At 41.0% G+C, this 487587-nt stretch overlaps 1 protein-coding gene across 2 annotated transcripts; it reads left to right on the plus strand.

Annotated features, from left to right (window-relative positions):
• Positions 1 to 107913: 107913 nt before the first annotated feature.
• NR3C2 (nuclear receptor subfamily 3 group C member 2) lies at positions 107914 to 483911 on the plus strand. Of its 2 annotated transcripts, none has more exons than XM_062199517.1 (8): positions 107914 to 109672; positions 293815 to 293966; positions 366832 to 366948; positions 410955 to 411299; positions 413138 to 413282; positions 436571 to 436701; positions 442863 to 443020; positions 483673 to 483911. In XM_062199517.1, exons 1-8 carry the CDS (start codon positions 107916 to 107918, stop codon positions 483826 to 483828), a joined length of 2961 nt encoding a protein of 986 aa, XP_062055501.1. In that variant the 5' UTR covers positions 107914 to 107915; the 3' UTR covers positions 483829 to 483911. The 2 variants fall into 2 exon arrangements, with proteins under 2 accessions (XP_062055501.1, XP_062055502.1); XM_062199518.1 differs by having other exon boundaries at positions 293815 to 293954.
• The last annotated feature ends 3676 nt before the right edge of the window (positions 483912 to 487587 follow it).

A 487587-nucleotide genomic window follows, 5' to 3' on the forward strand; every position in this document is an offset into this window, starting at 1 on the left:
CTGTGTGTCAGGGGGGTAGTGAGGGTCTGTCTCTCTCTCCCTCCTTCTCTCTATTTCTCTCTCTCTGCCTTTCAAATAAATATTTTTAATAAAAAATTTATTGCCTATATGACTGTTTAAAGTGTTTCCTCTATGTTTTTTTCTGGAGGTTTCATAGTTTCAATCCTTACATTCAGATCTTTGATCCGTTTTGAGTTGATTTTTGTACAGGATGAGAGTTAGAGGTGATGAATATTTGGCATTATGAGCACCACTTACTGAAGCAACTGTACTTTCTCCAGTGCATGTTTTTGGCACCTTTGCTGAGAATCAGTTGGCTCCAGATGCATGAATTAGCGTCTGGGTTCCAAATTTTGTTCCATTGGTCTATGAGTCTACTTTTATGCCAGTACCACACTGTTTGATTAAAATGGCCATGTGGTACATCGAAAGCAGACGTTGTGCTACCTCTAGCTTTGTTCTTTTGTGCACAATTGCTTTAGCTATTGAGGCTCTTTTGGGCTTCTGTATAAACTTTAGAATTTTTTTTCTAGTTCTGTAAATGTTTTTGGTATTTTGTTTGCGATTACATTGAATCTATAAACCACTTTGGGTTGTATGAACATTTTTATGTTTTTAACTTTTTTTGATCCATGAACATAGGAGATCTCTCCATTTATTATTGTGTGTCTTCTTCAATTTCTTTCATTAGTTTTTGTCATTTTCTTTATAGAGAACTTTCATATCTTTAGTTAAATTTATTCCACAGTATTTTCCTTATAGCTATGTGAATTGGATTGTTTTAATTTCTCAGTGAGCGCATTATTGTAATATAAAAATGCTACCGATTTTTATGTTGATTTTTGTATACTCCTACTTTATTAAATTGTTTATCAGTTCTTATAGTCACTTGAAGTCCTTAGATTTCTCTATTTAGAATCATCTCTTCTGCAAACAATGATAATTTTAGTTCAGTCTCTCAAATTTGTATACATTTTATTTCTTTCTTTTTCCTAATTACCCTGAATAAAACTTCTGTTACTATGTTAAGAACCATGAGAGTAGACATCCTTTTCTGCTTCCCAATCTTAAGGGAGACAATTTCAGCTTTTGCCTTTTCAGCAGGATATTGGCTATAAGTCTGTCATTATAGCCCTTATTATGTTGAAATATATTCCTTATTCACCTATTTTTTCAGATTTTTTTATAATGAATAGATTTTAAATTTTATCAAATGCCTTTTCTATTAAGTTAATCACATGAATGAATTTTATCCTTCATTCTATTGATGTGATGTTACATTTATGTATATTTGTGTAAGTAAACCATCCCTATATCCCTGGGATAAATTCCACTATCATGTTGAGTGATTCTTTTTATGTTCTGTTGGATTCCATTTGCTAATACTTTATTGAGGATTTTTCCATATATTTTCATCAAGGATATTGTGTCCTAATCTGATTTTGGAGTAAAGGTAAGACTGGTCTCCTAGAATAATTTTGGAAGGGTTCCATAACTTTCAATTTTTTGGTTGGTTGGATTCAGCAGTGAATCCAGGTGGTCCGGAGCTTTTCTTTTTTGGAGATCTTTTATTATTGATTCACTCTCATTACTTTTTATTAGAATGTACAAGTTTTCTATATTTTCATGTTTCAATTTTGGTAAGTTACATGTCTCCAGAAATGTATTCATTTCTTCTAGGTATCCATAGTGCTGTTCATAGTAGTCTCCAAAAATTATTTGTATTTCTCTGTTAGTGGCTGTAATATCCTCTTTTAATATCTATGCTGTTATTTATTTGAGCCTCCTCTCTTTACCTCTTCAATAGTCTGGCTAAAGTTTTATTAATTTTATTTGTCTTTCAAGAAAGTGAATTTTTCATTTCATTGATTTTGGATTTTTTTAGTTTCTATTTAATTTATTTGTACTGTTTTCCATCTATTTTCTTCTACTGTCTTTGAGTTTCATTTGTTACTCCTTGTTGTGGTCCTTAAAGTGCATATCTAAGTTTTTTCTTAATGTATTATATTTTCTTAGTGTGTGTATTTCTGTTTTTCATGTTGATGCTTATTGCTATGAACTTTCCTATTAGTACTGCTTGTACTATACCTCAAAATTTTTGTGTTTCCACAAAATGCTTGTGTTTCCATTTTTGTTTGTTTCAAGCAATGTTTTAATTTCTCTTTTGATTTCCTCAGGGATTACTGTTCATTCAGAAGCGTGCTATTTAGTTGCAATGTGTTTGTATGATTTCTAACATTTATTTTGTTGTTGATTTCTAGTTTTATTCCATTGTGCTCAGAGAAGATATATGATATGACTTTGATATTTTTAGTTTTCTGGGACTTGTTTTGTCACTTAATATATGGTCTATTGATAATGATGTTCCCTGAGCTAAGGAAAAAAATGAGTTTCTAATGCTGCTAGAAGAAAAATTCTGGATATATCTATTAAGTCAATTTGGTCTATAGCAAAGTGTAGTTCTGACTTCTCTTTGTTGACTTTATGTCTGGATGATTGGTGCATTAATGAAAGTGGAATGTGAACTCCTGCATTATCATTCTATTGAAGTTTCTCACTACCTTGAGATCTAACAATGTTTGTTTTATAAAATTATGTTCTCTGGCATCATTTGCATAATTGGGAGAGTAAGCCCTTTTATATTTAATGGTATTATTGACACACATGGTCTTAGTCATGTTATTTTAAAATAATACATATTCACTTATTTTTTTAATAGCCTTCATTCTTGTCTTCCTTTTTTGGTGTTAGTCTTTTGTGCTTTGGTGGTTCACTGTGTTGGTAAGGTTTAATACTTTTATATTTCTCTTTTATGTACTGCTTTTCCAGTGAGTTTGATACTTTCATGTGTTTTCATGACAGTTACCCTTCTTAGGAAGGACTCCTTTAAGTACCTTTCAGAAAGCTGGCCTAAAAGTGATGAATTCACTAACTTTTTGTTTGTTTTAGAAACTTGTTACTTTTCTTTGATTGATGGTAGGTAGTTTTGCTGGTTATATTTTTTTCATTAGAAGACTTTTTTCTTTCAGAACTTGAAATGTATTTTTCCATTATCTCCTGGCCTGTAACACTTCTGCTAAAATAATAATAATAATAATAATGGCTGTTATTCTAATTGGGGCTCCAATTAGAATAACAATGTGACTTCACATTTTTCTCCAGTAGATTTTGGAATTCCCCATGTTGTAATTTTGAATTTCACTATAACGTATCTTGGCAGGAATGTTTTCTAGTCATGTTTGGATGGGTCCTAAGGACCTTTGTACCCGGATGCCCATATTTACCTCAAGATCAGTGAAGTTTTGATATTATTTCAATGAATACATTCTCTGTGCCTTTATTGGCTTATTCTTCAGAAACTTCATAATTTTGAATATTTGTTTATTCAGTGGCGTCCCAAAGTTCTCAGAGGCTATCTTCTTTGTTTTCTCCTTTTTTTTTCTTTTGTCTAAGATATTTCAAAAAACTTCAAGTTCACATATCCTCTCTTCTACGTCTACACAATCTAACCTGTTAGAGGCTTTCAACCTGCACTTTAAAATGTGTTTATTGAGGTCTTCACTTCAAAGATTTCTGTTTGGTTCTTTTTGAAGATCTCTGTATCTTTGCTGAATTTCTTATTCATATTAGACATAGTTCTACTCTTGTTAAACTATGTATCTGTATTCTCTTACTTCTCTTTGAACCTCCTTATCACCATACTTTTGAATTCTTTATCAGGCATTTTGTCAGTCTCCTTTCCTTTAAGTCTGTTGCCAAAGTGCTATTGTCTTTCTTTGCAGACATCATGTGCCTTTCTTTTCCTTAATTCCCTTCTGTACATTGATATTTGCACATCGGGAAATTCAATTGTCTCTCTCTTTTAAAGAGTGGCTTTAATGATAAAGGCTTTCTCCTGAATATGCCTTTTTGGTGTCACTTTGGTAAGTTATTTGGGCTTTGGTTGCAGTTGCATGTATACCTGCATCTTCCTTCACTGAAGTCAGAAGCACTGGGCACTCCAGCAGAAATGTATGGCAGCCCATGTTAAAGGGCTGAGGTGTGAAGGCATCATCCCTCAGTCCACAGTGACTGGGACCATGGACGCTCCAGCCTGGAGTCCTGGAAGGGTACTTCCTATACCTGTGGTGGTAGGAGCAGGGCCAGAGTCACAGTAGCACTGGTTTGCAACCCAGTGGACATGCACATGCCCCATAGAGTGCCAGCTCCAAGTTTCTAGGCAATAGGTTGACACCCACATACCTTTTATTAATGTCTGCCCGTGATTGGAGGAGAGGTGGAATAGGCAGCTCCTTCACCAACAATGCTGACACTATGTTGGGTTGCATGTGAGTCTTCTAGCCACAGGGCCCTTTTCTACCTTACAGATGCAGGCCACATCTGTACAAGACTGGTGGTGATGCAAGCCAAAACACAGGTCTATCCTGCCAGGGCACAGGTCTCTATCTGATGCCAGTGCAGGAACAGAGGCTCCACTTGCAAGGAGTGGTCTAGAAATAGAGGCCTTGGGCTGTGTGTATTTCTGGGTCTCATTGTAGTAGAACCGGCACTGAGCTTCAAGCCAAAACCTGAGCTCACTTTCCTGCCCTATTCTCCAGTGGTTAAAGCCTTACTCCTTGCTGTATGGCATAGTTGAGGGAGGGGTGGAAGAAGCAGTCCTCTGGTTGCCCAGGTTGACACTATGCCGTGCACAATTGAGTCCCACACACAACCAGATCTTGCTCAATTTCAAGGATGCACAGTAGGCCCAAATGAGGCTAGTGATAATGCAGGCTAAAATGATTCCCCAGGATGCAGTCTCCACCTGATCCTGCAAAAGATCCAGAGGCTCTGACTGTGAGCACTCAGTGTTAATTTTCAGATACTCACCTTTTCTACAAGATTGATTTTTTGATTGGAAAATTATACTTCAGAGTCTGTGAAGACTTGATTATTGCCTTGCTATGTTTTGGTTTTATATTTTTGGTTTGCCTCCCTGGGTTCAATCATCTCCAGACCAAATTAGAATATATGACACAAAAACACTGTATAACATAAGAACTCCAACCACCCACCATCAACATAACTGTGCTAGTCAAAAAGCATAATCAATTCCAGATGCTCAAATCTACAATATTTCCACTGGTTATGGAAAATACACTAGCTCTATGTGCCACAGATTTTCAGATTTAAAGTTTCTGAGACATCCCAGAATGATACAGCTTCACAAAATCTATAGGTGCTTATCAGCATTCAATATAACTCTTGAATTGATATTGTCACGGTGAAAGAAAAGTTTTGGATAAAAATAGGGATAAATCAAGGGATCCGTAGACATTTTAAAAGTAAATTGAAGTCTTACCACTATTAAAATAAGAGTATTTTCTCTCATTTTTCCCTAGAGCAACAAACACAAAATTGACCATAGTCAACAAACACAAAATTGACAAGAATCAGTTTTAGGATGTCATTATCACAAAAAGCAGTGGGAGCAAACTGAATGTCCATAAATTAAGGAATTATCCATCATTCTGTTCCATGTAGTGCAATATTATTCTGTCACAAAGAGGAATTAGGTACTTTATAAGCTACAACATGGGTGAACCTGTAAACCTTGAAAACATCTTGCTAAAGGAAAGAAGCAAGTCAAAAAAGACCACATATCTATGATCCCATTTACATGAAATGCCCAGAATGGGAAAGTCCATTAAGACACAGGCATATTAGTGATTGCCTAGGGCTGGTGCCAGGGAAGGATGGAGTGGCTGCTAATACATACAGGGTTTCTCTTGGGGTGATGAAAATGTATGAGGACTAAATAGGAAGTGGATCAGAGAAAATGAATTGAGACAATGAATCTGTGTACACAACCCTTTGGAGAAATTTGGTACTGAAACAAAGGAGAGAGTTAATGTAAAGACTGGACTAGAATGTGAGCTTAGAAAGAATTTGTCCTTTCTTTTCCTTAATGTTTTCAGTTCCTATCACTTATAGTTCTTACTTTCCAGCTTTTATCGGGGGAATAATTGAAATATAAAAATTATGAAATATAAAAGATTAATGTATAAAAATGATGCTTTGATATACATTCACTCATACATTGTGAAATGATTAGCAAATTTCAAGTACACAAAACTATCATCATTATGCTGAATATTAGATCTCCAGAAAGTATTCATCCTGTGTAACAGAAACATTTTACTCCTTGTACTTCTGCCTCCAGCCCTTGGTAACCACCATTCCACTTTCTGCTTCTGCAAACTCAGCTTTTTCAGATTTAACATGAGATCATGCCTTTTTTTTTTCTTTCAGTACCTGGTTTATTTTGCTTAAAAGAATGTTCTCCAGTTTCATACATACTGTCACAAATGACAAGATTTCCTTCTTTTTTAAGGCTCAATAATATTCCAATGTGTGTGTGTTTCACACATATGGAATTTTCTGTTTCTATTCATTGTTCTACAGACACTCAGTTTGATTCCATATCTTGGCCATTGCTAATTGTACTGGGTGCAGATATCAATTTCATTTCCCTTGGACATATACTCAGAAGTAGGATTTCTAGATCATATGGCAGTTCTATTTTTAATTTTTTGAGCGACATCTCTACTGTTTTACATAATGCTGCATTAATTTACATTCCCACCAACAGTGAATTCCCTTTTCTCTACAAGAATTCCCTTTTCTCTAGATCCTTTACAAGATGTACCTTTTGATAATAGTCATTCTAACAGGTGTGAGGTTTTGATTTGCATTTCCCTAGTGATTAGTAATATTGAGTGTTTTTCAGAAACCTGTTGAAGATTTGCATGTCTTCTTTTTGAAAAATGTCTACTCAGATTCTTCAAGTCCTTTCCCCATTTCTTTTTTTTTAACTTTTCCCAGAAAAATTTTATTTAAGGTATACAAACCTCACACATTTAATAAATACAATTTTAGAAACATAGTGATCCTTCCCACCCTACCCCATTTTGTAATTAAGTTGATGGGGGTGATTTTTTTGCTACTGAGTTGTTTGACTTGTTAAATGGGTTTTCTTTTAATGTTTATTCATTTATTGTATTTATTTGAAAGGGAGAGAGACAGAGACAAAGACACACACACACACACAGAGAGAGAGAGAGAGAGAGAGAGAGAGAGAATCTTCCATCTGCTGCTTCACTCCACAAATGCCCACTGTAGCTGAGGCTGGTGTAGGCTGAAACCAGGAGCCTGGAATTCACTGTAGGTCCCCCAGTCAGTGGCATGGACCGAACTACTTATGCCATCACCTGCTTACTCCCAGAGTACACATTAGCAGGAAGCTGGAATGTAGAACATAGCTGGGAGTCTAACAAATCACCCTGATATGAGATACAGATGTCCCAAGTAGTTGCTTAACTACTATGCCAAATGCCCACACTTAAAACAGTTTTTAATAGGACAGCCTTTAGTGTGTTTAAATGCTGGTGGTGAAGTACTGAAGTCCGTAGAAAGTGAGAAAAGGTGGTGTACAGAAAGGCTTCAGGACAAACCCTTGGGGAGGATAGATTTCTCCTGCTTTTAAGAGGAATGAGGAAGACCATAGGGGTGTAGTTGCTAAAATGTCATGGCAGGAGTTGAAAGGGTTAGGTCTAATGGCCTCACTTTCTTAAAAAATAGGAGGAAAAATAATTACCTGAACATAAAAAGGGAAATGGAGCAGTCAGAAGTTCAAGGGAAATGGTGAAGAAATCAGCTGCTGGAAAGGATAGAAAGTTGTCATGAAATCTAGTATGACTGGGAAAGAGAGAAAATAGGACAAAGTGCTAATGATATGCTCTTATTTTCACTGAGTAGGGACCTTAATGTTACATGGGGTCACATTTGTAATCACATATACCAATATGTGATTATAGAAATATCTTCTTAACATCATTTTTGCTGTGTTATAATGATATGAATAAAAAAATTTAATCTACAAAAGAACAATCCCTTTGCAGAGCAGGCTGCTACACAATGACACTTTAGGAAAATCAATTGCTACTACCCAACAGCTTACACAGGCAAAGAATCAGGTACGCAGTCCTAGTCCTGTGCCATAGTCAAGACCAGAAGCACTGATGTGAAAAATCCAAAACAAAAGAAATTCCAAAATGATGTCAATAGTGTTTTTCCCCCAAAGAAACTGTTTATTTAATGAGTACAAAATTCATAAGTACAACTTTAGGAATATGGTGATTTTCCCATCATACCTACTGTCCTACCACCCCCACTCCCACCACACTTCATCCTCCCTCTCCCATTCCCAGTCCCATTCACCATTAAGAAAAAAACTGGTCCTCAAAAGTCAAGATAAGGACTGTTCAAGTCATTGCTTCTCAAAGTGTCAATTTCACTTCTACAGATCTCCTTTTAGGCTCTCTATTATCCAAATCAGGGAGAACATATGGTATTTGTCCCTTTGGGATTGCCATTTTTCACTAAGTATGATGTTGCCCATATACATCCATTTTGCTGCAAATGACCAGATTTCCTTTTTTACCACTGTGTAGTATTCCATAAAGTATATATCCCATAATTTCTTTATCCAATATTCAGCTGACAGGCATTTAGGTTGATTCTATGTCTTAGCTATTGTGAATTGAGCTGCAATAAACATGGGGGTGCAGATAACTCTTTTGTTTGCTGATTCCATTTTCTTGGATAAATTCCCAGGAGTGGGATGCCAGGGTCATATGGTAGGTCTATATTCTGAGGTATCTCCAAACTGATTTCCATGGTGGTTTCAACAATTTACATTTCTATCAACAGTTGATGAGGGTACTTTTTTCTCCACATCCTAACCAGCATTTGTTTATTTCTGTATGAAAGCCGTTCTAATTGGAGCTAAGTGAAGCATCATTGTGGTATTGATTTGCATTTCCCTGATGCCTAGTGATCCTGAGCATTTTTTCATATGTCTGTTGGCCATTTGGATTTCTTCTTTTGAAAAATGTCTGCCTAAATCCTTGGCCCATTTCTTAACTGAGTTTTGTTGTTGTTATTGTGAAGTTTCTTGATCCCTTTATAAATTCCTCTATCAGTTGCATTATTTGCAAATAATTTCTCCCGTTCTGTCAGTTGCCATTTCACATTCCTAAGTGTTTCTTTTGCAGTATAGAAACTTCTCAATTTGATTGCCTGTGCCTCTGAAGTCTTTTCCAAGAACTCTTTACCTGTGACAATGACTTGCAGGGTATCCCCAATGATCACTAGTAATTTGATGATATCAGGAGGCAGATTTAGGCCTTTAATCCATTTTGAATGGATTTTAGTGTAAGGTGTAAGGTAGGGGTCCTGCTTCATATTTCTGCATGTGGAAATCCAGTTTTCTCAGCACCATTTGTTGAAGAGACTGCCCTTGTTCCAAAGATTGGTTTTAGCTCCTTGTTCAAATGTAAGTTGGTTGTAGATGCCTGGGTTGATTTCTGGAATTTCTATTCTGTTCCATTGGTCTATCCATCTGTTTTTGTACCAGTACCAGACTGTTTTGATTATAACTGCCTTGTAGTATGTCTTGAAATCTAGTATTGTGATGCCTCCATCTTTGTTTTTGTCATATAAGATTGCTTTATCTATTTGAGGTCTCCTGTGTTTCCATATAAATTTCAGCATCATTTTTCTAGATATGAGAAGAATGTTTTCAGTATTTTGACTGTTATCACATTGAATCTGCTTCTGGAAGAATGAACGTTTTGATGATATTGATTCTTCTAATCCATTAACCACTTTTTCCTTTTTTTAATCTTTTCTAATTTTTAATTAATTATTTTTTAAATTTTTCCTTTTTTTAATCTTCTTCAATCTTTAATGTTTTGTAGTTCTCAATGTAGAGATATTTGACATCCTTAATTAAATTTATTACAAGATCTTTGATTTTTTTTAGCTGTTGTGAATGCGATCAATCTTAGAAGTTCTTTTTCAGCCATGACATTGTCTGTGTATATAAAGGCTGTTTATTTTTGTGTAATGATTTTATATCCTGCTACTTTTTCCAAATTCTTCTGAGTTCCAATAGTTTCTTGGTGGAGTATTTTGGATCCTCCATATATAAGATCATTTCATCTGCAAATAGGGATAATTTGAATTCCTCATTCCCAATTCAAACCCCTTTGATTTCTTTATCTTGTCTAATGGCTCTGGCAAAACTTCCAGGACTATATTGAATAGCAATGGCAAGAATGGGCATCACTGTCTGGTTGCAGGTCTCAGTGGGAATGCTTCCAAGTTTCCCCCTATTCAATAGGACGTTGGCCATGGGTTTGTCATAAATTGCCTTGATTATGTTGAGGAATGTTCCTTGTATACCCAATTTGCTTAGAGTTTTCATCATGAAAGGGTAATATATTTTATCAAATGTTTTCTCTGCATCTATTGAGATAATCATATGGTTTTTGTTCTTCAGTTTATTAATGTGATACATCATATTGATTGATTTGAGAATGTAGAATCCTTGAATTCCGGGGATAAATCCCACTTATTCTGGGCGAATGATATTTCTCATGTGTTGTTGGATTTAATTGGCCAGAATTTTGTTGAGGATTTTTGTGTCTATGTTCATCAGGGATATTGGTCTCTTTCTCTGTTGTTATCTTTTTCAGGTTTAGGAACTAGAGTGATGCTGGCTTCATAGAAAGAATTTGGGAGGATTCCTTCCCTTTTAATTATTTTGAATAACTTGAAAAAAAGTGGAGTTAATTCTTTAAATGTCTGGTAGAATTCAGAAGTGAAGCCATCCAGTCATGGGCTTTTCTTTGTTGTGAGGGACTTTATTACTGATTCAATTTCCATCTAGGTAATGGGTCTGTTTATGCTTTCTGTGTCTTCAGAGCTCAATTTAGGTAGGTTTTATGTGTCCAGGAATCTATCCATTTCTACTAGGTTTCCCAGTTTGTTGGCATACAGTTCTTTGTAGTAATTTCTGATGATTCTATTTCTGTGGTGTCTGCTGTTACATTTCCCTTTTTAACTCTCATTTTATTTATTTGGGTTTTCTCTTTCCTTTTTTTGTTTAGTTTGGCCAGTGGTGTGTCAATTTTGTTTATTATTGGAAAAAAGCAGCTCTTCATTTTGCTAATCTTTATAGTTTTTTGTTTCAATTCTTAAATTTTTTTCTCTAATTTTAATTATCTATTTCCCCCTGCTAGTTTTGGGTTTGGCTTGCTGTTCCTTTTCTAGGTCCTTGAGATAGATGCATTCATAGCTCATTTATTTGGTGCCTTTCCAATTTCTTGATGTAGGCACCAATTGCTATAAACTTTCCTCTTAACACTGCTTTTGCTTTATCCCATAAATTGTGATAAGTTGTATTGTCGCCTTCATTTGTTTCCAGAAAATTTTTGATTTCTCTTTTGATTTCTTCTATGACCCACTGTTCATTCAGGAGCATGCTGTTTAGTCTCCATGTGTTTGCATATGTTCTGGAGATTCCTGAGTTGCTGATTTCCAGCTTCATTGCATTGTGGTCTAAGATACACGGTATGATTTTAATTTTTTTTAATTTGCTGAGACTTGTTTTATGGCCTAGCATGTGGTCAATCCTAGAGAACATTCTATGCACAGGTGAGAAGAATGTGTATTCTCTATCTGTGGGATGAAAAGTTCTGTAGATATCTGTTAGGTCTATTTGGTCTATAGTGTCAATTAAATCTGCTGTTTCCTTGCTGATTTTGTGTCTGGTTTATCTGTTCATTGCTGAAAGTGGGCCATTGAAATCCCCTGTTACTGTTGCATTTGAATCTATGTTTCCCTTAATATCCCTTATCATTTCTTTTAAATAGCCAGGTGCCCTGTTGCTAGGTGCATATGCATTTATACTAATCACATCTTCCTGTTGAATTGATCCTTTAATCATTACATAGTACCCTTCTTTGTCTCTTTTAACAGTTTTTGTAATAAAGTCTATTTTTTCTGATATCAGGATAGCTACACCAACTCTTTTTTGGTTTCTATTAACATGGAATACCTTTTTCCATCCTTTCACTTTCATTATGCATGCATCTTTGTTGGTGAGATGTGTTTCTTGCAGGCAGCAAATAGATGGGTTTGGTTTTTTTCATCCATTCAGCAGTCTGTGTCTTTTAACTGGAGAGTTAAGGCCATTTACATTCAAGGTGACTACTGATAAGTTACTATTTTTCCCTGCCATTTTTCCACAAATATTCTTCATTTTTACTTTGATTTCCTTTGTAGCTCTACTGGGAGTTTTCCTTCCTTTACCTTCTTCCATAGTGACGACCATGTCTGTATTTCTGTGTGTAGCACATCCTTAAGTATCTTCTGCAGGGCTGGACAGATGGTGACAAATTCTTTCAATTTTGATTTGTCATGGAAGGTCTTTATTTCAGCTACATCCATAGATGAGAGCTTTGCAGGGTATAGTATTCTGGGTTGATAGTTTTTTTTTTTGTTTTTTTTGTTTTTTTTTAATCTTAAGACTTGGAATATATCTCACCATTCTCACCTAGTTTATAGGGTTTCTGATAAGAAAGTCAGCTATGAGTCTGGCATTGCTCTCATGCACATTTTAGAATCTTTTGTTTATGTTTTACTGTGGAAAGTTTGATTACAATGTGTCATGGTGAAGATCTTTTCTGGTCATGTTTATTAGGAGTTCTATGTGCTTCCTATACTTGGGTGATCCTTTCTTTCTCCAAATTGGGGAAATTTTCTATTATTATTTCACTAAAAAGGCCTTCTAATCCTTTCTTTCCATGCCTTTAAGAACTCCTAGAACCTGTATGTTGGGTCATTTGATAGTATCCTGTAGATTCCAAATACTGTTTTTTAGTTTTCTAATTTATTCTTCTTATGGTTGGTCTGACTGTATAATTTCCTGTGCTTTGTCTTCTAAGTCAGATATTCTTTTCTTCTGCTTCATTAATTCTATTGTTAAGGCTCTCCATTGTATTTTTATTTGTTCTATTGAATTCTTCACTTCTAAGATTTCATTTTAATTTCTCTTTTAGATCTCAATTTCGTGGAAGAAATTTTCTTTCATGTCATGTATCAATTTCATTAGTTCATGCATTTGCTTCTGATTACTTCTAAGTAATCCTATGATCAATTTTTTTTTTAATTCCATTTCCAGCATTTTTTCAATCTCTTCACAATCTAGGATTGAGGTGTTTTGTTCTTTTGGGGGTGTCATATTGTCTTCCTTGTTCTTGTTTCTTGGATTGATGCAATTGTTATTCGACATTTTTGGGAATACTCATTGGTTTCTTCTTTGATTTTTGCTGTGGTGGCTTTTATTTTGTGCTGTGATTGTATTAGTGGAGTGCCTGCTTTCCGGGAATACCTTGAGGCATGTGGTGGGAGTGGCCAGGGAGCTCTGTCAGTGCTCCAGGGTGAAGGGCATGTCTGAGGTGACAAACCCAGGTTTGGTGTGGTGAATCTCCTTTCCTTTTCTATTTTTTTTAAATCAGAGGGGAGATTTCTTCTTGTCTGTTGGCATAGACTCAGCTGAGCTCCTCTCCTTGAAGGAGACCAGAACCTGGGTGCTAACCCTGAGTATATTATTCGTCCACTCTGCCACAAGTATCACACAAAGGATCTGTGCAGTCCTCAGTATAAGTTCAGATTACCCAGAAAAGTCTCTCACCAGGTAACAACGGAGCCCTGATGGTGTGGAGCCTCCCACAGTGACTGCCCACAGTCCTCTTACAGAGCCTCAATGTTTTCACAGTCCCTGTTCACAATCCTCCCAGAGTCATAAGCACCCAGCCCCCTGTCTATTTTCCCCACCAGACTCAGGAGTCTCTGCTTGGCTCGTTGCTGGGCACAGACACAAGCTGGTAGAGCTGTTACATATGTGCGCATCTTTGCCCTCCTCTTAGGTCCACTGTGTTCCTCCAATTTACATAGAGTTTTCTCTGCTGTTTTCTCCTTAACTCTTCCCTGAGACTGCACTCTTTCCACTTTTTTAAAATTTCAATTGTGTTTTGAAAAACATGATTACTTACCTTCCTAATTTGTTTCACTTATGCAAATATTAAAGTTATTCTTAATTCTCTGAGAACATAGACAATGATATAAAATAATAGGAAATGATCAGAGTTGAGAGAGAACCCAGAGATTAAGCATAACACATGAAAAAGAAAATGAATCTCCTAAAATGTTTTTAAACAGGCTTCTAACAGTGCTTTTTCCAATAATAGAATAATTGATAAATAAATTATCCCTAAATTTTTAAAGTCAGAGTTATTACCATTATCAGCATGATCTCACTCTTACCCTGAGCTGAATCTTGTCTTAAATGCAAATTAAATCTTTCCAAGACCAATGCTTACCTAAATTACTTCTCAGTAATAAATACTTCTGCCATGTGTGTGCATCGAATGGCAGTGCTGCCAGGACACGTGGCAAGCTCCAATATAGTTTAACTCTTCTCACATCCTTTATCCATTCATTTATTCATTTAATCAATTCATTCAATCTTAGTAATCATTCAAGTGCTGAGAGCTTTACTATGTGGCAGAGACTGAGCTAACTGCTGATATCACACAGGTCAATGACAGTGTAAGTGTATTAGGATAGTCACCATAACAAATGCCTGAGAGAAAAACTACTTATGAAGAAAGGTTTATTTCAGGTCACAATTTTGGAGGATCATAATCCAAGATCAGGTGGCCTCATTGGTCTAGAGTCTGATGAGGGCAGTGGGTGGCAGAAGAAGTAGACAGGAAGGATCCCACACTAAAGAAGCATAGACATCGCTATGCTGGATTCAGTTTATATAACCACACTCACATACTCATCAATTACATTCCAAGGGCACAACCCCAAGGACCCAGAGACCTTCTACTGGGTCCACCTCCCAGACTCTAATTGGATCAAGTCTCCACTGTTAATCCATTAAACATTAACATTCATCCATTAACCATTAACTTAAGACTTTGAGGACCAAGCCATCAACCTATGGGCATTTCAGAGATGCTCAAATTCATATCCCAACTGTAGCATAAGTAGAACACCAATTAAAAACTATGGAGGGTCATTTATGATGGTTATATACTATAAGGGAAAGTATTGGACTGCCCACCCAAGTCTACTGTTAACTTATGAATGCTTTCTAAGAAGAGGCCATTTGAGTTCATTCTTAAAGAATGAGGAAGGGGGCCAGCGCTGTGGCACAGTGAGTTAACGCCCTAGCCTGAAGCGCCAGCATCCCATATGGGCGCCAGTTCAAGACCCAGCTGCTCCACTTCCAATCCAGCTCTCTGCTGTGGCCTGGGAAAGCCGTAGAAGAAGGCCCAAGTTCTTGGGCTCCTGCACCCACATGGGAGACCAGGAAGAGGTTCCTGGCTCCTGGCTTCATATCGGCACAGTCCTGGCTGTTGCAGCCAATTGGGGAATCAGTTTGGATAAATAGATCAGAGATGTCATGATGCATACAAAAAAGTAACTTCCTCCAGCTGGAGCAAGAGGGTCAAATTGTGAAGATAATTATAAGCCAAGATAAGGATATGGGTCATTCCAGAAGGTTATGAGCATTTACTGATAGAAGGTTTGCAATGACGTTATGAGTCATGTCTTACAACGCTTACTCTAGATGGATAGAAGAGATGTGGACTAAACTTGAAATACAAAAGTCAATGAAGGTGTCCAATCTAGACAGATGGAGTGGAAACAGAAGAACTGAAATCCAAAAATATTAAAGTGGCTGATGCAAAGGGAGCAAAGGTGGTAGAGAAGGAAGAGCCTATGGTAAAGTTCCTAGTTTTAACATAGAATGGATGTTGGCATTATGTCTCACTAAGTTAGACTTAGCAGGAAAAGTAGCTTTGAGCAGAAGGCAGTAAATTGAGATTTGGTATTCCACATTTAGAATGTCTGTGAGGATACCATTGCAGAGATAACAAAGAAAGGGATTAATAAAATAGACCTGATGCTCAGGAAAGGCATCAAAGCTGCAGATATACATTTGGAAGAACCACCATGTAAGCGGGTTTGGGGTATGGCTCTAGGGCAAACAAAAAAGCAATCAGCTGAGAAAAGAGGGAGATGGTAATCCCACAACGACCTATACACAGTGCTAGGGCTGAGATAGAATTTTGTCTGTCTTTATCCCAATCAACACAAATCTACTCAAAATAATTTTTAAAATTTTATGATCTTTCTGAGGAACTATTTCTTAATCTCTAATTGTAAGTAAATATTACATTTCTAAAAAGTTTCTAGATTCAGAAAACTAGATTGGAGATACTTTCTCTTTTTAAAAACTTCAAAAACCTGACGCAACCTACTGATCATTTACTATTTATATAGTATGCTCACTGACACTCATTGACAAAAAATAAAGCATAGTTTTAAAGCGTATTGCAAATAAATGACTATCAATTTCTCAATTTCTTTAAGCACAAGCATATCCCCATGCAATATGACCTTTTCTTCCTCCCAAAAAGAGGGAAAATCTATACCCAGCTTTTTAAATCCTGGGAGGTTTGTTTGTTTGTTTTGAACTTGGTTTGGTCAAAGAGCCATTAGCAAGCATGATACAGGCAGAGACTTAAAAGGGCTTATGTGCTTCTGGGAAATTTTCAACCACAGTGTGAACAAGCCCAGGCTAGCCCACTAGAGAATGATAGATCATGAGGGACAGAAATGAGCCACCCCAAATTAAGGGCTCTACACACAGCCAATCTTCCATCCAACAAGCATACAATGAAAACATTCTCAACAACCCAGCTTCAGCTGAGCTGCCAAAGAGACAGTCAACATGAACAAAACAGACTCAGAATGCAAGAGCCATTCCACTGCTCCAGAAAATTGTGATCCAATTAAGCAATTCTTATTTTAGGTTGGAAAGTTATGGAGTGATTTGGTAAGCAGCAATGAATAACTAACATTCTCAGCTTCTGGAGAATAAGAAATCATTTATTTGTTTAAATAGTTTCAACCTAGTAACCCCTTATTCTCAAATATGAAGAGAAGAGCAGGCAAGTTTTACCTCTTCTGTGACTTTAACCAGAAAAATCTACTATATTTAAGCATGTTTTAGTGTGCACAGACATATCTTAAACCATGACAATTAAGCACCTTAAATTTTAATCATAGTTAATAGCCTGGATTAAGTCTGAGCTGAGAGACAAGCAGCTCTAACAAGTTTTTACCCTGTAGGTACACATTTTTAAACTTTATAATTATAGTGAAGGCATATAACAGGTTTGTTAAATCCAAATAGCACACTGATACTTAGGGCTGACCCTTTATTTTATTTTTGTTTAAAAATTCAGATATTCTAAAACATACTTTTAGAGGATACCACAAAAATTCTTTAAAAAACCTAATGGGAAAATATTTTATAATAGCTAATATTACTGCCACAAAAATTCAATAGGATGTTTTAAGAATACCAGTCTCATAAGATAAATCTAGTTTTCTCAGGATAATTATAGACAAAGATTATGAATTATTCATATTCACGTTACCCATAATCCATCCAGCTTAGGAGGCACTTGATATGTATTTGTTGAATGAGCAAATGAATGAATTATTGAATGAGTGAATGATTAATGGGGCAATTGCATTGTTTCAGGCTTTGTTACATGTGGGTTTTGTACTTCAGGAGCTGTGATTTGACCCATGACATAACTGACTTAATATAATTAATGAGTCATTTCATACCAAGGTTCTCCCAGTATTGAGCACATAAATGAAACCATGCTAATGACTCAGAAGGCATCATTCCAACTAAGAGATCCATCTATTTAAGTAAGATTTGTCAGTTACCACCTGGGATATACAATGGGTCATATTCTTCTTTCAAACTAACAAAATCAGTTGGTCTCACTCCCTAATTTACAAATTGTGTGTATAGTTATAAACACTGATAACACAGACATACAAAATATATATTTATCTTTACACTCAGAGGTACTGCTGCTGGTGATTGTTATCTGGGTGAACAGGTGTGGCTGAAAAAAACCTGTGGCTGGCCAACTGTTCTTGCCACACTGTACACACAGAAGAACTATGCTATGGTTGGCAGCTGTAACCCTATTTGCAGAGCCCACAGCTATTTGTGACTGTGCCATTTAAAATCATTCTCTGCTCATTACCATTATTCATAAATAGCTATACTTATAACCAAAACAAGTAAAATGGATCTGTCTATTATCACATGGAATTCCCAGGTTACTCTGAGTCATGAAAAGTTTTACTTTGTGAAATCTTTATAGCATTTCTTCTGCTCACCGTGTTCCCCCTTGCCTTTCTTCAGCTTAGCAAACAGAATCTATGTGAGCCTCCAACTGTCATCCATTCTTCACACCTGCCCAATCTCAAAGCCTCATGCTGCAGTGAGACTATACATCCACAAGCTAATCCAGGTCCTCACGGTTTGACTTGCCTATTTCAAGTTAAATATTGCAGACAAAAGGAACTGACAAAACCACTTACGAGATAATTTATTCATTTACTCACTGCATATTTATTGAAGTGCTGGGCAGTGTTCTAGGTGCTGACAATACAGCAATAAACAGTCACTGCCACCATGGAGCTTTTATTGTAGTGCCACACATTACTCTCTTAGAGCACAGAGAGCATCTCTGTTTTGATGCCACCGAGACCTCCATTTACACCTAATGAGTGCTTAATAAATACTAATATACAAGATAGTATTCTGGGAAACCGCAATTTATACTGAGTTTCTGATTGATTTTTTTTTTTTTTTTTTTGACAGGCAGAGTTAGACAGAGAGAGAGAGACACAGAGAAAGGTCTTCCTTCCGTTGATTCACCCCCAAATGGCCACTACAGTCAGCACGCTGCGCCCATCCAAAGCCAGGAGCCAGGTGCTTCCTCCTGGTCTCCCAAGCAGGTGCAGGGCCCAAGCACTTGGGCCATCCTCCACTGCACTCCCGGGCCACAGCAGAGAGCTGGACTGGAAGAGGAGCAACCAGGACAGAATCCAGCACCCCGACCAGGACTAGAACCCGGGATGCCAGTGCCGCAGGCAGAGGATGAGCCTAGTGAGCTGCGGCACCGGCTCTGATTGATTTCATTTCCAATCCTGCTCGCTGCAACTCCTGGATATCCATGCTGCCTGCATAACACAAACCACCAGCATTTCCGCTCTCAATCACCAATGAAATTAATTACCTTGCTATACCTCTTCCTCTATACAAGCTGGGATATGGTTTTTTTCTTCCTAGACTTATTAAAGGCTTATGGTCCTATATTTATTCTGCTAAGCTGTCATAGGTTTTGTTGGTACTTTTCCTGAGAACCCCAAATGTATCCTATTGCAGGAACTGGGCCATGGCATGGATGTAAAGAGACTTCTCTGTGGCTTAATCTGCTGCCTCACCCTCTCTCCATGGATGTTTTTCAAACACCAGTATTCATCACCATACCCACCTCAGCAAGGCATAGAAAATGGTGAGTAGTCAATACAGACATAAGACTGTCATTCATTTACCCACTTCCTGTGCCGCACGGGCTCAAGCATTGTTGGTCAGCTGGTCATTCCCAAGACCATATTTTAGGAATCTCCAAGGGAGCTACAGATATATTCCAACTGCAAAAGTTCCCTGAGAGGTCTTACCTACCCAATTTTATGTATCTGGCTCGGTGTAAATTCTCCCTAAAGAAGACTTTTTAGCTATATTCTTTGTTTCAAAAAGATTAAATATTGCATTACCTAAGTTTCTTCTCCCCTTGGTTTTTTGTGAATATCGTGTAGCTCCCAGAATTTATCCTCTATACAATCTAAGACAAACCTGGACGGGAGGAAGAAGGGAACTGTAAGACATATTAGTAAGTAATAAATGTCCTCCTAGAGCACTAGGTATTGGGTCTGCGTAAACTGTTTTGTATCATGGCCTGTACAGCAGATTGCATGTGTATTTATTTTTAAAACTACACTTGAGTATAATCATTATCCCTCAAATTTGAAACCATGGAATTACCAAACAGTAAAGTTTTACACTTCCTATGTTCATAGCAACATGCTAGTTCCTATGAAAATGAGTATTACTTGCTCCTCTAAGGATCCCTAAAATTTTAATAAAGAGACAAGACAAAATAATGGAGTGAAAATGTGAGATGGCCAACAACAAAATTTTGTTTCATATTATTTTAGCAAAATCCCAGGCATCAAAGGCAAAACCAATGGCTAATTCAATGGTAGCATTGATTAGCATCAAAGAAACTTGGGTCAAAGGGGATTCTGGGTAGTCCAGGGGCTTCACTCAAAGGCAAGCACTCTCAGTGAAGGGCTTCCGGGCTGAATTTCCAAGATTGGACTCAGGCTTGGGGCCCTGTGTTTGAACCAACACTATAATATGTTAAGATGGGGATTCGAGTGAAAGAGGCAGCTAGTAGGGGATGGACAGTTCTGGTTTGTACATGTTTGTCCCCCAAAGGTACCCATGCTGAAAACTGGTCTCCAATGTGGCGGTTGTACGGTAGTAGAACCTCTGGGATTAAAAGAGGGTAATTAGATCATGGGGACATGCCCTCATGAATAGACTAATGTTGTCTTATGGGAGTGGATCAGGTCTTTGGGGATGGATTAGTTCCTACAACTGCAGGTTGTTATACCAGCTTTAAAAAGGGGGGTTGGTGGGAGGGATGCCTGGCTCTTCCTCTTGCTTCTCATGTGAACATGTGCCCCTCCTGCATGCAGCTGTTTCTCTTTCTGCCTCTCTACCATGTTGTCCCACAGCCAGGTGCCAGAAGCCATATTGTTTGGACTTTCCAGCCAACAGAATTGTAAGCCAAACAAGCCGTCTTCCTTGTGAAGTACTCAGTCATAAGAATTTTGTCATAGCAACACAAAATGGACTCAGAGAGATATAGAGCATTGTCACGCATCCTTGGCTGTCTTTGAGGTGTTTTTAACCCTTCCTCTGTTATAGAATTTGTACCCCTCCAAAATAGACACTTAGAAATTTGCTTCCCAAGCATCTCTAGGAAATACAGTGTAGCCTCATGACCTGGGTTTATGCAATATAATCATGTTAAAATACAGTTTGAAACCAGCTGAAGAGAATGCAGGGATGTAGCAAAGGCAGTTACCATCAGATGCTGTGATAATCATCCTAGCTCTGGTATACCCAAAAAAGCCAGAGCCTAGACTCAGCAGCAAGCTGTCCAGTAGAGCAGTACAATGTTGAAATTTGGAGATCATTCCTGGCTACAAGACTGAACAGAGCAAAATGTGCTTCTTGACTTAAATTTATCTAAGGTAGAAAGGAAAAATATATGTTAGGAAAAATACCAAGTTTGGAAAAAGTTCTGGAAAAGTATGGGGGAAAACAAGTGGCAAAAGTATAGAGAGAGATCATGATAAATTTTATATAACAGTAGAACACACAGAGTAGCATGAATGTGGGCTGTTTGACAGGGGAGCACACCTGCCTTGTACCTAGCTGTACTACACATGGAACTCTGTCCACTGCAGCACTGGATTCTCTGACTTTTGCACTCAACTGAGTTCTGCAAATGAGGAGCCTGAGGCAGCAATGTGATATCAGCGATGCCATTCCCTTGACTCCTTTCTGCAAGGCTTCATAGGCTGAAACCTCCCATGGCCAAAAGTCTAGCTCCATCAGGTAGCCTATTCCCAGTATGTTCTTCTCTGAGTGCCTTTTTGACTCTTTAGGCAAGAGGGGAATGGAACTCCAAACTAGTTCTAGAGCCCTGCTCATTTCAGTGTCTCTATTCCACATTCTACCACTCCTCTGCAAATAGCTCCTTTGGCAGCTCTCCTTCACAGAGCTGCTGAGTGTGCCCCCACATTCCTGTGGGGACCCTGAGTAAGAAGCTCTTATTTTGAATTACATCACCTATAAAATATAAAGACCTGCAGGGAGAGAGAGTGGTTAGTCCTGGGGAACAGAAAGGCATGAGATAAAAATTAGATTGGAGAATGGGAACAGGAGACTCAGCAGGCAACAGCTATACCTGTAATACACACCACATAAAGATTCATTTATTCTTAAGTTGGGTCATAGAAAAAGAAATGTTTTCTCTATCATTCTTTATGATTTTTTATGTTAAAGCTAATAACAATTATTTGGTACTCTCTTAAATATATCTTTTAGGGAATAAAAGACATCTTTTAGGGAATAAAATAAAAACAAAATTTTAGTTTTTTGGTTTTTGTTATTCTCTTTTAAAATGTGTCTTATTGATTGATGCAAGAGTATCTCCATCTTCTGGTTTACTCCCCAAATACTCACAATAGCCAGGACTGGCCAGAGCTAAAACTGGGAGCTGGAAACACAATCCAGGTCTCCCACAAGGGTAGCCACAACCTAAGTACCTGGCCATCACTTCTATGCTTCAGGGTGTGCTTTGACAGGAAACAAGAGTTAGGAGCTGGAGCCAGGACTCAAACCGGCTACTATCATGTCAGATAGGGGCATCTTCTTTTTTTTTTTCTGACAGGCAGAGTGGATAGTGAGAGAGAGAGACAAAGAGAAAGGTCTTCCTTTTTGCTGTTGGTTCACTCTCCAATGGCCGCTGCGGCCGGCGCACCTTGCTGCTCTGAAGCCAGGAGTCAGGTGCTTGTCCTGGTCTCCCACGTGGGTGCAGGGCCTAAGGACTTGGGCCATCCTCCACTGCCTTCCTGGGCCATAGCAGAGAGCTGGCCTGGAAGAGGGGCAACCGGGATAGAATCCGGCGCCCCAACCGGGACTAGAACCCGGTGTGCCGGCGCCACAAGGCAGAGGATTAGCCTGTTAAGCCACAGCGCCGGCCAGATAGGGGCATCTTAACTGGCAACTTAAGCACTAGACCAAATGTCCACCCCTTTTTTCTTTTAAAATTAACACAATAATGATATATATTTATGGGTACAGCATGATATTTTAATACATGTATATAATTTATACTGATCAAATCAAGGTAATAAGTGTTCTTACCTTCTTGTCATTGAAAATCTTAATTTGTAATGTAGTCTAATTTATCCATCTTTTCTTTTATAATTAGAGTTTCTTATGTCCTCCTTAAGAAATCTTTGCCCAGGGCAGTGTTGTGGTGAGTGGATTAAATTGTCTCCTGCAATGCTAGAATCCTGTATCAAAGCACTGGTTCAAGTTCCAGCTGTTCTGCTACTGATCCAACTTCTACTAATGTGCCTGAGAAAGTAGAAGATGACCCAAGTACCTGGGTTCCTGCTACCCATGTGGGAGACCAGGACAGAATTCCCAGCTCCTGGCTTCAGCTTGGCCCAGACCTAGCTGCTGCAGTCATTTGGAAGAATGAACTAGCAGATAGAAGATATCTCTCTCTCTCTCTCTCTCTCTCTCTCTCTCTCTCTCTCTCTCTCTCTCTTTCAAAGAAAGAAGGAAAGCAATCTCAAAAAATTATTTGCCTGTTCAAGAATATCTTAGTTATTACAATGTTCTTGTTATTATCTAGATTTATTAAGTTACTTTTCTCATTTGGGGCTCTAATCCATTTGGAATTTACATTGTGTGTGGTGTTATGGTGTGCATGTTACTATATTGTGGAATTCTTGTGGCTAATAGTTTAGTTAGGATTTTTGCCTTTCTATTCATGCGTAAGATTAGCTTGCAGATCCTTTTATGTAATAGCCTGGTAACTGGCCATTGGTAGTGTTTCTTCCTTAGATATCTGGAGCACTCAGCAGGCCTGGATACTTCTTTCTAAGAAAGTTTTGAATGAGGAATTCAATTTCTTTAATACAGCAATAAAGACTTTGTTCTCTGGCATCAATGTTTACAAGCTGTGGTTTTCAAATCTTGTTTATTTCATCTGAATTTTCAAATTTATTGTCATAAAACAACCTGTAGTGTCCACATAGATACATGAGAATATTTTATCTTCTTAAACAGAACACTTGACAGCTCTGTCTTAGATAGCTTTACCATCATTCGAACTACCCCAAGATTAATACTAGCCTTATATCTGTACAGCTTAAGAAAGCAAAGATCTGTTCCAAAGGGAATGTCTACTTTCATAGCTAAAAGCTACCAGTAATGTTTCGACAAAATATGCTCACTGCAAACACAACTTTCACCTCACCTGGCACCAAATATACACATTATAAACATATAGAAAGCAATTGGAAGCTCACAAGTTCAACTCACACCTCAAATCAGAGTGAAACAGATTTTTAGTTCCCAGAAACAGTAGATGAAACCATAGGAAAGAGCTCGTAGTCCAGAAAACAAAAATGTGGAGGGTGGAAAATGTCTAGTTTAAAGAGGGAGGAAGGCGGAAAGATTGTTGTAACAAAAATAAAACAGGAAAGGGGAAGAAGCAGTGTTACAGTGCCAGGCACAGCAAAGGAGGAGGGTTTGGAGAAGGAAGAAGGGGCAGTCACACTCAGCTTCAGTAGTTGTCTGGGAGAATGAGGATTGACTGAGATTACTCATTTTGGAGTAACAGTTAAGAGAGTAGTTTCAGTAAAGTAGTAGATGTAGATGAGGAAATAACTAGCTAGAATAGGAGGGTAATGGATTGTTTCTACAGCCGTCAAAGAAATGTACATACTGAATAGCTATGGGCTTTGAAATACCTCTGTGTGAAAAGAGGGAAAGTTCTTTATTGTAGCCTCAATAATCAAGATGTGAAAAGGATAAACAATCTAAGTCCTTACCGGTGAGCCTGCTCTAGCATCCAAAGGTCAAGGACGCTACAATCCAAACAACAACCCCTTCTTCCTAAAACCTGTATTTAAAGTCCCACGCGGCATTACAGTAAAAGAAAGCAGAGCTTTTCTTCTGGTCCCTCGTTATCACTTAAAGTGTTTTACCAATCTCTGTAATAAAAGAAAAAAAAATACAGCCATTCTAGCTATGTTTACATGAAACAAAGAAGTAATGTGCACCCTGGGAAACCCAGCACAGTGAACTCCTGTTACCCTCACCGTCTTTAATGACAGGCTGAACTTGTGATTTCTGGAAATGTCACACATGTAGACCCATCCTAATTCCAGGACACCAATGAGCACTTGCATGAATCTGGAGCTTCTCTCAGTGAAACGATTGCCCAATCCTGCTCCAAAGGGAAAGATTTCTAGAAGAAGAGCCCATTGGGGAAAACATTCTGTGTCTCAGAAACTTACAGTATCTTCAAAGAAAATCTCTTTTTGGTTGGTTTTAGTCTAAGGAGTTTGGCACGAGGTATCTCCTTAACAAAGGTGTTCCTCCAGTTATTGCAGAGGTGACCCGGGGCATCACAGGACTCCTGAAGCTATCCAAATACAGAAAGGTATTTTTCATTATGAAAGTCTTTATTGAGCACTTATCAAATGCAGAAAACACATGAATTTCAACCTGTCTGGTGTTACAGGGTATTTTGTAACTTTCCCTGCATTGCTCCCCCAGAGCAAGTTTGGTTTTATCTTCTAAGTAGATCTCCTAGCCAGGGCTAATGTGATGGGAGCAGAGCAGGCTGCCCAGGGAATAGGAGCGGCAGGATCTCAGGACTTCGTATTTTTCACCTCAGTCAAGCTGAAAACGATTTTTTGTAGTGGAGTATGTGCAGTAAGGTGAAATAATGAATAAGGGACTTTCCTAAAACTATGTTTTATTGTTCTCTGAACATTACAAGCCAGCAGTCCGGAGCCGTGTGAGTCACATCATCGATGTTGTAACACTGTGGAATTGCAGGGGACTTTTAAAAGGTTCTGATGAGAAAATATAGGGCCAGAGATGTGTAATTACTTGCTCAAGGTCACACAGTTACTAGAAGATGCAGGATAAAACTCTAGTTATGTTCTACCACACCAAATTTTTCTTGCAATAATATATCAATGAATCAAACTTTCTCTCTTCCTTCCTTCCTTCCTCCCTTCCTTCCTTCCTTCCTTCCTTCCTTTCTTTCTTTCTCTTCCCTTCTTTCTTTCTTTCTTCCTTTGTTTCTTGCTTGCTTGCTTGCTTTCTCTCTCTCTCTTTCTCTCTCTCTTTCTCTTTTTCTACATTCTTTCCCTCCCTTCCTTTTCTCTCTTTTTCAAAAAAAATATTTATAATAAGGGAAGAAATTTAATGGATTTCATATATACAGTCTTAAAAATATAGTGATGCTTCCTACCCTATCCTCCCTCCCTCACTCTACCCACCCTTCTTCTTCATTTCTTATTTTTGTTTTAATTTTGGCAATGCTATGCATTCAATTTACTTTATAATCACAAGCTTAATCCTCCACTAAATGAAAAATTCAACAAGTATTAAGTAGAAAAAACACTGAGAGATATAAACAATAATCAAATCTCATAATGCCAATTTCACTTACGTATACTTTTTGTGCTCTAAATATTAGTTACCACAAATTCGTGAAAATATATATTCATCATTTTGGAGACTAGCTCATTTCACTAACCATAATGGTCTCCAATTGCATCCATTTTGTTGCAAATGACAGGATTCCATTCTCTTTAGTGGCTGAGTAGTCTTCCATCATGTATGTACACTATAACTGCTTTAACCAGTCATCCACTGATAGACATCTGGATTGATTCCATATCTTAGCTATTGTGAATTGAGCTGCTATAAATATGAGGGTACAGATAACTCTTTCATATGCTGATTTCATTTCTTTTGGATAGATTCCCAGGAATGGAATGGCTGGGTCATATGGCAGATCCATTTTCATATTTCTGAGGAATCTCCATACTCTCTTCCATAATGGTTGTACTAGTTTACATTCCCACCAACAGTGTGTTAGGGTACCTTTCCCAATACATCCTCATGAGCATTTGTTACTTACTGATTTTTGTATGATAGCCATTCTAACTGGGGTGAAGTAAAATTTCAACATGGTTTTTAGTTGTATTTCCCTGATGGTTAGTGATCTTGAACAACCTTTCATGTGTCAATTTTTTTTAAAGATTTTATTTCTTTATTTGAGAGGTAGAGTTACAGACAGTGAGAGGGAGAGACAGAGAGAAAGGTCTTCCATCCGCTAGTTCACTCCCCAAATGGCTGTAACAGCTGGAGCTGTGCCGATCCGAAGCCAGGAGCCAGGAGCTTTTTCCGGTCTATCACATGGGTGTAGGGGCCCAAGGACTTGAGCCATCTTCCACTGCTTTCCCAGGCCACAGGAGAGAGCTGGATTGGAAGTGGAGCAGCTGGGACTAGAACCAGTGCCCATATGGGTTGCCAACGCCTCAGGCAGAGGATTAACCCACTGCACCACCACACTGGCCCCCATGTGTCTATTGATCATTTGTATTTCATCCTTTGAAAAATGCCTTTTCATATCCTTACCCCATTTCTTGACTATTTTGTTTTTGTTGAGTTTCTTGAGCTCCTTATGTATGCTGGGTATTAATCCTTTATCAGATGTATAATTTGTAAATATTTTCTCCCATTCTATCAGTTGCCTCTTAATTTTGTTGAATGTTTCTTTTGTTGTGCAAAGCTTCTTAGCTTGATCTAATGCCTTGGTCTATTTTTTATTTTATTGCCTTGCTTCTAGGGTTTTATCCAAGAAGTCTTTGCCTATGCCAATATCTCGCAATGTTTCCCTTATTTTCCTACATTAATTTAATGGTTTCAGATCTTAGATTTAGATCCTTCATCCATTCTGAGTTGATTTTTGTAAAGCATTGGTCTTCTTTCATATTTCATCACATGTAAATACAATTTTCCCAACTCCATTTGTTGAAGAGACTATCCTTCCCCCAGGGAGTAATTTTAGCTCATTTGTCAAAAATTAGTTGGTTTTAGATGTGTGGATTAATTTCTTGTGTCCCTCATCTGTTCTATTTGTCCACATGTCTATTTTTGTTTCAGTACCACACTGTTCTGATTATATCTGCCCTGTAATATGTCCTGAAATCTGCTATTGATACCCTCAGCTTTGTTTTTGTTTATTTGCTTGTTTGCTTAAGAGCGTTTTGTCTAGTTGAATTCTCTTGTATTGTCAAATGAATTTGAGGGTCTTTTTTTTTTATCTAAGAATAATGTCTTTGGTGTTTTGATTAGGATTACATTGAATCCATAAACTGCTTTGGGTCATAAGAACGTTTTGATAATATTAATTGTTCTAATCCATGAACATGGAAGACTTTTTCCATTTTTCGTGTGTGTCTTCTTCTATTTTCTTCTTTAATGGTTTGTAATTTTCAATGTAGAGATCTTTCATGTCCTTGGACATATTTATCCCAACGTTTTTAAATTTTTTGGACCTACTGTGAAAGAGATTGATCTCACAAGTTCTTTGCCAGCCATGGCATGGTTTGTATATACAAATGCTATTTTTGTGTGTTGATTTTATATTCTGCAACTTTGCCAAACTCTCTTATGAGTTCCAATAATCTCCTAGTGCCATCTTTTCATTCTCCTACATAAAGGATCATGTCATCTGCAAACAGGGATAATTTGATTCCCTCCTTTCCCATTTGTATCACTTTGATTTCTTTCTCTTGTAAAATGACTCTGGCTAAAACTTCTAAAACTATATTGAATAGTAATGATGAGAGTGGACATCATGGTTTGCTTCTGGATTTCAGTGGAAATGCTTTCAGTTTTCCCCTTTCGATACAATGCTGCCTAAGGGTTTGTCTTAAATTGCCTTGATTGTGGCAATGTATGTTCCTCCTATATCCATTTTGCTTAAGGTTTTTATCATGAAGGATGTTGTATTTTATCAAATGCTCTCTGAATTATTGAGGTAATCAAATGGGTTTCATTCTTCAGTTTATTACTGTGATGTGTCACACTTATTGTCTTGCATGTATTGAACCATCCCTGCATCCCAGGTATAAATCCCACTTAATTTGGGTGGATGATCTTTTTGATATGTTGATTAGGATTCAATTAATTAGTATTTTCTTGAGGATTTTTTTATCATGTTCATCAAGAATATTGGTCTATAGTTCTCTTTGTTGAATCTTTTTCTGATTTTGGGATTAAAGGTGATTCTTACCTAGAGAAGAAGTCAGGGAGGATTTCCTCCCTTTCAATTGTTTTGAATAGATTGAGAATTGGGATTAGTTCTTCTTTTAAACTTTTGTAGATTTGGCAGTGAACCAATCTGGTCCCAGGATTTTCTTTGTTGGGAGAGTCCTTATTACTGATTCCATCTGCATCTTGGTAATTGACCTATTTAGGTTTTCTATGTTCTCGTGCCTCAATTTTGGTAGATTGTATGTGTCCAGAGATCTTTCCATTTCTTCTAAATTTTCCAACTTGTTGAAAGATAGCTGTTTGTAGCAAGTCCTGATGATTCTTTTATTTCTGTGTTATCATTGTGGCATCTTCTTTTTCATCTCTGATTGTATTACTTTGGGTCTTCTCCCCCAACCCCCATTTTTAGTTAGTTTGGCCATTGGTGTATCAATTTTGCTTATTTTTCAAAAAAATCAGCTCTTCATTTCACTGATCTTTTGTATTTTTTATTTCAATTTGTTCATTTCTTCTCTAATTTTTATTATTTCTTTCCCCCTACTAATTTGGGGCCTGGTTTCTTCTTTTTCTAGTTCCTTGTGATGGACTGTTAGCTCATTTATTTGATGCCTTTCTAATTTCTTAGTGTAGACAATAATTGCTATAAAATTCCCTTTTAACTTTGCTTTTGTTGTATTTCATAAATTTTAATATATTATGCTGTCAACTTCATTCATTTCTAGGAATTTTTTATTCTTTTGTGACCCAGTATTCATTCAGGAACATTTTCTTCAGTCTCCATATGCTTGTATATTTTCCAGAGTTTCTTAAGATGTTCATTTTCAACCTCATTCCATTGTAGTCAGAAAATAAACATGTTATGATTTCAATTTTTTAAATTTGGGGGTTTTTTTTGTTCATTTCATTTTTTTATTTAGTAAATATAAATTTCCAAAGTATAGTTTATGGATTACAATGGCTCCCCCCCCCATAATTTCCCTCCCACTCACACCCCTCCCATCTCCCGCTCCCTCTCCCATTCCATTCACATCAAGATTCATTTTCAATTATATTTATATACAGAAGATCGATTTAGTATATATTAAGTAAAGATTGCATCAGTTTGCACCCACACAGAAACACAAAGTGTAAAATACTGTTTCAGTACTAGTTATAGCATTACTTCACATTGGACAACACATTAAGGACAGATCCCACATGAGAAGTAAGTACACAGTGACTCCTGTTGTTGACTTAACAATTTGACACTCTTGTTTATGGCGTCAGTAATCTCCCTAGGCTCTAGTCATGAGTTGCCAAGGCTATGGAAGCCTTTTGAGTTTGCTGACTTCAATTTCCTAGCACATGGTCTATCCTAGAGAAAGTACTATGCACCAATGGAAAGATTGTGTATTCTGCTTGTGTGGGATGAAATGTTCTGTTGATATCAGTTAGCTCCATTTGGTCAATAGTATAGGTTATCTCTTACGTTTCTTTGTTGACTTGTTTTTCTAGCTGATCTGTCCATTGATGATAATGGGATATTGAAGTCCTCCGTTATTATTGTATTGGACACCATATCCCTGTTTTAAATAGTTAGATGGTCTAAAGTTGAGTGCATATACATTTACTAAGGTCACCTCTTTCTGTTGAGTAGATCTTTTAATCATTACATAACGCTCTTCTTTGTCTCTTTTAACATCTGTTGTCTTAAAGTATATTTTGTCTGATATTAAGATGTCTACTCTTGCTCATTTTTTATTTCTGTTTGCAGAGAATATCTTCTTCCATTCTTTTACTTTCAGTCTGTGTATCTTTGTTGATGAGGTCTGTTTCTCGTAGGCAGCATATAGATGGGTCTTGCTTTTTCATCCATTCAGTCAGTCTGTATCTTTTAATTGGAGAGGTTATTTATTACATTCAAGGTTATTATTGATAAGTAATGACTTGACTTGGTCCTGCCATTTTTCTGTAAGTATCTATACTGTTTGTTTTGAACCTCCTTTAGGCTTTCACTTGTGGGTTTTTTACCTTTACTTTCTTTAATGGTGCTGATTATCTTTCCCCATTTTTTTGTGTAGCACATCTTTATGTATCATGAAGACTGCCTAGGTTGTGACAAATCTTTTTTCAATTTCTGTTTTCTTTGGAAGATCTTTATTTCACCTTCATTTATAAATGATAGCGTCCCTGCTTGCATTATGCTAGGTTGACAGTGTTTTTCTTTTAGGACCTGCACTATATCTATTCAGTGTCTACTCCTAGACGCTAGAGTTTCTGATGAGAAATCAGCTTTCATTCTCATTGGAGATCCTTTGAAACAATTTCTTATTCTGTTGTGCACAATTTAGAATCTTTACTTCACATTTTACTTCATAAAGTTCAACTATAGTGCATTGTGGTAAAGATTTTTTCTGATCATGTCCGTTAGAAATTCTGTGTGCTTCCTGCAATTGAATGTATATATCTTTCTCTAAATTAGGGAAATTTTATGCTATTATTTCACTGAATAGGTCTTCTAATCCATTCTGTCTTTCCATACCTTCTGGATCTCCTAAGACACATACAGTTTGTTGTTTGATAGTATCACATAAATCTTGAACACTCTTTTTGGTTTTTCTACTTTCTTCTTCTTTTTTGTTTTTTGTTTGTTTTTACTTTCTTCTTCTTTTCCTTCCTTCCTTCTTTCTTTCATTCTTCCTCCTCCTCCTCTTTGTCTTCCTGTTCCCTCTCCTCTTCTTCTCCTTCTTCTTTTTTTGTTTGGTATATTTCCAAAGATCTGTCTTCTAGCTCAAATATTCTTTATTCTTCCTCACTGAGACAGTTGTTAAGTATTTCCACTATAAATTTTTATTAGACATGTTGAATTCTTCATTTCTAATATTTCATTTTGATTTTTTAATAATTATCTCCATCTCCTGGCAGAATTACTCAATCGTCTTATGTGTGGATTTCTTTAACTTATGTATTTGCTTCTGTGTCTTTTGAGTAATTTTATGACTATTCTTTCAAATTCCTTTCCAGGCATTTCATCAACTCTTCTGCTTCATAGTCTAATATTGAAACATTAAACTGTGTTCCTTTTGGGGAGTCATATTGTCTTCCTGGTTCATGTTTCTTGTATTTCTACATTTGTTTTTATGCATTTGTGGAAACATTTGTTGGATTTTTTTCCTCTGATGGCTTTGTTCTTTGAAATATGTCCCTTTGACTAAGTGGTGTGGCTGCTCCTTCAGGAGATATCCAGGGGTGTGTGCTGTGCAGGGTGTGCCAGGGAGCTCTGGCCAGTTTTCAAGGTTGGAGCAAGTGTCCAGAGTGACACCCAGATTGGGCATGATAGATCTCCTCTATCAAAAGTAATGGGGGAGGGTATGATCACTCCAGCTGGAATGTTCACAGCTCCAGCCCTTCTCCACCAAAGTGAACCAGCTGCCCAGGGTGAACCCACAGTATCTGTGCACCCCACCCACTTAGGTACAAGATGCATACAAATGATCTAAGCATTCCTCCATGTGAGTGCAGAGCCATCTTCGATGGCCCTCCCCAGTACTCAGTGAATACTAAGACTCTGGAACTGGGACCAGTGATTGCCCAAAAACCTAGCCACATGCCCTAGAACACAGTCATAGGATTCCCACAGTCACAGGGCACAGGGCTCCCACAGTCAGAGGGAGCAGGGGATCCACTCTCTGTCCTGTGAGCCTCTGCCCCCATCTGCAGAGACAACCACACTCCCTTCTTGGAGCCAGCTGCCCACCCAACAGAGGTTGATCAGTGCTCTGCCTTGGTAAGTTGAGTCTGGAGAGGAGGGGAGTCATGTGCCATTACTTCACACACCTAAGTAGGCATGCTACCCTCTGCCAGCTGTATAAGCCACGCTTATAGTGGAGACTGCAAAGTTATCCATCTGACATAATCCATCAGTGACACATGGGTTGCAATAGCTTCCAGTCACCTTATCAAAATGCCATTCCCTTCCTGCTGGTGGCTAGTGTTTTTGGTGGGTGGAGAGGAGGAAAGCAAAGTGCTCTCCCTTCATAGGGTTAGGTGGATACCCTGCCCCCCACCACCAGCGCTTTGGGTCATACTCAAAGCCAGGAGGCACCATGAGCTTCCCCCTCAGACAATATCACTGGTGGAGCTGGGCTGCTGCAGGTTCCTCTCACTTTGCTCTGAGAGGTTAGCATCCCCACCAGCCACCACCTGTGGGAGTCACTACCCACCAGCTGCTGTGCGGTGCTGCAGTCCCCACTGCTCCACAGAGTCTCTCTTCTTTCCATGGATGCTCCAGTGCAAAATTATTTCCAACTGTCATCTGTTAATGCAATTCCCTACCAGTTCTGGTATCTTCCCATGGTCAAAATCAGCATGTCTTTTCCCTATTCAGCCATCTTGGTTCTCTCCCTCCCTTCCTTTCTTTCCCTTCCCTCTCCTCTTCCTTTCCCTGCTTACCTCCATCCTTCTCTCTCTGCTTCCTTCCTTGTTTCATTCACTTCTTCCTTCCCTCCTTCCTTCCTTCTTTCCTTCCTCCCTCCCTCCCTTCCTCCCTCCCTCCCTCCCTTCTGTCCTTTCTACTGTGTTAGTTTGGGTGTTTCTGGAAGAGATCAGCATCAGAATGTATCATCTGAGTAAAAAAGATTCACTCTACCTAATGTAGTTGGGCCTCATCCAATTATTTGAGTGTCTGCATAGAATAAAAGTGTGAAAAAAAAATCAAAGTTCTTCTTTCTTCTGGAGCTAAGAGGTCTCTCTTTTCCTGCCCATGGACATCAAAACACCAGGTTCTCCAGCCTTTGCATCCAGGACTTACACATTGATTCCCCTGGTTCTCAGATCTCTTTTATTTTTTTAAAGATTTGTTTGTTTGTTTGTTTGTTTGAAAAGCAGAGTGGCAGAGAAAGGAGATACACAAAGAGAGTAAGACTTTCCATCCACTGGTTTACTTCCCAAATGTTCATAACAGTCAGAACAAGGGCCAAATCCAAGAGCCAGGAATTCCATCTGGATCTCACACATGGGTGGCAGGAACCCAAGCAATTAGGCCATCATCTGCTATCTCCCAGGCACATTATCAGGAAATTGGACCCGAAGTACTGAGTAGCTGGGACTTGAATCAGGCAGTCTGATATAAGATGTGGGCCTCCCTGGTGGCAGCTTAACCCACTGTTCCACGGGACTCTTCCCTGGTTCTCAGACCTGTAGACTTATACTAAGTGACATCAGCATTCCTGCTACTCCAGCTTGTAGACAACAGATCATGGGGCTTCTTCCACAATCACATGAGCCAATTTCCATAATAAGTCTCCTCTTGTATATCTATACCCATCCTACTGGTTCTGATTCTCTGGAAAACCCTAATGTTCTCTTCCTTCTCACTGAATAAGAATTGAAAGCAAAGATGAAGTGTTGCACACCTTAACCCACTGCACTGTCTACCTGCCAGCACCATTAAGAAGCCTTTAACAGTTTCTTTTAAATGAAACTTGTCATACAGTTTCTCAACCTAGAACCAACCTCATCATTTGTGATGGGGGCATAGAATTTGAAAATGACTATGTATTTTCTGTTTTTTTAAATTTTGCATAGCTCATTTGTACTATTTTAATATTGTTTTCCTGTATACAGATGACCAGCACAAACATTAAAGTCATTTAAAATGTATTTATTGAAATAGTGAGTGAATTTTTGCGAGGCAGGTCAACAAAATGCATCACAGGATTCATGCATCCAGATCTACTGTAGCATGTCAGATATTATTTTAAGTTGACCTTTATACTAATAAAATGTTAAAGGTGAAAACATAAACATGATCACTAATCTAGTTCTAATATTAACTGTAACCAGTATAGCTAAAGTCGCATGCTCGCTGAGGTTAAATAATTTGTTAACAATAGAAACAGCCACCCAAGTCCCAAGTCTATCAGATGGAATATCAGTTCAATTGTTCATTCCACCACATCATGCTTACCCTGAAAAAGCACAATTTATAGATAAACACAGAACTATTTGCATCTTCCTAGTCTTAATGTTCCTAAAATAGGCTTGTGTCTATGAGTTTCGTTTTAATAATCATTCTTCTTGGCTGGATATGGGAGAGACAGAGGATGTTTTGAGTCTGTCTTCCTTTTTTCGGGTTCCACCTTTCTTTCATCTCTGCCCCTTCACTGGAGTTGCCCTACTGAAATGGTAAACAAATCTCAGGTTCTTGACTGATATCATCAAAGTGGGGGGAAAAAGGCAGTTCCTTGCACTTGTAAAATAGGTTTCCTTCCTGGCTGGCACAAGCCATCAATTCTTATGAAAAGTAGCTGCATCAAGGATTTGGACACAGTAGTAAGGGGACAGAATGAGTTTTCATGCTTCAGCTTTTTACAGACTACACAACTTCACTCTGACAGGAAGAAACTATATTTGCCTCTTAGAACATCTGTATCTAGTCAACTCCAAATCCAACCCAAATACATTTCAACCCCTGTCTCCTCACTTCAACCTTTCCAGAATGTTTAATCTTACTTGACTCTTGACTTAATCTTACCTTGACTCTCAATATCTTTGATTCCCAAACTAACTTGCTCTCCTGGGTCTCCCGACACCCTTTGGCTTATCGCTGGTTTTCTTTCTCAGACTTCGCTCTGCCAATCTTCTCATTATGCAAGCCCCACTAGCTAATTATCTAATAAATCAGCACATAACTAAAACCTCAAAAAACTACATCTCCAACACATGCCTCTCTCATCCCTAGCAGATACATATCTACAGCAGTGCCAGCACTGTAGTGCAACAAATTAAGCCACTGTTTATGACATTGGCTTCTCATAATCAGAGCACTGGTTTGAGTTGAGGCTTCTCTACTTCCAATCCAACTTCCTGCTAATGTGCCTGGGAAGGCAGAAGTTGATGGCTTAAGTTCGTGGATCCCTGCCACCCATGTGTGAGACCAAGATGGAACTCCTGGCTCCTGGCTTTAGCCTGACCCAGCTCTGGATGTTACAGGCATTTGGGGACTTAACCCATGGGTGAAAGATCCCTCCTTGCTCACTCTCTCTCTCTCTCTCTCTCTTCCTCTGTCTGTGTTGCTCTGCCTTTCAAATAAATAAATAAATCCTTAATAAGTAAATAAATACTTGGAGCTGTGATGTCCAATGAAAAAACACTGGATAGATTAATTAAAATTTGACATATTTTAAATTCAGTTTCAAGTTCTCATTAGCCACATGTAGCTAAATACAGAAAATTTTTATCAATGCAGAAAATTCTTCTGGAGAGTACTGCTCTACAACCTTCTACCAATGGCATCAAAATAACTCACCACTACCTCAAAATGTCTAAAATAGCTTTCGTATGCACATCTAAGCTTGCTCTAGAATATGAATTTTTCTCTTGTATGTCCACTCTAAGCTTATTGCTGTTATCTTAATTCCCATCAACTTTGCAACTTAGTAGAGATACTAAGATTTCTGCACACATTTCTGCACCCCCAAATTAATTTTTCACAATACAACCAAGAATCCATTCTAAAAACATAAACTTGGTTGGTTTAATTAACTAATCTTGTGTTGGATATTTAGATTTCTTGAAATTTATAAAACTCCTAACATCATTAAATATGTTAATTAAAGCAAATAATATTCACTATAGACTTTTAAAAGATAAATGCGTGAAGAAGAAAAGAAGTTTATCATATTCTCAAAAGTGGCTTTTAAGATGTTTGCAAGATAAATCTATATGAAAGCATATGTCTAAATTTGTCAGTACATCAATTAAAAAATATTGCACTTCTAGAAATATGTGAATTCAGAAATGCAAGTATTGTATAAAAACAGGCTTTTTTTATGGCTGAGAATGTTTTTCCTTCTAACATTTAATTTTCCCTCTAAACTAAATTCTCCAAATGTATGCATATTTAATATGTTGATAAGAAATACATCTTAAGATATTTAACAGCATTCCATAAATTCTATCAATGATCATTCAAGTGCAATGTAACTCTTCTGGAAAATTTCCTCTGCATTTTAATTGCATATGAAATACAGATTAATTTTTCAAATATTAAGCAAAATTTCTGACCTGCAAATTTTTGAAAATATAAATTATTTATACCAAAGATGTAAGACTTACCCAAGTGTAATTGGACCAGAATTTGGTTTTAGGGAACATAAATATGATTAATATATCACAGATAAAGTCACCTTTTTAACATGTGCCTGTGAATATATAAAAACCAGAAAATACACCAAAACACTGCCGTAATTTTATTACTTACTGTTGTTCTGCTAATTCTGAAATGACGTTACCAATCTCAAACAGTTAATATAGGACATCTTGGCAGGAAAATGTCACAAAGTTATTCCAGTGGTCTGTGCACTTTTATTTGTGGCAGAAATATTTTATACCTCCTTTCAGAAAAGAGCTATGAAACTACTAGACACAGAGAATGCCACAAGCTAGGATACATAGTGACTGAGTAATACAAAGATGCAACTGGATTTTGGAGCAGGAGTTTCAGAACCGTAAAAATACAAGGAATTCTGCTCTGCTCCAGAATGCGACCCAGAAATCACAGTTGAGAAGCACTGTAAGTGAGGGAGGTGGACAGATTTTCAGCAAACTCACACCAATGTGTGACATAGCACGAACTGGCTGCTCCTGGGAAACTAAGAGACACCATGGCTCCCAGCCATTCTGACCTGGGCGCTGAAGAAGAGCCAGTGACCGACATTTGTGGGTGGAGGCTAGGTCACCTGCAAAATATCAGGTGTCAGAGTGTAAGCTGTGGGCAGTGCATGCATGTGCAGGTTGATCAGGGAAATGTGGAGACACCAGCAAACACATCTGAACCTCTTTGGTCAAAGGAAGAAAGCAAGATGAGGAAAGCTGACACACCTAAGGAGCGTTGCTTATTTCAGGAGAGATAGACCTGCATGTTTCTTGCTGAATCCAGTAGGCCATGAAAATAGCTCCTAATCCTGATACCCAAGGGGTGAATACTAACCAGTTCAGATAAATAACTCTGCCTCAATTTTGGGTTTAATCGAGGTCATCTCAGCTTGTCAGTATACTGATAGGAAAAGATCCCAACTCCAGGTTGCTGTAGGTACATGCTGAGATTCTCTATGGTTTTTCCAGAACAACAGAGGAAGGAGTGCTGGTCTGAGATAGCAAAGCTGACACCTGTTGGCTGGCCTGCCATCCTAAATACACAACTGTCTTGGCAGTGAAGAACAGGGATCTCCCCCAACTCATCCTCTTGACCCTGAAATATGCCGTTACTCCTTTGGCTAGAGCATAATGTTAACTTTCATTTACTTCTCCTATAAACATTCTTCCATGCATAATTATCCACCCAATTCATTTTGTTGCTTGGTTAGCTGTAATTGTTATAAAATTTTTATACAAAGATACTTAAAATATTTCATAGAAAATTAATTAAAAGATATGTTTATTGTGCATATTTTTAATCCATGCACAGTTTTTTCTCATACTATACCTTTTCCATGAACTAGTTGAAGTACTCTCACAGATCAAACAGAATTTTCCTTTTGCTTCCAAAATACTTTTATAAAAGAGATCCTTTAGCAGGTAAGCTAAGTTAGTGACTACTGCAGACAAGAGAAGGAAGGTGTCATATTTAGTAACAATAATTTATTGTTACAGAGGCTTCGCAGGTTTTATTATTATGTGGAAATCAGATACTATGATCTCTCACCTGTTTCCTTAGCCCTGGTGAAAGCATTTCCAGGCATGCACAGTTGCTCAAATTGATGTTTCTGTGGGGATATGATCACTGAAGGATTTGATTCTGCCACTTGTCTTCCTGTATCCTTCACAGGTTTTTAGTCACTTAAACATAAATTAATTTCATGATCACAATTAATCTACTTAGTAGGACAGGAGTTACTTTCATCATTATTGTACCATGAGTAAACTACTTTGAGTATAGACATATTGCATGTGTTGTTCAGAAATTTATGACTGATAAGTGGCCATGTTTTTCAGCTTGGAGTCTAGTATTCTTTCCTCTACCATACAAACTGAATTACTGCCATATTTTTTTTTCAAAATTTCAAGATAGATAAATATTTCTAAATAAGTTTATATATATAGAAATCTAAATATTTATATGAAAATCTACATATAGAAATCTACATAAGTTTATGTATATATATGTTTGCTATGAATACAAGGATACTTCAAAATGTTCATGAAAAATGAATTTAAACAAGAAGTTTATTTTGCTACAAAAAAATTTGAAATCCATGCATTGTTTTTTTTCATACTATGCATTTTTCATGAACTTTTTGCTGACAAATTTATACACATGCATTTCAAAATTATTTGCACAATAATAAATTTATTTTTTAATTCTACCTTCCCAAGAACTTTTTGAAGCACCCTTATAAACATTTCTGGAAAGGAGAGACTTGTCTGCCAAAATTCACTAATTCTACCAGATCCAAACATTAGGGAGTCAGGAATATAATGTTTCCTTTGAAGTCACAGAGGAGTCCAAGGATGACCCTTGGTTCTACCTATGTGGGAGGAATCATGGAAGGAAGGAAGTCTCCATCCTGGAAATGCAACACAAGTGGGCCTCTATTTTTATGTATTGGCATGGCCTCTACCATCTAAACTCATTTCTTAATACTTGAACTAAGTTGGTAGAGTAATTTCCAACCTGCAAGTCAGAAACTTGAGCTATTGACAGTTTTCTTCAAGTGAACTGTCCCTTAGCAAAGTCTGAATGTGAGGCTTTGCTCTGCAAACCTCAGGCTATAAGTAAAATAGGATAAAGAGAGGGACAAAAATGTCAGTAAGAGTTTAATAAATAATGAGAAAGTTGATGATACCGCAGTAGAAGATGTCTAAAAGACAAGTATAAAATATGAACATCTCAAGTGAAATGAAAAAATTTGTCTTGGGTAATTTGAATTAATTTGAATGTTCAGCTCTGCTAGATATAATTTTATTGGCTCCCAAATAAAGAAAGCCTGAGACATATTGAATTGTATTTGTCAACGCAACATTAATTGGGGCTTATATCTTATTGTTTTATTTGGCACTACAGTAAGGCACTTTTGCACAATTCTGTCAACACACTGAGTTAGCCTTTTTCAAGAAAGGCGAGCACTTGAAACCTTGTCAGTCACTACATTTTTTTAAAAAAGGATCTAAGAGTCACGAACAATGGGCGACTATTCTTGGCTTCATTTGTGCCTTTATTTTGATCTTTTCCTTTCGACACTCTTTTTCAGGCATATATGGGCAAGTCTAGTTACACTAAACCCAGTTTAAAAGAACTTGAACGTTCCACAGCTAAGTTCTCCACTTGACAGAGAGCTTCTTCACTGTCAGAAGGAGTGGCAATTGAATATGATTATCTTTCACTCAGAGATTCATGTGTAGTAAGAACAGGTGCATCAAAGCCACGTCAGGGTTAGAAATGAATGGGAGAAATGATAGTGACTGTTCCAAAACTGACCAGGATTAGCATGACAGAGAGGCTGCCAGAGAGATGAGTTCAAGCACAGACTAAACACAGAAATCCCAGGACAATAGTTTGCAAAGTTTACTCAACTGTATTTTTAATGAAAAAAAAAAAAAAGCATATTTGGGGGAATGAGTACTAGTGTTTATTATTAATTAGATACTTAACTGTTATTCTTAATCACTCTTACATTACATTTTCCAAAGTAAATGCTCAGAGATGTTTTTAATCCTGTGTTGACTAATAATATTTAAAAATATTAATCACAAAATAGTCAATTTCTAGATATAGAGCATATCTGTGCCTCTCATGCCATCAGGATTTTAAGTGGTTCATTGCAAAGGTGGGCATATTCTCATATTCATTATTCCTAATGTAAATAAGTCTTTTGTGTGGTTGACAATGCTAACTCAGAGAGATCACCTATGCTGGTTCTTCAGTCTTCCATGTATAAGACCATCTGGGAAGGACTGACTTTGTTTCTTTCAAAGGAGTTGAAAGACAATGTCTCCATAAGAAATGCCTTTACAAACCTAGAGACAAAATGCCAGAATGAGAAAGGCCCATTCTGTTCGTATTTCCACATTATTATTTTTCTTTTCTTACAGTGAGCATTTGAGGGCTTACAGGGTATCAAGAACGTGTTTGTGTTTCTCCTTACTTTGATACTACCAAAGTACTACCAAACAAAGTACTGCAAAATAATACAACTGCTTAAGGGGAAGGGCCCTTTTTTGGTTTTATTCATCAATGTAGACTCAGCTCTTCTAACAATACCCAAAGCATAATGAAATTTCAATAAGATTTGTGGAATAAATGAGTTACATGGTTATTTAAATGGACTTGTTGAATGTTAAACATCTCTATATTCCTTCAAAAGATGTATCATGAAAAAAAGAACACAGGGGTTAGAGATGAATAAGACAGGATTATAATCTTGGCCAATCACAATGAACCAAGCCTCAGTCTCCCCCTTAAATATAATGAGACTCACAGCGACCAGCATCTGGTCTGGCGATTAAGACTGCTTGAGGCATCCATGCACTCTATTAGACTACCTGAATTTGTGTCCCAGCTCCACTCCTGATCCAGTTTCCTGTTCATGGTCACCCTGAGAGGTGGCAGGTGACGGTGCAAGTACCTGGGTTCCTGTTACCTATGTGGGAGGCCTGGATTGAGTTCCTGGCTCCCAGCTTTACTCTGGCCTAACTCTGGCTATTGTGATCATTCAAGGAGTGCACCAGTGAATGGGAGCCATGCCTGTCTCCTGCCATTCTGCCTGTCACACAAATACGTAAATAAATTTTAAAAATAAAATAGAACAATAGAGTGAAACTTTATAATATTCACTTTGTTTGGTGGTAGTATAGATTGCAGTTAATGTGCACGTGCACAGACACAACATCCAGCATAGTATTTGATATATACATAGGTTCAATAATGTGAGGGTTTTACTTTTTACTATTTATTACCATTTGTTACATTTAGTAGATATTCTACTAAAGTCACAAAAGTAAATTAAAAAAAAAAAAAGTTAAGCCACAGGCTACTACAACCTCTCATACATGACAAAAATTATCCTTGAACAAATGAGTAATTTATTGATCAAAAAGCAGTGCTCTGGGGCCGGTGCCGTGGCTCACTTGGTTAGTCCTCCACCTGCGGCGCAGGCATCCCATATGGGTGCCGGGTTCTAGTCCCGGTTGCTCTTCTTCTGTTCCATCTCTCTGATGTGGGAGGGCCCAAGTGCTTGGGTCCCTGCACCTGCATGGGAGACCAGGAGGAAGCACCTGGCTCCTGGCTTTGGATCGGCGCAGTGTGCCAACCTTAGTGGCCATTTGGGGGGTGGACCAATGGAGGAAAGACCTTTCTCTCTGTCTCTATCACTGTCTAACTATGCCTGTCAAATAAAAATAAATAAATAAATAAATAAATAGCAGTGCTTTCCAGGACAGGGGGCGTCTTGCCAGTTCCCACTGACGGATTTGGGGACAACTCACTAAGTCAACCCTCTACATTTTTTTTAAAGATTTGTTTTATTTATTTGAAAGGCAGAGTTATAGAAACAGAGAGATTTTCCACCTGCTGGTTTACTCCCCAAATGGCCATAATGGCCAGTGCTGAGCCTCGCCAAAACCAGGAGCCAGGAGCTTCATCTGGGCCTCCTATATGGGTGGCAGGAGCCCAAGGACTTGGGCCATCTCCACTGCTTTCCCAGGCACATTAGCAGGGAGCTGGATCAAAAGTGGAGCAACGGGGACTCAAATGAGCATCCATATGGGATGCTGGCATTGTAAGTGGCAGGTTCCCTGCTAGGCCACAACACCACCCCAAAGGCTCAACTTTTAATTGCACATCGATTTTGATACAATTCAACTTGGTTCATAGACTCCCCAAAATAAGGCAATATGTTTTTAATGTTAACCTTAACTTCATTTTTTCAGTTCCTCTGTTTGTAAGACAAGGTAAATAAATTTGGGAATCTTACAGGGTAAATCAGTTCTCTAAACGATTATAGCATGTATTAGTGTTTTTTTTTTTCATTTTCATTTATTGATTTAAAAGGCAGGGAAAGAAAGAGGGTTAGGGCTAGTAAGAGCTCTTGCATCCTCTGGTTCATTCCCCAGATGCTCAAGAGCCAGGAATTCATTCCAGGTCTCCCACATGGGTAGCAGGAATTGAACTATCTGAGCCATGAACTGCTACCTCCCCGTATATAAATTAGCAGAAGCTGGAATCTAGAGTGGAGCCCAGACTTTAACCCAAACTCTCCAATATGGGACGTGAGCATCTCAACTAGCCTCTTAACCAGTATACCAAATGCTTACTCCTTTATTCTTTTTAAATTTTTATTTCATATATTAATTAAGATTATCTCAAAATCTGGTTAAACTTGATTTTTTTTTTTTTTTTGACAGGCAGAGTGGATAGTGAGAGAGAGAGACAGAGAGAAAGGTCTTCCTTTTTGCCATTGGTTCACCCTCCAATGGCCGCTGCGGAAGGCGTATCTCGCTGATCCGAAGCCAGAAGCCAGATGCTTCTCCTGGTCTCCCTTGCAGGTGCAGGGCCCAAGCACTTGGGCCATCCTCCACTGCCTTCCCGGGCCATAGCAGAGAGCTGGCCTGGAAGAGGGGCAACCAGGATAGAGTCCGGAGCCCCAACCGGGACTAGAACCCAGTGTGCCGGCGCCGCAAGGTGGAGGATTAGCCTGTTAAGCCACGGCGCCGGCCTAAACTTGATCATTTCAACTTTGTGTGTATATTTCACTTCTACTTGTAGTTTAATTAAGAGGTAAGTAAGCCTTGGTAAAATACTCTCTCACCTTCTCTAAACACTAGAAAAATGTGATCTGCCTCTGGCAAAGTATGATACTGTTAGATGGCATCCTGCCACTTCACAGAGGCCTCACATCACATGATTCTTTTAGAAAATTAAAATTATACTTGATGGCTTGAAAACATCTGGAGAAGCCTTCCTAGCTCCCAGCACTACAGTTTTTTGTTATGTCTGCTTCCACCACACCTCTCAGCTAACTTTTCCACCATCAGCTCATGTCTCTGTCTTGCTTCTCTAATCACTGACATCCTGACCCAACATGTGTGGCTAGGAATATGATCCATCAGCACGTTTATCTGTAGTCAGCTGCACGATGCAGCAGTGACACACTTCAAGCACTGAAGCCCAACACTGGGGACCGAAGATCTCTGCTTGCCTCCTGCCACAAACATGCAATGGGACTTTGCCAAACTTAGCTTTGGCTGAAGCTGCCTCATCTACATATTGAAGGTGGACAAAACCTATCTGTAGAAATTCCTCAAGGTTCTTCAGAGATCCCAACTCTGTGAAAGTGCTGTGAAACCATAAATTATCTACACATACTGTGTTTAGGATTATTAGGAAAGAATCTCTCTCCCCCAGATTACCTTGCTGTGATAAAGTAGCAAGGGAACTGAAAACCATTGAAGAGGTGAGCTACGATACAAGTGGACTCAAGTACATGGAAGGAAAGGGTCACCTAGAAGGAAAGGTTCATCACAATACACGAACAATGCACTGGGTGGAGATCTCTAGTTCAGGCTGTACATCTCATTCTTTAAATGAGTCAATCACTTAGCAAATTAGCGATCAATTACATGTGCCATACCACACCAGGGATGCTATTCAGGCACATTAATCTTAAAATATGACCCCACAGTAGTATAATTATCCCCGTTTTCCAAAGGAGGGTGGGGAGACTCCAAGTGGCTTAGTACATGCCTGAGGTCATGGATGTACTCAACAGCAGCCCCAAAATGAACCTACTGCTCTTCCCAAAGTCCCTCCCTTCCCTACTGCTTCCCTCTTAGTTGTCTCATGTGTGAATTGAATGGTCCCTCCAAGGATTTTCTTCTACCATAACATGTGATGGTTGATTACAGGTGATGAGAATCTGGGTCACTTAATGGACTGCTTGGATGAGCTATTAAAATAGCTTAAAATAAAGAACCTATGTGCCTGAGAGTAGATCCTCAGTGTACCAAGATGTTGCTACTCTTAGTCCTCAGGTTTGTGGGAGGAGCTGGGGAAAGCAGAAATCCCTGGTCCCATCAATGTGTGCACCTGCTTTCATTTGCTGCAGGTTGCTATGAAGAAAAGACAAATTTCAGTGTACCCCAACCCTAAGTGTTAGGAAGTGCTGCCATATATGGTTCATGTGGTTTTACATAACTGAGAAGGTGATTTCTAGCTTGTAACTGAGGAATCTATGTCATTCAGGCCATGTTATAAATCTGAAAATAACTTGGATTCCCAAGGCGGAGTGTGGGGGGGGGGGTGGCATAGCATGACTTATATATACTCCAACTTATACTATTGGAGCCGCAAGTAAATTCTAGAATCAGACAGATTGATTGGACCAAGAAAGCTAAGCACCAATCTTTGGGGCATTCATAGGTAACTGTATTTACGTGAAAGTTTATTTAAACTAATACCCTTGACTATATTATGTCAGACTATATTATGTAAACCAGGACATATGTCCTGGATAGACTTCCACTGATGATTAAAATCAGTTTTGAATTTCTGAGGTGCAATGTGAAATTCTGCTTAGATGATACTGATCTTTTCTTTCCATTGATTCAGTAATTTTAAAAGTACATTTAATCGTAGAAACATGCACAGTAGTTAGCACAGAAAACATCATTGACCTAGTTGATATTTATGAGGTTATCAAGCTTGTACATCTTTAAAATATTCAGATTAGAGTTTCCTGGACAAATTACACAGCTGGTACTTCCTTTTGGTTGGGAGGTCAGCTAGAAACTGACCTTTTTCTATGATTTTATAGCTAGAAACGGACCCTGACCCTCTCCCAGAAACAGAGCTGGGGAAGTACAGGCTGCTGTGGTTTCCACAAATCCCTTCTTTGCAGGTAGAGTCTTTGGGAATGAGAAAAATGCCAAGAGACAAAGGAGAGTGGTTCAATAATGCAGAATCCTGTAGGTCAAGCTGCACTCATACAATTCATTGAGGCTACAACTACTTAAAGGGACAGGTGCCTGAAAATCCTGTTAGGCGAAGGAGAAGTCAGATATTGCACAATGACTGCAGTTGTACCATATTCTTCCAGAGAGGACAACTAGTTATACTCATGTCACATGCAAAACAGCCAGAAGTCTCCACTGCCTCTTTCTTGAGCCTTCTTCCAGCTTCACATAAAAATTACAGAGTTATTCAGACTTGTTCACATAAGAAGTTAAGTGGAAGGTGGATTTTTCCCTAATTGATTTAATAAAATTATTGGTTGCAACTGTGAGTCATAGATTCTATTAAATACACTTGATTATTTATGGCATATTGGTGTGGCTAAAGAGTTTAAGGCTAGATGCTACTACCTCTGTTGGATCTGGAGAGGAACATCAATAATTTATAGTTATAATTATTTCTAGATTTTCGTTCTTCTTCAGAAGTCAAATTATCATCTCACTTTCTTGCTATCTTAAAAATAATCAAAGTTTGTTATCCTTTAGAACTTGCACAAATTACAGATGGAAATGAATTATATAAATACAAAAAGTATCACCAATGTATTTTAAGTATAAATAGTGGCTTTAAAAATATAATAGGGGACAGTATCGTGGTGTAGTGGGTAAAGCTGCCACCTGAGACACCGGCATCCCATATGGGCGCTGGTTTTAGTCCCAGCTGCTCCACTTCTGATCCTGCTCCCTGTGAATGGCCTGGTAAAGAGAAAGAAAGATGACCCAAGTGTTTGGGCCTCTGCCACCCACATGGGAGACCCAGATGAAGCTCCTGGCTCCTGGCTTCAGTCTGGACCAGCATTGGCCATTGTGGCCATCTGGGGATTGAACCAGTGGAGAGAAGATCTCTGTCTCTTTCAAATAAATAAATCTTGAGAAAATATAATAGCCTTTTGACCAAGACCGCCAGATCAAGGCCAACATTGTGTCACAGCAGGTTAAGCTGTTACTTGGCCGGCATCTCATATGTGAGTCTCAAGTATTTTCTTCCAATTTAGCTCCATGCTAATGTACCGCAGAAGGCAGCTAAAGACGGCACAAGCACTGGGTTCCTGCCACCTACCTTGGAGACCTGAAACAAGTTCTAGCCTCCTGACTTCAGCCTGGCCCAGGTCTGGCTGTTGTGGCTACCTCAGGAGTGAACCAACAGATTAAAGATCTCTCTTTCTCACTCTTTCTGTATCTCCCTCCCTTGTTGTCACTCTTTCAGATAAAGAAATAAATGCTTTTAAAAAAAGACCACAGGATTACAAAGACCTTAACTGGAATATTCCAAGATAGAACAGAAAAGTTCTATACACCAGCAGTCTTAGAAATTAGAATTCTGTTGGGGTCTCTTAAACAGATCATACTAAGTCAAACAGCCGATAGACAGGGTTCAATAAAGTGCAAGCACAACAGTGGGGTGTGTGTTTGTTTTTGCTTTATCTTTGCAAAGAACAAGAGAGGGTACTGGGGCTCTGGGGAACTGTGAGGTGTGTTTGAATTAGTCCCTAAATGTGTCACACAGCTTCATGCCTCCATTCTTCTCAAAGTCCGTTTGCTGTGCTGTGAATGCACAGAACCTTCTTCTCCCAGTGGCTGAGTTAGAGTCATCATTTAAGGTCTCCACCAATGTGACCATCTCAAGGGAGCAGCCTTAGGTACAGGTGAAATTAATTCAAGACTGATCCATAGACAGGCGTACGCTAACACTTTTCACATCATTTGGAGAAGAAAGCCCCCATGGCTAGATTTTTCCCTATGGGTGCAAACCAAGTTAAATGCTGCTTTGTTTTTGCTCTGTATTTTTGTTAGGATTAAACATAATGAATTAAACCACCTAGGACAGAGATATCTGTTTTGTCTAGCCCTAACAAATGCTTTCTGATTCTGTTGTTGCTATGATTAAGCTTCCAAGCCCACAGAGAGCGCTGCTAACATTCAGCCAACACAGACACATGGGATTTCTGTAGCAGCACCTGCCTTCCAACTGTACCTTAACACACGGTGAATACTTTGTAGGATGTGGCATGATACATAAATGAAGGCAGAGTGTCCACCCATCTAGTTATAGCAATGTAGAACTATGTATTTTTCCTTATTTCTCATTGACTTCTGCTATAACCCTATGTTTATGGGTACATAAATTTAATTGCTTTCTTTTTGTTTTAGCTACTAATATGAGGGTACCACAAATAGTTCATGGAAAATGGAATTAAAAGATTATTTTTTAAAATAACCATATTTAAATAAACAAATATATTTTTGAAAAGTTATTTATGGGGGCAATGCTGTGGTTAAAGCCCTGGCCTGCAGCACTGGCATCCCACATGGGTGCCGATTCAAGTCCTAGCTGCTCTACTTCTGATCTATCTCTCTGCATAGAGATGGGCCCAAGTCCTTGGCCCCTGCACCTTCATGTCTGACTCAGAATAAGCTCCTGACTCCTGGCTTTGGATCAGCTCAGCTCTGGCTGTTGCAGCCATTTGAGGAGTGAACCAGTGCATGGAAGACCTCTCTCTCTCTCTCTCTCTCTCTCCCTTTTTCTCTCTCTAGCTCTACATCTCTCTGTAACTCTGTCTTTCAAATAAATAAAATAAATCTTTAAAAAAATTACCTATGTGAGAGGCAGATATACAGGGCTGGGAGCTCCCTTTCACTGGTTCACTCCCCAAGTGTCCACTATGGCTGGGGTTGGGTCAGGTCCAAGTCGGGTGCTAGAAACTCAACCCAGGTCTCTCACATGGCTAACAGGAGCCCAATAACTTGAGTCATCACTGTGTCTTCCTGGAGTCTGCATTAGTGGGAAGATGGAGTCAAAATTTCAACCCCAGGTGTTCTGACAGGAGACATGGGCATCTTAACCAAAGTCTTAACCAGTCGGCTGAAAACCTACCCCTAAAAGATTTTGGTACAAAAACTAAATTTAAAATCCACATTTTTTTTTAATCATACACATTTCCATGAACCTTTTGAAGGCCTCTCATATATGATAAATTATAAATAAAATGATCACATTGTCAGATTGACATATTTGGGAAACTTAGACATCATCAATTATTACTACAAACAAGGGGGGAAATCAAAAGTGACCAATTGGAACAATTGATTTGTTTGTTCTTCAGAATATTTAATATCATAGATAATCAGAAATATCTAGATATTTGGAAAGTTTTGATTTTTTGTCAGTGTATCAGTGCAAGTATAAACTAAATCTGCTTGCATGTTTCCACTCACGTACAGTATATAATTATAAAGTGATACAATTAATATGTTGATTGCAAAATGTAGTCATTAGTCTACAGTCCTATCAGTATATGCATTTCTTTATCTTTATTGCAATGCATTAAAGCAATCAAAGATACAAACACACACCCATGATTTCTAGTCACTTATAGTTTACTAATGTATAAATGTATTTTTCCTAGCCCTCTTTGTGACAGCTTATGAAATTTTTTTTCTAGCAGTCATATAGGCCTATAAATCTGAAGTAGATTGAGTCTTAGTCTTTAAAGGTTTCAAGCCGAATTATAATAGCGCCATAAAAATATGGGAGTAAGAAAATAATTTTTCTAATTAAATATCATCTCCCTAGTTAACTACCAGGAATTCAGTATTTTCATATTAACAAACGCTAATGTGATGCTTGCATTACCACGGTACCTGGGAAGCGTACTAACTGTTTTAACTTACAGTAGTTGAGCTCCCCACTCTGCATATGCACTTCCTCTGCTATTATTTTTACTCACTGTTTGAGCAGCAATGGTTTTCTCTGTGTTTGGCCAGTGGCATCCTCATATATCCTGCAGCCCCTCGCAATACACTTTTCAGAAAGTGAATCATTTCACCTAGTAAAGTGTAAATAAATTCCGCACAGCTATCACATGTTTAGCAGAGTACAAAATTGTAGACTTTCTGAGCATAAACACCTACACATGAAAGAATTCAATGCTTCTATAATAATTTTCTGGGGCTACCAGAACCAATAACACAGACTGGGGGGGGTGGGGGGGCTTAATCAACAGAAATGCATTTTCTCACGCTTCTACAGGCTGAAGTGCAAGACCAAGGTGTCAGCAGGTTTGGTTTCTCCTGAGGTCTCTCTCCCTACAAATGGCCTGCCCCTTCCCGTGTCCTCACATGGTCTCTTCTCCGTGCATGTGGAGCTCTGATGTCTTTTCTTCTTACGGCAGCAGCATCAGTCAGACTAGATTAGAGCCCTACCCTTAGGACCTCCTTTAACCTCAACTACTTCTTTAAAGGACTGATCTCCACATACAGCCCCACTGGGTTTCAACATAAGGGCTTCAACATAAGTGGAGGGCTGAGGGAGGTTACAAAATACAGTCCATAACATTTGGAAAAAAATCTTCAAAACCAGAAATATAAGTAATCCTACTGAAAGAACCTCCCTTTAGTACTTCTGATGACTCTTCCAAAATCTGAAAAAGTGTAGTAGGAAACGTATAAAATGCTGCTGTCATGAATTTTACTCCGCATCTTAGGTGTAAGAAATAGCACACCTTTCTCTAAATTGCATTTGTTCTGAGCAAGAAGCTGTGGGAACACCAATTTGGATAATTCCTGGGGCTAGATCACTCCTTTCGTGTAGGTCCAGTGTAGCTCCTGAAACCCTTACGTAATTGAGAACACACAAAGAAAGCCCCAGCGTTCAGTCTACACTGCTCATCATTGGTGCTTGGTAGGCTGTTTCCCTGGTCCCCGCTGTCTGAGAGCTCACGTGCTGAAGTGAGCTTTGGGGTTCTACTGAGCCAAGGAGTCTGGCACCTGGGGCGCTCTCCCTAAGAGTGTGAGAGGAGGGGACAGAGCAGAACAGAGATTTCTGCTACTCTTGGGGCTCCCAAACTGACCGCTTGCCCTCCTGTCTCAGAGTTAGAGACAAACCCTGTACCTCCCTCCTTTTCCCCTCAGCATTAGGCTGTCTGTGGAGTGCCCTCACTGGGACTTAGAAATTCAGTCCTCTTCTGACATCCATCATTTCTTTCTATTACAAAAATAAAAACAACAAAAAGCCTGAACTGAGCTACCTGCAAGGTAGCTTGCAGGCTGATTTATTCAGTGGAGATCCCCACTGAAGTCCACACAATTCATGGAAAGTTCCACATCTGTCTCACAATAGCAACCAGGAGGAGAACATGAGGCATCATAAAAGAAAAGATAAAGAAACATGTTGCAGGTCTCCTCATCACAGTCTCCCGAGAGGTCTAAAGTGGTCTGTGTTTTACTGTCCTCATCTGCCCTGCCTTCTAAATTTCCCAGGAGTGTAAAAATGAACTTTGATCTTTTTCAAGGCAGGATGAAGGCTGATATCAAGAGAGTCCATAGGGACAAATATGACTTTTGCCCCCAACATAGTCTTCCACATGTCGTATGAGTCTGCTGTTCTACTTTAATCCTAGACTCAGTTAAACTATACACTAGGTAAAATCTCAATAATCCAGTGACCATTGAAGAATCACACCCATCCTGCTACAATATTGCCTGAGTGAAGCAAATCAAGTTGTTCTGGCTAAGACACCTGGTCAACGTGGGGACTAGCTGGCTATTCCATTTATTCCTCTTAGCTACCTCCCAATATTTCAGCAAGAGGGGAAAGACTAATTTCTGCCTTTTTTGATATTACCAAGGATATTTTTTTTCCAAGAGCAGGACATTTTTGTGTAAAGATTTAATTTTATTTATTTAAAAGGCAGAATTACAGAGAAAGAGAAGGAGAGTTAGAAAGGTCTATCTGCAGGTTCACTCCCCAAGTGGCTACAGTGGCCAGGGTTGGGAAAGGCTGAAAACAGGACCCAGGAGCTTCATCCGGGTCTCTCATGTGAGTGCAGGGTCCCTAGGACTCAAGCCATTTTCCACTGCCTTCCCAGGTGCATTAGCAGGGAGTTGCAACAGAAGAGGAGCAGCCAAACTCAAACAGATGCCCACATGTGTTTGCTGGCACTGCAGGTGGCAGCTTAACCTGTGACACCACGATGCTGGCCCCTACTCAGGGCTTTGATAATAGATGCTTTGCACAGCTATTTTATATCAAATTACATTAAAATATAAATCAAATGTCTTTTTTTATTTGTCACATTAAAAGTATAACCACTACATTTTCCCCACATGAAGCTTCTTGTGTCAAGGACTTTTGTCATAATTTTAAAAGAAGTCAAGGGTGACATAATACGATTTCTGGTATTCAGTTCAAAATCATGCAGAGCTGAAGGGTAATACTAATGCTGGGAGATGGGGTAAAAACAAGACTAGCCATGGGATGTTCATGAAAAGTTTCATGGTTGGCTGGTGCCGTGGCTTACTTGGCCTGCAGCACCAACACCCTGGGTTCTAGTCCCAGTTGGGGCGCTGGGTACTAGTCCCAGTTGTGCCTCTTCCAGTCCAGCTCTCTGCTGTGGCCCGGGAGGGCAGTGGAGGATGGCCCAAGTGCTTGGGTCCCTGCACCCAAATGGAAGACCTGGCGGAAGCACCCAGCTCCTGGCTTTGGATCGGCGCAGCGCCGGCCATAGCGGCCATTAGGGGAGTGAACCAATGGAAGGAAGACCTTTCTCTCTGTCTCTCTCTCACTGTCTATAACTCTACCTGTCAAATAAAAAAAGGAAGTTTCATGGTGAATATATAGGCATTTGTTATATTATTCTGTCTGCTTTTGCATATGTTTTAATTGTTTCACAATAAAATGTTTAAAATAAGAGGCGAAACTTCAAAATTAAATTCAGGACTCCTTACAAAAAATGAGGACCAATGATACATATCACCAAAAGTTAAACATACAACTTTACTGGAGAACACTGGACAAGCATCAGAGTGATTAGGAAGGTTTCAATCCCATCTCCAGTTAAAGTGTTCAGAACCCCAGGGAAGGGGCCAGCACTGTGGCATAGCAGGTAAAAGCAGGAGTCCCAGTTTCTCCACTTCTGAGCCAACTATCTGCTAATGCACCTGGGAAAGCTTTGGAGGATGGCCCAAGTGCTTGGGCCCCTGCACCCACATGGGAGACCTGGAAGAAGCTCCTGGCTCCTGGCTTCAGATCCGCTCAGCTCTGGCTGTTGTAGCCATTTGGAGAGCGATCCAGCAGATAGAGGACCTCTCTCTCCCTCTGCCTTTGCTTCTCTCTTCTCTATAACTCTGAACTTCAAATAAATAAATAAATTGTTTGTTTGTTTTTCTTTTTTTAAAAAATAGAATCCCAGGGAATCAAGCTCTTTTGTGTTTTTCTGTCATGAGAGTGAGGGCTGATGGGTATGTCAGTCACCCCCAAGAGTGGCATGTCGGGGAACAACATGCCCCTGTCAGCTGGTGCCAACTGGTACTTGTGCTGTGCTTAGTATTCTCTCAGGTTTTGTCAATCAGCCTCAGAGAAGAATTTAAAACCAAACAATGACAACTGTCCTTGCCCTAATTATCTAATGGGTAGAAAATTAGCAAGAGGCAAAGACACTGCCTATTTTACCTTCCTTTGACCTTTTTTTTTTAAAGGGGTCCCCCCAGAGCTCCCCCCCAGGGGGTGCCTGAGCCTGAGCCCACTCCTGCCACCACCCCAGGGCAGAGCAGGGAGGTCAGTGCCTGGGCAGCTTCCCCGTCACATTGCTCTGCTTCGTGGCCGCCCCTGTGGCCCCTCTGCCCTGGGAGAGTCCCCCCCCCCCTTTTTTTTTTTTGACAGGCAGAGTGGATTGTGAGAGAGAGAGATACAGAGAGAAAGGTCTTCCTTTTTGCCGTTGGTTCACCCTCCAATGGCCGCTGCGGCCGGCGCATCGCGCTGATCCGATAGCAGGAGCCAGGTGCTTCTCCTGGTCTCCCATGCGGGTCAGGGCCCAAGCACTTGGGCCATCCTCCACTGCCTTCCCGGGCCATAGCAGAGAGCTGGCCTGGAAGAGGGGCAACCGGGTTAGAATCCGGCGCCCCGACCGGGACTAGAACCCGGTGTGCTGGCGCTGCAAGGCAGAGGATTAGCCTGTTAAGCCACGGCGCCGGCCCTTCCTTTGACCTTAATCAACATATAACCAATGCTGGTTATTCCCCCTCTTTTTACTTTAATCTTCTGGGTCCAAGTGCTAAATAAACATACTCATTCTAGAATCATCTACGAAATGACATGGGAATCTTGCCAGGTATTCCAGGGGATGCAGAAAAGCATTGACCATTCTTTCTTGCACTGAAGGGCTCTCCACCAAGTTAGTTAGGAGACATAAAAGTGAAATAAATTAAAAACACAAGGCAGAGTGGGAAATGTCCCAACTGAATAACAAGGATATCAAATAAGTAGGAACTTGTAGTAAGGCAGGGCTCATCGTTGAGGAAGAAATTTGGAAAAGCTTCCCAGAGAGGATGGGACTCAAGGAGTAAGCTAGAGACGCATGGTGCAGTAGAGGGTAAAAAGTGAGTCAAACACATCTGCTCTCCACGTCCAGCTGTTATCTCTGAGCCTCCATTCTCTCCTGTGTAAATTGTACACGGTTGTCATAAGGATTTAGAATATTAACATTTGAGGAAATGCCTGTAACTAAATAGGCCCCTGATAATTGTTTGTTTGCTTTTCTTGGTGCAGGAGGCCACAGGATAAAAATCTATAAACAAAAATTGCAGGCAGATTGTAGAGACCTTGAGTATCAGACTAAGGGATTTAGACTTGATTCTATATATTTCCAGTGGCTTTAAGCAGAGAAGGTCATGGGGAAAGCAGCATTTGGAAAAGATTATTGCAGCAGTTATGCAACCTGCCTGAGAATGGAGACTTGATCCAGAGAAATACATTAGGAGATTAATGGAATGGTCTGAGCACAAGGTATTAAGGCCTAAAACTGGAGTGGCGGCCAAAGATGAATTTAGCATGAGCTAATGAAACTTGCATGGGCCACTTCCAAGATCTCAGTTAAGACCCTACATACACCACCACATAGTCCTATGGTTTTGTCAAATTTACAGAAAGAGGTTATTCATTGGCTGAGACCATTGTCTCTACTCCTACTTTCCCTCCAAATCACTTTCTTCTTTTTGTACTCTGGAGCTACAGTAGGCACTTTGGGAATCAGACTCAGGGGAATTTGAGCTGGAGATTTAGGTTAGGTTCAGTGAGGTATGTTTATATGGTTTTCAGTCACTTCCCTGTGTCATTATTACCACATTTGCCTATACAGAGATGGTTCCAGAATTACTCCCATGTCCCCAGGTCAACTTACAAGAAGACACAGAGCCATAGGTGGTATTGCAACATACATACTCGCAATCCCCAAAGGTGGTGGGTGGTAGAGGAGAAGCATGGTTTGAAATGTATGGGACCAGAGCAAGTTTGCAGAAAATTCTTCCCACCATTCGATGTATAAAATTGGAAGTGGATGATTTGGTTCTCATGGATGGCTAATCAAAACAGCTGTTCTGTCCTGTCAGGAATTTATTCAACAGTGCCTCATATGCATTCAAATTGTATAGGAGTGTTATAATAATGCAAGTAAGCATACTGTATTTTGTTCCTTTTTATGTTGGAATTATAAAAGCTTGAATTTTCAGAATTCCTGACTTTATGGAACACAAACATTTAATTCTATCTCACAGTGAGTCTAAAGCAGCTTATTTATGACAAAAAAAATTGATAGCTTTTTACAAAGATTTGAGAACAATTTCCATGGCATTATCAAAAGTGAACTGTGATGTTGAAAGAAACTTTTCTAAACTGTTAGTAATTTTTTAGAAGATGTCAATCCAGCACATTGGAGAAATGACTGAGGTATCTTTCATTTCACTACAAAGAAATGTTGCACAATCTTTCACTTAAAAGGAGATGAACAACAAGTATACAGACAGAAAATAAAATCAGAAATGAATGGTGTTGAGCACTATCAGCGTGACTTCATAAAAATATTGTGTTATTCCCATGTATTTTGTACATGTGTTTGTGTTTGTCAGCTACGGTTTCTTTTCCCAATCTAAATAAAAATTAGCTTTCAGGCCTAACTGTGTATACAGATAGACTTTTTTTTTTAAAGAGGACACCTTAAGCCTGGATCAACCTCCTTGGTTGTGATGACAAGAGTGAAACAAAAAAGACATATGCAGATATGTTAAGGAAAACTCACAATGTTAGTGAACCCAATTTGTGATGCAGGAATCATGATTAGAGAAAAGGCCTAAACTGGATAACTGTAGGAGTGAAGGCATCATCTGCATTTGGTTTTGAGACCTGCTGGGTTCACTTGATGGAGTGTAATAGGAGCAACTCCTAGGGAACTGGAGCTCAAGACAAAGAGGCAATGGGAAAACTACCGGAAGCAGCCTCTGCCCTGGGGTGGTCTTGAAGCGCTGTTTGGGAGTGTGTCAGCCTCAACAGCCACTTGCTCCCTCTCCTGGCCTTCTGTATGGACCTCCAAACTGCAAAGACATGATTCCATGGGCTGCACAAAGGTATTGTGTGAAAGGAGACCCTCCCTGACAAGTGCATGTGGGAAATTCTGGGTCAGAGAAAAAGGAACTTGTTTCTCCAGCCCACAATTTTTCCAGCCTTTGATATGCTAATTTACATTTCCATGATTAATTTCTTAAAGAAGGTCATTTTGTTGACAAGGCACAAAAACATTTTCCACTCCTCTGTCAGTGCCAGATTTCTTGGAAAAATATTCCAATGACACGAGTTTGGAGCATTCAAGTCCAGTAGAAAATAAACAGAAATGAAAACCACATGTCCTCAATATCCCACTGCCACTACCCACACTGCATTGTGTCTCACCTACAGCAAGATCCCAACTTACTTTCTTCTCTGACCTTGTCACCATCCACACCTTTATGCTATTCTGCAACTCTAGATGAAGCTATCTAATTCTCATCGCAGGTTCTATTATCACCCTACTAAAACTCTATTGATTTAAAAAACAAAAAGCCCAAGTCCTTAACGTTGGATGCTCACTAGATTTTGGAGGATCCCTTCTAAAGTTACTGTTCCCATCCTTGTACATGGCTTCCATGAAAGATGCATTATTACTCTATTCAAAGTCAATAGATCTCTTCTCCTATATTTTCAGACTTGGGACTGAGGGAATCAGTGCTTGTGTTTTCTGTGTCTGCAGAGCAAAAAAACACAGTTGCACAAAGTGAACCAAGAGCAGAGAATGCTGATGGTATCTCAGTTCAGACATCTCTGGAAATTAGCCTCACCTCTACCCTTGTATTCTGTAGATGATGCCTTATATTTTTAACAAAAACCATGTTTTCACTTGAGCTGGTGAAGGTGTTCTTCTGATTCTGTAACCAAGGGTCCTTATGAATGCAAATAGTTTTACAAGGCCTTTCATGATCTGGACCCCATTTAATGGTCCAGACCCTCTTTCTACTTCTCATCTCATCTTCCATGTTCATTCAACAACACAAACACATTGCTTCTGGCCTTTTGGCTAAGATCAAGTGTAGTAAGAACACAAACGTGTTAGACCCCTCTCATCTTCAAACCCTTTGAACATGCTCTTCTCTTTCTCTATTCATCGTTGAGTTCTCTATTAAGAGATGTCCTTGAAGTGACCTTTCTTGACTTCTAAGTCTGGGTTGTGTGCTTCTCACAACTATTGTCCTCCTAGGGGAGGACTTAGTGTATGTCACTTCTTGTTTGTTTGCTGCACTCTGTTCTTTGTCATAAATCTCTGCTGCAAAGGGAGGAACCTTGGTTATCTTATTTATGTTCACTTCTCACTGTCTAACACGTGTTGGGCACATGCTAAGTTCTCAATGTTCTCAATATACATTTCTAGGGTGAGCAAGCATCATTCATTTAACATGAATAGACTAGCAGTAAATGAATAGAGAGTAGGATGAACTTCTCTCCATTTTAAAGGTGAGCGATGTTGGAGCCTCAAAGTCCCCACTGTGTTCTGCTCTGTTGTTTCATCTTGCCACCATGACCCCGGGAGATCCCCAATATTCCAAATTTTGCTTTTTTTTTCTCATTGACTTGCTTTTTCTTTAGAGACATACTACATATGTAGGTGTCCCTAAACAAGAGACGTTCATAAAAATGATAGCAAGCTGTGAGTATTCTGTACTTTGCACTTTTAAGGACACTAAGCTTCATCCATGTTAGAGTGGGCAGCCACACTTCAAGCATTTTCACTGCTCTATTGTACTGCATTGAGTAAACTTACCACAATTAATTGATTCATTTTCCTCCCATCCTTCAAGCTATCCAACTTGCTAAATTCTTTCTATAATCTCCATGACAAATTTTAGTTTCCAAAGACAGCACAATAATATCCTCATACCCATACTCTTTTCTTATGTGATGTTGCTACTATGCCATCAAGAAGTAGAGTTAGATTCCCTTCTCCTTGAATCTGCATGAGCTGTGATTGCTTCAACCAACAGAGTATGGAAGAAATGACACTGTATGTAGCTTTTAAGGCTCAGCCACTAATCTTGTGATAATGTAATTTCTATGTAGTTCACAGGGACATTGGGGCTTGGAGCTCTGAGTCACCAAGTAAAAAGTTAAACTACCCTGAGGCCACCATATTTTAAAGAAGCCTGGCTACCTGGAAAGGCCATATTTGGGCATTCCAATTAACAATCCTACTCTTATCCTTTTTAAAAGATTTCTGGGGCTACCACTGTGGCACAGCAGGTTAAGATGCTGTCTGCCATACCAGCATTCCATGTCAGCACCAGTTGGGAGTCCTGGCTGTTCCACTTCCAATACAGCTCCCAGCTGATGTGCCTGGGAAAGCAGTGGAGGATGGCCCAAGCGCTTGGGCCCTGCACCCATATGGAAAACACAGACAAATCTGCCTCCTGGCTTTTGCCTAGCCCAGCCCAATTCTACTCATTGCAGCCATCTAGGGAGTAAACCAGCAGATGGAAGCTTTATCTCTGTATCTCCCTCTCTCTCACTGTAACTCTGATTTGCAAATAAATAAGTAAATCCTTTTTTTGTTGTTTTTTTTTTAAAAGGGTTACTTTCTTTTTTCTTTTTTTTTTCTTTGAAGGGCAGATCAACACACACACAGATCTCCTGGTTTACCTCCCAAGTGGCCATAATAGCCAAGACCAAGCAGGCTGAAGCCAGGAGCCTGAAATGCCAACATGGTCTCCCACAGAGGTGGCAGCAACTCAAGTGCCTGAGCCATCATCCACTACTTCCCAGGTGCCTTAGCCGGAATGCTGAATTGGAAGTGGAGCAGCTGGGACTCAAATCAGCATTCTGGTATGAGATACTGAAGTTGCAAGTAGCATCATAAACCACTACGCCACAATGCCAGCCCCACAATCCTAGTCTTGAAATCACTGCAGAGCAGGGAACAGGCACATGAGTGAGAGAGCCTGCTGCTTCTGGACCTATCCACTGAGTCTCTCCTGGGCTGTGGGCATTCCCAGCTGAGGACCTGGACACTTTGCAGTGATTCCTCATGTGCCCAACCTAGTTCCTAATTGATGGACACAAGAAAATGGGTATTGTTTTCAACAATTAATTCTGGGGAAATCTGTTGTACAGCTATAGAAAGCAAAACAATCTCCTAGGGAATTATGCCTCCTCTTGAGCTCACATCAGCCTGGGAAAAAACTGCTGGCTGTCAAGGCTATTATGATGCTGATCAATCTTTGTCCTTCTTTCTATGCTCACCTTAGCCCGTCTAACCATACCAACGCATCATTCTTTATTGAAAGGTTATAAAATTCTTTAAAATATAATTTCTCTGCCCTCATCAATTTCACAGGACTCCAGATCTCCTGCTCAAACGAAACACCTGTCAACCATTTGTCATTCAGTACAACATTCAGGTTCTCTAAAGACTTTTTTTTACCTTTCAGGAAATTTGTCTAAACAGTGTTTCTCACAGTGTGGTCTAGTGACCACCTGCATTCCAAGCACCTGGGTTCTTATTTACAATGCATATTCTGGGCATCACCCCAGACATGCTGAATCAGGATCACTACATTTGGAGCAAGTTCTTCAGGTGCGCCTTAAGCTTGTAGTATTTAATACTCGTGAGTCTCCTAAAAATGCTGGGGGTGGTTCAGAGGGGACATTTGGTGTAAACTTGAGAAAAGAGACCTGGAAGAACTCAGACAGAAATCCTTTTCTTTGTGCCAACTAAAACAATTAAAGCCTCGGTGTTCTGTATCTCCAGCCATGCTTTGTTTCCCAGCACTCTAAAATGGTGACCCCAAAGTTATACAGCAGATGCTCAGAAAGCATAGCAGATCTCAAGCTTAAGATGATAAAATAAATGAAAGAATGTAGAACAAATTGTCTAAAATCATTGCAAACGATTCTGATTTTCAGATCATAGTGTGGGTACTGTCAATCCTGGGGAAAACAGCAAGGGTCTTCAAAAGTTGATGCAAAAATACACATTATGTAAAAACCATACATGGATTTCAAATTGCACCAAAATAAACTTTTCTTGTGCTAGTTTTTATTATTATTATTTGGGAGAAAGAGAGAGAGAGAGATGCAGAGTTTCCATCTCTGTTTCACTTTCCAAATGCCCACAATGGCTGGGGCTGGCCCAGAGCTTGAACAGGGAGCCAGGAATTCAGTGAAGGTCTCCCATATGGGTGGCAGGAACCCAATTACCTGAGCCATCACTACTACCTCTCAGGATCCACAAGAGCAGGAAACTACATCAAGAGTCAGAACCGAATGTCAAATGCAAGCACTCTCATATGGGAAATGGGTCTCTTAATCAGCATCCTAATCAGTGGGTCAAATGGTTACCCCAAATGTTTGTTTTAATTCCATTTATCCACAAATTTGTTGAAACATCTTCATCTTTTCTACATATCTTGCTTCATTTCACAAAGAATTCTGAGTATTATTCATGTAAATATAGAAATGAATACAAATAGAGGCCGGTGTTATGCTCTGTTAAGCTCACTTACAACAACAGGATCCTCTATCAGAGTGCCGGTTCAAGTCCCAGCTATTCTGCTTCAAGCCCAGCTTCCTGTTAATGTGCCTGGGAAAGCAGCAGATGATGGCCCAAGTGTTTGGGTCCCTGCCACGCATGTGGGAGACCTAAATAGAGTTCCTGGTTCCTGGCTTCAGCCTAGCCCAGCCTGGCTGTAGCTGTCATTTGAGGAATGAACTAACAGATATATCTTCTCTCTCCTCTCCTTTCCTCTCCTCTCCTCTCCTCTCCTCTTTCTCCTTCTCTTCCCTTCCCTTCCCTTCCCTTTACTCTCTTTCTATCTCTCTCTCCTCCAACCCTTCCAAATAAATCTTTAAAATAAATAGATACATACATACATACAAATAGGTGACAGGAGTGTTTCCAGACTCAAATCAACTGTTCACCAATGTTAGAGAAGCAGACACTCCTTGGCCCACCTCTGTTTATCTGAGAAAATATTTTACTTGTCTGCTATTTAATTTGTTATGGAACTCTACAGGTGTTTGGATTTGATATTAAGAAATGTGTATTATGTTCCTAAATATGCATATATGAAATACATAAAACTTGTATAACTTAAACAGCATTTTTTTAAAAGGGAAAGAAAAAAGAAATGTGCTCTTGGGGTGAGGTTTAGCCTAGTGTTTGAGATGCCTGTGTCCCACATCTGGGTGCTTGGGTTTGATTCCTGGCTCAACTCCTAACTCTATAGCTTTCTGCCAATGTAGGCCCTGGGAGACAGCAATGACAGTGCAAGAAGTTGAGTCCCTGCCACTCATATGGGAGACTTGGATTGAGTTCCCAGATCCAGGCTTTGGCCCCCACTCAGCCTCTTTGCCCATTGCAAACATTTAGGGAGTGAACCAGCAGATGAGACGAGATCTCTCTCTCTCTCTCTCTCTCTCTCTCTCTTTCTCTTCCTCCTTCTCTCCTTCCCCAGCTGTACCATGCAAATAAATAAATTTTTAAAAGGAAGAAAAATATCCTTAGCTATATGCATGTGAATGTTAAAAGCTCTTTCTCAATTACAACTTGTTTGTGTTCATACAAACCATCACAATGTTTGCATTCAAAGGGTAGGAATAAACAATAAAGAAAGGAAAGAGAAGGGGAGAGAGAGAAGGAAGCCTGCTATAAAGAGATGTATTCCTAAATAGAAAAATGTCTCTCCTGTGTCATAAGAGTCATTGAAGTCTCAAATATTGGAGATGATTCACCAGGCTACTACATCAACCCGACACTTACCTGGCGTTATTTTCTCCTACATGCTGCTCTTTTTATACAGACATCTTCCTGTCATTTATCAGTCCTTTGGAGGTGCAGATTGAGCATATTTGTGGTGGTGAACCTGAAGGCTATGGCAGTTGCTACATTTCTGTTAAGTTCTCTTTCAGAGAATTTTGCTCTTTTAATGCAACACAAAATAGTTCACTTTGCAACAATGACCTATAAAAATAGTAACTATAAAAGCAGTGAAAATGAATTCCATATTTAACAATATACAGATCACATACATTATTTTCATTTGCTCCATGCAACCCTTTATTGTAGGTGAAGCAATTATTATTCATTCAGGATTTTTGAATGCACCATCCTTTCTTCCAAAAACATACCTTTATCTGATATCTGAGAAGTTTCATCCCACTCCTTGTCCAAGTATTTTCCCAGATATTCCTCATTCAGAATCCCTCTTTGAATATAATAAAATTTAACCCCACCCCCCAGTTGCACTCATGTCTCTCTTACTCTCCATTATCTTTCTTGATAGCATTTTTGCTGCCTCAAAACGTGGGTTTTGTTTGTTTTCCCTACTCAAATGGAAGTTCCACACAGGTGAGAATTTATTTTGATACTATTTTCCCAGGCCCCAAAGAGTATATAGCGCACAATAGATGCTCAACAAATATGCCTTGTAAACAGATGAATTATTTCCATTTCATAAAAAGTCATGAACAGTAATTTAAAGAGAATTGAACAATGTAGCATATCTAACAAGCAGTAGATTAGGTTATGTATTAAAGATGTTAATTCTAAGTCATCCTATATTTTCCAGAGCATTGCTAAGAAACTGCTAACTTGGTGTATACAATCAACTCAACTAGTATTAATTTCTGGAAAAACATGAGATCTAGAACATTCTTTTACTATTTCATGAGTGTTACCCAGTGCAAAAATTGAAACTGAAGCAATGTGCATTTACTGATACTGAATAGGATAGTAGTAAAACATCTAAACCATGGTATAGGTGGAGCAATTGCACAAGACTGAGAACTGATGTATATTTCTATGGGTGCCATTCTTATTTCCATGGTCCCAAACAAGCCCCTTGAAAATCATTCCAAAATACTCTTTTTCAATAAGCAAACAGTTATTTCAGCTACAATAATAACATCTTGAGAGATGATGCTATTAAGATGGCAAAAGCCATTGGCTACTCTCAGTGGTGGACCATTTAGCAATATGACAGGTACAGGATATCCTGTGAGCACTGGAGAAGGGAACAGCCCTTGCAAATGGGCCAGATAATTGCTGTGCTTCAGTCTGATTTTAAAGACAACAATAGGGAAGACCTCACATAATTTTATATAGTACGTTCACTTGGCTTTTAAGTTTAACAGTTTTCTAATACTAAGCACAATTTAATTGAATCTAACTTACTTAGAAATATTAAACTCCCCAATTGGCCATCATTCTATGAGTTTATTAATCAGGCTACCTTCTATCAACCAACACTTTTAAACACATCCTAGAAGTGAATGTTAAAATTGCAGAAGGCCTAAGAGCTCATCTCTTAAAAGTCCATTGTTTTAGATGTGGAAAACTTGGGTCAAAGTGTCTTATCAGTTACACTCAGCCAGCAAATAGTGCAGTTGGGCATAGCATCCGCGCGTCTTTATGCCCCACACAGTAGGACTGCACTTTGCATGCGGTCTGCCAATCCAACAAACTGTTAACTGGATGGCTTTTGAAATTAATGGCCTCAAAGGCAAGAAACATCATTAAGTAATTCAGGATGATTTGTACATTATACTAAGGAACACACACTAGGTGGTGTTCATTACACTATTAGTGTTCTTTGGACAGCAATGTTTGGAAATGTGTAATGTCTGTAAGGATCATTGCTATGGCTTTATGGTGTTTGTTCCCTCTGAAACTCATGGTGGTATTTGGTTCCCAACATGGTGGTGTTGAGAGGTGATTAGATCACCAGAAAGGATTACTGTTTTTCTCCAGTGAGTGAGTTCTCACATTTGCAAGACAGGAGCAGTTACTATGTGAATGGGTTGTTACAAAGCAAAGCTGTGTTTTGCCCCTTCCAATGTGCCTGCTTTCCTCCCTGCTGCTTTTCATCATGAATTTAAGAGGCATGAGGCCCTCACCAGAAACCAAACAGTAGCTGGCATCATGCTCTCACAATTCATAGCCTCTAGAACCATGAGCCAAAAAAAGCTTCAATCTTTTATAAATTACCCAGTTTCAGACATTCTGTTATGGCAACAGAAAATGGACTGACAGTTATATATAATAAATGTCATTAACAAAAATATTTTGTTAATGAATACAATCAATTTCATGGCCAAACCTAAAACTATAATGTTTATTTTTCTTGAATTACAGTTTTGCAAACCAGTGAAGAATCTGAAAGTTTGGAACACTCGAGTAGAATGATCCCAGCTAATGCTCAGTCTATAATCATTCATTCATTCACTTTGCGAACATACATAGTAACCATTTTCCATGTGCCAGAACGAAGGACATTCTCTGACAGTTCTTCAGACTATTTCCCTTTTTCTCCTGGGCACAGAGAAATTACTATTTTCAGCCCCCATTTCAGTTAGTGGCAGCCATGTCATCAAATTCTGGCATGTGATTGAGTATTTCCCTTGTCTTCCAGCCAGATGCAGGGCTAAGGAGATACTATGTTCCAGAAGAAGGCAGAGCCACAACACAGAAGGAGCCTGGGTCCCCAAGTTCTACTTGGAGGAGAGAGATATACATGCTAGGGGAACAATGCTGAATGCCTAGGAACAGCTTTTCAGAAGTTGTAGGATCAGAGATGGACATTGAATTAACATTCAAAATAGAGAAAGAGCAAAATCTCCTTTGACAGAAGAGGGTACATACCTCAAGCTTTAGATGTGAAGTAAGTTCCAGAAACCAACTTGGAGAAAAGAGTGAAACTTAGGCAAAGGTTTTAGTCTTGAGATAAAAGCTAGGGTACAATCAGATTATGAACCTTACATGCCAGGGTAGAGAATTTCGTTTGTCCTTTAGGCAGAAGTATACAGGGAAGGTTTTTTTTTTAAGATTTATTTATTTATTTGAAAGTCAGAGTTACACAGAGAGGGGAGAGGCAGAGAGAGAGAGAGAGGTCTTCCATCCGCTGGTTCACTCCCCAAATAGCTGCAATGGCCGGAGCTGCACCGATACAAAGCCAGGACCCAGGGCCGTCTTCCAGGTCTCCCACATGGATGCAGGGGCCCAAGGACTTGGACCATCTTCTACTGCTTTCCCAGGCCATAGCAGAGAGCTGGATAGGAAGTGGAGTAGCCGGGACTAGAACCAGTGCCCATGTCGGATGCCGGAGCTTAGGCCAGGGCATTAACCCACTGAGCCACAGCACCAGCCCCCCAGGAAAGGTTTTAAAACTGGAGAGTCATACAAACAAAACTGCCCAATGGAAGACATACACTGGTGCCATGTGGAAAATAGCTTCAAGGAGAAGCAAATGTAAGAAAGACTAGTTATGAGACTCAGAAAAGTCCAGGCAATACAAGGGCTGACCTAGGCCATTTCAGAAAGCATTGATAAAGAAACAAGAAAGTATATAATGTTCAAGTGGCTGTTAGGGGTAAGGAGTTAAAAGTTACATTAACTGAAGTAGAGAACACAAGAGAAGATGAGGGTTAGAAGAAACCCATGATAAATTTGCTTTTAAATATGTTGAATTTGAGGTCCAAATGAGAGAAGTTATCCACTGGGCAGTTTGCATTACATATGTAGAATGTAGAAAAATAATTCAAAATTAGAATCATAAATTTGGGAGTTGGCAACACAGAGATGGTGTTTAAGCCAATGGATTGCATGAGATCTGCCAAGTAGAGAGTAGAGAGTGAGAAGAAAAGAAAGAAGAGTTTCCACAGGACACTTGAAAGTCTGGTTAGAGTTGTATAAAAAGCATCAGGAGAGGACAGTAGCATGAAACCAAAGACGAAGAGATGTGAAGACTCTCACCCACACAGAGGAGGTCAAGCAGACCCAGCAGGGAAACCAGATATGCTAACTAGCTGCAGAGCAGGGTTACACAGCCTGGAACTATGTCAGATACTGAGGGCATGTTCCAAAGATTTGCCAGAGAATGCCATTCTGTCATCAGATTCAAGTGATAAGTTCTGGCTGGAAATCAGAGATGGAGCAAGAGGTCAAGCTGCAAGTCAGGGCAGGACCCAGGAGGTGGAGGATGGAGATTGGAAAGGGGCAGAAAAGGTCCAGGACTTTTGCCAGAGCTGCTACTTATCAAGTGCTGGCCAAATGGTAAACACAAGCAGTGGTCCATTGTTTCCAGGAACAAGAGAAGCAGAGGACCAGTGAGGAGTTGCAAGTGAGTGTTCAAGCAATTTTGTAAGATTTAGAGGGAGATGCCCCATCGCACTGAAGTGCAGGAGGCATTAGTTATTGAAGGAGTGAGTAAAGGTGCCTTGTTAACATAGCTGAATGTTAATGGAACATTGTACTGAACCCTGAGTAGGAAGCAGAGTGAAGAGAAAACCTGTTACTGATGTTTGTAGGCTAAGGGTGGGAATTGACTGAAGAAGGAGAAATGGAAGATTGAAAGTGCACATCATTTAAGGAATCAAAGTAGAAGTCAGAGGAGGTGGGACTAAAGCACGCATAAACAAACTAGTTGTGGAAATGATGTCTTGCTCTGCTTCATGTCTTAGTTGGTTCTTGCTGCTAAAACAAAACACCTGTGTCTGGGTCATTTGTGCATACCTAGAAATTTGTTCCTCCATTCCAGAGGCCAGGAGGTCCAAGATCAAGATACTGGCAGATTCAACGTGTGGTGAGAGTTGCTCTCTGCTTCCAAGATGGTACCTTAATACTGTGTCCTCACATAGTAGAAGGCAGAAGGGCAAACAGGGACCTGGCTAGGTCCCACCAGTCCTGTTGCAAGGTTGATAACCCTTTTCACCTCCTACATGATCCACCTTAATACTAGCACATTAACAATTAAGGTTCAACAAAGGAATTTGGGGAAGCATTCTGATCACAGGGCTTATCTTGCCTTTTTCCTTTTATTTATTTATTTATTTATTTATTTATTTATTTTTGGAAACCGGAGAAAAATATGGATAAAGTATAGAAGCATACTGTGATACTGATACTTAACCGATGGCCTATATTTTTTAGTGAAGCCAGGCTGAGCAATTCAGTGTAAGAGTGAATGGGGATGATATATAGGTTTGAAAGGGTGTAAAGTTTGGGAATGGGGCTGCAGAGGTAAAGGTTGTCCAGGATGTGTGAATACGCAGATTTTCACTGAAGGCCCAATCAGAAAGGGAGTTACCAGGACAGGGAATGTTCTGTAGAGCCAGAATATCTAGAAACAGGGGAACAAGAGAATGAAGCAGATAGCTGGCCTGGTGGGAACCAAGGAAAGAAAAGAGGATGACGAAAGTGGAAGTGTTGATGAGGCTATGTTGAGAAGGACTAACTCACCTCAGGGTCAAGGTCATGACAGACCACAGTTCTTACCACAGTGTGTGCTGCATGAAGGGTGTTCCATAAATGTGAAATGACTGAATGACTGGATGGATGAATGAATACGTGCAGGCTTCACATTCAAGCTGGTTATGCAGGAAATGAAGTGGGAGGACATTCGTAGACTGAGAGACGAAAAAGGATTCCAGAAGCAAGAGTCTGTGAGGAGGCAGGAGAACAGGTTTTGTGGAAGTGAAAGGGTTTGGGAAGAGAAAGAACACAAGGCTGTGGGCAGAGAGAATCTTTTCAAAATTCAAATTTTCAGAGGAACAATTCCAAGTGATTCCAAGTTCCCAAATGTGTTCCTGTGAGTGGCACTGGTAAAGCAGCATGGAGGTAAAGGCCGGTGGGAGGGAAGCTATTAGAAGGCTTAACAGTAGATATCATGAGATCAGATAAGATGCCAAGAGTGGCTGGGTATAGAGAGAAAATAGGAACTGAGTTCCAAAGTCCATTGGAATTAAGAAAAATGATCCCCAGGTAACACTGATAAGAACCTGAATGTGTCATTGAGGTAACTTGGGCCCTCCCTACCAATCAAAGTTCTTATAAAAATCGAAATAATTGTACAGATTTTGCTTGTTTAGAGGAGACACAAGTGTTCTTCAGAGCAGAAGAGATGGTTACAAGAAAATTACATGACTTTGTCAAGAAGTTGCAGGGAACCAGGATAATGCTGAGTCCTCTTTAAGAAGCCAAAATAGAGGATCTATACCCAGAAAGTTGTAGGGGAGGTAGCATCACTTGGAATAAAGCTGGGTTTCAATAAAAGGAAACAGAGAAAACCACTTCAGCTACTAATTAAGTAGCAAATCCTGGGAGCTTTATCTATATCATTTGACTTGCCACAGCAACCATGCCAAGTAGGCATTATTATCTTCAAATTGCAAGAGAAGAAACAGAGACTCTAAGTGTTATAGTCATTAAGCAGAGTAGGCAGGATTCGAATCCAACTCAGGCAGATCAAATCCCTTCTTCCTTTTCCATTACATAATATGCCATTAAATCACTATGTGTTTAGTTCTTCAGAGGGGCAGTGAGGATATAAACATGAGAACAATGCACAACTAGTAGAAGACAGAGGCAAAAAATGGGTGGGGGGGTGTGGAGAAGAGCAGAGATTGGAGCATGTATGGGCAGGGGTAGCTCACAAGAGGGAGCTGCCATTACTCTTGGATGGGATTGGAGATGTAGGGAGTTGGGAGGTCAACACAAAGAGCGGATGATACTAAGTAGCTCTGAATCTCCACTGGATGTCTGTAAAGACCATTACCATGAATATGGAGGTCAATTGACGGTTGTGTTTTCTTTTTATGGTAGTTTCTTTTTTTGAATGGACACTAAAAGTCAAACAGCCACCTTGCCAGTTAACAAGCACCCTTGAGGAACCAATTAAAAATTCCCATCTCAGAGGACTTACATGTGTACAGTAACAGCTTGGCTTAATTTACTAATTCATCTTCTCAGGCTGCCATTTTATTAGACAATTTCCCTAAATCTTGTTATAATTCACACATTAAAGGAAAAATGTCTTCTAATTATCTTTCTGCAAAATTAGAGAAAACATATAGATACAGCCTTTTAGATGCTCAGTCATGGCTTTCGTGTATTTTATGCAAGACATTTGATTAAATCATGCATCTGAAGTATTGGAACTGTTTTGAAACTGCTCTTTCTAGTATTTTGAGTGTCATTTTTATGATCTTGTTTGTGCCACTTATTCTTTTAGACAAATCCTTTATATATATATGTGTACATATATATATATATATATATATATATACCACAGTTATCTATCAGTCGGAGATATATATATATATATATATATATATATATCACAGAGTTATCCATCAGTCAGATTCCAAATGGCTCATAAAAAATCTGAGTTAGAAAATTTAAAATAAAGTTAACTATTATTCAAGATAACTGTCGTGAAGTAGGATTATCTTTCACAGGCAGAGATTTTGAGACATGCAAGAAATCTTATGTAACCTGACTACCACTGGACTTCTGGGAGCAATTTTGGTTTTTACTTCTGGCCCTTGTTTGAGTCCCAAAATGTACTTGATTGTACATCTGTCTCATACCTTTCCCAAGCTGCCCCAATATTCTAACTGAAAATATTGCTAATGTTGATGGGGAAATTCATGCAGCACACAAAATAAAATTTCTCAAATTCCCCGCATTAGACTTCTGTTGCCTATGACATCTCCCTTCTGTCTTGTTCCCCACTTGGCATTTCTAAAACCCTCTCTATTTTTCTCTGTAATTCAATTCTTTTTCTCCATTCTTTAGAAGGCAAAGAGGACTTATTTTTTAATTACCTTCAAACACAAAGAAGTCATTTATGGATCAAAAACTATTGTCTAGGGCAAACATTTGGTCTTGTGGTTAGACACCCATGTCTACTATGAGAGTGCTCGGGTTTGATACCCACTCCTTGCTCCTGTAATGTAAACCATGAGAGGCAGCAGGTTAAGGCTTAAGTGTTAGGTAGCCATGTGGGTGACCTGAATTGAGTTCCTGGATCCTGGACATTTGAGGAATGAACCAGAGGATGGGAGCCCTCACTATCACTCTTTCTCACTCTTGCTCTCAGTGTGTGTTTACATGTGTTTTTTGTGTCTGTCTTTATCTCCTTGTCTTTCAAATAAATAAAAAAGAAAAATAATGAATATCCAGTTCTCCCAGTATCATTTGTTAAAGAGGCTGTCTTTCCCTTAATGTGTGCTCTTGATATCTTTATGTGTCTGCCTATTTTTATGCAGTGCCGTGTTGTTTTGACTGCTATTACTTTGATTGGCATTTTGAAATCAGGTTTGGTGATGACTTAAGTTTTGTTCTTTTTGCTCAAGATTGCTTTGGCTATGCAGAGTTGTTTGTGGTTCTACACAAATGCCAGGATTATCTTTTTTTTTTTATTTCTGTGAAAATTGTCATTGGAATTTTCATAGATTGCATAGAATCTGTATATTGCACAGATAGTATGGGCATTTTTATCGGTCTTAATTCTTTCAACCCATGAACATAGGATATGTGTCTATATATTTGTGTCTTCTTCAATATCTTTAGTTTGCAATATACAGATATCTCACCTTCTTGGTTAAATTTATTGCTAAGTATATTTTGTAGTTATTATGAATAAGATTACTCTCTGGATATCTTTTTTTGGATAGTTTATTGTTAAGTGTATATAAATGCCACTGATTTTATATATGTTAATTTTGTGCACTGTAACTTTACTGAATTCATTGTTCTAACAGATTTTTTGTTGGCTTCTTTAGGGTTTCCTATATATAAGATCATGTCACCTACAAGAGAGACTATTTAACTCATCCTTTTTGCATTTGGATGCCTTTTAGTTCCTTCTCTTGACTAATTTCTGTGGCTTTGTCTTCCAGTATTATGTTGGATAGGAGAGGTGAGAGTGGGCATCCTTGTCTTGTTCATCATCTTAGAAGAAAAGCATTCAACTTTTCTTCTAAGCATTGAGTTTAATATTATCCGCGAGTTTGTCATATATTTGCATGCCTGTTATAATCAGGTACAATCCTTCTATACTTACATTTTGAGAATTTTAATCATGAAAGTGTGTTGAATTCTGTCAAGTTTTTCTGCATCTATTGAGACAATTACACTGTCCTTTATTCTGTGAATGTGGTATATCACATTTGTTTATATTGAATCATCCTTGCATCCCAGGGATAATCTCTCTGGTATTAGGATTTAGTATCAGGTTAATGCTGGCCTTGTAAAATGGGTTTGCAATTATCCCTTCTCTTCAATTTTTTTAAAAAAACTAATTGGTATTTGGTTTTCAAATATTTGGTAGACTTCACTGGTGAAGACGTCAGGTCCTGGAATTTTTTTTGATGGGAGTTGTTTTTATTTATTTATTACTCATTCAATCTCCTTACTAATGATTGGCCCCAAATAGTAAGGTAAAGGGGTGAACTCCACCCTTGATGAACAGAACTTCAAAATCACAATACTAAGAACATGTATGGAAGGAGGATATTAACAATCATTCTGACCACTGTATGTACCTAACACAGTGCTTGGGCTTACTGAAAACGTGTTTAGCTGATTAATTCAATAAATGTGAATGGCCCTACAATCTAGGGGTATCTACCTAACCAGGTGAACCAGTTAAATAAATTATTCACTAGTAATAGGTTCTAGTTTATAAATACAATTCAAAGTTGAAATTTTAGAGAAAATATATTGGATCCTTTCAATTCCCATTCTTTATACTTTGGGCAAATTTGGCATTTCACAATAGACTGTGGAACTGCTAATGCTTTCCTGAATGCAATGCAGAGAAAGTAGCAGCAGCGTCTGATATGATATTAATTAGGCTCTATAAATTTCTAGGTAGACAGTCTCATAGCAACTCACTCAGCCTCCTCATGGAAGGTGGTGCAATCATCTTTGTCAACTAGATGTTGAATAACTAAAGTTCCTTCATAAATAATTCACTGTACCAGGAAAAAAAGGATCTTTGATTCTTCACTGTTTGAAAACAGTATTTCATTAAGTGCTACATGATAAGTAGTTTGTTCAGATTAAGCTCTTGAACTGTTTTCATTCACATCTATATCATGAACAAGATAAAACTTGAACTCAATTTTTAAGACTCCGTTTCTATGCCATATAGCTTTATGAATCCTGTTGATGCCCTAACAGCAGTGTTGAACTGGTAATGCAATACTACAGATGTCTATTTGCCTGCATTTGAAAATGCTGAGTTGCTTTCACTTCTTACACAATGTGTATGCCCTTTTGTAAGTGCCTTGAATTATATGCCTGTCATTTTTGAAACCACTATTGGTTTTTTTTTTCTAGCTTTGCTTTTTTGTTTTCTATGCTTTTTGAAAATATTCAGATTTAGATCTAATGACATGGGATTCAACAAATTTCTCTCTTAAATGTTCAGTTGTGAAGAGATATGGCGGCCTTTATTTGACTTTTTTGATGGACCCTGAATTATAAATTTAGGGTTTTAATTAGCATCTCATTCATTTGTCTAGTTGTCTGAATAATTAAAAGATTAATGTCATTTAATTTAATACAAATTTGCCATACTGGCTTCTATTTTACAAATTTATGAATGTATTAAACTGGTTCACTTTTTTAAATACATATTGCAACCTTTTTTAAAAAAAGATTCATTTTATTTATTTGAGAGGCAGAGTTACAGACAGAGGGTGAGACAGAGAAAGAAAGAACTCTTCATTCCCCAAATGGTCGCAACAGCTGGATCTGGGCCCATATGAAGCCAGGAGCTTCCTCCAGGTCTCCCACACAGGTGCAGGAGCCTAAGCACTTGGGACATCTTCCACTGCTTTCCCAGACCATTAGCAGAGAACTGGATTGTATGTGGAGCAGCTGGCATTCAAACCAGTTCTCATATAGGATACAGGCTCCACAGGCCTCTGTACCACAGCACTGGCCCATAAACTGTTTCACTTTAAATAAACAGAACAATAAACTGTATTTTTTTAATTTTCTTTTTTTAAACTTTTATTTAGTAAATATAAATTTTCAAAGTACAGCTTATGGATTACAATAGCTTCCCCCCCCCCATAAATTCCCTCCCACCTGCAACCCTCCCATCTCCCACTCCCTCTCCCATTCCATTCACATCAAGATTCATTTTCAATTATCTTTATATACAGAAGATCAATTTAGTATATATTAAGTAAAGATTTCATCAGTTTGCACCCACACAGAACATAAAGTGTAAAATACTGTTTGAGTACTAGTTATAGCATTAATTCACATTGAACAACACATTAAGGACAGAGATCCTACATGAGGAGTAAGTGCACAGTGACTCCTGTTGTTGACCCAACAAATTGACACTCTTGTTTATGGCATCAGTAATCTCCCTAGGCTCTTGTTATGAGTTGCCAAGACTATGAAAGCCTTTTGAGTTTGCCGACTTCGATCTTATTTAGACAAGGTCATAGTCAAAGTGGAAGTTCTCTCCTCCCTTCAGAGAAAGGTACTTCCTTCTTTGATGGCCTGTTCTTTCTACTGGGATCTCACTCACAGAGATCTTTCATTTAGGTTTTCTTTTCTTTTCTTTTCTTTTCTTTTTTTTTTGCCAGATGTCTTGGCTTTCCATGCCTGAAATATTCTCATGGGCTCTTCAGCCAGATCCGAATGCCTTAAGGGCTGATTCTGACGCCAGAGTGCTGCTTAGGACATCTGCCATTCTATGAGTCTGCTGTATATCCCACTTCCCATGTTGGATAGTTCTCTCCCTTTTTTATTCTATCGGTTAGTATTAGCAGACACTAGTCTTGTTTATGTGATCCCTTTGACTCTTAGACCTATCAGGATGATCAATTGTGAACTGAAATTGATCACTTGGACTAGTGAGATGGCAGTGGTACATGCCACCTTGATGGGATTGTATTGGAATCCCCTGGCACATTTCTAATTCCACCACTTGGGGCAAGTCAGCTTGAGCATGTCCCAAATTGTACATCTCCTCCCTTTCTTATTCCCACTCATATTTAACACAGATCACTTTTCAGTTAAATTTAAACACCTAAGAATAATTGTGTGTTAATTACAGAGTTCAACCAATAGTATTAAGTAGAACAAAAAAAAAAAAACCACTAAAAGGGATAAAGTATTAAATTGTACATCAACAGTCAGGACAAGGGCTGATCAAGTCACTGTTTCTCATAGTGTCCTTAAATTGGCAAACAAAAAAGCTTTCTGCACCTTAATGTTTATTGCAGCTCAATTCACAATAGCTAAGACCTGGAATCAACCCAAATGCCCATCAACAGTAGACTGGATAAAGAAATTATGGGGCATGTACTCTATAGAGTACTATACAGCAGTAAAAAACAATGAAATCTGGTCATTTGCAACAAAATGGAGGAATCTGGAAAACATCATGCTGAGTGAATTAAGCCAGTCACAAAGGGACAAATATCATATGTTCTCCCTGATCAGTGACAACTAACCAAGCACCAAAAAGGAAACCTGGTTAAGTGAAATGGGAACTATGAGAAATAAGTTGTATTTTTTGCATCACTAGACCTCAACTACCTTTACTTTATTTGGAAATAATTGTACCCCATCAGACACATAATATTCCACAGAAAGGAACAATAAAATATCAAGTAGAAAGCAAAACTCAGACCGAATGTTTGGATTGTTCTCTATATAGGTGTCTACAATTTCAGCTTTTAAAAGACAGTTGAATTTTCTTTATCTGGTTTTATACAGTGTATTTTAAGTAAAAGGCAAGAAATTGAATTCAAAGCAATATTTTTAAAATTAAATATGGCAGTTGAAATTGAGTTTTCATATGGAAAACACTACTTTTATCATTATAAATTCTTTTAGGAAGAAGAGTCTCAGAACCAGAATTAGAACTTTGTAAGAACTGTTACCAGTCAGTCCCAAACTAAAGTGATATAGGAAACATTTGAGCACAGCATAAACACTTTCTCATTTTCAAACAGGAAAACTGGATCAACTTAGGAGACTAAAATCTTTTGGAAGTGAGAATGGGAGAGGCTTTGAAAGCTTTAGAAAGAGGAATCTGGGAGTATTAAAAATGGTGATTTGATGTATGCACAGATAATCTAATGAATAAGTGAATTACTTCAACTTACAAATAACCGATTCACTTTGAACTCTGTGGAAGACTTTTTATTCTGACTTTGAAGCAATAGGAACAACTAAATATAGTGCTTAAAAATAATGCCGTCCTCCAAAAATTCGTAGCCATTTCTCATAATTTAATTAAAACCTCTTATTGACAGGAAATCATCCTTAGAAATATAACATAGAGGCAATTAATATATTTATGATGACATGGTAAATTTTATTCTTCAAAATCAACTTTTTGTTCTCATGACATGATGATCTCTTAAAGAACATATCTGTAAGTCCATATAAAATATGCAGATTTCTATATGCAAGAGATAAGCCAACTGCACAACCACAGTGACTTTCAACTCTTCATCCCAAAGATGCATTGGGTGCATTTTTTATAAATTGAAATAATAAATAATAGATTGGGTCTAAAAGTAATTTGTGTTTTTGCTGAGCCATCAACTCCCAAAATATCTGGATTCTGAGTCTCTAATACATTACACCACGAATTTTGTTCCTATCTGTAACTCTAACGTGCATAAGCAAAGGCAAGATCTTGGTAGTTTTGTGTTTCCCTTAATGTTTTTGTCTCTTCTGTCAACTTAAATAGTTTTCTCTTCAGTCAAACACATAAGAAAGAAAGAGACTAAAGGTCATATAACATTGCGCTCTGTCCATGCCACATTGCCAACCTCTCTAGCTTCTTAAAACATGGAGTTTTCATTGAAAAAAAAAAAAAGTGATCCTTTTACTCTTACCTAAATTCTATCATTAGAGGAAATTTTTATAAAGGCACACACCATTGTCTGCCCGGCCTCCTCATTTTGAGTGGGTCGTTCTCCCAACCAGAAAGCAGTGTCCTATTTTGCTGCCACAACAAGGCAAGAGGCACATATATTTTGGACTTAGATTGGGAAACTCGCAAGCTTCCTTTAGAGACCATGATAGAAATATACAGAGATGTTAATCACCCTAATTATTTGTGCTTAAGATTTAAGTTCTTATACGTTACTCTTCAAGTAAGAGATTCAAGCAGTATCAAAGAATGAGTATTCCATGACTCAGTGAATTCTTAATTATGGAATCTAACATGTAAGTTACCAACTTTGGCCTTCACTCACTGTGTGACCTTGGATAACCTCCATATTCTGTCTATACTCTCTTATCCACAGTGATTTTCTACAAAATATTATAACTTATGTCCTATCTATACATCATCTTTACAAAAATATTACCAACTGTGAGATGATTAAGCACCCACACCCAAAACTATTTGTGTTTCCTATTCTGTATAGCCTTACCTAAGTTGGTTGATGGATTTAGAAGCCAGTTAAATGTATTTTTTTCCTACAAAGCAATTCTATTGAAATTCTATGTTTGTACAAGGCTATTAGTTCTAGAACTACCTGTAAATAAGCCGCAGTTCTATTCTCTTTATTTCCAAGTAGACCCACTGGATATGTTTAATTTGCAGTAGAAAGAAGATTGCTTAGGGCACAGTTTCTAAAAATGTCCTCCGTCAGATGTTAATAGATGTTATTTTTAGGGTTCCATCATCGTATGAGTTTGTGAAATGGAAGATTAGAATTAATTAAAACAGATTTTTTAATGGGAAGACTGCTCAGGAAATTTAATATGCTAATGAGTAATTACAAATCCCTGAGAGAGGTATAAAGTATGTGGTTTCCTACCTCGTTGACCATAAAAACCATGATCGCAGAGAAAAGATCACATGGCTAATTTCACTCTGTAAAATCCTGATCTTGAACAAGATAAGAAAGAATATTAAGTAAATGCATATGGGAAAATGACAAGGGATCAAAGATGGTAAAATTGATATTGGGAGTCAAAGATTATTTCAGGGGGTCAGGGTTTTGGCAAAAGGGGTGCCATATGTGTGCCAGTTCAAATCCTGGCCATTCCACTTCCAATCCAACTCCCTACTAATGTGCCTGAGAAAGCAGTGGAAAGTGGCCCAAGACTTTGAGCCCCTGCACCCACATGGAAGACCCAGAAGAAGCTCCTGATTCCCGACTTTAGGCTGGCTGGGGAGTGAACCAGTAGATGGAAGGTCTCTCTCTATTTCTTGCTCTCTCTCTCTGTAACTCTGCCTTTCAAATAAATAAAATAAATACAAAAAAAAGATTGTATCAGTCAGAATAGCTGAGCTATGCTATAGCAACAATCCAAACATATTAGGGATTTACAACAGAAAACTTTTACTTTTTGCTCATGCCTCAAGCTGATTACAGGACAACTAGGTGCAGTGATCCATGAAGTTTTCATTCAGGGATGTAACTGGAAGAGCCTCCACCATCTAGAACATCACAGGCAACCATGGCAGTGGGAAGGGATTTAGAGAATTCTATTTGGATAATTAAAAGTTTCTACCAGAAGTGACCCAGTCAATTTTTGCTCACATTCCAATGGCCAAAGCAAGTTCCAAGGTCATATGTAAATTAAAAGTCATGGGAAATTATAACAATACTGTATTTGCAGGAGAAAAACAACAGAACATTGGCATGAATGTTCCTAATAAATACTTAGAGGCTGAGGAGAGCTGCCTCCCCAGTGTCGTTCCCATTACCCAGTGATAATTGCAGGGTGTAAAGGCAGGGCCTGCCCCCTAATTCATGGTGATTCTGTGGGGAATCAAAGCTTCATAGGATTTCCCAGGGGATGACTGAATTTCGTAAACTGCATCATGGGAGTGGGCTTATGGCATAGCGGTAAAGATGTTGCATAGGACCATAGCATTCCTTATCAGAGAATCTGTGTTTCAGTCCAGATTCTACTCCTAATTCCAGCTTCTTGCTAATGCAAACCCCTGGAAGCAGTATAGTCAAGTACTTGGGTAGCTGCCACCCACTGAGAGACCTGGATTGTGTTCCTCGCTCCTGGCTTTGGCCTTGCCCAATCCTGGTTGTTGTGGGCATTGGGGAGTGAACCAGTGGATGGGAGATCTCTGTCTCCCTCTCAAAAGAATAATCGTTTTATAAAAGAGTTCATCATGGTCCAGACTCCTTCTGCCCAGTCTTCCTTCTATCATTCTCCTTCCACAAAATGCTCTTCCCAAAAGCACTCAGTAAAGCACTCCTGCTTGGTCATTTCTATCTCAGAAGAAACCTTTGGTAGAACCTGGTCTGCCATATTCTACAATATATATCTTTGAATAATATATTACTTTGTGTGCTTTTAAAGTTTGCATAAATGGTATTGTGCAGTCATGTTTTAGTATTTGTGTTTCTTCTTCAGATTATGCATGAGGCTTATTTCTATTGATTCATGTGCTCTAATTACTTTATTTCCACTGTTTTTTAGAAAATATCATAAGTTTCTTCTGTTAATGAGGATTTGGGTTTGTCCAAGTTTTTTGAAATTGCAATTGCAATTTTTTTTATATTCCTTGCATATATTGCTTATTCACATATGCAAGAGCTGCTCTAAATACACATTTATTTATAATAAGAATTGTAACAGAATATGCTATGCATATACTCACTTTTTTAGATGTTGCAATTCCCTGAATATTAGTAGCATGAACATAAATGATCATTTACTTGTCCTTTTCTGTGAATTACCTATTCATATCCTTACCCATTTGTCCTACTCAACTCTTGATCTTGTATGTTCTTTTCTTTTATTTATATAAAGGGAACAAAATTTCATGTATTTCATAAATACAATTTTAAGAACACAGTGATACTTCCCTCCCTTGCTTCCACCCTCCCTTCTCCTTCCTTATTTTTCTTTTAATTTTTGCAATGTCATACTTTCAATTTACTTTCTGTTAACAAGATTAACCCTCCACTAAATAAAGAATTCAACAAGTAGTAAGTAGAAAGACCATGGTTCCTCAGGAGTAGAAATGAGGGTTATAAGCAATAATCAAATTTCAAACTGTTGATTGTCTGATACATATATCTAAGATATTTGAAATATCTTCTTGCAGTCTGTAACTTGTCTTTTAACTTTCTTTATTATGCCTTCTTTTATAAATAAGGCTTATTTTAGTGCAATAAAATCTCTTTGTTTTATATATTTTCTGTATTGTTTAGAAGATTTTATATATTTTCTGTATTGTTTAGAAGATTTTATATATTTTCTGTATTGTTTTGAATATTTGACAATATTCTATATTTTACTAGATGGTACTAGTTGAGTTATCAAACCACCTGGAATTTATTTTATTTTGTACATGATGTAGTAAATATACTTATGTTTATAAATTCAACCAATTGTTCTGGCACGATTTTTTCCAACTGGATATCTCTTATGAATCTGTAATGTCACTTCTATAGATATATAAATATTTGTTGAGCCCTCTGTTCTGTTTAATTAGTCTATTTGTCTATCCCTGCAATCACATCACTCTGAGTTAATTAATATGGCTCTACAATAAATCTTGATATCTGTAAAACAAAGTCCCTTTCCTTTATTCTTACTCACAATATCCTTGGTTGCTTTCAAACTTTTTTTTGAAGTGAATCTGAAGATAAACCTGTTAACTTCTACCAAATGAAACTCTCTGCTGAGATTTTAATTGGAAATATATCAGATTTTAATATATTAATTTGAGGATAATAGATACCATTATGGTATTAAACATTTCCACTCATGAAAACAGCATGCCACTAGAGAGATTCTTTTTTTACCATATACATGCCCAAGCCCCACATTTTCAGTGCTGTGAAACACCCAAGAGATCAGGGAATTGAAGGAGTAGACTATGCATATGTATTGCTCCTCTGTTTTCTCTTTCAGTATAAATAGATTAAATTTGTCACAAGTGTGACTTGATATAAATGCAGTGCTTAAAAATGATTGATGCTACATTGTGGAACAAGGTAGTAGCGTTTGAAATTATCTAAGAGGTTGAGAAATGTGACAAAAGAAGTTTAGTTATTACATTCAAGAGAGTTATGAAAAGGTCTTAAACAATTGTGGTGAAGACAATGGAAAAAAGACTGCAGTCACTTCCTGGAGTCACCAAGTTTGACAGACCAATATTCATTCATTCATTCATTCATTCAATATTCTATGAGTACCTGCTATTTTCCAGGTAATATTCTGGTACAAAAGGGAGAGTAGGGAACAAAATAAATTTCCTACCCTTAAAGAATTCATTTAGAGAAAGCACTTATTAAACAGTAAGTACTGAGTACCTTCTGTATAAAAACTACAAATCATTATTTCACTGAAATATGAAACTAGCCATAATATAAGAAAATAATAACAAATGTCATGTGGCATAGTGCAAACTATAAATGCAATCAAAATTCTGAGCAAAAAGAAAATTGTAGATTTATGATGGGCAGAAGAGATTTCCTGGAGGAATTTTTTTCTTGTGCTGAATTTGGGGGCAAATAGGATTTGATAGGCAGAGAAGAGAATGTTTAGATGAGAACAGAGGCATCACAAAAGACAGGCAGCATGAGACTGTCCACGCAACAGAAAGAAAGGAACTCAGCATTTCTGAAAAAGAGGATCATGTTTGGTAAAAAGAGATGGGTTTGGATAAATTGAATGAAACCAGAAAATGCCGGAGTTGAACCAACTACTCCAGCAAAGTTCAATATGGCAACAGAAAGAAATGAAAGGACTTTTCTCATCTGCTATCTTCTTCTTTTTAAAAAAAAAGAGAGATTTATTTATTTATTTGAAATGCAGGGATACAGAGAGAGAAGGAGAGAGAGAGAAAGAGAGAGAAATCTCCCACCTGCTGGTTCACTCTCCAAGTAGCAGCAACAGCCAAGGCTGAGCCAGGCTGAAGCCAGGAGCCAGGAGTTTCATCCAGGAATCTCACGTGGGTACAGAAGTTCAAGCACTTGGGCCATCTACTGGTGTTTTCCCAGGTGCATTGGCAAGGAGCTAGGTCAGAATTGGAGCAGGCAGAACAGGAACGAGTGCTCACGTGGGATGTGGGCACTGCAGGCTACTGCTTAACCTTCTATGCCACAGTGCTGGCCCCCAATACTTCTTCTTTTTATATAGGGCTGGAACTGGCCAAATCAGAGCAAAATTGTTATACAGGAGGCAATTGAAATGAAGAGACAAGGGATGGAAACAGTTGCTTGGAGCCTGACCCAGTGTGAGAGCTTGAAGCCAGAGACCACCACATGGTCCCTGCTTCATGGAACACAGAATCAACATGGGAAAGCAGGACTAATGTGTTTAATGCTAAACTAATAATGCCTGTGGCCCAGATGTTCACGGAGACCTCCTGCCCCTTGGCCTGAACCCCCAAATCCAGATCTGGTGAAGTCAAGACCTCCTCTTGCTTTCTGCAAATCTGCGGGGGCTCATATCTTCCACACTCATTCCGCCTACAGCACCTGCAGCCCTGTGCTGCCTGTTTTTCCCCTTGACGATCAATACCCAAAACTCTATCCATTCATCAGTTTCCATAAACTATACATGCTCTCCAAGCATTTTATGAGTTTGTTTTAATTTCCTGAGGAATTGGGAACAGGGAGAATGATTATTTTGGGCTATGCACAACCTTCCCTCGCTCTGCTGCTCTGCTGTCCTCCTTCCTCCCAGCCTCCCGTATCTGCTCCACATGTCTCATTTTCTGGAAAGTTTTCAGGGGCTTGTACCTTGCACTGTTTAGTATATAGACCAATTCCGTGCTCCCTTACTCCTCACCCCAAGCTGTCATATCTAAAAAAAAAAAAAAAAAAAAAAAAAAAATCAAAGTGCTGACAAACAAAGGAAAAGACTGTTTCTCAACAGCAGTTAAGTTTGTAAGTAAATAAACTCTCCAAAATAATTCTCTTACACAGAAAACACGTAAGAGAACAAATAAAGATACAGAAAGATAAACGTATTTCAGACAGTTTGGTAAAATCTGGGGATGTAAGGGCTACAGAAGTTCAGAGAAGGAAAAGATCAATCCAGAAAGATTGCAATGGAGGAGATAGATCTTGAGCTAGACCCTGAAGAAAGCCTGGAATTATTACAGAGCGAGGAAGTAAGAGGTCATTCGAGGTAAGGAAATAACTTTCAGAAAACCACGGAGGAAAAAATGAACCTGGCATCTGGATGAAGGCAACTCTCCACTGGGAATTTAAAAGCAAGATAAGGCTGACTGGGTGCTGGAAATGCCAGGATGTCAGACTTAAGCGTTTGGACTTAATCCAGGAAGAACAAAAAAAAAAAAAAAGAAAAAGAAAGGAAAAGAAAATTTTAGCAAATATCCTCTGAGAAGCAGAGAATAACAGCAGCTTTGGGAAGGACCTCAGAAACAAGAATCAGGGGTCCGAATGCCATCAGAATTCTCTGTGTTTTTGATATCTGCTTCTTTGTGTAGTTTGGCTTCAACTTCCTCTAGCGAAAATCTTCCAGCTCTAGAGTGATCTGGCCGATTCCTGGCTCACAGTCCAAGGGGGAAAAGCTGCTACCTCTTGATTAGCTCCAAAAACCAAGAAAAGGGTTCTATTTGGCTTGGCCTAAACAGCGCCCCTATCCAGAACCACCACTATAGTGAGAAAGGTACAGTCGAGGACCACAAAGTAATTAAGGCCAGTTTGAGAGAAGACAGAAAGTGAGGAGTAACAAAAGGGAGTTAGGCATGCGCATCATTGCGGGAAGAGTTGTAAGTAAGGAAACAGACACAGTTCATGTCTAAAATTGAACCCAGGGACAGTTCTTCTGAAAGGAAAATACTTATTTTCCAGCAATCATTTGCTGATGGCCTCTTATTCTTAAGTTTCTATTATTACCTCCCTAACTTTTTACTTATTTATTTATTTTTTTTTTTGATAGGCAGAGTGGATAGCGAGAGAGAGAGAGAGAGAGAGAGAGAGAGAGAAAGGTCTTCCTTTTCCATTGGTTCACCCCCAATGGCCGCTGTGGCCAGCGCACCGCACTAACCTGAAGCCAGGAGCCAGGTGCTTCTCCTGGTCTCCCATGCAGGTGCAGAGCCTAAGCACCTGGGCCATCCTCCACTGCACTCCCGGGCCATAGCAGAGAGCTGGACAGGAAGAGGAGCAAACGGGACAGAATCTGGAGCCCCGACCAGGACTAGAACCCAGTGTGCCGGCGCCGCAGGCAGAGGATTAGCCTATTGAGCCGCAGCACCGGCCACCTCCCTAACTTTAAAAATCCTTTCTAGGTGTCTTGTATTTTAATTCATTAGCCAATGTACTATGTGTCCTTTGAAACCATCTTAAATTCTTGTTGACAAAAAAATAGAAAAAATAATTACTTAACAGCTATTACAAACCAATTATTATGTTAAATCATAGATCATTTCTCAAGCAGCCCTGAGCCTTAGAGTTAAGATACCACGTGCACAAACAGCTACCAAGGCTGCCTGAAGTTGAACTTGAACCTCCAAAACTGTAAGCTCAATAAGTCATTTCTCCTTGTAAATGAGTTGCCTTGGGTATTTTGTTGTAGTAATGGAAAGCTGATTAATACACTTACTATAAGAAATAGTACCAGTGAGGCCGGCGCCGCAGCTCACTCGGCTAATCCTCCTCCTGTGGCACCGGCACCTGGGTTCTAGTCCCGGTTGGAGCGCCGATTCTGTCCCGGTTGTTCCTCTTCCAGTCCAGCTCTCTGCTGTGGCCCAGGGAGGTAGTGGAGGATAGCCCAGGTGCTTGGGCTCCTGCACCTGCATGGGAGACCAGGAGGAAGCACCTGGCTCCTGGGTTCGGATTGGTGCAGCGCACCGGCTGTAGCAGCCATTTGGAGGGTGAACCAATGGAAGGAAGACCTTTCTCTCTGTCTCTCTCTCTCACTGTCTAACTCTGCCTGTCCAAAAAAAAAAAAAAAAAAGAAAGAAAGAAAAAGGAAAAGGAAAAAGAAAAAGAAAAGAAAGAAATAGTACCAGTGAAGAGAGCTAAAGACCTAAACATATGACAAAAGGTAAAACAGAGGGAGTTGTTTGAGATGAGAACATGGAGGTAAATGTGTTCAGGAAAGAGTTTATTTATGACAGGATGCACCTGGGATTAAAAGGGGAGGGGCTGATATAAATGGAACCTTTCCAAATATGTGTTCAGGTAGTGAGGTAGCTTTGGGAAGGTGCCAAGAGATACTTCCAAAGTTTTGTAGAAAAGTTTATTGGCCATTGTGACAGGGTAACAAGAAGCAACTAAGATGAGAAATGAAAAAGACAAAGATTTTGAGTATGAGGAGCAAGGTAATTAGCAGCAACCTGGGGCAGACTTAGGTTACACAGAAAAGACCATGTTTCCAACAAGAAACGATCCCCTTCCATTTGTGGACGCCCCAAGTTCCAATCCTAATTCCATAAGAGATGTGGGAAGAGAAGAGGAGCACATTCATTTCCTTCCACCCTATCTGGGCTCAGTGGTGACTCCATGTGGTCTGCGCAACCCACAGCCCTAACAAAGTTGAGTACCACTGATGGTGCTGCTCAGAGGCCTCCACCCTGAAAGAGCCAGAGAATAATTGTTCAAAACCATAATGCATTCATGGGAATCCAAAGATTTGCACAGGATGCATGCTGGTTGAGGTTGTTTCCACGATGCTGTTTCCTCTGAGTGATGTGAACTTCCCACACCGTGTCAGCCCAGATCGGGGACCAAGCCCTCACTTGACAGCTACAAGTTAACTGCTCACACTTGGTCTTAGTGGATACAGAAGACTACCTGAAGATTTCAATGAGAAGAGGGTTTCTGGAACAGAAATCAACTTCAAATGCCATCTTAGACACACCAATTCTAAAAAGCCTTCAAACGCCCCATGACTAAGGATTCTTCAGAGACAGGTTCTCCTATCATGGTGCCCAGCCTTGCTCCAACCTCGATTCTACATTTCCTTCTCACTCTCCATTCAGGATTTCCTACGAGTTTCAAACTTCCACACTCTACTAGAAAGAGCAATGTTGCTGAATCAAAAGTGATTTTGCCACCTCTCTGCGGGGATGACTTGGCAATGCCCACTTTTTGGTTCTCGTAACCTGGGGATGTTAGTAGAGACAGTTGAAGCCAGAGATGCTGCTAAATATCCCACAGGACACAGAGCAGCCCTTACACCAGAGAACTAGCCAAACAAGATGTCAATAGAGCCAAGACTGAGAAACCAGGATGTACAGCAAGCCAGGATGTACACCCCCATACTCCATTCCCCCAGACACACACAGTCAGCCCCATCCCTATCATTTTAACCTATTAGGTGTAAACTACATTCATCAAAGGGGGTTCATGTTGGGGCTTGCAAGAACAAACTGAGTACCCCAAACTTCCTTTACCAAGAACTGCCCTTCTAGAAAGAGTTGTATTTTTAAATAGGAATTTGCTCAATACATAGAGAAAGAAGCTGTCGTCCATACTCACTCATCGCCATGCTGCCAGGAAGAGAAAGAGAGAAGGAGAATAATGTAAACAGTGTGGGAGATTGTGGCCCACGTTCCCCTCAAGCATATGCCCCAGAGGCGCAGACGGGAGCTGTGAATCTCATGTTCCTTCACTTGGTCTCGGTTCCTGAATCGCTCTCATAGTATGAGCATCTCACCATGCTGAGTGCGATTCAAGTGTTTAAAGATACATTTTTTTGGTACAACATGGCCCCCTAAATGCAAGCCAACTACTGCATCAGGTGTTGAGCTGAGAAAACAGCAATCTGTTCTAACGCTGGAGGAGAAACTGGCTGAGCTGGATGGGATAGCAGCCTCAAATGTGCTGCATAAAATTGTCCTGTCTGGGCGACTGGAGTGGTGAATAAAGATGTGGGCTTTTTTTTTTTTTTTCCTCACCATACTCAATGGTTTTTGAACAGAACTGTATGTGGAATGCAAGTCCATATTAGGGATGTAGAAGGGCTGGAGGGTAGGAAATGGAGGGAGGCACTGGGATAGAGCCTTAAGGGTATGACAGGTGATGAGAAGATGAGAAAAGATGAAATAGTGAATGAAGATCAGAAAGCCAAAGAGAGCCAAGACAGCCCATCACTACTCCATCACTTTTCATGGGCATCTATTTGATAAGTAAAAGTTTATTAACTTTATGAAAGTGAAGCTGCACCACAGAGAGCTTAGTGGTTGAAATAGTGATCTTTCAGAGCTACCACTTGCAATGTAGCATCAAGGTCTGTGAGTTTACAATGTAATACCTGTTGAATCCTTAATTCTCTTTTCCTGTGTGCCTAAGGTTAAAGAACTGGCTGCTAAGCCTAGTTGTCTGTGAACTTAATAAATAATATGTCAGCTTATTTTTTCACTGAAAAAAGCCACCAAGTATATGTCATAAATTCTAAACAATTTGTTTAAATATTAAACAGCAAGTGACAATGGCAGCTCTTGCAGGTGTGCCTTTGAAGTCGGTGTTTCTACTGTGTGTGCAAGTGGCTTTGTGTATATAAATAAGCTGAAAAATGAGTGGTCACTAGGTGTCTTTCACTTTGCTGGTGCACATTTTGCCAGTGCCCACCCTCACTCATATGAAATGGAGACTATTTTTCCCATTGCTAATATCAGATGGCGAACGGGAAAATTAACTTATAAATATTGCATGGGTCAAAAATTGTATGTGAGGGTTTGAAAGATAAATGCTATAGCAATCATTTCAGAGATCCCTATTTAATTAAATACAATATTTTCTAGATTGTGCTATGGTACATTGCATAGGCTTTCTAACTTGGGAACTTTCTGAATAATGCACTAAATAAAAAGAAAATTGTTCTTTTATTAAGTACTATTTCCAACACATAAAATTTTATAATGATTTTCTTTTATTCGTGCACAAGTTCAGGATATGGATACTTTCTCTGGATCAAATTGCTACCCTTTGTTGTCAAGACCGTGGTCTGGTGCTTCTATAAAGTCAAATTTACGAAAAGCAGTTTAGAATGTAGAATCATAGAAACAACGCTGGAAAAGAAATAATGGGATAGGGGCTGGCAATTGATGCAGCAGTGAAATCGCTGCTTGGGATACCTGGTTCCCATATTGGAGTCCCTGGGTTCAAGTCCTAACTCTGTTCCCAATCCTAACTTCCTGCTAATGTGCACCCTGGGAGGCACCAGATGGTGGCAGTTGAGTCCCTGCCACCCACTTGGGAAACCCAGAATCAGTTCCAGCCTCCCAGCTTCAGCCTGGCCCAGCCCTAGGTATTTGGGAAATAATCCCAAATTACAAGCATATCTCTCCCCACCACCTCTGTATGTGTCTTTCTACCTAACAGATAAGTAATATTTTAAAAAATTAATATAAGGATAGGTCTAAGAAACAAAGGGATCACACAAACAAGACAAGTGTCTGCTAATACTAACTGATAGAATCAAAAAAGGAGAGAAAGATCCAGCATGGGGAGTGGGATACACAGCAGACTCATAGAATTGGCAGATGTCCTAAACAACACTCTGGCCTCAGAATCAGCCCTTAAGGCTTTCGGATCTGGCTGAAGAGCCCATGAGAGTATTATAGGCATGGAAAGCCAAGATACCATGGAAAAGAAAAAAAAGAAGAAGACCTAAATGAAAGATCTCTGTGAGTGAGATCCCAGTGGAAAGAACGGGGCCATCAAAGAAGGAGGTACCTTTCTCTGAAGGGAGGAGAGAACTTCCACTTTGACTGTGACCCTATCGGAATAAGATCAAAGTCAGCGAACCCTAAAGGCTTCCATAGCCCTGGCAACTCATGACTAGAGCCTAGGGAGATTACTGACGCCATGAACAGGAGTGTCAAATTGTTAAGTCAGCAACAGGAGTCACTGTGTACTTACATCCCATGTGGGATCTGTCCTTAATGTGTTGTCTAATGTGCAGTGATGCTATAACTAGTACTGAAACAGTATTTTTACACTTTGTGTTTCTGCGTGGGTACAAACTGATGAGATCTTTACTAATTATATACTGAATCGATCTTCTGTATATAAAGATAATTGGAAATGAAAAAAAAAAAAAAACCTGGTGTTAAATTGGAAATGGCATAGAAAATTAATTAATTTTTAAAAAAATATTATGTAGGATCTCTGCCTTTAATGTGCTGTACACTCTTATTTAATGCTATAACTAGTACTCCAACAGTATTTTTTTTTCACTTTGTGTTGCTATATGGGGGCAAACTGTTGAAATCGTTACCTAATTTGTACTAAACTGATCTTTTGTATATAAAGAGAATTGAAAATGAATCATGATGTGATTGGAAGGGGAGAGGGAGCGGGAAAGGGGAGGGTTGTGGGTGGGAGGGAAGTTTTGGGAGGGGGAAGCCATTGTAACCCATACGCTGTACTTTGGAAATTTATATTCATTAAATAAAAGTTTAATAAAAAAAAAAGAGTATCGGAAAGAGTTTAGTAACAGAAGAATGTAACCTTACAGACTTTAGTTGACTTGGCCAGTAACACTATGATAAATGATTGTTTGAATTCTAGGACATAAGTCAAAGCTCACAAATGTTTGGGATAAAATTTGAACCTGGTTCTGTGGGATTCTATAGTGCATTTGTTTGTTGTGCAATATACCACTCAGCTACTTAAAATTCCATTAGTTAAGAAGTATTATTTTCTAGTATAGAGACATTCATCTAATACAGTTCATGATAGGCTTATATATTATAAGCCTATCTGTCTTATGATATAGCTGTCCAAATATTCCTATCCTGTACCATCTATATTAATCAGTATAACATAGTAACATATCAGCCCCTAATTTTCATGAAATGCACACAATAAAATGCACATCGCAGTCCTGTGCAATTTAGAAAATTCTCTGTAGTAGCTGTCACACAAGAGGTGACTTAGGTATTCAATCTCCTTCCATACTGTGGTGCCACCATCAAGACCTCTCAGACATTCATGACAGGGAGAAGACAGCTCGGACAATTACTCAGGAGATTTTATGACCAATCCTGGAAGAGAAGTACACACTTCCATCAACACATGAGGATACTGACCCAGTCATATGGACCCAATATAAATGTTTGTAGATAGCCATCGTGTATGCCCAGAAAGAGAAAAATGAAATTTGGTGAACACTTGATCTGTTCCACATTGTCCAAGAGAGTTTGCTTTTTCAAATACAAAAGCAAGCTGCAAATATTATCTAAAGATTGACTTCAAGTTCATGGAACACTGGGGTAGAACAAGAGAATAACACATTTGCAATGAGTGCCTTAAGACATCAAAAGAGGATATACCTGGATGTTAGTAGAGGACACTGGGCAAACAGCCCTGAATATCAAATAGTCCCTTTAAGGAAACACACACACACACAAAGAAAGAAATGATTGATTAGGTTAGATACCCATTGTATAGAGAGCAGGAAGGAATATGGGAAGAGGGATGATTTAGGATTAAGGGTATGTAAAATATTCTAGGTAATATTTATTGTTTACTGTAAACCAACCACTATATAGATTGTTAATCTCTATGGCAATTCTATAAAGATAAGTGAATTTTCCCATTTTACAGATGATGAGACTGAGATATGGCATTTAAGTAATTTATCTGTAATCAGACAGATTCTCAGTTGCAGATGTGGGATGCAAACACAGGATAATTCTGACTCCAGCATCTTTTTTTAACCTTCCTACCTTATTGCCACTCTAAAGACAAACATTTTAAAAAATGTTTTTAAATGGAAAACACTTTTGGATTTCCTATTTTATGTAATACCTGGTATATGACAAAGAGTCATATTTTTAAAAAGTAAAAAAAAAAGGGGGGGGCTGGATGTCAAAGTTGGAGTGTACTTTACCACTCAGTGGTTTATCAGGCTATCTTGAGCCTTTCTTACTTCCTGATCTCATTTCCTCTGTGCAAAGTAATTGTTCAAAAGGCTAAAGCAAACTGATAGATACCTTACTCCATCACCCTGATTATAGACCCATGCTTTTGCTATTTCAGATCAGAGGAAATCCTACTTCTAAATTCTTCCAGGGTAGGAAGTTCATTACTTCCTTTGTAATCTATCTCAATGTTTAGCAAGTTGTAAGTAGATATATTACATCTGGTATGTATGGGAAATCTACAATCCTTCATCAAAATTCCAGCAAGAAAAATAACTCCTATATAAGATATGAACCAGAAAATGACACACAATATGCTTTCTGAAGACCCTGCACACTCACCTCAATGAGGGGCTGGCATAAACCTGGGTGTTGTCTCTTACTCATTGTCATCTCTCCCATAGGCAGAGTTTTTACATACTGGAGAAGAAGCTATTCGTTTTTATCTTGGGAATCCTTCTTCCCAGGTACTTTGTGGCCTAAACATGTCTTTAAAACATTCTAAATAGCCTCTGGAAGCAGGAATAACATTGATCATGTTTAATAACCATTACAGTGGCACTGATCAATCAAGCCTAGATGTCAGCCAATCAGAATGGACACTGGCTGTAAGCAGTGCATGGGGTTTCCCAGTCCCAACCAACTGAACCTCTGCCTGCCCTAACCATGTGCTGTGGTGATGGTGTTGTGACAGCCATGCTTATGGAGGCTGTGACCTTCTGCACATTCTCTCCTGTGCCAAAATACGCGTGGAGCGCCACGTACCCGCTCTCTTCCCAGGACAGGCATAGATGAAGATCTGTGCTTTTTTGGCTGTCTACGGAATAGTATTTATTACCTGCCCATGCTTGATCACATTCATGTTCTTCAGCTTTACGTGAGACAGAATTAGACTTCTTTCTTGTTTGAGCCTCTGGTGTGTGTGTGTGTGTGTGTACTAGGGCTTCATCTGTCTCCAATACATCAGTGTATATGAAATACCTGAAGATTATTTCTAGGTTAGTGGTCACCACACTGCCAAATACAGTGAGTAGTTAGAATCACTAAATTCCTAAGCCTTGTCTAATCTGGACTGAATGCTTTTCTTCTAGGGTGAGAATCAAAAGATTTAGCAATAAATACAATCTAAGCTGACCAATCAGAATAGTTGTGGTAATGACTTAAGATTAGCATGCAATTTCTCTCTGTCTCTCTCTCTCACTGTCCACTCTGCCTGTCAAAAAAAAAAAAAAAAAAGATTAGCATGCAGTGATCTGTAGCATCTCTGCATTTGGTTGAATCAAGGATAGTTAGAATGAATTAGGCTAAGAAGAAAGATTGGAGAGTGACTCAAGGAGTACCATTGGAGTGAGATGAATGGATATGGTTCCATTCCAAGGACCTCATAGGCAGTTCTCATTGCCTGAGACTCCATTCCTGAGGCTCTCATAGAGAACTGCTGATTTTCAAATCCCTGCCCTCAGCCGAATCCATGAACTGGATTAACTAACAGCCCCTCTCAGAGTGCTGTTTGGACCTGGATGCCTGGAGGCCATCCCAAGTTTTGGATATAGAGTTGGCCCCATATCCACAGTGTCCATCACAGGTTCCACATCCATGAATTCAGCCAACCACAAATTGGAAATATTCAGAAAAACATTACCTCTGTACTGCACATGTACTGATGTTTTCCTTGTCCATTGTTTCCTAAACAATACCATGTATGTAAATGTTACTTTCATAGCCTTACATTGTACTAGGTATTGTAAGTAATCTAAAGATGACTTAAAGTATATGTGTAGGCTGTATGCAAATACTACACTTTTTTTCATTTATCTTTTAAAGATTTATTTATTTACTTATTTGAAAGGCGGGGTGGGGGGGATCTTCCACCAGCTGGTTCATTCTCCAAATGGCTATAACAGCTAGGGCTTGGCCATAGCAAAGCCAGAAGCCAGGAGCTCCATCCCAGTCTCCCACATGGATGGCAGAGACCCAAGTACCTGGGCCATCTACTGCTGCCTAAACAGGTACATTATTAGGAAGGTGAATCAGAAGAGGAGTAGCTGGTACTTGAACCAGCTCTCAGATGCAGATGCAGGATGTCATCATTGCAAGCGGCAGCTTAACCCACTGTGCCAGCACCACTACCCAGTTTTATATAAGGGGCTTGAGCATCCTCAGGTTTTGGTATTTGCAGGAGGGGGGGGGGGGTCCTGGAGCCAATCTTCCATGAATACTGAGAGATGAAGGTATTAAGAATTGATTCAGGGGCAGGCATCTTATGCAGTGATAAAGATGCTCTTGGGGCGGGGGGCGGCATTGTGGCACAGCAGGTTAATGCCCTGGCCTGAGGTGCCAGCATCCCATATGGACGCTGGTTCAAGACCTGGCTGCTCCACTTCTGATCCAGCTCTCTGCTGTGGCCTAGGAAAGCAGTGGAAGATGGCCCAGATCCTTGGGCCCCTGCACCCACATGGGAGACCCAGAAGAAAATCCTGGCTCCCAGCTTCGGATCGGCATAGCTCCAGCCATTGCAGCCAACTGGGGAGTGAACCATCGGGTGGAAGGCCTCTCTCTCTCTCTCTCTCTCTCTCTCTCTCTCTCTCTCTCTCTCTGTCAAATAAATAAAATAAATAATTTTAAACAAAGAACTGATTCTGTCTTTTCTACACCTGGATCAAAGAAAGACTGTAATACTCAGGGATTGTAACAATGGGTGTAAACTGGCAGATGATAGGTTTGGTCCCATCCCTCTCCAACAGTAACCACTACCAAGAAATGGGAGTAGATCACTTCCATGCAAGTTTTTATCCCACAGCAAACATGACAAAATGTTCACACCTGGTAAGCTTCACTATATTGGAGCCTGTGGTTTTCTTTTTCAATTTTGGAATATTTGAGATACTTCATGAAACTTTTATAGACGTGAAATATTTTATGTTTAATAAGATTTATAATGAATTATTAACATAACAATATTTTAAAAGACACAGAAACTCTAAATGAGTTTCACCATTGCAAAAAATGAAAGTAAACTCAACGTCATCTGATTTGTTATGGTTAGTTTTCTATGTCACTTTCTACCTGGTTAAAGAAATTGAACTGATTTTTCAGACGAATCTTCTTTTCATAAACTGTTCATGACGTTTGTCTTTCTTTCTGAGCTGTCTCCCCGTAAATGGGTAACACAACATTTCAATAGGAGTCTACCTCTAAGTACAACACCAAGTTTCCTCATCATAGGAGATCCTGCACTGCCCCCCTTTTATTTCACTAACTGCAGGTCAAGTTTGATTCTAAGGAAGGCTAAGAATGTAGCTTCATTTCTGTTGCAATTCCTTGATTATTCATAAATACAGTAATTTCACCTATCTGGATGGAATTTCATTAGTCAGTTTCTTCAAGAAGTAAATCCTATGGCCGAAATGCTGTTTCTTAACGAAGAGATAAAACTGCTAGAGAAGTAAACAGGGAGCCTTGGGCCCTGGAGAAAAATATTGGAAATTCTCTCACAGAGCAATTGATCAAACACTAAGAATGTTCACTTTTGCAAGATAAAAGAGTTTGGAGATGGGTAGTGGCGATGGTTGCATAGCAAGTTGAATATACTTGATACCAATGAACTATACATTCAAAAACAGTTAAGATGGCAAATTTTGTTTTGTATGTTTTACCACAATTTTAGAAAAGGGTTATTCAATTAAAAAGTAAATAAAATTTTAAAAAATGATGCCTTCATTGAAAGGTCCTCACACTGGGCGGGTGTTCAGCCTAGTGGTTAAGAAGCCCAAGTCCGACATCAGATTGTGCTCTGGGACCCAACTTCCTGCCAATGAAGAACCTGGGATCCTGCCATTCACATGGGAGACCTGGATTGAATTCCTGCCTCCTGGCTTCACTAGGCACTTGGGAGAGTGAACCAGAGATGGGAACACTCTCCTTCTCTCTCTCCTCTCAAATAAATAATCTTAAAAATACATTTTATAAAACGGCTATCACATCTGATTGATCTAATCTTGCACTCCCACTGGATGAGAACTGAAAAAGAAGCACAAGTTAAGTCTACCCTAACAGGTCTGGCCTTGGGATGCAGAGGAGTAAGCCAGGATCCCATATTGGAGAACTGATTGGAGTGCCAGCTGCTCTGATTCCCAACCAGCTGCCTGCTAATGTGCCTGGGAAGGCTGTGGAAGAAGGCCCACGTGCTTGAGTCCTGGCCACTCATGGGGGAGACCAGGATGGAGTTCTTGGCTCCTGGCTTCAGCCTGGCCCATCCATGGCTGTTGCAACCATTTGGAGGGTGAGTCAGTGAATGAAGAATTCTCCCTCTTTCTCCTTTCAAATAAATAAATAAATCTTTTTAAAAACTTTAAAAACTTACCCCAACAGTGATGAGCCCATCCTTCTGATACACTGAAGGTAGAGGAAGAAAAATGATCTCAACTTGACATTGAAGAGCTTTTCTTGTTTTAAAGTAATCAACTGGTATGTGTGTGTGGGGGGGGTGGCACCATGGCACAGTAGGTTAATCCTCCGCCTGTGGCGCTGGCATCCCATATGGACACCAGTTCTGGTCCCAGCTGCTCCTCTTCCAATCCAGCTCTCTGCTATGGTCCGAGAACGCAGTGGAGGGTGGCCCGGGTGCTTGGGAACTTTCTGCCTCTCCCTCTCACTGTCTGTGACTCTACCTCTCAAATACATAAATAAAATCTTTTTTAAAATTTTTAAAAATAAAGTAACCAACTAGGATAAAAGGAAGCACGTTTATTTCTCTTGATAAAATATTAAGGTCTAGCTATAATTAACACTAAATACTTCAAAATGCATAGTTGCTTAAATATTACTAATTGGCATGGAATATATATTCCATATAGTGTTTATATATACTCCATATAGCAAGTATCTATGCATACTTCATTTTTCATATATTTATAAGTTTAAAAAATTCATTTTTTTACACAAATCTTCTATCTCCTGTTTCACACCTGCTTGTTGAGAGTGAATCAATGGATGGATCACTCTCTAATTCTCCACCTTTTATATAAATAAAAAAAATTTTAATGCACAATTTAGTAAAATGATCTAATTCTCTATGGAAAAGCTACCGACACAAGAAGATTTACCTGACAGGGAGCTTGTGTTAGAAAAAAATGGAAGTTTTAGTAAATCTGCAGGTGTCCATTGAAAAGAGATCTATGAAGTAATTAAAAATGTATTGGAAGAGCTAATAGATCAGTAACCCCAAAAGGATTAGAGAACACAGACGCAGATTAATAAAAATATCGGTTGCTATAAGAATGCATAAATTCCTCATCATGCCAGCCTGACGAAGTGGGGAATACTCAGCTACCTTGGTTGGGACAAACTCAGAACTTGGACTTGGGCCTTGAAATGAGCACATGACCTCTGAAGAGGATGATCCAGTAGGCTGCGTTAATTCCAAGCTCTTACCCCATGTCTCTTAGAACAAAAAAAAACAAAAAAACAAAAAAAAACTCATTTTGGGGAGACTACAGGTGAAAGGGAAATCTGACACTTGCAGACATTTAGTTTTAGTTGGCTTTGTAATGTATTACCCATAGCAAATTTACCTCTATCTTTAGGAATAACGACGACATCTGTCATGGAGCTGCTTACATTTTTCTGTCCACTGTTTCCAGTGTCATGTATCTGACATGTGATAACCTCCCTTTACATACTCTAAAGTTGGGGAAGACTTTATTCACTCTGGCTGCCCACTTGGCTGCTCTTGACCTACTTGCAAATATATGACAAGACACACTGTGCACTCTCTTCTTCTGATGTTTCTGTTTCTGACACTGAACCTACACTTTTTAGAGAAAGATCATCTTTATTATGTGTACTTAGGCATCAGAAAATTAAAATTTAAAAATATACATGACCTCATTTTATGTGGATGTCTCCTTACCTGTCCCCAGTGCATTAAAAACACTTTATATCACAACAAATTATTTCCTTTTTTTGTGTGGGGTCGTGGTTTTCTTAGAGCGAAACGCTTCAGTTCTGAAGCATTCTGGTTTTTTTGCAATTGCCTCTGTTAGAATTTAAAAAAAAGTGTTGATCAAAATGTTGTCTTCGTTGTTACTGACAGCTGTTAAAATGTTGCTAAAAATATAGCACCAGCTACTGAAAAGCTAACTGCTCTTGTGAAGTCCTAATGAGAAATTCTAAATGAGTTTTTCATCAAGTTCAATAGAGACTTAGGTTCCAGCCTGCAAACTGGATTGTTTCACTTTTTGTGGTCGTTCCTGTACCTAATATCAGAGAAGCAGGCTCCATGCATAATCCTACTGAGCCCACAAACCAGGCAGTTATTTATGTAAGATTAGCACAGTTATTTAAAGGTGATGAATTTCCTGTACTAAACCAAGAATGTAGGAGAAAAAGAGAAAGAATTGAAAATGTCTTTATTTTTATTAAAATATACTGCTCTAAGTCTCCTCCCCTCCCCTTGCAACTACTGTACATTATTTCTAAATTTAGAACATCAGTGTAGGCACAGTGAAATCTGATTTGCTTCTAATAATATAGTATCCTAATTGTGATGCATGTGCTGTTTGGTGCTCTGTCATCTCAAAATCTGGCCATAGAAATGTATGACGTTTGTGTATTTTCTATTTAAAATGACTACACATGGAAATAAGGTAGACAAATGAATAGTTAGGTAAACAAATACAGAAAACAATGGATAACCCAAGCTGATAAAAATATTCCAAGTAGTCCAGAAAACAGAGTTTGGGCTATTACAGATATTAACAAAAACCCTGATATGTTTTGTATTTATCTTTTGGTCCGCAATTTCTTATTTGCTTGCAGTGTTTATAAACTGTAACATGTGTGTTTTGCAATCAACAAAGAATTTCTATCTTATATTATTCCCCTATTCATCTTGTCTCTTCAACAACCCCCTCCTTTCTCTTTCTGACTCTCCCTCTCTTTCTCAAGTCTTTCCAACAGCTGGTAAGAGACAGGGGGGAAAAAAATCCCAGCTTTGTAGAAAGAGAAAAAAATGCCAACATGGCTTGGCTTATTAATGAAGTTAACTATGGCCAAATGCTTAGACTTTCATTTCAAAAAATTACTGAGTACAATTAAATTATATGACACCCAATGGGTTTTATTTTCTTGTCAATAAATAAAGTAATAAAGGAGAGGTATATAACACATTTCAAAATATTTTCCATTCTTTTGTCTTTTGGTTTAAAATTTCCCAGCCTAAATAACTCCATGCCTCTTTTTTCCCTTCAGTGGCAGCTGGTGAAGAAATGGGATTAGGAGCAGGGAATGAAGGGGTGGCTCTGCTAAAGCTAAAACAGAGAGCCAGGGAGGAGTCTTTCCAACACAAACTGAGATGATATTAGGCTTTGTATCTGAAGTTACATAATAGAGGATGTGATGTCACACATGTAAATTGCAAACGCTGAGTCGTGCACTTTGCTGTGGCAGACCTCAGGGAGTTTGACACTAATGGGATGGGGGAGGGAGGTGTCCCCAGGTTCAGTGACAGTGAACAGAGGGTGAACAATTGTCACAAGGGAGATGCTGCTTCAAGCTTTAAAGCTATTTGGCAGCACTACAGAAGTTAAGATTCTCTTCCATGCCTCTCCTGCCTTAATTTTTATTTGTCTGAAAAAGAAATTTCCATCCTTTGGCAGAGAAAAATTATACTTATCTAAAAGGATGAAAAAAAATAAACTTTGTTAAGAGCAAGTCTGGGAAGCAAGCAAGGCTAGGCACCTACAGTTGTTTAGGCTCATGGGGCTCTTTGTTGCAATGACCGCTCCTCCTCTTTGATGGGGTCTCTCAGAGGCATCACCTGTGTTACCTTCCTTTCAGACGGGGGAGCCCTGGATCTCATCCTGGGGTTGCCCCTTCCAGGGTGCCAAGCATCATCTCTTGTTTACTTGTGGGAAACTGAATCACCCGAACGTTTGCACAAGTCTCTAAAGACTCAGATTTTTAAAAAATAAAAATAAAAAACACCAGCTCTGCCTGTTAATAATTACCAAATCCCCTAAGGTCTTTCCCAAAGGAGAAGAGAGGCTGGTTTATATGGGCATGTAGTTTCCCCTATCCCCAGTACTATTTTGCTATGAAAAGTTTCAAAAGCCATACCATATCTGTCTGCTGAAAAACCCAGTCTCAGCTGTAGAATACCAAAGTGTTTCAAAGCACAAAATAGAGATGTGTGGGTTTTTTATCCAATATTTTATCATGAAAAGTTTCAAACATATCAAAAGTTGCTAAAATTTCAGTGAACACCTGAACACCCACCACCTAGGTTCTACCATAAACACCGAACTACACACATTATTACATATACCCATGATAACAGAGATCTTTGTCACAAATCTATCCCTCTGTCCCTTTTATCAATCCACCCATGTCAGCCCACGTTATTTTTGATGCATTTCCAAATTCAGTTTGGAGACATCGGCATAGTGCCCATTTGGTTCTTTTAAAATTCACCGAATATTCATTGTTAATGTTTAAAAAAATGAAAATAGATCATTTAAATATTTTTTTGATCTCACCTAAGATACAGGGGAAAAAGTCCCAAATATGAACCTAAGGTGCCATTCCTATAAATAAGACTCGGGCAAAAGGCAGTTTTGCCCTCTGCAAACGGAGTGGTGCCAGCACTGCGTGGGTGCGGGGGCAAGGGGAAGCCGGGTGTTCGGATGGCGGCACGGGGCTGAAGAATGGGAGAGATTGTTCTAACGGGGCAGCTCCGTGTTTAACACGGCTCTGTGTGGGAAGGGATTAGCAACTTTCACAGCTATTTAGGAACAAAGCGGGAAAGACCCCGGAGAAGCAGGGGTGGAGGTAGGGAGGGGGTCAACAGACTCTGTAGGAAACTGTAGGAAGAGAAGTGTTAAGCCAGAAAGGGGGTGTGTGCGGTGAACCCCGAAGGACGGCACGCCAGGGAGGCTGTCAGAGGTCGAGGCGCCCAGGCCCTCCAACCGCCCCCCAATCGTCCTCCTCATCGAGGGTGTCCGCGTGTGGGGCAGGAGCGAACCACGCACACCCGCGAGTGCACATGGATACACGCGCGCGCCCAAACACACACACACACACACACACAGAGGCACGCACATCCCCTGTGATCGCTGTGCCGCGGGGTCAAGAACGCGGGACTCCGGGACGCTCCGGGCGCCCCGGGGCGGCGGGCAGCCCCGCAGAGCGCCCGCAGCCAGAAAAGCCCCGGACCGCGACTGCCCGCTCCATCCTCCTGCGCCCGGCGCGCCGCCGGCCGCCCGCCGGGCTCCGCCGCCCCCTTTCACTTTCGCGTCTGCGTAGGTGTCTGCCCGGGCGGGCGCGAGGGCGCGGGGGCGCGCGGGGCGGCGCGGGGGCGCGCGGCGCGGGAAGGTTGGGGGGGGGTGCTCGGCGTTCGCGGCCGGGCAGCTGCCGCCACGGGCGTCTGAGCCGCTGTCACGGAGCCCGGGGACCGGTCACCGCCGCGCTCTTAGCCACTCTCCCTGCACGCCCCCTTGCGCAGACACCCGGCCCCTCCGCGACGCCCCCCCACGGTGGGGGTGGGGCAGAGGCTCGGCGAGCCCGGGAGAGGCGGGCGGAGCAGCGGACTGGTGGGGTGGGCAGTGGGGGAGCAGGCACTGAAACTTTTCCCTACCGCCCCCCGCCGCCCCCGAGGGTGGCAAGTGCACCTGAGGCCGGGTGCGAAGGCAGGGCCGGACTTAGAAAGGGGAGGGGGGGTGCGTGGAGAGGACTGGAGACGATCCTTGCATGTGGGTCCCCGATTCCTTCAGCCTCTAGGCTGGCTGGCTGTGGCCTCGGTTAGGAGGGCAGCCGCGGGCGCCCCCAGCCCCTATTCCCACCGATCGCCGGCCCGACGCGTACTGCCCCCCTCCCACTGGCGAGGGTGTGACCCGAGGAGGGGGCCGCGGTGCCGCGGGCTCCCCCTGCGGCCGCCCCCTCACACGCGCGAGCGGGCCGCCCGAGCTGTCACCCGCCACCCCAGGGCCAGCGGAGGGGCGCGCCGAGAGCCGCGCTGCGGGGCGGCCGGCGCGCGTCCATCCCGCCGGAGTCGCGGGCTCCCGGGGCCGCTCCACGCCCCGCGGACGCGCAACCCCGGGAGAGGAGCCCGCCTGAGGCCCGGCCGGCCGCCGCCGCCGCCGCCGCTGCTGGGGGCGGGCGGGTGCCCGCGGTCCCTTCTGCGCGCTTTGGCGCCGCCGTTTCGCCGCCTCTCGCGGGGGTAACAACACACGATTGCTCTACTGCTCTACCCACCGTCTCCAGGGCGCCGCCGGGATTCTCATCCTCTCCATCCTCGCCGCCGATCCGCTAATACCGGACTCGCCGGCGGCGGCGGCGGCGGCGGCGGCGGCGGGAGTCTCGCTGCCCCCTCCCCCGCCCCAGCCTCCCCACCATGTCCTAGAAAAGGTGAGTGCAGCGACAGTCACTCTGCGCTGACGGCCCCGGGCAAGGCAGGGTCCGCGCAGAGGGCGCACGGGGAGAGGTGGGCAGCGGGCCCAGAGGCGAGGGACCAGCGGGGCCGCCTCGGGACAGGGGTGCTGGGCGGCGGGCGGGCGGGCGGGCAGGCGGGTGAGCGAGCGAGCGATCGCGGTGGCTGCCCCTGCACCGTTCTAACCTAGATTTGGCTAGAACCTGAGACCCAGGGCGAGACCGGCCCTCCCCAAAGGAGGTAAAAACTTAGTCCAAGAGACACGTCCAGGCCTTTAATAATGCATAATTCGGCAGCGCCTCACGTGCCCGGCGCTGGGTCCGGGACTCCCCCCCTGGCTCCTGCCCGCCGGCCGCCCGCGCACTGCCGTGTGCGATCGATGCGCTACTGCCCGCCTGGCCGGCAGAGCGCGCGTGACGGCGGGCCCCGCGGGAAAGTTGGGACGCTTTGAGGGTGTTCCCGGGCGCGGGGGCTGCGGCGCGCCGGAGTCGGGGGTGGTGGTGGTGGGGGGGGGTCGGGATCCGCTCGCCGGCGCCGCCGCCGTCACCCCTGCAAAAGCCAGGGAGTTGGCGACCCGGGCAGCGGAGAGTTCGCGTCTCCCTGGGGTTGGGGTCGGGGATCCCGAGGATTAGCTGTAAGGAGTAGGAGGGGCCTTGGGGCTAGGGTACCCCTCCCCTGCCCCGGCTCCGGAGGGCTGCGGCGGCGGGCGCCCAGCGAGGGCGAGGCGGGAGCCGCACAGCTGCGGCCGCCGGCCTGCGGGGCGCCGCGGGCCAGAGGGGGACCAGATTTAGGGGTGTACGTCACGGTTGCTGACTCCGGGCCAGCGGGAGCCTGAAACGGAGCCTCGTACGCGGAGCCTCAAAGTCCCCTGACATCAAAGTTACGGAGCCTGTGCTTCTGCTTAGTAACTGCGGCGCTGGGGTGGGCGGGCGGAGAATCGGGGTGGGGGCGTTTGGAGGGAAACCGGAATTTCTGCGTGCAGACACTCGATCCTTAGAAAACTGTTGGGTTCCTCCCCCACTCCCCGCGTCTCTCTCCCAATTATGCGCGCCCCCGCCCCCTTCCACCCATTATGAAGTAGACTATCCTCGGTGATAAGCTTTTTTTTTTTTTTTTGGTTGAATTGAACTAGTGGAAAAATCCAATACTAAAGTAGTAAGTACGACAACAATTTGGGGGGGGGGCAGCCGCGGCTGTTCTGACCCTGGCACTTTTTCTTTGGCTTTTGGGGTGGCGGCGGGGGTGGGGGCAGGAGGAAGGCCGTGTTTAAAGGGCTTTGGCTGCGCGGAAATCACCCGGTTCTCCTGCACGGTTCAAACCAGGAAATTCAAATCGAGTGCGAACGCGATCCTCTCGTTCGCCGGCTGAAGAGGCGATGGCTGTTCCGCCGAGAGGTAACTCCCGGGGCTGGGAGACGGACCTCGGGGGTCGGCCAAGCCCACCCGGAGTTCTCCCCGGGCGCGCGGACGTTGGGCGCGGCGCCGGGGGCCCTGGCTGGCGCTCACCTGGCGCTGCAGGTGGAGAGCCTGAGGGGACACCACCTTGACTGCTCGCGGCCAAAAAAAAAAAAAAAAATCGGACTTGTTCCGCGTCGCCACACTTCCCGCAGCCCTCCGGCTCTCCGGGGTCGGCCGGCAGGAGAGCTGGGGCGGGCGTGGGCAAGTTTGGGGCAGCGGAGAGACAGGGGGCGGAGGTCGGCGTGCGCAGGGTGCCTGGTGTCGTAGCCACCGCCCGGCACCCCAAGCGCCCGCCGCAGCTGCAGCTTTAAGGAAGCTGCCGGGTCCAGGCTGTGTCGCAGCAACTTTGTATCAGTCATGTCGCCCGCCCGGTGACTGACAGCTCGGCTTGTCCAATGAGGAGCCCGCCTGGCCCGAGCAGCGTGGAGCCCTGCTTCCCTCCGGGCCAATGGGAAGGGCGCAGGGGGGCGGGATAGCAACCTGAACTTTATCTGGACATGTGACCCGTTTTTAAAAGGGCCGGCCCTCCAGCTGGCCCACTCCCCCTCCGAGCTCTCGCCCGCCCTCTCTCCCTCCCTCCCTCCCTCCTCTGCCCGCCCTGGCCCTGCCCCTGCCCCCTCCTCTCAGCCCCTCCGCGCCCGGGGTGTCATTGGGCCCGGGAGACGCGAGCCAACTTCAGGCTGCTCCGAGGAAGCCCGTGCAGTCACCTGGGTGCGAGAGCGCAGCTGCCTCGGGCTCTCCCGCTGCAGGGAGAGCGGCGCTCGCTGGCCTGGATGTGGTTGGATCTCGGGGGGCTCCGCAGTAGGGGTGTCGTGGCGGTGGCAAGCGCTGCAACAGGTAGACGGCGAGAGACGGACCCCGGCCGAGGCAGGTGTGTAGGGGTGCGCAGCGGGGCGTGCGGCCGCGGCGCGGGAGCGTGCACTTTGCAGGGAGAAGCGGCTGCGTAATCCGGAGGCACGGTCGGCACCGCGCCGTGCGCTAGTTGTTTTGTTTTGGTTTCCCACTTTTTTCCCCCCCTTTGGCCGCCAGAGGACTATTTTGGGAAAGTTTGGCCACTTTGGAGAAATGCCCTCTAACGAGCAGCCTTCGGCCGCCGCTGGCAGTGGGAGGTCTGTCGCCCTGCCCTTTTCCCAGAGATGAATTTCGGGTACAGTCTTTCCCTGTACAGTCTTTAAAGGACGTTTGCATTGAGTGTTTCTGGCCTCTGTCCGTCGCCGGAGCTCGCACGTCGCGGCGGGAGGTGTAGCGGCGTAGGGGCAGCTGGAGAAGAGGTACCTCTGCTAGGTGCGGTGGGCGGGCGAGCGGTGGGAATGCCTTCCCTTTCCCGTTCCCGAATGTTGCAAACTCTGGAGAGAGGCTACGCTTTCTGTGTCATCAGTTGGAATTCTCAGGGCATGTGAGCAGGGATGCAGCTGCTTTGGGTGGCATCCTTAGCCTACTGGTGAATTTTAGGTGCGTGGCTCCTCTGACTTTGGAAAGACCAGGTGGAAATCATAGTGGTTTATGGCACCATCAGCTGTGATGGTCTATTGTAGCACAGGAGTTAGGAAAACTTCTGATAGCAGACGAGTTTCTGAAACGGCCGAATATTAAGATGCAGCAAATCGCTTCTAGACATTGTGTATTGCCATTTCTCTAGGTGCTGTTATTGATGATATTTACATAGTAATGATAACAGCATTCTCCATCTGTGAAATCTGGCTGTGAAGTTTTAATTTTATGTTTGACATAATGGCTTGCTATCATGGAAACGCTTAAGGAGGGATTTTTTTTTTTTTTAAACAAGCTGAAGTGGAGCTTTTCACTCCAAGGGAGCCAGAGTTTTGTTTGGGGATTTTGGAAAGATCCGGTGGCTCAGTGAATTAGGTGAGTGAATAGAAATCAGGTGTGCTGGGTTCTGACTGGTTCTCCCACCCTTAGGTGACCTTGGGGCAGATTTCTGTCATTTACCTCGTTAGAAAAGAGAAATATCAGAGTTCCGTAGCCGGGAAGGACAAAAAAAAAACTTAAAAGTTACATACAATGAACTTTTGCAGCTCTGAAAGGTAGAGACGATAGTGAAATTCTTTTTTAAGGTGCCATATTACGGTGAAGTAGCTGTTGAAAATGATGCTTTTAATGTGAGACTGTGCTTTGGGGGATATTAAAAGTGAAAATGTTTTCAGATAAAATGCAGATTTGGAAAGGCCTTTGTTAATATTCCTCAAAAAAAGACAACAAACCAGAACTACTTCCTTATGGAAAAGGGTACTTTAACACAAAGTATACAACATAAATTTTTAGTCTAGTTTTCCTTTGTAAAAATAGTGTTTCAGAGCACATATGAGCCTGTGGCTTAAAGTAGAATCTCAATCAGAGCTTTCCCTTCTGTGAATATCCTTTATGTTTGGGGGAGAGGCCATGTGCAAGAAAATTAAGGATTCATAATGGTTTTTGTCTTCATCCCAAGAGAATCTCTGGAATACTTTCCATCATAAGGCAGACAAGACCAATTGTACGTGAGATAGGTTTTTATACTACTGTCTGCTCATCTGAGAAACAAAAACTTCCCCTTTACTCTCTGGATATTAAGTGCTATAACGATCATATTCATCAACTAGTATTTTCAGTATTCACTAGCAAGTCCCAGTTGACTGAAATACTGCTCAAGCCATGGCCATTTTGCCAATTCCAAAAAGACAGTCCTGGTTTCCTGGACAACATAGGAAATACATTTCTAACCTGATCTATTTGTTTACAGAAAAGGCTCATTAACAGAATAGGGAGAATTCAGCATAAAGTATTTCAGTAGTTCTTTTTATTTTTTATTTTTCCAAAATAGTCTGGCTGTGACAGTGTTTGTCGTGGAAGCCACATAGATGGTAGATGTCCTCCGTTCTTTTGTATTTGTCTCCAGCCTTTCCATTCTTCCCTTTGTAGAGCTGTATCAGGTTGGTAAATGAGAATACCTGAAATGAGGCTCATTTGGATTTCAGCAAAGCCTGTTGCAAATTCCTGAACAGTGATGCTGTCAATAATGTCACATGTATGCTGTTAGTGAGAGAGTTCCAGGCTGGCTAACCAGAGCGTGGAAGGTTGTGATCAGCTGTATGATATTAGCTGATAAGGTGCCTTGGCATTCACAGTCTTCCACAGATCTGGGATATGGTTCAGGCTTTGGAGAGCAGAGCAAGGCAAAGTGTGTCCTAGACTATTAGTAAGTGTTTGGTGAAAAGGGTGCCTTGCCCAAGTTATGTAGTGGGCGCTGGGTTACAAAGTAAACTGGTTTGGGCACTAGAGACTCCTCTAGGGGTATAGCATGCAAATGTACACTGTAAAACCTGGGGGGTGGTAGGGTGGGAAACTAGTGTATACTCTTCCCAAAAAGACAAATGAGCGATAGTTTTGGAGAGAGGTCTATGTGCAGCTCTGCCTTTAGAGTTAGAGCAGAGAGCCCTGTTGCTTCACAATTCAGACAGAGGAGCGTACCAATGGAGACCCTTTGGTTGATAAGGTACAGAGGCCAGAGTAACTGTGGGACATTTGGGTTGATGATGAGGCAGTGTGTCTCCAGAGAGAATGTGAGTTTGGATGTGTGTGTGTGTTGGGGGTAGGGGAAGGTGAGATACACAGAAGGTGTTCTGTTTTGAACACAAATAGACATGTTTCTTGTGGTGTTTAATGAATTTGAACCTGAAACATTTCTACCTTAACTATATATTCACTCATCTTTGCCACAGGAAAGATACAGCATTCTTAGGTAGAAGTAGAAGCACATAACATTTACTGTATTTCTCAATATGCACCTGTTGCCAAATGGGTTTCCAGTGAAGTAGAAAAAAGGCCAATTCTATTATTTTTTCCCCAGCTTTCACCTGACTTTCATCCACATCAATTTTTTGGGTGGAATTACTAGATAGCCACCTCAATCTTTGTGATTTCATTTATTTTCCAATATTTTAAAATTTACTTTTGACTAGGAATTCATAGAATAATGTTCTTTAAGTAGAAACATACTACCTAATTGGTAGTTTTTAACGTTCACAAATTGAATATTGATTACAATAGTTTAAAACTTTTTCATTTGTACTATGCTGTACACTTGGGATACAGTGGTGAAACAGATTCTGCCTTCTCAGAACTTAAAATCTAGTGTAGAATACTGAAAAATAAGAGGTAATTATAATATTTGGGCAAGTTGGACATTAAGTTTCATTATAGGACCTTGTGATATCCTATCCCGCTTTATTTAGTAGAGTCATTATATTATTTTTCAGTGTTAATATAAATTCTGTTGCAAAAAGATTTCCCAGCCTCACTTTTTTTTCAGTAGGGAGAAGTTTTGGGGATGGAGGCAGTGAGTTGCAAAGTGGAACAAGGATGCAAGGCCCAGGGCGATGCTTCTGGACAGAACGGCAGAAGCAGCATCAGCTTTACTGGATCACAGAGTGTTTACAGACTTGAATGGGTTTGGGCAGTGCATGCAGGCAGATTTTTTTTTTTGGGGGGGGGGTTGAAAATATTAAAATGTACAAATACAATTTTACTGAGAATGTGTTAATGTTGCCTCCCCCGGGGTGTTTGGTGACATCTGGAGACATTCTTGGTCGCCCCATTTGGGGAGGGAGGGTGCTCCTGGCACCCAGTGGGGCAGGCCATGAATGCTGCTTAATCCTCTCACAGGCAGAGCTCCACAACAAAGTCAGTGGTGCCAGGGTCCACAGGCTCTGGGGTAGAGAGAAACCGGGGATCAAATTCCAGCTCTGCCACTTAGCTGGCTGGGTGGCAGTACCTCAGTTCTTCCCGTTGCGTTAATTAGATAGTACTTGTACCTGACATATACAGTTGTTTGTAAAGACAAATGTGTTAATATATGTAAAAGGCTTATAATGCTGCACTGAACTGTGTAACGTTTAAGGGTTATATAAATAGAGCCTATTATAATTAAACAGTCTATCAAATTTTAGAGTTTATGGATATGGTTGTACAGGAGGTTTTCCAAAAGGTAATGGAAAAGGGATATTATGCAGAAGCTGTGGGTGAATTTCAAAGTTACCTTGCAGCAAAATAAACTTAGCTTGGAATTCCATTTTTCCACTAACTTTTTGAAATGATCTCAAATATCTAAAGCAATAGTATGGGTCCCTTGAGGAATGGGAACTGCGCCTATTTTGTCACTACAGATTAAGTGACTTAGGCCCACAATGAAGCAAGGCAAATATTTTTGAATGAATGCGTAGCTAAATTTCCCTTTTGAACCTGCTCCATTTGCTATCAAAGATAAAAACTGGCTGAAGTTTGGGCGTCTTTTTAGCAGAGGCACCGCTTGGTCAGGGAGCACATGAAAGTCCTGGCCAGTATTGAACTACAGAGAAGAGTCCTGATCTGCCTGACATTGAAGTATCTTCATCACTAATCTATCTGAAGCCTTATTATTTAAAAACTACCTATTCTTATATGATAAATCACTCGGTAAGTTTATCTATGAAGATGGTAACTTTGGTTGCATTTCCATATTTTTTTAAAGATTCATTTAATTGGAAGAGTGACACACACACACACACACACATCTTCCATCTGCTGGTTCACTTCTCAAATAACTGCAACAGCAAAAGCTGGGCTAGGCCAGGAGCCAGGGACTTCGTCCAGGCCTTTCATGGAGGTGGCAGGGGCCCAGGTAGTTGGGCCATCATCTGCTGCTTTCCCAAGCACGTTAGCAGGAAACTAGATAGGAAGTGGAGCAGCTGAAACTTAAAACCGAACTGTAATATGGTATGCTGGCGTCACAAGTGGCAGCTTAACCCGCTGTGCCACAGTGCTGGCTCTCCATGTGGTTTTCTCTCTTTAACAAGGCCGTGTACTAGATATGGACAACTGTGTGATCTAAAGACCCCAAAGACTATGGGCTGGCCTTTTCACCTTGGATAAGTCACCCACCTCACTAAGTCCTCAATTTCCTCTTTTGCCTGGCTCACCCATGGCCAGGATTATTTTGAGTTTTAAATAAGTATTTGTGACTATTCTTAGCAAATTTTAAAGGCTGTGTTATAGCAAACATGTTTTGTGTGATTCTCTTATGATAGTTTTATGTGATTGTTTCTCTTATCCTGGCCTCTCCACAAGTTGTAGACAATAATTTGTTATATCAGCACTCAAGAAGGTAACGGTTTTATTACAACTACAAGTATTGCTTCTAATAAGTAGACTGTATTTGTAGCTTAATAAATGAAATTTGGGAATATCTTTTCAAGTACTATTGCTGTAACTGACTATTTTTTTTTTAATATAAATTTATTTGTTAGCTATGGAGACCAAAGGCTACCACAGTCTCCCTGAAGGTCTAGATATGGAAAGACGGTGGGGTCAAGTTTCTCAGACTGTGGAGCAATCTACCCTGGGATCTACAGAGAGGACCGATGAGAACAGCTACATGGAGATTGTCAATGTGAGCTGTGTTTCCGGTGCTATTCCAAACAACAGTACTCAAGGAAGCAGCAAAGAAAAACACGAACTACTCCACTGCCTTCAGCAAGACAGTAATCGGTCTGGGATTGTAACATCTGATATTAAAACTGAGCTGGAGGCCAAGGAACTTTCAGCAACTGTAGCTGAATCTATGGGTTTATACATGGATTCCATAAGGGATGCTGACTATACATATGATCCACAGAGCCAACAAGGCAGTGTGAGTCCAGCCAAGATTTATCAAAATGTTGAGCAGCTGGTAAAATTTTACAAAGAAAACGGCCATCGCCCTTCCACTCTCAGTAGTGTGAGCAGACCCTTGAGGTCATTTATGCCTGACTCTGGGAGCTCCATGAATGGTGGGGTCATGCGCGCCATTGTTAAAAGCCCCATCATGTGTCATGAGAAGAGCCCCTCGGTTTGCAGCCCTCTGAACATGCCGTCTTCGGTCTGCAGCCCTGCTGGCATCAACTCTGTATCCTCCACCACAGCCAGCTTTGGAAACTTCCCAGTGCACAGCCCTATCACCCAGGGAACTCCTCTGACATGCTCTCCTAACGTGGAAAATCGAGGCTCCAGGTCGCACAGCCCCATACACGCTAGCAATGTGGGCTCTCCTCTCTCAAGTCCATTAAGTAGCATGAAATCCCCGATTTCCAGCCCTCCAAGCCATTGCAGTGTAAAATCTCCGGTCTCCAGCCCTAATAATGTCACTCTGCGATCCTCTGTGTCTAGCCCTGCAAATATCAACAACTCAAGGTGCTCTGTTTCCAGCCCTTCCAACACAAATAACAGATCCACGCTTTCCAGCCCAACAGCCAGCACTGTGGGATCTATCTGTAGCCCTATAAACAATGCCTTCAGCTACACTGCTTCTGGCTCCTCTACTGGATCCAGTGCAAGCCGGGATGTGGTTCCAAGTCCAGACACACACGAGAAAGGTGCTCAAGAGGTCCCTTTTCCCAAGACTGAGGAAGTCGACAGTGCCATGTCCAACGGTGTGTCGGGCCAGCTTAACCTTGTCCAGTACATAAAACCAGAACCAGATGGAGCCTTCAGCAGCTCATGTCTAGGAGGGAATAGCAAAATAAATCCAGATTCTCCATTCTCAGTACCGATCAAGCAAGAATCAACCAAGCATTCGTGTTCTGGCACTTCTTTTAAAGGGAATCCAACAGTAAACCCATTTCCATTTATGGATGGCTCGTATTTTTCCTTTATGGATGATAAAGACTATTACTCTCTATCAGGAATTTTAGGACCACCTGTGCCGGGCTTTGATGGTACCTGTGAAGGCAGTGGATTCCCCATGGGGATTAAACAAGAACCGGATGATGGGAGCTACTACCCAGAGGCCAGCATCCCTTCGTCTGCCATAGTTGGTGTGAATTCAGGTGGACAGTCTTTTCACTACAGGATTGGTGCTCAAGGTACAATATCTTTATCACGATCGGCTAGAGACCAATCTTTCCAACACTTGAGTTCCTTTCCTCCTGTCAATACCTTAGTGGAGTCGTGGAAATCGCACGGTGACCTGTCATCTAGAAGAAGTGATGGGTATCCGGTCCTAGAATACATTCCAGAAAACGTGTCAAGGTAAGTTTGACTTTTTTTTTCCGTTCTCTTATCTATCTATCTATCTATCTATCTATCTGAAAGTCATGACTTTATAAAATGTTGGAAGGTCGTGGAAAGAATTGTGGCTTCCTAAGATTTTGAAGGGTAGCATTATCTGTACAGTTGATAAAGTTAGATACATTTCAGCTGACTGTTTTTTTGCTATAAATAGGATGGTCATTTAGTTCCCCCCCCCCTTGTTGCCATAGTGTTGCTACTTTTTAGAATTAGAAGAACAGAAAATTCTTAATATATCTGAAAATGTTTGTGTTGACTTTGAAGGAACATATATGTATCCACTCCACCCCCTACAACCCAAAGCCCTGATTCCTCCAAATGCCTGTTTTAAGTGTTTGGAAAGTATTTATTTTCTACTGCCAGTTACTATATTTACTTTAGTAGACTAGTGCTAGATTTCTTTTTTTCCTTTCGTTGTTGGCTGGTTTGCTAAAAGTGTTCTAGTTTCTTTGTGGTTCTAGTCTTTTTCCCCTTCATTTTCTTAATGACTTCGTTGGTAGGGAAAAATAAAATTGAACCCCAAATCTTACCACCAGCTTCCCTCCCCCTCACCCATTTTTGGGTGGGTTAATCATATGAAAGTTGTGGTTTTCAATACAAATAAATCACTTCCTTAACTGTTGAGGGCTTTTAAAGACTCAGCACATCTAAAATTACTAAGTGGACAATCTTGCTTTCTTACTCATATTGGAAGTGAAATATGTCACTGCAGTTTGTTGGTTTATTTATAACTTTTCGTATCTGCAAGAAGGCATACTTTATTTACTGTAAAATATCTCTTGGCTCTCTGTGTTGCAGATAACGTGTTGTATATATTTAGAAAAAAACAAGGAAGAGGTTTCAGATGACTATAAAGGGTGGTTCTAAGTTATGCAATGAGTTCTTGCATTGGACTTTGCTTCTGTATTGCTTGTGATAAATGATCCCTTTATGGAATATATAAAGAATACATTTTATAGATATACTCCTTTTATTTGGCATTTAGGAATATGTGGACATTTTTCTTAAAAGAATTTTTTGTGGGAAATATGTCCATTCCATTATATGTATTCCTATATCATCCTCCCATTATGTTCTTTTGGAAACCCAGGCTCAAAGCCATTTAATTGTGCATTCTTTTCTTCCCTGGGCTCAGACCTTACTCTTCTTGCTTTTATGGAAGTAAACATTCCATAAACCATATGTTCTTATAGTTCTCAGTAGCATGAGCTATTTAGTCATATTCCAGTGCTCCCTTAAAATGTAAACTCTGACACAGGTCATGAAATAGCACAGTTGCCCTCAGAACCAAATGTAACATGTTTTACTACTTGTACTTTTACTTTTATAGAAGGAACACTTTTGCACTTATTTTGATAAGTGAGTTAAGATGAGATAGTATAGCCTGATGGTTTCCGCTGGGCTACTTAATTACTTTGGATGTCTGTACACATCTCTCTACCTCTCTGAACTTTAGTTTTCTTATCTGTAAAAGGGCTTAAACAGTTTTCGTCTCAAGGGTGGTTGAGACAATTTAAGTAAGTTAATTTAGGAGAAGTACTTTGACTATCATCTGATATATTAGTATGCCTTGTATACATTCAAGCTATTAGTTTCATGTTTCCATTTCTTTTGGTTTTCCTTCATTTCATGAAATTTCACAAACTATTTTAAATATTTAAAGTATTTGAATACTTGTTAAATATTTAATATTTTCTTATAATTAAACTCAGATTTTTTTAAGTGTGTAGACACTACACATTTAATCCCATAATTCTACTTTTTTAATTTTGAGGACTGTTTGCTTTGGCTAATGTTATTTCTGATAGAAATATCAGAGTATCTAAAATCGCTGATTCTTATATTCTGTAGTCTGTTTCTAGTATCGTAATTGTACTTTTCACACTGAACTCATGAAGTGCCTCCAGATGATATAATGACCCATAGCCTTAGAAATACTAGTATGAATCAGTAACTTTGACCTTATGCTGCTTTCATGGGTCCTGCGGGTACTGTCTGATGCCTACTCTCGAATATTCAGAAATTCTTCATCTCTTTGCTAAAATAGAAGGGATTAATTATGTTTTAAGATTTGTCTAGTTAGAGAGAGAGAGAGAGAGAGAACACACTTTGATCTGTTGGTTCACTCCCCAAATGGTTGCAATGGCCAGGTATGGACCAGACCAAAGCCAGGAGCCAGGAATTCCATCCCAATTCCCTACATGGTTGGAAGGGGCTGAAGTACTTGGGTCATCACCGCTCCTTTTCTAGGTGTGTCATCAGGGAGCTCGGTCAGAAGTGTGGTAGTAAGGACACAAACCTGCACTCTGAGGTGGGATGTTGCTTAACCTGCTGCACCACAACGCCGGCTCTTGGTTTTGTGCAGTTAAGAAAACTTTCCCAAGGATCTTACTGTCAAAGTTTCAGTGCTATTTGAAACTGTACATATTAATACTCTATGACCATCCCCCATTAATATTATCCAAACCTATTTGTTTTGATCATTTTCTGAAAAAAAGGCTCAATGATCAGATGATATCTAGTTTTTCTAGATTTACATTTATATGTTATCATCCTTAACCTCATCCAAGCTTCATCCTTGGATTCTTATTTTGTATTTTTATACCACAATTCAATATTTTTGCCTTAGTTGATGATGATAATATCTCATTCTGTGAGATGTTGAATTCACTAATGAATTAAAGATTGTAAAGGATCAAGGCTAGGTATAACTGTTTCTAGGCTGAAAGTACCCATCATCTTTAGATTGGACAAGGACCTGTTTTCCAATAGATCACAAAGTTGGTTTGGGGGTCCCTGAGACCTTTATAGAAAGGTCTATAAAGTCAGAAATCATACACTGGCAAAAGCCCAACTCAGAATGGAAGCTCGGTCAGTGGATTTTTGAGTGATAGTGCATGAAAAGCTCATAGACGCTGCGTCAGATTCCACATCGCATCTAACCTCTACTCTATCAGTTGTCAATGTATACTCAGAGAATCACAGCTCCAATTATTTGAAAACACCATTAAAATATGTTCCCCTTTTTCTGGCAATATATGTGTATGGGGCCAGATTTTCTTTGTATGCTTGAAAAACATGTCACTACACATTGAACGCAAAAATAGATAGGAAAATCCAGCTGTCTTCTATTAAGCAAGACAGTAGACTCACAAACATGTAAGCAGAGTCTCTCTTCTCACTAAAGTTGTGCATGTGGAGAAATAGGGTTTTTTCCTATAAACATGTTCATGTTAGCACGTAGCAGTGATGTGTTAGTTACTTGGTTTAAAATGTTTTCGTGTCTAGTTTAAATTGAGTCAGTGTTTTAATTTCTAATCTGCTAGGTATCAATGGCTGTAATTCACATAAACAGAATCTCTTTGGGATGCTCAATCCTTTTTATGAGTGAAAAGGTGCTGTGAGGCCCAGAAGTTGAGAACTGCCAGTCTGCTCTAGTCTAGGTGTGTTTGGGAGGTTAATGGAGAAGAGCATTTTGCATTGTTTGTTTTAGTCCTGTTGAATACCATCCTGAGGGAGGTGTGTCTATTCAAATCGTAAAAACGATTCTCACCTGCATCACTCTTTCAGGTGGACAGAAGCGAGTCGTGGTTAGGAGGTGTGTGTTGTCTTTTTCAGTGAAAACTGAATGTCATAACATGCGTTCTGTGAGAGTGGTGACCGAAGTCACCTGTGTGTTAGTCATTTCTAGTGCAGCGATTGTCGGAGTGCCAAATTATAACTTATGACAAAGTGAAATGTAAAGGCCTTTGGGTGGACGCTGGACCCGGCCTTGTCATGTAAATTGGAGTTCCCCTGTCAGCTCGCACACGCAAAAGCCCTGTGACCTCAGGGGACACACAGCTTCTCCTAGCTGCCTCAGTTTCTTCATTTTTTTAGAGAGTAAGTTAAACTACATGCTCCTTATGGTCTGCCTGTAAATTATAAATTACTGACGAGCTCTGTCGTTCCCTTTGAAGAATGAAAACAATCCTTAACAGATCTGCTAATCTGATTTCAAGGTTTTTGTTTTGTTTTTTGTTTTTTTTATCACACATCTAGCTCCATTGTTTCAGAGTCACCTGGAGAGAATAATGTCATTTTGCTGTTTGCTACTTTAAAGTAAAAGTGGGGAGGACTAGCGTTTCGCTCTACTTGAGAAAACTGAATGCTTTTTGTTTTCCTTTTATAAAATCTGACACTTACTATGAGGTCCTTCTTCTGTTGATTTACCCTATTCCTGATGGCAACAGGCTGTTTCTGTGGACAACAGTGGCTGTTTATGGCGATAGTCACTGTCGCTTTGATAGTATCATAACATGCAGCCAACGCTGACCTAGACTTTTGAATATTAAAGTTCACTGTTTCAAAGGGCATATTGTGGCATATCATTTCACGACAAGCACTTAGGTGTTCATCTTAATAGGTGCTGAATCTCTTTCCTGGCAGAATGGAACAATTTATTTAATAACCAACAGTTATTTTTCAGTTTTCGCTGATGTTTTTCAGAGCTCTCCACATATGATAAACTAAAAGCTTCAGAATTTAGGGATTTTGGATAAGGCTTACCCTTTTAGTAAAGTCCCTGACTGTATTTTTGAGATGTAAGTACTATTTTTCTAAGTAATACAAAGTGTGAAAGAATGATGGGGTTTGTGGAGGTGAGAGAGAGAGCGAGCCACAGAGCTATTGTGTATTGGTGCTTTCTCTAACAAATCTGTTACAGCATTGGTTAGGTCATTTAGGAATAAAAAGTTATAGCTTTCTTTTTCTTATTTGTGTTGTGTTTCTTATTTGTGTTGATTTTTAAATGACTACCTAGAATTTCTTCAGGTTAGTACTGCATTTCAAATAATATTACTAGAAATAACTTTAAAATGAGACTTGCTTCTCCTGACTATCAGTTATTTACCATATTTCTGGGAAGAGTGGCAATTTTATTGAAAAATGATAGGCCTCATAATACATAAATCACCTTGTACAAGAGTACATTTATACGTTTTGCTTTTAACATCATAAGTATCTTAGGTTTATATGTCAGTATCTTCCGCTTTTATCATGTAGAAATTAGTTTATTTAGAGCTGTCTATACTTAAAAACTAAAGTTGAGACGAAAGATATGGTTTCAGTTCATTCAGCTCAAATTATTCAACATGAGGCAGTTTCCATACTGATCACATGCTGAAGCCGGGCCCTGGTGATTTATCATTTATAGATTTGACACCTTTTACAGTATTGAAATTCTGGGTGTGTCTGACCTTTTCTGTCCTTGCAGTATCGTAGTCATAGCAGATGTTAAATTGATCTCAAGCAACACCTTGCTTCCCGTAATACTTTGATGTCATTATTTCCCTTTTTTCCCCCCCTCTGAAATAATATTTTTTTCCTGGCTTTCAGCTGTGGCTTTAGTTTCTTACTACTCCTCTGCTGATAGAATTTCAGCTCTCCTGCTAAATAACTTATCATTTTCTTTCATTCATAAAACTCAAATCGAGGGAAGAACGTTGGCTTCTTGATTGCATTTAAGCGTAGCTATTAATTTGGATAGCTGTGTGGATGACATTCCAAAATGTGTGGTTGAAAATCAAGGACAGATAAAAGTGTGTTTCATGGAGAGTGTCTTCATTTTGCATTTTAGGGTTTCTGGTGTTAAACTTGTGAAGTATAGACTTCAGCTTTAGTTTTAAGAGTTTTATTCTTTATATAGTAAGGTAATGATGAAGTTAAAATGCAATTGCATGTAAGGACTTGTTACTTAATTGATGCTTCAGAATCCTCTGGATTTATGATTGTTTGTGGTACAGCCAAGGCCAAAATTTCTATGTAAGAAAGAAGTAGAAATTGCCTGTTTTATGCTGGAAATGGAAATGTGTAGTCTATGGAAAGAAACAGGACAAACAAAAAGTAATTTGAGTCCTGAAAAGTTGTTATCTTAGGGAGAGTATGGCCTTCTGGGTTCATAACTGTGGCTATGACTTAATTTTAATACCGATGAATTCTTCATTACTATGAAATCTTACCACATACATTGTGAACTATTAACACAAATATACAAAAATTTCTATGTAAAACAGAATGAAATAGGATTTGGAAGGGACAAAGTTGACTTTGGTTATTTTCTTTTGTACATTTTATTTGAGAGGCAGAGCAAGACAGACAGACAAATGGAGAGAGTGCTCCCATGTGCTGATTCACTCCAGAAATCCCTGAAATGGTCAGGACTGGTCCTGGCCAAATCCAGGAGCTCAATCCAGCTCTCCCATGTAGGTGGCAGGAATGAGCCATCGCGGCTGCCTTACAAGACCTGCATTAGCAGGAACCTGTAGCAGGAGCCAGAACCACACATGAAACCCAGGCATTCCAGTGTGGGACATGAATGTTTTAATCGTTAGTCTAAGCACTGCCCTGGACTCTGGGTATTCGGACAGGCGGAGATTATATGGGCAGGTCTTAGAAAGCAGGGAGGTGGGAGCGATGAGATGTGGTGTTTGTGCTTGGCCTTGGATGTGCTATAGGAAGCTGGGAATAGGCCCATCCTGTTTAGAGGGAGCTACGTGAGAAAAGCCGACCGTGGAGGTGAGCGGAAAGCAGTGAGTGTGGTGTACAACTGGGCGGCTGCTGTGATATGGAGCTTGGAAGGCAGAAGGCCTGGAAGAAATTAGTTGGAACTAGAAGGGAGTTGAACTTGAAAGTTAAATAAGACATTTGTTCTTACTTTCGTTAATAAGCAGGAGCTTTTGGAGTGTTGGGCTGGGAAGCGTCGTGAGCCAGTGTGCACCTGGGGACACTGTGCTGTGTCCTGTGTGCTGGTTGAGGGGTGGATAGGCACTTACAGAAATGTGTGAGGCAGTTATCTCAGCCATGCAGGAACTAGGCCCTGGAGCAAGGATGCCGAGGGGAGCAGAAAGGAGACAAGGTAGTACAGAAGAAGTCTTTGTAGGAGTTGGTTTTCATATAACTTCTTCATCTAACTTTATTCATTTACTTATGTCTGCATTGGTGGACATGGCTTCAGGTCTTCAGGGCTGTAGCGTTACGGGCCATTTGTTCAGACTGCTCTGGTTAAGCTGGAGAGTGGGGGAGGGGAGAGAGGCCTGTTCAAGCGGGTTTCTGTGTCCCTTTACCATGTCTCTATCATTTTTGAGCACTTGCCTGCTGTCATGCTTTAGACCCATCTTGGGTTGTTCCTGCCCCAGACCTGGGATCAGTCATTTCTTTAAGGTGTCCTCCCCTGGGCCTCACACACATACCTGCTGGATGCCCTCCTTACCTGCTAGGTCTTTCTCTGCTTGGGGTCTGATGCCCTACGCTGGACCACACATGAGCACATGCATGTCTTCCTGTCTGTGCGCCTCCACATGAGGCATCTGAGCCATGCTTGGGCTGCGTGACCCACTACAGGCTACCACAGCTGTCCCCCATGAGTCCCCACTCGGGATACTGCTTTGCTGTGGCTTACATAATGACTTGGGGACTCCACGGTGAAGGGAGAGGAGGGGGAAGGGTTAACTTCTGACTTGAACCAGGGAGTAAAGAATGTGGTTTGCAAGCAAAAGCTGCCCAGTCTGAGCCTCCCTGGCCTGGATAATGATGAGCAGCCAAGAGAAAGGGAGAAGGAAAGAAGTGCAGTCTGGATAAAGTGGTGTCCTCTTGGTCTCATAGGAAGCATTCTCCATGCAGGTGGTCCTGTTGTTCTGAAGGCGTGCGAGGCCTCTTCCTAGACGTTGAAATTGAGGGGGTCAACGTGGACCCCATTTCCCAAGCTGAGAGTGTTTGTAGGGACTCGAGCATGGTCTAAAGAGCATTTCGCTAGGAACCTGGGGGAAGCAGAACCCATTAAGAAGATGACCAGGGGTGGGGATTGTAGCTCAGTGAGTTAACTTGCTACTTGGAAAGCCCGTATCCCATATCAGAGTGTCTGTTCAAGACCTGGCCTACTCTGCTTCTGATCCAGCATTCCCACTAATCTACCGGAGAGGCAGCAAGTGATGATTCAAGAACTTGGGTTCTTGCTAACCATGTGGGAGACCCAGATGAAGCTCCTGGCTTCAGGCTGGCCCAGCCCTGGATGTTGCGGGAGTGAACCAGCAGATGAAAGACCTCTTTCTCCCTGTCTGTCCTTCTGTTTCTGTCACTCTGCCTCTCAACTAACTGGTAAATAAATCTTTAAGAAAATGATGATGAGTAATACATCCTAATAAAATATAATAATTTACAGAAACAAGACAATGATGAGTTATGGATGTCCAAGCGAAAAATAATATAGTCTTAAAATTTCCAAACTGGAAGGGCTCTAAGCCTCTCTATAAATCTAACCAGCTGTAGCCATGGATACTGGAATAGTGCCCAGGGAAGTGTCTTTTCCAGTATCGTGGTCACAGAGTGAGAGTAGAATCCCATACGACTGTCCTTGGTTATGTTATCCCTCCTCCCAGTAAGATGATGGCACAGAGCTGATAGAATTGGGAATCCCAGGAATAACACCTCGCAGCGGGTAACAGATGGGTGCTGGTGCTTTTCAAGAAGGGATTCTGTAGACATGGGAATGAGATTTGGATTGTGAAAGGCTAAGGAGTAAGCAATGGAGAGCAGCCACGTAGGGGGTCTGGGCACAGTCTTTACTCTTGGGAGGTAACTGTTTTGGTGATGTGGAAAAAGGGCTGGAGGGAAGAGATGGTAGCAGAAAAGCAGCCAGAGTAGAGTAAGGGTGTTGTCGAACAGGTAAAACATGAAGACATCGGTGGCCTTGTGCTGAGACTGAAATTGAAAATGCAAGAGGGAGAGTAGGTAATTGACAAGGCAGGGTCCTGGGAAGGAGAGAATGGAAGTGAGAGCACAGTGAGCTGCAGTCTAATGTTTAACCACCACACTGAACCAGTTTGTTTTGGCAGGTGCTGGTACCTGGTGTCACCATTTCATAGATATGGAAACCGAGACTGAGAGAGTGTATGTGATTAGCCTAAGGCCACACAGCTAAGGTAAATGAAGAAATAAATACTTGAGGGAGAGAAAAGAAAGCTGAATGTCCTGCAAAAATCGGCAGCCAGATGGATGTTTTAGAAACATAAATCAGATTATGTGGCTGCTATAAAGGCCTCTGATGGCTTCTCATTGTAAGCAGCATAAAGTAAAGTAATTTAGGTTCTGCAAGGCACTCCTTTACAGGCCATGAACATAATATTCAGCACTGTCTCCTTGCTCATTCCCCACTCTGGCCTCTGTGACTTGGGGAACCAAGTCTCCTTCCTTTGGGGGTCTCTGTATTTAGTAGCCCCTTTGTCACGAAGGCTCTTCCTACAACTGCTGTCTGCCTCTTGTCACTTAGAATTAGCTCAGATGTCCCGCTCTGAGGGAGGCCTTCTCTGACTTGCTCAGGTAAATGGTGACTTCCTGCCTTCTACCAGTGCCTTCTTTGGTTGTCTTCATAGCACATAGTTCTGGGCACGATCCCCTTACTAGAATGTAAACCTCATGAGAGCAAGGACCTTGTGTGATTACTGGGACATTTGGCATACCTAAAACAGGACCAAGTGTACTGTTGATATCCAGTGAATAATGACTGAACGATGAATGGGATTAGGGAATGAGTATGCATCTGGCGTGACTAGATCAATATTGATGATTATGTAATAGACATAAAATTGTTCAATAAGAGTTCTACTGAGGTGAGCAAACAATTGTGACCTACTGGGGCTGATCCTGTGGCATAGCGATGAAGCCACTGCCTGACCCCGGCATCCCATATGGGTGCTAGTTTCAGATCTGACTCCCTGCTGATGTGCCTGGGAAAGCAGCAGGAGATGGTCCAAGAGGTTGGGACCCTGACACCCATGTGGGAAACCCAGAAGAAGCTCCAGGATTCTGGCTTTGACCTGGCCCAGCCCTAGCTATTGCAGTCATTTGGGGAGTGAACCAGTGGGTGGGTGATCTCTTTCTACCTCTGCCTCTTCTCCCTCCCTCTCTCTCTTTCTCTCTAACTCTGCCTTTCAAATGAATAAATCAGTCTTTTAAAAAACGTGACCTATTACAGCATATTTTTTAGGATTTTCATAAAATAATTCATCAGTAAGTGATGCTCTTGCCTTTTCTTATCTCACCTTATTGGAGTAGTTAGTTGGTAATGGTGTATTCCAAGCTAAATGGTGACTTACATTGTTAGTCTTTTTTATGAGCTTGTTTGATTGATAAATAAAGTTCACTCTTTTTGATGTGCAAGTCTTCCTATTTTTTGAAATATGTAAGCATGTAAACACCACCAAATCAAGATAAAGAATAGTTCTATTATCTGTTACCTTGTGTGGCCCTTTGGGTCAACCCTCCTCACTCCTAAACTCTAGTACCTGCATATTCTCCCTGTCTTCTTAATTTTGCTTTTTCTAGATTGTCATATAAAAAGAGTAATACTTTACATAGCCTTTGAGCTACATCTAGCTTTCATTTAGCGTAGTATGTTTGCAGTTCATCCATGTTATACCATGTATCATTATGTTTCTTTTTATTGTTGCATAGTAGTCCACTTAGGGCTGTACAACATCGTGTTCATCTGTTTACCTGTTAGTGCCTGTCTGAGTTGTTTCCCATTTGGACTGCTACTGATGTACCTATTTACACATAAATTTCTTCATGGAAAAAATGCATTATTTTTTCTTTGGTACATACTAGGAATAGAATGGATCATATGATAGTTGCAGATTTAATTTTTATGAAACTATCAAATTGTTTTCTGAAGTGGTTGTAACATTTTACATTTTCATTTACAGTGTATGAGATTACCAGTGCATTACTTTTTTTTTTTTTTTTTTTGGCAACAGAGTCATTCTTTTTAACTTTAGACATAATTCTTGTATAGTAATACTGTGGTTTAAATTGGCATTTCCCTAATGCCTAAACAACACTAACATCTTTTCATGTGCTTATTTGCCATCCTTATGCCTTCTTTTCATGCCTGTTAGCTCTTTTGGCTATTTTAATTGGGTTATTTTCTTCTTTTAGAATTCTGTCTGTCATCAGTGCACTTTAAGCTTTTTGATAGAAGACCTAGAACTAAGAGAAAAATATCTAAATAAAATTCAGTTTTGATAGAGGGAAAAATAGTAGGCAATTTTCAAATTATTTAGTACTCTCTGTGTTTTTAATGTGGGTGAGTAAACCAAATGAATATGTCCCTACTGTATTCCCAACTAGCTGGGGAAGATGACTCACATGAATGCGTGTATTTTTTTTTCTTCCCTAATAAAGTGTTTAGTTGTTTCATGCTACTAAGTGCTGCTTCCAAAGATTAGGAAAGGAAGATTTCGAAGTGGGCTGGAATAGTCAAGGAAGGCTTTGTGCAGGAGGTGAGATTTTAGTTGACACTTGAAGATTGGTGATATGGGGAGTGAAGGGGTACTGGGGGAATAAGCAGTAGCACACAAGCTGAACTGTGTAGACAGGAGGCTGTTGGCATGGGTTTAACGATAATCAGGGAAATCTGGGTTATAGAAATCGTGACTGCTGAAATACAGTGCTGGACACTCTTAGAGTACTGTCCAACAATTTCTTACACCTAGGACTGGTTTAAAAGGTAGAGGGGTTCAGATAGGAAAAAGTGACTGCGGCAGAAAGGCAATTGGGAGCTGTCCCATTGCGAAGGCAGGCACAGTAAAAGCCTGAGTACAGACAATGGTGGGTAATGGAGAGAAACTAGGGATACTTTCAAAGCAGCAATTGAATGCCAATTCATCTGACCCAAAGTCTATTCCTTCTCCACTATGCCACTAAACCATGTGTGTTAACGGCACCAGAAAAAGTAGATTGTTACAGAGTATAGGAAAAAAATTCAGATGTATAGGTACAAACAGAAAGTTTAAGCATAATTATGACTCTAATAGAAAAGGAACTAATAGCCTTGTTATTTGGATGAAGGTAAAACTTGACAATTTTAATACCAAAATAGAATACTTTTTATTAGAGTCCTGAAAAAAAAAAAAAAAACACCCCCAGGAAATGGGAACAGGAAGAACAAACTACTGGTTTGGCAAAGTTGATGAAAGATTATATAAGTGAATTGCAAACGGTGACATATGGAATTATGATACACATTCAAGGATATAAAGGAACAAAATCTCAGCTTGTTTGGGGGTCTGTTAATTGTGTCCTCAAATAACTGGTGTTTTAATTCACAGTGCCCTCTCCAAAAGTGGAAGGGTGCTTACTTTCTTCCATCATCTGGGAGAGTTGATATTTGCTTAAAAAATATTTTTTCTGATAAGCTTGAGAAGAGATTCTGGGTACAGAGTTGGGGAGCATAGAGATGGAATGGGAGCAGATATTCTTTATACTAATTCGTATTCACATTATTTTGAAATAGAAATTATAATCAGAGAGGCTTTTGTTCTTTGGAAACTTTGAGATATGACTGAAGAATTTATGGTCATAGGATACAAACTTTTTTTTTTTACATTTCTCTATCATTTTTATATCCAACAGAGGTCAATGTACAAGTGAGTTGTTATTCCTTTGAGACTTCTGGCACCATTTTGGGTCTTGTATATGTGAAAGAAATATGATAATTTTGTGGACATATACCCTGTATTTTGGATTTGGTTGCTATGATTGAGGTGAAAATATAATTTTTTTTTTACTCCTTCTAAATACCGTTTGTTGGGAACGGAAGAAATTGACATATGCCTAGAGTAGGGGAAGGAGGGCTTAGAAACTCAGCAACCTTTCCTTCACTGTGAGAAACACAAGCGGATAGCTGTTACATGGATATGATTTCCAAAACATTTAATTTCACTCATGGTTCTTAGATGTCTCCTAGTTTTGAGGAACTGCTCATTCAAGAAGTCAACAAGTTTTCCAAATAAGTATAGGTGCATGGATTGTGCATTTTTTGAAGGATTTGTTTGTTGCCAATACCTAAGCATGGAAGAAGCACAGACGTTTAACCGTGGATGTGGCCAACTCCTATGATTTTTTTTTAAATAATACTGATGAAATACTCTTCTAAAAAAACTCAATTCTTTCCACATGTACCCTAAATAGCAGTAAACAAATGTAGTACTCTGGGAGGCTAAAGGAAAGCAGATAAAAATCAAGTTTAAAAAACTTCATAAGGAAAGTGTCCAGACTTTCCAGTCTGCTGAGTTGTCCACAGCCATCTCCTGCAGAACTGCAGTGGTACTGAGCATGCCAGCCCCGAGTTGTTTCAGGGCTTTGAACCAATGAGGGATGACGGGAGTTTTCTCGTCATACTATTCTTAGTGCACTATGATGCTTTTGGTGTTTCAGTCATTTGACTTTAAAAAGGGGTGCCCTTCCCTGGGCCTTCCCCACAAGAAGAAAGGAGACTATTTTAAGATAGAAGACACTGGAGTTTTGAAAGAAGAACGCACAGATACCTACAACTAACTGTACTAACTTCCATCTGCTAAGTTCCCTGGGATCCGTACAAACAGCATATTCTTTAAAAGTGCTTAGTCCAAAAGAGTTATTGATAAAGCAGTGTGCATGTCATTATTGCCATTTAGAAATGGTGAAATGGTAAGTCTTATGTATATTTTGTCAAAATAAAAATGACAGTTTTGAAAGATGGAGTGCCTCGCATGGATGAAGTTTGGCACATGATAGAAGAAGCCAAGGTGTAGGAAACTCCTGTGTGAGCGCCTTTAAGCAGAGGCTAAGATAGGGCTCAGCTCCAACTCTTCTACATTGTATTAGAAGTGCAGTGTCATACATGCGCTCTGTCCAGAAGTGGCTTTCCTTATGCAAGTGTTTATTAAGCATTTAATTCTGTCCAAGCATAGATCGCAGGCTGGCACTGTGGCACAGCAGGTTAAGCCACCACCTGTGACACTGGCATCTTATTTGAATGCCATTTCAAGTCCTGGCTGTCCCACAGCCCATCCAGGTGCCTACTGATGTGCCTGGGAAAGCAGCAGAGGATGGCCCAAGTACTTAGGCCCCTGCCACCTGTGTGGCCATCCTAGAAGAAGCTCCTGGCTTTAGCTTGATCCAAACTTAACCCCAACTGCAGAGGCCATTTGGAGAGTGAACCAGCAGATGTAAGATCTAGCTCTATTTTGCTTTCGCTCTCCGCCTCCCCCTTAGCCTTTCCAATAAAAAATAAATCTTTAAGGAAAAGCATACTCGTGTGTATGTAGTCAGAGCAAGAAGTGAGAAATCCCCATCCCTTGGGGACACCTGATCTCAATATATTCGAGATCCCATTACAAAGTAGATACTGGTAGGTATTGGTCTAGAAGTACCAATAATGTCTTGACAACATGGGGAGGAAACACAAATTACATTTTATTTTAAATCAATTTCATCATGGCCATTAGTGATTTTAAAATGATTAGTCAGTACTTAGTATGCAAGCAGCATAGGAATCCATCTCACACCAACTTAAAATAAATGGAATCTCTCAGCTCACAAAGTAAGAGAAATTCAAGGGGACAAACCACAGGCTTGCTAGATCCCAGGTTTCAAATGATGCTGACATACATTTCTTTGTCACTCTGCTTTTTGATGCTTTTCTCATTTCATTCAGTTTTAGTGCCAGGGACTATAGTTGGCATCCCTATGGGCTTATATTTCATTAGTTCCTGATCCCAGTAGAAGGAGTAGGGTGTCTCTTGATAGATTCTGATTGACTTTGCTTGGGTCACATGCCTAGCCTTGGGTCGTGATGGTACATGTTTGCATTCATGTGTTTGCCTATATCTCATGTATGTGGGTGGTGCATGGTTGACCTCATCTAACCCCATGGGTTAAAGACACAGGAAGATGGTTCTTCAAAAAGTCTAGGGAAACACCAATTATATTCTATGTCCATAGTTTCAAAAACCGATCATAAGTCAGTTACTAATTATTCCTTGTTTAAATGGAAACATTAACCACATTCCTTGATTTTTAAAACAGCTGATCTCATTTTCTGAAACACAGAGATGGTTGGCATTAGTGTAACTCTAAAAGGTTCATTAAATCAGCCCTGTGAGTCCATGTGGCCCTGTACCAGGGGTGGGATGCATCCTGCCTATGGGCTGTACAGGTGTGTAGAATCATTTGGTTCGGTCCTGCCAAGGCAACCACAGGTAGGACTCAAAATTCAATAAATCAGATAAATCAGGCTTTTTTTTTTTTTTTTGGAAGAAAGGTCTTCCATCTGCTGGCTCACTCCACAAATGGCCAGGGCTGGGCCAGGCCAGGGCCAGGCCAAAGCCAGGAGCCAGGAGTATTATCCGTGTTTCCCATGTGAGTGCAAGGGCCTAAGTACTTTGGGTGTCCTCCACTGATTTTCCAGGCACATTAGCAGGGAGCTGGATCAGAAGTGGAGCAGCTGGGACTTGAGCTGGTACACACATGGGATGCTAGTGCTGCAAGTGGTGGCCTAACCCACTGCGCCACAGCTCTGGGCCTGAGCAGGCTAATTTTTAAGTTTATCATTTTGTATGGCCCTTGAACCCAAATGGCTCTTGACAGAAAAAAAGTTTCCCCGCTCCTGCATGATTCAGAACTCATCAACATTGTCCTCATGGGAGTACCTAAGAAGTGTCTTAGGTTCTTTTTGTCTTATGGTTCTCTTTGGTTTATTGAGAGCCTATGCCATTCATGATATACATGATCATTTCTGAGTATGGGAGGATTACCATCAAAATAAATTGATACTTGCTCACCCATTCATCATATTTATTTATGATTATAATTTTGTATATGGTTTCAAAAGATTCATGAACCTCTTCCTCCACCAACCATTTCATGAACCCAGGAACTCCACATTAAGGTCTACTCCTCTTTGTCATTGTTAAACTATAACTATGTAGCAGGAAAAAGACCATAGTGATTGACTACCAATAGAACATTTATAGTTGAGAATGCAATTTGACATGTTTGTTCAACAGCAGTGCTAGATTATACATTTGTTCATCATCTTATAACATGGTAAATATTTATGCAAGATGGGGCAAAAGAATCATATGAAATGGGGAATATAAGTAGACCAGAAATATATTTGGAAAAGGTGAGGTTAGAAAGTTTGCAGATACTGAGAGATTGGGAGAGAGAGTTCTCTGGGAAGGATATAATCAGGAGTCAGGGTAAACTTAGAGAAATATAATTGGAGAAATAAAAGAAATGAAGGGGAACAGTGTTGTGGTGCCACAGGTTAAGCCACATCTTGCAATGCCAGCATCCCATATGGGTGCCAGTTTAGGCCCTGGCTACTCTACTTTATATCCATCTCACTGCTAATGTACCTGGGAAGGCAGCAGAAGATGGCCCAAGTACTTGGGCCTCTGTCATCCATGTGGGAGACCAGGATGGAGTTCCAGGCTCCTGGGTCAGCCTTGGTCATTGTGTTCATTTGTGAGTCAGTAGATGGATGATCATTGACCACTTTCCGTTTCTTTCTCTCAAATAAATAAATTAATCTTTAAAAATAAAAAAGAATGAAGGGCAATAGTTGTGATAGCAAGGTCAGCTTTGGGGTTCCACTTCAGTTGCTTGCTGTATGGCTTTGAGCATATAACCTGACCCTCTAAAAATGAATTTCCACATCTTTAATCAGTGACGATAATAGGTCTTACCTCCTAGTGCTTTGGGAAAATGTATCTGAGCTCATTCATGTAAAGTGCTGGCATATAGAAAGTCTTGATAAAAATCTTACTTCTTATTATAGTTGGTGGTTATCAGTTTCAGAATTAAAATAGAGGAATAAGAACAAATAGGAACTCAGTGGGTAAATAATTACTCACATGAGAGTATGACCTAAGATTCCATTGTGAAAAGAATGAACAATGTAATTTTAATAAATCTAACCACACAACTAATATTAGAGAGAGGAAATCCTTCCAGTTTTTTGTACCCTCGTGAGATCCTTAATTGGGAACTCTATTCTTCTCTAACTTCTCAAAATAGGTATTATAAAGATAACAGATTAGTGATTTCTCGACTCCTTTTTGAGGAAATACAGATGAAGGTTAATATTAATGTATATCACAACCTCCCTGGCAGATTTGACTTAAAAACATTGTGTGGGTATGCATGTGTAGGCAGTGGAGCAAATAACACTGTAAGTTTTTTTGGTTTTAAATTTTCATAAGAATCAATATGAGGCACACAAATATGGCTCAGTAAGACCAGCTTCTCCTGGATGCTGGGGAGGATAGAAGGGGCCATGTAGTGTTGTCCTGCGATGGTTTTAATTCCCACCTCTTCTCTCACCTAGGGAAACCTTCAACATGAGAACGAGAGCTTGTCTTTGTTATAAGAAGGATCATGAACCCATTCTGTCTTCTGTTTGACAAGTCAATCATTCACTGGCCAGTGTTGTGGTATAGCTGGTAAGGACACTGCCTGTGATGCTGGCATCCCATTTGGGCACCAGTTCATGTCCCCACTGCTCCACTTCCAATCCAGTTCCCTGCTGATGGCCTGAGAAAAGCAGTGGAAGATGGCCTCAGTACTTGGGCTACTGCCACCCATGTAGGAGACCAGGATGGCTTTAGCCTGGCTCAGTCCTGACTGTTGTGGCCATCTGTGACAGATGGAAGATCTCTCTCTCTCGCTCTCACTCTCCTTTTCTCTCTGTAATTCTACCTTTTTTTTTTAACTTTTATTTAATAAATATCAATTTCCAAAGTACAACTTTTGGATTATAGTGGCTTTTTCCCCCCATAACCACCCTCCCACCTGCAACCATCCCATCTCCCACTCCCTCTCTCATCCCATTCTTCATCAAGATTCATTTTCAATTATCTTTATATACAGAAGATCAACTTAGTATATACTACATAAAGATTTCAACAGTTTGCACCCACACAGAAACACAAAGTATAAAGTACTGTTTGAATAATAGTTATACTGTTAATTCACATAGTACAACACATTAAGGACAGAGATCCTACATGGGGAGTAAGTGCACAGTGACTCCTGTTGTTGATTTAATAATTGACACTCTTATTGATGATGTCAGTAATCTCCCTAGGCTCTTGTCATGTGTTGCCATAGCTATGAAAGCCTCTTGATTTCACCAACTCCGATCTTATTTAGACAAGGTCATAGTCAAAGTGGAAGTTCTCTCCTCCCTTCAGAGAAAGGTACCTCCTTCTTTAATGGCCCGTTCTTTCCACTGGGATCTCACAGAGATCTTTCATTTAGGTAATTTTTTTTTTTTTTTTTTTTTGCCAGAGTGTCTTGGCTTTCCATGCCTGAAATACTTTCATGGGCATTTTAGCCAGATCTGGAAAATCTTCCATGCTCATGGATTGGAAGAATCAATATCATCAAAATGTCCATTCTCACAAAAGCAATTTATAGATTCAATACGATACCAATCAAAATACCAAAGACATTCTTCTCAGATCTGGAAAAAATGATGCTGAAAATCATATGGAGGCACAGGATACCTCGAATAGCTAAAGAAATCTTGTACAATCAAAACAAAACTGGAGGCATCACAATACCAGATTTCAGGACATACTACAGGGAAGTTATAATTCTACGTTTCAAATAAATTTTTTTTAAAAAGTAAATCACTCACAAACATCGATATTATTGTTGTCAATAAATTAGTTGGCACACAGCTCACAGCTAATTGTGCCTTTTGAGTGGTACTTTGATTAGAAGGACATTTTAGCAGAGAGCCCCAGAAGTCAGTGAAAATGTAAAAAAATCCCACTCTTGGGACTGGTGCTGCAGCTTAGCAGGTGAAGCTTCCGCCTGCAGTGCTGTTATTCCATATGGGCACTAGTTCACTTCCTGGCTGCCCCACTTCAGCTCCAGCTCTCTGCTATGGCCTGGGAAGGTAGAAGAAGATGGTCCAAGGGCTTGGGCCCCTGCACCTGCTTAGGAGACCCAGAGGAAGCTCCTGGCTCTTGGCTTGGGATCAGCTCAACTCCTGCCATTGAAGCCATTTGGGGAGTGAACCATCGAATGGAAGTCTCTCTCTCTCTCTGCCTCTCTATAACTTTGACTTTCAAATAAATAAATAAATAAATAAATGTTTTTTTTTTTTTAAAAATCCCACTCTTCTTTCCCACACAGCTAAAATCACTAAACATATAATCCTGTTCTGAAGGAAGAACTGTAAAGCAGATGAAAGAAAAATGTATTGTTATCTTTTTTGAATAGCAGATCAAAACAAAAAGAGAAATGCCTTTAGAGATTTAGATCATCTATGAGAAATCTGGTGACTTTCTAATATTGCTAAACATGGAGCTAGAAGTACTGTTTAGGGAAGGCCCTGAGAGATTTTACTCTGGGGTTTTTAAAGGTAGGAATAATTTTCATATTTTAGAAGCTTTTAATTTGGCTGTAACTAGAACAGAAGTGTCTTAGAGTATGACTTTTTCTCAGACTAAGTAATTCTGTTGTAATAAGTCAGCATATGTTGTCCCACAGTCTAAGAAGTACCGGGAGATAAGAGTCACTATGTACCTATGTCCCATATGGGATCTGTCCTTAATGGGTTGAAAAATGTGAAGTAATAATATAGCTAGTACTGAAACAGTATTTTTACACTTTGTGTTTCTGTGTGGGTGCAAACTGATGAAATCTTTACTTAGTATATACTGAATCGATCTCCTGTATATAAAGATAATTGAAAATGAAAAAAAAAAAAACCTTGGTGTTAAATTGGAAATTACATAGAAAATTAATCAATTAAAAAAAATATCATGCAGGATCTCTGTCATGAATGTGCTGTACACTGTTATTTAATGCTATAACTAGTACTCCAACAGTATTTTTTCACTTTGTGTTGCTATATGAGGGCAAACTGTTGAAATCTTTATATATACTAAACTGATTTTCTATATATAAAGAGAATTGAAAATGAATCTTGATGTGAATGGAAGGGAAGAGCGAGTGGGAAAGGGGAGGGTTGCGGGTGGGAGGGAAGTTAAGGGGGGGGGGGAGCCATTGTAATCCATAAGCTGTACTTTGGAAATTTATATTCATTAAATAAAAGATTTTAAAAAAAGTACCGGGAGATAAAAATATTATGTAAAGTTGTCTATTATATCAAGTTCCATTGTATCTTTACCGTTCCATTGCAGTTAACAACAACCTACACCAAATACTTTTCAGATGGTTTAAAGAGAACCTCAGTAGAAAACACTTAGGTGGACGAAGTTCTTTAGAATAATAGAGCAGTGGAAGAAAATACACAGAGACTGATCGTTCTGATTGTATAACCAAATGCCCATATGCCAAGCAAAAATGAAGACAGAAGATGGGAAAAGTAGATCGGTTCATGTCTCTATCATAACAGGTAGTAGAACTGTAAGAAGGGCTGGGGGGGAACAAGCAAAGGACATGAATAGAGTCATAGAAACACAGACACTTACGGAGTGTTTGGAGTTCTGGACTGGCTAGCCATGCCAGTAAATAGAGAAATAGAGATGACAACAGAAATAACATACAATCTTTAATGCATCAGATTTTCAGAAAGAACATTGGTGGGTACAGGGCATTGAATATCATTCTTAGATGCCAATGGGGAACATGAAGAGACGCAAGTGGTTCAGCAGCCTGTTTTATCAGGAACCGTGTAATGTGGTACTTCCAGCGCATGGACCCCCTAGCCAAGAAGGCCTTGTTGGAGTTGTAGCTTTGGGGCCCATGTTGTGGCACAGCTAGTTAAGTCCTGGTTTACATCTGTAGATCCCATAGGAGAGTGCTGGTTCGTGTCCCAGCTGCTTCTCTTCAGATCCTGCTTCCTGCAAATGTACCTGCGAAGGCAGCCGACAGTGGCCCAAATACTTGGGTCCCTGTCACTCGTGTGGGCCATCGGGATGGAATTCCCAGCCCTGGCTATTGCAGCCATTCTGGGAGTGAACTAGCAGATGTAAATACTCTCGCTTGCTCTCTGTCACAGTCTTTCAAATAAGTAACTAATCTTTTGTGAAATGCACCACAGCTTTACCACTGACTATTTGTGTGACTTTAAGCAAGTCATTTGACCTTTGTATGACTCAGTTTTCTTATGGTAAGATTGGGATAATGATAGATGATACCAAACAGAATTGTCATAAGGGCTTATTAAGTCAGTATATGTAGAGTGCTTGTCCCATAGTAAACTCTGCATAAGTATGTTTGCTGTATTTTTATCACTGTCTTTACTGCAAATGATCCAGTTTCTAGGAATGTGTCATCAGAAAATAATTATACATGTGGACATAGATTCAGGTCTAATAGTGTTCAGTTTAGCCTAATTTATGAAAATTAGAATTTTCTCCCAATGAGTTGGTAATTGGCCAAATCTAGACAAATTTATTTTTATTATTTTTTAGAATGAGAATGTATTAATTCTACAGAGGAAAATATTAACGGAATACCAGTAATGACTTCACTTTGCGAGTATAATAAATCTGCTGTGTAAGAACAGGATCATCTTTGCCTCCAGATGGCACTACCCTTTTCAGAAAGAAGTGAAGAATTCTGGGCTGATGGGCACTCTGTGCAGTTCTGATCTAATCTTGATAGGTATGCTTGCCTTCCCTTCCAGAACAGCCCTAGAAGACCTAGGTGAGTGCAGGATTGTAGAGAAGCAGGTGGGTGGCCCTGCATGTACCCCTCCCAATGCTGCTGCTTATTTCAGCTGTTTGCCTGCTTCTACCATCTTTAAGGATATAGGACCATTTGTTGTAACATCTAAATTCAAATTATTTGGCAATAAATTAAATCTTTATAATTATCTGAATAAGCAACCATGATGAATAAGTAGGTTTTCATAAAATAGTTTATTTCCTAAGCTATAAAGTAACTTTAAGAGCTCTTAGGGCTGAATAAAAATATCACATAAAAAAGCCATTATCCTCACATTTATTTCTCCTCAACCTTAATGATCTTTCCTCCTGATTCACCATTTTATCAGGCCTGAAATTAGACCCATTGAATTCCTGCAATCTTCTTGGAGAATTACTCTTTTTTGCTACATAGATCAGACAGACAATCATTTGCTTTTTCTTTTCCTTTCCATTTTAGTTGCACTGTTCTCATATAATGAGCCCTTAGCTTAATGATATGAAGAAAAAAGATTAATTAAATGTGAGTAAATAGGAAATTTTATTTACAAATTGGTATTAGGTGATGTATTCAAAAATTTTTGAACCTTATAGATTTTTATAGGCTTATCAATTGCAAAATATTTTAAAGATTTATGTATTTCATAACCTGCTTACTATTGTTAAAGGAATATTGTTAACAACCCTGATATTGTTAATAACCACGGTTTGCAGATGGCCTATTGACTGAGAATTATATTCATGAAGGCTCCGATGACCGTGGGAATGATGACTTATCCAAATTTCCATTTATAATTTTCTCAACTGTTGTTGCTAAGTAGTATTATGGTAAAGCCTGAACTTTCACCAGATAAGTTAAAGGAAAATTAATTTGTTCATATACGTCATTTCAGAAGCTCTCATGTTTGATGTCAGTATGTATGACAACTCATTTCCCAGAAGACCTTATTTTTTAAGATTTTATTTATTTATTTGAGAGGTAGAGTTACAGAGAGAGGGAGTGACAGAGAAAGGTCTTCCATCTGCTGGTTCACTTCCCAGATGTGCAACCACCAAAACTGGGCCGATCGAAGCCAGGAGCCAGGAGCTTCTTCGGGTCTCCCACGTGGGTGCAGGGGCCTAAGCACTTGGGCTGCTGCTTTCCTAGGCCATTAGCCGAGAGCTGGATTGGAAGTGGAACAGCAGGACCCCATATGAGATGCCAGCACTGCAGGTGGAGGCTTAGCTTACTGTGCCACAGCTCCAGCCCCTTCAGAAGACCTTTATAACCATGGGAAACGGGATCAGGTGAGGTACACAGGACCACATCGTCCAGACAGGGTTAGGAGTTGTCGCTCATCTTCTTTCTTTCTCTTCCCTTTCCTCATTTTTAAATTAAATTACCAAAGGCAGTAATTAATATCCATCGTTTGCCACCCAGGATTAAGAAATGTTAGTTTGTCGTTTGATAGGGTTCTTTCTTTAAATGAGACAAAAAATTGCAGCTGCACTTCAAGTCCTGTTTGGATCTCTTCTCTACCCCTTTGACTTACAGAAGCAGACTGAGTTAGAAAGCCTTACGTATTCTTGGCCAATATTTTTATTCTCTATATATAGGCAGGTGTATACATTTAACAGTTTTACAAACATGGTCTCTTACCCTTGCAAAAACATCCAATAATTTTTTTAGTTCTCTGTGTGATGGTACGTTTCCATCTAGTATATTCTTTAATTGCTTGATAGTATTCTATCACTTATTTAGCTCCCTATTAATGTGCATTTAGGCAGTTTCCAGTTTTATTGCTAATAAAAATAGCATTGCAAATACCAGTTTTGTAAATAACTCCTTGGATACACAAACTAAATTTTCCCTAGAATATATAATTAGAAGTAGAGATTTGTTGGTAATAGAGAAATGTGTGTGTATATATATATATATATATATATATATATATATATATCTTAAATTTTACAAGTTTTGCAGAGTGCCTGCCAGTATGTTTGTGCCGGTTTACACTGTCAACAGTATGTGTGAGTATCAATTTCCCACACTCTTGATGACACTTTGTATTGTGGGAAGGGTAGGATATATCATTTGTGGTATAAATGTGACTCTCCTCATTCCTAGTGAAGTTGGGCATGTTTGCAAAGGTTTATCAGACTGGGATTCACTACAATAAATTTCTATTCATAGTCTACTTCTATTTCTCGTGTCTTATTTATTGATTTGTACAAGTTATTACAGTTTCAAGATCCCTTATCTGGCATGCATGGGACCAGAAGTGTTCAGTGTTTCTGATTTCGGGTTTTTTTCAGATTTTGAAATTTTCACATGTGCATGAGATATCATGGGAATGGACCTAATTGAACAGAAATTCATTTCTGTTTCAAATGTACCTTATATCCACTATCTGAAAGTAATCTGGTAAAATATATTTAGTGTGTCTGAATTTGACTGTGACCACGGTATCAGGTATGGAAATCTCCACTTAGAGCATCATGTCACCAGCCCAAAATTGGAGACTGGAGCATTCAGATTTCAGGTTTCCTTTTTAGAGATGTTTCAGTCTACAAATGTATGTAGTAAACCTTTGATTATGTGGCTTGGAAATATGATCTTGCAAAAGTGGCCTGTCCTTTAACTTTGTTATCATGTGTTGTTGTTTTTTTTCCACACAGATGCTTTTACATTTTGCAATCAAATTTTTAATTTTACTTAAGGTTTGTACTTCATATGCCAAACCCAAGAGCGCCTTCCCTACCTTGAGTCCATAAAGATGTTTTTCCAGTGTTTTCTTCCAATAGTATTTCTGTTTTTAAGTTTCAAAGCTTTTCCTATAGCAGTTGATAAAAAAAAATATTTCTAAGAAACGTGGTTGCTTTAGGAAATGATGTACTGCTACCACCAACCTCTAAAGTAATCTTCACAGCAATAGGAATAATTTCCTATGGTTTTGAAAGGGCTAAGAAGAGAAACAAGTTCCACCCTGTGACTTAGCGGGAGTGACTGCTCCCCATCTACTTAGGTGCTCTCAGTACTTGCTAGCTAAAATAGAAGTTGAAATGGTGTTTATTTCTTGCAATTTTGAGGCTCAGATACTTGTAAATCTCAGGCTGGTGAGGCAAAATGAACTAGAGGGAACTTCTAGTGTTTGATTATGGTTATTCAGTGTAGCTTTACATTATTAAACTTCTTTGGGGAGTAAATACGATGCCACTCTGATTGGAAAAGCTGAAGTGACAGATGTTGGTGCTCTCTGCGCCACACGGTTTGTCACCAGAAGTGTGACAGGGACACTCAGCTTTCCCTTTGGGATGATCCCCAGATAAGACATCTACATGGGAGAGGTACTTCAGAAGGTTCAAGGGAAATGGAGTTAATAGGTAAGTTTATTTCGGTGCATGAAATATTTGATTCCTCCATGCATACGAGGGATCTTAAAAAATTCATGGGAAAATGTGTATGATGAGAAAACTATGCATGGATTTCAAAATTTTTTTGCACTAACATAAACACGTTGTAATTCCACTCTTCCACCAACTTTTCAAAGTATCCTCATAGAGCAGTGTGATTTGGGCCAGAGAGAAAGGTTCAGCCACAGATTAAAAAGACAGAAATGACCTGCTTTTAGAAAATAGAAGTGAAAGAATGTTTATTAACCTAGACAGTGCTGGCTGTGGAGTTTTTGAGGATCCGGTTGGTTTTGCCATTGTAGGGGTCTCAGAAGAGACTTCTTTGTTCCTAAGAAAGGAACTTTTTTTTTCCTTCAGTGTCCTTATTTTTGTCAATTCTGCCTCTCTTGGGTTTAAATTACTGATAGACACTGCCTGCGTTTTATCATTGAAAGGCTAAATCTGAATCCCCAAACTGTGAATACTTTGCCAAAAAACCAGATAGAATTCCAGCTTGATCTTTGTTTATTTCCCTTGTTCGTTCGGACACAATTTCAGTGTTCTGAAATTTAACTAATTTGAAGTATACTTTCAGGTCCTAAAAAATAAGGGATGGAATATGGGGAATTGATGGCTCTCTTGATAGGCACTGCTCTATCCACCCCTCCTTGCAAAGAGGAAAGAAAGCAGCCCATGAGTGCCTGCACAGGAAGCTGTGCTCAGCCGTGGGTGCTCACCGTGCGCCAGTGTGGCTGTGACATGCTCTGTGTGACCCTGCCAGGCACATGTGACAGCCAGGCTCTGCTAATGAGGACACTGATGCTGCTGAGAGATGGAGTAGCGTGTCCGTGATGGCTGTGAGTAAACGTCACTCCTGTGATTACAGCCCTGCTCTGACCGACTCTCAAGTCTTTTTACTGTCTTCCTATGTAAAGTGAGCAGCTGTGTTTGATAACGCGATGACTTTGTGCTTTAGGTGTGAGTGGGTTTTCTTATTGCTTACTGGAGAAGGGGTGGCGCAGGAGAGGAAGAGCTAGGGCTTCCTGTGCCTTGGCAGATGCCTGCAGATAGAACGGGGTCAGCAACTGCCACCCTTCGTTCTGGCCACACTGAAGGCAAAACTTTGTGTGTTCAGCAGTTAACCTGCCAGCATGCTCTGGATCTGTCTCCTGATAGGACCTTGTCTGACAATGACATGGCTAGGACCCTGTTGTCCTGAAGGCTTGAGAATAGATCTCAACAGCATTGTAATTTTTTTAAAAATAAATAAATAAATAGAAGAAGAAGAAAGAGAAGCAGCTTGTAGAGCAATATATACCATGCAAATGCCATTTACATAAAATATTGAAACATAAAGTATGCCCACTATATTATTTATATAAATAATATGTATATGATAAAGTATAACAAGACAGAACTGAGCTGTTAACCAACAATAAGTTAGGACATATCCCTGGGAAAGGAGGAACAGGTAGGACACAGGAAACATCACCCGTGTCTGTAATCTTTTCATTTCATATTTGAAGGAGAGCTAAAATGATTTTAACTCCACAAAATGCTCACATCTTTTAAATCCAGCATGCTTTGCTATGTGTTATAGTCTTTCTTCTACTTTTTTACCCCTTACCAAGTAACAGCAACAAAAAGTGGTCACAGCCAGGAGGATTGCTACTAATTGCTGTGCCCCCAAATAAAAATATTTGGAATGCAAAACTAAAGATTTTCTGTGAGTTCTCATTGAGCCATTGAACAAAGCAGCACCCCATGCAACCTGCCCACCACCCCAAAAGGCGTTATGCCGTTCTTGCCACAACTGCGACTGGGTTGTACAAGAAACTGCCAGTTAGGTCTCTCAGGCCGTGGAAGGTGACACTAAGTGGAGGGTTGGGTTACTGCAGATTGCCCGGGGCTTCCTGGTGTGAGTTGGTTTGGTTTATGGCTTTGGTGGCTTATGTGTTCTGGGTATCTGTGAACCCTGGCAATGCTGTGTAAAACACACCTGTGTTGCTAATCCTGGCCTGCTGAAGCTCCAATTTATGTGCTCCTGGGGCACAGGGCAGGATGGCCCTAATTATTTTAGGTAAGAAAGAAAGCTGGATGGCCAGTATACAGGTACTCACCGCTTGGGAGTGACCTCACCCCCCGCCCCCCATCTGAGATGCACCACTTAACTCACAGAGAGGTAGGAAAAATAAATTCTCTTAGGCTCTGCCTCTCTGAGTTATAGTGAAAGGTCCCGAGTCGTGAAGATGGGTCACAAGATGTCAGCTGTATTTTAATTTTATTTCTGTATCTTAAACTTTGATTTAAGCTTCTGCAATTAAACTAGGATGTAGTGTTAACAATTTCCAGAAGTAAGTCTCTATAAATTTGAAGCCCATAAACTACTGTTGATGTGCAGTTCGAGAGGAATCTGCTGTGAACCAAGGATATGAGAGAGTCTGGCTCTGTTATCTTTGGAATCTGATGTAGTTTTCTGGAACCTTCTGCTGCTCATTGCCTCATTTCAAGAATGGACCTGTCTGGAAAACTGTGTTTGATAATTTAAGCACTGTTTCATTTATCGGGAACATGGGTGGCCTGACTTGCAATGGCACAGATGAAAAATGGCCAACTGGTTTGAGATGAGCTCAGTTCAGACCGCCTCTGATTACAATTTATGTTTCCTAACAATGGGAAGTTGACACATCTAAGAGTTGTTTTCTAAGACTTCTGATAGGGATTTTAAAATTGACAGTTCAAAATAGAAACATATTGCTCTTTAAAGTGTTTTCCTTTTTGTTAAAAATCTGTAGTCCTTGAAAGAGAGTTGCTTTTTTATGTGACTTGTTCTTACTAGTTTTTATAGAAAACATCATGTGTAATAATGCATGCTAGAATTTGTGTTTTTTAATAAGATAGTTTAAAAGGCTCTATAGATACTGTGTCACATAGACTCATAACATCTTTCTCATGGGATTATAGGGAAATTCTCAAACTCTTTTATGTATAGGGGAATTTTTAATAAAGAGAAAGTAAAGTTTTAAAGAAAATTACTGGTTAAAAACAATTTAAGGGGTGAGTGTTGTGGTACAGTGAGTTAAGCCACGTCTTGAGACTCCTGCCTCCCATATGGTCATGCCAGTTCAAGTCCCAGTTACTCTGTACTTCCATTCCAGCTTCCTGCTAATGTGCCTGGGAGGCAGTGGATGATGGCCCCAAGTCTTTGCTCCCTGCCAATCATGTGGGAGACTTGGATGGGGCTCCTGGCTTTGGTCTGGCCCAGCCCTGGCTGTGGGAGGCAATTGGGGAAGAAGCAGTACAGGGATGATATCTCGCTTTCGCTCTTGCTCTCACTCTCTGTTTCTCTTTGTGTCTCTGTCTCTCAGTGTCACTGTGCCTTTCAAATAAATAAACCAATAAATAAAACTTATAAACAATGTTTTAACAAAGAGAAAATTGTGGCAAGATAAGGCTGTTGGATGGACTCGGAAATTTGTAGCTCTCCCCAAAGATGGCAGCTCACAGGTTGTTGAGATTTGAATCTGTTCCATCAATTTGATGAGGAAAACCACCAAGAAATTTTTGTAGAGACAAAAAAGAAAAATGACTAACAAACATATGATGTGATGTTTTATCTTACTTAAAATCAAAGAAATGTAAAGGCAATAAAAATATTATTTGCTTTCCATGTTGACAATATTTTAAAGATAATTTTTTTTTGAGAGATGCACATATGTTCCAACGACAGTATGAACTGGGATCTCCTCTCTGACAAGCAGCTTGGTGATTTGTTAAGAGCCTTGTTTTTTCACCCTCTGACCTAGTATCCCACTTCTAGGAAACTATCCTAAGGGAATATGAGAAACATGGACAAACATTTACAAAGATTTGTTACAATAGCAAGACCTAGAAAACAACTGAGAGGGATGTTATTCAGTGAAGTTTGGTACATTGCTATTGCTTAGAACTATGTAGCTATCTTAATTTTCTAGTAAGTTTCAAGACATAGAAAAATGTGGTTTCTTATAATACTGAGTTTAAAAACAAATATAAAACCATGAATATATACAACAAATGAGCTTACCCTTTTCATATATCTTCATATGAAAACATATACATTCATAGACATATTCACAGGTGAGTTAGATTAAATAGATTTATAGATGAAATGCATTAAATGCCAATTTATTTCTCTGGGTTCTGGTGTTAGGATGATTTCATTTTTCTCAACACTTTTTTTCCTATATTTTGTATAGTTTATTTTTGTAAACAAATAGTTACCTGCTGATAAGGAAAACCAAACATTGAATTGTGAAAGTTTTATGGATGACTTGATTACTTCACTGAGTTTGCTGCTGTGCTCTGTAAAGAAATTTAGCTTGATCTCTGTCTCTGCCTCCCAGGATGAATTCAGCAGGGTGGGAGGCAAGGAGAGACTGCTGAAGAATCTTACAAATTGGGTATCTGAGTTTTTCTGAACCTCCCTCTACAGTTACATTAAAATAGAAGATGGCAATCTAGTTTCTTTTCTTATGCACTCAGAAGTCGTATATTTGTTATTTACCTGTGTATTACCTGATAACAGGCATTAACTAATAAAACTATTTTGATCATTTAATTCATTAAGGTCTGGTTTGGTCCACCTTTTACACACCCCTCTTCCCAGTGGCTATGTTTAATTTAAAACATGGGACAGCAGTCATGACACCAGGATGCCTGTATCCCGTGTTAGAGTGCTGGGGCTCCAATCCTGGCTCCTCTGCATATTCCTGCTGCAATGCACCCTGGGAGACGGCAGATGGTGGCTCAGGCCCATGAGTCCCTCCTTCTCAGATGGGGGACTCAGATTGAATTCCCAGCTGCTGGCTTCAGCCTGGCCCAGCCCTGACTCTCTGGGGCTTTTGTGGAGTGAATCAGTGGAAGGGAGAGAACTTCTACCTCATCCCTCTCTGCTTGTCTCCCTCTGCCTTTCTAATGGATAAAGACAGGCTTTTAAAGGATTAGTGTATTTTGGTATAAAAAAGTCAAAATCCATGAAGTTTTTCATAGTATGCATTTTCCATGAACTGTTTGAAGATCCTTTGTACTTAGCTTTGGGTGTGTGTACGTTCAAATGTGACAGCTGATAAAGAACCTTTTGCTTCTGAGCTAAGGATATCAATTTGGCCATGGGTTGGTTGTCTCTTGCTTATGTAAAATAACAGGAATAGGTTGGTGGGAGGGAGGTCTCTCCAAAGGGTAAGTGTGTTTTTCTGCTTTTGTTTGGGTGTGCTCTGCAAATTTAATCTAAAAATCACTGCTTTTTTCATTTCAAATAAAAAGTATACATTTCTATGAGGTAATGTGCTATTTCTATACATGTATAAACTGTAATAAGTATGTCCCATAAAGGCATACTTACTCATCTCCTCAAACAGTTAGCATTTCTTTATGATGAAAATATGCCAGATCTCTTCTTCTGGGTATTTTTTCCCACGTAGAAACATACAGGGCTTTATCATTATCTTATGGGCACGGTACTGTGCAACAGAGCACCAGAACTTCTTTCTCCTATCTAACTCTTCGTGCTCATTAATCAAACTTTCTCTACCTTTTCCTGCCCTGTTCTCTCCCCTGCCTCTGGTACCCACCATTATACCCTCAACTTCCATGACATCAACTTTTTAACGTGCTGTTTATGAGTGAGATCATGCAGCACTTGTCTGTGTGACTGGCCTATTTCATGTAACATGATGGCCTCCAGTTCCATTCATGTTGGGAATGATGAGATTTCGGGGGGCGGAGCCAAGATGGCAGAAAGTGAGGACGTGCGCCGATAGTCTGGGAAAATATAGTTTCATAAAAGTGGAATTACTGTAGCCTCATCCTTTTATTGACTGACTGGTAGTCCATTGTGTATTTTTACCACATTTTCTTTATCCATTCATCAGCTGATGGGCACTTTGGTTATTTTCCTTGCTTGGCGGTTGTGAATAGTGCTACAATAAACATGGGAGTGCAGGAGTCTCTTCAGTGGCCTGATCTCATTTCCCTTGAATCCAGGAAGGTTTTACTGAAGACCTCTTAGCGGATTAATGAATGTCCGTTTCCATTAACTTGCTAATTTTTAATATTAGAAGGAATAGATATCAGAGTTAAAATTGAAGGGTGGATACCCTATGCCATTCTAGTGGTAACTAGTGATGAGACAAGGATATTGATCTTTTATAGAAATACATGTGATATTTAATAGTACTACAATAAGACAAGAATAGTTAAAAGAGCTACCGACTTGTAAAAATGGGATTGTGAGCTAAATTCTTTAGAAGGATGTATTCCTAATGAAGCGGGATCTCTGATAGATTTGAGTGATTTATATCCATTTAGATTCATTATGTGCATATGCTTGCAAATCATATTCTAAAACTATGAAAGAAGCTACTCGGCGTACTTGGAAGTCCAGTGAAATCCTGTCTGTCAGTGGTAATTTATGCAGGCTTTAACGTTGTTTTATTTGAAGAATAAGCTGTTTAATGAATGGATCAATAACATTTCACAAAAGTAAACCATTCAATCAAAACTAATTGTATGTTTGGGTGGCACGATAAAAATCATTTTACTATGAGAAACTACATGAAAAGGGTTGCATTTTTATGCCCTGAGAAGCCATGTATGGTTGTGCACTCAGATTTTAAGGATTTTTTTTTCTTTTAGTTCAGTAAAATATAATCAGGTAACCCCTACACAGAGTAGAGTGTTTATTATGGGACCACACTCCTCTTAGTGTATGGTGGGCATCGTCCAAAAGGACCTATGATTTTGGGTCCTATGCAATGGCTGATGTTGAAATTAGGCCCCTTGGAGTTGGTTCTGGCTCTGGACAGTTGTTAGCATGGAGACCTTAGTGAAGTTACGCATATCTGTAACCTTGGTTTCTCCATGGGTAGTGATCTGCTTAATGTATTGGGTAGCTGTGAAGTTTAATACTAGCCAGAGAGCCACACTTCCTGGCACTTATGTAAGTATTAGCTCTGTGCAAATTGTTGGCATTATTTAATAAAGAGTTATTATAATTATTTGCAATTACATTTTCTTAGATTGAAACATGTGAGTCCAATAATTATGCAACTTAAATTCACATCTCCCTGAAACTGCCCACTGTTACATTTCAAAACTGAGATCTATACCTATTTTATGTTTTCTAAACTGTACATGTTCTGATGGCCCAGAAATCGGAGAAAAGGTTTGTTATTGCTTGTATTGATGTTGATGTTCTTAGAGGTTAGTGTTTGAAAAATCCAAAATGCAAATGTTTAGGATCTGATCAAACATGATCCTTTAGTTAAATCTTTTATGGTTTCCCACTGATTGTCCTTAGGATAAGAAGTCCAAATGCTTTGTTATAGCCCACAAGATCCTTGTCTGGCCACAAAGAGCCCTTGTCTCATCTCTTACCTTCTCTGTCATACCATAGCTCTAGCTGTGCGGAATCTCTCCCAAGTCTCCAACAGTGTGTGCTCTCCTCTGGGGCACTTCTCTTTCCATACCCCCACTGCACGCCCTGACCCCACCCCTGCCCCCATGCTGCACCACCTGTCAGGACCCCAGGGTTCAGCTTAAACATTTCTTTTTTTTTTAATATGTGAAAGATTTATTTTTATCTCCTTACTGAGGTTAGCATTCATAACGTGGGAAGTTCAGAGTTGAAGAACAGTGACAAGGCCATCCAGAGTGGCAGTGGGGGCCTCCGAGGCTGAGTGACACACAGGTGCCCCTACTGCCTCCCCTTTGAGTCAGAAGCAAGGACTTCCTTCAGAAACCTTCTCAGCTGACGCTGTGGCTTAACAGGCTAATCCTCCGCCTTGCGGCGCCAGCACACCAGGTTCTAGTCCTGGTTGGGGCGCCGGATTCTATCCCGGTTGCCCCTCTTCCAGGCCAGCTCTCTGCTATGGCCCGGGAAGGCAGTGGAGGATGGCCCAAGTCCTTGGGCCCTGTACCCGCATGGGAGACCAGGAGAAGCACCTGGCTCCTGGCTTCGGATCAGCGCGATGCGCCGGCCACAGCGGCCATTGGAGGGTGAACCAACAGCAAAAAGGAAGACCTTTCTCTCTGTCTCTCTCTCTCACTATCCACTCTGCCTGTCAAAAAAAAAAAAAAAAAAAAAAAAAAACCTTCTCGAATCTCCACTCGGAGAACTTGCCTTGGTAAAGTGCTTTGAAATTCCAAAGGTATCTCCCCTTTGTATCAGCACAAAGCATTCTTAGTTGGGCTGAAACAGGTCAGTTTCTCTTAGTATGGTAAAACTCATGTACCACTAGTTCATGAACTAGTCAGTATTTTACTGCAGTGGAGTTTTGTTAAACTTGGTAACTTCCAAAAGTGAAATCCCTCCCTGGGAAGGAGTGAGGTCTGTGCCTTTGCTATGAGTATGCATGCAACAAGAGGTCCTGTGGTCTTGGTGAGGGACAGGGGCATGCGCATGTTTGTGTGTGTGTGTGTGTGTGTACACACAATGTGCTGCATATATGTGTAGTTGGTAAAAGATTTGCTGGATATTTTCTCACCTTGATGAAACTGTATCTGGGCTCTTTGTGTGGGTTGATGGTGAGAATAGCATGTTTTTCTATATTTCTGTGTTCTATGCTACATGTCAAATTGTCATTGTGTAATCTGTTATCTTTTTCTACAGTGTTTACTTTAAGGAATATAAATCTATTTTGGGTTTTTTTGAAAGTTGTAAGAAACAAGTCAATTTTAAAAACACTGTCTTACTAGAAATTAAACCTCAGTAATATAAAATATTTTAAATTTAACAGATCAGTGACTTTGTATACTGACATAATTTGCTAAAAATCCAATATATGAATTTGGAAGCATCTAATTCCCTACATGCATTCAAGTTTGTAAGCTTAGAAGATTCTGCTAAATTTATGCTTTTATTTCTGGTTATTTTAACTCTGTTAAATCTGATTATAATTTTTTCCTTCAGGTAACATTCTCAGAAGCACATATTACAAATAAATTGTGAATATAAATGAAAAACATTACACAGACTTTCATCATTTCTGAAAGTATGCCCCTAAGTACATTTCTTCTGTTTCTATTATGTTTTCTTGTGCATTGATAATACGCTTTAAAATCATTTTATCATTTCTCTTCCAAAAAATTCATCATGATCATGTATATTAGCTTGAATTAGAATTTCTAGATGAGATGGTAGATCGTAAGTGTTAGAAAACCATTTTTTGGAATTAACACAGCATTACACTAGCATTAAGCTTAGGCATACATCTGGAGACCTAAGCTATTTTGTTTTTATTTTTGTGTATTTTTACTTATCCCTACCCCATCACATCATTCCCTCCTCGCCACGACAAGCACCAGTAGGCAACAAACACAAGACAAAGACCCTGGGAGTCCTGGAACGGCCTTTGGCCAACAGTGAGATTTCTGCTATTAAATAGTCAATAATGCATGTATTCTTATCCCTTCTTTGTGTAGGTTCCATATACTGTAATTAAAATTTATTCAGAAGAACTTTGCTTGTAGATGAATCCTGTTCTAAAGAAAAAACATTATCTAATGTAAAGAATGAATGTACAACTTCTGTTTTGAAATATTAATTTTTATAAGCTGGAGTTTTCAGTTATTTTGTGCAGGTGTGCTGGGCCTTAAGCCCAGTCTGTGACGTGAAATGAAGACACACTGAACATGCATTTTTACTTTACACAGTAGTTCTAAATAAAAAGCAATAGCAGCACAAAAATGTTTAGTTGATTTTTTTTTATCAACTAGTACATAAAATGTGTACCTATTTATAGGATACCTTGTGATGTTGTATTGCATGAATACATTCCTCTTGGGTGTTTCTAGAGAAATGCATAGTATATTAACCTTATCTATGTCCACCCAACTGTGCAATAGAACTCCAGAACTTCTAACTCTTATCTAGTTATAACCTTGTATCTGGCAATCAACCCTTCCCCAACTCTCCCTCCCCACTACCCTCTTCAGTCTCTGGTAACCACCATTATATTTTTTACGTTCTATGAGACCACCTAATTTTTTAGATTCCACATGTGAACAGCACAGATGTTTTGAAGTCAGATGCATTAAGAGTTTATCCTCTGACTAAGCTTCCTTTGCCTGAGCAAAATGTTTAGCTACTCTCCATCCAAGTAATGGGAGCAGTACCTGTCAAAAGCAGGAGACAGAAGACAGTGTGGGATATGTAGTGGAGTGTGAAGCTTCACATATTTCCTCTCGTACACCTAAAACAGGGCATAAATGAAAACTCGAACATATTTGGCAATATTTCAGAAAATACTCCGTACATAAACTAGTTATCAAAGGAAGTAGAAAAAAGTACCGATAATTTTTAGAATTTTGAACTTTCACCCTGGCGTTTGCTTTCCTTTCTGTGTTAGGAGAATTTAGAACATTTAAATTACTGTGACCAAACCTAGCACAGTAAAACGTTTGTCTTAATCATTTTATGGACTCATTTTTCAATCAATATCTGGCTCTACATTTTCTGAAGCATGAGAGTAATTTGTAAAGGCTATTAGGAAATAAAAGTTGAATAATATATAGAGGGAGTAGGCCTTGAAATCTGCTGGAAATAGACTCCCTTCAACTTCTGTTTTCTTATGGACTTCATCACCTTTCTTTCAACACTTGACTCTTTTTTAATAGGAGATTTCCTCTTGAAACCTGGAAGGATTTAGTCTGTAATAAAGATATTATTGTCCAGTAAATGGAAAGCAGACCAGTGACAAAGCGTAAAATATTAGGGGCTTGTGATATAGAGAAAACTTGTTCTTTTTCCTTGTTTTAGCATCCCATCTGTGATTTGGATCTCAAATAGAAATATACAATTGAAGGTTTATAACAACACGAGAAGGGAAATGCAAGGATTTTATGCTGCAGACCCCTTTTAGTTTTGGGATTTCAGTTTCTTGAATGAGCTATTTGAGCCATACTCTTTCATCAGGTAATTTGAAAAATCATGTTAGGTGCTTTATTATAAAATGTGCGCTAAGCTATATATTTTATGTTTATATACATGCATAAAGATATAAATATGCATACATATGTGCTTATATGTATTCATATATACAAATTCAAATATATAAAATAATACAAAATTCTGTATAGAATTGCTCTCCACTACTAAAAAAAATAAAAACTAAAACCAAGGGAACCACTAATTAGTATATATCCTTTCAGAGATCTTTCTATGCATTGACTTGTTTACAACTTGCCTTTGTAATTTACTGATGAGTTTTGGTCCTATTTCTATGTTAAGCCTGTTGTGTGCATTTATTTTAAACTTACAGCTTTTGAAGAAATAAATCTGAAGCACTTCTTTCATGTAGTAAATATTTGTAGAGTGCCTGTCATTTCACACACAGGTAGTAGGGACACTGAGTGAAGACGTAGATCTCTCTGACCTTAAGGTCTCATAGAGATTTTTGTGTCCATGTAAAAAAAAAAGTGCATATGGTAGGCACTTTTTTTGTTTTTTTGACAGGCAGGGTGGACAATGAGACAGAGAGACAGAGAGAAAGGTCTTCCTTTGCCGTTGGTTCACCCTCCAATGGCCACCGCGGCCAGCGCGCTGCGGCTGGCGCACCGCGCTGATCCGATGGCAGGAGCCAGGTGCTTCTCCTGGTCTCCCATAGGGTGCGGGGCCCAAGGACTTGGGCCATCCTCCACTGCCTTCCCGGGCCACAGCAGAGAGCTGGGCTGGAAGGGGGGCAACCGGGACAGAATCCGGCACCCCGACCGGGACTAGAACCCGGTTGTGCCGGTGCCACAAGGCAGAGGATTAGCCTAGTGAGCCGCGGCGCCGGCCCTTTTTTTTTAAATTTTTTTTTAACTTTTATTTAATGAATATAATTTCCAAAGTACAGCTTATGGATTACAATGGCTTCCCCCCCCCCATAACTTCCCTCCCACCCACCCCCGCTCCCTCTCTCCTTCCATTCACATCAAGATTCATTTTCAATTCTCTTTATATACGGAAGATCAGTTTAGCATATATTAAGTAAAGATTTCAACAGTTTGCACCCACACAGAAACACAAAGTGAAAAATACTGTTTGAGTAGTAGTTACAGCATTAAATCACATTTGACAACAGAGAGCTGTGTGAATTTATGTCTTAACAATACTTGAAACACAGCAAATATCCGATTACTGATTGGAATTTAAGAGGAAATGTCCTGGCCAGATGTTTCACGTTCCTATGGCCTTTGCCATAGTACAGATAGACTTGCTGGTGATGTTTTCCTTATTGAATATGGAATGGCTTTATTACGAAGTGCATCACCTTGACTCATTCCCCCACCCTCCCCCACCTCCGGTTCTTTCTCGTTCAGAATACTGACACACATAATTTCATCTGGCACTTTAGTGTTAAAAATTCAAAGCCTGGAAGGTAACTGGGATGATCGCCTTCTGTCTATGAGGCTTATGACATACAACACTGACCACTCCACTCATCTGAGAGTAACAGTCCACATAAAGGCTGGCTTCGGTTCCTTGTTTGGAAATCTGTAGCCTCAGGAGTTACTTCCATACTTGGGACAATGCACCACAGTTCTACTGCAGCTTGATTTTTGCATTTGTCCCATAACTTTTAGGACCTACCCTAACCTGCAGATAACAAAGACGTGAAGGAGTGGCTTACAAAGGATTTAGGATTTTCTGGGTTTAGCCTAACAAGATGCTCACAGGCTGATAGCTGGCAATGTTTTAGAAACTCAAGGGCGTCAGGACTGAGTCTTTGTAATCTTGGCCTTTCTTTTTGGTGTTAGAAACAAGAAAGGAGTCACGAAGAAAAGGATGTTGACTCTTAGAAGAGAGGGCCCTTAATAGAAGTCCTCCGTGGGCTTCTGCATCCTGTAGGCCACACTGTGTCACATGACCACCTCTAGCAGCAAGGGAAGCTGGGAAATGCAGTTCAAGGTTTTTTTTTTTTTTAACTTTTAGTTAATGAACATAAATTTCCAAAGCACAGCTTATGGATTACTATGGCTTCCCCCCCACAACATCCCTCCCACCCACAACCCTCCCCTTTCCCGCTCCCTCTCCCCTTCCATTCACATCAAGATTCATTTTCAATTCTCTTTATATACAGATCAGTTTAGTATATATTAAGTAAAGATTTCAACAGTTTGCACCCACATAGAAACACAAAGTGAAAAATACTGTTTGAGTACTAGTTATAGCATTAAATCACAATGTACAGACATTAAGGACAGAGATCCTACATAAGGAGTAAGTGCACAGTGACTCCTGTTGTTGACTTAACAAATTGACACTCTTGTTTATGGCATCAGTAATCACCCTAGGCTCTTGTCATGTGTTGCCATAGCTATGAAAGCCTCTTGAGTTCGCTGACTTCGATCATATTTGGACAAGGTCATAGTCAAAGTGGAAGATCTCTCCTCCCTTCAGAGAAAGGTACTTCCTTCTTTGATGACCTGTTCTTTCCATTGGGATCTCACTTGCGGAGATCTTTCATTTAGGTCATTTTTTTTTTCCAGTGTGTCTTGGCTTTCCATGCCTGAAATACTCTCATGGACTTTTCAGCTGGATCCGAATGCCTTAAGGGCTGATTCTGAGGCCAGAGTGCTGTTTAGGACATCCGCCATTCTATGAGTCTGCTGTGTATTCCGCTTCCCATGTTGGATCATTCTCTCCCTTTTTTGTTCTATTGGTTATTATTTTCAGACACTAGTCTTGTTTATGTGATCCCTTTGATTCTTAGTCCTATCATTATGATCAATTTGTGAACAGAAATTTATCAAATGGACTAGTGAGATGGCATTGGTTCATGCAACCTTGATGGAATTGAATTGGAATCCCCTGGTATGTTTCTAACTCTACCGTTTGGGGCAAGTCAGCTTGAGCATGTCCCAGATTGTACCTCTCTTCCCTCTCTTATTCCCACTCATATTTAACAGGAATCACTTTTCAGTTAAGTTTCAACACTTAATAACTGTGTATAAATTACAGAATTCAACTAATAGTATTAAGTAGAACAGACCAAAAAATACTAAGGGGGATAACGTATTAAGCTGTTCACCAACAGTCAGGGCAAGGGCAGTTCAAGTTTTAACACACTGCCACCCTGAACAAAATGGAGCTTCCACTGCTTAGGAAGTCAGAAGCCCCCACCTAACGGTAATTTGCTGTGAAGGAAACAGCCCCATTTTTCTCCTGTGGTGGATATGCCATTGGTCACACCAGAATATCGCCATCATAACGGTTATGATGCCTGCTTGCTCTGTGGGATTTCTGAGAGAATTAAATGAGGCAATGTGTAAAGCATCTGCCAGCAGCCTGCTTAGGTAACTATGAGTATCCACAGTGTTAAATGTTAATAAATGTGTCTCCCAAAGGTTCATGTGCCAGAGTCTGTGTCCTTGGTGTGATGATTTTGAGAGATAGTGGGGCCAAGCACAAGTGAATTTGGTCTTGAAGGTATGGCCCTCAGAAGGAATTAATGCTGGTGTTGAGGATGTGAGCGAGTGTTTACAAGAGCAGGTAATTACTAAAGGAGCAAAGCTGGTCCTGATTCTCTCTGGCTTCCTGTCTTACCATGTGACTTCTTTGGCATGTAGCCAGTTCCCTTTCCATCTCTCCATAGTGCATGCCATAGCCAAGGGGCCCTCACCAGAGCCTCAGCAGATGAGACTGCCCGATGTTGGGCTTTGCACTTCCAAAAACTGAGCTAGGGCTTGACTTGCAGTGCAGTGGATTAAGCTGCTGCTTCTGATGCAATCATTCCATATTGCAGCACTGGTTTACATCCAAACTGCTCTACTTCTGACTCAGCTCCCTGATAATATGCTTGTAGAGTGGCAAATGATGGCTGAAGTGCTTGGATCCCTACCATCAACATGGGGGACCAGATGGAGCTCCATGCTCCTGGCTGTTGGGGCATGAACCAGTGAATGGAAGATCTCTGTCTTACTGTCTGTCTCCTCCTCTCTCTCTGTCATTCTGCCTTTCCAATAATAAATATGTAGGTAGGTAGGTAGGTAGCTAGCTAAATATATAGATGTCTCCTCCCCTCTATTGTTCTGCCTTTCAGAGAGATAGGTAGGTACGTAGGTAGATATAGAGATAGATAGAGAAAGCTATCTTTAAAAAAAAAAAATAAAGCAAAATGTGAGCTAAATAAACATATTTTCTTCATAGGTACCCAGATCCAGGTATCTCGTTGCAGCAACAGAAAATAGGCTAATATATTGGTAAATAATATTTGCTAAATGATAATAAAATATTAGGCATTTATATTATATTAAATATAATTTATAAATATAGATATTTAAGGTATACAGCATGATGCTATGTGATAGGTAGGAATTCCCCAAATTACAGAATAAAGGAACCAAAAGTTATATTCTAAAATTACTGAAGCTAAATTATATTTTTATGCCAAGCTATCTATCTATCTATCTATTTATAATGTAGTCTTGGATCTCTCATTCTTTAATGGATTAAGAATAATCTCAGCAAAAACTCAGACTAATTCGCTGAATTTGTTAGGTTTTCCACAGAGCGAGGGTCTTCCTTCCCAGGCCGCAGATGTTAGCGTAAGTTATGGAAGACTGAAGATGACGTAGAAGATGGTCTCATTGTGCCTGTGACCCGGTAGTGCACATCACAGGTGTGCACTGCCATCCCAGCCCTTGGACAGTATGGTTAGGTTTTTGTAATTTGCCTTTAGAATGTGAAAAAAGTAGACCAGGACTCTTAATAAAATCCCAGATTAGTGACATATGAAAAATTTCTTGAGTCTTTAAAAAGGGTCAATTCTTGACAAATGCCAGTATGGTTTTCCTCTATGCAGAGAAGCATGACTTGAAGTGATTTGGCTTAAAATACAAATAGTTTCTTGAAAAATTAAGATAAATTGAATCCAGCTACATTCTAACTCACTGTTAAATCTATAATGGGTGCATTTGGCAGACATTAAAATAGAAAAGCCTAGAGTTTGTATTCTCATAGTCACACAGTGAACTTTGCTATATTTCTAGATCTCACTAGACGTGTGTTAGCTCTTATACCTGAGTTGACTGTCCCTGGACTTGAGTAGCTTTTTAGGAATATCAGTCAGGAATGAAGGACATGGAAGGGCGGCACTGTGGCAAAGCAGGTAAAGCCGCTGCCTGCAGTGCTGGCATCCCATAATGGGCACCGGTTCAAGTCCCGGCTGCTCCACTTCCAATCCAGCTCTCTGGTATGGCCTGGTAAAGCAGTAGAGGATGGCCCAAGTCCTTGGACCCCTGCTCCCACATAGGAGACCTGGAAGAAGTTCCTGGCTCCTGGCTTTGGTTTGGCACAGCTCCAGCCGTTGCAGCCACTTGGGGAGTGAAGCAGCAGATGTAAGACCTCTCTCTCTCTGCCTCTTCTTCATGATTTCAAACTTCTAGCCTCCAGAGCTGACATTTCTGTTGCATCAAGCCACCAAATTGGTAGTTCTTTGTCAAGTCAGGCCTAGGAAACTAATACAGTATCCTGGATACATGGGGTTCAGTGAAAATCCAAGAGAAGTTAAGGTGCTGGTTTCCAGTTTTGAGCTCCAACTGTCTTGATGACGTCCCACTCCCTCCCAATTAGAGTACAAGGGGCAGGCTCACATTCACAAGGATCCCTTCAGTTAAAAATAAAATAAGGCATTAGGGGTTAGGAAAAAGAAAGGAGTTTTTTGGTTTTCTTTCTGTTTTTGTCTTTTGCGTTGGAACTGACAACAAATGATAGCTATAAAGTAACAAATAACACTTCATAAGGAAGATACCTATTTTGTTTGGGTTTTGTCTGTGCTGAAGGTGTGATAGTATAGGATTTGTAGCTGAGAGATTGGTAACTCTGCCTCCAAACCATTGTACAGAGATGATCTGACTCACTTAAGCTCACATGGTTCTTAGCTGGTAGAGTCAGGGTTAGAACCCAGGACTCTCCATCCCCAAAAGCATTGCTGTTTTCGCTGCACAGGGCTGCTCCTTTGCCCATCCTGGGGCCAGCAGGATGTTAAGAGAAATCACGGCTTCACCACACAGTGTCATCAGTGAGGTATCACTCCATAGTGGCTGTTAAGAATTTAAATTTCAGAGGTTCATGGCAAATTTTGATGATGGAACTTCCAGAAAATACTTGTAAAAGTCAGTTTATAGTTAATACTCAGTCTTGGAATCCATCAAAAAGCAAAGTTCTTAGATTTTTAAGAGGGGAGAAATGAGCAAAATGGCAGTATCCAGAAATCAAATTATCTCTCAGAAGTAGGGATGGGAGAGAACCATGTTCCCTTTTGTAATGCACTTATTTGTAAGGAAAAGCTTAGAAGGTTAATGAAAAGATTCAAAATTGCCTTAGAATTATTCAAAGTTTATTAGTGTATGTTTTCAGCCAATCAATAATAAATTTTACTTTATAAACTACATTAAAATGTACCATTGTATAATTTCTAAATGAATTAACAATATCTTTCAGTGCCTACCGTGTTTTCAAAGAAAGTAGCTTCATAGGAACTCATTTCAAGGGACTAATAGATTTTTGTCCCTATATTATCATTTTGGCTGAAACATATCAAAGTCATGGTATAACTATTGTACTTATTTTTCATAGCTTAATGAAACTGTTTTCCTCAATGTAGATAGTTGACTGGGGAAGGAAAATATGTTTTTGCAATAAAAAAATTAAGTTAGGCTTCAATTACTTTTGGAAAGCCTGTATTAGAGGTGCTGATGATACAATGTTCAGGGTAATTTGGATGTGCACAGAGTGACTGGATGTAAATTTTTCTCAAATTGCCTTGAACTTTTAATGGATAAAATGAAGAAACACTGCCCCAGGGAAAACAGAACATTTCAAGTTTTATTACTCTTAAGTACTAACATGTGAATTTTTAGTCTCATTTGTATATGTAATTTACTTTATGTGCTGCTTTATATTTATGTGATGTCTCGTGAAATATTGCATAGGATATGTTCAGTACAACTTTGGCATTGGAATGGTTCCAGAGAGCTGAGAATTTGCTCAAAAATTCAACAGTGTTTTGTTTTAGACACTTGGAATAGAAATCTGTCTAAAACAAATTGCCCATATTCCTGTCTTCTTAAACAGATCATACTGACCAAAATCTTTCCTTAATGAGTGATCAAACTGAAGTTTAGTTTAAGCTCCCTAGGAGCCGAGTTGCTTTTGTAGGAGTAGTGGAATGCTTGTTCCCAGTGTAACTATTTTTATCTGCTTGTAAGTACACTGAGGGCCTGATTAACAATTTGTGATTCCTGGCACACCTGGTACAATACATAGTCCATCCTTTTATTAAGTGAATGAAACTATTCTGGGGGCTGGAGCTGTAGGTTAATCCTCCGCCTGCAGTGCCAGCATTCCATGTGGGTGCTGATTTGAGTCCCAGTTGCTCCTCTTCCAATACAGCTTCCTGCTATGGCTTGGGAAAGCAGCAGAAGATGACCCAAGTGCTTGGGCCCCTGCACCCGCATGGGAAATCCTGTAGAAGCTCCTGGCTTCCAATAGGCCCAGCTCTGGCCATTGCAGGCTTTTGGGGAGTGAACCAGCAGATGGAAAACCTTTCTTGCTGTCTCTCCCTCTCACTTACTGTAACTCTACCTCTCAAATAAAATATTTAAAAAAAGAAAAACCATTCCGCCACAGCATGATACCCTTATGATCAACTGATATCTTTAGAGAACTTTTCCATCATAATAGACTTCTGACACTATTTCCTGCCTTTTGGCTGAAATCCTTTTGGGTTTGTATAGGTCTACCGAAATACCTTCCTCCTCGCTCTTGAGTACTCAGTGAGTATGGTTCAGTATTACACATAGGAAGAGCAAATAAAGTCTAAGTACCTGACTGTATATATGCATGAGCACTTTCCCCCCACCAACTCAGTGTCATCAACTTTAATGACGGAGGTTTGCTTTCACTCACTGTTTCTGCCTCTTGCTTAGTGCTTTTCTTGTGAGCAGTGGGTCTGGGAGCCTGGGATGTTCCTTGGGGCACAACTGTGGCCCTTGGCTCGTTGTTGCCAAGCTTCTCACCTTATTGTGATCTTAAAGGGTTGCAGAGAGGGGATTCAGCTCCCTGCTGCCCCACCTTTTCTGCCAAGCACTGCTAATATTGGGAGAGAGAAATGCCTGCCTCAGTGGATGTAGCAGCGTAACCTCAAACCACCAACATAGGAGTAAAATTTCTATGAAATATTACATTCTGTCTTCAAATTGAATGGCAATCTGGAATTTGCACTTAGATTCATACTTATTTGAAAGCAAAACAATATTTTAAGCTAACTAGTAGAAAAATATTCTCTCTCCATACACGCACATTGAAGTACATATTAACCTGATTTTTTCCAAGTATTAACCCCACCACCACCAACAACACACATTGGTTACCTGTGATTTTCAAAATTTCAAGCTGTGAGGATGAGAGGCAAGTTTATTTCCAGTCCATCAAATCTCAAGCTATTTTTTCCCCTGTGTGCTGCTTGCCAATTGAACAATTCCTTCCTTCGCTAACCTTCCCACCCCTATGCCTTTAACACCAGCAAAAAATACATTTTCTTTCCAGCACCCTGTGTTGGGAATCTGCTTGGCCATGCCTGTTAGTTCATTTTGTAACCTTTCCATCTTCCTAGCCATTGTGGGCAAAAATGTTGTCAGTTAACTTCACCACACCAAGCTGCCTTTTCTCCAGCCTTTACATAGCTCCTTATAATTTTTCCTTGTTTCTGTCCAGCACCCATTTCCCAAACTGATGCCATGTGTTTTTGCTTTTTTATTATGGTATTGCTGTACTTTGCACTCAGTTTTTGTACTGGCTTTCCATTTCTGCTTAATAAACCTCTCCAACCTTAGTGGCTCAAGCAACAGATATATATCTTCTCATGATTCTACAGTTTGGGTTGAGTTCAGCTGGGCAACTTTTTGGTCTTGGACTAGGCCCACTCAGTCAGCTATGGTAAGCTGATGGCTTCCCTGGTCAAAATAAGCCAGCAGGATGGCCAAGATTCAAGGGCTGGGAAAACAGATTCCACCCTTTTATGGAAAGAGCCACAAAACACTAAGACAGTGGATATTGTTCTCAAAGATTAATATAAATTTTTGAGAAATGACTTTCAACTTGTTAATTTTTTTTCGTGTGCTTTAACATTTGTTTCACTTCTCTCCCTAACTTCTCTGTGAGGAAAGTATGTGATGAACTAAGATAGGGAAATTTATTTGTGAATTTTGGGGAAATCTCATTTTGTCCCCTGAAACTCTACCTTTTCCATATTTGAAAGAAACAAAGCTTCAGCCTGTATTAAATGCTGTGAGAAATCTTCCATGTATGGAAAATTCATGTCAAACCATTTGTATTAGTGATGTTCCTCTTCTGAGTACCAGAGTCGCTACCTATTGAAAGATGTGTTTATAATGATGAGAGAATTACACATGAGCCTCTATTAACTACCTACGGAAGATACTGTGGAGATGGTACCATTTGCCTTGTAATTCAACTGAAACTGTAATTTACTTTTTTCTGAAGAAAAAAAAATCTATTAGTTATTTGAGAGGCAGAGAACTCTAATCAGCTGGCCCATTTCCCTAATGTGCATAGTAGCCTATACTGAACCAGGCTAAAGCCAGGAGCTGATAAGCAAACCAGGTCTCCCACATGGGTGGCAAGGACCTAATTGCTTAAGCCATCACTGCTGCCTCCCCAGATCTGCATTAGCAGGAAGATAGAGTCAGGAATTGAACCCAGGCACTTTGATATGGGACACAGGCATCTTAACTACCATGCCAAACACCCACTACTAAAGTTCCATTAAAGAAGTATCTTTATAGAATGTACATGTTTCAAAAAAGCAGCTTTTGGTCAATATGTTATTTCAGTAAAATAATTTTAGTTTATAGTAATCATTTTTATATGGGGCCAATACTTTGAGATTCTTTCTAAAGAGCCATGGTTTAAGGTGGTCAGCCTTTGTTTTCCTTACCTGCTTTCTTAATATCAGTAGCCCATTCTCCTCAGGTTCACGGAGCAGTAAGCAAGTGCTGGACTGGGTAGTGCAGAGTGCAGAAATGCACGCCTAGCCCCAGTGAGAGTGCAAGGACCTCGGCAGCCAGGGGGTGGGTGGGAGAAGTTCCAGGGCATGGTAAATGCCCTAAGCAAAGGTTCCCAGCAGCTGCTCCCAAAGTTCCTAGGAAAAACACAATTTAAATCGTGCTTGTAACAAGCATTTCAGAAACACGTTGGAGCCTTGTAGTGCATTCTGAACCTTGGGAAGGCTCTTGGCATGCTATAATCGTTCCTTTTTCATATTTTAAAGTGTTAATATAAAATCTGAATTGGCAGTGTGACCCAAAAGGGTCATAACATGGCTTCTGTAAAATGTCTACTCTGGGTCGACCTCTTGTAACTCAAGTTTCCGTGTTACTATTTGGTGAATGCACCTTCTTTGTCTTCTCGTATCTCTTAACCATATTTTGGAAGCTGCGTACTTCCAGTGTGTTTGACTGCCAACGTTCTTTCTAGGCCTTTGAGATGCTACCCCAGATTTTGGGTGCAGTACTCTGTGCTTAAACCAAGCATCTCGTAATAGTTGTTAATTTTGTACATAGGAGATTATTCACCATCTTAAAATACACAAAATGTCTTGTTTCCCCCAAGGTTTTGTTAAGAGTGTTCCATTAATTGTAATGGTTTATTACATTAAAAAAAATTCCCACAGTCTTTTGTGGAGGAGACATTTGGCATTTTATTTAAGTGCTACACATATTATTTATTAGTATGTGGTTTGTCAACATCCTGCTAAATTTGGATCATAGCCATGGAATTCTCTCCCAGCTTTGGGGAGCAGAAGTCTCTGCTTTACTCACACCAACTATTCAAAGGATGGGCAAGGTTAAACAAAAAATATTATCAAGGCCAAAGACAATATTTGCAGGCATTATACAATACACTATTAAAAGATTTTCTAAAATTAAGAAAACCTTGATTTTCTTCCTTGATTATTATAGCTCCATATAAATATGTAACTCCCAATTGTGAATCAAAGCAAGAAATAGAACAGAAAGCCACTTGTGTTAGTTATTTCATGCATTGTGACATGTTGTGGTTTTGTGAAATAGATTCTGCAAGCCTTGGGATCTAATAGGAGGCTGAGACCCGGGTTGGTTTATAAATAGGTGTGGGATATTATTTAGGTCTTCAGAAATAAAAGCAGAGACTCATTTCTTATGTTATCAATTCCTCTATGGGAAAGCATATTAAAATGTAGAAAATATAATAGTATATAATTTAGCAACATAATATACAATGTGGGTTGAGAGACAATTACAGTGTTTTATTTCCCTATATTTTCCATTTTAACCAAATGCATTTTAGCAACAATTGGTTTCTGGCTGCAACATTATTTGAGCTGTTTCATAAAGCTTTATAGCAAATTACTGTGGTGTACCAGATAAAATACATCCCTGACTTCACTCTTAAAAGTCATATTATGAGCAGGCATAATTTTTTACTGTTATAGGTAAGCATATATTTTATAGTAATTTGTGTGTGTGTGTGTGTGCTATCAAAATCTTAGTTCAGGATTCTTGTTCCTAACATTATTTCCATGGTCTGCTCTGTACTTAAGATTAAGGATTTGTTTTAAGCATAAGCAGCATATCAACTGTCTTGTGCCTGTTTGGATTGTCTAAGGAGATGTATACAGAGCTGAAGTTGGGTCACATGTTGCCATTGAATAGTAGCTGGGTGAATGGGACCTTATTGTGTCTCCCATTCACACGGTGCCTGGGCTGTGCCTCTTCCCAGCCATCCTACTTTGTTCTCTCATCACGTGCTTCTGGTACCATTATCTGGCCCTTGGGAATACACTTCCTGCCTGCCACTCTCCCAAAACTCAGTCTGAATTCTCACCTGAGTCAGAACCCCAATTGGGCATGCTGTCACCTGAGAATATTATATCCATCCCCTGAGGTATTTATTTTTCCATAGGGAAAAGATGAGAAAAGATTAGAACAAATGAACAAACATTCCTGCATATATAGCATATTCTCGGGTTTATTTTTTGCGTATTCAGTGAGAATGTTTTTTGGGAACAGAAGGTGTGCCCAAGAGGGTATCCCATCACATCACTTTCCCTCCTTCCCTGGGTATCACCAGTCCCTTTCCAGTCCATGTTTTATCTTGGTACCACATTCCTATACATTCACAAACAATAGAAACTGTTGTATTACACATTCTTGAATTTGTGTCTGTAAAAATTAATGTCTAGTGTTACAGGTAAAGTTTTATTAATCATTTGAGGTTCTTTAGAACTTACATTTCATGATTCATTTTCCATTATTCTTTTAGTATTTTTCATCCTTAATGCTCTATTATAGGAACCAAAAAGAATGCCTTCCATAAATTTCAATGGAATGAGATACTTCTAAGATTTTATGCTCTTGATGTTGTAGTCACCTAAGAAACACAAACTGTATTTCTATCAGTTTAAAAAAGAGCACATTTTAGGTACAAATTAGCTTTCTAATTCTCTTCTTTACAGAGTCAGTTGGTAATAGCTAACCTGGCACCTTCTCTAAATGAGGATTTTTTGGGGGGTGTTAATTATGAAGAGAAGAATCCCATGTCACTTCACAGAATTAATGCTAAGAGGCCGGCGCCGCAGCTCACTAGGCTAATCCTCCGCCTGTGGCGCTGGCACCCCGGGTTCTAGTCCTGGTCAGGGTGCCGGATTCTGTCCTGGATTCTGTCCCGCCGGATTCTGCTCTTCTTCCAGGCCAGCTCTCTGCTGTGGCCCGGGAGTGCAGTGGAGGATGGCCCAAGTCTTGGGCCCCGCACCCCCATGAGAAACCAGGAGAAGCACCTGGCTCCTGCCTTCAGATCAGCGGGGTGTGCCGGCCACAGCGTGCCAGCCTCAGCGGCCATTGGGGGTGAACCAACAGAAAAAGGAAGACCTTTCTCTCTGTCTCTCTCTCTCTCACTGTCCACTCTGCCTGTCAAAAAAAATTAAATAAATAAAAAATAAATAAAAAGTTTAAAAAGAAGTAATGATAAGAGTCGGACAAGGAAAGAAAAGAACAAAGGGAAGAAAGGCTTCCAAAACTACAAAACTCAGGGTGTTTTTTAAAAACATTCTATATACTAAATCGATCTTCTGTATATAAAGATAATTGAAAATGAATCTTGATGTGAATGGAAGGGGAGAGGGAGTGGGAGATGGGAGGGGTGTGAGTGGGAGGGAAGTTATGGGGTGGGGGAAGCCATTGTAATCCATAAACTGTACTTTGGAAATTTATATTTACTAAATAAAAGTTAAAAAAATAAAACATTCTGAATAGGGCAGGAGCAGGTAAATTTACCAAATTGCTACCTGAAAACATTGTGTTTACATTTGAGGCTCTTCTGTGGTAAGTCCAGCAGCTGCACCCTTTTTTATCTGTGTGCTATAGAATCACGGCAAAGCACCTGCCATCCTTCTGTTCAAACACAGGGAGATCAAGTTCTCTCCCATGAGCTCTTTTAGACTCAGGGCTGTGCTCTTGCTGCAAGATCTGCCCAGGTTCCTCACTGCTGTGAACTGCAAGTCAGATTGCTTCAGCAAAATGAGGTGTGGCTTGGAGGGGCCTTCCTTTACTCTTTGGAAGAGCCCTGTGCAATGCTTTGGTAGATGGGAGTTGAATTCTGGGATGCAAGGGAGCCCTGTAAATTGAACATTAACACTGAGTCAGTTGAGGTATAACATGACCCACCAGCCAGGCAAAGCTTTCTCTTGTGAGCCAGCATCCTGTAGGATATCCTGCGAAGGCAATGTATGTGAATGTGTTTGTCCTTTGCCTGCCCACTTGCCATGGCCATTTGCCACCTAAGTCCCATAAGTGAAGTTGGCTGATCAGCTAAGGAGCCAGGGAAACACCACTTGCTCATCTGGGTTTCCTGCAAGCCCTGAGACAAGGAATACTTTTCCTTGTCAGCCATTCCTACTGGTCCTTCTCCAGGATTGCCCCTTTCTCAGCACATAGGCAAGACAAAGTATGGTCAACAATACTTTAAAACTAGGTGGTTTCATTCCCAACAAATGACTATTTAATGTTCTCCATAACTTACAGCTAAACATTTTTTTTTCATTTTCTGTGCGGTTTTATGTGTTGCTGTTGATGGTTATCGTTTTATATGATGTTATGAGAGGCAAATATACATTTTTAGAGAGTAAAATTTATGTAATCTGAAGTCTAGGACAGTAACTAGCTAACACTGATGCATTCTCTCCATAATTTATTATTTTGCCTAACATATTGGACTTCTATTTGCTTACCTAATATTCAGAAAGAAAGTAAACTATTATAGCTTAATAGAAGTTCTCTTCTGAAACTATTTTCTCATTTTGGTTATATTAGAATTTCCAAATGGGACAAGAAGAGAAGAGAATGTGTCTGGCAGAGACTCAGCATTCCCGGGTCATCTCAGGAATGACCCTGGGCATAGAAAATAACTTTACAGAAATGCAGTGGAGTTGGCAGGGTTTTCATTGATGAGCTCATTTTCTATATTTCTGGTCGCAAAATACTTGATGGTAAATGGGTAGCAGTTGCCGCGATGGTCCCTGTACCACCTATAAAATATTCCTGTGCCAAATTTCAGAATTAAGACATTGAAGAATCAGCTGTTTGAAATAAAAAACGCACCCTCCAGAGAAAACAGCATGCCCACGTCACATTTTGTGCCATCTCTCCTCCACTGTTAGAGATTAGCATAGTTACTGATGTGGTCGACTCATTTTTAGTGATATCTGCATCGAAGTGACCATTTTTACAGTAGGACAAACTGTTTTCAACCTTACAGGCCATCTTCCCTGCTGCTCTCCAGAGCGGCATCCTCTTGTGACTCCAAAGAAGTCAGCGTGTTTAGATCACTGCTCCCTGGATGTTACCCTCAAACATGGGGAGTGTGCAGTTGAAGTGCCACCGTTGTGATTTTGTTGATGTTCATGGTGACATCCATTAAGATCCGGTCTATCAATCTGGAGTATTTCCAGCTGTGTGTAACAGAAATCTCAAGTCTCATATGCTTGATCAAATTAGGTGTGTGTTTTCCTCTAGTTCAGAACTAGTTTCCACTAGTTCCTCTAGTGCTTTTTCAAGGCAGATACAAAGAGTCACAGCATCATTGGATCTGGGATTCTTTCTGACTTTCTGGCCAGCCTCTTGTTTGTTGCTCATGATGGCAAGTGGCGGCTGTACCCCCTCAGGGTTTGCAAAAGAAGGCAAGAATGGAGTGGGCATTTGATATTGTTAAATCACTGCTTGGGACTGCTGGAACGTAGCCGGTTCACACCGTGGCTCCTGCACTTCTGATCCAGCTTCCTGCTAATGTACATGTGGGAAGGCAACAAGTGATGGTTCAAGTACTTGGGTCCCTGGAAGCCACATGGGAGACCTAGATTGAGTTCCATGCTCCCAGCTTTGGTTTGGCCCAGCCCTGGCTGTTGCAGGCATTTGGGGAAAGAATCAATGGATGGAAGACCATGTGTGTGCATGTGTGTCCCTGTCTCTCTACTTTCAAATAAGATCAGAAATAAGTAAGAAACATTTTTTAAAAGGCAAAAGTCTCCTTTTGTGAGGGCCGAAAGGCACAAGCCAGTCAAATCTGCTAGAAAGCTTCCTGCTTTCCTGTAAGATTCACCTGGTGGTCTGTGTGTATAACTTGAAAAATTCATGGAAAATGAGTATCATGAAAGTTCTATGCTTGGATTTGTTTTGCACCAAAATGAGCTTATCTTTTAATTATATTTTCCATGAACTTTTTGAAATACCTTCCTATTTCATTGGCAATCACCAGATTTCTTTGCCATCCACAGCTACTGCCAAGGTTGGGATATGTTATTTCTTGCTGGGAATGGCTGCTCTCCCTAAAATGGGTTGTATAGCTAAGAAGGAAAAGTTGAGTTGACCATAGATGAGGCAGACAGGAGGATCCGCCGTGTAAGGATGTACCCGAGACTGCCATGTTGGGGGAGCTGAGACTGAGCCCCAGAGAGGGCACCCGTGAGAGAATTATCATTGATTTAGCATTTATCACCCACTGCTGGGGACATAGGACACAAAGCAGCTAACATCCTAGAACCCTTTCTTGTGGCATGATCACAGGAGTTCTTCAATGACAGCAATTCATAGGGTAATGAAAACCCTACAGACCCCAAGTGAGGAGGCTGTGGGATGTGGCCCCGGTTCTGCCACTTTCTCTCTGGGTTACCCTCAACAAATCAATTCATTCTTGGCAAAAGTTTCCTTCCGTTTCTCCAAAATGAGGGCATTGAGCTACTCGCTGTGAGCACTCCGCAGTGGCAGACTCCGATGATCTCTGTCCGTTGCTGACAAATAACTCCGTTAGACTCCAAGTCTAGCACTGTATGTGCAGCTGCTGAGCATGGAGTCTGCAGTCATTCCTGTGAAAAGTTACCGTCAGCTTACTCATTGGTCTGTTGTTTGTACCAAAAGCTATGGGATGCTCTTTTCAGGAGTGTCACCTGTCGGCATTGGTGTTCAAGTAGCACCTCTCCTGGGCATGGGAGTTGGCTAGGGATTGAGAGTGACTTCTGACTTGCAAAGACCGATAGCATTTCTGTTGGTGTGTTGGCGTCCAGTACAAGGCCAGCCCTGGGTCACCCACCCCTCTGTAAGCTTCCCCAGAAGTGAGTACCTTAGTCCACTTGCGGATATGAAATAGATGATGAAACCGATGACCATAGCTTTCTCTTTAGAGGCAAAATGTGCCAGACGCAACCCACAGTGGCAGCCCTCAGCTGATCCCCGAGGATGATGGGAGGTAGTGTGGGTGTTCTGGAAAATGCCCTGGGCGGGCACACTTCAGTCAGCCTCGAGTCCCAGAGGGTCCTGGGCATGGGGAGCAGCACAGGGTCTCTGGCAGGCGAGTGGTGTGGAAGGGGTACACGCAGAGGTGAAAAGGGAGGGTTGCTGTGCCACGTCTTCCTCGGGGTTTCCTCCTTGTGCGTGGTGAGATACTGCCTCTGTGTGGCTCCTGTCCCCTCTCCCCTTTCCCTGTCTCTGTGATTCTTCCTCTTTCTCTCTCTCCTTCTCTTCCCTTCTCGCCCCTCCCTACCCCACACACCCACTTCTGTCTCTCTGTCTTGCTCTGCATCCCCTTCCCCTCCTCTCAGGTTTAATTTTTAGTATTTTATTCTAAGCAAATACATCTTTGTATTCAGTGGAAAATGGTGGATAGAAAATTCGGTGTTTTTTAAAAAAAAAAGAAGAAGAAGAAAATTTGGTCTCTTGAGGCATTTGCCCTTGAATAAGGGGGGGGGGGAGATTTGAGATAGAAATCTGAGCAACCTGAGGTTTCTGTATGGAAAATAAGAAGAGTGGCAATGAATAATTAAACAAGTTATAGCTAATAAAATATACAGCACATCGCTTCAAACTGAAACATTCTAACTAAAGCATTCTGCCTTAGGGATGAATGCTTTTCATTATTTTTTAATTGTTGCCAGGGTTGACCTTGAAGGTCTTTTCTGGCAGATAATTTGTTATGGTAAGAATGAGATCACTAAGCATTTTAGCACAAGCTACATGATGCATAGAGTTTCTTCCTGTTATATAATGCTGCTGTGATAAGTCTGCTTTCCTGGGCATTTTTTCTGTTATTTGGATGGTAGCTTATTCCTCAGGTCCTTTCTCCAGCAATCTCATGGTTGCTGCCCTACAGGAAAATCTCCGAGGCCGTGATGCAAATTTCTGAGGCTGTTTCCTACTTAACAGCTAACTTCTAAGGGTCTGAGAGCACCCAATGAATGATTGGCCACTTGAGTGAAATCAGTAGACATAGTAGGATCTACTAGGATCCCATTTCTACTGTTAGGAAAATGGCAACCTGGAAGGTCATTCTTTGATAAGTAGAGCTAATTTGGCATAGGGCTGCCTAGTTATATAGCCTTTGCATTTATTATAGACCCTATAATTGCAGAGTGGTTTCCAGGGTGCTTGATAGCTACTAACTACAGTATCCCTACTTAGATATACAGTAGATTTTGAAGTGAAACAATGAAATGCAATTAAGTGTTTTAGACTTAATTCACATTTCTCCATTTATGCTGCATCTTATGAAGGACAGAATAGAACATTTTGGTTGCAAAATAATAAAAGCTTAGGAAAAATCTATAGTTTTTACCAAATAGAGCACACATATGTGTGCACACACACACAACTATTGTATTCAGTGGAGGAATTAAAGTTAGCAAATATAATTTCTTGTTTGGAATATGCACTGAATCTTAGAATTGAGTATTAAGTTCAAAACCAGGTGGTGTTGATATGCATAACATTAGTGGGTTTTATGTATACCATTTGGAGAAAAAATAACTCTTATTCGGTTGATTATACCATATGGTATGGCTTTATTTCTCTCTCAGCAACATCTAGAAAAAAAAGTACTAATAAAATTCTCATAATACTTTATTACTGATACAGAAAATCCAATGTGTTTTTAGATCAATACAAAGATTCATGCTATATATGAGACATATGAGAAGTCTTTAAAAACTTTATGAACAAAACTGTGCCTGGATTTCAAATACTTTATACCATAAAAAACTTGGTTTTTAATTCTTTTTGTGTAACAACTTATTTTTAGCATCATATATAAGAAGAAACAAAATTACTAGCAAATATTCCCATATTGATGTGAAAAGTTTAAGTTCTTATTGTATAGATAACTGCATAGTTTTAGTATTTTGGTAATAGAATATTTTTATCATAAATTATTTGAATTCTGCTTTGAATATGTAGAAAAATAGGTACCAAGTATATTTTACATGAAATGTGTTGTCTTTTCCTTCTCAGAAATTGCCAATGAGTTTTGGTTTTTAGAAACCAACAAGACTCCCACCATGTTGGCAAGTGAAGTTGCTTATTAAAAGGTGTTTGTTTATGACCCTGTGAAGTCAAACTCTGTCTTGGATGATAGTGTTAACAGTTGTAGGTTTAGACCCTGTGTGCTGGTGATGTGAGTTCTTGTTTTGGTGTGGTAAATCCCTAGTCAAACAGCAGCTGCTTAACATTTAGAAACCCTCCTGAAATCGCAGCATTCGTGTCATATCTTATTTTGGAAACATTCAAAATGTAAAAAAAAGAAAAAGTTATTGTTAAGCAATGATGAAACTATGAAATCATTCTAAAAGAAAAAACAACAAACTGGAACATAAGGAAAATATAGTTTCAGTTTTTTTTTAATTTACATAAAGATCAAATGACTCCTGGTAGTTGTGTCTCCCCCTCTATGCCTAAAACTTGGTTTTCTCAGCTCAGAAAGGAAGATGCTAGAAAAATAATTCAAAATTGTGGCTATAATTACTATTACAGCTATTCTGAATAAAGTATAATGAAACATGCAGTGCCATGATGCTTCATGCTTTCCTACATGTTAAAATAGCATGTTGTGTCTATTGTGTATTTTGTCAGATAAATTTTGAAAAACTTAGAGGTCTTATTTTCATTTTGGATAAATTATAGTTATTCATGATTGTAAGTTGAATTTGGAAATATTTTCTTTACTGAAGTTGAGGCTAATTTTTTCCTTAAGGATATTTTGGGGGGCAGGTCTTCTTTTAGAGAGAATAGATAGTAAGTACCCTTTACTACTTTCTGTGTGATGCTACTTTGATTATAAAATCACAACTACTTCTACCTTTTAATATTCTTTAAATTGACTTTTACTTTTCTCCAGAGCAGATTAATTGATTGACAGTAGGAAGTCAGTAACTTACAAATGAGTTGTGCTACAGAATATTGGTGCTGAAGTCATTACTGCTATTCATAGATTCATAGAGCATTTCTCTTCCCTTGTCTTGCCTTCCATTGCTTCCATTCTTTTGAGAGAGACAGACAGATGCTCCCCAAATTCCAGTAATAGCTGGAACTAGCCACATCCATGCTGGGAGCTGGGAACTTAATCCAGGTCTCCCACTTAAGTGACAAAAAAATCCAACTTCTTGAGCCATCACTACTGCCACCTAGGGTCTGTTTTGGTGGGAGGCTGGGACTGGGAGCAGAGCTAAGACCTGAACTCAGGTTCAACACATTTTATACCATTCATATACTCCTCACTGATTGAGCTACTTGAGGCATTGTGTTTGGGAGGCTGTAGGGTTAGGCAGACCTATGTCTTTCTATTTTTAAGATCCATGTATTTGTTTGAAAGGCAGAGAGACAGAGACAAATGCACAGAGAGAGGGGTAAATACAGAAGGAGAGGAAGAGAGAAAAAGAGGGAAAGATACAGATAGGTATTAAATCTATAGATTCACTCTCCAAATGGCTACAACAGCCAGGGCTGCCCATGCTGAGGCAGGAGCCAGGAACTTCATCCTGGTCTTAGACAATCATGTCAGGGGCCTAAGTACTTGGGCCATCTTCTGCTGCCTTCCCAGATGCTTTGGCAGGGAGCTGGATCAGAAGGGAGCACTGGGACAAGAACTGGCTCTCATGTAGTGTGCCAGCATTGCAGGCAACAGCTCAACCCACCGTACTGCCCCAGGCAGATATGTGCTTTAATATAGGCTTACCTACTGATTGGTTTTGTGAGCTTAGGCCACTTAACTTCTTTTTTTTTTTTTTTAAACTTTTATTTAATGAATATAAATTTCCAGTGTACAGCTTATGGATTACAATGGCTTCCCCCCCCATAACTTCCCTCCCACCCGCAACCCTCCCCTCTCCCGCTCTCTCTCCCCTTCCATTTGCATCAAGATTCATTTTCAATTCTCTTTATATACAGAAGATCAATTTAGTATAAAGATTTCAACAGTTTGCACCCACATAGAAACACAAAGTGAAACATACTGTTTGAGTACTAGTTATAGCATTAAATCGCAATGTACAGCACATTAAGGACAGAGATCCCACATGAGGAGCAAGTGCACAGTGGCTCCTGTTGTTGACCCAACAAATTGACACTCTAGTTTATGGCGCCAGTAACCATCCTAGGCTCTCGTCATGAGTTGCCAAGGCTATGGAAGCCTTCTAAGTTTGCCGACTCTGATCATATTTAGACAAGGTCATAAAAGACAGAGTGAGGATAGTAACCAATGATCCTAAGAGTGGCATTTACCAGGTTTGAACAATTATACAGCATTAAGTGGGGAAGAGGACCATCAGTACACACAGGTTGGGAGTAGAGCCATTGGTGGTAGAGTAGAGGTTATGATTACAAAGGAATGAGGCCCAAGTGCACTAGACAGGGCCTAGAACAAAGGACAGAGTCATTATTAGAGGAGCTAAGAAAGGTGCTGTCTAAGCTACAATTAAGTTTTCTGATTGAGAGGCAAATAGAACCTGATAGAAGGGGCTTGATAATAATCTGGTGGGCTTTAGGCCTTGTAAATTCAGAGGCCCAGACCTATCTATCTCTTCACATGGGGTATATCCTAAGGGAGGTGTGAACCTCGTAGGGGAAGGCACTCTGTTGACTTTCATTACTTGGCTGGCCTGGGAGGAGAGCTGGCCAGGTAAAGGCAGGTGGCATCTCTAACAAGAAATTTACAGTTCTGCCTGCAATGTTGCTGACCCTACTTGACCATCCCCTCAGCTGCAGTGGTCCCTTTGGAAGTTGGGCTGAGTGAAGGGCTTTTCAGCTTAGAGCCAATAAGATCTGTGGCTCTGACCTGGGCATCCTTCGACTCCAGGGCAGGTCCATTTCCAGTGATCCAACTCTTCGCAGAGATGCCAGGGCTCTTCACAAGCTGACTTCTGCTGAAGCCCAAGCTTACCACATTGAAAGCCACTGCAGTGGACTGGCCTGTTGGGTCTCCTTGAGGGCAGATCACTGTACAGATCAGCCATTAATAGGCCTGCCACCCATTGCTTCTGATGCCGAGCTTTCTTTTCCTCCTGGTTTGTGTTAAAGCAGACCAGAGGATGCAAGTCAAGGGAGTGCCCGTGTCCCATCTCTAATCTTCGGTGGCCTGAACTACAAGTCTATAGTCACAGGCATGTTCTGTAGTAGTTTTTCTAAGGTAGACAATGCCCATGAGGAAAATTATATTCTCACTTTAAAACTTTCTTTCCCTTTGGTCTGAAAGGGAGGTTTTTTCTACTTACTGTATACTTCGCTGATGGCGAAGTGAATCTAGCTATGAGATTATTATTTGAGTTCTTATTTTGGCTATGCTATTGCAGAAAAATGTTAGCCATCTCTTTTATAAGGTCTAAAGATTAAATTGTGCATCCTACAGATTCCTTCATAATAGAATTAGTTTCCTACCTTGAAGAGAATAGAGAAATGAAAGAACAAGTTGGGCTTAGAATAGAGAAATGAGGGAGCAAGTCCTAGATCGCTTGCTGACAATAGCAATATCACATGAATATTTAGCAAACCGTTTCAACCATTAGATAACAACTTAAGAAAACATTTACCAGAAGGTCCAATGCCTTCTATAAATTTTAAGAATCATGTATTTGAAAACACCTCTGAAATATCTAACATGGTGTAGTTTGTTTAGCCAGTAAACTTAAGCACAACCATCTAAAATGTTTTTAGTTTCTTTCTACCAACAAGTCTAAAACATATGATACACAGATTCAGGTCCCACAATTTAAAATGTATCTTTGATTGACTTTAGCAGCTTAAATTTATGGACAATCTTATCTATAAGCCATTTAAAATAAAACTCTTAATAAAATTTCCCCATGTGGACATAAAATATGTACACACATATAACATAGCGTAATAGACCAATATAGCAATTTTAATAATAGCTTTTAAAATCTTTAACTCTTTTTGTAGATTGCCAATTGATTTGAATTGCTTTTTCTTTTTAGTAACCTCAGTTAACCATACTTTCTCTCAGTTGGTACTGTTAATACATTATTGGCTTCATCTGTTTACAGAGCAATCCCAAAGTACTGAATACAATAAAAGTGGCTGGAAAAAGTCCATAGGAACCTATAGGAGGACAGCTAAACCCAGAACCAACAACGCTTTAGTTTTATGAGCAGCAGATCATATATAACTGTGGATGACAAAAGACTTTAAGTCGCCATGTTTAAAATTATAAACTCATCAACCAACAAGAGGCACTTGCTTACTTCACAGTATTTTTGAAAGCACCTGTAGGATTTTACAAGTATTTAACCCTTTAAGCCTCTGGGGCTTTCTCATTAAGATAACTATCATGTCTAGTAACACAAGATCATTAGACTTTTTAATTCTCAAACATTTGTATTAATAGCATTTTCCATTATAGAAACTTAAAGTCTGGTACCACATCACATCTTGACAGTCCTTCTAATATACTCCAAATAGACTGATTAGTTGGTGTCTCTATAAGATGAGAGACATAGGTCCTTCGATTTTTTCAGTTGGGCCCAAACTGGAAAAACCAAAGTCCAGGATTTACTGGAAATTTTAGAGACCAGATTGTTTGAAACTTTGATTTTTTGAATGCCTGTCAAGAATGCCAAGAAGGCTCAAAATCCAAAATATCTGGTTGAAATAAGATTTCTTAAAATCATGACATAACATAGACCAAATTTGATCATTGTTACAAGGTGATTATTCAAATTTTTGAAAAAAGCACATATTTAAATAACCCATAGCTCTTAATAAAAATTCAGCTGTTTTTGAACAATTAGAATTTAACAGACATCAAGAGAACATAATAGATTACTTTAACACATTGCTTTAACAGAGCATCAGAGTTTAATTCTATGTCAAAGAGAAATTGAGCTTCCTGTGATCTTTTGCTGTGAGGTTTCCTTCCTTTACCTTCTTTCATATTGGTGACCATGTTTCTGTGTTTCTGTGTGTAAGACATCTTTAAGCATCTTTTGCAGGGCAGGATGAGTGGCAACAAATTCTTTCAGTTTCTGTTTGCTATGAAAAGTCTTAATTTCACCTTCATTCACAAATGAGAGCTTTGCAGGATATAGTATTCTGGGCTGGCAGTTTTTCTCTCTTAGTACCTGGGCTATGTCTCGCCATTCCCTTCTAGCTTGTAGGGTTTCTGATGAGAAGTCTGCTGTGAGTCTAATTGGAGATCCTCTAAGAGTGATCTGACGTTTCTCTCTTGCACCTTTTAGGATCTTTTCTTTATGTTTCACTGTGGTGAGTTTGATTACAACATGTCGTGGTGAGGATCTCTTTTGGTCATGTTTATTAGGGGTTCTATAAGCTTCCTGTACTAAGATGCCTCTGTCCTTCTCCAAACCTGGGAAATTTTCTGCTAGTATCTCACTGAAAACGCCTTCTAATCCTTTCTTCCTCTCCATGCCTTCAGGAACTCCTAGAACCCGAATGTTGGGTTTTTTAATAGTATCCTGTAGATTCCCGACAATATTTTTTAGATTTCTAATTTCTTCTTCTTTTCTTTGGTTTGCCTGTTTCCTTTCCTGTTCTCTGTCTTCTAAGTCTGATATTCTCTCTTCTGCTTCGCCCATTCTGTTTTTAAGGCTCTCTAATGTGTTTGTCATTTGATCTATTGAACTCTTCATTTCATTATGATTTCTAGTCACTATCAGAATTTCTTGTTCCACTAGTTGTTTCATTTCATTTTGATTCCTCCTTAATATTTCACTTTCATGAGAGAGATTTTCTATCTTGTCTATGAAGGATTTCTGTAGTTCAAGAATTTGTTTTTGAGAACTTCTTAATGTTCTTATCAATTTTTTGAGATCCGCTTCTTGCATTTCTTCGATCTCATCATCTTCATAATCTTGAATTGGGGTGTCTTTTTCATTTGGGGGCGTCATAGTTTCTTCCTTGTTCTTGTTAGCTTGGTTTTTGCGTTTGTTGTTTGGCATGTTGGAGATATTTGGTTTCTTCACTGTGGTGTTTTTTCTTGTTACACTATGGCTCTATATTAAGTAGGCCACTTAACTTCTGAGTCTATTTTCTTTATGCAGTAGTATAATAGTAAGATCTTGTAAAGTTTGAAAGTTACATGCATGTGGAGCATAGTGAAGTTTGCATCGTAATTACTTGATTAATATTAGATATTTGTTAAGTACATGGGTCATCTCCTTTTTTATTGTTAGCACCTCGTTTAGGGTCTGGCACTTAGGAGGAAGAGAAATAAATGTTGAATGAATGAGTAAATAAATAATTAACTCCTTTAGAGTCGTAGAAATGGCTACAACTTCTTGTGTGCCTTCTAATTTGGAGATTATTCTCTTTGACTTGGTGCACAGCTTTGCTTCATAAAGGCTTATGTGGAAGGAATGCAGTCAGCCAATCCAAGAGCCAGTGTGTGGGGGGGAGTTGTCATCCTTTATTTTTTCATATTTAAGCTGCCTTTACCTGCCTGTGAATGTAATTGTCAGTACTGATATATGCTGTAGCCGTTTAGCGGAGGGAAGCGTCAGAGAACGATTTATATAAATACTTGTATTGGCTCTAGGTGGATGGCAGTGGTGTAGGAAGAGGGCTGGAGAAAAGAAACTTCTAGACTTGGGTATTGTAGCATGAGGAAATGTATACAGGCTGCAAGTCCGTGTATTGTGGGGCTTGTGGTTAGAACAGAACAGCTAAAACACACACACACACACAAAGTTAACAGCTCACAAAGTGGGTATGGTCCTTTTAGTGGCAAAAATGATGGTACCACTAGCTGAAAGTCAAAGTGGGCAGGCGCTGAGTGAGTTAGACAGTGCTCATAGTCTGAATGTGCTCACTGTAGCCATAAACAGTACTTTGAGGTTTTGGTTACTGAGTTCATGTTTTAAAAAATAAGAACACGTTAATTGAATTTTAGAAACTTATTCATATGAGAGACAGAGAGGGCTCCCTGCTTGTTCCACTTCTGAAATGCTTCCGGTGGGCAGGGCTGGACTGGAGCTGAGGCCAGGAGCTGGAACTACAATCTAGCTCTCTCACATGGGTGGCAAGAACCCAATTACATGAGCCATCACTGCAGCCCTCCAGGGTACACATCAGGAAGAAGCTGACATCAGAAGCGAGAGCAGGGCTTGAGCTGAGGAATTCCCATGTGGAATGCGGGTATCCTAACTGGTGACTTAACCCCTAGGTCAAAGTCTATTCCTAAAAAATAGGAGCATTGTAATTGCAAAATTTGCTATCTATTTTTTTTTTATTTTATTTCTTTTTTTATTATTTCTTTTTTAACTTTTATTTAATGAATATAAATTTCCAATGTACAGCTTAGGGATTACAATGGCTTCCCCCACTCCATAACTTCCCTCCCACCCGCAACCCTCCCCTCTCCTGCTCCCTCTCCCTTTCCATTCACATCAAGATTCATTTTCAATTCTCTTTATATACAGAAGATCAATTTAGTATATATTAAATAAATATTACAATAGTTTGCACCCACATAGAAACACAAAGTGAAACATACTGTTTGAGTACTAGTTATAGCATTAAATCAAAATGTATAGCACGTTAAGGACAGAGATCCCACAAGAGGAGCAAGTGCACAGTGGCTCCTGTTGTTGACCCAACAAATTGACACTCTAGTTTATGGTGCCAGTAACCACCCTAGGCACTCGTCTTGAGTTGCCAAGGCTATGGAAGTCTTCCAAGTTCGCTGACTCCGGCGCCGTGGCTCAGTAGGCTAATCCTCTGCCTTGCGGCGCCGGCACACGGGGTTCTAGTCCCGGTCGGGGCACCGATCCTGTCCCGGTTGCCCCTCTTCCAGGCCAGCTCTCTGCTGTGGCCAGGGAGTGCAGTGGAGGATGGCCCAAGTGCTTGGGCCCTGCACCCCATGGGAGACCAGGAGAAGCACCTGGCTCCTGCCATCGGAACAGCGCGGTGCGCCGGCCGCAGCGCGCCTACCGTGGCGGCCATTGGAGGGTGAACCAACGGCGAAAAGGAAGACTCCCTCTACTGTCCACTCTGCCTGTCAAAATTTGCTATCTAAAATTACTAGCCATACCATTATTCTGGAAGGGTCTTATATGTCCGGAATGTGGGCAGTAATGCATTTTGTCAATTGGCAAAGTATACTTTCTAGCACTTAATGATGTTTCTGAATATAATTTAATGTTTTATTTTGGTCCAGAAAATACAGAGGTCATGGAAGTAGGTTTTAAAGCAATTTAGAAACTTTAACAAGTCATGTGAAACTTCAGTGATTCTTTAGAATCAGTACATTTTCAAGAGAAATAATAAATTATACTTGAACAACTGGGCTAGCTCATTTAACACCATTTACTGCTTTGCTGAAGTGCTTTTTCTAAATTTTCTTCATAGCCTAGTGCTCCTTTGATCAACCACTTTGGTAAAGCAGGACATAGGTTGTAATCTAAGTTAAGTGTATACAATTTAATATTACTGTAATTTCTAAAATTTTTTTAAATTTTCTGGTAGTTTTCTTATTCACAAAATAAATGCTTATAAATTGAATATATTTTTAATGAATTCTAAATATAGGAAAACATGCATAGGACATTTAGAAATTAATTCATTGTTATGGCAATTGTTCTATCAGACACAAGTTGGTCTATTATTAGGACAATCTGAACTATATGAAACAATTTTTCTCAAAGGCTGAACTAAAAAGATGCTCAGTGTCAATTATTAAGAAAATGTAAATCGGGCCAGCGCTGTGGCTCACTTGGCTAATCTTCCACCTGTGGTGCCGGCACTCCGGGTTCTGGTCCTGGCTGGGATGCCGGTTCTGTCCCGGTTGCTCCTCTTCCAGTCCAGCTCTCTGCTGTGGCCCAGGAGGGCAGCAGAGGATGGCCCAAGTGCTTGGGTCCCTGCATCCACATGGGAGACCGGAGGAAGTACCCGGCTCCTGGCTTCGGATTGGTGCAGTGCCAGCTGTGGCGGCCATTAGGGGAGTGAACCAACGGAATGAAGACCTTTATTTCTGTCTCCTGTCTCTCTGTCACTGTCTATAACTCTCTCTCTCTGTATAACTCTGCCTGGCAAAAAAAAAAAAAAATGTAAATCAAGACCATAGTGAGGTACCACTTCACGCCCACTAAGGTGGCTATCCAGGAAACACAATAACAAGTGATGACAAGGAGGTGGAAGAACTGGAACTGTCATGCATTGCTGATAGTATGTGAAATGGGCAGATGCTTTGTGTAACAGGCGGGCAGTCCCTCAAAAGGCTAAACATAGAATTTCTGTATGACCCAGTAATTCCACAAGAACTGAAAGTATACATTCACACAGATGTTCATAAGAGCATTATTCATAATGGCCAAAAAGTAGAAATAACCCAACTTTCCACCAGCTGATGAATAGATAGAAAAAATGTTGTATGTCTATACAGTGGAATATTATTGGGCCCATAAAAATGAATGAAGTACTGATGCATGTTGCAACATGGATGAGCTTTGGAAACATGGAAACAAAACAAAAGGCTGTGTATTCTCTGATTCTGTTGATAGGAAGAGTTGTGTAACTTTATGAACATACTAAAAATCACTCAATTTGTATACTTTAAAAACATAAATTTTATGGTATCTGAATTTTATATATCAAAGCAAAAGAAAAATGTGTGGCTTTATGGTACTGCTGCCACTAGATACTAAATGGCTACATTTTGGTCAGATGACAATAATACCCATCAGATGACATTCATACCCATCAGAGGAGCAGAAAATTTAAACTCATTAATAAAAGTGGCCAAGAATGGGAAATTAGGACATGAGTTAGGATACCTATGTGTGGCATCGGAGTACTTGAACTCAATATCCAGCTCCTGCTAATTCTCACCCTGAGAGGAAGCAGGTGATAATTCAAGTAGTCGGGTCCCTGCCACCCACATGGGAAACCCAGATTGAATTCCTCCCTCCCAGTGCGGGCCCAGGCAGTACTAGCCGTTGTGGGCATTCTGGGGAGTGAACCAGCAGATATGAGATCTTTGTCTTCTGTGTCTGCATTTGTCTGTTTCTCTCTGTGTATTTCTGCCCTTCAAATTCAGAACACTTTTTTTTTTTAAGATTTAATTATTTATTTGAAAGGCAGAGAGTTAGAGAGAGGGAGACAGAATGAGATCTTCCACCCTCTGGTTCACTCCCCAAATGGCTGGCAAAAGCTGGAGCTGGACTGATCCAAAGCCAGGAGCTTCTTCTGAGTCTCCCACAGGGGTGCAGGAGCCCAAGCACCTGGGCTCTCTTCCTCTGCTTTCCCATGCACATAAGCAGGTATAATGTCGCTGTGCTGCTGCTTAGCCAAAGCTTTGCAAATATCTTTTCTAGTTATGGTTTGCACCCTTTGCTATGTCTCATCTCTCTCTTTATCATTGGCATCATTAGGAAATGGAAGTCGCTTATTTTGGGGACGAAACGAAACAGTACTATACAATTTTGTTTTTCTTTTTATTTCAAAATTGGCCTGTTGTTTCTCGTTAACTCTTATTTCTGAATGGAAGCTTAACTGCTCCCAAATGATGGTTTCTTAGACCCCGTTGGAAAGTGAGCTTAGAAATCTCCGCATGCCTGACTGATGCCTCCCCATGACGTGGGCTTTCTCGGCTGAGGCGAGCTTGCCGTGCACCTTGCTCTTATGCTCCATGGTTCTGCTCTGCCCGTTTACACGCCAAGGTTCAAACCCTTTCTTCTCTTCTCAGCAGGAAGGTGGGAATTCTTAACCACCTGGATTTGAGAGTTTCTAGTATTGAAAATAAAAGCATAGATTAACATCCCTAAATTGAATCATTAAAGAAAAATATTCTAAAATAACAATTTGTATGCCCTGAAAGAAGTAGCTATTTTTAAGAGACAATTCAGATATGTAGCTAAATAAATTTTAATTCTCAATCTTTTTCAATTAGATTCTTAACCTCCCTCTAGTATTATCTTCTAGCTTTTAATCTTCATATAATTTATCATATTGTATACTCTTTTGTAACTTACTTTGTTGGCTCATTTTTTTTTTTTAGATTTTTACTGGTATGGATTTATTTAGTGAATTCATTTTCATTGCCGTTTAGTATTCTGTGAATATCTTTTGTTTCCTTGTTTTGATGAATTTTTTTTAAATCCTCTCTTTTCCAAATCAGAGGGCAAAGGATACGTTTGTATGTTTGTGTGTACAAAGATATAAGAATTTCTGATGGCATTTTCCTGTCAAGGAAACTGAAAGGGCAGAAGCTGTGCATATGGTGATTGCTCCCTGGTTGTTGCCAGGTTTCACAATTGATGGTCCTCCCAGCAGTGTGTAGAGAATCCTCCTTGTTTCCCATTCTTGACAACACTTTCATTAATGAGTTTAAATTTTCTGCTCCTCTGATGGGTATGAATGTCTCCTTATTGTCATCTTTAAATTACTCTTGTTTCTTCTTTCTTGAGAGCCCCCTAGGCAACCAGATTGTTGGGAAGTACAATCTTCCCAGCTCCTACTCAATTTTTATTCCTCTAACCACCTCTTTGGCCCATGGGAACCTTGTGGGAGATCCCTCTGGCTGTCACTCCACTCCCCCCTTGTCTGTCTGCCACATCTGTGGCCCCAGTCCTGCTAGTTCCCATAGTGGCACTGAGACTTCACACCCCATGTATGGGGTCTTCACTGGTGCCACACATGCATTTCTTCCCCAGTTTCTGCTATAGCTGGGACCTCAGAGAAGCTCCCAACACCCCTTCTGCTGCAGTAAGGCAAGAAACAAAACAGAATGATGGAAATAGAGCAAATAGGTTTCAAGAAACCAGCTTGCTGTACACGCGCCTCACTTTGTTTCACTGGTTCCTCTCCTTTGCTGCTCAAGCTTCCCTGGGTGCCCCTAAGCATTTAGAAACTCGGAGCCTGGGGCTGGTGTTGGCCCACAGTGGGTTAAGCCACCACCTGCAATACCAACATTCCATTCGAACACTGAGACCAGCTGCTCCACTTCTGATCCAGCTCCCTGTTAATGCACCTGGGAAAGCAGTGGAAGATGCCAAGTAACCTGGGCCCCTGCCACCCATATAGGGGATGTAGACAAAGTTCCTGGCTCCTAGCTTTGATCTGGACCAGCCCTGGCTGATGTGACCATCTGGAGAGTGAACCAGATGATGGAAGATCTCTCTGTGTCTCCTCCTCTCTCTCTCTGTAACTCTGCCTTTCAAATACATGAATAAATCTTCTAAAAAAAGATCCCTAGGAACTCAGTCTCCACACATGTGTGCTGCCCAGTGTGTAGCTCTGTGCCTTTTTTCTCATCAGTTCCCAGCTGACTGCTGCTTTGCCTCTTCCCCCTCACCCATCTGTCCTGCCTCACCTTTCTCTTGTTAAGTTCTGGCCCACGGCTCTGTGTCCCTCAGTCTGTGGACAGCATCTGAGTTGAAATAAAACTCTCTTTGAGACGAATATCATTTGTTTTCCCTGATCGGTGACAACCAACTGAGCACCAAAGGGGAAACCTGTGGAAGTGAAATGGACACTATGAGAACAGTGACTTGATCAGCTCTTGTGCTGTTGATGTACAATGTAATACTTTATCCATTTTAGTATTTTTTTTGTTCTAGTACTAGTGGTTGAACTCTGTAATTAACACACAATTATTCTTAGGTGTTTAAATCTTAACTGAAAAGTGATCCCAGTTAAATATAAAAGTGGAAAAAGAGAGGGAGGAGATGTACAATTGGGGACATGCTCAATCAGACTTGCCCCAAATGGTGGAGTTAGAAACATGCCAGGGGATTCCAATACAATCCCATTAAGGTGACATGTACCAATGCCATCTCACTAGTCCAAGTGATCAATTTCAGTTCACAGTTGATCACACTGATAGACCTAAGAGTCAAAGGGATCACACAAACAAGACTAATGTCTGCTAATACTAACTGATAAAACCAAAAAGGGAGAGAAGGATCCAACATGGGCAGTGGGAGACACAGCAGACTCCTAGAATGGCAGATGTCCTAAATAGCACTCTGGCCTCAGAACCAGCCCTTAAGGCATTTGGATCTGGCTGAAGAGCCTATGAGAGTATTTTAGGCATGGAAAGCCAAGACACTCTGGGGGGGGAAAAAAAAGGAGAAGAAGACCTAAATGAAGGATCTCAGCGAGTGTGATCCCAGTGGAAAGAACGGGGCCATCAAGGTAGGAGGTACCTTTCTCTGAAGGGAGGAGAGAACTTCCACTTTGACTACGACCCTGTCGGAATAAGATCGAAGTTGGCGAACCCTAAAGGCTTCCATAGCCCTGGCAACTCATGACTAGAGCCTAGGGAGATTACTGATGCCTAAAACAAGAGTGTTAAATTGTTAAATCAACATCAAGAGTCACTGTGTACTTACATCTCATGTGGGATCTGTCCTTAATGGGTTGTCCAATGTGAAGTAATGATATAGCTAGTACTGAAACAGTATTTTACACTTTGTGGTTATGTGTGGGTGCAAACTGATGAAATCTTAGTATATACTGAATCGATCTCCTGTATATAAAGATAATTGAAAATGAAAAAAAAAAAACTTGGTGTTAAATTGGAAATTATATAGAAAATTAATCAATTTTTAAAAAATATCATGCAGGATCTCTGTCATGAATGTGCTGTACACTGTTATTTAATGCTATAACTAGTACTGCAACAGTATTTTTTCACTTTGTGTTGCTATGTGAGGGCAAACTGTTGAAATCTTTATATATACTAAACTGATTTTCTGTATATAAAGAGAATTGAAAATGAATCTTGATGTGAATGGAAGGGGAGAGGGAGCAGGAAAGGGGAGGGTTGCAGGTGGGAGGGAAGTTATGGGGGGGGGGGAGCCATTGTAATCCATAAACTGTACTTTGGAAATTTATATTCATTAAATAAAAGATAAAAAAAAAAAAAAGAAAGAAAACTCTCTTTGCTGGCCTGCAGCTTTGGGAGGACTTCACAGTAGTTTGGAATACTTACTCGTTCCAGAGGAAATCCATCATTCACCATCAGGAGAGCTGAGGTTCCCCTGTCCCTGTCCTTGTGGGCTGCCCTCATCCCATGCAGGTGCGGGCTCCCAAGTCGCCTGCCAGAGAGACCTGCCCTGAATGAATGGCACTGTCTTCTTCCTGCCCCAACTCGCAGCCCCTCATCCCTCCCTTGTTTTCTTCTCTTGAGCAGTTACCACTAATAGTCTAATAATAGACAAAAAAAGAAAAACCCGTCTTTGTCTGCCTCCTCCTCCAGAGCAAAATGTCAATAAGAAAAATAAAAGCAAAGTCAGAGATGTGTTATCTTTTATGTAGGCAGTTAAGATAAAAAAGTTTGACTTGCGCAAGTGTCAGATATATAACCTCAGATATATATAAAAAGAAATAGAAATAGTATACTTAATTTCCATTTTATTTTAAGTATAGTTTCAAAATTAGCATATGTTTAGGGGGAAAGGGTTTTGGTTCTAATATGTTGATCATAAAACTGTAACTTTAAATTTTTATTTTCTTCTGGAAATAAATTGGGAATATACCATATTAAAATAATAACCAAATCTCTAAGATATTTTTCCTGATGTTATCCAATCTGTTAAGGATTTCTAATAATACAATGTAAGGATATATTTTAAATCTCTTCAGGAAAATTACAGTTCAGGCTCTTGTTTCAGGGTTAGCTGTTCTTGGGAGACAGAATTACCTAGATTGTTAAATTTCTGAAATTCTGAAGTTAAAACCTAAAGAAGAAATAGGTTTCATTTTTGTAAGTAAAATAAATGGGCACTTCAAGTTGAAGCTAAACCTCTTAGAGAGTAAGCTCTCTTTTGCCCTTTTAAAGACCTGTTTGTCCGTGTTTTGAGAGTCATTGAGCAGAGAGCTGTAGAAAAGGCCAGGGTTTGTTGCACGCGGGGCTCCGTTCCTCCTTCCTGCAGTATTTGAAACACACAAAACCAGCAGCACCACACTGCGCCCTTTGTTCTTCCTGTTGGGCAAGACACTAGGGCGCTTACTGTAAATATGGCCGCCCGCCAAGCTGTGGCGCACATTCTTTTTTTTAAATACTGTAAACTGGCACAGGCTCAAGAATTACAGTTCTTCCTTTTATTTACTTTCTCCTTCTGAAACATTGAAGAGGTTCATCTATCGTAAGAGAAAAACAATTGTTGTGGTCGGGAAAACATGCCCAAACAGTCTCAGTCTCTCTCCCTCTCTCCCTCTCTCTGTCTCTCTTTCTGTCATGCTCCAAACCTTGAGTAGATGCCTGATGAAATAAGCCTAACAACTTTGTTGCTTCTACATTTGAAAAGAATACGGCTCTCTCATGCCAGGGAGAAAGGACTTAGGTAGACAAGCCTCAGCTGGGTTGAACTTGGAACTTGGAATGCGTGTTCATACCAGCCCCTTTAAAATCGGATTCTGTGTGCATGTGTTTTGTTGTTTTTTTTTTTTTTTTCCAATTTCGCTTTGTCAGTTTCAGAGATGGCGTCCTGGCTTTACTTCTTGTTGTCTGAGTATTTCTGGGTTTAGATTGCATTTCGAATGTGCCTGCTTTATTTCAGACGTGGCTAGGTTGCCCCCTGCCCTTGCGCTGGAATTCATGTGGCTCAGCTGAGTTGAATGAGGGACAGGGAGGGGTGTGTTGCTCTGCCATTCAGCGACATAGGGTGTGTCTCTCTTCAAAGGTTTTTTTCTTTTAATTTAATAGAAACCTGGGAAATTTTGCGTTTCTAAAAGGAATATTTGCTAGATTATTAACATAGAGATGTCACAAAACATTACTTTCTTGGTATAAATATCATCTTGGTATTAAAATTTGCAGTTTTCTTGATTAATTTTGTGCAAAGAAATTTTTTCTAGACCCAAGTAGAAATTAAATGTATATTAGGGTTATTTTTCCAAAAAACATTCAAGCTAATATTGTATATATTGTCTTTACTTATTTAGTTGACATTAACATTATTTTATGCAATAGATATGCCAACATGTTTACTTTTTCATTTTGCTCATTAATCTATATTTTCTAACAAAAAGGAAATTTCACTAGGATGTCAATAGAGGGTGTTTGTCTTATTTTCAGTTACAATTAATAGTAAGGGGAATGATATTTGCAATCAGATTTGAAATCAGTCTTTTTGGGAGATGTGGAGGAGTCTCAGAAAGTATAGATGACTAACCAAAGGCAATACTAAGTAGATCTTCTGTATATAAAGATAATTGAAAATGAATCTTGATGAAGAATGGGATAAGAGAGGGAGTAGGAGATGGGATGCTTGCGGGTGGGAGGGAGGTTATGGGGGGAAAAAGCTGCTATAATCCAAAAGTTTTACTTTGGAAATTTATGTTTATTAAATAAATGTTAAAAAAAAAAGCAAGGAGTCTGAGGGACTAGCATTGTGGCAGCAGAGCTGGTAAAGCCACCACCTGCAATGCCAGCATCCCAAATGGGGGCCAGTTGGAGCCCTGGCCTCTCCACTTCCAAACCGTCTCCCTGCTAATTCTCCTGGGAAAGCAACAGAGGACAGCCCAAGTGCTTGGGCCCCTTCACCCACGTGGGAGACCCAGGTAAAACTGAGCTTTTGGCTCAGCCTGGCCTAGCCCTGGCCATTGCAGCCATTTGGGGGAGTGAACCAGCAGACGGAAGATCTCTCTGTCTCTCCCTCTCTCTGTGTGTAACTCTGCCTTCAAATGAATAAATAAATCTTGAAAACGAAGAGGAATCTGCTTCTATGGAGATGCTTTGCCAGTTACTATGATGAATTCTCTTGATAGCATAATATAGTTTTCATTTTAGGGTATTTTGCATTGGACTAATTGAAAATAATCTTAAAATTTGGGCAAATATATTGATTACTTGTCTCTCTATGCCTTCATCTGAAAATTCAGGTCATTAGACCAAAGTCTAATGACACAGGAGGGTCTTGTATGCTTTGACACATGTAATTGGTAAATCTTATTTTCAGGGTTCCTCTAGAAATTTTGTTTATAGTTTTGACTGTATAGGGGTAATTGGACTAGGATTAGGAGGCCAGCTTCTCACACTGGCCTTCATTGAATAACAATATGACCCAGAGGATACTGGATTGCTCTGGATCAATGGCTCCAACTAGGGACTTTTAGGGGGTTCCTTCACCATGAAGAGTCTAGACAAAATTGTGTGCTTCTTTGACCTTTTTTTTTAATAGACTGGAATTTGCCAATAATGAGAACATGATGCTCTAATAGAGTGAATATTGAGTTTACATTCAATGAATGTAGGTATAGAATTTTATAATGTTGCATAACTTGAGACATTTGTCTTATGTCTTTAGTTCCCACTCATTATAAAATCATTTTTTTCTTTTATGATAGGCTATCACATATAAAAAAGGTGCTTACGTGTTTTAGGGTATTTGAAGATATTTCAGAGAAGTTAAAATCTTCTAGGTAGAGAATTCCATTTCTTTCCATGAGAGACATCTACAGAGCACTGCGCTGTGAGATCTGGAGCCAGACTCAGTACTTGAGTCCTGGTTCTATTGCCCAGGAATTTTTATCCTAGAATAATTCATCAGCAATGTTCTCCTCCTGAGTTTCCTTGTCTTTAAAATGAGGATAATGAAAATCTGTTTCCCAGATTTTTGAGTATTATCTGAGTTTAAATTAGATTATATAAGTGACTATAGCTAGCTTCCATATTAAAAGAAGATGTGATCTTTTAGCTCAAGTCCACAAACCTTTGTTGAGTGTCTATGTTTCCATGCTCAGGGAGATACACACACACACAGCTAACAGGAATGCAAGGCGTGATATAAAACAGGTGTAAACCCAGTGAATGAGTGTGTTAGGTAAATGGGACAATGGATTTGTTTTAACTGCAGAATTGCATGAGAAAAGTGCATGTGAACTGGGTTGAAAAATGCAGGATTATCTCAGGTGGAGAAGGGAGAGAGTAAAAAACTGTAGGAACAATACCATCAGTGTTGAATAACTCAATCTGTGGATGGGACTTGGGTTCCCCTACAAAGAAACACAAGCAAATGGGAGTTATTTCAAGAGGAAATCAAAGTGTAGCATTGCTTTATGTAGGAAGAAGTAATTTTCAATTTCACTAGAAATTGATTCTCCTTCCACAAAGGGCTGGTTTATTCTAATGTCTTATCAAAGATCTCTACATAAAACCAAGATATATGAGGGGTCTTCAAAATATTCATGGGAAATGTATATTATGAAAGAACTCTAAGTGTGTCTAAATATTTTTTGCACCAAAATGAATTTCTCCTTTAATTCCATTTATCTAAAAACATTTTGAGGCACCCTCATACTGCTCCTCACGGGGCAGCAGGTCTGATAGAGCTCCTCAGGGCCAGCCTGGGGAGCTCAGGGGCCGAGTGGGATGATGAGTGTCAACGGCAAAGGAACCACACCAGAGCCGGCAGATCAGTCAATGCCCAGCGCGCAGCTGCGTTCTCGACTTTATTGGGAGGGGAAGAGCTTTTATAGACACAGCAAGGGGGCTGTCCAGGGCACAAGGGAACTGAGCCAACCAGCTGAAAGGTAAGGCAGGACACGAGCCGGGCACTCCCTCAAGGGCCTATCACAGCTGAGGACACATACTGTTCACGAATACGGAAGTCTCCTGTCAGGCTAGGTACCTCCCCCGGGGGCCATCTTGGATTCTTGGAAACGCTGAGTCACTGAGATGCGGAAGTGCGGCAAACTCAAGCAAAGGCTTAGAGGCCTTGTGGAGCGAAGGCTTAGCAACTTTGTTTCCTTTTCAGTTGGAACCCCCCTGCACCCTCATTTATAAACAGATATTGTTGAAAACATCTTTATATTTCAAATAATATACAAATTCCTCAGGTAGTAAGAGTACCAAGCTGGTTTTTGAACTAATTAGAAAAAATTATTTGAAAGGGGTTAAGGATAGTCAGAAATTAGTGAAGGATTGGCATATTGAGTCTCAACATATTTTCCCTTAAAATCATGCTGTAACTTCTCAACTTTGGTTCGGAATTGATTCTGTGAATACTTAAGTATTAAATGACCTCTTTTTTTTTTTTTTTTTTTTTTTTTTTAAGAATTATTTCAAAGGCAGAGAAAGTGAGAGGGATCTCCTAACTGCTTCTTCACTCCCCAAATGCCAGCAAACGCTAGACTGGGCACTCTATCCTGGTCTCCCATATGAGTGGCTGCTTCCCAGAATCTCCATCAGTAGAAAGCTACAGTCAGGAGGCAAAGGCAAGTACTGAACCCAGGCACTTTGATATGGAATGTGGGCATCTTAACTAGAGTCTTGACTGCTGGGCCAAATGCCCACCCCACTTTAGTGCATGTTAAGAAATTTTTTTCAGTGTTTGACTTCATCTCTTCACTTTGGGAGATGCTGAAATTGATGGTCACCTTACCTTCAAGAATCTAAATTAGAGTCACTAGGAAGTTATGGTCAATGCTAGAGCTTTTGTTTGAAAGAAAGATGAATGAGGCTTATGAATATAACACATTTTTTAAAATATTTATTTGAAAGAGTAACAGAGAGAGAGGGAAAGACAGAAAATCTTCCCTCAGCTCATTCATTCCCCAGATAGCCGCAACAGCAGGGGCCGGGCCAGGCTAAAGCCAGGAGCCCTGAGCTTCTCCCAGGTCCTCCACATGGATACAGGGACTCAAGGACTTGGGCTATCTTCCACTGCTTTCTTGGGCACATTAGCAGGGATCTGGACTAGAAGTGGAACAGCTGGGACTTGAACTGTCTATATGAGATGCTGGTATCATAGGCAGGGGCTTAACCCACTAAGCCACAATGCTGGCCCCCAAATGTAACACATTTTTAAAACAGGAGATGAGAGTATGGTATCTAGCTGTTTCTGCCATTGTCATTAAGTCACTAGGAGATTTTCAGAAGGAAGACACCTTCCTGCCTTATTTATCTATGGACTATTTTTTAAAGACAGAGGATGGTAGTTAACATGATTAAATTCTCTGAGAAAATGCCTCTTAATTTAAATACATTATGGTTGAAAGACTAATTTTTACATGTTAAACCTTTAACTGGTGTATGTTACTTCTAGTCTACTAAAATTGTGTTTTGTTTTTTTTTTTTTTTGTATGCATGAGCAATATTCATTTATCCCGTTACTTCTTTTCTGACTAGGAGGCCAACTGTGGTGGTTGTATGATAGTAACAGATGTTAGCATAATGAATAAATAAATAAATAACAAGGGCAAAGAAATAATCATTTTCATGACAAAAGATTGAGAAGTTCCCACCACCGTTCCTTTTAATATGGTACAGTTTGGGCTCTGTCACTCATTAGTTGTGACCTTAAGCAGCAACCCTATTTAATGTTTCTAATATTCAGTTTCTCCAATTGTAAAATTTCTATCATAATACCTGTCTCTTGGGTTGCTGAGGATTAAATTAGATGATCTTATTTTCATTTAGTAAAATTGTGCTTAAAACATGCTGTGTAAATTCATTTGTTATGTATTCTAAATTCTTGCTGATTTTGAATATTTTTTCTGGTGAATTAGAAGCTGCTTATGTACAATGTTATTAGATATAGCATTTTTACACTGTATAAGACAGATTGTGTTTATTTAATTCTTTGGTGTAATAATGTCTCTGGCAGTTTCTTCTATCCCTATGTACACAGAAATTTTTTTCAACATTCTTGGAAAAAATGGATTGAAAAGGTGTTTACTTTGATGCATAGTTTGTTTATAATATACATTTCCATGAATTAGTTGAAGATCCTTTGTGTGTGTTTCTAATGATTTTGTAAGCAAAAAGAGCCTTATCTTTTAATTCCATTTTTCCATGAATTTTGTTTTTTAAAGACTTATTTACTTATTTTGAGAGGCAGAAGAGAGAGAGAGAGAGAGAGAGAGAGAGAGAGAGAGAGAGAAAATCTTCTATCTTGTTCACTTCCCCAAATGGCTGCAATGGCCAGAGCTGGACCAATCTGAAGCCAGGAGCCAGGAGCCAGGAGCTTCTTCTAGTCTCCCATGATGGTGCAGGGGCCCTGGGACTTGGGCCATCTTCTACTGCTTTCCCAGGCCATAGCAGAGAGCTGGATGGGAAGTGGAGCAGCCGGGGACTTGAACTGGTGCCCATAAGGGATGTTGGCACTGTAGGCAGAGACCTTATCTACTAAGCCACAGAGATGGCCACTTTCCATGAACTTTTTAAAATACCCTTGAATTTACAGAACTATGAAATTAAAAATCAACAGATCAAGGGGTTCTTGAGCATTTATTGAGTTATCTTTCTCTGTAGTTGTTACCTGTTCCTCTTTCTGTCAAATGATTAGAAGAATTAAAAGTATGAAAGGAACTTCATAATTCTTTAAATACATGTTTATTGGTGATGTTAATTTGTCTTTCTTTAAAAGTATAGCAGACTATGAAATGTGAGAATGTCTTGTTTACAGATATCTAAGTTTCAGCACCCTCTGCCATCCATTTTAATTTCTTATAAACTACATAGTTGGAGAAGCTTCTCCTAATAGTCCTTAATTTTTTTACATCATTCCCTGTAATTCTACTCCAAACAATACACTTCTGTTTCTGTTATGTGTAAGTATATTGCCACACACACATACACACACACACAGTATTTGAGAAAAAGTTATGTAGGAAGGCTAATTATATGTTTTTTCTAGCTATGCCATGTTCATGATTTCATTCAAAGGGAAAAAAACAAGCAAAATAAAATTGAATAACAAGTTTTTCATTGCTTTATATTTTTATTTATTGTTGAATTCTTTTAATGGGTTTACAATGAAGTTGCTCCAAATGCTGATCCTTTGAAAAATAAATATAAGGGACTTCAGAAAGTTTGTGGGAAAATGGAATGAAAAGATAGCATGTATTTTCCATGGACTTTTTGAAGACCCCACCTGTTTCATAGACAGCAAAGTCTCCTGAATGCCTGTGCTGGGATTGATGCCTGCCTTGCAGTCTGTGTCACCAGTCACTCAAGAGGCTTATAGGACGCCTGGGGCCCAAAGTGCAGGTTTCCTCCCATAGGGAGCAGGAGCCCTGCTTTGTTCTGTGGTCAGATTGCATGACTCGCTCTGGCCAGTTGTCTTGCACCTGCCAGTGGCCATCTATCCCCAAGGGACAAATCTTACCATTCATCACCATGGCTGGAAAAACACTTCAAAGGGCACGCTCTCCTATGCACAGGCTGCCCGCATCTTCTCAGGATACAACAAGAAAGCCTGGCTGTCACTGATTTAGAAAGTTACTGCTTCTGCAAAGGTGGGGCTTGCTTCCAGCCCCTCAGTGCCCGCTGAGGGTGCCCGGGTCTCTGTGGCAGACAGAGGGCCGGTGACAGCCAGCCAGCTGTGAGCTCAGCGGCAAGCCTTGCTCGTTGTGCACCTGCGCATCTCTGACTTCTACAAAACCACTTGTGCTTGTTTTGTCTCATTTTCCTCATTAAGATCCCGCCACGGGGGATGATAGGTATCTCTGAATAAAGATTTGTCTTATGACAGGGAAGTGGGCGCCGTTCATTTGCTGTAGAGAAATAGCAGATTATGCTTTGAAATGAAGAGAAACCATCAATATTTTAAGAGAAAGGGCGAGCATGATGCTAATCCTCCAAGTGCTGAAGAATTTTAAGTGTCAGCTTTCAGATCTCAGTAAGTTTACTGGTTATTTTTTTTAGCCCAACATTAATTTTTCATGCTTCAAAGTCAAGTGTGTGTTTCTGTGGGTATTTACATCTCTATGAGCCAGTACTGTAGTCATAAAATGGAGGGGCGAGCGAGGGAGTATAGTTAAATACTTTGTAAAATGGCTTCTACATACCAATGTGAAGTTGTCTTCTAGTTTGTTTGTAACTCATGGTAAGGCTGCATTAAAGACCTCTTCTTTTTACCCATTTATAGCAAAAAATTTTAAATCACAAAAAATCACTAATGCAATGCCATGTTGCAATCACAATTTAGAAATGTGTCCTTGTAAATCCATTTGGGATTATTTTTGCATAAACTACACCAAGGGAAGTCATTTTTATCCCTGCTGACAAGTAATTGCCAAGAATGACCAACCCCACTACTTCCCATGAATTGTAAAGTGCAGACTATTTTTGCAGAGTGTTGTTCATTGCAACAAAGGGGAGGAAGGAGAGAAGCTAGAAAGGAGCTGAATGTAGCACATTTAGCAAGGCCAGGAGGGCAAATTGGTGAGGCCCAGGGAGGGTATCCCCAGAATATCGTAAACTAGTTCTGTCTCGGCAGGGCTGTCTTTTGGGAAATGGTGCTGGACCATTCATAGCAAGAAACTTAGGAATTGAGATTAACCACTCCCTGGGATCTCCCTTTAGTTAGCTCCTAAATATTCATTTATAACTTTTTATTGTCCTATCTTTTTGTCTTTTTTTTATATAGAATATTTATTTATTTATTTGAGAGTCAGAGTTACAGATGGAGGGAGAGAAAGATCCTCCATCCCCTGGTCCACTCCACAAATGGCTGCAATGGCGGAGGTGGACCAATCTAAAGCAGGAGCCAGTACATGGGCTCATGTACTTTGGTCATTCTCCACCACCTCCCCAGGCCACCAGCAGGGAGCTAGATGGGAAGAGGAGCAACCGAACATGAACTGACACCCATATGGGATGCAGATGCTGCAAGTGGAGGCTTAACCTACTATGCTGTAGCACCGGCCCCTATTTCCCTATCTTTTACTCACAGTATTCTCCAGGGCCTGTCCATATGCCCATTGCTGTTCAAATCAGTCCTGCGGCTTCCTTTGTCACTTACATTGAGAATTCAGTGAGCCAGTATCATACACTGATGCACAGGACTCCTGTTGTGCTGGGTGTACCCAGGGCCAGCAGAGGATTGCATATTTGATCGCATATGTCAATATAGCGTGTTAATTTTTTTAATAATAATAATAAGACGCCGCTGTTAGCTATTACTACTAATGATGATGGTATAATAACAATAACAGAGACAGAATGGGAAGGCTAAAAACAGCACCACTGCCCAGCACAAGACTCTAGTCCCCTTCCCTTGTTCTCCCCTTTGAAGAGGTGGCAGTGCCGTTGTACCAGGTTCTCAGTAATAAAGCATATCCCAACTGTGGAGCTGTGCAGTTATTACATGACTCCTCCCACTCTAAGGACCCAGCAACTGAAGCCACAAGTGCACAAAAGCTCAGTGGTAACACAGGTAGCAAGAATCAGCAAGGATATCGAGGCTGTTGGGGCTGCACGTCTGAAGGGAAAAGGGACAGGTGACTGTTCTTACGTAGACAGTAGTGGAGCCACTGTCACAAGGACGTCAGAAGTGATGTGTCTGAGAAGCTGGCAGGTGGCATCAAGGAGGCTGGTAATTGATAGATGGTGGGGTTGCAGAAAGGAGGAGTTTAAGAAGATGCTTGGGAACCAGCCTTGGGCATCTTGGTAGATAGCAGAGGAGACACAGCTGGGGGCTGGAAGAAGATGGAATGTTGCTTTGAGCCATCTCGGGCTGGAAGGAGACTGAATAATTTACTAAGTCCTCCCCCTCCCCCCTTTTGTCATGGAGTAGCTGGGTCCAGCTTCTATCTCCAATACATGAAAGCATTCAAGAACAAGACTTAGGATAAAGGTCAGCAGAGAAATGAGATTTATTTGCATGCAAACTGGAAGTAGACCCCCAAGAAGAAGTGTGCACACTCCCTTATTAAGTGAGCTGCACTCAGTAAGGTTTGGGGATAGCCCTTTATATAATCTGGAGGCACTATGGGGTGGTGTCTGAATATTCAAAAGTGGCAGGGGGTAGGGCAGATCTTGAGTGCCATCTATTTTCTTGTCCATTTTTGGGTATTTCAGAAGTGTCATGGTGTCAGGTGCATAATGGGAGTAAGGAGTGTCAGCCAATGTAATTTTATGATAATTACCTTATAATTAAATAAGGATCATTGTGAGGACATAGCCAGCACCATGATGATGGTTTTTGGCCGGTGCTAGTTCTGAGTGATGGTTTCGCAGAAGCTGCACTTTCCACTGCACAGAAAGAAGTCCAGAGCGTGTGGGTGGTTCAGGAGGAGCTGTAGCGGGGGATTGGTGACCTCAGCTCCTCCTTGCTAGGTACCTACTTGTCTGCGTCATATTTTTAGAAAGAAGTACTTGTATATTTTTATAGGGTACAGTGTAATGCCCCACCCCCAGATTTTAATTTTAAGGGATAACGGTTTCCCCTCTGCCCCCCTCCAGTTTTTAATTTTAAGGGAGGACATTTTTCTGAGATCTTGGCATTGAACCTAAGAAAAACACAGGTTTCTATTTTTTTAAGTTAACTTTCTCCACAAAGACTATTCTAGTTCTGTCTTCACTGTCACCAAAGTAATAGTGGACATAAATCCTTCATGATGTGAATAATGAAAAATTTGTGTAGTTCTCTAAACTTGGGAGGTATATTACACTTGCCTTTGTGACTTTATGGATATTAGGTTGGGATTCTGGTTAAGCTAATGAACTGAAGAACTCAAGCTGATGGTCTCATCATTCAATTCAGCAGCCTGTCTTGAATTTCAGGCTAATATCTATGTTTATACATGATTGCTTAGCTAGAATCCTTTCGGTACGTTCACATTTTTCATATTAAACCCAAGCTGAATTTTAATAGACATCTTTTTAGTCTATTTGAGAATACCTTTAAACTTATTAATATTTATAATTTTCACTTAAACAATGGCATTGTTATAACATTACAGTTTTATTTATATAATATGACAGACCAATAGAATGATTATAATATCCTGGAAATTTGTTTATAATATTTGAGATGCTGCATCAACTAAAGCATTTGCTTTCATTGAAACCACCTAGTAATTTTTATGTAGCTTTTTGGCAAAAAGTATTAAAGAAGTAAAGAGAAAGAGAGAGCTCTATCCACCAGTGCACTCTCCCGATGCCTGCAGTAGCCAAAACAGGGCCAAGCTGAAGTCAGAACCTGGGAACTCAGTCTCGGTCTCCTGTGTAGGGACCCATCTTCTTGAGCCATCACTGCTGCCTCCCGGGGTTTGCATTTGACAGAAAGCTGGACTTGGTGCCAAAGCCAGGCATTGAACCCGGTCACTACAGTGTGGAACCTGGGTGTCTTATCTGGCATCTCAACCTCAAGGCCAAAGGCACACCCCTCGTGCAAAGCTTTTGAAATGCGGCAAAACAAAAACAAAATGAAACGTCCGTTTTATTACTGTCTTTTGATTTGGTGGGGCAGCGACTCACCTGTAGAGGTGCTGGAACCTTCTTGGAATTTTTCAGGTGACATGGACATTTGTTTAACTTTGTAACCCTGGGGACCAGTGTTGTGGTGTAGCGAGTTAAGCCACCACCTGCAAGGCTGGCCTCCCACATGGGCACCTATGTTGTCCAGGTTGCTCCACTTCCAATCCAGCTCTCTGCTAATGAACCTGGGAAAGCAGCAGAATATGGCCCCGGTGCTTGGGCCTCTGCAGCCACGTGAGATCCAGGTGAAGCTCCAGGCTCCTGGATTCATCCTGGCCTACCCCTAGCCCTTGAGGTCATTTGGGGAGTGAACCAGCAGTTGGTAGATCTTTGTCTCTCCATATATATTCTTTCTCTCTCTCTCTCTCTCTCTCTCTCTCTCTCTCTCTCTCTGTGTGTGTGTGTGTGTGTGTATATATATATATATATATAAAAAACTTTGCCTTTCAGGTAAATAGATATTCTTAAAAAAAAAATGTAACCCTGGAAGTAACAAAAAATGTTGCTGGATTCATAGAATGTAACATACCTCTTTCTGCCTTGATGAGTTTTTTTAATTATTAAAAGATTGTACAGTGTTTACATACCATGTAGAAAATAAGTAACCATACTTAAATAATGAGTGAAGCATTTTTTTGTATATTGGCATTGCTTACATCACATTGCAAGTGCAATTATATATTTAGCCATTGCTTAAGAAAATCCAGATATTATGGCAGATCATTTTAGTATTTGGTGATATGATCTGGGAATTCATTTATATTAAAGTTCTTGCAGAGATCTCCATTTTTTAATTTGAACTTTTGATACTCAGTATGGGGTCTAGGCACTCTGGATTTAAGTATGTGGTAAAAGAGGAAATACCATGTTTTTAATGATTCTATAAGTCTTTGCTTCATATACGAAGAGGCTTGTGAATGATAAGAAAGAAAAGAGACATTCACTTCATTTGAATGTTCGTGCATCACTTTAGGCTTTATTGAATTAATACTTGTGTCCTGAAATGTATAAATATATTCTAGAGCCAGTTATTTTCCCCTTGTATTATGTTTTTTAGCATCTTAATTTTCTAAAAATGTATTAAAAAGTAATTAAAAATTAGCTTCGGAAATTCCAAGCATTTCAATGACATAATTGTCAAAGAATTATTAAATCTCCCTTCAGGGTGCAGTGTATAGTAGGTGTAGAGTTCAGGAAAGTCACCATTACCCTTGGGAGAGGAAAAAACTCATCCCTATGTGCCTTTTCCAGAAATCCTGTGATACCTAGTATTTTGTGTGGTTGTCATCACAAGACTACACATACTTGTCAAACCCTGTCTCTTTGTTTCGAGATTAGAAACTGTGGCCTCTGTATCTGGAGGGGTGAATTTGGGGTCTCTTTGAGGACTGCCTACATACAGTGGGTACCTTGTTGTTGGTAAAGGCTTATAATAAGGATCACATTGAAGCCAGGGAAGAGTGAATTCACAAAGTTCTTGGAGGGAAAGGTACTGGAGGAGATTTAGAAAAACCCATGGAAAGAAATAGACCCTTTATCTTTTAACATCCTTGGATGTGGATTTATCTGTTGTATTATAATTTTCTTTGATTTGGAAACCAGTGTAAATTTATCCAGCATTATACATTTTCAAAAGACTAGGTTTGTTTTTAAACTTTTATTTAGTAAATATAAATTTCCAAAGGACAGTTTATGGATTACAATGGCTTCCCCCCTTCCATAATTTCCCTCCCACCTGCAACCCTCCCATCTCCCGCTCCCTCTCCCATTCCATTCACATCAAGATTCATTTTCAATTCTCTTTATATATAGAAGATCAATTTAGTATATATTAAGGAAAGATTTCATCAGTTTTCACCCACACAGAACATAAAGTGTAAAATACTGTTTGAGTACTAGTTATAGCATTAATTCACATTGAACAACACATTAAGGACAGAGATCCTACATGGGGAATAAGTACACAGTGACTCCTGTTGTTGACTTAACAATTTGACACTCTGGTTTATGGCGTCAGTAAAAATCTTCATTTCCCAAAATCTTTTCAGAAACTTATATAAATATTTGGAATGTGAAGATTAGTGAAGGTTAGTGAAAGGTGGGAAATAAAAGCTTTGAATTTAAAAAAATAGAATTTTCTGAGTTTTTGTTTGCTTTTGAGATTTTATGTTGGTATTTTAGACAACTCTTATCATAGATTGATGTACTTTAAAGCTTCCTGTGACTGTCTTATAAATTGGCAGGGGTCTCAGTGCAGTCAGTACCTAAATTTCCAAGAGTTTATGAACATGAATGAGAGGAAATTGTCCTTTTATTCTTACTAACAGCTCACTGAAATTTAACATTTCTCTCAATAATGAATATAGGCAATAGTTGTATTGACAGAACCTGTGACTTTTCCATTGATTAAAAATATGTCACATTGTTGCAGATATTTTCATGCCACATTATTGTTGTAGAAATATCAAAATTAAAGCTCCTCACTACTTGAAAATCAAGTATTAACTATAATTACATCTTGTTTAATGCACTAATAAAGCACCTAATTACTCTATCACATTTTAAAATATTTTGATAACTGTCAATCTAATTGGTTTCTATGTAATCCAGTTATAGCCCTTCAAAAACATCGCTCTGAGCAGGCATCCATAGACTTCAGCGGACAAAACAAGACCCAGAGCAGGGAAGGTGGGGAAAAATGAGCTGGGCTCTAGCGAGGGAATTTTTGCCAGTACCAGCGTGTGAGCCCGGCAGCTAGGTGTATAGAGCCCAGAGTGCTGCTTAATAATGAGATTATTATAAAATTAAAACAAGAAAAATGACTTGGAAACGTTGTATTATTATATATGAGGAAAATGTTATTAAGTGGATTTCTTTTTTGCATTTGTGCACCTAAGGACATGGCACATGTTATGAAGCATTCCTGAGACTAAGGCAACTCATTTAAATGCTGCTTTAACCGCATGATTTGGAGAACGGTTCAGTATCTTATTCCTTACGGTGAACTGCTGCAGAAACATACCAGTTCAAGTGGAGCCCCCCAACATTGCCATTCATGGGAGCAAAGAGGATTATGTCTCCCCAAAAGTTTCTTTTAAAATCGATGTCTCTGTTCCCCAGTGCTCTAACCCAAGCTGATAGGCGTTAGTGCTCTCTGAAGCAATATGTCAGTCAGGCACAGCATGAGAGAAAAATGCATGTTTTATTTCCAAACTCCAAAGTTGTATAAGGTGGTGAAGGTCCTCTATGTATTAAATGATATTAATCAAGAAATATAGGAAATGGGAGGAGGGAAGAACACATTGTACGTTGTATGTGGAATTTCACAAAAGTTTAGTTTTTACAACAACCTTGGACAGCTCATAAGTACTATGCCATTTGACAGGCAAGTGAACTGAAATCAGTAGTCAGTTTAATGAATGTTCACTTTTCTGAGAAGTTACAAAATGTAGATTCAGGTTCAAGATTAATTGTAAGGCATTGTGACTTAATTAAAACATAATTACTAAGTAAGAGAAATTAGGCTTTAATTTTAAAATGTAAGGTCTTCTGTAGATTTTTTTTTTTTTTTTTTTTTTTGGACAGGCTGAGTTAGAGACAGAGAGAAAGGTCTTCCTTTTTCCATTGGTTCACCCCCCAAATGTCCGTTACTGCCGGTGCGCTGCACCGATCGAAGACAGGAGCCAGGTGCTTCCTCCCGGTCTCCCATGCGGGTGCAGGGCCCAAGCACTTGGGCCATCTTCCACTGCACTCCTGGGCCACAGCAGAGAGCTAGACTGAAAGAGGAGCTACCAGGACAGAATCCGGTGCCCTAACTGGGACAAGAACCTGGGGTGCCAGCGCCGCAGGCGGAGGATTAGCCTAGTGAGCCGCGGCACTGGCCTTCTGTAGAATTTTCTGTCTCTAATGTACAATTCATTTACTCATTGATGTTTGAGACCAAGATGAACCTGGGGCAGAAGAGCATTTTCACACCCTTTGAAAGTATAGGTGAGACTTGATTTAGAGCTACAGGAAAAATCTAAACTGGAAGTAGTACTTTATTTTCATTTTTAAAATCTTACTCCTACTCTAACTTTAATGCAGAAACATATTTTGAAAGTCAGCTAAAGTGAATAGTGACCAAAAATGAAAGGAAGTTGTGTTGTGATGGGCTGAAATTCTGACTAAACAAAAAGCAAGACTTTGCCTTGGAGATTGAAAATAGCTCTTCTTTTTAGAAAACTCTTGACAGTTGCAAAGGGACCACTAAAATCAGAAAGATAAAGAAAAATATAATAGGAAAACTATGGCTGCCACATGGACTAGCTTCTGGTCACTGAGAGCTTGGGCATCTGTCATTACCTGCACTGAGGTCATTCGCAGGACCTCTGAGTGGGTGTGTGGAGTAAGGCAGCATCCCCGCTCCATCTGAGGGGCTGAGGAAGGTGAAGCAGCATTGCACTTGTCCAGATGAGACTCGGCAGAAGGTCTTCTAATTCACAGTCTGGCCACCGTTCAGCCTTATCCTGGAATATGCCAGGATCCTGAGTTTTCTAGGAAGTCTGTGTATTGAATTTTATTCTAGTTGTCTGCTTATGTCCCTCAAATTTTCATTCAGAAAATGCAGCTGAGTGTGTCCCAGTAACCAGGAAAGGTAAAGGAGAGTTACAGAATGGAAGAGGGCAGGGTCCACCACAGTAGTCCCTTCCTAGGTGACATTAAGTCCAGTTGAACAATTGAAGAGATGATGGACCAGACAGATGCAGTGTGTCTATGATTCTCATGGCAGGTGTCAGAGCTGAGATTAAAACCAGAGCTCATGATTTCCCATTAATTGCACAGTGCCGGAGGGGCATGATGGACACTCTGGGGGCCTCTGTGGGTTCCTGCATGTGGAGCTCCTGCTGGGGAAGGTTCAGTCTGGCTCCCTCATTCTTTGACTCATTCTGTTTATCATTAGTGCTACCTCCAAAGTCCTGTATAATAAGGATGTTCAGTACAATTACTGAGTCATTGACTAAATGTTGAATTATAGTACTTTTGAGAAAAAAAGATAATATCATAGCCTAGATATTTTTAGTCCAGGTGATTAAAAGTTTAGCTCTTTAATTCTATCATTGAAGATTCTCATGTCTAAATCGATCTTGGTTAGTAGATACAGGCTATTGATTTAGAGGTTCTTTGTTTTCATTTGAGATGTATTCTTATTTGTATTGTCTGTGCATTTTTAAATTCCTTGGCTTCTGCCAGGAGAACATCTGTAAGCAAACACTTCATTGTTGTCATTCAGCAGAGATACATAATCAGGTGCTGGAATACTCATGTACCATGATGAATACAGTCTTGTATCAGATAATGATGTTTTGGTCAATAACTGACCACATATGCAACAGTGGTTAATATACATCACCTAGTGAAGTTGTACCGTCTTGGTTGTGTAACACCTCTGGTGTTTGCATGACAGGGAAATTGCCCAACACATGTTTCAGAATGTATCCCTATTGTTAAGTGACCATGACTGTGTGACAATAGACTGGAATGAATGAAAGTTATGTGATTGTGGTCTTCCTCTCTCTCTCTCTCTTCCTCTCTCTCTCTCTCTCTTTCAAAATATTTTATTGTACTCTACTCACCCTTCTTGTGAGAATGCGAAATTTAAGTGTGTTGATCTCAGAATATATTGACTTGATTCTTGGGAAAATGAGGTTATATGCATTACTCATTACATTGAAATTGCATGGGAATTATATACAATCCTATATAGCTTAACACTGAGGGAATGTTCTGAGAAATGTGTTAAGTCATTTCATTGTATGATGTTGCTAGGCAATATGATCTTAATGGGACCACTGTTGTACCCCTATGTGTGGGCCATTGTTGACCAAAATGTCACTACGTGGTACATGATTGTAAATAGTTTCTGTCCTCAAGGAGCTTACAGTTTACTGTGGGAGAAAGATACAAAGGTAGTTACAGTCCAGGGTGCAGATACCACAGAGGGTTGTGTATGTTATACTGAGAAGGCTAACCATGAGGGTGACAGCCCTGGCCAAAGACATTTACTGGCTGCCTCGGAGCCTCGGACTAAATGGTTCTAAAATATAATGCACCAGTACTATCTCTTGTCAACCCATATTTATGATTTTATTGTAAGTGGTGTTAATGTTAAATAAATTGAAACTTAATGAAAGCTCCTGTTAAAATACATGGTACATAGCATTTAAAGATTTTTTTTTTTTTTTTTTTTTTTGGACAGGCAGAGTGGATAGTGAGAGAGGGAGAGACAGAGAGAAAGGTCTTCTTTTACCGTTGGTTCACCCTCCAATGGCCGCTGCAGCCGGCGCACTGCGCCAATCCGAAGCCGGGAGCCAGGCGATTCTCCTGGTCTCCCTTGCGGGTGCAGGGCCCAAGGACTTGGGCCATCCTCCACTGCACTCCCTGGCCACAGCAGAGAGCTGGCCTGGAAGAGGGGCAACCGGGACAGAATCCGGCGCCCCGACCGGGACTAGAACCTGGTGTGCCGGCGCCGCAAGGCGGAGGATTAGCCTATTGAGCTGTGGCGCCGGCCTGCATTTAAAGATTTTTTAAGAATTCTTTAATATGCCAAGTTAATTACTCTGAATTAGAATATTCCAGAATCAAAAGAACAGGCCATCAAAGAAGGAAGTACCTTTCTCTGAAGGGAGGAGAGAACTTCCACTTTGATTATGGCCTTGTCTAAATAAAGTCGGAGTTTGTGAACTCAAGAGGCTTCCATAGCCTTGGCAGCTCATGACAAGAGCCTCGGGTAATTACTGACATCATAAATAAGAGTGTCAATTGTTAAATCAACAACAGGAGTCACTGTGCACTTACTCCCCATGTAGGATCTCTGTCCTTAATGTGTTTTACTATGTGAATTGGCGGTAAAATTACTACTCAAACAGTACTTTATACTTTGTGTTTCTGTGTGGGTGCGAACTGTTGAAATCTTTACTTAGTATATACTAAGTTGATCTTCTGTATATAAAGAAAACTAAAAATGAATCTTAATGAAGAATGGGATGGGAGAGGGAGTAGGAGATGGGATGGTTTGTGGGTGGGAGTGTGGTTATAGGGGGGAAAACCACTATAATCCAAAAGTTGTACTTTCAAAATTTATGTTTATTAAAAAAAGTTTTCTTAAAAAAAAAGAATATTCCGGAATCTAAGAACTCCTTTTTCAAACAGTAATTCAAAAAACATGATTCTGTTTATAACTCAAACACATCCTAAATCCAAATATGGATGATAATGGTTTTATTAATATGTTAAGTGCTTATACTTCAAAAACTTTGTGGAAATAGAATTTTAAAATGTTTATTTTTTAAAAAAAATTTGTAGTCTTGTATAGTTTTTTTTTCATACTATGCATTTTCATGAACTTCTTAACGACCCATTGCACTGATTTGTTTTAAGATATTTTAGGGGAAAAGATATTTTAGGGGAAAATGGATTCATTGTGGAAGAATACATAATTCTAATCATAATACAGTTTCTGTGATTTTCTGAGTTGAGTATGACCCTTTATCACACAGACATGGAGTAGCAAATTAATGAGCACATGTGTCACAACTACACATTAAATGGATCTTGGATTGTGTCACTATGATGGAATTTCAGTTGAAGCTTATTTTTTATTTTGTTTAAGAAAGAACACACTGTTATGTAGGACAAAAAGCATATATACAGCATACTTATGTGTATGTGTGCATAAATTAACCATGTTATATAATTAGTTTTCTTTTCCTAAAGTTCTTCTCTACAATGTTTGATGCTAAATAAGCAAAACTATAATGAACTATCAAGTAGGCAGAGATGAAAAATACCTTTATATTGCCAAAATCTTACTAAATACCTTAGGCTATCTCTTCTGTATTTTTGTGCTTAAACAGACTGCCTCAGAAAATCCCATTTCTCCCCAGCTACCATCACTAAGAAGATCCTTGCCTTTGTTCTGCTACCTTTTCTTCCTGCTTAGAAGTGAACAAAGCAGGGGCTGACACTAGCATAGTAGGTTAGCCTCTGTCTGCAGTGCTGGTTCAAGTCCCAGCTGCTCCTCTTCTCCAGCTGCCTTTTAATTAATGGCCTGGGAAAGCAGTGGAGGATGGCTCAAGTGTTTGGGCCCCCATACCTATATGGGAGACCTGTAAGAAGCTCCTGGCTTTGGATTGGCCCAGCTCCGGCCATTATGGCCATTTGGGGTGTGAACCAAAGGATGGAAGACCTCTCTCTCTCTTCCTCTTATCTCTCTCTTCCTCTTATCTCTCTCTCTCTCTCTCTCTCTCTCTCTCTCTCTCTCTCTCTCTCTCTGCATGTGTGTGTGTGTATCTACTTCTCAAATAAAGAAATAGATCTTCTTTTAAAAAAGTGACCAAAGCAAACCCCAGGGACTCCCCTCCCCAACTGTGCACCAGCTCCTCATTCATACCTACCCATCTGGTCTTCTCATCCCTAGAGCTCACCTTATGGCCCCTATGATTTATTACACAGGATAATCTAATTGATTGTGTATAAAGATTTAGTTCCCCTGTAAATGGTACTGCCATTTTTAGAGTATATACATGCTTTTTTTTTTAAGATTTATTTTATTTATTTAATTGAAAGGCAAAGCCACAGAGAGGCAGAGTCAGATTGAGAGGTGGGGGTCTTCCATTCACTGGTTCACTCCCCAAATGGTTGCAGCAGCCAGAGCTGTGTCAATCCAGAGCCAGGAGCCAGGAGCTCCCTCCACACCCTGCCCCAGGTCTCCCAAGCAGGTGCAGGGACCCAAGTACTTGGGCCATCCTCCACTGCTCTCCCAGGTCACTGGCAGAGAGCCGGATGGGAAGTTGAACAGCTGGGATTCGAACTGATAGCCTCATGGGATGCCTTACCTGCTAAGCCACAACACTGGCCCCATTACCTGTATTCTCTTTTTTTTTGTTTGTTTGTTTCTGGTTTATTTTTATTGATTTATTGAATTCTGCTTTTTTTAATTTAGTAAACCTAAATCTCCAAAGTACAGCTTATGGATTACAATGGCTTCCCCCCTTCCATAATTTCCCTCCCACTCGCACCCCGCCATCTCCCGCTCCCTCTCCCATTCCATTCACATCAAGATTCATTTTCAATTATCTTTATATACAGAAGATTGATTTAGTATATATTAAGTAAAGATTGCATCAGTTTGCACCCACACAGAAACACAAAGTGTAAAATACTGTTTCAGTACTAGTTATAGCATTACTTCACATTGGACAACACATTAAAGACAGAGATCCTACATAAGGAGTAAGTACACAGTGACTCCTGTTGTTGACTTAACAATTTGACACCCTTGTTTAAGGTGTCAGCAATCTCCCCAGGCTCTAGTCATGAGTTGCCAAGGCTATGGAAGCCTTTTGAGTTCGCCAACTTCGATCTTAATCTGACAGGGTCATAGTCAAAGTGGAAGTTCTCTCCTCCCTTCAGAGAAAGGTACCTCCTTCTTTGATGGCCCCATTCTTTCCACTGGGATCTCACTCGCAGAGATCTTTCATTTAGGTCTTTTATTTATTTATTTTTTTCCAGAGTGTCTTGGCTTTCCATACCTAAAGTACTCTCATGGGCTCTTCAGCCATATCCGAATGCCTTAAGGGCTGATTCTGAGGCCAGAGTGCTATTTAGGACATCTGCCATTCTAGGAGTCTGCTGTGTATCCCACTTCCCATGTTGGATCGTTCTCTGCCTTTTTGATTCTATCAGTTAGTATTCACATTCACTAGTCTTACATGCATTCTCAATTTGGGGGTGTCTCTGAGCCTGTTGAAGTTATATGTAATTTTTTTGTATATGTATATATAGAAGTGGTGGCACATAGCTCTGGTCTGTTTCTCAAAGGGGTCTGGGACACCAGAAATATGACAACAGTGGGAGCTGGCCCTTACATTTCCATGAATATCACTATATCTTCTTTATTTAAAAATCAAAACTCTGTAAAGACTGATCCTTGAACAGCAATGAAAGCTGAAATGATGATTAATTTATTCTGCTATATGTATATATTTATATATAAACACATTTTATATAAAATATATATTGTAAAATATATATTTGCATGTAAAATATATATTTATATATTAAAATATATACATATAAACATATAATATATGAATATATAAAATATATATTTATAATATAAAAGTTATTGATATTCATTGATTTTTTTCTTCCCCTATAGTTTTGTTGATATGAGAGGACTTCAGAAAGCCCATGGCCAAGTGGGATTATGGTAATCTTGTTTTTCCATTAACTGGAGTCCTCTGGCATGTGCCAGTTGCAAGTGGAAGCAGAGGGCAGTGGAATCCTTTGGTTGTGGAGGAGGTGCAGCTTCTGTGTGTAACCCAAGTGCACGGATGGCACTTACAGGTGCTGAACTGTTCTGTCAGGAATGTGTAGAGCGCAGAGTTGTCTGCAGAGTTTTTCTAGGTTCTGAGCTGTTCAAACTGTGGGCTTCTCGTTTCCTTTAAATACCTCTGCAAGGCAGAGAAACTAAATGCCTTTGGTCAAATGTTGGGTGGAGTTGTTTAAGAGAACTGGCTTCTGATCTATTTGGAAAATGCCCAAGTTGAATGGTCCAGAAGAGAAAATTAATAGAACTGTGTAAGGAATTTGGACCAAAATTGTAGTTTAGCAGAGGCAATTCATTTATTAGTTTATTCTAGCATGAATTCTTCCTTTTTACAGCTGTTTTCTGTTAAAATGATGCAAAGGTATGATGCTTGAAAAATAGGTATCTGCTCTGTGACCCAGCAAGTGAATCTCATGTGTAGCATTTTGGAAATTAAAAAAAAAAAAAAAGGCAGTCTGCTTGTCTTTTTCTTTGTAAATTTCAGCTTAGCTCCTTAGTGTTTTTGTAGATGTTTTGATTTTGCAAGATAGAACTTGGCTTACAGAAATACTCTTCTTGGTATACTATTATTGCACTTTAAGGAAACTGAAAATTAAATATTAACTTATTAGCCAGATACTGTAATGGATTAGTTAGAAGCGTAGCTATGCAAATCATGAAAATGGAAAGTGTTTTTTGTTTTCTTCTAGAGATTCTTGGATCTGCTACTCTTGGAACCTCAGTGATTAAGTAGTTTCATATAATTTAAATATAGCAAACAAAGAACTGAGGCATGGCGTTTTAATAAGGGGTTTTCCTGATGTTAGGAACACATGGTTGAATTAATAGGGTCCTTTGAAAGAGGGTGCTTTCAGCACATTTTCATAATTTAAAGATGATTGCCTATTATTTTCCCTTATAACAAATACACTTTAAATTGAGATATAAAACTTATATTCACAGCATGTTTAGCCTTTTTTTTTTTTTTTTTTGACTCTCCTCATCTATACACTCTTTGTTTGGTTTTGGATTTTCACACGCCAGGATGTAAAGTGTCCCAAACCTCTATACTACTTTCTTGCTAAATGAGAATTGAAGCAGAGAAGATAAAATGGGGATTGACAACAGAACAGTAGACAAAATAAGTACATCTACTTTAGCAGCAATAATTGTTGTATTCGTATTTGGCTAGATTCTACTAGGAATACATTTTTATATTTTATATTTGGAGGAATCTGTGTATGCATTATATTTTCTTAGCTCTGGTGAAGTTAGGACTTGGAGGTGAATTCCTTGTTATACCTAAAATATAAAATATAGTCTAGACATTTAATTATAAATTGAATTTATATTGGAAAATATGCATTATGAAAAGAATTTGATATTAAGAAGTATAGGTATCTTTTCAGTATTAGCAATGGATTTGTCTTGGATTATACTACCACATTCAGTACATAAATGAATGGATCCTGATCTTACAGATTTGCAAATGAAGATTTAACAACCGTGTTGGTAAGGTCATTTTAAAACAAAACAAGAATTGTTTTTTGATTCAAAAGTGTTTGCTAAGGATTTGTGAAGGCACACTCATGCATGCACATACACAACTCTGTTATCTACAATAGGGTTATGGATTTTTAGGGTATTTTTGATTCAGAATTTTCAAACTGCATTAGCTTATCATGTAAGGTTTACAGTCTCTTCTCTTGTGATGATAATTATTCATGTGAGGACCCAGTAGCCCTATGCCTTCTAGATCACAGACAGAAAGCACCTCCCCCTCCAGTCTTGCATATTTGTGTTTTTGTTCTTTGAAAATATATGTGTGAAAGCCTCCTCAACCTTGGATTACTTAACTCAGTAGACTTACTTACTCTATAGACGTTAATATCCAAGGATTTCTTGCATGAGAGAGTTGTGGGAAGAGGAGAGCTTTATTTTTTTAACAAGATTATTTTTGCACACACACACACACAGGCTACTGGGATGGTGTTTATGTAAATCAGTTTGTCTTGAGGACATGTGCCTCACACATGGGCTACTTTAAGTAGTGGCCTTTTTGACAGTGAACTAATTTCATAGTTATAAATGGATCCTAAGTATCTGTTTAGCAAATTCCAGTTTATGATGGATGGTTCTATATTAAGTCCCCAGTATATTTACTTGTAGGAAATTGTAGCTTAATAAGCTACTGTATAGATATACCTTATTTATAGACAGAACTACTGAAAAATTCCTTTCTCCCACCTGGATGTCTTTCACAGATGTCTGTCTTCAAATTTATTCAAAATTGTAATATTGCATGTATATACAGAGAGAGACACACACAGTTTAATGGAAATGGCCAAATCATTTGTGCATCTACATCAGATTTTAGTTCTCATAGGTATCTTAACTCAATAAACTTTGTATTGCTTTGACATTATACTTTATTATAGCCACAATGCCTTCCTTTGTGTGTTTGATAAATGTAATGTGTAATATGTCCCTTTTCCTGCTCATAAACTGCATAATGAGAGTTTTGTTCTGTATATCTGAAGTCTACATGTAGAAATTAACATGATTTTTTTTTCACCTTTAGGGTCTTAATTGGTAGTGGCACTCAGTCAGCACCAGCAACTGGTCAGGTTGTAGTAGGCTGAGAAGTTTGTGCATCTCATATGTGCTAACCCCAAGCTGTGGAAGCGAGCCATGTTTCATTTTAAAAACAAGGAAATAACAGGCCCAGAAAGGTTAAGGAACTTGGCCAGGGTCAGGTAGCCAGGCCAGGATGTGCTCTCAAAACCGAAACTTTACTGGTCCTTTTTAGATTTCTGACAAGAAGCATCTTTTTTGCAGGTGTTATTCCTAACATTGTCTGTGAGCTGAGTTAGTAGCTAGCTTGCCAGTATCCTCTGCAAACTCCAGACTGCAGATCAGCGTCCAGGACATCTGTTGTTTGCCCATGATGTGCTAAATGATAGATGGCTGCCCTGCCCTTCCTGGGCTGGGATCAGGGGTGAAGAGAGGGTGTGTCAGATGCTACAGTGTGGCAGGTGTGCTGGCATCGTCCCCAGGTGCCCCAGGAAGACAGAGGTTGCACTGCCTGGGAAATTCAGGGTCGCTTCCTTCTGGATATTACACCAGTTAAACGGTCTTTGATCTAGAAAAGAAGCAGGGTAGGAGGAGGGGAGGATATGGTTGGATATTCTGGGCCAAAGAGAATAAGAAGAAGGGAGAGACAGAAATATGATGACAAGTGCTGGGCCTCCGTGCGTGTTGGTGCTCTGTATCAGAGAAGCATATACTGCGTAAAGTAAACTTCAGTTGCGTGCCGTAGTATTTCTTGGGACTTCTAATCTCCGGCACACCCCGCCCTCCCAGGAGCCTTGTGGGCCTCACCTTGAGAAGCCTGGTACAGATAATCCTGCCGGTAAATTGGGGAGGAGTTAGGAGAGCAAGAGAGGAAGGCTTTCTTGATAGAATGGCTACAGTTAGTCTTTGACAATGAGAACAGCTCATTTTAAACTTTGAGTGTTCAGTAAACAATTGGTAATTTAATTTTGCTCAATTCTATTAAAAACCGTTATTTTATTGTTCCCCTTCTTTGAAGTAATTTGGGGATATTAGTTATGTGATAATATTTATTTTGAAAACAATAGCATAAAATAATTGGCATAAAATAATTAAATCGCTTCTTCATTTCCATTGCTACTTTGGAGGGTAATGCTTTTGTTCTCTTTTCATATTTCTCCTAGCTACCTTGTGTCTGTTAATTTTATCCCTCCAAAACAAAAATATTCTTAATTTAGGTGAATGTGTATCATTCATAATTGGATGTGAAGCAGTTTTATGATATTTATCATTAAAATAATCTCATGACATTTATTTCATTTGTAGATACTTTTTGCACCAAAGCATTGAAAAAAAAATCTATAGTTTAGTATAATTAGATTTCTGTCATCATCTTTTACACAGGATCTTGTTATTTTAGAATATTTAGTATGGGCCTGAAAAAAAATCTATGCTTTTTTTTTATTAAAGATTTATTTATTTATTTGAAAGTCACAGTTAAACAGAGAGAGGAGAGGCAGAAAGAGAGAGAGAAGATTTCTATCCGATGGTTCATTCCCCAATTAGCCCCAACGACCAGAGCTGTGCCGATCCGAAGCCAGGAGCCAAGAGCTTCTTCCAGGTCTCCCACGTGGGTGCAGGGGCCCAAGGACTTGGGCCATCTTCTACTGCTTTCCCAGGCCACAGCAGAGAGCTGGATCAGAAGTGGAGTAGCCGGGACTAGAACTGGTGTCCATATGGGATGCCAGTGCTTCAGGCCAGGGCTTTAACCTGCTGCGCCACAGCGCCAGCCCCTATGCTTTTCTTGACAGGTATCTAACCTGTTGAATAACGTAGTAATTCATTTTGTAATAGAGACCTTTAGAAAGTCTAAATTTTTTCCTTCCCCATTATTTCTCTTCATTAGATGTGTGGCTATTTGTAAGATTGTTTTAGACTCAGAGTAATTTTTTTTTTACATGTGTAGATGTAGATTAAGGTTCCTGTGATTTGTATAACAATTTTGAAACCCCTAAATACAATCTTTAAGGAATGGTGAAAGGGGTTTTCATTTTTAAAGGAAAGACTCCGTAGGTAGAATCCTTTGGTGTGCAGAGGAACGTCATGAGGATATGGCTCCTTATGGTTCCTTATTTACAGTGCATGGGCTGACCTGAGTCGAAACTCCATCCTATAAAACAATAAAAGCTTGATAAAACGTGAAGTCAGAAAGAAAAGTGGCGTTAGCTCCTTGAATGTGACTCACCTGCACAGTTTGTTGTTTTGAGTAGCAGTAATGATGTTTTCATATAGGAATAAAATTATAGGAATGATATGTGTTTATCTTAAAGAATAAAAACTTTTCTATCTTATACAGGTAAAAATGTTACTGTAGAAACCTTCAAATTCCAACTTTTACTTTCACTCTTCTATGCTTAGCTATGTTTGTATTTTTAAAAGTAAAAATGATAAAATTGTCAGTTGTCTTTTTGTCACCACTTGCATTTACTGTATCTTGTATTTTCCAATGTTGTTACATATTCTAGAAAATACACGTATGAGAAAGTACTTCAGACACTTCACATAAAACTAGAATTAAGAGATAATGTGCAGAGGCTGGCGCTGTGGCGTAGCGGGTTAAAGCCCTCTCCTGAGGCGTCGGCATCCCATTTGGGCGCCGGTTCTAGTCCCTGATCCAGCTCTCTGCTATGGCCTGGGATAGCAGTAGAAGATGGCCCCTGCACCCATGTGGGAGACCCGGAGGAAGCTCCTGGCTCCTGGCTTCGGATCAACACAGCTCCAGCCGTTGTGGCCATCTGGGGAGTGAACCAGCGGATGGAAGAACTCTCTCTGTCTCTACCTCTCTCTGTAACTCTTTCAAATAAAATAAAAAGAGATAATGTGCATTTTCCATGAACTTCTTGAAGTACTCCTTTGTATATTATATGACTAAACGTAAATGTAGAACATGTATATATAACTATCTCATATTTATATATTTAAACAGTCTGCTATTAGACAAGCTGTTTTTTAGGATGGTTTTGACAAATTGTAAATTCAGCATAGACTCTTGGATTTACATAATTTAAAACTTAAAATGAATTAATGAAAATATATTTATATTTCAGTTGTATATTTTATCAGGGTTTTGGAATTAACTGTAGAGTATTTATTGTAAGCCTCCTCACATTTTTTGAAGTAAAGCAGACATAAGTAAATATTAAAATACAGTATCTGAATTAATCCTATCTTGGGAGCATTTTGAGATCAGACTTATTTAAGCATAAAGATAGGATTCTACAGCCTTATTTAAAAGGATGCATTGCGCTAAAGTTAAGTGCCTCACTCTTTTGCTGTCTGGGATCTATGAAGACTGTGTTTGAGGTGTTTTTACAAATGTTAAGGTCTGCTTTGTCACATCTGCTGTTCTCATTCATGTTCATTCACTGTTTGATTTTATATTTCTTATTATTTTAGAAAAAGTGTTAAGTAGCTTCTTAGTGACCTTTTCAAATCATATTATAGAAGATTGTTCTTTAGGGGCTTGTTTTGTGAATAATGTTCAGATTATTTACATGTGTGTACATTAAAAGATGCAGAACTAATTGTTTAGAATTTCCCATTTATTTAAAATATGACTTTAGAACTCTCAGAACTCTATAGTTTGTTGTCTACTGGGTTCACTGGGAAGGGAAGAGGTGGCTGTTGAATCTTGAACTTGGCCAATTTTAAGAATAAGATGAATACAGAGATCAGTATCCAAATGCTCACGCTTCTCATCTTTTCCCAACAGCCAGCTGATGTAGTAGGGGAGTGGGTAGGGCCTTTTGGTTGCATCTGAGCAGCAGCCTGCCATGAATCACCATGTGGTTTGCAACTGGCCAGACAGAACCACAGAGATGCCAAGCATCATTTTGGCTCAATGAACAAAGATATATATTGCTGGTGTTCTACATAGAGTTAAGATTTATTATTTTAATTAATAGAGGAAAGAGAAAACAAGTACTCGAGTGACCTGAAAAGTAAAGTTAAAGTAACACCCTATAAATTTTACCACACAAATCATCTCTTCTCAAGATGACTTCCAAAAATTGAGAGACAAATCGGAAAAATATTTGCAAATGGTTCAATGCTGGGCAGGTGGTAGGACACTGTTTTCTGAGAACCAGTGTTTCAGAAAGACAGTTCCCTGGTTTAAAAGTCACCAAAGGAAGAGATCTAACTTCCTCCCTCCAGCACGTCAGGGAATGAAATCATCTGTATTTCAATGGTTATTTAAGATTCCAAAATTCCTTGTTTTTCAGCCTCAGCATTCATCCCCCCTTTCAGTATCCAGAGTTTATGCTGAGGAGACACACCTTGCAGTAGATGACAAGCCAAGGCGTAAGATTAGAATGGAGACTGGATTATGAGAATGCATGCCAGGGGCCGTGAAGGCCGTCGGCACCCTGTTTTGTGACAGAGGAGAGCTGGGCTCAGAGTTTGTCCCTGTGCATCCATTTCTTTGCTCTTGTCTTCACTCATTTACTCCGTAAGCATTGACTGATCACCTGCCCACCTGTCCTGGGAAGACACCACCCTTGTCCCACTCTAAGGTCATGGGCAACTAAACCCAGGCAGTTACTACGCTGTGGTCCACGTAGTGGTCTGTATTGCTGTGGGCTCTGTAGTACTTTGCCCACTGTTCCAGTGCTGACAAAGGTGGAGTGGGGCGTCCATGGAAAGACGGGGAATTACCAGAGAGAAGAAAGAGGCCAAAGCTATCAGTAAAGACAAGTTAGCCTTGGATATGAGATTCATCCTGAACAGAAAGTTTGAATCGTGTCTGCAGTGCTTTTTAAACATGAACAGATGAGGCTGAGAATTTTATTTTTGCCATCAGTTAGCTTTTCTTGGACACCTTCCACAGCACGTTTGATATTTTGCCCTTCAGAGGTGTGTACAGTACAGTGTTGTTCTCCCAAGGTGGCATAAAAAGAATAAAATACAAAGGAGAACAACAGAATGATAGGATGTTTGGGCCAAGTTTAAGGCTATTAATTCATCTCAATAAGCATGTATGGAACTATTAATCTTGTTTCTTGGCCTTGAGGTCTCAGTCACATTTAAGACACCAGTCACAGGTGCAAGCCACTGAGGGCTCTCTTAGGGTGTCCCTTGCCAGTGACCTTGGCGTGTGTTCTGAAGATAATGGAGATAACAGAAGGATACTAAAAGTAAGGGAAGAGCATATTTAAATTTGTGTTGTAGGTATTTTACTATGGTGACTTTGTGAAAAAAGTTTGAGAGGATTGGTTAGATGGCTACTCTAGTAGTTGGAGAAAATATGGCCTAAGCCAGGGTATTTGGAAAGAAATGAAAATAGCCTTTTAGGCATATTTCTAAACCTTTGGCCTCTTTCCATGAATGTATTAGTACAAGTTACTTAAAAAATACATGGTATGTAATTGATCTTATCTATCTAAATACATGTCAAATATCTTGTTCATATATTTTGAACATATTCCCATTAGTTCCAATCCTACCACCCCAGATTTCTCAGAAACTCCCATATTTAGTAGAAGTTCAGTATACATTTGATTTCATAGGGACCAGCATGTAAGGGCACTAACTTTGGAGTCAAATGGGCCTTCTTCCGCACTTTGCAGTTGTATACCTTGGCTTGGGTAATTTAACCTTTGTCAGTGTTAATGTTGTCAGCTGTAAGATGTAGATGATGCCCGATTCCCTGGCCTGTGGAGCTACCGAGGATCAATAATATAACAAGGTAAAGCACTTAGGACAATACTATCTCTAATCCTTGACAATCAGTACATGTTTCTTATTTATAAGGTACTTGTCTTCAGGAAAGAAAACTACATTGTAATTTGGGATCCGCCTGGTTTATATTGCCATTTGTATAATAGGAACCTTGATTGCACTTTTCCTCAGTTTTACATCTATCTATTGTTTCTTTCTCCAGACATTTTCCCTTGGCTTCAAAACTTTATCATGGGGTCAATATGCTGTAGTGTTGATTGATTTCAACAACAACAAGTCATAAACCTTTCTGTTTGCAGTTTTCTGGGTAACGAGAAAAGGTAGCAAACAATGAAAAATTGTCTAATGGGAAATAGAAGTAATGGAAAAGTCCTGTTTCTCTCCTCTGTCTCTCAAATGAATGAATGAATGAATGAATGAAAAATAGACTCACTGCATTCATAGAGTGTCTAGAACAGGGGAGTCTGTCATGAGTCATACTGTGTAGATGACCACCATGGCAGGTGCTGCTCTTGGAGGACCAGACAGAATGTACAGTTGGTTCATGGCTGACACAGCTCATGGGGAATTTAACTCAGATATCGACCAAGTGATTCAGTTTCACCAAAAGAGTGTGTCTTGAGGCCCAGCAAGAGTAACGGGAGCTGTGCACGCTCCTGTTCTTCTCTTCAGAAACACTCAGTGGAAGTCAAGTCAAGAAGAGGTGCATGATGCTGGGAGAATTTGTAATCCTGATTAAGGCACTTGGAAACCATGTAGCCTGTGAGATATCTCTTACTTCTTCTTTGCCTTGATGTCACTTGAAAGTAGATGCACAAGAATGACCTAACTCAGGAGTTTGTCGTGAGCCTCAGATGAAGTCCTCAGTGTGAAGAGCTCACAGGTGTGGCCAAGGGCAGCTGTAAGCCAGGTGAATCGCTATTGATAGTGGTGGTTGTTAGTGCTATGACACCATGCTATTGATCATTGTGCTGCCAGTTTGTAATCAGGAGAGAGCAGAGACTTGGGTTTGGTCATGCTGCATCCCAGGTGGGACACAAAATGAACTCTCAAGAAGCATTCGATGAATAAATGCTTAAGGAAAGTTGGTAGGGAAACAATGTGCCCGGGTGTAATTGGGCACATGGTGGATACATTCAGTGAGGCTGCTGTATCTTGAAAGAACAGATTTTATTGAGAATGAGATGAAGAATTATAAGAAAATTGATAATGATGTACATAAATAACTTTAGAATTTGGGGGTAGACGTTCTGTGCATTGGTTAAGATGCATTTGTGACACACGCATCCCAATTGGGAGTTCCTAGGTTTCAGTCCCAGCTCTGCTCCAGCTTCCAGCTGCCTGACAGGTGCATCCTGGAGGCAGCAGTGATGGGTCAGGTCCATGGGATCCTGCCAGAGGGAGACTCAGGTTGAGTTCCAGGTCCCTGGCTTTAGACTGGGCCAGCCCCAGTGGATGGGAAATCCCTGTCTCTGCCTTCCAAATGAATGAAAATAAATAAATAAGTAATCAACATAATTTTAGAATTTTAAGATTTGAGAGATTATATAAATGAGCTTTCTATAGTAGTAAACACTCAGGACCCCACAAAAACAATATATGAAAATATATATAGTTTAAAGACAGTATTTTCTTTTCCTGTCCTTTGGTTTGAGTCATGATATTTATTAGCAATTTATACTCGAGGAGCATTTCTGGGGTGGTAGTGAGAAGCATGGCTTAATATAAGGTAAAAGAAATGGATTTAAAATAATAGGTCAGTTGAAAGGCAACACGACATGAATTTGGAAATTTGTAGTGAAATATACATACAGCACAGGAAATTAAATTATAGTAATCTAATTGTGGTTTTTCAGAAATTGCTATTTTGGAAGCCATTTATGCTCTACCTATGTTCAAGTTCAAATAAATGCTTTGCTGTCCTTTTCTTAGTCTGCCTCCCTGCAGAACTTGACCCTGTTGTCCCTTCACTGGCTGTGTGGAGCTTTTCCTGTCTTCTGCTGTTTCCATATAGTCTGGCTGTATCAGCTTATTCATGTGTTCAGCTCCTGCTTCTCCAGCCCACATGTGTTGAACTCCACAGCTCTGTCAGAGCCCAAATTATCTTTTTTTTTTTGGTGCTCTTCCAGAATTCTCTTACTGTCCCATCAGCACTATCCCATAGAAACATAATGTGATTCACAGTGCAAACCTGATATGTACTTTTAAATTTCCTTGTAACCACATTACAAAAGTAAAAAGATGCAGGAGAAATCAAGTTTTATAATGAGTTATGTTTAACCAGATACATCAAAAATGGGATTTCCATGCATTATCAGTATAAAAATTCTGGAGATCTTACGTTCCTTGCTCATACCAATTTGAAATCTAGCATGCATTGTGTGCAGAAGAGTGGCACAGCTCAGTTTGCCCAGCCACACCCTGCCAAGGTGCTCCACGGCCACATGTTGTTGGTGGCTACCATATTGGTTCTTTACAGACCCACATACTGATAAATACCCACTCCTTGTCTCTAACTACTGATTTTCCCAGTGTTCTGGATCTGTTAGCCATTTGCCTAGGACGTGTTTCAGACTCAGCCTGTCTAACTAGACATATCATCTTCCCTTCCCTTTGCTACCCTGCTCTGCTTCATAGTGTATTCTATGAAGACACTTTCATCTTCTAAATTGTCCATGGCAGATGCTGTGTTTTCTTTGACACTGATCTCTCTCTCCCTCACCCACGCATCCAATCCTATCTTGTATTACAACCAAATATCTTTAGATTTGCTTACTGAGCCAATTCCTTGGGCTGCTTCACTGTCATTTCTATAGGGGCTTCCAATTTGCATCCTTGCCACGGCACAGTGTCGGCCACGATTTCTGCATGAGTTTTAAACATTTTTATTTATTTATTTTTATTTACTTGAAGTACAGAGCAAAAGAGAGATGTCTTATTCCCAAGTGCATACAACAGCCAGGGCTGAGCCAGGATGGAGCCGGGAGCCTGGAACTTCACCCTAACTGTTCATGTGGGTAGCAGAGGCCCAAGGACTTGAGCCATCCTATACTGCCTCATAGGGGTTGCATCGCCAGGGAGCTAGATTGAAATCAGAGTAGCCAAGATTCAAATTTGCACTCTGATATGGGATGTGGGTGTTGCAAGTAGTGGCTTTAACCTATTGCGCTGCAACTCCTACCCCTGTGCATGATTTTAATACAGGTTAACCACCCCTAATCCAAAGATCTGATAACCAAAATGTGTTGAAATCTGGAACTTTCTGAACACTGACATGACAATACAAGTGGATAATTCCACACCTGACCTCATGTGATGAGTTTCAGTTAAAGCATAAGTGCATTAAGAATAAAGTATAAAATTACCTTCAGGCTATGTATACAAGGTATGTATGAAATACAGATGAATTTTATATTTCAACTTGGAGCCCATCCCTGAGATATCTCATTTTGTATATGCAAATATTCCCAAAATCTGAAAAACATCTGGAATCTGAAGCACTTTTGGTTCCCTTTTTCCCTCAGGCTAAAGTCCATCCATGCCTCTTGTCCATCAAAGTCACTTCCCTGCCTTCCTTTCCTTTTGTCTTTGTTGTAGCCATCCCATCTTCCCTTCACTTCTCTCTCACACTGTTACCTCCTCTCCTTGTAGAGCCAAGTTGATTCTGTCCCTCGGATGATTTCAGTAGAGAAGTCTATCACTGCCCCAGGCCAAGGTTTCTCTGCTCGTGTCCCCTGTAGATCTCGACATGATTGTAAACCCTCATATTTTGTCTGCTTACTGGGATATAAGCTCTGGAAAGGCAAGGAGCAGATCTGTCCTTTGCTCTTCTGTATGTATAGTATGTAGTAAGATACTTGGCCTTTAAGTAACATTTCATGAATATTTGGAAGGATGAATGGATGAATAAATCCACCAAGCACACAGTGTTGAAGTCTCTAGGTTTAATTAACCTTTACCCAGCACATGAATTACCTTTGGACCATCTCAGCCAAGGCTTGAATACCAAGTGTTGAAAAACTCAATAACTAGATGGGTATTTCTTCTTTTGAACCACTCATTATTTAAAAAGTGTTTTGTTAAATGTACAAAGTATGTCTTACATAAGAAGGTGGTTTCTAAACTTTAAAGTATTGCCTCCCTCCCCTCCAAAAAAACAAACCGCATATGATAAGTACTGTTTTAACTTTAGTGTCATTGTTGAATCTGATTAATAATTGCATCATGAATTTCATTTTTATTGAAAAATGGAGTGATTTATATCTTTTTTACTCTGGCCAGTTTGCCTATAATGGAAATAAAATGTTTCAATTCATTTTTCATGTTCTGTCTTGTTTATGTGGATCTGTGTGTATGCATTCATATATATGTGTATGTATGTATGTGCTGTTTCTCCCTGCAAAAAAGTTTTTCTAGTGATAAAACATCCAGTGTTTTCCTCTAGATCTCATTTGTTACACATTTCTACTTTTAAATTACTTCTGAACCACAGAATCTGGCAGACATTATTGGAAGGCATTTGAGGATAACTACTCTCTGGAGTCTAGCCATTTACAGTATTTAGAAGCAAGAAACAAAGCAAGTTGAGATTATTTATTGAAAGTTTAAAAGTTTTTTTTCTAAGATTTATTTATTTATTTGAAAGGCAGAGACACAGAAGTATGGGGAAAATCAATAGATCTTCCATCTGCTGGTTCGCTTCCCAAATGGATGCAATGGTAAGAGCTAGCAAGGCTGAAGCCAGGAGTCTAGAGCTTCTTCCAGATCTCCCATGTGGGTACAGGGGCCCAAGGACTTGAGCCATCTTCTGCTGCCTTCTCAGGCACATTAGCAGGAACTGGATCAGAAGTGGAGCAGCTGGGACTTAAACTGGCTCCCATATGGGATGTCAACAGTGCAAGCAGAGGCTTAACCATCTATGCCTTAGTGCTGGCCCCTGAATATTTAAAAGTTCATTCTATAGAATAATACTGTGATTGAACTGAGTATAAATACATCTGAGTATTTTCAGGAAGTTTCAAAAAAAATCTGGCTATTGATGTTTCTGAAATTATAAACCTACAAATGGCCTTTTGTGACACTCTAAGAGAGAAATTTGTTAAGTTTCTTTTCCTTATTAGAGTAAAGACAACCCTAGAAAAAAGAAAAAGGTCTTCAGAACTGTTCTTGGTACAGTTTTGAATCAAACATAGACTGTTATACTTTCTCTAGATACAGTTTATGTCTCTGTGGGATTCAACAGTTAACTTAAAGCTCCATCAGGAATTGTCCACCACTTCAGTTCTGCATATGATCTTCAAGGCTCATCAAACAGTAATGCAACCAACCTTATCTTTAAGCTGAACCCAGTGCCACTCTTGTAATCTGTCTTCTAGGGATTTAACCTCCAAATTCAAAATCTTCAAGCTTCATAATAGTATTTATTATATTTTTTCTTGTGTGATTTTTTTTTTGGAGGAAGTACAATTGTGTGCATAGGTTTATGTCACTGAGTGATGTTTGCTCCTTAATCTAACTTTACCTTTTCTCACACGTTTTATTTTTATTTCACATTTATTGGATGTTCTTGTCCTATTTTCTAAAAGCTTGGAATTGCCTACAAATATTATGAGAAATCAGGTTTTGTATCGTGCAACCCTTCCTCAAACATCAAGGATTAGAAATAATGAACTCACTAAGATCCTGGGGAACCCAAAGTGTGCCGATGAGAGTAAGTGCTTGGGGAAAACAGGGCAGTCAGTGTTGGAAACTCTTTCTCATGGAGGTTGAGGTGGGTTAAAAAAAATTAAAAGAATTCCTCTACAGCAGGCAGCAGGCACTGATGCTTCACTCGGTGAGATGGAGGCAGCCCGAGTTCAGCCCAAAGGGTCTAATTATTTCTTACTTAACAATTCTCTTCCAATGGCACAGAAACTGACGAACTTCAGATAGAATAGCAAGGGCTGAAGGAGTGGAGAGAGGAGGTGGGGATATGAGACTTCACATGGCACAGCAAGACAGATCCATTGTGGCCTCAGAGTCCTTAGCAGCCAGAGTGAGGAGCACATATCCTTGATTTGTCATTTCAAGGGTTTGGGATTTCTAGTAATCTTTCCAAAGTTTGATTAGGGAAAAGATACCTTGATGGTTCATTTTATAATTACTATAAAGTCAGATGAATTCCATTCTGCATCCAGCAACCAGATCTCAAAGTGGGTTATACTTTTCCAGGAATGGGCTGAAAATATGCTTTTGTCTTTAATGAACTGAAGAAAGATTCCTTGATATCTGAAGGAGTTGCATTAGCAGTGGCTTCATTCCAGAGACTTGGAAGCTCCTCTTACCCTGTAGGAGATGTCAATTATTAACCTTACAACTACAGTAATTTCCAGTAAAAATACAGACAGAATGGCGGAAATAGTAATTCTGTGAAAATCTCAGTTATTCTTAGGAAAAAAAACAAGGTGAGATTTAGAAATCAGATAAAGTTTTTCACAGTTCTTTAATGCTACAGCATGATAATTGTATGTGTTAATAATAAAGGCATAGCAGGGGATTAGGAGTTTTAGTCACTGCTAATAGCAGTTTAAGAAAATCCCCACAGCAGGTTGAGATATGTGGGAAAGGATTATAGGGAAAGCTCAGCTTAGCTCACAAGGGGCTTTATTACAGATCAGCCAACTGGGGCCTCACCAGGTGTGAAATACAGGTGCATTCTCAGAGTTGTTTTACTTGGTGCCACTTGATACCTGTCACAATCCATGCATGGTACTCCCAACAGAGGAGTTTCCATTGTGCTTCTAACCCTTCAACCTTTGCTCAGTGGTGCTCTTGGGTAGCCATGATGGAAACGATACAATGGATTTTCTTACAAGCTGTTCTCCTCTCTCACTTTCTGAGCTGCAATTTGTTTCATTCCTCACATGAATTGCAATTTTCTTTTTCAAATGTTTTAGCTATTTATTTTTGTTGTATTTGAAAAACAGAGAGACTAGAGAAACAGTTTCCATTTGCTGGTTCCTTTCCCATGACAGCCAGTGCTAGATCAGGTTGAACTCTGGAGCCTGGAACTCAACACCATCACCATCACCATCACCATCACCATCACCATCACCATCACCATCACCATCACCTTCATGATCATCTGGTTTTGTTCTCAAGTAGGAAGGTGACCCTTAATCCTGAACAGTGGCAAAACTACAGTGTAAATCACAAAACTCACTTTCCCATTAGATATTCCTGTTGTTTCTACAATGTCAGTAACCACCTTAGAAGAAAATACACTACTACTACTGCCTTTCACTCCAGCAGAGGCACTCCCATGGGATTCTGGCCTCCTGGGTGATGACTGACTGAGCTGTTATGTTATGACTAACTCACCCCCTCGCTAGATGCTCACACTCTGTTCTCCATGGCTCCTGGCATAGGTCACAAAGCAGACTCTTCAGGGAACATATGGTCTATGATCTTTGCTCTTAGGCTCCTGAACACCAAACTTGGAGTTGTTCTGATTGACATAAGAAATGTAGGTTTTCCTCGTATTAATATATACTTTATTTTAAAACTCAATCTTTGGAGTTAAAAAATTAAAAAGTACAACAGTTTAAAATGCAAAAGAATTTCTATAATATTGAGTGGTGAATGCTTCAATAATTTATTTAAAAAGTCAGCTACTAAAATGTTTTGCTTAAAATTTTGAATAGCTCATTTTCTGTAGTCTTTGAAATTACAAATCTTTTAAAAAGATTTGTTTGTTTGTTTGAAAAGCAGAGTTACAGAGAGAGAAGGAAAGTCAGAGAGGGCTTCCATCTAGTGGTTCTCTCCTGCAAATGGCCACAACAGCCAGGGCTGGGCAGGCCAAGAGCCAAGAGCTTCATCTGGGTCTCACACATGGTTTCAGGGGCCCAAGGACTTGAACTATCCTACTCTACCTTCCCAGGCTCATTAGCAAAGAGCTGGATCAGAAGTGGAGCAGCCAGGATATGTATGGATTGCAGGTGACCCACTACCCCCATGACACCGGCCCCAGAAATTATGTATCTCATAGAAATAAATAACTGCAGCCAAATAACAACAACAAAAACTCATACAGCATCAGCTCTCAAGTGTGAACTCACTAGAAGTTCAGCAGAACAAAGCGTGTATGTGTTGAGCTGGAAGTTAATTGCTGCTCCCTGCATTCTTGTCTTTCTCTGGAACGTGCCATCACTGATGACAGAGTCAGCATTTAAACCTAGTCCCCATACAGATCACAGCTACTGGGTAAACATTATTTGAGTGACTGTTGGAACAAAATTGATCAATCCATTCGTAGTAAAAATCCTTCAGCACACAAAAAAATAAATCAGAGGGTTTGTTTTCTCAAATGACTTATCTACAGTCACAATTCCGAGTTAAAGGTGAACAAGGTTTTGTTTTCAGAAATGTGAGAGTTCAGATGCAATTTTCTGGACAGCTTGAATGTGTCACCCTTCGGGGCAAAGCACAGGCTGATTTCAGAGTGGTAAGGCACTGCAGAGATCTAGCCTTAACCTATAAGAAAACAACAGCTTTTTAGGTCATTTCTTAGTAAGTGTTTATAACGGCCCCGGGCCTGGCACCTAATAGATTTCCAGTGAATGTTTGTTGAATTAAACAGCCATGTTTCTGAAATAGCACGCTGGGCATTACCGACCTTCCGTCCTGGAACCCAGGGCTATGATTGGAGTGTGTTGGGCTTGTGTAATACTCATGGTACGCGTTTGAGCTGCTGTGCTGGGGAGAGAAGTAAGGAGCCTTTGGTAAAGTGCCAGTCAATACAGTGAGCTCTGTAAGCCCGAATGGACCACAGGGCCCTTCAGGAGTCCTCAGCCCTCTGACACTTGACTCCTGGTCGCTCCCTTGGTCTTCCTGCCATCTCTCTCTTACTACTAAGTCTCCTGTTGCCAGTGGGACCTTCTTCAGCACCTGCACAATTCCTTCAAGTTGATTACAAAACATGTAAAGCCAGAGGGAGACAAGTTAGAAAGGGGCAGCAGAGGCTTCCATGGAAATCCAATGTGTGACATTATGACCCCAGTGTTTTCTGCTCCTTTGGCTGTTCCCCTGGCTTTGACTGGGTTGCAAATCAGCAGCGCTTGGAGAGATCTTGATTACAGAAATGTGAGCTGCTTTTCTAGTTTGCAGGCACTTTTTCTTGACTTAAAATAACTGGATATATTCAAATATATCTGGGCATATATACTGCAAGGGATTAAACAACATTTTCCCCCAATTTTAAACACACCAAAAATGATGCTACTGACAGTGTTTTAAGAGATTGGAACACTTCTGTCATAGGTTACACACAAGCATTTGATCCTGACATGTGCTTTGCCTGTCCTCTGCACTTTGTGTTTAATTAAATCAGTCCCAAAGTCTTAACATAGAGTTATTTCTGGTTCTTTGGGGGTGGGAGGAGGTGGGGATCAGACTGCCTGGCATTCCTGGATTGGAGTTCCTGTTGCCCAGAGCAGGTGCCCTCTCCTGGTAGGCCCCTGTCCCCGGGGGTCTGAAGTTGCCCCATTCTTGTTGCTCCTTTGTGCAGAGACCAGGTACTGGGTGTTGTCACCCTCAGAGTGTGCCAGTCCTCCACTGACAGCTCCCCTCCTTTGTTTTCTCTGTTGATCCCCTATAAACCCTGGATTTCTGACTTTGATTTTTATATGAATATGCTAATTCTAGATATGTCACAAGAAAGCTTTTGCACACAACTAGCAAAGTGCATAGTAAGATTCCATCATCTTTTATTTAAAAATAAAAACAGTGTGATTGTGTTTTTAAAAGGATAATTTTTAAAAATCATATTTTGATTAGTCTATAAAGGAGTTGTCTGAATTTAATAATTTTGATATTATAGATGTAATTTATGGAGCAATGGACCTGCTTAATTTCCCACTTAACTTTTCTTTCTTGGTTAGTTGGATATGAAAGATAGTAGTCTGGTAAAGAGGAACAAGTCTAAAAGTGTGTTTTCTTCTTAGGAGGTTACTGGCATTGTAGGAACAACTGGAATATCTAATGAGAAAGTGAGTTTTGTGATTTACACTGTAGTTTTGCCACTGTCCAGGATTAAGGGTCACCTTCCTACTTGAGAACAAACCCAGAGGATCATGAAGCTGGTGGTGGTGGTGATGGTGATGATGATGATGAAGGAAGAGCCCTGTGCTGTGCCCACTGTGTGCCTGTATACTTACAGATAGCATTTCACCCTCACAAACCTTTAGAGAAGCCACATTTTTCGTGTAATCCCAGTGCCACAGATAGGGAGAGTGAGGAGTGCAGTTTATAGTACTGACTCTGAATCACAAAGATGATGAGACACCCCATAAAAACTGAGGTTGCTGTCTTTATGAGCTCTTCACCACCCTGCTGTGCCACTTCTTCAAAATCAAAAAGAGAAACACCCCTTCCTTCATTTCCTTCCCTTTCCAAACAAAAAGTTAATAATGTTCATTTTGCATATTGCAACTATTGTGCTATAAGTGTTAGAATTCTGATTTTTGTTGTCCAAACAAGTTAGCTTAATTTTGGAAATGTAACATAAGGAAAGATAATCCAAAAGTTTGTGGAAAATGGAATTAAAAAAATAAGTTTGCTTTGGTGCAAAATTTTTGAAACCCATGCACACTTTATTTTCATAGTAGATGTTTTACAAGAACTTTTTGAAGACCCCTCATATGCACAGATGTCAAAAACATTTTACAACCAAATAAACTTATCTTTTAATTCCATTTTCTACAAAGTTTTTTTAAGTACTCTCATGTTTCCGATCATCCAAAGAAGCATTTTTAACGTTGATTTTGCTTTCAGTAGTCAAAAGAGTAGGTAATCAAACCTAAATATTTACCCAATACTGAAACCAAGACTTTTTCAGAACAAATTGAATGCTTTACCCAAACAGATATAGTATGTTTAAACTCACCAGCATCAAATTCCAATTATTAAATACCTATATATTTGGAGCCAAATATAAAACATTAACAAAAAAGACCCTTTCCTCCTCTTCCTTCCACTTTGTGCTGTGCATCCCTGAAATACAGCGAAGCAACCACTAAGCTGCAAGTGCTGTGTCAAGGGGATGCCTTGAAAGCAGAAGGCCACAAGAGCAAAAATCAACCTGGCTTAGGTTTCAAGGATTCTAATCATATGTGTTCATTGGAATTGTTTTTCCACTTTTAATTGTAACCGTACTGTAGAAAAATGAAATAAAATTCCTCTTCCAGTGCCACTGAAAAAAGAGGAAACAGCAGCATTTTGATATATTTCCTGACATCCTTTTTTTCCCTATGTTCTTTGAAATAATGTGTATGTGTGTATGTGTGTGTGTGTGTGAGATCCTGTTTTCATAAATTTTTGTATTCTCTTTTTTCTATAACATTATAAAAACTTTCTGATATAATTATACTAGCATTTTAATGGCTAGATTATATATGATTATTAATCTGCAAATTAGAGTGCTCAAGAGACCTACACTTTGTTTCTTCTAAGCCTAAGACAAAGTGCTCTGTCGTGTTAAGAAGAAATTCGTTTTCTCAGCTGTAGGTTCCTCCTCCTGGAACCTTGCAAAGATTCTCTGGTGTGTGGGCAGGTGAGTCAAGGTCTGCCAGCTGTGGGTCCTCTTATCCAAGCCACCAAAATTTCAGAATTTGGTGCCTGTATTCCTTCAGGGCCCCACTGACCATGATCCTGTTAGGGCTGTGGCCCCTCTTGCTTGGGGCATTCCCTGCATAGACTGTGGAGCCAGCATACCACCCACTCTCCCAGGCCAGCCCTTTTCTTGGCTTAGACAGACCTCTTTTGTGCTATCATCATCCTGCAGCTCTCAGAGGCATGCCTCACTCCTCCCTTGCCACCCACAGGAACACCTGGCCTAATCCCCTCTCTGGGCACAGGCTTCCAGAAGCTATCTTCTAATTACCAGGAAGTCAGCGCGCCTCTAAGCCCTGTTTCCCACTGATTCTCTGTGATAGCTTCACCTGAGGCAGGAGGGCACACACCATGCTTGGCCGCTGGGGAGAGAGCAGATAGTGGAGGGTCACAAACCAAAAACCAATGGCTTCCTCCGTTCTGGATTCACAGTTGTGTCATGCTACTGTGGCATACTGTAGTTTGCCAGCCATTCCCTCTCAGACAACGGTGCCTTCGTTTTCAGTCTTATTTTTTTTTTAACTTTTTTTTAGTAGCTATAAATTTCCAAAGTACAGTTTATGGATTACAATGGCTTCCCCCCCCCCCATAACTTCCCTCCCACCCACAACCCTCCCATCTCCTGCTCCCTCTCCCATTCCATTCACATCAAGATTCATTTTCAATTATCTTTATATACAGAAGATCAATTTAGTATATATTAAGTAAAGATTTCATCAGTTTGCCCCCAGACAGAACACAAAGTGCAAAATACTGCTTGAGCACTAGTTATAGCATTAATTCACATTGAACTACACATTAAGGACAGAGATTCTACATGAGGAGTAAGTGCACAGTGACTCCTGTTGTTGACTTAATAAATTGACACTCTTGTTTAAGGTGTCAGCAATCTCCCCAGGCTCTAGTCATGAGTTGCCAAGGCCATTGATCTTATTTAGACAAGGTCACAGTAAAAGTGGAAGTTCTCTCCTCCCTTCAGAGAAAGGTACCTCCTTCTTTGAAGGCCCGTTCTTTCTACTGGGATCTCACTCACAGAGATCTCTCATTTAGGTTGGTTGGTTGGTTGTTGTTGTTATTGTTTTTGTTTGTTTGTTTGTTTTGCCAGAGTGTCTTGGCTTTCCATGCCTAAAATACTCTCATAGGCTCTTCAGCCAGATCCAAATGCCTTAAGGGCTGATTCTGAGGCCAGAGTGCTGTTTAGGACATCTGCCATTCTATGAGTCTGCTGTGTATCCTGCTTCCCATGTTGGATCATTCTCTCCCTTTTTTTATTCTATCAGTTAGTATTAGCAGACACTTGTCTTGTTTGTGTGATCCCTTTGACTCTTAGACCTATCATTATGGTCTGTTGTGACCTGAAATTGATCACTTGGACTAGTGAGATGGCATTGGTACATGCCACCTTGATGGGATTGTATTGGAATCCCCTGGCACATTTCTAATTCCACCACTTGGGGCAAGTCAGCTTGAGCATGTCCCAAATTGTATATCTCCTCCCTCTCTTATTCCCACTCTTAATTTAACAGAGATCACTTTTCATGTCAGTTGTGGCACTTGATAACTACCAGTTGTTGCATTTTCACCTTGTTGTTTTGTGTGCGCTCTGTTGCTTCAATGGTTGTTGCTTTTTAATCATCAAGCCATATTCCCAGTTGAACAGAAATGTAATCAGTATGTAATCAAAAGGAGAAGAATGTGGTTTTCATCCATTTTTCAAAGACAGCTATTTGTGCGGGCTTTATAAAACTGGCCTTGAAATGACTAATTCCACCTTTTTGTGTCTGGTGGGCCAGGACTGATCCAGTGGGAAGAGTCATGGACATAGTATGTTCTTGCAGCAAAAACCTATCTGGTTCACTTTGCAACAATTCTCACACGAATACTTCCTTGCTTTTCCTAAGTGTATATCTGTTAGAATTAGATTCAGCTCAATGTCATTGGTTAGAACATGGTCACATGCTCACCTCTAGCTGAAAAGGATATTGGGAAATTAATTCCTTTAGGTAGATAGCAGTGTGCCAGTTGAAAAATCAGTCTTTCACTAAGAAAGGGACACTAACAAAATGTTAACTTTTCTGGTTGTTATGACATATAAAGATGGTGGGGTTGTTTTGTTTGTTTTTTACCATGAGGTTTTTTTTTTTTTTTAATTAAAAACACACAAAGATAGAACATAAAGGAAAGTAAGATGTTTTGCCCTTGAATCTAAACGTACACATGTACTCCAAAACAACACTTTGGAAGAAAATTAAAATGTTCTCCCAAACTGAATAAAACTGATATCCCACAAAGACATGCTAGCTATACCCCATGGTTCTCTAACTTTCCACTGCACTGTGTGCCCTAGGGGTCAGCAGCATCCCAGAGAGAGACTCAGGCCTTTAGGGTCAAATGACAGCATCTCCCTGGTCTTGCTGTGGTACCCTGACAAGGATGTTTTGCTACAGACCTGCGCATACTAAGAACAGTCTGACAGCCATTTGGGTATACAGGGCATTTTAACATAAACAGCTGAGAGAGAACTACAGCCACTGAATCACTGTTTGTGTGTATGCTCCCAACCCTGATGAATGGGAGGGTGTGTGCATTCATATTCATGTCACCTAAGCATTAAGAAAACAGGATGTGCCCAGTGGCATTCTGTATCAAAGGTTATAATGTTTGAATTTTAAAACATTTGAAAAATATAGCTTCCCAAAACATTGAATCTATTTGTTTTACCAGTGGCCGTGATCATTGCAAATATTATAATCTTGGACTAAATAAGTGAAGTAGTTATTTTTATTTGCAGCTTTTTTTTTTTTGCCACGATTATCTTTTTAAGTTTTTTTTAAATTTATTTACTTGAAAGAGTTACAGAGAGAGGTAGAAACAGAGAGAGAGAGGTCTTCCATCTGCTGGTTCACTCCGCAGATGGCCGAAAGGACCAAAGCTGTGCTGATCTGGAGCCAGGAGCTTCTTCGGGTCTCCCACATGGTTGCAGGGGCCCAAGGACTTGGCCCATCTTCTACTGCTTTCCCAGGCCATAGCAGAGAGCTGGATCAGAACCGGAGCAGCTGGGACCAGAACCAGCGCCCATATGCGACGTCGGCGCTGCAGGCCAGGGCTTTAACCCGCTATGCCACAGTGCCAGCCCCGCCATGATTATCATTTACTGAGGATATAGCTTGCTTTCTTTTCTTTCTTTATCTTGTTTAGATATAATTCACTCACTTAATTCCAAGATTTTAGTATGTTCATCACCACAGCATTTACTTTTTTTGTGTAGTTTTATACAGATATGTTGCACTTATGCTATTTTTTTTTTATTTGATAGGTAGAGTTATAGACAGAAAGAGAGACAGAGAGAAAGGTCTTCCTTCCATTGGTTCACTCCCCAAATGGCCGCTACGGCTGGTGCTGCACCAAAGATCCAAAGCTAGGAGCTTCTTCCTGGTCTCCCATGCGGGTGCAGGGGCCCAAGCACTTGGGCCATCCTCCACTGCCTTCCCAGGCCACAGCAGAGAGCTAATTTTTTTTTTTAATGTGTAAATTCTTTTTTTTTAATTTTATTTAATGAATATAAATTTCCAGTGTACAGCTTATAGATTACAATGGCTTCCCTCTTCCATAACTTCCCTCCCACCCGCAACCCTCCCCTCTCCCGCTCCCTCTCCCCTTCCATTCACATCAAGATTCATTTTCAATTCTCTTTATATACAGAATATCAATTTAGTATAAAGATTTCAACAGTTTGCACCCACATAGAAACACAAAGTGAAACATACTGTTGGAGTACTAGTTATAGCATTAAATCAAAATGTACAGCCTATTAAGGACAGAGATCCCACATGAGGAGCAACTGCACAGTGGCTCCTGTTGTTGACCCAACAAATTGACACTCTAGTTTATGGTGCCAGTAACCATCCCTAGGCTGTCGTCATGAGTTGCCAAGGCTATGGAAGCCTTCCAAGTTTGCCGACTCTGATCATATTTAGACAAGGTCATAAAAGACAGAGTGAGGATAGTAACCAATGATCCTAAGAGTGGCATTTACCAGGTTTGAACAATTATACAGCATTAAGTGGGGAAGAGGACCATCAGTACACACAGGTTGGGAGTAGAGCCATTGGTGGTAGAGGTTATAATTACGAAGGAATGAGGCCCAAGTACACTAGACAGGGTCTAGAACAAAGGACAGTGTCATTATTAGAGGAGCTAAGAAAGGTGCTAAGCTACAATTAAGTTTTCTGATTGAGAGGCAAATAGAACCTGACAGAAGGGGCTTGATAATAATCTGGTGGGCTTTAGGCCTTGTAAGTTAAGAGGCCCAGACCTATCTATCTCTTCACATGGGGTATATCCTAAGGGAGGTGTGAACCTCCTAGGGGAAGGCACTCTGTTGACTTTCATTACTTGGCTGGCCTGGGAGGAGAGCTGGCCAGGTAAAGGCAGGGGGCATCTCTAACAAGAAATTTACAGTTCTGCCTGCAATGTTGCTGACCCTACTTGACCATCCCCTCAGCTGCAGTGGTCACTTTGGAAGTTGGGCTGAGTGAAGGGCTTTTCAGCTTAGAGCCAATAAGATCTGTGGCTCTGACGTGGGCATCCTTCGACTCCAGGGCAGGTCCATTTCCAGTGATCCAACTCTTGGCAGAGCTGCCAGGGCTCTTCACAAGCTGACTTCTGCTGAAGCCCAGGCTTACCACATTGAAAGCCACTGCAGTGGACTGGCCTGTTGGGTCTCCTTGAGGGCAGATCACTGTACAGATCAGCCATTAATAGGCCTGCCACCCATTGCTTCTGATGCCGAGCTTTCTTTTCCTCCTGGTTTGTGTTAAAGCAGACCAGAGGATTCAAGTCAAGGGAGTGCCCGTGTCCCATCTCTAATCTTCGGTGGCCTGAACTACAAGTCTATAGTCACAGGCATGTTCTGTAGTAGTTTTTCTAAGGTAGACAATGCCCATGAGGAAAATTATATTCTCACTTTAAAACTTTCTATCCCTTTGGTCTGAAAGGGAGGTTTTTTCTACTTACTGTTTACTTCGCTGATGGCGAAGTGAATCTAGCTATGAGATTATTATTTAAGTTCTTATTTTGGCTATGCTATTACAGAAAAATGTTAGCCATCTCTTTTATAAGGTCTAAAGATTAAATTGTGCATCCTACAGATTCCTTCATAATAGAATTAGTTTCCTACCTTGAAGAGAATAGAGAAATGAAAGAACAAGTTGGGCTTAGAATAGAGAAATGAGGGAGCAAGTCCTAGATCACTTGCTGACAATAGCAATATTACATGAATACTTAGCAAACAGTTTCAACCATTAGATAACAACTTAAGAAAACATTTACCAGAAGGTCCAATGCCTTCTATAAATTTTAAGAATCATGTATTTGAAAACACCTCTTAAATATCTAACATGGTGTAGTTTGTTTAACCAGTAAACTTAAGCACAACCATCTAAAATGTTTTTAGTTTCTTTCTACCAACAAGTTTAAAACATATGATACACAGATTCAGGTCACACAAATTAAAATGTATCTTTGATTTTAGCAGCTTAAATTTATGGACAATCTTATCTATAAGCCATTTAAAATAAAACTCTTAATAAAATTTCCCCATGTGGACATACAATATGTACACACATATAACATAGCATAATAGACCAATATAGCAATTTTAATAATAGCTTTTAAAATCTTTAACTCTTTTTCTAGATTGCCAATTGATTTGAATTGCTTTTTGTTTTTAGTAACCTCAGTTAACCATACTTTCTCTCAGTTGGTACTGTTAATACATTATTGGCTTCATCTGTTTACAGAGCCATCCCAAAGTACTGAATACAATAAAAGTGGCTGGAAAAAGTCCATAGGAACCTATAGGAGGACAGCTAAACACAGAACCAACAACGCTTTAGTTTTATGAGCAGCAAATCATATATAACTGTGGATGACAAAAGACTTTAAGTCGCCATGTTTAAAATTATAAACTCATCAACCAACAAGAGGCACTTGCTTACTTCACAGTAGTTTTCCCACGAGCTGCTTTTCTCACATAAGGAGAAAATTCCAAAGATGTCTAGGTATATAACTGTAGTGATCAGCATTATGCACACTTTCTTTCTTTTGCATTTGTTAAGAATCTTGATAAATGCTGCAGGTTACAGTTAGATGTAGTATTGTTTTGGAGCCAGTTTTGGAGAATGTATGTATGTCATGTATTTACCATGTAAACCTTTGAAAATAAAGTTAAGTAAGATAATAAGAGTTATAGGGCGTCTCCCATGAGTACCTAGCATGTACGTAGAGGTTAAAGCTTAAAAAAGGAAACCATGTGTCTTATTCTTCAATCTGTACTTGCTAAAATAAGAAAAGTTGCATTAATAAGGTATAAAAAGATTGTTTTGGTGACTAAATGAAGTGGTCCCTGCTTGTCACACAAAGAGGGCTGTTTTCTGGGATGCAGTGCAATTGAAGGGCAAAGCAGTGGCCTAATGGAACCCCAGGAAACAGTGGGCTATAAATAGATCAGATAGCGCTTGCTCTTTCATTAGGACTTCAGATGGGCCGGCTGTGGGTCTCAGGCTGTAATTCATGATGTGTAAGAGCCAGAGGCCTACTTGATAAATGCCTATTGAGAGTGAATGTGACCCCGTGTGTATTGTGAGGCTTTCATTAGGATTAATTAGCTAATATTTGCTGAGCTTTATGGAGATAAAATGCACGTTTGGGTGCTAAGAGGCATATTAATATTTTTCCACTTACATTCACACTGAAATATTTTCTAGATAATGAGATTAACCTTAGAAAGGCACCATTGAATTTTCAACACAATCACCCATTTTTACAGCTTGCCCCCAAATTAGTATCTCAGAAATGTTTACATTGTTGGAGGACAGCCTCCCTGACTGGCTGGAAATAGAGAGCTAATCATTTTCTAAGCCTGGAAAGGTAGCAGGTGATCAGAGTGAAAAACCCTTAAATACCAATTTGGGACTTAGGTTTCAATTTAATGTGTTGAATAAAACTTTTCCCAGTTAATAGAGTAAAAGTCATAAAAGGATCATTATTTTTAATTGGGTAAATTGTTGCCTTTACAATTGCTCAGCATTTAGGGGAGCAGGTGTTTTGCCTAACAGGTAAGATGCCCACCACCCGCATTCGAGTACCCAGATTTGATTCCCACCTTTGACCGCTTACTCCCAATATTCCACTAATGCACATCCTGCAAGGGAGTAGTGATGGCTTCAGTTAGCTGAGCTCCTGCCACCCACATGGTAGATCCAGATTGTGTTCCCAGTTCCTGGATCCAGCTGTAACCCCAGCCCTGGCGGTTCTAGACATCTGGGGAGTGAACCAGTGGATGGAGCTCATTCTCTCTCAATAAATAAGTCAATATTTAAAAAAAATAATCAGAATTCAAATCCGCCCTCTACAGCTTTGGCTAAGTTATTGAAAGTTGCTTTCAACCTCAGTTTCCTTACTTGTAAAATGTGCAAGTTTCTAAAACTTCTAAAGTTTTTGCAGGAGTTGCGCGAGGTTGGTATATGTAAATCTCCTAGTGTGCCACATGGTGCTGTCATCTTTGCCCCCTTTTTTTTGGTAATTAAAATAATTATTGTTTAACAGAGAACTCCTTTGTAATGAAAAAAATGGTACTACTATGTTGGGGCCAGCATTATGGCACAGTGAGTTAAGCTGCTTGCCTGCAACACCAGCATCCCATGTAAGCGCTGGTTTCTGCTGCTGCTGCACTTCCAATCCAGCACTCTGCTAATATGCCTGGGAAAGCAGCAGAGGGTGGTCCAAGTGCTTGTGCTCCTTCCTGCCACTCACATGGGAAGCCTGGATGGAGTTCCTGGCTTTAGTCTGCCTAGCCCCAGCTGTTGGCAGCCATTTGGGGAAGTGAACCAATCAATGGAAAATCAACTGTTATTTCTCTCTCTCTCTCTCTCTCTCTCTCCCCCCCCCCTGCCCTCCCGTAAGTTAGCCTTTCAAATGAATAAATGATTTTTTTTAAAAAAAAAAAAAAGGTATTGTGAAGGAATGTGAAGTTTTAGAAGAAGAAACCAAAAAGGATAGAAGCTGTGAACAGTATGGATGAAAGAGATCTAATCCTTTGAATGACTTGCAAGATGAAATGTTCCATTGTAAATGATTCATACTAATTAGGAATTAGTAGAGTAAGTACAATAAGCTAAAGCATACATGTATAAATACATACTTATATCCACAGCTATTGTTCATATATGTATGTGTGTGTGTATATTTACTTTCTGAATACAGTGCTAAGATTCAATCACTGTATCACAATGGTGGAGGAGGTGAGGGTAGGTGTTTGCAAAGCTATTATGACACTGCTTGGGATTTTTGCATCCCATATTGATCTTAGTACTTGGGTTCAGATCATAGCTTTGCATCAAACTTCAGCTCTTTGCTAATTTGCATCCTGGGGGGCAGCATCCTTGGATACCTGCCACCCACAGGAAAGACGGGCTTGATCTGGATTCAATTCTTGGATCCCAATTTGGGCCGTCCCTGGCCATCTTGAACATTTGGGGAGTGAACCAACAGGTGTGAGCTCTGTCAGTGTCCCTCTCCCTCTCAAATAAAAAATAATAATTAAAAAGCATAATAGTCCATAGAGCCTAAGTCCTTGGATGTTGTGGAAATAGGGCTGGTGCCCCTGAGTTCACACGGGGCCCACAGGATCTGCAGTCATGAAGCTAGGCTTCTTTCTTTATGTGAGCAGTTACCAAGCTCCAAAAGACATTTGCAGTTATGCAAACATTTTATTCCATAAGTTATTGGATTTAGGTTTCAACAGGTACAGACAGTGGACAGGGAGAAATATAGGATTTTGCCTTCCAAAATCTGGGAGAAGCATGGTTGGAGGCTGAGAGCTACATTCTGAAGTTGTGAAACATGAGGGTACTCGGTGGGAAAATGAGATTACAAGATGTTTGCCTGTCTTGGAGTTGTCTTGGAATCCACACACAGTTTTCTTCCTTCTATGCATTTTCAATGAACTTTCTTGCCATGACCTGGTGCAGTTATGAGTTACTTAATGATGAGCTACATCTGAGCAGTGTGTCACCGAGCGTCTCGTACTGTACTCACCACAAGCTGAAGAGAGCTGAGACTTCACTGGGGATCAGCACTAGCTATGCATTCTGTCCTCAGCTGAAGCACAGTTACACAGCACAGGACTATAAGTGGGGATTCATTTGGAACCAGGAAAGTCTGGGTTAGAATTTGTACTCTGCCATTTTTGTACTGTTTGATCTTGGAGAAACTGAGTGCCTGGCTCACTGGTTGTGGGCAACTTGTTATTGGTTTCTTTCCTTGGTTGATACAGAAGTGAAGATACTTCTTTAATAATGGTTCTCTTCAACTATTCCGACTAAAAGATACCAGTTTGAAAGTTTGGGTTGGCCGGCGCCATGGCTCACTAGGCTAATCCTCCGCCTGTGGTGCCAGCACACCGGGTTCTAGTCCCAGTCGGGGCGCCGGATTCTGTCCCAGTTGCTCCTCTTCCAGTCCAGCTCTCTGCTGTGGCCAGGGAGTGCAGTGGAGGATGGCCCAAGTCCCTGGACCCTGCACCCGCATGGGAGACCAGGAGAAGCACCTGGCTCCTGGCTTTGGATCGGCGCAACACGCCGGCCGTAGTGGCCACTTGGGGGGTGAACCAATGGAAAAAGGAAGACCTTTCTCTCTGTCTCTCTCTTACTGTCTAACTCTGCCTGTCAAAGAAAAAAAAAGTTTGGGTTGGCTGGTGGGGAAGCCCTAAAGATCGAGGAGAAGGAGCTTGGTTGCTGTTACAGAGTAGAAGTCTGCTTTATTTTATTTTATTTATTTTATTTCATTCCCTTTACACTGTCCAGAGTCCATTTCTGCCCATTTCTGTTCCTGTGGCAGAGGAAGATGAAGGTTCTGGGCTCTATGTCAGAATCAGGGCTTTGGCATTGTGTCTTTTCTCCCTTTGCTGCATGGTATGTGTCCGCATGGCAAGCAAGAGAATTTGCACGGTATTCAGGTGGGGAGCAGGTCTGTTTTGTGCCGAGTGAATTCTCCTCTTTCTCTTGTACGCCCCTTTTTTCCCATGTTGATTCCTCCTCCTCTCCCTCCTTCTCCCCTCCTTCTTCCCTCCTTCTACAGTGAGAGCTAGAATCTTCCACACACAGCCCCTACATGCCACTGCCCTGCGTGGGTTTATGTTGCTATGGACAAAAAGGGAAGTGAAAGGATTCATTCCTCCCTCAGCTGCTGCCCCCTCTTTCCTCGTCACTCCAGTCATTTCTACAGCAAACGCAGCCTTGGCTCCAAGTGGCAGAGCCCTGGCAGGACGCCAGTGTTGAAATAAGTACCCTGGGCGCCTGGCCCCACTGTTTCCTCTGGAAATGGACAAGCTGGGGCATGGTATGAAGGCGAGCAGGAACAACAGCAACGAGCAAAATCCCCCAAGAAGGGCGAGGCGCTGGGGGCCAGGGATGGGGAAGCGTGGCTCCGTCGGCGTGCAGGGTCACGTGCGGCTGTCTGACACCACTGTGGAGCTCTGCACGTAGGAGTTTGTGTGTCTGAGCACAAACATAAAGGAAACAGAATGAAGTGAGGTCTGCAGGGTCAGTCTTTGCTGAGCAGACATACCACGGTCTTGTCCAATTTGGCAACAGTAGTGTGTTAAATTCTGGCAAGAATGAGGACTTCTGTAACGAGCCCACTACCCCGGCCCTTCATCCAAGGGTAGCCGCCTTGGTTCCAACCCTCGTGCCACTCCTTCATGCAAAGCCATCAGAGATGGTTGCAGAGGGGCTAGGGAGTCTTCTAGTGGCTGACGCTGTCCCTTCATTACTGCTGGTGACTGTGGGGACAGCCGTCTTTCACATAAATAAAAATACTTAAGTTCACAGACATTCGGCTGAGCTGAAGCCAGGAGCTGGGAACGAAATCCAGGTCTCCCAGGGGGATGATGAGACCCAATTACTTGAGCTATCACCTGCTGCCTAACTAGGTCTGCATTAGCAGGGAGCGGGAGTCAGGGGCAGAACCTGCCTGATACGGAACCACTGTGCTTTGACGAGAGCCATGAACATCTTACCTGGCCTATGGACCACTAGGCCAAAGGCCCATACCCAAACTTGTCTTGTACTTCCATTTTTTCCAAACTTTTTGGAATACCCTCCTATTGAAAGCCATATTTTAGATCATTTGTTTTGTAGATATATCTTTAGTCGTGTTTGAACTGTTGAACTTTTACTTCCCATCGTTATTGCCTTTATGTTTACAAAGCAGACTTTTAAAGAAAAGATTATAATATTGAAACGTGGTCATAAGCATTAGACAGTGGGATCCTGCAGCACCATGGTGAAAACCTCATTTGTAGCAGGTGGGCATTCTTAGTACTGGTGAAGCTGCATCACCACAAAGGATAACTCTGCCACACCTTGTTCTTCTATTTTTGGTTTTTTTTGCGGGGTTTTTTTTTTTTAATATGTATTTATTTATTTGAAAGGCAATGTTATACAGAGAGGCAGAGAGAGGTCTTCCATCTGGGTCACTCTCCAGATGGCCGCAAGGGCCAGAGCTGGGTCAATCCAAAGCCAGGAACAAGGAGCTTCTTCCGGGTATCCCACACGAGTTCAAGGGCCCAAGCACTTGGGCCATTGTCCATTGCTTTCCCAGGCCATAGCAGGGAGCTGGATCAGAACAGAAGCAGCTGAGACTCTAACAGGCACCCGTATGGGATGCTGACACTGCAGGCTTTACCTGCTACACCGTGGCGCCAGCCCCCAGACCCTGTTCTTAATAATTGGTGTCCAAATCCTTCAAACCCTGGAGGAGCAGGGAAAAAAAAAAAGCTTGAGTATCTCACATCTTTGAAAGATTGACAGCTGCTAATGAAACAATAAAAATAAAATATCATATAGTAATAAACCAGTTGCCTGTTGGAGCTTAGGTGAGAGGGAGGGTAGCAAGGAGAAGTATAACTATGTTCCTAAATCTATATCTATGAAACACATGAAACTTGTATAACTTAGATACATAGATAGATAGAACACTTGCCTGCACCACTTCTAGCTGTGTATAACTTTCTCATTAATTCTGTCCCCTAAAGAACTCTCTCATCTTGGAAAATTCATATTGTCAACTTGAAATTTTATGTAAAGCTTATAAAATACTGTGAGAAAGTTACATTTGAAAAAATGAAACATTTCAACACTAGATTCTCTTCCAACCTGGGTCACATGAGCTTCTTACTGGCTTAAATTCTCATTGAAATTTAATTGTAATATAGAGATTACATCTGTTTTTGAGGATTTAAACTTATTTGTCTGGGGCCGGCACTGTGGCTCAGTGGGTTAATGCCCTGGCCTGAAGCACTGGCATCCCATATGAGCGCCGGTTCTGGTCCCAGCTGCTCCTCTTCCAATCCATAGCTCTGCTATGGCCTGGGAAAGCAGTAGAAATGGCCCAAGTTCTTGGGCCCCTGCACCCGTGTGGGGGACCCGGAAGAAGCTCCTGGCTCCTGGCTTCAGATCGGCACAGCTCTGGCTGTTGCGGCCATCTGGGGAGTGAACCGTCAGATGGAAGACCTCTCTGTCTCTCTGTCTCTCTCTCTGCCTCTCCTCTCTCTGCATAACTCTGACTTTCAAATAAATAAAGAAATCTTTTTAAAAAATAAACTTATTTGTCCACGCAGTGGTATAATTCAAAGAACAAAATAATCAAAACTAAAACTTACGCTATCTTAATAAATGCCGGGAAACTAGTACATGCATGTGTATATGTGTCTCTAACTTAATGAGCAAAATAAAATAAGATCTCAGATAACATCTACTGTAAGGATCCACCTTTGAATATAGTAAATGATTTTCGATTGTTTAATTGCATAGGTAGGGAGAGGTGTGTGGTTTTGTTGATACAACATTGGGAAAATTTTTTCTTTGCCATTTTCTACCAGCTTGCATACTTAAACCCTGTAGTATGAGTCTGAGTTTCCTCTCCCTAGTGAGTAAATCCTTGCTTAGATCTGTTTTACGTGCTAACCACTTGATAGACGACAATCACATATGCGAGACATCCACCTTTACTATCATGAGAGAAACCCAGATTTCGGGTATAGTTATTGCAAGTTATCTGTTATGAGCTCATGGTAGCGTCAAGTCCAGCCATCTTTTACTCACTGGTCTACAATTTACCCATGTGTTGAGGCAAACAATAGGGTCCAAGTACTAAAGATAGAAAAGAATGTAGTTACAAACACGTACATCCACACACACATGCCTGCACACACACTAGTTACAAACACATCTATGCACACATGCCTGCACACACACAGGTGTTGGAGCTGCTTTGCAGTGCTAGTCTGCTTGTTTTTCGCCCACCTCCTGCAAATTTGGTGAATTATAATGTGTGATATAGGAATAATATTGTTTTATGAATTGGATACCAAGACCTAACATGTCTTATTGATAAATAAAAAGTGATTTGGTAGCAGAACTAAGATCTTTGTATGACAAAACTCTCCGTTCATTCTTACACCCACCTCACCATATACACATACACACTGCTGTATACCTTACTTCATATCAGCAACAGATGTTGTGATATGTAAATTATGAATTGTCTTGATGAATTTTTGCTTATATAAAAGCTTATACAATTATTTGTACATCTTTTTGCAACATAATACTGGTTTTCTCTCTTGTACCCATGTGATTGGTTAAGTAGTGTTTGGCTCTTGTCAGATAATTTGTTATGTCTCATTTGCTGTCCTGTGACACTTAATACCAGCAATAACAAGGACCTGTACAACAGCTATTAAGGCAAGAAGGATGGTTCTTCCCTTGCTCCCTCCCCCCAGCTTCATTAAGATCTAATTGACAAATAAAAATTCTATACATCTAAGGTGTACGATATGGCACTAGCTATACATACACATCCTGACATGGGTACCACAATTGCAAGCTAATTTGCATATCTGTCACCTCATAGTCTTTTTTGTGATAAGAACTTTCAGATCTATTCTCTTAGCAAATGTCAAGGTTACAGTTACCATTTACAATCACCTCGCTGTTCATTAGATCTACAGAACTTAAGTATCCTCCATTCTGACACTCTGTACCCTTCACCAACATCTCACCATTCCCCCACTGCTCAGCCAGGCCAACTACCATTTTACTTCCTGCTTCTGTAATTTTGCAGTAGTATTCACAGTTCCCAAGATACGGAAACCACGTACCCATTGATGAACAAATGGGTAGAGAAAATGTGGATGTCTACATATGAGTATATCTGTGTATTCATATATGTATCTATATACACATGCACACATATATGTGTGGACAATGGACTATTTTTTTAGCCTTAAAAAAAGGAAATCTTGCCATTTATGACAACATGAATGAATCTCAAGGATATTATACCAAATGAATTAAGACAGACACAAAGACACATATTGCATGATCCCACTTGAATATAAAATTAAAAAAAGTGGCATGGTTCTTTATCCACTTAGAGATGGCTGATTTTTCTCTGGCTCATGCTCTCTTATCTGGTTAATAATGGGACACATAGGACAATGACGTGGTTGTGGGTGATGGTCTCACCAGCTGCTTGTCACTTGCACTGGGATTTGGATTTGTTTTTAATAGAACCATGTAGGGGTCAGAGGTGAAAAATTTGTGAAATCAAAACAGATTGCAGATGTTTTTAGATTACATGATGTTTAGAAAAGCTTGAAGCCTTTTTTTGAAAAAAAATTGAGGTGGACTTAATTTCTTTTTTTTTCTTTATTAACTTTTCTTGCAAAGCTACCAGGTTTTCAATTTTTTTTTTTTACTATAGTATCTCTTTCATTTGTATATCGATTTAAAATAATGCCTAAATGATTTAGAGTGTATTTTAAGATCATTTTGGGTTGCTTCAGTGTTTATCATCTTTGAATCCTCACACTCCCTTTGCTTAATCGTCTGACCATGCCGATTCTATGTTCTTTTGTGTAGCTTATGTATTTGTCAGCTTTCCCTCACTGTCACTTACATACCTGAGAGGAGCTCTCTTAGAAAGGACAAGGTTATTTCTACTCAGTTTTGGAGATTCACAGCCGTGATCGGCAGTCCCACCAGTCTGGCATCTGATGAGGGTGGTGGATCATGGGGTGAACCAGGAGCAGAGGGGAGACAGGGCACAGGCTCCTCCATGTGTTCTCTCTTTACAAGGCCCTCAGGGCTGCCTCATGGAGCACCTTGTAATCCGATCTAAACACTTCCCATAGGTCTCACTTTCAGGCACCATAATTGGGTCAAGCTTCTACCCTGTTTAATGCTGTTGACTTATGACTTTTAGATTTAAACATCTACATGAGTGGGGAGTCAAATCTTGTTCAAACCGTAGCAAGTTCTGAATCTTTGAAGTTGTTCCAATGAGTGCAAAGCAGTATGGTTTAGTTATATTTACTTGGGATACTTCAGTTGTGAAAAAAAATAGTAAGATGGAATAATTTATTTTTAACAAGATTTAGTTATTTGGTTGAAAGGCAGAATTACAGAAGGAGGGAGGGAGGGAGACAGAAAGAGATCAGTCTTCCATCTGCTGGTTCACTCCCCAAATGGCCACAATGACTGGCACTGGGCCAGGCCAGAGCTAGGAGCCAGGAGCTTCATCTGGGTCTCCTATGTGGTTGGTAAGGGGGCAAACACGTGAATCGTCTTCTGCTGCTTTCCTAGGCCATTAGCAGGGAACTGGATCAGAAGTGGAGAAGCCAGAAAACAAACTGGTGCCCATTTGGGTTGCTGGCTTTTCAGGCAGCAGCCTAACTTTCTGGCTATGCCACAATGCCAGTCCATATAACTACAAAATTTGAAAGTTTTTTTTTCTATTCAGCTTGTCTTTTATAGAAATATTTCTAATATATGGATTGAATTTCTAGGGTCTTGGGTCAGTGCATTTCTAAGTACTCATAAGGCTATGATTTTTCCTACACAAATATACTAATGGAGGACACTTAGTTTTTAAATGGAATATTAGAATCCAGAATATGTGCTTTATAAAATAATAAAAGCATAAATACAGAATATCCAGTTAGAATCACATCCACAAAGAGATCAAAAGCCTGTATAACGCTAAGCATAATTATGATTATAAAAATGTGTTTCTTGAAAAGGGAGAATTTTACAGATACCTGTTGAGTCTTATATCTCAAAATTCTTTTTTTTCTTTTTTTCTTTTTTTGACAGGCAGATTCAGAGAGAGAGAGAGAGACAGAGAGAAAGGTCTTCCTTTCCGTTGGTTCACCCCCCAAATGGCCGCTATGGCTGGCGCACTGTGGCCAGCGCACTGCGCAGATCCAAAGCCAGGAGCCAGATGCTTCCTCCTGGTATCCCAAGTGGGTGCAGGGCCCAAGCACTTGGGCCATCCTCCACTGCCCTCCTGGGCCACAGCAGAGAGCTGGCCTGGAAGAGGGGCAACCGGGACAGAATCTGGCGCCCCGACCGGGACTAGAACCCAGGTTGCCGGTGCCACAGGCGGAGGATTAGCCAAGTGAGCCACGGCGCTGGCCTGTATCTCAAAATTCTAAGTAGCATCTTAAATTATACCAGTGTCTCCATCCCGTCACTTTTGTAGAAATGGGTAAACTAGTATGTTCCCCCTAAATTCTACACAAACTTGGGCTACATCATTAAAGTATAGGAATTTATATACTGACAATTAAAGCTACCTTAACATGGGTTACAGCTTCCCAACAAGTAAATAGTCTCATTTCCACCTTAAATAATACACAGGGAATGAAGAGAATAAGTGTGTTCCATGTAAATATAGAATTATACTTTATTTTTATAATTTTACAGAATAAATAACTATGCAAAAAATATCTAAAGCATAGGCAAACAGAAGTTATTCCATGGCACTAAATAGATGACCACTATGAATATTTTACATACTTCCTTCTGACCTTTTGTGTTTGTGTATGTGCACTAACACACACATTGAATATAATTGATTGGGTTTTTTTTAAGACTTTATTTATTTATTTGAGAGTTAGAGTTACAGACAGTGAGAGGGAGAGACAGAGAGAAAGGTCTTCCATCCATTGGTTCACTCCCCAAATGGCCACAACAGCTGGAGCTGCGCCGATCCGAAGCCAGGACACAGGAGCTTCTACCTCTTCTAACATGCGGGCACGGGGGTCCAAGCATTTGGGCCATTTTCCACTGCTTTCCCAGGCCATTGCAGAGAGCTGGATTGGAAGAGGAGCCACAGGATTAGAACTGGTGTCCATATGGGATGCCAGTGCCATAGGCAGAGGATTAACCTACTGTGCCACGGAGTGGGCCCCGATTGTATTTTATGTTACAATTGCTTCTTGATTTTTCATATAGGATATCATAAATATTTTCAATATGGAAACTTTTAGCTGCAGAAAAAGATGTTATGTTTCATAATATATGTTTTCTTAACCATTTACGTTGATGGTATTTTTTTCATGTAATTCCTGTACTGTATTTGTATATAAATTATTACCTGAATTTTGACTTTTAAAGATGGATTTCAAAAGGTGGAATTAAAAGGCAAAGAATAAGAATTTTTGAAAGTATATGTCATAAGACTGCTTTCATATGTATAACAAGAATTTACATTACTGTTGGCATGACAGAAACTGTGTCTACCCTTTTTCATAAATTTTAGGAACTTACTGTCATAGAATGCAACCTGAAGTGTACATGGTAACACTTTGAAGCTTTAGTTTATTATAGAAGTATATCTGTGTAAGGCTCCTAAAGGTGGATCCTGAAAGTCTTCTTTGGTTGGAGACTTTTCTTGTACATGTTTAATAGAATACTGAAGACTATGGAGTAGAGCATGTAATGCCAGTCAAGGTAAGTCGTGTTTTATTCTGTTACTCACAAATACTTCAGTTCCCTTAGAGCGTTTGTCAAATGAAGTGTGTTGATAATTGAAAAATCTAAAAAAGCCTGATTTTCACAGTTACGTATACAAACATGCAAATCTTTATAAGATGCATAAAGAAAAATATTCCAAAGGTGTTGTAGCGACTTCCTTTCTGATAGCATGGTGAAGGAACATTACTTACTGGTTAGAAAGAGATGGGAGCCTCAGAGTTTTCCAGGAGAGTTTATTTTTATCTTCCTCAAGCTTAATTTAGGAGTTGGATAGTCAGGAATACTAAGACAACTTAACATGGTAGCTTGGAGATGACGCCACAGATCATTTTGCGTGACAGGTGGGCATGGGCACAATGACAGCTTCAAACCACCCTGAATGCTGTGGTTTGCCATGGAATGATTGTAACCAAGTGCTGGGTACAGTCAACCTGGGAAGACCCTGCTGGGCTATGTGGATAATTGGCATATGAAAGTGGCTGAACAGGGAGCCCTCAATGTAGGAGGAGATGGAGAGCTGGCCCAAACTATTCTGGTCCTATGACATACTGCAAAAGCTGGTTTTTAAAAATAAATTCTCATAGCAACTTTGATACTGTCAAAACACTGGTTATTTAAAACTTCCATTTGCCAGTATTACAGATAATCAAGAGTGTGCAACATTACACAATAAATGACAATTCTGTGCTTTTAATATTTACAGAATGTGTTTTCAGTATTGGGATTTTGCACTGTAGAGATTTACATCATTTTGATGGCATAAAACTCTCAAAGTATTTACCATGTTAAAGATGCATATGTAGGGGACGGCACCATGGCTCACTTGGTTAATCTTCCACCTGTGGCACCAGCATCCCATATGAGTGCATGGTTCTAGTCCCGGTCGGGGCGCTGGATTCTGTCCCGGTTGCTCCTCTTCCAGTCCAACGCTCTGCTATGGCCCGGGAGTGCAATGGAGGATGGCCCAGGTCCTTGGACCCCACACCCACATGGGAGACCAGGAGGAAGCACCTGCTCCTGGCTTCGGATCAGCGCAGCACCAGCCATTATGGCCATTTGTGGGGTAAACCAATAAAGGGAAGACCTTTCTGTCTCTCTCTCACTGTCTATAACTCTACCTGTCAAATAAATTAAAAAAAGAAAAAGATGCATATGTAACCATTAAATATGTTTTCTTGGTTATGAAAATAACGTTAATTTACGTTATCAGAAATAGGCGTAGTTTAGTTTGGTAATAGATAGGTTGTAATGAAGGGCTTCAGATTTTAATTTTCCCTTTAAAATCTTCCAGGTTCTTGGAAGCCAGATATTTAGTTTTCAGTGCAGAACCCATGTGGACATTGGATATTTCCACCTGGAGTTAGCCTTTCTAGACAGGTGGGAAACTGTTTGCTGGTGATTCTGAACCACATCAGAGTTGTGTTTCCAACTCGGATATGCACATAGTCTAATAGTATTTTATTTAAGGACTGTGTTAAATGGAAGCATTAGGTAGTCAATATTCGAAACCGTGTAAATTACAAAATGTAAATGGAAAAATACAATTTTATGCCAAGTAGGCCATTTACTGGTAAAAAAAAAAAAAAAAAAAAAAAAAAAAAAAAAAAAAAAAAAAAAAAAAAAACAAGCAGTGTAAATACACACCTTTCCCATGACCGATAGTGAATAAAACTCCCTAAGCAAGAAGGACTTGTGTTTCAGGCCTGGTTACAGGCCAGGAAAATTGACCATCTTTTTCCCAGACCTACAAAATGGCCAGGTTTAATCCTGAACTGAAAATGGTGTGCTTGCCTCAGAAACTGCTGATTTCTGGTGAAGTGTGGAAAGGTGGACACCTCCTCTCCCTCGTGCCACACTTGCACTTCTCTTTCCACCTCAAGCGGGCGAGAGCAGATTACTCCTGAAGATCTTTTTCCCCCTTGTAGGCCTCCCGCTGTTTCCTCTAACGGACTCCTCCTCCATCCTTAGTCGCTCTCAGTAGACTCTGTGCTCCCTCAGTCTCCTTGGAAATTGCAGGGCAAGTTCTTCATGCGATAATAAAACACACCTCTTTCAAATGCAAGTTGGAACGTTCACAGCCTCCGCCAATGAGACCCCTCCATCGCCAGCTTTCTTCCTAGAAAAGATGTCACGCACAGGTCATCATAGCCATTTTCATAAAACTCACGAGTTTGTGCTAGCAAGAGAGGATTGCTGAGGGATTTAGGGATCTTCGTGTTCCCTGTTGAACTCAGAGAATTGCTTCGCCTGGGGTTGTGTTTGCTGTTCTTTGCAAGACAGAATGCACACAGGAAGGGGAAAACACACTTGTAAGCAAATACAATCTTTTAAATGACATCTGAAGAACGCGCGGAAGCTCAGCATGGTCCGTTCTCTGAGTGAGAGAGTTCAGAGTCAAACATAGGGCCCGTTTCGCCCCCTTCCTAACTGCAGTGGAGGGCAAGCTGCCCACCTTCAGAGGTCTGTCATTATTTTTAAAGTAAGGCCAGTAGTATCCAGCTTAAGGGTTTGTCCTCAGATTTCACAAGGATTTTAGCATTTTGCCAAATTTAAAATTAGTTGTTTTTAGTGTATAAAATGTTCATCAAAAAAGATTTTTTGATCAATACAAGATATAATAAAGACCATACCAAAGTATCTTTTTTTTTTTTTTTTTTTGGCCAGGCAGAGTTAGACAGTGAGAGAGACAGAGAGAGTTATAGACAGTGAGAGAGAGAGAGAAAGGTCTTCCTTCCATTGGTTCACTCCCCTAGTGGCCACTATGGCTGGTGCTGCGCCAATCCGAAGCCAGGAGCTGGGCACTTCCTCCCGGTCTCCTATGCGGGTGCAGGGACCCAAGCACTTGGGCCAACCTCCTCTGCCCTCCCAGGCCACAGCAGAGAACTGGACTGGAAGAGGAGCAACTGGGACTAGTACCTGATGCCCCAACCGGGACTAGAACCCGGGGTGCCGACTCCACAGGCAGAGGATTAGCCAAGTGAGCCACAGCGCCAGCCCCAAAGTATCTTTTTTTAAAAGATTTATTTAATTTATTTGAAAGGCAGAATTACAGAGAGGCAGAGCCAGAGAGAGAGAGGTCTTGCATCCACTGGTTCACTCCCCAGATGGCCACAGTGGCCAGAGCTGTGCCAATCCAAAGCCAGGAGCCAGGAGCTTCTTCCAGGTCTCCCTCACGGGTGCGGGGGCCCAAGGATTTGGGCCATCTTCTGCTTTTCCAGGCCATAGCAGAGAGCTGGATCAGAAGTGAAGCAATTGGGGCTCAAACCAGCACCCATAAGGGATGCCTGCACTGCAGGCGATGGCTTTTCCTGCTTTGCCACTGTGCTGGCCCCCATACCAAAGTATCTTAAAAGTGTGTGTTTTCTATGCACAAAATGTCATTCGTTGTCATGTACCAGATAAACTTCCTTTCAAATATAGCAGTAAATGGCTTAAAACTAATTTCATCAAAATGTACATGGGATGATATGGACTTATTAAAAATTTGAAATGTTTCAGGACCTAAGTGAGTTGAAAGTGATCTCTCCTCCCTCTTTTTTTTTGGTGTGTGTGTTAATGGATTTCTATAAACCTGCTTAATACTCAACAAGATAAACAATGTTGGACTGTAGCCCGAGGGCTTGCTAAATCGTGAAATGTTTCCATTTTGTGGTAAATTATCTATCTTGTTTTTTCTCATTTTAGTATGCCTTATTCCCTATAGTCAGTAATAAAAAAAACAGTCCTTGGTCATTTAAACAAGTAATTAAGAGGACCACTTACAATTTCTTGTCTTTGAAAAGTGTTAATTTTATTTGTTGTGGGTTAGTGTTGCATTTATTATCTCTGCTTACAGTTTCTAACAGTTCAAAGGTGAATCATTATAAAAGTTTTCTTCAGTAATATTTGTTACTGATTTTTAACCATAAAGACATGCTTTTAAGAAATAAACCTTTTGATAAATTTACAGAAATATGAAACTAAACGTAACTCTGCAGCATGAATGTATCAGCTGACAAGCCCAATTGTTGCGAGAATGCCAGTTGTAGCTAAATTGAATCATTTTATGAGACGTGTTTGAATTAGTAGGACATTATTTAATAGGAAAAGTATAATATAAAACTAAATGTGACTTATCAAGTGAAAATGCAGTATAATTTTATAGACTCCTCCTTTTCCTTATAGTTTGGCTAGCGAATGTTCAGACATTCAGGCTTTCATTCCTTTAGCTGTGTGTGTGTGTGTGTGTGTGTTTGCCTGCTACTGGTATATGCCAGCTGCTATACCAGGTGCTGGGTTATAACATAGAATTGGATAGGTAATTGGCTGTGTTTATAATGGTAAATGTTTAAGAACTAGCCCTCTGGAAGGAAAGAAAGGCCCTGATTTTTACTGTTTACTGATTTCTAGAGTGTAAATACTCCTACCCAACCAAGTTCAAGCTACCAATGCAATGTTACTGAATGCAGGTTGAGAAAAGATTGTATGTTTTTCCTCCCATACTGATAAAGAAAATGTAAATAACCTAAAGAACATGAAAAGAAATGTAGTAAGGTGATTAGGAAATGACGTTTTGATTACTTATTACCTTTTTAAATATAATTGTGTATTTATAGACTACAAATAAAAACAATTGGTGGTAGTTGTCTGGGAGAGTGGTGTCAAGGTGTTTTTCTTCCTTTGTTAAAAAAAATATTTTAAAGAAACTAAGATGCTTATAGGCAAAAGGAAATGAGCCAGAACACCAAGGGAGCACCAGTTTTTAAAATGTATTTACTGGGGCTGATGCTGTGGCGTGGTGGATGGGGCCGCTGCTTGCAGTGCCAGTATCCCACATGGACACCAGTTCCAGTCCCAGTTGCTCCACTTCTGATCCAGCTCTCTGCTGTGGCCTGGGAAAGCATTGGAAGATGGCCCGAGTCCTTGGGCCTCTGCACCTGTCTGGGAGATCTTGAAGAAGCTCAAGGCTCCTGGCTTTGTATCAGCGCAGCTCCGACCATTGCGGCCAACTGGGGAGTGAACCAGCAGATGGAAGACCCCTCTCTGTCTCTCTGCCTCTGCTTCTCTCTGTGTGCAACTCTGACTTTCAAGTAAATAAATAAATCTTTTTTAAAAATATATTTATTTATTTGAAAAGCAGAATGTCAGGGGGTAAAGGAGAGAGAGAGGCAGAGAGAAATCTCTTTATCTGCTGGTTCATTTCTCAAGTGCGCTCAACAGTTGTGCCTAGGCTAGGCCAGGCCACAGCCAGGAATCAGGGACTTCATGCTGATCTATCATGTCAGTGGCGCAGACCCAAGTATTTGAGCCATCATCAGCTGTCTGCCAGGTGCATTTCTAATAAGCTAGAGCAGAAGTGTGGAGTAGCCCAGACTTGAACCAGGCACTGCAACAAGGGATGTGGGCATTCCAAGTGGCAGTTTAATTTGCTGTGTCACAATGCCAGCCCTAAGGAGTACTGTTTTTTGAGGAGGCAGAGGGTGTAGGGAACAGAAGGTGAACAGAAAGCAGTAGTTAGGAACATGTTTGGGTCAACCATAGAAACTCAAGGGAATGCAGACTATGCCACCCAGGTGCAGATAGGCTGTCGTGCTGCCAGATACTTAACCAAAGTATCACAAAGTAACCAAAAGATCACTTTTGATTTCTCAATTAAAGGGAAAGATGTAAACAGTTGTCTAGGTCCATGTGATAATAAATCAACCAGAAAAACAGACTGTGAAGCCTGGGAGATTTCTGGGCAGTCCCAAAGATTTACTTGGATCTGCTGATCTTGAGCTTAAAAATAAGAATTCTCAGCATCAGCTTGTTGGAGTTTTTATCTAACCATGTTCAGCTGTGTGGCTGTAGGTATGGTGCAGGTAGGGCCTTGGATTTAAGTATAGTTGAGTTTTCACCAGGCATGTATGAGGAAATGATCACTTAGTAGTAGGAAGAATTGAGAGTATCTATAATAGCAGTGATTAAAACAAATGAAAATAAAATTATCTAAATTCCAGCATAAGTCTGTGTAAATATCTTAACAGGGAACTTCTCAAAGCTTTTCTGTTAATTTTCATTGTAGGAATAATTGTTATTGTGATTAAACAATTGTATGATATTCATTTATAGTTGTCAGTAAAAATCATGGTATTTATTTATGTCATGTGATTACTTATTCTGTCTGTCACCCCCCGCCCCCCGGAAAACCCTCCTATTTTTGTTTGTCCGTTTGTCAGTTATTCACTATATTTTTAAAATGCCTATGATGTGTCAGGTATCTTCATCTCATGGTTCACTCCACACACTCTAGAAATTTTATAGTACCTATGATAAGAGATATATAAGGGGGCCATGACTTATGTTCATGGACTACATCAGTACTGTTGCTGATGCAAACTTCCACAATTCCCGTAATCTTCCAAGGTCTCCTTCTGTTCATAAAAACACTGTATCTTTTAATCGGATGTATGTGTGCCTTTTTGTACAAATTGTGGAAACTTTCAAGAAAAAGTTGTATTTTATTCATAACTATATTCAATATTTATTAAATAACTTTAGTTTTAAACATAGGGCTTTAGGCAATTGACATCTCCTTTGTTTTCTAGGCCACCCTCGTTATAAAACTAATGTATTACTTTTCCAGCAAAGAGTTATAAAGGCTGACATTCTTTCCTCTTTCTATGGAAAAATTGATGTTGCTACTGTTCATGTGGATTAAAATAATAAATATATTCATTTCATATACTGATGGATTGCAAATAGAAAAAAATACTAAGAATCTTTGGGATTTTTTAAAAGATTTATTTATTTATTTATTTATTTGACAGAGTTACACTGAAAGAGAAGGAGAGGCAGAGAGAGAGGTCTTCCATCTGCTGGTTCACTCTCCATATGGCCGCCAATGGCCGGAGCTGAGCCAATCTGAAGCCAGGAGCCAGGAGCTGCTTCTGGGTCTCCCATGTGGATGCAGGGGCCCAAGGACTTGGGCCATCTTCTACTGCTTTCCCAGGCCGTAGCAGGGAGCTGGATGGGAAGTGGAGCAGCCGGGACTCATACCTGTGCCTGTATGGGATGCCAGCACTACAGTGGGCGACTTTAGTCGCTATACCACAGCGCCAGCCCCTGGGATTTTTATAGGCAACACATTTTCTTACCATGTTTCTAGCTTTCAGAACCCTTGGGACTTTGTTATTTAGAAAATTTCCCCATAATGCATAAAAGCACACATTTTGATATGGATGCTACTAATATGTTTGAACATGTGTGTAATTTGTAGCATTCTAGAAAGCAATAAACTGGCCTCTTGTCTCTATCCATTAACTGTTGCCAACCTCAAGACACTTGGGCAGGGAACTTAGTAGGTTTAGAACCAAAGCCGTGTAAATTTTCCTACATGTATTTGTAGTGAGGGGATAGGATGCACATTGTATCCACAAACCCCAGAGGAGGCAGCCTAGAAATCCAGTGTCTGATCCTGCACCATGGGGAGCTCCTCCTGTCTAGTTTCTCTGTGACTCAGCTCTCTCTCTTTTTCTTTTTCTTTTTTTTTTTTTTAAGAGTATCTTCAAATACCCTTTCCCTCAGTCATGCCGAGCTTCGCTTTATACTACTATTTCTTCTCCCTTACACAGACTCCCACTATTCTTAGAAGGAATGTGCGTGGTCATCTTTTGTGGTTTTCCTCTTCACTCTGGGGAAGCTGCATGTTCTAAGTGTTTCCCAGTGACCTCAGGCCTTCATCCCAAGGCAGCATCAGCACCATCTCAACATCATTATGTGTGTTAAGCAAAGACAAATATGAGCTACCAAATGAAGACCCAGACATATTTGGCTGTATGCTTTTTGTATGAAAGTATTCGTAATGTACAGTTTCTGATGATTTAGCTATAAAAGATATTTTAGTAGTTGCTCCATATCACACATACATCCCCATGTTCATTTCTCAAATATTGCCTCCCAGTCACATTGGATCCTCAGATGAACCTGGGAGTTAATAGTTTGGGTAATTGGGATGAAAATTATAAAGTATAACCAAAATATAATGTGCAATAACTGATTCATTTCCTCCTCTCACCATTTCATTTTCATCATGTAGTACATAACATATTTTAACTGCTGCTAAGTTAGATCTGATATTGTCAAAAATGACCCACAAGAGCATTCAACAGAGAGAAGTGTCTTAAGTAGAAAAATTCCTTCGAAGATAGTTGTCATTTCTCTTTGCCAAGTTTTATCCTTTGGCATTTTTTGCCTAATATGTAATAGAATAGTTAGCTTGCCTGGTGTGTGAATATATCTGGGTTTCTTATTAGTGAGATAGAACTAAAAAAAAATTTTTTTTAACTTCTAAACTGTCAGGAAAATATTCATGCAAAGGGGAAAGCTTTTCTTCTTACTATGTTAAGATATTAAGATGTAAATTAAGGAGATACTCTGAAGTGTTATTTTTAATGTTGTAACTTTTTAACCTATTAACATATTAAAAGAGACACATGGTTAAGTAACTATTATCTCTTAACTCCGAGTTTATCTACTATAAAATTCCTTTTCTTGTTTTATTTGCTCCATAAGTTATATGGGCTATCATCTATTTTTAATGTTTTATAGCATATTTAGAGAGTGAAATTATACATTTAACTCTATGGTATGTGTTTGGAATCCATCTGTTACAACTTACTGGAAAATGGAAGCTTTATACATTCGTGGGTTTCCTTTATTTTTGGCATGTAAACAATTAATATTATCTTATCCTTCCTACTATAGGACTAAAAGAATGAAAAATATTATTGAGAATGAGTTCTGCTGTGCTCACAGAGGTGGATTCAGTCTTTGCTGCCTTGCAGTCAGTCTGTCGTGGTTCAGATTTCTTGTGTTGTGAAAATAAACATTTGTGGTCTACTGAGGCAGAAAAACAAATGTCCACTTTATAGTAGTTTAGTATTTTAAACTTCAGAATATGTTGGAAAAATAGACTTAACATACATCCTCAGAGGAGTGATAAATTGATTTACATACTTTTTTTTTTTCAAGATTTACTTATTTGAAAGAGTTACAGAAAGAGACAGTGAGAGATTGATCTTCTGTCTGCTAGTTCACTCCCCAAATGGCTGCAGTGTCGTGGCTGGACGAGGCCAAAGCCAGGAGCCAGGAATTCCATCTGGGCCTCCCATGTGGGTGGCAGGGGCCAAGTACTTGGGCCATCTTTGGCTGCGTTCCCAGGTGCACTAGCAGGGAACTGGATTGGAAGTAGAGCAAGCTGATGCTCATCTGGGGTGGTTTCACCCACTGTGCTGCAACGCACACCCTGATTTACATACTGTGAAGACTTCCCTGAGGTGCTGTCTCGTGCCAGGGAAAGCTGAGCATCACCAGGGGCCATCAGGAGCTAGGAAGAGGCAAGCAGGAGGCTGCCCTCGATCCTTCAGTGGCAGCACCTCCCTGCCACACCTTGGTTTTGGATGTCTACATTCTAGAACTGTGAGAATGCCTTCCTCCTGTTTTATGTCACCCAGTGACTTAAACTCATGACTTAATGCATGAAAAAATAACCACCCAGCTAGAGAAAGTGGAATAAGACATGGATTTGAAAATGGATTCAGCAGAGTCCTTGGTTTCATGGAAACTAAGTTGAGCTAGAAAATAGCACAAGTAATTCATAACTGGGCATGGGATGAAATTCAAAGGCAAGGACGTCTGAGCCCCACTGCTCTACCTCTTTCTTCCTTGGTTACTTCCTTGGTTTGACTCCATTTATTTCTCAGTAATGTAGGTAAGATTGCCTAGGACAGTGCCTGATGTGCAGCAGAAAAATAATTCAATTTGTGAAAAACGTGACATCAAGTATGAATACCGTGCAGGTAAACATGAGGCAGTGATGATACACGTTGTTGACTGAATGCTGTCACAGACTATTTCATGGTGGTTTTTTTTCCAAAGAGTCGTATCTTTATTTGAAAGTCAGAGTTACAGAGAAAGAGGGAGAGACAGAGATCTTCCATCTACTTGTTCATTCCCCAGATGGCAGCAACAACCAGCATTGGGCCAAGTCAAAGCCAGGAGCTTCATCCAGGACTCCCACATCTATGGCAGGGGCCCAAACACTTAGCCATCCTCCACTGCTTTTCCCAGGCACATTAGCAGGGAGCTGGATTGGAAGTGGAGCAGCCGGGACATAGACCAGCACCCATATGGGATGCTGGCATCACAGGTGGTGGTTTAACCTGCTATGCCACAGTGCTAGCCCAACTATTTTGTTTTAAAATAGAATCAGCTTTGGTCCTTCTCATCAGTCCGTCCTCAGAATGCTTTGTCTGGTGCCTTAGCTCCTGCAGGTCTGGAAGCTGCAAACACACAAAAGCCTCTCAGGGCCGCAGCACCTGTCGAATCTGTAACTTCCACAAGTTTGTGTAAAACATTCACATTCCTGAAAGAATGTTCACCTGTTTACTGGTTTATTTTTTTTTTGAAAGGCAGAGAGGCAAACAAAGACTTCTTATCTGCTGGTTCATTCCCAAATGGTTGCAATAGCTGGAGCTGTGCCAAGCCAATGCCAGGCACTCAATCCATGTCTTTCATGTGGGTAATACGGATGCAAGTACTTGAGCCATCACCTTCTGCCTCCCACGGGGTGCAGGAGCAAGAATCTGGAATCAGAAGTCAAGGCAGGACCTGAACAGACCCTTTGATATGAGCTGCAGGTGTCCCTGAACCACTAGGCCAAATGCCTGCCCCAGCTGTTTTAATAGTAGCAACGTTTCTTCACTTCTGTGTCCCCAAATTAAGCTAATACTTATGTGTCCCACATTTCCCTAGCTTTAAGTCATAGGATTTCATGCATGCATAAACCGAAAGGCCCTATTATGTGCCCAGCCACTGAAACATTGCCCTAAAGTTCTCCAAAAATATAAGCTTGGTTTCATTTTAGAAGTTTTCAGGGAAATTTCACAAGTTGTGATTTTGTAGCTGTCATTGTTTACAGCCCTTGTCTCTACTGTTGAGGAACAGTGTTGTTGCTTTTTTTCCCCTTTTTCTTACTATTGAATTCTTTGCCTAGTGGAGGATTAAGCTTATGATTTTAAAATAAACTGAAAGTATGTCATTGTAAAAATTGAAAGAAAAAAGGAAGGGTGGGAACATGGGCCGGAGGGAGGGTGGGTGGGAAGTATTGCTATGTTCCTCCATCTGTATATAGTAAATACATGAGGGTTGTTCACCTTCTATAAAGAAAAAAAAAAGGAAAAAAACGCAATACTTGAGACATGACCAACTGGCCTGTGTTATCCTGAAGCAGGATGCTGTGCCCCTGCCTCACCTGGGCATTCAGGCCTTCAAAAAGGAGCTTGAAAGGTAGGACCCGGAGTCCACCTGCAGAATTCTGGCTCTGCTGGGGAAAGCCATCCCTCAGCTTTGTAAGGCTCTGTTGATGCTTGTGGCTTCCTGTTTTTTCAAAGACTTTCAATGACAACTGTGTTTCATATGGAGCTGGATAGAGAAGACAAAGTTTTGTTTTGTTTTTTTTTCTTCCTAGAGCCAAAGGATAATGGCCTAGAACAAAAGTGAAACTAGAATATGAATTTCGTACTTCCCTTTTCAAGGTGTTTGTATGAGAATTGTTCATTAGTTCTATTATACAACTATGTTGTGCGCCTTTTCTCCAGTATTTTGCAAATGAGGAAATTTTCGTGTTTTCATTTCACTGACCACTCAAGAATGGCAAAAGATGGTAAATTGCATAGAAACCAAATACATACTGCTTAATCATTCCGAGTAAATCTGAAATGTGAGAGCTCTATAAAAGATAGCATATTTTCAGTAGCATTTGTCATTTCTTTTTTTTCTTTTTTGACAGGCAGAGTTAGAGACAGAAAGAAAGGTCTTCCTTCCGTTGGTTCACCCCCAAAATGGCTGCTACTACCGGTACGCTGTGCCAATCCTAAGGCAGGAGCCAGGTGCTTCTCCTGGTCTCCCATGGGGTGCAGGGCCCAAGCACTTGGGCCATCCTCCACTGCACTCCCGGGCCTCAGCAGAGAGCTGGACTGGAAGAGGAGCAACCAGGATAGAATGTGGCGCCCCAACCAGGACTAGAACCCGGTGTGCCGGTGCCGCAGACAGAGGATAACCCTAGTGAGCCAAGGCGCCGGCCGCATTTATCATTTCTGTGCAGCAGGGTAGCTAGAATTTTTTGCTGAACTCCGGTCAGCTTGAGTGTGATTCACATTGCAGGAAGAGAGACTAGTAAGTAGTAGTTCTGCAGGAAGCACTCCTTAAGGATTACTCTGCTCTCTGTTCTAAGACACCTACATACATCATTTGATCTCTTTGTCAAATTTAAGTGCCTCAATTTGTAATTTTTTTAAAGTTTTATTTTGCTTTATTTCAAAGGATGAGTGACAGGAAAAGACAGAGAGAAAGAGATCTTCCATCTGCTTGTTCACTCCTAAATAGCTGTAACTGTCTGGGCTGGGCCAGGCCAAAGCCAGGAGCCAGGACTTCCAACCAGGTCTCCCATGTGGGTGGCAGGGGCCCAAGTCCCTGGATCATCTTCTGTTGCCTTCCCAGGCACATTAGGGAACTGGATCAGAAGCAGAGCCGGGAAGTGGAGCAGCTGAAACTCAAACTGGTGTTCATATAGAATGCAGGCATCATGGGTGGCACTGTAGCACAACACTGGCCCCTCAATTTGCCCCTATCGATTGTTTTTAAAGATTGATTTATTTATGTGAAAGGGAGAGTTAGAGAAAGGGGAGGGGGAGGGAGAGAGAGAGAAAGCGTGCATCTGCTGCCTCATTTCCCAAACAGCTACACCAGCTGGAGCTGGGCCAGTCCGAAGCCAGGAGCTTCTTCCAGGTCTCCCACGTGGATGCAAGGGCTCAGGTACTGGGCTATCCTCCACTGCTTTCCCAGGCACATTAGCAGGGAGTTTGATCAGAAGTGGAGCAGCCAGGTCTCCAATCAGCACCCATATGACGCTACAGGAGGTGGCTTTACCCACTACGGCACAGCACCAGCCCTGCCATCATTGATTTTTAAATTATCTGTGATTTCACTAAGAAAGAAGAGACTAACAATTCATTTATTCTTAGTTTTTACCATGTCCTTATCTTAGTTGAAAAACAAAACTTATAAATCCTAAAAATAGAAAATTAAAGTCTAACATATCCCTATCACCCCAATTGTATACCCCACCCCCTAGCACAAACACTTTCTGGTTTTGGGTCACTGTGGGTTACTTTTGTATATGCTAGAACTTCCTTGGCTGGCGCCATGGCTCACTTGGGTAATCCTCCGCTGCGGCGCCAGCACCCCGGGTTCTAGTCCTGGTTGGGGCGCCGGGCACTAGTCCCAGTTGCTCCTCTTCCAGTCCAGCTCTCTGCTGTGGCCCAGCAGGGCAGCGGAGGATTGCCCAAATACTTGGGTCCCTGCACCTGCATGGGAGACCGGGAGGAAGCACCTGGCTCCTGGCTTCGGATCTGGGTAGCGACCATTAGGGGAGTGAACCAATGAAAGGAAGACCTTTCTCTCTGTCTCTCTCTCATTGTTCATAACTCTACCGGTCAAATAAAAATTAAAAAAAAAAAAAACTTCCTGTAGATGGAATCCTATCCTATGTTCTTCTTCTCACTTGGTATGTTTTTGAGATTTATTCATATCATGTGTAAAACTGTTCTTTTTTATTGCTGCATAGATAGTAGTCCATTGTCTGACCATGCCAGTTTGTGTCTTTGGTTGCTGGTAGGCTGATGGTTCAACTGTAAGACTTTCTATGGAGATATTTTGTTTTCTTGGATAAACATCTGTATGGGGCAGTGTTGGACCACAGGCCAAGTGTGTGTTCAATCTTAGAAGAAACTGCCAGACATCTTTATAAAGCAGTTACAGTCTTTTACGCTCCCAGCAACAATCCTGAGCATTCCCATTGGTTGTCAGCCTTGGTGCCATTTTGGCTGTCCATCTTCTTCACTTTGACTGTTCTTGTCAATGTATAGTGTGTGATTTTTTAACATACCGGTCTATGTTTAAAGAATTCTGTTAATTTGAATAACATGAATTATTCCAAGTTGTATCTATATTCTAGTATTCTTTAAATGAGAAAATAAGGACTTTTTTCAAACTTGCACCACTAGTTCATTGTTTGAGAGGAGAAATTTAATGATTAATGACAATAATGATTTAGGATAAAAATAATAAAAGACAACTAGACAATTTTTTTTAAAAATTAAATTCTTATAAAGTGAAAAAATTTCATGTATTTCATATATGCAAGTTTAGGAGCAGAGTGAAACTTCCCACCGTGCTCTCCATCCTGCCCATGCTTCCACTTTCCCTCCTCCTCCCCTTTTTATTCTTTCTTTCAGTTTTTATTTGACATGCTTTCAGTTTACTGTAAGTCATAAGCTTAAACCATCACTAAATAAAGAGTTCAACAAATAGTAGGAAGCAAAAACATTATTCCTCAAATGTAGGCGCAGGGTCTGGAAACAAATCTCAAAATGTCAATTTCACTCTTATACATTACACGTTTTGTACTCTGTTGCCATAGATCAAGGAAAACATATGGTATTTTTCTTTTGGAGACTGGCTTACTTCGCTAAGCATAATGGTTTCCAGTTGCATCCATTTTGTTGCAAAAGATGGGATTTCATTCTTTTTTATGGTTGAGTAATATTCCATAGTGTATGTATACCACATTTTCTTTATCCAGTCATCAGTTGATGGTACTAGACAATTTTGAGCCTTTCTCACACTGAATGTGGAAATTTATGTTTTAATGGGTTCATTTTTTCATTAGCTAAGCCACTTGTTTATTCACTTGTAAGCAACATTTTTTGATTGGCTAACAACATTGTCCAATAGAATGTTCTGTGTTGATGGAAATGGTCGTCCTGTGCCATTCAGCATGGCTAGCATCATTGTCCAATAGAATGTTCTGTGTTGATGGAAATGGTCGTCCTGTGCCATTCAGCATGGCTAGCATCATTGTCCAATAGAATGTTCTGTGTTGATGGAAATGGTCGTCCTGTGCCATTCAGCATGGCTAGCATCATTGTCCAATAGAATGTTCTGTGTTGATGGAAATGGTCGTCCTGTGCCATTCAGCATGGTAGCCAGTGGCAACATGTCACTTCAGATGTGACTAATGTAACTGAACAACTCAAGTTCAAACTTTACTGCCTAAGTATTGTGTCTACTGGCGACTCAGTGGGATAGTATATGTCTAAGTAAATATATTTAGGTGTTATCTGGTCTTCCGTTGTGTTCTGAAAAACAAAGTGTCTTTGTTATTTCTATACTAGAAAGCACAACCTTCTGCCTGCAGTCATCTCCTTTGCTGTGACTTAACTGATACTTGGAATTTTAAACATAAAATTCCCACAAACATGAAGTTATGTATGTACTTGGTCTAAGGCTTAGAGTCACCCATAAAACGTGCATGTCCTTGGCCAGCAGGGTCTGTGCATAACGAAATGGGCAGCTGCTCCAGACCTTTCTGTTTATGGTGGTAGGACGCTTTCTCGGGTGCTCCACTGATGCTCCAGGCACCTGTGCTTTCTTAATTGGCCAGATAACTACTGAGCAGATTGAAATCATAAGGACAATGAATCCTTAAAAAATCCAGTTTTCTTAAGAATTAAGTTGTCAGATTTTAATGATTATGTGATTATGAAAGGTATGTCTCAGAGTGAAGAAAGAAAAGGAAGGTTCTAATTAGACAGTGTTCTATTTTACTGCTGAATATAATGGCACAAAATGAATATCACTTGTTTCTGTATTTTCCCAGTATCAAATCTTTTATAGAGCTTTAGGGAGAACTGAATACTTCTTTTTATTTGGAGGGGGGCATATGGGGCTTTGACATAAAAAAACCCACTATCTTCATATTCTAAATAATCTTTTAAAATAATAGATTTTGAACAATAGATGTTTTGATCATTGACTTAAGGAGCCTGTGAGTGCTACCTAAGCTCATCCTGGATCTGACCAGCCCTGTCTTCATGATCCTTCTGATATCTTTCTCTCTCTCTCTCTCTCTCTCTCTCTCCCTCTCTCCCTCTCTCCCTCTCTCCCTCTCCCCCTCTCCCCCTCTCCCCCTCTCTCCCTCGCCCTCTCTCTCCTACCACCCCTTCTTTCTCCTTCCCTCTCTTTAGGCTCTCTATGCTTTATGATAAGTATTAATGTGAATAAAAAAGTTATATCCATATTCTGTGCCTGCTATATTTCTAGATGAAATGGCTCAATTCTATAATTTTAAAAAAATACAACTTTGGTAGCTCCCATTGGGCTGCAGTGTGTATGTGCTTTGAGTTACTTGGAGGTCAGAAGCCACCTTGCAGATGTGCCATTGTGGAAACCCCTTCAGGGTGCTTTTGCCAATTCTTTGGGCAAAGACCTCTGCTGGGGGCATGTCGAAGTGAAGATGCATTCATGCTTGTGGACTAATTCCCAACCTTGTCAAGCTTAGATTCCAATGGAGGGAGAGTGTTAGCCAAATTCATGCTAATGCCAGGGAGGCTTTGGCAGAAAGCGAGCTCATCCAGCTTGAAAGAGCAGGGACAGGAAAGGGAAGGTGCTGGCCCCTGGGCATGGCCCGGTGGTGGAGCAGGATCTCTGGTGGGCAGACATAGCAGGAAATGACATTCTTGATAGAGGAGATAACATGGATTCTGGCCCAGGGACCATAAATATCAGAAGTATGTCTACATTGACTCATAGAATGGCAGATGTCCTAAACAGCACTCTGGCCTCAGAATCAGCCCTTAAGGCATTCAGATCTGGCTGAAGAGCCCATGAGAGTATTTTAGGCATGGAAAGCCAAGACACTCTGGCAAAAAAACAAAACAAAACAAAAAAAACTAAATTAAAGATCTCTGCAAGTGAGATCCCAGTGGAAAGAACAGGTCATCAGAGAAGGAGGTACCTTTCTCTGAAGGGAGGAGAGAACTTCCACTTTTACTGTGACCTTGTCTAAATAAGATCGGAGTTAGCTTCCATAGTCTTGGCAACTCATGACTAGAGCCTGGGGAGATTGCTGACACCTTAAACAAGAGTGTCAATTTATTAAGTCAACAACAGGAGTCACTGTGCACTTACTCCCCATGTAAGATCTCTGTCCTTTATGTGTTGTAAAATGCAAATTAATGCTATAACTAGTACTCAAACAATACTTTACACTTTGTGTTTCTGTGTGGGTGCAGACTGTTGAAATTTTTAGTTAATGGATACTAAATTAATCTTCTGTATATAAAGATAATTGAAAATGAATCTTGATGTGAATGGAATGGGAGAGGGAGCGGGAGATGGGAGGGTTGCGGGTGAGAGGGAAGTTATGGGGGAGAAAAGCCATTGTAACCCATAAGCTATACTTTGGAAATTTATATTTATTAAATAAGTTAAAAAATAAAAGAAGAAGTATGTCTGCATTTAGTTTCTGGTGTTTAGGGTGTGTGCAGACAGGTAGCGTGGGGATGGAAGGAGCGGGGTACTTACTGCACCTGACTATGAGAGTACTCAGCCAGAATTCTGTGGCTTTGGACCTTCATCTGGATAATGCTTATTTTTTATATTTAAATACACCTCTCAGTTTATCATATTTTCTTAATTTGTCTTTATCATACTGTATCAGTATACTATCCTTAAATATTGAGTTCCAGAATAATCTTAAAATATATCTTCATTTTGTGGGTTATCTAAAATCAGGTAAAATTTCATATTCTTCCATCTCTCTTTTCTGCTTTTTTGAAAAATTTTCAGATTTATCTAAGAGCTAGAGAGACAGAGGGGGCTGAGGCTGAAAAAGGGAGAGAGCTCCCATCCATGGGTTTGCTCCCCAGATGCCCACAGTAGCTGAGAATGGGAGCAAAGCTTGGAGACAGGACTCCTACATGGATGACAGGGACTCAACTACTAGAGCCATCGCTGCTGCATCCGAGGGCCTGCATGAGCTGGAAGCTGGAGACAGGAGCCTGAGCCAGGCATCAAACCTAGGCATTCCAGTGTGGGAAGTGGGCTTTCTGATACATTGTCTGGCAAGCCAAATGCCTGCCCCCTAGTTTTTATTTTTTGGTGTGTGTGGATAGCGTAAATGGATTTTTTTAAATATTTAATGTTCTATCAATATTTAGATAGTATAAAATTCTCATTATTTAATGGTATTAGAATGCAACTTTTTTATATATTAATGAGTAACTCTAAAAAGAATATTTGAGCTAGAATGAAGAGCTAGGTACTATAGAATTAGATTGAAATTTTGATTAGGCACAGTTGGGATACTTGCATTATTGTATAATAGTACATAGGATATAGGATTGTTTTGTGAGAGAGCAGTGTTAAATATTTCCAAATAATTTAAATAATACACTGACAAAAGTAGCAACACACAAGCTGCTATTATAGAGATAAGATGTAGAACTTGCTCAGGTTCATGACGTCTATGTGGGGATGTCACTATTGAGTGCGGGGGATGGGCCTCGGGCCTCGCAGTTAGCATGCCAGTGCCTTGTGTCAGAGTGTCTGGGTTCTCTTGCTGACTCCAGCTCCCGACTCTGGTTTCCTGTGGCACAGACCCTGGGAGGTTGCAGTGCTAACTCGAATAATGGGCATCTGAAAAGTGGGGGACCTTGACTGAGTTTCTGGCTCCTGACTTGGGCCCCAGCTGTTGCAGATATTTGGAGAGTGGCCCAGTATATGGAAAATCTGTGTGTGTGTAGCTGTCTGTCTGTCTGTATGTCTCAAATAAAAGAAAAAACTGAGTTCTGAGCATGCATGTTCTTAGGATTGTGCCAAGCAAACAACTGTGAAGCAGGTACTGTGGCTCTAAGGCAGTACGTACTTAATTCAAGTTGCTCATGGGACCCTGCAATTTGAATTTAGTTTTGTTTGCCTGTAGAGTGAATACTTGTAACCTCAAGTACTAACTAGTATTTCAGAGAGTGTGCAAATACTTAGGAAGATGCCCGACATGGCCCAACCCCTCATCTAGAGGAAGAGTTTGTTGCAAAAAGATGCTTTGAGGACCAAAGACAACTCTATGCCTTTGTATGGAAGTTGGACCCTGTTCCCACAGAGAAGATTTTGCTTCCTTGTGGACAGCAGGTCAGGGGCACTGAGCAAGCCGACGTCCTGTGTGAGCAGGTCACTGGTGAGTGGCAACACTTGTTACCAGGAGGACTTTGGTGACCATTACCTCTGCAAAATCTGAAACGATGACACATAGCAGTGAGGTCACCAGCTGAGCCCGGACACTGGTGGGGCGGTGAGCAAGTCCTGTGTCGCGTTCTTTACTCTCCTGCTTCTCCTCTGCCTTTGAAACTTGGGAAATGTACAGGCCTGACTCTAGGTGGTTTCTGACAAGCGTTCCCAGGGAGTACAGATGTCTCGTGGTGAAGAGGAAGACCAGTTGTGATTGCAAGAAAATGACTCAAAACACCAGTGCTTTGGTAGTGTATATCCCCACATAGGCTGTTGGTAAGGCATTTCAGCCAGTTACCGATTGCCATGGGGGACAGCACCCTCACACCCACACTGAACCAACCGTACTCCCTTCTCTGGAGTGGCAGAGCCACTGCCTGTCGTTCTGAACAGTGACAGTTCGGTCTCACGCTGAGGCGTGTCTTAAGGACTCCCATAGCAGAGTCATTTCCATTTCCCTATATGAGCCCTGGTGAAGGATTTCAACTCTGAATAAAGGGTTGCCAAATGACTCAGCGTTTTTTGAGAAGTGTTTGTATCTAGTTTGGTTTCCCTTAGGGCCAGCATTCTGGTATTATTATAAATGGGCGTGTATGATTTTGTAGTTGCTGGAAAGGGGTAAAAAAAGTCCCCTCTTTATCATTCTAAATTAAATTTAAAGACAGAGAAATGTTTGCCATGAATTCAGATGTTTTTATTTTAAGGCTTTCCAAGGTCTTCTAGCTGGGAAGTTAATCGTTAACCTTGTTTCATATCATGAATTCTTTTAAAGGGTCTGAATCAATATATATATTTTAGCGTTTGTGCAGCTAATACTCAACATCCTCTTTCCCTGTCATAGCCCCAATGTCTAGGAAGCAATGAATAAACATTTTTTTAAAAGAGTGTGCAAAATAGAAACATTCTAAATGGTTATCTGTGAGATTCTATTTTTCGATGGACTTTACCTTATCATATCAGAATGATGGCTACTCCTGTGGCTCCGTTTCTGGTAATAACCCTGAGAGGTCCAAAGACCTTCGACAGCTGTAGCTGGGAGACAGTCAAGAACTCAGCTGTTTGACTTTTAGAGAACTTAATAAAATTTTCTGTATCCTGATCCTTCACTCTCCTTCTAACCACAGTCTGAGGGACACCTCAAACACTCGCCACCAACCTGGATTGCTTTGAACTCTAACCATGGTCAGACAAGGACGGAGGGAACTAGTCTGATATTTTTTGTTAAATGCAGGTCTTTATATTCTAGCTGTGTATATAATTATAGTAAAATGTTAGGTGAAACTTTCACGTTTTTCTCTTTAAAGTCTCTTTATGATGTTGGTTGTATATTCTAATAAAATTCTAATAAATTTTAACAATAGTAACGTTATTATATAAAGCGACAGATATTTAGTGGGTATTGCTACATGCTTGATGGCATTTCAGTTAAGAAACCTTGAATTTAAAAATAAATAAATGCCTAGAGAAGTGAATCAAGAATCAAGATTGCAGTTTCTTAAATTATCAGGATGACAACTGACGCTATGCATTTAAACTCATTTATCTATGCTAAAAATTACATCCAAAGATAATGCTAATAATAAAGAGCAAAAGAAGGAAAAGCTGGAAAAAATATGTTATTTGGAGAAGGGGTGAGGTGTATGTGAGAGCTCTTTGTATTACTACCTCACCATCATTATATTGTTAGAATTGTATCTATGAATTACATGGAATCTGTTCTCTTTGTATTAATATCACATTAACATGAGATTTGATGATATCATGTTTAAGAAATTATCATGCATTTGCTTTGAGCCCAAGAATTTAATGTATTAATAAATCCTTTAAAAAAACTATTCTTAAATACAATGTTAAAATCATAATAGGAAAATATATTTAAGGGAAATTAAGATGACTCCAAATTTAAATAGGAAGAAGATATGTTACTAGTAATGAAAATAAAGTTGGACGTGGCAATATTTCTGTTGTGTTTGCTCAATGGAGAACTCAATGTTTTTAAACATTTTAAGAAACTAAATATCACGTGTAGTACTTATAGGTCAAAGGAAAAAACAGTGAACAAAATCTCTTCACTGTACCTACGTACTGGTGGGATCTGAATGAAAGGTAATTCTTTAGGGGCAAGAATTGGATTTCATTGACTGATGTTCAGAGATACACCAATATTGATAGTAACAGGAAAAGATACAAATGCCTTGTCAAATACTGACGTAAGAGCAGTGAAAAAAAAGAATGCAATTGAAAATTAGTGTACAAAGCAATCCTTTAAGATGTACTTCATGTCCTAATTTTTGGGAAATAGTATTTTAAAGACTAAATTTGGAACATTTGTAATGTTTTCCTATATATCACATTAGAAATCCTTGACCTTAAACATTTAAGTGGTAATGGCCTTTTTGGAATGGTTAGGAAGAAAATCCCAAGTCATAATCCAGTTATAGGTTTACAATTACAGAGAAATAAAAATGAGAGGGAAGGACTTTTTCAATTTTAAATACCATGGATCGCACATTCTAAGTAATAAATAGAATAAATAAAAAATCCATCTAAAGATGATATATATACTGTCTTGCAATGAAAACAATCTCAGGGTGCGTGTTGTGGCACAGCAGGTTGAGCCACCACTTGGTATGCTCTCATCCATAACAGAGTGCCAGTCACTTCCTACTACTGCTTCCAGTCCAGCTTCCTGATAATGTGCCCGAGAGGCAGCAGATGATGGCCTAAGTGCTTGGGTTCCTGCCACTGTGGGGGAGATAGAGCTCTGGGCTTCTGACTTTGGCCTGGCCCAACCCCTGGCTGTTGCAGGAATTTGGGGAATGAACCAGTGGATAGAATCTCAATCTCTCTCTCTCTCTCCCCTCTCTCTCAAATAAATTTTTTAAAATGCTAATTGTTATGCTTTGTAAAAGGACAAATGCTGAAAGCAAGTTTGTGTGCAAGGCTAAATGGGAGGAAATAGAAGATATAAAACTGTCTTTGGATTGCTCGTTCTAACAAGTGACTATAAATATAAAAGTCAAAATATTTTGCAAATAAAGAATAGAGAAGATGACTGTCCTCCCTTCAAACTTTTTCAGAGTTTCCAAAATACTACAGTTTGGTGATGCAACTATCAGTACTGCCAAAAATAATAGTAAACTAGAACCTAGAAGAGGAGCATTTGAAGTGTGGAATTGAGGTTTAAAGAATGGACATGTTCCAAGTTCATGCATGACAGTTATTAACAGCAATTATTTGCACTCAGAGGACCTTGACATTTCAGGAGTATGCATACCTCTGAAACCAGGAAGACATGGAATAAAAATGTGGGTTTGTTATGTTTAAATTCATATGGAAAGTTGTAATAAAATTGTTTTTCACTGGCCTAGATAGTGAATGGTCATAACTGTTTTATGTGCTGTGTTAGTGACTTGTTACTGTGTAAGAAATTACCCCAAAAGTTGGTGACTCAAAACAACTTTTATTACCCACATTTTCTTAGGTAAGGAATCCAAGAGGAAGTTAACTGGGCTTTTGCTCTAGCATCTGTTAGGGGTGGATTGTTTCCCTCACCCCCCAGGATTCCTATGTTGAAGCCATAATTTTCAATACTCAGAATGTTTATAGCTGTATTTGAAGATATAGTCTTTTTCTTTTAAAAGATTTATTTATTTATTTGGAAGTCAGAGTTAGAAAGAGAAGGAAAAGCAGGGAGAAATGAGGTCTTCCATCCGCTGGTTCACTCCCCAATTGACCACATTGGCCGGAGCTGTGCTGATCCAAAGCCAGGAGCCAGAAGTTTCTTCTGGGTCTCCTACGCGGGTTCAGGGGCCCAAGGACTTGGGCCATCCTCTACTGCTTTCCCAGGCTATAGCAGAGAGCTGGATCTGAAGTGGAGCAGCCAGGACTTGAACTGGAGCCTTCATGGGATGCCTGCACTACGTCAAAGCAGTGGCCCCAAAAACACTATCTTTAAAGAAATAATTAAGGTAAAATGAAGCCATTTGGGGGGGGGGGGGCGGTCCTTGCTGCAGGCTGGCTGGTGTCCTATTAAGAAGAGGAAATTTCACACAGACTAATGCATCCTCTGTGTGCTGGGGAAAGGCCATGTGTGGGCACGGGAAGGAAGTGAGCAGGCCTGCCACAACCTGAAACCAAGCTCACCAACAACTTGACCTTGGAATTGTAGCCTCCAGAAGGTGTTTCTGTTCTTGAAGGCCTGTGCTCTGGTCCTTGAAGTCACAACGGCCCTCACTGCCAGGTCTGTCCCAGGGCTCACCTGGGAAGGGTCAGCTTCGGCACTCTCGTGGGTCGTTGGCAGGATTCACAGTTTGTAGGCTGTGAACTGAAGGCCTGGGTTCTCATGAAGTGCTGGTGCTTCCCACTGAGCTGTCCCAGGGGAAGCTTCTGTGGCTCGTGGCAGCTCACTTTATCAGAGCCAGCAAGCAAGAAGGGAAAGAGGGGGTCCAGCATTGTGGCGTGGTGGGTGAAGTCCCCACCTGCAACACTGACATCCCCTGTAGGCACCGGCTCCTGTCCTGGCTGCTGAACTTTCCAACCCAGCTCCCTGCTAACGCACCTAGGAAAACAGTGGAAAATGGGCTCCTGGCTTCGACTTGGCCCAGCCCTGGCTGTTGCAACCATGTGGGGAGTGAACCAGCAGATGGAAGCTCGCTCACTCTCTTTCTTTCTCTCCCCCCCCCCATACTCTGTAACCCTTTCAAATAAATAAATCTTAAAAAAAATTTGCAAAGAAAGAAGGAGGGATAGAGTGAGGAAGCCACAATCTTTTAAAACTTCATATGCAAATTGACATCACTTTTGCTGTGTCCTGTGCTAGAAGCAAGTCTCTAGATCCAGCATAACATTTGAGGGCAGGGGAGTAATTTCTGTGTTTATAAGTTACCCAATCTAAGGTACTTTGTTACAGCAGCCTGAAAGGACTAAGATCCCAACTACTGTCTTTATGGCTATTAATGAGTCATTTTGAGATTTTTTTTTCACGAATAATGTATTTTTATTTTATTTATTTAGTTATTTATAAAAAGGGGACAGATTTTATGTATTTCATATATGTAGTTAAAGTACATAATAATACTTTCCACTCTTCCTCCCTCCCTTTCACTCTTCCTCCTCCTTCCTTTCTTATTTATTGCTTTTTAACAATTTTTATGTATATAAAGAGAACAAATTTCAGGTATTTCATAGGTACAATTCTAATAAGATAATCATGTTTTTAAAATTACATAATGAGATTATGTAATTTTTAAGTTGAAGACTAACAACTTATTTGTGGTTTTAACTCATGTAGCTGAAAGGAGGCTTAAGGCATATTAAGGTCTATAAATGCCAATAGGTATTGAACATACCATATTTTTAAAATGAAAAAATCAGATGTACAAAGTCAAGAGAAATATATAATGTATACTCATCAAGATTTAATAATTGTTGACTATCATAGTTATACCATCTTGGTTTTTTTTTTTTTGCCTGTAAATATTAAAATTACAGACATCCTGGCTTTTATACTTGGAAATATTTTCATAGTCTTATCTTCTAAAAAGTGGGGGGGGGGGGTGGGCAGCATTGTGGCATAGCAAGTTAAGCTACTACCTATGAAACCAGACTCCCATATGGGTAGTGGTCCGTGTCCTGGCTGCTCCACTCCTTCCAGCCCCCTGCTAATGCACCTAGGGAGAACAGAAGATGGCCCAAGTACTTGGGCCCCTGCCATCTGTGTGGGAAACCCAAATGAAGTTTCTGGCTCCTGGATTTGGCTTGACCCAGGCTTGGTCACTGTGGTAATTTGGGGAGTGAACCACTGGCTGGAAGATTGATTCATCCTCCCCTCTCTCCCTCTCTCCCTCCCTGTGTATGTGTGTGTGTGCATCTTCCTCTAACTCTGCCTTTCAAATAAATCTTTAAAAAAAAAGTTTGTCACATACTTGCTGCCCTAGCAATACCTAATAGAAGTGACAAATATTGGATACCCTGCTCATTGAAAAATTTCCCTTAGTTGTCTTAAAGGGCCTTGTTTATAGTTGACATGTTCAAACAAGGATCCAGTCAAGAACCAGACATATTCCATTTGGTTTTTATGTCGCCTAAGTTTCTTTTAATGTGCTAGATTCCCCCAACCTCCTCTCATTTTCCTTTTATCAACTTGTTAAAGAATGAGTTGTATTTTAAATCGGTGAGATTTTTTCCCCACCAACTGTTCTGTTATTTATTGATACCCGCATCTTGTACTCAAAGTCTAGTGTATTAAGTGGAAGACAGAAAACAAGTGGAATAGAGGCAGCTGCTCTGATGCGGGCATGGCTGAGTGACGGTTTTCCCCAGAGACCTGCATCCCCATTCGTGGCCACTTTTCTGACTGACTGTGTTTGGCACAATGTGGAGTGTGCTGTGTGATGTCACATCAGGGAGCTTCACGAAATTCATGAAAGTGGCACTAGAAGATAAATTTATCTTGGTGCAAAAATTTTTTAAACATTTGATTTCAGAATAGTTTAAATTTACGGAATAGAAATTTTGACATAATGCCAATTTCCATCATTAACATCTCTTACTGGTATTTTGTCACAATAAATGAACAAAACCCAGCTTCTATTTTTTTAATCCAAACTCCTTTTATCCCTCCCACCCCTCACAGTCTCTAGTAATCAACACCCTGTGTTCAAATTGAGTTTTGTTTTTGTTTTCTTTTTAATTCTCATGTATAAGGGAGAACGAACGTGCACTATTTATCTTTCTATGTCTGGCTTATTTCACTCAACATGATGTCTACCAGTTTCATCCATTTTGCTGCAAATGACAGGAATTCATTCTTTTTTATAGTCGAATACTATTCCATTGGCTATATCCAGAATATTTTCTTTATCCAGTCATCTGATGATGGACACCCTGTATGGTTCTGTATGTTGGCTATTGTGAACAGTGCTACTATAAACATACTGGAGTAGGTATCTCTTTGATACAATGATTTCATGTCTTTTGGGTGTATACCTAGTAGTAGGCTTGCTGGATCATATAGCAGTTCCATATCTAGTTTTTAAAAAAAAATCTCCATACTGTTTTCCACAGTGGCTGCACTAATTGACATTCCCACCAACAGTGTATAAGAGTGCCCCTTTCTGCACATCCTCATCAGCATTTGTTAACTCTTTTTAACAAAAATGTTGAAGTCTGTGCATAGTGTTTTTATAATGTGTATTTCTCATGAGCTCCTTAAAAGCTCAGCGTATGCATGGGTTTCAGAATATTTTGCAGTGAAATCAACGTAAGTATCTTTTAGTTGTATTTTCCATGAACTTTTTGGAGAACCCCTCATAGATGATTGGCACTGGAAGACAGGGCTGGACGATAGGAAGGAGCAGCCAGTGAGTAGGAGAGAGAAAGTAAAGCAGCTGGACAGGATCCCAATCTTAAAACTTTCCGTAAGCTGCAGAGCAGTTGGCTGGCACCCGGCAGCCATGTGCATGATGCAGGGGAGAGAACAGCTTGACTGAGCTACCACTCACTGGCATTTACGCCACAAGCCAAACTCTCCCTGATGAGTCCTTCTAGGATGACAGCTCTAGGGGGCAGAGACTGCTGCTGCTTTATCTAACCTAGTGCCTAACACAGTGCCTGACCTGTAGGTGTGCTGAACTAACATTGGTTGAATGAACTGAGAAATGAATAAAGTATGAGTGAAGTAACCCATCTCATTCAGTGCTGCCTTTGCTGTTCACGTAATTACTAAGATGTTCATGTACTCCTAGGCCTTTATGAAGTGAGTGCTATTGTCACCGTCTTACATAGAAAGAAACCAAGCTACACAGCAGTTTGCATTTGTCTAGAATTTTGTCGAAGTTTTGCTAGTCCTTGTACTGTGAAGTTAACGGAACTAGAAATAGCCAGGAGTAATGAGAGCAAGTTCTTAATTTTAGCCTTTGTTATATGCTGTTTATGAAGTCATTTTGATTTGCTGTTCTTCAGTTACTTTATGAAAAATGTAGTTAATTAAATGCTTTCATGGATCATTATAAAAGTAAATGTGACATAATGTAAGCAAAAGGGTTTTTAGGAAAAAAAACAAGCTTTACCTCAAGATATTATCTGTCATCTGCTATCATGTTTAATATGTGGTTGGCATTTTCTATATTTTGTTTAACATTAATAACTTCTGAATGATGGTGTTTACGCATTGTCATAGTGTGCATGCTATGCTTTTGCAGGACTTTGTAACTAAAAGCCATTCTATAACTTTTCCAGGAGTTACTGTGTGAAGGAACAATAGGAAATATTTCCTGCTAGAGCTTTGTTAATTGTAATAATGAACTAAAATGAAAATAAGATGGTACCTGTTTATCATGTAGTTTTTGTTTAATGGTATTTGCTTTAATAGAATTTGAATTTTTTTAAGTATAGTAATTTTATAGGGAAACTTTGACAGTTTTCAGCTGGCATTTCCAAATCAGCCCATTCATTGTGTTCACTAAAGTGTTCTTCCAAAAATAAATGAGTGGGCTGGCATTGTGTTTTAAACATCAAGCTAATTTTGGTTAATTATATAAATCTAAAAGCCATGGGCAAGGCAGCAATTCAGTCTTGCTAGACGGTGATCACTGAAATTGTAAGACAGCTTGCTGAATGATGCACATCAAGCTAATAACCTGAACGCATTGTGTCCAAGAGGACAGTGCCTGGCAGAGCATCAGATAGGAAGCCTTCCAGGGCTTTAATCAGGGGCTTGTGAGCCTGCAAACGAGGGTGCAAAGTTAGAAACAGTAGTAACGGCTCTGCTCAGAATTCAGAAACAGCCAATGGTTAGCAGGCACAGCTCATCATTCACTGTTAAATAATGAAAAGCAGCTTCGTGGGCCATCCCTTCCTTGCCCCTTATCTCTAGTTTTTGTTTAAATAAAATGAAAGAGCTACATTATGTGGGGCTTTCATTTGAATTAGTATTCTGCCTCTCCGGAGCAGGAAATACAGATGCAGGATGAGAAAGATGTGTCGCAGGAGGGTTTGGAGCACTTGACTCTAACAACTCTCCCAGTGAGAAAAGAATCGTGACTCCGTTTGTACATGATTATAAAGCAATAATGGGCAGAAATTATGTTATGAGATTTTTGCCTTTATTGCCTTCAATTGCTGTATTTATGTTGATGTCTCTAAGAGGTTGAATGTATTAAAATGCTTCCACGATTGGACGTGGATTTCTTTAACCCTTTATTCCACTCATGTCTAGAAAAGACAGTCTCACTGCTTAGAAAACATTTCTGTGCTTGACAGTGACATGATTTCCTTATCTTGAATGAACCAGTGGCTGTCTCTTGGGTTTGTTCAGGAAAGAGGCTCTCCTCTCTTTCATCCAGATTCCTTTGGATGAGCAAAGAATGACTGCTCGGGCTATTTTCCTTAATGAAATAACAGATTTGACAGCTTTCTTTTCTTCTGTGACCGTATGGCCATTGGGAATATCCATGCACTTCTTTGTAGAAGTGAATCACGGAGGATTTTTACTGCTGTAGAATCCAAGCAGTTGATTCAGATGATTTTCCTCAGGCTCTGAACAACCTGATTTTAGTATCCTATCATTCCTTCATGAATAGTTAAGTTGAAGACCCCCAGAAGACAATGAAGATGGACTCAAAAGCCTGGAACCTGAGCTGGGTTTTTACAATGTTTGGTTTACTCTGGGCTTCTGTTATCGAGACTTTATAATGTCTTAACAGTTGAGCACGTCTCAGGAAAATTGTATTTCTGTTCATTGTAATCTTTTATAGAATTTGAACTGTTGGAGGAATTTTCATAGCAGGAGTATCTGTGTCATACACCCAGGCTTGTCCTGCAATGTCAGTGTATTATTTTAAAGATTTAGTTAGTTAGTTAGGAGGCAAAGCAACAGAGAGTGGGAGACATACATGCATACACGGGGTGGGAGGGGAAAGAAAGAGAGAATGAGATCAGTCTTCCATCTGCTGGTTCACTCCCCAAATGGCCACAACAGCCAGGACTGGGCCAGGCAGAAGCTAGGAGTCAGGAACTGCATCCTGGTCTCCCACATGGGTGGCATGGGCCCAGGTACCTGAGCCGTCTTCTTCTGCCTTCCCAGGTGCATTGGCAGGAAGCTGGATCAGAAGCAGAGCAGCCAGGGCTTGAACTGGCACTCCTATATGGGATGCCAGCAATGCAGCTGATGGGTTAATTTGTTACACTACAATGCCAGCCCCCACAGTGTCACTTTACATAAAGCAAATGTTTTCCAGTTATTTCTAGTCAACACACTGTTTCCTGACTCCTAGTTACATATTAATTACAAAACAAATGATCTACAAGATTTTTATTTGTTTGTCTTTTAATATATGCACTGCTGGGGTGGGTGGTTCGTCTAGAAAGGATAAGATGCTGCTTGCAATGCCCACATCCCGTAACATGGAGGGCCTAAGATTTTTTTTTTTTTTATAGATTTATTTACTCATTTGAAAGGCAAAGTTACAGATAGGCAGGGAGAGAGAGAGAGGTCTTCAGTCTGCTGGTTCACTCCCCAGATGGCTACAACGGCCAAAGCTATGCTGATCTGAAGCGAGGAGCCTGGAGCTTCTTTGGGGTCTCCCGTGTGGATGCAGGGGCCCAAGGACTTGGGCCATCTTCTACTGCTTTCCCAGGCCATAGCAGAGAGCTGGATTGGAAGTGGAGCAGCTAGGACTCGAACTGGTCTCCCATGTGGGAGACCCGGAGGAAGCTCCTGGCTCCTGACTTCAGACTGGCGCAGCTCCAGCCGTTGCGGCCAACTGGGGAGTGACCCATCAGATGGAAGACCTCTCTCTCTCCCTCTCTCTCTGCCTCTCCTCTTTCTGTGTAACTCTGACTTTCAAGAAAAATAAATAAATCTTAAAAAAAAAAGATGTGCATGTTTTATGACAGACCACACTGGTAGGAATTACACAAGAAAACATCACATTTATTAAGACAGCAGTTTATTTGTGATGGAAATTCCTTTGACCTGTCTACACAAGGAAAGGTGAGTGAAATAGCTTCCAAGGTGCCTGTGGAGGGAGTTTACAGTATGCTGTCTGGCCCTCCATGTCGTTAGGTTTGTGGCCTCTCTCGTCGCTGCGTGAGCATCCATCCATCTCAGCCTCTGTTGGAGAAAGAGTCAGTTTTTCCTTGTCTCCCACCATCCAAGTTACCAATTAGTAGACCCTGGGTATCTCAGTGTGTTTGTTCCCCTGATCAGGGGAAAACAACGTCTTCCTGCAGCAGGAAACATTCTGGACCTGGTCTTTTCTGAGACCCCATTCACTGTTTGAGTACGAGTCAACCCAGGACAGTCCCAGTGCAGGACCCTCAAAGCTGCTGCGATTGGCATCATGAGCTCTGGGCTCAGGCAATGAACCCTATGTTGCCTATAGTCCAAGGAAGGAAAACTGGCTTCTGGGCCCCACAAACCTGAGTTCAAGTCTGCCCCTGCTCTGGAACTGAAAACCAGTTATGATTTGCTTTTTTCTGGACCCATGTCTGTCATCAATGAAACGAGAGCAGTGACCTAAAGCAGGAAGCCTTTTTCATAAGATTACATAAAATGATGCATGTGAAGACCCTAGCCCCTTGGTGGTTTTAGAGTCAGCATGTGTTCCGTACCTTCCTCTCCCCTTGAAGGTCAGAGATTTGCACAGTGGCCTGGGAAATTAGTGCCGTGGGCCCAGGAGCCACCTGCTAGCAGAAAGCACCCAGTGGAACTCTGCATGTCAGTATACAGTAAAGCTTGGCTCAGGGGCTTCAAAGTTGGGGGTCATTCTAGTTCCTTGCTGGAAAGAAGCTGTTACCATGAGACACTTGACAACACGCTGGACAATCAAGGATCCCTAAAAACAACCTGAGTATTGATTCACTTACCTGATCTAAAAAAAAAAAAAAAAAAAAAAAAAGACCCAAATCCACAATTCCTCTAGGTTAATGTAAAGATGACACCTAGACGAGATTCTGCCTTGAGCCACCCAGGAGCACTCAGACATGGTCTTCTGTCCGCTGGTGCACTCATGCATGCCATGATGTCAGAAAACATGAATTGAGTACCAAAAAAAAAACAAAACACCAGTCCTGCTGCTGGCAATCCTGGGATACCAAGGGCCACCCTCTGCTCTGAAGGAGTTGCTGGGCTCACTGGGGATACTTGTATATGGACGGGCAGCCAGAAGAGAGGCAGTAGAGGTATTTGCAGACCAGCCCTCCCTGGCTCTCTCAGCCACCCCCACCCCGTTTCCTGCTGCATCATCCCTGTCTTTAGAGCCTTCTCTGTCATGTGTGATGAGGTACAGGGGAGCAGGTCAAGACAAGATTTCCTGGAGTGAATTCAGTTGGTGGGGGTAACCTTAGAACTTGTAATAACTCACGCAATGGGAAAGGGGCTGATGATCACCCTCATCCTCGGTTCCTTCCTGTGCAGTTCAGATCCTTTTGGATTTCTATCCTAACCACTGTTAAACATCAAATAACGATTTGCCAGAAGCAAATGGAATCCAATATAAATGGTTGAACTTATTAGGCTCAACAGCACATGGGAATGAACCAAAAGTTTCAAGGTGGTGTTTCCTGTTGTATAGATTGTATCATTTTAAGCATTTTTTCTTACTATATTCTGAAAGTGGAGAGAAAAGCTGGACCTTTTGCCTATTGAGTCACGGAAAAGGCTGAACAAGGCCCTGGATATGTGATTGTTAATACAATCATTAGCAGTCACGCGAACTTGAGATTGTTCATGCTTTTTCAGTTTCTCAATGACTTTCAGGATTCTTCAAACACTCCTGTGTGGCAGTCAAAGTGGGAGACACACTGGAGTTGTGGGCTGGATGTCACCCTCGTGTTCCTTTATCACTCGGTTCTTTAGGAAAATATCTTCTGGTGTAGGATGGCCCTTGTGGATCCCAAGGGTTGTAAAAGTGTAGTATTCACTTGAAAAGCCTCCTCAGGTCTGTAATACTGACATCTCCTTACGAGTAAGACTGACCCATGGTGCTTATATTTTTTTCTGATCCTTTCAGAATATGTAATAGCTCAGTAATAGGTTTAAGTAAGGTTGTTTTCATTATTCACTTTTCTTAAAGTTTGTCTTACTCAGATGCTAAAATGAGCCAGTTAGACTGATTCCGTGAAAGTGTTACCTGCTTGCACTCGGAGCAGGCAGAACGGTTTAACTTCTTGTGGTTTGCTATATACAATATGACTGCTCAGCTGTTTCCTTTTCCTTCTCACCTTGTCTCTCACTCTTTGCTGTTTACTATTGTTCCCTACAGAGTCCTTCCACGTTCCTCTTTCTGGCCCATGTCCTCTGTTTCTCTTCTCAGTCCTGTGAGTCCTGCTCATCCAGCAATGCCACGTTTCTCTTAAGTCCATTTGTGTCCTTTCTTGCTGCACTGTCTTTTCCTCAACCCCAGTGGTCTCATGACTTTTCTTTTCCTTCCCTCATCACCATTGCTGGAATTCTTAGAACAATGAATTTTTTAAAATTTAGTTATTTACTTAATTGAAAAGTAGAGTTACAGGGAGGTACAAGCAGAGAGAGAGAGAGAGAGAGAGAGAGAGAGAGAGAGAGAGAAAGGTCTTCCATCCACTGGTTCACTCTCCCCAGATGGCCGCAACGGCCGGAGCTGTGCCAATCTGAAGCCAGGAGCTAGGAGCTTCTTCCAGGTCTCCCATGTGGGAGCAGGGGCCCAAGGACTTGGGCCATCTTCTACTGCTTTTTCAGGCCATAGCAAAGAGCTGGATCAGAAATGGAGCAGTCAGGACTCAAACCGGTACCCAAAAGGGATGCCGGCCCTTGTGGGTGGCAGCTTCATCAGCTATGCCACGGCGTCTGTCCCCCAAATGAGTTTTAAACATTATCTTGGTATTTCTGTTCCTTTGGGTGTCTTCCCTCCCCAACACACACACACACACACACACTGTATTAATTGAGACTTTATCCTTTGTTTCCCTGTTCCTTCCCAGCAGGGATTTTGTTGGCATCCCCATCCCCTCTGCATTCTGTTAACACAACGTGCTCATGAGTGTTTATTGAAGGAATAGTCTATTTGACTTTTCTGCTTTTATCCCTGCTGCATGTCCTCTTATGCTATAAGGTATATTAAACTGGCCTGCAATATTTATCTTGAACAAATTTCCTTTTAATTTTTTATTACATAAAATTGTTGTATTTTTAATTTCTGTCTGAGCCTGCCATGTGGTAAACAAATCGACAAGAGCTATTCAGAATCATTAATGCAGCCTTTTAGATAATAACATCTTAACCTACACTTCAAGACCCACCTGGAATATCGCCACCTCTAAAATGAATGACCCTCTTCCTCTTTCATTTCCATGACACCAGTTACACACATTTCATTTGTAAATATGTGTGTGCTTCCTAAGGACAGGAGTCATCTTTCTATATCTCAAAGCACTTAGCATGATGCCCTGCATAGCATAAATACTGTCAAGTATTGGTTAGGCTCAATGGAGAGATACAATGAGGGTAGAAAATGAAAGTTCAGAGAATGTTAAAAATAGCGAGCCAGGTGTCTAGGCAAAAAGAAGGGGGTGGGACACAGGGCAAAGATTGGACCTGCTTTAAGTTCAGAAGCAGAAAGGACAGGACACAACTCAGAAAACACTGATTTTTAAAGCTTTAAGGTACATAATAAGGGGTAGGCACTCATCCCAGCCACTAAGATGCCAGTTAGGATGTCCACATTCCATATCAGAGTGCCTAGGTTCACATCCTGCACTCAGGGAGGCAGTGGGTGTTGACTCAAGTAGAGGGATTCCTGCCACCCCCCTGAGAGATCTGCTTTGAGATCTCCTGGCTGCTGGCTTTGAGTTGGTCTGGAGCATACCACTGTAGACATTTGGGGAGTGAACCAGTGCATAGGAGACCTCTCTCCCTCTCTCCATTGTACCCCAAATAAATAAAGTTTAAAAAAAGAAAATACATAACGAGTATTTGTATGTTTTGCAATTCAACTTACTTAATTTGTGAAGAAGAAATATAAATAAAAATACATGGTAATGACTACTACAAGCATGTAAATGTGTATATAAAATGTTTCAATTTTTTATTAGCAAATAACACATCATTGTGATAGCACATAGTACCATAGACAGCGTGCTGAGGGATGCTTCAATGAATAGATGCTTTTGTTTCAATGAAGTATCATCTATTAGAATTCAAATGATTATCCCTGCTCTTGCATGTAGCTGCAGATACTAGTTTTGTCAGACTAAGAAGCACTTTTCTTCCCTGTTGGGCCACCTAGCTAGTGCCACAGGCTGTCTCTTCCCCTTTTAAGGTTGCTCGAGAGCAAGGGGATACAAGAGAAGACAGAGGGAAAGCCAAATCCATTAAGCTTCAGTTGAGAGAACTGGGGAGCAAGAGGGAACGAAGTGTCAGTGGCAGATGTAGGGAGTGATGCTGAGTGCAGCGCTCAAGTCTGGCCTCGGGAGCAGAGAGGGCCATCCTTTCTTCTCATTGCTTTTCCTGTCCATCCTAGACCCATTCTCTGAAACACGTCAGCAATCACAAGTCGGAGTGAAAAGGGAATTAGTACACATATGAATGTTTCTCTTACCTTTACATGGGTTTGCTTGAGGAAAGAGTGTGTGTGTGTGTGTGTGTGTGTGTGTGTGAGAGAGAGAGAGAGAGAGAGAGAGAGAGAGAGAGAGAGAGAGAGGCTAAGGCAAGGTGGAAGTCCCGTTCTGTTATTTTTCAGTACACTGGCTGTTTTATTTGCTATCATTGACATTCTTCTTGGTGTTGCTCATAACTTTCTTTCTAGGTGAACAGGTAACTGTATTTATAACCCAGAAAATTGCAGAACTAGTCATTTTTATTTCTTCAGGGAAATAGCATCATGTTGACTCTGATAGTGGTTAACAAAAAGTGCATTTCAGAAAAATCCTCCGAATATATTATGTTTTAAAACTTATGTGAACATTTGTTGAAAACTAGATTTATTCTCCCGTAAGAACTCAGTGCAATTCTATTAAAGGCTATGTTTATCTACTGTTATTAAGTTTATGTTTTCCTGAAGTAAACTGATTACTTCAGGGTAAAAATAAGATTTTGTTGTGTGAAAAAAAAAATCTAAAATTACTGCCTGGTAAGGAATACATGCAGTGTTTGATTTGATTAAAATTAAGTTCTTAGTTCATCCTGTGTCAAGGATAATAGGCGCTTTTGATGTGTATACACAAAATTGTAACACACACATTGCTTTTTTTGTAAAGATTCTGAACCCTTCTGGTTGATACTGTGAACTGGAGGGCCTTGGACTTGGCTTTGCTCATATTTATTTTTGAATTGTTAGGAATTTTTTGAGCGTCTTATTTCCTCTTTCCCTGGGCCTGGCGTAAAGTGCATATTCTTGATAGTTACAGTTCTCCCAAAAACAGGAAGAAAAGAAATGAAAGATTGTTCTCATTTACTGTTCTGTTTTCTACCAAGTTTTGGGTTCATGTAATCACTTATTATTTTTACCTGGGAAGAATAATTTTGACCATTTTTCCACCAGCAAGTTGAAATTCACCTACTACAAGGCAGAAATCCCATGTTAATTTTGTAATTTCCTTTTACTGTACTTGGGTTCAAAATCAAGATTGGTTTCAAAGCCAAAATGTTTTTAAAAGGGGGAGGAGGTGCAGAATGGAATGGTTAGCATTTTTTTTTTAGAGAATACATACTGTGTCTCTGAGTAGTGTGAAATATGGAAATCCGTGGATGTTATGCATGGGGGTACTGTGTGCTTTAAATTTAAAAATCCAGTCCATCTTTTACCAGAGAGTTTCCTACTGAGCTGTTTCTTGACAAAATCATGAGTCAGGCAGAGTTTGCTTGAGGAGTAAGGGATTGAAGGTGTGGTAGGGGAGAAGGACCAGGCATTATTTAAAACTTGAAACGTCTTTTGTTGGACTGATGGCCCTGCCTTCCTATTTAGCCTTCCAAGTTATCATTGTAATCAGACCAAGGTTCTCTCAAAGTTTCACACGTCTTTTAGCAAATCTGAATGCAAGCTGTCTTCAATTTACAAATAGCTTGTATTTTTCAAAACTTGATTCTGTAAGGCCTTTGAAGTTTCCTTAAAAATATTTCCCTAATGAAATAATGTTATTAATAGCCTAGAGCTCCATCTTGGAATACTAGAAATATATTTTCACTTTCTCCTGGAGAATAACACAGTGATTGCACAGAATGAAAACCATTCCTTCTGTGAGGTCCTATACATGCAAAGCCATCTTGTGCTTCTGGGTTGGCTTTGGGTGCTGATGACTGGTCCAGTTGCTGCCACAAAGCCAGAAGGTTTCTGGCTTAAGTGCTGGGTTGGCAGGGGTAATAGAAGCAGGCTTCCTGAGATGAGATGTGAGTTATTTTAAACTTGGGCACCATTTGTAAAACTTTGATTTCCTGTTACTCACTTGAACTACATGATGCAAATAAAGCAACATGTAAATTTTTAAAATTTTGTATTAATATAAAGAGAATAATTTTTGCAACATGTAATGTTGACAGATTAACTTGTTAAAGATTTAGATAGTTATATAATATTGTAAATCATATAGTACTTCATATACCTATAAGAATAGCCACTATCCATGAGGATTCAAGGACTTACTAGTTTCTATGCAGTGATGGTTCATATTGTTTGATGTTTTTATTTTTAAAAACATTATTAACAATGATTGTACAGACTTGAAGGATATAGTGCAACATTTCAAGACATGTAAATACAGTATGTCCTGATCAGATCCAGGTAATGACCACCCTCCCCCGTTTGACAGAGCTTTATGATTGAATCCTTGGAGTATCTCACTTCTACTTGCTCCTAAAATATGTAAAGGTTATTGTGAGCTGTAGTCATCCCACTACTTGAATCTTTAAATGTTCTCTTTGTTGTCTTAATGTTACAGAATAACAGACTTGAACCTTGTTAGAGCTAAAATTTAAGCTTTTATTTGTGAGAATATTCTGAATTATTCAGTTTTACATGCATATTAACTAAAAAAACAGGGGTGTTGCTGATTTTTAAGTCATTGGTATGTGTCTGTTTCTCCTAACATTTGATTTTTAAAGAATAGTACCCATTGGCATTTAAAAGTATTTTGGTTCCTTCTGTTAATTGAAAGTTTACTTCTAAAAATCAAGTGCAACAAATGCTATGAAATGTCTCTGAACACGTATTAAATTATGTTCAGTCTTAACATGAAATAATACACAAACAAGTGTAACAAGACATTTTAATTAGAGTAAAAGACAATTGTCAATATTCATACAGCTGTTTATAAAGGGCATTTATCATCAGGTTATCTGGGTGGACTTGTAGAACTATAAAGTGCAAATTACAAGACTTATTACGTCAGAGTTTTACGTATTTAAATAGCATGGAGCAAAACCACAGGTAAATATATCCAAATTAATCAGAACCTACAGTTGCTAACCTGCATACAGAATTTCAGTATTTAAAAGGAAGTCATCAACACAGTAACACCTCGCTCCTGTGGAGTCGCCACCTGCACATGCTTCCCTCTCCCCCATCCCAGGAAATATTCGGAGGTCAGACATTTTAAGGCTTTCAGAAAGTTTTCACAAGAAGGATTGTAAGATCACAAGTGAAGTGAAACTCTTGCATTGGGCTCATGATGCTCATTGTAAGGGAAGGAAAGTTTATGAATAATACTCAAAAACAGCACCATGAAATTTCCTAAACTGGATAATCCCATTTTCATTACAATGGCATTTTATGCTAATTATATGTAATATATTAATTTAAGTATGCCTAAGTTGAAATATTTTTTCTTCACTTATAAGCTAAATTAGAAACTTGTTCTAAGTGCAAGGTATCTGTTAACTCTTGCAAACTCCAGATATTTTTTTCCTGATGGTTGTATGACTAGCATATGAGAATACTAATAATTTTGATAACATTCCGTATAGTTTACAGGATTAGCTTTATCTACTTTGTAGTAAATTGAACTCCTTATAAACTTTACTTTGCTTTTATAGTTCACATTTCAAAAATAAACAAAACTTTTTAAGCTTACTTTAGATATCTACAATTTATCTTTGTGCCCTACAAATATGGGGTAGAAAGTTTCCCTCTACCTTCACAAATTCTTCTTTATACCTTAATTTCTTACTTCTATGTACTAGAAAAAAAATTATCAATTTATATGTATATGAAGATGCTTCATACAAAAATGTTTGTGGGAAGTAGAATTAAAAGATTATTGTGGTGTAAAACGTTTGGAAATCCTAGAATACTTTTCTTATAATGTACATTTTCCATGAACTTTGAGAGAACCCCTTCTTAAGCATAGATTTCTATTTTTGGCAACAAAATGGACTTACCCTTTAATTCTGTTTTCTATGCACTTTTTAAAGCACCTTGTACTTCAAGGCCGTGAGCCCTCTGATTTTTTCATAAGCAGGTTTCTATGGCTCTGTCCATTTGGGGTTGGCTATGATTATTTTAGTAAAAGTTCTCTACCTTGGAGATAAAGCAATGAGCTGCGAGGTTCTCTCTTGAATCTGTGACATCCTTGAGCTATTTCTTCTTTTGACATGCATGTCAATTTTTAGTAAACTTTATGAATAAACTTGTACACATCTGTCTTTCCAAGACTCCTGTAAGTTATTTGTCTTTTGTGTCTTTAAACACCAGTGGCAATTCCCATAAAACACTAAGCATATTGGAAAAGTTCAACGCAGTAGGTTAAGCTGCCCGCAACACCAGCATCCCATGTGGTTGCTTGTTCATGTCCCCGCTGCTCCACTTCCAGTACATCTCCCTGCTAATGTCCCTGGGAAAGCAGCAGAACCTGGGTGAAGTACTTGGGCCTCTGCACCCACATGGGAGACCTGGATAAACTCCTGAATTCAGCCCAGCCCAGCCCTGACTGTTAGAAACATTTGGGGAGTGAACAAGTGGATGGAGAATCTCTTTCTCTGTCTCCCCACCTCCCACTCTCCCTCTCTCTGTCACTCTCCCTTTCAAATAAATAAATTTTCTTTAAAAAATTTCGTTTTGCCCCTCTCATTTCTTGCCTGCAGTAACTATCTGCCCCACCCCTGCACTGTGAACTACCTGTTACCTGCCGATCACACTGGCTTCTCTTCTGCCGAATGTGACAGGCTCAGGCTGAGCAGACCTGTCAGCCAGGGACAGGTGCTGGCACTCCCAGTTCCCATGAAGCCAGCTCCTGCAGACCTCAGAGTTTATCTGCTCTTGACATTGTAATCTGCATCAGCCCCCCAGCTCCACCCTAGCCTGTACTAGCTGCCTGTCTCTTGCTCTGGGGCCGGACCCTGTGCCCACTGGAGGATGGCTGTGATCCTGTTGCCTTGCTGACTTGGAACTTTGCCTGGGCCATAACTTTGGGTGTCTCTGTGCTCACCGGCTGTAGCCAGTTGCCTAGCCTTGGCCTTGTGTGCCTTCTCTACCTCTCATTTTTCTGTTTCTGCTTCCTGATCACCCTGTTGTCCCAGCCAAGTGTTCCTTCTCAGGTGTCTCTCTTGGGCCTTCCAAATGCCTCCTGCCCTGAAACTCACTGTGCTGGAGACATAGCCCAGCACCCCCAGCGTGTCTCCCTCCTCTTTTGTGGCACTTCGAAAATTATCAAAGTTTTGCTAATTAAGGAGGTAAAATGAGGCCAAGATGCTATCATGACTCTTGAATACTTTTTTGGCTGTATTAAAAAAAAGTATACTGCTGACATTATTCTTTAAAGCCTGATCAGTTTTATCTAGATATATACATGTATGTAGACATTTTTGCAGGTGATTCCTTACATTTGAAAACATTTTCTATTAATCACCTTCCACTAAAGAGTGAGCATACCATATTCATTGTTTCAAACACTAGAGAGACAACCTAGCTATAGATTTCAAAGTTTTCATGGCAAACAGGTATTGATAGTATGATTTTATTAGAGGACATATTTGAGAATACTTCAGGAAGCTCATGGAAAATAGCATTAAATGAGAAGTTTATTTGCAAAACAAATGAAATCCATCCTTATGAGGGGTCTTCAGAAAGTTTATGGAAATACATATTATGAAAAATCTGCATGGATTTAAGGGTTTTTTTGCACCCATATGAACTTATATTTTAATTCTACTTTCCATAATCTTTTTGAAGTACCTTCTTATAACTTGAAATCAAGTTAGAACATCTGGTAGTATACATTTTATGGCATTGAAATTAAACATAGCTGTTTTTATAAATCTTATTTTGGATAGGTTTCTATTCAATGCGGTGGGAACAGAAAGGTCAGGCTCACTTGTGTCTTTGGTGGCACGTGGCAGAGTGGTTATCAGAGAGCTGTCCTTTTTCCCATCTCACAGTAGCACGCGACAGGCATACAATTCTCAAGCAAAATGCATTTAAGTGACTTCATTGCTTCTTGCCTTGTTGCAGTTGAAACCAAAGAAAGGGGGTCCAGCACTGTGGCATACTGGGTTAAGCTACAGTATGCAGTGCCAACATCCCATATGGGCACATGTTCAAGTCCCAGCTGCTCCACTTCCAATCCAGCTCACTGCAATGTGCCTGGGAAAGCAGCTGAGGATGGCCCAAGTGCTTCGGCCCCTGTACCAACGTGGGAGACCCAGAAAAAGCTCCTGGCTTTGGCCCAGTCAGCCCTGGCTGTTGGGGCCATTTGGGGAGTGAAACAGGCCATGGAAGACCTCTCTGTCTGTTTGTCTCGCTCTCTGTGTTTCTCCCTCTCTCTCTGTAATTCTGACTTTCAAATAAATAATCTTTTTTTTTTCTTGAAAAAAAAAAGGGGGGCCTTCCTCCACATCTTCTCCATCTTTCATCACTATTTATAGGTACATTGAAATGTGTTCCATTTTACACAATCCCCAATGGAACTACCTGCTTCTGACCACTAACCAATGCCATGCTTGCTTTGATATCCTCGCCATTTGCCTTGTTTTAGAACCTTTTTTTTTTATCTTTTCTCAGATCTATTCCAAAGGCAAAAGCCTAACTTTAATTTTAAAAACATTTGAGAAAAGCTTCTGTTAATGTTTTTAAGAATGTGAGGGGAAAGATAAAAGTTATTTTGGTGAAATTAGAAATTGTCTTTTTTTTTATGGACTAATTTTCGTAACCTTGGAAAATAATTAAATTGAACATGAAACCCAGGAGTGAAAATATGAGGTATGAAAATATACCTTTTTACTTCAAGGACTACTACATTTCACTAAAAGCAAGTAAATCTCAGAATATTTACTTAAATGAGTTCTGAGGGTATTTTCACATGCATTCCCGCACACAGCACAGGCTTAAGCCCTCAAAGTATGTAAGTATTTAAATCCCAACTCCTTCTCTTGGGAGTACTTTCTTTAATCTCCATGATTCTCATCTCATTTATAATAGAAGTTGCATTGAGTTAACTGAATTTAGAACTTTTATTTTGGTTTTTCTTGCTTAGATTAAAGACTGTTTTAAGCAAGCTTGATAAATCTTTGTCAGACTCGGGAAAGAAATATAAAATTATTATAGGAGTTAATGTGCATCCAGGTTGAACATCTCTATTCCAAAAATCCAAACTGCCAAATGCTCCAGAATCTGAAAATTTTTCAGCACCAATTTGATGTTACAAATGAAAAATTCCACACTGTGCAACACTTTTTCATGCACAAAATTAGAAAAAATGCACAAAATTACCTTTGGGATATGTGTATAGACACAAATGAGTTTTGTATTTATACTTGAGTCCCCTCTCCAGTATATCCCATTTTGTATATGCAATATTCTAAAACTGGAAAAAATACAAAACACTTTTGGAAGAATGCTCAATCGGTATTAATATTCCTTTACTTTTTTGAATGGGTTTGTCTCCCCAACCCCTCTTTTCCTCCCTGCACTAAAGCACCAGTCTGTAGTGTCAGGATCTTAGTGTGTTTTGTTAGTTAATACACACACCACAGACCAAAAATTGTGCCTGGGATATGCTAGGTGCTTAGGCATTGTGCTGACTAAATGAAGAGAGAGACAAGACAGTTGTCCCTTGCTGCTGATTGCTTGCGATGTAATCTTCAGGCCTAGAGGGATATTAAGAGGTAAATCTTGCTGTTTGTTAATAGCGGGACAGCCACAAAGACCCAGTGAGGAGGGAGATGCAGGGGAACTTGTGAGAAGAAACGTGGGCCCTCATGAGTTCTCTGTCTTCCACTCCTACCACCAGCAGATACCTAATATCTAGCTTTCCAATAGATTCCTTTTGCCTTCACTGAAAGACTATTTCAGAACATTCAGCAGATCTGAAAACAGGTTATTCCACAATTATAGAATGAGCCCTAAGAAAATAAGTTTATTGCCTGGGTGATTTCTTTCTCATTTTTTTTTTTCAATTCCAGTGAGTGACCCCTTAATGATTATTCAGAAACTAAAATGTTACAGAAGGAATTCATCTGATCTCATAAATGTAGGCATTCTGAAGACTTGTGATGTTACAGTAAATGATAGTTTTAGTATTTTTTTTTTATTTTTTATTTTTTATTTTGACAGGCAGCGTGGATAGTGAGAGAGACAGAGAGAAAGGTCTTCCTTTTTGCCGTTGGTTCACCCTCCAATGGCCGCTGCGGCCGGCGCATCGTGCTGATCCAAAGCCAGGAGCCAGGTGCTTCTCTCGGTCTCCCATGTGGATGCAGGGCCCAAGCACTTGGGCCATCCTCCACTGCCTTCCCGGGCCATAGCAGAGAGCTGGCCTGGAAGAGGGGCAACCGGGATAGAATCCGGCACCCCAACCAGGACTCGAACCCGGTGTGCCAGCGCCGCAAGGCGGAGGATTAGCCTGTTAAGCCACGGTGCCGGCCGATAATTTTAATATTTTGAGGGATGATCAGAGTCAGATATTGATTAGATTTCAAGGAAACGTGTCTCAATGTCATGAAAACAAAAGTACCATGTCATTGTCTTGAATGACTGTGAACTAGTTATAGATTTTGGAGTGAACATCTCTAAGCCCTCCCAAATATAAATTCTCAAAGCAATAAAAGATATCCCTGTGTCCTACATGAAAAAAACTTAATATGAGAGAGGGTGCCAGATGACAGAAGAGCCCCTGTGGTCTTACGTTGAATCATGCGCACCAGCAGTAATAGTTGAATTGTGTTGTCAAATTGGAAGGCAATACCAGTCGCAATGAAAATAATTACTTCTTCAATGCAAGAGAAACCACTCAGGGAAAATGCTGTTTGAAGCTGTAATTCATTGATTAATTTTTTAAAATTTAAGTTATACAAGTTTCATGTATTTCATATTCACAGATTTAGGAACGTAGTGATACTTCCCCCACCCCCTCTCACCCAACCTCCAACCCTTCTTCCTCCTCCCTCTCACATTCCCATTCTTAATTTTTACAAAGATCTATTTTCGATTTACTTAATGATCGTATAGTTAACCCTGCACTAAGTAAAAGAGTTCAACAAAGAGTATGAAGGAAAAAAAAAAAAGCCACTGTTCCTCAATGGAAGAGAGAAGGACTATAAACAATCATCGAATCTCAAAACGTCTGTTTCAATCCTAAACATTACATTTTAGGTACTCTATTAGTGACCACAGATCAGGGAAAACCTATAAGATCTGTCTTTTGGGGACTGGCTTATTTCACTAAGTCTAAGGGTTTCCAGCTGGGTCCATCTTGTTGCAAAGGAAAGGTTTTCATTTATTTTTTATAGCTCAGTAGTAATCCATAGTGTGTATATATACCATAATTTCTGTAAGAAACCCTGTTCTGTTGCTCAGAAAGGCCACAGTAAAGCACATTTTGTCAACTTTTTGTAAATGTGGTACACAAAACACACTGAAATCAGTAACTTCTAAGTAACTCAGATTCAAAGTCCACAGCTCCATCTAATATCCTTAGGCCCCACTGTCTCACACCATCTGTATCAGTGTCTGAGTTTCATCTTAACATAAGGGTGGTTAATAATCAGGGGAAAAAGTTAAATTATTTTTGATAGATGTATACATCCAGTATGTAATTTCAGAAGCAAACAGTCAAACATGTAGACGTAATCTGAGAACGCACGGACTGACACATGAGGCGGTATTTCATGATTCCTTCCCGGGGCGTTCTGAGTAACTTAAACTGTCATAAAAGTCCACATGCCAGTGACTGCAGAAGCAAACAAAATGTGGCCACAGTTTTTAGTATGTACTGGTCACCATATTAGCAAGCACTGATTGGCATATACACATGCAAAAATTGTTCCCGGGAAAGATTTCATGTTAGATTTCCTTAGAATCTCGGTTTGCTCAGGTGTCTAATACTGCCAGGGTTGATTTTATGACCAAGACAACTTCAATGAATATGTAAACTCCTGAATAGAGAAGACATGGAGTGCTTTTCACTCCACAGGAGCTGACAGAAGCCTCTTACAAGTGCATGTACATGCATAAAAACCGTTGGTAAGATCAGCAGTGTCAACAATCACCACATCCCAATGGACCACCTCGAATCTTGTTTTCTTGGTGGCTTTTGACACTGTTGAACTGCAGTCAGTCATTGACACTCTCCCTCCTTTGATTCCAGGCCTCTGCAATTAGCTTGCTTTCCCATCTTTTTGTCTTTTCTTCTTCAAATTTGTTACCAATTTGTCTTTTCCTACCTACTCAGCAATGCTGATTCTCTGTAGATTTCCATTAAGGACCTTATTTCTTCCTTATTTCAACTTTTCCCCAGGTAAACTCATTCACTGTTCTATGAATAAAACCTGGAGTCTTTGCTCTCTGAGGGTAACCGATCATTTCAGTCGCATTTGGACCTTTCTCTTTTTGAATGTGTTTTTCATGCTTGTGCAGGGGTCCTTAGCTTTCTTTGAGTCCATCAGGCCTTTTTGCTTTTGTGGTTTGTATTGTACACACCAAAATGTAAAGAAGTCATTTTAGTTTTGTCTTCTCACACTTCAAGATGTATTTGTCCTTAAGATTTCTTTATTTTCTTTGCTAGGGTTCAACTCTTTGTCCTAGAGTCATTTCTAACTGCTTAGCCCAGAGTTGGAGACTGATTTGGGCCGTTTTTTTTGTTTTTGTTTTTGTTTTTTTTTTTTTCTCTGCTTCTCTCCGAAGTATAGTTTATTGGATTCAGGATCCCACTGTGTTTTGCTGTTGTCTCGACTTTTGGTCATTTTTCTTGACCCAACTCCATTTTCAACTGCCCCTACAACTTCAAACAAACCAAAAAATAAATTGGTTTACTTCTCCAGAGAATTTATTTTATTTTCTAGGGGATTTACGTCCTTGAACTTTCTCCGTGTTGGGTTAACTTCAGCTGTATCTTCATTCATGCAGCTCATATTGTACAATGCACATCAGTTAATAGGATGAACCTTATGTAGTGATGTATTATCCCTGAAGACATTAAAGATTCCTGAGTCACCAGAGATCATTCCATAAAAGGAAATACACCACAAAAATAACTCCTAAACAAACGAATATTTTGGATGAGCTCCTTCACATTAAGCTTTCCAAAACTAAAGCAAATCATCTGCAAGTAGGGGATTTTTAAGCATATTTTATGGCTAGTTGACTAATTTATACATGCTTAAACAAATCAAAAGTGATTCAGAAAAAATACAATATAGAAAGGTAGAATTATGTGTCATTCATTTCTATGACAACCTCCATTAAGAGTTACTGATCTAACAGCAATATAATTAATAATAGCGAGAGTACATAACACCATATATGTGTCAGACGCTGTTCTAAGAGTTCTTAAATGTGTTGTGTATGTTGAATAATTTAATCTGCAGCATCCTATCAGGTAGGACCTTTGTTATTACTTTTTTGTAGATTACTACTGGCACAGAATGCATAAGTGAGCCCCATATCAGTTGCTCTTTCCTGTGATTAGAGTGTCGTTTAGTATTATTGTCAATATAGTCTTTATAAAAATATGAATGAACCATCTACAATGATCAGGTCTGAAACAAACTCCTGACTCCCGACCTGCTTTTCTCCCAGTCTTGGGTTTCAGAAAATCATGTACCGCCATCCAGTTTTTCTGCAAGTCCTGCCAGTACTATCTACTTAAAAAGAAATCTCTGAGTCATCCACTTCTCACTGTTGGTACTGCTTAACCCTCATCTAAGTCATGATTCTTCCCTGAAAACATTCCAGTGTTCACATCACAGGCACCTAGAATAGCACTCTGCCTCTTTCCCCTTGGCCTTCAAAACCCACATAATCCAGCCCTACCTCCTTGGACCTCACATCCTGCCACCTCTCATCTCCCCTTCCCTTCTCTCTCTGAAAAGTGTCACTCAATTCTTCCTCAGGGACTTTGCACTTGCTCTCCCCCTTTGTTTTGCTTTTCTCACATAGCTGGCTGCTTTGTCATTCCGGTCTCCCCAAAGAGGCATCTCTGGCTACCTTATCTAAAGAATCTTATCTATCCAATCTCATCTCATTTTCTTCCTAGTACTTATCATTATCTAAAATTATTTGTTTGCCTTTATATCATCTGTCTTTTCCTGACAGTAAGAACTCTTTCCTGTTTTGTATCTATTTGAGAGGCAGAAGAGACAGTAAGAGAGAGACAAAGATATTTCACATTCTCTGGTTCATTTTCCCTAAAGCCCACAATAGCTAGGATTGGGCCAGGCTAAAACCAGCAGCCAAGAACTCATCCCAGGTCTCTTACCTGGGTGGGAGAGACCCAAGTACTTGAACTATCACCTGCTGCCTCTAAGGGTACATATTAGCAGAAAGCTGGAATTGAGAGTACAGTCAGGTCTCCAACCCAGGCACTCTGACATGGGATGTAGGTGTCCCAAGTAGTATCATAATGGCTGCCCACATGCCTATCCTGCCTTTTTTTTTTTTTTTTTTTTTTTTTTTTTTTTTTTTGAGTGTCTAGAACAGTAGGGCCTGCAGTAAGTTTTCAATATATAGCTCAATGACTGGTTAAAATACACAGCATATTCAGGTGAGTATGTCAGAATACTGATGGAAGGTATATATATATTCCTCCAAATTCTTGCTCCACTCTGCATTGCTGAATGGATGAAGCAGGCAGTGGGTGATAGAAGCTTACAACTGGTTACATCATAATACAAAGGATGGGTGTGTTTAGTTCACAGCGAGTTTAAGAAATGAGATAAAGTATTTTTCTATGAAGATTTTCAGACTGATGAAAATAGATCCATCATTGCTATTCTGTTAGGTTACTACAAAGATGAGAAAGGCAGTTTTGCACATGGTAATTGCTAGGATGACATGGTTCATTATAGTTTCTCAGTGAGCCAGTTTCTCCTTTGTTTTCATCAGTAAAATGATTTTATGTGTGCGTATGCAGTTTCATTTTGCTTCTCCCCAAGCACCTACCTCTTTTAGGGGGTAAAGTGTTTTTGATGATCAATTAATTCAGCCTCTCCCAGTTGTCACCAAAATCAGCATGAACTTTTGATTAAGTGTCCAGTCTCTTTCCTGGATCATTAGAACTATTATGTTTGGCACTGAAAACAACTGCAGATCCTTTGCATTAAAGTGCCATATAATCAGCTGATCTAGAAAGAATAGTTTTGATATTTTAATACTTGATCCAGATCAAATGATTATTTACTTTATGTCATAATACATTATCTTTGAGCTTAAAACTCAGATTAAACTTGATAATGACCTGTTGACCTGATACCTTTCATACCTGTCTATATTTTAAGAAGACGTCTTAAAATGGGTCTTAGAGATCATCTATTCAACCTCTTTATGACGGGAATTATGGCCCAAAGAAGTGTATGATTTTGTTGCTAAGGTTTCACCAGTTAATGGCTCGGGGGGAGCTGGAATCCAGACCTCCTTAGTGAGCCTCTGTTCTGTTCTTTGGCCCCTGAATGCATGGCCCTTCAATTTGGGCCTCACTTCCTATGTAGAAGCTTGAGAAATAGATTCTATTCTGAAGATGCATTCTGCCTTACGTCACTAAATATTTTGATAACACCTTGTGAGTTCAAGGTCTGCTCCTGCCCCTCTTTCTTCTCTCTCTGCCTTCCTCCTTCCTTCTCTCCATTGTAACATGTATAAATGTAATCTCCTCCATTGCACACATATAACCTTCCATGTGCCATCTTCCAGTTTCAAAGATAACCACATGATGAAGTATCGATAGAGACTGGAGTTTTCTGAAGCCATTCACGCTTAGTGGCTTGTTGCTTCATCAGTAGGCATGTGTGAGACAGCTGGCTGAGCGTCTGAGAACAGTCTGTATCCCTGGGTTTGTTTTCCCCTCTGTGCCAAGCTAAATGAACCATATGGGAATTGAACCTATAACCTTGGCCTCATTAATTTGCCTTCTGTAAAGTGGCCTTTTGTAAAGTTATGTTCTACTATCATGAGATTGAGAGTGTGGTTTCATTCATTCAATTAGAAGTCCCAACATAGGACTAATGGCAGGGGCAGCACAGAGATCCATGTGATAAGGTTTTTGCCCTCAGGGGATTAGGATAAGCACACAGGTCACTAACACAAGGGCAAAGGGATGACTGGTGAAGGAGAGGGGTTAGCAGAATGCTAGGGCATCAGGAGCAGGGAGGGTGGCACTTCCTGTGGGAGAAGACCAGGGCATTTATGGAAGCATAGGGTTTCTAGGAGTTGGGGTCCGGGAGAAGAAATACTCATTTGTATAAATAGTGTTGGCCAGAACACCTCAACAGGAATCTTGGTGTGTGCTGAGTGCAAGGTTAGACATCATGGGGAGACCTTGTGAGAGAAGGTTGGTTACAGAAGGAGGCACTTAAATGTCCAAAGGTTTTCATTTATGGTGTCACTCAATAAGGGAGATTGAAGAGTTCTGTGTGTGGAAGTAATACAATGAGCTATCTTTATCATCAGATCCATCTGTCAGTCACTAGAAAATGAATTGGAGGGAGGAAAGGCTAAGATGAACCATGAGGAAATAGCAAATTCCTGGGCCAGTGTTGCCAACCATGGGGTGGAGAGAAGTGATGTGAAAATGTGTGAAGCTGGAATAAGTGGGACTTGGTAATCAATCGGGTTGAAAAGCTGAGGAGTATGGTAGCCCTTTCCCACATGTAGTTTGGCTTTTCCTGGTTTCAATTACCCATTGTCCAAAAATATGAAATGGAAAACTCCAGAAATAATTCAAAAGTTTTAAATTGTGCACTGTTCTGAATTGCATGATGAAAACTTGTGCTTTCCTGCTGCATCCTGTCTGAGACATGAAGCATCTCTGTCCATTGTATCCATGCTGTATAAGCTACCTGCTCGTTAGTCACTTGGGAGCCAACTCAGTTATCAGATGAATTGTTGCAGTGTCAGAAGCCTGTGTTGAAGTAACCCTAATTTTGCTTTCCAGGGTCCCCAAAGCACTTTAGTGAGGCCAAGGAGACCACAAACTGGGGGGACTTCAAAAAGTTTGTGGAAAAATAGAATCAGAGATAAGTTTATTTTAGTACAAAAAAACCTTGAAAAATATGTATGGCAATTTCATAGTACATGTTTTCATGATATTTTTGATGACCCTTTGTATGCTTGGATTTCAGAAAATTTCTGCACCAAAGTAGACTTATCTTTTAATTCCACTTTCCATGAAGTTTTTTTGCGAATCCACATATTACCAGCTAAGATGCTGTTTTCTTTAGTCTGTTTATTGTTTTTTCTCGTCTGTAAAAGAAAGTGAATTCAATACAGGCCAGAAAATTCATTCATGTTATTCACTGGGGTCTCTCATGTTTGGAACGTGCCTAGCACAGGGCAGGCATTTGATCAACACTTAAATGAGCAGTCAGATCAACGGCATTGTCACAATAGTCACCTTGAAACCCACCATGCCATCAACTGCCCTGCAGTCCTTGTGTGAGGGAACATGATTTGCTTTTAACAGACTGTCCACAGAGGGAAAGGTATGTAGCTGAACCCAGTTGGGGGAAGTTGAAGAGAAAGGTGGCATAACAAAACGCATTGTGAAATCCCAATTAAAATAATAAATTTGTCAAATTGCAAAATCAAAGCAAACATTAACTCTTTTATTTTAGAAAAGTCTCAGACTAGATTATGGCCTTGAGTTCATGTGGATAATTTTGGCTTTGACTTCCAGGGTAAGGAAACACCTTAGTTGGGTTTAGGGGAAAATAAGGAAGGAATAAGGTTCATCCTGGTTATAGGTGAGAGGAAAGGGACCAAAAAGAAACAGTAAGACGAACCAGAAAGCTTTTTGCAAAATCTCAAGCAAGAGGTGTTGCTGGGCTGGCGCTGTGCCGTAGAAGGTTAAGCCTCTGCCTGCAGTGCAGCATCCCATATTGGTGCTGGTGTATGTTTCAGCTGCTCCACTTCTGATCCAGCTCCCTCCTGATGCAACTGGGAAAGCAGCAGAGGATGCCCCAAGTGCATGGGCCCCTGCACCCACGTGGGAGACTTAGAGGAAGCTCCTGGTTCCTGGCTTCAGATTGGCTTAGCTCTGGCTGTTGCAGCCATATGGGAGAGTGAACCAGCAGATGGAGAATATCTCTCTCTCTCCCTCTCTCCCTCTCCCTCTCTTTCCCTCTTCTCTCTCTTACTCTCCCTTCCTCTTCCTCTCCTCTCTCCCTCTTCTCTCTCTCCTTCCCTCTCCCTCTTCCTCTCCATCTATCTCTCCCTCTCCATCTATCTCTCCATCTATCTCTGTCTCTCTCTTTCTCCCCCCAACTCATAAAAAATAAAGTGTTGTCAGCTTAGACTAGCATGGGGCACAGGAGTAGTGAGAAGTTACCAGAATCTGGATGTGTTTTGCAGGGAAAATGAATAGAATTTCAGAAAGTAGATGAGTTGTGTGGGAGAAAGGGAGGAATCGTGATGTGTCCAAGTCCTTCAGCCGGAGCAGCTAGAAGGAAATCATTGCAGTTGTTTGCTAACAAAGCACAGCAGCCTGTTCTTATCTGCGGAGAATTCCTTGTAAGACCCCCAGTGGTCTTAGAGCCACTGAGTGGTCAGTGGATGCCCAAATCCACGAATAGTACAAACTCTGTAAAACCCGTGATTTTCCCCAAGCATACATACCTACAATAAAATTTAGTTTACAAAGTAGGTACAGAAAAGATTATCAGTGGGTGCTGGCATTGTGTCCTAACAGGTTAAGCCACTGCCTGTGATGCCAGCATTCCATATGGGCACTGAGTTGAGTCCTCACTGCCCCACTTCCAGTCTAGCTCCCTGCTAATTTGTCTGGGAGGGCAACAGAAGATGGCCCTAGTCCTTGCACCCCTACAACCACATGGGAGACCTGGATGAGGCTCCTGGCTGGTCCTGGCTATTGCAGCCATTTGGGGAGTGAACCAGCAGGTGAAAGATTCTCTCTCTCTCTCTCTTTCTTCCTCTCTCTCTGTCCTTTCCGTCTGTGTGTGTGTGTTTCAAATAAATCTTTAAAAAATTTAAATATTAATGATAACTAAAAATAGAATAATTACAACAATATACTATAATAAAAGTTGTTTGGGGGCTGGCATTGTGGCACAGCAAGTTAAAGAACTACCTGCAATGGCAGCATCCCAAATAGGAACACCAGTTCCAATCCAGATACTTCACTTCTGATCCAGCTTCTTGCTAATACAGCTGGGAAGGCAGCAAGATTATGGCCCAAGTACTTAGGCCCTTGTCACTCCTGTGGGAGACCAGGATGGAGTTGCTGGCTCCTGGCTTTGACCTGGCCCAGTCCTGGCTGTTACAGCCAATTGGAGAGTGAGCCAGTAAACCAGTGGGTGGAAGTTCTCTTCCTCCCTCCTCCTCCCCCACTTCCTTCCCCTCCCCCCACCCCGTTGTGCTGCCTTTCAATAAATGAATGAATAAATCTTTTTTTTTTTTTAAGTTGTGTGGATGTGGTCTATCTCTCACTGCCCTTGCTCTCAGCTGCCCCAGGGCAAGTCGTGAATATACAGTGTGGATATTCTGGACAATGGAATGATTCACATCCCTGTAGCACTGTGGGATTTCATCATGCTGCTCAGAACAGCAATTTAAAATTCATGAATTGCTTACTTCTGAATTTTTCCATCACTATTTTCAGACTGGAGTTGTCCAAGGGTAAACGAGACTGCAAAAGGTCTCATTCAGTGAGGGGCGTCGGGAGGAGTGCTGCGGTACACAGCGGGCAGCTCAAACTATAGAAGCTCATCTTCTCCCAGCTGTGAAGGCTGGAAGTCCAGGGTCACGGTGCTGGCAGGATTGGTTTCTTTTGAGACTGTGATGGAAGGATATGTTCTGGGCTTCTCTTGTAGTTTTGGAAGGTTTTCTGGAAATTTCTGGCTTTCATGACTTAGAGAAACATCCCCCAGTCTCTGCCTTCATCTAAGCATGGCATTCTCTGTGTGAGTGTCTGTAATCCAGTTTCCCCTTTCTATAAGGACACAAGTCAGATAGGATTAGGTGCCTGCCCCAGTGCACTATGGCCTCATCTTAACTCAGTACACCAGCAACAATCCTACAGTCACAGTCTGAGGTATCAGAGGCTAGGGCTTCAACCTGTGAATTTTGCTGGGGTCACAGTTCAATCTATAATATTTGCCATTAAGGGAGAGGAGCAAGTGTGTGAGATGAGCAGGTTTAAAGGCAGGGAGAAGATCAGCCAAGTTTGTTTTGTTTTGATTTACTTGTTTATTTGAAAGGTAGGATTACAGAGAGAGAAGGAGAGACAGATAGGACTTCCATCCACTGATTTACTCCCCAAATGGCCACAAACATCCAGGGCTTTGCCAGGCCGAAGCCAGAAGCCAGGAGTTTCATACGCATCCCCCAAGTGGATGCCCTAGCACCTGGGCCATCTTACAATGCTTTCCCAGACATATTAGCAGGGAGCTGCATCAGAAGTAGAGCAGCCAGGACTCAAACCAGCACCTGTTTGGAATACCAGCATTGCAGGTGGTGCCTTAGCCCACTGCACCACAACCCTGACCCCCAGCCAAACTTTGAGTATTTGAAGTGTGAGGTGCATGTTAGATGTCCAAGATGTCAAGTAGGCCTGCCATGCAAGGGAGGGGCCAGGGTTAGAGATAAACGTCTGGGAGTCCCCAGCATATTGATGACATCTGAAGACGTGAGACTTGAAGCAATCACTGAGAAAATAAATTTGGATAGAAAAGGAGGAGAGTTCCAGAGACTGAAGCTAAGAAACCATTAAGCACTGGGACCAAGACCAAGGCCCACAAAAATGTTGACGAAAGATCTCATGTATGCTTGTAGTTGTGAAAAAGCAATTACATTTTAATGACGATTTTAAGTTATATTCCAAATATTTACAAAGTCGCGGAGTTTCTCTGTGAAGTGTAGGGTGAGTCAGACAGACTATGGATTGAGTTTTCCTGGCTAACATGTTGAAGAAGTTACTGATGCTGGATGCTGATGGAATGTTTTGAATGCTATAAAGAAGTCAAAGGACACTAATAAAAATAATTAAGAGCTCATTTCTCAGAAGGAAAAACAGCTTTGGAGAACATTGTTGCAGTCCTTGATTTAAGAAGTCATTTTCTTGAAAGTCAGTCATACAGTGCCCTGAGCAGCCAAATTGTGTATTCCTTCATGTATTTTTTGGTGCGGGTGTAGTGCCAACATTTAATGTAATTTTTTTTTTAATCATCAATGTGATATCATTGGGTTTTAGCTTGTTTGAAACACCAAGGATTCATCACCGTGATGTAACCACTTTACCCTTTTGTAGTATTTTCTCTGGATCTCTTTGCCACCTACCTGTTGTTTCACAGGATGACAGAGCTTTGACATCCAACAGCCCTGCCCAGGGTTTTCTGCACACGTGTAGCTCGCATTTCTCTGAACACACCTTGCTTTTCTCCCCTCGCTTTCTTTGGCTGTGCGTGGTCATGCTTCACAACCCAGTTCCACTGTGATAGCAGGGCAAGGGTTTGCTGACTCCTGTTTACCTGGCCTTCCCAGAATGGAGGGCTGAGCCTGCACTGTCGCCACATTACCCTGCACAATAGCACTCACCATAGTAGTCTGTGTCCCTCCAACCATTAGGGCAGAGAACACATTTGTATATTTATGTCGTCAGTACCTTGTACAAGATCTATGTGTTAATATTCAGTAAATGCCTGTGGGCTAGGAATGAAAAAAATCAACTCTTCTGGCCTACTCAGTATAATCTAAACTGTCACTGAACTATAATTTATTAGAATTTAAAACATTTTGTTCAGAGCATGCCAGTAGCTAACACAGTGAAACACACCTTGAGAAGGTTCTCTTTAAAAATATATTCAGATTATTGCTTGAAGAATTGCATTTGTCCCTAAAAACTGTTACCCAGAGCCCTTCAGTTTCTTACCATAAAAGATACCTGTGCTATTCATCATATATGACTTTTTTGTCTCAGTATTGATAGTGCCCTTTTACAATAGTAAGCAAAATGAATTTAATTTTAACATAACTATATAGGGTAACACAAAAACGTGAAGAAGGTTGAGGAATAAAACGACAGGCAGCCAAGGGAACTCATTTTTTTAAATTAGTGGATCGTTGTAGAAAGAATTTTTTTGAACCGGGCATAATTGAGATTTATAATCTGAGTCTGACTGAAGGGTGTTGAGAAGTGTTGTAATAGCTGCTTGATGCCAAAGCAAATACTCCCGTGATGGCCTCGTTCAAGATTTTTCTCCTCTCTGCTCAGAGTGCAAATCATGTTTTGTGGGTTTTATTGGTGAATTTTCTTCAAAAATAGAAAAAGGCGGGGAGAGGTTTAACGTGATTATTTCTCATGTCCCAGTGTAGACTGCAGGTCTTGCTGTACAACATGCTTGAGGGCATTATTCCACTGACAGGGTTTTACCTTCCGTTTCTTAAGGCTCCGGAATTCATTCGTGGAGCTGTGTTGATTGACAATGTTGCACTGAGCTGTACAGCGTATTAAATGTGCCATTACAGTGTAGTTACTGAAATCTTACTTTCTTTCCCCAGCTCTACTTTACGAAGTGTTTCTACTGGATCCTCAAGACCTTCCAAAATATGTTTGGTGTGTGGGGATGAGGCTTCAGGATGTCATTATGGGGTAGTAACCTGTGGCAGCTGCAAAGTTTTCTTCAAAAGAGCAGTGGAAGGTAAATGTTCATGTGGGTGTTCCTTTTACGCATTTTTCCTAGTGGGTAGTTCAAGTGCACAGTTAATGCTGTATTTGTGGTTGGGAAATGAACTTCAGTGACACATTTGATATCATCTGTCAGTGATAAATAGTAATCATGCTTTATCTTAAGAGTATGTGACAATTTTCCACTAAGCAATATTTAATGAGCAAAATTCAAAATTGTTAGCAGCAGTGACCCAAGGGGACTTGTTGTTGCTGTCTCTGTTTTTGAGTGGGGCTTAAAATAGAAAAATAATTGTGTTGCTGTACATTTAATGTGCATGATCTAGAATGACATTTTTATTAACACACAGAATATATCAAGTCTGCCTTTTCCCTGTTTGTCTATGAATAGAGGTTTTTGGCAATTGAAAATGTTAATATTGACATCAACCCTGTGGTTTCAGTTGTGTTCCCTACAGAGCAGGCCTATTTATCAGCGACTTCAAATTCTTTGTCTCGGCTTGTGTCCTATCTTTACTCCTACTGAAAGTTTCCAAATGAGTATATTATTTAATGAGAAATTTGACGGAGATTTGCTCTGCCCATTTAGGCCAGCTTTTGCTTCTGTCCATGTAATTGTACCTCTTATGGAGAAATAATCTTCAGTTTGTTTTTGACTTCTTCTGTCTTCACTTATAAGTAATTCATTGACATCAGCCTCTGGCCAGATGGTTTCACTAACGTTGAGAGTGGTGCCTGGGGAAAGTATAGGATGTCCACTGTTACAAGCTTTATTGGGTTGTTGACATTTGCATTCACTAACGTGCTCAACGTAAAGACTCTGTAAGTGCTGTTTCTTAGGGGAGTGTCCAGAGAAATGATCCGGTGCTTTAGAGACTTCAAAAAAAGCAAGTTGAATGTTTCTCCTTCATTTCGCCAAGACCACATGGTGGTATCCTTAGTTCTGGGATGAAAAAACTTAGCCAAGTAGTTACTTCTTTGCTTCTGGGATTAATTTTGCATGATTTCCATGATATTATATGATTTTACATTGTTTATACTATTAGTTATTTGATAATCCCCAAGCCCAGCAATCATTTGGTAGTAGGAGTTCAGGAATACTTTCTCAGGGTATGGGCTCTGGGTTTCAGGTGACAAAAAATTCAACACAGACTGGCTTAAGCACCCATGGAAATTCATTGGCCTGCACACTGGAAAGTCCCAGTGTGGACTTGGCTCCAGGCAAACTGCAGTCTTCAGCCAGGCCTCCAGAACTCTGTCCCACTCTCTCGAGCGCTCAGCTTTGTTCTGTCTCTTCTCATGCAGGTTCTCTCGTGGTGCTGAGATAGCTGGCTACCAGGCCTCCATTAAAAAAAGGTTTTCAGCTCCTAGCAATTCCTGTCGAAATCCCCGGTGGAACCTCCTCAGACTGAATTTGGCCCACATGTCCACTTATGCTGTAGTCCCTGTGGCCGGGCATGTGGTTATCAAATGGCTCGCTAGTTCTGGGCGAACCAGACAACCTGCACCAGTAGATTCAGAGCAGGAAAAAGTGATTTCCTCAGCAAAACACGGCTGGTTTCCGGAAAGTAGGAAAAATTAATTTGTACACTACTGAAGTCAGTATATTTTTAATGCCCTCCCCCTTTCCTTAATTCTACAATCAGCTCAGAAGAAGTTGTGTAGGATAATATTAATTTGAGTTCCTGTCTAGGACCACTCTGCACCTTCCCATGTTAGAACTCCCTTTTTGCAGCCCACTAATGAGTGGTAACAATGATTTGTTAAAGTACAGCAGTGTGCACAAGGGCGTCCTGGAGCGGGAGATGAGAGCGTCCACGCTGGGCAGCTGGCCCCACCTGTGGATCAGCCTCCTGTCACAGCCCACTGGAACTGTTTGCAGAATCAGCCTTTCCCTATTTCATTTTTCTTTTTACTAAAATTTTAGTTACTTATTTGAGAGAGAATTTTGAGAGAGAGCTCCCATCTGGCTGGTTTACTCCTCAAATGTCCTCAACAGCCAGATCTGGGTTGGCTCAAAGCCAGGAGGCAGGAACTGCTCAATTCAGGTCTCCTGTGTGGGTCCTTGAGCCATCATCCTCCTTCCAGGATGCACATTAGCAGGAAGCTAGAGTTGGGACTGGAGCTGGGACTCCAGTATAGGATGTGAGCCTCCCGACTAGAGGCTTACCAGTGAGGCAAATGCCCACCCCTGCCTTTCTCTGCTTCTGAAGCAAAAGGTTTTCTGAAAGTTCTTGCTTAACTTTTATTGTTTCAAGTAGTTTCTGTTTGAGGAGAAGAACTGTTTGGTAACTTAATATACATAAACATGGAAATGCCTAAATGTTGGTACTGATATTTTCTTTCATTGGAAAGTGATCAACAACTGGATAACGAAATTTGGTGAGTGCCTTTGAAGACGTGTATTAAACGATTTATTCCCTATGTGTTTGAGCATCTGTCTTTCAGTGTTCATCTGTATAATACAAGGCTTCAACAAACTTATAATATTAAATTCATGAGAGTTAAACCTTTTTTATAATTGTAAATTTTGCATTTACTGTTTTATTGTGTTTGTATATGATAGAGAAATTATACATATGGGAGAAATACAGATATTGAATTAACAGGACATTTTCATAATGGTTTACATAGTTTGAGTGGTCACATCACAAAATTTATGGGATATGGGTGTTATTTTTATTTCCTTTTTCCAAAGGAAGCTATTTAGAATCAAACCTAGCAATCTATTCTGAATCATAAGATCAATCTTAGGCCCATACTAAAGTCTTATGATTCCAAATCTGTAACTAAAATCTCAATGCTAAACTTCATCTATTCTTTCTGTTTTGTGATATGTTACCAAGCTCATGAAAATTCTACCCTATGTGTTAGTCTGTTCATGCTCATTTGGCAAAAATGAAGGAAGTAACCCCAGCAATGAGGAGATATCATTTGTTCCCTTTAGCAGGTGTGTATATGATTGTGCAAGTTTCTACATCTACATTTAAGTATATATAATCAAATATATGATTTCAAAATTTTATGGCACCCAAATAAACATACTTTTCATCCTATTTCTCCATGAATTTTTTGAAGTCCCTTCACATGTTTATTTAAATGTTTACCCTTTGTTGTTGTTTTTAGTTGTTGTTTTTTTTAATATTTTTAAGTTCTTTCTTAAACTGTAAAGCAGAGAATCCAGAGCAGCAGTGAGAAGAGAGAACTAAGATGAGGAGAGTCAGTTCAGGCGGAAGGGCACAGCTAGCTGAGGACAGGCACAGAGGTGGTCACTAGAGAGCAGACAGGAAAAGAAACACAACAGCCAGAGCTGTGAGGCTGTTGTCTGAACGCTTTGTGCTATAAAGGACGTCACTCAAAAACGTGTAATAGCATAGTGGCAAGCAGCCGTGTATGGAGACGAGAAATTATTTTTAAGTGTAAATTGTGTTCTTTGTGTTCTGCTTAATGGGATGTATATGTGTGCTTATTTTCCTCCTTCTTAATCATTCAATATAAAACACTGAGAACTCTTTTCCCAGAATGCCTTATTTGCCAATAATGTCAGTTAATAGCCATGTTGTTGTACCTTACAAATGGAAGGTTGTAATGTTAGTTTTGAATTTGAATCATTTACTTGCCCTGAAGATTTTAGGGACCTTTCCGTCTTAAAAGGAATAACTGAACATGTGTTGGGTTTTGTTTGTTTTAAACATTAGGTTCTCTTTTGTGGAAACTAGACTGGCCTGAGAGTCAAAAAGCTTTGTTTTACTTTCTGAAACTAAATTAGTTAACTTAACTGGGTTTCATTTTGCTTGTCTCTAAATGGGAAAAGTAGTGTCATCCTTCTTGAACATTGCTACAAAAAATTACCTGAAAATACCATGTAAGTGCATATTTTATGTGGCATCAACACATTAGGTCATTATTACTCTCTAAGAACACATGTGGAAGTTCCCAGATGATGCCTCTGCAGAGAGATGATATAAATGATACATTGCACTCTGGGTTGTCGTTCTTCAGCCCTTCATTTTCCTGCCACATGTCATTTTTTTCCCTATGGCTGCTGTTTAAGGTGATAAGATCCTCTAGATTAACGGTTCTCCTAGAGTGTTTGGGGCAAGCAGATGAATGGAGGGACAATGGAAATTGCCTATAGATGCTTTTTTCCAGTGTGGACTGAACTGTTGAGGTTCACTTCCACAGTGAACCACTGGGAGCTGAGCGGTTGAGAATGTGAGAGCCACTAACTCGATTTTTAGTTCTTCTGTTAGAAGCCTATATATAGGACAAGACAGGATCTTACTCCAGAACTTAACAAGGCCATAGATTCTGAGTAGACACTAAATAAATGTTTGAATGTACACAGGAATGTACCTTATGTGGCGTAAGAGCAATTGAGGTTAAATAGCTTCCCCAAGACCAGTAAATTACCAGTGGAACTAGCTCAAGAATTTGTGTGGGCATTTCAACTTCTAATCTATCGTTTCTAATTTTCTCCCAAGTCTTCATTATCTCATCTCTTTCCAGCTATAGAATGCCACTAGTCTCCTCTCATCTGTGTATTTTACTTTGTGATCTCTCAATGAACAGAGTTAACTAGATTCAGCACATGCTATTTTACAACCTAATTTCCTTTCTGGATACTCAGTGTATAAGCAGTGTCTGGAAGATACAGCTCCCGCAAATCATTGGCTGTAAGGCTGTAAAAAAGGAAGTGAGTTCATTATCATGTAAAGTCACCTGGATTTATATTTTTGTAAGCAGACTAGTTAGGCCCAGGAGTCGCCGTCATAGTAAGGTCAGCCAAGCCATATGTCCATTTCCATAATCACATGTTGCTGTTGAAGGAAGAGACATCTAAGCCTATTTCTTGAAATGCTTTAAAGATAGAATTGTGGATTAATCTTGGTGTTTTTCAAGTATGCAATATTTTAAGGCAGCAGGCCTGTGAACGTGTACCTCGTTCCCTCCATGTGTAGTTCACAGCATACAGGTCAAAAATCTTTAAATTTATTAATTATCGTTATTATTCCTGCAGATGTTTTAAGGAAGTGGAACGAGTGGAGGGTAGTTCATTTTCCTTGCTGGCTTAAAACTCCTGAGTAAACTGGACAGGTCCAGAGGAAGGAGTGTTTCACCGCGTCATAAACCCATGTTTCCCCATTAGTGCTGCAGGTGTACCTGCATGCTTGTAGCAGAAGAGCAAGCAAGGGTATGAGCAACTGAGTTTGTGTTGCAGGGGAAGGAGGATGGAGAAGTGTGCCGTGAGATGGAGAACTGTGGGCAGGCATTTGGCACAGCAGCTAAGTCACCACTTGGGATATCCACATCCCATATCCTGGCACCTGGGTTCATGTCCAAGCTCCACTTCTCAGCCCAGCTTCCTGCTAATACACACCCTAGGAAGAAGCAGGCGATGGCTCAAGTAGTTGGGTCCTTGCCACCCATTTGGGAGACCTGGATTGAGTTCTGTGCTCCTGGCTTTGGTCTGGCCCAGTGCCACCTGTCACGGGCATTTGGGAAGTGAACCAGTAAGTTGGAGATTTCCCTGTATCTCTCTCTCTTTTTCTCATTGCAACTTAGTTGATACAAGCTAAATTGGGATAGAATTATATACTAATTCAAATATAGCTAACCCCTCGAGCTAGAAATATAAAATTAAGGAAATGATAAAGTGATGAAATAATTTAATGTGTATTTATTGGATGACTTGGTTAATAATGTAAGACACAGCCTCTAGTTTTCCTGTGAGTCATGTACAAGAAACGAACGGGAATCCAAGTCCACTGTCACTGCCCCAATACCTGCTCCCTCAGAAGTTGAAAAGCAAGGACTACTATGGCTTACGATTTTCTCATGAAACATTTTAGAAAAGAAGTTGATGTTTTGTGGGTTTTCCCCCTTTATCATAAATTAGGAACCAGGTAATCTGATCCTTTCAAATTATTTCCTTGTAGGGCATTAAATATGTACCTACCCAACAGGTTGTGTGGATGGCTTTTATGAGCTTTCTTTTCCTCCTTACTTAAGCGTAAGACTTTCGTGTCAATGGCAAGTGCTTGCCCAGATTTTTGATCCCTTTATTTGGTTGCTATGGAAACACACCGAGCCATGACATTTAGGCCATTCTGGAAGATCAAGGAAAGCTGCTCAGAGAATTGACCCCAAGACCAAATCTTGAAATATAGGAACTGCCAGCGGTGGGGCAGCAAGGGTGGGAGGGGGTGGGAGGATGAACTGTCTGGAGGGACACCTGCAGCAGATTCCTGTCACCTCTGTGTGACCTGTGAGCTGGAAGGTAAATGAGCAAGCTGGACCAAGTCCTGGATGCCAAGGAGGACCCTAAATTCATCTGTGGCTGAAACAGACCCTCTGAATCCTCTCACACAGCAGAGTGGTACGCTCAGCTGTGCACTTGAGACTTGGCCATAGTGAGGTGCAGTGATTTAAAGGGGTGCAAGTGGCTGTTTCCAAGATTTGTGGAAGGGATGAACCAGTGCAAAACTTGGCTGGTGGTGTTAGGGATGGAGAGGAGGGAACAGGTGAAAAGACTGTCCGCTAAGTCATATTGGCTGCTATACATTGGAGGTGCAGAAGCAGAAATCTAGGGCGAGTCCCTACTCTCGGCTGCCGATGCCATTTGCCAAGATCAGGAATCCCAGAGAAGCAGCAGCATTAGGGGCGTGGGAGGGCAGTGCACACATTTAGCCTTTATTCACAGCCTACTCAATGCCAGGCACCGTTCTGGGAATATCGAGGGATAGCTTGGACAGATATCAAGTGAATGAAGTAGACCATGATGCCTGCCCTGGTGCCACTTATATTCTAGTAGGGAGTGGGGTGGAAACTAAACATAATAAATGAGCTATTCAAACAGCATATGAAAAGCTGATAGGTAGTCTACCAAAAAAAAAAAAAAAAAAAAAAGAAAGAAAGAAAGAAAAGAAAAGGCTTTCCAGGATAAAGGGCCTGAGATGAGGCTTGGTTTAGGTAGAGTTTGATATGTCTGAGACTTGTAGGTATGCCTGACAGGAAGTTGAATTGAGATTCCAAAGCTTGGAGAACAAAGACTCAAAGATTTTAGATTTCTTATCCGTGAAAGTAGATGCCATTGCCTAAGAAATGAGTCGTTAGAGAAACAGCACAGGCCAACCTTACAATCTGCAAGAATGTACATCTGGGATGTTGAGTGTGTTCATGGCACATGTGTGTGTGTGTGTGTGTGTGTGAATCTGTCTCCTTTCTACTCTAAGTTGTTCTCAGAAAAGTCTGTTTCTGGGCCTCTGGTTACATGAGCATTTGCTGAACTTGAGCACTATTGGGTCTGTGGATTTTTCAGCCCCGGTGTTTGGTTCAGCAAAACTTTAATTATTGCAGGAACTTTCCCAGTCCAGAGCCCCGCACCAAGCATGCTATCACGGGGATTGGCTTCACTAACAGGTGCAGAGGCAGTGCCCAGCATGGAGCAGTTGCTTGTACCACACCAGTTGGTAACTGCTTAAGTGTATGTGTGGAATTCACACTTGTTTCTGTATCCGTGCCACTTATTGGTTTCTTTGAAATAGAAAATACGCTCAGGTAATTATTAGAAAATGCTTTGAAATAGGGACATGTGAGACAAAAGTAATTGGTATTAGCCAAAGAGAATCTCTTTGGCTTAAAATGTTAAGTCAACGTACACTTCATGTGGCAAATTTGAAAAGTATAAATCAGATGCAAAGTATAAATCAGTTGTTTTCTGAATTATTCCTCCGTGTACAGCCCATCCTGTTCCCAAAAAACCATCCAAGGCAGCTCAGGATTTCCAGGAGTTAAAGTGAGATTTAAACCAAGTGAAATAAACAAAAAATGCAGGGGAAAGGGGAGTAAGTGTAGGAGAAGGAGACAGATGAGAAATGGAGATAGTGTAGAGACTAGAAAGGCGATTAAAAATTCATGAAAAAATAGAATTAAAAGATAAGTTTATCGTGGTACAAAATGGTGTCCATGCATAGTTGTAGCTCGATATGCATTTCCCATGAACTTTTGAAGGCCCGTGATGCATATCTAAAGGCTGTTGCAAAGGTGGACGATTTATTTGGCCCTCAGCTTTCCAACATCCAAACTAAAGACAGTAGGAAGCTACCTGACTCACGATGTGGGTGGGGAACTGTTTATAAGAAAATTTTCATGAGCTACTTTGACTTTAATGTGCCTGATCCTTGCCTCTGATCTGTAGCATGAGATTAAAATGGCAATTCACCCTTGGTTCTAGTAAAGTGGTTTGGTGGTTTGGTTTACATTTAAGGCATAGTGCTAAATGGGTGGTTTATTCTGTTGACCCTCTCTCACAGAATAGTAACTAGCATTAACTGAGCATTTTTTAGGTGCCAAGTACTCCATATTTTCTCATCTATTCCTTGTAATAGCCTTCTTTTTTGTAAGAGTTATTTGTTCATTTGAAATTCAGAGTTACAGAGAGAGAGAGGGAGAGACAGAGAGAGGGATCTTCTATCCGCTGGTTCACTCCCCAAATAGCAACAATGGCCAGAGCAGGGCCAGACTGAAGCCAGGAGCATCTTTCAGGTCTCCCACATGGGTTCAGAGGCCCAAGCACTTGGGCCCTCTTCTACTGCTTTCCTTAGGCCACAGTACTAGGGAGCTGGATCAGAAGTGGAGCAGCTGGGACCCGAACCAGCACCCATATGGTATGCTGCTGCTGCAGACAGTGGCTTAAGCTGCCTTACCACAGTGCTGGTCCCATAACAGCTTTCTTAACTCAGAAAGTTCTGTGAGTTTGGAAGGTATTATCTTTTAGTCTGAACTCTAAGCAATTGTTGAGACGAGGGAAAACATTGTTTATTTTTTTTTAACAAAGCTGAATTTTCTGATTCTTTATTCCTTAAAAATATTTATTGAGTACTTATTTTGTGCTTAGAATTTTATTGTATTTTCTCATTTAACCTTCATAATTATCAAATAGGATTATTATTATGTATCCTCGTGTTGAAATCAGTTCACTGAGTCAGGTAAGAGGTAAGTGACTTGCTGAGGTGACCCTGTTAGAGGGAAGTGTCAGAGCTGGGATTTGAACCCAGCTAGCCAGGCACTCTGATACCTACGTACTTCACAGATAAGCCCTACTGCCTCTCACGGAGCTCTATAAAATCTGAAGCGTTCCAGAGCATAGGTTTGGCATTCAGCCTAGCAGTTAGGGTAGCAGTTGAGATGCCCATATACCATATCACAGTGTGCGGTTGACTCCTTGCTCTGGCTTCCAATTCTAGCTTCTTGCTTATGCAGACCCTGCAAGGTAACAGTGATGTCTCAAGTAATCAGCCTCCTGCCAATCATGTGCGAGATCTGAGCTGAGTTCCCAGTTCCTATATTCAGCCCCCAGGCCATCACAGGAATTTTGGGAATGAACCAACAGATGGGAGTATATTGATTCATTCATTCTCTCTCTCTCTCTTTCTCTTTCTCTTTCTCTGTGTGTGTTTGTATGTACTTTGTTTCTCAAGTAAATAATGTTTAAATGTATGGAAAATGGAATTAGAAGATGAGTTTTTTTGAAAAAAGGGCAACAGCTCTGGCTTTAGAGTATGTAGAAAGAGCACATTATAGTTTAACAGTTATCTTGCCATACTCTAAATAATTAAGTCCCAGCCATTCCAAGTGGAAACTCTAATTTGAATTTCTGTTGCCCTAATGGAAAAGAAATTGGGTAGTCTCTATTTTTTCCTAAAGAACGAACTAAGTATTTTAAAAAAATTACCATGATCATCCTGAAGTACCTCTTTAACATCTTGATATTTAATCTAAAGCTTTATTTAAAATTTTTATCTTCCTGTGTTTCATTTCCTGCATGTGATAGAAATTAGATGTAGCCTGTCAAGCTTGGGGAACCGTGGGGAGTGTGATCTTCCTGATACAAAGCTGGGAGCTGCTAACTCTTCAGCTTTCTTTATTTTATTTTAAAAATTTGTTTTATTCATTTGAAAGGTAGTATGACAGAGATGGGAGGAGAAACAGAGGTCTTCCCTAAATGGCCATGACTATCATAGCTGGGCCAAAGCCAGGAGCCAGGAGCTCCCTCCAGGTCTCCCACATAGGTGGCAGGGTCTCAGGCACTAGGGCCATCCTCTGCTGCCTTCCCAGGCACATTAGCAGGGAGCTGTTTTGGAAATGGAGCAGCCAGGACTCAAACTGCTACTCATGTGGATGCCGGTACTGCAGGCAGTGCTAAGCTACCACACCTCTCTTCAGCTTTCTGAAGTCTGCTCTATGACAAGTGGCTCAACAACATCCCCAAGCCACAGGACACAACGCTGGCCTCACAAAACCTGCTCTCATACGGTAATTAGGATCCTACAGCTCCTGTGATTTGATATCTTGAGAATGATTTGACCCTGAACATGAAAATTGCTAAATTGACTGCAATCAAATACCAAAAGCAAGCCCTGGAGAGCTGGGAAGGACTGATTGGCACTTCATTTGACTTGGAGGGGAGATGATGGAGGAACAGGAAGGGGCAGACTAGTCCCTTGAAAGTCTGGCCTGACTGGAGCAGTCACTGCCCTCGGGTTCTTGAAAAGGAGCTGTTTGCTTACTTGCTTGCTTTTAAAGATTTCTTTATTATTTAACTAAAAGAGCACTAGAGAGGGAAGGACAGAGACTGAAAGATTTTTCCATCCATTGGTTCAATCCCCAATTGCTAACAATAGCCGGGTCCCGGCCAGGCTGAAGCCGGGAGCCAGGAACTCTTTCTGGGTCTCCCACATGGGTGACAGAGGCCCAAGTACTTGGACCATCTGCTGCTGCTCTTCCAGGCACATTACCAGGAAACCAGATGGAAAATTGAGCAGCCAGGACTTGAACCAGCACTGAGATATGGGATGCCAGTTTTAGAAGGTGTAGCTTAACCCACTGCACCACAGTGCCCTGGAAGAAGAGACTGAGCAAAGAACTGGGAGACCCTGATACTGGAATGAGAAATCTGAGGCCTTTTCTTAAATATAGTCAGTCTTTTATTGAGGTTGTTAATAATAGAAAAAAACAAACAACAAAAAAATAGACTCAGTGGCTTGGATCCTTTGGTGCTATGCAGTGGCTCCTGGAGGGTCCCCCTATAGGAGGGAAAGAGCGGGGATGGGGCTTTGGACAAGGGAATACATAGGGCCTGACCTCAAGTAGAGGGAAGCCTGACTTAAGAGGTGAGAAGGAGGATTTGGCAGGCCTTGGTGGAGTGGCTCTGGTCAATGATGGTGATCTTGGGCAGGGTCTTGAAAAGAAAGCAGTTTGGCCTAGTGGTTGAGATGTGGGATGAGACAGTATCATCCTGCGTGGGGGTGCCTCCATTTGAGTTCCAGCTGCACTGTGGATTCCAGCTTCTTGCTAATACACATCCTGAGATCCAGCCATGAGGGCTCAAGTGGTTGGGTCCTTACTCCCCACATGGGAGACCTGGATGGAGTTCTTGTTCCCAGCTTTAGTCTGTCACAGCCCTGACTGTTGCAGGTATTTGAGGAGTAAAACCAGAGGATGCAAGAGTTCTATATCCTTTCTCTTTCTCCATCTCTCCCCCTCACCTTTCTTTCAAATAAGTTTTTTTTTTTTTTAAATTTTTGATAGGCAGAGTGGACAGTGAGAGAGAGACAGAGAGAAAGGTCTTCCTTTTTGCAGTTGGTTCACCCTCCAATGGCCGCTGCGGCCGGCGCACTGTGCTGATCCGAAGCCAGGAGCCAGGTGCTTCTCCTGGTCTCCCATGGGATGCAGGGCCCAAGCACTTGGGCCATCCTCCACTGCACTCCCGGGCCACAGCAGAGAGCTGGACTGGAAAAGGGGCAACTGGGACTAGAACCCGGTGTGCCGGCACCGCAGGTGGAGGATTAGCCTATTGAGCCACGGCACCAGCCTCAAATAAGTTTTAAAAACTTAAAAATAATAAAATTCTGCAAACCTTTTAAACAAAAAGAGGAAACTGCATAGTTAGGGACTAGGCAGTTTGGCAGTACAGGAGTTTACAAAGCCAGATGTCAGCCGCTGCTGTGGCTACTTGGTGCATGCGCGGGGGAAATTATGTAATGAAGTGGAAAGGCATACGAAGGTATTGGGCCCCCAGCACCAGTGGAGCAGATCTGCTTGGTGTTGTGATCACTGGGGAGAACTGTGTGCTATTACTCCTGATGGAGGTACCAACTGATGATCTCAGCAGTTTATGACCTCACAGGGAGGCGTAGTAGGAAGCTATTCATGACTGAGAAGGCAGAAGAACCCTGCAGCAAATCAAAAACAATGCCAGTCTTTCAAGCTCTCCAGACTTTTCATGTAATGCCTGTGTTTTACTCTTTAAAGTCACACATATATAAAGTAGCAATTCTTTGATGTCAGATCAGTCCTTATTGTCTGCACTCACTGCCCCATCCGGACTTCTCAGGAAGGAGAGAGCGGGCGCTGTCTTCCCTAGAGGTGAACAGATAGGTGTATTTATATGCACACATTTGCTAAAAGCTCTGTTCTACCCCAGTTAGTCAGTCATGATCGCTGTTCCAGGACCAAACTGTGTCAGTGAGAAGACGCCAGAGCCGCCTGAAATCAGTGTAAACCTTCTATGCCCAGGCTCGCATTCTCCCGCTTTCTCGCTGCACATCATTCCAGTGTTGTAGACCAAATCCATACCAAGAAGAAAGCAGACTGACACCTAAGAATGAAGCTCACAACTCCCCCAAAGCACAGTGGATTGTTTCCATCTTGCCTCCAGTTGGCCCTATTTAAAGCTCTTTCATAAATGCTTGTTCCTGGAATTTGTTGAGTCTAACGTTTATAAAAGCTTGTCCCGTGTTGCTAATTAGCAATGAACTCTTCTACCTCACATAGTGAAGAGCAGTCCCTAAGGAAGAAAGAGAAGTGCATTTTAATACAATAAGTGCTTTCAATGTCTTCCATAGAGCCTATCGCTCCATGAAATTACTGACATTTGACAGTGTAATCCATATTTATAAAAAGGTTGTGTTTACTTTTTTAAGGGAAAAAAACATGAAATCATTAAAAAGATGAAAAAGTACAACTCTTAGAAGGGCATGATAACATAATGAGAATTGAGAGGTTACAACAGATTAGCTGAGGAGTAGATGGTGTGAAGTTTGAAAGAAATTTGACATAAATTCATACTTATATTCAGCGCTGTAGGTATAGTACTGGCTTATTAAAGTCTTGCCTTATTTGTTTCAGTGGAATCAAAGCTATAATGCTTGAAAAAGAATGAGCAAAGACCTGCTGCCTCCTTTCTCATAATCCCTTATATTTTATTATCTTCTCCAATTGAGAATGAAGAGCCAGGGCTGGAGTTTGGAGATTTATATGGCCCTCTTAGAAGTCATGCTGCCCATTTACTAAAATCTTAGTGCAAGGCTCCTTGGCTGTTACCCAACCATTTGAAACTTTGCTATGAGAAATCTCCAGTAAGAAGCTGTCAAGTGGGCTTTACCAGTGTTTATTCCAGTATTATGTTTATATAGAGGTGGACAGAATATCACTACCCACTCTTTGAGACTGAGCAAATCACTGAAAGTCTATTTCCTCTTCTATAAAGAACAGAGAATAAATATTAAAAGCATCTGCACACTGTCTCTGAGTTAGGAAGGTAAAAGATGGTACACTCATGTTTAAACTGCTCTGGAAGCAACAAAGGATTCCTTTGTACACCTCACATTTAATAGGAGTCTCCCCTTCTTTGGAGTAACTTAAGCAGCATGCCCTGGTGCTCAATAAAAGGTAGAATAAACTGTAGCTACTTTATGTCCTTATTAAATATTTTATTGGAAGGAAAAAAGGAGTAAAAATTGTAGAAAAGCAGACATGACTTTGGGTCAGACTTGGAGTTTTGACATCCTTATCTCTGCCTTAGATTTGTAATGTTCACAAGTATTGCACTACTAGGCAGGTAGGCAAGAGTTTGCATTAAAGCCCAGAATTTAAATGTGATGTGTCTGAGGACACAACCAGAGAAAGAACAAGGCAGTTCTCACCCACTCTTTCTATGTCTTAAATGATTTAGAAAATTGCAACTACTTTGACTTCTTTTTTCACCTCTTTAACTAAAGGTACCAAGATTTCTAAAGCACATCGAATTCTCCTACCTTCCCCCTCTCATTGGAGAGCTTCATTGGAAAATCAGGGCAGACTTTGTCCAGGTTGATTGTTTTGTTTTTAATTGTCCTACACTATAACATTTTCCCTGTTGAATCAGGCTCAGCAATTTGATATTACTAGAGTTAGTTACATACTCATTGTTTTACTTTTTACTCTCCAACATACAGTAAAAATCATAGTCAAAAAAGAATAGGAAAAAGTTACTTGTAGACATTTATAAAAATCTTAAGGCCACTGGTTGTGAAGGAGAGCACTTGGAAAAATTGTGATAGAAATGCCATTACTAAAATGATATTGGAACAAAACTTCTTCACATAGCCTTCCCTTTCAATTTCCTAAATTAAATGTACTTTGGACACATCTGATTAGGGTTTACTTGAAGTGCTTCAGTTGCTATAATTGGTGTTACTTGAAATTCAAAATATTTATGCTGCATCTCCTAAATTGCCTAATGGAAATAGCAATCAAAGAGCAGAGTTATAATAGTGACTAAGGTCAAACCTCAAACATAGGAAATCAAGTTCACAATCATCAAATCTCAAATGTCTATTTCACTCCAATACATTACATTTCAGGTGTTCTATTATTTACCTTGGATCAGGGAAAACATATGTCTTCTTGGGACTGGCTTATTTCACTAAGTATAATGGTTTCTAGTTGCATCCATCTTGTTGCAAAAGGCAGGATTTCTTTTTATTTTATTTTATTTTATTTTTTTTTGACCCCTTGCCTCTTCCATTGAGGAACAGTGTTTTTTATATGAGAGGGAGGAAGAGGAAGCGTTGGAGCATGGGTCGGGAAGAAGTGTCACTATATTCCTAAATCTGTACATATAAGATACATAAAACTTGTGTAACTTAAATAGAAATTTTTTAAAAGACAGGGAAAAAAAAAGTTCAGATCTAAGAGAAGTAAGCCAAGAGCAAGTACTAGGAAGACTCATGAACAGGTAACATACCAGCATGGGTAGAGACAATTTGGGATACAGGAGTCAGTGGAAATGAAGAGGGAATCACATCTCAAGTGCCTGCAGTACGAAACCAGGCAGAAACTGAGCATGTGTGTCCTATTTCTCAGCATCTGTTGGGTGCCCACTAGGTATGAGGCACTGGCTCTGTCTCTGTACTGCAGACCCATTTCCATGAACAGACACAAGGATCCCAGAGAGCACCCTGGGCAGCACTGTCTGCCTTTTTATCTCAGTTTCTAATCATCTGTGTCTTGAAAATTATCTATAAAAGCAGAAAAATCATATGGAGACTCAGGACTTTGCTTTGTCTTTGCAGTGAAGCAATACAAACTGTGGAAATACCTAGGAAACTAGGAAAGCATTCTCTTTCACAGTGTTGCTCACTATTGAATTCAGTTCACTAGGCAGAAAATTGGAGTTTTCCGCTAGTGGTAGCTCTTCTCCTTATCAGACTAAGTTGTAATTTATAGTAGTGACCCACAGGGAGTATGTGTGAAGAAAAAAAGAAGCCATTTTAGAAGGAAAAACCATCCTAACATTATTGGACTCTTAAAATAACTTGAAAAATTTTGAGCAAGTGATATTTCTTATAGCATGGGAGCACATCAGAAGTCGGCTTCTTCATTTAAGAAAGAAAATACCTACTTTGTCTTTGCCATAAGTAACCATCACATGAATAGTAATTGTGCTTTTTCCTTTTTCTTTGCTATCCAATATGACCTAAAATTACATTTAAAGGATATAATTTTTAAAAGTTAGTGGACATTAATAAAAAACTTTCTAAAGTCTAAAAGACATGAAGATCAAAAAATACTTAACAGGAAGACTGGTGCCGGCACTGTGGCACAGTGGTGTAAGCTACCGCTTGTGACACTGGCATCCCATATCAGAGTGCTAGTTCAAGTCCTGGCTGTTCTGTGTCTGATCCAGACCCCTGAGAATATGCCTGGGAAGGAAGCGGATGATGGCCCAAGTATCTGGGCCCCTGCCATGTGGGAGACCCAGATGGAGGTACAGGCTCCTTGCTTTGGTCTGACCCAGCCCTGGCTGTTGTGGCCATTTGCAGGGTGAATGAGCAGATGGAAGATCTCTCTTTGTCTCTCCCTCTCTTTCTGTCATTCTGCCTTTCAAATAACTAAGTAAATCTTTAAAAAAAAGAAAGGAAGGATGGCCCAAGTGCTTGGGGTACTGTGTACCCACGTGGGAGACCTGAAAGAAGCTCCTGGCTTTAGCCTAGCCCAGCCCTGGCCATAGCAGCCATTTCGGAGTGAACCAGCAGATAGAAGATCCACCCTTCTCTCTTTCTCTTTGTCTCTCACACACACTCTGACTTTTAAATAGTAAGTCTTAAAAAAGAAAGGAATATCATACCATTGTTAAATGGCTTTAGATAGTCCTTCCAAACAACTTTTCCTTTGAATTAAATGTACTCTTAACATACTTGATCATGATTTATTTTAAGATACTCAGTTGCTAAATAGACTGAAAGAATGTGATTTCTAATTCTTGCAGATTTGTAAGACTTTCACTGAAGAATTTTTTTATCCTTAACTATTTTTAGTTACTAAAATATGTTGAAGATTGGAGTTGAAACATTAGTCAAAAGTTAGTGGACATTAATAAGACTTTTAGAAGGAAAAGCCATGTTCGAACATTCCTTGCCTGATAAGTAATTTTTCCCTTAGTAATTGCATTATGACATCATTCTATCCATTTTACAAGTGACCCGGATTTTGTTGTTGCTTTGGGAAAAACAATTACTAAAGGAAATGCTATACAGAGAGGTGTGGGCCTGAGATGCGGTCATGCTGCCTGTTGTAGACAGGTCTTAAAATACAAATGGCCTCCTACAGACTCAGAAAGGAACCTCTGCTGACCAGGGCACACCAAGCATCATCTTGCACTTGGGTTTCTAAAACATCTTGCATGTACCACCCCACCCATTCTTATGAATGGCTAAGTAAGAAATCAATGAGAAACCAGTTCCAGAAAATAATTTATTTATATTATACAGGTAAATCATAGGATAAATATTCTTCCTACTGCTTAAGATTCTGTTAAAAATCAGATAGTAGAAAAATTCTTTACGATTGTGACGTAGATTGTAATTCTATTTTCTCATACAAAATTTCCATCAAAGACTGTTTCTAGATTCAGTCTAATAAAGCATAATGTTTAAATGTTTTGTTTGGCATATGCTTTTTATTCATTTTAGTTATAAGCTGAAAGTGTCTCATTTTTCAGATTCAGTATAATATGCAAGTCCTGTGTTGGAGTCAGCAGCATCACCTTAGGAGGCTGTGTGTAAATTTTAGTGTCACCATTTATGTAGTATTCATTAGAGCTAACAGTTACTGAATACTTCTGGGGGCCAGGCACCAAAATGAATTCTCTGTGTTTTTTTTTTCCCCTGTAGCATTCCTGTAGGTGTAAGGTTGTATCCTAATTTTCAATGAGGAAATTAATTAGAGAAATTAAGCAATCAACCCATAGGCCGACAGAGAAGGACACAGCTGCGAATCGTATGCAGGTCTTTGTGACTTGAACCTTTCCCTTATTTTACTTTATTATGTGACACTCCTGGCCCTAGATCCTTGGTCAAGATGCCCAGCCAAAGATGAGGTGATTCCAAGCTTATCATGGAGTTTCAGCAACTGGACATGTTGTGTGCAGAGTCCCTGGCCCACTGTAGACCTTTACATAAATTACAACTTACCTCTTTTCAGGGTGGACATGATCCACGTGGTACACAAAGCTCTCTAAGTGGTTATTTGACAGAATGGTATAGGAAATGTCAGGGACCTGTAATTTCATGTGTCAGATTCCAGTGCCACCCAGCCCCCTGTCCCACACACTAAATATAAAATATGTATTTGGATCCAATAGAGACTGCTTTGAACCCTGGTGAGGGAAAAAAAAATGGAAATTGGATGTAGACCCAGGGCAAACAGCTTTTGCAATTGTTCAAATAGCTCTGTTTGATTATCAAATAGGATGGTGGATGACATTAAAAGCTGTCATACTGTTTTGTAGGAGAGATTCTCTGCATGGATTCTAGGTGTGGGCACAGATCCGAAGTCCTCAATGGTGGTTTTCCTAAAAGGAGTCATTTACATTCTTAACTGCAAACAAAGTTTCACCAAAATACTGCCCACACAGGCCTTATAAGGCAGTATCCTTTAAAAAAAAAAAACTTTCAGAAAAATGAGTTGGGAATGCCATAATTGATAAAAATACTTGGCAGTGTCTCTCCTTTCAAGATCAGGTCTTCAATAACCTGATACACTGACAGATGATAACAGTGCGAGCTAGGATGTTCTGGCCTTTCTCCTAGAAAGAAATGCAAAGGGGCTTTAGAAAGTTCTTGGAAAATGCAATTCAAAGATAAGTTTATTCCAATGAAAGAATGCTTTAAAATGCACGTGTTAATCCTTTCATAATACACATCACCATGAACTTTTTGAAAATCCCTAGTATGCCTGGTGTTTCAAACTTATTTTTGCACCAAAATAGACTTATTTTTGAATTCCACTTTTCCATGAATTTTTTTTAAGATTTTTATTTATTTAAGAGGCAGAGTTACAGGCAGAGTGAGGAAGAGACAGAGAGGAGAGAGGTTTTCCATCCACTGGTAACTTCCCAAATGGCCAGGCCAAAACCAGGAGCCAGGGCTTCCTCCAGTTCTCCTACATGGGTGCAGGGGCCCAAGCACTTGGGCCATCTTCCACTGCTTTCCCAGGCCATAGCAGAGAGCTAGATGGGAAGAGGCACAGCCGGGACACGAACTGGCACCCCATGGGATGTGGGTGCCACAGGTCGAGTCTTAGCCTACTATGCCATGGCACCAGCCCCTTTCCGTGAGTTTTCTGAAGGTCCCTTCTCCACAGTGAAAGTCACCTACATCTCTTCGTGTGCAGTAGTGACAGCTTTTATTTGTACACATGTTCATACTGGTGAGCACTCGCACCTAAGTGACTTAGGCAAGTCCTCGTAGCTAATCAGTGCCAAAGCTTCACAGTTCTTGCTCTACCCTGACAAAGCTGCTACAACTTTGTCATATTGGAGAAAAGGAGGCAGGGCATGTCACTTTGACAAAAATTTTAAATTGCAGTTGATTTATGTTAAGCGAAAGCATTTATTTTCAATGTTAAAAGTTTCCCCTGGAAACACCTGGCGTGCATACACCTCTGATCTCAAAACCTATAATTGACCCTTTGGAAGCTAACGTGTAAACTAAGATTTAAACAGATAGCATGTACTGAGGATGGCTTTTGTGTCACTGTGCCTAAGACAAGGGAAGCAATAAATGGCTTAGGTGAGGACTACAGGCACCATCTGTCAGGGGCAAGTGCGGCTCCGCCTTTGCCCATGCTGGCCCTGTGGGTACCTATTACCCAGAACACATCGTGATATAAACTCATTCTCTTGTGTAAACAATCGTCTGCCCGGCAAACTAACTTGTCTTAATAACTTTGTACATAGTGCCAGTGGTAAGTGATCTAATCCCAGGAAACTTTTCAGATGCAGAAAATAAAACAGAAACCATGCAGTGCTTTTCTTCAATAAAGTGGGACCAAAGTCATACCTGGCACAATGCTGAAACCAACAGATTCTCTGCTTTCCAAGAATTTGAGATGCTCTTTCCTATCATGGGCGATCAGAACAGCTTCACATCTGCAATCCTTGAATGTGTCAGCATCTATTTTCTGGGACAGCAGGGTAGGGGAGCTACTTGTAAGCACTATTTTGAGCTTTTCAAGTTTACTGCTATTTAAAGAAAGTCCATGATGTGGCTGTTCATATCTGTTAAGATGAAGATTGTATAAATGAGTCTTCAAGGCCGGCGCTGTGGCTCACTAGGCTAATCCTCCGCCTGCGGCGCCGGTACACCAGGTTCTAGTCCCGATCGGGGGTCCAGATTCTGTCCAGTTGCTCCTGTTCCAGTCCAGCTCTCTGTTGTGGCCTGGGAAGGCAGTGGAGGATGGCCCAAGTCCTTGGGCCCTGCACTGGCGTGGGAGACCAGGAGGAAGCACCTGGCTCCTGGCTTCAGATCAGGACAGCTCACCGGCCTTAGCAGCCATTTGGGGGGTGAACCAACGAAAGGAAGACCTTTCTGTCTCTCTATCTCTCTCACTGTCTAACTCTGCCTGTCAAAAAAAAAAAAAAAAAAAAGTCTTCAAGTAGTGTCCATTCATTCCTCAGTATATAGGCTGGTGTATGTGGTCCTTTGAAAGCCAGGGAAGTAAATCTGGTCTCAGAACTCAAAACGCATGCCGAGTGAAATCCTCTGAGAAGCTAGTCATTGAGGCAGTTAAATGAAGTAAAACTACCTTTATTCAGGGTTGTTTTTGTAATCATAATTAGCATGATAGTGGTTCTTGAAGAGATCCTATTTTTCACGAGACCTTCGTTTTCAAAGTTAAAGAACCATGTGTATATCCAACTATCTATTTTATTAAAATTTTAAAAAACCTGGAAATGTGAAGAAACACCGCCACCTAAAATGTTAACCTTCTTGCAGCCCAATACTGTTCCTCCTTATCAGAATCATTTTAACAGTGTTTCCTTAATGCCTTCCGTTAGCCTTATTGGGTGCACAGATTTTTGACTTGACGAAATGTTTTGGAAAAATCAAATGTTTGAAGCTTAATTTGATAGCAGCTCACTTACATATCTCAGCTTTTTACATGTGGGGACTGTTTTTCTCTACTCTGTGGTAGACTTTTAAACTTTTGATGCTAATGATAGTTTGATGGTAAGCCCGCATTGGTTAGCCGGTTTCTTCATAAGCAGTTTTTAGCCCTGCTTGCAACTTCTGTAAAAGTTTTTTAAAAAGGAGGAAGGAAAAAAGTATCTGTCCTTTAAATATAGCAAAGAACTATATGAGAACTATTTTTGTGTTTGTGATGTTTGTTGCACTTGTCCAGTAAATTCAGGTCCATAGGAATAACACACACACACACACATACACACACATATACACATGCTATGGGGCCCACACACATGATGCTCACAGTCTAGAGCAAAGACAGTGCCTCTCAGAAAATGCTTTGGAAAGGGTCTGGCTCATGGCATAGCAAGTAAAGATGCCACCAGTGATGCCTGCATCCCATAGGGGCAACAGTTCGTGTTCCAGCTGCTCCACTTCCGATCCAGCTCCCTACTAATGGCCTGGGGAAAGCAGAAGAAGAAGGCCCAAGTGTTTGAACCCCTGCCACCCATGGGGGAGACCTGGATGAAGCTCCTGGATTAGGCCTGGCACAGTGCTGGCCCTTGTATCTAGAGAGTAAACCAGCAGATGAAAGATCTCTCTCTCTCTCCCTCTCTCCCTGTAACTCTGTCGTTCCAAAGAAATACTTTGGATATGTGCACCTTCTTGTATTTGTTACATTTGATAATGTTCTAGACTAAGATTTATGAATCAGATAGCATTTTAATGTTAAAAATTGTTGCCTACCAGCGCTATGGTGTAGCAGGTAAAGCTACCACCTGCAGTGCTGGCATCCCATAAGGGTGCCAGTTCAAGTCCAGGCTGCTCCACTTCTGATCCAGCTCTCTGCTATGGCCTAGGAAAGCAGTAGAAGATGGCCCAAGTCCTTGGGTCCCTGCACACACGTGGGAGACCTGAAGAGGCTCCATGCTCCTGGCTTCGGATTGCAGCCATTTGGGGAGTGAGCCAGTGGATGAAAGACTTTCTCTCTCTCTCTCTCTCTCTCTCTCTCTCTCTCTCTCTGTCTCTGTCTCTGTCTCTCTCTCTCTCTGCCTTTCAAATAAATAAATTAACTTTAAAAAAAGAATTGTAGCCAGATTACTTCCAAAGATTGAAATCATTTACTCTTCTGCCAGTCATGTAGTTGAATGTCCTTCCTCCATCCCCACCCTCTACAGATGCTACCACACTTTTTACTTGATGCTGCTTTGCTGAGTGTACATCGTTGCTGCTTTTAAAAATGGTGGTGAAAGACACGTAACACAAAATTTAGCAGGAACCATTTTCAAATGCACAGATTACATGTGCCATACTAAATACCTTCACACCGCTGTGCAGTCCTCACCACCATCCATCTCCACAATGCTTTTCATCTTGCAAAACTGAAAGTCTGCACCCACTAAGCAGTAACTCCCCATTCCTCCCCGACCTCACCACCATCCACCCCCATGCCCCCTGCTCTTGGCAACCACTCCCCTTTTATGTAAAGTTTTATTTATTTGTTTGAGAGACAGTGATCTTCCATTTGCTGATTCATTCCCCCAGTGCCTGCAATGGTGGGCGCTGGGCCAGACCAAAGCCAGGAACCAGGAACATCATGCAGGTTGCTTATGCCAGTGGCAGGGACCCAACTTCTTGAGTTATCACTGCTACCATCTTGGATGTGTGTTAGCAGGAAGCAGGTGTTGAGAGTGGAGCTGGGACTCAAACCCTGGCACTCTGATATGGGATGCAGGCATCTTAACCACTAGACTAAGTGCCCACTCACATCTCTTCCTCAGATGTAATGAATTAGCTTTTGAAGGTGCCAATCCTTCTGATCTGTGTGGCTGGCTGCCTGTCCTGCCCCTGGCACTTGGAGTCCCTCTGGATGACTTCTCTCTTGTCCTTCTTCACTCCAGCTAACTCCTCCTAGGGCTTCAGTACTCAGTCAGGAGCTAGCCGCCTTTGGGAAGCCTCCTTAACTCCTGTTTCCCTGGCAATCGAACCTGCCCCAGCACCGCATCACTGATGTTGAAATTTCCTGTGTATTTCTTCCGACTGGACTGTGAGGGAAGGACTCTGTGTTGTCAATCTGTTATTGCTACAAAGAACATAGTACCTGGTGCCTAGGTAATGAATACATGAATGAGCTCCAAACCCAGATGCCAGCCCTCCTCAAAGTCATAGGTAGATGTCAGATAATTATTATATGTCTTGTAGCAGATTTTAGAAAATAAGATATCCTCAAATTGAACAATGGGAGAAAAACAGAAGTGGCTTATCTTTGAGTTGAGTCTCCTAAGTGCACTGTAATTCCACATTTAATGATAGCCTTTTGATGCAGTTTATATCTATTACTATTTTTAAATTGTTCTCACACTTCTGATAGCTCACTTCAGTTCCATTTCTGTGTTGGTTCCTCTGACCTCTCTTTTGTCTGGAAAAATGACATTTTTGTTGCCAGCATTCGTCATAGCGATTTGCGCAAATTTCTCATTCTTCGGGATGGCAGAACAAAAGTTGTTTTTGTCTTAAGGATAAATCCAGTGGTAAAATTCAGCTGAGGGAAAACATTGTTTTGGCTTTGGAAAGTAAATATCGAATTTGACTGTCGTTTCCATTTGTGGTTGTGTAGTCTTCCCTGCTGCGGGTTGCTTAAGCAAGGAAGCCTGAAAACGGATTTTGCAATTAATTTCTAATTTTAAATAAAAATATAAAATAATCATGATAGTAATAGGAGTGATGAGTTAGGAAACATTCAGAAATGTACTCTATCCTCAGAAGGTTTGTTCTCTATATTAGTAGAAAAGTTATGTTGAGATTTCTCATTTGAAATCCTCAGAATGTTCCCAAATTTCTCCTTGTGACAGCACCTATCAGTGGAATAAGTGTCAGAACAGATATTTAAGTTATCGTCTTAATATCAGAGTATTTAAATTAATGGCATCAGTAGTTTGAGAAGTTCATTCAGAAATAATTCTAGCAGGTTCATTGCTTATTCCTTAAGAAGTACATTCACATTGCTACTATTCACCAATTATAGACCATTTTAATTTCAAGCCATGTATTTTAAACTGTAATTTAATTTTCAAATGTAAGTCATTTTGGCTTCTGCATCAAAAGCAACCCAAAGAAATCCTATTTCATTTTTGGGCTCTGCTCCAACTTACAAAACTATTAATGTGCTACAGAATGTAGATTCATTTAGTAGGACTAATAAGTTCATAAAATTGTGCTATACTTCATTATAATCTCTTTACCAAAGCAGAAAATCCTTCTGGTTTATAAATTCCAGCTGTTTTTAATTTTTCAGTTTGACTTGGGTTTAACATTCATGGATGGAAGTGCTGCTGAGAATTTTAATTGTGGCATTTTTCATGTGATGAGACCTTAGAGGAAATTGAAATGTTATTCAGATTCTAAGAGTGTCTAAATGATTTAGTTTGGGGGAGCAACTCTGGGTTCTATTTTGTATTTCTACTTTAAGTGTATAAGGCTGGTCTCAAAAGAGCTGTTGTTATTTAATAGTGATAATGGGCTTTTGGGGCAATGTTTATTATCACTTATCCAGTTGACAATAAAAGTATGTCTTTTGCAATGTGATAGTTTGGTGATTGCCATGATTTTTATTTGACATAACCTATTTTACCGTATTCAGTGTTGTGCATTAAAATTCACAGCTCAGTGATATTTATAATAAATGTGAAGCTAAGGATGTAAATGTTACAAAGGTAACCTAATATCACAGTATCAGGTATGAGGCTATAAATAAGATTCTCTTTTAACTTTTCCCTTACTGATGGCTAAAGTTTTCCCAGAGTAGGAGCTTCACAGTAAATATTAAAGAATTAATTGTGAAACTGTGGCTAACTCTTACATTAATCTAAAGTGTATTTGCATTGACTAGCTTACAAGTAGAGTGAAACTATATCCCACTTTGCCTATTGTTTTGATTTATACCTGTTGTCCCGTTGTAATTTTTAATAACACCTTTCACACTTAAAAAAAGTGTGAATAGTAGAATCTGTGGTTACTCTGTGTTAAGATGAATTATTAATTATGACCATGAGTATCCAGCTATAAATATTTTCTCAAAAACCTTTAACTTTTTAAATACCCAAAACAGTGAAATATGAACATTTTTCTGCTTGTATACCCAAATATTTTATTTATAACTAAACTTTCAAACAAAAGTTTCCTGGCCTGTTTATATAAGGATATATTAATATTTATATAATATAATTGCTAGTTTTATTTTAGTTGTATACATTAATGGTATGTGCCTAAAGTGAGTTATTCAGGGCCGGCACTGTGGTGCAGCAGGTTAAAGGCCCGGTCTACAGTGCCAGCATCCCATATGAACACCGATTCAAGTCCTGGCTGCTCCACTTCCAATCCAGCTCTCTTCTATCTCCTGATCAGTAGAAAATGGCTCAAGTCCTTGGCTGCTGAACCAGTACAGGAGACCCAGAAGAAGCTCCCGGCTTCAGATCGGTGCAGCTCCGGCCACTGGGGCCATCTGGGGAGTGAACCAGCAGATGGAAGACCTTTGTCTTTCTCCACCTCTGCCTCTCTGTAATTCTGCCTTTTAACTAACTAAATAAATAAATCTTTTTTTAAAAAGTGAATTATTTTCATGACATTTTTTCACCCATATGAAGTGCTTATAGGATTTCATTAAAAAAATCAACTGTTCTTTTTCAGATGAGTCTGGAAATTTGAAAATGAAAGTACAAATGCTGCTTCCTAGAGCTGTCACTTTGAGTTAACACAGATCGATTTCTGTAGGAACAAATACCAGGAGCTGGTGTTAGGTGGCTGATAGCAGCCCAACCCTTTGAAGCCTTGGTAGAAGTGACAGCATCAAGGAACCTGTTGGCCTGAGAGTCCTGCTTAGTGTATCTGATTTGTATGTATTTGTTGCCCCATTTCCTCAGAAATGGGAGAGATAAATTATAAGTCTACTCTCCCCCAGGGTCCCTGGGGGCTGGAGACATGGGAACTTTCCTTGGAGCTCCTGTGGTCTCACCTGAGACACATGGAAGGGTTTGTGCGGGTCCAGAGCTCAGCCCCTGCTGCTGCTACTGGCAGTGCCGCCCACCAGGGAGAAGGACTATGGAAAGGAAGAAGTGTGTGTTTCCTCATCATAGCATGGCAATAAGGATGGAGAGAAAAAAGATCATTTCAGTTGAAAAATAGAGTTGCTGACAAATGCTGGCTTTAGGATCATTGGCAGCCTATAGCTAGACTGAGCTGCTATGCCAGCAATTGTTGAAACAGAACCCAGCTTACAATAACAAAATAAATAAATAATCCCCTCCCGATAATAATAAACTGTTCTGATTTAAAATTAAATCAGGGTGGTCATCTGGCACCATGCTTATGATGCCGTCCTGGATCACCTGCCTGCCACATCAGAGTGCCTTCTTCCAGTCCCAGCTCTGCTCCACATACTAGCTTCCTGCTGCAGCATACCCTGGAAGGCAGCAGGTGAAAACTCAAGAATTGGCTCCCTGCCACCCACATGGGTGGCCTACATGGAGTTCCTTACTCCCAGATTTGCTATGGCCCAGGCTGAACCACTGTAAACATCTGGGGAGTGAAACAGTGAATGGGAGCTCTCTCTGTCTCTGTATTTCAAGTAAATAAATAAATAAAATTTTAAAAATTACATGAAATCATTCTTCCAATAGTTGTACAACTATATAAACTCATAAAAATCAATGAGTTATGGGTAAATTATGTGATTGTGAGTATAGCCTCAGTAAACAGGGGAAAAATAAAATTTCACAATGGCTGTGTTATATTTTAAACTTAAAAACATCCACTGAGCTGTTCTGTTTTTAATTTGTACGTATTTCCTAAAAAGCTATTTGTTTAATCTTGGAGAATTTTAAAAGCACGCAAAAGTTGGTAAAACAGAACCTTCCTGTGTCCATCACCAGCATCTCCCAATACTAGTGCACCTGCTTTTCTGCCTCCCTGATGCTTTTATTCTTTTTTTTTTTTTTTTGACAGGCAGAGTGGACAGTGAGAGAGAGAGAGAGAGACAGAGAGAAAGGTCTTCCTTTACCGTTAGTTCACCCTCCAATGGCCACTGCAGCCAGCGCGCTGCAACCGGTGCACCGGGACTAGAACCTGGTGTGCCAGCGCCGCAGGCGGAGGATTAGCCTATTGAGCCACAGTGCCGGCCCTCCCTGATGATTTTAAAGCATGTCTCGCACATCTATGAATTCTTCAGTATCTTTAGGACATAGGACTCTTTGGAAATATAATTGTCACTTAAAAATTTTGAATTCCATTATCACTGAAAGAATTATCATCAAAAATTTCCCCAGTACCATCTCATAAATGTCACTTTTAATAGAGCAGTTATTTATTTATTTGAAAGAGAGATCATCCCTCTGCTGGTTCATCCCCCAAATGGCTGCAATGACGATGGTGGGGCCAGGACAAAGCCAGGAGCTGGGAACTCCTTCTGGGTCTCCCACGTAAGCGCAGGGACCCAAGCACCTGCTGTCTTCCATTGCTTGTCTAGTTGCATTAGCAGGGAGCTGAATTGAAAGAGGAGCAGCTGGAACTAGAACCAGTGTTCAAAAGGGTTGGTGGCATTGGCAGCTTAACCTGCTATGCCTCTACACTGCCGACTCATGTCTTTTTCCAACTGTTCAAGTCAGGAACCCAGCAAGCTTCACAAATCTAAATTTTGTAAATCGCATATAACTAGGATCTTAGTGGCTAGGAATTGTGATTTTAAATGCGATTTACTGACCATACCAAAGCTCTTCTAAATATTTTCTTAATATAATGTGGTAAAACAGAAGATACAGTTTAGTGTAAATATCCTGATCTTTCTCATTTGTTTTACGTATATATTTTTTAAAGATTTATTACTTTGAAAGGCAGAGTTACAGAGAGGCAGAGGTAGAGAGAGAGAGAGAGAAAGAGACTATCTTCCATCTCTGGTTCACTCCCCAAATATCTGCAACAGCTAGTTGGAAGCCAGGAACCAGGAACTTCCTCCAAGTCTTCTCACACGGGTTCAGGGGCCCAAGTACTTGGGCCAACTTTTGCTTTCCTGGGTCATAACAGAGAGCTGGATCAGAAGTGGAACAGCCGGGACTCAAACCTGTGCCCATATGGGATGCTAGGACTGCAGGTGGTGGCTTCAACTGCCACGCCACAGTGCTGGCCCCTTCCATTTGTTTTAAAAGTCACCGGATATATGTCAACTTCCAAAAATGTAGCATGGTGAGACTGAGGATATTACTGTAATGTATTTCGCAGGCAGAATTCTTCATGCTAGCACTCTTGACTATGTGTGTCAAAACCAAACCTACACTTGGAAACTGCTTCTGAGAGATTGCTTATGGTTGACGGTTAACTCACCATCATTAATTTCAGATTATTTATAGGGATGTTATTTTATCCTGACAATGAATGTACTGGAATTCATCAGCAGTTGTGCTAAGCCTTGTTTAACTTTTGTTTTTGGTGTAAAAGAGCTGAAGTGTAAATGTTTTGAATGGTTATACAAAATCATTATTAGCTTTTTTATGGTCTGAATCTAAAACCTAAGTCCTTAATTGGATTAGGGAATTATGTCTCTCTTAGAAAATGGCACATCCAGTCATCAGTTTAGAGCCCTGCACTCTTAACAGAATAATCTGTCATAGATTAATTTGTCATAGAAATTGGAGTAGTCACCAAGGGGTGAAGAGACTAAGGCATCTTTTAGATCAGGGTAGAGAATCCTTTGTTCTGCCAAGGGCCATTTGGATATTTATTTTTTTTTAAACTTTTATTTAATGAATATAAATTTCCAAAGTATAGCTTATGGGTTACAATGGCTTCCCCCCTCCCATAACTTCCCTCCCGCCCGCAACCCTCCCCCGTCCCGCTCCCTTTCCCCTTCCATTCATGTAAAGATTCATTTTCAATTCTCTTTGTATACAGAAGATCAGTTTAGTATATATTAGGTAAAGATTTCAACATTTTGCCCACATAGCAACGTAAAGTGAAAAAACTACATTGGATTACTAATTATAGCATTAAATAGCAATGTACAGCACATTAAAGACAGAGATCCTACATAATTTTTTTTCAAATTAATTAATTTTCTATGCCATTTCCATTTTAACACCAGGTTGTTTTTTTTTTTCATTTCCAATTCTCTTTATATACAGAAGATCACTTCAGTATGTAATTAGTAAAGACCTCATCAGTTTGTGCCCACACAGAAACGCAAAGTATAAAAATACTGTTTCAGTACTAGTTATAGCATCACTTCGCTTTAGACGACACATTAGGGACAGATCCCACATGGGGTGTAAGTACACAGTGACTCCTGTTGCTGACTTAACAATTTGACACTCCTGTTCATGGCGTCAGTAATCTCCCTAGGCTCTAGTCATGAGTTGCCAGAATCCTTTGTTCTGCCAAGGGCCATTTGGATATTTATAACAGCGTTTGTAGGCCATACAAAACGATCAACTTGAAAATTAGCCTGCTATAGATTTACTGAATCCCGAGTCCCACCTGCAGTTGCCTTGGCAGGGCCAGGCCGGATGATTTTTTGGGTGCTATTTGGCCTGCAGGCTGGACATTCCACAGCCATGCTTTAGATGGTACTAAAATAAAACCAAATCTTACCTGCTAGGCCATATGACTACTATGAACCTCTTGGAGTTCATTTTGAGTTTATATTACAAGGGCTTATTTTCAGTAATCAATATTTAAATTTTAAAAACTACTGGGTAGCTCTTTCTCATTCTTTAAGCGTAGCTAAACTAAAATATGATACTAAAAAACCGCATGGTCTGTTGAATTTAGAACTAAGACTTTAAACATTACATTCTCTCATTTTTTTGTATGGAACTTGTGCTTAGTCTTGTTTTATCCCACTGCACGGTTATCACTGAGCATGCAAGTTTAAATGAAACACAGAAAAAATTTAGTTAGCGCTAAGGCAAAGGCATTGGATTTAAGCAGGGTATTCTGTTAGGATGCTTTGGCTTTATTGATAATTAATTTTTTAAAAAACCCAACACAAACTGACTTCAGTTGTATACAATATTACTAATACACATAATTGCAAATTCAGAGGGGAGGCAGATATGAGGGTTGGCTAATACAAGAGAATAACAATACCATAATCCAGAGTCTTTTCATTTCTCTGCTTTCCCTGAAGAGTGCCTGTTTTACCCCCAAAGCTGGCTGCCAGTGCTGGAGCTATGTGCTTTCTCATTTATGTACAGGGGGAGACAGAATTTTCTCAATGAAGAAAAAAATATCATTGTTCCACAAGTCATCAGCAAACTTTTGGCCTTAGACTTAGATGGTCACTTGTGAACAGTCACTGAAAGGCAGAATGGTACTACCCTGGAGAATTAAGCACTTACTTGGAGTTGAGGATAGAGTTAGCACCTTCAAAGTACGTAAACTGTGCAGCAAGGAGTGGGAAGGAGACAATCGTGGAGCTGTTTTGGGGAGCGAGGAGGAAATGGTTGGTAGGTAGCTACAATGATGTCTACCACAATACCTCTTTAATTTCAAGCAATTTATGAAAACGTATGCTTTCTTCTGACCATTTAAATTGGCATCTTTGGCTGGATGTCACCCTGATGATTCTCATTTGGTGGCTTTTTTGCTTTCTTGCTTTAGCAAGACCTGGATATCATGTGGCCCATCACTGCATGGATCTGTGGGATGCAATGTCAGTACTGTAGCCATAACTCATCACTTTTTTGCCAGAAGGGTCACAGCCCAGATGGCATGTCCTTCTCCAGAATCATGATCAGAGACCCTTTTCAGTCTCAGATACTTGGGTCTGTAATTGGCCAGATACTTGGGTCTGTAATTTTATTTCTTTGTTCAACTTTTAAAGGAAAGGTCCTTAGCCTATGTCTTGCCTCTTTGCTCAGTAGTCTTTTTCATGGAGCCCAGATAAAATGTTTCTCCTCATTCCCAGCTCTTTGACCACAAGTGTTTATCTCTTCTATGCCTCCCAACTCTTTCACTGGCATCACACAGAAGTTTGGAAGATGCCATGCCCTCTCTCCTGCCAACACTCTGCTGCAGTGCAAGAATACTTTCTGTGTCTCTGAATACTGGTATTATATAGGCTTGAATATAAGGTTTCCTTCAGCTCTGGTCTCTGGCTTCACATTTTTTTGAGCTACTTTAAAAAGTAGATATTCAAATTTCAGTAGTTCTTCTGACTTTTTAAAATCACCTTTTTCTGTATATCTTTTCTTTTTTTATTTAATTAATGTGAATTTACAAAGTGCAACTGGCTTCCCCCCCCAACCTCCCTCCCTCCCGCAGCCCTCCCCTCTCCCACTCCCTCTCCCATCCCACCCTTCATTGAGTTTCACTTTCAATTACCTTCATCTGTATATCTTTTCAAATTTGAGTTGCCGAAACTGAACTTTGTAAAAATTTAAAACTCTGTTCACCAAAAGATATTATTAGAAAATGCAAGGGAGAGTCTCAGACTGAAGAAAATATTTACAGTAGACACCTGACACCCTTATGAGTAAGGTCTGTGGGTTAGTTAATAGTACTGGGTCATAATTCAGTGATCGTATTATGATTGTCTAAGAAATCAGCATTTGAAGAAGCACACTGAAGAATATACAATTTTTTCATCTTTTTTATAAGACAATTTAATTAGCAATTAAAAGTTAGAAACATTAGCAAAGGACTTGAACACACATTTCACCAAAGTTATAGTCAATAACACACAGAGAGATGCTTCATATCATTAGTAGTCACAGAATTACAAATGCCTCAATGAGATTCTATTTGATGCCTACAAAAACTAACAATCCAGATAGGTAACAACATATAATCATCAAGGATGCAGATAAGGTGGGACTCTCATGCTTTGCCAGTAGGAATATCAAGTGGCACAATGACATTGGCACACAGTTTGTGTCTTATTAAGTTAATATGTATGTGCCCTAGGATTACCTTGTACATACCCACCCTTATGGCCTGGAATTGTCCTCTCAGGTACTTGTCCCAGAAGATGTAAACACATATCCACAGAAATATGTGTGTGTACACGCTCATAGCATCTTTGTTCATAATATGGAAAGACTATATCCTCATACAGACAGTCCTCCATCTAAGATAATTTGTTTTTGCTTTTCAGCTTTACAATGGTGCAAAGGCTGTGTGTATTCAGTAAAAATGAATTTGGCTGTTTTCCCTGGCGAGAAGTATGTAATATAATTCTCTAACATGATGCAGGCCAGAGGCAGTGAGTACAGTTCCCAGGTAGCCCCATGGTCACAGTGGGGAACATCCGAGAGTCCACGCTGTGTGCTGTGTTTCTGTTATGGTGTTTGATAGGTTATTTCTTTTAAGTGCATTTTTGAATTAGGATAGACTTATTGGGAGGTAACCACATCATCAGTTATAGAATATCTGTAATGGAACTCTACCCAGTAATGAAAACCAGCGAACAACATGGATAAATTTTTAAAACTATGTTGACTAAAAAAAGCCAGACAGAAGAATGCTTACTGTATGGTTCTGTTTATATGAAGTTCAAGTAAAGGCAAACCCCACACAACGGTGGTTGAAATTGGGTTAGTAATTACCCAGGGATGGGTGGGGATTGGCTGGAAAGGGGCACCAGGGAGCCTTCTGGGGGGATGGAGATAGTCTGCATCTTTATTTGATGGGTTTAGATGTTTATCCAGATTTATTGGGTCATGCAATAAATTTTCATCTCAATTAAACAGAAAGCCCAGGGGAGAGCAGAATGCTCTGTGTTCAAAGAGCTCTTTGTTTCATGTTGAAGTGTTGAAGTTCGTGTATATAAAACTTACAGGGAGTATTCTGTGGTAGATGCCTTAGAGAAAATTAGCTATATATTATTTTCTGATTAGACATATCTTAGGAAAAAGTATAAAGACATATATTTTTATTATAGATTATAGACATCTAAAAATACCTACTCTTAACTTCCGTATAAAGCAAGGACATTTTTTATTAAGTTATGAAGTGCTCACTGAGAGAGAAAAATGGTCCAATGCATAATACAACCGAACGCCTGACGTTCGAGTTCAGCTTAAATAGGATTGTAAAAACACTAGAATTATAATCTCCCGTATTATATTAAGTACCTTACATACATTTCATTTCCTTAAGAGATAGGTTTTTGTTAATAAAATTATTTCGAATACATTTTTGGTGACATTCTTCTAGAATTGAGTTAATTTATTGGTGGAATAAAGAAGATACTGAAATTTCATTTTGTAAGAGCTCTAATTATTATAAAATTAGTCATTTCAATATTCATAAATTACATGTAATTCATTAGCAGATGATAATAAAGAAATTTTATACATGGATATTTGTGTCAGTTTCAGCAGAGAAACAATTAAACTACAAAATTCATAATGTTATATATAAACTTTTGAAAATGAAATTCTGGAGATGAGAGAATTTATATTTTTATACCTATCTTTTGAGGCTTGGTATTGAATTGTATGGGCAAACATTAGCTCAAATCTCCTGATACGTAGGTAGATAAACTTTTTTTTTTTTTTTTTTGACAGGCAGAGTGGATAGTGAGAGAGAGAGAGACAGAGAGAAAGGTCTTCCTTTTGCCGTTGGTTCACCCTCCAATGGCCGCTGCGGACGGTGCACTGCGCTGATCCAAAGGCAGGAGCCAGGTGCTTCCTCCTGGTCTCCCATGAGGTGCAGGGCCCAAGCACTTGGGCCATCCTCCACTGCACTCCCAGGCCACAGCAGAGAGCTGGCCTGGAAGAGGGGCAACCGGGACAGAATCCGGCGCCCCGACCGGGACTAGAACCCGGTGTGCCAGCGCCACTAGGCGGAGGATTAGCCTGTTGAGCCACGGCACCGACCTGATAAACTTTTCTATAAACTCAGTGTTTTATAGAGTATTGTTTTGTTTGTCAGGCAGCAGAAAGATCCTGTCAAATTGTCCACACCCCAACATGTTTCCTGAAGTCCACCTGGACCCACACGGATTTGGTGGCTGGATTCTCTGGAGTCTGTGTCAGCCTAATCGGCGTTTGCAGACTGGGTTCTGGTTACCTCAAGAGGCCTACAGGAGAAAGAGGGAAGTAATGAATAGTTTATCAACAGTATCTTCATGGCTTGTGGTCTACCCAAAGAAGGATTAAGATTCCAGTTTTGGGCCGGCGCCATGGCTTAACAGGCTAATCCTCCGCCTTGCAGCGCCGGCACACCGGGTTCTAGTCCCGATTGGGGTGCCGGATTCTATCCCAGTTGCCCCTCTTCCAGGCCAGCTCTCTGCTATGGCCCGGAAAGGCAGTGGAGGATGGCCCAAGTGCTTGGGCCCTGCACCCCATGGGAGACCAGGAGAAGCACCTGGCTCCTGGCTTCAGATCAGCACGGTGTGTTGGCCGCAGTGGCCATTGGAGGGTGAACCAACGCCAAAAAGTAAGACCTTTCTCTCTGTCTCTCTCTCACTATCCACTCTGCCTGTCAAAAAAAAAAAAAGATTCCAGTTTTGTACCTGACATCCTTGCTGAAATTATGGTTCCTGAATACTTAACTCCTAGTAGTAGTTAGTTCCTCTTTGTCCATCAGTTTTGCCTTGCTTAAGACAAAGTGAAACTACTTGAATAAAATGAAAATGAAATGCTGAAATTTCAAATGTCTGAGTATTTTCTGAATGTAACTTTCCTAAAATAGAGAAAAAATAACACTTGTTGATTTCCTTCACATAGTCAGGCCATATCATTTACAGTTTATCTTTTATTCCTCATATTAGTCCTGTAAGTAGATGCTATATTCATGATTATCATTTTTAAAGTGAAGACTTTCAAGCTATTACTTCCAGAAGCTTCACAGAACTAGAATTCAAACCTCTATTTGTCTACTCCAAAGCCTTTTCACACATACTGCACTCTCTTAAAGGTTAGAATCTATTGAAATCCATAAAATGAAGAATATATATGCGGAATATAAATACTGAATTCACTGTAGAGTGGAGGAGAGTCTCATTTTCCACTGTCTCCACTGTGCAGTGCTGCCTCACTCTGAATACAGAGCAACTTTTCACACATTTATATGATAAACATTCACTTGGTGCTTGCTTTGAACCTTACTGTGTGTTAAGGCTGAGGGGATAAAATAGATGTCAGGGATAAAATAGTGTGGTAGAGATGATATGGGCAGAAGGGCAAAAAGGGAACAAATGATGTGAACTAGAATTCTTTAGAAAAACTATAGAATATGAAAATGAGTGTTTCAAATGTCAGATCATAAAATACTATAATGCCTTGTTTCAATTAATGTATGAATGCATGTACATAGGTATTCTTATATACAATTTTTAAAATTATGTTTTTCCCCTAGATAATCCTTGGCCATTTAGCTCATTTAATTTACTGTAAAATAGCCTTGCTATACCCAAAGTTAGGAATTTCCATGTCATCTAATATCGACCAGGTCAATTCATTCTTTTTCCTCTGCCTTTTTTTTGTATGTTCTTTCTTTGATTCATGTTCTTCACATCAAAGTTGAGGTTCTTGGTCTCTTTCCTTTTCCAATTAATCCCTTTGCTGCCTTCTGTTCAGTACGTTTGTGAGTATCTCCCAAACAAAAATCTCCTGAACCTCAGTTCCAAGTTGATGCTGAATGTTTGCTTGCCAATAGATTCTCTCTACTCCTATATTTTGTAGATATGGAAAACATAGGATGAACATTCGACTTCCAAACCCTCTACAAACTTTGAAGTTCTAAGTTCTGCATTACTTTTCCTGTGGGTGTTTCAGGCCTTTGGGTTGATAACCTTAATGTCCTTTGTGATTCATTTCTTGCCTCATTCTTTCTGTTAAATCAGTTCTTCTGTAAAATCAGTCTTATTAACTCTTCATCCAAAATATGTCTGCTCTTCTCTGTGTTTCCATTTGCTATGCAGTTATTTGTTATCTGTTACTTGATAGAGTCTTTCCTATTCATAAAATTAACCATATTAATGCTCAGCTGGTATTTTTGCCAATGCTCCTTTTTGTTGGTCTTCCTTTCCTATGACCTTATAATGGCTCAACAGTCTGACATTGTCTGCTCTTAAGTTAGCTTCCATCTTTATCGACTACCAAATATTTATGGACCTCCTGCGTCTGTGTCATATAGAAAAGACACAGTTATATAATACGGTGCCTGTGTACTCCACCAGCTTATGGTCTAGTTGGCTTATCAAACCATATGGGTGAAGACACGACCAATACTTAGTAGTGCTTAGTGAGGGTCAGAAGAGTAGGTCCATACGGGTCTAAAGCTGAGTCTTGGAGACTAACAACTCTGTAGGCAGAGAAGTGGGGATTCCTTTGAGACCAGGCAGAAAGAATGACAGAGCTGTGGAGGAAGACTTGGAGTCAGCTCTATTACTAATGGGAAGTGTCAGTGTTTGGCAGAATAGGTGGTAAGGTTGAAAAGGGAGACTGGGGCCGGCGCCGTGACTTAGGCTAATCCTCCACCTTGCGGTGCCGGCACACCGGGTTCTAGTCCCGGTTGGGGCGCTGGATTCTGTCCTGGTTGCCCCTCTTCCAGGCCAGCTCTCTGCTATGGCCCAGGAGTGCAGTGGAGGATGGCCCAAGTGCTTGGGCCCTGCACCCCATAGGAGACCAGGAGAAGCACCTGGCTTTGGATCAGCGAGATGCGCTGTCCGCAGCGGCCATTGGAGGGTGAACCAACGGTAAAGGAAGACCTTTTTCTCTGTTTCTCTCTCTCTCTCTATCCACTCTGCCTGTCTTAAAAAAAAAAAAAAGAAAAGAAAAGAAAAAAGAAGAAAGAAAGGGAGACTGGAACCAGAATACTTTTTTTTTTTTTTTTTTTTTTGCTATTCCATTTATATGTCTATGTTCATATTCTTGCTTAGTGTTTCTGGAGAATTCTAGTTCATATTATTTGTCTCCTTGTGCCCAGTTGCCTCTAGCAAACATTTTTACCTGGATAGCTTTCCCTCTTTCCTCCCTTCCCATCCATGCATTTATGTGCACAGGTCTTATCTTAGCCGATCTATTCCTTGAAATCCCAAGAACATAAAATGTTACCTGAATGGTAGATAATCCCTCTAGGAAGTGCATAGGCCCATAATACATGATCAATAAACACCTGTTGAATGGAGCTACATTAAAGTGAATCGCAAGCTTTAACCTTCTCTACTCCTTCCTCCTAAACATTTCGAATGACAAGCACTAAGTTTGTCTTTATTAAATAGGAATCCCAAGAAAACAATGTATAACTTGCATTTAAACCGTGTTGCTTTTCTTATGTTTTGCTGATTCCCACGTGCTACCAACTGTAATGAAAAAACAAAATTTACTGAGATTTTCTAATTCTTTAATTTTCGGTAAATGGACGTATACATAAGTAGGTACATTGCTTCCCCTTCAACTATTATCTTTGGAAAATTTTAGTAATTACTGCCATTTTGACAGGAGAGCAGAGATGGTATTGAAGAAAATACGAATTTGTTTATTTTCCTATTAGTACCATTGAATAACCAAGGTGATTTTCTTTCAGGCACACATAGGCCAATGTGGGCTTTGAACTTAATTATGAAGCCAGCACAGTATTGAATACTTAGCATGTGGACCCCTCCTAAGTAAGAAATCTGTTAAGAAGTTTAATTTCTTGTGGCCTCTTCATTCCCCATAATTGCAAAAAGAAAATTTGTCATTTTTGATAGTGTTTTATGGCTTAATAAGTCCTAATTCCAATGAAGTTTCATTTAATTTCATGGTGATATAATGATGGTGTTCCCTAGATTAAATAAACAAACAAGAATCCTATTTGCTATCAATCACTTCTATTTTGTATCCATAGCAGAAATATTAATAGCTAGCACTTAATAATCGCTTGCTGTTGTGCCAGATACAGTTATAACTCTTTGCATATTAACTCATTTAATACACACACACATGTGCGTGCATATATTAGGTTACTATGATTATTCCATAGCCGAGTATTTAGATTTTAGTTCTTTTTAAAAGACTTTATAATAAAGATTTTTTTTTTTGGTTTTTACCTTTGGTTTAAGTCTTATTAAACATTTTACTTATTTATAGTCTCAATAAATATGTGCATATGAAAGGATAAATGTTCAGGGGCCAGCTTTGTGGCATGGCTGTGATGCTGCCTGTGATGCTGGCATCGCATACAGGCACTATTCTGTGTCTCAGCCCGTCCTGCTTCCAATCCAGCTCCCTGCTAATGTGCCTGGAAAAGCAGTGGAGGATGGCCCAAGTGCTTGGGCCCCTGCACCCATGTGGGAAGATCTCTCTCTTTTTCTGACTCTTTCAAACAAATAAATATGGTACTGTCACTGTGACATAGCAGGTAGAATTGCCACCTGCGATGCTGGCATCCCATATGGATGCTGGTTTGAATCCCAGCTGCTCCACTTCCAATCCAGCTCCTTGCTAGTGTATCTGGGAAAGCAGCAGAAGATGGCCAAAGTCCCAGGGCTCCTGCACCCAAGTGGGAGACCTGAATGAAGCTTCTGGCTCCTGACTTCAGACTGGTCCAGCTCTGGCCCTTTGGCCGGTGAACCAGCAGATGGAAGATATTGATCTCTCTCTCTCTCTCTCTCTCTCTCTCTCTCTTCCTCTCTTCCTCCCTCCCCCCCTTTCTGTGTATAAGTCTGCCTTTCAAATAAATAAATAAATCTTTATGTTCATTAACTTGTTTTGAAGAAGCTAATCGAATTTTCTCTGTCATTTCCTCTTTTTCTCATTGTTTCTTTTTCATATGTAATGTTTCATGACATATTATGATGAGCAGTTAGACAAATAGTCTTTTCTGCCTGAAAATAACATGCAGTGATTGAGAGAGAATTGTTTAATGAGTTTAATGGTTGCGTATCCACTTGGTGGAACTACACAGTACTACTCCACTGGAAGTCTTGTTTGAGATTTAGCAGAGGTCTTCAACAGTAAGTGATCGTTAGCTCCCCTTAATAATCAAGACTTTCCCTGTGTGCATTTCGATGCCCTCTGCCACTGTCTTCAAACAACAGTGGCCCAGGGGGGAGTTGAAAAGCCTGCCTCTGCAGGGGGATGCATCACCCCCAAGGCGTTCTGTTGCAGACTCATAATACACGCAGCCCTTTTCTCTAGTCTTACCTCTGGCCATTTTTTGTGCATGTTTCTCTCTTGCTAAACGTCTTCATTTTACTCCTGCACATGTGATGGCAAAGGCCTTGCAACTTTTAAAATGTTTGTTGAATTTCAAGTAAAGAAGCAGATGTTAAACCTGGGATTCAGCAGAACCCACTCCATGAACACTCATGCACCAGCAAAGTGCACTCTCCCCACCCCTCTCTCCCTGCCCACAGGAGGAACAGACCCCTGTGGCCCACACGTGCCCATGAGAGCACCCAGGCTGCTTTAGCAGGTGCACTGCATCTCTAGTTGGGTTCCAGGAGGCAATTTTGCTTTTATCACAGTCATTGTTTGCTTCACTGTGGTGTGTGGAAATGCTCTCCAATGCCCTCTGCTATCACATGTCAGCCCAGTATTTCCTTAGCTTATACTTTTTCTGCCTCAGTAGTTGCCAAGCCTTTTGATAGCAAGATTCCTTCACATTATTAAAAAGTATTGAAGATCCCAGACTCTTGTGTATGTGAGTTACAAATATCAATATTCTTCAGATTGGGAATTAAAACAGACATTTAGAAAATATTTGAATTCTGTGGGACAGGTATTTAGCCTTGTGGTTAAGATGCCAGTTGAGACACCCATGTCCTGCGTTGGAGTGACTGGATATGAGCCTCAAATCCAGCTCCTGACTCTAGCTTCTCTCTAAGTCATAGCCTGGGAGGGAGCAGATGATGGCTCAAGTAATTGGGTTCCTTCCCTGCATATGGGAGACCTGGGCTGAGCTCCCAGCTATGGCTTCACCCTGGCCAGCCCCAGCCATTGCAATCATTTGGAGAATGAATCCACAGATCAGAGAGTCCTCTTTGTCTATGTGGTTATCTCACTGTGTGTCTTCCTACCCATTAAATAAATAAACATTTTAAACATAATTCTTTTAAAAGTAATAAAAACCTGTTGTGTTAACATAAATTATAGATTTTTATGAAAAATAACTAGAACATAGTCATTCATTTACTTTAAAAAAAGTCCATTATATGTTAATGTAAATTATACATTCTTATGAAAAATAACTGTAACAGGTTTTTTTTACTTTAAAAATAACAATGAAACCCATTACAGGTTAACATTAATTATGCATTTTTATGAAAAACAACTGTGATTAGGGTACTTGTATTCAGAATAAATAAAGAACTCCTAGAATTCAATAATAAAATGAAAAACAACGCTTTTAAATATAAACTAAATATTAGCATAGACATACACAAAAAGAAATACATGAATGTTTCATATTCACATGAGAAGGTATTCAATATCATTAAAATTGAAACCATAGCAAGCTATAACCTTACACCCACTAAAATGGTTAGAACAATAATTTCAAAATACCAACAGTGCTCAGTGTTGATGAGGATATGTAAAAATGCCACATAATTTCCTGGTGGAAATGTAAAATAGTGTCACAAACTTAAATAGTTTGGCAGTTTCTTTAACAGTTAACCATAAACTTGCCTTAAGTCCTAGCAATTCCATACCTTGATGTCTCTCCAACAGAAATGAAAATATACACCCACACAAAGATTTACGTGCAAATCTTCATAAGATCAGTATTCAATATAAGAAAAACATGGAAGCAATGTAATGTTGATCCTCTGGAATAAAAGATAATGTGGTTTACCCACATCATAGAATACTGCTGCACAATGGAAAGGACCTGCCTGCATGTCTGTGCTGCAGTGTGGAGGAACCACAAGAGCCAAAGGCAAAATACTGCACGTTCTATGGTTCCGTGTATGTGAAATGCCTGAAAAGGCCAACCCAAAGACAGAAAGCCAGCTGGGGATGGGACAGGAATTGACTACCTGTGGGCACAAGCAATATTTTTGGGATAATAAAAATATAAAAATTGGCTTGCGGTGGAGGTTTTGCACAACTCAGTAAGTTGGCTAATAATTACTGAATTTGACAATTAAAATAGGTGAGGGAGAACGAACTTCTGTGTTTTCAAAAAATGTATAGTTGCAAAATAGGGAAAATACACCAAAATGTTAACCAAAACAAAGCAGTTAAACCACTGAGGGGAGGGTTGAGTTCTTAGCACTGCTGAGAGAACAGGTGCTTGTGTCCATAGCCTTTAGATCCCTTAGAAGAGTAGCAGTTCCTAAGACACTATAGCAACTTGCATCATTTGTGCTCTATAATACTCAGTTGCAACACATGGATTTTACTTAAGGATTCTCTTTGGACCACACTCTCAAAGCAGTTTGCTTTTACCATTATGCTTTTCGCTAGTATTGCCAATGGTACTCATGAATTCTCATCAGCAATATCTTCTCGTGTTTCCATTTTTTTTCTCATTACTGTACCAGCTATTAATTGTAGCTATGTTTATCCTTGTTTTTGTACTTCAGCTTGTAGCAAATTCACAGCCTTAATACACTCCAGACACTGAGCTCCTAGTGTCTCAAAATGTTAAGATCAAACATTGGTTATTTCCTTTCGTGCCACTCTGCTGAAGTTACATGGTATTCCTTAGAAAATTAAAACAAGGCAACAAAGCCATTTATCTGATTGAGTAAACCTCCCAGCAAATAACGACATGTAGCTGTACTGGATTTTCCCTGGTTTTTGGAGACTTTCATTGTCCTTATGTTCAAAGGTACTGATGTTCAAAGTTCTCGCTAGTGGCTACAGATGTTCATTACAAGGGCTGCAATCTATTGCACGTGGGTTATGTCTGCCCTTTAGATATATAGTGCCTCTCACTCTCTCATTTCTAGCTCCAGGCTTCTTGAGTACCTAGTTTGCAGCAAGCACTCAAGCCTAGTCATAGGGTGGAAAACTTTAGATTATTCCAAGTCACAGGGCTCTGGATCTATGTCTGGTGTCAGAAGCATGCAAGTGGACAGAGGAGGGGAAGATGAACTGGCATTAGCAGAAACAGCAGCAAACAGACGAGTCTGGGTCCTCAAAGAAGACAGATGGAAGAAGACAAACTCCACTGGGACGATGAAACCACAGCAGCAGAGTAGGTCTGTTCTGTAAAGACTTAACTGGGGGCAATCACCTCAAAAAATAACCTGTTGCATGAATGGCCTGTTACCCAGAGACATTCAGGAAGATGTGACTGGCCCTGTTCTCTGGTTGAAAATCGCTGAGGTGGAAGGAGTGCCAGGTGGGGATCTGGGAGGCATGACAGATTTTTCCTGCTCACATCCTAAGAGCTACCTGCATCTGTGTCTCAGATAGAAGCACGATCTCTGGGTAGGTTGCCTTCCCGTGTGGTTTGCATTGGTCTAGTAAGAAAGATCACAAGAGGGTTGTATGGTGAGTTTTCTCCATGTCAGAGATTGAAATACTCCCCAGAGCTGCAGCTGGCAACCCACTGCAGTCATGCAGATAAATACTTCGCCACAAATCAGGTTGGTTGATCTATGCTTATTCTGCTTAAGTGTATTGCTTAAGGGTCTTACCTGATTGGTATTGCCTCTTCTCACTGTCTTGCTTGCTGCTTTTTGCTCTTGATATAGTGTGGGGCATCCAGGTTTTGTTTACCTTTGGCTCATCCCCAGCTCTGTGGTGGTGGTTTTCAGCAAATATGGCTTTGGTAAGAGGACTCTACCTACCATCTGGGGCTTAGCTTCTTGTGGGCCTGATGTATTGTTTGATGCCTTTAAAGAACTTGCCTATAGATGTGAACATCAACCAAGCATCAGGCCAAAATGTCAGAGTGATCTGGATTCAAGATACGTAAAGTTCTTTGTCAACAGGACCATGTCTGATGGCACTTGGTTTCACAAGACAAAGGTGTGGGCATATGGGAGGTCCAAGATATTCTCCAGGAGCAATTAGAGGGGACTTTTTTCCTTTAAGTAGAGATAGATGCCAGTGATTCTGAGTTAGTAAACTGATATTTTGAAAAGTATCCAGTAAGTTCTGATCTTAGCCAAGGTTGAGAACCACTGAGTGCACTGTGGCCTTTAGACTGTAGAAGGAGGCCTAGAGTCAGCTTCTTGGGTTCAGATCCTGGCTTCTGTACTTTCTCTGTGGGTACACTTAAGCTAGTTACTTGACTGCTCCAACCCTCAGTGTTCTCAAAGGTAAAGTGGAGAGAATAAAGATATCTCAGTAATCGGATTGTTGTCATGGTTGCATGAAATGATCCCGGAGGTGTCTTGGTCTTGGTTTATGGTGACTGACCAGGAAGTGATGTTTTCTCTACTTTGGTCATTACGGTAGCTCAGGGGCCAGATCTGCCTACTGACTATTTTTGCATGGTCTGGAAACTAAATTGTTGGGGGGAAAAATCAAGAGAAAAACAATACATTGTGATGCCTTAAAAATACATAAAATTTTACTGTCCATAAATAGAGTTGTGTTGAAACCAAGCCATGCTCATTCATTTACATATCACCTGTGGTTGCGTTCCCATCACAGTGGCATGGTGAGTAATTGTCACAGAAACTCTGTATCCCACAAGGCCTAAAATACTTGGGAATTTCACCCCTTTACAGAAAGCTTGCCGTCTCCTGCTCTTGATCCCCAAAGTGCTTGGCCCCATGGTTGAATTGTTCCCTCTCTCGGATGGACCAGAGAATGAGGAAGCCTTGCTTTACCTTCATGTTCTCTTGTTTCTGATACCCAGCGTCACCTTCCCAGAGCGGGTTGAAGGGAGTTCAAGTGGAGTACCTGTTTCAACCCTGATGATATAAATGCGTACCTTTGGTCACATGTGGCATTGCCGTGATACAGGTTAATAAGTTACCTCCACCCTTGCCATATTGTCTGTCCACAGCACTTGCTTCCTCATGAGAAAGGCGAGGATCAGCGTCTGTCGGCCTGCGCAGCGCAGTCACCACCAGCACACAGCGGTGCACGGATAAATGCCTCAAGGGCATTTAATAACATTTGCAGTTGAGTGAACTGGAATGGTTTTCCAGAGAACTGCGAGTCGATTTGAATGTTTTCCCCTACACTCCATGAAACACCAGAGGCATCGAGCAGTGAATCCCAAGGGCACGGGGGTGACCCTTGTCAGGGACAGGCCTGCGTGTCGGGTGCCTCATTCTGCCCTCTCGCCCCTCTCCTAATGCCAGTTTTCCCGGATTTGATTTCAGTTTGGAAACATAAGAATCAGAATCCCAGCCCAGGAGGAAGTAGAAGGCCAGGTTCCTGCCCAGGAGAGCTTCGCCCCAGCATTTGCTCGTCACCCAGCCCCCATACATGGGGGTTCCCATCCTCTCAAAATGCCTAGTTGGATTTCTCCAGGTGGAAAGCCAGCCTGCTGAGGTGTGTCGTTCAGCCTGGACAGTTTTGGTTTTAAATTTTGAAAATCAGCTGTCAATATTGAAAAACCAGGAAACTGATATAAAGTCCAAACGTCCAGCCTGCCCCAAAGCCGTGGGAGAGCTGGCAGCAGGCACCCGGTGTGCATTCCAGCATGCCAGGGATTGGCAGGCCCGAGGAGCAGCTGCGGCAGCTGCTCTTGGCCTGAGCCAGGGCATGCGGGCTCCCGCTGATTCACCCCGTCATTATCTCACGGCTCCAGCCCCTGTGCGATTTTCTGGCCCCACATTTCCCACACGTGACTCAGGTAGCTCCGTGGGAGTAAGGGCTTCTCCTTCCTGGTTTCTTAGTTAGAGGCAATTTTGGGATTGTCCATTGGAAAGGTTAAATGGTCACAGAGCCAAATACAGTCACTGAGATTTAGATTATGATTTGGATGTTTGTTTTCTTTTTGATGTTGAAAAGACAAACTGTGGAGCATGGAAATGAAGTTTTTATATAAAGTGGTCTCCAGAAAGTTCATGGAAAATGCATGTTTTGAAACAACTATGTATGGACTTTAGACTTTATACAAAATAAATTTACCTTTTAATTCCATTTTTTTAAAACTTTGTGGAATATCGTCATATTACTCTGGCTCTCTGTATTTTTTTGTTTCTCAGCAACAAAGCAAAATAGAAATTGCCTACACAGTATGGTGGGCCTTGTTTATTATTATTAATTGAAGGCTCAACTTTGTAATCGACATCAGTATCCACATTCTTTGGGTGCCTGTCCTGCCACTCCCCACCCTTGGTGCCTTTGTTTCGGTTTTTCTCATCGTTCATGATGATTTAGTCAATTTACAACTGTACACGTAAGGACACCGACCTGTAGGAAGTAAAGTAACTTACTGCACGTCACTCAGCCAGAGAATAGATGAGCTTAGTTTAAGCCACGGTGTCTGTCACCTCTCCGAGCCAGAGTACTCCCTAGGTCAAAATGAACTTTCCTTCCAGCTCTGAAGTAACATAATTTTGTGAAATTCCAAACAAAACCAACAAAAAACCTTTCTCTTCTTCTGTAAGGAACAAAACTCGCAGTTTAATAATTCACAGTAGTGCATAATATTCAGACTTCGAGGAGAAGCATCTGCAGCATTCCTGCCTGCCTATTGAGAATTCGAGCACAAGGTAGCCGAGGTTCACGATTGTTCCACGGACAGCCCTGGTATCTGCAGTTTCATGGCCTATTCATTCTGTGGCTTCACCAGGTGTGGCAGAATCAGCTTACAAAGCCCTCATTTGCAGAAGTTCTAAGAACCTTGCATGCCCTATTGAAGAAAATTTTATTTTCCCTTTAATCCGAATTCAATTTAAATAATTTAGAGTGTTTTTAGGCGAAATGGCTGTCTGAAATGTAATGTCTTCTTAAACTATTAGATTGTATTGACTTAAAGGTTGAGTCCGCGTGAAAGAGCGTACCCTTTAGAGCTGCTACATGATAATGCTCATTCTTAATTTCATAGGAAATAAAGCATGCAGTTTGGAATACTATAAATATTAAAGTGGAAAGCTGATCTGTGACTAAGTTAGCATGCAACTCCAAATGTACATAAGACTCCCATTATTGTCTGGGGCCAGTCTCACAACTTTGCCTCGGCATTCCTTTGACTTTAGTGTCATCACTAATGATTTCAGCTTTTCCTTAGGTTTGCCAGTATGATTATCTTTTCTAATTTTTTTTTAAATTTTTCAGTTACTTTTTAGTTATTTATTTGAGAGACAGAGCTCCCATCCAGTGGTTCACTCCCTAAATGCCCACAACAGCCAGGTCCAGGCTGGGAATTCTATCCAGGTCTTTCAGAGAATGGCAGGCACCCAACTATTTGAGCCATCACCACTGCCTCCCAGGGTGTGCATTTGCAGGTAGCTCAAGTCAGGAGCCAGAGCTGGAGATCAGATCTCAGTACTCTGATATGGGATGTTGATGTCTCAACCACTAAGCTAAATGTTTGTCTCTAAGATTTTTTATGTCTATTTTTATCATAATGATTTTAGAATGAATTCTATGACTCCACTGAATTGTACTGTTGTCCTAGGTAACCAGTTTGTTCTAAGACCTACATAGATGGCCTTGCAGGTACTATGGGACTGTGTTGAGACAGCTGAGACCCACCTAGGAGGGTACAGCTTTGTCTAAAGAAAGGTTTGCTGACATTTCTTCTCCTTTCTTGGCTTGGAGAAAGTACACTGATCCTTTAAGGTACAGATTCTCTGATCATGACTTTATACCCATCCCTTCTCCCCTTATTGATTTCTTCCTCCTCTGTGATCTCTTGGCTTTCTATACCTTTAATGTACCTAACACATTTTATTGTAGGTAGTTGCGGGCAGTTCTGTGAACTCTTTGCAAGCAGATTATTTTTTTCTTATATGCTTCCATATGCTCAGTAAATGTGATGCCTGGCCCCATGGTCAGTACTTATAAAGGGGCACAGATTAAACCCATAGAAAATACATTTATCATGTCGAGGTTAAACTTGGATTAGACAATAATCTGTTTTTTTCCTCTAGTTGCAGACCACTAAAAATAGTCAAAAAGTCCTTCTCATTTTAAATTTTTATTTCATTCAACTAAATTTCTCATTTGCTTTTAGATATTTTCTTGGCCTATGGTATTTTTGCCTTGTTATAGGCTAGTAGGTTGGCTAAAGAATCCTCTGGGGCAGCCGGCACCGTGGCTCAATAGGCTAGTCCTCCACCTTGCAGCGCTGGCACAGCACACAGGGTTCTAGTCCCGGTCGGGGCACCGGATTCTGTCCCGGTTGCCCCTCTTCCAGGCCAGCTCTCTGCTGTGGCCTGGGAGTGCAGTGGAGGATGGCCCAAGTGCTTGGGCCCTGCACCCCATGGGAGACCAGGAGAAGCACCTGGCTCCTGCCTTCGGATCAGCGCAGTGCGCTGGCCGCAGCGCGCTGGCCACGGTGGCCATTGGAAGGTGAACCAACGGCAAAAAGGAAGACCTTTTTCTCTGTCTGTCTCTTTCACTGTCCACTCTGCCTGTCAAAAAAAAAAAAAAAAAGAATCCTCTGGGGCAAAATTTGAAACAATAACTCCTAGTGCCCTGCAGGACTGGGCTTTGAGAGGTTAGGAAATAAACTCCAGGGTCACAATGCAGGGTTTCGTGCCTCAGCTGAGAAGGAACAAGGCAATCTTTCCCCAGACACTAGCCTATTACTAAGCAAGAGGACCACACTATCCGGGCCAGCTCAGCATTGTCCCCTGAGAATGAAGAGATAACTACTGGAGCACCATGGTGTTCCTTGATCCCTACCTTGAAGATGCTATGATACAGAAATAAGGAATGACATACAAACACCCACCCTTCACAGAGGGAAGAAAGCCATAATTGCTGGTATTGTCTTGCCAGGACCTTAAGAATAACATGAAATAGGAATAATTTTAGAATAGAATGCAGTGCTATGGGACCCAACTCATAACAGCGCTCAGCCAAGGTTAGCTGGATCCCTGAGATTTCAATAAAATTTAGAGGGAGTTCAGAGAAAGGAAATATTTTGGTCCAAGGTCAAGGAAAGGTTTCAGAGAACGTTGAGGTTTAGGCAGGCCTTAGACTTGTACCCAGAGGATTTGAAAGTTTCTGCCCTTAATCTCGGGAAGGGGAGGGGGAATGGGCTGATGATAATGGCCACAGGCTCCATTATGTAAACATTAATACAAATTCCATTAATTGATGGTTGATTATTATGATGGGTAATAAAACTAAAGCCACCAGAAAATGATTGGATCAGTGCAGCTCTCTGCCAGTTGCTGGTATCTGATGACCACCATCTACTGCGCTTTACCAGAGGGAATGCAGAGCGGGGAAAACTAGGCTATTTCTGGGTACAAGCTGTATTTTGTTTATCTTCGTCCTGCTTCATCCAGGCACATTATTTCACGTAACTTGATCTAAGGTGTTACCCAGAGTACTTCTGTCTTTAATATGCTTCCAGTGAAGCCACAGTTTGTCCTGTATGATAATCCCCTCCCCTTTCGCTTTGACTTACAATACTGCTTTCCAGACTTTTTATCAACTTTGCAACATAAAAACAAATACATAAACAAGGAGCTTCCTTAAAAATGTCTCGGACTGCAGTGAGCAGAGAAAAGGAAGAGGAGAAAGCCTTCCACTTCTGCATTTTATTATCTTAACTTTGGATACCAAGTGAAAAATCCTAGCTCTTTTTTAAGATTCTAGTGTGATCGCTGCTTAGCTTTCAAGACTGTTGGAGCTATTTAAAGTATGTGTCTGAATAGATATTTGTACATACAGACACACGGTCTTATGGTGCTCTGTTTTTATTTATTCCCTGGAGTGCTTTCCTTAGAAATATTTTCAAAGAAGTAATTCCTCTTATCTTTGACTGCCTTTCTCCCGGAAGGCCATAGGGACTGCTTTTGAATTCTTTTAACTAATTTGCAGGTCTAAATGTAGGATAAGGACAGTGATTACAGCATGCTCTCCTGTCTTGAGCTATTTGCTTTCAGTTGGACTTTACCATGTAGTTGCACAGGCCACTGGGCAAGGCCACCACTGCCTCTTCCTGCTAATGATAACTTATATCTTCTTCAGTAATCCTCTGTCTTAGGGACCATAGAAGCAAAGAGATAGAGGCACGTGGGAAATAGAGATCATCTAAACCCATCTCTACATGGTCCAGGTGAAGGAAGAGACATAGAAAGGCTATAACTTGGGGCCAGCACTGTGGCACAGTGGGTTAATGCTCTGGCCTGAAGCGCCAGCATCCGATATGGGTGTCGGTTCAAGTCCCGGCTGCTCCACTTCTGATCCAGCTCTCTGCTATGGCCTGGGAAAGCAGTAGAGGGTGGCCCAAGTCCTTGGGCCTCTGCACCCATGTGGGAGACCAGGAAGAAGCTCCTGGCTCCTGGCTTCGGATCGGCACAGTTCTGGCTGTTGCGGCCAGTTGGGGTGTGAACCATCAGATGGAAGACCTCTTTCTCTCTGCCTCTCCTCTCTCTCTGTAACTCTGACTTTCAAATAAATAAATCAATCTAAAAAAAAAAAAAAGACTATAACTTGACCAGGATGACCTAGTACATTAGAGACTCACAGATTGTAGAGGAATTTATATATGAAAATGAAAACACTAATTGTATGAAAGTAATCATTTATTGATGTTTGTAGATTAAAAAGCAAGCACTAGGATAAGGGAGAATAAGGTCTAGGGTGGAAAGGGTGTGCTTGTCTCCAGCTGCAGTTTAGGTGAGTGGCTGGTGGTACGCCAAATGGATAGATAAGGCATGTGAATAAGAATCCACGTAGACAGTTGGCCTGTTGGATTCTTGCCTGGTTTGTGGAGCCTAACCAACAGGAACACTGACAAGTGGGAAAGTGAATGGCCTTGTCGTAATTCACTGGGCGTGGATCTAGTCCCCACTGGAGAGGATATTAGGAACTCTGGGAAATGTCACACCCAAGCAGACCTCTTTCTGTCTTCCTTTATTCTCATTGGCAAAAAGGACTGACCCCTAGAAACTGATCCATCCAGGCCCTACTCCAAGGTGAGAAGGGTGCAGAATGGAAAGACCTTGCTGACTTGTGACCTGTGATCCCACAGGAAAGACTGAGTCTGGGCAGCTCCTATATAGGAGAACATGGCTGTACAGCAAGGGCAGGGTAGGAGATGGGAGAAATGAAACAGTGCAGCCCTAAGCAACTTCATCAGGCCAGCGTTGTCAATTGGAGGGTAGAATGGGGAAGGGGGCTGGACACTCAAGGAACCTCTGGCCCTGGGAAAGATCAACCCATCACCTGAGACTGGATTGGAACTGGAAATGGGAACCTGGAAGAGCAGAGGAAGGTACCATCCCATCCCAGACCTAGTTAGCTTCTCCTTTTAAGGTGAAAATTAGCTGGCACTTTTCAATTAGTTAGAACACTAAAATGAATGAATTGTTCTCTTTTGCAAATGACTATGATGATAGGCAATCAGTTGTCTCATATGTACTTTCTTAATTGTCGAAGAAAGCAATTTTTGCATGTTCTTCATGAAAAGCCTTTGCTTTATGAGAAAGAAAAATATAATATACTTGCAAATAAACCAACTTGTTATCTTTATTGTATTTTTCTTCTGTATAACAGGGTGAGAGGAATTTAGAGAAAGGAAATATATAATTAATAATCCATTTCCAAATAATCTTTGAAAATTAAAGTAATAATGGGGCAGACTGGAAAGGTGTAGGATATGAATGAGATGGGAAGATAATGGAAGTGCGGATACAGGTGCCACAAGGAAATTCAGCCCACAAGGCAGAGCACAGAAAGCCATGGTGGCCTGGGCAGGACATCAGAACATCAAGGGTTCAAGAGTGGTCATCCTTGATGATCTCCACAGCCACGCTCAGGAGCAAAGCAGGTGTTAGAACCCCTGCCTGGCAATTGGGCTTTGGAGGGAGACAGGGTGTTAGGCACTAGTCCTGTAGGAATTAGGACTATGCAGGCAATAAAACAGGGAATGAAACACAAGCCCAGAACAAATCAAACCTGATACACAAACATCATTAGAAGAGTAGAGCAACAAGGTCCTTCTGCTTAGAGTTAGGATTGACCTTGGCTGGATTGAATGCCACCTTTGATTGCTATTACTGTGCCCATTTTATAGATGGAGACGCTAACCTCGTCTCTCACAGTCACAGTGAATGGTGAAACCATGTGGGAACCAACCTGTCTGCTCCAGGGACAGTCCTCTGCCATTGTGCTAAAGTGCTGTCTGGTCACCAGGGCTCTGACCAGGAAGAAGGGCAAAAGGTTGTTGAACATCTACTGTGTTCTAGGCGTGCATGCTGCATGTTTGAAATGTGTCGCATTTAATGTTTATGAGCCCCCTGTGAGATAAGTTTTGTTACTCCGGCTTTATGGATGAGAAAATGCAAGATTAGATGACTAACTAAGAGTTATCTAGCTGGTAAATGACAGGGTCAGGTTGTCACCCACTGTGTCTGACCCCAAGGCCCATTCCAAATTAGGAACTATGTTAGGGATCTGGCTCATCCTGAATTTAAGGTGAAGTAAGAACTGAGCTGTTTTCTAGGTGGGAAACTAGAGTATAGTCAAATGATCAAGGGTACAGCACTAAAAAGGTGTATACTCTTGAAGCCTTCTTAGAAAGCAACTTGCACATTAAGATTTCATTGTTGCCTGAGAGACTTTGATGAGCACAAGTTTTGTCAACCTGGGTGACTCATAAGAATAACTTTGGTTCAAATATATGGAAACTGAGCATTATTTCTAATAGGAATAATTGCATAAAAAGAGAACCAGCAAGTTTGCAAAGTCCAAACAGGAGATACCTGTTCTGCTTTGGCAAGATAAAAAACTCCAATGTTGGCCGGCGCAGCGGCTCACTAGGCTAATCCTCCGCCTTGCGGCGCCGGCACACCGGGTTCTAGTCCCGGTCGGGGCACCAGATTCTGTCCCGGTTGCCCCTCTTCCAGGCCAGCTCTCTGCTGTGGCCCGGGAGTGCAGTGGAGGATGGCCCAAGTGCTTGGGCCCTGCACCTGCATGGGAGACCAGAATAAGCACCTGGCTCCTGCCATTGGATCAGCGCGGTGCACTGGCCGCAGCGCGCCAACCACGGCGGCCATTGGAGGGTGAACCAATGGCAAAAGGAAGACCTTTCTCTCTGTCTCTCTCTCTCTCACTGTCCACTCTGCCTGTTAAAAAAAAAAAAAAAACCTCCAATGCTGCTATCTTTATCGCCAGGATATCTGCTATCTGCTTCTTTGGGATAATGATGAGATCAAGGAGGCACAAGTCAACAACTCCTGAGTTACAAAATTAGGAAAGTGTAAACTGTTTGCATAGTGGCCCAGAAAGAAATGGTTCAGGACAGCCTGGGCTTGGGTGTCAAGGCAGTCAAGACATGGGGAATGGTCGGTGCTGTAGCATAGCAGGTAAAGATGCCTCCTGTGATGCTGGCATCTCATATGGGCAGCAGTTCAAGTCCCAGGTGCTCCACTTCCCATCCAGCTCTCTGCTATGGCCTGGGAAAGCAGTGGAGGATGGCCCAAGTCCTTGAGCCCCTGTACCCACATAGAGACCCAGAAGAAGCTCCAGGCTTCAGATTGCCCCAGCTCTGGCCATTGCAGCCATCTGGGGAGTGAACCAGCGGATGGAAGATCGATCGATCGATCGATCGATCTCTCTCTCTCTCTGCCTCTGTAACTCCTCCTTTAAAATAAATAAATCTTAAAAAAAAAAAAAAAAAAAGGACATGGGGAGGCAGATCCAGGGCTAAAGAGAACAACAGAGATGAGGAAGAGGATTAGATATCATTCTCTCTCCTCACCATCCTCTTTGGAAAGAGTGGTCTGGATTCTGAACTTCGCAGTTCCTTTACTATTACTCCTTGAAATCTTCCCCAGGGTAGCCAGAGTGAACTTGTGACAGACAAGTCAGCTCTGGCCTGGCTTCCCCATTTCCTGGAGACTCCTATGCAGGGAAGCATAATAAGCCCCTGATGTTACGCATTTTCCCTCCACGCCCCCACCTGCCAGGTTCCAGCCATGCCATGCCACCATGTTTCCTTCTGAGAGCACTCAGGTTTTTTACTATGTTGTATCTCTGCTTAAAAAGCTCTTCTACCTCCTTCCCAGCCAGCAAACTCTCCAGTAGCTGCAAATCTGCTTTCCTTGTTTTCTGTGAGGCCTTCTCTGACTTCAGAGGTGAGGGCAGTTGCTTCCTCTTCCGTGTTTTTGTAGCCCTCTTTGCTGGGTTGTTCTTGCCCCAGGTTTAATCTGCACAGGCATCTCTCTGCCCACACTGAGTCATGAGTGCCTCAAGGACACGGGCCTGGTCTCACTCATCTCTCTGCCCAGTGCTGATCATAATAACTAGCAGGTCATTGCCACCCCAGAATTATTTGTCATATTAATTAACAAAAGAGCAAACAGGTATACTGAATTAATAATGCCTAAATTCAAAAACTGAACATGCTTACTGGTTATAAAATGTGTATCCCAGGGCAAACATTTGGCATAGCAGTTAATGTACCAGCTGAGATACCTGCCTCACATATTGCTGTATCTGAGTTTAATACCTAACTGGGACTCTTGACTCCAGTGTCTTGCTCATGCAGACACTCAGACACAGTGCTAATGTCCCATGTAAGAGAGTTCCTGCTGCCCTTGTGGGAGACCTGGTCTCAGTTGCTAGCTCCTAGCTTTAGCCCAGCCCAGCCTCGGCTTCATGGACATTTGGCTAATGATCAAGAGCTCTTTCTCTCTCTCTCCTTCCCTTCCCTCCCTCCCTCCCTCCATCCCTGGCTCCCTCCCTCTCTCTCTCTCCCTCTCCATCCCTCTCCCTCCCTCTCCCTCCCTCTCTCCTCTCTCTCTCATAAAAAAAAAGCTAGTATCCTAGAAAAACTTCTGGAGACATACCGAGACACTGGGGATAGGAACTGGGTGGTTAGAAGATAGAAGGGGAACAGGGAGCCTTTTCACAATATGCCCCATCATGCCTGCTGAATTTTGTGCCATATACATGCATTATATCATTTTATTCCCCAAACTAGCCTAACTTTTTTTAAGGTTTACTTATTTTATTTGAAAGGCAGAGTTACAGAGAGGCAGAGGTGGAGGGGGAGAGAGGGAGAGAAGAAGGGAGGGAGGGAGAAGTCTTCCATCTGTTGGTTCATTCCCTAAATGGCCACAACGGCAGGAGCTGCACCAATCCGAAGCTATGGGCCAGGAGCTTCTTCCAGGTCTCCCACATGGGTGCAGGGGCCTGAGGACCTGGGCCATCTTCTGCTCCTTTCCTAGACCATAGCAGAGAGCTGGATCAGAAGTGGAGTAGCCAGGACTTGAACTGGCGCTCATATGGGTTGCCAACACTATAGGCGGCAGCTTTACCCACTCTGCCACAGCACCAGCCCCACTAGTCTAATTTAATATGTATGTGGGAATAGCAAAAATCTCATATCACATGAGTTCATATTTCGTTTCTAGCAAAGTTGTTGGTAGAAGTCTATGCTGTATTTGTCCCTTGTTAACAAAATCAGCTCTCCTCTGGATTTCATTGGGTCTAGAACTATGATGGTGTTCAGAAAGATAGACTGAGCAAATAGTGACCCACCCCTTGTGTTGAAGCCTTCAAATCTTAATGTATTGAGGCCAGAGGGCTTGAACAAGGGTCCCTGCTCTCTACGCTAGCGTCACCTCAATTCTCCTTTTGAGATCTTGGAAGATTAGCTGGTCTGGCAAAAATGAATGATATCTGATCAGCGAGAACTCAGTCCATAGAATTTTTCAATTATTGCAGGGCTGTCTTCATGGCTTCCTCAAAGCCTGGGATTGAGAAGTATATTGGATCAGGCAAAAAATGGAGGATTAGTCTCATTTAAGTTTGGCATCCTGTGTATGACATCATTCAAGCTGTTAAGTATGCCAAAATCCACATGGCTCCCTTTTCAACTCAGCATCAGAGGGTCATTTATATTTTCGTCTACTATTTTTCCTTTATAAGGTTGCCTACCCATGTCTTTCACTATGAAGATTCTTGTTTCCGTGCCATTTTGCCCTCTACGTGTAACTACCCTGAGGACATTTCTGTATGGAGCCATGGAAAGAGTAAGCACATGATGGAGCTCAAAGTAGGAATCTCAGCTAAGCTAGCCACACATTTCAGTCTCTGAGTTCGTCTTAGCTGACAAAACGGGAATAATATAACCAATCTCACAGGTTCCTCCTGGTTGGATTTTTAAAGATTAAACTATATGATTGGCGAAGCACCTGTCACATAATAGGAATTCAGCACATGCAAGTTCCCTGCCCACTACTCTGAATAACTCCCTCGTTTATCTAGATAACAGATGTTTTTGCATAGTGAAGTACAACTACATTAAATTCCTGGTAGTGGATGTGTGTAAGACCCAAGTCACTCCTCCCGAAAAAATGTTTCTTGTTCCTTGGCAATAACTTACTTTTTTTTTCTGTGGCACATCACAGTATGTGTTTCTCAAGGTTAAACTCTCCACAGCACTTAGAATTGTTCATAAAAGATTTTTTTAATCTTTTCCTGAATATGCCTAACATGTAAGTCATAATAATTAGAAGTCAGGTTTTGGGTTTTTTTTTTAATGAAAAGCTAACACCTTTCATACCAGCAAGAAAGTTTACCTACAAATGTTGTACTTACCCACATGGGAAAAACTCTTAAAACATAATAAGGAAAAAGAAATCCAAACTGACTTTAAAACCTTAGAATCCTAAAACTGCATCTTCAAAAGGTTTGTGTTTCAAGGTGGCAAGGTGCTTACTCCCCAAGCCCATTCCACCCCCCCCCCCCCCAGCCTGGCATTTTAAAGCATGCTAATCCAGGCTGGCTCATAAACCCCAGCGGCAGGGGATCATTGTTCATTGGTTTATTATGGGCAGCCCGGACTGGTTTAAACTGAGCAGAGGAAGTTAATTATCCAATGTTTTAGTTGGCTCTGACAATGAATAACCAGTCCTTGTTGGTCAGCGGCTTACTCACCATGCAACATTATAAAATGGGGGTGGGGGTGGGAAATCGCCCATCAGAATCTGCAATGCGGGAATTTGCTGGGACTGCCCTAATCTGTTTCCCAGGTTGTTTGAACCAGTTCAAGAGCAGTTAAACAAGGTTATGTAAGTGACATGTGATGTAGCCCAAAATAGTGACTGCAAACACAAGCTGCTGTTGCTGGGCAGTTGTCAACTGCTTTTAAAAAAAATCCTCCGGCAGGACAACAAATGGACCTTTAAAATTCAAAAAAGAGATTTAAGCAAAAAGTTAATTTTCAGAGTTTCCGGTGGCATCACCTTTCTGATGCAAAAAAAAAAAAATGAATGCTTTTTTTTTCCCTCTGGGAAACGTACGTTGTACATGAGGTCTAGCTATTCCAGAGTCCCCACCAGGGCTGGTTAAGTGGAGAGGAGCTCTTAGCAAGCTTGGTGCCTCCCCACTGGCACATCCTTCTTGTGTTTTAATGACTAGCAACAACACCCAAGCCCTCAGAGTTGCTGACTGTGGGCATAGAACAAGTGTTTAAGCATGCTACATTAAAATAGGCTTTGATTATAAACTCTTTTAGAAGTTACCGTCTTGTTTCATTAAAACCTCTTATGGCTTCAAGACGTGAAAAAGAAACTTGTGTTTCACATTCTACAATAAACAAACAATAAAAATAATGATCGTAGAGGAAAACATGACCAAGTCGTGAAATGTCTTTGACATGATTGTTGTTCAAAAGGAAAAGCACAACAGGAGGGGATGTAAAGGTGCCTTCCCCCCTTCCCCGCAATAGGGAGGTTGGTGTCCGCAACCTTTGCATTCCCGTCGTGCCGTGGGGGACCTGCCTTTCATGAGCTCTGGCTCTGGAGAGCTGACATGCAAGGACCAGGATGCAGGGAAGGTGGGCTGGAGTGCACAGAGAAGCCTGGTGCCACGAGGCAGGTGGAAGGACTCAGGCTGTGTGCAATCCTGGTCAGTGAGACCCGCATCCTGGGCCCCTGGCATTGGGCTCACTCTAAGGACCTGCTAAATAGCACCACATTTCCCCCACCTGGATTCTGAACATATTCAGTAATAAAAGAGTAGCTGACAGAAGATTTAAAAAAAAATTATCTTCAGATCAGCACAATGCGTTGGCCGCAGCGGCCATTGGAGGGTGAACCAACGGCAAAAAGGAAGACCTTTCTCTCTGTCTCTCTCTCTCACTATCCACTCTGCCTGTCAAAAAAATTAAATAAATAAATAAATAAATTATATATTGGAGTGAAATGGACATTTTGGGATTTGATGATTGTTTACAGCCCTTGTCTCCACTGTTTTTTTTTTTTTTTCTTCATAGTATTTGTTGAACTCTTTACTTAGTGCAGGGTTAACTTTATGAGTATTAAGCAAACTGAAAATAGATCTTTGTAAAAATTAAGAGTGGGAATGGGAGAGGGAGGAGGAAGAAGGCTTGGAACATGGGCAGGAGGGAGGGTAGGATGGGAAGTATCACTATGTTCCTAAATCTGAATATGGGAAATACGTGAGACTTGTATAACTTAAACACAAATTTAACAATATATTATCAGCCTTTTGGGGTAAGTAAGTTGAAGGTTACGACTTAGTGGCAAGATCCAAAGGAGCTGCACCCGGAGCTACAGAATTAGGCACAGGCAGGGCACAACCAGGGCAGGCCAGGCCTTCTCAAGGCTGCAGACAGAGGATGAAGGAAGCCAACAAGACTTCCTGTCTTCAGCTGTCCTAACCGGAGCAGGGGGATAATATAACCAAGGGTTTACAGGGAGGGTGTGGCATCTTGGAGTTCCCTCCACCTGGAGGGAAACGTCACAGGTGGAGCAGAAATGTTCCCCCCTTAGGAGGCTTAATTTGAGGCCCCAACACTGCTGCTCTGGGGAGATGGGAAAGAGTCTGGAGCACTGGGCCAGGAGCCAGTGCCAACGTTCAGCGCCTTTCTTATTTGCTGCAGCCAGACCTTCATATGTAAAGGGCGCTGCTCTCAAAATAAGATAAGTCTGTGTTTTGTTGGTTGTTTTGAGAGGCAGTGAGATAGAAAGCTCACATTGTCGATTCACTCCCCAAATGCCCACAGTGGTTGTGGTGGGGCCAGGCTGGAGCCAGGAACTCAATCCAGGTCCTCCCTGTGGGTGGCAGGGACTTAACTACCTGAGCCATCATCTGCTGCCGACCAGGGTCTTCATTAGCAGGAAGATGGGATGAGAGCAGAGCAGGACTCTCACCCAGGACCACCCATCTGGGATATAAATGTCCCAGCTGAAGTCTTCATGCCCAGTGTCCACCCAGATAAGTCAGTTTTTCACAGTAAAATTTGGGGCATTCTATTCCATCTAGAATCACTGTTGTTGCTGTCTGGTTCAAGCACCTGCTCTTTGCAAACCCGTCTATGAATGTTCTAGAGGGTACTAGAAGGTGTTTGCCTTGGTTTGAGAGCTTCTAGAACCTGGTGGTTTTCACATCTAATTTTCTCCAAGAGCATTGGTGTTATATTTGTTAAAGAGTCTCTCCCTCATTATCCACCATGCCTATTGAGCATACAGTATTTTTCCACTTGAAGTTAGAGAGCAGAACATTTGTGCAAGTTGAAGGAGATGCATGTATCTGTAGACTTCACTGAGTACAAAATTCGCTGAGCCAGAGAAAAGCAGAAATAGGACTCCTTTCTCTGATCCAAAAAACAGGTAATGGGGAAGATGTGTCCCAAGTGTGGCCACAGCCCAGCCAAGGTCAGACAGCCTGGGCAAGGGGGGCTACAGGCTGCATTACCCATCCAGTCTTGGGTTGTATAGGAGTGTGAAGTTTAAGATTTAGAGCCAACTCAAGTGTCTGTACTTGTGGATAAAGATACAAATATAAGATACAAATATACAAAGGATGAATCTTCTAAGTTTTTTTATTTTATTAAAATAAGCCACAGATATATTGTCCATCATACCATATGAAGATTAAAACACCAGTAATAATAAAAACACCAATAATAATGCTCCAATGTTACTGGAATGAATGCTTTAATTAGTGTTTCTGAAATTGTATTAAGTGTTGCTATTCATATCCTTTTTTTTTTTTTAGCTTTTATTTCTGTTTGAAAGGCAAAGAAATAGAAAAACAGATAGAGAACCTCCATCCACTGGTTCACTCCCCCAGATGCCCACAACAGCCTGAGCTGGGCCAGGCTAAAGCCAGCAGCTAGGAACTCAGTCCCAATCTCCCACCCCAGCAGCGGGGACCCAAGTACTTGAGTTCCCATCTGCTGCCCCCCAGGTACACATTAGCATGAAGCTGGATTAGAAGTGGAGTGACTGGGACTTAGAACCAGGCACTCTGATAGGGGTTACAGGCATCCCAAGCAGTGACTTCACTGCTGCCCCCAAGGCTGCCCCTTTGAGCTCTGACCTGCCCACCTCCTCCATGTGCCTTGGTGGCTCACTGTGTTGCCGGATATGGTGCTGAAGAGCTCGGACCTGCAAGTTTTAAGGAGTGAAGAACCCTGGAACTCCTTGTGACACGTGGGATTTATGGCTGAGAAAGATCCTGTGCAGGCTCTCAGAAAGATGGATGCATTCAGCCTTGTTCCCTGAACAGGGCTCCTGAGCCACTGAAGGTGCATTTCAATCAGAAGAGCTCTTCCTTTGCTTTGCTTTGCTTTGCTTTGCTTTGCTTTGCTTTGCAGAATGAATTGTTTAGGGGCTGGCTTTGTGGCGCAGTGGGTTAAGCCGCCACCTGCCTAGCATCCTTTATGGCCATTGGTTCAAGTCTCAGCTGCTCCACTTCCTATCCAGCTCCCTGCTAATGCATCTGGGAAAACAGCAGAAGATGGCCCAGGGACTTGGGCCCCTGACACCACGTTGAAGACCTGGATGAAGCTTCTGACTCCTGGCTTTGGCCTGGCCCAACCCTGGCTGTGGTGTCCATTGGGGGAATGAACCAGCAGATGGGAGATATACCTGTCTCTGTCTCTCCCTCCCTCTCTCTCTTTCAAATAAATCTTTTTTTTTAAAAAAAAAAAGAGTTAATTGTTTAAAAATGCTTTTTAAAGTTTGAAAATAATTTAATTCAGAAATAGTGAAGGGGCCAGCACTGTGGCGCAGTGGGTTAATCCTCCGCCTGCAGCGCCAGCATCCCATATGGGCACCGGTTCTAGTCCCAGCTGCTCTTCTTCCAGTCCAGCTCTCTGCTATGGCCTGGGAAAGCAGTGGAGGATGGCCCAAGTCCTTGGGCCCCTGCACCCACATGGGAGACCTGGAAGAAGCTCGTGGCTCCTGGCTTCAGATTGGCACAGCTCCAGCCATTGCAGCCAATTATTGGGGAGTGAATCAGTGGATGAAAGACCTTCCTCTCTGTCTCTCCTTCTCACCGTCTGTAACTCTACCTTGCAAACAAATAAATAAAAAATCTTTAAAAAAAAGAAATAGTGAAATAGTAAAGAGGCAGGTGGACTATTTCAAGTTTATTGAAATGATAATATGTAGTAATGCATACAGTGATAACAATGTGCGATGATAATAATTGAATCCTTCCTAATGCCAGCAGCAGTTTCAATGGTTTAGATGGTCTGTTACTCCTCATGATAACTCTTGGATAATTCCCATTGAGTAAGTCAGAAAGCTGAGTTACAAAAAGGTTAAGTAGTTTATCTAAGTTCACCTAAATAATAAGCAAAGATTCAAACTCCATGATTCCTAAGTTTGAGCAAGAGAGTCTGAACTAAGGTGGACACAGATGGGATTCAAGAGGAACTCGGGAGCAAGAATCATCAGGTTGCAGTGGCCAGCTCAGCACAAAGGATGGGGTGGGGTGAGGCATACCGTCAACTGGTTTTAGCTTTAAGGTCAGAAATATAAGGAATCGCGACAGGGCTGGGTATGGGGTGGGGACATCACATCTGCTTTGTGAGCATGGAGAGTTGGTGTTTCAGGGACAGTCAGTGAGGAGGTGGATGAGTAGGTCTGAAACCCAGAAGCGCTTCAGAGCCCACAAGGCACCAGTAGCCCATGACATCCCTGGGTTACAGCGCTACAGATGCTGCTGACTCCTCCCCATGCACCTGCCTGTCTGGGCTTCAGCTGAAGCTGGTAGGTCACTGCTTGTTTCACTGTGTCTGCCTTTCCCTTAGCTAATCCCGGGCCAGGGATGCCTGAGCACCTGCCTTCTCCATGTTCCCAACCCAAAACATTTGTCAAGGCCTATCTCAGATACGTTGCTTCTCCATAAAAGTGTCCTATACTCTGCTCAGATAGACTCACTGTCTCCTTTCAGTTCATGCCCTATCAATGCTGCATGATTGATCATCATCATTGCTATTCCCACAGCTTCATCCCACACCCTAGAGAGGAAGGGCTTAGAGTCAATGAGCTATATCTTGCCTCTGTAAGTTGTGCTTCAGAAATCTTTGCAGATTTCTGGGAACACATTTTCTCTTCTTTTCCAGGGAGTTGGTCCTCAGCCTGCTTGTCTGTAAATATGAAGACACTTTAAGAGTTTGTAGAAAGTGGAATTTAAAATAAGTTAATTGTGTTACAAAAAAATTTTTAATCGATGTATATGAGGGATCTTCTGAACAATTCATGGAAAGTGTCTATTACAAAAAAAGCTATGCATGGATTTCAAATTCCTTTTGAATGAAAATAAACTTAGATTTTAATTCCATTTTTTGCCATAAACATTCTGAATTATGCACATATCTGCTATTCTTACTTTCCCTCTTCCGCTGGAACAAATTTCCCTTAGACAGAGTGACATTCAGTCTCCCCAGCTCACGATGACTTCCTCCTGTCCTCCATCCAGGTGTGCCATCCTACTCTGCAGAGTTTGGATGTTAAGTCACAGCAGGAAGTGGACAGAGGATACCAACAGCAACGATACAAGGAAGTTCTGACTTTGCAGTATCTTACAACACTCTTGTGGTGTGGGGCCCTCAGTCAAGGATTCTTAGCTGAGTTACGGATTGGAGAGTCCCAGGCTTGTGTCATGTGTTTATCCTAAGGATATAGCTCAGCACTCTGCCATCCTTGCCAGTTTTTAGCCAGAGCTCACATGTGGAGATGGTATCAGCACGGAATTGCATTGGTCTTGTCTCCAGGGGGCCCTTTTCAACCAGATGCCTCCTTCTCTCCACGCTGGTATTCAGCTCCCACACGAAGCCTTTTACTTACTTTATTTAATTAAGAGTTTGGTGTATTTGTTCTTTGAATTTTCTCATCTTTTTTTTTTTATTTTGAAGAAAGAGCTAACCAAATAGACGATGAATGATAACATCACAACCATCTTTATTTTATTTTTTAGTTCTGCCTTCAAACCAGATATCGTGCTTCTTGCTGTCCCTATGTCCATAGAGCAGCCTACAGAGCAGACCTTACTGTCTCCATTTTATAGATTGGGAAACCGAGGTTCAGTAATATGAAGCAGTGTGGGTGAGAGTCTCTCAGTTCTTTATTGACGAGTTAATGTTGGAACCCAAATGTGTCCGATTTCAAAGCCAGTGCCTTCTACCTGTGTCTTCTCACTGGCCTCCACTTTTCTACATTTATTCTGGCTTTGTGTAAATCAATATTCATGTCAACCAATCCCTGTTTTCTCTTTTGGCACCAGCCCAAGTATAGCAAAAAGTCGGTACTTGATTTCAAAATAAAATTTTAAGAAATCGTTTTCGTTTCTTTCATTGACTTTTAAAATGATGAAGTTAGCTTTTAAACACTGAGTTATTCCACAGTTAATAGCAAAAGCATAGACAACAGGAAAAAAAAAAAGATACTTTTGAATTGTCTTTTATTTTTTGACTCAACACTGATGGTCTTCATAAAGTCCATAATGTGTTTTCCCTTTGAACACTTTGGAGGACTTCAGGTTTCCCTGTAAGTCTGAGAGTTTGTGTTACATGTGTACTAACTGAACTGTGCATCTGTGTACTCTATCCAGGTTTATCCTCACCTTAGACACCTTCGGTGCTCTAGAACACCTGTATTTTCTTAGCCTCCCACAAGATGTACATTGAACTAGTGCACTCAGATGGAAGAACGACTATTCTTGAGCTCTGCTAGCCAAATTTTCATCTGTAGCACAAGATTCTTTACTTCCGCTCTGAGACGGCCAGGATTTAAGGCAACCTCGCCAGCTGGTAGGCTGGGGACTGACGTGGGCTGTGTGGGGAGAGGACTTACAACCCAGGGAATCGAGAAGACACAGAATTCCAACTTGAGATCCTGCCTCTGTCCTAAGCTGTTTCTCATTCTTTCACAGAACCATCTCTGGCTTCCATGCCAATACATAGAGCTCTTTTTCTGAATGGCCATGTGTGTGGAGGAGTAGTCCCAAGGGTGGAATGCTGGAGATGAACAAAAGTTGTCTGGGTGGATCTTTTGTAAGCACTAGTTACTGAGGAGCCTTTGGGCTTTGTGTGAACATAGCTTACCAAAGGTATTTCTATATGCAACACACTGTATGAGCTCGAAACTTACCTATGTTATATGTGTATTTTAGTTTATCGTTCTGTATTAACTAGGTCCAAGGCAGCATGCTGTTTGTGCCATCTCTGTTTTATCCATTAACCTGGGATGGATTCCCCATATGCTTTGCTAGTAGAGAACCATAGTGCCTGTGGATATAGGCTCAACAAATTTCATACAAAAGTTTTATTTTTAAAAAATATTTTTGGAATGTTTAAATCATGCCCCATTTACTTTAAGCTATTATTTCTCTATATGCTGTAGAAATGTATATGTTTTTTCTTTGCCATGTCTATTATAATACCAGCTGCCTAGACAGAACTTTCTCTAAATTTTTATGAGGAGAAATAATTACAATCTATTTGAAAACTGTGGGGCATTTGCATTTCTCCATAAACTTTAAATTAATTTAGTTTCCATTTTTTCACACTTTTTTTTATCAAAGATTTACTTATTTAAAGGCAGAGTTTACATACATATATAGATAGATGTTAAGAGAGAGAGAGAGAGCAAGAGAGAGTGTTCTTCCATTCACTTGTTCAGTCCCCAAATGCCTACAACCCTGGCTAAAGCTAAGAGCCTAGAATTCCATCTAGGCTCCCAAGAGGGTAGCAAGGGCCCAGGCACTTGGGCCATCCTCTGCTACTTTCCCAGGCCATTATCAGGGAGCTGGGTTGGAAGTGGAGCAGCCAGGACATGAACCTGGGCTCACATGAGATGCTAGCATCACCATCATACCAGTCCCTTGCACACATTCTTGAGTATGTGTACATGTAGTATCCTGATATTGGCAGAACAGACTGTGACTTTTTAAGCTGGGGAGTAAGTTTATCACTGAATTACATTCTTTACTGAAACATTCCACAACTGATTATTCAAAAAGGTTGAATGTGTTAGGTGCTGGTAGCTTATGAACATTTTGAAAAATTGTGCTGTTTATGGCAATTGTCCTCAACTTCGCCAGTTGGAATTAATTTGTCCCCAAAAGGCAGTAATGTGAAATATTTGCTACTCTGAGAGGAACTTCTGTTTAGGGGCTCAGTTTGATGTTCTCATTTCCCCATCCATGAGGTTGGCTTCTGTAAGGCTCCACATCTATTTCTGGCTCTTTGACTTCAGGCCCCCTTGTGGTTGGGTCAGAAAATTGCACTAGTTATCTCCTTGGCTAGAGCTTTGTTGTTTCCGGAACCAGATTCCACAGATCTGCTAACAATAAGTAGCAAGGCTGCTCTCCCATCTCCCTGAGGCTTGTAGTGAGAAGATGGAGAACAGAATTCCCAGCCTGTCTGCAGTTGCCTAATGTATTCATATTTACAAACAACCAAGATTTAGCTTTGTTTATTGCTATTGCTTGACTTTTTGTCATTGATTTCCATTCTTTATTATTTCATTCCTTTTATTTACTTTGGATTTAGTTCCTCTTTTTGCTAACCCCTTAGGATAGAATCAATTTTAAACCTGTCTCTCTTTTTAAAATTTTTTTATTTATTTGAAAGTCAGAGTTACACAGAGAAAGGAGAGGCACAGGAGAGGTCCTCCGTCAGGGGTTCACTCCCCAGTTGGCCCCAAGGGCCAGAGCTGCACCCATCCGAAGCCAGGAGCTTCTTCCGGGTCTCCCACGTGAGTACAGGGGTCCAAGGACTTGGGCCATCTTCCACTGCTTTCCCAGGCCACAGCAGAGAGCTGGTTTGGAAGCTGAGCAGCCGGTTCTTGAACCAGTGCCCATATAGGATGCCGGCACTGCAGGCAGTGGCTTTACTTGCTGTACCACAGCACCAGCCCCCTTTCCTAATACAAGCATTTTAGTGTACTTCTAAAAGTTTGTGCAAAACGGAATTAAAATATAAGTTTATTTTGCTATAAGTTTTTTTGAAATCCATATACTTTTTTTTATAATATGCATTTCCATGAGCTTTTTGGAGATCCTTTCTATAAGGCTGATAAACTTGCACTAGATACTGCTTTAACTATATCCCACACATTTAATATATTGAGATATTGTTGTCATTTAGGTTGAAATATTCAGTCATTTCCCTTATGATTTCTTTGAGCCATAAATCATTTGCTTAATTTTCAAAAATATGTGGTTCTGCTAGCTATGTTTTTGTTACCGATTTCTAGTTTAATTCCTTTGTGGACAGAAAGCATTATGCATGATTTCAGTCCTTTTGAAGCTTGAGAGTTGTTTCACAGCTGGGGCTATGTTCTGTCTCGGTGAATATCCCACATGCTCTTGAACATGTGTATTGCACAGTGGCATAACTAGAGTGTTAATTAAAAAGGTGTTTGCAGTATTCAAATTTTTTATATCTGTACTGATTTTTTTCTACATAGTAATTGTTTTGACTACTGAGAAAGAAGTAGTTAAAATTCCAATTATGATTTTGAATATATCTTTTTTATTTTTGTTTTGCCAGTCTTCACCTGAAGCTCTGCTGTTGGACCCCTAAAAATTATGAATTTTTATTTGTTAATTTGATCAATATAAATGAATTTTTAGATCTTTGATAGTACTCATGGTCTTAATGTCTTCCCTTCTAATTTTAATATAGTCACATCAACTTTCTTATGCTTACTGTTTGTATTATATATTGTTTTTCCACCTTTTAACTTTTACCTGTTGATGCCTTTCTATTTAAAATGCATTTTAGCACAAACTTGGATCTTGCTTTTTTTTGATTCAGTCTACCAAGTTTGACTTTTAATTGGAGTATTTAGATCATTTATATTTATTGTAATTTTTACTCTACTTAGATGTATCTTTTGCCTTGTTAGTTGTTTTCTTTTTTCCCCTGTGTTGTTTACCTGTTTCTCCTTTCCATCTTTTCTATTTTGAGAATTTTTGAATTACCATTTTATACCTCTGTTGTCTCTGAAGATACAGTTCTTGATGCAGTTCTTCCAGTGCTTGCTCCATTGCAGTGTTTCTCATCTACATGTGTCAGAATTAGGGTTATATAAAAAAAATACACATTTCTAGGTATCATCCTAGAATTTCTGAGTTCCTAGGTTAAATTTCTGGTAATTTTTTTCTTGATGTTAATGTCGTTGGTGCAGGGGCCATGCTTTGAGAACTTTGCTGTAGAGATTCTAAGATGTACTCTTATCAAAGTCTAACTTGAATTAATTTACATCACTTCAAGGATAATGTAAGAAATTTACAGTCATATTGCAGAATTATATAAATCCTGTTTAAGTACCTATTGACAGATACCTTGTATGTACCTTTTGTAAACCTCATAATACATTATTTTTTGCTTTAAAGCCATTTGACTACTAAAGGAATTAAGAAAAAATGCTTTTAATTTTTTCCATTTTCTTTAAAGATTTTTATTTATTTATCTGAGAGGTAGAGTTACACACAGTGAGAGGTAGAGAAGAGAGGAAGGTCTTCCGTCCGTTGGTTCACTCCCCAGATGGCTGCAACAGCCAGAGCTGCGCAGATCCGAAGCCAGGAGCCAGGTGCTTTTATCCAGTCTCCCATGTGGGTGCAAGGGCCCAAGGACTTGGGCCATCTTCTACTGCTTTCCCAGGCCACAACAGAGAGCTGGATTGGAAGAGGAGCAGCCGGGACTAGAACCGGTACCCAAATGGGATGCTGGCGCCACTGGCGGAGGATTAACCTACAGCGCCACAGCGCCAGCCCCAATTTTTTTCCATATTTTTAAGTTCTTTCCTATTTGGCGTCATTTCTCTTCAGCATGAAGAACTCCTTTTTTCATTTTTTTTAATGTTATTCTGCTAGCAGAAATTATCTTAGTGTTAATTTATGTAAAAACAGCTTTATTTCACTGTTATTTTGAAAAATATTTTCATTAGCTATAGACTTTTTGGTTGATGGTCTTTAAAAATGTCTTTAAATTGTCTTCTGACCTTAAGTGTTTGGATTTATGAAACAGTTACTACCTTTCCCTTGTTCTTCAGTATGTAATGTAATTCCCCCTCCCCCATCCCCATCCCTATCCCCAGCTGCTTTTGAGAATGTTCTCTTTGTGTATTAGCAATTTATACTTTACCTCAGTGGTTTTCTTTGTATTTATTCTTTTTGAATTTTTTAAAATATTAAATTCAAAAATACTTGGGATTTTTTTTGGTGTGTTTATTTATTTTAGCTATTTTCTCAATCCCCTTCTGGAATTTCTACCTCATGTAAATCAAATTGCTAGTGCAGCTTCTTGGCCACTGAGGCCTCACTCATTTATTTTTAAATGGCTTTGCCTTCTTTGTTTCAGTTAGGATGATTTCTGTTTACATTTATTTAACTATTTGATTCATTCTTGTTCTGAATCCAATATATCGTTAATTCTAACGAGTGAATATTTTACTTTATGAGCATTGCTTACTTACTAGATTACCATTTGCTTGTTTTATGTTTTTCTTTTTACAGCTTCAAGGCTATCAGCCCACATTTCTTTACCCTTTTAATCATTGTTCCTTGTACATTCTAAAATATCATCTTAAAAATTGTTAGCTGCTAATTCTAGATAATTGCTGAATCTTTGTACTGCTTTTTCTGCTGACTTTGGCTTACATGTTTCTGTTTTTACGTATTTGTAATAGTTATCATTGTGCTGTGGGCCTTCCAGAGAGCCTGGATTCTGTTATATTTCTCTGAAGGTATTGAGTTTTGATCTAGGAGTCAATTAAATCACTGAGAGGTCACCATGAACTTGTAGAGCCTTTGCTTTTTGCTTTTTTTAGGATGGGTCTATTTTGATCTTCCCTTAATCCTGGGTATAGTGTTTCTTCCTGTGGCATGAACCTTCTGGAATTTTAATGGAAAGGCTGAGGTGTTTATTAAAACTTTCCAATTTAATGGGATTCAAGCCCTGTCGACCTTTGGGGGGCAGCAGCTGAAACATCTGAGCATTTTTTCCAGCCTTCAGCCTCTGGTGTCTTAGAACCGTTCAAGCATCAGCCAAAAATTTGAGGGGGGTTGCTAGGTGGATTTGTCTCCTTCTACTCACCTCCCACCAACATTCACCTTTCTAGAATTTCCGCTTCCAGCTTCTACCTCTCTGGCAACCCAAGAGTCTGTTTTCTGCCTTCTTATTATTCATTTATTTATTTATTTTAAAGGCAGAATTAGAAGGTGAGGCAGAGAGAGAAGAGAGATCTTCCATCTTTTGGTTCACTCTCCAAATGGCCACAACAACCAAGGCTGGGCCAGGCCAAAGCCAGAAGCCTAGATCTCCATCCAGGTCTCCCACTTGGATAGCAGAGGCCCAAGGAATTGGGCCATCTTCCCCTGCTTTCCCAGGTGCGTTAGCAGGCAGCTGGATGGGAAGCAGAGCAGCTGGGACTTGACTTGGCTTCCATATGGGATCCCAACACTGCAGACAGAGGCTTAGCCTTCCGTGCCACAGGCGGAGGCTTAACCCAATTCGCCACAACACTGGTGCCGGTTCTCTGGCTTCTTAGTCCAGTGAGACAGGCTTTCTGCTGGTTCTCTACCCCCTCGTCTCCACATAGAGCACAAGCCCCTTGGGAAAAAGCCATTCGAACCAGTCTAGGGCAAGTCTCCATTTTCAAGATTCTGTTTTCCCTACTTCTTCCCGACAATGGCCACTCCCCATTGCCTTCATGTCTTCCTCCCCACCCCTTTGGTTAGTGAGCCAGTATATAATCATCTAGGGCCAAGGGTATCTGATTTGAGCTGTTCTACCATTAGTAGAACTAGAGTTCTCACAGTGGACCTGTATCGTAGGTGAAAAATAAAACTTTGTTCCACACTGAGATTTTTTTAATGTGACTGTACATTCTGGCTGGTCTGCAACTCCTCATTTCTGTAGAGGCCATCTCTGAGAGCTTCCAAGTGTGCAGTAACTGTGTCCCCTACTTCCGTCCTACCTGCCTATTACATAACCTTCAGATTAATGTTTCTAAAGCAAAACTCTGAGCACTCAGTAAGCAGCGATCTGCAGAGAAATCCCCATGTCTCTAGAATGAAATCTGAGTTCCTTGGCTGTCACCTAAGGCCCCCACACTGGTCCCCAGCATTCTGATTGTCTGCCCTATTATAGTAGAAAATCACTTACCCAAAAACCTTTAAGATGTAACTTGTTCTGGACTAGCTAACTTAACACTACTACGGGAGCAAAGTATCTTAAAAGGACATGATCAAAGGGTTCTTAAGTCTTCTAGATGCAACCTCCTGTGGTTCTGTTGTATTTATTACTGTTACAGTTTTTCTGTGAGTTAAGGGATGTGACATACATTGCATAATCGTATAAGTGCAATTTAAATTTTTGAAATTGAGGCAAATGTTGTGGTGCAGCAGGTTAAGCTGCCACTTGGGATTCCTGCATCCATATCAAAGTGCCTGGCTCAGGTCCCAGCTACTCCACTTTCTATCCAGCTTCCTGCTAATGTGTACCCTGGCAGGCAGCAGCTGTTGGCTAAAGTACTTGGGTCCCTGGTACCAATGTGGGAGCCCTGATGGAGTACCTGGCTCCTGACTTCCACCTGGCCCAGCCACTGATGTTGCAGGTGTTTGGGGAGGGAATCATCAGATGGGAGATCATTTGATCAATAGATCTCCCTCCCCCTCCCCCCCCCTCCCCCTCTTTCTCCCACTTCTTTCAAATACAAAATAAAAACTTTTATAAGTACTGCAAAATATTCTCTAAAAGTTTAACCTTTAAAGTGTATACAACCAAAAATATAGATGACAGAATTTTCTGAAAGTTGTTATGACATATCTGTACAGTCTCTTCGAAATCATCAATCCTATTTGTGGAAAATGAAATGTTGTAATGGGAAAGAAATTATTCTACAGTTGTTACCATAATGTGGATTTTTAAAGGGTATTCATTAAAAAACAACCATCTCTAGAACAACTTCAACCTCGGCATGTCTCTGTTTTTGAACCCCTTGAAGAGAAAATCTTTCTATATGTATATGACAATGACTATTTCTTAACACATTCATGCCTACAATCTAAACAGCTTAGTTACTGTTATCATACATTCACAAATGTGCAAAGGACCCCAGACTACATCAGACCAACCCCTGTTGCCAATGTTTTATGGCATTGTACAACATGGAAGGGTCCCCATAAATACTTGTTGAATTGAAACAGCATTGCATTTAGTTATTTCTTTGGACTTCAAAGTTTGTTCAACTCAGTGTGAGTTAAGGATGAGGTCTGTGGTTTTATATCTAATCTCAAAACATGCAAGAGACACATTGATACTGGTGCCAGTAGAAAAAATTTCCAGTAGAATAAATGTGCTTCACCCAAAGAACGTTCCTTTGCTCTTTGTTCCCAAAGAGTACTTGCAGAGTGTTACGGGACCTCCAGTAAATTATAGTGAAACTTGGGGTTTAGAAAAACCTAGGCATTGAGCCTTTGCAATACTCAGACCATCTGAATTCTGCTTCCAACTCTACCCTTTTAGGGAGAAGTTAGCCTACCAATTCTCACGTGAGTGTCTCCTTGTGAACAATAATAATAGTCGCCTCACCGACTTTGTAAAGTTGTTGTAAGGCTTAAATAAGACAATTCTCCAGTGGGACCTTAACATTTTTGCTTTAAAAGTGGGGATGTCTTCTCTGAGTTATTGTACAGCATCATAAAACATTACAGAAATAATTTACCCTCTTTCCCAGGCATATTGGTTATAGTCGTATAATTACTTACATCTACCTATATTCATTCAGAGCCTTCAATTTTTTTTTAAAAAAAAAGCATAAATTATTATGGTAGAATTTCATTTCTTCACTTTGATATGGGTTTCCCTATTGTATTACTGTTGTTTTATTGTTAATTTTATTACTGAGGTTTGCTACAATGTTACAGAGCAGGTGCTCTAGATTAAATTATTGAATTATATGAAGTGACACGCATTAGTTTTATGGAGTATTGACCATAATTAGTAGTTTTCCACTAAGGGGACACAATGGGACTGGGCAGAGAGAATGCTTTAGTCCATTCACTGTGTTACAGGAACTGTGAGACTCCCTCTGTCCTTTGCGTATTTTCAGTGACTCTGACTCGGTCCTCAGACCTCTTCCTTTTGCCATCTGTGCTCACCCACTGTGTATTCTCACCCAGTCTTATGACTTAGCAACCATAGCTGATTGCATCTCCTGCCCAGACCTGGGGAGTCTAGTTCTCCATACTTCACAGGGATACCTGTCAGCCGTCTCAGATGCAACATGTCCTAGACTGAGCTGGGGTAATTCTCCGTCAACCACAGGGTCCTCTGGTCTTCCCCATTTTAATTAATGGCAGCTCCATTTTGCAGGTGTACAGCCCACAAATCTCAGTGCCTCTTAACTCTCTTTTTCCTCTGATCAAACGGCATACCCTAGCAGCCCTTCACATTACATCTGCACTCTGACCACTCGCCCAACCCACTTCCCTTTCTCCTGGGGGTCATAATGACAGCCTCCTTCCCCTGCTCTCCCTGCCTCTGTCCTTAGTCCACTGCCGTGCTTTCAACACAACAGAGTGATCCTGTTCAGTAAAAATCGCATCAAGTGACTTCTGCTTAAAACTCAAATCTGGTAGCTTCCATCTCGCCTCCTCTGAGGCCCTTGCTATATGTACTGTGAAATTTCTACACCCTCGTCCACCTCCACTATGTTAAATCCCTCTCCCTTCGCTTTTTCTCCCCAACACTATGGCTTTCTAACATTTTATACATTATATCTACTTACCTTGCCTATTGTCTCTTTCTCCCAAAATAGAAAACTAACAAGAACTGAATCTTTGTCTTGTGCATTGCTGTATCTCCAGTGATTCTACTAGTGCCTGGGACCTAGTAGACGTCCAGCAAATATTTTGAATAAAAAAATGAATAGCAGAGCTAGGCCACAGATTTCATATTTTGATGCTACTTTCTAAGCTAATGCTGTACCTGCATTGTGGGTATTTTTTTAGCTCCAGATTGCTGTGCATAATGAAACAAAACATTTCCTATTGTATAATTTGAAAGTCTTCCCAGTGAAATCATATATGTCAATGATGGGCAGGCATAGTAGCTTAAGAAGTCACTGCAGAGCCTTTGTGTGCAATGGTGATGTATTAGTGTCTGAGGGAAGATTGCACCAATGCAGAAATCCATACAGTGATCAACAAAATCCAAACCATGAGAATGTAACTCTACTTATAGGAAAAGCTCTGTAGAATCAAATGTAGGGCTATCATGTGCAATCAGAAGTCTCAGCTGCATGGAGCTGACCATACCCTTGTCTAGATTATCTGTAAATCACATCCCCCTCCCATATTTTCAAAGCACCTGGTTCATTTGTAAATGTTACTTATCTATTTATTCATTTTTTTCCACATGAAAGGCAGAGCTGAGCCAGAGAGAGAGAGGGAGAAACAGAAGCAGAAAATGAGAGATCTTGCATCGGCTAGTTTAGTCCCCAGATGCTTATAACAGCCAGGGCTAGGCCAGGCCAAAGCCAAGAGCCTAGAAATCCATCTGAGTTTCTCACATGGGTGGCTGTGACACAAGCACTTGGCATCATCCTCTATCTCCCCAGTGTGCATTAGCTGGAAGCTGGGTCAGAAGCAGAGAAGCTAGGATGTGACCCTGCACTTTGATGTGGGGTGTGGGCGTGCCAAGTGGCAGCTCTTGCCCTGCCTTTTATGTTTTTGAAGAGATTTTCAGGATTAAGAAATAGGAAGTTTCATATGCTGGTTATGTGAATTTATGTTTTACACTAGTATAACAGTCATTTATATTAACAATTGCTTTTTATTATTAATTTAGGGCAACACAACTATTTATGCGCTGGAAGAAATGATTGCATCATTGATAAGATTCGGCGAAAGAATTGTCCTGCCTGCAGACTTCAGAAATGTCTCCAAGCTGGAATGAACTTAGGAGGTAAGTTTTGTGTTTTTATTTTAATAAAAATTTTCTGTGTACTGTAACTCCACCAGGATATACATACTTCCAAAACTGAAGCTGAAGCCATCATGGAGCAAAGGTTCCTGCAAATCATAGAAGTTCTGTTTTCATACTAAAACGCTTTAGGAGAAAACTATTTCTTAGCAACAACTGAAAAGAGGTATATTGTATGGCTGTCGTCTAGTGAACCAAATTGTAAGCCCAAGTTTGCTCAGTTTCAAGAACTAGGCACTTAGCCAAAACCAAAAGCCAAAGCTCTTTTAATTGTCATTGTCTGTTCAGAAATAAGACCTATATGTGATTTTTTAAAAAGTCCCAAATTTTCGATTCTGTGAATAGTATGGTGAAATTGGCACAGCTGCATTAACATGGGCTGTAAATCATAATCCAGAGCCTATGTGTCCTTGATGAATGTTGAGGATGAAAACACAGATTGTCGTGTAAGTAGTACCTGGGATGGGATGCGATGGTATCCTTTGTGTATATATAAACCGGCCGAAAATAGGACCTTGCGCAAATATGTCGTCCTTTCATACGTTTCACAATGGACAAGGAAGTGACTTTCATGACTGCTCATAATTACCTTCGGTGGAAAGGAGCAAAACGCTTCAGAGGGTTACGTTACGTTTTTGACAATACGGTGTCAATTTCACACAACACGGTTTGTTCGACATCATTATCTCCACCATTGGAGACTGACATGACGTCTCTCAAAGCCTGGATTATCTTGGCCAGTAGTGGGTCTGGAAGTGTTATGCTTTCCTCCTCCTGAGGACTTCTTATTGCATCATTTTAGGTATGCTAAGCAGAGGTCCCTTTTAAGATCTGTCATGTTTATGAGATCTTCCTTGTCTTTGTTCACAAATTTGTGAATAATCCATGCATTCATGACACACATATTAATTATTCAAGTGAACACTGGCCAATACCATTTTTTTTTACCTCTAATAGAAGCAGAATATTTGGAAATCAACCAATCCTGTTTATCCACACCACCATTGACCTTGTTTCCTTTTTTCATTATTGAACTTTGCCAAATACTTCCACTGTATCATAGTTCATTCCAACAGTGACGTGGGTATTAAGCTATTTTACCCTGAGAATTTCATTATGTGTATCAAATCTGTGATGGTACGATCCTCTTGCTTGTTTTTTCATCAGTATTGTCCATTTTAGAAAACACTTCCCTGTTTTCCCTCATGATGCCTGTAACTTGGAATCCAATATTTTGAAGATATACAAGCAAATCATAACCAATGAATAGACTGTCAGGAAAACAGTCTGATTGTGGATGCTCTACCACTTGTGTAACTGTCTCACTCTCAAGCACACAGGTCACAACTTGTCAACAAATAACCACCATAGGCAGCACATCAGTGTTTATCAGGCAGCAGTGCAGTGTATACCACTATGCAGTAGACATCGTCCCAGTGTCGTAGTTATACGACAGCTACTTTAGAACATTGATAATTTGGAATACGGTGCACTCTTTGAAATAAAATGACAACATGGTTTTAGAAAATCCTCTCATGAATGCTTTTCTTATTACATTGCAGCTATATACATAATCTTTAGTTGAACAGTTAGTAAAACTAATTTTTGCAGAAGAGTGTATCAGTTTCACAATGAATTTTAACATTTTCAAGTGCTCTAATCATTCACCAATTACTCTTCACAAAAGAATAGAATTCTAAAAACATAGTAGTTATTTCAAAGTTACTATAAATTGTATATTTTTTGTTGGTATCCTAAGTATAGGATAATGGGATATAATGGGTTAACCAGATAGGAATATATTTCTAACTTTCAAGGTAAATGTAATAAAAGAAGACCTGTATGAAAAAAAACGCTTTCAAATGTTATGTTCACCAAAAGAGGGGAGAGAGTAAGAGAACAGAACCTAATGCAAAAGGGTTTAATATCCATGGATGAGAAGACTCAACATCCTAAAGGTATACGTTTTCCCTAGGGTAGTTTGTAAATATAACACAATCCTAAGAAAAATAAGAACTAATCATTCTAAGTGCCTAAATAGCCAGAAAAATTCTATAAAAGACAAATAATGTGGGGAACTTGCCTTACCAGAGAGTAAAACAAACTGTCTTACTACAGTAATTAAAATATTCTGTGGTGTATGTTTGTCAGGCACATCAACATAAAAATCTAAGAATAAATCCAAGTAATAAGAGAGTTTTGTATGTAATAAAGCTAACATTTCAGATCGGTAGGGAAGAGATAGATTATCCAATAAAAGTATTGTGACAACTGGCTACCCATCTGGAAAACAAACCAAGTTGCGTCTAGACTCTTACTACACACCAAAATAAATTCTGGTGCTACACAGATTTAAATTTTGAAAAATAACCACAGAAGTACTGAAAGAAAGCCTGGACTTTTTTATTCTAAGTCTAGAAGACCTTTCTAAGTATGAAATAAAGCCAGAAGATATGCAAGTAAAATATTGAGAAAATCAACCCTACTTACAAATCAGATATTCAGTAAATAACTGGTGGGAAACACCTGTAACTTACAAAGGACTGGGTTCTGTCATCTATGAAGGCTTCCTACAGTTCCATAAGAAAAAGAAAGCAACTCTGTAGAAAAAGTGATTAATATGAACAGAACGTTCACATATAAAAGCAATTGATTCTCAAAACACATAACAGGACTCTGTAATCAAAGCAAGAGGAATTAAAAATGTAATAAAGTTTTTTTACAGATTAGCAAAAAATAGACCATTCTGATAAGATTGTTTGAGAGTGTAGAAATAAAGTCAAACTCAGTGGTGATGTCATGCATTTTTGGTGAGAGTACAAATTGGTACAACCGTATGGAAGACAATTTAGTTAGTTCAATAAAATGTTACAAGACACATACCCCCTTGACTCAGCAATTCCATTTTTAGGAATTTAAGTATATTCTTGCCATGTAAGAAATGATATGTACATAAAATATTCATTTTAGCATTGTTAAATATTCATTTGTTCAGGAATGATTAAATAAATATACCCTTTGATATTAATAAAAATAAATGGAAATGTATATGTCACCAATGTGAACTGATCTTCAATGTATTGTATAGCAAAAAAAAAAGTTGCAAAATCCTATATGCTGAATGTTTTGAGTTGTATATCTATTTTAGAAAAAGAACATATATAGAAGATTCCAAAATGATACACAAGAAACTGACAGTAGTGGCTATCCCAATAGAGAGGACTTGATGGGGATGGGTAGCAAACTAATTATAATCATTCGCTTCTTTGCCTTTGAATTTCTCATTGTACTGTGAGCATGTGTTGTGTACACAAAAGCTCTGAACTGTTGACATTCTGGGCCAGAGAGTTCTTTGTTGTAGAGGAGGGCCCTGGGCAGGGTAGCATGTTTATCAACATCCCTTACCTAGTGAATGCCAGTTGCAATCCACTCTCCCCCAGTAGTAACAACTAAAAATATCTCGACACTATGCCAGATGTCCCCTGGGGGGCATTGAGATCATTGGTTTAGCAATAACAGAAAATAATAGTAAACACAATTTAAGTGGTCAGTATCACTTTCTGCTTTATTATATGCCCCATCAAGGCAGGAATTTTGTCCCCCTCTCCTCCCCCCTGATCATTGCTTTGTCCCCAGGAACTAGTACAGTGCCTGGCACACGGGTGTTAAATAACGAATAAACACCTGTTGAGTAGCTATTCAATAGTTCTTCAGTTGGCTGTTTGTTGAATGAATAACTGGCGTTTTTGAGAGATTGTTGTGCTCTAACCACTGTAATGCCAAAAGGACCCTTCTTTCAACCCCTTGAAGGTTTGATAATTTGAGTTTATAAAACACACTGACAACTGACAGGTTAGCAAGAGAAAAAGCATACACATTTGCTAACCTGCAAGCACAAGGGAGCACCCAAGGCATGAAACCTGAAGACAGGCAGCTGCTTAGAACTTAACTACCCTCTTCCAGGGGAGAAGAAGTGAGGCGAGTAGGCAATTTTAGAGGAAGAGCAAATCATCTCAGGGACAGAGAACAGACAATGGCCTGGCACAGAGTTTGTCTTGGTTTTGAATGTGCTGTTTGTCTCTCTTTCCTGTGATGACTATTCCATGGCTAATGATTTCTCAGGGAGAGAATCAAAGTCCATTGTGTCCCCTTTGGGCAGATCCAGTGTTCAGCAGATGTAGAGGGATTTCAGGGGAAGACCCTCCCTGTGCCTTGGAAGAGAAAAAGGAACAAGACGCTGGAGGGGTGGCGGGGCAGGAGGAGGTCAGAGAGGCGTGACTATGAAGCCACATCTGGGTCCCCAGTGCTGAGCTTGCCAAGGCGCCATCCTTTGGGTCCCAATGTCTGAGCCTATTACTATGCCTGTTATACAAGTGAGTGAGTATAGGTTCAGAGAGGTTAAAGAGCTGGCCCAGGGTCACAAAGCTAGAGGAGTCGGGTGGGCAAAACCAGAACCCAGTCTCTGTTGTTGGCACCAAAACCCATACTCAGCATGGCAGAGTAGCCACTGTGTGGCCAGGCCCAGATGGCAGCTGTGGCGCACAGGTGTTTTATTACCTACATCTGTAATTACCTGTAAGTGAGGTTTGGCACAGCTCAGGATAACAAAATTCACATAATTTGTTGTTGGTGTCTGTGCTTGCAGGATAGGGATTGTGGTTTTCAGCAGAAATGGTACTAGAAAGAAGGCATACTTAAAAGCTTAAGGCCATTGAAAATAGTCAAAAACAGGCCTAGGAGAAACTAATATTTATAGAATCTACATTTTATTTAGGTTCGAGTTTTGATTTAACCACTTCTTGTTCCATGTTAAATAAATAACTTCCATTAATTGCTCAGTTGAGGTAATGCACATTACGCTTTTTTCTTTTGTAATTTTTTTTGAAGCCTTGCTTTCAGTTTCAGTTTAGGAAAAAGACAAGCAATTTTGTGCTATTGAAAAATACATAATGTGAAATTTAACCTTTAATGGAAGAAGCCATTTCTAAAATTAAATTATGAGCTAAATTAAAGCCTCTTCTGAGGAGGTATGGCGGATGAGAGTATAACGTCCTACTTGGAAAACCATTCCTTTTAGCAAATAATTATGACCCCAAGGAACAAAATCCAAAGCACTTCCTGTACTACCTGTTGACTGTGGAATCCTAACCATGTCCCCAAAGTGGCCTCACCCTTATAAAGTGGAAGGAAAAAAGGCAGAAGAGTGTGTAGATCTGTACTTCCCAGAAATCAAAGCTATGAAATGTACCTCTTCCCTTTTCTCTGGACCCACTCACTCCCTCCTACACGTACTATTCCTTTTCTTTAAAATCCTGCTGGGCTTTCAGCTACATGCAAAGGAAAATACAGCAGAAGATGTGAGAATGTCAACAGAGAGACTGAAAGGAAAATAACAGCTCTTTTGGCCCCAAGCTGAGCCTGCCATTCTTTCTACAGCCCCTATTACCAGATCTAAAAAAGTCATGATTCTATAAACCAGAGACTGTGCTGCTTGAACAGTCTTCTCCAAAGGAATTAATCACCTCACTTTCACATGCCAGTGTTGGAGACAGCGATCTATATATGTCTTTTAGAGTTTCTCCTAAAATATATGAAGCATAGCGCTAAAGCTAACCGGTCTCCAGGCCAAAAATGAGTCTTTCGCAGTGTTTTCTAGCTTGACTGCACTCTGGCCATAGAATGTAATGGTCATAGTAGAGATTATTCCAGTCCTTCCATTTTACAGATGAGAAACTTAGGGTTCAAGATCATGTCATTAGAGACCAGAAGAATGCAACGCAAAGCTCTTAATTCAGCCTGCCTTCCTCTCTTCCTAACCGCCTGCCCCCATATCTTTTCATAGATATGCTCAGCTCTCCTCTTTCACATTCCCTTAATGAAGACTCTAAACTATTAAAATCTTGCTTCCTGTAGCCTTCAAAATGTTGAGTTTGCAAGCCACAGGATATCTCTAAGCTGGTTCCGAACCAGTGCTGGTTCCAACTGACTTCCAACTCAGATATGAAGCTTTCCTTAATCCGAGAAATCCTTGTGTTCATTTAGCAGGCACCTTTAAATGTGGCTGTAAAGGGTCCACCTGCCCCGCTTGGAATGGGACAGGCCATGTGGAATGAGACCAGAGGCTCAGCCACAGCCAGGGGTTGCAGCAGCAGACAGCACGGTTGCTGTTTGGGGGATAGAGAGAAGGCAGCTAGGTGACAAAGTTAAGAAAATGTCATGTTAATACTGGGAACTGTTCAAAGAAACTCATACTCTTGTGCATTACTGATAAGAATGGAACCAAAGCAAGAAAGATACTTAATTTGGAATCCATCCACATAATGCAGACTTAACTGGCCAATAAAATGATGGCTGTGAAAATTTATAACCACATGGAAGACTTTCTGAAGAAAGTAATAATAAAAATTAGTATGCAAAATTATTTAGGTTACCTTTTCAGTAATTTTGCTTGTGTCAAGAGATTGGTAGAAACATTAGGATACCGAAAACGTTCGTTAGTGAAAGAAGATTAGGAATACGCTTCCTTTAATCTCTTTCCTAGTTCATTAATAATATGAGCACATTTTATAGTAAAATGTAAAGAAAATAGAATGCAGAACTATGAAGAGTCCTAAGTACAGAATTTTGAAATGAGTAGAAGAGATGCATGAGACTGAGCTGAAGAGGTGAGGAATGAAACATGCAGAGGAGTTATAGCTGAAGGGAGCGAGAGGAAAAAGGACTGGAGACATCTAGTCACTGTGAAATACTTCAAAAACCAAAATGGAGAAATTAACATGGGCAGGAAATAGGAGACATAGAGGCCAAACAACAACAGACTTTGACAGACACTCCAAACCCTGAGAGAGAAAGAGAGAGAGAGAGAGAGAGAGAGAGAGTGTTTTACTTAAGGAAATCGCTTCCCCTGCCAGCAGCTTTGCAACTAGTGGACACGGTCACCTGCAAAACTCACATGCAGAGGAGGCCTGATGAGAAAAACCACAGAATCAGCGCCAGTGAGAGAGTAGGTTTAATATCTGGAATTCAGTAAGAAAAATGAGCTTTCTATCTGTAGGGGTCTCACGAGGCAGCATATGCAGTAGTTGTGGAGGTTTGCAAAGCCCAAGTGTACTGAGTTTTATGGAGAGATGCTATTCCCCATGTTTTTTTCTTGCCATTCCTCTTGCTTATAGACAATAAGAATTTCAATAGGAGTTTCAAACAGTAACATAAATGAGGAAATGACATAGTTTTATATGTCAGTTAAAAGTATGTGTTTGAAGGCGGGCTCTCTCCTAGCAGTTGACAACAGCAGCTAAGATGCCCAAGCTCCATGCTAGGCTCCTACTCCTGACTCCAGCTTCCTGCTAAAGCAGGCCCTAAATGGCAGCAGTGATGGCTCAAGGTAGTTGGGTCCCTGCCATCCATGTGGAAGACCTGGTTTCAGCTTCCAGCTCCTGACTTGAGCCTTGGCCCAGCCCTGGGCTGTCATGAGCATTTTGGGGAGTGAGCCAGCAGATGGGGGAATGCCTTCCTGCCTCCCTCCCTCCCTCCCTCTCTCTCTCAAATAAAGAAGTAAAAAAAAAATTAAGATTTATTTGAAGGAGATACATAGAGTGAAGGAAGGACAGAGAGGTCTTCCGTCTGCTGGTTCACTCCCCAGCTGGCCTCAATGGCTGGGGTCAGGCCAGGCCAAAGCCAAGAAGCTAAAAACTCCTTCTGGGTCTCCCTTGTGGGTGCAGGGGCCCAAGCACTTGGGCCGTCTTCAGCTGTTTTTCCCAGACCATTAGCAGGGAGCTGGATCAGAAATGGAGCAGCCAGGATATGAATCAATACCTGTTTGGGATCCCAGCATCACAGGCATAAAAGGAAAGTTTAGGGTGTGATTTTGGAATCTTCATATACGGGGAGACTGCCAAAAGTTCATGAAAAAAGCATATTATAGACATCCTGTGCATGGACTTCAAAATGTTTTGAATAACTTTCAATTCTCCTTTTCCATGAATCTTTTGAAGTGCCCTCCTACAAGTTCACCCATATTAATTATCATAGTAATATAACTGTTGAATTAACAACTGACATTTGTATGATATAAATACTCAGGAAAGTTTAAGACTGGATCCAAGTATTTATCTCTTCAATTTTAAGAAATTATTTTTATTTTTATTTCAGTTTTTAACTATGCATTATAATTTGCAATTAGTATATATATTTAATTTTTGTTTCCTTCAAATCTTTAATTCGTGTCTGTTTTATAATCATGACATCTTAGAGAAGGAGCAATGCAGGCATTAAATATAAAAGCCAATCCCTCCCCAGAAAAAAGACACATGTGTGTGCACTCACTCACACCTTGATGAACTTACCTGGGTAGGTGGCTTTTCTTGGATCACTTAAAAATATGGAGGAAGTTCAAGATGGCTGTATACGAAAGCCCAGTATTTGCCTACTCCTCCACCATGAAAACCCAAAGCAGCTTCATTAAGAGGCGAGTGCCCATGGGGGAGCAGCTGAATGCAGGGAGAGAACAGTGGGAACACAGTAGGATACCAATAGCAGAGGAAGAGGAACAACCAACAGAGAAGAGGAAGAGGAACAAAACAAGCCTGTGTGTCTGAAACCTGACCCCACAGCCAGAGGATTCCATGTGCAGGAGAAAGGGTGAGAAGGTGAGGGTCAGCAGAGTCCATCAGCACAAATCCCTTACCTGGGCAACCCTCTCTGGACATGAATCCAGCTATCACAGACCGGCAACCCAATAAGGAGAGCTCCTTGGCAAATTCCCTGCTTCTTTGCTGCATAGAAGAAACTGGCATTGTCCCTTTCCCCACCCCTCAGAGCAAGGGCTGCAGTCATCAGTGAGGGGAGTCACTGCCCCAGTCCATGCTGTGCTAGGAGACAGAAGCCCATGCCTAACTTCTTCCTAGGGGCTCTAAGGACATTCCTTCATTCTTGCAATGAAGACTGAGCCCACAGGTTCCCTTGGGCCCAACAGAGCAACTGTGACCCCAACACACTTGCCCACATAGTGCTATGTGCCTCACTGACACTGGGAACGAGCCAGTGGGATAGCCAGGCCTCAGGACTCTGGAGGCAAGGAACCCTGGCCCCCCAGCATTGAGGCTCATCTTCCCCTCTCCATTCCTTCCCTGATCACTTGAAATATTGCAGGTTGCAACTGGAACCTGTGCATAGGGGCACCTGGTCAAGGATCCCATGCACCTGCCCAGTCTGCCAGTGGAGGCTCAGAGCTCTCTGTGTAGTAGGTATGAGTCTTGAAATAGCGTCAGAATGCACAATAGGGGGTATGTTGGTGCTCTGGAAACTGCATTTCTGGGTAGGTGAAGATGACTGGGACTGTGCAATTAGTCTGAACAGTGAATCAGCCTGCTCCCACTGTTGCAGTGAAGGGCTAGGGAACTAAACTACACACCAGTAGGCACTAGCCCCTTCCACTAATAGTAGCCAGAGGTGCTACACCATGCCCATCTCCAGTGTCACTCTAGAATCCTGCCCCTGCCATGAACAGCAGCCAGAGCTCTCTGACCCTACCCAGAACATGCCTTTGGGGCTCTGGCTTATGCCTTATTTGTGCCAAGTAGTCCAGCAACACCTTGCTCTCTCTCCATGCCCCATCTAGCATCACACATCACTCCTGCTTGCTGGGGTGTTTGGCTCAGGACTCCAGCCTTTCCCACGGAAGATGCCAGGTTCTGGGGTGCTGCAGCTCAGTTGTTGCTTGGGCCTGAGATCTCTGCACCAAACTCAGCCCAGCAAGCAGCTCATGGAGAGTAGCCCAAGAAAGTTTTTGTCCTGCTGTCGCAGAGCCAAAGTCACTCTCACAGATCCAGACATGCCCACAGACAGCATTTGTGGGACCTGCCTCCTCCACCCAGGATCAGGGTGACACTTGGAGCTCTGGATCTGGACAGCACCTGGGAATCTGTAAGATCATTTGGTTCCTGGAGCCAGCACTGACCTTGCAAGTGCAGCTCCTGCCTTGGATACTGGCTATGAGTCTGTGTGCCAAGCACCACCATAGCACCAGCAAGGCTTACTCCCAACAACTGAGAAGCTCTTCATCGAAGTCCCTCCCTCAGGAGGCGGCTGGAGATTTACATGAGGATCGCAGTGACCACATAGAGCCACAGGAACAGCTGAGATCCCTGCTGTAACCACCCTCAACCATTGCAAATAAAGGGGCACAGGAAAACTGACTATACTACAAAGCCTAACTAAAACTAAAGCTAAATCAGTCTATCAAACCAATATCCAGAAGCACATCTTTCGGAAAAGCCTCCCATCAACAAAAGCATCCTCTAAAAGTGATATAAACGACAAATCCCTCAGATGCCCCAAAAATCAACATAAAAACACAAGAAATATAAAAAAGCAAGGCAGTACAACTCCCCAAAAGGAAAACAATAATGTGTTAATATCCAACTGAGAAGAAAGAGAGGTTGATGAAATGCCTGAGAATGAATTCAGAGGATTCTAAGGTTATTCAAAGAAATACAAGAGATAAACAGTTAAACAAAACTAGGAAACAGTACCTGACATGGATGAGAAATTTGGCAAAGAGATAGAGATTGAAAAAGAATCAAACAGAAATATTGGAAATGAAGACAGTAATATCAAATAAAAAATACAGTGGAGAGCTTTAACAACAGACCTGATGAGGTGGAAAAAAACAAAATCTAATCTGTAAGACAGGTCTTTTGAAATATCTCAGACAAAAAAAATTGAAGAAATTTAAAAAAAGAAAATATAGGCTTCCATAGCCCTGGCAACTCATGACTAGAGCCTAGGGAGATTACTGACACCATGAACAGGAGTGTCAAATTGTTAAATCAGCAACAGGAGTCACTGTGTACTTACACCCCATGTGGGATCTGTCCCTAATGTGTCGTCTAAAGCGAAGTGATGCTATAACTAGTACTGAAACAGTATTTTTATACTATGTGTTTCTGTGTGGGCACAAACTGATGAGGTCTTTACTAATTATATACCGAATTGATCTTCTGTACATAAAGAGAATTGGAAATGAAAAAAAAAAAAAAACAACAACAACAACCTGGTGTTAAAATGGAAATGGCATAGAAAATTAATTAATTTGAAAAAAAAATTATGTAGGATCTCTGTCTTTAATGTGCTGTACATTGCTATTTAATGCTATAATTAGTAATCCAATGGTAGTTTATTCACTTTACGTTGCTATGTGGGCAAAATGTTGAAATCTTTACCTAATATATACTAAACTGATCTTCTGTATATAAAGAGAATTGAAAATGAATCTTTACATGAATGGAAGGGGAGAGGGAGCGGGAAAGGGGAGGGTTGCGGGCGGGAGGGAAGTTATGGGACGGGGGAAGCCATTGTAACCCATAAGCTATACTTTGGAAATTTATATTCATTAAATAAAAGTTTAATAAAAAAAAAAGAAAATATCAAGATTCATTTTCAATTATCTTTATACACAGAAGATCAATTATCAATTTAGTATATACTAAGTAGAGATTTCAACAGTTTGCACCCACACAGAAGCACAAAGTATAAAGTACTATTTGAGTACTAGGTTATGCCATTAATTCACATAGTACAATACATTAAGGACAGAGATCCTACATGGGAAGTAAGTGACAGTGACTCCATTTTTGATTTAACAATTGACACTCTTATTGATGATGTCAGTAATCACCTGAGGCTCTTTTCATGTGCTGCCAAGGCTATGGAAGCCTCTTGAGTTCACCAACTCTGATCGTATTTAGACGAGGCCATAGTCAAAATGGAAGCTCTCCCTTCAGAGAAAGGTACCTCCTTCTTTGATGGCCCATTCTTTCTACCGGGATCTCACTCGCAGATATCTTTCATTTAGTTTTTTTTGTTTGTTTGTTTGTTTTTTTTTTGTTTGTTTTGTTTTTTGCCAGAGTGTCTTGGCTTTCCATGCTTGAAATACTTTCATGGGCTTTTTAGCCTGATTTGAATGCCTTAAGGGCTGATTCTGAGGCCAGAGTGCTGTTTAGGACATCTGCCATTCTGAGTCTGCTGTGATCCCACTTCCCATGTTAGATGGTTCTCTCCTTTTTTTTTTTTTTTTTTTTTTGACAGGCAGAGTGGATAGTGAGAGAGAGAGAGAGAGACAGAGAGAAAGGTCTTCCTTTTTGCTGTTGGTTCACCTTCCAATGGCCGCTGCGGCCGGCGCACCACGCTGATTTGAAACCAGGAGCCAGGTGCTTCTCCTGGTCTCCCATGCGGGTGCACGGCCCAAGCACTTGGGCCTCCTCCACTGCCTTCCCGGGCCATAGCAGAGAGCTGGCCTGGAAGAGGGGCAACCGGGATAGAATCCAGCGCCCCAACCGGGACTAGAACCTGGTGTGCCGGTGCCGCAAGGCGGAGGATTAGCCTGTTAAGCCACAAGACTAGTGTCTGCAATTACTGATAGAATTAAAAAGGCTACCATTCTCTCCTTTTTAATTCTATCAGTTAGTATTTGCAGACACTAGTCTTGTTTATGTGATCCCTTTGACTCTAAAAGATAATTGAAAATGAATCTTGATGTGAATGGGATGGGAGAGAGAGTGGGAGATGGGATGGTTGCAGGTGGGCGGGAGGTTATGGGGGGGAAAAGCCACTATAATTCAAAAGTTGTACTTTGGAAATTTAAATGTATTAAATAAAAATTTTAAAAAAGAATGAAAATAGTGTTTGAGAACTCTGGGATACCATCAAATGAAAAAATATATTATTACTGAGTATTTCTGAGGAATGAAAAAAAAAGAATGGTTTAGAAAACCTAGTCAATGAAATAATAGCAGAAAATCCTTGGGCCAGCATTGTGGCACAGCAGGTTAAGCCACTGCCTGCAATGCCAGCATCCCATATGAGCGCCTGGATTGAGTCCCAGCTGCTGCACTTCAAATCCAGCTCCCTGCTAATGCACTGGAGAAAGCAACAGAAGATGACCCAAGAACTTGGGCCCCTGCCACTCAAATGGGAGACCCGGATGATGTTCCAGGCCTATCCCAGCCCCAGCCATTGCAGCAATTTGGAGAGAGAACCAGCAAATGGAAGGTCGCTTTCTCTGTCTCCCTCTCTCTTTAACTCTTCCTTTAATAAATAAATAAATAAATCTTGTTTTAACAAAGAACCTCACCCTAACACATCATAGTCCATCTTTCAAAAAGTAAAATATAAAAATAATATCCTAAAAAGCAAAAGAAAAGTGCTTTGAAAGGAGTGCCCATCATACTGACAACAGATTTCCCAACAGAAACTGTACAAGCCAGGAAAGAATGGATATAGTTCCAAGTTCTGAATGAAAAATCTACCAATCCAGAATACCTTTGGAAAAGATCTCAGTCATATGTGAAGGTAAAATAAAGGCCTTCCAAGATGAGCAAAAATTGAAAGACTTCATCAACACCCAGCCAGCCTTACAAATGATACTTAAGAATGCACTACATACAGAAACAAAGACAATCAGCATCATAAAAGAATATACACACAGGAAACCTACTAGTAAAAAAGGATATTTCAAACAAACAATAGGAAATTTTACGGTAACATGGCAGGATCAAGTCATTACTTATGAATAATAACCTTGAAATCAACAAAGAAACAACAGAGCTAACATACACTATAGACCAAATGTACCTAATGGATATCTATAGAAAATTCCATCCCACATCTGCAAAATACACAATATTTTAATCAGTGTATGAAACATTCCCTGGGAATGGATGATAGAGTAGGCCATAAAACAAGTCTTGATAAGTTCAAGAAACTTGAAATGATTTCATGTATCTTTTCTGACAACAATGAAATTAATCTGAAAATTGACAAAAAAAAAAGAAATGCTACAAATTATGCAAATACTTGGAAACTGAACAACATGTTTCTGAATGATTAGTGGGTCATAGAAAAAAAGGGAAATTAAAAAAAAATCCCTTGAAACTAATGAAAATGAAAACATAACATGTCAAAATGTATGAGATACAGCAGAAATAGTGTTAATATGAAAGTTTATAACAATTAAGTTCTTACATCAAAAGATGAGAAAGTCTCAACTAATCTAATAATGCACCTCAAAACCTAGAAAAACAAGAACAAATCAAACCCAAAATTAGTAGAAGGAAGAAATAATAAAAATTAGAGAAGAAATAAACAAAACAGAAATTTGTTTTAAAAAATGTAAAATGTCAATGAAATAAAGAGCTATGATTTTTTGTAAAAACAAAACTGACAAATATTTAGCCAGACTAATCAAAAAAAAGAGAAAACTTAATAAAATCGAGATGAAAAAGGGAATATTACAGCTGATAGGACAATAATACAAAGAATCACTAGGAATTGTTATGACAACTATGGAAAATCTATAAGAAGTTAATAGATTTCTTTACACATATAATTTACCAAAATTGAGGCACAAAGACATAGGAAACCTGAATAAACCAATAAATACAGCTGAGAGTCAATCAATACTGGTTTGCCAACAAAGAAAAGCCCAAGGCTGATGGCTTCACTGCTGAATTCTACCAAACTTTTAAGGAGAAACTAACACCAAATCTCTAACTATTCCAAACAATTGGGAGGGACGAGACTCTTTATTAGGCCAGCATTACCATAATTCCAAAACCAGACCAGGATGCAACAAAAGGAGAACCACTGACCAGTTTCTCTGATGAACATACATACAAAAATCCTCAACAAAATATTAGCAAATCAAAAAAACCTTTTAAAATTTGAATACAGAAGGGACATATTTCAACATAAAAAAAGCAATGTATGAGAAGTCCACAGCCAACATCCTCTTGAATGGGGAAACATTTCCACTAAGATCTGAAACCAGACAAAAATGCCCACTTTCACCACTTTTATTCAATATAGTTTTGGAAGTTTTAACCAGAGCCATTAGGCTAGTAAAAGAAAATAAGGCCATAGAAATCAGGAAGAAGTCAAATTACCCCCGTTTTAGATGATGTGATTCTTTATATATGGGTATAAAGGTAAAAGAAAGCCCCAAGAGAACATTAGAACTGATAAGAGAATTCAGCAGAGTTGCAGGACACAACATCTACACACAAAGATCAATAGCATTTTTATACATCAAGAGTAATGTGACTAAGAAAGAACTTAGAAGAACAATCTCACCCAAAATAGCTAAAGAAAAATGTAAATACCTTGGGATAAATTTAACCAAGTATATGAAAGATCTCTACAATACAGATTATAATATGTTAATGAAAGAAAAGACACCAATCAATGGGAAAATTTCCCATATTCATGAATTGGAATACTTAATGTTGTCAAAATGTCCGTTCTACTCAAAGCAATTTACAGATTCAATGAAATCCTCATCAAAATTCCAGTGACATTCTTCACAGAACTAAAAGGTATCCTAAAATCCATGTGGAAGCACAAAAGACCACAAATAGCCAACACAATCTTAAGCACTAACAACTGAGCCAGTGTTGTGGCACAGCAGGTTAAGCTGCCACCTACAATGCCAACATCCCATATCAGCAATGGTTCAAGCCCTACGTGTTCTGCTTTCAATCCTGCTCCCTACTAATATGCCTGGAAAGGCAACAGAAGATGACCCACACACTTGGACCTCTGTCACCTGTGTGGAAAATCCAGATGGAGCTCATTTCTCCTGGCTTCACCTTGGCCCAGCCCTGACCCTTGCAGCCATTTGGGAAGTGAACCAACCAGATGAAAGATACCTGTGTGTGTGTGTCTGTGTGTCCCTCTCTCTGTATCACTCTGCCTTTCGAATAAAATTAAATCTTAGGAAAAAAAAAAAACAAAATGATAAAAACTAAGCCAGAGGTATCACAATACCAGATTCTAAGACATACGGGGCTGTTATAACCAAAACATCATAGTACTTTGGATGTGTATAAAAATAGATGAGTAGACCAATGGGACAGAATTGAAATCCCAGAAGTAAATCTGGCCGGCGCCGTGGCTCAACAGGCTAATCCTCCGCCTTGCGGCGCCGGCACACCGGGTTCTAGTCCCGGTCGGGGCACCGATCCTGTCCCGGTTGCCCCTCTTCCAGGCCAGCTCTCTGCTGTGGCCAGGGAGTGCAGTGGAGGATGGCCCAAGTGCTTGGGCCCTGCACCCCATGGGAGACCAGGATAAGCACCTGGCTCCTGCCATTGGAACAGCGCGGTGCACCGGCCGCAGCGCGCTATCGCGGCGGCCATTGGAGGGTGAACCAACGGCAAAGGAAGACCTTTCTCTCTGTCTCTCTCTCACTGTCCACTCTGCCTGTCAAAAAAAAAAAAAAAAAAGTAAATCTGTGCATCTACAAACAAGTAATCTTTAACAAACATGTTAAAAACATTCCCTGGAGAAAGGACAGTCTCTTTAACAAACAGTGTTGGGAAAATAGATTTCCACATGCAGAAGTTTGACATAAGACCACTCTCTTACACCCTACCCAAAAATCAATGTGAAATGGATCAAGGATCTAAACTTAAAACCTGAAACTATCAAACTGCTAGAGGAAAACATAGAGGAGACACTGCAAAACATTGGTCTAACAAAGACTTTTTGAGTAAGACCCCAAAAGCACAAGGAATAAAAGCAAAAATAGGCAAATAGGATTATGTCAATTATATTAAGCTAGTAAGTTTCTGTAAAATAGTGAAGAGACAAGGAACAAAATGGGAGAAAGTATTTGCACACTATGCATCTAAAAATAAAGGAGCTCAGGAAACTCAATAACACCAAAACCAAGCCACCTCGTCAAGAAATGAACAAAAAATATGATTGGACATTTTTCAAAGAAGAAATATAAATGGCCAACAGACACATTAAAAAATGCTTAGGAGCATTAGCCGCCAGGGAAATGTAAATAAAAACTATAATGAAGGCCGGCGCCGTGGCTCAACAGGCTAATCCTCCGCCTTGCGGCACCAGCACACCGGGTTCTAGTCCCGGTCGGGGTGCCAGATTCTATCCCGGTTGCCCCCTTCCAGGCCAGCTCTCTGCTATGGCCCGGAGTGAAGTGAAGGATGGCCCAAGAGCTTGGGCCGTGCACCCGCATGGGAGACCAGGAGAAGCACCTGGCTCCTGGCTTCAAATCAGCGTGGTGCACCGGCCACGGCGGCCATTGAAGGGTGAACCAACGGCAGAGGAAGACCTTTCTCTCTGTCTCTCTCTCTCTCACTGTCCACTCTGCCTGTCAAAAAAAAAAAAAAATTTGAAATTAAAAAAAAAACTATAATGAGGTATCACTTCACCCTAGTTATGGCTATTATCCCAAAATCAAAAAAATAAACAAATGCTGGTGAGATTATAGAGAAAAGGGTGCCCTGATACACTGTTGGTGAGAATGCAAATTGGTACAACCATTATGGAAAACAGTATGGCGATTCTTCAGAAAGCTAAATCAATCAATCAATCTCTCTCTCTCTCTCTCTCTCTCTTTCTTTCTCTCTTTCTCTTTCTTTCTCTTTCTCTTTCTTTCTCTTTCTCTTTTCTCTCTTTCTCTCCTCTCTTTCTTTTTCTCTCTTTCTCTTTCTCTCTTTCTTTCTTTCTCTATTTCTCTCTCTCTCTTTCTTTCTTCCAAAATAAACTTGTTTTAATTACATTTTGCAGAAACTTTCAGAAATCCCCTCATACAGCTCTTTGTGGACCATAGCTCCATCCAGGAGCCTCCCCCTTGCCCATGGTCACTGGTATTTTCTGTAATAAACAACTATCTTCTCCCTTGGTTAAAATAGTGGGATTTTTTTTTTTTCATTCATGGCACCCTACATTATTGCTATACTCTTTTAGATTATTAGTAATTGCAAGGCTTGTCTTTGTGAGGTACTGGGATGTCATTTAGGATATAACATGCTTTCAATTTCTAGGACTTTTCTCTTTTTTCTTTTTATACCTAGTTCTTTTATGTTTTCAGCACACTTGACTCCCTCTGTCCTACCTTGTTGCTTTTGCTTACCCATGGTTTTCACTATACATTTCTACTTTGTGCCTCCATTCTGCCTGTGCCCTGTAAGTGGCCTGCATGCAAGTTTCCAAGAGGGTCCTGGTGGGTTGGTTGGGTCCTATCCAGTACAGTTTCTGACTGTGTAGAATCCTCCAGAGGGTAGGAATGAAAGGCTGCCTTCCCCCTACCCCCAGCCCTTTCCTTACCCAGTCTGGTGAGACCAGACAAGGGGTGGGAATTTGGTGCAGCAGTAAAAATGCCCCTCGGGGGACCCTCAACCTATATCAGAGTACCTCAATTCAAGTCTAAGCTCCGCTCTTGACCCGGCTTCCTCTAATGCACACCCTGGAAGATAGTGATGGTGGCTAAAGTACTTGGGTCCCAGTCAGCTGCATGAGAAACATGAGTTGAGTTCCAGGGTCCTGGGAATTTATGAAATGAAGTAGTGGATGGAAGGACTCTCTTCTCTCTCTCTCTCGCCTCTGCCTCTCTAAATTGAGAAATCAAGAAAAAATTATAAAGAAAGCATGCTGACCTATGAAAGTAACACCTTGACCAGATTTTTCCAAAAGGCAACAGTGTCAGTTTTTAATAAGCAGACTGTCAAACAAAATAATAGGCTTTCACACTTTTTGTACTTGAGCTACTGAAGGTTTTCATTTGGAGTTGAAGACTTGGCTTTGAAATCTTACATGAACCAAAATAAAATACAAAAAGCACAAGTATAGCCAACCTTAAACTTTTAAAAGTCATCAACTAACATATAAGGTAGGTGTTCTCTTGTAGAATATTTCTCTATAGCCATACTGTTCTTTGTCCCTAAATGCCAGCTCTGATCTCAGCCCTAAGACTTCGGGGTGAGTTCTGGGGCCAGATAGAGATGAGAGATATGGAAATCTGAGAGCTCTTCAACAAGTTTATGGAAAATGCACATTAGTGACAAAAACTATGCATGGATTTCAAAATTCTTTTGCACCAAAATGAACTTAAATTCTGTTTTCCAGCAAGTTGTAAAGTACCTTTATGTTAGGAAAAGTAGAACAAAGCACTGATACCCAGCCATGCAGATGCACGGCTTTCCGTCATCCGCACATACTCTAGGTGAAGTACCTGTGTGGTCTCTGTGGACTCGGTTGTATTCTCAACCCCAGACTCCAATGTGATCTCCATCAGCAAAGTTGACTGCATTGACTTCCAGTTAAGAAGGGTGCCCCCTGAGGATTATAATAATCCTTTTTTCATTTGAAAATCTAGGAACTAATAATTTGCTTCTTACTGGCTCTCTGAATAAACATCCTCTTCTGGCCATCTCCACAGTGAAATATGTGATTGTAAAAATGAAGCTAATTGTGTTACAATGAAGCCCTCTGTTTTTACCTCTAGAATATACAGAAATCCATTCAACTCACCCTCCTTCAGTCTTCCATCGTAACTATCTAGGGTAGTTAATACCTTTTAGTACTTTTCCAGGTTCTGATTTTTCTGGATAGATGGAATATCTTTAAAGACCAAACCAACTGTAACATAGTTTAAAAATAGTTTTATTGATTTGTCAAATTATAAAATATATACGCATTACAATGACTAATAAAGGAGAATAAAAGTTCCTTGTGATAAATGGGAGAGATGAAGATGGAGTCAGAGTCAAAATGTTTGCTGAACCTTTGCTGATGAAAAAATAATGATTTACTATTTGAGAAGGGATGCTTAAAAGCTGAACTAGCAGGGCTCATAAAAATGATCTCAGAATGTGCTGCCTCATTATTTTGAAAGGAAGATTTGTCAACAACACATATAGGCAATTGCTGACTTAGGTCACGAAAAGAAGAAATTCCAAAGTGTAATTGTTTTATATTCCTCTAGGGTTTTGTGCAGTATGTTGACTTTTTTTTGAAGTTTAGTTTTTGAAAGGCAGAGTAACAGAGAGAGGGGAGAGAGAGAGAGAGAGAGAGAGAGAGAGAGAGAGAGAGAGAGAGCTTTCTTCTGCTAATTCACTCCCCAAATTTCCACACCACCTAGGACTAGGCCCAGCCAAAGGCAGGCACTAGGAACTCTTCTATGTGGGTGACAGAAACTCAAGCACTTGTGTCATCACCTGCTGACTCCCAGGTGCATTAGCAGGAAGCTGGATTGGAAGCAGAGGCAGTGCTCAATCCCAGACCTAGTGACATGGAGTGCGAATGTCCCAAGTGGTGATTTAACCTGCTGCACCGCAACTCCCATTCCCAGTATTTGTTTTGAGAGTCAAATAACGTGAACCATCATTAAGTAGTGATGAAATAAATATTCATTTTATCATAATTACTTTTGTATTAATTTGTGTATGGGGGCTTGTGCAGTTTAAAAATTGCATCTATAATCTATTGATGCATTCACCAAATGTCCACAGCATGCATCTGAGATACCAGACATTCCATGGAGTGATTCGAGTACAACAATGAAAAGGCACACACTGGCCTCACTTCAAGGAGTTGATCTTTGAGAAGGAAGAAGTTTATTGTAGGTGGATAAGCATGAAAAATCTAACAAAAGGGTAACTGAACAGCACTGTTACTATGGACAGTGACCCAAATGTCCAGAGTTCTTGGCTTTAGAGTGGTGTCAGCTACACTGAAACAAGGGGGCGGCATCTCAGGATAGCTTCCTGTGACTCTGTCCCTCAGGGTTTTGACTGCTTCATCCCAGGCATCTCCTTTGTGCATCTCAGATAGGCCTGTGGCATCTACCCAGCCTTGCCAAGGCACTGTCTGCACCACAGCAGCTCAGCATCAACAAGACTTCCAGAGGGCCTGCAGCGCCCCTTCACTGTAGACCATTCTGTTCCGATATCCGCAACCACAACAAAATTCTCTACTTGATGTTGCTTCCTGAACTTGGGATGATGAAAATCTGCCCTATCACGTTCACATTGAATAACTGAATCCAACTTTCTGAAAGAGTTCTGACCTTCTCAGGATGTAAGTTGCTCCTGGTCTGAGGATAATGGAGGCTTCTCTGTGCACTCTGCTGAAAATTCTGGCCATGTCCATATCTCTTGCAACTCTTGTGACAGATCCTGGGAAACACCTGTGAGACCAAACGTAGGGTAGCCTCCGCCTGTCACCTCCCTCTGGCTGTTGAATCAGCTTGACTCAAAATTGTTTCCCCCACTGGTCTTCAATTATCATCAAAGAAACCGAGGCAAGCGCGTTAGGAACAATTATATATTTTTTTTCATTCCTGAAGATTTATTTCAATGTAAAACTTCTTTTTAATGAGTTATTGTATTTGAAAGGTAGAGTGACAGAAACAGAGGGAAAGACAGAGTTTCACTCTCCAAATAGCCATAATGGCCACAGCTGGTCCAGGCTAAAGCCAGGAACCCAGAACTCCATCCGTATCTCCCACATGGATGCAGGGGCCCCAGCACTTGGGTCATCTTCCTCTGCTTTCCCAGGCACATCAGCTGGGAGCTGAATTAGAAGTGGAGAAGATGGGATTGGGATTGGAACTGGCACTCAGATGTGGGATACCAGTATCCAATGTGGCGGCTTAACCCACCATGCCACAGCACAGATCCCACCACGCAAAATTTTCTTATTCTAGCAATCTTCAAATAGATCTCTTCTTAATTCTAAAATTAGACTAGTTCACAAGCCAAAATTTTAATAGTTTCATTGTTATTTACTACCTATACATATGAAGGCATAAAAATATCACAGTTGGAAAAAATCATTAAATGAAAGGATCAGTGAAAGACATTTCATGTTAGTTGCTTAGAAACATTTGTTTGTTAATTATATATGTGTGAGTGTATATAGAAAACAACTTATATCTCACGGTATAAAAAGACTTTTCCCATCCTGAATATATATTCAGATTTTTAAATGAATAAAGTTGCCTCTGATTAGAAATTTTTAAGGCTGACTCAAAAGATGACAGAGGGGAATGGCTGGGTTAGGAAGGCTGTGATTTCAGGTCATCCTGCTGGGTGTTCTCGGGTCTCAGTGCCTATGAGAATCCCATGTTGAATCACCCTGGGTGAGCGTGTGGCACAGCGATTAACAGACCCTTTTGAGACTCCCACACCTCAAATCAGAGTACCTGGGCTTAGGACTCAACTTGACCTCCAATCCAGCTTTCTGCTTCTGTACATCCAGGGAGGCAGCAACTGATGGTTCAAGTACCTGAGTCCCTGCCACCCATCTGGGAGACACGGATTGAATTCACAGTTCCCAGCTTCTGCCTAGCTAAGTCTTGACTGTTGCAGGCAAAAGCCTGCAACAAAAAGCCCAAAAGGGGAGTGAACCATTGGATGGGAGACCTCTCTCTTTATCTCTGTCTCTCTCTGCCTTTCAAATAAATTGAAAAATAAATAAAAATTATTTAAAAGATTTTTTTTAAAAAATACACATACTCATCCGTGTCCTGCTCGTGTAGAGTCTCATGCAGTACATCTGAGCTGATTCTGTGCTTGTTGCCTGTTCCCTAGAGCTGAAGACACTGTTCCAGGGATTGCTAATGCTGGCAACATTTCTCAGAGAAAATTAGAAATTAAAATTAGAAAGCATTTTATTTTTAAGGCCATTTGGTTTTAATGTCTTTTTTTATATAATGAAGTTCTCTTTTAATTAGCATACAAATTTTTTTAAGATTTTTATTTATTTATTTGACAGGTAGAGTTAGAGACAGTGAGAGAGAGACAGAGAGAAAGGTCTTCCTTCCATTGGTTCACTCCCCAAATGGCCGCCACGGCCAGCACTGCACCGATCCGAAGCCAGGAGCCAAGAGCTTCTTTCCTGGTCTCCCATGTGGGTGCAGGGGCCCAAGCACTTGGGCCCTCCTCTACTGCCTTCCCAGGCCACAGCAGAGAGCTGGACTGGAAAAGGAGCATCCGGGGCTAGAACCTGGTACCCATATGGGATGCCGGCGATGCAGGCGGAGGACTAACCTAGTGCGCCACCGCGCCAGCCCCGGTTTTAATGTTTTAACTTTTTGCCCAGTTAGTGTTGTTGTGATTTTTTTCCCCAAGGATATGACTGATCAACATTTGGTAAATATTTCTTCATTGGAAGAAGTCCCTGAAAATGATATCTTAAGTCAATGTATTTTGCTTTCCCTGCCAACCCTGACAGCCTTGTAAAGGAGTTTGTTAATATTTTTAGTCTGCTAACTTGTTTCATGTCTCACTAAGCAGTAACTTCAAACAAGCTTGATAAGTTGTGTATGTAAATGCTACAGATGTTTAAGGCAGGGTGGACAAGACTTGACGAGTAAGGAGGGTTTTATATCCTAAGATGGGGTAGGTACCGTTTGTTTGGTACTGGGGAGTTAGGAACAGGGCAGAGGTGAGATGAGGGGGAAAAACCTCAGGAAGAAAACTCAGGGAAGCTGGAGGGGCCCGGGAGTGGTTTGTGATCCAGTAAGAGGAAGAAACAAACCTGGAGATACCACCACAAGTGTCACCTCTGCTTGTCTGCCTCCCACCATAGACCTTTCGTGCAGAGACGTTTGCACTCCTGGGGAGAGGTGGGAACAGACAACAGGGAGCTGGGGCTGCCCCTCCCCTACTCCTGCCACCTCGCTCTTTCCCAGGCTCCAGCCTGGGTGCCTTGTCTCATCCAAGGGTGGAGAACCTTTTTTCTGCCAAGGACCATTTGGATATTTATAACGTCATTCACAGGCCATACAAAATTACTAGCCTAAAAATGAGCCTGCTATAGATCTGTTGAATTTCAGGTCCCACCTGCGGTTGCCTTAGCAGGGCCAGACAAATGATTCATGGGTCCTATCCAGCCTGGGGGCCAGAGTTCCCTAGGGGCATCTCTATATGGGGTCCCCTCAAGCAGGTTGGTTTGTCCGGCACTGTTTGTTCTTCAAGAAGTAACTTAGAGGACTCACTTTGCTGTGTTGGCTCCCAAGAGAGAGTTTGGGGGGTGTGGTGGTGTAGCAGGTAAAGCCACCGCCTACAGTGCCAGCATCCCATGTGGGTGCTAGTTCAAGTCCCGGCTGCTCCACTTCTGATCCAGCTCTCTGCCTGGGAAAGCAGTAGAAGATGGCCCAAGTCCTTGGGCCCCTGCACCTACTTGGAAAGACCTGGAGGACGCTCCTGGCTCCTGGCTTCAGATCAGCGCAGCTCTGGCCACTGTGGTCAGTTGGACAGTGAACCAGTGGATGGAAGACCTCTCTCTGCCTCTCCTTTTCTCTGTTTAAGTCTGACTTTCAAATAAGTAAATAAATCATAGAAACAGAGAAAGATACCATGACATTTTTTCAGATGACCATAGTGGTGACACTGCTGCTGGATTTCCAGTTGTTTTATGGGTAAAAAAAACAAATCCGTATCTGACTTCTAAATATCATATGTGAGAGATTGAATTAACGTACTGAGAGCTGAAGCGTATCTAAAACAAAAGCGAACTTTAAAAGAGAATCTTGGTTTCTCTAGGCTCAGCTTCACCAACTTTCCCCTAACAAGGTTTTATGTCCAGTGGGTCAGCTTTTCTCTAACTTACATTTTCTCTTTAATAAACACAATCTGAAGTTTCCCCTTGAGTTTTCTGAAAGTAAAATATACTGGATCCTATAGCTAAATATCAAGCAATGAACACAATGCAAGTTTTGTTTTCAACCCACAAACATATACACCCCATTCTGTCCCTGCCCTAAAAGTTTCTGGGCCACACCCTGGAACCCTCCACGGTGCCTTGTCCTGCACCTGCTCCCGTGGGCCCTCCTCACAGGCAGTGACTTACTTCCCTGCTCACACTCCCTCTGCTCCATGCTGGGGGCATCTTTCTGCTGAGTCAGCATGGCTGGTTTGGGTGACAGGGCTCCTGTGTAATCCACAACAAGGGGTTCCCATTTTCCCCAGACATGCAAGAGGGGGGCATCCGGACTGCTCCGTGTACTACTTTCCTATTGCTGCTGTAATGAGTTATCACAAGTTTATTGGCATCAAACTACATGGATTTATTATCCTGTAGTTCTACAGGGCAGAAGTCCAAAATGGGTCTCCCACACTAAAATCAGTGTGTCAGCAGGCTGTGTTCCCAAAGCGCCCGGAGGAACTTTGCTTGGCTTTTCCAGCCTTAGGGCTACCCACGTTGTTTGGCTTGCGGCCCCTTCCATGTTCAAAGCCCAGTTAAATGGGTCGCTGCTACTTCTGCTTCTATCACGACATCACTTCCCCTCCTTCATCCTGTCTTCATCTTTCACTTCTAAATAGCCTTGATTATGTTAGACACTCTAACAATCCAGGATCATTTTCCTATCTTAAAATCTTTCACGTATGGGCCAGCATTGTGGTATAGTGGGTTAAGTGCCGCCTACAATGCTGGCATGAGTTCTTACTGATGTGGGTTCGAGTCCTGGCTGTTCTACTGCCAGTGCAGCTCACTGCCAATGTGCCTGGGAAAGCAGTGGAGTATGGCCCAAGTGCTTGAGGGGTCACCATACCCAGATGGGAGACCCAGATGAAGCTCCTATCTCCTGATTTCAGCCTGAGTGCAGCCATCTGGGGAGTGAGTCCTCAGATGGAGGATCTCTCTCTGTCTCTCCTCTCTTTCTGTAACTCTGGATTTCAAATAAATCTTTGGAAAAAAACTCATAACCAAATCTGCAGATTCCCTCTGCCACCTAAGAGAACATATTCACTGGTTCCAAGGATTAAGAGATGAACATCTTTCAAGGGCACATTATGCAGTGAGCTGTGTCCAACATTCTGTTGCAACATTCATGTTGCCTCTGTGATTTCTGGGTGCCTTTTTTTATTCTGTTCCTTCAAGTACTGATTTCATTTCCCCTGTCCTCTTACTCCCTGACACCACCTGCTCCTCCCACAATGTCACTCTTGAATTCCTGCTCAAAACCTTCTGGTTGTGTCTTTGTCCATGCAGTGCATAAATGACATACATATTCCTCCCGTATGCTAATAAGTTCCTGTTTCCTACTTTGAACTTAGCTCAACAAACTCATCACCTCTAGATGAACTGTGGTCCTCAGAAATCAGTCTCCCACGCAGTAGGGAGGGTGCCACACCCTGGTAGACAGATTTTCGATGTTGTATGTTCGGCAGGTGGTTAGCATGATGGTAAGAAGCCATTTGGGATGCCTGCACCCTACATCAGAGAACCTCAATTCAGTTCCCTACTCGCCTCCCATTTCTAGCTTCTTGCTACTGTGTACCCTGAGAGACAGTAGATGATGGCTGAAGTGGGGTGCCTGGCTTCACTCTGGCCCAACCTTGGCTATTGTGAGCATTTGGGTAGTGAACCAGTTGATGGAAGAGATATTCATTCTCTCCCTCTGTCTCCCTCTGTCTCCCTCTCTCTCTCTCTCTTCCTCTCTCTATGTTTCAAATTAAAACAGTGATTTGACAGTTAAAAATAAATGTTAAATGTGTATATAATTTATTAAGACTCTTCCTGTGAAACTTTTGAATATTTCTTTGGATGGAGTTGATTAGTACTTCCTCTGTGCTTTCCAAGGCTCTGTCATAGCACATCACATTTTATTATAATTATTTGTTTATAGGCATTCCTTGCCAAGAAGTCTTTGAACAGCTCAGGAATAGTATTGTTCCTTTGTCTTTATACCCAGGGCACTTATTACAGTAGATGCTTAATAAATGCTTATTAAATAAATGAGTGAATGAATGTATACATTGTCTAACTTTGCCCTTATACTATGAAACTAAAGTTAACAAAAAAAAAAAAAAAAACCCTGTATTTTGTTATGTAGTCATTGAAGACCAAAAGGACTTTATTTTACAACCAGTCCTGTAACAAAGATTCCAAGGATGTATTTTAACAGAGTTCTAGTATAATATTATTTTTTTCTATCCCTGAACCAGAAAGGTACATTGTCCAAAAAACATGGGCTCAGTCTTGATCCTCATGTTGACTTATATAGTATAACTTGGCAAGCCCTTCCATGCTAATGTATTGCAGAAGAGGTTTAGCACGGCTCTTCATTCCTTGATGAGGAATGTTAAGTGATGGCTGGACTTCTTGACAATGCTGTTTAATAGTCTTTGGCACCACTTTGGGAGAATGAGGTGTTGAGAAGACTGCTGCTGGGAAGGTGTGGATGCTAGCCCTGGTCCTGATGCTCTATAGAAAAGCATTGAATGCAATGCTAAAGAAATTAGGACAAGTTGACCTAGAGTAAAGGGCCACAGACATGAGCCCCAAAATCCATGTAAAAAAGCAAGGATATGGGCCAGCGCTGTGGCCTGGCAGGTAAAGCCACTGCCTGCAGTGCCGGCATCCCATATGGGCACTGGTTTAAGTCCTGGCTGCTCCATTTCTGATCCAGCTCTCTGCCAATGTCCTGGGAAAGCAGTAGAAGAGAGCCCCAGTTCTTGGTCCTCTACTCACATGGGAGACCTGGAAGAAGCTCCTGGCTTCAGATTGGCGCAGCTATAGCAGTTGTGGCCATTTGGAAAGTGAACTAGGGGATGGAAGACTCTCTCTGCCTGTGCCTCTCTGTAACTCTGCCTTTCAAATAAATAAATACATCATTTTTAAAAAGGATAAGAAGAAATGGTAAAGAAAAACAAAGGAGTGAAACAAATCCAAGAAGAGCAGGATAAGGTAAAGATTTAATTGAGAAGCTTAGTGTGGGAAAACCACTGGGGCTATCTACTAAATCAGTGGAATCAGCAGTTTCCAGAACAGTTACAGTCCAAGGGCAAAGTCAGGAATATGTGCTGATTTCAGGAGGGAACTTCCAGATTGACAGAAATGCTCGGCCTATGTGAGGGTGGCCAAGTGAGTGGAGCTGCAACAAGCCATGCTGTGTTCAAGATCATAAATGCAAAGACAGTCTCCCAGTCCCAATTTGGGGAAATGGAGACTCCTCCAAGCTAAAAAGGGAACACACTCTCTATCAAGGAGGTCCTGTCTGGCATTATTGATCTATGGGGAAAATGTGTGCCCAGATAACTGAGAGTGTGATACTGTACTCAAGATTGAAGTAACTCTGCACAAGGGATACCTGCAAATTCATTCACCTTGGAGTCATAGTGACTTTTACCCTGACATTGGCTAGGTGCAAGGCTCCTGCCTACGGGACCAGGAAGGAGGTGCAAGTTTGGAAGATGAGAAATAGGCTGTAAATTGAGGGGTGTGGAACCTTTTACCTCCAGATGGTGTCAGCAGGAAGTTGACCACAGGGAGCAGACCAGCCACCCAGCTGAAGGAAGCGTGTGGGGGAGGCCGTGTTTCATCACAGAACAAATAATCTTTTTAATGGATGGCCAGTAAGGAAGCTTATTGTATAAGGCACAGCTTGAATTTTAATGTGAGCACAAATGTTGAAATCAGTCATTGCTCATTTCTTTATGGGTGTAATAGCATACAGGATACACACTTGTCAGTCAGTACATACGCCCTTTGGGTGTGGCAGGGAACTTGGCCATCCTTGTGAATTATAAACCTGATGTTATGGTTATACTCAGCTTTGGATATGTCTCCAGTAGGCTGTGTATGTGTGCCTGTGTTGCTTGTAAATTATGTTTGTAGTGTAAGCTTAGGCATCCTGGAAACCAAATGTAAGTTTTAAACACGTGAATAAGATCTGATCTCTCAGGACACTAATGACATATTCAAGGAATTTTACACGGAATTCGCCTGTCTGTAAAGGTTGTGGGGCAGAGTCAACACTCCATCCAAAAGGAGGCTCAGTTCTGGCTCTTTGCGACCCAAAAGAAAACAGGCAAGTGTTACCGCATTTCAAGCATTTTCTTTCAAGAAATATAAGAAATGCATTCTTTCTTGTGAAATTATGCCAAGTTTTGAAGATGAAAATGAAATTTTTTGTTATGCTTAGATCACTTTCCAGTTGATGACTCCTGCTATTAAGAAAACCAACTTTAGGAGCATAACGAATTAGCAGGCTCCTTATTTCAGTTCTCCTTTGATTGTTTTTATGTAGTCAAGGGATTTCATTATCTTTCTAGCTTATGTTCTTGCATTTAACAACTTCCTTGGTATAGACCAGTGGTTCTCAAGCAGGGGTGATTTTTTTACCACCCAGGAGAGACATTTGGCAAAGTCTGGAAACATTTTTGGTTATCACAGCAGGGCACTAGGCAACTCTCTCTGTTGGGTAGAGGACTGACGATGCTGTTAAGCATCCTGCAGTGCACAAGAGAGTCCCCACAGCAAAGAACCATCCAGCTCAAACTGTCCATAAAGTTGGGAACCCCTAGTGTAAATCAGATCTTAATGTCACTCTCTCCCTCATTTGCCCCCTCTCTCTCTGTTTCTGCCTTGCCTCTTTTCTCCTCTTCTTTCTCTCTCTCCCTCCCTCCCTCCCTCCCTCCTCCCCCCTCCCCAAGAACCCTCTTTCCCGGGTAGTCTCTGTCTCTCTCTCCTTTTCTAACCTCATTCAGAATCTATAAGTTGGTAGTTCTTAATTTCAAAGTATTGGAAGAAACACACGGTAGGGTGTGTTAAACATGACTCCAGCCTCCATGTGTTCATCTCCTGACCTATGGACCTTGGTCAGGGGCTGGAGATTCTGTATCCTGCATAAGGCCCTGGCTGGTTCTCAGGAAGATGGTCCAGGGACCAGTTTGAGAAGCAGAATGATAATCCATAATCCTTGTTTTTGTGAGCTCTGGCCTTAAGCTTCTCTTCATTTTCTAGATCCTTTATCATGTGAACTTCTCAGATACTGTTACTTTTTATTAAGTCCTTCAAATATGCACAACTTTAAGTAATTATTTTATACTTTTCAAGGTATAAATGGAGTTATAGATGAAGAGCCAAACTTACCTGTTATCACATTTGGTTATTATAAATTCTCCCAAGTTTCTGGCTAATATATCTTATAGAATTTTTCCCAAATTTCTAATTTTTTTTCATCATCTTTTTTGTAATATATCATATGTATTCCCCCTAAGAAGCTAGGTGATAGTGGTTCCCTACAATTATAAGGTTAAAATGTTATTTTTACGCATATGAACCAAGTGGGGGAAATAAGAATCATTGACTACATGAGTGATATCGCGAATAACCTACTTCAGTGAATTACTAACCCAGCTGATGTAAATGAAATGATATAAAAGATGAACTCCCCAGAGAGGTTGGATTGCCATGTTCCCTGACAGCAATATGTATGATAAGAGTAGTCATAGGCATATACAGCCATTTATCCAAATACTGCTTGGAACTTGGGAAACCTTCATGTTTATGTCATAGTCATTACCTGCCTTCAGGGGTTCAATTCATGCCTAATATTCCATTAGTATATTAATTTCAGCTCACAGGGCTTCGATAGGTCAACAGCAGGTATAGAATGCCTTCTTGAAATTCATGATTAAATTAATCCATGGCAACCATTGAGTTATTTATTGAGGCATAGCATTAGACATATCATCACCAAATCCTAGACACCCTTCCACACAGGTGAGCTAGCTCCTAGTCACATACACACTGGCTGTCTGCTGACCAGCTCACCTTCAAGGGTCATGAGAAACTTGTCATCCAACTTTAGTAACTTCTCATGATTATTCTGAAAAAAAAACTATTTTTTAAAAAGCAGGTTTCCATTTGGAAGGTTTATGATTTATACCAAATTAAATAGACATTACATTCACTGTCAGATAGCTTTGAAAGGGACCTTAGCCCTCCTCAGAATTTTCATCAGATGCTTCTAACCTACCATAAATTTAAGTGAATGTTTCCATACATTTCTCTAAGCCCCCCACCCTGTAAAATTCCAGTGCTAATACTGCTAACAGGCACTGACGTGGAATGATGGGGCTCAGCATATCACCAACAGTACCAGCTGGAATCTTAGGCAAGCCAAGTGCTTTCTCTGACACTTCATTTCCTCTGAGCTTTCATGGGATTAAGCGGGCTGTTCTGCGAGCTCTCTTCTAGTTCTAGAAAGCTGCTCCTCTGAGGTTGCTCACAATTTGAGTACTAAAAGCTTCCATTGATGATGGTCATTTGGGGCAGGAGAAGACCACAGCTTTTCTCTGCATTCTCCACTCCTTTCCAAGGATGGGATGGGTGAGGAGCAATTACATTTCCCCTCTCCCCACCCACAGAAAGGAGCCCAGCCTGCTGTGTCCCATTCAGGGCTGCTTACTGGGCCGTAAGACTAGGGGTCGTGTCTGCCTCTGCTCTGGATTCCATCTCTACAAGGTGGTTCTTCTATGAAGGAGGTAGAAGCCTCTTTCTGTTTGGCGTCTCTCCTTTTCATCCTTCTTTAGACTCTCTCAGGGCTAGAAGGGATGCCTGCTTGGTTGCTGCCCAGCCAGAGAAACCAGTAGCAGGACTGCCTGGCCACAGGGCTGCTGGGCCCTCTGCTACTATATTCAGCTAGACCTGTTCCTGTTAGTGAACTGAGGCTGGGTTAAATCTTAGCAGGAGTTGCTTTTTAGGTAGAATTTGCCCAGTTCATTGGGATAGGATGTAGAATCTGACATCCTGTCTACTTGCTTTCATAGCTTAGTCAGAGAATAGTGGCCGTAATCTAACCGATTATGGAGAAATGCATTCATTCACTTGTTTATTTGTTCTTTCCCTTTGTCCAGTAAGTCCTTGCTTAGTAAGTCCATACTTACTTACTACGTAAATATGGCCTACTGTGTGCCATACAATAAAATACCTATACAAGTTCCAGAATCCAGAGAAATGTGTATCAAATAAATCTTTCTTTTGGGCAGGGTCTCATGATCTCCGTCCTCTATAGTCACATCTGTGAAGGGAGAATATCTGTATGGAACAAGGAACTTCTAATCGTGTGATGCAAAATATAAATAAATAAATAAATGCCATTCAAGGATAGAGGTCCTCACAAGGGAAGGTCATAAGTGTGTGTCATTCCTTTCAAATATGGGGATAAAAAATTTTATAGGGGTTAAAAAATTGTGTTTTATAAGTCCTGTGACTTTGAACCATGGCATCCATTTGAACATCCTCGCATAAAGTTGGCCTTAATCTAAGTAAGTCAGAAGTGAAGAACTGATACCTGGTCAAGAGCTGCACTTGGGGGTGACACCCGGGGCCCACCGTGTGACACAGGGAGGGGCTGGTTCTTAACACTGTTGCAGCCATCAGCGAAAGCCACCCATCAGAGACCCCATCCTTCCGTTCTTCAGAGCAACACGGGGTGTTGGAGTCACCACATCCCGGCAGATTTTTGTTTTAAATGAAGGGAAATCTACCTTGGCAGCATCAGCAGAACATTGGGAAGGAAATGACAAGCGGTTTGAGAAAAGAAACGAGCACTGTTTTTAATTTCCTTACTGTAAATGTGATGTGACTTTAAGAATTACTAACAGTGACTTAAATGAGCATTGTGGCCCTCTGAAAAAACCAGTCAAGACAGAAATGGCCCAGTCCTGCTTCCTGCACTCTGGGAGCAAACCCTCCAGAAGTGCTCCTCTGAGCAGCCACCCTCAACCCCTCCGAACAGCTTGCTGGTGTCCATCCAAGCCTATACCTCCATCTTCTGGGCAAAAGGCAAATCCAGATGATGAATCACTGATGATAAGGACCCCTCTGATGTCAATGTCCTCCTAAAGACAGCTCTTTTCAATGAGTTGATTGAAAGCTTTCCTGCATTCTGGCTTGGACCTTGGGAACGTCTTTGGTGGTAGTGGCAGAAGAGTGAATGATACAAATAAGAACCCTTTTGAAGCTAACATGGAGAGCATCATTCTTTTAAAGAAGCTTTTGTTCACCCTGCTGTGCTGAATTAGGCTCTGGGAGGGTCAGGAAAGCTCTGGAATGTACACTGTGGCAGAATACCAAATGAGAAAACAGAAGCAAGCCTTGTAAGCAGAGCTGGGCCGGGCAGGCCTGTGTGTCCCCAGCCTGGCGTGGCTCTGTTAGCCACCAGGTCGGGAGCAGCGCAGGAGACCTGCCAGCACAAGACACCATCAAAGGGCTCAGGATGCTGCCGGCCTGACCCTGGGTGCAGAGGGAAGCTGGCATGCAGACGTGAGAAGCAACTGCAAGACAATCTCTTACTCCAGAAGGGCCATTTGGTTTGGCTCCACTGTATCTGGGAGTTTCCAACCCATGCAGCCTGTATCCTGAAGAGAACCCAGCCTAGAAAAATAACTTTTTTTTTCCAAGTACATGCATCATTGGCCACTATTAATTCTTAATTTAGGCCCATTCTGATAATATCAGTAGAATACAATGTGGAGTAATATTTACTTAAAATGCATAAAAGCTGTAAACATTAGCATTTGTTTTCTCTTTCCCAGGGCCTTTTTAATTCCCTCCCTGCCCTGACTTATTTATGTGGCATCCTGTTAACTCATTGATATCTACTTTTTGTGCTCATCTCTTTTAGATTAGTGGTTGCGTCTTAACATGAAGATTTTTAAAACTCTGCCTGGCTTCTTTGTCTCGCATGGGTAAAATGTTCTTAGTAAGAAAGTGATCATTCTCAACTTGTCTAAAATAGTGTATTTTTTGTGTCAACTCAAAGAATTATTCTGTTGTTTGTTTTTCTGACTCATCAGACCTTACAAAGCTATTTCAATAATTTTTCATCTTTCTTTTCATCTCAGTATGGGTAAGCCCAAGTATAACTCATATTTTACTTTTCATATGAATAATGTAAATGCTTACTTACGATTTGATTAAAATTAATGTGATTTTGGTAGGATATGCTATTAGGTAATGGTCTTTGAAAAAACAATTAAAATTATGATGTAGCTTTGAGTAATTATGTTGCAGAAAGAATATTAAATTAAGAGGGAAGAAATAGTTTGAATAAAATTAGTATCAGAGATAAAACTCTTCTCCCAATAAGCATTTTTCTTTCATTTCTTGTTAATCCTTTTTTTTTCTGATGTACACAACTGGTATGAGCCATCAGAAGAGTTCTGAAGTTGAACTGGGGCAGCTTCCTAGGTTGCCTTGGAATCTGAGATGCTTCTGAGCTGTAAGGTCACTGGGGGCAATAAGGGGGCCACGGTGTGGAAACCACTGCGGTGGACCGACCACACATGCCTAGCTGGCGATCAGACTCCCTGAACCACACCAGCACAGTGACTTGATGTTGAATGTCGTCTACTGAAATTCTTTCAAGGAGAAGTAATTCTGCACATCTCCCCCTCGTGCCTCTGTTCGGTAAACTCTTGTTTCTAATGTGTCATGTTTGCTGACTTCCACTGTGAGGACGGGGTACACAGGGCCCTTCCTGGGGCTTCCAACTCCTGCCTCGTGTCCTCTCCAGTCCAAGGCTATAGGGGAAAATGCTGGAACTTAGGAAGGCCCAGTAAATTAGGCCAGGGGCTGTTGTCTGTTTCCAGGTCATTGCCTTTTGCTTCTCTCTTATACCTTGTTCACCCCATGACCTTGTTGGAACAGTAATGTTTCTTCATAAAACACTCTTAATGAGTCTATTTACCTTGCATACCCAGGGAGATCGTGCTGCGTGCAATAAATTCTCTGCTCAAACACGGGCCAAGGAGGCAGCCCTCGCAGCTGTTAAAGAATTAACTTTTTAACTGAGGGAGGGCCCTGTGGCTGGGTGGCCACACCTATGGTGGTGCTGTTTTGTTTTTTTTTAATTTTATTTTAAGTGTCTGTAAAACTACTTGAAGCTTTTCTCTCTGATTTTTTTGTTTCGTTTTGCATACACATGTGTACTGAGCCTCAGCACAATTACTCCCAGAGTATAACAATATGTGGAGATAAATGATCTGTATTTCCTAAGGAATAACTTGATTGAAAAGATGTATATCTGAAGAACTCAATTGTCATTTGCAACAGAATTTAAGAACTTTATTTTCTTAGCAAAAGCCACAAGTTCTTTCCCCAGTAAATTCTGCTTTCTGTCCAGACTGAAGCATTAGATGCCTGCCTTAGATTTCTTCTGCACTTGGAATCAAGGTACTGTAACACAGAGCCAAAGAAAAGGCCTGGGTGGCCTGACAACAGCAATAGCCCCAAGTGCACAGAGACTGACTCTGTTGCCAGGGAATTAGGAAAGGAAACTTCTTGTGTGTTGGTTCAGGTTGCTGTTACACACTTCCTATTAAAGAGTAATTTATCGGGCCAGCGCCGTGGCTCAACAGGCTAATCCTCCGCCTTGCGGTGCCGGCACACCGGGTTCTAGTCCCGGTCGGGGCACCGATCCTGTCCCAGTTGCCCCTCTTCCAGGCCAGCTCTCTGCTATGGCCAGGGAGTGCAGTGGAGGATGGCCCAAGTCCTTGGGCCCTGCACCCCATGGGAGACCAGGAGAAGCACCTGGCTCCTGCCATCGGATCAGCACAGTGCGCCGGCCACAGCGCGCTACCATGGCGGCCATTGGAGGGTGAACCAACGGCAAAAGGAAGACCTTTCTCTCTGTCTCTCTCTCTCACTGTCCACTCTGCCTGTCAAAAATAAAAAAAAAATAAAAAAAAGAGTAATTTATCGATGGAAGTGATCCAGTGGGGACCTTAAAGCCAAAGCGACTCTTCTGTATTAGCTATAGAGTCTCTTCTCACTCCTTTGACTTCTGGAATAGACATCATGTGCAAATGCAGGGTGGGTGTCTGTCGTAGTTCCCCATGTCGTAACAGTGAAGCACTTCCTTCCGACTCAAACTACCACAGTAGCGGTTAAGTGCCAGCCTCGTTGCTTTTGCAAATCACTTTCCCCTCTGTATAGTAGTCGTAACACAGGACCAGCCTTACAGGGTGCTTACGATAATTAAATGGGATAATATTTTTAAAAGAAGCATACTACCTGGCATATAGATACTCCATTAATGATAGCTCTTTACTATTTCCCCTCTAGTAAAAGTAGATCATTTCAGGGTTAGGAGAAACCAGTAAGTGTGGTTTTTTAAAATTTATTTATTGACTTGAAAGTCAGAGTTAGATAGAGGGCAAGAGAGAGATTTTCCATCTGCTGGTTCACTCCCCAGATGGCCACAACAACCAAAGCCAAGGTGGCCCGAAGCCAGGAGCTTCTTCTGGGTCTCCCACATGAGTGTAGGGGCCCAAGCACTTGGGCTATCTTTTGCTTTCCCTAGGCCATTAGCAAGAAGCCAGATCAGAAGCAGAGCAGCTGAGACAAATCGGCGCCCATAGGGGATGCCGGCTTTGCAGGCAACTTTACACATTATACCACAATGACAGTCCCTAGTGATTACCTTTGAAATATGGAACTGAGCAAGCAGTCTTGTAACTTATGATGATGAAGCTACTTTTTTTAAAAATATCCGTTTAGTTATTTAAAAGGCAGAGTGACATAAAGGGAAAGAAGAAAAGAGGGGTCACTCCCCAAATGCTCAAAACAGCCAGGGCTGAGCCAAGACAAAACCAGGAGCCAGAACTCCATCCAAGTCCCCCATATGGGTAGTAGGGTCCCAATACCTGGGCCATCATCTGCTGTTTCCCTTGTAAATTAGCAGAAAGCTGGATCCAAAGTGGAGCAGCTAGGACTTGAGCCAAGCACTCCAATTTGGGATGCAGTCATCCCAAATAGTATCATAGCCCGCTGCACCAAAGATACTTTCCAAAAATACTTTCCAAAGATACTTTCCAAAAACAGGGGGCAATGGGGTAGGGAAGGAAGCACAGAGGATTTTAGGTGGGTTTTTCCCCAGGTGCTGGACGTTCTTTCAAGCTTGAAGTCTAAGATCACACTAGTTGTCCTTAGTGCATATTTTGGAAAAATATTTCTAAAATTATCTCTTACCACACTGAGAAGCGTCATGGATTTATTCCTGGTTTTCAGACAAATGTGAACCAGAGAAGGGCCTTGCAGACAAATGTAAAGCTGGAATGTACCTTGGAGGATCTTATTCGCTTCCATCCAAAATTCCTTTATTCATTCTCTTCGGCCTTAAGGAAGAAGCACCCCAGGCAAGCAGACCACTGCCCACCCATTCAGCTTTAGCATTTTTAGAAACCAACATCACATGTTGTTGCTAATAATGCACTCTGGGCTCTGCCCATAACACATTCCAGAGTGCTCGGAGGAAGTTCTCCTAACCTCTGACCTGAATCCCTCCTTCCGCCCCTTAAACCTGGTCTACCTTACCTTGACCTTGCTAATAAAAAGAAAACACGTACTCACCATGATTTGGCAAGTGCTTCTTTCAGTCTTCGCAGTTGCCGTTGGCTTCTCATGGCTGTCCAGCCCCTGTCCTGGAATAAGTCAACCCACCTTCTTTCTTTCATAAGCAGGTTTTGTGTAGGACTTTGAGTGTGTGGCACTTGTCATTTTGTTGCTCCCAATGGATCCTTCCTCAAAGTGAATACCGGCACAATAATGACAGGGCCCAGGCAGGGGTTGGCACAAATAATTAACCCTCTGTCCATGGGGCCCCTGGCTGTAAGGTTCCATTCTCCTCACTGGTCTGCTATTGCCTATGGTTCCCGTGAGAGATGCAGGGGGCTTCCGAATTGCAGGGTCTGCTCAGCCCCTGCTGCTCGGTCTGTCTGCTTTTTAATTTTTATTAATTTTTTTAGCTTATTTGAGAGGCAAAGAGGCAAACAGAATTCTCCTTCTGTGTCTCAGTCGCCAATGTGGGGATTTTATCCACAATGGCCAAAGCTGGATGAAGCCTAAACTAAGAGCCCAGAACTTCATCAGTTCTCCACTTGGGTGGCAGGGACCTAAGTCCCAGAGCCATCACCTGCTGCCTCCCAGGGTGCACATTGGCAGGGCTGGACTCTGGAGCAGAACCAGGACTCAAATCCAGGTACTCCGATAGTGGGATGTGGATGTAGGTATCTCAAGTGGTGTCTTCACCACTGTGCCAAACACTAGCCCCTGTCTTGTTTGAATCTGATACCAGCTAAGATTTCAGCAGAAGAAAGCTCCAGAAGCTTCCCATCAATCACTGAGAATCTGTTTCTCTGGCACGCTGAACCGCCCTTTCCCGTGAGGCTGTGGCCTGGCTTAGTGCAGTCCCCAGCCTGGCCAGAGCCTGAAGCTGTGCTGTCTCACCTTTAAAACGGTGGCTGAGCTGGAGCCCACACAACACATGTCTTCATGTGTGTACACATTCCTGAGTCTGGCTGGCATGCAGAGACAAACGGGCATGGAAAACTTCAAGGCAGCAGAGGAGAAGAAAATATATAAATACAGAAAAATACAAATGTCCTAAAAATAATCACGTTTACCATCCATCTAGCCCCAGAGTAACTCACAAGGGGCTTCTGGTTTTGCCCCTTCCTGACTCCTGTCTGTCTCACAAAGGAAAGGCATCATTCTTGTCTCATGGGGTCATCCTCTTCCAGAACCCCGTCACTTTCCCTGTAAAGTCAGAGAAACCCTGTTCTGAGATCTCCATGAGCCTCTCTGCTCGGTTCCAGTGAGGGGCCCTGCTCTTAGGTGAGTCAGTGGCACCTGCCTAAAGGTTCAGGTGGACAGGCAAGTGGCCTGCTCCCCATGGGCCTCGGGTCACACCAAAAGCAGACCACGGCATGGTGGAAACTACGTAAAGGGACAGGAAAGCATAAAGTCCTGTGGAAAAAGCAAACGATTTCTCCATGCTATTATCTTTCTTTCTACATACAGTTCAGCCACAGCCTAATGACTTTAGTATGCATTAATCCAACTCTGGGATGAAAATCCCTCATCAGGATTCAGATCTTGTTAGTCAATATGACATTGCTCACAAACCACATTACTTTCTATGTATAGTAAGTAGACAGTAGCTTTTTGCTGTGTAATTGATAAACATTCTGCAATAATAACAATTGAATTCTATTTGTTAGGTACAGATAAAGTTATTGATGGATCACTTTACATACAGATTAAAACTTAATACATGGGGATCCACTAATTGGGGATGTCTTTACTGTGGTTAAAGGTTGGGTTTGCGTTTGCCTTACCATTTTATTATGCTAATAAAATCAATAATGCATGTTAATTTGTTAATTTATTTACATTAATCTGAGCACATTTATAGATGTGTTTTAACAACACCCTGTTCTCAACTGTGTTAACCTCTCTCACAGATTTATAAACAATTGAAATGCCACTTTAATATAATCAGTTGAGAAGCTGATTATTTATTCATGAAGTCAGTTTGCCCTTGGACCCTGACCCCTATCCTATTAGTTGTATTACTTTGTGATCCATTTAGATGTTCTTTTTCCTATTAGTACAAATTAGGGCAGTTTTGCTGCCCAACCAATTAAACCTGTAGACAGAAGACATCCCTTCCTTTGGTTTCAGGGCACAAAAATACTTATAGTTGTCCCCTAGCTCCCAGGATATCCCTCCTGTGACACCAGAAACACAGAGGGCTTGCACAGAAAGCACCATCAGGGTTGTTGGACTGAAATCAATGCCCCATGTATGAGAGCAGTGAGAGAAATGTACTGTTAGCGAGGATGGGGGTAGGGAATGGGAAATCACTGATACCATTCTGTAGGCTGTAATTACAATTGGCCTGTGGTCACAATTACATTTGACCTGTGAACAGAAAAATAAATTTTTCAATATAATCCCAGTATATCCCATCTAATAGAAAGGAACTTCAAAGAGTTTGTGGAAAATGGGAAAGTTTATTTAGGTGTAAAAATTTTTGAAATCCATGTAACAGGGTTATTCAAAAGTTCATGGAAAATACATATCATGAGAAAAGCTATGCATGGTTTTCAGATTTTTTTGGACCAAAATAACTTTTTAAATTCCATTTCCTATAAACTCTCTGAAATACTCTCATATTTATTTCCAAAACTAAAATTTCAACACTTGGCATGAAGCATTTCTCTAATGACAGAATTCTCACTTTAGTTTTTTTCTAGTAAAATATTGTGGTTCAAAAAAATCTTGTTTCACTCCAGATGCCTGTCTTTTGTTCTACAGAGGGATGAAAGGGCTGTCCTGATTACCATTTCTCAGACTGGACAGTCTTTAAGCGATGCAGGTACCAGGTGAATCCACTCATCATTTTACTGTGGGTTGCAAGCATAATATCATTCCTGGCCAGCCATCTTGTCACACAGTGGTTTGTGCAAAGGGCAGGTAGCAGGTCCTATCAGCCTCCAGGAGGGGAGCAAACCAAACAGGAAACAGGAGCTCTCACCAGGCCATGGGTCAATGCCTTGGCGTGTCTTGGGATCAAGTTTCACAATTTTTATAGGTGCTCGCTGCTTTCTGTTGCACGTACAGGTCAGAACCGGAGACAGAGCTCCTCCATTCTGAGCTCGGCCAGAACATTTTGTGGAGACTCTCTCTGGAGTTCTGTCTCCCCTCAGTGCCAAGGAGAGGTGACTGCCAAGACACTGCTAATGACAAAGGACTTGGGGCCTGAGGGCTGCCACTAGGCACATGCTAGTGGCTATTCCTTCCAGATAAAGGGACACTGTTCTTTCAAATGAGTTGAGGACAAACTAGGGCTAGTGAAAGTCACATTTATGCACCCTACACACACACACACACACACATACACACACACAGCTACAGTTGCTGGCAACTGAGAAATGGAACATGGCTTTGGTTACCTGGGAACATGAAATCTCAAAATTCAGTGGCCGTTAATGCCATGTTAACTTAGTAAAGTGCTAAAGAGTACTAAGACCCAAAATTTGTTCACTGATGCTGTGGCTACTAGAAACATGCCCCTTAAATGTCTTTAGCCAAATATCTATCTGTATAGTTAGTAAACTTCCTAATTATACACCTGGATTTGAAACTTGCACTAACCTTAAAGCATGCAAATAATACAAATCAAACAAAGAGAAATGCCAGCCCTAGATTCAAATCCTCACCCTGGTATATGCTGGTTCTGCAACCTTGAGAAAGTGATTAAGCTTTCTGTACTTCAGTTTCCTCACTTGTAAAGTGGAATAGTGCCTGATCCTAGGGTCGTGGTGAGCCCTGGAATAATCACAACCTATAAAAAGCACTTTGAACTCTGCATGGAGCCTAAGTGTTCAGGAAGTTTAGTTTACTGCTTGTTACTTGAGATATGGCATTTTAAGATGAGCGACTCCACAAATGGCTCATTGCACAGTAGAAATTTTGAAAGGGAATAATAATTAACAATTCAGAAATCTTATCTTAAAATCTCAGAGGCTTGCCTGTATTTCCCACAGGGAAGTAAATTACTAGTTTGTATATGTAGTAATTTATTAAAATTTGGGGGCTAGCATTATGGCATACTCCATAAAGCAACCATCTGTAACACCAGCATCCCATGTGGGCACTGCTTTGTGCCTCAGCTGCTCCACTTCCAATCCAGCTCCCTGCTAATGCACCTGGGAAAGCATTAGATGATGGTCCAAGTGCTGGGGTCCCTGTGTCCACATGGGAGACCCAGATAAAGCTCCTGGCTTCGGCCTGACACAGCCCTGGCTATTATGGACATCTAGGGAGTGAACCGGGGGATGAAAGATCTCTCTCTCTCTGTCTTCTTCTCTGTTTAACTCTGACTTTCAAATAAATGAGTAAATCTTTTTTAAAAACTTTGATGAATTTTAAAATGAAATAATGTATTCAGCATTTACCGAGCATGTATAAGCACCATGGGAAGTGATATGGTGTTACAGGATTGATTATGTAAGACATTATTACCAACTTTGGAGAGCTTCAATGTGAGACCATATTATGTATTAGAACAGTATAAAATTTTCAAGTGTTTCAGAAATGTTGCTTTGCCTACTTATGTAGCTATATTCCCTGTGATTTCAGAAAGGATAATTGGGTAAATACAGTTGACTGCAGAATCTGCACGCAGAAGATATTTATTACCTGGAACTGCAAATAAATATAGATTATTACTCCAAGTATTTCACATAAATTCACAAAAGTCACACATTAAATTAAATGCAACTTAAATGCTGAAAGTGATGTTGATAACCTGCTCACCACGTTATACCATAGACCATAGACTTCCGTAGACCCACTAGAGAAAATAAGTATTCTTCCTTGTGATATTTCATAGCATTGACCTTAAATCAGTCATGAGAATAAACACAGCATTGTAGACCTAAAGCTTAAAACAAAGATGAATTTTGCAATTAACTTGCAAGCAAATACCACTTTTAATAAAATTGGAAAATGTCACCCTCGGCTGTTTCTAGTCAATCTAATTATGGTTATCATAACATAAGAGGTAGTCTTATAAATAGTGAGAACATTGTAATGAACTAGAATTTTTTTAAAAAACATTTAGACAACTATGAGAAAGAAAAAAATATTTATACAACTTTGAGAAAGAAAGAACATTGAAATGTTATTTCAGGTACTAGTAATAATGCCAACATGTTTTTTATTTGCGATTTCCACTTAGCCTTCTGTGGGGAAACCTTGTCCCCAATTTTCAGATGAATCAGTTGAGGTTTAGAGGACAGTACATTTAGCACAGAAGCAGTCCAAGGTGTCTAACCGCCCAAATGGGTAATTAATTCTGCTGAGGATTTTTCTCAAACCCGTACGGAATCATCCATTGACTCGCATTTTGGACTATCTACGTGCTTTGTTTCTGTTCAGTTTCATCTAATTTTCGAGGTACTTTGCTGATTATGTTTTCCTGTGTTCAGCTGCTCAGTCATCCATCAGAAGCACATTAGTTGCTTCTGCTGTTGCTCAGCACCACAGGGCAGTACTTTGTCAACAGCTTCCCGTTACCATAAATGAATTCTGCTTATCTGCTTTTCATTAAAATAATTCTAAAAACCAGATTTTTCTGCTTCTGACCTTTTATTGAAGGAAGAGTCTATAAATATAAATTATTGATGGAGCTTTAAAAATTATTCTGCTAATTTTAAATACCTTAAGCAGGACTTATGTCTTGTTCATCTTTTAAGCCCAATTCAAATCTGTAATGACTGTGTAGCAGATATAACATATCTGTTGTTGGTAATAACTTATCTTTTAAGTTTTTCTCTGAAGAAGGTGATAAATATTAATGAACATAATTGTAAGCATGAAGGGTTATTTTTTAAATCCAGTTAATTGGTATAGTGTAGCACTACTTTATGTTAAATTTGGATCCTGTAAATTAGTCACATATGTTAGGATTAAGTAAAGGTATCTGGTTCTTAAAGAATTTTAAAATAAATTGAAAAGTTGCAATTGCCAAGTAAGTTATTCCTACAGTTCTAAACTCAGTGTGGCGCTTCTGAGCTCACTTCACTTTTCATTCACCCATTTATCTTCCCAACCACCTGTCTTCATCCACCTCTCCCATCTCCCCCAACTCTCCCATCTCCCATTATGATAGCATATGAAGCAATGTATCTTTCCTTTGAACTCTACTCCACATGAACTTGCTGTGTGATCTTGAGAAGATTGTTTAAAAAAAAAAAAAAAGATTTGTTTATTTGAAAGGCAGAGTGACACCAAAGGAAGAAGAGAGAGAGGGAGAGGGAGAGAGAAAGAATGAGAGGGAGATCTCCTATCCACTGGTCCACTCGCCTAATGGCCACAACAGCCAGGGCTTGGCCAAGCCAAAGCAAGGAGTCCGGAACTCCATCTAAGTCTCCCACCTGGGTGCAGGGACCCAAGTACTGGGGCCACCTTCTGCTGCCTTCCCAGGCACATCAGCAGTCAAACGAGCGCTCCAGTATGGATGCTGGTGACACAAGACACGGCTTAACCCACTGCACGGCAACACTGGCCCTTTGGACAGATTGTTAACTTCTCTGGTGTCAACTTCATTTTTCTAAAGTGAAAATCTTAGTAGCTCCTGCTCATAACGCTGTTAAATTTGTTAATGGTTTGAAGCATTTAGAACAGTAGGGATTCATAGTAAGCATTCGGTCCTAGCATTTTCATTTTGCGATGTGTATCTTAGCACTTCTCCTTCCTGGCTCTGGACAGGGTGAGGCCTGATCCTAGTGATGCTATTAGCAGGGTTCCTATGCAGCTTGGGCAGTGTCTTCAGGAGACAAGCAGTGACGACTTATAGAATGAATGAAAGGAGGGAGGAATCCATGCTCCCAACGACAAAGTAATAACAATTGAGCTGTGTTTTTCTCTTAGAAAAATAGGTGGAAGGTCATGTTCCTGATGGTATCATCAAGTGGTCTTTAGAGGAAAAGAATACTTAAACCAATATAAATCAGTGTTTGTAATACATCTCATGGACGATGCGTGTGTTCCAAAGATAGCTGTAACTTGGGCTTATCATTTGTGAATGTTCACAGCTCGGAAGTCCAAGAAGCTGGGCAAGTTAAAAGGCATTCACGAGGAGCAGCCGCAGCAGCCCCCGCCCCCGCCGCCGCCCCCGCAGAGCCCCGAGGAAGGGACCACGTACATCGCTCCGGCCAAGGAGCCCTCGGTCAACAGCGCGCTGGTTCCTCAGCTCTCCACCATCTCTCGAGCACTCACGCCTTCCCCTGCCATGGTCCTCGAAAGCATTGAACCTGAAGTTGTGTATGCTGGCTATGACAGCTCCAAACCAGACACCGCCGAAAATCTGCTCTCCACGCTCAACCGCTTGGCTGGCAAACAGATGATCCAAGTGGTGAAGTGGGCAAAGGTACTTCCAGGTAAGACCACGCCTCCCTTCCCACCCACTCTGCAGCCTGCCCTGCACTACGCAGGGCCACAGGCCACACCACGTTGGACGGTCCAGTTGGATTTCGCTTTCTATTAAATCCCAGTCACGAATTTTTCAGTCCAGATGACATCCATCCCAAGGGTCAGGAAAATCTGCTTAACGTGCTTATCTTTTCTGAGAATATAAAAGTTCAGGATTCTGTCGTTAATATACAGAGACGTTTCTCTTTTTTTAAGGTTTATTTATTTATTTGAAGGCAGAGTTAGAGACAGAGATGCAGAGAGAGCTTCCATCTGCTGTTTCACTGCACAGATGGCCATAATGGCCATGGCTGGGTCAGGATGAAAACAGGAGCTTTATCCGGGTCTCCCCCGTGGGTGGCAGGGGCCCAAACACTCGGGCCATCTTCCATTGCTTTTCCCAGCCATTAGCAGGGAACTGGATCAGAAGTGGAGCAGCTGGGACTCGAACCAGTGTCCATATGGGATGCTGGCATCACGGGCAATGACTTTACCCACTATGCCACAACACAAGCCCAGAGACATTTCTTAGGTGGATAGCTGATGTGGAAAATATCATCCTGAAAATATCAATCAAGTAGAATACCATATCTGTGACAGGACAAGCTGAGCCCATTATTAGCAACTCATAACCAAGGCTAATATAAGCACAGGCCAAAGAAGCCAAGGCCTATCAAGTCAGTGCTAAGAGACTCTAAGACTCATCTATCTAAAAACTACACTGTGGAGGCAGTGCTCTGGCACAGGGGGTTAAAGATTCAGCCTGCAGTGCTGGCATCCCCTGTGGGCGCCAGTTCCAGTCCCAGCTGCTCCACTTATGATCCAGCTCCCTGTAATGCGCTGAGAAAGTAGCAGAGACCTGGAAGAAGCTCCTGTCCCCTGGCTTCAGATTGGCTGAGCTCCAGCCATTACAGCCATTTGGGGAGTGAACCAGCAGATGGAAGACCTCTCTCCCTCTCCTCTTCCTCTCTACCTCTCTCTCTACCTCTCTGTTACCCTCTTTCAAATAAATAAAATAAATCTAAAAAAAAAAAAACTGTCAGTGTAGCCTCAGCTCCCTGGAAATCATTCTTGAAATTCTTCCCATAGTAATTTCTTATGCTGTGTAATTTTGTTAACAAGGACCCTATCCCTCTACATTAACATCATCCAGCAACATTAGCCCATTGTCTCTGCTCACTTATCTACAGCAGTTTCTTAGATTACCTGGGGTCAACCAAAAGCTGTAAGAAAAAAGACTGGGGGAGGGTTGGCTCCGAGGACTGATTCCCTGAAGGAGTTTGCCTAGATGATCTGCATGATGCCATGAGAATGCAGCTGCCGAGAGCAGGAACAGGGACCCCAAGAGGAAGACACAGCTGTCAACCTCTGCCCTTACCCCAGCCTACACGAAGCACGGGATGATATTTTTAAGGCCCATGCACTCATGAAAACTAAAATCTGTTACCATTATTGCAGATAGGTGTTGACAATTACTAAATCTCCGTTTATCTGGATGTCTTTAATTTTAAGTAGGACATAGCAAATTTTACAGCTAGGTACATGTTATTTCATCCTGACGGTGAATTTTGGGCTGTCATCCACACTGAAGCCCACAGAGGCCTCTAGAATGAGTTTGCCCTGGTGGTTGACCCTCACGAAGCATGGAGGGTGAATTAAAAGTGAATCCCTGAACAGGGCTGGGCAGTGGTGGGTGCACTGTGTCTCTCAGAGAAAGGCAGCTGTTGGGGATTGACTGAAGCCACTTCCTCCTAGAACGTGCGTAAATGCTAAGTGTATTTCTGTGATTAATTGTTCTGTTCTTCAGGATTTAAAAACTTGCCTCTTGAGGACCAAATTACCCTAATCCAGTATTCTTGGATGTGTCTGTCATCATTTGCCTTGAGCTGGAGATCGTACAAACATACGAACAGCCAATTTCTCTATTTCGCACCAGACCTCGTCTTTAATGAGTAAGTACCTATTAATTAGCCTTCATAAAACACCCTGCACAGTTATTTGTGATGCATTTTTATCACCTCTAAACAGGCATACGCCTGTGAAAGAATCTACTGATAGGGGCATTTTTTAAGAGTTGAAAAATCTATAGATTTCTTGAGAGCTTAAAAATGACTTTTTGTAAGTTTATGATGTACACTTCTAAGTGAGTGAGTGTGTGTGTGTGTGTGTGTGAGTGGGTGTGTGTATAAAGCAGTATATATAAATCCCACATAATAGGTTGTGGGAATTGTCCCAAAAGAAAAGATGATCCAGTTGGCTCTGAAAAGTTGACCAGTACAAAGCCACAATTAATAGAAAACAGTCTCTTTTGGTATCTCCTCCAATTGGGAAGACTATCTAATTTCTAGGAAATGTGAATGTGTAAAGTGCCAGTTTTTGTGAGCATCCTATAAAGCTGCTTTTGTTAGCAGTATACAGCTGCTCAGTGTGTTTTCATGACAATCATAATTACCCTTCTTTGCAATCATAAAAGAAGCCAAAATGTTATTCTGTAGTGAAACGTTTTTAGTTTCACAATGCATTTTAAAAGCTCAAAAGAATTGTCATAGATTTTTCCTGGGCAGGAATCCCTTCCTACTTTCTGTTTACATTTGGACACTGTGTGCATTCCACGTTAACACATTTCATTTATGTTGATATCCAGCAGTGCTTCTTTGTGACTGTTGGGTCAAGAAATCCTTAAAAAGGGAACATTTGAATTATGATAGTAACCACATCCATATTCTAACAGATGGCTCTCTCTAGAGATATGAAAATAGGGTTTTCAGGAGAAGAAGAGAGGAGAACTAGATTGGTGATTAAAAGAAATTAAAAAAAGATAGTAGTGCCAAGATGTCTCAGTAGTAACTTACCTGAGAGTACCAGATCACCATGGAGACAGTTTTTTTTTTTTCCAAAACATAAATGAGAAATAACAGTTGTGGGTTTTTTTAGACAGACCCTCTTGGCGATCAGAAAGACCACTTCTGGTACCCCGCATACATTTGCACTAAAAGCGTGTAGTAAAGCTGAACAGCAGTCATGCAAATTCTAATAGACTTATTTCCTTTGATTATCAGCTGATATTATTAACTACCAAGTCTGTTTTTAAATATGTTCTTTAAACCAAAAGAAAAAACATATTAAGGGAGAAATATAGATAAATAAGAGTCTCTATTAGTGTCATCAGTGTACACATGTCTGGCTTTGTTTTAACAGAAAAATAAAACAATCCATTTAATCTTAGTGTATTTATAAATTTTCTCATAAAATATATATGTGCAGAACTTGCCCTTTTAAACTGCACAGTTCCATAGCCCTGATCATATTCACACTGCTGTGCACCTAGCACCACTCATCATCTCCAGTACTTTTGCATCATCTCAGACTGAAACTCTGAACCCACTCAATCAAAACTTCCGGTGTTCCCTCCCCCAGGCCCCTGATGGCCTCTAGTCTATGGATTTAGCTACTTCAGAAATTTCATACATGTACAACCTCTATCCTTTTGTGTCTGGCTTGTTTGAGCCGAATATTTTTAATCTTCATCCATCTTGTAGCTTGAGCAAGAATTTCACGCTAATTTTTTGACTGAGTAATATTTCCTTGTGTGAGTATAGAACCAATCCTCGTTATGTGGCGATTCCGTATTTGTGAATTTGCCCACATCTTGCTTTCAGTGCTTGGGAACATACTCCTAGGAGTAGAACTTCTGGTGCATATGGAAATTACGTGTTGAACTTTTTTGAGGAACTGCCAAGCTATTTTCCACCACAGTTGAACCATATTATTCTACCAGCAGGGTTCAAGTTTTCTCTGCATTCCTGCCAACACTTTTTCTTTTTCATGGTGACCCTAGTGGGCTTGAGGTAGTATATCATCATGGCTTTGATTTGCATTTCTTTAATGATTAGTGGTGTTGGGACATCTTTTTATATGCTTATTGTAAATCTTCTTTGGAGAAATGTCTGTTCAAGGTCTTTGCCCATTTCTTTATTTGAATGGTTAATCCTTTTGTTCTTGGATTATAGGTGTTCTTATATTTTGGATATTAAACCTCTGTCAGATATATGATTTCTAAATATTTTTTCCATTTCTGTGGGTTATCTTTTCACTCAAAAAATGATCCATTGATGTGCAAAAGTTCTTAATTTTAATGGACTCCAATATAATTTTTATTTTTGTTGCCTTTGCTTTTGGTGTCATCTACTAATTTTTAATTGTGTTGTAAACATTTGACTATTAAGAATTCAAAGTACATATGCAGAATAGTCTTTTTTAACAAATGAAACTCAGGGGAAAGCATTTTATATTTGAAAATCTCATTGGTATGTGCCTGTGGAAGTCCCAGACTGGTACCTTTCCAGTACCTCGCATTGTGCCTGGGGCTGAGTGAGTACACCATACATATTAGCCCAATAAATGAACTATTGAACAAATGAACCAAACCGTATACTACTGATCAATGAGTCTGGAAGGGGCCTTTTAAGTTATGAAGATGAAGTTGATGAAAAAGGAGTGTGATGTGGGGAGGCTTTGTTTTCATGAACAAAGACATTGTTATATTTAAAACTGGGAACAAAAACCTGAATAGTTGATCATCTGTGTTTGCCTTCAACTTTGAAATGGATCTGAAAAGTCTCAGAGACTTTCTCAGCTGTGTATTAGCAATATTGATGAGGGAGGAAAGTCGGGAAGTAGGGAAAGATAAAGAAGCATTCTTGCTAGTTTTTTTTTAAATCAAATATGGGAGTTAATAAATGAGTCAATACTTCAATATAGAACAGTATTTATCCTGAACTCAAACCTTTCAAATATATTTTAAGTGATTAATTATTTAATTTTACTTTGAAACAGCTTACCATATGAGAGGGTACTTTAAAAAAATCCATGGAAAATGGAATTTAAAAATAAGTTTATTGTGGTGCAAAAAATGTTGAAATTTGTGGATTGTTTTTTCATCATATGCATTTCCCATTGACTTTTTTAAACCCTTCATATTGTTAGATTATTGCAAATATTTGCATTGCTTATCAATTCAGTGTGTGTATGTGGTGTGTGTGTGTGTGTGTATATATATATATATATACATATATATGTATACATATATATACACATACATACATATTCCTGAGCCACCGGAGGTAACTTCCATGCCTGAACCTTCACCCCGGTAGTGCCAGGGTGAGTGACAGGTGAGGGCCAGGAGATGGTAGAGGAGCTGGGGACTTGGGATGGCTCATGCTCCTTTTGTTTTACCTCCTCTGTCCCCAGGCTGCTTCCCTTTCTACTTCCCTCAGCTTGTAATGTCTTACTTTCCCTTGGCTGACAGTCTGTGAGATGTCCATGGTCTCCTCCTTCTCCTCCGCCTTCCCCAGCCCTCCCTAGCACCCTCCTCTCTTCTGTCTCTTACACACAGTCACACAAAGATGACCTCTTTCCTTCCTGCCACTGAAAAGCCAGCTGCTTTCTGAAATTTCCAGTTTTTGCAAACCTCTAGGTGAGTACTGTATGCAGGGCCCTGTGAAAACCCAGGCCTGCTCCAGCCAACTCCTGAGGGTTATCTGTTGTTTGTGGGACAAGAGCAGCAGCTCCCCCTGTGGGTGGCAGTGCGGGCGCTGCCAGGTGCTGCCTAGCTCCTCTGCTGTGAGCTCTTCTGCACCTGGCTTTCCATGCTTACCTTGGAGCTGGTGCACTTTGAGGCCCCTGAATAAGGAAAAGCAGTGTCATAAGTGGGAAATGGAGTGGTCTATCCTTGTCTGCAAAGAACAGAAGCCCCGCAGATGGAATCTCCTCTGTTTGCACAAAGGGGAGGCACAGATACCATCTTGTCACAGTGGCCAGCTTGCCTCAGTTCCTTTTCTCCAGTGGAGTAACAAATTACAGTTCAGAAAGACGAAAGTAAGGACAGTAGAGCAAAAGCGTACTGAAATATGTTTCAAGGGAGGAACGGTAGCACCAGGAGAGGGTGCACATGGCAACCTGTCGTTTTTGGTTTGGGGCTTTTATCCCTAAAGTATGAAAGGCGTTGACTAGTGCGATGTGGTCGTGATGCTCATGATTGGCATTTGTGACCGCCGTCTGGGAGTGGCAAGCCTCTGTGTGTTCTCTGGGCTTCCGACTTGGCCGAGTTCCCATTTTATCAGGATTCTTTAGCCACAGTTAAACCGCAAAGTAGGCTGACTTGAGTGGGTTCCAACAAAGAGCAGGAACCCCGGCCCCTCCCCTGGATGAGGGTTTTGTGGGTCCTTCTCAGTCAATGCCACCTAATTGCCCGACAGCCTCACCAAGGAGCAGATGGGCAGAGGAGTTCCTGGGGAAGTGGGTGGGCCTGAGCAAGTTTTGTAAGCCACAGGTAGTCATTTAGTGGCACATGGGGACAGAGGAAGGGCAGATACAATGTCCCCAACAGTTTCTTCTTTCCCTCTTTTCTCCTATCTTCAATGAAAACAACAAAAACCCTACAGTATTTCCTCCCCTTTATCAGCCTGCCATGGGATTGGAGTAAAAGTCACTTCTAGGTCTCACAGCAGAGGAGTAAAGAGGAGGGAAGTTCTTAAAGAGACAGGTAGCTTGGCTGTGATGCTGCCATCAGTTACTGCTCACATTAACAAAGGCTTCCAAATTGAGCCTGCAAAAGACAGGGACTGCCCTTACCTGAGTAAGGTGGACACACTGAAGAGAGTAGCACAAAGGGCTCACCAAAACCTTTGTGAAGAAATGCAATTTAAAAAAATAAGTCTACTTTGGTACAAAAAATTTGAAATTCCATATATAACTTTTTCATAGTACCTATTTTCCGCAAACTCTTTGACTATGCCATGTATTCATTTAAGACTAATACTGTGGGTAGATTTCTTTTTTTTTTTAAGAATTATTTTATTTGAAAGACAGAGGAGTTACAGATATATGTAGAGCCAGAGAGAGAGAGAGAGATCGATCTTCCATTCTGCTGGTTCACTCCCCAAATGACCGATATAGCCAGAGCTGAGCTGATCTGAAGCTAGGAGCTTCTTCCAGGTCTCCCACATGGGTGCAGGGACTCAAGGACTTGGGCCATCTTCTATTGCTTTCCCAGGTTATAGCAGAGAGCTGGATTGGAAGTGGAGCAGCCAGGACTTGAACCGGCACCCATATGTGATGCCAGCGTTGCAGGCTGGGGCTTTAACCTGCTGTGCCACAGTGCCGGCCCCATCATGGGTTTTCTAAGTCACTTCATAAGCTGTATTTCTCACCAACCCCTGCCTCTTTTCCAGCCCGCTCCTCGGAGAAGGTGATAAGGGACATTGATTCTGTCCATTCATTCAGGAAATATTTAGTGAGCAACTTGAATATACCAAGCCCTGTTCTAGGCACTAGAAGACAACAATGAATGACATGACATTCCCCTCCTTCATGGAGTTTACACCATACTGGTTGGCAGATAGGTGCGTGGGAGAGCAGAGAAGTAGGGCAGCATGGAGAAGAAATGCCACCTTACAGCATCACCAGGTGACATACTCGGGTGACAAACTGTCATCCTTGAGTACAGCGGCAGAAGTGATGCCTCCCAGAGCAGGTGCAGTGCTAATCAAGTCCTCCAGAGGACTCCTCTGAAGCCCTGAGCTCATCTTTGACCCAGGCCCTTCGCACCTGCCACTTGCGCTGTATTGGAAGATGGCCCCTTCCCACCTTCTTGTCTCAGCTCACAATATGTCTGTGCAAACACATGGTGGCCCCTGACCACCGCAGCTAGAGTGGCCGCCCTGCCCCCACACCCTCACCATTTTGTCACACATTTATTTTCTTCCTGGAGAGTCTCCTGCCTCCATCATGTTGGCTCTGGGAGGACAAGAACCTGGCCCATCTGGTTAACCTTGGCATTCCAGATGGTTAACCTTGGCATTCCAGAACCCAGAATACTGTCTGGCATTCTCTAAGGGCTTAATTAGCTAATTTGTCTAAAATGCTATTATTTGCTGCTGTCTATCTGAGAACCTCTGCACCAGCCGAATCAGCCTTTCTCTTCCTTGGTCCTAGCATTGTCTCAAGTCCACCCCTAATGATGCTTCCTCGTGGTGACTTCTCCTACCCCTAAAGAGTGACTCCCCCCCAGAACTCCTCATACCCCTTCTTTATACCACTCCCTTTCAGTATCGATCAGGTAGCAGTGTTTGTGTTCGACATGCATTCATCACTCTAGATATATTATGAACTCCTAGAACACAGAAAGTAAAGTTTTAAAAATTATCCATAGTGTCTAACAAAATGCTCTATGTGTATCTATAATTGGCCTAATAAGAAACTCTTTTGTTTTGTTAATGAGACTGTTTCTGGTGCAAGGGTCAGAGACAAGGTCCCTGATGTAACTTTACCATTCAATGCTTTTGGGGGCTGAGGGTAGAAAGTTAATGAAAATGATTCATTTTGTAGTTTTTTTGAATTTTTACTTCAGGAATATTAACATTTCTTGCATGATGTTTCTTGTGGTGTACTTTAGAGATTTCCTAAGAAATTAATGAAGCTGAGTAATTGCCAGTATAGTATGAAATGAAAACAAAACAAATACAACACTGCAAATGGAGTGAATGGCTTAAACTATATATAACTCTCCTGGGAACAGAGAGTAGTGATGGTGCAAGAAATATATCCAAGCTTTACTCTGGCTAACCAAAGGAAGCTATTTTTCATTTAGAATCAGAATCCAAACCAGTTTAAGATCATATGTTATCCTTAAAAGCTTAGTGTGGCTAATATTAGCATGTTGCTTTTTTATTTCAGCTAATGTACTTAAGGGTTTTAGTCTCTGCAGAAAAATATAATCTTAAATTTCAAACATTATTGGAATATATTTATTGAAAGTTTAATAGTGGTAATTATTTTTTATGCTGTGATTCTATTGCAAGATTGAGTCAGGTAGTGAGGAGTGGGACAGTTACAGCCTAAAGAAGGGCTCCAGGCCTCCTCCCATGACAAGGGGAGACCAAAGGTGATGGCTCTGATGGCACCACTCTGGACTAAAGATCACACTGGAGGGTCTTGATATATAAAGTGGTCTCTGAACTTGTGTCTTTGGATACTTCAGAAGCCAAACTGGGCCCCATGATTGTTCTTTTTTTCTTTTTCAATCACTCATGAGAGTGATGTTGGTTACCTGTTATCCATCACTCCCACCCATGAACTCTAAGCTAATTTAATAGGGTTGTGTGGGCTAATTTTCTCTCAAGAGGTTAATGTTCCCATGGTTCTAGCATTTGAGACTTTTCTTTCGAGCTAGAAGAATGAGCGTTTAGGCTGGTCATTGAGATGCCTGCACTAATTCCCAACCTTTACTTCCTGACCCCAGCTTGCTGCCAGTGCAGACCCTGGGAGGCAGCAGGTGAGAGCTCGAGTGACTGATCCTCACCACCCACGTGGGGCCCTAAGTCGTATTCCTGGCTCCTGGCTCTGGCCCCAGCCCAGCTCTAGCCATTGTTTGCATCTGGGGAGTGAAACGGCAGATGGTGGTGTCCTGAGAGAATCTTCTATCTGCTCATTCCCTCCCCAAATGGCCACCATGACCAGGACTGAAGCCAGGAACCAGGAGCTTCATCTGGGTCTCTCAAGTGATGTCAAGCCTTCTTCCTCTGCTTTCCCAGGTGTATTAGGGAGCTGGATCAGAAGTGGAGCAACCAGGACACAAACTGGCACCCTCATGGGATGCTGGCACTTTCAGGCAGCGGCTTTGCCCACTGTGCCACAATGCTGGCCCCTCCAAATTTTTCTAAGATGAAAGAAAGAAGTGGAGGATGGAGGGAAACAAACCAATCACAGTTGAAGTCCCAAGCCACCTGTGGGTGTGGGTCCTCAGTGTGGCAGCAGGCGTGTGGCCCAAGCCACACCTGTGGCAGCCCTGCCTGACCCCAGCATCACAGATGAAGTTGGTCCTCTTCCTTGAAACAATAGCACTGGTGATTGACAAACTGCCCCTTCCTTCTCGCCAGTTCTGTGATGTCACTCTGTTTACACAAGCACTGCAGGTGGAAAGTAGGTAACAACCAAGCGCTTTCTGGGGGGAGGGGGGTTTGGAAGGATTCTGGGCTGATGCTGACAGCTTGTGAAAACTGCTCTGTTAGACACTATCTTCCAAATGCTACCTTATTTACTCTTTGCAACTCTGGGAGGTGGCGATTTATCATCCCGTCCATGTTGCAAATGAGACTGGCGCTAGCATTGTCGCACAGTGCATTAGGCTGCTGCCTGTGATGCCAGCCTCCCATACTAAAGTGCTGGTTCTGGTCCCAGCTGCTTCACTTCAAGTCCAGCTCCCTGCTAATGCACCTGGGAAGGCAGAAGATGGCCCAAGTAGTTGGGCCCCTGCATCCAAGTGGGAGACCCAAATGAAATTCTAGGGTTCTAGACTCAGCCTGACACAGCCCTGGCTGTAGCAACCATTTGGGGAGTGAACCTGTGGATGGAAGATCTCTTTCTCTCTCTGTCCCTCCCTCTCTCTTTGTCACTCTGTCTTTCAAATAAGTAAAATTAATCTATTTTTTAAAATGAGGAAGGGCCGGCAATTATGGTACAGCAGGTTAAGCCACTGGCATGAGCACCTGTTGGAGTATGAGCACCTGTTGGAGTCCTGGCTACTCCACTTCCATTCCAGCTCCCTGCTAATGTCCTTGAAACAGCAGTGGAAGATGGTCCAAGTGCTTGGGCTCCTGCCACCCATGTGGGAGACCCCAGTGAAACTCCTGGGTTTGGCCTGGCCCAGCTCTGGCTCTTGCATCCATCTGGGGAGTAAACCAATGGATGTAAAAGCTCTTTCTCTCTTTCAGCCTCTCTCTGTCTCTGTAACTCTACCTACAAATAAACAAATAAATCTTCCAAAACAGTAATAAATGAGACCAAGACTGAAAGGTTTGACCCCAGCTGTCTCTTAGCCCAAAACTCTGAATTTTTCAGCTATATCAAGGCTTTTACAATGGCTGTGGAATCTGATTTTTCAGGTGTTGACACACAGTGTATACCTTTGGAGTCTAATAATAATTTCAGATATTCTATTGAGAACTCTTAATGAGGAGTGAACCAACAGATGGAACACCTGTCTGTCATCATTCCATCCTTAGAATCTACCATCTCCTAAAACCATACTTCTGAATGCTATGACATTGATCCTTAAGTTCCAACATCTGGATTTGGAGAACACACTCAGACTACGGCACTGCCCTTCCTTTCTTGTTCCAGAAAACATTGCTGCAGCTGCCCAACCCCCGCCCCACTGAGCATCACAGTGAGGGAGAAAGGACTTAAGCCTCTCCCTCCCCCTCCCTCCCCTCTCCCTCCCTCCCCTCTCTCCCCTCCCCACTCCCCCGTCCCCTCTCCCTACTCCCCTCTTCCCTCTCCCCTCTCCCTACTCCCTTCTTCCCTCTCCCCTCTCCCCAAGTCATTCATTTGTCATTAAGAGAACCTTTGTGGCTATTTATTTCTGAGTAGTGGAGGTGCACAGTATTTCAAAGTGGATGAGAAGGTTAGAAAATGTCAGCTGTACACCTCAGCTGTCTTAACTAGCACTTTCGTGTAAGAGGATAAAGAAGATGGGTTTGTAGACCATACGCTGAGCCAGGATCACATTCACGTCATTTTGTGTGCACGTGTAGGGTGTGTTTCCGTGTTGACGTTTACAGGAAGTGGATGTCACTGCTGGTGTAGCGGCCTGGTGGTGTTCCACTTAATGAATGATGCAGGTGTTCCCGATGTCCAGAACAAAATCTGCTCTGTGACAGATGCTGGGAATCTCTAATAAGAAGGGACATGTGGCTTATCTCTAATAGATTGAGTTGAACGGCATATTTTTTTCCTATCCAGGCAGACTGTGTATCTGTGTATTTTAGAATGATTCAAACATAAGAAGCTACCATTCCTCCAGCAATCTGAAACCCAACAAATGTTTTCCAGGATTCAGTTTGCTAAGGAATTTAATAGTGTCGACGATCACAGCCTTACCTGTGTTCTTTTTCTTTCATTTTTCATTGTTTATTTCAAAGGCAGAGAGATAGGGAGAAAGACAGAGGACAGAGATCTTCCATCCACTGGTTCATGCCCCAAATGCTCACCACGGCTGGGGCCAAATCAGAGACCAGGAATTTCATCTGCGTCTCCACTGTGGGTGGCAGGGGCCCAAGTACTTGAGCCTTCACCTGCCATCTCCAGGCTACACAGGAACAGGACACTGGAATGGGGAGCAGAGCCTGCACTTGCAGGCACTGCAGTGTGGGAGGTAGGCATCCCGGCAACATCTTACGCTGCTGTAGCTGTTTTCTTCTTCCACAGTCAGACTTTGACACTAGAGGGAGGAATCTGTGACCTTGTGAAGTGAGCACAGTTGTTTGCCACCTTCCCCAGCATCCCCCCAGCACCTCACACTGCTGAAGGCTGCCCTGTGAGTGCAAGGCACGCTCTGCATGCCAGCTTCCACCCACCTCCGCAGCCCTGTTTATACTCTGCCAGGTCCTGGCTACGTGAAGCACAGGACTTTTGCTCCTCCAAGAGTATGAGCTTGTAAGTTGCTCGTTTTTACAGACTTGCCTGCAGTAGGAAAAGTGACTGGCTGTCACCCTTTACTCAAACAATAGTTTCATAACATTTCTAAATCAGTATTTACCTTGTCCAGCTTCTTAGAATTCAGTGATTATCAAGTAGGAATCTGACTGTTTCATGGCCCCTGTTTACAACCAAAAAACTATGGTCAATTATTGGACAGAAGCCAAGTTTATACCCAAAATGTCCCCCCAGTGAAACAATAATAGTTTGCCAAAGGTTTTTTTGCCTTCTACTTAGCTATGAGGTCTGTATACATTAAAGTTCCAGAAATTGAGCATTGAACATGCAAATACAAGACTTGACAATAAAAAAAAATTTTTTTCCTTAGAGAAAATTGCTCTTTTGTATCCTGTCTCTGGGGACAGCAGTTCTGGCAGTGAGTTCTGACGCGGTTAGCAGTACTTAAGTGCCCATGGGGTTCCAGGAGTGCTGGTGGCTGTTTTAACCTTAGTTTAGCAGTTGAGGTGCAGGCTCAGAGCAGACTGCCTGGATTCAAATCCTGGAGCACTCTTTTCAGGGAGGTGTAACTTTCTCTCCAAAAAGTTTCTTAAGGAAAGCACAGTTGTACTGTAGTCTAGTCAGGAACTTGAGTTTGTACTTTGTAGGACCAATATAAACTTTCTTAACAAAGTCTAGAAATAAAAAAAAAATCTGGTTTACTAAATCTTCAGATGAAGATTTTCTACTAAAAGAATGAATTCTTGGCCAGCGCCGTGGATCACTAGGCTAATCCTCCGCCTGCGGCACCAACACACCAGGTTCTAGACCCGGTTGGGGCACCAAGTTCTAGTCCCGGTTGCTCTGCTGTAGCCTGGGAAGGCAGTGGAGGATGGCCCAAGTGCTTGGGCCCTGTACCCGCATGGGAGACCAGGAGGAAGCACTGATTCCTGGCTTCGGATCGGCGCAGCCCGCCGGCCATGGCGGCCATTTGGAGGGTGAACCAACGGAAGGAAGACCTTTCTCTCTGTCTCTCTCACTGTCTAACTCTGCCTGTCAAAAACAAAAAAATGAATTCCTACTGCAAAAATAAATTCTTATTACCAGAGACTCTTCTGGTAGGAAGAATGCCAGTTGTAGTCATGCTTTTGCCTGCCCCCAAAGCCCCCACCATTCCTACAAGTAGAGAGCTGTTACTCTTTTTTAATCTTCTGCAGTTTGCTGTGGTCCTTACCTGATTTTAGTGTGGGGTATCAAGTCACATATCTCAGAAACAGATGTTCCTTACATGACAAAATAGGTAGAGTCATGAAAAGTTGCCTAAAAATCACTTTTTAAAGTAGATTATATTGTTACTGGCCTGGGGAAATACACAATTCAAAAATGGTAAGATTAAATCCTTGGTCAAGCAAGCATGTTTTTATAATGTTATTTATCACAGATACTCCCAATTTTACTTTCTCTAAAATCTGAATTTTCATAGTGGGTTTTGGCTGCATGTTTTCTTTTACCAAAAGCATATTCTTGTACCCAAAAGAAGTTGATGACTATATGCATACTTAAAAATCTATGATACAAAAATGTCTTTAATTTTTTGTTTATTAATTTAAATTTTATTTGAAAAACAGAGAGAGACAAAAAGAGATCTTCCATCTGCTGGTTCACTCTCCAGATACCTACAACAGCCAAGGCTAGGCCAGGCTGAAGTCAGGAACCCAGAACTCAATCTGTATCTACCATGGAGGTAGCAGAAACCCAAATACTTGAGCAATTACCTTCTGCCTCCCAGGGCGTGCATTATTAGCAAGCTGGAATTGAGAATGGAGCTGGGACTTGAACCAGGCATTCTGATATGGCATGTGGCTATCCCAAGCAGCAACTTAACTGTGATACCACATGCCCACTCCCAAAGGATGGTTTTTAAAAATGTGTGTGTGTATGTGTGTATTCTATGATTTTTTTGCAGACTTCTAATACTGTCAGTGGTAAATTATGGTTGCCATGTACCAGGTCGCTTCTGGATTTTTGGATTGTCACATGTTATTTTGATCTGTATAACATTCATTAAAGTCAGTAGAAATTGTACTGGTGAAGGCCAAGGACAGTTCTCTGAAAACATAATCCCTTTTGAAATGTCCATTATGGTGACTAACAGAACAGGAATTAGTTTTTAACCATTCCTAGACTTGACCATGTACAATTAGTAGAGAATAGGTGGATGGGACCAGTGGGAGACCAGTCTGTCTAACACAGGAGCCCAGTAGAGCAAACCAGACAGCCTTCTCAAGCCAGCCCAGGCCGGAATGCTGATTCTTCCCTGGCTAGAAGAGAATTATATAAAAGCTATAAAAATGAACAGACATCGCCACTGCAACAAGCAAAATGGTCCTCTTGCCATACACATATAGCTTGCTTGTCAGTGAAGTAAAAATTTAATAAGACTATGAAAAAAATTTAAAAACAGTAAACTGGAATCATTTGAATTCTCAGATTGAGGTCATTTTTATTCTAATTAAGGTTTGAAAGGGGGGAAAAACTGTTTCTGCATGCTGTTTTTTAGGAAAATAACAAGCCCGAGAGAGACAAGGACCATCTGTTACACTGACCATGTAACAAGATGTTAGATTTATTCAGACATAATGATGTGGTTTGCAGGATCAGATGTTAGGTTTGCTCTTTCAGATCTGCTATCATCTCAAGTTGTTTAACTCTCTGTTGTAAGATTGACACTATTGCTGCATAAATTATAAGAGCCTCCCTCCCTCCCTCCCTCCCTCCCTCTCTCTCTCCCTCTCTCTCCCTCTCTCTCTCTCTCTCTCACACACACACACACACTCCTGAAGGCAGTTTACTGAAGACACAGCATGTTTATCAGAGACCTCCTCTTGAGGTTCCAGTGGCTTAGCGAGTTCGATCCCGATTGAGCATGACTTTAATTTCTTTGTATCTACTCAACTCCAAATTTGCATAATCCATTGGATTTCTGGATCTCCAGTTGCTGCAAGCTGTTTATTGACCACTCACGTCACTGAGAGCTGTGCACCAGGCTTGCAGTCATGGAAGAGATGTACCCTTCCACCCAGAAGACGGACCGTTAGGAAGATAGGAGGAGCCTCGTGTTTAATCCAAAGGCTGATGTGAAATATTCCACAGGTCTCCGTGGTTCTCCTGGATGAAGTGATGCCTTACACGTCTCAGAGATGTTCAGTTGAAAACGTTTAGTTTAATGCAGTTTTGCTGAAGAGTTTTAAGTTAAAAAAGGAAAAAAACCATCAATGTGCTTTTCATAGGTTCCCATTGGCAGAATCGTGGGGAAACCAGCTAGTGTGAAAGGATTCCATTTATTAAATACGAATTCATGGGGGAGAGAAGTGATAAAGATGGTTCTGTTTTTCCCTCCCCATAGGGAATGGAAACTGCAGCAGACAGATCTTTGAGGCAGTTTCTGAGTGCCTTTTGGAAATAGTGGTTTATTAAAGACAGTTTACCCTTCCTGCTTTGAAAAGCACTTAGTACAGTTTTAGAGGATAGCACAGATATACGGTAAGACTAAAAATATGTCAAGGCACAAAAAGACGAAGGGCAAGCTGTAGAAATAGAAGACAGAGAGATATTTTATATATTATAAAAAATGAAATACCTCAATCTTTCATGAGATTACATAATTAAACAAAAACTTTAATTTGTTTATCTCTGAAAACAACATATAACAGGTAAGATCACGGATTGTCGGTATGATTCTTTACTATGAAGATTTTTAGCTGTGATAAACGCACATAACTCCAAATTTGCCATCTGAACCCTTTTTAACTGTTGCATTTAGTAGTAACTCTATATCGTTGTTGTGCAGCCAATCTCCAGAACTTTTTCATCTTGAAAAACTGAAACCTTGTACCTGTAAAACAATTCCCCATTGCCCCCTCCCTCAGCCCCCAAAAACCACCAATCTGCCTGTTTGCCTCTGTGAGTTTGACTACTCTAGATACCTCATCTGAGTGAAATCATGAAGTATTTGTCTCTTTGCGCCTGGTTTACTTCACTTAGCATAGAGTCATGAAGGTTCATCTACGTGGTAGCCTTTCTCCACAATCCCCCTTTAGGGATGAATAATGTTTTAGGGATGTATATGTATGGCACGTTTTATTTACCCATTCGTCTGTCAATGGACATGTGCATCGCTTCCAACCTTTGGCTGTTGTAAGTAATGCTGCTGAATGTGGGTATACAACTCTCCCTTCAATAGCCTGCTCTCAATTCTTGCAGAGTGCTTAAGTAGAAGTTAGCATTAAGAAAGAAGCTTTTTCTCCAAGACCCATGTTCTAGAGCAGTGTATCACTGAGTCTTTGTGTGGAGATGATGGGTAACCAAAAAGATGTCATCCTTAGCAGATGTGTTTTTCCAGATGTGGAGTCCTCCCATCAAGAGCTGCTTCTTGGGGCAGAGTTCAGTGGAGATAGCATGTCAAATCAGATCTCTGTCAAGTGCACTGCCTTGGAGGCCTGTCTATGGGACATCCCAGGCATGTGAGTGAACGCCAGAGGTGACAGGAGACCAGTAAGGAGTGAGTGGGGAGCAAGCGCCTGAAACTGTCCACCTCACTGGTGAAGTCAGCTGAGCCCTTGACTAGATCAATAAAAGAGAATTTAGAGTGGAGATTGCTGATGAGAACCTGGGGCAGGCAGGTGGGGGGTACCGGCTATCACACAGATTGACTCCCGGGAGGATGGAAGAGTCTAGGTTGCATTCTCCGTGTGGATGGCCAGCACGTGGGGAGTCCTTGGAGACACTCAGACTAATTCTTGGAATTCTCAAGTTCTCCAGGTGCCTGTCACCTGGGCTGCTTCATAGTATGGACTTACCAAATATCTACTTCTGTAAGAGCGCAACATGAATATGATTTACCACTGCATTGAGTTTGGGGCAGTAATTTCTCAAATCAGCTGCTTCTAGCTGGAGATTTAGATGATGAATGACTAAGCTCTTTGTATAGTTTGCTTGCTTGCTTGCTTACTTGCTTCCTTCCTTCCTTCCTTCCTTTTATAGCAGTATTTTGGAAAGCCAGTAAGAACCTGAATACTAGAACAGAAGTGTTCCTCTGACAGCCATTGGTCTATAGGCTCAGGACCCACTCCAAAAATGTAAAATAGAGTAATCCTGTTGACATATAATGATGGCCAGATGGCATGGGTCCTGTAGATGCAAAACTTGTTCAGATGCTTAGGTGCTAAGTTAAAAAAAAAAACAAAAACAAAAACAGGCAAGTTGCATAGGAACTGTGAATGCCCTACCCACTCTGATTTTTTAGTGGAGCTTTTTCTAATTCCTATTATTATGCAAATAAACCCTACTTCTAACCCTAAATTCCTTCCAAAGCAAGGGAAAAATATTTTCTAATTCTGGTTACTCACTTTTGTTCCAAGTGAAATCAGGCTTGCGTAAATTTTGATTATTACAACTTAGTATTTTGAAGCTATTTCCAAAAGATTCTGATTTTAGTATAGTTGACATTCTGAGAGGATCCGATAAAGTTATAGTTGTGAATAAAAGTGGTTTTCCAGCTTGAGAAAATTTCACTGTAAAACTATTGAACTATTTCTCTTAAAAACTTTAGAAGTATGGTTTTTATAGATTTTTAACACAAGCTCCTTACAACTGGAACTGGGCCTCTGTGCCCACTTTGGTTGTTGTATTTATGTATCCAGAGGTGGAGTTTACTCTCTTCCTACCACCTAAAAGATTTTTATAAGGAGGACATGTGTAAGAATATCGGTGTCCACATGGAAAGACAAGTACTGCATGTTCTCACATGTGTATGTGAAAGCTAAAACATTGATCTCCGAGAAGCAGGGGATAGAACAGTGATTACCAGAGCCTGGGAAGGGTTAACAGGTAAAAGGGTGCAGGTAGCTAGGAGGAATAACTTCTGTTACATAGCACAGCAAGATAACTGTGGCTAACAGTAATTAGCTATGCATTTCAAAAGAGCTAATAAAGTGCATTTTGAATTTTTCCAATGCAAAGAAATGATAGATGACTGAAGTACTAGATATGTCAGTTACCCTCATCTGATCGCAACACATTGTACAAAGCTACTTCAGAAAGTTTATGGAAACATAGAACCTAAAGATAAGCTTATTTTGGTGCAAAAAGTATTAAAATCCATTCACAGTTTCTTGGTAAGATGCATTTTCAGTAATCTTTTGAGCATCCGCATCTTTATGCATGTATTGAAGAGTTACACTATTTTCACAAATATGTGCAATTATTATATGTTTAGTTCTTAAGTGTATTTAAAAAAAAATAGATGGCAGGGTGAAAGAATATGTGTGGCCATGGTTTATAAGTGGAGACTAGCAACGTTAGTTACTCAGGTCTGGGGTTCACTTTGACACAGGGCACGTTCTTGCCTCTATAATCTGTGGTCTTGGTTTTCACCCACTGCCCAAGGGGAACTTTTGGTCATGTGTTTGCTTTTGTGTTTTAGAAACGGTGCATAACGTTGCTTCTCTTTCCCAAGGTAGTCAGTATATTTTCACATCATCCTGCTCAAAATGAGGTTAAGGTTATAAAATGAACAAAAGCTTATAGCAAAGAGGATTTCTGTGAAGTAATGGTACAAAATTAATACCAGTATTGTGCCAAAAAGATTGTCCTTGTCTCAAAATTCTTTGGATGTACATTTCCATACATTTAATCTAATTGTACAAAAATGATGTGCTATTAAAGGTGTTTTCAAGACAGCCTATTTTCTTGAAATTTCAAGCTATATTGAATGCACATTGCTCTTTTGTAAAAAACTTCATTTCATGCAGTGGAAATAGCCATGGAATTTGAAAACACAGAATCTTCCCATACAATGGGGAGCAGAGAATAAACAAATGACTGAATATAATAATAAAGCCTATGAGGAGGAATCTCTCTTTAGAGTTGTAGAACTAGAGAAAAAAAGCTAAAACCTGTGACTTGGGCCAGCAGCATGGAAAGAGGGAAAGGCCTGGAATTTGAAGTCAAAATATCCTAGGTTTAGCTCCCTCACGCCCCTGAGTTCCTTCTCATAAGCATGAAGATAATCTCTCCTCAGACAGAGTAAGGTTTGGTGAGAAGAAACCCGGCCCTGTTGCATGGCAGGGAATCCACAAGTCACAGCCGTGAAGACTGGCTGTGAAGACAGGCCACAGCTCCGGAAAGGGTTAAGTCGGTGCTGTTGATACTGGCACAAATGCTTTCTTCAGGTGTGTTGTCACAGGTTAACATTCTAATCTGTTTGCAAGTGGGATCTGAGCTGTCTCTGTAACCCACCTTGAATCTGTGTGTGGATGTTTGGTTAACACATCCGAGAACAGAAACACCTGGGTATAAATGGAGGTGTGCAGCTGTCAGGTTCCACTTCAGACAAGTCACTGTCACCTTCTGACATCTGTGTTCTCTCTGGTTTTGCTTGATTTACCATCCGTATATGTAGAACTAATAACAACAATAGAAATATTGTTTTCTAGACAAGTCATTTTCAAAATTGGATCCTTTCTTGGCTTGTTCCAACCAAAAACATCAGTGGGCTCTCAAAAAGCATTTTATTTTCTCTATTATGCCCAAAAAGAAAGGAAGTGGTAGGGAGAGAAGGGGAGGGAGGCTAACATTTACACAGCACTGTATAATTTAAGAGCTTCCTTGTAACCGGCTCCTGGCTCCCTGACAGGTTGGAGTCTTACCTTAGTCTGGCTTCACGTTTGGTAAGCCTAGTCTGAGAAGTGATAGGATTACAGGATTGCAGAGCCAGCTCGCTGAAGGGCCAGGGTAAGCATCTCCGGGCCCTACTACAGCAAAGCCAGAGGTGTCTGTTCTACCTGCAGCACAGGTAGCCTAATGCATGTGAGCACACTTAAAGCTGCACAGTGTCAAATGTGTGTTGTGTGGCACACCATGACATCCCGATTAGGCAGTCTACTTTACCCTATTTCACAATCTGAAACTTTCTCTCTTGTTTTTGTTTAGAAAAAAAAAAAACACCCTTTTTCAGAACTGCACCTGCACAAATGCCCTAACTCCTTTGGTAGCCACGTAGATTATCTTTGTAATCATTATCATCGCTATATGCAAATCTGGATGTCTTCAACCATTTCGTTATCATTACCTGTTCTTTTTCCTTTTCCCCTTCCCTCTCTTTTTCACTCACTCACGAAATATTTATAGAGCAAAGGTTGACACATAGCACTTATGTGTCATATTCTTTTTGACATGCAGAGAGATTGGTCAGACATGGACCCTACCTTTAAGAAGCCTGGAGTTTGCAATCAGAATGGTGGACCTGGATTGATCTCTTCCCCATCTAAATTCAGAGAAATTCTGCATTTTAAAAAGTCTTAAATACATAGTCAATCTAAAAAAAAAAAGTCCAAAAAGAAGGAAATCATAGCCAGAGAAGTTTAACTCAGAGCTGAAGCTACAGTGGGCCTGCAGACTCTTGAATGCTTTAGGAGTGGCTTTAGAGATGGCGTTAGGACAGGAGCAGGAAACAGGAACTGGAGCTTAACAATCCAGTAAGGCAGGGCCTGAAACAGAGCCTGCTGCAAAAATCCAGGCCTCCGTGAAGGTTTCTCCCTCTACTAACAAGAACAATAAAATCTAACCAACCAGCTAGCCCAGGGACATGGCAGGGAAGCTGAAAGAAATAAGAAACACAAGCCAGTACCACATCAAGTGTGGAATCTAAATTTAAACTTCATGAGTCTTGCAAAAAGCATTTAAGTTGAGAAATTAGAATATAAACTGGTCCAGAGCAACTGAAATGCATATAATGCATATACCCGTGACAGCTGTAAATACTAAAACTTCCTATAGAGTTCCTTGTACAAGCTACTACCCATAGGATTCACTCAGGACACAGAACACCAAACAATTCATGTTAGACATATTACTGTTCTAAAATAGTGAATTGAAACATCTGAAAGAAACTATAAAGTAGACATGTTTAAAACTCCCAGAGATGTAAGGGAAATATAATAACAATATATGAAGAAATATATTATGGAAAATAATAGAAATGTCTAAAAAGAACCAAGTAGAGCATTTCTAGGCCCTCAACAAGAAAAGCATTGCCATTGAAATTAAAATATTATAGACATTAAGGAGTAGATTACACATAAACTGAGAAAAATGTTTAATTAGAAAACAGATCTGAGAAAATCATTGAAAATGCAGCAGATGCGGGCAAGGAGATGGGAAATAGGAAAGAGGACTGGCATTGGACTCAGTGGTTGGGGGCTGCTTGGGACACCCACATCCCTTATCAGAGTGCCTGGATTTGAGCCCAGTTTCCTTCTCAAGTGTGCCCTGGGAAGCAGTAGGTGACAGCTCATGTTCTTGGGTCCTTGCTATACGAGAGACCCAAGCTGAATTCGGGGCTCCTGGATTCAGCCTTGCCCAGCCCTGGCTATTGCACACATTCATATAATGTTTCTAATGTCTGCCTCTCTCTGTTTCTTTGCCTTTCAAATAAATTAATGATTTTTTTAAAAAATATTATGAAAGGGAGGTCAATGTGGAAGACATAGTGAGAAGGTCCAACAAACTACTAATAGGGATTCAAAAAGGAAAGAATAACAGGGATTGAGATAAGAACAGTCATTGAAGAAACAATGACTAAGGATATTTCAGAACTGAAAAAATATCTACATCTTCAACTGAATAAAGACACTGAGGCCTGGGGGCTGGCACTGTGGCGTAGCAGGTGAAGCCACTGCCTCCAGTGCTGGCATCCAATATGGGTGCCGGTTCAAGACCCAGCTGCTCCACTTTCAATCCAGCTCTCTGCTATGGCCTGGGAAAGCAGTAGAAGATGGCCCAAGTCCTTAGACTCCTGCACCCACATGGGAGACCCGGAAGAAGCTCTTGGCTTCTGGCTTCGGATCAGCACAGCTCTGGCAGTAGTGGCCATCTGGGGAGTGAACCAGCGGATGGAAGACCTCTCTCTCTGCCTCTCCTTCTCTCTCTCTGCAACTCTGACTTTCAAATAAAAATAAAATAAATCTTTTAAAAAAACCAGTCCTGAACAGGAAGAAATAAAACTCTGTCTGTATTTGGGTACATCATAATGAAACTATAGATATCAAATAGAGATTAAAAATTGAAGCTACCGTGGAGAAAATACTCGTTACTTTTGGGAAAATGACAGTCTAACAGGAAATTTCCCAAAAGCAACATTTAAAACCCAGGTATAGTGATATCCTCACACATACTCTCACTCTCACACAAACACACACACACACAATCTTTAAAGTATTGAAGGAAATTATCTGTCAAATCTATAGTTTAAAAAAACTATCATTCAGGAGTAAAGGTGAAATAAAGACACTCTCCGACAAATGGAGAGCCTTCAGGTGATCGTGGAAATGAGAATAACACTGGGCTACCTTTTCAAAGGGAAAAATGAATTGGATCCTGGCAAGCCTTGGTGGGATGTGAGGGAAAGGCCACTCCCGTGGCCTGCTGGTGGGAAGGAGAAATGCAGGTATACACAGATATAACTCTCTGTCCCGTAGAAGTGCTAGTTGTTCCTTGGTCATCATTTGTTCCAATAATGAAGAGGAAATAACCCGAGTGTCCCTTGGTAGTAGAGCAGATAAGTAAATTGTGATTAAATTTGAACACATGATGCTTGCAGTAATTAAGCATTAATTAACTTAGAGTTGTCTACATGAAAATGGATACAGCTCAGAATAAAAGTGAGCTGCAGAAGGACCTATATATCCAGTTTTAAACTTACTTAAACCAGTATTGCATGTTGGTTTTATAGATACACACATGTATTATAGGATATTCACATCTTTTTTGTTAAGATTTATTTTATTTATTTGAAAGACAGAGTTACAGAGAGAGGGAAGGAGAGGCAGAGACAGAGTGTTCTTCCATCTGCTGGTTCACTCCCCAGATGACTGTAATGGCTGGAGCTGTGCTAATTCGAAGCCAGGAGCTTCTTCAGGGTCTCCCACATGGATGCAGGGGCCCAAGGACTTGGGCCATCTTCCATTGCTTTCCCAGGCCATAGCAGAGAGATGGGTCGGAAGAGGAGCAGCCAGGACTAGAACTGGCACTTCAGGCCAGGGCTTTAACCTGCTGTGCTGCTGCGATATTCACATCTGGATGGAAATGACAGTCACCCAAGCTGAGTGTTCCTTCTGGAATGCGGAAGGATGGATGGGATAAGGGAAGGAGACAGCAGCCCTCAGCTCTGCCAAAAATACTAGCATTGTTTTCTTTGCTAGTCCTGGATGGTAGACCCATAGGTTACAGGTGTTTCTCCTTGTGGTTGTGTGTGTGTGTATGTATGTGTGTGTTTAAATTATTTCCTTAAAGTATCCATGATGAAGGAAAAACATAATACTGTAGAGCAAAATGTTCCCTGTTTCCTTGCGGGTGCCTTCTTAACGGCATTTAGAGCTGACAAGCAGATTTCTGCCAAATGAGGGAGCCCAGAGTGCATCCTGGGAGAGGTACAAGGTTGCTTTGTCTCACATGCTACCTGCTTTTAGCCACCATGAGAAGTGGATCAGCCATCATAACTGCCTTTTCTGTTTCTTTGATCTGTCCAGTCCTCTGTCACTTTTCACCAGTTGTCTCTTTTTTCACTTTTTACAACCTGGCCATCACTGATCAGTAGTTCTCCAGGGCCTCCCAAAAGGATTATTCCTTTGAGGAAAGACATGTAACAAATTGTGATGACTTGGTTTCTTCTTAAAGAAAGAGACAAGAGGGCCAGCACTGTAGCTCATTTGGTTAATCCTCCACCTGAGGGCGGCATCCCATATGGGCGCTGGGTTCTAGTCCCGGTTGCTCCTCTTCCAGTCCAGCTCTCTGCTGTGGCCCAGGAGGGCAGTGGAGGACGGCCCAATCCTTGGGCCCTCCCACATGGGAGACCAGGAGGAAGCTCCTGGCTTCAGATCAGCACAGTGCTGGCTGTAGCGGCCATTTGGGGAGTAAACCAACAGAAGGAAGACCTTTCTCTCTCTCTCTCTCTCTCTCTCTCTCTCTCTCTGTCTGTCTCTGTCTCTGTCTCTAACTCTACCTGTCAAATAAATAAAAAAAAGAGAGAGACAAGAATAGCATCCGTTGTTGTAGAGTACGGATTCTCGTGGAAATGTTTGCCTGGCGAGCGGTGGCGATTGGTCAGTTGGGTACGTGAAAACACTTGCGTATATGGAGCCAAACTCTCATATCTATCTTTCCCTTGAACAGAGCAGTTCCATGTGGAGTTCTCACTTTTTGAAATTGTGGTTAGTTTTCCTTTTGAAACAAGATGCTAACAAATATTTTCCAGAGCCTCTGGAAGGAAGGTCTGTGTAGAAATAATTGGTCATCGTTGTCTTCTTTGCATACCATCTAACACTGTCCTTTTGACATTGGAGGTGCCCGGGACCTGTTGCTAAAAAGGAACAAGAGTCTATGGGCCTTTCTGTTTTATGAATGACCTCAGTAGAGCACACAACACAATCACTTAATATTACCCCACACATAAAATGAAATCAGGGCACACTGAAAAGGACTGGATTCAATGCTTCTGCCACATTCTCTTAAGGTACCAGTAATGGCACAGCAGTGTTGGTCTAGAAACAGTTTACCAATCACTGTGGAAGGCATCCAGTCAGTCTTTCTGCTCCATGTTGAACCCCAAAGGAAAACTGCGACCCAGATGTCATGTTCAGCTGCCCCGGGCTGGGCTGGATAGTGACCCTTGCATTCTCAGACCCGTGCTGCCTTGCCTTTGCAGAGAGAAGATGCACCAGTCTGCCATGTATGAGCTGTGCCAGGGCATGCACCAGATCAGCCTTCAGTTCGTTCGACTGCAGCTTACCTTTGAAGAGTACACCGTAATGAAAGTCTTGCTGCTACTAAGCACAGGTAAATCAGTGTCCATGCTCGTACCTTTTCTACATCATCAGGTCATCTCTCCTATAGAGGAGTGGCTTACTGAGACTGTTCAGGTCGTTGGCACCAAAAGTTAAAAAAAAAAAGTTTTAGAAGTTGGGAGGAGCATTTTGGCCTTTGAGCTATTAAGTTGATAGTATGAAGCTTTGGGCTTATGAAAGAGCATATCCCTTTTCCATTTAATCAGGAAGTAATTTATTGTCTGTTATGTGTGCAGTGGGACTGGACAGTCCAGGAAGCACAAGAGAGAATGAAACAGAGTCTCTGCCCTCAGGGAGACTGTGACAAGTTCAAAGACGACTTTCATGAATTCCGGAAAGTAATTATCCAACACAGAGGCTCCGAGAAGGGCACATTCAGTTCTAGGGATCAGGAAGGCAGAGTGCAGTTCAATCTTGGAGGTCTGTGCAGGTGATGGATTGGACATGAGGCATGGGATGGCATTTCTGGCAGGGAGCTGTGTGAATGAGTGTGCACCAGGGAGAGCATATGTAAACAACAGCACTTAGTTCTTGGGGTGAGGGGATTGCTTCGCCTATTCGTTTTCTAATTTGTTCCTTGTGTATTCATTTGTATTCATTGAATTTTTCATGGTGCATCGGGTTAAACTGGGTTGGCAAGTGGTGAGGGATAAGGTTGGACTATAGGTTGGACCAGATTACTCAGTGCCCATTGATGAAATCTGGCCTTCATTAGACAGAAAGGGGAGTGCAGTGAGCAGAAGGATGACAGGACCAAAGCTGTGTTTTATGGCTTGATGAAGATTTATTCAGCAGAAGAATGGATTAAAGGGGAGCTAGGGGCGTCAGAGGGAGAGAGGCAATGACAGAGAATGTAGCCTGGCTGTCCAGAGGCTGTGGAAATGATGGCCAGGGATATGGTGATTGGTGGTGTGATGGGCAGGAACAAGTGCGCAGCTGAAACCTTGACCTTAGCGACTGACAGGGGTGGGGGAAGGAAAAGCGGTCTGGATCAGCAGCGACCCAGGTGTTGAGCTCAGAGATGACTAACACAGTGGCGGGAACGTTACTAGAAACATGATCGTGTCGCAAAGGGGAGCAGATTCCGTGCAGGGTAACATGGGTGATCTTTTGGACGGGTTAATTTTCTGAGGCTAACTCTGTATCCCAGGAGAGACAGCAAAGAGAGGGAAAACTTTGCAGTTGGTACTAGAAGACAGACTTGAGTCCGGAGAGATCTAGATCTGGAGTTAGCCTTAGAGAACATTGCCCTGTACGCTCGGATGGGGAGTAGGTTTGCCTTGGGCAGAGAGGGAAGAGGGAGGAGCTGGCTGCGCTGTTAGGGGAGGATGGTGGAGGCTGCGGGGAGGGGCGGCATTGGCAGAGGGAGTAGAAGCCCCAAGTTGAGGGGTCCTGCAAGGGATAGAGCAGCAGCATGGCCTGCACGGAGAAAGCTGAGAATGCCAGGAGCTGGCTTCTGGAGCTGACCAGTCGGCATCGGGCAAGTGCCAGATGGCCAGCGACTTGCAGACTGATGGGAAGCTTTTTCAGACTTCTGGCACCAAGTGTGGGAGGAGAGAAGTTGATGGCAGAAGCTGCCAGAAGAGACACCAGGGGACAGGATTAGCTTTGGCAAGGGGCTTGGGCACAGGAGTTTCCAAACCGAGCAGCAAGAATGTGAAGAGGCTCACATCGGACGAGGGCAATGCCCAGAATGGTGACCTGGGACAGTATGCAGAGAGAGGTGCTGGGCCAAGTGCTGTAGCGACTAAGGAAACTGAGAAGTGTTCTGGATGTCAACAGCCAGCAAGGGTGCCACAGCGAGTGGCATGGGCTCCAGGGGACAACAGGCTGTCTGGCAGAGACTGGAAGAAGGGAAGAGGAGCCAGGCCAGGCGCGTGAGTCGGAGGCCTGAGAGAAGGGGCGGTCTCTAGTAAAATCATTGGGAAAGTGGCATCACCAGCCAGGGTGGTGAGCATAGAGTGGGTAAGAAGAGGTGGTCTCCCCAGTGACGAGGAGCTGGGTCTGAGAAGGGTGAGTTGGAATCAGTTAGTGATGAGCTCAGGGAGAGGACAGGCCGTGGTAACAATGGATAATGACCCTCTGTCGCATACAAGGGGCTTTCAAAAGCTTGCCACAAATGCAATTTAAAAAAATCAATTTAAGCATACACAGTTGGCACAGTGGTTGAGACACTACTTGGGATGCCAACATCCTGTGTTGGAGTGCATGGTTCAAGTTCTGGCTGCTCCATTTCCAATCCAACTTCCTGCTAATACACGCCAAGGGAGGCAGTGGTAATGCCTCAGGTATTTGGGTGGCTGCTGCCCATGTGGAAGACATGGATTGAGTTCTGGACTTATGGCATCAGCCTGGCCCAGCCCTGGCTGTTATGGATATTTAGAGAAAACCAACAGATTGAAGATCGATCTCCCTCCCCTCCCCCTCCCCCTCCCTCTCCACTTCTCCCTCCCTCTCCCTCTTCCCCTACTTAAAGTGAAATGAAAAAAAAAAATGTTTTAAAGTTTATTTTGTTGCAAAAACATTTGAAATCCATACATACTTTTTTGATAATATGTATCTTCCATGAACTTTCTGAATACTCCTTCTATTCACGGATTTCAAATATTTTTAAAATGTATTTATTTAAAAGGCAGAGAGAGAGAGAGGTACCTTCCATGCACTGGTTCATTCCCCAGATGCCCACAACAGCCAAGGCTGAGCCAAGTTGAAGCCAGAAGCCAGAACTCCATCCTCTCCCACATGGGTGCAGGGCCCACGCACTTGAGGCATCATTCACTGCTGTCCAAGAGGCACATTAGCAGGGAGCTGGATCAGAAGCAGAGCACCTGGGATTTGAAGCAGCACTCCCATATGGGTTGTCCGTGTTGCAAGCAGGAGCTTAACCCACTGCGCCACAGCACCAGCCCCAGATGCCACACTTTGTTTGCACCAACATAAACTTATCCTTTAGTTCCATTTTCCATGAACTTTTTGAGGTTCCCTCATATGTTGAACACCTCACGATTTGTAAAGCGTGTTTCTATATTAATACTTCCAATTTAATTTAGTGCTGGGAGATTGACAAGCCTGTTGCAAAGCTGACAAAACAAGCATCTAAGTGGTTGTTGGTTCAGAATCCTTGGGACTCAACCCCAGGACTTTGGACTTCGCATCACAGTTGCTCCCTCGCTCTCAGAAGCAGAGTGCGGACCGACGGCAGTCGGGGAGGCCCAGAGGGGAGCAGATGGAATCCAGGGCGGCACCATGGCAGAGGGGCAGGCAGTGCAGGCAGGAAGGGGGGGCCAGCAGGTCACAGCTGTGTTTTGTTTGGCCAGCACACGTTTGGGGGGTTGCTTTTGGCCTTTTGTTTTGTTTTCTTTTCATTGAATTTGATTGCCCAGGGCAGGGCATGTCCTCTGGTTTGCCACAGGCCTCACCATTCCTCACTAATCACACACAGCCCATCTCCTGTAGTGTCCGTGTTTGCCGGGTCAGCAGAACCAGGCTGCTTCCCCTCGCTCCACTTGCCTTCAGGGTTTCTGATGTTCCTAATTTGTCCTCTCTGGAGTATAACTTTGGCAATCCCACCTTTCAATTCAATGAAAGTGATTTTATTCCCTTTTCCAAGCTATGTTGTCAACCACTGCTAGTTAAAAAAAAAAATCATATCAGATGTGTGACAGTTTAAATGAAATATTTTCACCTAAAATATATATGTAATATTAATTCTTTATAAATTTTGACTGCTAATTCCTAATTGTTCTCTTACCTTTCTTACCCTCCTACTCATTCATAGATTCTGATACTACTCTGAAGTGACCTGAAGTATGCAATAGCATCCAAGTAGCTCACTACTTTCCATTCTGAATTTTTCTGCATGCAGGGAAAGCAATATAAAAAGGCAGGAAAACATACGTAAAGAATTGTATGAGTCCTAGAAACTGCAGCCTTCCATAAGTTTATTTTGCTAATTTGTGATACAATGAATGAAACATGTTCTTATTTGAGGCTGTTAAATTGCACACCTGATGTCCAGCGTATCAAGAAAGTTTTTAGCCATGGCCTCAAGAGCATGCCATGGTCTTGGTGCTTACAGAGGAAAACAGACAGACTTCTGCCGCCGTTGTCTCTTTGCTCTTCTCCAGCCCATAGCTTTTGGACAATTTCCAACAGCCCTGCTGCATTTAATAAGTAAATGCAGAAATTCTGGGCAAACCTCCAAAATTGGAGGTTTTGCTTAAGTTCCCTTTATTTGTGGGTTTGTTTCAACTTCTAAAAAATCTGGCTAGGAAACTGGTGAAACATATTTCAGTTACAGCAGCAAAATGCAAGTAATAATATTTGATACAAGTTGTTATAATCTTGAATTTTTGATAGCACAACTATCAGAAATATGAACATTTTTGGTTAATCTTAGATGTGTTGAAATATAGCCCAAAAATGTATTCACTGTATTTTAATGTTATGTCGTTTTTTAGTGTATAGGGTGACATCCACTTAAGTATCTTATTTTGGAAAAGCTAAAAGTTTACTTTTTCCAATTTCATAACCTAAAAAAATGTTAATTTGTGGATTGTCAGTGTAGGCTGAGATTTGCAAACTTTCTGTTTCTTTTAGAAAGTTTTAAGGCAATGTTAAAATTTTGATAGAAAGATCTGTGGTTTTAGGATTGACATTCTGGTTACTACCATTCCTCTTTCATGTTTATACTTCCAAAACAAGGTTTTCATTTTAAGATAAAAAACCCTATGTATTATATAATGAAATACATTTAACTGCTAATATGAATGTCAAATATTTTAAACCACAACTAATACTGTGGTAGCCTCAGGAATGTATGCAGTTGCTATTAGGCGCTTAATCCTCCCCCCTCACAAAAATAGATTTAAATAAACCACAAATCAAAACCCTCAACGGTTAAACTCAAGGAGATTAAGAAGTTAATTTGCAAAATACTTCACATCTTTCTATGGAGTAGCAGGGTTTATTTGGTAATTGTGGTATGCCAGCTCCCAGAGTTGCACATAATATTCATGAATATACTTAGCCGTTCTAAAGTGCTGACGACCATATTATTATTTACACCAATTATAAGAAACTGCAAATATGTGCAATTAAGAAATGAAAATAAGAGCAGTTTCAAAATCAGAATGTTAGTGGCACAAGATGAATGTTCATTAGGTCTTCCTCTCCTAGAAAATAAAGTTCTGGGGTGATTTTATTACTCAGAGTTAAAGCACAAACATACCTTTTTATTGCCTATAGTGACAAAGCAGACGTAAAATTTTCAAAGGGAGTGGCTCTAGCCTAAACTCTGCCCATGCCGCCACCTGCACACAGCTGCACCCTTTCTCAATAAACCTGGTCCTGCCTGGGAAAGATCCTCCTAGCATTTGACATGCTTACAAGTGCTGAGTTCCAAAGTCGTCTTTTTTCAAAAGTGTTGAGTTATTTATTTTATTCGAGGCAGACAGACATAGAGAAAGCTCCAATCTGCTGGTTTCCTCCCCAAATGCCCAGAATAGCAAGGGCTGGACAGGTGTGCAGCAACCTCCCATAGAGGGCCAGTTTCCCAGAGCGTATTTGATTTGAACTTGAGTATGAAGACGAAGTTTTCCAACTCTAGCCCAGCTTGGATTGTGGCTCTTCTGGTTGTCATGGAAAATCAAAATATACTTTTGTATTTTCCAAGGTATTGGCAAGTTAGGATTCATAAAACATTTTGATGACAGGCCATCAGACATTATAGCACTGTGGTGCAGAGGCCGGCTTTGGAAACAGACTTAAGCTTTTACTATCCCTTCTCTGCTGTGTGTATTTATTGTTTGCTTGGGCAGATTCTCAACATGCAACCTTCAGTTTCCTCATCTGTAAAATGAGAATAATATAATGTTTAAGTCATAACATGGGGGACAGGTTCAAGTCAGCTAATATATGCAAAATGCATAATGATACACTTGCAATAATTCAAAGTTATTCTCCTGTGTATAACTTGAACAAATGTCTACCAGTTGATAGCACCCATTTTTATTTGTAATTGCAATTAATTGGGATTTGGTATCCAACCTTATCATCAATGTATAACCACAAAATGTTCTAGGCCACCTGACTGAGAAGATGCTAGAGCCGTTTTCAGCCTTGGGGTTTACATATCTGTATTCCTCAACACAGTTCCAAAAGATGGCCTCAAAAGCCAGGCTGCATTTGAAGAAATGAGAGCAAACTACATCAAGGAGCTGAGGAAGATGGTAACCAAGTGTCCCAACAACTCTGGGCAGAGCTGGCAGAGGTTCTACCAACTCACCAAGCTCCTGGACTCCATGCATGATGTAAGTAGAGCCCTTGGTTCTTGTTCAGTGAAGGATCAACCACCCCACATGTGCTGTTGAAGAAATGAAAGCAGAGAGCTAAGAGTTTTCAGGGCGTTGGAAAGAAAGTATGTGGTGAGAGGCAGCAAGAGTTAAAAGGGGAAGAAGGAGATTTTTCTTTTGATAACCTTTGGATCAAATCTCATTTATAGCACCAGGGATAGCGCTGTGCCTTGGACCAAGGAAGGCTCTCGTGTTTGCTACAGGTGTCAGATTGAGTTTCACATTTTTGTTTGCAAGTTAGGAAACGTTTGGTTAATAAAAATGTTTGCTCTAACATTGCATAAATAGTGTCCATCTTCTACAACTGTTAATCTAATAACCCAATCTTTCAAAACATTATTAGTGGTTCAGGGCCAGCATGGATCATCTCAACCTTTGCCAAATTTTGAATACTATATTCATTATTCTTCATAGGAGTCACCTTCCTTGTCTTGTATAAATAGAGAGAGTGGATGGTGAGCTTGTTTCTAATTTAATCAATTAAACATCTACAAGGTGTGCGTGTGCATTAGCAGTTTCTATAAAATATTGATTTAGATAATTTGTTTTATGTTATTTAAAATATGCTCCTTGTTTCACTTTGCAAGCAGCTTTTCCAATTCTGGCTCAAAGAATCTTGTACATAGTCCTGCGAGTTTAGTTTTTCATAGTTGTGAGGTTTCCATACTTTCTTTTGGAAAATTTATTGCCTGAGTTCAGCCTATATGTTTTGAGTAATTCTATTGCAAATATTTTCTCTAACATTAAGGGAAATGTTGGCAGGCTTGATGAGCAATATTGTAATATTACTATTGACATAATGGTCCCTCCTTTAGACCACTTATGCAAGTGGAATGTGATCTCCCTGGGATGCTAATGACATGTAGTTTATTGATTTAAAAAATGTCACTTTCCAGTGCTTTACACTGAGACTGTGTGTATCACTAATCTTTGCTTTCCCTGATCTTTTCATGTGACAAGGAGAATTCATGATAGTTTCATAATTATCAGTGGCTTAAAGAGGACAGTTTAGTGAAAAATCTAAGAAATAAGAGATGATGGCAAGGTGAAGAGTCAGGGAACCCAGCAAATGCTGCTCCTGGTGACTCTCACAAAAGGAAATACAGGAAACTAGAGTTGGGTCTCCCCGTGCGTTTTCTGCTGAAGCTCCTGGTGATCTACACGAGAACACCTAGCAGGTTAACCTTATTCTGTTGATTTCACTGAAAGGCCTTCCAGTAGAGATCCAATTGCCATCTTGTGCTTCCTTCATAGTGAATTCCCTTACTTGTATAGGCAGGCAAAAAACAGTATCAAAATTAGCACATGTGTAACTGTCATCGCAAAACATAATACAGCCGGCGCCGTGGCTCAACAGGCTAATCCTCCGCCTAGCGGTGCTGGCACACCGGGTTCTAGTCCTGGTTGGGGTGCTGGATTCTGTCCTGGTTGCCCCTCTTCCAGGCCAGCTCTCTGCTATGGCCCGGGAGTGCAGTGGAGGATGGCCCAAGTGCTTGGGCCCTGCACCCCATGGGAGACCAGGATAAGCACCTGGCTCCTGCCTTCCGAACAGCGCGGTGTGCCAGCCGCAGTGCGCCGGCCGCGGTGGCCATTGGAGGGTGAACCAACGGCAAAAGGAAGACCTGTCTCTCTCTCTCACTGTCCACTCTGCCTGTCAAAAAGTAAAAAAAAAAATAATAATAATAATACAGATGACATATTCTGAAGCAATTTGCAAGCAGTGAGACCAACAAGAAATGGTAAAATGGGTTCTTCAGCCTTCCACATAGCACAGTGGAAACACAGAGGTTGCACCCAGTGGCCAAGAAGTCAAAGCCTTCTCTGCCTGGCACCAGACAGGGGCTCAGTGAGTAGTTGTATCATAAATGCTGATTATCTGTACAATATCCCAGAGTAAGTTAGTGTAATGGGGTTTTGGAAAGGCAATCAAGGTTTAATTGATATGCCACAAACTGAATAAATTGAAATTGCACAATGTGACAAGTGTTAAGATACATACACACCCATAAAATTATCACCAAAATCAATATAACAGAGATTCCTATCACCCCAAGAGTTTCCCCCTGCTTTTTTTTTAGTTTTATTTTAAAGGTTTTGTTTATTTATTTGAAAGGTAGAGTTACAGAGAGGCAGAGGCAGAGAGAGAGAGAGGGAGAGAGGACTTCCATCCATTGGTTCACTCCCCAGATGACTGCAGTGGCCAGAGCTGTGTGGATCTGAAGCAAGGAGCCAAGAGCTTTTTCTGGGTCTCCCAAATGGGTGCAGGGGCCGAAGGACTTGGGCCATCTTCTACTGCTTTCCCAGGCCATAGCAGGGAGCTAGATCAGAAGTGGAACAGCTGGGATTTGAACTGGTGCCCATATAGGATGCCAGCACTGCAGGCGGTGGCTTTACCTGCTAAGCCACAGAGCCAGCCACTCCCCCTGCTTTTCCTTTACCTTTCCTCATACTTCCTACTCCCCAATTACTTTCTATATTGTTTTCTGTCAATACAGATTAGTTTGCATTTCTTAGCATTTTGTATAACTGGAATCATGAAGCACTTAATCTTTTGGGGTCTGTGAGTAGTTCCTTTTTTTTTCCTATTGAGTAGTATCCCATTGTATGGCTGTTCCACACTTTGTTTGTGGTAGTCACCTGTTGATGAACATTTGGGATGTTTCCTGTTTGGGAGCTCTTACAAAATAAAATTGTGCTGTACATCCAATTCTTCACATAGACATATACTTTCTCTTTCCTTGGATGAAATCTAGTAGTTGAATACCTGGACATATTTGCGCCGGTTCAAGTCCCAGCTGCTCCACTTCCCATCCAGCTCTCTGCTATGGCCTGAGAAAGCAGTAGAAGATGGCTCAAGTCCTTGAGTCCCTGCACCCACCTGGGAAACCTGGAAGAAGCTCTTGGCTCCTGGCTTCGGATCAGCTCAGCTCTGGCCCTTGCAGTCAATTGGGGAGTGAACCACAGGATGGAAGACCTCCCTCTCTCTCTCTCTCTCTCTCTCTCTCTCTCTCTCTCTCTCTCTCTGCCTCTCCTTCTTTCTGTAACAGTCTTTCAAATAAATAAATCTTTAAAAAAAAAAAACAGGAACTGCCAAAGTGTTTTCCAAAGTAGTTTATTTTACATTACCATAGCAAGTACGTGAGAGACTACTCCACATCCTGTTTAACCCTCGGCATGGTGAATCATTTTAGCTTTAGCCATTCTCATAGCTATGTGGTAGTATCCTACTGTGACTTGTAATTTGCATTTCCCTGATGATTAATGATGTTGAGCAATTTTTTCACATGCTCATTTACCATCCCAATGTCGTCTTTGATTAGGTGTCTCTGCAACTCCTGTGCTTATTTTTTTAATTGAATTATTGTCTAATTGTTGAGTTTTGAGAGTTCTTTATATATTTTGCAAACAGATTCTTTGTCAGATAGGTGATATATAAGATTTGCAAATATTTTCTCTCAGTTTATAACTTATCTTTTCATTCTCTCAACAGTAGTCTTTGAAGAGCAGGAGTTGTTTATGTGAATGGTCCATTGGTTGTTTTCTTTTGTAGATTCTGGTTTCCTCACTACTTCTCTGAAATCCTTGTCTAAGCTGTCATCACAAAGCTTTGCTCCTGGGTTTAATTCGAGCATCACTGTCCTTCATTGATCTCTAGTCTGTTGGAAGTCATTTTTTTCATGCCTTTTCCTCTATATTTTTGGTTGTCTCAGAAGGGTAAATTCGATTCCTCTTATTCCACCTTGGCTGGAAGAAAATCACACTTTCTGGAATCATTTTAGTTCTAAAACCTTTATTTTCAAGTATCAAAAATGTTCTATCTTAACTGTGTCCTAACAGAAGCATCTTGCGTGCTCTATTTATATTCCTATTCCAGACAGAACATTGAAAACCACATTGTAAGTCTAGAGAGACCTTTCTAACATTCACGCTTGCTCAGACTTGAGACTGCCTACAGCTTTTTCATTAGAGTAAATTAGTGAATCAACATTTGTGGAATTTTCTTCAAGGAAACAAAGAGCTACACAATACGCTGGCTCTGTACTTAAAGCCTAGTTCTTGTCACTTTGTGGGGGAAAAAAAAAAGAGCATTTGTTTCTAAGGGTCACACAAAAAAGAACCCTTTGAATAGAGATCAAAGTTCTATTTAAATAGCATGCACAGTATGCCAGCTCTCAGGACACACATGCACTTCTTCCACATGGTGCACATATGTGTTGGCAGAATGGTGCCAAGGTGGGAGAAAAGAGCACTCTCTGAAAGAACAGGTTGGCAGTTAAGTGTTCGAATCAGTCAACAACTTTAATGAATCGTAAGCCCTCTCACCAGCAGTCTTTCCTCAAAAAATATGCTTCAAAGAAAGCAGCAGAAAGACTCCTAGGAATAGATGTATTTTGTGTTGTAAATGTTTGGGTATCGTATGCAAAGCATATAGATTCCTTACTCTACTCGAAAGAATTGACAGTAGTCATCTTTTAGATACTGCAGGAGTAGCAATTAATTTCCCTGGGTGGAAAAAAACACATATATAATGAATTTATTGCTAGTTTCTATTCATCCCTAAAGATTAAGGGATGTTTATGGTATAGTCAGTCTAAAGAACAGTTAGTAAATATTAAAGATGATATTAATATCCCTTGAGGTCAAAATGGCTCTTTTGCTGTTAAATAGGATACAATTGCAATCTTATTTTGGTAAACACGCTTAGCAAAAGTATAGTTCATGTTTTGCAATATGGAAATGCCACAGAGAATGTAAAATACACTAATGACACAACCTGCACCATCGATTAGCTCAGATTCTACAAACACAGCTGGAGCTTAATGCAAAGCAGAAGGTAATCAGAGGCTGAAGTTGGTCACCTGGGCCATGGGACTCTTGAGCATGTGTGTGCTTGTACATTCATTCATTGATGAGTCCATACCTTGCACCAAAAATATGAATGTGAACACATTGCCTCTTGTTAGAAATCCCACTTGTGTGGTAGAAGAAGCTATGCTTCTCATTCAGCAAGGATTTGAGTGCCTGAACATGTCTAGCAGGGCAAGTGTTTTGCCTAGCAGTTAAGGTACTTGTTAGGACGCTTGCATCCTACATCAGAGCACCCTGCTGCTGACTCATGGGAACCCTGGGAGGCAGCAGTAATGGCTCAAGAAATTGGGTTGTTGATACCCATGTGGGAGACCTGGTTTGAGTCCTAGGTTCCCAGCTTCAGTGCTGCCCCAGTGCTGACTACTGGGGGCATTTGGGGAGTAAACCAATATGTGGGAGCTCTATCTGTCTCTCAAATAAATTAATAATTAAAATAATAGCAATAAAGTGTCAGGTAGTGTACTAAGGGGAAGAGACTCAAAGGTAGTTCAAACAAACAGAATCTGGTGGTTCAAAGGGCTGCCTGCTCAGGTGACCACACCGTGAGTTGTGATCCAGCTGTACTAGAAGAGGTGTTAGGAGATTTCCAAGGGGGCGTCAAAGAATCCTTTCTTAATGGAAGTTGAACAAAGGCCCAAAGCATGATTTCTTAGGGTTCTCAGTAGCTGGAAGCAGCTGGAACCTCCTAAACTCACTGTTCAGTGCTCCTGGTGCCACCACGGTGATGGTCCTGTGCTTCTGGCTGATGGTGTCTGCTGGTTTTTAGGCTGGGCTGAATCTCCCAGATGAGTAATGTAGGGGCCTACCTTGTGGCATAGCAGGTTGGGCCACTGCCTGCGATGCTGGTATCCCATATGGATGCTGGTTCGAGGCCCAGCTACTCCCTTCCTACTAAGGCTCCTAGAAAGACAGCAGATTTTGGCCCTACCACTTGGGCCCCTGCCACCCTCATGGGAGACCAGATGAAGCTCCTGCTTCAGCCTGGGCCCAGCCCTGAACATTACAGCCATCTGGGGAGTGAACCAGTAGATGGAAGATTCTCTCTCTCTCTCTCTCTTCCTCTCTCTCTTTCTCTGCCCTCCCCCCCCCCACCCTGTAATTCTGCATTTCAAATGAAGGAAAGGAGAGAGGAAGGGAGGGAGGCAGACAGCCAACACTCAGGCATGTTAGAAACAGTCACACTGCTCTCCAGCTCCCTGGTCTCTACAGACTCATCCCCAGCATCTTCTGGACAGCATGGTTTTTGAGATGCAGGGTTATGGCTTGAAGGCAATAACCTGTTTTATATTAAGATGTCATGCATGTTCAGCAGTTCCCCAGACAAACATTTAGGTTGCAGCTGAAGCGGTGCAGGTTTGGTTTGGAGGCCTTTGTTCCTGCATGTGGTCCCTAGGCCTGGGTGGGAAGCTGCCTCTAGGCTGTGCAGACAGCCATGTGTCGCCCAGATGCCCTTCTCTGCAGGCCAGAAGACTGAGCAGCTTCTTGCTGGGTACCTGCTCTCTGTGGTTCCAAGGGGGATGCTTGACAACTAAGAGGTCTTCCTGTAGCCAGGCTCCAGGAGCTAAGTTCTCCATTCTGCAGGAGGGTGGGGAACAGAAATCGGTGATCCGGTAAATGCCACCCATGCACAGCAGCCAGATGTCATTCTTAAGGTGGGAAGAGCTATCAGTTTCAGCAACACAATACCCAGGAAGAGAGAGATTGCTGCAAGCAGCTAGGACGATGCACAAATTATTTTGAGATTCTCGTTGCTCATTTAATTAACGGGTGCTTTTGCATCTGGGTGGCGGTAGTGCTAATTTCCATCACAATCACATTCTAGGTGGATTTGAGATAGGCACCAACCTATTTTAAGCATCTCTTGTGGGGTACAGAAGAATGCAGGCCACAAGATCGACTCCTCCCTCCGTTTCTTGGGGCAGCCCACTCCTTCCACAATGGGTTCTAGCTCATGTGTCTTTCTAATCCGTTTCTCCTAGGGAGAAGTTCTGAGGCCAAAACAGGAGCTTGCCTCAGAAATGTGACCACCACGGGCAGAAAGAGCATGGCCTAGGGTGCTCCATCACCATTCCTCTCTGTAGCCTTGAATGCTTTACTTACACTTTTTGGCCCCTAGTTTTTTTCCACTGTAAAATGGGAATAATACCCATCTTAAAAGAGGACTTTGGGAAGGTGAATGAAATAACACAGGTCCAGAGGCACGCACCACATGACAGGCACCCCACAAATGTTTGCCATCTTGTCCTGTTGTTTGGGTGACAGCAAATGAGATTCTTTGAGTTAGCATCTCTAATAAAGTCCCTGCTGGCAGTACCATGTGTGTGCGCGTGTGTGTGCATCCATGTGTGTGTGTGTGTATGTGTAAGGGAGATCAGGATTCAAAGCCACGTTCTATCTCACGTTCTATATCATTTAGAAGAGTTTTATTGGATTCTTCTTTGACAAGACCATGACTAAGAAAGATACTAAATAAAGGAAGAGTTGTTTATTCCATAGTCAACTTACGTGAGCCAAGCCTTATCTTCCAAGGCACCAGCAGAGAGGGAAGACACAGATCCACAAAGATGCGCTTCTCCGTAGATGAAAAAGATCTCAAACTCAGTGGGCAGCTGGCATGGAAGAGTTGACTCCGTCTCACTGAAACCAGGCGTGATTAGTAAAGGTTTATCGTATCCTCCTGAATTTCCATACTAGATACGGGCTGGCAGAGTGCATGGGTCAGGATGCACCGCCCTGGGTGAATCGTGCCAATGGATGCATATTTCCACCTAAAACACGTTTGTTTCTTTAACTGGAAAAAAAAAAAGCATCAATTTAAAAATGAGGGAAAAGTGGGAAATAATAGGTCAGCATATTCTGTGATTTCACGATCCCGCACACACATGGACTTGATGACTTTGGATGAGGTCTGGGTGTGTGTTCATACTGGCAGCTGGCACCTGAAGCCCAGCGGGGAGAGCCACTGCCCACAGAGCTAAGAAGGGAGTCCTGATGTGCTTGCCTTCTTTGCTCAGCACATTCACGGTTTAAGTGCCGAATCCATAAGTGGCCCTCCCTGAGCCTGTCAGTGCCGCTGTTAGGTACGTCATTGTAATTGGTTCGTATTGTGATGCACAGCGCAATAGCTAAGTTACTGTCCTTCCTAAACCTACTGGACGGAGGCTTTTAATAGCCAGGGCACTACAGAAGAAAAGATATTTTTCAATGCCATGTTGTCCTGTGAAATGAGCTTTCCCCATTACAATTACACCCTCCTAAGCCACCTTTAAGGGGGAAGAGGTAGAGGAAGAGCTGCCAAAGGCACTGCTCTTGAGAGTGTGTGCAATGCTCCTGTGAGCACTGTGAGCCCACCCACCTGCGGGAGAGGCTCACATGTGGGGCCCCTGCCACGCCAGGCACTGTGGTGGTGCTCAGGACGCAACAGCAACCAAAGAGCCCTGGTGTCTGCCCCCATGGAGCCTGACATCTAATGCAGAGCATACAGCAGCGAGCTGGGATGAAACCCCATTGTGAAAGGTGCTATGATTTGAACCATAAGGGCCACAGTGTAGCATCTGGAAGGGGAAGTGGCAGGAGACCACGGCATGAGATGTGGGAAGTGCGAAGCCAGGATCAAGTTGGAGTTTGACAGACAGACGGAAGCTACTCTAAGTCTGAGGAGTTCCTATCCCAAAGGAGAGGGAAGCAAGGTGATTGTGAGAAATGGAACATTTCACTGTGTCCAAGAGAGTCATGAGAATAAAGAGAGTGAGGAGGGAGACAAGGAAGTGCCTCTCAGTCATGTCAAGGAAGCTGCTTGGGGTCTACTTACATCTATTGAGAATCACAAGCTGCTCTGACACAGTAGTCACTGCCATGTAGGGCTACATACATCTAAATTATAACAAAGATTCTCTTTAAATATTTATTTATTAGACAAGCAGAGAGAGAGAGAAAGAGGGAGAGATATCTTCTATCTGCTGGTTCACTCTTCAAACGGCCACAACAGCCAGGGGTGGGTCATGCTGAAGCCAAGAGCCTGGAACTCCATCCAGGTGTCCCACGTGGGTGGCAGGGGCCCAAGCACCTGAGTCATCTTCCACTGCTCTCCCAGGCACATTAGCCAGGAGCTGGATGGAAAGTGGAGTAGCCAGGACTAGAACTGGCACTCCAATGTGGGATGCCAGCATTGCAGGTGGTGGCTTAACCCTCTGCACCACAACACTTGTCCCCAAACAAAATAAAATTTAAAGTTGAGTCTCCTGGTCACAGTGGCCATATTGAAAGTGCTCAGTAGCCACATGGGGCTGGTGGCAGCACAGAAAGTTGTACAAGATGATGTTACCTAACAGACTCTGGAGAGTCTGGGTGCAGGTGCAAGGGTCGGGGAGACGTGATGGGGTTACCTTGGAGCAGAGGCGGAAGGGTGCACTGTTCAGGTGGTAGAGTGGGTGCAGATGCCTCCTGGTGATGAGTAAGATGCAAAATTTGAGCAGGGAGGAGCAGGTCTAAGATGACTTTGGAGATCTGTAAGTCAGATCCTAAAGAGGACATCTCAGGGGAAGTATCAGGATCTCACTACTATAGCTGGAGAGGAGGAAAGCAAGATGCTGGTGTAGAATTGGGGGATGGCAGCATAAGATTGGCCAACAAAGCCTGGGAGTGGACATGAACTGGCCTGATATTGGTGCAGAATGAACAGAGGATCTAGAAGCGAAGCCGGGGGAAACAGTGGCCAAATGGACCAAAAACCAGGAGGTGGGTGCAGTGAGTCTGGGAAGGACCTGCTGAGGGCAAGACAGGGAATGTTAGGGACAGAAAAGCCAGGAAAGAGTGTGTCCCCACTGCACAGCGACGGCCCAGAAGGGCAGGAGCTACAGAAAGGTCATCAGCATAGGGTCTGGGAAAAGTGTTGTGTCAACACTTGGAGTTGGAGGAGGGGTTTTAAGGGAGGCAGGTTGACTCAACTGTGTCAATGCTCAGGGGATTTCCAGTAACTCCTGCCCATAGCCACAGGGCACCCATGGACACCCAGGAATTTTAATAAAAGAATGTTCAAAGTGTTGTCCAATGCAGCTCCCTAGTAAAATTGCTCTAACCGTAGAAGAGAAGAACCAGTCTTTCTGTTGCATGTAAATGAACATCTTTAGTGTGGTGGAGAGGACATTTTTGTGTTGCTGTCTTGGAGCGTGGCTAAGAAATCACAATAGCTTAGTAAACTCCATCTATGTAAATAGCCCTAAAACAAACTTTATTCCAGACTTTGACCAAGGATATCTGAATTTCTGACATCTATAATATGAATGAGTATGGCGGGCATGTATATGACCAGGAAAGGGCCTCCCATCAAAGGCAGCCATGATGGTTCAGTACTGATCTTGCATTTCAAGCCCTGGTGTAGCCCAGACTCCTTCCTTAGCCATCACTTCCACTGTACACACTGATGATAAGGACAGTCTGCTTCTACTTGCTCTTAGAGAACCTTTCTCTCTTCAGTCCTTTGTGCTTGGCCGTGGGTTTCTGTAGCTGACAACACAAAGACAGGGTTAGTTCTTCCCTCTTCGGGAAAGGTTAGTTTGAGATGTAAGTAGTTTGAGTGGCTAATTCTTGGACCGTGTATGACAGTGTTTACTAACTGTCAGGAGCCAGGCCACATTGTCTGATGTACTTATACTGGATTTTTGAGAAATGAAAGGGAAAAAAACCTTCAATCTAGGAAATTTGAAATATCTGTCATATGTCTCTTTAAAATCATACTCAGAAATGGGATTATTGGAACAGATGATATTTCCATCATTCATTTTTTGCTGTTTTTCACAGCAGCTATGCCATGCTATATTGTCATGAGCCATGCACAGGGATTCTAATTTCTCCACATTCTCTTTGATATTTGCTGCTTTTTTTTTAATTTTAGCCATACTAATACATGCGAGGCAGTATGTAATTCTGATTTTGATTTGTATTACCCTAATGATTCATGATCCTGAGCATTTGTCATGCACTTTTTAGTCATTTGTATAACTTCTTTGGAGAAAGGTACATTCAAGACTAGGGCCTAGTTTATAAAATTACTTACTTGAAAGATAGAGCTACAGAGGGGGAGGGGGAGAGATTGATCTTTCATTCACTGGTTCACTTTCCAGATGGCTATAACTCCATCTGGGGTGGCAGGGGCCCAAGCACTTGGGCCATCCTCCACTGCTTTTTCAGGCACATTAGCAGGAAGCTGGATCAAAAGTGGAGCAGCCAGGACTGGAACCAGTGCTCCAATGTTGGATGTTGGCAGTAGAAGCCACAGCTTAACCTTCTGTACCATAACATCGACACCTTAAGTCCTTGGCTCATTTTTAAATTACTTTTATTGATTTTGTTGTTGTTGAGTTATAGGAGTTCTTAATATACTCTGGATGTAACCCTTATCAGATACATGATTTTCAGATATTTTCTCTGATTCCTGTTTTTAGGATTTTTCGGTGTCAAAACCTTTTTCTCTTTGAACTTGTAACAGGCCATAGTTTGGTTATTTTAATCCTTTACTGGCAAAATTAAAATCTGTGTCTGATCCCTGTATATTTAAAAAGAAGGTAAAAAGTATTCCTTCTTATAACCACCACTCTTTCCCAGCTTCTAGAGCTGACAACTAAGTGGAGCCTAACATACCAACTCTCTTCCTAACCTGAAATGTATCTAGGGAAGAGCTGGGAAGGCTACCTCATTGTCTAACACCTGTATCAGTAAATCCGCCCCCCTTATGCAGCCTAAATCCCTCTTCTTACAGTAGAATAATAGCTGTATAATATGTGGGATTTACACAGAGCCTTTCTCCTTAAGTCCTGCCATTAAACCTGTCTAATGTCTCCATGAGGTGAGGATGAGTAAACATTACTATTTAAAGTTAATCATCATGTCTTATGCCCTTCTCTGTAAAAAGAGAATAATAATATTTACTCAGGTTTTTTTTTGTTTTTTTTTTTACAATTTTATAGTAAACTGAATTAAAGTAATGAAGTGCATTTTCCCAGGTTTGTCCCTGAGGTGGAGCAGAAGGAATGCAGGAGGGGAGAAGCACCAAAGGGAGATGTCCCTTGGGAGTGGCATGACCAGCCCTCCACCTGCTTGGTCCTGGTGGCACTCTGGGTTTTTCCCTAAAGTGGGCATTGGAGGGTGAACCAATGGCAAAGGAAGACCTTTCTCTCTGTCTCTCTCTCTCTCTCACTGTCCACTGTGCCTGGCAAAAAAAAAAAAAAAAAAGAGTGTCCTTTTCAAGATCCATTTCCTGCCACATTTTTGTGGGTTTTGTTGGTTATTGGGCCGTTGAGATGCTGCAAGCGTAGAGCTCATACACTGTCTAAGGTTCCTGAGTACAAGAAGTGTCTGTGTGCCTTCTGGAGGAAACACGTGGTGACGTTTCAGTCAGGTGTAAGTAAGTTAGAGTGCTTTAGGCCACAGGTGCAGTGCTCAGCCATCAGCAATGCATATGAAAGCTGGTGTCCGAAACACAAATAAACCAAGGTTATGTGCTGATCCTTTGGGTACCTAGCCGTGGATCTCACCTAGGAACAGTCACTTAGCATTCACTCCATCAGTGTTTGCCTTGCTGTATAGCACACAGCCACTGTGACTGTGCGTAACCTTCGGGGACTACAGGCGCAGGGTGAAATAGCTCCCGAAGCAATAGCCAAAAACAGACGATGGGAGGGAGAGAGGGAGGGAGGTAAGCTATTAGAATAACAAATTCTGGAAGCTTCAAGCTGGACAGTGTCGTCTATTATCTAGCTCAGCTCCTTGATGTCGAACAATTCTTTCTAAAGTATGTCCTAAAGGCTGGAAAAATCTCTGTAATAATTGGAAAGCAGATTTAGCTGTCACGGCTTTGCTTAATTTGGAGACCTTTTCCCCTCCTTTCAGTAATTCTGAAATCAGGAGACATCCTTGATTTGTAGACAAGGGTACTTCAAAGAGTTTATGGAAAATCGAATTAAAAGATAAGTTTATTGAGGCCTGTGTTGTGGTGCGGCAGTTAAGCCAATGCCTGCAACACCGACATCCCATCTTAAAGCACCAGTGTAAACCCTGGCTGCCCTGCTTCTGATCCAACTCCCTACTAATGTGCCTGGAAAAATCGTGAAAGATGACCCAATTACTTGGGCCCCTGCCACCCATGTGGGAGGCCTGGATGGAGTTCCTGACTCCTGGCTTCATCCTGGCCCAGCTACAGCCATTGTGGCCATTCAGGAAATGGAACTGACTGATAAAAGATTCTCTCTCTTTCTCTCTATCTTTCAAGTAAATAAACTAAATTTTAAAAAGAGATGAGTTTCTTTTTGTTACAAATGTTACCAAAAGAATTTGAAATCCACATGCACATGGGGTTTTCAAAAAGTTCATGGAAATTTCATCTTATGAAAACACTAGGCATGAATCTCAGACTTTTTTTGCACCAAAATATACTTGTCTTATAATTGTATTTCTCACAAACCTTTTGAAGTACTCTCATAGTTTAACAAACAAGCAACACTGTTCTCCAGAAAGTCATTAAATCTCTGAGGCACCTTCCAACCCCTGGATCAGCAACCCTTTTCTATAATGAGCCACATAAACTATTTTAGGTTTTTGTAGGCCACATGCACTCGCGGTGACTACTCACCTCTGCCATCGAAGCCTGAGCTACATAAATGGGATGTGTGTTGCCATTTTCTAGTTAAACCATTTCATATAATCCTAACATGTCACAAAGTATCATTCTTCTATTTCTTTAATGAACACTTTTCACAAAAACATTAGGCCAGACTTGGCCTGCTGGCTATGGTTTTTGTCAACGTCTGTTGGCTTTCCTGGCACTATAAATTCAAGAGAAGAAAACAGGCCACCTTGGTCCCAAACATTCCTCCCTTCCCAAGACTTTCTTCCAATGGGTCTTCCCCTTATAGGTTAGAGTTCTTTATGTTTTCACAGACTTAACCACTTAATCTAAATTTAATGTGATATTAAAGTTGGTAACATATTCCCATGAGTTGATTTAGTTTTTTACTTGGCTAAGTGTAGTATACATTTGCAAGAAAGATCTAGGAAATATTGAAAACAAAATTAGGAAAAGTTCATACTTCTATATACAGTAACATGCCAATGCATTTCAAACACAACCCTTTCATTAGATCTCCTTTGTTCGCCAATGTTCTAATTATCCCTTTATCTTTAAGCCCTACTTTCTTCCTTTCCATTGTGTCATTTTTCTTTGTGTTGTTCAAATGTACAATAGACCTTATTCACGAGAAGGCGGAGCTGCAATCTCGAACAAGGCTTGTAATGCAAGGAAACTTAAACAGAGTGGAAATTAAATAAATTTAAGTACAAAAAAAAAAAATTAGAAGGAAACTGAGCTCATCTTGCTTACCACAGCATCCAGACCATGTAGTTTGAAGATTTAAATATTCATCACTGACCAGAGATCCATGACTGCTATTGAATTCATTATACAAATGGTGATGGGGAACAAATTAAAGTATAACCTTAGAGAACAATCAAATGCTAATGTATGGGGGTCCAGATGAGTTTTGAGAAACATACTTGGTTTTTGATGAGACACAGGGCAGTACCTGCTTCCCACAGGGCAGCCAGCCCACTCCAGAGGAGGCAATGGCCTGACCCAGATGCCGGAGCCTACACTGGCCTAGACTCTGAAACCAGCCCTGGGAGGTGCAGGGGACTGCCTGCCTCCATCACTCCATCAGGCAGCCAGGCTCCTTTGACATAGTGCTGGAGGTGGCTGCATCCTATCCTGGAGCCTGGCTTGGGCACCCATATAGGGGGTTCCCATACCTAGAATTTAAGAGCAAAACTCCCATTCGATGGGGAACAAGCAGCCCTGCAGAGAGGCCTGTCTCCTACCACAGGGCCACTCCTGAATCCAGCTGCCCTGTGTGCTGGCCCCTGGTGGAGCACAGCAGACTTCTCACATAGGGACCCAACAAGCTGTTCTTTTGCAGTGTAGAGGCTTCTCATTTTTTTGATGTAGTCCCACTTGTTAATTTTGGCTTTGATTGTCTGTGCTTCTGGGGTCTTTTCTAAGAAGTTTTTGCCTATGCCAATGTCTTGTAGGGTTTCCCCAGTGTTCTCTAGTAATTTGATGGTTTCATGTTGTAGACTTAGGTCTCTGGTGTATTTTGAGTGGATTTTTGTGTAAGGTGTTTTGTTTCATACATCTGCATGTGGAAATCCAGTTTTCCCAGCATCATTTGTCTTGGCTCTAGAAATTGATTTTTGCTCCTTTGTCAAAGATAAGTTGGTTATAGATGCATAGATTGAGTTCCAGAGTTTCTATTCTGCTCCATTGGTCTACACATCAGTTTTTGTGCCAGTACTAGGCTGTTTCGATTATAACTGCCCTGTAGTATGTCTTGAGGTCTGGGATTGTGATGCCTCTGGCTTTGTTTTTGCTGTTTAAGATTGCTTTAGCTCTTTGGGGTCGCTTGGTTTCCATATGAATTTTAGCATCATTTTTTCTAGATCTGAGAAGAATGTTGTTGGTATTTTGATTGAAATCACATTGAATCTATAAATTGCTGCCAGTAGTATGGACATTTTGAAGATGTTAATTCTTCCAATCCATGAACATGGAATATTTTTCCACTTTTTTATGTCTTCTATTTCTTTTTTTAATGTTTTGTAATTCTGTCATAGAGATCTGTGACATCCTTGGTTAAATTTATTCCAAGGCATTTGAATTTTTTTGTAGCTTCACATTCTAACATGTTGTTGTACTCCTTTGCAGAGGTCATAGTGTCTTCCTTATTCTTGTTTCTTGAATTTATTTTTAGGCACTTGTAAAATATTTTTTTTCTTTCCTCTGATGGCCTTTTATTTTTGAACTATGTCTATGTGGTTTAGGGGAATGTCTACGCTTTCAGTGAATACTAAGAGGTGTGTGATGGGTGTGGCCAGGGAGTTCTGGTCAGTGCTCCAAGATGGGGCAAGTATCAGGGGTAACAACCAAGTTGGGTGTACTAGCTTTCCTCTGGTTAACTGGACGGAGAGGAATGGTGACCTCTGTTGCTGCAACCACTCCTTCTCCTCCAATGCTGAGGGGTGCCCAGGTGTTAGCTTCCAGTGTGCTCAACACTTATCCCCACCACCATAAGAACTGCATATATGATTTGTGCTACCACTCCTGTGAGCACCGTTCCCTCTGCTATGAGCTGCTCTAGGCCACCAAGGAGCTCTGCAAGCGCGCCGCAGCACTCTGTGATGGCCCAGAACCCATCCACACCCTATCTCTTTTCAGGGGATCACGGTGTTTTCTTAGTCTCAGCACCCAGGGCTCTCAGAGTCAGGGAGTGTAACTGGAGCCACTCCACCCAGCTAGCCCATCCTGACAGCAGGGAGCTGCAGGGCTCCCAGGGTCCGCTGTCTTTGTGTGTTCCAGCCCACCAAATGAAGTCCTGTCCTGTCAACCAGATTCAGTGCCAGTGGCTATGTAGGTTTTTCTCTGGGTCTCTGGCATACAATACCCGCCAGCTGCAGACCTGCTCACTTCACAGTTGTGCTGGGCGCTTAGGAGAATCCCACAGGCTGTGCCTCTCCTCCGTAGGGATGGCTGCCCCCCCTCCCCCACCGCCAGGTGAATGAAGCTGGTGCAACAGAGACCACCTCAGTAGGTTGCTCCTGCACTGCTGTGTGTGCCCCCACTGACGGGAGGGCGACTCCAAGAAATTCTGGGTGCATGCACAAAATCTAGGGTGGCCGCTATGTGCCTAAGAATGGTGCCAGCTCTCCCGCCGCTGGCTGCAGGTTACTGTTGTGGGAGGGAGGAGGAGGAGAGATTCCCAGGGATCCCGAATGGACAAAGGGGTGCAGTTCACCAAGCTTTGTCTCTCGGGTGTGGGCCCTGGAGTCCGATCTCACCTGGTTTGCCAAGGCTGGCAGGCACCCCCCCCCCTTCCCAGATCCAAGTTGCTGGGTGCTCTGCTGTCTCGCTGCACCCCTCCATGTGTCCTCTCCCATTCAGATTCTGGTGGTTCCTACTGCTTCACTGGATGTCCCACTGCAGGTTCCCCTGCAGCTTGACCCTGTGCGTGCACTTTCTCGCTTTTTTCATATTCATTTCACCCCATGTAAATCAGACCACCCTGTCCCTATTCCACCATCTTCTATGCCATTGTTTTTTAAAAGGGTTACTTTTGTTTAGGGGATGAAAGCAAACACTACTAAATTAGTGAGGAGAGGTTTTTGTTACCATGTCACATTTCACTGACCTACAACCAATGAGAGCAAAGCAGAGCCACATGGCCACATGGGTCTCTTCATGTGCCCACATAGGTCTCTTCCCTGCTGGCCTGCATGGGAGCAAGTTGGGGTGCTGAACCTGGTTTGTTAAATTATTGATATTTATTGTGGCTGGATACACATACCATACAGTTTACTATTTTCACCACTTTTAACTGTATAATTGCATACATTCACACTGCTGTACAATCATTGCCACCACTCATCACCCTGGTCAGAAACTGTACACCCATTAAACAGGAACCTCTGTTACCCTTCCCCCTGGACCCTTTATTCTACTTTCTGTCTCTGTGAATATGACCACCACCATCTTGCCCTCATGTAAGTGGTGGCCACACAGTAGCAGTTATCTGTCTGGCTCATTTCACTCAGCATACTATCATGTTGTGTGTGTATGTGTGTGTGTGATTTATTTATTTGAAAGAAAGAGAAAGAAAAATAATCTATTGGTTTACTTCCCAAATGGCTGCAATGGCCAGGGTTGGGCCAGGCCAAAGCCAAGAGCCCAGAAACTCCATCCAGGTCTCCCACATTGAAGGCAGGAGCCCAAGCACTTGAACCATCTTCCGCTGCCTTCCCAGCCATATTAGCAGGAGCTGGATTGGAAGCAGAGCAGCAGGGACCCAAACTGGCCCTTCCATATGGGATGCCAGCATCATAGATAGCAGCTTAATGCATTGTGCTACAAGGCCAGCTCCTAGTATACTGTCTTTGAGGTTCATCCATGATGTAGCATATATCAGAATTTCATGATTTTTGAAGGCTGAATAATAGTCTTAATATGTGTATACTCCATGTTTCTTTTCTTTTTTAAAGACTGGTTTCTTTTATTTGAAAGTCAGAGTTATGGGAGAGGGGGAGAGGGAAGAGAGAAAGAGAAGGAATGAGAGTATCTTCTATCTCCTGGTTTACTGCCCAGATAGCTGCAACAGCCCGGGGCCAGGCTAGGCCAACACCAGAAGCCAGGAGCCTCTTCCAGGTCTCCCATGTGGATGCAGGGGTCCAGGGACTTGGGCCATTTTCCACTGTTTTCTCAGGCACATTAGCAGGGAGCTGGATCAAAAGTGGAGCATCTGTGACTCAAACAGATACCCATGTGGGATACCAGCACCACAGGTAGCAGCTTAACCTACTGCATCACAATGGTGGCCCCTACCCTGTTTTTCTTATCCATTCATTTCCTAGGGTCACTTGGGTCATTTTCACCTTTTGGTTATTGTGAATAATGCTGCTATGAACATTGGTGTGCAAATACCCGTTCAGGCCCTGGTTTGAATTGCATAATTCTTTTTTTTAAAGATTTATTTTATCTATTTGAAAGAGTTACAGAGACAGGTAGAGACAGAGAGAGAGGTCTTCCATCCACTGGTTCACTCCCCAATTGGCTGCAACGGCCAGAGCTGCACCAATCTGAAGCCAGGAGCTTCTTGTGGGGTCTCCCATGTGGGTGCAGGGGCCCAAGGATTTGGGCCATCTTCTGCTATCCCAGGCCATAGCAGAGAGCTGGATTGGAAGAGGAGCAGCCAGGTCTCAAACTGGCACCCATATGGGATGCTGGCTCTTCAGGCCAGGGTGTTAACCCACTGCACCACCATGCCTGCCCCTGAATTGTATAATTCTGTTTCATTTTTTGAAGCTCTGTCATAACTGTCTTCCATAGAACTTCACCATTTTGCATTCCCAGTGACAGTGCACAAGAGTTCTGACTGTTCTACAACCTTGCCAACACTTGTAATTTCCCATTTCTCTGATAGCTGCCAACCCAGTGGATGTGAAGTGCTCTCTCATTGTGGTTTTCTTTTTGATTTGCATTTTCCTGATGCCTGGTGATGTCAGGCATCGTTTCTCTGGTTATGTGTTTTTTTGGCCATTTGTGTGTCTTTTTTTGAGAAATGGGTATTCAAGTCCTTGGCCATTTGTTAGTGTGATTTTTTGTTGTTGGAGTTCCTTACATATTCTGAATATTAGTGCCCTCTCAGATCTATGATTTGAAACTATTTCCTCCCATTCCATGGGTTGCTTTTCACTCTTAAGAGTGTCCTTTCATGCCCGGAAGTTTTTAATTTTAATGTGATCCAATTTATCTATTTTTTCCCTTTGTTGTCTGTGCTTTTGGTGTAATATCCAAAAATAAACCTAAACCTGTTTTGTCTTGAATGAAAGCCAAACTCCTTATATAATCACTGCAGGTCATTTCCAGTATTTGCAAGGCTATTTCTGGAACACCTGGACTGAACAGTCACTAGCCACACATGTCCAGTGAAACTATTAGAGAATTTATAGTTGGATTGTTTACTCTCCGCTAACCCCTTCTGTAGAGCTGGCCAAGATTTCGATCTTTGAAAATAGAGCTTCAGATTTCTCTCAATGCTCATTTCAGGTAAAAAGCTGGATTTTTTAAAGATTTATTTATTTACATGAAAGAGTTACAGAGAGAGACATCTTCTACCTGCTGGTTCACTAGGCCAGGTTGAAACCAGGAGGCAGAAGTTTCATTCGTGTCTTCCACATAGGTGGCAGGGACCCAAGCACTTGGGCCATCCACTGCTGCTTTCCCCAGGCCATTAGCAGGGAGCTGGATCAGAAGTGAAGCAGCCTGAATTCCAACCGGCATCTGTATGGAATAACAACAGGGCAGGTGGCAGCTTTACCTGCTACACCACAATGCCAGACCCAAAAGCTAGATCTTGATTAGGTGAACACTCTGGAGTCAGCAGGTACCACCCGACAAATGAACGCATTCCTGGGATCATAGGGGACCTGCTTTACAGAGACTGTTTCCACCTGGGTTCCCTCATCCCAGTGACATCATAACAGCAGCACAGACCCCGGAACTGTCATAGAAGTGAGACCCTCCCCACAAGGCATTCGAGAAGCTTTGCTTGTAGTGGGAACAGGGCATACAGGGGAGTAGGTGTGTGCATGTGCTCACCTGTTAAGTAATAAAAAGCAAAATCAAACCTGGTACACTCACACTGAAGGAGAGAGACTGGAGTTCCAGGGAGGGATGAAAGGAGATGAGTTCCATGTATTGTGCTTTGCATTGCTTAGTACCACTAAAAATGAAGACACTCGCTTGAATGACCTGGTCTTTGTTCTGGTTTACTGATTACAGCCAGCAACATGATGCCCCAAAATACTGCTGAAATGAGTTATTCCAAAGCCCTTAGAGGCTGAAATAAGTGAGAGAGATCCAGGAACAACCAGAAACAGGAAGTCAGACCATAACAACTTGGGATCCCTGTAGTTCTCTCCGGGGCTGCACTGCACAGCAGTGACAGCAGGGGCCTCTTATACAGGGGCCTCTCCTGGGTGCACCGGTGACTGTGGTAAAGGATAAGATAGGTGGTTCTGACCTTCAAGGACCTTGTGGGCCACTTAAGGAGCTGCAACATAAGAGAAGTTGAAATGCTAAGAGATGTGAACACCAGGACAAAAGGAACAGTGCTATCACTGGGCTGCAGGGTTAATTCTTAATGGAATCAGAAAGGAAAACAATGACATCTGAGGCAGGTGTTTGTCCCAGAGATTAAGATGCCCATGTCCCCATCTGAGTGCCTAGGTCTGATGCCAGGCACCAGCCCTTAATTCTACCCTTATACTGATACAGACCCTGGAAGGCTGTGGTGATGTCAGTCCCTGGATGGAGTTCCTGGCTCCCGGCTTCAGCCTCGGCCTAGCGGCAGCCATTTGTGAACATTTGGGGAGTGAATCAGGACATGCAGGAGCAGTGTCTGTCTGTGTCTTTTAAAAAAATGGAATCTGTAAGGTCAGACAAGAGGAAGGGTCCCTTCAGACTGAGCCCCAGGAAGGCCTCCTCAGGGAAGAGGTGACTGTGGGGACAGGGAATCGTTACAAGAAAGAGCCCCCAGGAAAAAGCTGGGGGAGCTAAAGCTCACAGCATTCAAGAGTGACATTACAAAAAAAAATTCCATGTCCAGTGAATGTTCAAGGAAATTTCTTGATTTCCTCTTGGATGGCTATGTACAACCATGCAGAATCTCTGTGTGTGTGTGTGTGTGTGTCCTACTTACAGGCTAGCATGTAATACTTATACATTGGTACAGGGTACAGTGCCATATTTCAACACATGTAGACAGTATCAGCTGACGAGATCAGGCAATTAGCATTTCCATTTCCTTAGCTTCTTTTTTTTTAACCTGTGGAGCCTACCGGCTGCCCTCTTCCAGGTCTTCCTGCAGTATGTAATACATTATTGTGAACTCTGCTCCAACACCACAGCCTGTTACCTCTAACTTGTTTGGGTTCTTTTCCCCACCACCTGTCCCCCGGCCCTTCTCGACATTTTCTTTTAGCTCCCATATACAAGGCCGTGGAGTATTTGTCTTGCTGTGTCTGGCTTATTTTGCTTAACATAATGGCCTCTAGTTCCACCCATTTTCCTTTAAATGTTAAGATTTTAGACTTTCTAATGGCTGAATAATATTCCATTGTGTAATATACCACATTTTCTTTACCCACTCATCCATTGATGAACTAGGATCTAGGTTGATTCCCTGTCTGGGCTATTGTGATTGGTGTGGCAGTGAACACAGAGGTGCTGTGAGCTCTTCGACATCATGATTTAATTACCTCCAGATACAGATGTATAGAAAGTAGCGAGATAGCTGGGCTATATGGTAGATCTATTTTTAGGTTTTTGAAGAACCTCCACACTGGTTTCATAACAGCTATACTAGCTATACTGACTTGCATTCCCACAGTTTGTAAGGATGCCCTTTTTTCTACATCCTCACCCGAATTTCTCGTGGTGGATTTTTTTGTGAATATTTCAGAATAATTTTAAATTTACAAGCCAAGAACTGTGAGATAGTACAAGGAGTTCCCATATACCCCTCACTCATTAACATATTAGTAATTTTGTCACATTTAATGAACCACACCCAACTTCCCCTATTTTTTATGCAAAACCCTTTATCCTTCACATCCCTCGCAGCCTCTAGGAATGAAATTCTGTGTTCAGATTGAGTGTTTTAAATTTTAGCTCCCACATATAAGGGAAAACATGCTGTTTTTGTCTTTCTGTTTCCAGTTTATTTCATGAAACATGATGTCCTCCCGTTCCATTCATTTTGCTGCAAATGACAGGATTTCATTTTTTTATAGCTGAAGAGTATTCCATTGTGTATTTATATACATTTTTTATCCATTCATCTGAGGCAGGAAGCTTTGGTTGATTATGTTATCTTGTCTATTATGAATAGTGCTATAAACATAGTGGTATAGGTTTCTCTTTGATACACTCTGTTTATGTCTTTTGAGTGTATACCTATGCTGCATCATTTGGCAGCTCCATTTCTAGTTTTTTAGAGAAATATCCATACTGTTTTCCCAAGTGGTTGCACTAATTTACCTCTGCACCAAAAGTGTCTAAGAGTTCCCCTTTTTCCACATCCTTGCAGCATTTGTCACTTTTTTGATAATAGCCATTCGACCTAAAAATTTTGGTTTTGATTTGCATTTCCCCAATGGCTAATGATATTTTTTTCATATCTTTGTTAGCCATTTGTATTTCTTCCTCAGAGAAATGTCAATTCAGATTGTCCATATTCTAAATTTCTTTTTTTAACTTTTATTTAGTAAATATAAATTTCCAAAGAGTACAGTTTATGGATTACAATAGCTTTTTCCCCCCATAACTTCCCTCCCACCCGCAACCCTCCCATCTCCCGCTCCCTCTCCCATTCCATTCACATCAAGATTCATTTTCAATTATCTTTATATACAGAAGATCAATTTAGCATATATTAAGTAAAGATTTCATCAGTTTGCCCCCACACAGAACACAAAGTGCAAAAATACTGTTTGAGCACTAATCATAGCATTAATTCACATAAGGACAGAGATCCTACATGGGGAGTAAGTACACAGTGACTCCTGTTGTTGATTAACAATTTGACACTCTTGTTTATGGCGTCAGTAATCTCCCCAGGCTCTAGTTATGAATTGCCAAGGCCATGGAAGCCCCCTGAGCTCACCTACTTTGATCTTATTTTTACAAGGCCATAGTCAAAGTGGAAGTTCTCTCCTCCTTTCAGAGAAAGGTACCTCCTTCTTTGATGGCCCGTTCTTTCTACTGGGATCTCACTTGCAGAGATCTTTCATTTAGGGTTTTTTGTTTGTTTGTTTGTTTTGTTTTGTTTTCACTCAGCATGATGTTTTCCAGATTCCTCCATCTTGTTGCAAATGACTGGGTTTCATTGTTTCTTACTGCTGTATAGTATTCTATGGAGTACATGTCCCATAATTTCTTTATCCATCTACTGTTGATGGGCATTTGGGTTGATTCCAGGTCTTAGCTATTGTGAATTGAGATGCAAAAAACATTAAGGTGCAGACAGCTTTTATTGTTTGCCAATTTAATTTCCTTTGGGTAAATTCTAAGGAGTAGGATGGCTGGGCTGAATGGTAGGGTTATATTCAGGTTTCTGAGGAATCTCCAGACTGACTTCCATAGTGCCTTCCAATTGTTTTTTATTTATTTGGGAGGCAGAAAGAAATCTCCCCTCCATGGCTCACTCCCTGAAGCCTGCAAGCACCAAAGTCACAAACGGGGAACTCACTGCAGCTCTCCCATTTGGGTGTCAGGTACCCAACTGCTTGAGCCATCACCTGTTGCCGCCCAGGATGTGCATTGGCAGGAAGCTGGAAATGGGAGCCAGAGCTCAGAATTGAACCCAGGCACTCCAGTTTATAAATGTCTATTATCCTAACTAGCATGCCAATTGCTCACCACAAAATATTTTGTGTATTTCTTCACTGGATTGAGTTTCTTATCTATTCTTAATATTATTTCTTTTTTTTAAAGATTTATTTTACTTGAGAGAGTTACACAGAGAGAGGAGAGGCAGAGAGAGAGAGAGAGGTCTTCCATCCAATGATGGTTCACTTCCCAAATGGCTGCAATGGCCAGAACTGCGTCAATCCAAAGCCAGGAGCTAGGAGCTTCTTCCAGGTCTTCCACGCGGGTGCAGGGGCCCAAGGACTTGGGCCATCTTCTACTGCTATCCCAGGCCATAGCAGAGACTGGATCAGAAGTGGAGCAGCCGGGACTAGAACCGGCACCCATATGGGATGCCGGTGCTGCAGGCCAGAGCTTTAACCCGCTGCAACACAGCGCTGGCCCCCGGATATTAATTCTTTATCAGGTGAACGATTTGCAAAAATTGTCTCCCCTTCTGTTGGTTGTCTCTTCACACTTGAGTATTTCCTTTGCTGTGCAGAAGCACCTTAGTCTGATAAAATTCCACATGTCTGCTTGGCATTTGTTGCCTGTACTTTGGGGATCTTATTCAAAAATTCATTACCTACACTGATGTCTTGAAGCATTGCCCCTGTATTTTGCTTTAGTAATTTCACAGTTTCAGGTCTAACAACAAGTTTTTGATCCATTTTGTGTTGGTTTTTGTGTAGGGTGGGAAGTAGCAGAAGATCAAGTTTCAATCTTATTCACATGGACATACATTTCTGCTGGCATCATTTTTTGAAGACCATTCTTGCTCCAGCATATGTTTTTGGGACTTTTATAGAGAATTATTTGGGTGTAGATGCATGGATTTGTTTCTGGCACTTCTTTTTTTTCAATTTTATTTAATAAATATAAATTTCGAAAGTACAACTTTTGGATTATAGCAGTTTTTCTCCCCATAACCACTCTCCCACCCACAAACCATCCCATTCTTCATTAAGATTCATTTTTAATTATCTTTATATACAGACGATCAACTTAGTATATACTACATAAAGATTTCAACAGTTAACACCCACACAGATACACAAAGTATAAAGTACTGTTTGAATACTAGTTTTACCATTAATTCACAAAGTACAACACATTAAGGCAGAGATCCTACATGGGGAGTAAGTGCACAGTGACTCCCATTGTTGATTTAACAATTGACACTCTTATTGATGACGTCAGTAATCACCCGAGGCTCTTGTTCTGGCATCTCTATTCTGTCCCACTGGCCTATGTATCTGTTTTATGATGGTATCAGGCTGTTGTGGTTTCTGTAGCTCTGTGGTGTATCTTGAAATATGGTATTATGATGCCTCCTGCTTTGTTATTTTTTCTTTAGCTATTCAGGGTCTTTTGTCCTTTCATAAGAATTTTAGGATTTTTTTTTCTGATTCTTTAAAGAGTTATGATGGGAATTTCATTGACTCCCTAATTTGTTTAGGGCAGTATAGATATTTTAACAAATTAATTTTTCTAATCCATGAACATGGGAAGTCTTTCCAATTTTTGAGTACCTTCTTCAATTTCTTTCATCAATGCTTCATAGTTTTCTTCACAGAGATTTTTAACATCTTTGTTTAAGTTTATTCCTAGGTCAGTTGGTTTGTTTTAGAGCTAATGTGCATGAGACTACTGTTATGATTTCTTTTCCAGTAAGTTCACTATTGGTGTTTAAAAAATGTTATTGATTTTTGTACACCACATGTTTGTCAATTCCAATAACCTTTAGGTGGAGTCTTTATAGTTTCTCTAAAGAATCCTATCATCTGCAAATAGGAACACTTTGACTTCCTCTCATCCTATTTCTATGCCTCTTATTTTTTCTCTTCCCCAATTGTTCTGGCTAAAACTTCTGGTACAATATTGAATAAGAGAGGTGAGAGTGGACATCCTTATCTGGTTTATATTGGAGGAAATGCTTTTAGCTTTTCTCATTCACTATGATATTGGCTGTACATATGTCATATAGCCTTTACTATTTGAAGTAAGAATCTATTATACCTGATTTATTGTTTTATCATGAATGGATGTTGATATTTATTGAATGCTTTTCCTGTACCTATTGAGATGTGCATATAATTTTTATCCTTCATTCTGTTGATGTTGAGCCATCCTTGCATTCCTGGGATAAATCCCACTTGATCATGGTGCATGATCTTTTTGATGTGCTGTTGGACTCCATTTGCTAGGATTTTGCCAAGAATTTTTTAAATTTTATTTCATTTTTTTGACAGGTAGAGTTATAGACAGAGAGAGAAAGAGAAAGGTCTTCCTTCCATTGGTTCACTCCCCAAATGGCCACAATGGCCGGAACTGTGCTGATCCAAAGCCAGAAGCCAGGAGCTTCTTTCGGGTCTCCCAAGTGGGTGCAGGGGCCCAAGCACTTGGGCCATCCTCCACTGCCTTCCCAGGTCACAGCAGAGAGCTGGACTGGAAGAGGAGAAACCAGGACTAGAACCCCACACCCATATGGGATGCCAGCACCTCAGGCGGAGGATTAACCAAGTGAGCCATGGCACCAGCCCCGCCAAGAATTTTTACATCTGTGTTTTTCAAGGAGATTGGTCCATAGCTTTCTCTCTTTGTTGGGTCCTTATCTGATTTTGCTTTCTAGCTTTGAAGAATCAGTTTAGAAGGATTCCCAATGTTTCAGTTTTTTTAATAGTTTCAGAAGAATTCGAATAAGTTCTTTCTTAAAAGTTGGGTAAAACTCACTAGTGAGACCATCCAGCCCAGAACTTTTCTGCTAGAAGACTTTATAACTGATTTAATCTCATTACTTATTAGTGAATTGTGCAAGTTTTCTGTCTTCATGGTTCAGTTTTTATAGGATATGTGTGTCCAGAAATTAATCCACTTATTCTAGATTTATATTACAGTCCCTAACAGTCCAATCTTTTGTATTTTTTTACTATCACTTGTAATATCTCCTGTGTTATCTATGATTTTGAGTCTTCTCTCCTTTTTCCTTAGACTAGGTAAAGGTTTGTCTATTTTTTTAAAAAACAAATTATTTCATCTACCTTTTACATTGTTTTATTGATCTATATTTCTTTTTTTTTTCCTGTTCAGGTCTTTATTTCCTTCTGATAATTTTGGGTTTGATTTGTTCTTGCTTTCCTAGATCCTTGAGATATATCATTTATTTGAAATCTTTCCATTTTTATGTAGGTACTTACTGTTATAAACTTCCCTCCTAGTACTGCTTGTGCTACTTCTCATATGCTTTGGTATAATATGTTTCCATTTTTGTCTCAAGAAAAATTTTAATTCACCTTTTTCATTTTTTCAGGAACCAGTTCATTCAGTAGCATATTGTTAAGTCTTCATGTATTTTTATTTTTTATTCAAGAGACAGAGTGACCATCCACTGGTTCAATTCCCAAATGCCAGCAACAGCCCAAGCTGGTCCAGGCTCAAACTGGGAGTTAGGAACTTAATCCAGGTCTCCCACGTGGGTGTCAGTAACCCAGCCAATAGAACTATCACCTTCTATTTCCAAGGGTTGCATTGACAGGAAACTGAAATAAGCAGTGGAGCCAGGAGTCAAACCCAGGCACTGCGATATGCGATGCAGGCATCTGAAGTGGTGGCTTAACTGCTAATCCAAATGCCTACCTTTCTATATAATTCCTAAAGTTTATTTTGTTGATTTCTAGTTTTAGTCCACTATAATCAGAAAAAATACATAATGCGATTTCAATATTTTTGAGTTTGCTGGGATTTACTTAGTGATGTAACACATGGTCTATCCTAAGGAATGGTTCATGTGTTAATAAAAACTGTGTGTTCTGCTGCTGAAATGTTCTGTACACACCTGTCAGTTTCATTCATTCTGTGGTATGGCTTAACTCTAATGCTTTTCTTTGGATTTCTTATATGGATGAAATGTCCTTTGATGAAAAGTGGGGTATTAAAGTCCTCCACTATTATTGTATGGGAGCCTCTTTCTGTAGATCTAATGTTTGTTTCATAAACTTAAATGTTCCAGCATTAGATACATTTAAATTTATGATCACTATGTTTTCTTATTTATGATGCATTGATCATTATTGTCTCTTTTTTTGTCTTAAATTCTATTTTTTTCTGGCATGTTTAGCTATTGCTTGTTTTCAGTTTCACTTTTAATCTGTGTATGTCTTTAAGTAGCTTGGGTCCTCATTGGTGGCAGGGGCATGGCTAGGATTTCAACAACTGGTCAGAAGTCTAGGGAGGTCACACCGGTCCCTGTACTACCAACCACAATGTCTATACAGTGTCTGGGCAGATACCTACTAAGCAGATAATCACCCCCTCTGCATTATGCTGCCTGAGTTTGGAGGAGGAATGAAATGAGTTCTATAGCAAGCTGTTCCACAATGCTCAGTTATATCTAGAACCCACAACCTTCCAAGACCAGTATGGCTTAAGTATAGGGTCAAGGGCCATGCTATTGCCTGCTGCTAAACCAGCCACTGGAGATGCAGGACTGAGTACAAGCCCAATTGACCGAAGCCATGGGTCTCCACTTGGCACCAGGGCAAGTCCAGAGGTTGTAGGTACAGACATTGACCCAGGAACAGGAACCATTATGATCTGTCCAGTGTTGGGTCTCACCAACACTGAGTTCCAGGATGCAGTCCTAAGATCAATTTGGTGCCCTACTCCCCAGTACCTGAAGTCTTGCTCTTTGTTGGAGAAGGGATGGTAAAGGCAGTCTGTTGGCAGGCTGACACTAATGTTGTACCTGAGGTCTCACAGCCAGTGGGCCCTGCACTGTCCTGACTATGCACATCAAGTCCAAAAGAGGCTCTCAGTGATGCAGGCCTCCTCATGATCTAAAGGCTTAGTCTACAAGTACTGGCCTGGGGATAATGAATCTGGACTCAATCTGGTGTTGGGTTTCACTGCAGTGAGACTGGCACTGAGCTTGAAAACAAAGTCCTGAGCTCACTTTCCTGCCTTATCCATGTCGGCTGCAGTTTTGCACCACCGTCTGCAGCAGGTTGGGGAGGGGGTAGTAGATGCAGTGAGTGTCCCTCTCTGGTGCTAGGTTTCAGGTCTAGGACTTTATTCACACTTTCTCTCCTAAGCAGGAAGCGAGGTGTCTCTCTCCATGCTCTGCTACGTGGAAGAAGGTTGTTGCAAGAAACTCTTTTCTTTGTGCTTTCTCCAATGCATCTTTTTTACTATTATAACAACACCAGGCATTGGAGCTCTCATCTGGCTTCCTTTACTCTTGTAAGGTGTCTTTGTATGTGACCAACTGATGAAGTTGGTGTCTGAGAGGTGATCGCTGGGGTCCCCCACTCAGCTGCTCTGCCCTTTTGACTTTTTTTTTTAATTCATTTAAGGCATACAAATGTCATGCATTAAGTATATACAAATTTGGGATCATGGTAATTCTCCCCTCCCACCTCCCTCCGAGCCATACTCCCACCCTTTCCCATTCTTATTCTTTACAAAGTCCTAAGATTAACCCTACACTAAGTAGAGAGTTCACCAAATCGTATGAAGAAAAAAAAAAAACATACAAACAAGAAAAAAATTGTTCCTCAACAGTCAAGACAAGGGCTCTTCAAAATCTTTACATCTCAAGGTTTCAATTTCACTCCTATAGATTACCTTTTAGGTGCTCTATTAGTTACCACAGATCAGAGAGACCATATGGTATTTGACCTTTTGTGACTGGCTTATTTCACACTAAGTATAATGGTTTCCAGTTGCATCCATTTTGTTGCAAATAACAGGATTTCATTTTTTTTTTTTACCACTGTGTAGCATTCCATATTGTATATGTACCGTAATTTCTTTATCCAGTTGATGGACATCTTGGTTGATTCCATCTCTTAGCTATTGTAAATTGAGCTGAAATGAACATGGGAGTATAGATCACTCTTTCATATGCTGATTTCATTTCCTTTGGATAAATTCTCAGGAGTGGGTGGCTGGGTCATATGGTAGATCTGTATTCAGCTTTCTGAGATGTATCTCCATACTGCCTTCCACAGTGGCTGTACCAGTTTACATTCCCACCAACAGTGGATTAGGGTACCCTTTTCCCCACATCTTCACCAGCATTTGTTATTTGTTGATTTCTTTATGAGAGCCATTCTAACAGGGGTGGGTGAAACCTCATTGTGGTTTTGATTTGCATTTCCCTGACGGCTAGGGATCCTGAGCATTTTCTCATGTGTCTGTTGGCCATTTGACTTTCCTTTCTTGAAAAATGTCTGTTCAGGTCCTTGGCCCATTTCTTAACTTGGCTGTTTGTTTTGTACTTCAGTTTCTTGGGCTCTTTATAGATTCTGGAATTTAATCCTTTATCAGGTGCACAGTTTGCATATATTTTCTCCCATTCTGTCAGCTGCCTCTTCACATTGCTGAGAGTTTCTTTTGCAGTACAGAAGCTTCTGTTTGATGTAATCCCATGTGTCAGTTTTGGTTTTGATGGCCTGTACCTCTGGAGTGTTTTCTAAGAACTCTTTACCTATTGAATATTGTACAGGGTTTTCCCAATGCTCTCTAGTAATTTAATGGCATCACATTGTATATTTAGGTCTCTGATCCATTTTGAGTGGATTGTGTAAGGTAGGGGTCCTGTTTCATACCACTGCATGCAGAGATCCAGTTTTCCCAGCACCATTTGTTGATGAGACAGTCTTTGCTCCAGGAATTGATTTTAGCTCCTTTGTCAAAGATGCATGGATTTATTTCTGGAGTATCTATTCTGCTCCATTGGTCTGCATGTCTAGTACCAGGCTATTTTGGTTATAACTGCCCTGTAGTATGTCTTGAGATCTGATATTGTGGTGACTCCAGCTTTGTTTTTTGTTCTTTAAGATTGACTTAGGTATTTGAGGGCTCCTGTGCCTCCGTATGATTTTCAGCATCATTTTTCTAGATCTGAGAAGAATGTTATTGGTATTTTGATTCGGATCACATTGAATCTAAAAATTGCTTTCCATAGTATGGAAATTTTGATGAAATTGACTCTTCCAATCCATGAACATGGAAGTTCCACTTTTTTATGTCTTCTCTTTATTTATTTAATGTTTTGTAATTCTCATCGTAGAGCTTTTTTGGTTAAATGTACTCCAAAGTATATAAATTTTTCTGTAGCTATTGTGAATGGGATTGATCTTAAAAGTTCTTTCTTATCTTTTGCATTGTCTCTGTATACAAAGGTATTCATTTTTCTGTGTTGATTGTTATATCCTGCCACTTTACCAAATTATTTTATGAGTTTCAGTAGTCTTTTCATGTAGTCTTTCGGGTCCCCTATACATAGAGTCATGCGATCTGCCAATAGGGATAGTTCGACTTCCTCCTTCCCCATTTGTATCCCTTTGATTTCTTTTTCTTACCTAATGGCTCTGGCTAAAACTTCTAGGACTAGATTAAATAGCAGTGGTGAGAGTGGGCATCCTTGTCTGATTTTAGATCTTACTGAGAATGCCTGCAATTTTCCCCATTCAATAGGATTTTGGCTGTGGGTTTATCTTAAATTGCTTTGATTATGTTGAGGTATCTTCCTTCTATACCCAGTTTGCTTAAGGGTTCATCATAAAAGGATGTTGAATTTTATCAAATGCTTTCTCTGCATCTATAGAGATAACCATATGGTTTTTGTTTTTCAGTTTAAGGAGATGTATCACATTGGTTGACTTGCAAATGTTGAACCATGGCTGCATGCCTGGGATAAATCCCATTTGGTCCTGGTGAACGATCTTTCTGATGTGTGGTTGGATTTGATTAGCTAGTATTTTGTTGAGGATTTCTGCATCTATGTTCATCAGGGAAATTTGGTCTACAATTCTTTTTCTGTTGTTTCTTTTTCTGGTTTAGGAATTAAGATATACTGGCTTCATGGAAGAAGTTTGGGAGGATAACCTCCGTTTCAATTGTTTTGAATAGTTCAAGAAGAATTGGAATTAGTTCTTTAAATGTCTGGTAGAATTCAGCAGTGAAGCCTTTGGGACCTAGGCTTTTCTTTGTTGGGAGGGTCGTTATTACTGATTCAATCTCCATCTTGGATATTGATCTGTTCAGGTGGTCTGTAGCTTCATGACTCAATTTTGGTAGATTGTATGTGTCCATGAAATTTATCCATTGCTTCTTGGTTTCCTGGTAGTTGGCATACAACTCTCTGTAGTAATTTTTGATATTTCTGTTGTATCTATTGATACATTTCCTTTTTCATCATTGATTTTATTGATTTGTGTCTTTAATTTTTTTTTGTGCCAATGGTGTTTCAATTTTGTTTATTTCTTTTCTCCTACTAATTTGGGGTTTGTTGTATTTTTTCTAGGTCCTTGAGATGCACTGACAGCTCATTTATTTAGTGACTTTGCAGTTTCTTGATGTAGGCACCAATTGCTATAAATTTTCCCCTTAACACTGATTTTGCTGTAGCCCCAATGTTTTGATATGACATAGTATCAGCTTCACTCATTTCCAGGAATTTTATTATTTCTCTTTTGATTTCTTCTATGACCCACTGTTCATTCAGGAGCATGTTGTTTAGTCTCCATGGGTTTGCATATATTCTAGACATTCTTGAGTTGTTGATTTCGAGCTTCAATCATCCATTGTGATCAGAGAAGATGCATGGCATGATTTTGATATTTTTGAATTTGCTGAGACTTGCTTTATGGTCTAGTATATGGTCTATCCCAGAAAAAGTTCCATGCACTGCTGAGAAGAATGTGTGTTCTCCAACTGTGGGGTGAAAAGTTCTGTAGATATCAGTTAGGTCCATTTGGTCCACAATGTCGATTAGCTCTGTTGTTTCTATGTTGATTTTCTGTCTGGTTGATCTATCCATTGGTGAAAGTGAAATGTTGAAGTCCCCCATTACAATTGTGTTGGAGTCTATGTTTCCCTTTAGATCCATTAACAGTTATTTTAAGTAGCCAGGTGCCCTGTAATTAGGTACATATACATTTATTATACTCATGTCTTCCTGTTGAATTGATCCCTTAATCATCACATGCTGCCCTTCTCTGTCTCTTTTAACAGATTTTCTGTGCAAGTCTATTTTGTCTGATATTAGGATGGCTATGCCTGCCCCCCTTTTTCTTCTATTAGCATGAAATATGTTTTTCCATCCTTTCACTTTCTGTCTATGTGTCTCTTTGTTGGTGAGATGTGTTTCTCATAAGCAGCAAATAGATGGGTCTTGCTTTTTAATCCATTTGGCAATATTTTTTTTTGACAGGCAGAGTTAGAGAGAGAGAGAGAGAGAGAGAGAGAAAAGGCTTCCTTTTTCCATTGGTTCACCCCCCAAATGGCTGCCATGGCTGGTGCACTGCGCCAACCCGAAGCCAGGAGTTTCCTCCTGGTCTCCCACACGGGTGCAGGGCTCAAGCACTTGGGCCATCCTCCACTGCCTTCCCAGGTCACAGCAGAGAGCTGGACTGGAAGAGGAGCAACTGGGACAGAATCCAGCGCCCCAACTGGGACTAGAATCCAGGGTGCCAGCGGCGCAGAGAGAGGATTAGCCTAGTGAGCCGCGGCGCTGGCCCAATTCTGTATCTTTGAACTAGAGAGTTATGGACATATACATTCAAAGTGACTATTGATAAGTTACGACTTGGCCCTGCCATTTTTCCGTAAATGCTCCGGTCTTTTACTTTTACTGTGGGTTTTCTGCCTTCACATTCTTTCCTGGTGATGGATTTCTTTTTGTGCGCACATCCTTCAGCATCTTTGGTAGGGCTGGACGAGTGGTGACAAACTCTTTGAATTTGTTTGTTGTGGAAGGTCTTCACCTTCATTCATAAATGAGATCTTTGCAGGGTACAGTATTCTGAGTTGACTTTTTTTTCTCTTAAGACTTGGACTGTATCTTGCCATTCTCTTAGCCTGTAGGATTTCTGATGAGAAGTCAGCTGTGAGTCTAATTGGAGATCCTCTGAAAGTAATCTGGCATTTTTCTTGTGCACATTTTAGAGTATTTATGCTTTACTGTGGAAAGTGACTACAATCTGTCCTGGTGAAGATCTTTTCTGGGCACGTCTGTTAGGAGTTCTATGTGCCTCCTGTACTCGGACATTCCTTTCTTTCTCCAAATTATGGAAGTTTTCTGTAATTATTTCATTAAATAGCACCTTCTTTTTCCACAGCTTCAGGAACTCCTAGGACCCAAATGTGGGTCATTTGATAGTATCCCATAGACCTTCAACACTGTTTTTTATTGTTCTGATTTCTTCATGTTTTTCTTTTTTCTTTTTTTTGTCTGAGTGATTTCCAGAGATTTGTTTTCTACCTAGGATATTCTTCTGCCTCACCAAGTCTGTTGTTAAGGTTTTCCACTATATTTTTATTTAATCTAATGAATTCTTCATTTCTAATATTTAATTTTGATTTCTATTTAAAATCTCAATTTCCTGGGAAAATTTTCACTCATATCATGTATGATTTTCTTTAGTTTGTGGATTTGCTTCTGATTGCTTTTGAATAATCTTATGATTAATTTTTAAAGAAATGCCAGGAATGGAATTCAGGTATCTTCATCTTCACATTCTAATATGGAAATGTAGGTTGTGTTCCTTTTGGCGGGGATTATGTGTCTTCTTTGTTCTTGTTTCTTGAATTTCTGTATGTATTTTTAGGCATCTGTAGAATTTTTCCTCTGATGCTTTTACCTTTGAGCTACGTCTCTGTTGCTTAGTGGAATGTCTGCACTTTTAGTGAATGCCATGAGGTGGGTATGGCCAGGGAGCTCTCCTCTGGTTAACAGGATGGAGAGGAACGGTCACCTCTGTTGGTACAACCACCCCCTCACCTCTGATCTGCGCAGTCCTTCCTTTGAGCACAGTTCCCTCTACTATGAGAGTGTGCAGCAGCACTAGTGATTGCCCAGAAACCCAGCTGCCACAGTGTTCTCAGTCTCAGCACCCAGGACTCACCGTCAAGGAATGCAAGTGGGGCCACTCCGTGTCACCAGCCCATCCCGGCCATGGGGAAGCTGAGGTGTTCCGCACAGCTGGATGAGCCCGATCCTCCCAGACACACTCAGTCAGTGGGGAACACGGGTATTTCTCACTGGTGGAATCTCTGTATCACAGGCACGTGCAGTACTTGCAAGCCACAGCTCTGCCGGGCATGTACAGGACCCCACTTCTCTTCCATGGGGATGGCTCCTCCTCCCCACCCATTGCTGGGTGGCTGCAGCTGGCCAGGTGGAGAGCATCCCTGGCAGTTGCTCTTGAACTTCTGTGGTTGCCCCTGCTGGGTGGAAAGTGTCCCAGCATGGGTGCATGCACAAGAGCTGGAGCAGCTGCTACCTGCTTATATCTAAAACTGGCACCAGCCCTGCCGCAGGTTGCTGTCGTAGGGGGGAGAGAGAGACGTCACATACCCCCCTCCCTGCTCTGGGTGAGCAGTCACCCCACTATCCTAAGGGATTGGGGCCAGACTCGACAACGTTGCAGTCCACTAGGCTTTCTCTCCGGCTGAATAAGCAGTGATGAGGGCCGTGCAGTCTGCCCTCACCTGGTTTGCCGAGGTGGGTGCTTTTTCCCGATCCAGGCTGCTAGGTCCTCAGTCATTTCCTTGCTCATTGCTGCATGTCTGCACCTTCCACACAGGTCTAGGCCATTTCCACTGCTTTCCCAGGGCCTCCCACTGCAGTTTCCCGTGAGCCTGGACTTCCTCCACTTTTGCTCTATTAATTTCACTTAGCCTAGATCAGACCGCCCTGTCGCTATTCCACCATCTTGGAACTGCTGTGATTCTTTTATTAAAAAATTATTTTATATGAAAGACAGAAATCTGTTCCCTGGTTCACTCTCCAAATGCCTTCAACAGCTAGGGCTGGACCAGGCCAAAGACAGGAGCCAGGAACTCCATCTTGCTTTTAAAGGTAGCCCTTGGCAGAGTCTGGCTTTCCCCCCAAACCAAAACTGATACATCCTAAGGAACTGATCTCTTCCTTGATGGTTGCAAGCTTTGAAATGGGAATAGTGGTGTGAGTCCCAACCACCTGTGCCCCTCTAGTGCTGCAGTCTGGCTCCCTCACTCCCCCTTGTAACCTCCAAGGTGAGACTCTCTGGATCTGGAGTGGCAGGGGTTAGGAACAGCAACCAGTGAGGACACATTCCTTGTACTGTTTGTATCCTGGGTTCCTGGCTCCTGTGGGTTCCAGCAAGGATGAGATCTGCTATATTTTCAGTGTGCACTGCACCACACTGGCACCCAGGAGACACCCATGTGAATGTGCAGAGTGATGCTTTGCCATAATACAGCAGTGTCCATTCTGGCTGGTCTGCATCTGTGCAGACCTAGGTGCTCCATATGTGAATCTCATTCCACTCCTGTGGTCCTGTCCCTGTCACCTGAAGATCTCACCACCCACAGCTCCCTACTTCATGTACCGGGGACTCTTTTTTTTTGTTGTTTCACTTTACACTGATACATAGAAGTCATGTTTATAGGGTGCCATGTGATATCCCAACACTTGTGTACATTGTGCAAGATTCAAATCAGGGTGAATTATCTACTCAAACACTTATCTCTTTTGGTGAAAACCTTCAAAATTTTCCTAGATTTTTTGAAAAAAATTTAAATATACAGTACATCACTGTTACAATGATATAACTCTTTGCAGCTGAACACCAGAACTTCTGACTATAACTAGTGCCCATTAATCAACCTTTCCCCACCCCTCCCTTCCCGCTACCCTCCTCAGCCTCTGACAACAACTATTCTACTCTCACCCACCTTCTCTGCGATCAGCTTGTTTAGATTCCATGATTGAGGGAGATCATGTGATCCTGTGCCTGGGTCATTTCACTTAACATAATGACAAGACTCCATCCTCTTGTATGGCTTAATGTATTCCATTGTGTAGATGCACCATATTTTCTTTAACCATTCATTAGCTGATGGACAATTAGGGTGTTCCATTTCTTGGCTTTTATGAATAGTGATAAACATAGGAGTGCAGATGTCTCTTCAATAGATGGATTTCACTTCCTTTGGACATTTACCCAGCAGTGGGATTGCTGGATCATATGTACTTTTTTTTTTTTTTTGAGGGACCTCCATATTATTGCCATAATGGTTATACTAATTTATATTCTCACCACATCCTTGCTGGCACTTGTTATCTTTTGTCTTTTTTATAATAGCCATTCTAATTGGAGTGAGGTGATATCTCATTGTGGTTTTGATTTGCATTTCCCTAATGATGAGTGATATTGAGTACTTTTTCATGTATCTGTCATCCATTTGTATGCCCTCCTTTGGAAAATGCCCACTTAATCAGATTATTTTTTGTTTTGCTGTTGAGTTCCTTATATATTTTGGTTATTAACCTCTAATCAGATGTATAGTTTGCATATTTTTCTCCCATTCTTAGGTCGTCTCTTTGATTTGTTGAGTGTTTCCTTTGCTGTGCAGAGCTCTTTAGCTTGATGAAATCCCATTTGTCCCCTGCACTTTTGGTTTCTTATCCATGAAATCCTTGCCCATTCCAATGTCCTAAAGCATTTCTATCTTTTCTTAGCTCCTTTTGGAAATTCAGTTGGATGTTGATGCACAAGTTTACTTGTAGGCCCTCCTGTTCCACTGGGCTGTGTGCCTATTTTTACCCCCTTAGCAAGCCACTTTTAATTATTGTAGCTTCAAAATATCTTCTGAAGTCAGGTAGCATAATTTCTGCTTTATTCTTTTTGTTCAAGACTGTTTTGGCTATTTGGGGTTTAGTACCATAAAAAATATGATTGGGATTTTCATAGGGATTACACTGAATCTGTTATCACTTTGGATATTGTGGACATTTGAACAATATTGATCCTTAAAATCCATGAACATAGGATGTCTAATTCTTTGTGTCCTCTTCATTTTCTTTTTATAGCCTGCACCTTTGCTGGATTTTATAGTTCTAGTAGTTTTTAAATAGAGTATTTGGGTTTTCTATACACAAGGTCATGTCACCAGCTAACAGTGACAAATTGGCTTCCTCCTTCCCAATTTGGATACCTTTTAAATCTTTCTCTTGCTTAATTGCTCTGGCGAGAGCTCTGTGTGCCTATTATTTGTTTCCAGTGGTGCTGGGGCCCTTCCCATGGAGCCTGCTCACTTTAAATATTTGCTAGGCACCAGACATCCATGGGTCCTGTCCTTGAAGCCCCCCTTCCCCAAACACTGGGTAGTCAGGGAGGAGTCTCTGGAGGGTTGTTGCTCTTGGGGATAGAACCTGCAGCTCAGAGCAGACTGGCTCCCAGCCTCCTCTCCCAGCCACAGGGAGCACCTGTCTTCCATCCTCACTAGCTGCAGCCATGGCTCAGGGTGGAGGCCCTGAGAGGTTGTCAGCCTTGTCCCAGAGTAGATTGGGCATGCTTCCATGTCAGCCAGCACTTCCTGGTGACTGCTGAGGTCCTGTGGGCATCCTGGCTGCCCCAACCACAAAGGAGTAGCAGTGGTTGTTGGTGACACCTCGCCCTCAGAGGATGCAACTCTGAGTCAAAGGCCAACCCCCTTTTCCCCCAGGCAGCCTCTATCTTGTTGCAGCAGATCAAGGTGTGAACAGAGGCCATGGGTATCAGCTCATGCATGGGAATGAGCTACTTTCTCTGTGGAAAATGGAACAGAGGTGGGCGGGAAATGCTGTCCCGGGTTAATATGCATAGTGAGTGACTACTGTCTGGGACACCTGTCCCCAGTCAACCTGCAAGGCAAGCATCGAGGCCCTGGCCTCTCCCTCCTGGCATGTTTTCTCTGAGTCTCCTAGGCCGAGGACAGTGGCACTCCCACTGCAAGCCACCCCCAGGGTCGAACTGACGCACTCCTTATCTCTTCTCATCCACATTGCTCCTGTGGCCACTTGACTCAGTTCCAGCATCAGTGGATCAGCTGACAGGCTTCCCTACCCTTGCTGTTCCCCTATGGCCCCAGGGCTCATTGCTCACCCCCACAGTTCCCATGTCAAGGCCACCTTCCTAGCCCTGGCAGCGCTGACTCAGTAAAAGAGAACACAGACACCCTGAGAGCCAGGCACACAGCAGGTGCTTGGCAGGATGATGAAGGACCCTGGCCCTCTCTTTCCCTGGAGCCTTTATCTCCAGACAAGAATAAGGCCGCACCCCAGAGATGCCAAAGGTGTGACCTCTAGGCAGGGTCCTCCTAGGGGAGGTTGATACTAGCTAGAAACTTGGATGTCTGTGCTCAGGCTGGGACATTGCAAAGGGAAGAAGTGTCAGTTCTGGGGGAATCAAGGTGAACTTGGTCCCAGCACCGCAGCAGGTGCACAGGGCTCTGCTGACTGACCGAAGGACATCGTGCCCAGCACCCAACACATTTGCACCACATCTGGAGAACCATACTCAGAATAGCTTTAGCTTTGATGGCCACCAGCCTGCCCCAAAGAAAAATACAATAGAAATGGGGTGGCAGAATCACTGCTTCTGCAAAGACAAGTGAAAAACAACCCACTTCCATCATGGTGTCCCAGAGCAAGATGCTGATTCCTGGTTGGGGGTAGTCCAAAAGAGGCTTTGTGCTAGCAGGACCACTCTGTGTCACTGACAACGCTGTCAGCACCTGCTGCACGCAGGCTGGGGCCCAAGATGCTCTACCTGAGTCTCCTGTTCCACCCTCTGTCACAGCTCTGAGGCTCGGATGCTGTTGTCCACATCCTGCCACTGAGAACACTGAGGCACAGCGTTTACAAGGCAAAGGTGTACGAATGGACATGGTGACGGGCCCCAGACTGTCCCCGCCCGGCATCCTGTGGGTGCAGAACAGGTGCCGAGTCTCTGCTCAGGGAGGTGCACACTCTGGGCTGTGATGCCAGCACACACAGGAGCACTGAGGCATCTCTCTGCAGAGTTCTGCGGCTCCTGGTTTGCATAGAAGGCCTGCACCTCGGGTCAGGCCTGCTAATTGAGTAAAAACATTGAAAACCTCATGAGGAAGTTACAGGTGCAGTTTTCCCAGAATCACTTTAAATTAGAGGTATCTGATGGCACGCAATGTTAAAAATGATTGGCAGTTGTTTTTCCCATAGTGGGATAAGGAACTAATTCAAGGAAAGCTAGAGTGCGTTGCTTTGACTGTGAGATTATTTTCCGAGAAGTGAAAGAGCACCCAGTACTGCTGACTGCACTTGGGATTATTTTTAACTTACAGAATTGAGAATGGGCAGAGTGGGGGAAACGGGCTAGAGGTACAACCCACAGCTTGCCCTGATGCTTTCTCTCTCAAAGTCAGCCCCAAAGAGGAAGTGGCCGTAGAGTCTCAGCTGCAACCCCAGCTCAGGGCAGGAAGCTGAAGGTGGGGGCTGCAGGTAGAGTCCTGGCTGCGCAGTTGTAGCACCTGCCAGGGAGGGACTCTGCCCTGCTCCTCACCTCCTGGGCATAGGCCGCGCATGGGCCCTGAGCCAGTCCCACCTCTTACCTACCTTACAGCTCAGAAAGGCCCCAGGCCCACACACATGAGGACCAAGATGCACATATGGGCCTGCCTCAGCCAGTTCACCCCATTAGTGACAGAATCAGACGAGACCCAGGCACTATGAACTGTTACTGTCCCTGCTGTCTCTGACGTACCTGATACTCGACAGTTCCAGAGCTCACAGCCCATGCCACGAGCACCCTTCTCCCCTCCCTGAGACAGATCGATAATCAGTTGGCGTTGCCTGGGATGCTGTTTCCTGGTGGGAATCTGAGTGTTACTCTTTGAGCTGGGGCTGGAGGTCTCCATGTCACGGCCCCTCTCTCCGTGTCTCTTGCAGCTGGTGAGCGACCTGCTGGAATTTTGCTTCTACACCTTCCGAGAGTCGCAGGCCCTGAAAGTGGAGTTCCCCGCCATGCTGGTGGAGATCATCAGCGACCAGCTGCCAAAGGTGGAGTCGGGGAACGCCAAGGCCCTGTACTTCCACAGGAAGTGACCAGGGCGTCTTACAAGAAGAACTTTGCCTTAAGTTTCCCCGTGTGAGTCCACACCCACGAAGGACCCAAGAAACCATGTTTCTCACATGTGACGGTCAATTCACACTCGCTCAGCAGTGTCTCAAGTTTAAAACCGTGTCGAGGGTTTGGAGCCAGGACAGCCGTGTGACGTGGACTTGGCAAGACCCGAGAAGTCTAAAAAGGATTCTTCCCTCTCCAATCCCCAGCGCTTGGAAACCAGTTCCTGTTCCTCTGGATGAAAAGCCATATCTAGTCAATAACTCTGATTTTGATATTTTAACAGATGGAAGTTTTAACTATGCCATGTAGTTCCTGGTATCGTTTTGCTTGTTTTAAAAGGGTTCAAGGACTAACAGACTTTTTGAAGTTCACCCTTGGGTTTGCACAGAAACGTATAGTCAATATGGGGCATTAATATTCTTTTGTTATTTAAAAAAACACACAAAAAAGAAAAAATATATACAGATTCCTGTTGTGTGATAACAAAGCCTGTGGCGTAGACTAGCGCCCCCTGTGGGCCCGGTCCGCTGCACCACCGGCATACACACTTGTTAGCGTCCATTTATTTAATTAGAATGGATAAGATGTTAAACAAATGCCTTGGTTTCCATTTCTAGTATCTATTGTGTTGGCTTTACAGATAATTTTTTTGCAGTCTTTTGCTGTGCTGTACATTACTGTATGTATAAATTGTGAAGGACCTGAAATAACGTATGAGGAACTTTTGTAAATGAGACACATAAAAAAAAAAATCTTTAATGGTTAATAGGATGAATGGGAAAGTATTTTTGAAAGAATTCTATTTTGCTGGAGACTATTTAAGTACTATCTTTGTCTAAACAAACAAGGTAAATTTTTTTTTGTAAAGTGAAATGTTCTGCATGCCTAATGAACCGTTTACAGTGTATTTAAGAAAGGGAAAGCTGTGCCTTTTTTTAGCTTCATATCTAATTTACCATTTTACAGTCTCTGTTGTAAATAACCACACTGAAACCTCTTCGGTCCTTTCAGCCTTTTCTGTACTTTCTGTTTGGTCCTTGGTCTCCCGCTGGGGGTGTCCCTGGGACACCTGGGTGTCCGTTCTTTCTGGCTTCTGCTTCATCCTACTTCCATCGATCGATCGGGGAACAACACTGCGGCGTCCGTGGCGCCGGGCAGGTGTCCCCGGCGGCGGGCGCCCGTGGCGGAGAGGGTTCCGGCAGTGCTGCCTCTCTCTCCTCATTTCCTCCAGGAACGGTCAGCTCTGGCAAAGTGAGACTGGAAACTCAGAAAGAAAAATTTCCTCCCATTTTAGAAAGTCAAGTCTGATTTTTCCTCCTTTGGGGAAAAAAAATTCCATGCACTCTGTCAGTCAAAGGTCAGATCCTCACTTGTGATCTGGGGAAGGGATTCTGCACTCCCAGACCCGCTCACAGGAATACACAGATCACAACAGGACACACTGGGTGGCCTGCAGGGACAAGGTGCAGTCAGAATGGCGAGGAGACAGGAAGATAATTAGAGGGTTTTTAGATTTTTTAAAGGTAGGTTTTAAAAATAAATTTTATACATTAAAAACAGTTTTGGAAAAAAAACTACAGATCATATAAGCAAGACAGTGGCACTAAAATTTTTAATTCATTAATCTGTTTGGCACTGATGCAATGTATGGCTTTTCTCTTGCACCAAATCACAAACATATATATATCTTTGGGGGAAACTAACAATATGATTGCACTAAAGAAACTACTTTGAATAGAGGCCAAATTAATCTCTGAACTGTGATGATAATCGTCAGGTTCTCAGTGATACTCACATTCTTTTCCAAAACCTAGCAGCTGGAGCTGCAGAAGGCCAAGGCCAGGAGAAAGCAGCGATGGGGGAATCCACCCTTTTCTCCAGGGTTCACCATGCAGGCAACATTACCTTGTCTTTCAAAAGACACCTGCCTTAGGCAAGGGGAAACCTGTGAAAGCTGCCCTGCGAGGGAGGAGTTTTTCTTACATCATTTGCGATTTCAGGAATTTAATTTCTAGGCAGATCTTCAACCACGGTCCACTCACCACGCACAGCAATAGGAGAGCCTCGCTCAGAAGGCATTCTCTATACCACATGCAGACAGGGGCAGAGGTTCCTGGCAGAGCAGGGGCTCAGCAAAGCGGCTTCTCGTTCAGACTTTCTTCTTAGGAAACTGGGGTCTGAGCGGAAGCAGGTTTGGGAGGGAGACGTCTGCATCAGCTTTCTGTACTAACAAAGTTACTGGCTCTTTGTGTGTCTCCAGGTAACTTTGCTTGATTAAACAGCAAAGCCATATTCTCAATTCACTGTTGAATGCCTGTCCCAAGTCCAAACTGTCTGTCTGCTCTTATTTTTGTACCATATTGCTCTTAAAAAATCTTGGTTTGGTACAATTCATAATTCACCAAAACGTCTTCATATAATTAAAAAAACACTAAATTAGTTTAAAATGAAGCAATTTATATCTTTATGCAAAAACATATGTCTGTCTTTGCAAAGGACTGTAAGCAGATTACAATAAATCCTTTACTTTAATCACCTGTTGTTTTGGTAACAGTTCATTTGAAGGTCCAAAGATAACACCTGGATTTTTGTGCCCTTCCAAATATCGATAGGCAATCTGGATACTTCCAACACAGAGTAAAAGGTGGCTTTTTTTCCCATGTAAGAGCTCTGTGTTAGCCACATGTTAATGCCTCTTCAGGGAGGCATCAGATCTGAACTTGTATGCGAATGTCTAATTCAGTAAAATACTCTGTAATGGGTTAGTACCAATGGCGGCTATCATGAAGCTACTGAACACTACATGTGCACAGCTCACTTACCTTCACAGCCACACGAACACATGTTCATTCCACACACTGTGAGACTTACCTGAGTGGACCGGAGAATTCCTCCTCCACATGGTCTCGCTCTCCACTTCCCCTGGGACTGTCAACAGGCTCAGCTCCCCATTGCTCTGCTCCTCCCCCTCCTTGGAGGATTCACCCCTCGATTCCAGTCCGTGTGGGCCACGGGAGAGAGCACAGGAGTACCAGCTCACTTTGAAATGAAAAACACTAATCTCCCACAAGAGAAACTCAAGTATATTTTTAACTTGGTAATTGTTCAAATTACTTGCTTTTAGGAAAAGGAGACTGTTTGATAGCTAACAAATTGAACTTTGTTTTAATGCAATAAAATCAGAGCCAGTGAACACAGCCCTGGAAGAGTATGGGTCACAACTTTTTTTTTTTTTTTAGGTAAAACAACTATAAATGAAGGCAGTATTCTATATTAAAATGTTAGAAGTCTGTCCTATTTGGAATCAGGGCTTTTCATAGAGAGAACCTACCTTCAAACAAAAGCTATCTTGGGCTGCGGAGGGAGGCCCCTCCCTGTGTGCACCCGTGGTTAAAGTGGGTGGCCTTTCTGAGCTGAGCAGGCTCATTCTTGGGTCAAGGGTAACTTCGTGAATTTCTAAAAGTGCTCTCAGGCCCAAAGACTTCAACCACACATTTAGGAATCACTAGCCAAGAACTGAATCTCTGGCACTGAGACAGCCAGCCTGTGTTTGCCACCGCGCCAAAATGATGCCCAGAGATGTATAGAGAATTAGCAGTCTGTTTGCTGCTGCATGTTGAAGGCCTCCAAGCAAATTAAACACAAAACTGCCCCTTTATGTAAAAGTCAGCTCTAACATACTTTTTGATGAACTGTGCAAGTATACAGTTTTAAGGTTTGTTTTGTTTGTTTGAAGG

This window comes from Lepus europaeus, chromosome 8 (genome assembly GCF_033115175.1).
Source record: "Lepus europaeus isolate LE1 chromosome 8, mLepTim1.pri, whole genome shotgun sequence".
Taxonomy (NCBI): domain Eukaryota; kingdom Metazoa; phylum Chordata; class Mammalia; order Lagomorpha; family Leporidae; genus Lepus; species Lepus europaeus.

Bases quoted from the DNA above. Each gene is read 5' to 3' on its own strand.
- NR3C2 (XM_062199517.1), top strand. From the start codon at position 107,916: ATGGAGACCAAAGGCTACCACAGTCTCCCTGAAGGTCTAGATATGGAA. The intron at 109,673-293,814 runs GTAAGTTTGACT...TTCTTTCCCCAG, and splicing joins ATTCCAGAAAACGTGTCAAG to CTCTACTTTACGAAGTGTTT. The intron at 366,949-410,954 runs GTAAGTTTTGTG...GAATGTTCACAG, and splicing joins AGCTGGAATGAACTTAGGAG to CTCGGAAGTCCAAGAAGCTG.